At 42.5% G+C, this 576716-nt stretch overlaps 24 protein-coding genes and 2 long non-coding RNA genes across 34 annotated transcripts in view; 16 read left to right on the top strand and 10 right to left on the bottom strand.

Annotated features, from left to right (window-relative positions):
- Window positions 1-2183: 2183 nt before the first annotated feature.
- On the bottom strand, window positions 2184-4209 carry jun (Jun proto-oncogene, AP-1 transcription factor subunit). The gene has a single exon (XM_083940469.1). The coding sequence runs from the start codon at window positions 3903-3905 to the stop codon at window positions 2919-2921; it is 987 nt and encodes a 328-aa protein (XP_083796595.1). The 5' UTR covers window positions 3906-4209; the 3' UTR covers window positions 2184-2918.
- Window positions 4210-94575: 90366 nt separating this feature from the next.
- Window positions 94576-102421, bottom strand: prdx6 (peroxiredoxin 6). The gene is made up of 5 exons (XM_083911503.1): window positions 102246-102421; window positions 98929-99085; window positions 97245-97388; window positions 96583-96729; window positions 94576-94914 (listed from the first exon to the last, which is right to left on the bottom strand). Exons 1-5 carry the CDS (start codon window positions 102335-102337, stop codon window positions 94789-94791), a joined length of 666 nt encoding a protein of 221 aa, XP_083767629.1. The 5' UTR covers window positions 102338-102421; the 3' UTR covers window positions 94576-94788.
- Window positions 102422-103617: 1196 nt separating this feature from the next.
- Window positions 103618-112596, top strand: plpp6 (phospholipid phosphatase 6). Its single transcript, XM_083940178.1, has 2 exons — window positions 103618-104246; window positions 108294-112596. Exons 1-2 carry the CDS (start codon window positions 103754-103756, stop codon window positions 108659-108661), a joined length of 861 nt encoding a protein of 286 aa, XP_083796304.1. The 5' UTR covers window positions 103618-103753; the 3' UTR covers window positions 108662-112596.
- Window positions 112597-114543: 1947 nt separating this feature from the next.
- On the top strand, window positions 114544-134606 carry LOC310966873 (uncharacterized protein; the record flags this gene model as incomplete). Its single annotated transcript, XM_083940803.1, has 21 exons — window positions 114544-114736; window positions 115652-115794; window positions 115942-116126; window positions 116244-116409; window positions 116526-116668; window positions 116757-116956; window positions 117150-117285; window positions 117378-117597; window positions 118050-118122; window positions 118372-118624; window positions 118774-118921; window positions 119989-120058; window positions 128400-128532; window positions 129391-129579; window positions 130368-130533; window positions 131738-131880; window positions 131982-132178; window positions 132713-132848; window positions 133191-133410; window positions 133580-133652; window positions 134195-134606. Exons 2-21 carry the CDS (start codon window positions 115659-115661, stop codon window positions 134604-134606), a joined length of 3399 nt encoding a protein of 1132 aa, XP_083796929.1. The 5' UTR covers window positions 114544-114736; window positions 115652-115658.
- Window positions 120505-126233, top strand: LOC310966791 (dimethylaniline monooxygenase [N-oxide-forming] 2-like). The gene is made up of 11 exons (XM_083940700.1): window positions 120505-120541; window positions 121846-121986; window positions 122198-122386; window positions 122498-122663; window positions 122804-122946; window positions 123094-123293; window positions 123401-123631; window positions 123999-124120; window positions 124206-124278; window positions 124403-124472; window positions 124556-126233. The coding sequence occupies exons 2-11, from the start codon at window positions 121855-121857 to the stop codon at window positions 124901-124903; spliced, it is 1674 nt and encodes a 557-aa protein (XP_083796826.1). The 5' UTR covers window positions 120505-120541; window positions 121846-121854; the 3' UTR covers window positions 124904-126233.
- A 1513-nt stretch (window positions 134607-136119) lies between the features above and the next one.
- LOC310966792 (flavin-containing monooxygenase 5-like) lies at window positions 136120-141668 on the top strand. Its single transcript, XM_083940701.1, has 10 exons — window positions 136120-136205; window positions 137028-137166; window positions 137262-137450; window positions 137643-137808; window positions 137995-138137; window positions 139592-139788; window positions 140206-140353; window positions 140446-140653; window positions 140745-140817; window positions 140920-141668. Exons 2-10 carry the CDS (start codon window positions 137035-137037, stop codon window positions 141332-141334), a joined length of 1671 nt encoding a protein of 556 aa, XP_083796827.1. The 5' UTR covers window positions 136120-136205; window positions 137028-137034; the 3' UTR covers window positions 141335-141668.
- Window positions 141669-147361: 5693 nt separating this feature from the next.
- LOC310966872 (flavin-containing monooxygenase 5-like) lies at window positions 147362-150902 on the top strand (the record flags this gene model as incomplete). Its single annotated transcript, XM_083940802.1, has 9 exons — window positions 147362-147493; window positions 147587-147775; window positions 148892-149057; window positions 149244-149386; window positions 149490-149686; window positions 149774-149921; window positions 150014-150221; window positions 150313-150385; window positions 150488-150902. The coding sequence occupies 9 exons, from the start codon at window positions 147362-147364 to the stop codon at window positions 150900-150902; spliced, it is 1671 nt and encodes a 556-aa protein (XP_083796928.1).
- A 2431-nt stretch (window positions 150903-153333) lies between these two features.
- prrc2c (proline-rich coiled-coil 2C) lies at window positions 153334-177746 on the top strand. 2 transcript variants are annotated; one of them, XM_083940711.1, is made up of 34 exons: window positions 153334-153628; window positions 159217-159386; window positions 159495-159669; window positions 159812-159921; window positions 160242-160367; window positions 160482-160783; window positions 160901-160980; window positions 161434-161570; window positions 161675-161759; window positions 162358-162538; window positions 162643-163288; window positions 163405-163577; window positions 164043-164310; window positions 164416-164626; window positions 164711-167167; window positions 167789-167952; window positions 168072-168226; window positions 168324-168759; window positions 168874-168959; window positions 169046-169240; window positions 169341-169598; window positions 170747-170839; window positions 170988-171089; window positions 171189-171360; window positions 171535-171753; window positions 172010-172122; window positions 172222-172442; window positions 172551-172782; window positions 173876-173986; window positions 174152-174346; window positions 174453-174553; window positions 174887-175013; window positions 175674-175925; window positions 176046-177746. In XM_083940711.1, exons 2-34 carry the CDS (start codon window positions 159272-159274, stop codon window positions 176310-176312), a joined length of 8565 nt encoding a protein of 2854 aa, XP_083796837.1. In that variant the 5' UTR covers window positions 153334-153628; window positions 159217-159271; the 3' UTR covers window positions 176313-177746. The 2 variants fall into 2 exon arrangements, with proteins under 2 accessions (XP_083796837.1, XP_083796836.1); XM_083940710.1 differs by having other exon boundaries at window positions 172551-172827.
- Window positions 177747-179073: 1327 nt separating this feature from the next.
- On the bottom strand, window positions 179074-187350 carry myoc (myocilin). Its single transcript, XM_083940383.1, has 5 exons — window positions 186608-187350; window positions 183384-183449; window positions 183206-183298; window positions 180303-180514; window positions 179074-180208 (listed from the first exon to the last, which is right to left on the bottom strand). Exons 1-5 carry the CDS (start codon window positions 187092-187094, stop codon window positions 179627-179629), a joined length of 1440 nt encoding a protein of 479 aa, XP_083796509.1. The 5' UTR covers window positions 187095-187350; the 3' UTR covers window positions 179074-179626.
- Window positions 187351-190533: 3183 nt separating this feature from the next.
- LOC310945204 lies at window positions 190534-195460 on the top strand. The gene is made up of 3 exons (XR_014593148.1): window positions 190534-190667; window positions 190770-190873; window positions 195366-195460. It is a non-coding gene; the product is annotated as an uncharacterized lncRNA (long non-coding RNA).
- vamp4 (vesicle-associated membrane protein 4) lies at window positions 190880-201882 on the bottom strand. Its single transcript, XM_083911230.1, has 8 exons — window positions 201485-201882; window positions 198196-198297; window positions 196718-196764; window positions 196481-196531; window positions 195350-195450; window positions 193468-193547; window positions 192380-192431; window positions 190880-192290 (listed from the first exon to the last, which is right to left on the bottom strand). The coding sequence occupies exons 2-8, from the start codon at window positions 198259-198261 to the stop codon at window positions 192265-192267; spliced, it is 423 nt and encodes a 140-aa protein (XP_083767356.1). The 5' UTR covers window positions 198262-198297; window positions 201485-201882; the 3' UTR covers window positions 190880-192264.
- rangrf (RAN guanine nucleotide release factor) lies at window positions 196301-204794 on the top strand. Its single transcript, XM_083911229.1, has 4 exons — window positions 196301-196370; window positions 201607-201731; window positions 203861-203979; window positions 204133-204794. The coding sequence occupies exon 4, from the start codon at window positions 204135-204137 to the stop codon at window positions 204702-204704; it is 570 nt and encodes a 189-aa protein (XP_083767355.1). The 5' UTR covers window positions 196301-196370; window positions 201607-201731; window positions 203861-203979; window positions 204133-204134; the 3' UTR covers window positions 204705-204794.
- A 5668-nt stretch (window positions 204795-210462) lies between these two features.
- itpa (inosine triphosphatase (nucleoside triphosphate pyrophosphatase)) lies at window positions 210463-213385 on the bottom strand. The gene is made up of 8 exons (XM_083911000.1): window positions 213322-213385; window positions 211692-211749; window positions 211546-211610; window positions 211382-211455; window positions 211263-211294; window positions 211066-211178; window positions 210907-210983; window positions 210463-210710 (listed from the first exon to the last, which is right to left on the bottom strand). Exons 1-8 carry the CDS (start codon window positions 213382-213384, stop codon window positions 210587-210589), a joined length of 606 nt encoding a protein of 201 aa, XP_083767126.1. The 5' UTR covers window position 213385; the 3' UTR covers window positions 210463-210586.
- Window positions 213386-213652: 267 nt separating this feature from the next.
- mettl13 (methyltransferase 13, eEF1A lysine and N-terminal methyltransferase) lies at window positions 213653-218711 on the top strand (the record flags this gene model as incomplete). Its single annotated transcript, XM_083911551.1, has 9 exons — window positions 213653-213805; window positions 214917-215189; window positions 215301-215769; window positions 215859-216058; window positions 216161-216350; window positions 216890-217054; window positions 217201-217413; window positions 218016-218147; window positions 218419-218711. 9 exons carry the CDS (start codon window positions 213653-213655, stop codon window positions 218709-218711), a joined length of 2088 nt encoding a protein of 695 aa, XP_083767677.1.
- Window positions 218712-221483: 2772 nt separating this feature from the next.
- Window positions 221484-243653, top strand: dnm3a (dynamin 3a). Of its 2 annotated transcripts, XM_083940117.1 has the most exons (21): window positions 221484-222039; window positions 225329-225402; window positions 225855-226004; window positions 226133-226336; window positions 226454-226552; window positions 227587-227747; window positions 227834-227976; window positions 228084-228219; window positions 228590-228657; window positions 229003-229141; window positions 229240-229326; window positions 229428-229498; window positions 229599-229656; window positions 230729-230755; window positions 231462-231575; window positions 236001-236110; window positions 239377-239488; window positions 240115-240276; window positions 240954-241177; window positions 241266-241403; window positions 243262-243653. In XM_083940117.1, exons 1-21 carry the CDS (start codon window positions 221879-221881, stop codon window positions 243293-243295), a joined length of 2472 nt encoding a protein of 823 aa, XP_083796243.1. In that variant the 5' UTR covers window positions 221484-221878; the 3' UTR covers window positions 243296-243653. The 2 variants fall into 2 exon arrangements, with proteins under 2 accessions (XP_083796243.1, XP_083796244.1); XM_083940118.1 differs by lacking the exon at window positions 230729-230755.
- A 6374-nt stretch (window positions 243654-250027) lies between these two features.
- Window positions 250028-252873, bottom strand: pigc (phosphatidylinositol glycan anchor biosynthesis, class C). Its single transcript, XM_083940123.1, has 3 exons — window positions 252792-252873; window positions 251087-251318; window positions 250028-250972 (listed from the first exon to the last, which is right to left on the bottom strand). Exons 2-3 carry the CDS (start codon window positions 251312-251314, stop codon window positions 250316-250318), a joined length of 885 nt encoding a protein of 294 aa, XP_083796249.1. The 5' UTR covers window positions 251315-251318; window positions 252792-252873; the 3' UTR covers window positions 250028-250315.
- Window positions 252874-253627: 754 nt separating this feature from the next.
- Window positions 253628-254427, top strand: LOC310966427. The gene is made up of 4 exons (XR_014593839.1): window positions 253628-253758; window positions 253862-253937; window positions 254082-254155; window positions 254248-254427. It is a non-coding gene; the product is annotated as an uncharacterized lncRNA (long non-coding RNA).
- Window positions 254428-254562: 135 nt separating this feature from the next.
- On the bottom strand, window positions 254563-261278 carry tmed5 (transmembrane p24 trafficking protein 5). Its single transcript, XM_083940124.1, has 4 exons — window positions 260530-261278; window positions 259026-259123; window positions 258766-258946; window positions 254563-257410 (listed from the first exon to the last, which is right to left on the bottom strand). The coding sequence occupies exons 1-4, from the start codon at window positions 260716-260718 to the stop codon at window positions 257192-257194; spliced, it is 687 nt and encodes a 228-aa protein (XP_083796250.1). The 5' UTR covers window positions 260719-261278; the 3' UTR covers window positions 254563-257191.
- A 2598-nt stretch (window positions 261279-263876) lies between these two features.
- Window positions 263877-305039, top strand: suco (SUN domain containing ossification factor). Of its 3 annotated transcripts, XM_083940114.1 has the most exons (24): window positions 263877-264121; window positions 283661-283781; window positions 285186-285287; window positions 285629-285945; window positions 286769-286909; window positions 287214-287466; window positions 287931-288042; window positions 288582-288709; window positions 288984-289051; window positions 289158-289265; window positions 290512-290617; window positions 292552-292572; window positions 292847-292902; window positions 293956-294047; window positions 294585-294650; window positions 295879-295962; window positions 297578-297662; window positions 297858-299228; window positions 299304-299391; window positions 299482-299586; window positions 299760-299914; window positions 300231-300322; window positions 301159-301214; window positions 301742-305039. In XM_083940114.1, exons 1-24 carry the CDS (start codon window positions 264069-264071, stop codon window positions 302306-302308), a joined length of 4347 nt encoding a protein of 1448 aa, XP_083796240.1. In that variant the 5' UTR covers window positions 263877-264068; the 3' UTR covers window positions 302309-305039. The 3 variants fall into 3 exon arrangements, with proteins under 3 accessions (XP_083796240.1, XP_083796241.1, XP_083796242.1); XM_083940115.1 differs by lacking the exon at window positions 286769-286909; XM_083940116.1 differs by lacking the exon at window positions 301159-301214 and having other exon boundaries at window positions 301742-301915.
- Window positions 305040-306390: 1351 nt separating this feature from the next.
- On the top strand, window positions 306391-314576 carry mysm1 (Myb-like, SWIRM and MPN domains 1). Its single transcript, XM_083940129.1, has 20 exons — window positions 306391-306464; window positions 307927-307999; window positions 308075-308145; window positions 308359-308436; window positions 308733-308817; window positions 308931-309029; window positions 309307-309856; window positions 310095-310347; window positions 310431-310561; window positions 310665-310768; window positions 310866-310943; window positions 311059-311141; window positions 311231-311285; window positions 311449-311499; window positions 311649-311723; window positions 311834-312022; window positions 312104-312236; window positions 313608-313713; window positions 313924-313981; window positions 314075-314576. Exons 1-20 carry the CDS (start codon window positions 306409-306411, stop codon window positions 314420-314422), a joined length of 2676 nt encoding a protein of 891 aa, XP_083796255.1. The 5' UTR covers window positions 306391-306408; the 3' UTR covers window positions 314423-314576.
- Window positions 314577-319256: 4680 nt separating this feature from the next.
- gpc1a (glypican 1a) lies at window positions 319257-358856 on the bottom strand. Its single transcript, XM_083940120.1, has 10 exons — window positions 358170-358856; window positions 331080-331238; window positions 329524-329741; window positions 328264-328437; window positions 326667-326832; window positions 326352-326482; window positions 324883-325020; window positions 324290-324420; window positions 321694-321869; window positions 319257-320926 (listed from the first exon to the last, which is right to left on the bottom strand). Exons 1-10 carry the CDS (start codon window positions 358318-358320, stop codon window positions 320745-320747), a joined length of 1626 nt encoding a protein of 541 aa, XP_083796246.1. The 5' UTR covers window positions 358321-358856; the 3' UTR covers window positions 319257-320744.
- Window positions 358857-373238: 14382 nt separating this feature from the next.
- LOC310966420 (glypican-5-like) lies at window positions 373239-425703 on the bottom strand (the record flags this gene model as incomplete). The annotated part of the gene is given in 12 exon segments (XM_083940119.1): window positions 373239-373343; window positions 373446-373549; window positions 391333-391474; window positions 399031-399151; window positions 409191-409313; window positions 409935-409994; window positions 410196-410377; window positions 412160-412342; window positions 414996-415543; window positions 421337-421498; window positions 425528-425666; window positions 425668-425703. Coding segments are annotated over 12 exon segments (1896 nt in total). The 3' UTR covers window positions 373239-373247.
- A 2851-nt stretch (window positions 425704-428554) lies between these two features.
- On the top strand, window positions 428555-434563 carry nasp (nuclear autoantigenic sperm protein (histone-binding)). Of its 2 annotated transcripts, XM_083940121.1 has the most exons (14): window positions 428555-428714; window positions 429139-429186; window positions 429278-429391; window positions 429656-429736; window positions 429945-430051; window positions 431078-431133; window positions 431230-431300; window positions 431475-431548; window positions 431919-432107; window positions 432258-432412; window positions 432624-432710; window positions 433003-433074; window positions 433593-433721; window positions 434395-434563. In XM_083940121.1, exons 1-14 carry the CDS (start codon window positions 428677-428679, stop codon window positions 434431-434433), a joined length of 1260 nt encoding a protein of 419 aa, XP_083796247.1. In that variant the 5' UTR covers window positions 428555-428676; the 3' UTR covers window positions 434434-434563. The 2 variants fall into 2 exon arrangements, with proteins under 2 accessions (XP_083796247.1, XP_083796248.1); XM_083940122.1 differs by lacking the exon at window positions 433593-433721.
- Window positions 434564-435003: 440 nt separating this feature from the next.
- ccdc17 (coiled-coil domain containing 17) lies at window positions 435004-441724 on the bottom strand (the record flags this gene model as incomplete). Its single annotated transcript, XM_083940801.1, has 13 exons — window positions 435004-435144; window positions 435226-435336; window positions 435516-435602; window positions 435881-436016; window positions 436520-436738; window positions 436926-437008; window positions 437779-437918; window positions 438224-438360; window positions 438519-438635; window positions 439125-439263; window positions 439389-439512; window positions 440654-440785; window positions 441662-441724. The coding sequence occupies 13 exons, from the start codon at window positions 441722-441724 to the stop codon at window positions 435004-435006; spliced, it is 1629 nt and encodes a 542-aa protein (XP_083796927.1).
- A 78657-nt stretch (window positions 441725-520381) lies between these two features.
- Window positions 520382-562029, top strand: lrrc7 (leucine rich repeat containing 7; the record flags this gene model as incomplete). The annotated part of the gene is made up of 32 exons (XM_083940462.1): window positions 520382-520576; window positions 524881-524998; window positions 525220-525298; window positions 527354-527443; window positions 528142-528198; window positions 528930-528993; window positions 530283-530357; window positions 530497-530641; window positions 531306-531378; window positions 531603-531620; window positions 534223-534352; window positions 535048-535163; window positions 535499-535568; window positions 537343-537442; window positions 537725-537849; window positions 539629-539877; window positions 540033-540155; window positions 541356-541467; window positions 543027-543282; window positions 545277-545783; window positions 546400-546624; window positions 546714-546948; window positions 547471-547821; window positions 548009-548254; window positions 549279-549491; window positions 551171-551338; window positions 553043-553162; window positions 553371-553590; window positions 554090-554439; window positions 555254-555346; window positions 560111-560185; window positions 561919-562029. Exons 1-32 carry the CDS (start codon window positions 520388-520390, stop codon window positions 562027-562029), a joined length of 5103 nt encoding a protein of 1700 aa, XP_083796588.1. The 5' UTR covers window positions 520382-520387.
- A 9182-nt stretch (window positions 562030-571211) lies between these two features.
- The window catches only part of LOC310945059 (disks large homolog 4-like), a 124332-nt gene continuing 118827 nt past the window's right edge, over window positions 571212-576716 (top strand). For 2 of the 4 annotated variants that reach the window (XM_083911004.1, XM_083911001.1), the window contains exons 1-4: window positions 571459-571782; window positions 572933-573103; window positions 575542-576388; window positions 576708-576716. The exon at window positions 576708-576716 is cut by the window's right edge and continues 88 nt beyond it. In XM_083911004.1, coding sequence (XP_083767130.1) covers window positions 571764-571782; window positions 572933-573103; window positions 575542-576388; window positions 576708-576716 — 1046 coding nt within the window. In that variant the 5' untranslated portion in view covers window positions 571459-571763. Of the gene's footprint in view, window positions 571297-571458; window positions 571783-572932; window positions 573104-575541; window positions 576389-576707 lie in introns of those variants that run through there. The other 2 variants (XM_083911003.1, XM_083911002.1) reach the window with 2 other exon arrangements.

Below are 576716 nucleotides of genomic sequence, written 5' to 3'. Positions count from 1 at the left end.
GATTATAGATACATTTATATGGGATTTATAGAGAAATATATATTGGATTTTATATAGAAATAAGAACCCCTAATTATGATAGGAATAATGTAATATAGGACCTTTTATAGTAATATTAATAATAGACCTACTAGTCTTTTTGGATCTAACAAGTGAATTAGAATAAACCTTCCCTCTGACCATCAACTTTCTTACTTGGTTTATGATTTAATTTAAATTATGGATAGTGAATTAGCCTAATGTCATTTCATTTGTTTATGATTTTTTTTAAAGTGACAAACAATTGAATCAACTACATTTATGCATCAAACTATGTTGTGAAATTGTTCCTTGTTGATTTACAAGAAATATATATAAAGAGAAGACAAAACACACAAAAATAGGCCAACAACGCACACTTGTTTGACATTTAGGCTTTATTGTGTAGCCCAGAGCTTCCCAACCCTGCTCCTGCAGAGCCTCTGTCCTGCATGTTTTAGGTTTCTCTCTGCTCCAACACACCTGAGTCTTAATGATGTGCTCGTTATCAAGCAGCTGAAGCTCGTCACAGGTTTGAAAATCGTTAGACTCAAGAGTGTCAGAGCAGGGAGAAACCTAAAACACCCAGGACAGTGGCCCTCCAGGAGCAGGACTGGGCACTACTGGTGTAGCCCATCACCATAACACCTCAGGCCTCCATAGTGTATAACACATGTGTCAAACTGATCCAGTAAAGGGTCGCTGTGGCTGCAGGTTTTCATTCCAACCAAGCAAGAACACACCTGACTCGACTTACTCGATCACTTGAACTGCCTTCACACAGTTGATTTGTTGGATCAGGTGTGTTTTTGATTGGTTGGAATGAAAACCTGCAGCAACAGCGGACCTTTACTGGATCAGTTTGACACCCCTGGTTTAGAAGCTGTGCTGCTTCTTTGACACATGAACTCATGACAGGTGTGTGTTCATCTAGAGCTGCAGTAGTGGAGGTATGTACACCAGTCTGTGTCGCCCTCTAGTGTTTTACTATCAGACGCACATGCTGAAGAGTTCAATGCTGCATATCTGACCTGTCCCACCACCACATCCATGTGTAATTACTAGCATCTATGGAGGAATGAGATTCATCATGTTTGCTGTGGACATTAAGACAGTTTATTTTTCATACTTTCAGTTCTATACCTCCTAATAATAATAATTATAATCCTGTTATTTCCGCCAAACACTGCCACACTCTTCCATTATTCTATTGTTTATGTGCTGGGCACTTGTTATGCCTTCATCTAAAGCATCTGTGGGTTCCTTTTAAAGGTGCTATACAAATCCAAGCTAGTATCATTATAATACAGCCCTAATCTTCATAAATGTAGATTTATATTAAACTGAAGGGTTTGACAACACATGGTTTCTCAACTATGAACATATGGCTCTACCAGTATCACTGAAAGGGAACTTTTAACAGATTTGTCTTGTCAGTCCCTTATTTTGAAGTCCTGATAATGAGGATCCTGTTGTGTTTGGAGCCATGTTTGTGTTCATTTAAGCTGTTTTTTAGAGGGGAACTTACATTATTCTCATGGAAAGTATCTGATACTTTAATGTATCCAGAATATACTCTCCTGTAAACCAGTGGTACTTTGGAGTTTTATCAAGTTGCTGTTCAGTAATGTGTTAATAATTTGTAATCCAGGACCTAAGACTTTATCTAAGTTTGTTTTTCAGCACGTCTGATCAGGGCTCTTAGGACAGGAAGTAATGTTGAACAACCCATGGTGCAATAACCTGTGATTTTCCTGTCAAATCAGTGACACCTCAGATGTCCTCACTTTAGATTTATTGCGTACTACAACCTGCTGTATCTCTTTCACAGTGCAGTTGCAACATTTCATACTTGTAGTGTCAACACTTGAGAACGACGGGAGATTTCAGATCATATCTCAACTCTTCAGGTGGGTCGGTGTGCGGAGACATGAGCGGTTTGTAGGATTTGGCCTCCGTGGGTGGGGAGTGAGCCCGCTCTGCCAGCTGAAACACAATCACTTAGCCTGCGTGGATCAATACTTGCACTAATGGAATTTACCTTGAGGTACTGGAGCAGCTCTTGCAACATGTTGCAACATGTTTTATTGTTTGAGCTCCTGACATGGCACACCCACTTTTTTTCCCCCTGTCACACAAGAACACAGAGGCAATGTTGCTTCATTTGATCTGGTTTATTTTCTTAAATATTGATTCGTTTCTGAAGTGCTCAGAAAACAAAACATAAAAAAAATGATACAGTATTCTTATTACAAATGGTAAACATAAGTACTCCAAGTTGATCTTATATACATATAACAATGAGTGAAACCCCATTAAACAACTTTAGAAAAAACAAGTCAATCTTGAAGCTTTTCTAACTGAATTTCTTACAATTAAGAAAAAACAAAGTACATTGTACTGTAACTCAGAAGTCAGGCAGCTTTTGTTACAACTTTTCAGCCATTTAGAGTTGGCCAACGCTCCCAAGTGTGAGGCCATTATGGCTTACAGCAAGAAAAGTCTCTATTGCAGGTTCTTAAATCCTCTAATACTGAATTTCTCCTGTGATGGTCATGATAAGGTCCATGCAGAGCTGGGTGTAAATCAAGAAAACTTCTGTCCTGTCCAGTTCTGTATTAACAGCCCCAAACAGAAAGGTATCCTGCTTGCATGCGCCTTAAGTTCATGGCTACTGTCACTGTCCCGGATCCCTTCTATGGGACGCGCCACTGGGAAGCGCATGGCACTCATGGACTTGTGTGCAGCCCCCCGGTCCTGCCAGTGTCGCGCCACATCATCCCAAATCCAGTCACGATTTCAGGAGACACAGTCACCCACTATCACAGGACGTGTCCGTTTAGTTCAAAACTACAGTCTGTTCTCTCTCCGACGCCGCCGCTGCTGCTGCTGTCGCCACCTCAGAAGGTCTGGAGCTGCTGCGTTAACATGAGCTGGCACCCGCTGTTGACGTGGTTCATCACCTTCTGTTTCAGCTGGGCCACCTGCTCGCGCAACATGTTGGCGGTGGACGCGAGCTCCGAGTTCTGGGACTTGAGGTTCTTCACTTTATCCTCCAGCCTCGAGATGCGCTCCAGCTTCCTTTTTCGGCACTTGGAGGCAGCGATGCGGTTCCTCATCCGCTTCCTCTCGGCCTTGATGCGCTCCTGGTTCTCCATGTCGATCGGGGAGAGAGGGGGCGTCTCCCCCGGCATCTCAGGCACGGTTTGGGGCTCCTCTTTGAGCGCCGAGAGCCGAGGCAGCTGGGCGGAGGAGGTTGGCTGCCCGTAGATGGGAAGCTGAGGCGGGGCAGCAGGGAAAGACATAGTCGGGGCTGAGGTGGTGTAATTCGGCGCCGAGACGGTGCTGATGGCCGGGTTGAAAGTGTTCAAGTCCTCGTAAACCGGCGAGTCGGAGCGCATGGCCGCGTTGTTGTTGTAAACGGTGGCACCGGCGACAGACGACACAGGCGGCAGGGCTGTGTTGACACCGGTCTGAGGAGCCGAGGTGACACTCACATTAGGTGTGCCCGGCATGTGCTGGTGGTGGAGCTCAGCCAGGGCTCGGACAAACCCCTCAGCGAAGCCCTCCTGCTCGTCGGTGACATTCTTCGGACACATGAACGTGGTCGGGGTCGGCGTGGTGGTGATGAGCCCGTTGCTGGACTGGATGATGAGCCGCTCCAGCTCCGGGGAAGCAAGCTTCAGCAAGCCCACATCCGGGGAGGTGAGGATGTCGCCGACTTTGGCGCGGAGGTGAGGTTTCAGAGTGCCGCTCGGGTCGGTGAGGTTCAGTGTCATGTTGTGTTTCAGCACCTTGGGGTTGCTGTATCCGTAGCCGGCGTTGTCTTGCTGGGAGAAAGCGTTGAGCGAGTCGTCGTAGAAAGTAGTTTCCATCTTGGTATACATGGAAGAGAAACCAAGTAGCTACAAAGTCTTTTTACACAAAACAAACTTTTCAGTCCCCCCCTTCTCTTCTTCCTGGTTGCCCCGTTGAAAAACACCGGTTTCCAAACGTCCTCTCTGTGCGTAAAAGCGTCCAAACTTTACGCGCAGGACTCAGGACCGACTTCTCTCAGTCAGCGGTGGTTGAATGCTCAGTGTAACAGTTCACAGAGCTTTATCCAGACTTGTATTGCGTCCGTGAATGAAAAACGCTCTAACTTTTACTTGAGAGAGGCACCGGCAGTCTGCGGTGCTCGCTCCGCCTGGATGTGTGTATATACTCTGAGCCGTGCAGCGTGGAGGCAAACCTTATCTGCTGCCGCTGCCTCTCTAAAAATAGCCATGATGTCATGACGGGGCTCTCCCATTGGCTGAGGGGCGTGTCTCGGAGCGGGGGACCCAACCCCTCCGATAAGGCGCGTTGCCTTGACGACCACCCAGAAGATTCTCAATCTCGCGGTGGATTGTGGGATGCGGTAATGCTGTAAGGAGCGTGTGAGCGCGGTGCATTGTGGGATGACGTATTGTTTTTGAATCTCTGGTTACCCGCTTTGCTGTCAGTGGTGGGACAGACAGTGCTGCTCTGTGCCTCTGTTCTCAGATCAGTTTGTTGTGAAACAGCTCTATTATACATGTTTTTAAAATCATTTTTATTTATTACACTTTTTGCTTTTTATATTTAAACTTTTTGTTCACGTAGAAGTTTTTAATGTGACCCATTAGAAGCCCCTAAAAGTGCAGTTGAATGATGAGAATAAAATCATTTTAAATGATACACTATATTTTATTCTTTTCATGCTTGTTTGCAGAAAATTACCGACAGCTTCTCTAATCTCTTACACATTTAAAAAAAATAATCTGGCTTTACATAACAGGCTAATAAGCAGCCTAAATGGAAATTATATTTGTATTCTTCTCAAATTAATTGTTTATATGGCTTCAAAATTGCTATTTTGTGATAGATAGATAGATAGATAGATACTTTATTCCTCCCCTCAGGGTAATTCGATGTGTCCCATAGCTCACAGTACACATAATACGTACACCATGAAAAAGACAGTCATTAAACAATAAAATAAATATGAATAAATAACAATATAAATAAAGAATGATACAGTAATAAAAGAAGTGAGGAGGTGGAGGGTGGATTGGGTTGGGCCTGGCACCAGAGCCACAGTCAGCGGCCCCTGTTCACTACTGAGCTGTTGAACAGCCTGATGACCTGATGACCTGAGGACCGTGATGATGATACAGTTAAAATAACTTCTATTCTGCCTTCACCACTTATTTCTCATAATTCTAAGTCTCATTGTATAATTGACTGTATACTGTATTATCCTACAGTGATGGTGCAGTTCATCCCTCAGAGCAGTATTCCCTTGACACATGCTCTGTTTTATGCACTTTTTAAATATTTTTTTATATTTACTGTATGTTTTTCCGCTCATAGTGTTAGTTTTGTTGTAGACTACTCATGTGCAGTGAAATAAAGTATCTGTCCGTCTCTCTCTGCGAAAATGTCTCTTCTGTTTTTCCAAATTAAGTTTATCCACTTTCAACCAGCTTCAAAATAACCACATTATATGAGATGGTAGGCTTAATAAATTAAAATAAGCTCCTCACATTTCTTCTTCTACTATCTGCCAAATCTGTGCATTGCAGCTGAACGAGGTTTTCTCGTTTCTGTGGCTCAGAACTGGAGAAAGTTGTGAGCTCAGAATGAAAACTGTTATTTGAAAACAGATTAAATATCTTTTTCCGTGTGTGTGAGCACTCGTGGTGGAAAGTCTTCTTGCTCTGACTGTCATTTTGCCTCTCAGTCTGGGACGTCATGGTGGTCTTTGGTTGGTGGTCCCCTATAAATTGTCCTATTTAACCTGCGTACAGAAAACAGTCATTTTGATTAGTGGGAGTTCAAATTTGACACCTGGGCAGGTCCATATAAACACAGACATATTTACTTGCATAAGAGATGCATTAAAGCTCTTGTATTTACCTGAAGGGTAGAGCCACGTCCATCGTATTGAGTCATGTTCGTCCTGCAGTCATTAGCAGACACATTTACTGGGACCTTTGCTTTTACTTCTGCACAGACCACACGTCTGAAAAGCTGCATTTAAGACCTTTTATTCCTGCTACAACTACACATTTTTAAAGAGACATCTACAGACGTCTGCTCGTCCTCATAAAGACCAAGTACTTTTCCTATTATCCATGTCAGCGTGTGTAATTAGTGTAGTGCAGTCCATTGTCCCTTGGCCCTTGGTCGGAAATCACAGTTGGTTTAATGGCAGGAGGTTAAACGGTGTGTCTTACGTGTTCCCCTCTCGTCCTCTACACTCCCACTGTCTGGGTCATTTTCTGCCCTGCCAGCTTTACCGCCTACTATCTCCAGCACGCCACGTCTAAATATGTCCCCCTTGTGTGACAAGTAAATCAGTCCCCTGGCGCTGGCTGGCTCAGAGAGGCACCTAAGGACGATGAACTGGATCATAAAACACCACCACAGTCTGACTTTTTATTGCCGCTAATGTTGTCTTTATGTACTGTTGTATATGTCGCACCATGGCAATCAATGAAGTCAGATATAATCTCATCTAACTGGTTGACTTAACACAGCTTGTGCAGTTTATTTTTTGATCGAAATGCTGAAGGGAAGATTGCTTTGCTCTAGGGTCCCGCGAGGGAAATAAGAAGGGTGCCATACAAGTTATTAGGACTGACGAACGTCTTTCAAGGAATTTTGTCTTACTTTCTTTAATTTTTTCCTGGGTTTCTTAAGATTTATGTTCGCAGGTAACTAACATGTCTTTCTTACTCTTTAATTTCCTGTCAGTTTAACTCACTTTGTCGTACATTTGTATTTATCACTAAGATAAGAGGAAGCAGATTAAGGACACGTTCTTATGTTAGTTATTTACGCTGAATGTTCACAGGCACGTTCTAAAATATTAATCCACTTTGACTCATCATCTATTCATGAGTGCTTTTCTTTTGAATTAAAGCGCATGAAAGAATCATGAGTAGGTGGTCTGGTGCCCCCCTTCCCAAATCTGACAGCAGGGATCCTCATGTCTGACTTCACCCATTGTCCCAAATACACGCATTAAGTTAGGGTGAAACATATGATGTCATTTAAAGTTATGATCTTGCTTACATTAAAGCGCCTTTCAGAGTCAAATCCCATGGCAGAAGTCAGACCTTGGTAAATGCTGTTTTATATACTTTCAAATAGTGTTTTTAATACAGGACCCTTAAATGTTTCAGTATGGCTGCATGAATTGGGTCTGCTTTTCTTCCTTGGTCGCCATGCGTAAAGTTATAAAGGGGTAACCACAGCACAAGTAATTGCCAAAGTAATTTTCTGTGTAGGAATGTATGGCAGAACATGGAGGAACCCTAAAGTTTAAGTCACCATTCAATAAGAGGCCGGGATATCCCGCTGCTGCCTTGGTTTAAGACATTTGGTCACTTGTGGTCACACGCAGTACTTCTTCAGTGTTGTCGTGTAGTAGCCGAAGAGGCCAGAAACCAACAGTCTGGAGAAATGTAGCCAAAAAGCAGCCACATCCAACTTTTAGTAGGCCTAGTTCAAGTCAGGCAGCATTTTAGTGGATTCTCTGTCACCAGCCAGGGCTTTACTCTGGTTTCAGAAGTGAGGTCTGAGAAAATGTACAGTTTGAATCCTATTTCCTACATTTCTACATAGACTCTACGTCACTTCCTGTTTTAACCCATAGCTTTACTGAACAGAAAGTTGTTAAATTATGTATTATGGATAAATAAATACACACATCAGTAAATATTTTTAGATGTATTATAAGAGCACTGAAATCTGCATAGGGAGTTACATCGGCTTGGTACATACGGATTGTTGTGCATTACTTCTGGTAAGATATCATACAAACCTGTCAATGACAGCACGTTCTAGTTCATGGCAATCCATCCAGCAGCTGTTAAGATATCATGACTTTCTCTCCATGTGTTTTATTTACAAGATCGCTAATAAACAAAGACAAACTACTGTGTTAACGCTCAGCTGCACGGAGGTGGTACAACTCGGCCTCCTGAGTCGTCTAGTCTTCACCCCTGCCTCTTGTTGAACTTTAGTTTAAAACTTTCATCCCCTCTCACCTTGTTCACTCCCCCCATCCTGATGTTACCTCTGTTTTTCCATCTGTATTGGATCCCAAATGCCCCCCACTTATAGTCCCCACACACTTTGTCTTTCTCTTATCTGTGCTCTCTCTCTCTGTCTCTCTCTCTGTCTGTCTCTCTCTCTCTCTCTCTCCCTCTGTCTGTCTCTCTCTCTCTCTCTCTCTCTCCCTCTCCTATCAGTGGCCGTCCAGGCAGCAGGATTTCCCCTGTGATGGAAACAGGCCGAGGCCCAGTTGTATTGTTTCAGCAGTTCTTTTCAGTGAAATCTCAGAGTGCTCTCTGTGTTTGTGTTGGTATCATTAAGAGTTAAATCCCCGGCCAAAACACTGCACAGTACAAAGAACAAGCACAACAGTAAAGCCAATGACTTTTTTTGGGGGGGGGGTTACATCGAGCTGAACATCCCTTGAGGTGATCCCCTTGCAGGGTGAGTGAGAGACAAGGAGACAGACTGTTGAAGCTTTTGAGACCAGGCACACTCACAGTGGTCTTACCCTGTCAGAACAATTGTTGTTTCAGCTGTTATGTGAAGGAAAAAACGCCCCGACGATGTAGATTGTGTGTCTGGCCTGTCCGTATGCAAGCTGTGTGCACAAATTTGTAAATGAACTGCGTCGTTAGGTCACAAAGCAGGTGGAGCGTACTTGCACCAATATTTACATGTGAATTGTCGAAATCAGTGATTTTCAAACGTTGTAACTTGGGGAGTGTTGAACGACTATGGAGCCGCTCAACTCATTGGTTAAAACAGACATTATGATCAAATAAACAAGCACAAACATGCTGCACCACCATATTTTTTTAAGCAGATGCCTGGCATTGCCAGACTAATTCCTATAATGGGTATTATTCTGGATCCCCTCAGTTCATTTTTTTTTTCAACGGTGCAGACCAAAATGCCTCTATAGATAGACCCACTTTCAGTCTCAGCAACAAAACAACGTAGTGCTGAACGCCACCTAGAAATTGGGACGGTGCTTTGTCTGTTTGGTTTAGGCGAGGGGTGGCGCCTGGGTAGATCGTGCAGGAGGCAGGTCATGACGCAGATTTCACAACAGCTGTGTAGCCGTTTTCGTAATTTGGTCATAAACAACCGATTCTCTTGCCGTTCCTTGAACTCGTCTGGTGATCTCGTCATCTCTTCAGTTAGTTGGTGTAAACCATCCTTCTTCTTCACCTTTGGAGGCTCATTTTCTTCCAGTTACAGATGGATAGAAACACGACTTGTACGTCATGAATACACCGGGAAATGATCGGCTCTATTCACACATTGGTGGCTGACTTTGTAACGGGAGTAGAGACTGACACAGGAGTGGATTTTCACTCCGGTCCCACTCCAGAAAAAAAAATCCTGTTCCGTCACGGTCCCCCAAAAAAATCTCAACATTACTCCTACCCGAGCCCGTTTTCGAAAGCAACCTTTTCTTGATGTTCTGGTCAACTTTTTTGATGATTCAGTAAAACATTACAACACCGTTAACCTACAATATATATGATCGTACCATTATTCTTTCTAACACAATCCTGCATATCCGCTTTTCCTGGTGCAGTGTCCATTTTATTTTATCCTAGTTTTTATAAATAATAGGCTACTCTTCTCGGCTCTTGTTTTGAAAATCGAATGAGGTTGTGTGTCTTGCGTCGACCTATTGCAAAGTGCGTCACGGGAATCACAGGAGTCCCATAGGAGTCCCACGGGAGTCCTGCTGAGAGCTGGCAGAGTAAAGTCTGTTTGATATCTGGTCCAACTGAATCAGACATTTGTGTTTCACATGTGTCACATGTGTCACACATACAGCGCCGCAGTCTAGATAACTTCAAGTTTGCAGTACATGTGTGAAAAGGGCTTTAAGGGGCGGCAGTAGCTCAGTCCATAGGTGACTTGGCTGGGAACTGGAGAGTCGCTGGTTCCAGTCCCTGGGTGCACCATGAATGGAGCGTGGACTGGTGGCTGGAGAGGTGCAAGTTCATCTCCTGGGCACTGCCGAGGTGCTGTTGAGCAAGGCCCCAAACCCCCAACTGCTCGGGGCGCCGGTCACTGGCAGCCCCCTCACTCTGACATCTCTCCACTAGTTGCATGTATATAGGTCCTGTCTGTGCATGTGTGTGTATTTCGGGCCGAAGTGAAAATTGAATTTCTCCATTGCGGGATGAATAAAGGAATTCTTCTTCTTCTTCTTCTTGATCTGATAGAACAGCCGGGATAGACTGTCAAACAAAAGGTTGAGAGACTCTGATCCACATGACTGAGAGGGAATGTCTGAGGGGTGTAAGAAGAGAATATAAAGTTGAACTGGACTTGTATTTTTCCCTTCGTCCTTATCCAACACCACATCTTTCATTCTCCCGATTCCTTCTTTATCATCCTCACTTGAATTATGTGTAGTATACAGGCACACACACTCATCCTCAGACATTAACAATACTGCAGCCGCCATTTTTGTAATGAAAAAGGAAAGACTCAGCTAAATGACAAACGTCCCTCTTACCCTTCTGGATTTACGACCTGGTGTAAAAGCGGGAATCATTGTGTTTGATTAACACACACACACACACACACACACACACTGAAGTGAGTGATGTCTCATTGTTACGCCCTTCACCGAGTGTAGAATGAGTGTTTGATGCCCGTCTTCAAACAGGGTTTTTCCGCCGCTGTTTTAATTAATTTGCCCATAAAATGAACCATGTTTCCCAGCAGCCTCTCTGGCACCCTCAGCCACAGAAGACTTTATTAGCTTTGACAATTAATCGGCGCTAACTACCAAGACTAATCACAGCCTAGATTTATTGGTCAGAATCATATGGAATATCGATTGATTCTGCACCATTTTGACCCTTTCAGCGCACCGTAACTCACCCCTGCTAGTGTACAATGACATCATTGGGTAAGGGTGGGCACACTGCAGGTTCTTTGACTTTACTTTTGCTTTTTAGGTCACAGATGCTGTTTTATCGCAGAGAAGCAAGAGAACAACCTCAGTTAAAGGACTACATAGACGAGGGTTTGTATGTTTTTTTGGGGGGTGCTTGTCTGCATGCGTTTTTATTTGTTGTCTCAGAGTAATTTAATCTGTGAGAGTGAGCCTGGGCCTCATTATGTAAATTAAATAACCTCATCTAGAAAGAAAGGCAAAGTGAGCCACAGCAGGACACACACACACACTCACACAAAGGCACGCAGAAGCACTAACAGGCAGGCAATGTAAATGGACTTTTTGACACCACAGGGAAGAAGGTTGTAGACGAACGTGCACGAGCCGGCGTGTGTGTGTGCGTGTGTGTGTGCGTGTGTGTGTGTGTGTGTGTGTGTGCGTGCGTGCGTGTGACCTGTATGAGTCCTCAGCTGGCTCTGTTCAGCCTATAACAGGGAGGTGAGTGTGTCACCAGGGAGAATGATCGATAGCTATTAAAACCCACCAGTGCCTCGATCCAGATGGAGGACTGTGTGTGTGTGTGTGTGTGTGTGTGTGTGTGTGTGTGTGTGTGTGTGTGTGTGTGTGTGTGTGTGTGTGTGTGTGTGTGTGTGTGTGTGTGTGTGTGTGTGTGTGTGTGTGTGTGTGTGTGTGTGTGTGTGTGTGTGTGTGTGTGTGTGTGTGTGTGTGTGTGTGTGTGTGTGTGTGTGTGTGTGTGTGTGTGTGTGTGTGTGTGTATTTAGTCATGATCAAGCACTGTGTTTGTACAGGTGGGACACTGTATGGCAGCAGTGCTAACCTGTTCCACTCCATTTACCTCACCAACCTCACAAGGTGTGTGTGTGTTTTGTTTTAGGCTTGGGCTGCATATGTGTGTTTTTGTTGTTTGTGTGTGTGTGTGTGTGTGTGTGTGTGTGACTGGGAGGTTGTCAGTGTGTGTTTGGACTTGCTGGTTATTCTAGCCTGGCTTTTCAGAGGCAATAAAAAAGTAAAGGGAGAAGGAGGAGGGAGGAGGGGAGAGTGACAGGACTGAGCGATTGTTTCAAGTAGAGCAGCAGCAGTTTCACTCTGCGGTTGAGAGAGACCGAAAGAAGGAAGAATGGAAGTTTGTTCTTTTTTTAATTTACTGAAGAAGAGAGAACATAAATGTGAGTCAGAGAGAGGGAGAGAGAGAGGCTTTAGCAAATAAAACATGACCTGCAATGTGAATATTTCTGCTTAAATTATAGTCAGGCTTTATTGGATACATGATAAGTATAAGTGAACTTGATCTTGCAGACTGCAGTCCTATGAAACAAGAGACATCCAACTGTAAAAAAGCCCTCTCGTCTCTCTCTCTCTCTCTCTTCTGCACACGTTTGTGCACGGTGCACACTTACACACAGATCATCCTCACTACCCTCCTCTGAGACAGCTACTGTATGAAACCCGATCACCGATCAATACTGGGTGGTGTTATGGTTGTAGGGGGAGGGGGGATCAGACTTTGATGGGTGTCTGGCTGTTGAACAAGGGATTTTAAATGACTTTATACAGCACTAAGACCGTGGCAAATACCTCTGTCTGATTGGGCGGCAGGTGTCAATTTTGAATACATACACCGACAACTCAAACTTTGTTTAGATCAAGTGTTTTATTGCTAATTTGTGTATTATAAAGTGAGCCATAAGTGGCCACAAGGGACAATTATTGGATAAAGGTAGATGCTAAGACATAATGTAACAGTAGCACAGGTAGAGAATGGTAATAAAGTCAGCAACATGATGTCAGGTACACAGTAGCAGTATCTGGAGTATGTGTTCATTACCATGAAATGCTGGTCCTGAGTCTATTAGATTGTGTTTAATAACTCGTTAATTCATTCATTAACTGCCATAACATATAAGTCATATTCACATTACTATAGATATTATTATAGTTACTGTTACTTTTTGGTTGCTTGCATCTCTGGAAGTGTGTCTGTCTCTGTCTTTGTGTCTGTCTTTGCCTCTCTCTGTCCATCTGTCCATCTTTTCTCTCTCTCTCTCTCCTTCTCTTCCTCTCTCCGGTGCAGACAGATGTCCGTCCTCCACAGAGCTGGGTCTGTCTGACGTTCCTGTCTGTTATAGTGAAGGTTTTCGTTGCCACCGTACTCTACGGGGGAATTGTTGGGTCTATGTAAATCATAAATAAGTCATAGAGTGTGGTCTTTACCTACTCTGTAAAGTGTCCTGAGATAACTTTTGTTATGATATGGTACTATAAATTGAATTGAATTCATTTTGTAGGATAAAATTGCATCATTTCCTCTTTCAAAGTTACATAGACTCATTTTTAGTGTTTAGTTTCCATGGGAGCCTATTATAGAGGGTGTAAACAAACATTATACAGTACGAGTTCCAGTTTATTTCTTGTTGCAGCGTTTATGAATGAATGACGTCAGCTGACAGGAAGTCATCAAGGACCAAGGCTGTTGCCTAGCAATGGGATTCAGTTAAAAATGTCTATAGAATGCCAGTAACCATAGAAACTCAGATTAAAAGATTAGATTAGTTTAAAGGTAGCCTACTCGCTTGGTTTAATTCTCGCTTTAAGTTGCCATGGTGACCCAACATTGGACAGTACTGCTGTGCATATTATCAGATAGGTTAGAGTTTCTTTATTTGTCTGTTTGGGCGGTTTTCATCGGAGATGGTTGGAGGTGTGGTTACGCTGTGCACTCGTTTTCACCTTCTTCAACTCAATCCAGGTTAGGACTCGTGATAAGAGCCTTAATTTAAAACCCTTAAACATAACCAGCTCTTAACACTCGCCTACTGTACATCCTTGACGGCAGACTGTGTGTGTTTATGGTAGTTAGGAGAAACTAAAGCACCAAATTCTCTTGATAGTCTCTCTGTAAATGTGTGTGTGTGTTTGTTTGTTTGGTGTTAGTTCGGTGAGGCTGAAGGGAGGAAGCAGCACATAGTTGAGTGACAGTTGATTCTATGTGTGTGTGTGTGTGTGTGTGTGTGTGTGTGTGTTGGCACGTGTCTCCACTTCCCAACACAATGAAACAATGAATGTAATTCTTATTTTTCTAAATGATATCCTTTTTTTCTTCTCCTCATATCACGATCCTCAGCGTTTCCTCTCCCTGGCTCTCTGGTATCATTGTAGGGGATTAGCTAATAAACGTGGTGGTTGTCCTGTTGCCGTGCCAACCCAGCAACAAATATTTGGAGCTATGTGGCACCTTCCACCGACATTCCTGGATCTGCTGTTTTGGAAACTTCTTCTGTCAGTCGTCTTTTACTCCTCCGTCCTTCCTTCGCCGTCCAATCTCTCTCTCTCTCTCTCTCTCTCTCTCTCTCTCTCTCTCTCTCTCTCTCTCTCTCTCTCTCTCTCTCTCTCTCTCTCTCTCTCTCTCTCTCTCTCTCTCTCTCTCTCTCTCTCTCTCTCTCTCTCTCTCTCTCTCTCTCCTCTCTCTCTCTCTCTCTCTCTCTCTCCCTCTCTCCCTTCACTGTCTCTCCTCCCTCTAGATAAATGGACTCTTTGTCTCCTGGTAAAATGAACTTGAAAACAGTAGTTGGGACAAGTGGTACTGTCTAATAGCAGGAGCACACACTATAACTGGCACTAACACACATCAGGAATACATAGTACCTTCTTTGTCATGAGTTTTCCCATGCCCTCAGCTCCACTAAAATATTACTACCTACTTAACTAGTGTACTGTACATGCTCTGGTACTCAATAGATCATAATTTAATGTGGTCAAGGTCGTACAAACAATATTCCATAGCAATGTGTAGTATATAGCCTACAGCAGGGGTTGGAAAAAACAACCCCTCAACCAGCCTCAGGCCAAGTGTCCACCAAAGCAGTATTTCATCAATGCTTTTAGTGCGTTTACATGCACATCAGTAACCCAAAAATGGTCTTACCCTGGTTAAGGGAATAATCGGATTATTGAAGTTCCTCACGTATAAATGAGAGGGGGCTAAATGGGAGTAACTCTTCCTCCAGTACAGTAGGTGGCGCTCCGCCAACATTCAGCCGGTCTGAATACGCCTTTTTTTCCCGGTTCCCCTTTGTCAAAATCACAAGCGGGGGTGAAAACGACCGACTTTTGGACAGAATTACGACAGAAACGGGTCTTCTATTGTAGTGATGTTACTAACCATGGCGAAGTCCTTCCTCGGTTTAAAGGTAAAGCTTGCGTTGTTGTTTTTTTCACATTGTTTTCTGCGCAGTTGCCTCCTGATTTATTCTATTTCTGGTCAAAAGCCACTGCCGCGGTGGGGAGGGGGGAGTTATAACCCATGGCGCATGCGCAGACACGAAACCCGATAGTAACCTGGGAACGCTGTGTACATGCATCAATAATCGGTGTACTGAAGGAGTGATCTAGGTCTGTTAACCGGGGTAGGAGAACTCCGATTTTACCAAGGGTACGGTGTTTACATGGTGTTTGAGAAACCGGAGTATGCTCTTAACCCGAATATAATGTGTTTTTAAACTGCATGTAAACGCACTGAGTGGGGGCTCCGCATATTGATGCTCTGCCACAAACAGCAGCAGCGTGACGAGGCGTCAAGCGTCTATTCTGCGCTGAGCACTGCGCGGTTGTTTTGTGTTTGTTTTAAACATTTTCTCAACTTTAGGTAAAGCTCGTCACTTTTGACAAAGCTGTCCAGTCACAGTGGAGGAGGGTCACGTTCTACACGTTATTCAACTGAGCTTAAGAACAACAACAATGACTTTGGTGAATGCTAGCTGCCAGTGTAGGCTACACACACACACACGCACACACACACACACACACACACACACACACACACACTCATTATGTGTCCTGTATTTTATGTGGTTTTGGACTCATGTGTATAGTTTATAACTTTGCTTGTATAACTTTTAGTAAAGGCCTAACCAGGGACAGGGGTTGCAAATAAGTCTTAACTATAAACCTGTATGCATGTCATCTATTATAATTTATATTTTATATGAATCAATGTATTTGTCCCGTTTCAATAAACTTCTAAACTAACAAAACAAAACATAGCAATGGCCTCGGTATGTGCAGCCAGCCAGGCCAGGAGGGCCTAATTTTTTCGCCGTTCCTCCACTTTTATCCCGCTCCTTAGCGGTGCTATACCATGGCCTGATGTGAGCTATTGCTTAACCTCAGGGCTGCATGGACTTTTCTCCGACCAGTGGTGGAAACAATATGTACTTTACACAGCAGGAACAAATAATGCCGGCTCCTGCTGAGACACTTATGCTCTCGTGCTTCTTGGGAGGATGTGTAAACATTGTGCAATTTATTTGACAGCTATATAAATCATGATGCAAGTACACCCAACTGTGTATGAGTAGCTGAAATTATGTAATGGGATGATGTAGAGGGAACAGGTCATTACTGCAGATGGAACCCCGACAGGGTGATGCAGGGCTGCGTTTCATTCGCAATAATGACCCACTCTCTTTACATTATCCCGCTTATTACACAGCTACTTACCGACGATATCAATAATTTGACACAACGTATTGATTTCAATGCAAAGCAAGCATTTTTTTTTGTGCCACATTTCTCCAAAGTTCTTTCTACGGATTGATGGTCGTGGTCCTCCAGATCAAAACTGCGTCCATAGAAATGGTCGGTTACACGTAGCAGCAGTCTGCTACGCGTAAATGCTACTACTACTTCTTCAACTACAATAACACAACACTTGGATGGACCATTTTCAGAAACAGTCTGCATTTGTAACACAAGTACAGTTTGCTGATAGTATTTTACCTACTGTACCTAAGTTAAATTGTGATTGCAAGAGTATTTCACGTTGTTGTATTGAGATATGCTTTCAGGATGTGAAAGGATGTAAATACTTCTTCCACCACAGTCTGAACTGTTCAAACTGAACATGTGTGTCAAGAACCAGTTCCAGAGCAACAAGACTGAGGTGACAGATAAGAAGTTCCCCTAATCTATAAGTCACTTCGATTTCATTTATAGTTTTCCTTCCTGTTCGTGCTTCGTGAATCTCGATCAGTGAATCATTTGATTAAGTTATGACTTGGCTGAGTTATCGCCGGGCTTCTGAAAGGCGATCAATTCTTTCAGAGTGAAATCTGAAACTTCTGACAAGTGATGTATATGCAGTGCCTGGGAATGCGCCGGCCTAAGGGTTTGCAGGCAGCCTTGCAACACACATACTGTGCATACACACACAAAAAGTCAGTAGCTGTTGCTACGTGCAGTCCTGCAGCACGTCTGCATGCTGTTGGAAACCAGGGGCAGTGGAGCTCTGTGAGGCATCCAGCTCATCTGGTCTGTCTCATACGGTTCATCTTAAGACTTTACACAATGATGTGACGTGTGTGAGGGTAGACAATTTCTTTTCTTATGTAAACTAACTGTTACTTAATAAAGGATCTTGCTCCTGCTGAGCCATTGATCGCTGTACAGAACTACTAAGAGAGACAGCGGGGACTGTTGTTGTAAAGTGAGCTTTTTAGTGTCCTGTACCTGCTCAGGGTGCAGAATTTATGAGATCAATGCTGGAGTCTGATTTGCTATACTGTTTTTTCTGATGTTACAGATTTTGGTATTTAGTGTCTCTCCTTTGTGTTTTACTGTTGTGTGCAAGTAACCTTACACTTAAAGGTCCCATACTGTAAAAAATTAAATTTCCATGTATTTTTTTATTGGTTGCTGTATAAATACTGCGGAAGTATCAATATGCTCAATCCACAGAGAAATGCACACAGCCCGTATTCAGAAACTGTCTTTAAACGAGCTGTCAGCACTTCTGTACAGTTGTGACGTCACAGCTCTACTACATCTAAGTAGAAAGTACCACTACAGTGTAGTTACAGTCATTCCCCGGCTACAATGACTGTACAGAGATGCAGAGAGCACAGATACAGAGCAACTGGAAACGCTGACCAATCAGAGCAGACTGGACTTTTTCATGAGGACGTCTTAAAGAGACAGGCGCTAAAACAGAGCGTTTCAGACAGGTTGATTAAAGCATTTAAACATCTTTTAGTAGAAACCTTCAAAAAGTATGAACCTAAAAACGTGCATTATATGGGACCTTTAAATCAGTAGCAGTCAACAACCCGTGTCTCTGGGTTATCCCAGTGTACACCAGTAAGTGTGCAGAGGGAGTGGTTACTTTCTAGCTACTAATTTCTTGCAAAGTTCTAAGAAGAGATAGTGATCTTGCGTGTTGTATGCACGCATGTATCTCTTTGAGGTTGAGGTGGCTGCGATGAGTGGCTAGCTCTGAGGAATGCACTTCCGCCCTCTCAGCCAATCATTAATCTGTATTTACTCAGTGTAGCTCGGGGCACTCTGGCCGTGAGAAATCCCTTCCCAAATCACTCCTCTACTTAAGCGCACCCGTGTGTTTGTGTGGATATGTGTGCAGTCAGACTGGTTTGTCAGAGAGGAATAGAAAAAAGTCTCAGCCGAAACTAACGCTGGTGCATGCACATATGTGCACATGCTCTCCGTGTTTCACATGCAAACACACACAAGTGATTGAGTGAACGGTTGGAATCTGTCTGCACTCTTCAGTCCCGCCTTTATCTCAGAAGGTTAAGGGCTATGGCTCTTATCACACACTGAGGCCGTGTACGTGCACATGCATTAGTGTGCTTGTGTGTGTTTGTATAACTCTGTGTGTGTGTGCGTGCGTGCGTGTGCGTGTGTGCGTGCGTGTGTGCGTGTGTGCGTGTGTGTGTGTGTGTGCGTGGGTGTGTGTTTGAGAAAACACAGACTGGCCCACGGGACTGCTCAGGCTGTGTGTTTTGGCTCTGTCAGGCAGACCATTACTATGGCGTCGAAGGTCAGGTGGTCCGGCCAGAAGGCCCAGATATATTTGTATGTTTGAATTAGGTATGCAGGCCTGATGAATAACCTCTCGGGGAAGTTGATTTGCACTTCCTTAGTTCCCAGTGGGTTCTGTGGGATTCTCGTGGACACTTCCCCAAAACCGCTCTGGCGGCTGAAGGGTGAGACGGCGGTGAGACGGGCCACCCTGGAAGGTTTTACCTGGTACTCCCTGAAATAAGAGTGTCCTTGAGCAAAACACTTTGATCACTCACCTGTGTCAAAGAGATTACAAGCAGCTGTAGAACCTCTGGTGAGATGCGTTAAAATATGAACACATGTTCTTAAGCCAATCCTCCTTTTCTCCATGACCAGGCAGCCATTATTGACTTTCAAAGGAAACGTGTTAAAGTACAAACGCTATGGTTCAATGACAAAAAAAGGAATGACAAATGTTTTGTTGATACAGCACCAGGAAGCGTTCTTTTGATCCGCAGTGACGTGCATTGTCGTTGTCCTGATGAATAAGGAAACTTCAGTGATACTAAAACTAAGACCAACACTAATAATGATACTGAACTACAAACTCTTCAGTCGCATTAAGATAGCAGATAATGAAAGCTCTGTTTCCACTCAACGCTAACAGATATACGTGTCGGCAGACAGCAGAAAGTCGTCCAGGAAACCGTCACACAGCTCCCACATATTCAGGTTACCCGAGGTCAACATGCGGCCAGGCTGACCCACTATCTCGCTTCTTCTCCTCTCATTGACTCTTCCTCGTCCGTACCACCTCTCCTGCTTCCTCAGTCTATTATCGGGTGTCGTCATGCTTTTGAGCAGGCTGTTTTAATAATGAATGTCCAGAGGTCTCTGTTTCTTTGTTTTGTTTCTCTCTTTGAATCCAGGTCACCAACCATGTAAATCCCTGGTAACACAGTCCTCAACGGTTCTTCACAACCCTTCTCGCCTCCCTGGTTTCTGCACGCAAAGACTATTGCGCAGTCATATCACATGTCTTCAATCTTACTTGGGCATTTGGATGTGTTCTGTCTGTGAATCTTTTAAAATGAAACACTCACTTTTATGGGATCAGGCAGGGGTCATCACTTACATCTGTCTGAGGGCCAGAAGTTTTCCACAGCCTCAATAATTGTTGAATATTTCCCCTTTTTTTGTCAGAATTAGTTATTTTTATCAGCTTATATCAGTGTGAAAAGACACATAACCGTAAATGTTAAAATGTTTTTGAAAAAATTGATTTGCAAATCTTTTATTTAGAAGGAAATGGATACAATGCACCGGTCAGACCTCAAGGATCCAGACAAAAGAACATAAAAAGTGTACAACCAACAAGGAGGTTGGAGGTCTTTGACCCTTTGTGTACACTAAATATACTTGAAAACATTCTCACAGTCATCACTGTTTATAGGTCACATCCTTTCCCTTCCACTGTGTGCAGGTTAAAATGAGCTGTCAGGGCTGCAGGTGTATGAAATTATAGGGCATTTACGTTTGTCAGGACTTATCAGCTCTTATTTGTGAACAAATTAAAGCTAGTAGGGGTAAGTGAAACGCACCTGATTGATAAATGTACTTTAATTGCTTAATTGTGTCGAGTCTGTCAGGCCCACATATCTCGATGACATTTACAGACTGATGTGCATTCAAACGGGCAGTGGAGGAAGTCGTTTTGGCGTAATAGCGGTAAATGAGAGGCTAACTGGCACTAATTACCCATTGTGAATGTATGTGTGTCAGAGTGTGAGTCTTTGACGGGCGGGGCAGAGACACCTATGATAACACAGCTGTGTCTTATTCCCTTGGGTCTGGGAATGATTATATTGGAACCGAATGACGCGCTTTTTTATTATTGCTTTTCACATTATTATTTAATATTCAGTTCACATTTACATAGCACCTCAACCTGCTTTATAATAGACACATTTTTACCTATTACAAAAATGGGACCTTTAAATTCACTTCTGCCCATTGTGCTCTGTCAGCCTAGCGTGTGGGATGCAGAAGTGGAGAGACAGACGGAGGTGGAGACGACGGAGAGACGTCACTGTCGGTCCATGTAGGAGCTCTCAGACGCTCACACGCTTTCATTCAGCTCATCACAAACGCCCCGCTGTCTTTGTCTGTCTGGGTGCCATGTTGGGTAGCAGTGGGCGCGTGACGTTATAGGGGAGTAGGATTCCACTGTTTGCTTTTGACGAGCGTACGCCCTCGGCCGCGTGTGCGTGTGTGTGTTTGCATATGTGTGTCGGCATGGTTTTTGTGAGGGGACATATTTGTATGTGTGGTTTTTGCACAGCGGAGAAGTGAAACCAGTGTAGCCTCGAGAGACGGCGCCCTCCTCTCTCTTTCAACCATAACATCAGTTTCACAGATCGAAAGAGCTCCTTGTCACGTACTTACAGGCCTGCAATTTCTGTTGAGTGTGCTTTATTTTGTAGCAACAGCTACACTCCTGCAACCATCTTAGATTCAAATTTATAGATTATTTGTTGACAGTGACATTTAGACATTGCACATGAAGAATATAAAACATGTGAGGAATGCACCGCTGCCCAGGAGACTAACCTGTTAGGACAATAGACCATCACAGAGGCATTTCACAGCCATGTGGCAGTTTTGAGTGCCACTCTGCCAACGTACTCCTACTCCTCAGCTGTGGCTCTGCCGTGTTGCATATATGCCGTAGGTGATTGATGTAACACGAGGACAGGCCTCAGAGGGGTATGGGTTCTGCCTTTCAAGAGCAGCAGGAAGGACTTACAATGAAAATGCTCTCAGGCTGCTTCCTTTCTGTGCCGAGACTCTGAAAAGGAGGCACAGCGCCAAGCTCTCCTTCTCTAGCCCGAGGTGGCTTTTTAAATTTTTTTTATAGAGAACTGTCAAGAGTTTGGGAACATACAGAGCAAATAGTTTGATGGGCTGTTGACTGATTGATTGATGCCTTTGTTTGTCAAGGTGCTGCAAAAGCTGTTCAGGTGTTACATTAGCACACATTAAAACCACACTGCATTATTATGCGGTTGTTGTGTCATAGTCCAAATGCACAAACTTGTTGAGCGCACTTTCTTACGCGTGCACCGTGCCTCGTTGTAAGAAATGAGGAAAAGGCGCTGATGCATACACTCGAGTCATTGTGCCTGTGCACCTGAAAGCTGTGTTTATGTTCCCTGCTGCCGTACATGCGAGCTCTGCTTTGTACGTCGGTCCTGAAAGCAACTTCCTGAGGCTCTCTCCAAGCTTCCTGTCTGACAAGTCAGGGGTTATCTGTGAACCCCGGCCCTTACAACCCACACAGGTCCATGCAGCTGTTTCCTCTGATGATTATGGATCAGATTGAAACACACACACACACACACACATGTTCTGGGATTTCAGGAAGGCCACAAAAAGCGTGAAAAGCTTTAGTTTCTGCAAAGTGTCCCTTCTTGGAAAAGGAAGCTTTTGTGTCTGAAGTGTTCCCTAACTTTGGTATGTGTACATAGAAGGGTTTTTATTGTGGACTCAAGTCTTGGAAAGGAACCATACTCCAAATGCGTGCGTTTGCGTCAGTGGGTCCATTTATGTTCGCGTGTGTTTTTGAACATCTGCTCCTTGTTGCCTTTGTTTTCCCTCCTCTACATGGCCCACCCTTGCATCGGACGCTGGACACTCCAAGCTCTTCTCTGTCTACACAAAAGAGAAGAAGACAAAAGATGAAGTGAGGAAGAGACGAAGAGAGAGAGCATTTCTGCCGCCATTACAGTAGATTATTAAAAGACATCGTTGCCAAGGGAATAGCATCAGTAGATTGTGCAAGCTCCAGTTCTCTGTTCCCACTTTTCTTATCCTCGTCTCTTTTCACCTCCTCCCACTTTGTTTTCCTTCGCTCTCCTCTTCCTTCCCCACAGTGTTTCTCCCGTGGCCTTGCTCGCTCCATCCACCTCCCTCAAGGCAACAGATGTTGGGTCTGTGTCCAGATGTTCTCTGTTTATCACTCTCCAGTCACATCTTTAACAAACTCTCGTACAGTAAACATTTACAGAGGCGTCTCCTCTCCTCCGCTGCCACACGGCACAGGGACAGGCACGAGAATAGAGGCATGAGAGGAGAGGCGGACACGCAGAGAGCGAAAGAGAGCTAAAGAGATCGATCCAAGGCCACTTACACATCCACATGCTTGTTGCTGAGAGTGACAGCTGTCCACCCACCGATGCACAAACCTACACATGCACATAAGCTCAGGTATGCACTCACTTAGTTTCTGTACTGGTTTGAGTGCAACATTTCTCCCCTGACTGTGTTGACTTAACAACAATGAGTCTGACACATCACGTGCAGCCAATTCAAAAAGGAACTCTTCAGATCTGCTTTTACCCGCACCCCAGAAATCACTGTCTTAAAAACACATCGCTTACATTGTACTCGTATCCATCTGACCTCTCTGTTGTTTCATATCTGTCATGCACAGAACCGAAGCCTGAGAGTGATTTTTTTTTTTTATAGATTTGTTTTTTACATTTGACTGAGAGATAATAATTCTGTCCCAGCTGCTCTCTCACACGCAGCCACGAAGGGAAGCATCGGCTATTAATATTGAGCAACTCAGCAGTGAGATACAAATAACAAGACTATAAATAACTCTTTCTGCATCTCACCTGGCTTGTTCTGGCTTGGTGGTTTGATAGAACAGGCAGAGAGACAAGCGTACATACCAGCACCAAGACTTGGATAAACGCCCATGCTTGCTTACACACCTTCATACAAATATTCATGTCTTGTGTGTCTACATTTGTACTTTACACACTAACATCTGTAGTTATCTAGATTTAACCCCATCTGTAAACTACACATTCAACATTAGTTTGACTTCTTATTGGAAAGTTTTGTACTTTTAAAGTGTATTTTATGGTTTTCATGCTAAATCTCCAAAGTTATTGCCATGGCTTTATTTTAAGTTTAATAGACAAACAATAAGATATAGATAAACAAAGTTTTTGGTCATGCGAGCAGTATGGCCAGACCGTTCTCATTCTCAGGTCGTTAAATACCAACGTTTTGTCTCGGCCCTTGGCGCCTCATACCACACGCAAGGCTCCCTTAGCGTCCGTATGAGATCCACTCAGCTTTCAACTAACTCCAGTGTGATCTGCCACAATCTCAGACGCATAGAGCAGCTGCCGGATCAGGGCGCTGTGAGATGATGTAGTATAAAGAGCGACAAAGTCTGTGTAGGGAGGAGGTTGGGGAGGATGGATGGGTCAAACAAAAACAGAACTTTAGGAGGTGTTCATGTCCCGTGTACCATGATCTTTTCACCAAGCAAGAAGTTTTGTTTAAAGTGGCACCAAGTGGTTCTGACCACAACTTAAACGTCTTTTAATAAAAGTTTGCCTATCATCTGTGTGCTCCATCATACTTTGGATTTTTCTCCCAAGTCTCTCCTGTTACATGATTGCCCTGTTGTGAAAGCACTGGACAGGTGTATCATTTCTTGTGAAGGGTGTCTAACTCTCCTTTTCAGCATTGATGGTCTGTTGGTCAGTCTGTGTGTCCACAACTCTGTTCCAGACTGAAATATCTCAACAACTATTGGCCAGATTACCATGAAATATTGTGCAGATGTTAATGACACAGAGTTTTGTATAGACACTTCCTGTTGACTTTGGGGATCCCTTAACTTTTCATCCAACATCATTTTCAGATCAACTTTTTAATTTGATGATTAAACTGCAAAACTTCTAACTCCCATCAGCCTCTACTTTTGTGCTAAATACCATTAGAACATGCTATAGATATAATACCTGACGTTAGCACTTAGCTCAAAGCACTGCTGTATTTTATGCCTTTAACACGTAAAAGAAAGGGAGTCAGACAGGTTAGTGGAGTAAAAAGACAGACAGAGATACTCCAGTGAGTGACAATGCTGAACCTCAGGTTGCTAAACTTGACGGCAGGCCCAGACTCTGACAGGGAGGTGTGACACTCTGCTTGACGAAATGGCAGCCTGTTGCCAATGAGGGAGAGATTCCTCTTCTCTCCTCTCCTCTCCTCTCCTCTCCTCTCCTCTCCTCTCCTCCTTATACAAAATTTTCTACCTGCTCTGTGTTACATCTGTCTGATTGATGGACCACTGTGGATCAGAGTTTATTACTTCCACAGGCTTTTTGGACACGGACACAACTCATCCAACACTATCTTCCTCCCTCATGCCTCTCTCCTTAGACATCAGACATCAATCCCACTACTGTACCTCTTTCACTCCCTGTGGTTTCTCCTCCCCTTGTTGCTCTCCTCTCCCCTTCTCTCTATCACCCCCCGCCCATCACTTATCCAGGTGATGACATCCATCTCATGTCGCGGCGGACAGGCTGCTCTCTGCGATGTCCAGGTGCTTAATCCTCCTCTTATATCCAGTTAGCCACCGTTAGCCCTCTGAAATGCTGAGCTGGGGACATGGAGCCAGAGAGTGAGGCCATCAGACAGCTGCTGCTGCTCTGGGGTGACAACCCAAGCCCCCCTCGCACTCCCTCTACTCCCCTAAACACTCACATACACACTTCACTGTACCTTTCAAACAGACTCTCTCACCCAATCCTGACATCAACTTTACTTACTTTGTGTAAACAGATGCAGTGTATGAAGAAAATATGCACTTACTGTCTGCACACCAATGCTTTCTCATCAATATATAGATATTGTAGCTTGCTGTTGCTCATGGAGGAAGCGTTGGGTCGCTGTAAATCCTAAATAAGTCAGTGTGGTCTAGACCTACTCTGTAAAGTCTTGAGATAACTTTTGTTATGATTTGGCACTGTAAATAAATTGAATTGAACAGGTTCGTGTGATGTATTGTGAAATATGACTTTCTAGTTAACGCCATGAGACGGCGACCTGAGGTGGACCACGATGATTAAGTGTAGGCAGCAAAAGGTGATGGTTAAGGATCAGAAAAAACACTTCTAGGACATGAATGTCGGCCCTCCGGGTGAAAGTCCACCACCCCGACCCTCCTCCTCACGCAGAGTTATTCGACCTTATGCTACTTGCAGAATCAGGCCCTAAAGGCTCAATAGAAACTCCATTTTTTCTTTTTTCTTTAAATAAATCTATTCTATGTAGTTTCATATTAAGACCAATCTGGGACAGCAGCATTATCTTTAGTCTGTGTCTTATTAAGTCTTATTCTTACTGTTGGTTGGTCTGCAGAGACAATGTGAATGTTTCCTCTCCATACTAGCAGTCAAACTTGGCCCGTTCGTCTAAAACTTAAAGTAGGGTTCTGGTTGAGCCTTTTTCTGCTGAGTGACTGGAAATATTAAGTGAAAATTTTCCTGCTCACACTTTTACAATGGTGCTGACAACATCCTTGCATCGGCCTGTGTATGACAGGAAATAGCAAAGGATTTAGCCTAAACGCCTATTGGAGGAAATGTGCCCAACATAGTGAAACGTGTGTTTATGGTTGATAAAGCATTAAACACTGTGAATCCGCATGCATGTATCGAGAAGACGCACGCACACACACAAAGACGCACTTATTCACTCCACTTAGTGGTTCTGAGAAGGAGCAATGCTCCCCGTAAAACACTGAGTCATGAGTATGGCCCAGAATTCAATCATCGTTTTCCCTCGGGTCTCTGAGCTTAATTCCCAGCTCTCTCTCTCTCTCTCTCTCTCTCTCTCTCACTCTCACTCTCACTCTCACTCTCTCTCACACACACACACACACACACACACACACACACACACACACACACACACACACACACACACACACACACACACACACACACACACACACACACACTCACACACGGTACGTTTTCCCATCAACACATCCAGTGCTGTTCAGTAGCTAATGATTTTACATACCTGCCGACCAATGCGTTTCTTTACCACTCGGACAAAACACGAGGTCTGCGAGTGTGTTAGGCAAGTGTGTTTGTGCCATTGTATATCAGTAATGAAATAAAAAAAAGGCTGATTTCATGGTAACTGGTAACCCATCTTCCATAGCTTATTGTTTTAAATGGCTGGACTGGAGAGAGATAGAAGGATACAATCTGGAGAGTGGAGGGAAAGGACCTGTTAGAGGAGGAGTGGTTGATGGATAGATAAGATAAAGATGAACAAATCATGAAAGAGCAATTATGTGTTATACTAAATCACCAAGGAGTTGCAGGAAGTTTAGTCAACTGTATAACTGTCAATTTACCAGCTGAATTACCCTCGTTTGGTGGAGCCATAATTTGTCCATGAGTAGGATAAAATGCCAAGAATTACTTGCAGATATGATTTACTCCAAATCTGGCTGGAGCTGATGAAGCAAACATGGTTAAAAGTTAGAAGCGAGATAAGGCTGATGGGTAGAAGACGTGGGATGTGTTTTGAATCAGGGGGTAGAGGGGGGGATGGGGAGCGGTCCGAGATGCAGAGATGGTGAAGAGAAGGGAGGGGAAATCCCTCAGGGAGGTTCATCTGTCTACATAAGTAATGAAAAGATAGTCATCCATGTACCCGCCTAATGTAGTGTATCGATGAACAGCTAACAGCCCCACTCTCTCTCTCGCTCTGTAATCACTTGTGTGCAGCAGTGAGGTTACAGGCTTTGTTGAGGTCTCCCTGCCTGAAGGCAGACCAAAGCCTTTCAACTCTGTGGCTTGTGGACCACCCTACCCCACGCTGGTATGCACTCTATCCCACTCTATCCCCCTGAATCCCCGGCTCTGTAGCAGAAGTCAGAGGTCAGGAGCTGGCAGGTGATTGGATGTTGTTGTGGTAAGGGAATACCGGGCCGCTAAGCGCTGCAAAAACACCAACTGTCTCTGATATTACTGGCCACAGGCCTTTAGCCTTTGTGTGTGTGTGTGTGTGTGTGTGTGTGTGTGTGTGTGTGTGTGTGTGTGTGTGTGTGTGTGTGTGTGTGTGTGTGTGTGTGTGTGTGTGTGTGTGTGTGTGTGTGTGTGTGTGTGTGTGTGTGTGTGTGTGTGTGTGTGTGTGTGTGTGTGTGTGTGTGTGTGTGTGTGTGTGTGTGTGTGTGTGTGTGTGTGTGTGTGTGTGTGTGTGTGTGTGTGGTGGGGTCAAAAAGGGACAAGGAGCAGATTTTTGTCTTGAACTAGACCTTCTGAACACACACATACCTGGAAATTAACAGGATCCATGTGTGTGTGTTTCTGTGTGTGTGCGTGTGTGTGTGTGTGTGAGAGAGAGACTTTAAAAGAGCCACATTGCTGTTTCCAATATGTAAAAGATTCTTTCTGTCATTAAAGGTTACAGTTAAAGCCTTTAACAGACAGACAGTGACAGTTGGACATGTGCGCACATTTTAGTTTAGGTACTGGAGAAGTTAAGTCAGGGGAATGCAGACAGACTCTCCAGTAATGTTTCTGATGACCCGGCTGTGGTCAATACTTAAACTAGCATGGCTGGAAGAGAAGAGCAGCGTGTCCGAGGAGAGTGAGAAGAGACGGGCGGGGATGGGAGAGGAGAGGAGAAAATGTACACATGCTTTCTGCCCGAGTAAAATATAATAATATATGTATGAGTCTTGAAAGTGCTCACATTTTGCTACACTCGTTATGTTGTTGCTAATATTTGAAGCCTGTCAGATGGTTGTTGGATCGTCAATAGATGGATACATATAGGTGCTAAAAGGTTGCAAGTTGTTTGCTAGGATTTTTACCAGATAGTACTACAGTATGTGAGTTTGTAGTGAAGTTTCCAGGTGGTTGCTTACATTGTCTACGCTGCAGAGATGACATATTCTTAAAGGCAGTGGGATTATTTTTGGATTATTGGAGAAAATAAGCTCTGTGGCAAACAAAATGTATAATACTTACAAAGCCATCTAACCAAAAACCCATTGACTTCGAGATGAGGGCACCAGAAGTCCAAAAATGCTAATTTGTATCAGCATTATATTGTAAAATTGGTATTGGTAGAATAAAGTCTTTAAAATGCATGACACTCATGATGAAACTGGAATTTCTCATAGGCATTGCTATGGGGTTGCTAAGATGTTACTAGATGGTTTCTGGGTCTTCAGAAGATAGGTTTCGAAGTGCAGGTTGCAGGTTGGTTGCAGGTACAGGTTGCAAGTTGGTTGCTAAGGTCTGATTTGTTCGTTGCTAGGTAGGTACGTGGGTGTTTGAAGAAGAGTTTCCAGATGGTTGATAAATGGGTTTCTGGGCGGTGGCTAAGATTGCACACAGTTACTACAATATAACAAAACCTGAAAAATGCATAAAACTTTTGACAGAAACAGATTTCTCAAAGAGTAGAAAAGAAGTTAAAAAGAACTGATATAAACGAATTTACTGTATTTGAAGGTTTAAAGTTAGGCGAAATGATTGCTACAGCTCACTTTCACTCCATAGTTGCACTTTTTGATGTGTCATGTGTGGGAGAGGTCGGACACAGAACAATGAAAAGCTTTAAATCCAGTCCATGTGCATTGCAAGCACACATGAATAGGAGTCTGAAGAAAAGGTATGCCCTTGCTTTTTTTTTGTCTTTGAAACCAATTAGCTTTTGAGGCACGTGTGAGTGTGTGCGCGTATACGTGAAGGCGGCTGTTCAAGGATGACACGTGACATGGCATTTGTAGAGCATGTTTGTGGGTTTCCGAGTTCTGACTCAGAGCTTGGTAGACGGATGAACGAGAAAGAGACACACACACACACACACACACACACACACACACACACACACACACATACACACACAATCAGCGTTTTCATCTGAAGGTTGCGGACGGAGAGGATTCACTAGTAATTATGGGTCTATTCTCATCACTCTTCATCTGAAGGCTAAAGTGCTCTCTTGGCGCTCCCCTCTCCACTTTAGTTTGATTGAAAAGACTCTCAAGTAGACGCAGTTTCCAACATGGTTTAGCTGAAACGTATACACAAACACATGCATACATTTGAGCACCAAAAACACATGCAAACACACACCACAGCTGTTGTTTAATGTATTTTTACGAGCACAAAATACTCTCTTGGCAGTGCCTCGGCTCCCCTAAGTTCAAGCACCCTATAGTTGATATCCTGGGTTAATGCCAGACTGACTCACTGCTCTCTCCCACATACAAGCTTACACACCCGTACATAGCCCTGCAGCTTTGATTGTTCAGTGCCCTTGCCAAATGTTTCACTGCATCGGGGAACTTACTGCAGCCATTTCTCATGTAAGCTCACTTTTTCTCTCACCTCGACTCAACTTCTCAGCCTCGACTCTCCCTCTGCAGCGTGCAATAAATAATCACAAAGTGAGGCCCCAATAATGAGCTGGCATAGGTGTGAGAGGGCTATCGAGCCCACAGGAATGAAATGATATGCAGGGAAGGAGTGCGGAATGAAAGGGTAGACTGAGGGCAGTAAAAGATTAAAAGGTGATGGAGCATTGTAGACACGGGAGACGTCGCAGCAGCCAAACAAACCCAGTGACCCCTCTCTTCGGCCCAGTGCTTTCCCTCTCTGATGTTGTCCTCTTTTGGCAGCAACAAGACATCTCCATCCCAACCCGGCCCTGCCCATCCTCTCGGAGCCTCACCTAGCATACCAATTCATGGCCCAATCCAGCAGAGCAGCATGAGCCGGCCCCGCCCACCCGCTCACCCAACCCTGCAGGAGGCGAAGCATGGAACCTCTGCTGCTCATATGAAACACTGGAAAACTTTTATAGCTCCATAATATTTCAAAACTCCCCTCAGCTCCCATTTTTTCCTCTTATGAAGCAGTCACATTCTTTGTGCATGTGCTACAGATGTTCTGACTTTATTGTAGCACTGTCATTGCTATCCTGTTCGTATTTGCTCCCTCTACCCCACCTCGTACGCTTTCTTCGCGTTCTTTTTCTCCATCTTCACCCCTCACACCCACAACCTCCACTGCGCGCTGCCTCCTCGTCTCGCTGGCTTGCTGTAACAAAATGAGGGGCTTAGAGAGCAGTCAGCGCCGAGATCCTCCACAATGCAAAGCAGATGTGTGACTGACACACACTCATACACACACACACACACACACACACACACACACACACACACACACACACACACACACACACACACACACACACACACACACACACACACACACACACACACACACACACACACACACATACTCACGTGGAAGAGCAGCCTGGAGCATTTTGGGCCAGAGGGTGGAGAGAGAAGTAAGCAGAAACAGCTCTGTTGCTAGGATATGGCCAAAATAAAACAGACGGGGAGAGCTGCAGACTCCAGCTGAAACAGGCGGTTTGTTTCAAACACACACTACTAACTGTCAAGACTGGAAAACAATGTTTTGAGAGAGTCCTGGGAAAATGGACGGGTTGAACTGTTAGACTCTGTCGTGTCAGATTTGTTGTCTCGTCTCCAGCACCAGTTTGTTCACAAACGTGTAATAAGATGCAAATTGTTCATTCGGGGTGTGTGTGTGTGTGTGTGTGTGTGTGTGTGTGTGTGTGTGTGTGTGTGTGTGTGTGTGTGTGTGTGTGTGTGTGTGTGTGTGTGTGTGTGTGTGTGTGTGTGTGTGTGTGTGTGTGTGTGTGTGTGTGTGTGTGTGTGTGTGTGTGTGTGTGTGTGTGTGTGTGTGTGTGTAGAGTTGAGGAGTTCAGGCTTGCTGGTGTGTGTTGTGTTCAACAGAGGAAATCTCTTACTGATTGAACTGTTTTCCAGGGTGCTTATCATAGCCAAAGGTCTGCTGTCTTCCTGACGGAGAGAGTGTGTGTGAGAGAGAGAGAGAGAGAGAGAGAGAGATGGAGACGGAGGAAGGGGGAGGAAAGGTTGGCGGCCGTCTGTCAGTGTCTGACAGCTTGTCCATCAAATGTACTCTATCTTTTGTCTCTCCCTCTCTTCATACGTCTGTCTCTTTGGTATTTTGACCTCTTTTAAGCAGTTGTTACTTACATGGTTGTTAAATGCATGAACGGTTCCTCGGAGATGTGTAACCTTCCTCAGACAGAAAGTCTGCAGGAATGTTTATTTCCCCTGTTCTCCAGAACAGGTGCCTATCTTCTTGGAAATCTCCTGATGGCTACACACACACACACACACACACACACACACACACACACACACAGCCAAGGGGGATTCCTGGGACTAATGTTTAACAGGGAGAAATTGGCCTGCACCATCAATTTCAGCTCTCTGTGTGCAGACTCTGTGGTTTACTCTAGATAGCGGGGCCAAGCCTCAGAGATAAGACGACTCTCGGCCCGCCTGTGGGAAACATGAAAGCATTCCCTGTAAGACCCAATTCTCTCTGCGTCTCTTTCCCATCCCAGTGTACTACTTGTGAACGTGAGAGAGCAATATTTCACGGGCAGGGCTTTAAACTCTAAAAGCGTGTGTCACAGAGATTTGCACTAGTCCTTTACGAGTGCACCCTTAAAGTTGGGTGCGTGTGTTTACATGGCGACCAAAGCATTAGCCTCATCATATACGTCATGGATAGCGCACTCTCTACGGTCACTCCTTTAAATATTCTATCAAATATGTGCCATTTTGTAGATTAAACACATAAACCATCATACATGATGAAAACCTGTGTACTCTAACTGAAACGTTTCCAGCCTGGCTTGGTGACAGTTTTTAGGTTGTGCAGCTGGACATCATCATGTTTTCCATATTTGCTCGCATGCTGTGCATTTCCAGTGACGTATAGAGGTCATGGAGGAGAAGAATGCCTATTTCCTGAGTCCAACAGTTTTCATAACTCGTCACATCTTAGTTGAATAACCACTTTAAAGGCAAAGGGAGGGGAGTCAATCATCTCACAGTGGGATTCTGCGCATGTTGACAAACAGAGAGAAACTGCAGGTACGTTTCCATAGAAGTTAATTTGTAACTTACCATGCCGGCCAACACACACACACACACGCACACACACACACACACACACGCACACACACACACATACATATATATGCACGAGCGCACATGCATACGCACTCATCGACGCCCATACACAAACAGACCTACCATGGTGAGTGCTGTGAGTAACTGTAGATTACAGAGCTGTCAAACTGGCTGCTGGAAGGAGGCAATTAGATCAGTGGCTGTCTTGCTAATGGGCTGCCTGACCCCACACATGCACACACACATCCTTACACGTACACACCCTTACACATACACACACAGGCAGAAACAGAATTCTTTGTTACCCTCCTGAACCTTGCCCCACACAAAAGAAGAGTACTGTTAAATGTAAGGCTGCCTTTAGGCTCAGAGCTCTATGGCTGACACATGCACACTCAGACCGGGAGTGCAGGATATGCAGAGGCATGCACCTCACTAAGCCCTGACACACAGGTATGAAAAAGATTCCACTGGAAAACCACTGGTGTACTGTACCGTTCCCAGGATCTCCTAACTATTAGTAAACGGTGTGTGTGTGTGTGTTGTGTGTGCCCATGTGTGAAACTGTGGATCTATATATGTGTGCGTGTGTGAACAAGTGGGCGTGCGCCTGTGCACACGTTTCAGGCAGACAGAGGATTCATTGTGATCTGGTTGTGTCCCTCAAGGCGCTGGAATCTGGCACATTGTCTTCGTCGGAAACTCAAACCATTTACAACTCTCGACTTGTTTTGATCCTTTCAGAAAATTCCATTTCCTGCGGTCGTTTGGGGCGTGACTGTGGAGAAGCCTCTGGAAGGAAAAGCCTCATTATGGCTTCAGTGTGAGTTGGAAGGCTTGACTTGAAGGTCAGCTCCAGCCTCACCGCTGCACTTTCCCTGTGTGAAAGAGAATTACGGATAAAAAGGTGACCCTTAGATAAGAAGAAAAAAGCCTGAAGGTAAACGATATTGCCAAAAGTATGTGGACAGACACCCATGTACCGTATTATTGTGTGCTCCCAACTTTGTGGCAACACACTGAGAAAGGTCCTTTCCTGTTTGAATATGCAGTATCCATGTGAACAAAGTGAGATCCATGAAGAAGTTTTTCCTGGTCTGGTGTGGAAGAACTTGATCTTTGCCCCATCCAACACCTTTAGGATTAACTGAATCCTTATTTGACCTCATTAACTCTACATTTGTTTTATTTTCTCATTGTTGGGGGTCCCATAGGCCCAACTGATGTTTGTGTAATCTAAGACATTTGATGAAGGTATGTTAAAGGCCCCATCATTTTCTCATTTTCAGGCTCATATTTGTTTTTTCTAGCAGCACATGTTTGCATGCTTTATTTGTAAAAAGAAAAAACATATTTTTTCTCATATTTTCTTTCTGAATATACCCGTATTCACCCTCCGCTCTGTTTCAGCGCCTGCCTCTATTAAAATCCCTCCCAATGCTCTGATTGGTCAGCGTTTCTGGGTCTTTCTCTGCGTCTCTGCATCGTCATTGCAGCCGTGAAATGACTTTAGTGGCACTTTCTACCTTTATATAGTGTTGTGACATCACAATGTAACAGAAGTCCTCTGTGGATGGTGCATTTTGATACTTTCAGTCCAGATTATGGTTCAGATGATAAGGCTCATATTCGCTGTACACTCACTTTTATACAATATGGGACCTATACATATATTTTTGGAGCACATCACTGCTGCAAGTTTGTCTTCCGAGGCCTTCCCAGAAGAGTCTGAGCTGTTTTAGCAGTATAATACAGTAATGCCTAGTTCTGGAATGGTATAGCAAATAATCGCATAAGGCTGTAATGTAAACCCTTGTGCATGCACACAAAGACCCACATGAAGGGGATTCTCCGAGCAGGCCGCCTGTCGGAATGCGGGATTGGTCCGCTGCTTTGTTTAGCTATTTCTGTGCAATGTGTATGAATGGGTGTCGTGCAAACGTGCCTACATGCAGACGCGAACGTTGGGTTTGTGGCAGAAAGAAATGGAGAGAGACACAAGAGAGAGCCAGAGAGGTTATTTGTGTGTGACAGAGGGTAGCCTGTATCTGTAGCGTGTGACACACAGTGCTCTCTCTGCAGCAGCCGGGCCACAGTTTAGGGACCTGTGCCAAGGGACAGAATAGCCTGTCTGTTTCCTGACTCTCACTGAGCACTGATTGACAGCAGGGCTTCTTTGTGTGTGTGTGTGTGTGTGTGTGTGTGTGTGTGTGTGTGTGTGTGTGTGTGTGTGTGTGTGTGTGTGTGTGTGTGTGTGTGTGTGTGTGTGTGTGTGTGTGGTTGTGTGTGTGTGTGTGTGTGTGTGTGTGTGTGTGTGTGGTTTCTATCTTTGTGTGCATCAAACTGACAGATCGACAGAAACACACCACACATCGTATGAAGGGGGATGTAAAGAAGTTGCCATCTCCACAGGAAAGAAAAGACACCAGCCCCCTGTCAAAGTGTCATCAGTTTATTTAGCAGCATGTTTATCTGGTGTCTTTGTTCACAATATCACACTCATTTTGCAAAAAACCCACAGCACTGGGTAGCACATGCACGCAATTCACACACATTCTCACAGACCAGTCAGCCTCCATTTAAATAAACAATTTCTCCACAGAACATACTGCGGTTTATTTATTCAGGCTGTCAAATCGCACACATGAACACACACACACACACACACACACACACACACACACACACACACACACACACACACACACTTACACACACACACTTACACACATACGTGCACAAACACACATGCTGGTCTCAGCTGTCATGTTTCTGGAGTGTCGGGTTGTGAAGAGCAGAGGTAGCTGCCTCACCTTTGACCTCTCTAGGCTCCCTTGAGGTCATGAGGACTGTAGACGCAAAACATGTGTATCCAAGATTTCAGCGTTCAAACAGAGGAAGGCAGAGATCAATGTTGGAAGGGTTAGAGTATGTTTGCGAAGGTCAGAGCGTCTGCAGAGGAGATAAAGATTAAGAAAACAGATGTATACAGGAACAAAGTACAGAGTAAAGGATGTGGCTGGAGAATAGCAGAAGTTTAGATGGGTGTGCTAGGAGTGTCTTTACCACATCATTGAGACTGCAGAAGAGCCTGTGCACGTTTTAGAGTTGCCCAAAATAATGACTTCCTTTCTGAGAATGAGCACATCACAATCAGAGGGTTTATTACCACGTTTAGTAGTTAGCTTTTAGTAGCACATTATAAACATATTAAAAGAAAAATAAACAATAAAGCAAAGTACTGCAACAGTCAGGAACAAACATAGAATAAAAAACAATACTATTAAAGATACTATTGTATCAGTTTGTACAGGATGTGCAAAATTTGACTGTATAGATCAGGGATGTCAAAGTCAAATACATCAGTGGGCCAAAAAAACCTAATTTGCTACAAGCCGAGGGCCGGACTGGTACAATGTTTATTAAAACATATTTAAATGATTGCATATAACTTATTGAAACAGGCAAACAGACAATTGTGGCATTGTGGGTAATGTAGTTTTGGTGCGTGAAATACACCAGCAGGCAGCTGTGGCGTGCGGGCCGGTTCTAATACAAATGAAGATTTCATTTTATCCCGGGGGCCAAGATAATTAATTCGCGGGCCAGTTCCGGCCTGCAAGCTGTGACTTTGACACCCATGGTATAGATAGTTATTGTCCGCGTCAGTGGGCGTCGCAGGTCACTGAAAATAACCATCATTGATGCAAAGAGTCAAGATTCAGTTATATGGAACTGAAACAAGAGTCAGAGATTTCTCCATTTATATAGAACCAGAGATTTGACACATTTTATGCGTGAAATTTGGAAATTGCGATGTCGGACCGCCTTGTGCAATGCTGCCTGAAATCTCCAGTAACCAGTAATTCACAGGGATATCATAAATTATGCAGGTGGCAACATCAACGTTGTTACTAATTTAAGAGGGCAGCGTGCACTGATAATTAACTTAGAGAGAAGAGCAGACAACGCAAGGCAAGTATTAGCATCCGGTGCTATTCCAACATTTGAATTCAGTGTTTGCTATTTAAAAAATATTTATTCATCTTGTATCTTTTATTAATAAAAAAAGTAGGATTATTAAATCCTAACTGTAGCTGAATCTAGTCGCAGCGTATCGTATGGTTCGTTTTTTTCTGTCGTTTTTCTATTTGATCGTAGACTGTGTTGATCCACAACACCTCTCGGGTTCAGCTACAGTTCAGATTGAGAAACTATACTATACTATAGATATTGTTATAGTTACTGTTACTCGCTGGCTGCTCGCGTCTCTGGAAGTGTGTTAGTCTCTCTGTCTTTTGTCTGTCTTCGTCTTTCTCTCTTTCTCTCTCCTTTTCTTCCTCCCCAACCGGTGCAGACAGATGTGCGTCCTCCACAGAGCTGGGTCTGTCTGACGTTCCTGTCTGTTATAGTGAAGGTTTTCGTTGCCACCGTACTCTACGGGGGAATTGTTGGGTCTATGCCTAGTCTGTAAAGTGTCCTGAGATAACTTTTGTTATGATTTGGCACTATAAATAACATTGAATTGAATTGAATTGAAAAATAGAAAAAAAAATCATATTCAGACTTATTTTTGATTCGATTGAAACTGTATTCCTGTCATGCATACCTTAACCAAGAGCAAGTTGTCACTTAATATGCAGACACATACATCTACTTATGGGTACCTGCTAAATGATTATGTGGTTTTCTGTGGGGTGGTCGGCAAATGTGTGTGAACTTTACAACAATGCGCATCTCTTTATTTTGTTTCATGTTTTTTATGTATAGGTAGGTGCAGAAAAGGTTAAAGATGTAGAAAGATCATGTTGAAAAAATTGTTTCAAACTCATGGTAGGAGAAAGAAAAGACAGTCAGGGGATAGGATGCACTGTACTGTCTAAAGATACATCAGTTAAGACATTTGTAGGCAGCAGCATATTGATAGTTTTTGGTTTTGTTTTCCTTTTTCAAAACGAGATCTGACTCTCAGAAAGGGGAAGAGAGTAGAAAAGAAGTCGAGCGAGGAGACATGAACTATAAACAACAGAAATTGGACACATCATCGAGGGCAGCTGATAGTCCCCCCGCCCCCCTCTCATCAGCCCCGCCCGCTCCCGAGACATTCACTGAAGGACTAAACAGGAATCCCCCATGGCCCCACGACAGACTGACTGACTCTGCACAGTCTAGATCACACACACTCACTCACACACACTCACACACACACACACACACTGAAACACACAGTCAGGCTCAAATGCACGCATGCATTTACGCACAGGCTTACAGACGGCACAGAAATAACCCCCAGTCTGCGGTATTAACATACACACTATCTGCCCAAGAACATCACCTCATCTACTTATATCGCACCGCGCTGTATGGCTTTACCACATGCAGACGTCTAAAAAGAAAAAGCAGCACGCAGTGTAGCTTTCCCTCTGATATATTTACCACAACCTTCCTTCTTCATTGCAGCTTTTTAACCTCCAGAAAGTGTTCAGTGGTCTCATCTACCGTCAGTTTTACTTTTGCTCTCTCCGTTTTAATTTCTCTTTCTCTCTCAAACACATTCACATTCATACCTCAATCCATAACAGTAACACAGGCTTATGTTTCTGGGAAGCACTTTTCTCACTATTCATTTTCACGGTGACTCTGCGGTGGTGGTGGGCGATGCACAGGTGTCAGAGTGACAGAAAGTGCAGATGAAAGGAAAGGTCAGGAGTTCCTCAGCCTCTAGTTCCTGACACTGCATCGCCTCCCACTGCAGCGGCCATGTGCTTTGGTTCCCCTCAGTGTTCAGTGAAGCACCGCAGCAACGAGGAGGGGCTTTCTTCCACCCTTTCCCCCCCTCAACATTTGCATGGCACACACTATTTGGGTTTTCCCTCACACCCAGAACATAACGTGACAGACAGAGAAATGTATGGTCAGAGATTTGGAGTGCTACGGTCTAAATGTCAACGTTGTTAAAGTCCAGTGAGTCTTCATGGACAGTGATCAGGGAGAGAGAGAGAGAGAGAGAGAGAGCAGAGGTTATATGTGGGAAAACACCTGCAGGAAGTTTACGAGTGTGTTTTCTGGTTTAGGATTCAACATTTCAACAGAATAAAGATCATAATCCCCATCATAATTCATAACAAAGAGTCCTCTGCTGTGTCCAGATGGCCTCCGCTGTGTTTCCTGGAGAATGTAGATGTTCTCGATCCATCATAATCTGTGAAATCCCATCCAGTGCTCTTTTACACAGCACTTCAATGAGTCCTGTAGAGATTTGACTGAAGTAAAGGCCCCATATTGTAAAATGTGAGATTCCCATGCCTCTTGTTTTTAATAAAAAAGCAGGTGGAGGCGCTATATAAATACTGTGAAAGTATCAAAAGGCTCAAACCACAGAGAAATACACACAGCCCGTATTCAGAATCTGTCTTTAAACGAGCCGTCAGGGCTTCTGTACAGATGTGATAACTATGTCATAACTATACTATATAAAGGTAGAAATTGCCGCTTCAGTCCTGTTACAGTCAATCCACGGCGGCAATAACGAGAGTGCGGATATGGAAAGGCTGACCAATCAGAGCTGATGGGGCTTTTTTGGGAGATGGGTTTAAAGAGACAGGCACTAAAATGTAAAGCGTTTCAGAGAGACAGGATGAGAAAAACGTGTTTTTTGAACATTAAAGCATATAAACATGCTCTAGCAGCAATCCAAAATACAAGTAAGAACCTGAAAATGAGCCTACTGTAATATGGGGCCATTGCATCTAGACGTTAAAGTAATTTGATGATCTCTCCAGATCTTTTAGGATCCGTATATCTACTGAATCTTCTGAATATGTGCTCCGCTTGGGGCCTCGTGTCATTTCATGCCTCTGCAACAGACTGAAGTGTCATCATCTGAGGATGATTCAGTGGTTTCGATCAGGACACACTTACTCAAGCATAAGAGAGCTTTTCATAAGGCAGTTTTATGTCAGCAGCAATTCAAATATTATGTTGAGGAGTATATGAGAATATCAAAACGGTCTCATATGTGTAGCCAGCGAACCCTCTTCTGGCAGAAGCTTCATGTTTTCCATATAGACATGAGAGTGACATCCATCTCCTTGTCTTGGCCAAAGTGTTTCACTGTTCTTTCATCTGTCCCAGACTGACATTACAACTGAGGTGAAATGAGTGGCGGTGCCAGTTCAGGCTGACGTTCAGTTCTGGACGAGGCTGCGGGCAGATTTGCCATGTCATGATGGCCGCTCAGGACACTTGATCCTCCCCGCAGCGTGCTGGTTTCTGCATCAGGTCAAGCTCACTATCAAAAATGCCGTCTATTTCCAGTTGACCTGGCGTGACAGCTAGTTATATCCCCGGGTTATGCGATTAGCATGGAGGGTGATGAAGAGGAGGGTGAGGAAGAGGAGTGTGGGGTTTCCTGGGAAGCTCCCAGTAAGACATCTGCCGCCATCAATCTGTCACCTTCCCACTCCCTCCCTCCCTCTCTACCATTGGGCTGCTTTTTGCCCTCTTTCTGTCTCAGAGACGGCTCTCGGTGGCGAGCAGCAGCGCTCCACTGAATAATTCAGAAGAATTGAGAATGACTTCCAGAAGTTCATCTCTGTTTGAAACCATTCCTCCTGCCCTTGTCCCTAATACAGATTACAGTCTATAGCAGCTGACATTTATACGTCACATCATGGGATATGTGCATCTTTTATCTCTTTATATAAAGTATAGTGCTATTTAAAGCACATTCAGTCAAATATGACAGTAGAATCTAAGTGCAGGATGCCCTTCAGATGTCTTTCTGTGTTTAGTGTGTTGGTAGCTGGGATGAGAAGAGGATTTGGCTGAAACAAAGCTGTGTGTTTAAATGTCAGAGGTGCTGGGAGTGTTGAGTTAGTGTGACTGATCAGAATCTAAACTGGGGTAATTCTCTTTCTTCTTCTTCTGCTGCTGCTGCTGCTGGACTTTTGGGCCAGCTGTCTCACGCCCACTCAGTCACACACAAATGCACAATCTCACACACCAAAACAGCCAGAACGTCACTTACAGTTCACCGTGCTTTAGTTCAGAAAGTCAGGGGGATTTGATCGGTTGTCTTTCTTAGAAAAAGAGTTTCTAGTTCCTTATTGATTTAAAATCTAATTAAACTAGTGTGTGTGTGTGTGTGTGTGTGTGTGTGTGTGTCTGTGTGTGTGTGTGTGTGTGTGTATGTGTGTCTGTGTGTGTTTGTGTATGTGTGTGTGTGTGTGTGTGTGTGCGTGTGTGTTTCTTCCAGCCAGGGCCGTACAGTGAGGAGACCAAAGCCCCTTCCCTAATTCATAACTGAGCGGCAGTAGCTCAGTCCATAGGTGACTGGGCTGAGAACTGGAGGGTTGCTGGTTCGAGTCCCTGTGTGGACCATGAATGGAGTGTGGACTGGTGGCTGGAGAGGTGCCAGTTCATCTCCTGGGTACTGCCAAAGTGCTGTTGAGCAAGGCACCAAACCCCCAACTACTCGGGGCGCCAGTCACTGGCAGCCCCCTCGCTCTGACATCTCTCCATTAGTTGCATGTATATAGGTCCTGTCTGTGCGTGTGTGTATTTCGGGCCTGTGTGTGTGTAACATGAAAAATAATAATAGAGTGAAAATTGAATTTCCCCATTCGCGGGACAAATAAAGGAATTCTTCTTCTTCTTCTTCTTCTTCTTTAAACGGTTTTCAGAATTTATAGCCAACGTTTGCATTTCTGAACAGTAATTGTGCACTTTTCAAAATACCTTGACGACTATAATACAAAACATTTCCCTCATCATAGACCATGGCAACCTTTTCATGTGAAGTGGAACGTTGAGTAAGACGTTAGAAACAGGGGTTTGAAGGTAGAATGACCTTTACTCATGTTTCACGGAAAGTTTTGTGCCCTGCCCTGAGTCTTGCTCATACCCAGTCAACCCAGTTCATGCTAGGGCTGATCGAGCAGCATCCAAAGCCCTGTGCATTCTGGGAGTGTGACTGCACAAACAACCGCCACTGCACAGTTCGTTGATGGACTTTATGACCCTTCTCCGTGCGCATCGCCTCCAGGCTTTGTAGCAGTGGATGAAAAATGCACTTGGCATGAAAAGACGTTAAATACTTTCCGAGCGCACACGTTGTTTTGTGTTCCCCGGAGGACGTCCGCACGTTACTTTATACGTCCCCGGTGGGAATCTGGTGTTTGCTTTGGTTCCGGGTGGGTTGCGCTCTGGGTTTGTGGGTCGGTGTTTTCAGGCCAGTAGCTCCAGAAACAGGACCGGGCAGAACTTCTGTGTTTTTAAAAGGCTGCCATGTGGCTGTTGTTGAATGGTAATCATGAAAACCTGTATGCTGCTACATGTAGGTAAATGTAGGTGAGGTTAATATGTTGAATTCTTCGAAGCTTACTGGAATACACACAACCAGTGTTGGTTTCAGGGCGCCCACTCTTGTTTCAGAGCATCAATAATGAAGAGTCTAACCATTGATACAGACCTCTGAACTCTGTGGGCAAGCATCGCCGCAATGAGCAAAATAATCCAAAGTAACATTACAGCTCATGTCTGTGCACCATCAATCACACACCTGGCAGTGACTCGTTTTATTACGCTGAAGTGTATGTCAGTTTTACTCCTGCTCCTCCGTCTCTGCCTCCATCTTCCATCTTCTCTATCCCTCGTTCTTTCTCTCTAACATAATTGAAGTGAGCTTCTCCTCTCCTATGTAACCCAATGCTCGTCCCACAGCACTAAAGTGTCGTTCGGGTGCAGCTTAAGTACTCAGTGTGCTCTGCGCTGCGATCCAACTCGAACAGATCAGCAGAAGCCCAGATTAGACGGATGAATAATTCAGCGTATTGCCTTAAATGCAGTTTGTGGTAAAATATAGTTTTAAATCCTATTAGACTCCTGCTCATTTTGCTGTTCAGACCTGGAGGATCCGGCTGTGACCAACGTAGTATTTGTCTCTCAATCACTCGCTCTATCTTTACGGGCCGTGACAACTCTTCATTAATCCTTCCAGGACTCAAGGACAAGTGGGCACATCTGGAGCTGCACGGTGGTGTGTGCATGTCCATGGTATTGATTGCCTTGTATAAAAATGGTGGAAAACAGTAGACGTGTAAGTGTGCATATTCTCTCAAGGCCAAGACACATGTAACGATCGTCGGCTCCCTCTCTCACATCCATTTATTTAATAATGGAACATATTTAAATGAATTAAGGTGGGGTTGGAGATAGTCCTCGTCATCAATTATTGATCTTTAATAATTGATGCAGGTGATGTTTAGTGTGGTAGCTATGATAATGGATTGATGCTGCCCAAATGGATCAGCATGTTAAAACCATAATGTTGTTCCTGAGTGTGTGTGTGTGTGAGTGTGTGTCTGAGTCAGTAGTTTTCACTGTGTCTGTGTGCCAGTCGGCATGTGCTGCTGCCCGTTGTGGGGTGATATTCACCTGATGATCTCATACTGTGGGTGATGCAGTCTTACAGCAGGTGAGTCATCAGGCGATGCTGTGGGCCTCTTACTGGAACAAAGACACACTCAGATCATCTCCCCTGCAGCTTTTATCTATTGCTGTAGTAACTGCTGCATCATCTCCCTGTCCTCCCTCCCCCCACCTCATCACAGCGCCTCCTCTCACTCTCCTCCTTCACCCTCCACTCTCGCTGCATCTCTCTCATCTCTTTCAAGTCCCCTTCTTGCCCAAATTGTCTCTTTTCTCCTCCTCTTCTCCGTCCACATCACAGCCCCTGTCTTCTTCTTGAGCTTTAGTTTACACTGATGAAACTAATTCAAAATTTAAACACATTAAAGGAATAGTTTTGCTTTTTTTCAGAAGTTGTTTTTCGGGACGGTTAGAGAGTTGGTACCGCTCTCATGTCTGTGTGGAGATGAAGCTGGAGCACGCAGGTAGTTAGCATAAAGGCTAGAAGTGGAGGAGAAGAAACAACCATTTCTGGAGTGTGTGGGTGAGGTATATATGATGGTGTTTTAGGGTATAGGTATAGGTGAAAAATAATTATAACAGAGCCAGGGGAGAGGGATAATATAACACACCTGCCAACCTCAGGCCTCTCCCGTATTTCAAGCAATATCTCCCTGCGCCTCCTGTTCTTTATTATGAATAATCGTACAGGAAATACATTACATTACACTTCATTTAGTTGAGGCTTTGGTCCAAAGCGACTTCCAATTAGTGCATTCAACAATTAGGGTACAAACCAGAATATAAAGTTATCAAGTAAGCGCAAGAGCTTCAAATAAGCCGATCTACAGAGTGCTACATATAAGTGTTTTTTTGTTTTGTTTTGTTTTTTTAAATCATCTTCTGCAACGTAAGATGTGTAGATCTTCTCCCTTCCGTATGTCGATGGGGAGCTCGTTCCACCCTTTGGGAGCCAGGACGGCAAACAGTTGTGACTTAGTCGAGTGGCTCCGTGTTCCTCACAGTGAGGGAGCGGCAAGCAGTTATGTCAATGCAGAGCGGTGAGGGCGGGCTGGGGTGTACGGTTTGATCATGTCCTGGATGTAAGCTGGGCCTGATCCGCTAGTAGCACCATAAGCAACTGCTAGCGTCTTGGAACGGATGTGAGCAGCTACAGGACGCTAGTGAACGGAGCGGAGAAGCGGTGGATTGTGAGAGAACTTCTCTACTTACCTATGTTTTGTATGTTTGTCTGATGTCACCCAAGTTGCCAGATAGTCTATGAAACACAATCCACACACTTACAATTTCAAGCCATCTATCATCACAACCTGGCAACCCACAACCCGACTCAAGGTGCACAGGTGGTCTCACACAGACGGGCCAGCTACGTAAGCTTAGCTGTTGTCAAGATGCCTGAAATTTCTACATACACCTGCAAATTTAAGACTGAACCGTTTCCATTTATATCTGTCACCAGGATCACAGTCATACCTTTGGCAAAGCCTGTAGGGTATATTTAAATATAGGGCAAGAATGATATGAGTCAACATATTTATATTTACTTGTTTATTTACTACCCCCACCCCCGCCACCCCAGAATACCCCGGCTGAAATAAAACTCTTAATGTTGGCAGGTAATATATTACGGGGGAAAAAAACAAAAAAAACTGAAGTGAAACTGTGTAGTTTGTCGTAAATTTGTGACTTTAAAATTCAACCTACTGCGGTCCTAATTCACCACTGTCACACAGGACTGTCCTGTCTTTGGGTTTTCTGTCTGGCGAATTTCATGTTTTATTTTGAAAAGTAACTCTCCTCTCGTTCCACTTGCCCTTCCTCTTGTGTCACTGGTCTGACGTTCTCCCCTGATCCATGATTGTTCCACTTGTGCCCTCCCCCTCTCCTCATGTGTGTATAGTCTGTGTCTTCCCCTTCCTCATGTGTGTATAGTCTGTGTCTTCCCCTTCCTCATGTGTATATAGTCTGTGTCTTCCCCTTCCTCATGTGTATATAGTCTGTGTCTTCCCCTTCCTCATGTGTATAAAGTCTGTGTCTTCCCCTTCCTCATGTGTATATAGTCTGTGTCTTCCCCTTCCTCATGTGTATATAGTCTGTGTCTTCCTCTTCCTCATGTGTATATAGTCTGTGTCTTCCCCTTCCTCATGTGTATATAGTCTGTGTCTTCCCCTTCCTCATGTGTGTATAGTCTGTGTCTTCCTCTTCCTCATGTGTATATAGTCTGTGTCTTCCCCTTCCTCATGTGTATACAGTCTGTGTCTTCCCCTTCCTCATGTGTATATAGTCTGTGTCTTCCCCTTCCTCATGTGTATATAGTCTGTGTCTTCCCCTCCCTCATGTGTATATAGTCTGTGTATTCCCCTTCCTCATGTGTATATAGTCTGTGTCTTCCCCTTCCTCATGTGTATATAGTCTGTGTCTTCCCCTGTCTCGTTGCCAGAGTATTTCGTCCGTCATGTCGAAAACGTTCAGCCCGATCCACGGCCTTTTCCCAGCCTTCGAGTCTGAGTATCGTCACGCTCTTGTTTTCTGTCTTTCTGTTTTTCCTCTGAAGAAGAGTGATTTTGATGTCAAACGCGTTTTTGTCAGCTTTGTTTTTCAGTTAAGCTTATTTTACAGTCCCTTTGTTTTCCTCCTGTTCAGAGTGACTTTGTTTTGTGTTTTTACTAAAGCCAGCATAACCTATTAACCTTCACATCTGAGTCCTCATTCCTGCGCAGGCCTGACAACCACTGTGATCATGTACTGGACTATTATGGACTGTATTGGCTGGAACCAGTAAGAAATAGTCTGGCGCATAACCCCTCATAAAACCCAGATAGGTTCTTTCTAGTGCAATGTTTTTAATTGCACATGGTCCCTTTAAAAAACAAATCAAATACTTTGGCTTAAGATATAATGTGTTATTAATCAGCTTTAAGTACTGGTTACTGATGCTGTTTCGCCTGTTTCCATTCTTTAAACGCTAACTGGTTACTGGCTCCAGCTTCATATGTGCCGTAAAGACATGAGAGTGGCATGGATCTTCTCAGCGGACTCTCAGCAAGAAAGAGAATTTCCCAAGATATACAGTAGAACTATTCCTTTAACGCCGAATACAGTTAAGTAAGTAAATCAATGAAGCTCAATCGAATTACTTTTCAGGCCTTCATCAAGTCTCATCTGTCGTCAGTTCATTTCTTTCTTCGTCCTCTGCTTCTCTTCCTCCAGATCTCCGATGTCACCCTGTCGTCTTTTTGCATTTCCACTGCTGCTTGTGTTTTACGCCCTCCGTCACACAGCAGTAAACACGAGCGCCACAGAGAGCGCCGGTTTGTTTTTTTAATTAGGTAAATGGACTTCGTGTCTGCACGGACCAGACTGAGAAATCACTCTCTGGACTCGGGCTCTGTCATAAACGATTTCTTAAATTAACGAGTTCAACTAAATGTTATTAAAATCTTGCCGTGCAGCGGGCCGTGCGTACTTTCACCCACTGCTGTTTTCCTTTTGGCTTTCTTCGGTTTGCTCTTGGACTACGACAAGGTGAACACAGTTTCCAAAGAGCAGAGTCGACAGATGCTAGTGCCAAAAAAGGGACTTCACCCACGCAGCGGCGGACCTCAAACCTCAGTCTTACCTGGTCCTGACAGGCTGCAATCTGACTCTCCCACACCCACAGAAGGTGAGGCCTGGCTGGGTTCAGCTGAGTCTTTCCAGGGAGGATCCCTTCAGACACAACAGTAAACATGCGCTCAGACAAAGGGGTATTATCTGTTGTTATTACTGGAGATAATTATGTCAGATAATTATATCTATTAGCTATGTTGTCTCTTTTCAGCCACTCCAGTGTCAATATTATTTCAATCCCAGGCCTGAGAGCGCGGGACCCCCTGGGAAAATAGTGTGGGTCGGGTAAAGAGGGGGGATGGGAAGGGACTACCACGTAAATTAGGTGTATATTGATCATATGTAACAAAGCTTTTGCACGACTTCCTGACCAAAAAAATGGAAAAGAAACTATTCAATTTAGTAATAAAAGCATTGAGATTAAAAACAAGCTTGTTTAACCAAGTATACTCAAGTAAATCCATCACATACTTACATTAAATTTCACTCTAAAAGGCTTGAAGCCGTTTTACTGTAAAAGAAAATCACGTCTTTTTCATTTGAACGTTTTTTTGAATGTTTTATTACTAAAGACGCGCTGTTACTCAGCATTCCCCGTTTCCTTGTCCTACACGAGCGTTTCTGACTTTTGAGGGACTGTTCCACTCACAGAGGGCTTTTGTGTGCTGCAGGTGTTGAGGTATATGAGGCTGTGCTAAGGAGGGATTTATTCCTATGGGCCCCCTGAGGCCCCGAGGCCTGGTCCAAGAGAAAGACCAGAAGCTGTTTCAACTTCCTCCACTGTTGTTTTGTATGGAACACAACTTCAAACACTGTACGTCAGAGTGCAGCAACCACAGCCACACACACACACACACACACACACACACACACACACACACACACACACACACACATACTGTATGTTGTTTCTCTCACTTTATACACAAACTAACTCATAAAATTACTGCTGTACTTTCTAAGATAAAGACATGAACATGCGTTATTTTGCAGGTTGTGGAGAGGGATGACTTGTTTGCTATCATAACATTTTAATGGAGCAAAATTTGCCTAGTTTTTATACTGTAGGGCAGTTTAATCTATATTGATATTATATTTAAGGAGACATTCGTATGTTTTGTGATGTATGTTGCATCTGCATGTGTAAGTAACTTTGTGAGGCCCCTCTCACAGGAGAAGATACAAATTCATTTTTCAGTTTCACAGCACTGCTACCAGCTGCAACAGTCACGCTGGTGTTTTGTGTGTTTGTGTGTTTGTGTGTGTGTGTGTGTGTGTGTGTGTGTGTGTGTGTGTGTGTGTGTGTGTGTGTGTGTGTGTGTGTGTGTGTGTGTGTGTGTGTGTGTGTGTGTGTGTGTGTGTGTGTGTGTGTGTGTGTGTGTGTGTGTGTGTGTGTGTGTGTGTGTGTGTGTGTGTGTGTGTGTGTGTGTGTGTGTGTGTGTGTGTGTGTGTGCGTGTGAATGTGTGTCATCAGGGCCAAATGTGTTCCTGGAGACACCTACTCTGGCGGGAACTTGGTGGAGATGGTTTTGAGTATTTTTCCAGCTGTTTATGTGTCTGTCTGTCTGTCAGCCAGATTTTGTCACTGTCGTAACTTCGCAGCTGTGCAAGATACAGTCACAAAATTTTACAGGTGTGTAGTTGAATCAAAATTAAGGTTGAGCTTGTTAATGCGTGTGATCCGAGCAAGGAGGCCAGAAGTATGGGGGTAGAAAGTAGGGAATGATACCACTTTGTGCCCCTGGCTTGATTTGGCGTTGCGGATGGTGCGATCTGAATCGTTGGATGGAGTTTTCCTTCAAAAAACACCACTGACAATCACAAACGGTTGCTGCTTGCACTCGGAGGATGGATGCTTGGTATTAAAATGGGCTGCGGCGATATCTTACAAATCATTTCTTACTTTATTCGTATTCAAAAAACATTTTATCTTGCACTAAGAGTTCTCCTAAGGAGCACTAAAAGTTCTTAGTTAAGAGTAATTTCCTAAATCCTATTCCCAAAGCCTTTGAGACCAACTTTTACTCAGGAGTGAGAGGGACCCCTAAGCTAGGACTAGAGTGCGGGGTCGACCTTGTTGCTGTGGATGACATCATGTTCATCCCTTCTATGGCCACAGTGAGAGGGAATGAGTCCGTTAGAGTGAATTTATGATAGAAACACTTCAATGAGGAACTGACTAAACATCCGCACTGGAGTCTGGATAGGGCATCGTCTGGTGCAAAATCCTCCTGACCGACAGCTGAGAGACGCCAAGATCGTCTGCGTTGCACAGCTGCATTTTTCCTGTGGCCAAACAGCAAAGAGTTGTACCAACTTTAATCTGCGGTGATATTGGTGGTTTTTATTGGTTGGTGATGCGATGGCATCCCTGACCAACTCTACCACGCTCATAATGCCATCTCCATTAAGGCGATACCTTTTTAAAAGCTCACTATCATTTAATCTCTCCAAAATGTCGACTGCAGCAGCCATGTGACGTTGTTCCTGATTTACTCTTCGTGACTCAGGAGTCCTCAAAAGGACTCCTACATTTTTATAGATTTAGGAGTTACTTTTAGCGCTAAAATGCTTTGTGAGTTACACTTATCTTAAAAAGTTAGGAGTCCTAAAATTAGGAGTTAAGCGTTACTCCTGAATCAACAAGTTAGTACCTACTCTTAGACTTAAGAGGTTCTGTGAATACATCCCCTGAGGAATAATTTGTGCTATTAATAAAATACTGTAGCACAAATTAGTCACATTAACGAAGGGATGATATACATTACAGCGTGTATTATTAGACTTTATCACCAAATGGAGCGCCGCCAGCAGGTAGAGCATCAGAGCCGAGAGCTCCGGGTAGGGATTGTGTTAACGTCTCTTAAAGCCCCTGGAGCCACAACACTGACCTTTCCTGTTATGGAAATGTACTGCAGGCTGTTCTAGGCCCACAGCCACACGCTGCTTGTTTGAACGGTCAAACAAGCCCCCTTCTGCTGCCTGCCTCTTTCCTGAAGACTGCTTTTACTGTTTGAGCTGCTTTGTGAATGTGCGTTTGTGGAGCATTGTTCGACAGAATGGGCACAATGTGTTCCCTTTTTTTTTATGTTATTCCCTGTCTTTATGTTGGCAAGCTCTACTGTTTGGTACAATCACACGGAAATTTACTCTGAACTCCTCGTAATGGCCGATAAATATCTGCTGCTATCTGTGTGTGTGTGTGTGTGTTGGATGTAAACCAGTTGATTTGTGATTCCAAACCAAAAACACACAGGGGTGTAGAGAGTCCACTTGACGTCCCGCAGTTGACTACATGCTGCTCGCCGTCACAGAGCCTCCGTCTCGCTGCCTGTCACTGTGATCAGGGGCTCAACTGGGGCAAATGAAGTGACATGTTTTGCTTTGCAAAGAAAACAGTCCTGCGCTAATCCTCACGTGTGGAGTTGTGCGAGTGTCGGAGCAGGGCCTCATGCTGCACACGGGGTCAGCGGTGATGCAGCGGCGCGCTCTGTCCACCATCATCTGGACTTTCCATGTGTGATGTGATTAGAAAGCAATTTGCTCCTTGACAATCTGATCCAAGAAAAACACCTGCTTTATTAAAAAAAAACAAATTACCCCATTTAGTCCCAAAGACACTGAACTACAGGGTTTAGCGGCCTGAATACATCACATGGACGGATTATTATAAACAAGTAGAGGTTTTAGGAGTAAATCAGGGAACGGCGAACATGATCCTTATCGTGACGTATGACAGCACTCCACCAAAATCTTCAGTATTTTCAGTATATTTTTAGAGAGGCTTAAGTGAACACAGATGAACAGGGCTGTTTGGATTATTAGAGGTATTGTAATTGCAGAGTAAGTAATCCACTTTAGATATACTTTATCTCCGGACACGGTACATTATTACAGTTTACAGTGTTTACCGTGCTGTGTGGCCTTTTAATCTTAAAGGTCCAATATTGTAAAAAGGGAGATTTTGTATATAAAGCAGGCGGATGTTCTATATAAATACTGTCAAAGTATCAAAACACTTAATCCAAAGAGAAATGAAAAGACACAAACTGTGTATTTGTGTCTTTAAATGAGCCATCAGGACTTCTGTACATTTTCAAGTCACAACTTTACTATAGAGAAAATGCCACTATAATCATTCCCGGGGTAGAAATGACGCTGACCAATCAGAGCAGAGGGGCTTTTTCAGGAGGGGGTCTTAAAGAGACGGGCGCTAAAAGACAGAGAGTGAACACAGGTATATTCAGACAGACAGGATGAGAAAAATAATGTGTTTTTTGAACCTTTAAGCATGTAAACATGTTCTAGTAGAAACCCAAAATACAAGTGAAAAGCGTCTTTTTTTCTTATTTTTCGATTTCTAAGGGCGTTATCAACGTTGCAGACCAAAATGCAAGAGCTAAGAAAAAAGACCTATAACCAATCAGGGCAACAAAAGGACGTAGTGCTGAACCACACATGCAAGTTTATGCGGTGCTCAGTTCATTTTGCAGCAGGAAAACAATGGCAGCTGGGTCACAAACTCTGTCAAGTACACCTCAATTTTTTACTGAATACATATTAGGCGAGAAATAGGCAACATAGCGACAGAATCTAGGGTCACATTTGATCAGCGCTGTGTAGTTTTGACAGTTGGATCTGAGTTTCATGAGCCTGGTAAATCGTGCTTTACTGAGAAGGCCAATTACATTCATAACTAACGTTCAAAGGGTCGTGATTGGCCCATCTGTTCTCAAGCTGCCGGATATCTGTCTGAAGGGCAGGACGTACCTGCCAGAACAAATGAAACATTAGCTCTGCAGATTCCTCTGGTTCCCCAAAACAAAATACAAGTATGAACCTGAAAATTAGAATAATATATCCCCTGTATATCTCATTTAAGTTTCATCTTGCTTCTGTGCAGCACTGAACTTAAATACCGAGTTTCTCCAAAGCCTCTGCTCCAGTAGAAACTGTCTCAGCCTTCTGGATAGTATAATCGTAGCTGTATATTTCACATTGTTTAGAAATGAAACAGATTGTTGCCCGAGAGAATTACACTGTGCAGGGTTACATAAAAAACAAGCTACCTTGTAAAATAAATACTTCTGTATTGATGTGGCTCAAGTGTCAGAGAAATTGGAAGATCTACAGCAGTACTTCCAACACGTTCTGTAGAAATGGTAGATTTTAAAGACAACAATTTGGGCTTTGAGAGGTTTGGCCACAAGAAAGCCCCCTGAAGCATGCAGGATTATATAGTGTGACGTAAACAAAGATCAGTCCCTCAGTGCTGGTAAAAAATAGATTAACAAACACTTGCCAACAGGAATTTGCAGTAAATTTGACTTAAAATATCCCAGAAATGCTATGCGGCTTAGCTCTGCTTAAGCTCGTGAAGCGTCATTGTGAGGGGGTTTGTCCCCCTGCAAGCCCTTTAGAGAACGGTAATCGCCTTGCCGGCATTTGCGGGACGTTAGCGTAGCATAGCTTCTTAGCATTAGACTAGTCAGCTGTAAGCCAAGATTGTTTATGATTTGTCAAAGAACCTAAGCACAGCATGATAATCGCTAAGCTGTTGGGATGCCCTTTTCAATGTTGGCGTTTTGTACCGTTTTGGATGCTTCTGATGCACAAAGAGGCCTTTTCATGCGATTGTTGCACCAGTAAATCTCAGCTGAATGTGCGTTCTTCTCACAAATCTGTATGCAAATGCCCTCGTGGGCTTCGACAGGAATCTGTTAGAATCTGTAATTTTTCATGGTTGCGACGAGAGGTCTTTCAGGCATGACTGTGGTCTTCTGAGGAAACCAAAGAGCCAGCAGCGTTATCTCCCTTCTCAACGCAGTTTCTCTCCATCCGACAGGGTTACCCCCTCCCGTCTATCTTTATCTCTACGTCTGTATAAGGAAGGAACAGCATATACTTTCCTTTTCCTCAGACACGCACTTCACTTCCATATGCAAAATCAGAGACTATGCTTCACTGGACAATTGCTTTCTGTCTGGCTCCTCTCTGTGTGTAAGAAGTTTCTCCTTCATCTCTCACTCTCCCACAAAGCTGCCGTGACTTTATTCAGCTTCAGACGTCCCCTCTGCCCCCGAGCGTCTCCGTCTGAACGTGCTGTGCTCTCTGTATTTTCTTTTTCTGTGTGAGCAGACTGTGTAGCCTGCGTAGGATGCAGCAGGAGAGCGGCCAAAAGCAGCATCCCTGACACATGAAAAACAAAACACAAAACATTCAGCTCGCAGCCAAAGTTGTTCCATCGCTGACACACTTTCACATGAGTAATATTTAGTGTTTTCGCATCGTGTTGATTTTGTCTGGACGAGAATCAGAGTCACTATTACCTAACTGTTTCGAATATCATATTGTATTTTTATTATTTTAACAAAATGGCATTCATTGGCATTCTCTTGCCATGTTTTTGAGACAAATGTGCATTGTATGATTGATTGTTTATTTCCTTTTTCCATTATGAAAGCAGCTGATTTCTAAATTGCTGTTTGTTGTTACTAAAGTAGTCAGAATACTTCTCTCTCTCTCTTTGTAAGACATGCAGATTCATTTTTTGTAATTACACCTTTTGTTTAAATGTACATCCTCAAAGGAATTTCAGTCAAAAGCAACTGGACTTGGTTATTTGTCTAGGAAGACGTTTCACCTCTCATCCAAGGCTGGGACTGGTCCAGGACCAGGACCAGGCTGGGACTGGACCAGGACCAGGACCAGGCTGGGACTAGTCCAACTAGCTGGTGTGAGATCCAGGTATTTAACCTCTCAGGAGGCCGTTGATGTCACTGAGACCCTTTGTGCTCCTTGGACCAGCCTGGTCAGATGCGTACATGAACTGATGAAGCCTCTTGGATGAGAGGTGAAACGTCTTCCTAGACAAACAACCAAGTCCAGTTGCTTTTGACTGAAATTCCTTTGAGGATAACGACGACCTGGACAAATGAGAACATTCACAGGCTTATTGTTTAACTGTACAGTGTAAGTAGACCTATGAATTTTTACAAAACAGGATCAGAAAAGACAATGATCTGATCCAGTCTTTCAGGGAATGATGTTTTGTAACTTATACAAAAAAAGGGCTAAAAAGATTCACTACGCCAGGAAAAATGAAGGGCAGCCAGGCCAGCTGGCCCTGCCAATAAGGCGTCCCTTATTTTTTTATTATCAGGGAGTTGGTAACCCTAAGCGTTCCTATGTTCCTCAGGTCCTATGTTTCCCGCTTTGAATGTGACCGGAGAGCACCGGACCCTTTTTTAAGAACAGGGTTTAATGTTCCCTGCTTTTCACAGAAAGGGTCCTATGTTTCCGAGTCTGTTTTTTCAGTAACAAATCCCCAGGCCAATAGGCTTATGTAGACCCTAACACTGCCCCCTAACCCTGACCCTAACCGTAACCTCTAACCCTAACAAAATGCTGAATTAAATCAGCGGAGGCAGAGACTTATATGACATGGGAACATAGGACATTTTAGGGAAAAAGAACATAGGGATGACCCCTCACAAATTACAGCTGAGGTTAGTAGCTTAGCAGGTATTTCATCATAGAGCAAAGTATCTGACAAATTAAAAGTTTGACCCGATGGTGGCCAAGAGGAGACCGTGTTCATCATCTGGGGAACATGAATGTCTGTACAAAATTACATGACAATCCACCAAACAGTTGTTAACCAACAGAACAATGGACAGACCGGAGGGGGGAATTATTCAACCAATTCAACGAGCATCAGCAGTGTGTTTGTGAAAAGTAAGAGAGTAAGTCTCCCTGCTTTCAAATTACAGAGTCGACCAAATATAGTATCTGCTGCGGTCACAGTTTACCGTCTGTTAAGAACGTCAGCCATATATATCAGTGTTTGACACAATTTGTTTATGAGTTGTATTTAGCAAACGCTCGGGATTATTTGAAAAACGATCTGTGGTGTTCTATGGAAACCAACCCGACAAGTTAACGTGCTAAAAGCTACTCAAGAGTTTCACTCAGATGATAGTCGGGACCACTCCTTCTCCAACCTTTTTTTCCCCAGTATTTATTAGCTTCACAATGACAACTCCAGGCCAACGGTAAGCAGGGATTTGTCTTTCGGAGAGTTGGCCTACTTAAGCCAAGAACACAAAAGTCTAAATCTGTTCTTTCAGCGCTTCTCACCATCACACACAAACAGACAGACAGACAGACAGACAGACAAAGATTCCAGCACTGGTGCCAGCCACAATAACGTGCATGTGTGCGAGTGTCCGTGTCAGCATGTGTGCATTTTTGGACCAGAGGTGGAGGGTGTTATTGAGTTCAGAGGAGCAGAGCGGTTGGGTGAAAGAAAAGAGAGATGAAGCAGATGCTATTTCTCAGTTGGGACAACGTTAACCCTGGGCGGTGCCAAGAGGCAGCAGCCGTTGGCACGGGACTAACGAGTGCGTGCGAGTGTGTGTGTGTGTGTGTGTGTGTGTGTGTGAATGAGAGAGTGTGTAATTGAAAATAGGGGGTGTCTCAGTATTGCATTAGCTGTGCCCTTATAAAGACGGGAGCAGGATATACTGTTCTCATACTGAAATGCCATATTAAACAAACACCAAGCAGTGGGTGGTGAGACAGTGTGTGTGTGTGTTTGTGTGTGTGTGTGTGTGTGTGTGTGTGTGGAGGGAGATGGTGTCTTTCTCTGTGTGCGGCCTTTATAGGCTTTAGGAGCTGGGAGACCGCAGTCCTCTTGATGTAAAAATAGACTGTATGTACTTACCGACTCTATACGCTCGCTGTAGACAGAGAATAAGTTCAAGCCCAATAACCTTTTGTGTGTAACAAAGGAGGAGACGTTCATCTCGAGTGGACTGTTGGTACTCGCATGAAAGAATAATTTTGGTATTAGTTTTGCAGCATTATATGCATTTGATATATCGATTTTCAGTCTTGATTCTTCAGAAGTCTCAAAGCGGTGAAGTGCGGCTGAAAAGTGAGCCTTGCTTGAAACCTGTAGTGGCCTATGAGCTGAGCTGCAGCAAAGTGCGGTGAAACTAACTGTGCATTTCCATTAAAGGCGTGGATGGAGTAACCTGACTATCGGCAGATGAATTGCGTTTCGCCTTGCTTCCGCCTTCTTCCGCCTTGCTTCCACCTTGACTCTGCCTTGACTCTGCCTAGCTCCACTCAACCTTCTGGGATCACTCCGTAGGGAAGTGATTTCAGGTGGTCGAGCCAATCAGGACCGCTGGGTAGGGGTTTTATAGATGTGACGTAGCGGGAAAGCGACTGTTGTGATTCAGACAACAATGGCGACTCGCATCGAGGAAGTAGGCGTCAACTTCGATGCTGCTATTACATCCGTGTTGTCCAATCTAGCGAATATTTCTTCTTTAAAAGAACAGCAGAGAACAGCTGTGAAGGCTTTTGTTGGTAGAAACGACGTTTTCGCCCTTCTCCCGACTGTGTTCGGCTTTTCTCTGCGTCGCTCTCATCAGCGTCACGGGTTGGTTTCAATGTGAGCGGTTGAAGTAGCACGTCAGTTAAGATGACGGATAAGTGGTTTATCCAATCACATGCAAGGATTTGTGATAAGGCCCAGCCTCCTGAAATCACTTTCCTATGGAGCGATCCCAGATGTGTGAGTGAAGAAAGGCAGAACGAAATTCTTCTGGCACGAGTGAGGTTATTGATGGAGGGCTTCTCGACGCTTTCAATTCATTTCCTATGGAGAGCAGGAGAAGGAGTCCCACAGTGTGTGGTGGTATCATTACAGTGACTTTGGCGGGGAGTTGCGTGTGTTCGCCGATCTGTACTTTCATAAAGCCTGTCAATCACTATGCAAATAGTGTGTGTGTGTGTGTGTGTGTGTGTGTGTGTGTGTGTGTGTGTGTGTGTGTGTGTGTGTGTGTGTGTGTGTGTGTGTGTGTGTGTGTGTGTGTGTGTGTGTGTGTGTGTGTGTGTGTGTGTGTGTGTGTGTGTGTGTGTGTGTGTGTGTGTGTGTGTGTGTGTGTGTGTGTGTGTGTCGTTTCCAGTTTAAAGTGGTGGGCTAAGAGAGCACGTTTATCCAATCAGGTGCATTCTATGGTACGTCAACGACAGCCAGTTCAATCAAGGGGCCAGTTGAGTAGAGCAGACCGTCCACCAGTGTCGTCTGGTGGAAAGGCCCCGTAAAAGTTGGTTAGTTTAACTTTAAGTCGTTGGATAGTTTAACTTTAAGTCGTTGGATAGTTTAACTTTAAGTCGTGAAGTGTGGCCAGATATTACCTGCAGCCAATCAGTAACAAAGTCCTGTGACACGTTGACATATACCGTATTTACATGTTTAAATTCAGGCGAGAAGGCGATCTTCTACTTGTAAGGCAGATTATATTTAGGAGACAGTGGGCCTTAGATGTAATATAACGCTCAGTCTTAAGCATTCAGGGTAGTTTGATGTGTATCAGTGACTGCAGCAGCTTAAGATCAAACTGACCTTTACTAGAGGAAAGCCAGTGTGCTGCTCCCTTTCCTCCCCTTTCCTCTTCCTTTTTCCTTTCCTCACTCCCTCGTCTCCTCTTCTCCTCTCCTCCTTCTTAAGGTCACAGATCAGCATGTGTGCGGCTCACTCCATCAGCTCTAAGCAGCTGGCACAGGTTGACCCCAGTGGTATGGGCCGTTCACACCAGCATTAACACACTCACATACAGTTACACGCAGCTACGCACTCAGCAGCAACAGTTTTAGGCTAGACGAGGTAACACGCAAATACGTGTGCACGAGACACACACTTGATGTTTGTTATGTCTGTCTGTGTGGTATTGTGCGAATCAGGCCCCATGCAGAGCGTCTGATACACTTCCACTGCGTGTGTGAACCACGGAGCTGCGTGGTTCCCTGCAATTTTTTGTAGATGAAGAACACATGGACGCTAAATTATTGGGTGGAAAGATTTCTTGAAAGCGACGTATGATTGAAGATCAACAGGAGAAGATTAAAAACCGTGTCAGCATCAGACTTTTCTTTCTATTCCACAACTGTCTTGTGTATAACACGCTCTCCCGTTCTGCCTTTCTTCAACCTAACATTGGTTTTGCTGCATGATTACAGCATTACTGATCACTTTAAGAACTTTTGGCCTTTAAGATTGAGAGACTGAGAGACTGTTCACATTTAACCCCTTGGAGCAACTTGGCAGCAGAGAAGAGTGTTTGAAAGTCTTTGAGCACTTTGGTATCACTGTCAACTGTAACCTCCTGGTGGAAAAACACATAGATCTCTGGTTACAGACTCCCACCAACAAAAAAAAGACCTGTCATATATAGTCATGTGCACTCTGCATAAGAAGTGATCAACAAAGGGAAAACGGGGGAACTACTTCAGTGCAAAGATGAATTATTTAGTCCTACTGAACATTTTTTAAGGCTGTGTTAGATGCCTTTAAACACTGTAGGCTAAAAGGAAAAGTCGGAGAGTTAGATGAGAATACCGATACCACTCATGTCTTTATGGTAAATGTGAAGCTACAGCCTGTGGGTTAGCTTAGCTTAGCATGAAGATCGGAATCAGGGGAAAACAGCTAGCCTAAAATACACCTAACATTATCTTTAAAGATCACTTATTAATAATAATTGTTTTTTTAATCCAAGCAACAATCTGGTTCTGGAAAATGAAGCCAATGCAGAAGTGCCAACAGCTGCAGTTCCTCCAGTGGCCACTTGAGGCTGGCTCCAAAAGCGAGTCAGTCCCCATAGACTCCATTTTAAAATGTCCAACTTTACAGCGGTAATAAACATATGTATAGTCTGATCCAAAAAAACAGTTTTGGTCTCTATGTTTTGCATAATTAAGGCCAGAGACACTTGGAGCCGCCCACTTTGAGCGTCATTTTGGGTATTTACAAACCTCAGTAGGTGAAGTCACAGTGACTATGTCCATATTTTACACCGTCTATGGTTTAAAGTGTAATTCCGGCGCAAAATCATCCCATGGTCTTTTTCGACACATATATACACTAAATAAGCCATCAAGACAGTTTTTTTCATTTATCAACTTTTAACCGAGAAATAAGGTAGAGTCGCTAACAGCCACACGTGGCTAACCCGGATTAGCTTGGTGCAGCACGGTGAATGCATTAAAATGTCTTTTTTAACCACTAATACTGCTCAAAATAACACCAAACCTCAGCGGTAGCATGAGAAGTACCGACAATGTAGTTAGCAAACCCAGAGTTTATTAAAAGAGTGTTTTAAAGACTTACCTACTGGCCCCTGTACCAGCTCCTCTTGTAGTAAAGTCCATTCAAGTCGATTACCAAAGTCAATCCAAAAGAAAGTGCCGAAAAAGACCATGAGACAATTTTGCGCCAGAATTACACTTTAATCGTCTCTCTCTTTCCAGTCTCTAAACTATGCTAACATGCTTCATATGTGGCATCATACGATATTTACCACAGGCTACAGACATGACTGTGATCTTCTCATCTAACTCCTGACAAGAAGGTAAATAAACATCTCTCCTGAAGTATTACTTTTAATATGCAGTTCAATTTACACTCAACTTTGCATTCGTACGGTTTCACCCTTTTTAATTTTGTTGACTCATGTCACCTGCTGTGGACCACAGTCTACACTGCACTTGGAGACAAGTCAAGACAAAGTCGTGCTTGGAAGCAAATAAAAAAGAAAAATATTGCTCTTCAATTTTGGTTTGCACAGTTTAGTCAGCTTGCTGCTTTTAATGAGGCTATGGTCTCTCGGTCTATGTGAGGGTGTTGAGTAGGATAACAACTGAACGTGTTGGTAAAACAAAGAAAAAACATTCAACGGAGAGAGAGAGAGAGTAAACTTCACTGTAAGGGAGTTTTCACACCTGCCTTGTTTGGTCCGTTTGAACCGAACCCTGGAGCGTTTAAACGGGTGTGAACAGCAATTGCATTCAGGTGTGGGCCACCTTGATGTGGTCTTGGCTCCTGTAGTCATTTGCAATACAGCAGATTTCTTTATATAATACACATCCATCAGCAGAGCACGCAAACTGTAGCAGCGTGCGTATTTGTGCAAGTAGTAACAATAATGTAGTAATGAAATGAGCTGGTTTGATCATGGAGATGCATATATTTAATATAGTGAGAAATGTGCACCAGTCCAGAGAATACAGGACCGACTTCCTGTAATTTCTTTGTGCTCCTGCCTCAGACACATGTGACCAATGAGCAGAGTTATCATTCTTCTGCAACATGGCGGCCTATAGAGGAAACTGCAAAACCGGCAGTAAAACAAACAAGCATCTGCTTAAATTAGAGGCACTTGGACTCGACAGTCATCCTTACAACTAACCAAAGAACCAGTGGTCAGAGGACATTGATATAAGAAGAAGAAGAATTATTTTTTTAATCCCGCAAGGGGAAATTCAACTTTTTCACTCTGTTATTATACATGTTACACACACAGGCCAGAAATACACACACATGCACAAACAGGACCTATATACATGCAATTAATGGAGAGATGTCAGAGCGAGGGGGCTGCCATTGGATCGGCGCCCCCAAGCAGTTGGGGGTTCTGTGCCTTGCACCTCGGCAGTGCCGAGGAGATGAAATGGCACCTATCCAGCCACCAGTCCACACAGTCACCTATGGTCTGAGCTACTGCCATAGGTGCTGATTCCATATGTGGCTAGGAATCATGTTTCCTGACATTCATGTTGGGAAATATACAAAGCAAAGACCGGAGGGGAGCAAAAGTCTTGATGCTTGGGAAGACTTCAAGTCAAGTTTTGTTGTTGAAACACAAAACGCCAATGTAAATCCTGGTTGCATGTGGACAGGGCTATACACTACTTCATTGGAAAACTGTAACATCAGCTTAACACACAAGGCTCATCATCATGAATTATTTATAATGCTGCCAAATCTTTATGATTACACAGAATATTTTTTATTTATTTCTCTGTATATTTTTGCAGGGTCAGTGCGTTGCAGGGTACAGTCAGAGTTAGCTAGCAGCTAATTTACATCTGTTGTGGGAAGGTAGATAAAGAACAACCACAAACCAATTCTGGTGAGAGAATCAATATTATCAGCAAGATTAATTAAATAAATGCAAGAGAATAATTATTGGTGACACTTGGTGAGACTGGCTTTAAACACTGAAAAGTTAGAAATAAAAAATGATACATTTGTTAATGAGTAGTTAATAAAGTATATAATGTATGATTTTTGCAAAAAAACCCATCTAACATACCTGACGCATCATGGCAACTGCAAATCCATGTTTGGGTGCTGGACTCCAGTTGTTTCTCTTTCTACTTTCTATAACTTTCACCAGTCTTTAAAAAGGTAGCTCCGATCTCTTGTTGAATTTGTTTGTACAGTCATTCGTACAACAGCTCCATCCCATTTTACAGGTTGTATTTGTATTTTCAAAGCTTTCAAGCTGTGTTGTTTCTGACCGGTGGGTGAGCCTACAGTTGTTTTCTGTGACTGCAACCATCTTTACTTTATTTTCACTAAGAGAGACAATGCAAGAGAGAGTGAAAGATTGGCTGGGTCTTAACAGTGTGTGTGTTTGTGTGTGTGTGTGTGTATGTGTGTGTGTGTGTGTGTGTAGGGGGGGGGGGGGGGGGCTCTCTGCAGATGTAGGGCTGGCCATGTGCCAGCAGCAGGGATCTCTGGGAGCAGACCCAGGCATGATGTCATTACCAGCCAGACCAAGGAGCCGCAGTAATCTGTGACATTGTGTCTTCGAAGGAGAAAGCCAAGCACCCAGTGTGTGTGTGTGTGTGTGTGTGTGTGTGCGTTTGTGTGTGTTAACATTGTTTGTGTGTGCATGCGTGTGGTACAGGACATGGTTATTGTCAGATTTGGATGCCTGGTGTCCATCAGTCTCACTCCTCCTCCATACTCGCCTCCCCTTGGTCATCAGAAGATGACCCTCTGAGGTTCAAGTGTGTGTGAGCGTTTATGTGTCTCTCTCTGTCGTAGAGGTGAAATATCAGACGGCCTCGCTGTTTCCTCTCTTCTATGGCAGGTTTATGACTTTAGATGGACAGACAGGCGTCCGACGGGATTGACATTTCTCAGTGGCCACTTGAGTTTACAGCTGATGTGATTTGGATGTTGGAGGAGAGGCAGCGACAGTATGCCAGTCTAATCCAATTTGTCTTTTTATAGAATGTAAACGACAAAACTCACCATGATCATTTTTCCCTTTTCTCATTCACTTCAGACTGCTTCTCTGAGATGTATGGGGCCTGTCTGATGCTTTCCATGTTATATTTGTTTATTCTTGGCTTGTGAAGGGTGGGGGGGGCAGAGCGCCAGAGAGAGGAATCATTGAAGTGCGAGCCAGTGTTTATGTTTGTGTCTGGGTTTCCCTCTCTCTCTTTTCCTTCATACCCACAACAGTAAGCAGCTTCAGCTTTTTTAACCTCTCTCTCCATCGCCCCCCCCCCCCCTCCCCTTTCTCTCTACCTGTCTCACCCCCTCCCATACTCAACTACAATTCTAACTTTCCCTCCACCCTGCTGTCTTTCTACACACCTGCCAACCTTTACTCTCCTGCCTGTGTTTGTGCTCCAGTCTGGCTCTTGGCGTGGTCCGTCTGGACGCTGAGGAGAAGGAAAACCCGTCAGGTGGAGCGTAGCTAGGAGGAGCGCCGAGACCGGGAAGAAAGAGCGCCTGTGGTGCAGAACGGGCTTTTTGGGTTTTCCATCGGAACACCAAAACCCAGACGTCTGAGAAAGCTTTATCAGGAAGGAGTTTGCTCCAAACGTAGCGTTCAACAACACACCGAATATGAACTGAAGGAGGAGTGTGTAAATGTGTCCCCTCTGTAGTGGAAATTTGAACAGCCTGGTTGACTCATGCTGACTCTTGTTTCTTTCTTTTTCTCTGTCTGTCTGTCTGTCTGTCTGTCTGTGCATGTGTTCGTGTGATTGTGATTAAATTGAATGGGCACTTCGGGTTTCACATGTCAGCAGGGAGCTCTGTTTTCAGAAGGAAGGTTTCAGATAACGAGCCTGTCCCCCTTCTCCTTCTACCCAAACACATTAGCACTCCGCTGCCCCAATGAGCCCTCTCACCTTGGAATATGAGGTTCACCCAACGCTGCCTTTAACTCATTTCACCTCATTTTAGAGGTTCAGAGGCACCCCCAGGCCATAAGGCTGAGACATACAACACCACTTAGCTGCCTGTCACCACTCACATCTCCACCACCCAGCTCTGCAGGAGTGAACGGAAAAATGATGGAAAATATCATGCAATATGTTAAAACGTACATGTGCGTATATGGTGGGGCTAATATATACTCGCAAACATATATGAATATTCATGAATATGTATATGTTTTGCAATATTTGCTATATCAAGATCATTTTGCTATATTTCAGTATATCTTGCTCTACTTTTTACTGTACTATGGAGCTTTTATGGTGTCCTGAATAATATCACTTTTGTTATTATTGCAATATTCTCATTGCTGCGTTTTTCAAGATGCACGTGTTATCGTTCTGAGTTACCACAAAAACAATCGCAGAAAATGTCGTGAGTTAGTGCCCACGCATTGCGTAAAGGAAGAGCGTTGTTTTCCCGGAAGACAAACCAAACAAACCGTCAAAACGGCGGGTCATTTACCACAGGAGCCGCCGCCGAGCTCGTCAGTTGAGTTGATTGTTACTGGAAGGTAAATTAGTATTTTCAGTATGACTCCTCCCATTGAAACTGCCAATGCTTTTGTTTATGCAGTGTTTGTTTTTATCTTCTTCAACGTGAAATTGATCATCAAGAAATGTGTGTATGCAAGCCAAGTTCAGTCGGTCACATAATTTCCCCACTGCAATTTCGCATATTAGGAATGTGTCAACACACTCACACAAGCATTTTATATTTGAGCTTCTCAGGGGGGTTATGGTTACTGGTTTCCCTGAGATTACTGGAATTGTTTTCCTAATGAGAAAACATTTACACTATCTCTCTTTCTCTCTTTCTCACTGGGTTTTTCGCTGGAGTTTACCATTAAGAAAGTGTAAACATGTTGAGAAACCCTTGACCTTTGGGTTTGCACTTTCTGTCCACCTCTGCACCAGCAGCAGAGCTCTGGATCTGCCACACAGCTACATCTGCTGAAGCTCACCTTGTGCACTCATCTGTATCCCCTCTACCTCACCACACCTCGTCACATCAGGCAGAGAGGGATTCCCAGCACGTTCACGCTTAGTTAACCGCCTCTCCTGCTGCTTCGTTGTCACCTTCCTCCTCCCCTGTGGTTCCTCCTGCCTACACTGTGGTGAGCCTGTCGGTGCTCATGAGTCAGTTAAGCGCTACGGTAGAGACATGCTGTGGTTAGCTGATCTTTATGGCGTCCCTGATGAGAATCCATAAGAAAGAGACCCCCGTGATGCCTCACTCACAACCACACAGGGACGCATGCACGAACGAGTGCAAATGTGTGTGCGCGGTCTCTCGTTTATGCAGAAATGAAACGAAGCCAAATGACAGATTTGTTTGTTTTTGCAACTATAACATATTCATTGTAATTTGGCAAGTGTAACATTGTGATTCCATTATGAGCAATTCAGGTGTTATTACATTAAGACAAAGCAGACAGATGATTTAGGGCAGAATATCAAGCAGATAAACCCTGGACATGTCAGGAGAGTCAGGTCTAGACTGTCTCTGTCAGATATGTTCTCACCTACTAGAAATACTTTGATGTAGACGAGGAGGGACGCCTGGGTAAAGTGGCAGTAGGGAGTACATGACGCGGATTAAACCGCACTAACAGCCGGTTCTTATTTTGGTCACAACAACCGAGTGTTTTGCCGTTCGTTGAATTTGTCTGATGACTTTGTTGTCAGTCTTTACTGACAGAAGTTCCTGAATCTTGCCGTGTCTCCAGTTAGACATTATCATTGTTTAAGTGTCTTTGTGTAAATCTCCCTTGTTCTTTACCCTTCGGAGGTTTGTTTTCTTCCGTCGAGATAGAAAAGTAACCGACATGCCCATTTGCTCTTTGAGGAAACACCGGAGAATGAACGCTCAGCTGCAGTATATTAACACATGATTCCACTTAAACATTCTTTGTATGAAGGAGCGGAGAGGTTAAACTCTTTTTTGATGCCCTGTCCGATTGATTTGGACATTTTCATTCTCACGTACAGCCCAGCGGGCTAATGTGTAGATAATTTCAGGTTTGCAGTGCGTTTGTGAAAGGGGCTTTAGTTGTACAGGTTGTAAACAAACCCACGGTTTAGCAAAATTATCAAAACTAATTTGCAAGTAAAAATAAAAGTGAGAAATGTAACATTGAACCCAGTAGTTGTTCTGTAAACTGTAATGTGTGTTCATGACTGACAGTTTGGATCATAATTTAACAATAAGTGTGTCTACCCTGGGGTAGGTGACTACAGCCATGCTAGTAGATCTGTGTGGCTTCAGACCCAGCTGAGCTCAATGCTAATGTCAGCATGCTAACATACTTCCAGTGACAAGACTAACATGTTTAGCAGATATAATGACCAAGTTCACCATCTTAGTTTAGCATGTTAGCATGCTAATATTTGATCTTTACCACTCAACACAAAGTACAGCTGATACTGATGGGAATCTCTTTAGCTTTGCAGGAATACAATCATAAACCAAAGTATGGACACTTTTAAAACTTGATCTCATGATGGCTTTATATGGAGAGTTAAGGGAACACTAAGTAAGAAGTTCATATTTTGTCATTTACAGCAGATAGAAACATTGAATCAGAGGCCTAGAATTGCAGTGAGATCCACTATTGTTCGACAGCGGAGCGTTTACTGTGAGAAAGATTTATCAAACCCGCTCTGACCTTTCATGAGACCACAGGTTTTATTTGAATGTCATTCTGTGGAGCTGCCGGAGCATTAACTTCTATCTGAAAGGTGTGAGCAGCGTGGGAGAGGGGACCCCGACGCTGTGACACAACCCATCAGTGTGTCACAGATGCACAGTGGAGCGATAACATGAAGCCCACGCAGGACGTGGGCAGACCGCTGCTCGTCACACTCAGCTGTGGGGGGATTCTGAAACTGCAGGGGGGAAAAGGAAAGCCCTCATTTCAGAGAGTGTGTGTGTGTGTGTGTGTGAGCGAGCAACGGCAGTTGACAGCAGAGTTGAGGTCACAGGTACATGGTCTTTATTACACCCACACATGATCTTTTATTAATCTTCTAGCTACACTTACGGTACATCACTATTGTGTTTACATTCTAAAACAAAACAAATAGTGTGTTTACATGGACATGAATAACCTGTTTATGAGGCTTATCCTTTTGATCATCATTAGTACATATTTCACCACTTATTTTTTTTTTTTGGTGACATTTGAGGGGAAGCTGAGCTTTCCTTGCAGTCTTAGAGCAATCGCCACTGCAAAACTGCATGAACACTGGGCATATGCTTGGTGTGTAAACAGGAAGCAGATTGTCTAATGTTGAAAATCATGGATGTATAAGTTGAAAATATAGAAAATACTTTGGAGGAAGAACAGCTATGACAATAAGTAAGACCTGGTATTTTTTTGCTTGGACTAAGTGGAACTTGTTAGTGTAAGTAAAACGTGTATAAGGCGGTAACATCGGTGGAAAATACAGATTGAGAGTTGTTGCAGCGCAGGAGCCTTATCCATCACAGTGGAAGCAAAGGGAAAGTATCACACAACTGATCAGACTGACTGACCAGGGTGTCTGTGTTATTCAGTGCGTTTACATGCACAGCAGTAACCCGAAAATGGGATTTCCCCCGTTAACATGAGCTCGGGAGAATGGGAATGTGATGGGAATAATTCGACCTCCAGTACAGTAGGTGGCGCTCCAACATACAGCTGGTAGGAATACGGCTTTTGCTTCCTTCTCCACCTTTGTCAAAAATGTGGACGAGTTTTGGACAGAATTACGACGGAAGAGGTCTTCTTGGTAGTGATGTTACTTGTCATGGTGAAGTCTTTTGGTTTAAAGGCAACGCTTGTGTTGTCATTTTCACAGCACCGTTGCTTCCTGGTTTATTTTATTTCCAGGTCAAAAGTCACTGCTGCGGAGTCGGGAGGGCAGTTATAACCCTCGGAGCATGCGCAGACGTGAAACACGATATTACTCCGGATAAGCTGTTTACATGCACGAATACACCAGTTACCGAAGGCGTTATATATGTGTAAACCGGGGTATGAATTGCCTTAATCCGAATATAATCAAGTTTTTAAGCTGCATGTCAACACACTGATTGTTCCCAAGATCTTCATTTTTGCCCCTCCAGACTAAAACGCATTCAGAAGTTTTCCAACTAAAATTGACTCGACAGCGTCTCCAAACGTCTCTGTATTAGGGGCTCAGAAACGTCAGGGAGTAGTGTCAACATGTGGCGTAAACCTAGCAAAAGACGTTTGTTTTCTAAACTACAGCTTGTAGTCTTGCTACCAGATGCTTTTTGGAGATTCATCCATTCATCAAACATGATCTTTCAAGTGATCACGCGGAGCAAGATGAATGAGGATATTAAAATAGGGAGACAGGGATACAGAGCATGCTGAGACAATCCAGATGCACTGCTGAACCCGGTTCTCTTGGCTTGATATTCCTGCTAATTGAAACACGAAGGGCGATTACACTCTTATGTGAGGAGATAACCTTACTGGAAGTCACAGCTTCATATGAATGACCGAGTTCAGGCGTACATCCAGGCCAGCACAATAGGATACAGGACCACTTAGCGAGGAGGTGACATGGTGCCGTACTTTACTTAGTGAAGGCTATGGAGTCTTAGCATGGAGCTGCGAAGGTGTTGTTGTTCCCAGTGAGCGGGTGTCCTGGTTGATAATTAGGTCAGCACAGCCCTCCTGGGAGAAGAGGGCAGAGGGGACACTGTAGAAACCCCTGAGCCCCATCACAGCCAGATGAAAAGAAAACACTCCCAGTACAGGTTCCACATGTCAGGGCGAAGGGTGAAAATGTGTTTTAGATTTCCCTCCTTCCCACTCCTCTCTGGTCCTGTTTGATTCTGAGCTGGAAGGGAGTTACCTCCTTAGAGCTCTTATAACACCTCTCTGTCTCAGCCTTTAGGTTTCTTTCTATACGTGAGGCTGTGTGTGCGTACTGTGATGTGGTCCAGCGTATCTGTTTCTTCCTTCCTTTGGGTTTTAGTTAATCCACTTCTCTAGGCTTCCTTCCCAGAACAGCTAGACCTTTCTAAAGAAAACAGGGCCGAGCAGCACCTTGGAAACCCCTCCGCCTCTCTCATTAAAGATGAGGATGAAGATGAAGTTGATTTTCCTGATTCAATTTAAGCCCATGAAATTGGACCTGGGCCACATCGCTCCGAGAGACGAATGAAAGAGAGACAGCTGGAAAGAGAGGGGGGGGGGGGGGGGCACTTAAGTGAACAAAGATGAATCTGTTATATCGCTTTTCTTTAGTCCTGACTGCAGATCTCACACGGTTTAAAGTTCTGCATATATCATTCGCTAAGAAATGAAGAAAGAAATGTTTTCTGAACTTATTTGGTCACAATAATAAATTAAAAATAACAAAAAATTGCTGCCAAACAGATAGGACCTGAGCCACTTGACCTCTCCACTGTAGAGGTCTGGAAAGAGGACACACTACATAAACACACTACATCCAAATTGAAGCACCATTCACACAGCAGAGAGGGAAACATCCACCCACAGAGACACAAGGACAGCATGGACGTGACAAAGAGATTGTTGAATAAACTAGACACAGAATAACCCGACTCCACCAGATGGATTGATTCACATGATTCACATTTCCTCAGCATATCCATCTGAAAACTCTCGTATGGAGGTCTTTTGGGAAGGGGCAAAAATACTGGTTGCTGATTGGATAAACCATCTGTCTGTCGGGCAAATCAACCAATCAGATCAACAAAGCATATGACGTACTAACAGAGCGTCGAGGCAAAGCTCAGAAAGTAAACATGTCGGTAAAGGATATGTGCCGTTTGTTTAACGCGAATTTACGGATAAAAGGCACAATTTCAGATGCTGGGTCCAACAGAAGGATCCAAGAATAAAAAGTGTTAGTGAGCGGCTAACAGAATTGGGGCTACCGCTGTCTGAAACTGTGTCTAGATCAGGTCGGCTTTGCATGCGTTGCGTCACACTTAAACTTGAAAACTTGAGTGAAAAACACTACTGCACATAATCAGTCGACAGGATATCGTGAAAGTAAACCTTGGAAGCCCATGATTTTTCTTATGGACATATACGCCAGGCGAGCGATTTTCATTGAACTGAACTGGCGCCATTTCGGGATCTAGTATCCAGTTCTTATCCGTAATACATCCATGGTCACCATTTGCAATTAACTGATTATACTTCAATTTTGGTTTCTCATTATTATTTCACAATGTTGCTTTAACTTAATCAGTAACAAGTGTATTTAATAATGAGTACATTTCTGACCGACCTGTCCGACTTCAGGCACTCTTCTTCATAAACCCTCAGGCTGCAATCGACTACTCTCGTCTACTTTAAAGGCTCATCTTCCACAAGCCTAATGAAGCAGGTGTTGAAATGACAAAAATGAAATCTTGTATCAAAGTTCAGAGGCTACACACGGCTTTGACATATTCAAATACACAATGGAAATTGACAATATCTGTCCTAACACTCTCGTGTGTTATAAAGAAATAGGCCTGACAGCTGCAGTATTATAGTTTATAATACCTTACACCATCCAAAAGTCAGTTGGACATTAAGTTTATATTCAAGAAGACAGAGAACAAGGGACAGCTACACTGCTTGAATGTAGTGTGTAAGTAAAAAGAATGTGGTTGCATGCTGCACATGCGCGTATCCGCCTGTGCGCATGTGCAAACGTGTGCATGTGGTTGTGTACAACTTAATGACCCACCAGCGGAATTGCACGTCAGGCAAATGACAGACCTGCAGAGATAAAGACTGTTCTTATGTTCATGTAATTCAAACAATAATCTGCCGTGGACTCAATGATCCTGCCAAGCTGAGCATCTTCTCTGTAATCACACTCGCGTTTGAGAAGAGAAGAGCAGCAATTCCTGTCTTCTACCAGGCCCGCCTTCATTAATAATCCGTAAAACCCTTTATAGCAGGAATTGAATCAAATGTATAAATGCCTGACTTGTTGTGGCACCCATGCTTATTGAAATATCTTTGTACTCCTGTCACGTGGCGCCGAACAGGCCCTAACCGAGACCAGGCTGTATTTTCCATTCTCTCTCTGTAGGTCCTATAAACCAACAGAGTCGTCTCTACGAGTGTGCAGAGTGTGTACGATTTTAACGTCTTCCTCTGACACACGAGTGTGAATGTCAGCTCTGTGGACAGCCGTGTATTTGTCTCTGTCAGTGGCCCTTCAGCGCCAGCGAGGATCAAAACCGGTGGAATAATAATCCGGGGAAACCAAACATGCTAAAACTGACCGAAATGTCTACAGTTTCATCTGGCAGGAGAGGTGAATGAAGAAGGTTTTTATAGTGAGAAACTTTTGCCCCGCAGTGGAAAGGGACAGAGTCTAAAAAGGAGAAACAGAATAATGGGGATTGGACGACCGTAGAGGGAAAAAAGATCATTTCTCCTGAAAATATTAGTAAGATGGGTGACTGTACAAAATACCCATAATCAGTCAGTCATGTGCTCTGACCCAGGTGCAGTTGTGAACTTCTATCTATGAATCACTGTCAGTGGCAACTGCTTACCGGAAGATTGTGTGGGTCGTACGGCTTCACAAACCAAAATCACTGTTAAATCTCTCAGTATGTGAGCGTCCGCATGATGAGCAAAGTCAACAGAATGTAAAAGTACAAATGTGCATTCACTGTTATGTTACCTCACACTAGCGCTAGTGTAAAAGCACTGGACGGGGGATCGTAGTTCCCCTCACAAGAGAGAACTGGGGTATTGAAAGTAGAGTAAGAGGATGTGTTTTCACAACTCAAACTCGAGACTGTTTTCCCTCTCATCTCGCACTACCAGCTGTGTTTTTGTTGTCTTTCCTTCATTTTCTGTCTTTCTTTTCATTTCAGAATAAGTGCTGACAGCATCTTTCAAACACTGTAGAAACGTCTCTTTCTCTAGACTCTTTGACTATTGTTCACTTCCAGTTGAACTGTCAAAGCCTTTATGTCCAGACAATACGTGCACGAACCACATTTAAGACACTGTAAGTAGCAGAACTCCATTCTGAATTGTGTTGTGTATATTTACGTCATGTTAAGTAAATGTTGTGTGGCTAATTGAGTGAAATGTATTGTGCAGATGTGTCCACACCGGATCAAAACCTGCAGGCAACTGCTGCATATCTGCTTGACAAATCATCCCCCCTCAAAACTCCCCCACCCTTTAAACTCTATATCTCTCCTCCACCCCCACCCCCCACCCCCCTTCAGCCTCTCTGGGGAGCCACTACAGGCAGCCTGGCTCCAGTTTTCTGCACCAAGAGCCAGGGGGTCTCCATGGAGGGTATGCCCACACTGTGAGTCCCTCCTGGGGGCTCAGGGAGTCTCATTGCCCTGGAATCACAGTGGGGGGGTGGGGGTCACATGTGGTCATAACCCAAGCACAGTTGATGAGTCACAGTAAATCCCTGATCTTGGCTGAGATTCTGTGTTATTTGGTAGAATTTTAGGCAGGAAAGTTATTGTGAGGAGAAGGAGGAGGAGGAGGAGAAGGTCTCTCTCCTCACTTCTTGACTAACGCATTATCTATGTGCGTTGTGCACTCTCTCTGCCTCTTATAAATCTCTACATAAGCACCGCGCCTGATTTTAGAAGGAACTGAGAGTTATCGAAGGTTGAAGCAGTGTGACTTACAGCCGTTAACATCGCTAACACAACAAAAGGCTGCCAAAAACTAATTTTGTGCTGTATAGGCCTACATGTTATCCAAAATCTATTTCCATTAAACCCTTTACCACTTAAGCCCTAACATTCCCAATACACAGTCTTTTCCCTGAAGTAGCTTTGAAATGAGATCAAATATTTTCTTCCATGCTATCTCTTATATCTGTCTCCACATCTAATGCCATCATCAGGTCACATAATCTGTCCAACACTTTGGTTTATAATCAAATACCTGCAAGACTGACGTTCCCATCAGCCTCAGTGTACTTTGTTTTTAGTGCTAATAACCTAATGTTAGCATGCTAATATGCTAAACTTAGATAATGAGCATTGTACCACTCTTGAGCATCTGTATGAAACGCAATGGATGTTCAACTGTAAACCCATCTGTGGCATAGTAAGATGATCAGAGGTGCTCCAGAAGCATTAAAGCTGCAGTCGGCAAGTCCAGCAGATCCAGGTGAAATTTCGAAAAAAAAAACTCTCACGCCCCTCCCCAACTACAACCGAGCTCCTCCGCTCCCTCCCATCAAGTGCTCTTCAGTGCGTGTGCACCAGATTCCTGTAAATGCACCGTCTTTTCTCTCATCGTTAAACAGCACGGAGTACTCACTACACAGAGGTAGCGGCTGGCTAACTTACTCATGGATAGCAATTGCTAAAGTCATTTAGCACATGCCCAACTTGAGGCATGTGCATATGATATTGTAACATGCGTGAGGAAGGAGGGGGGTCTGTGGCGTGTGCACAAACTGTGACGGACTGCGTTGAGTGGACGGGCGCGGACGATTTTTGCAAAACAATCAACAGGCTCCAGGTGCACGCGTAGAGGCACATTTTAGTTTCTAAAACTGGACGATTTACGTTCTCTCGGAGCATAGTGTCGGTTTCAGTGAGTATGATCAAAAAAAATTGTTTTCGACTGCATTTTTGTAGTCAGCGTAGAGAGGAGGCCAGGGTGGTCGATGGGTCAGACAAACACATGACTTTAAGGCAGGATAACCGCACCGTGTCCCGTTTGTGTCCTGTGTGTCACTATAGTTAGAAACACGCTTATTTTAACCCCACCCACAGTGGTTTTTAAACCAAATCAAGTTGTTTTGTTAACCATGTTCCCCGTGTTTAAAGCAGCCACCGTAGTAAAGTATGGCTATTTGACACCAGAGCCACCCCTAGTGTTGTGAAGTTAAAATGAAAACAGGTTGCTGATTCGTCTGGCGTCATGACCTGAAGCAACGACTCCTTGATTGTAAAGTGATCGATCCAACCGGCACCGCAGACATGATCCACACTGTTGACTGTAGAGTCCGTAGACATCACCTCTTCTCGATATTTTAACTTCGCTCCACTTTCACTCTTATAACCCCAGAAAAACCAGGATGTTGGCATGGTCATGCACCGGAGAAGACTTCAGAAGCATCAGATTCAGGTGGATACACGGAAATAGGGATACATGAAGTGGAACAAGTTGATAACTCTGTCTGATATCAGGCAAGTTGAAATGGTTAACCTGTATAATTTATGTAAAGGCAGCGATGCATATCACAATTGCATTTCATGTCTGAAGCCGATTCAAACACGTAGGCTTATGGCAGATTCTCTCCGATGTTTAACTATCCTGGTCCGTGCTGGTCATGCTGGTGAGTAAGGTACTTTCACTCACTCACTATGAATGCTAACAACGTGAGCCAGTCTTGACCGATGTTCGCACTCCTCTGTAGGCTTCTGTTTTCTTCTCACTGTCACAGATTCATTTGCGAATTGCCCTGTTACAGACCCACAGGCTGCTTAGAGCCTGTTGCCCTCTGACCTCTGGGAGGGGTTAAGTATGTGAATGAGAGGGTCACAGAGAAGCGAAGGGTTAATTGTAGTCCCTCTTAGAAGTAATCGCCAACATCACCCACGTCTAGTACCCCCCCGGCTGCCTCCCAGCACATACACACACACACACACATACATTTAAAAGCTACAACAGCGGCGCAGCTCTCTATCCTCTGCAGTCTCTCTTCATATCCTGGCCTGAAGGCAAACAGTCCCTCTTTTTATGTAGACAGATAGATGTTCAGCTTGTTTCCTGCTACATATTTAGCATACCACGGAGCGCTAGAAGGTCAGGCCTTGCCAAAGCCTCTCCCCCGGGACTTGAGTCGGACTGTACCCCCGGGTCACCCAAACACACAACCAGACCATAGTCTCAGACATTCAGACATCCTTGTGGGACTGAATACAGCGGGGACCCAGCACTGTCTACTGATCTGCGGAGCACAGAGGGATGAAGCTGGGGAGGATCTCTGTAGGAAGTGGAATGTTAATTGGGGTGTAATTTTCTTTTCTTTCTTTTTTTTTTATCGAGCTTGACTTAATTTTTTGAACAAGTGTAGTTTGTCATCTTATTCAAGCTTTTCATTTGAAGGACTGTGTGTGTGTGTGTGTGTGTGTGTGTGTGTGTGTGTGTGTGTGTGTGTGTGTGTGTGTGTGTGTGTGTGTGTGTGTGTGTGTGTGTGTGTGTGTGTGTGTGTGTGTGTGTGTGTGTGTGTGTGTGTGTGTGTGTGTGTGTGTGTGTGTGTGTGTGTGTGTGTGTGTGTGTGTGTGTGTGTGTGTGTGTGTGTATCTGAGGCAGAATGGATGCGATTAGAGGACTGGGTTGAGCGCAGCAGGGTGAGAGGGCCAGATGGAGAGGCAGAGGAAAGGCGAGTTGGAATGGGAGGGTAATTGGCTGAGATGAAAAATGAGAGTCCTTGACCTTTTGTTACCTCCAGGGATGGCTGATAGCATGAGAGCCCATCCAATTGCCGCTTCCTTGTGCCACTCCCTCATCCATAAAAATCTTTAACTACAGGGATGGAGGACAGGAGGGATGAAGGTAAAGACAGGCGGTGGAGCTCAGGGGGGAGTCACTTGGTTGTTCTTGGCCGTGGTTGTCTCTTTATTTTGTGTGTGTGTGTGTGTGTGTGTGTATGTATGTGTGTGTGTGTGTGTGTGTGTGTGTGTGTGTGTGTGTGTGTGTGTGTGTGTGTGTGTGTGTGTGTGTGTGTCAGGGTCTCAGCTGTCTCAGCCTCCATTAAGCTCTAATAGGGCTGTCACTCTGGGCTTTTAACTCTGCTTGTTAGCATGGCAGACAACCAACAAACCCGCTGCCCCTCTCTTTCTGCACACCCAGTTCCAATCCCACAGATGTCCCCATTAGCATTGCTCCCCAGCCTCCCGCTCACTCACCTCTCTGCACTTCATGTACAAACACAAGCAATGCTAGGGGAGATAAATCCTGTACTTCAACCGCGACACCTGTGGGGTTAAAGATTCTCGACAACGCTGCTTTCTTTGGAGCAGATCAACAACTACATGCAGGCTCCGTAATCTGATGAGCAGTACAGTTTCAGCGGGAATTCCCCAGCGTCCCCAGTATGACCTACCGTGTCTGTGTGCAGCGTGGTGACAGGTGTGTCCGTTAATTAAAGCTCAGAGCTAATGACAGGGCAGCAGAGCTGAAGCCTGCCTGTAAAGAGAAGGGGCCCAGGGGATGGAGAACTGCCGGCACAAGTACGAGTACTTGTAGACGGAAAATAGGTGGAGCGTGGATGAAGCTGAGGGCTAATGAAGCCTACAGTGAATGCTATCAACCTGTGATGTCCACCCACCTGTCACTTAAGGCCCACCCTTAATTATGCATTTTAAACCCTAAAGTGTAAGCCTGGAGTAATTGTACCCCATGAATATACATCAAAAAAGCCATCGGGACAAGTTTTTTTAGGTAATCACCTATTAACCGTGAAATCCCAGAGAGGCGCTAACAGCTAGACATGAGGCGTGTTTCCATTAGGGTAATGTGTCCGCTTGGAAAAGTTTCAGAGTACAACCTCTCAAATGGCCGTTTTGTTCGCCGGTGATCAGCTGATCAGTGATACAGCAGCGTGCTGCTCTTTCTCAGTGAGAAATACAGATTAGTTGCAGTTTGATTAAAGGTGGCCCAAATGATTCACAAGGTCAACTTATGTACAAGTAACATGGAAGATAACACTTCACCTTAAAAATTCTGGGCGCTGTAAAAGTGTTTGTTGACAGACAGGCTGTCACCCCGCTGCAGTACGGTGTGAGTGTGTGTGTGTGTGTGTGTGTGTGTGTGTGTGTGTGTGTGTGTGTGTGTGTGTGTGTGTGTGTGTGTGTGTGTGTGTGTGTGTGTGTGTGTGTGTGTGTGTGTGTGTGTGTGTGTGTGTGTGTGTGTGTGTGTGTGTGTGTGTGTGTGTGTGTGTGTGTGTGTGTGTGTGTGTGTGTGTGTGTGTGTGTGTGTGTGTTTGTGTGTGGAGAGACAGAGAGAGAGAGAGAGAGATAATGCAACAAAAGACCACAGGTCAGAATCCAACACAGATCATTTCCTGCGCTGTGTTCTACTACACCACTGGATAAAAGTGTCTACTCTACTTCACCGTGTTGTTGCGCCATCTGTACTTCCACACATCACATCCCACTGAGAGATACATTCAATCAGCAACCGGGCTTCTCTCAGTGGTTTGAGAGGCCGGATTTTGGCCCTGCTCTCCCACAAGTCCAACTAACGGCTGCTCGAGCGACTCACATGCAAATTAGGGGCGTTTTGGAAAGATAGACCCGCCTCATTCCGGGTATTCGACCATAGTAGAAACGTACCTATTGCTAACACTGATTAGCTTGGGGCAGAGCACCTAACACATCCAAAATGGCTACTGAACTTCTATAGAACTGAACTCCAGTGAATTCGGTAATCCACTTGTTTGGGCTGCCTGTCGGTATGGACCAGCTGCAACTCTCCAGGATTTCTCCGTTAATAAGGGATCACCCAAAAAAAGTTGTCCCGTTGGCTTATTTGATGTATGCTCATGCCAAAAAACGACCATGAAGTCCAATTTTGCCGACTTACACTTTAAAGAGATACTGTACTTTGCTGATTTTAATCCAGGTCTGTGTCATGGTACTTTCATCATCGGGTTCAAATGAACAGTGTTTGGCCACAAAACACATCGACTGGCAAATATTCAACGGAATTCAATTTATATACAGAGAAGGTCAAAACCACACTCTATGACTTGCTTATCCGATGCTCCCTTTCGCGAGGACCACCTGAACGCAATGCCTACGTTACAATGACACAGACATGGGTGACATATCTCTTTAATATAATTAAAATGGATGAGTTATATAAAAATTCACCCTGCAGACAATCATGGTGAACGAGGAAATTCATTCAATAATCAATACTTTATTTGTTAGGGACAGTGCACATTAATGAACAACGATAAAACATATCACTGTAAAAGTGCCGGATTATAGCAAAGATGCTAATTTGCATCCGTAGTCCCTGCTTATTAGTTAGTTAAGTAATTAGTTATAGAGACCTAAAATATTTTTTATACCAGACTTTAGACATCTTTCTTTCTTTCTTTCTCTCTTTCTGTCTTTCTTTCGTTCTTTCTTTCTTTCATTTAAACATGGTAGCCATTTGAGGAACTGCAGTTTTTGGCACTTCCGCTTGTTTTCTCACCATCCATGAAATGCAATTATACGTTTACTAACTAAAAGAAACCAGAAAGAGTCGGTTAAATGCATGAATGCTGAAGGGTCTGTATGGAAAATGGCTTAAATTAGCATCATTAGCTCAATATGGCTGACTCGACTGACTGAAGAAGAACTCTTTATGCCACTGCAAAGATATCAGTTCTTCATTTGGAGAAAATGAGAACAAAATAAGTAAATTCACCGACCAATGGATATAAAAAACTACCTAAGTGGGTAAGCAGATACCATGGAGTAACCAGGAAAGGGGACAAAGAGCTCAGATACATGGGGAGGGAATTAAAGAAGAAAAAAAACAGAAACGGGGAAGGATTGAACCCGAGAGAGCAGGCAGCTGTGAGGAGGTGCAGTTTGTCCTTGTTAAACTCGCAGCCATATGGCCGGCATCTGAGCTGGTTCTGGAGGTGATTTTTATAGCTGCTTTTATAGCTTGGCAAGCTCGCACTGCTCCAATGAGAGAGTGCCTGCCTACCTGCCAGTGCGCGGCCATTCAGCTGATGGAGAGGAATAAATATGAATAATGTCCTGAACTTTATTCTACATTTGGAATATTAAAAAGCACCAAGATCCGAGGCCTTGAAAAGAGATTAGCTGGGATAGACGGTCAGGGCTGCTCGCCTGTCCTTCGCCTTTTGTCTTTTCTTTGCTACATTTCTTTGTCCTGCTCTATCCATCATCCATCCCTTCAGGCCTTTTCGGACTATTAGAAGTTCATGGTGAAATGTGAAAACAAACACGGCTGATTTCAGTCATGGCTTACCCCACCCCGCCCTGATGGATAATAGTATTTCACTACAATAGTTACGCACTAAAGACCTGCGCTCTGGTCACAAATCACAGCTCTCACCAACGAACAAGGTAAAGGTTTTGGTACACAGTGGTTCTCCATTACATGTGCCCCATTACTTGGCCATTATAATCAATGGCAAACACTTAAACCATTATGCTTGATACTAGCAGCTGATTACTGCATGTTTTAGATAAGCACGTGCGGTGTGCACACAGTACAGTACTTGGATATCGTCCTGCATACTTTTTTTCTTCCTTAAATAGCCAAAGAAGCTGTGTTCCTTCTAAGTAAAACCACACTATGGGAACCTGTCTTCATTCATACTCACACACATACATTATATCTGCCATGCAGCTAATTTCTTTTCATCTTTTCCCACAAAGTTCATTAGGGTTTAGCTGCCGTTGTTGTTTGAGTTGCCAAGCCTCTCCACCAAATTGCATTTCTCTCAGCGTTTGAACTGGAAATATAAAGGGGATCAGATTTCTACTGAGGGGTGGGTGTGTGTGTGTGTGTGTGTGTGTGTGTGTGTGTGTGTGTGTGTGTGTGTGTGTGTGTGTGTGTGTGTGTGTGTGTGTGTGTGTGTGTGTGTGTGTGTGTGTGTGTGTGTGTGTGTGTGTGTGTGTGTGTGTGTGTGTGTGTGTGTGTGTGTGTGTGTGTGTGTGTGTGTGTGTGTGTGTGTGTGCGCGTGCGTGTGTGTGTGTGGCCAAATGGAGGTTTTCTCATCCACTGTGAGACTCTTTTGTGGACAGACGGATGCTCCACACACACATGGCGAGGACTGGACAGGATGAGATTTTGCACTCAGAGTTACAAAACATATGACGGGAAAATTAGGACAATAAAAGTAAAACAGAAAAGCCAATATTGTCATGAAGAGGGGAGCAGGTGGACCCAAACACAGGAGATTACAGACAACAGGAACTCTTTATTCTTTTGTGCAGGCGAAGCAGAACTGATGATAATGGGAAAAAAACAAGTATATGAAAACTCCACCGTATGACTTTTCCTTGACTTCGATGGAAACGTCATGAGGTCAAGGAAAGGGGGAACTGTTGGGACTGGAAATCATAAATAAGTCATAGAGTGTGGTCTTTACCTACTTTATACGTAAAGTTTCTTCAGACAACTTCTGTTATGATTTGGCACTTTAAATAAAATGAATTGAATTGAAAGGTGTGATTCAGAAGGACTTAGGAAAGGACGACTGTGGTGCTAAGAGAATAATGCAACGGCGGATGTTTTGATTTTTTAAAGAGTTACTCCCAAAGTTAGGGGCTACTTTTAGCCTTAAGTTGTTTTGGGGCGGCAGTAGCTCAGTCCATAGGTGACTTGGCAGGGAACAGGAGAGTCGCTGGTTCAAGTCCCTGGGTGCACCATGTATGGAGTGTGGACTGGTGGCTGGAGAGGTTCCAGTTCATCTCCTGGGCACTGCCGAGGTGCTGTTGAGCAAGGCACCGAACCCCCAACTGCTCGGAGCGCCGGTCACTGGCAGCCCCCTCGCTCTAACATCTCTCTCCATTAACTGCATGTATATAGGTCCTGTCTGTGCATGTGTGTGTATTTCGGGCCTGTGTGTGTGTAACATGAAAAATAATAATAGAGTGAAAGTTGAATTTCCCCATTGCGGGACAAATAAAGGAATTCTTCTTCTTAAAACGGGTCCTCGATAATAAAAACAATGCATAGGAACCAATGATTTTACATGAGGGCAGAAGTTGAATTGGTTCAAACGTCACCCATAGCACGGTCTCGATCCTAATGTGCTTTCTATTTTTTTTTACTTTCACACCGAACTGAGTGAGAAACCTGAAACATTTGAAATGTGCCAACTTTAAAGGACAAAGGTGAATCAAGCGTGACGTTCCAAGTGCAGAAACTCTCCTGATGCATCAGAGAGAGTACAGTTCTTAGATAAACTCTCGAGACTTTGATCTGTTCTCGAGCTCTGTGTCAGTAATGATCGGCTGGTTTGACACGTGTGTGTGAGTTCAAAGAGAGAAAAACACACACGCACTGACGCACGTGTTGGCTGCGGAGGTGATTGAGAAAAGTGATCGTTTATCTTTGTGTCAGGTAACCGCATCTGTGTAGGCCTGTGTTCATGTTTACATCATGATAATAGGGTCTAAACTCACCACACTACCTCGCTCCCTCTCTCTCTCTCTCTCTCTCTCTCTCTCTCTCTCTCCCTCTCTCCCTCTCTCTCTCTCTCTCTCTCTCTCTCTCTCTCTCTCTCTCTCCTTTTCCTTCCTTGTGTTGTGGAGGACTTGTGGATCACGGCCAGCTTAAACAGGCCCCCTCCGCCACCTCTTCCCCCTCCCACTTGCTGTCACATCAAACCTGACCTTCAGAAACCGACTGCAGGCCCACTTTAAGTGTGTGTTGTGGTTTTGGAAAATGGCAAAAAGGGGATACGTAGGAGGGAGATGGAGAAAGACAGGCACAAAATCTGGGGGGTGGGGGGGGAAGATGGTTTAAAATACTTGATTCGACAGCATTTGTGCAGAAATCCAGGCAGGCAGAGAAAAGCAGAACGGGGAAGAGCTGAAAAGAAGGGTGGTACAGAGCTGAGATGTGATCTCCTGCCAAACTATTGTAAGAGTAGCTGCTCCGCCTGCAGCCGCCCTGCTAATCTTTTTCCCACCGCTCGTTCTTCCCCACATCTGTCCTCGTTCCCCCTCGCCTCTCCTCTGATGACAATCTAATCACCAAAACAGAGAGGCTTTCTTAGTCTGAAAAAAAAAAGAAATTCGGCCACACACTAACATGAGGGTACCTCTAGGCCCAAACACTCTCCTGTATGATGGATTGGCGTGGATCTAAAAGTGTGCATTCCAAAGACAGAGAGGAGCAAGGTGGAAATAACTCCAGGTTGATGCACGCAGGGTGAAATGGAGGAGGAAGGAGGGGACGTTAAATGGAAAATGGCTGCCTGCCAAGTGGCAAAGTGCCCTTTCAGCTGCCTGCTTGTTTTATACACACTCCTCCATCACAAACATCTCATCGCCGAGGACAAGCCTCAGTATGTGTGCACACATGTACCTGCAATTACTTGTTCCTTTGACCATAAAAATGTGAAAGGCTTTGTTTCGCAGAGGGACGGTTAAGAAGCGACTGTTTTGTTCAGCAGACAGGATTGCGGGAGGACGCGGAGACATGTAATTTAGAGTGCAGCCTTACTTCCTGTCTCATAAAGAGAGATGATAACACACTCATTGAGATGTGCCTGTCACAAACCTCTTGACAAGCCTGGTAATGTGTGTGTTTGTGTGTGTGTGTTTGTGTGTGTGCATGTGCGTGTGCTCAGCAGTAAAACGCCTCTTCTCCCCGTCTGCATTCAAAGAACTGTATTGTCTGCTCTTATCTGTGCATCTGTGCAGAAAGAGTGTGAGGAGTGGAGGAGGAGGAGCTGCAAGGTTGTTGTTGAACCGCCCTGCTTTTAAGCTGTGATTTATTTTCACCTCTTAACTCTGACAAAAACAGAAAGAGGCTGCATGTTACTGAATGATGAATGTCGCTATTGATGGGGTCATCTCCGACTCTTCTCCGGGAGCTAATGATAAGGACGACCTGAATGAATGAGCGGGGAGACATAACGAGTGAAGATGCTCCAATATAGGGCTAGAGAGGTCCCTGACTGGTTTGATGAGTGTATAATTTGGCTTACACAGTCACCAGCACCACCTACCAACTAATCCTTCAGTTCAGTAATGCTCTCCAAAGCTGTTTTAAAAGGTGTAATCGAGGTGGTTACAGTTGGCCTCATCATATTGCGGCAGCGGAAATAGGCTTGAGATATGACAAACTTTACAATATTGCTCGACACTCGGCCCAGATTTCACCTCGCTCCACTGAGATCACTCATCGCTCGTTCCAAAAAAAAAAAAAAAAAAAACTGGCTCTTAGGCTCTAATCAGACAAACAGCAACTGCCCTGCTTCGATGTAAGCACTGTACGGAGCTCAAATGTTAATTGTTTGAACATGAAACAGTCAGAAATACCTGCTTCACTATATCCACCAGCCAATCACTAACTTTGTCTGCCGTTTGGTGCTGGAAAATCGGTGTGGCGTGGGTTTGTTTTTCCATGGGTGAAAATTAGACTAATGACAGAAATGAGTCTTAACCAAAACTGCATAACGTTAACGGCTGGATGCCTGAAACAGTGAGCTGAATGACGCTAATCGGGGAAAATGCAAAATTCTCTGTAGGTTCGTTACCATGAGTGACCCCTTTCACACACAGGTAGTCATGTGAGCCATTGTTAATACTCATTAATTCATTCATCTTCAACCGCTTATCCCGGGGTCGGGGTTGCGGGGGTGCTGGAGCCAATCCCAGCTGACATCGGCTGTGAGGCGGGGTACACCCTGGACAGGACGCTAGTCTATCACAGGGCACATAGAGACAAACAGAGACAGACAACCATTCACACCTACGGAACACACCTTTAGAGTCACCAATGAACCTAACACGGGCATGTCTTTGTATTGTGGGAGGAAACCGGAGAACCCGGAGAAAACCCACGCAGACACGGGGAGAACATGCAAACTCCACACAGAAGGGCCCAGGCCGGGATTCGAACCTGGAACCTTCTCCAGGTTCCACCTTGAAAGTATTATGCCATCAACTGAAACATAGTTTGGTGCAACAGTTCATCAAAGGTCGTCTAAAAGTGCATGCAAGCTTTTCAATGAGGGTATTTGTGATGACTTTCCATCCTTGTTAAAACGTAAAGCACTTGGAGTAGCTGAGCCTTTCAGCCCACTGTGGTCATATTGGTGTACAACACTATTCAATGTGGTACAGTAAAAGTATTGTTCCTGCTGTATTTAGAGCTCCCAGCAGAGTAGTAACACAGTGAGTGCAATAAAACAAAGACCTCTATTTAAAAACAGGGCTCTGTTAGCTGTTAAAATGCTGGATCAGTTATCTGTAGCTTTTGCCCAGTGTGTTCAGTAAATGGTATCAAGCACACGTTAGTTGCTATTTTGGAAAGTTTCTTTTTTTTTTCTTTTAAACCCCCCGTATACACTATACCCCACCGTGCCTGATAGTCTGTGTCCCAACATGAGAAAACCTGGCTGGGTCCGGGCCAGCTGGAGCGGCCCTGAGCTCCTCTGAGAACCAGGGTTACAAAGGCTCACTGTGCTGGAGTGGCACTGAGAACTGCACCCTGGCAGCAGCTCTGAGACGTAACCAACGCTGGGCAACACTTGAAAAGACCTGGGATTTTTCTCTCTCTGCCTTTCACTTCCATCCACCTCGTTCTATTTCCTACCGGCGTCGCCCTGTCTCACCTTAGCTGTCTGTCTCCATCCGTCTGTACATACGCTTTCATCCGATGTCAACCTGTCTTTCTCTTTCCTTTTTATCTTTCTTTTCCCCCCTCTGCCTCTTTCTCTTTTCGTTTCACACTACCTTCCTCAGTGCGATCACTTTCACACAATAGCTTGCAATTTCACGCAGTAATCCATTGGCAGCATTGGTTAGACAGGGGGAAAGAGTTTTTCCTGCCCTGTTTGCACAAGTTTTTGGAGCTCAGGTGAATTGAGGTAGAAGCACAACACTAATCCTGCTATAAGAGGCCTAAAGGGCACCCACTAACTACTGTAGCAGCAGGAGGGATAAAGTATTGGGTGCTAGTGATAACAGGACGCAGGGAGAGCGTAGGGCAGCAGGGAAATCCCTGGTGAGGTCACACTTCTATTATGAGGCCCCCAACTCAACCTCCAACTGGGCCCAACTAAAGCTGGTCCAAAAAAACTCCCCACCAATAAAACTATCGGAGCAACCAACAACGTATCTTATGCAACCTCCGTCACTTACTCTACTCTATGTACAACTGCAGTCTGTCTCTTGTGGTAGCAGAAAACACAGGATTCAAAGCTGCATTCTTCTTTCATGGGTTTGTATTAAATCGCATTTCCTTTTTTGTGTGCAACCCTGTGGGATCTCTGTGACATTTAGCGGGATTTGCGATACTCATAAATCAGTAGTAACGCAGAGAGCCAAAGAATGTCTTGGACTGAGCTTCGGGTCTAATCACTTGATCCCTGCTTGTGACCGCATCAGTACTGTCCCAAACACCCTTGTACAAACACTGTACCGCAACAAGGATTAATACGACTGAGGCCTTTAAGGGAGCTATAAATATCCAGGGTTACTCCAACAAGTCACATTTTTGTACATTCTTGCGTCCACTGCCATTGAATCAGGTGGGTTTGTCCATAATCTGAGAACAAACAGCGAATATTTGACTCTGTTTGTTATCCCGTGTCGCAGATAAGCCCAGAGGCCACACGTGAAGCGACTCTGTTACGGCAAAGTAACAGGCCTGATGCAACAGTGTCTAAAATGTGTCTTCTGTGCCATCTATTTGGGAAGAAGATATCGTTAATAAGCTTTTCTCTTGTGAGATTACATAATAAAGCAATATTTCAGTGTTTTGGAAAATACACTAATCCACTCTCTTGCCAAGAGTTAAATGAAAATATCGATACCACTCTTCCAACTGCACGACAAGATGTGTAGATAAGGAAAACAAAATATCTCTTAGTGTGGAGGAGCATCCAGCGGAGACTCCAGCAAGTTCCTGTTCCCAGCCAAGACAGTCCAGCACACATCCCCTGTAAACCAATCAGTGATCTTTAAAGGTGACTGGAGGTGGATTATGTTACATTTGGACAGAGCTGCTTCCAGTCTTTGTGCTAAGCTAATTTTCTGCCGTCTGCTCCAAGTTTAACAAAAATTGGGCAACGGTGGAGTGTGGATGGAGAATGGCCAAATGAATCCCACAGTCTATGCTAGCAGACTCTGACGGCATCCGCCTGTCCCTCACAGCGGCCACGCCCTTAATTATGCATAACTTTAAGTCTTAATATATTTTAAACCGATTAAGTTATATTAAAAAAATCCAACCCCCGTACAGTTGTCATAAACGCCATAATCTATAAAGACCAAAACCGTTTTTTGTACCAGGCTGTAAACATGTCTATTGGAGCCAGCTTCAAGTGGTCATTCAAGGAATTGCAGTTTTTGGCATTTCTGCATGGCTTTAGTTTTCAGCCCTAGAGGTTGCCGCTTGCTACAGACGTAAGAGGGCTTTCAGTCTCCTCTTCTAACTCAGCAAGGACGTGAATAAGCGTGTTTTCAAAATGGTTAATTATTCAAACTATTGTGAAACGTGATTAGTGGCTTTAAATCTCTTTCAGCTATAAACAAATATAAACATATGTTCGTAGCCATACAGTCAAATCAGCTGTCAACTAAATGTGAAGGGAACTTATGAGCAACAATGAGAATGATGAGCTTCTTTTGAGTGTACACTCGTGTATGTTAGTTTGCAAAGTGTGTTTGCTGACAGAAGTTTAATCATATGACAAAGTTTGTGTTCAGCTAAACCCTTAGGTGGGAGTCACCTCCACCCACACAGACAACGGTATAAAGGGCAGCTCCTAACCTTTGATCCCCTGAAGTTTCAGAGCAGACTGGAGGTGAAGGGCAGCCGCCCTCAGCGGCTTCATGTGATGGAGTTGATCTCTGCATTATGGCCACTGGGTCAGTCCAAGGTGTGAAGCCACTGACCCGTCGTCTGAGCTGTTGTCTCGTTCTCTTATTGTTCCCAAAAAAACAACTGTGGCCGTTTGCTGGAAACTCAAACGCGCAAATAAAAGTCGCACCAACTTTCGCCCCCATTTCCTCCCGCTCGGCTCCTTAGCCTTACCTATGTGTAAATAAACATGTGTACAGGCGATCGACTCACCTTTCCTCCCCACCATCCCCTACTTAAATAAACATACAGGGGGAAGTGAGGGGTTAATAGGGCCAAGTTTAGGGAAAAGGAGGAGAAGGGAGGGAGGGAGGGAGGCATGGAGGGAGGGGTGGAAGGTGAGGGAGGCCCAGGGGAGCTCATTATACTCAGACAGAGGAGACATTAACTCACATACACACACTTTGACACAAACCTCCAAACTTCTTTAACACACACAAAGAGACTTATTACTCTGCATGTGTAGCATATTCTGGCTTAAAGCCCCATCAACACACAAAAGTTTTATACGCGTACTTATTGAAAGCAGTAACCCAGAAACCTCACTGGTGGGGTGAAGCCCTGAAGCTACATAATAACAAGGAAAGGAATATATATCTGCTTTCCAGATTATTACAATAGCATCCCACTGCAGAGCTCCGAGCTCGGGCCCATCTCCAGCGCCAGGACCCATAGTGGAAAATCACAGCTTGGGGCCTCTCAATCAAAACATGATGGGATCCTGGGAGTTGTAGTCTTTATTGCAATGGTGGTGGATGAGTTAAGAGATTACAGTTTTATTCACTTTATGTCATTTCATTCTAATGAAATAGCTGCAGTGTTTTCTCTTAGTGGCGGTAACTATCCGGCTGTTAAGTCTGATGTAACACCCTTTCAAAATACGATTTCCGGGTCCAAACGCTCCGTTAAAACAAAACAGACAACAACAGCCAAACGTGAACAATTACGATCACTTCTTGCTTCAGTGAGACATTTTTTTCATTGATAAGAAAAAGATAAAATGACAATTAAATTGTTTTTTTAAAAACTTAGATGTATTCAAACAACGGGGATTACGACACTGCGGCGTTGTAGAAATACGATGCTTGGACCGGCGTTGACCCGGGAATCCCATTATGAAAGGGCGTTACGTAGCCTCTTAACAGCCAGACCACGTGAAGCATGGGTGAATTTGCAAGCTAGCTAACATTGGTTGTTGTAAAATTAAAAAACACAGTGACAGGGGTGTGTGCTAGCTAGCTAACTTGCTTAACACTTAATATTAAAAGTAACGTTATAAAGTTAGGTCATGTAATGTTAAGCAGCACATCACCACGTAACCAAAGAGTGTAACCTAGCTAACATAACTGTATCTCGCTAACGTTATATTACTGCTAGCAAGCTCATCATAGGTTGTGGGAAAGAGGGTGCTGTTATAATGTTATCTATGATTGACGCTACTTAACTTTATAAGTTGCAGTTATATGGAAATATTAGGTTGTATTTTTACCTTGGTGTTATTGTTTGAGGTTGTGGTTTGAAACTAATGAACTACGAGGCATGCTATGATAGCCTGATGAACACAGTTTCCAATGTCACTGCTTTCTCCAAGTTGGGGACCCGAGGGGTTTGACGGAGGAGGCGGGTCCGGGCGTGGAGCTCTGCAGTCGGGTAGCAAAAAATGGGTGTCTCATATCTGTGGTGTTAAGGTGGGAAGCACTTGGACGTTGTTCTTTAATAAAAACATATTTTTCAGGAACAGGCAGGTGAATCTGTGATATTATACTAATATTACATTGTTCTTTTTCTCTTTACCTTCCTCTCTCTATGTTCGCCTGACACTGTTTATTTACAAGTATTTGTTTTACGATCATCGCTTTAATTGATAGTTAACCGTGGCTCTGCTCTCCCACTGTTGAATGAACATAAACAAGTACGAAAGCAAAACATATGTCGCTCGCTCAACTGTGTGTGTGTGTGTGCTCACATGACATGACCCGGGGTGTGAGAGCCAGGAAAGCCAGACTGGTTTCATTATGCTCCAAACTAGCCCATTATGGTTAAGGAAAATCATCCAAACCCTAAACAGTTGCTATGGTAACGGCATGTCACCTCTCTTTTTTTCAGCCTCCCTCCCTCTCTTGCACTCACTGTCTCTCTCTGTGTCTCTCTCTCTCACCTCCGCGCCCTCCACCCATTCTTTGCCCCCTCCTCCTCCTCCTCCACTCTCCCCACCACATCATACTCAACACGCATAAATGCACAAACTGCCACGCACACAAGCCTCGCACACAGATAGATGAACGTGGCACTCGCTCTTTGTCTTCCCCCAGCGGCGAGTTTCACAGCCGCTGCCCTCTCACACCGACTGCCCTCTGCTTAAAGAAAAATAAACCAGTGGAAAAGAACACAGAGGGAGAAAGAAACTGGGGTTTTGAATTGTAGGGTCTCGATCTGTTTTCCTTTCTGCTTTATTTTGTTCAAAGGTTTGTGCTCCACACAAGTTTTTGGCCCCTTTCCTGTAAAGCCACGTTCTCAGCGTCGGGGCTAACATCACGAGGAGTAACTGAATAAGATCCTGTTGATGCTCTGCTTTTACCAAGTCAACATGATTGTTATTACTGGGAGGATTCGGTTCCAGCTTGGATACTGAAAATGGAGCTTTGAGTCAAATTAATTTTCCATGATCATTAAATCATCATTCAAATTGTAGCGGAGATCGAAAGGTTTCCAGTGATACGAACTCAACAGACTTTGACTGCCAGTAGATTTCTCTTTAAATGAATAATGCAGGCTCTTCGCTCAGCGTAAACATCGTGTAGATTCAATGAAGAGCTGGAACAAGCTGGTACAGAATATATGTGACGCTGTCAGTCACTGTGAAACAAGATTATTTTACAACCAACTGAGAGTTAGATAAGACATTTGACACCACCATCTCTCTCTCTAAAGACTCATTTATGCTCTACGTTAGATACGCATACAGATACAGATGGAGCCTTCTCTCCGTACTTTGCATACATTTCATCCGTATTTCTGCACGTATCCTCAAGCTTGCAGATACATACTGATCATAGACTGTATAAAAAATGGATTAGCATACCTGTCGAGGCCCGTTCGCTCAACCTGATCCAATTGTCCTTGCCTATGGGAGTCGCCATCTTGTCAGACTTTGACTCCGCCTCATTTCCTCTTACCAAAAAAGGGCACGTATGTGACGTTGGGGGGAGGGAGATACTTCCATCTGGCTGACGTAAACATCCAAGGAAAAGTGAGGGGCAGCGGCTAGCTGTCACTCAAGAGGCCACGCCCCTAGTTATTCATAAACTTTAACCTCCAATGAAATAAAAATGAGCCTGGTACAAAAAAATTCACCGCCCTCAGTGTTGTCATGGAGAAATGACCTAAACAAACAGACTAGAATGTTTTTTTGTACCAGGCCTTAAATCGGTTTAATTATGCTCTAGTGGCCACTCGGAGAACTGCAATTTTTGGCACCTCCGTAATGGATCAACCAAGAAATCACTGTGGTGGGGGCTGGATACCAATACGGACCAAACATTGCAGTATCACCAGAAATTGCGGGGGTAAAATACCGTGAATAGCAGGAGCGAGCAAGTTATCAAAAGCCCTGACGGACATCCTAAAATACTGAAAGCTACGTTCATTGTCTTCTCTCATCTGTAAAACCAATGTCTTGAACCCTCTGTCCACAGTCCGCATGCCTCCTTCTAAACAGATACAGCATCGTTATCCCCTCCATCGCCGCCATTGTTGTTGTCATGAACGTTGTTTTTTTTCAGACTTTATTGGAGTAACATTTTAATCTGAACGACGCCCTCTAGAGGATGTTTTGCTCAACATTCATTCCAATGTAAAGGACGCATGAAAGCATGAGGGCAGTGGCGGTTAGCACGTTGATAACATACACCTCTATTTACGCACAACATGGAAGCATAAATGAGCCTTAATGCTACAGTCAGCAGCTGGTTAGCTTAGCTTAGCATAAAGACTGGAAACAGAGGGAAACAACCAGCCTGACTAGCACCTCCCAGGACTTTTAAAGCTCACTAATTGACATGTATAAAAACAAGTTGTTGTTTTATGGTGGTTTACATGCTGGACAATTTCTAGGCTGGGTGGAGTGACTTTCTCGAGTCAAAACAAACACATATAACACATTAATTAGTGAGCTTTAAGGGGGCTCATGTTTGTGGTGAAAGGTGAACTGCGCTGCGGGAAAACATCATTTTAACAGGAGGGAAACACACTTCAACTGCAACACCTGTTCTGAAGAAACAAGTCTGAACTGGACAGAAAGTCAGCTACACCGGCAACTAATGCGAAAGGACTCATCAAGTTGAAGCAGCCCACCAGTCTCAGAGCAGCTTAGCCTATGTATTTTAAAAACTGAAGAAATGAATGTGAACTACTGTATTTTATTTTTTGGGTTCAGACTTCAAAATGATGAACTATGAACTAGTTCACTTTAAGCTGTGTGAACTGAGCTCTGAGCTAGCTCTTAGCAAGTGTGAACTTTACCCATTTCGTTTCCCCATTTCCAGTCTTTTTTGCTAAGCTAAGCTAACGTCTGCAGCTAGCTGTGGCTAATTGTCTGCTAGCTGCATAACTGACAGTCAAAAGAGTGGCGTCTCATCTAACTCTCAGCGAGAAAGTAAGTAAGGTAAAGGGTTAAAGTGTAAAATATCCCATGAGAATATAGAGTGTGTAGCTGTAGGAACCTAAAATACACACACACACACACACACATGCTGAAAAGATTATTAATGACTTAAAGTGGTCTAGTAGGGCTGCGCTTTGTGGCAGGTCTGGTGGTCTGGGATCCTTATTGGGTTGTGTTTGATGTCTCCTCTTAATGGCAAAGTCCCCTGTGTTATGATTGCACACATACATACACACACACACATACACACACACACATACACACACATAGAGGAACACTTTATTATGTGAACAGCCATTTGCCTTGTCGCCATGATAAAGCTCTTGGCGCTCTATTGAGGTTGTTTTAAAGCCCAGACACCCTTAGCTATTACTCAGGTGATATGCCAGCGGCTGGTGATCAATGTGTCTCTAATAGAGAGAACGGGGGGAGAGGAAAAAGCGAGAGAAAGACAGCGATATTGATAGAGAGAGATAAAGATAAGCACAGAGAGTGATTGCACTTTTACCTTCTCATCCATCACCCTGTTCGTAGAGCACTAACTGGCCCTAACCTGCTCTGCAGTAATAGCCTGTCTAGATGCTGTATTTACGAGGTGCCATCGAAACAATGGCATTTATCTAAGCACTCGGATCATACACTTTCATCACTTTTATCATTATGTCTTCGCCTCCGTGTGCAGGTGTGTGTGTGCTCGTTGACCCGTGCTTTAGCAGGAGTGAGGAAAGCTCAAGGAGGGTGTCGAATGCGAGGCGGTTAATGCTCCTTAAAGTTCAGCCAAATCCTGAGGTCAGCACGCAAGTTTTCTGTTTGTCTGTCTGACCTTCAATCTGTCTTATCTCAGTCGTACACGGTAGGTTGGTGCACAGAAACCCCCACAGGTTTTTGCAGGAGTTTCAGATTGTAACCACCGTGAATCGTGAGGGGGATTCAAAAAGCACCACGACTGAGGAAGAAACAAAAGAGAAGAGCCTCGCAGTGTTTTGTCTGTGCCTGGGAAAGGGAAGCTGAAGAAGCAGAAACTTTGATAAGCGGGGTTGAGTGAAATGGGGGAGGTGCTCGTGTGTGTGTGTGTGTGTGTGTGTGTGTGTGTGTGTGTTTGTGTGTGTGTGGGAGATGTGGGGAGGGTGAGAGTGCCAGGCGATGTAGGAGGGAGAGAAAGAGAGGGCGCGTCTGGAAAGCATCAAGCCATAGCTCAACATGTGCCAGTACATGGTGCATGTGTGTGTGTTTTGTAGCTCCTCTGGTCTCTGGCTTGTTAACCCGCAGGTCACGGGCAGCTTCGATGCCTGGCACACAGCATGGGAATAATGACCTCTTCCATAGCAAGCACATGCTTATGAATAAACACTCACACACACACAGAAACATACATACTGAGTGTGTGTGTTCATGGCATTTTTATGCTGCTCCCTTTCTACGTGAAACGGTCTGCAACGCCTTTGAAGGATTAATTTGACATTTTGGGAAATATGCCTTTTCGCTTTCTGTTATCTTTGGACAGAGTCGGGCCAGCTGTTTCCCCCGCTTTCTAGTCCTTATGCTAAGCTAAGCTAACCGTCTGTTGGCTGTAGCTTCATAGTTAGTGTACAAACGTGAGAGTGGTGACGATCTTCTCATCTAACGCTTGAGAATTTCCCAAAATGTAAACTATTGCTCTAAAATGTCCCACATTGTAAAAAGTAAGATTTCCATGTTTTTATTAAATTATAAAACAGGTCGAGGTGCCATGTAAATACTGTGAAAGTATCAAAACGCACATATTTAGAAACTGTGCCTTTAAATGAACCGTCAGGACTTTTGTACAGTTGTGATGTCGCATCAGAAAGTGCCGCTACAGTGCCGTTACAGTCATTCCCCGGCTGCAGTGACGGTGCAAAGCTGCCAAGAGCGAGGATGCAGAAGATCAATCAGAGCGTGTTCGTGAGGGGGTCTGAAAGAGACGGGCGCTTTAGACAGAGAGTGAATGCAGGTTTATTCAGACAGGCAGGATGAGAAAAAGAATGTGTTTTTTTTTAACATTAAAACATGTAGAAACCCCAAACACAACCTGAAAAGGAGCATAATACGGGTCCTTTAAGTCTCTGAATCTCCATAGAGCTTGTTTTTTACTGGTACGGATCCTCTCCTGGTTATCACTTAAGCCTGGTGCATCTGGGAGGAAAACATCGAGATAAGTTCGGTGCAAGGCCATTGTGTTTTGTTTTTTTAGAGCTGTGTGTGTGTGCGTGTGCGTGTGCGTGTGCGTGTGCGTGTGCGTGTGCGTGTGTGTGTGTGTGTGTGTGTGTCGTGCTAGAGAACAGTAGAAAGAGAGAGCGAGAGATCAGCAGCTGGTGTGTTGTGTTTTGCCCTGAGAGACCTGGCCCGGGCTGGTGTTGTATTACATATACTCGTGTTGCTGAGGTGAGGTTGGGTGAGGTGGGGTGAGGTGGGGTGAGGTTGGGTGAGTTGGCTCGATAGCCATGAAGTGAAGGGTGGCAGATTGAACAGGAGGGGGGAGGAGAGGGGTTGGTACTGTGCAAGAAGGCCTGTATCTGACACCCAAAGCGCTCTTCATGCTCTGGCACTGGCTATTGTAGTCTGGAATTTGAGAAATGCATTTGATCAGTACGGTGTGTCTGTGTGGGTGTTATTTTGGACAACTCCTAGGGACAAAACAGCCACCAGAGAAGGGGAGAGAGGAGGAGGAGAGGAGACGGAGGGCAAGGGTTACCTGGTGAATACTTGTACTTTTGTTTGTGGAGAAAAGTGGGCCCTTTCTGTGTCGTCACAGCTCTGCAAAGATAAGAAACAATATGTAAAAACAAAATATAGCACTGTTTCTGTAACCTTTATGCGGTAATTCTGATAAGTGAACAACTGATTAAAAAGAGAAAAAAGAAGAACATTCCAGTTCACATTGTGTGGATGACAGGAGTGAAAAGGAGGAGGGCCCAAAGATATTTTATACGGCTCTGCACACTCTGCCCCCCCCCCCCCTCCCCCTCCTCACTCAAAGGGAATCCCATCTTTTCTCTTTGACCTCGACATTCCTCAGATGCAGAGTGAATGCAAGGTCAGTGTGTGTGTGTGTGTGTGTGTGTGTGTGTGTGTGTGTGTGTGTGTGTGTGTGTGTGTGTGTGTGTGTGTGTGTGTGTGTGTGTGTGTGTGTGTGTGTGTGTGTGTGTGTGTGTGTGTGTGTGTGTGTGTGTGTGAGAGAGAGAGAGAGAGAGAGATCAGTATTCACCTTCTACTACTTCAAGTAATTAATACGATCCTCAGCCATGCAGTTTGGAGGGTTGAATAACTCAAAGAAGAAACCTACACCTCAGCTCAGTCCTGGCTTCAGCATCTTACACACAGCTGAGGCCGACCTTCTGAGATGCGTTTACTGCCGCTGAAGGAGCGTCCATTCCCTCCTTCGTCTTCAGACATGTGAAGCGTTATAGTTTTCCTGTAGCTACACATGATTCTGCGGAGTTGCATTTGTTAATCTTAAAATTGCATGCTTGACCTTATGTCTCTGTTATACCCTGTTCCTGTTGGGTTGTTCAAGCGATCAAGGACATAAAAAATTGAGCATAACTTTTCATGTTATTATATGAACCATGAAGATATGTTGCACACAGTTAGGTAGTTTAGTCCACTGACTCTCAACCTCAGCATTTGGCTCATGATAAATCTGAGGGGATGAAAAACAAAGTTCTCACTCACAAGTTTGATTTCAAATATCAACATTTACTCTGATATTTTTGTGAAGTAATGATATTTGTATCTGTTTGGGCCCCAAATAGTTGATTAAATGAACCCATATGTTAAACTGTAGAGGGGAAATGTGAGTGCAGATGGAATCAGTTGCTACAGTTGAGTAGTGGAGTAAAAAAGTATCCTCTGAAATTGAAGTAGAAGTAAAGTGCCGCTTAAAGTACCTTAAAATGAAGAATGATACTTTACTACTGAGTGAATGTACTTACTCCATCACCATGTTCCCTGTGGCTGTGCAGCTGGAAAGTTTCATCTGGAGAATGGCATTTAAAAAGCCTCGACGTGAAGCACAGAAAAAAAAACACAACAATCAATTTTCAAAGACTAATCTACGGTACATTAAGACGGCAGGGGCATTAGCCTGAAATGCTGAGTTGGCAAAATGATATCAAATACAGGGTAAAAGGGGAGAACGCTTTGTAAACCTCACCGTGTACTTTGAGAAACATCGCTCCAAGCAGATAAACTTGATGTGGCCGGTCCTCTTTTTAATTAACGGAAATGGAAACAAACTAGTCATTTCACTACATGTGGTACCACTCCCCATCCCTGCAATTGTTTAGAACGGATCGGTGCTTTCACCCTAATTGCTGTCAGGGTATACCATCTGTGGGTCGATCATTGTGTGCACACACTGCCCCCTGTTGATGTAAGATTGTACTGCAGCATGAAGATGTTTCAAGTTCAGGTTTTAGGAGGACACCTAGTGGAACAGTAAGTCACAGCAGGGGATGGTAAACAGCATGAAAAGATTGAGACAGTCAGGACATGTGTGAAAAATGTGTTTATTGAAGGAAACAAGGCACTGGAAAATGACACCAAGCACCAACAATGAATCCCGTTTCATTCCCGTGCACGTTTGCACTAATCACCAAACCAGATATGTGCAGCTCTGTCAGTACTAAATGTAAATTATCACCCGAGGATTTCCATTTTTCTAAAGAGCGGTAAACAAGAGAAGGATGTAGTGCCAAGTGTCTCTTCAGGGCTGAGTGTAGCGCAGGTATTTCTTCCCAGAAGGCATCTCTTTCGTGGTCACGCCGTTGGGGAAGAGAGCGGCAGCCTCGGCCTCAGAGAGTGAAGGAATGACCATGACTTTGTCACCAAGCTGAAAGAGACAGGACAACAACAAAAGGTTTAGGAGCAGGGTCTAGTTTTGTTTACAGTCCCTGTGATGGTAATCATGCAGCAGCCTCATACGGCTCCTGTGTCATGTGGCTTTTGGTCAAGGAATGCACTTACAGCTTCTAATGATATCCGCTTTTCTTATTTATTAAGTTGGAAAGCTCTTGTAACTTTTCATAGAAGTGTCTGCTAAATGAACATAATGTAAAAACCTAGATTTTTTCCTGTATGTGGATCATCACTGATGTGGACTTAAGCGTCTGTAGGACTCTTTTCAATCTGTTTTTCATATCGTTCTGTGGAGAGAAGCGGGAGGATGAAACTGTACTGATACTGTAACCAAATTATTGGAGGCGGCCCATGTGTACTTGGCTTTGACTCCCTTTCACTTCATCCAACAGCGCAAAAGTGTTTGAAACAAAGAGAAGAGAGAGAGAGAGAGAGAGAGAGAGAGAGAGAGAGAGAGAGAGAGAGAGAGAGAGAGAGAGAGAGAGAGAGAGAGAGAGAGAGAGAGAGAGAGAGAGAGAGAGAGAGAGAGAGAGAGAGAGAGAGAGAGAGAGAGAGAGAGAGAGAGAGAGAGAGAGAGAGAGAGAGAGAGAGAGAGAGAGAGAGAGAGAGAGAGAGAGAGAGAGATGCAAACAGGAGAGGAAAGGCAGGAGTAACTACAGAAACTAAAGGAATAGAATACATTTTAGGAAATATCAAACAAATCTTCATCCCCTCGATGTAGTTTATATAAAGGTTTGCAGATTTCTTCGGAGGTGTCTTTATAGAACCTATCACTGTTTTCTGCATGAATCGCAGGCTGTCGTCATTCACTATTCTTACATACACCTGCAAAAGGTTCATGCACTTTAACCTGTATGTAATCCGCATATTTATTACTGAGATTACAAGCAAAGGAAATCAGGCGAGTAGTAAACCAAAAATGAACCTCTTGTTCCTCCATTCACACTATCACTCACAATGGCAGCGAGCTACCACACAAGGTGCCTTTTTCTAAGTCGTTTTGGTGCCTAAACTTGCGTTCGCGGTCACGTACCGGTTGCCGCTCCACAGCGTTAATAAAATATTTTGGAAGATATCATACGAATCATTGTGAATACGGTTTCCTAAAACCGCATACGAACCTGTGGATGCGACGTATTGAGAATCTCTTTTTTTCTCTGTTCCTTTAAATTTAAAGCCCCATCTGACTGGAAAAACCTGCCTAGCTCAATCACCTCCTTTCATTTCTTTAGGGCCTCTCTATTCACTTATCTTCAAACTGCTCTTGCTTCTAATAAAACTTGAAATAATGCATCTCCAATGTTGATGCATGTTGACATGCATAAAGCTTTATAAATGTATGGGTATGTGCACAATTATTTACTGTATGCATTTTGGTTTATGGATGTTTATGGATTTTCAGGGTTGTCAGTGGGTTTGGAGCTGCTATTGTCTGTGAATGTGTGTATTTGTATACATCATTTCTTGGTATATTTGTGTTAAGGACCGCCCATGAAAACAAAAATGGTAAATCTCAAGGGGTTAACCTTCGATTTAATGTCTCTGTATATGCTACCGCTCTTATATCTGAACACTAAACATGAAGCTGGAGAGGGAAAAACACAGATAGCTTAATTTAGCACTGTTAAGAAACACAGTTTACCTTCCAGTCGACAGGTGTGGCGACCTTCTTCTGCGCGGTGAGCTGCAGAGAGTCGATCACTCGGAGAATCTCGTCGAAGTTCCTCCCTGTGGTGGCGGGGTAGAGGATGGACAGCTTCAGCTTCTTGTCTGGGCCGATCACAAACACCTAAAGGGGGTCAAGACGTCACAGGGTCAACATAACACACACATACTATATTTCTCTTTTGTTTTGTAATATGGTGATAAATACATCTGCAAAACCATTTACCTATAAAGAGAAGCTCTCACTTGCCAAAAATGTCATTTAAACCATTTACATGTACAGACGCAGGTGACGTGAGAGTGATTTAAGGAGCTGTGTGCCACATGAGGATTGAACATTAGGCTCCAAGAGACATGTTTGGATGTATTTTCTTTTTTGTGACATTTCAAAGCTTTGCTTAATGTTCGCTTATTTGATTGGCACACGAATGAAATGATGTGGTAGTCCGCTGCAACTAAACCTGAGGATAAAACATCAAAAGCGTTCACAGGCAAAAAAAAACGTCAGGGCACGACAGGACAGGTTTTTCTGCAAAAGACAAATTGCACCGGCATTTGACATCTGTTCATTTTGGATCATGGTGCAGTCTTGGCCTTTGTTGATGTAAAACAAAATATGTCTCTTATATGGTTTCTTACACAGCGAGCGGTGAGGGGCATCCCATCCTTGTCTAACTCGTCCGGGTCCAGCATGCCCAGCTGGACGGACAGCTCCCTCTTGTCATCGGCGATGATGGGGAATGGCAGAGAGCTTTCAGCCGCGCTGTTGAACGCCATCACGTCCTGTGCAGAGGGAAGGGACACGCTCAGCCTTTACACCTTTGTTAATGTGCGTATAATCATCATCCTAAGATAATCATTCTCTCCGTCACTGCTGTACAGGTTGGGTGAGTGACCAGAGACCGTTCATCTTTAACTCTACGTCTAAGAAAATACTGTTGCCTTTCAGTGGTAATAAAAATCTGTGAGTGCAAACAGAGAAACTATAATGTGGTGTTTTACTTTTCTTTACAGGGGAGCAGGTGATGCTGACTTGACGCCTGACCAATCAACACTGGACCAATCACTTTCCTTCCTGAGGAGGCGTTGCCGTGTTTGGGGGTAGGGATTAACCTTAAATTATTTTATTTGGTGCTGCAAAGATTAATCGATTAGTCGTCAACTATTTCGATAATTGATCAGTTTGAGTATTTTTTTTTTTGAGAAAAATGTCAAAATCTTCTTAGATGTGAATATTTTCTGCTTTCTTTATTCCTCTATGACATTTAACTAATATCTGACTGACTAATATCTGAGTTGTGGCCAAATAAGACATTTCAGGACGTCATCTTGGGCTTTGGAAATGTTGACCGACATTAACATTTGATTGACAGAACAACCAACAGATGAGTCAATGATGAAATTGAATACAATAATTGTTAGTTGAAGCCCTAACTTTGCCCCTAATAAATGAATTAAATTCATTAAATAAATACATTGTTAGATTTATTATATATTCATTTATTAATTAAATATGATAAAACAAATAATACATTTCACTTAAATCATTAATTCAATGCTAAACATTAAATCAGATTAAATTGTATTTTTTAAATATTTAAAAAGATGGATGTGTTTTTAAAAATCTATAAAAATCGAATTAAATTAGAGTAATCAATTCCAATCTAACTAAAGTAAAACTGACAGATAGATGATTATTTAATGAACAAACATATGTGGACCTGAAGAAAGCACTTTTAGTTTGAGGAATAATTTATAAGAACACACAGCTGATCTATATTTTAAGTTCATCAACACTGCTAACTGCATTTTTCCTGTGTCCGTGTAGTGGAGACTTATAAAAAATCATGTTTCTAGATTTTTTCCATTTGAATTGATGATTTAATAAGTGAATTACCTGCGGTGCATGGCCTCCAGACTTACTTCCTCCAGACCTACTTTAGTGCTGAGACACTTTGTGAACAGAAACTCCCCAAGTCAGACCTGACACACCCTTTATTCTTAGGAGTTCCCTCTAACTCTGCCAGCTAGAAGCTACTTTTATCCCTATGATTGTGAATGAAAAGAGCCCCTGGACATTTAAAGGAAGAGACACTGAATGAGTTTGGTTTTGGTCAAAATGAGAGGACTTTGAATCCAGATTACAGGACAGTGAGCAGTGACTTATGACACAGCTGGCTTACGGTCTCCAGACAGTAAACCACATGCAAGCATTAAGATGTAATGCAATCGAGGTATGTGATCGTTGCCCTCCTTTCACCTCTAACACACCGCAATTTAAAAAAGGTAGAGGGAAGGTATACGGTGTATGTGCGTCCCCAACCTTGCTCCAGTTGCGGTGGTCTTCAACACCGTCAATGGACAAGGCGATCATCTTCACATCTCGTTTCTTGAACTCGTCGCTGAGCTTCGCAGCGCGGGCGAGCTCGGTGGTGCAGACGGGAGTGAAGTCCTTTGGGTGGGAGAACAGGATGCCCCATCTAAGGAGAACACAGACGTGAAGCAGTGAGGTCAAAACACGCGCACCCAGATTCAGAGACAGTTGTTTTCCACATACAAGAAATAACTCTAACCACTGTAATCCACCCATGCCGCTACGCACCTGCACTTTACCTGTTTAGGCACAATATAGTTAAAGTAGTCTACTTTAGTTTTTTCATCTTTACATTTTTGCTCAATGTGTGTTTTTACATCTGTGTGTGGTTGTAAGTCTGCACCGTAAGTGGCTTTTTTACATTCCGTTGTATGTACATACAATGACGACAAAGTAAATTCTGATTCGGATCATTTTCTGGCTCAGAAACCTCAGCGAGAAAAACTTCAAATTAGGTCACTGTCATCCAATAATCCTGCACCATCCAATGATACCTTGGTTTGAAACGAGCATATCGACAAGACGTGACATCACAACCGTACAGAGGTCCTGACGCCTCATTAAGAGACACATTTTCTGAATATGAAGAGCTCTTTTCCAAAACGAGATAAATGCCAAAGTTCGTCATGCCTCTTTGCTGTATACAGAAGCTTTTCACTGCTTCATCAGTGTTTCTGCCAAATCTCTATATCTCCTTGTTTAAAATGGTCTCAAGATGCAGTTCCTTTCCAAACCGCGACCAGCGCCAAACCTATTTTTAGCCTAACTGCGATACGTCCTCTCGACCAATCAGAATTCAGTGAGCGTTCTATGTGATCCAACATGGCGGCGCTCTGAAGCGGGAGGGTTTTTTGTGTCGTCCGTCCGTTCAACATGTTCAGACTGAGCCATAAAAACCATTTTGACAAGATAAATTGAATATTAACCAAATGTGTGGGTCTGGGTAAAAAATGTAATTTTCCTGAAAACTATTAAAATGGATTTATAGCGTTTTGGAAAAGAGCTCCTCACATGGTTGTGTGCATTTCCCTGTGGACTGATTGTTTGATACGTAAATAACCGTATATATAAAACATCTCAACCTGCTTTTAAAAAAACACATTGAAATCTCACTTTTTCCAAAATGGGACCTTTAAGACTGACCTTGGATAGAGCTCGGAGTTTAAGGGGCAGCCATGTTAAATATTTTCTAGGCACGAGTTCAAGTAACCGAAGGTCAAACTTGCACAGAGAGAAATATTTGCTTCCATGCCCCTGAGTATTTAATGCACATTACATAACACATACACACTTGTTCTAGGACATTAGGGACAGTCTAGAATTTAAGAGGAGGCAAAAAGACGGATAGGAGTGAGAGCACAAGGACAAACTGTGGGAACAGAAGAGGAAGAAATGGCTGTAAAAAAAAGAAAAGAAAGAAAGACAGAACACTGAGTCTCAGTAGAGGAAATTCCAGCCACAGATTGATGCAACAGGTGTCTGTGGATCTGGCAGACTGAAGCTCAAAACATTAAATCCAGCTGCGTACTGAAATGCACAAGTAGGAGTGTGAAGGGCGAAGCGGACGTGACTGAGCTTTCCGGCAAAAACATCGCCCGGGGATCGTTGAGCTCATTAAATAGGATAATTCACTCTTGAATCATAAGCCTGTGAATGTTCTCATGTGTCCAGGTCGTCGTTCCCCTCAAAGCACAGTCAGTCAAAAGCAACTGGACTTGGTTATTTGTCTAGGAAGACGTTTTACCTCTCATCCAAGAGGCTTCATCAGTTCATGTACGCATCTGACCAGGCTGGGACTCTTGAATCATGTGACTTTTCTGCCTTACATGAGTGTGTTGCATCACACGGCACAGGCTAGAGGCAACTGGAAAGCGCTGCTTCTCGAACGCATTGTGATCACCACCTGATTATGGGATGACCGGAAGCCCCGGTTAAATTGGGACAGTCCCAATCCTTTGAAGCGGAACAAACCATGCACTGACACAGTTTCACAGAGGAATGTGTTGATTTAGACACCAGCAACAAGTAGAAAACAACTAATAATCAGATGTTTTTGCAGCAAAACTTTGAGCTTTAAATGTGTATTAAAACAACACAAACCAAACATGGGGTATTCTTATCTTAGTGATATATTATAACAGTCACAGTCCATCAGTTAGTCCCACTAATTAAAAAAGTGAGTCATTGTGCAGTTACTGTATTTGGCGTGTTGCCTTATATTGCCCAGTGTTTAGTATCAGCAGGTTATTGTCTGTTGGGAAAGTAGGGCAGTGTTGCAACATCATATCTGCTCCTCCACGATGTGCACAACCTTCATGATAGGCAAGGCACGTTTATCTGTATAGCACAATTCAATTTAACAAGGTAATTCAAAGTGCTTTATATAAAACATAATACGGCTTACCTGCATCCACAACAGGCTGCAGGTGTGTTTGGTTGTAAGGCATGCAACATTGTTCTGTGCTGAACCTAATGGGGCTGGATATTAAAGGGTGTGAAAGCACTGTGGCACAGTTCCAAGTCCCCACAAACACACACACACACATACACAATGCAGGCCTTGTCCTGGCTGTGCTCACTCCCCCCCTGACTAATTGGTGAGAGAAAATGACTGAAACACACATTATTGCTCTCCTTTTTTCCTGCAGCTAGGACAGCTCTGCACTGAGCCATTTAAAAAACACACTCATCGTTAAATTCTTTCACATTTACGGAATATTACAGGGCTGCCCAACCCTGCTCCTGGAGGGCCACTGTCCTGCATGTTTTAGGTTTCTCTCTGCTCTAACACACTTAAATCTAACAATTATCAAACCTGTGACGAGCTTCAGCTGCTTGATAACGAGCACATCATTAGATTCAGGTGTGCTGGAGCAAAGAGGAACAGAAAACATGCAGGACAGAGGCCCTCCAGGAGCAGGGTTGGGCAGACCTGGTGTATTATCATACTCTCTCATCCGGCAGAGTCATGCTTGTGTAACCGTGCCTGTGTCAGCCAGCAGGTGCCGCAGGACGGTCACGGTGGGAGCACGGTCGGTCAAGTGATGCAGTGTGTCAGATCTCTATAGGATCACGAGCCTTTGAACTCAAAATGAATCCTTACCCTGATCAGTGTTTGAGCGTCTCAACCTGGCTCGACAGACCCGCACGCACCCCCCCGCATGCCTCAATAAAATGTCACACTGTTGCAGGGATAATTCAAAAACTGTGAATAAAACACGCATCGGTTACAATGTATGACTCTGCTGGGGAGCCTGCGCACTTACGAGCTGCCCAGGAACTCGTGGAACTTGATCCGGCCGATGGTGGTGTCGGCCTCGAAGTTTGGGAACTCGTCCCCCAGCAGAAGCGCAGGCATGTTGGGCTCTTCTCTGCAGCTCACACGCAACAGAAGGGACGAGGGACGACCTGTCTATGGTTCCTGTAGTGGTGGTGGTGGTTATCAGAGCACATGAATGGACCCGGATAGGGGCGGGATTAACTTCTGTGACGTGTTTGTTTTTAAAAAAAACTTTATTGAACAATTGTATATAATAAATGTGATCCACATAAAAAATGGAAAGAAAGAGGAAAATAAATTAATATGGGGGATAAATACATTTCAGTATAACGTTTAGAATAATATGAATCATCTACAAATAAAGACTTTGATAGTTTTAATACTTTTAGAATAATAATAAGAATAATTCATTTTATTTATCCCGCAAGGGAAATTCAATTGTTTCACTCTGTTATTATTAATCATGTTACACACACACAGGTCCAAAATACACACATGCACAGACAGGACCTATATACATGCAATTAATGGAGAGATGTCAGAGCGAGGGGGCTGCCAATGGATCAGTGCTTGCTCAACAGCACCTCGGCAGTGCCCAGGAGATGAACAGGCACCTCTCCAGCCACCAGTCCACGCTCCATTCATGGTCCACACAGAGACTCGAACCGGCGACCCTCCGGTTCCCAGCCGAGTCTCCTATGGACTGAGAGACTTTAGATAATTCTGGTATTGAATTGTGAAAGTAATGACATCCGGTATAGATTTTGTTACTTTACATCTGTGAAAATAAGATTTAGCATATAAAATCATTTTATAGTATATGCCTCGTGTTCAAAATACAAAAAAATACATTTCTACATTAAATTCTGATTTTACAATTAATTTTGCAAAATACACATTGTGACATTCGCGTACAAAAAATAGCAGACTGTGAACAATTACAGAATAAATGTGTCAAATATTCTGGTTTATTGTTGCAAAAATTACATTTTTTTTAACATCGTTGAATTTAGAAAAATATAGATTTGTAGGATATATGAAATTACATAATCTTTGATGTGTACTTCCTTTATCTGTCATCAATACCTTTTTAAAAGTATTTTTGCATTTATGTGACGTGGTTATTTTAACAGAAGAGTCTTTTTTTAAGCAACTGTATTTAAACATTGACATTAACACATTAAAAGCAGAAAAGCAAAACATGTTTTCAATATATATATATATAAGCAAACAGACATATTTACAGATATACAAAAAAATAACTGATCAATTAACAAAATCATTATTACATTAATTTCTAGAAAAAACACAATTTCCCAGGTGGCTTTGCGGTAGAGACAACAAAGATGGCGATTCGGTTCCGTGTGTTCAGGACGTGATGTGAATCGAAACAGAAGAACCTAAACAAGCGACAACGGGGACTTCACTGCGGACTATCTACCGGCACCGTTACACCACACCTCACCGTCTCCGTCGGCGCATTAACCGATAAAAATGCCGTCTCCTAAAGCTAAAAACCCCGTTCGCAGCGGTGGGAGCCCGGTGCTCGGCGGCTCCAACGGCCGCTACGAGTTCATGTCTCTGACGAAGCCGCTGAACCGGTCCCCGCCGCCGCACCTCCTCCAGCGGCAGGGCTCGGACACGACCACCGCCCGCCTCCGAGCCTCGGAGAGCCCGACTCGGCGCCGGGGCTCCAGCTCCTCCACGGGCTCGGCGAGCGGTCAGGGGCCGCCAGAAGAGGACGGTATTCGGCTCAACCCCTCCTTCGTCCGGGTAGCGCTGAGCTCCCTGCTCGCCATCGACCTGTGGATGTCCAAGTCTCTGGGGGTGTGCGCCTGCGAGGACTCCTCCTGGGGCAGCGTGCGCCCCTTAATGAAGCTGATAGAGATATCGGGACACGGCATCCCCTGGCTGGCTGGCACCGCCTACTGTCTGTACAAGAGCGACAGTGCTGCAGGACAAGAAGTCATGCTCAACCTGCTCATGGGTAAAACACTCTTCTATCAATAAACACAGGGAAATCTTTATTTATGCCTCTGCAGACCTGATGCACACGGGTTTCTAGTTGGGCCTGACTGATATGGGCTTTTTGAGACCGATACCAATACCGATTTTAGAGTCGGGGATTCACAGATTACCGGTATGGCTGCCAATATAGTACATTTTTAATCTGGAATGAAAATAGACCTTTGCTCCAGTACCTTTCAAAGTTATAATTCCTAAGATTTTCATCTATTTGATTGTCTTTAAGTTACTATGTTAAGGTCCTATGTAGGGGTGTAACGGTACACTAAAGTCACGGTTCATCACGTACCTCGGTTTTAAGTCACGGTACGGTACGGTTCATAGTTAAGGGGGGAAATGAAAAAACTGCTTGGTTGTCAGAACAAACATATGTAAGTTTTATTAGTAAACAATTAGACACAACAGTTACACACAAATAAAAATATATAACAAATCTAAAAGAGATACTGCTGCAACTCTCCGATAAATAAAATACGTTGTAAATAATTGAAACTGCAGCACTAACTTAGGTTATGGCCCGTTCTGATAGGGGTTGTGGAAATAGTGTTGGGAGCTTGGTTTTCACAGCATCGGGGAAAGTAACACAGACTCTCAGGGCGCACTCACACTGTCCGTCCGTACCGTGCCCCGTGCTTTAGGGTCCTTGTCCCCCCTCCAGGCCCGTTTGTACTCACACTACCTGGGCCTCGGCGAATGCTTCTTGCTGCCTATATGTCATCACGCCGTAACACGTCACACGCATTGATTGACATCATCGCAATATGCGCTTTGTTTACGAATCTTTCCATAGGCCTCAGAGTTTTTGTGCGTCTTGTCGACTGTTTTTGAATCTTTTCATCGACCAAATCTGCAGTAAACACTCCACCTCCGCATCACACCAATGAACCTTTCACCGCCATTGTTTTAAATGTCCGTGCATGGTCTGTCCTTCTTTTTATCTATGTCCAGACAGGCGCACATAAAATGACGTCAGAACCGCCGTAGGCCTGGTGCTCGTGCTCATAAGCCCACCTCTCCAAAACGTTCCGTGGACGGCAAGCGTGCCGCGCCTAGACGCGGTACGGTTGCACTCACACTGGTCAAATGAACTAGACTTTAGCCGTGAAACATGCTTGGGCACTTTACGGATGGACAGTGTGAGTGCGACCTCACTCTCCAGCTGCTACTGCACACCCATTCTGCGCACGTGCGAGCCGAGCCAAGCCGGAGGCTAAACGATCCGGACAGAACTGCAACTTCAAGTTTTAAGTTCAACACCGCAAAACAAGACTGTACATTCGCCATTTTAACGCTACTTAAGCCATTTCTGCAGACAACGGTCCACCTCTGTACCCGCCCAGAAGTGCTTGTACTTTGACGGTTCGGTACAAATACATGTATCGTTACACCCCTAGTCCTATCATGAGGTCCTAGGGGCTCGCCTGCAGTTACATCTTACCACCAAAGCGACCGCAAGAAACAGCGTCCCTCAATACTTACGGATTACAACTTTAGATGTTTTTATTCATTATTATTGTTAGATTATTATAGAGACTGAGAAATAAAGACTTTCTTTAATCCCGATAACATATTTCTCTTTAAATCTCTGGTTTGTCAGTGAAATGTGTGAACTACAGTGCAGACTCTCTACAATGACAGCTGATCAATATGAGCACGTCTGGTGCAGGTTGGATGGTGATCAGCGGGTTTGCTTTACATACGTCATCGTCACTGCGCTGCATTTTATTAACACTCCTGCTGCCTCACCGTCGCACAAGACTTCATTCATAGCACACAGACTGATTTTTTGCTAGCACGTGTTACTCACAGTGCCTCTACTTTTACTAAGTTTAAAAGCTTTAGGTCCATGCATCTCCAGATAGAACGCAGCGGTAGCGAGAGCAGACTGCCGAGTGTGCAAAGCCCCCAAAGAGAGACGAGGAGAGAAATGAGCCTGACCGTACAGCAAATCCTCTCGCACTGAGCTGATATGAAAGGAGCGCACATGAATTCGATTAATGAATCATTCAGCATCTTTCTGGGGCGGGCCATCCCTTCAAGGCAAAAGTAGGGGAAACACTGCATGCGATGTTTTCCATTGTCAGCCAGTTCTAGCAATGAACCCTGAGAAATTAAAAAAATAAAACAAATAGCTAAATATACTTCTAACCCTTCATCGCAGACCATTAAAATAACGAATAACTAAAATTAAAAAGCTGTACGACACCGTTTCTAAATCACCCCAAGCATCATTTTCCTCTATTATTCATTAATTCATTCATCTTCAACCACTTGTCCCTGTCGGGGTCGCAGGGGGGGCTGGAGCCAATCCCAGCGGACATCGGGCGTGAGGCGGGGTACACCCTGGACAGGACGCCAGTCTATCACAGGGCACATAGAGACAGACAGAGACAGACAACCATTCACACCTACGGGCAATTTAGAGTCATCAATCCTCTATTATATGTTTATTAAAAGAAAGCACTTTTACTGATAGCAGTGGTGTAGTGGTAGATGATGAGGTGGGTGTAAAAGGTAGTGATGTGGGAACATATTCCAATGGCTTTTTGGCTAAAGATGGGTATCCTGTAAACTGCCAGACCCTCAACTGCACCACAGCTGATATATTTGGGATAGGTCAATATTGGCTCCTATTATGGGCCAACAAATTTATTGAACCGGCTTTAGCTTCTACAAGATACTACTGAACCTGCCTGAGTGCCCTATTTGTGTCACTCACACCCCCCTGCTTCTCCCTATTATGCGCACCTCTTCAGGTAATACCACCTCCCACACCTGTCCTCCACCAGTGCTGGCAGGATCACACATGAACATGTAGTTAAATCTGTCCTGAATCCACCTCTGTCTGCATTTGCTGTAACCTGCTCCAAATAGCCTGGAGGCTGTCTGACTGACTCTTTATGAAACCGCGAGAATGAAATGTATACAACGATGAAGGGATGAGCTCGGGTTCAAGATTTTGAGGAAGGCAAGGCGTGGACCAGTGCGAGCTCCATCAGAATAAAAACAGGTCACACAGCTCTTCTCCTGCACGCCACGCTTTACTGAAACATACCCAAATTAAGTGTAACAAAGAGTTAAAAGGTCAACTTATAAAGGAAACAGCAGGCTGCAGTTAAAGGTCTGAGCCAGCTGCCCACTCAAATTTTAAAAACAGCAGTTATTTATTGTTGAGTAGTTAGAAATAATGAATAAAAAGTACCCTTGCATATTAATTTTTGCTGTAATCCTTTCATTGAAATCCCAGCAGCAGATGGCTCAATGCCACCCGACTGTTGCATTCATTTTACAGCACTGCAGCCCTGGAGAACATAAAGCAGCTGCTAGTAAAACATCTTTTTATATGCGCGTACAATGCCCAAGTGAAGGGCAGACCTTATAAATTTAAGATGCATATATAAGCTGATGTCTTTGGCTGCACAGAGTTGTCCGTACATACATGCTGTTCTTGTGAACACGATCTAAGGAACCCCTTGAAATTTGACCCAAACGTCCACTTGGACTCAAGGATGATGATTTTGGAGGTCGGGTCAAGATCACTGGGAACTCATTATGTTCTGCAAAATACGCTTTTCTATCCCCTTATTCAACGCCACACCCCAGCAACAGATGCAGAGACATTTGGTCAGATTGTGAACTTGTGACACTAATCTTCAAACTGTGATTGTATAGTCTATATCTAAGTGGACAGTTTGGCTGTAAACTGCAGCTTGACCAGTTGGTGGAGTCAAACAACCGCAAGACACCAATGTTTGCCCTTCACCACTGATCACGTTTTAAAGGCTAGTTCTGATTTGTTTACATCATCATGACAGAAACGTATCTATGTGCTGATATCATTTTGCATATCAACATTTCTGTTGTTGTATTCTTTAAATCACATATGCTATTGTGGTTTCAGTACTGTATATCCTCTGTTTGTGTCTCTTGATATTTAATTGAAGTCTCATATTTGTTAGATTGTGGTCACATTTCTGTATGAACATGTCTTCCCCTTCATCCCCTCCAGGCCTACTGTTGGACCTGGTCCTGGTTGCCATCGTTAAGGCGGTGGTGCGTCGGCGTCGACCAGCGCACAACCGCATGGACATGTTTGCGACCTTTTCCGTGGACCGCTACTCCTTCCCGTCGGGCCACGCCACCCGTGCCGCCATGTGTGGCCGTTTCCTGCTGGCTCACCTCGTGCTGGCTGCCCCGCTGCGGGTCCTGGTCCTGCTGTGGGCCAGCCTGGTGGGGCTGAGCCGAGTGATGCTGAGCAGGCACAACGTGACTGATGTGATGTTTGGGTTCTGGATGGGCTATTGGCAATATAACCTTGTGGAGATGTTGTGGCTCTCACCTCAAACCCTGCAAGGCCTGCTGGGACAGTTAGCCTAAAAAGGATTGAAGGAGAAGGAGACATGGTGGGGTCAGATGTGCCAGAGCACCTTCACACCTGTTGTCTTTTAGACTGATGTACAAGAGAAATGGTCTTGTGACTAGAGAAGAGAGCTCTATCAAACAGCTTTGCCCTGCTGTGTCTGAGGCTGTGTTTTCAGCCCTCACCTGTCTACCCTGCCTGTAATAAATAGAATAGACCAGGAGAAACACATTTGTTCAGATTACCTCCTCACTCCCCCTACTGGTCTGATTCACTGGAAATTATTTAAACTGTGAGTATGCTTTAAATCATTCACTATGCTTTTCTTGGTAAGAGAGTGTTTATTTCAAAGTCTGATCTTCACACTTGAGGAGCTGACTTTGATTTTACGCTGCAGAGAGGTTCAATTATTAATGTGAATCTGTGCCTTTGGCAAAATAATGCCAATAGCCCTTTGCATCGACCAAGCTTGAAGAAGCAAACAGTAATAAGTAGTGATCAATTATTAAATACTGTAATATAAAAGTACGTGGTAAATCAGCGGGAATGTATCCTACGCTGTTCTTCTAACAAACCCTGTTGAATCTCTTGTCTAGAAGGTCGAAGAGTCCAGTAGCAACTGCAGTTACCTATCCAGATATCTAACAGACAATGTCCTGTCCTCACCTCAACCAACCTCTTTCTACTTTTGAGGACAGCTTCTAAGAGCTGATATTGAAGCCAGCCATGTGATTTCCCCAGCAGTTTAGAGTTTATTCTCCTCTTCACAGACCTTATACCTGAATTTGTGGGTTTAAGGACAGAAATCATCATTTTTCAACACATGTTATTCAAATTTAAAAGAAGTGTGTGGGGACTCTCTTCTCTAGGCACTGCTAGTTTCTAATGGGGTGATTAGGCTGAAGAGTGACTACACTGAACACTACATTTGTCAGTAAGAGGAAGGAAAGCTACACTCTGAATGCACCTGAGTCGTAGGTTGTCGGGCGATGCATATTATATTTTTACATCTTCATTGTAATGAATGTTTAGTCCATTTACTAAACATATACTGCTCAACTGAAGAAAAAGGGAATCACAAATTTGCTGTTTTACTGAGAAATTAAATTAAATTTACCGTACATGGATACGTCTTCTCAGTCACGGCTCAAAACTAAGCCCTTTACGACATTACACGAGCAAATAGTTCCAGCTTTTTTGGCATCATGCCATGAATCTGAACCTTTTATGAAGTGTGGAACAAGGTGCGACTGAGCTCTACCTACGCCAAGGGGAGGGAGGTGTGTGTACATACCTGAAATGTATTGAATTCAAGTTTACACAGGATCACTGGCTCTGACCGAGGATGACATTAGTTAAGGTCAAGATGCCACCTGTTAAATAAAAGTCCAATCCGATTTAGAAGGACTGAAACTTTTTAAACGCATTATTTATTTAGGGAATAATTCTGAATCTCAGATCGCACCTGATTTGAAAACTTGACTTGTAGCGGTTAGATGAAGATATGTGGGTGACTAAGAAACATTTATTAGAGGCACTAAAATAATACTCAATGGATCCATTCAGCTATTTCTCATCTATGCTCCTGAAATGAGAGCTTCTGCACTGTGAAAATACGACAAAACACACCGTCTCTGCGAGCACTGTCATCACTCTAGTCTCACAGGCTAGTTTGAACTGTTCATTCAATAAGTTAGACATTTTGAAATGAATTGTAACAGAATGTGTAACTAAAATGCACGTCATTTCTCATCAGCGCCACGGCATCACGTAGTTTTACTTTGGCATCGAGTGACGATGTCTTAACTGTTTAATCTGTTGTGCAATTACCTGGGGTGCTGCCAGCGTCCATGGATCAATGACCACAGTTTGAAGGTGGTGTAACCTACTACGTGATTGGAATGAATGAAGTGAGTGGATGCATACAGGGGGCCTTGCTATATCACATTTAAGTGTAACTTCTACGCTTCATATCTCAGTTTTGTAAAAATGTATGTGAATGTAAAGGCCATTCTTGCCATAGTTTCATAGTTGCCATAGCTATTTTGAGCTTTTCCCATGTGTCTTCATTATGTTTTAATAATGTCAGTTAAATATTTGCAGAGGCAATAATCTGTAACGGGATTAACAGCCAGATGTTGCTGTTGCAGATCCTCCTATGGTTAAAGGGATAGTTCAGATTTTTTGAAGTGGGGTTGTATGAGGTGCTTATCCATAGTCACGACCCCAGTTTGGAAAAAAACGGCACAGAGGCTAAGCAATGTATTGCTGTGGACAGGGCCAGCACCTAAATGTGTTTCAGCCACCTAAAAGAAGCCCCTCAGAAAAAGTATTCAGTATCAGCGTAAAGTGTAATTGATATTTTGAATATTTTTACCACTTTATCTTGCGTCTGGAAGCCCCTTTCCGACAGCAAACAGAAACTGTCAGATTTAATCTATGCTCTCTTCAAAGCCACCAGACTCCTTCGGACAAAAGCGTTTTGACTTTTACACAGGAGTTTCTGCAAAGATATTAAAAAAATAGTGTACACTTTAAAAGAGTTGTAGGTTCCTAAAGGCTGTGCCCCGCATCCACAGCATTACTTCTATCTATTTCTTAGCTTTCGTGTAGGTTCTCCTTCCTGTTTCTCCAATTGACACTGACTACGGATAAGTACCTCACACAACCCCACTTCAGAAAACCAGATAATCCTGACACGCGTTTACCTACTGACTGTCTGACCGCGAGGGTGTATTTTGGGCACATTCAGTTTCTCAGCATGTTTGATGATTAATCCCACTCACTAGGGACTGAATTGCCTTAATATTAAACCTTGAATGACGCCAGTGGTCAAGATGTTGTAACACAGATGAGTGTTTGACGTTAGCGCTGCCACAGAGGCTGTTGACCCAGAACCTCCGTATGCCCTTTTTGGGGCACAGCATGTGGAAAGACATGGTTAACTGAGCGCAGCTGTGACTTGTATTGGCAGATGACCTGTCATTTCAGCTACCTTTTTTTGCTAATGCAGCAAAACATGAAATCGGGAGATTAGCCTACATAGACATAAAAGCTGTCTTTATTGTCTTATAAGTGTCATGTAGCCGTTGAGCAGAATTGATCATGCTTTTCCAAAACAGCCAAATAGGGAAAGTAAGTGTTCTGCATGTGTGAGTGCTCCTGATCCATTCATTCACCACGCGCGTACATCTCCCCGCTGACTTCAGCTGCTGTGTTGCGGTGGACACGACCGCTGTGTCAGGGGGAAGCAGATCATTAAATAAGTTGCATAACAGCTGGCTCCATCTCACCCAGTGTACACACACATCTTGGCACTGCCAGAAACCAGAAAAACCAAACTCTACTTTCTATGTTGAAATTTAACAGCCCGTCCCCTGGCTTGTAGGTGCCCCGCTACAGACCTTCATTGACCTCTTCCATGCATCAACTGACCAATGGTCTTCCCAGTGTGAGCGATAAGATGACCAGTTAGCACGTTGGTAGCTTCCATTCCTTTTTTTTTATTTTATTAGCCTCCTGTCGCAAATCAAAATATGCTGGATAGTGAACTTGGTGACCAAATGATTTATAGGATTGTTTTGTTTCTGTTTTTACATGTTGATATTGCAATGATGCAGACACCTATGATAAAATAAAAGTGAATCGTAGTGATTACAGAATAGATTTTTCACATTCCATAGGTCGCCTGTTTACTTCACCACCGTAAAGAAAGATGCATTTAGTTTGTTTATTCAGCTCTCACAGGTTGTCGGCAATGTCCCATCTGTTCTTGCACACAGTGGAACAGCTCCAGCATATTTCACTGCACTCAGTTTTGCCTGCTTTATACTCTAAATGATATTGTGTGTTTCCTGTATAGAGCTTATTGTTAATGTATATAAATATGCCTGTATGGTCACGTGATTACACTGTGTTTTGAATGTGCTGCTCAATATTCCCTGAGAGGTTATTCCTGAACGGTTTGATTGTAATGATTTTTCAATAAACGGGGAACGAATTTGAAACTTTTGTCTAGATGTGTGAAAACCTAACTGTCTGTATTTCTGCATTAAATGTGATCAGATCTTTTTTTAGTCCTAAAAATAGAGGAAAACAAGTAATAAAAACATACTTGTGAATTCATTTATTAATCAAAATTGAACATTAACAACAATAAATGTCTTCTTCCAGGATTATTAGTCCATTTAAAGGGGTAATTGGAGTCAGTTGTTTCAATCAATGAGAAGCCAACCAGGTGTGAGTTTAACTGTCCCTGCCCTGTGCCTGGATGTAATCTCCATGATGCCCCCCCACAGGTGTCTAAAGAGCCAGAACAAAGCTGAAAGTGTTGCCATCTTGGCAGCGTTTGACAGTCTCCTGTGACGGCATCCACCTGTCTCTTAAGGCAGCATGCACTTAATTGTGCATAACCTTAAGCCTTTATATAATTGGAATGGGTGAGTTATACACAAAGGTGTAAATCTGGCGCCAGGTCGTACCCATATCCACAGCAGGTCTCCAAGGTGAACAGCCTCTGGCATGTTAGATCAAGCACCTAAAGTACGGTTGTTATGACCAGGGAAACGATCTAAAGACACTGGGGCCCTGTTTACACATACAACGTTATTTTTAAAAACCGAAACATTTCTCTGCGTTTGTGCCCTTTTCTTACATGCAAACGGAGAATTCGCCTCTGGAAACGATTCTGTTTAAAGACTCCAGGCTCCAGAGTGGAAAAAGACTATTTGCATGTAAACAGAGAAAAACAGAGTTTCCGGCAGCCGACGTCACAGTACGCGTCAGAACTTGCACCTGCTGCGTACAGTAGGTGTGACCTACGTTTACATTTTCATTTGGCTGTGGTGATCACGGATCATTGGCTAACATGTGCTTGAGCTTCTCTACACACTGAAACCTACATGTTTGGCGCTTGACGGCATATATACAGGGGTTAGTGCAAACAAAATGTTTTATGAAAACGGACAGGTGTGCATGATGTTAATTTTGAAAATGGGGGTCTATGGGATTGAGACTGACTCCTTTTGGAGCCAGCCTCAAGTGGCCATTCAAGGAATTGCACTTTTTGGCACTTCTATGTTGGCTTCATTTTTAACCCCAAAGGTCGCTGCTTGATTATTACTATCAAAGTCTGGTCTTCACCACGCAGTTGTTGATGGTGACCAGAGTGGAAAAGGTTTTCCAACCAAAGAGCCAAAGAGTTTGGCCTTCAACAATCCACTTATCAGACAGATCTTGTACAAAATTCAAAACCGTTGTTACTCCCACCAAGAGTGATTACCAACAAAGATCACTTCCAATAGCTCTGCATTGGTACTATAATCTACTGCATTGGCAGATATCAATGTTTGTGACTCCACCATCTGGTAAACATTGAACAAGAATGTGTATGGCAGGATAGCAAGAAGAAAAACTCTACTCTCCACTATTAAGAAGAACATTGCTGCACGTCTAAAGTTCACTGATGCCACAAGGATGAAACCAGAAAGCTATTGGGAGGATGTTGTGTGAACAGATGCGTCACAAATAGAACTTTTTAGTGTAAATAAGAAGCAAAACACACCACAATGCATTGAAGAATAAGAACCTCATCCCGACTGAAGCATGGCGGTACTCAACAAAGGGTTGGACAGAGTTTGATGAGCCAAAATTCTCCCAGCCAGTTCCAGGAAAGTGGATGATTTTATTGCTGCTAGAGGGGGTCACACAAGGTACCGCAATCAAAGGTTCCCATGCTCTATTCCAAAAAAGATAAATCATGTTGGATGTTTGTTATAAATTAGTTTGATGTGTTTTTTGTTTAACTTGGTCCTCTATGTAATTTTAACACGTGAGAGATGAAGATCTCAGCACATAAGGGTTCCAGACAAGACAGAGTGACATGTACAATCAGTTACTCGGTATCCTCTTGAACTTTAGTCAAAAACCATCCCACTGGATGTGTGTAAACACAATTTAACTATCGTTGCCTTTTTTGGACAGGATAGAAAAATAACAGACTGTGCGACATAGGTAACCCAATATAAAAGGGTGTGCGCAGGTGGTGCTCGTCCCACTTGACGTTCACAAGAAACCAACACACCAGCATCAAGGTAAGACGGAGAGCTGCTGCACGTTCTGATTTTTAAAGTGCAAAGTAATTTTCCTTTTGCACATTTTCAGGGTTCTTAGAGTTGCCTGAAGTTCTTGAAAACACTTTTATTTGAATGTGGTGTTTTAAAGGTTTGAGAAGTGCTTGTATTTTGAATGACATGTTTGAAATTTAGGTTATATAGGATGCAAACAGATGACAGGTGAAACTGTGTTCTGTAGAAAGTCATGAAACATATTTTTTGTTTTGTATATAGCGCAGTAACCTCTAATCTATCCATGGCTGTAAGGTGCTGAAAACGTGTACCTTGAAATGCTTTAAAAAGTTGTACGAAACCTGCATTTTTGGGTCTTTACACAGATGATACCGTTTTGGCTCATTCTAAGCATTTCAGTGTTTTTGAAGAATTGTAAATTTGAGTTTATGCTGCATGCAAGCCAAAATATTTTTAGTGCAATTTTGCAATGCAAGTTTGAGTGGAAAGAAGTGCCAAGTTCTTACGATATCTGATCTTTCTTTCTTTGTTCCACTGTAGTTAATAAACTCACTGGAGAAACACAAAGGTCTATTTAGGACAGGCATTTTTAAAGTGTAACTTTACCCTCAGGTCTGAGCCACACACCCCAACAGTGTTTGCAAGGGGTTGTTGTTGTTGCCAGAATGACTGCACCCATCTGAGCCCCTTGCACAAACTGCTGCATGTTTTTAAAATGATGGGGTGTGTGGCTCAGACCTGAGGGCAAAGTTACTCTTTAAAAATACCTTTGCTAGACACTACATGCATGTTTGATTGACGCCACCATATTACTGAGTCTTCTCACAGACAATGGGTGTGACTGAAAGGTACAAATTATGAATCATGTAATTGATTCTGACGATAGTTAATAAAAATATTTCTTCCCTTTCCTTCATGCAGCTCCATCATGGTGCAGAGAGTAGCAGTGATCGGGGCAGGCCCTGCTGGTCTGACTAGCGTAAAGGCTTGTCTGGATGAGGGCCTGGTGCCAACCTGCTTTGAAAGCAGCGATGACATGGGCGGACTGTGGAAGTTCAAGGCAGGTCACTCGTATGCGTTGACAACAATGCGTTTTATGTTTATGCCCCAAGCTATTCAAGTTACACGGGTATTAAGTTGCTGCTAAATCTTACCACGGTTTTTCTTTCCCACCTTCTTTTTCTCATTTGAAACCTCTTCTCTGCAGGAAGTGTCCGAGCCAAACAGGGCCAGCATCTACCGCTCCCTCACCATCAACATCTCCAAGGAGATGATGTGCTACAGTGACTTCCCCATCCCTGCTGATTACCCCAACTACATGCATCACTCTAAAATCCTGAAATACTTCAGGATGTATGCAGAGCACTTCAAACTGCTGCAACACGTTCGCTTCCAGGTAACAAGATACAAAAGAGCAGGAAGGAGTGTGTGGTTTATGAAATATTTCCGCCAATGGCTTAAAATGTTATTGACCAACTAATCCACTGTGTGTATTTTTACAAATATGTTTCAGACCTCGGTGAAGAATGTCAGACAACGATCAGACTTTTCCCGCACTGGTCAGTGGGAAGTGGTGACAGAGAATAGAGATGGACAGGAGGAGAAGCATGTCTTTGATGCAGTTATCTGCTGCTCTGGTCACTACACCTACCCTAACCTGCCGCTCAAAGACTTCCCAGGTAAAGACTAAGGTTGCTTTTCACTTACTGCATAGCTTTCGGTACGAGATTCAAACATTTACACAAGAAAAAGAGAGAAACACAATGTACAAAGACATCATTCTGCTGTGTTGCAGGAATCGAAACATTTGAGGGAAAATACTTTCACAGCTGGGACTACAAGGGGCCTGAAGACATGTACGGGAAGAGAGTGGTGGTCATCGGCATCGGTAACTCAGGAGGGGACATCGCAACAGAGGGCAGCAGAGTGGCCGATCAGGTAGGGGAGTGTTTTCTGATTGCTCCTGCCTTCCTTCTTCAAGACCGTTCATGCATGTTGATGGCTGGACACTGCTCTCTTTCTGCAGATGTACCTGAGCACTCGTCGTGGTGCATGGGTCATCCGTCAGGTCTCTGACAACGGCCTTCCAGTGGACATGAAGTACAACACGCGCTTTGTCCACATCCTCTTCCAGCTGTTGCCTATGAAGATCCTAAACTGGATTGGCGAGAATAAACTCAACGCCATGTATGACCACACCATGTATGCCCTCAAACCCAAACACAGGTAGATTCTGCCAGGATCACACTCATTATAGCGCTGCAGACTACCTCACATTGTTGTTTGGGCGATACAATCAATCCCATTGAAGCATTAGAACATGTAAAAAAGAACAATGTGTTGAATCTGCGGATGTAAATTCATTAATTCACAGTATCTCCCTTGTTATCGACTCTTCCTTTCTCTGCTGCCTCCTCAGACTCTTCAGTCAGATCCCAGTGATCAACGACGACCTGCCTTTAAAGATTCTGTCCGGGTCGGTCATCGTCAAACCAAACGTGAAGGAGATCCGTGGCTCCACTGTGGTGTTTGATGATGGCAGCGCTGTGGAAAACGTTAGAGAACTTTGTTTTCAACGATACTTTCTTCTTTTTTCATTTCAAGCTCAATTTAAGTTTATCCTCGACATACCTCTTCCTCGTTACAGGTGGATACGATCGTCTTCGCCACAGGGTATAGCTACGATTTTCCTTACTTGCAGAGCAGTGCTATGTACAAGTCCGGGCATCGCGTGGGTCTGTACAAGCACGTTTTCCCTCCCAACATGGAGCATTCCACTCTGGCTGTCGTGGGTTTCATCCATGCCCTCGGAGCCATCATGCCCCAGGCTGAAATGCAGGCCCGCTGGGTCACGCGTGTCTTCAAAGGTGAGAGCAGTTTCTCCTCTGCTGCAACCCGTTCTCATGCCTAACTCATTAAGGTCAGAACCATGTCAGGACCTCTTGACACCACTTTTTATTGCTCTTGGTGGGCCTACTAGGATGCTCCAAGTATGGCAGTTTTAAACATGCGGTTAATGTGAATTCAAAACTACTATGATCATGGGCTGGGTCAATAAACATTTGTTTTTTAAGTGATTTACATTAGTTAGTTACATATGTTACCTATGTAAGTCAGGACATCTACCCTATTACTGCATATATATTGGAGTTAGTTGAAACCCCGCGGTATCACGGATGCTAAAAGGTGTCTGGTATCAGTTGCAGAGGGCTGTGACAATGCGTCAGTTTTTGACTACCTGGAAATTGTCTGCAACTGGTCTAGATGCTTTTCAAGCAGTCAATTTACGTCTGTGTGTCTTCTGTCTTTTGCTTTTCAGGACATAAAAAGCTGCCCTCAAACCAGGCCATGATCAAGGCTGTGGAGAATGACACCAAGGAGATCGCGAAGAAGTAAAACTCCTTCTATACATTCCTTTGCTTGATTATTTATTGCAAACAGCGTTATCCCTCTTATTTTATATCCCTATGGATGATAAAAAACCAAACTTCTTTTGGCAACCTTAAAAAAAAGTTTGGCAGCAATATAGATCTTCATATTAAATGACTAGTTGTATATTCATATTGCACTATATTCATATTGCACTATACTATATTGGGAGGTTATCGGAGAATTCCTACATTCATTTTTCCTCTCCACAGCTACATTGTGTCAAAGTTGACACCCCTGCAGGTGGACTTTGTTTCCTACATGGATGACATAGCAGGAGAGGTTGGGGCGAGGGCCAGTCTCCCTTGGCTCTTCTTCACAGACTACCCCTTGTTTAAGAGAGTTCTGTGGGGACCTGTCACATCCTACCAGTACCGTTTGATGGGACCAGGGAAATGGGAGGGAGCCCGCAGAGCGATCTTTACCCAGTTTGACCGCATGTTCCAGCCCCTGAAGACCAGACAGGTCTGAAATATACGTAGATTGTTTCTGTTGTATTTTATAAGCCTTGCATGAAATGCTTAATTTTGTCATGAACTTGAAATACTGTTTGTATTAAGTATGACTGTGTGAGTATTTTGCCAAACAGAAACATATCTCTTTTTCTCTTCCAGGTGGACGCACAAGAGGCCTCCATCACCGGCCGCCTGTTTAAGCTGAGCCTGACTGTCATGGCCGGAGGAGCTGCCGTCTACTACGTCCATGTGCGTAACCCGACTGCCATCCCCACCCTGCTGTCCAACCTCCGTCCGCAAACAGTCTGAACACGCTGCGTTGATCAAACGATGTGAAACACGCAAACCAAACACTATACCTACTGTTTTGAGATCTCTTTAGAAATGCAGTTCAGTAAACTCCTGTTGTGATTATGGGGGGAGGGGGGGGGTCTGAGCTGCAGATTAATGCTACTGATATACTGTATCTATATATTTAGTCTATTTAAATGCCTTGCCTTTAAAAAGTGATGACTATTTTACATCAAAATATGGAAATGTAACAAATCCTGATTTAGATTTGGTGTCAGCACGATTGTTCACATTGAACAAAAGTGTTCACTGCTAATGATCAGTCAGCATTTCCCTATAATATCCTTTTTGGATTATTCCCGTCATGGTTCAATACTGAAAAATCAACACTGACTCAAAGCAGAAGCCAGTACTTCTATTGAAATTCAAAGATGGAAATGAATGTGAGCAACTTTGTCAAACATGTGCATATGAACACAATTGTCAGGAGTCTTTTGTCTTTTGATTATTTTGTAATTTTTATGTTTTTTCATATTTATCTTTGAGTCACTCTGAATGTAAAAAGATGTTTTCCTGTGAATAAACCAGTATCGTCTATAAGACATCTCATCTGATTGTTATCTTGTGTCCACTGAAATATAATATGGTTGGCGTACATGAGGTAAAATGTAAGAATGAATCAAGATAAAGCAGACATTTCAGAGGCTATACTGTGCAGAGAAGTGAACGTGAACACAGATTATTACAGATTACGACCCTACTCTTGGCCCCATAGTTACTGAAGTCAATATCGGACCCTTTGTTCAGCCACATATCTCCAGAACATATCCTGTGATGTATCCTGTGATGCCACAAAGGGTTGAGATGTTTTGTGAAACCGTCCTTTTCTAATCTATGTCCTGTATGAAATTGGAGCAGTTGGCGCTTACGGCTAAGGAGCATGTGCCACTTACCTTTGACAGGGTCCAATAAAACAGACTTTATGTGTATAGCACAAGTTGGAGCGTGCAGGCAATGCAATTTGTTGCTCAGTGGAACAAGCTTAACTTGTCACCTGATGCTTTTGTATTTTTTTATTTTTAGATGATAAAAAAAAGGAAACAAAGGGAGAGAACCAGTCGGGGCAGTCTGTTAGGGATGCTGTTGGAGACAGGTATGCTGTTCAGTCTGACTTAAGTTTAATTGAAGTAGCTGCGCATGTAACTAGACATTACTGCAGTCTGAACACTCCTTATGTAGTTTACATTTAGGTTTCAAAGGGGAAGACATAATGCTTACCACTGTAGGAGTGATTTTCCACTGAGACCAGCAGTACAGCATCGACCAAGATTAAAAATGCAATAGCATTTCTATCTGTGAATTATTATTATTAGCTATTGGCTAAGCAATTAGTTTAGGCTACTTTATTCCACAGTGTGATTTAATATGTGCATGTCAAATGCTAACTTTCCCCTTCTGTCATTAACTTCCCTTCAGAGACATTTTCACTGCAGCAAACAGAGTGGAAGTCCCGCCCCTTCAATACCCCTTAACTCATTGGTTGATAAGCAACAGCTCAGATCATGTGAGCTCACTTACAGGCTGTGAAGCATTTGATCCCAGCTGCCCAGGACTTGCAATCAACATACCAGAGAAGGTAAGAGCCTTCGGACTTCAACAGTTAGTCTTGTGATTGTTGGGCTGATTGTGCCCTCTTGATGTGCACAATGCACATTTTGTACCTGTGAAGTGATCAACTTCCTCAAGCTTTCAGCAATATTCCTAGGAGTTTTGAACTACTTAATGATATGAGACACTTGACATTGTTGTTCTTAAATAATTGTTCGCTGTTCATAACAGAATAACCCTGTACTATAGTGTAGAAGTGAAGAGATGAAAGAAATCCTTTGTTTCATCTGCTCATTTAATTTGTCTGTCTAGCCTATTAAAATAGTCTAACTCTGACATGCTCATCCATGCGTAGTGTTATTCTGAACACCCATTAGAGTTAAAATACTCCTAGAAAGAGGCTCTTTTTGTGAAGAGGGTGTATAGCTAAAAGTACAGCCTCAGAGCTTCTAGCAGGGCTGTAAACTCTTAAGCCGTTCTCTCATATGAACTTGGACAATCAGGTCCAGACGTGGCCCTTCACACAGACTGATTCTCTGAGGGTGCGATCCTTGCTCCATACATTTATTGTGTCATCAATCATTGACAGGATAACTATGGCACAGAGACAAAGATGAGCGTTCACTCATTCAATTGTGATGATAGCCCTGTTGTGTTTAGCAGTCATATGGTCGTTGCTGCTGTCACTGCTTGAATTGAGCGGGGGTATGCACCTGCTGAGATGCCTTTAGAGCGTTTAAGAGACAGGACATGACACAAATGACAACACAGTCCCATAGCCAGCTTGCAATGATATTGGCGGCCTGTGGCCTGTTGCTCAGAAACAACCGAGTCTCCTCAACAGCTGTTCCTTGAATTTGTCTGGCGGTTACGGCGTTGGGCCTTTCCGGCAAAAGTTCACAAATCTCGTCGTCTCCCCAGTTAGAAATTTTCATTGCCGTCTTCATATAAACCCCCCTTCTTCTTTACTCTCAGATGTTTGTTCTCTTAGAGGTTTGCACAGGGGACAATATAGTTCATCCATCATCTTCAACTGCTTGTCCCTATCGGGGTTGCAGGGGGGCTAGAGCCGATCCCAGCTGACATCGGGCGTGAGGCGGGGTACACCCCAGACAGGGTGGCAGTTTATCACAGGGCCGCAATATAGGTATTTTATCAATTCTCCAGACAATAACCTGTTCTATTCAGACATGGGCGCTAACTGACACTGTTGTCCGGTCCAAGAGTTTTGGACATTTGTGTTCTCACATACAGAAGTTCAGAGTTTCAGTGCATGTGTGAAAGGAGCTTTAGACCTCGTCTCTCTGATTTATTGTGTCCCTCCCTACACAGATCTCAACAATGGTTCGACGGGTGGCGGTGATTGGAGCAGGCAGCGCTGGTCTGGTTTGTATCAAGACCTGTGTTGATGAGGGCTTGGAGCCTGTCTGCTTTGAAAGCAGTGATGACATTGGCGGCCTGTGGTATTTTAAGGTGAGCGGGGGCCACACTTTAAAAGAGTATTCCACAAACAGATATGTCTTATGATGCTGTACAGTCAAATAGCTTTCCACCAAAACTAGAATAAGTCTTGCATTCAGGATTTCTGAACAAAGTTTGTGTAGCTCGTGTACAACAATGCATCACTGCTGATTAGACCGTAAAACATCTTATCAGCTCATTTTCTTGTTTTTTTTGTCCACAGGAATCACCTGAGCCAGGGCAAGCCAGCATCTATCGCTCCTTGGTGGTCAACACCTCCAAAGAGATGATGTGTTTCAGTGATTTTCCCATGCCGGCTGACTATCCAAACTACATGCACAACTCCAAGCTTCTGCAGTACTTTAGGCTCTATGCTGACAACTTTGACCTGCTCAGATACATTCATTTCCAGGTCATCAAGCGAGTCACTGTCTATTCACCAGTTTTTACAGCATACTATGTGAAGTCTAAATGTATTAATACATATACGTATTTTGTTTGATTGTGGACATTCACGCTGCAGACCAAAGTAAGAAGTGTTACGCAAAGGCCGGATTTCTCTCTGTCCGGTCAGTGGGACATAGTGACCGTTAACAGGAATGGAGAGGAGGAGTCACACGTCTTTGATGCAGTTATGGTGTGTTCAGGCCACTTCACCCATCCAGAGATACCCCTGACAGACTTTCCAGGTCGGTAAACGAATCATTTTTTAAACATTTTCCAGAATTTAATGGGGGACTAAAGTAGGGTAATTTACTTTACATCTTCACATTCTTGCAAGGAACTCTTGCTTTCCTTTGATCCGTTGCATCATCCGTATCTACTCCAGGACATGAGAGGTTTTCCGGCAGGTGTTTACACAGCTGGGAATATCGAGATGCAGATGCCTGGCGAGGAAAGAGGGTGGTGGTGGTTGGCATCGGCAACTCTGGAGGAGATATTGCAGTGGAGATCAGTAGATCTGCAGAGAAGGTGAGACCAGAAGAAAAGAGAAGCTTTATTGATGAGAAAGATGACAACAACATGTACTACTATACTGCTCTTGCATTGCACATTGTTACACCAACAGAATATGTCCCATCGTGTCTTCACATCCAGACTTCTTCTTCTCTGTGACAGACCTTTCTCAGCACACGCAAGGGGGCCTGGGTGTTAGGCAGGATGTCCGATAATGGTCTTCCCGTGGACATGACATTCATCACCAGGCTCAACAACTTCTTTACACTGCATCTTCCCAAGACTCTGAGTAACTGGGCAGCAGAGAGAGCCCTGAACTACAAATATGACCACAGACTTTATGGCCTAAAGCCCACGCACAGGTGACAGGTGACACATTTTTATTCTGGATGTCACTGTTCGTCTCTGTCTAATGAATGTTTGCAGCCATATAGCTTCGCTTGACTCCTATCATTCCCTCCTTTCCCAGACTGTTGGACAGAAGGCCTTTGCTCAACGATGACCTTCCTATCCGAATTCTTATGGGAGCAGTAGTCATGAAGCCCAGCCTGAAAGGGTTCAAGGAAACTGGAGTTGTTTTCGAAGACGGCACCGTGGAGAACATTGACGCCGTGGTCTTCTGTACAGGTTATAGTGGAAAGTTCCCATTCCTGTGTCCAGCTCTTCCTGAGGGGCCTCATGGAGAGTTCCTATTGTACAAGTAAGTGGCTGGACTGAATTTAACAGTTAATATGTAGCTGGCATCCAGACTATATGTCCAGAGCCGTCACTTCTCGTAGTCCTGTCTTCACCGTGATGTTGTCAGAAGTCAACTAGGTAGATGCCGTTGCAGATCGTAGGAACCAAAACCTTCGTGGTTACCAAACTTCAGTCATCATCATCATCATCATCTTCAAACGCTTATCACGGGTCAGGTCGCGGGGGCAGCAGCTCCAGCAGGGGACCCCACACTTCCCTTTCACGGGCCACATTAACCAGCTCTAACTGGGGGATCCTGAGGCGTTCCCAGGCCAGTGTTCCGGTTCCCGTTCCCAGCTCACCTCACAGTATTTTTTTTTTCATTTCAGGAAACTGTTTCCTCCTTCTCTATTAAAACCCACACTGGCCGTTATGGGTCTTATCCACGCAAAAGGACCAATCATGCCTGTTGTGGAAATGCAGGCGCGGTGGGCTGTTAAGGTCTTTGCCGGTAAACATTTGTGAGCTTTAAACGTACACACGTACACACAGGACTGAGAAGTACAAAGTGTCAGTTGGTGTGTTTTATCTTTAAGGTTTGAGCCATCTTCCACCTAAGGCGAAAATGTTGGAAGTCACCGAGTCTGATAAGAAGAGGAACATGAAAAGGTAGACATCTCCACACTGATGTCCTTTAGATGGTACTCACTGATCAGTCATGTTCTTCTGGTAGGTAGCCAAGTTTTTGTTAAAAATATATTGTGTTAAAAATGAGATTTGAACATTTTCCCAGCATTTCCTGCCCACGAGAGTCGGCTGTCTATATAGACTACATCCCTTACTTGGATTTCATGGCTGAGGAGGTCAGTTCAGTTGAGCTCTATATAAAATTGTTTTACCATTTGCGCTTTAAGACACCACCATCATGATGCACTTTCAATCACAGGTCGGGGTTCGACCAAACCTCCTGAAACTACTACTGAGAGATCCTGTGCTCTGGGGGAAGGTCTTCTTTGGTCCCTGCACTCCTTATCAGTATCGTCTCATGGGTCGTGGACAGTGGGCCGGAGCCCGTCAGGCTATCCTCACACAATGGGAGCGAGTGGCTCAGCCTTTCAGAACCAGAGTGGTACTAGAACCAGAGAGCGGGCCATCGATCCTATTCTCTCCCTGGCTACTCGCATTTGGTGGCACAGTGACAGTAGCTGTCCTGTCTGTATATGAGATTATTCCAGTGCAGCAGTGTGCAGTTAAGGTTCTGGACAGGTGCAAGATTTTCTGGTTCACTGGCTAACAACAATAATGTGATCTGGGTGCAGTTTATGACATTAAAGTGTAATTCCGGTGCAAAATCCTCTTTTTCGGTACTTACATCACATCAAATAGTTCATCAAAACAGTTTTTATTTCCGTGTATAAACTATTAACAGAGAAATACGGGAGAGTCCCTAACAGCCAGACGTGGCTTACACTGATAAGCTCGGGACAGTGACTCTCCCGGATTTCTCTGTTAATGGTTTATACACTCTTGATGGCTTATTTGATGTATATAAGTGCGGAAAAAGACCTTGGGATGATTTTTTTGCGCTGTAATGACACTTAAAGTTCAAAATCCTGTGTTACTCATTATACTGTAGATAGATAGATCCACCTTTAATATCCAATATTATCTAAGATGCGGTGAAGGGGAGAGTTTATCGTGATGTGCAATTGCTGTAAATGTAATGGTATGGGGTTATATAATTGTATAATTGTGAAAGTAGTTTACACCCTTTTGACAGGTGTGCCTGTTTCAAAGGTCAGAGAAACCTAAATCATAAATCTGGGCTTATTGATGCTGGAAAGACATTTAATAAAAGTCCAAATAACACATGATGATGGTGAAAGAAAACATGGTTTAACATGAAGCACAGTGTGTTGAAGAAAAAAGTCCTTGCTGCTGAGATGCTTCACTGCAGGGACGGTCGTAGCGAGGGGAAGACCAGACATGGTTCTTGGAGTTCTGCCCAAAATGTTACAGTTTTGTCTCATCAGACCAGAGAATCTGTTGCCTCATGCTATCAGAGTCCTTTAAATGCCGTTCGGAAAACCCAGTGGGCTGTCATGTGCTTTTTACTGAAGCGGGGCTTCTCTCCAGCCACTCTACCATAAAGGTCTGATTGATCAGTGAAACTAATATCCAGCCCAGGGGACACTTCCCCAAGCTCAGATTGGAGGAGGTGATAGAGGGAGTGTTTTAGCCAGTTCAGGCCGTGCAGCCACCGCATGGCACTGGACACCGCTGCAGCCCATCAGGTAATCAGACGAGGTATTTACTCACCTAGCTTCCAAGCAGCCTAGTTAGCCAGTTTGAACAGAGGGCCAAGCAGACAACACCACTCTGACTTTCACCAAGAGTGGAAAGAAGACCATCAGGAACCAAACTGATCTCCCTTATCACTGGGAACAAGAGGGGTCCTCAAAAAAGGGTCAAATACAGACTGGCCTCTCTCAGCTTTAATCCACAGGATAGTGGAGAACAGCCCCGTCTCGAGGGAAAGCTGAAGGCCAAAGACCGGATGGGAGGAATTTTCAGTTCAAGTTTGACCCCCTGCCCCTAAATTCTTTATTAAAAAACACTTTATGTTTAACGTCAACTGTCTCTGAGTCTCCTATTTTATTGTGAATACTGCCTCTGACGCTCCCTTGGTTGTCACAATACAATATGTACAAACGGTGATAAAGCATGATAAAGTCACAAGCCCCATTCACACTGCCTGTTTGTTGCTGCAGTCAGTTTATGTCCTTCTCTCTTTTGCTGGTTGTGCTACTATAATGTTTAAAGCTTGCGGGTCGGATCTGCTTTGAATGATTTATTAATCGGCCTCTTTTGCCAGAACGCTGAAGCTCTGTGTGAAGTCCCAACTGGGCTTGATCTGTGTGAATTAACTAAAAGCTGCTGTTCCTTCATTGCTGCGCTGTTGTGAGGTCTATATGGAAACTGCTTCAGAGCTGCAAAACACAACAACACTTGCTTTAAAAATAAATTAAAGCCAACATACCTTTGGATGAGTAAGGAAAAGAAAACATCCTGAAACTGCTGGGAGATCCTGTGCATGGGTTGAAGGTCTTCAGAGTGTCTCTTCTTTATTGTATTTATTTAACGTGACAGGAGAACGGCCTTTAAGTGGTGTGTAATAGATCAATCATGTGAATTCAAAGACGGTTTTCCAGCCTGGCTTAAGCTTCTATAAAGCTGTTTATTGCCAAATATTTGCAGATCGTGTAGTTTTGCATCATCTTGGTACTCATTAAACAGTAACTACAAACTGCTATAGACCCCTAGAGAAGCTGCAACCCCCTCTGTGAGACAGTTTCATGTTACTTCTGTATCCGTATGAACAAGACATTACATTTTACTGCATTTTCTAATAATATAGGTGTTGTTTGAAGACTTTAAAAACCCATGGTTACACTGATAATTCACTTCCCAGTTAAGGAAAGTTTGGGTAATGTTTATTTCTTCATAACTTCTTTTGTTTTGAGGACCCACGGTTGTTTAATCATCAACCTGCCCTGTGTGTTTGTATGTTAGACATTAAAACCCATTTGAAGACTGAACCTTTAGTCCATCATTCCTCTTTCCCTGTGAAGAAGAGGTAAGGCTGAAGATGTTCATGTTGGCGTTGGTATAGTTTGCATTTGTGGGACAAGTAGTTTTGATCGTTGTATTCTGAGAAATCACTGCTCGGTCGCAATTATTGTAGCTAATGTGTGGGAGAGTGAAGAGGTTTAAATCCTAATCCTGGGATGTCATTTAACTCTGTCTGGGTCTGTTATCTGTTCGTCCTCTGGGCACTGAGAAAATCCTCCTGTTGAGCGTCCAGTTGTTTTACACAAGGACCTTTCGTACATGTTTGTAAATCAACATAGGGTTGACATCTTTAACTTTTTTTTAAAGTCCTTTTTAGTATGCTAATACATGCTAACACAACACATTTCCTCTGTAGCAAACAAAAGTACACTTTCATTTGTCGAACAATCCAAACAAACTATGTTACTGGATATAATTCATTCATTCATTCATTCATTCATCTTCAACCGCTTGTCCCTGTCTGGGTCGCGTGGGGCTGGACCCGATCCCAGCTGACATCGGGCGTGAGGCGGGGTACACCCTGGACAGGACGCTAGTCTATCACAGGGCACATAGAGACGAACAGAGACAGACAACCATTCACACCTACGGGTGATTTTAGAGTCATCAATGAATCTAACTCTTGCACGTGTTTGAACTGTGGGAGGAAACCTGGAGAAAACCCACACAGACACGGGGAGAACATGCAATCTCCACACAGAAAGACCCCAGCCAGGACTCTAACCAGCAACCCTCTCGCTGTGAGGGGACAGTGCTATCTATCACTCCACAATGTCAACCCTACAGGATATAATGAAATATTAAATTACACAACAATTAAAAAACACTTTCCTTCTAACCTGACATGTCATTTCACTTCTTGAATAACATGAACATTTAAAGCACCACCAGCAGTTTTGTTTTTTTTATGAGGAAAAAGGCATGAAGCATCTTTTAAGATAAGATTGAACTTTAATCTTTAGCACTTATCAGTCTCATGCCCCAGATAATGTAATCATCCTTGATTGACTCAAACATCTAAAGCTTTTTAAAAACTCATATGTAAATGAACCGCTCAAACACAATGGGGGTGTGAAAGACAGGTGCTATATAGCTGCTTCACATCACGGCAAAACACACACCTTTCTTCTCTCTCCAGAGTTCCCATTGCTCTCCAGAATGGTTAAGAAGGTGGCCGTGATCGGCGCCGGGGTCTCTGGTCTCACCAGCGTCAAAGCCTGTTTGGATGAAGGTCTGGAGCCCAGCTGCTTTGAGAGCAGCCATGATATTGGAGGTCTATGGAGGTTTAAGGTGAGGGGCGACGCTTGAACATCATAAGCTCATACTTTAACTTCTTCTATACCTTGAACTGAACTGAAGTCATACTCCCTTGACAGTAAAGTCAAACAGATAAACATCTATGGTCAAAGATCTTATGTTGGAAGAGCTGGGTCTGTCTGACGTTCCTGCCTGTAATAGGGAAGGTTTTCGTTGCCACCGTACTCTATGGGGGAATTGTCGGGTCTATGTTTCTCATGTTTATCTAGTTTGTAAAGTGTCCTGAGATAACTTTTGTTATGATTTGGCATTATAAATAAAATTGAATTGAAATTGAAATTGAATTGAATTGAAAGATTATTTATGCCAGAAAAAAAAATGTCATTCACAGCTCAATAGAGAGGGAATTTGACCCTTTAATCACATTTCCAATGCTATCTTGGTGGATGGGTTTGCTCATATAGTGTGGTAAATGTTTATTTCACTATACTTTTGTTTCATTTCATTTACATGAGAATGTAAGAACTTGTATCAGCACTGAGTAAGTTCCTTACACAGGAAACTAAGCAGAGAGTTGGTCCTAACATTTTTTGGTACTGTTTTTTATTCTATGGATCGAGATCCTACAATAAAAAACAATATCCTTACTTTGGATTTTGCTCATTAATGTTTTCTATCTGTCCACCAGAACCGTTGAAATCCTTAGACCTTGAACTTTAAAAGTCCTCTAAAATTTGGGACATGTGGCAGGGAATAATGTTTAATACTATTCGTACTGTAATGACACTCTTATAATAGATTTGTTGCGACAGGTTACCTCCAGACAAAGTAGCCAAGTGAAATTAATCACTGTGTCACTGACACTGTCTTTAAATATATGTCCTTCTGTAGGAGAAGCCCGAGCCTGGACGTGCCAACATCTATCAGTCGGTGGTCATCAACAGCTCCAAAGAGATGATGTCCCTCAGTGACTTCCCTCCTCCAGCTGAGCTCCCCAACAACATGCACCACTCTGAGGTGCTGCTGTACTTGCGTCTCTACGCTCAGGCCTTCAAACTGCTGCAGCACATACACTTTAAGGTCAGTGACCTTTAGGATACTAATCTATCTATCTATCTATCTATGTATCTATGTATCTATCTATCTATCTATCTATCTATATATCTATCTATCTATCTATCTATCTATCTATCTATCTATCTATCTATGTATGCATCTATCTATCTATCTATCTATCTATCTATCTATCTATCTATCTATGTATCTATGTATCTATCTATCTATCTATGTATCTATGTATCTATCTATCTATCTATCTATCTATCTATCTATGTATCTATGTATCTATCTATCTATCTATCTATCTATGTATCTATGTATCTATCTATCTATCTATCTATCTATCTATCTATGTATCTATGTATCTATCTATCTATCTATCTATCTATCTATGTATCTATCTATCTGTCTATCTATCTATCTATCTATCTATCTATCTATCTATGTATCTATGTATCTATCTATCTATCTATCTATCTATCTATCTATGTATCTATGTATCTATCTATCTATCTATCTATCTATCTATCTATGTATCTATGTATCTATCTATCTATCTATCTATCTATCTATGTATCTATCTATCTGTCTATCTATCTATCTATCTATCTATCTATCCGTCATTTATAGGCAGTATATAAACATAGAGTAAATAGTTATAACACACTTTAATTCAGTTACAGTATGTACATATATGTGTATTTGTCCCTGCTGTGGGCATCCATAAGTGGAGGCTGATGTATAAAAATATAATGAAACAATGTAAATTAATTTATTTATATATGTGCGTGCGTGTGTGTGTGTGTCAGATGTCCGTGGTCGGTGTGAGGCCGACCCCAGATTTTGCAGTGACAGGCCGGTGGGAGGTGGAGACTGAGAGCAGAGAGGGTCAGAGGGAGACCCGTGTTTTTGATGCGGTGATGGTTTGTACCGGACACTTCACCCAGCCTCACCTGCCGCTCAGCGACTTCCCAGGTAACAGGAATCATCACATACAGTACGGTATACAGTATTTTCACATTTGAAGGAGAGACAGTGCAGCTGCTGCCACTCCAACTCCACACAACTCTCCATTAATGCGTGTGTAGAGTGCCTGTTTGTGCTTCTTGAAAAGTGTTTCTTTTCAACATTGTGGGGGACACATATTAAGCGGGGGGACTGGTGAAGTTTTAAGTGTCAAATACTTAATTTTCTGCAATAGGGTGGATTTTTATGGTAGAAATGTCTTTATTTATGTAAAGAAAAACACTAATTCCGTCTACGTGACTTTCTTATTGACGGCATAATAAAAGGAGCTGAAAGTGTAATTCCGGCACAAAATTATCCCATGGTATTTTCCTGGCACTTGCTTACATCAAATAATTCATCGAGACAGTTTTTTTCGTGTATGAACTATCAACGGAGAAATCCGGGAGAGTCGCTAACAGCTGGACGTGGCTAACAATGTTTAGCTCGGGGCAGTGCAGTGAAGGCATTAAAAAGTATTTTTTAACCACTAACACTGCTCAAAATAACACCAAACCCCTGCAGTAGCATGAGAAGAGTCCTTACACATAAAACAAAGCACCAACAATGTACTTAGTGAACCCAGAGTTTATTAAAAAGGTGTTTTAAAGACTTACCTACTGGCCCCTGTACCAGCTCCTCTCATAGTAAAGTCCATTCAAGTCAACTATCAGAGTCAATCCCAAAGGAAGGAGCCCATTTGTGCTTTGTTTTATGTGTAAGGACTCTTCTCATGCTACTGCAGAGGTTTGCTGTTATTTTGAGCGTTATTATTATTATTAAAAAAGCTGTTTTGATGCCTTCACCGTGCTCCCCCGAGCTAATCAGTGTTAGCCACATCTGGCTGCTAGCGACTCTCCGTTGATAGTTTATACACAAGAATGGGATGATTTTACGCCGGAATTCCACTTTAAGTGTACTGCAACCGTTGATTTTAAAGGTCACATACTCCCCCTTACCTTACTAGAGTCGTGTTTGTGTCTGTTTCCAATTCCAGCAATTCTTCACAATAAAACATTCATGTTTTTATTGGGGGGGACAAATGCATGCAAATACTACAGAGTGAAAAAATATATTTCCCCTCTGGGATCAATAAAGTATGTGTTTACATGTTCTTTTGTTTTGAACCCAGCTACAGTACAGTACACGCTCTTTTTTTCTTCATTCATTTCAGGCATCGAGAGCTTTGAAGGCAGATATTTCCACAGCTGGCATTACTGCAACACTGACGGTCTGCAGGGGAAGAGAGTGGTGGTGATTGGGATTGGGAACTGTGGCGGGGATATTGCTGTGGATATCAGTAGAGTCGCTGAGAAGGTACAATGCTGTACTTTTGTGTCCTTTTCCAAATATTACATAGCTTAATATTTAAATAACCATATAAATCTTAACCCTCTATGTGCTGACCTGACCTCCAGGTGTACCTCAGTACCAGGAGCGGAGCATGGGTGGTCAGCCGTGTAGGGCAAGGGGGGCTCCCCGCTGACCTTGTTGGGACTTCTCGAATGGACATGATGATACGGAAGCTCTTCCCCTCGTGGATCAACAGGATGGTGGAGAAGAAGCTGGAGGAAGCTGTTGACCACAGACTATATGGTCTGAAACCAAAGCATGGGTAACAAGATCCTTTACAGACATCTTTCAAACGCTCAACTCAAAATCCCATGATATGAAAGTACTGTCTACATACTTATGGTTTTGCAATTAGTTCCACCTTACTATTGGGGTCAGAATTTATATTTTGTCCTGCAGGGGGAATCAGAGTAAAACAAGAGGAAAGTAATAAAAAAAAGTCAACATGACCTTTGCCAGAAGAATTCACTCTAACCTTTTTATAGTTTGAGCACTCTAACCACACTAAAACGTTAATTCCCATCTATTTTGTGTAAAACATTTGTCCTGACGATGGTGGATGGTGAAGACAGATCATCTGGATGTTTATGGTGCAGGTTTAAATGCCCCAAACAAAAACATGTAATACGGGAACATTATTAGGCATGAACATTAAATCGGCAAGATAATAGTGCAACAAAGGGAACAAACTCACTATTTACTTCAAGGTGACATTGGATTATAATGTGCACAGAGTGTTTTTGTGCCTCTCAGACTCTGATGTACTGTAGTTCTCTAGCACATCTCTTCTGTCCAGTTTTTTTGCACAGATCCCTGTTGTCAACGACGACCTGCCAGGTCGAATCATCTCAGGTCGTGTTCAGTTGAAACCAAACGTGAAGGAGTTCTGTGGTTGCAGTGTGGTCTTTGTCGACGGCAGCATCATAGACAAGGTGTGTATTAGTGCAATTCTTAGACATTGTATCTGATCTTTGCCGTAGAATGTAAAACATATATATTGTGATATGGCACATCCATGACCGAAGGAACAAGGTCGCGGGTACAAGCGGCCGAAATGGGTTTTCTCAGGAGGGTTGCTGATAGGGTCACCCTATCTCTAAGGGAGTCTCCCTTAGAGATAGGATGAGAAGTTCAGCCATCCATGAGGAACTCGGGGTAGAGCCGCTCCTTCCTTTTTAGTGTCAGCACGCAGGCTTTGATTTCCTTGTGAATTATGGTTCAAAGTCTGGCTATAAGTTATTAAATGCTCATCTTAAAGTGTGTGTGTCATACAGGTGGATGTAGTGGTGTTTGCCACAGGGTACAACTACAGCTTCCCCTTCCTGCCCGCAGCTCTGCAGGCTAAATGCGGGTACAGGCTGTCTCTCTATAAGCATGTGTTCCCTCCTGCGCTGACTCAGCCCACTCTGGCAGTGGTGGGCTTCATCCACGGCCTCGGGGCGATCAACCCCCTGGCTGAGATGCAGGCCCGCTGGGCTACCAGAGTGTTTAAAGGTAAAGTGCAGCACTTGAACTGTCTGAGTTGTATGCTTCTGTGTATTAAATCAGTAAGAATCACTAAGTATGAGGCTGAATCTGAGGTCAAAACTGCAAACAGAGCATTAGATCACTGTCTCTTTTTGACTTTTTTGGTATATTTTAAGTTGACCATTTTTTAATGCAGGCTTAAGAACCCTCCCCTCAGAAGAGACCATGCTGAAGGAAATTGAAAAGGACACCGTAACCATGCATCAGAGGTAGGAAACTGAATTTGAGATGATCAGATAAAGTCCAGTGGGGCTCCAGTAATGATTATTTTCATTAATTAATTTTTTAAACACTTTTAGAAACAATTACATTTGATTTTATTACACAAGACCAGGAAAAGCAGCAATCCCTCACATTTGTGAAACCTGGAACCATCAAATAATCAGCATGTTTGTCTTGAAAGTGACTTTTTATGTGCTTTTTTATTAACTTGTTTAATGAAGTGTGTTTCTGCATGTAGCCTAATTGTTATGATATTTTTACTTCCTCAATGAGCCCCACACACATCAAGACGTGCACGTGTTCGGTTCATTGATGACTCTAAAATTGCCCGTAGGTGTGAATGGTTGTCTGTCTCTGTTTGTCTCTATGTGTCCTGTGATAGACTAGCGTCCTGTCCAGGGTGTACCCCGCCTCACGCCCGATATCAGCTGGGATCGGCTCCAGCCCCCCAGGACCCCGATGAATCATTCATGTTTGATTTGAATCGCTTTATTTTGATACGTTTTTATAATGTTTTTGCCTCTGTTAGATATGCCTGCTCAGAGCGCAACCCCCTCCAGGTGGACTGCATCTCTTACCTGGACTCTCTGGCAGAGCAGGTGGGGGTTCGACCAAACATACTGTGGCTCTTGCTGAACGACCCCAGACTGGCTCTGCGGGTTTTACTTGGTCCCTGCACTCCTTATCAGTACCGTCTGACTGGACCGGGCCAGTGGGCCGGAGCCCGTCAGGCTATTCTCACACAGTGGGAGCGAGTGTTTCAGCCTTTCAGGACCAGAGTGGTACCAGAACCGGAGAGCAGACCCTCTTCCAGACGGAGCATCTTAGTGATTTTCTCAGGTGCTGCGCTGCTGTGCTGCTTTTGCCTCTCTCCTCTTCCTTCTCTCTGTTGTCCTTCAGATGTCCTCAGTAAGCTGCATGATTATGTAGGACTACATTAATGATAACATGATGGAGGCAGCAGCGAAGCAGCACAACACATTCTCTATCTCAAAGAGCTGTAGCTTGTTTTAGACTGTACCAATCTTACAATTTGATGAAGGAATAAAGTCTTTTAAATAAACACTTGTTCTGTTTAGTGTTCTAAGGACACTTGGATACATTGTAGATCAGAGACCCAACGATTCCCCCATGAGCATGCATATTTGTGCGACTATAATGCATTTGCTTCTTGCCAAGTCGTTTTCTTTTTACCCTTTTTGGGGCATTTTACTGCTTTATGTTTATTTGATTTTGCAAAGGCAGTGGAGAGAGAGAATGACATGCAGGCCAGGCTGGGCCTCCATGGTTTAAGCTCTAACAGTGAGCTACCTAAGTAAAGTTTCCTTGTCACCCACTACTGGAAGGTCTGCACAGACCACCTTTTAATGTTGACAGCTGTACATTTAAAAACAATCTCCATAACGAATCTGTCTTCCAGTGGCACGTGACAGTGGCCTATATGTGAGGACATCAACTACAGAAACTCCTCCAGAGTCCAGAAGTTATTTTGCTCCATGTGATTACAGAAGAATTCAGATGTGGTTTGGACAAAATGACTGGAATCCACAACTAATAAACCTCGTTGTGGCCTCCATTTGATAGTAATGGAGTTTGCCAGGCTTAAAGAAGAGGTATTCCATAAACTTCACAAACAAAATGAACAATGTCACCATATACTGCTGTATTAAAACTGTAAACACCCTGATACAAACAGGGAAAAAGACCTCTGAACCATTATTCCTCCATCACTCCGTCCATCTGTCTGCAGCAAGTGTCTCCACTCTTGGTAGGGTGCCTTCTCTTGGGCGTCTCCAGGTCTACACCAAATTCTGGGCCCTATACTTAGACCCCCCTTAAACCATTTTGGACCTTTTGTAAGTCAAGTCAAGTTAAACTTTATTGTCCTCGTGGGGAAGTTAGTCTCGGGCACAGTGCATGATGATGCTTCCTAAAAAAACATACTTTACAAAAAGCGTCAAACAAGCAACAAAACGAAACAAACAAACAGACAAACTTTCAAACACCATCCACAACATGGTGCGTTGTAAGTTAAAATGCACGTGGCTCTATAGCATGAACGTGTGTGCTTTAGGGATAAAGTGCAGGTTTTAATATATGTATTGCACACTGCCCTATTGCACTATAATGTATGGATAAAGTCCAAGTGTTAATCACACTAATTACAACCAAAACAGCCTTCCAGCCCCCCACCCACCCAGTGCTACGCCCCTGTTTACTGCACACTGTCTCTATGGACTATGGTCCAACCATGATAAAGACTGATTGATGGGGGGTTTGGCTGACAGCTGGTTGTTGGTTTAGCTGTTTTTATCATTAGAGCTCAGATTCATCGTGATAGAAACGCGATGTTAAATGTAGCGGGTTGTTTCCGAGCAGAGGCGCAGCGTGTTTACTTTTACTAAGGTTACATAACCCAGAGAGCACTGACTCAAGGGTCTTTGGTGGTGCGCGCAACCCTCCTGCAAACCCTCTCACTCTCCCCGCCCTCCGCTGTTCTGCTGCACGGAAAAGTCGTCTCCCTCTTCGAGTCGCCAAAGGTAAGAATACAACACACATGCAAATACTCGATCGTGACTTTTGAGTGCACCCAGCCCAAGTTTAGAGCCGTGTTAAGAAAATGAAGTAAGAAAACTTTGTTGGTTATAGCGCAGTGAACTGATCATGGTGAATCAGTTTGGCACAGATTAGAGAAGGGTGGAGTATGTCCATAATAGACAAAAACAACATTATTTCCTTATAGTTTATGCATTTTTTTGCATTTTTTTTAAAGAAAGCTTTACAATCCTGCAAAGCACACGTGCAGTTATTGCGATATCACTGGAAAAACGAGTTCTGCACAGTTTAAGGCAGGAAATTATGTTTGTTAAGCCTCATTTGGATAAAAAAAAAAAGAACAGTAACCATGTTTACCATACTATACAACACCCCCTGTATAATCTATCATAGATATGTTATGGTCTATAGGGGGGAGGGTTATAGTGCCAACTATTAATATGTTGGATAATACATTTTAAAGCCATTTTATTGTTTAATTCTTTGGTAGTTACTGCACTTTGCAGGGCGATGTAGGCTATTAACAGTATTTCAGTTTTCTCAAACTGTGTGTGACTCACTGGTGTGCCTTGAAATTATTTTTCTTTATAATGATTTACATGGAATCATACATAACCTGATTGAAATGCTTGTTTTCATGGACAAATTGGTGTTTCTTGTGATAAAAACCTACTGTAGTATCCTAGGCAACAGGCCAAAGTCACCCTTGATCACGGCCAACTCCCTGTCATGTGCAGCCCTGTGAATGCATCTTCTTCTTTATAGATAAAACATTTTTCAGACTAACTGGTTCATCCTTCACACAGCTGAAGGATGTCTCGTCGCGTGGCAGTGATCGGAGGAGGTAGCTCAGGTCTGACCTGTATCAAGTGCTGTCTGGACGAGGGGCTGGAGCCCGTCTGCTTTGAAAGCAGCGATGACATCGGTGGTCTGTGGAGGTTTAAGGTGAGTCACACTATTAGGTTGGACTTTCTTTTACTCATAAAGTACATTTAGAAAGTGAGGGTGATTATATTCTCTCTCTCTTCCTGTTACTGCAGGAGAATCCAGAGCCAGACAGGGCCAGCATCTACCACTCTGTCATCATCAACACCTCCAAGGAGATGATGTGTTTCAGTGACTTCCCCATCCCTGCACACTTCCCCAACTTCATGCACAACTCCCTCATCATGGACTACTTTCGGATGTATGCTGACCGCTTCCAGCTCACCAAGCACATACGCTTCAATGTAAGGATGTTCCTCTGACTTCCTGCTGAGAGTTGGATTTTTCTGTTCCTGAAAGGATGTAACTTTCTCACCTTACTCTCAAGTGTAAAATATTGTTTAGTGCAACACAACGAGTGAATAGGTAATAGAAGAAACATGTTGGCTTTTGTACTGTTGTCAGCAAAGTGTTATCTGTGCCTCTGTGTTGTTCAGACCAGAGTCTTGCAGGTGAAGCAGAGGTCAGATTTCTCTCACTCAGGCCAGTGGGATGTTGAGACAGAGAACAAGGATGGCAAAAAGGAGAGGCACATTTTTGACGCTGTGATGATCTGTATTGGACATCACTGCAACCCCAACCTGCCGCTGCATGACTTCCCAGGTAACATTCACGGGCTATAAATATCCTTCAGTCCAGCAAGCAGTGCTGATAGTACTCTAGCAACCTGAGGAGGAAATTATGTAATGTCTGCCATCAATACAGATCAAAGTCTCCTGATAGCAAATGTAAAGTGGCACTTTGTCCAGGAGTTACATGACCTTACCTGCCTTTTTTTGTTTATTTTAGGAATTGACACTTTCCCAGGAAAGTACTTCCACAGCAGAGACTACAAGACTCCTGAGGAGTGGAGGGATAAAAAGGCCGTTGTGATTGGAATAGGAAACTCTGGAGGAGACATCGCCGTTGAACTGAGCAGAGTCACCAAGCAGGTGTGAATGAGATGGTTACATATGCTAAAAGATGAAGATGAAATAATATTATTACTATTATTCCTGTCAGTCTCAAGATAACGGGGGATGGACAGCAGCATCGTTAACACGGCTTTACAGCAGCATCCAGAATATTAAATAACACTAGCAGCGAATCAATGTGGAAAAACAAACCCCTAGTAAAAAACATAAACGCATCCAATGTAATCCTGAATTAATTGTTCTGCATGTGCATCAAACATTCTGCAAGATGTACAAGACATTTTGGGTTATATTACAGGTAACACAGCCACAGTGTAGAGAAAATCATATCAAAATAAATGTACTTGTGTAACTGCAGATACACAGACTTGGATCATAAATTGGACTGAAGTCACTGTTTTGATGACTTGCAACTTTTTTTGTCATAAAATAAAATTATCTACATGCATATACTGTACATACATAGAGCCATGCACGTACATAAGTGGATTGCTTACTCCAGGTAGGCAATGAGTCCTTACCCCAAGTGAAGGAGTTCAAGTACCTCGGGATCATGTTCACGAGTGAGGGGATGATGGAGCGTGAGTTTGGCCGGAGAATCGGAGCAGCGGGGGCGGTGTTGCAGTCGCTCTACCGCCCCGTTGTGACGAAAAGAGAGCTGAGGAAGGCAAAGCTCTGGACCTACCGGTCAATCTTCATTCCCACCCTCACCTATGGTCATGAAAGCTGGGTCATGACCGAAAGAACGAGGTCGCCGGTACCAGCGGCCGAAATGGGTTTTCTCAGGAGGGTGGCTAAAGTCTCCCTTAGAGATAGGGTGAGAAGTTCAGCCATCCGTGAGGAACTCGGAGAAGAGCCGCTGCTCCTTTGCGTTGAAAGGAGCCAGTTGAGGTGGTTTGGGGATCTAGTAAGGATGAACCCTGGGCGCCTCCCTAGGGAGGTGTTCAAGGCAGCTGGGAGGAGGCCTTGGGGAAGACCCAGGACCAGGTGGAGAGATTATATCTCCACACTGGCCTGGGAACGCCTCGGGATCCCCCAGTTAGAGCTGGTTAATGTGGCCCAGGAAAGGGAAGTTTGGGGTCCCCTGCTAAAGCTGCTGCCCCCGAGACCCGACCCCGGATAAGAGGCTGAAGATGAGATGAGATGAGACATGCATGCATACCATGAGAATACAGTATGAGGGTATATGACTGAGCATGCCTGTATGTATGTCCGTATGTATGTATATGAGTGTGAGAACGTATGTGTATGCATGAGAGTTTGCATAATTATGTATATAAGTTGTTAGTATTGGTGTAGATGCACTATGTGCAAGTAAAGTATTCAATTTTGTTGTAGACGGGTTCTCTTCTGGGACTTCTCTTGATTTTATTGCCCAAGAAAAGAATGACTTGAGTCTGTTGCAAACTATTGATATTAAGTAAATATAACGTGCCAGCATAATGACTAATCCCCTTATCTTCTCTTCCCAGCTTTACCTGAGCACTCGTAGAGGAGCCTGGATTGTGTGCCGACTCTGGGACAATGGGCTGCCCTTGGACCTGACTGTGAACAGGGTGGTGAATTATGTGAAAGGCTTCCTTCCCTTTGGCTTTTTCTGTGGTCTGGGAGAGAAACAGATCAATCGAAGATTTGATCACAGTCTCTACAATCTTAAGCCAAAGCACAGGTACTGTAATATGTGTATTATATATTACAATATTACTAAACACCTGAATACCTGAGCCAGTTGAGGTGGTTCAGGATTATCTGGTAAGGATGCCTGCGGGGCGCCTCCCTAGGGAGGTGTTCCAGGCACGTCCAGCTGGGAGGAGGCCTCGGGGAAGACCCAGGACCAGGTGGAGAGATTATATCTCCACACTGGCCTGGGAACGCCTCAGGATCCCCCAGTTAGAGCTGGTTAATGTGGCCCCGGAAAGGGAAGTTTGGGGTCCCCTGCTAAAGCTGCTGCCCCTGAATAAGCGGTTGAAGATGAGATGAGATGAGATGAGATGAGATGAATACCTGATTGCACAAATGCAAACAAAAATCATGACTAGAGTATTTATCAATTAAAATAACTAACCAGTGTGAATATAAACCTCAGGTTGTTCAGCCAACATCCCACAATAAATGATGAGCTTCCCAACCGCATCCTCTCTGGAACAGTTCAGGTGAAACCCAACATCTGCAGGTTTCAGGGGTCCAGTGTGGAGTTTGATGATGGAAGTGTTGTGGAAGATGTGGATCTGGTGGTAGGTTTGATTATTAAAAGTGTGTATTCACCCACACACACACACGGTACAGCAGCTGAGTGTGTGACTGAGATGAGTCCCTTGTCTCCCAGGTGTTTGCCACAGGTTACACCTTTTCCTATCCATTCCTGGCCTCAAATGTGATCTCAGTGTCTGAGAACAAAGCATCTCTGTACAAGTACGTGTTTCCTCCTGAGTTGGACCATCCCACTCTGGCTGTCATCGGTCTCGTGCAGCCGCTGGGAGCCATCATGCCCATCTCTGAGATGCAGGCCAGATGGGCCACACGTGTCTTTAAAGGTAATGCACGTGTCTTCCAAACTCCTTCCTTTACAGAAATACATTTAGTATAAGAAGTGAATTCACTCACCAAGACTCTCGTTATGAACAGGGTGTATCAAGCTTCCCTCAGCGGCTTCCATGGTAAAAGATGTAAAGTGCAAGCAGGAGGCAATAGCTAAAAGGTAGAGTTGTGGGTTTTCTTTACTTCACAATCGTCCATTTTGGATCTAAAAGGCACCACATCTTGTCGTACACCACATGTTCAGCTCAGGTCTCTTTTTCAGGTATGTCACTAGTCAGAGACACACCATCCAAGTCGACTACATCGAATACATGGATGAGATAGCAGAGCTGGTGGGAGTCCGACCCAACATCCCGAGGCTGCTGCTGACTGATCCTAGGCTGGGACTGAATGTGATGCTCGGCCCCAGTACTCCGTACCAGTATCGTCTCAGAGGGCCAGGGAAATGGGCCGGAGCCCGTAAGGCCATCTTTACTCAGTGGGAGAGAGTGTTTAAACCCATGCAGACCAGGCCCTGTGGGGATCCCGAACCCAAGAGATCCTTTACGGGGCTTCTGGTTCTGTCAGCCGCTGCCGTGGGCTTGGCTGCCTACGTCAACAGAAACCACCTTCCAGCTTTCCTCCAGGATCCAACTGCACTGTTGGAGAGGATGAAAGTTTACCTGCCCTCACAGTGAAGTGGAATTCATACTTGTTCCACTCATAAATGTGTTTCTCATAAATTTATCATACACATGTACGCTGTTTAACACTATCATACCACTATCCTGAAAAGGACAATAAGATACGTTTGTCAATGATGCCACCTCATAGTGACTTCAGAGACCAGCTGATGTTATAATATGCTGAACAACTTATCCTACTCTGTGATTGCTAGGACCCCCGTATTTATCTACAGCTTTAATTATTTTATTCATACTTATACACTGATTTTTGATATCCTATTTTATACCATTTATTTTATCACTTACAGGAGTATCTAAATGCACAGTCCATGATTATATAAATAAAAAGCCCTATACAGCCATAAATCCCAGGACTGGAACCTTTTATCATTTTGAAATGAATGGATGTCTTTTATTACAGCTGGTTTTTTTAAAATATATATATTTTTTATTTGTTTTGATTTGTTTAATTTGTTTAAACGAGGTCGCGAGTACAAGCGGCCAAAATGTGTTTTCTCAGGAGGGGGGCTGGAGTCTCCCTTAGAGAGAGGGGGAGAAGTTCAGCATCCGTGAGGAAATCGGAGTAGAGCCGCTGCTCCTTTGCATTGAAAGGAGCCAGTTGAGGTGGTTCAGGATCATCTAGTAAGGATGCCCCCTGGGCGCCTTCCTAGGGGGGTGTTCCAGGCACGTCCAGCTGGGAGGAGGCCTCGGGGAAGACCCAGGACCAGGTGGAGAGATTATATCTCCACACTGGCCTGGGAACGCCTCGGGATCCCCCAGTTAGAGCTGGTTAATGTGGCCCCGGAAAGGGAAGTTTGGGGTCCCCTGCTAAAGCTGCTGGCCCCGCGACCCGACCCCGGATAAGAGGCTGAAGATGAGATAATTTGTTAAGGATCTGTTCAAAATGTTTGTAAACACAGGAGATCAGGGTTTCTTTCAACTACACTTAAAAACATTTGCTGAATTCGGTTCTAAATACTTTAAAAAATGTAAAGTGAATGCAAATAAATAAAAATAGAGAATGTGTTTTAGTCATGCAGGAGGTAAAGAAAAACTATTTCACCCCAACTGATGTAAAACACGAAGCACTGCATAAAAAAGCTTTTACATCTTTGTTTCAATATCACAGAACCGACTGGGTTGCCAGGTTGTTTCATATAATCAAAGTCTGTTTTTTTATTCATCACCAGAGTCGACTGTTTAATATCCGTAAACACACCAGAAAACGACTCTCCTTTAGATGAAATTCGCCGTTTTTACTCGAAATATGTCATTCAAGTGCCGCCTGTAGAGCCGAAGAGTTTGGCTTTTTTCAGGTGCGTGAAATTAGGACTAAACATGACTTAATAAATAAACAAATGTATGCATAAATAAATGTATAAATATATACAATAATAAATATGCAATACAGAAACACAAATAAATGTATACATAAATAAATACAGAAACAGAAATAAATTAATAAATGCATGAATAAATGTATAAATAAATAACAGAAAACAATAATAAATAGAGAACCACGTAAATAGATAAATACAGTAACATTAATCAATACATAAAAACATACATTAATAAATAAATGCAAGAATGAATGTATAAATAAAATACTGAATAAATAAATGTTTTACATATATTTCTACATTTTAGTTCACCTACATTTATGTGTTTATGTATTTATGTGTCTATATGTTAATGAGGTAGGAGCTCTCATTTATTCATGCATATATTTATTTATTCATTTATTCCAGCATTTATTTATTTATTCTGCATTTATTTATTTATGTATTAATGCGTTAATGTATGTAAACATTTATTAGTGCATTTATGTATTTATTAATTCATTTATTAAGGTTTTTATTATTTATTGAGACTGAAAGGTTGAATATGGAGATTGAGAAGAACACCCCCATCTAGTGTCTCAACAACAAAATATAAAAAAGCACTCAGGTTGCCAGGTTGGTCAGACCCGGTCCAGCAGCCTACAGGAGACCGGAGTCTGTTTGAGACTGTTTGAACCCGTCCCCTCCGGCAAATCGCACCATAAACACAAGTATTGCAGAGGAGTTTGACTGACAGTTACCGTTAGCCGTTACAGCTAAGTAAACAGGAAAGTTAGTTCACCGATCAAGGAGAAACGTAGCCATTTGGGCGTGCGTTTTAATGTTGTTAAACTCCTTTATCTCAGTCCATCCAGTGAATGCTTGGCCTTATATTGACTCTAGTTTTTACCCGTCTCCGGTCACTCAGCTGCTGGGACAAATAGGCAGCTGCAGGATCTGCAAACTCCATTTCACCAAGTGCCAGCCTACAGTAGCTGCACCAAACAACAAACAACCCTGGCAACCTGTAATGTCGGCCGCTATTGGCTGGTAAAATGTAAACAGAACGTGACAGAAAGTCATTGTCAAACAAAAAAAAAAGTAAATCTTAATTCAAACTAAATATATTTTTATGGAAAAGCAATACTTTGATTCTGCACCCCTCAAAATGTGGGTGTGTTATTGTTTTTCTTTAATATAGCTTTTAATAGATATTCTACATATTCAACCTTTAAGTCATGTTTAATCCTCCACATAACATGGCGAGCAATTGAGACGGAAATTACAATTGACTTGTCTAATGGGAATTTTGGATACCTGTAATTTACAAATCATAATCTTTAGTGGGCCAACCATGAATCCTGCGTTTCCTGTGTAATACTACACAGGCCTGCTGTCTGTTATCTCATCCTATGGCTGAAATGATTGTCCAGTTTGCACATCGCTGAGTAGTGTGACTGCATCATGACATGAGATAAGAGAACAGAGGCATTGTGACTTATACATCATGCCTCTGTAAGATAGGGCCTAACCAGTCATTATTACTTGCATGTTTGCTATTGGGAAATAGTGATGATACGTTTGAAGGAAGTGCTCTGTTCTGGTCTGGACCTATGGTCTGGACACGTCACTTGTGTTTTCATCTCATCTCATCTCATCTTCAACCGCTTATCCGGGGTCGGGTCGTGGGGGCAGCAGCTTTAGCAGGGGACCCCAAACTTCCCTTTCCCGGGCCACATTAACCAGCTCTAACTGGGGGATCCCGAGGCGTTCCCAGGCCAGTGTGGAGATATAATCTCTCCACCTGGTCCTGGGTCTTCCCCGAGGCCTCCTCCCAGCTGGACGTGCCTGGAACACCTCCCTAGGGAGGCGCCCCGCTGCTCCGATTCTCCGGCCAAACTCACGCTCCATCGTCCCCTAACTCGTGAACAAGATCCTGAGGTACTTGAACTCCTTCACTTGGGGTAAGGACTCATTCCCTATGAGTGTTTTCATGTTCTGTATAAAAAGTGAACTGCCCTCAGCTCTGGGCCTTTGCTCAGAGAGAGAACAGCCCTTTCCTGCAGGAAATACTTTAAATAAAACCACAAAGAAAAGTCAGCTTTGTCTGCTCTAATCTTTGTTGACCAACCTTTCCTGTACCCAATGCACCTTTTTTCCTCAAGAATCGGACAGAGGCTAATTTCCCATTTACTGAAGTGAGTAAACTGTCTCTAGCTGTCACCAACCTTTTTTTTAAATCTTTTTTTATTTAGCTCTCTGCACTTTATTGTATGTTTTTGCACTTTACTGTTGTCATGTCCTGTCTGCCCTGGTGGTGTCATGTTCTGTCTTGTCTGGATGTATGTCTACGCATGGGATAGCGGGGAACGTAATTTCGATTCCTTTGTATGTATAACACATGTGAAGTATTGACAATAAAACTGACTTGACTTGACTTGACTTGACTATTTCAAATGTAATTTATTTATTTAGTCTCTTTTTTCCTCTTCAGTTATTCAATAATTTAATTCATTTTTTATATTTCAATTTTTAAATTTCATTTATTTTTTCATCATTGTTATTGCTATTATTTATTATTGTTACTTTCCTGTATGTGCCTTATTGTTCTATGTTATTCGCTGTTTGTAAATTAACAAAATGTGCAATAAACACTAGTTTAAAAAAATATATGTAGATATATATATATATCTACATATATGTCTATGGCTGCGGGGGTATATTTCACGGGCGTAGCTCCCACTGAGTTTCTATTATTAACTGATGTTAACGTCCGTAACTGTCAGGAAAAATACGAGGGTTATCTGCTTTACAGGGACTTGGAAACATGTTACCATTTCACCTCTTGTGAGTTTGCAGGTCTGCGTAAAGGAGGAAAACTCCAGGAATATTCAGATTTATAGGCTACAGTAGGTCAAGTATTGTAAAGATAATGACAAGAGCATTGAATGAACCTGGTTATTTTGTCTGATTCACTTTTCCAATATTTTTTCAGACGAGTGTGAATGAATAACACATGTACCGAAGACAAGTCATTAACCTTAAGGGACCTGTGGGTGTGCAGCAGGTTTACCGTGCATGTGTTGACTGTGCCAAAGGTCAGATTGCAGGTAAATTTGAACAGTGTCTATTATTCCCTTGGAGGCTCGCAACCTGTGTACCAGTGAGATTTCCTGCTTTTGCTTCACAGCAGGTAAGAGATACGTACGATTGTGTGGAAAGACTGAAAAGGTGGATTTGGTTGATTTGGTTTTCAGGGCCCGCTGACTGTCAGTTTAGTTTTGCATTAGTGTTTGGGTGAAACAGCTGTTTGCACGCTCAAAGTGGCACAAAGTTTAAATACTGAAGGCTGTTGGATGTAATGCATTTTGTCGCCTGGTTGGGTTTAACTTTGCTTTATACTTCATTATGCATATTAATTTAAAATAGCCTTAAAGAGTATAAGTTGTTTGTTACCCCAGATATCTATTACCTGTGCAAAAACTGTGTCAAAACTTTGAGCCTAATTACTTTTTACATTGAGAGATGTTTTTTCCATGAACACACTTCATGTGCCTCCAAAAACGCTTTCACTGTTACTGGTTTAGTTTACATCTATTTGTCAGGCAGCGTCTACAAAACAACAGTCTTACAAGGAGCAGAGTTGCACTGCGCCAGATTTAGCCAACAGCTGATTTTCCACACATTTTGTTACTGGCTCATAATATTTAATGTGAAATTTACAAACAAATTATAGTCTCTATGTTCTGCATGTTGTTGGCCTAAATAGAATAGATATAAATACTTGAATAGTTTATGTGTAAAAAGTTATTGAGCTAAATCTGGGTCACATGCTGAACTTTGTTTAGATTAGGTGAAAATGTTGCACCCTGTTTGGTCTGTAAACCAAAGTAAACGTGTCCTCTCTGTTATTGTCACTGTTATTTGGGTGCCTGAGATTGGCCATAATGTTTTCCTGACAGTTTAACATGTTGTATGTTTAATGCAAAAAATGGAAAATCAATGTTTCCCCTCAAAAGTAAAAATGCTGCTGCATAACAGAATTGACCCTTCTACGTTAATGTTTATGACCAAGGTTATATCGTTTGCGGTGTGTGATTCAAACGATCCGCTCATCTACTCTAGATACATATTAACTCAGTTATATATCTGAGGGAGATCAACACAGCTGCAGCCCATAACAGGAAAAACTCCTATCTTGTTGCTAATGTTGCGTAGAGCCCTGTGAATGCACCTTCTTCTTTAAAGATAAAACATTTTTCAGACTAACTGGTTCATCCTTCACAGAGCTGAAGGATGTCTCGTCGCGTGGCAGTGATTGGAGGAGGTAGCTCAGGTCTGATGTGGGATAATAAACAAACGTTAAAGCAATATAATTGTTTAATTCTTTGGTAGTTACTGCACTTTGCAGGGCGATGTGGGCTATCAACAGTATTTCAGTGTTCTCAAACTGTGTGTGACTCACTGGTGTGCCTTGAAATTATTTTTCTTTATAATAACATTTACATGAAATGCATATGTAACCTCATTAAAAAACTTGTTTTCATGGACAAATTGGTGTTTCTTGTGACAAAAACCTACTGTAGTATCCTAGGCAACAGGCCAAAGTCACCCTGATCATGGCCAACTCCCTGACATGTGCAGCCCTGTGAATGCATCTTCCTCTTTATAGATAAAACATTTTTCAGACTAACTGGTTCATCCTTCACAGAGCTGAAGGATGTCTCGTCGCGTGGCAGTGATCGGAGGAGGTAGTTCAGGTCTCACCTGTATCAAGTGCTGTCTGGACGAGGGGCTGGAGCCCGTCTGCTTTGAAAGCAGCGATGACATCGGTGGTCTGTGGAGGTTTAAGGTGAGTCATACTCTTAGGTTGGACTTTCTTTTACTCATAAAGTACATTTAGAAAGTGAGGAGGATTATATTCTCTCTCTTCCTGTCACTGCAGGAGAATCCAGAGCCAGACAGGGCCAGCATCTACCACTCTGTCATCATCAACACCTCCAAGGAGATGATGTGTTTCAGTGACTTCCCCATCCCTGCACACTTCCCCAACTACATGCACAACTCCCTCATCATGGACTACTTTTGGATGTATGCTGACCGCTTCCAGCTCACCAAGCACATACGCTTCAATGTAAGGATGCACTGACTTGTCTGGAAACATTTAACTCTGTCCTTGAAATGATGCATAAACTTCACCTTGATAGCAAATGTAAAATGTCTCATTATTCAAGATGACAGTCCTAGACTAGATGCAATTGTGTTTACAGTTAACACCTAGTTTAGGTAGGTAGGTAGAAAACTTTAATGTCCTCCAGAGGCAATTTGATTTACAGCCTGTTATGTTCCAATAACATGGTCACACTGCGATACATGGGGTTTGCTGTATGTTGCTAAATAGGGGTTAAGGGACCTTTAAGAGACGGAGTATTATGGGATGTTACGTGACGCATGAAGCACGTGAAAACGGTAAACAAGGAAGTCATGTATGTAGACATGAGGCTGAAGCAAACCGTCTGTGCGTGTCAGTCTTTCACACACAAAATACAGCCCAGAGGCAATTACACACAATTCACAGATACAGACATTGATTTAGACACTTCTACAACACTGATTCTCTGACACTTACATTTACGTACACACATTAATAAATATGCTTCAGTAAAACAAACCAGTGTGGGTTATTGCAGTTTTCCCTAAAGGCCTTGTGTAATAAATACATAGACTACAGAAATGTCCCTGTGTCTGTTGTGATTCTGGACAGTCTCTCGCTCTCCTCTTTTTAATCGTTGTTTTTTCTCCCTCTGTCAGTGTTTTTCTGTATGTGCTTTCTTTCTGTTTTTCTGGCAGGTGATCCTTGTTAGCATTGATCACCAGCCAGTCTGTATATAATCCGGTACTGAGCCTCACTCAGGGCCCGATCATACCCTCTACTTACCCTGATGTCTCCCTGTGTACCTGCTCCTTTTGTGTCCACTCATCTCGTCAGTTTGTTTCTAGTTCTTCGTGTTTTTCCTTTGTGTTAGTGCACCTTTTTGTAAATTAGTTTTATTAAATTTGTTAACACCGTCTCCTGAGTTCCTTGTCTGCATTTGGGTCCCCTCCTCAGTGTATTCTCCGTCGTCAATCATGACAGTGTCGTGCCCTTCCCCAGATCTGATTTAATTGTGTTATTGCCCTGGGAATAAAAAAGCTCTTCGCTCTGTGGGTAATTAGATGGTTTAATTGTGTCTGCCTCTGTGTTGTTCAGACCAGAGTCTTGCAGGTGAAGCAGAGGTCAGATTTCTCTCACTCAGGCCAGTGGGATGTTGAGACAGAAAACAAGGATGGCAAAAAGGAGAGACACATTTTTGACGCTGTGATGATCTGTATTGGACATCACTGCAACCCCAACCTGCCGCTGCATGACTTCCCAGGTAACATTCACGGGCTATAAGTATCCTTCAGTTCAATCGGGGACATTTTGTGCTACGGAGCATGAGAAGAAAAGAATGATAATGCGGTTTACTTCAAGTTTAATCAAGAAAGTCTGCCAAATGAATATAATTGAATATTCAAACTGTAATGCCTTTTGTCTTATGGTCACAAATCTTTCCTCTCAGGCATTGACACTTTCCCAGGAAAGTACTTCCACAGCAGAGACTACAAGACTCCTGAGGAGTGGAGGGATAAAAAGGCCGTTGTGATTGGAATAGGAAACTCTGGAGGAGACATCGCCGTTGAACTGAGCAGAGTCACCAAGCAGGTTGGGCAGTTAACTGTCAGAGACGCGCACAATAAGACTTTGATGTCTTAACCTTAACACAATGCTGACATGACGGTTTACTGCTCGTATCTCATATTTACAGTTGTATCTAAGCACTCGGAGGGGAGCCTGGATCTTAAATCGAGTTTCAGACAAAGGTCTTCCTGGTGATATGGTCACGGGCAGGAAGGCTAAGTTAATGAAGCAGATCCTCCCCTTTGGGTTAGTCTGCAGCCTGATCGAGAGAAAACTCAACCAAAGATTTGATCACAGCCTGTACAACTTGAAGCCAAAGCACAGGTATGGCCACAACAGATGGCTTTTGTACCATAGATGTTTCTGACTGACATGCTTGCAGTATTATTTATCAGTGAATATAAACCTCAGGTTGTTCAGCCAACATCCCACACTGAATGATGAGCTTCCCAACCGCATCCTCTCTGGAACAGTTCAGGTGAAACCCAACATCTGCAGGTTTCAGGGGTCCAGTGTGGAGTTTGATGATGGAAGTGTTGTGGAAGATGTGGATCTGGTGGTAGGTTTGATTATTAAAAGTGTGTATTCACCCACACACACACACGGTACAGCAGCTGAGTGTGTGACTGAGATGAGTCCCTTGTCTCCCAGGTGTTTGCCACAGGTTACACCTTTTCCTATCCATTCCTGGCCTCAAATGTGATCTCAGTGTCTGAGAACAAAGCATCTCTGTACAAGTACGTGTTTCCTCCTGAGTTGGACCATCCCACTCTGGCTGTCATCGGCCTCGTGCAGCCGCTGGGAGCCATCATGCCCATCTCTGAGATGCAGGCCAGATGGGCCACACGTGTCTTTAAAGGTAATGCACGTGTCTTCCAAACTCCTTCCTTTACAGAAATACATTGAGTATAAGAAGTGAATTCACTCACCAAGACTCTCGTTATGAACAGGGTGTATCAAGCTTCCCTCAGCAGCTTCCATGGTAAAAGATGTAAAGTGCAAGCAGGAGGCAATAGCTAAAAGGTAGAGTTGTGGGTTTTCTTTACTTCACAATCGTCCATTTTGGATCTAACAGGCACAGCGTCTTGTCGTACACCACATGTTCAGCTCAGGTCTCTTTTTCAGGTATGTCACCAGTCAGAGACACACCATCCAAGTCGACTATATCGAATACATGGATGAGATAGCAGAGCTGGTGGGAGTTCGACCCAGCATCCCGAGGCTGCTGCTGACTGATCCCAGGCTGGGACTAAATGTGATACTTGGTCCCGGTACCCCGTACCAGTATCGTCTCAGAGGGCCAGGGAAATGGGCCGGAGCCCGTCAGGCCATCTTAACTCAGTGGGAGAGAGTGTTTCAACCCATGCAGACCAGGCCCTGTGGGGATCCCGAACCCAAGAGATCCTTTACGGGGCTTCTGGTTCTGTCAGCCGCTGCCGTGGGCTTGGCTGCCTACGTCAACAGGAACCACCTTCCAGCTTTCCTCCAGGATCCAACTGCACTGTTGGAGAGGATGAAAGTTTACCTGCCCTCACAGTGAAGTATGATTAATATTCAATTCAGATCTGATGTGATCATGACTGTATAATAAATGCTGTCTTGCTGGTGGGGACTGCTTATAATAAGCATAGATTGCAAAAATTAAATGCACATAGATGTTAAGTAAAAGTACACTGCTCACGGATTAAGTGTTAAATCTTAAAAATGCTATTTTGTAAACTGTTTGGTCATTTAAACTAAAGTGTTGCATTATATCTGATAAGCTCATACCTTTATCTAGAAAAAAGTATCTAGTTGTGCAACAGTGATGTAAATGATGCAATATTTCCAGTGTATCGTCAGACAAAAGAGAAAAGCTCAAGCAAAACTGCCTGATAATTATATGCGAGCAAAGTATCCTACAAATGTACTTTGCACAGTTTCTATTACATGCCTCCATCTCCCGGCTGGACTCAGACGATGTACATTGGTCAATGATGCCCCCTAATGGCAGCTTCAGAACCAGATGTTTTGCATTGAAAATAATCCATTTAACATTGTATGGTACAAACCATTGTGACTCACTGCATCATACTGGGATCATATGATTAAGGATCATCTGGGGACTCCTTGACTCTCCTGTAGGCAGTGGCTATGACTGTTTACTTTTTAAAGATGACGACATGCTACAATCATGTGATGGCCAATCAGAAATCAAGACGTGACATTAAAAATCAACCATGAATATGAAGCAGGAAAAAAACGTGTCTTTTTTATTCTTCTAAAAAAATGTAATGACTCAATTTAGGAGAGGTCAAGAGAAAAGCTCAGGATTTAAATTCACAATATCATCAATAACATTAGATGGATAGATTATTTATTTATTTTTAATAAAAAAGGATTGTGGATGAATTTTGAGCTGGCCTTAATCAGCCTTCAAACCGGTAGACCCCGGAAGAGGAACAGTCCACTAGTTAACATTTGGGTTGCCAGGTTTATGGATACCTGTGATATGAATGTTAGGCTGTAAGACTGATGTCAAAGAGGAAAGGATATAAAGGAAAGGATATATAGTGTTCATTCAGCTATAATACCAAACTGTAACCTGTCAAACAACAGGTAACAGTCTGCTTTATCGGCCTGTTCAGTTACTACAGGTATCTAACCACTCAAAATTAGTCAAGATGACTCCTAGAAACAGTATACACCTGCCTTACACAACAGCTGGCTTCATCTCCTTTAAATTAATTCAGGCACACTCAAAGAAAGATAACTACCATAATAGATTTACTTGTAATTATAAGGTATGCTACTCCAGCACACATTGTTTTTTTTTAATGTTATATAATATTATTTAATATGATATTCATATTCAATGCATAATATGAAGGGCGACACAGTGGTGTTGTGGAGCACTGTCGCCGCACAACAAGAGGGTTCCTGGTTCAAATCGCATGTTCTCCCCGTGTCTGTGTGGGTTTTCCCCGGTTTCCTCCCACACGTGCACGTGTTAGATTCACTGATGACTCTAAATCACCCGTAGGTGTGAATGGTTGTCTGTCTCTGTTTGTCTCTATGTGCCCTGTGATAGACTGGCGTCCTGTCCAGGGTGTACCCCGCCTCACACCTGATGTCAGCTGGGATCAGCTCCAGCCCCCCGCGACCCCGATAGTGACAAGCGGTTGAGAATGAATGAATGATATGTGCAGAAGTGTATTCACTTATTATAGGATCACACTGTGATTGTGATTTTAATGCAGCTTAATTGGCTACTGTGTGTTTTAATAGCCTGTTATTTTTTAACAGTAAATCGTAAGCCTACTACTGAAAATGTTTTACCCTTATCCTTTGTTCAAGTTTAGCCATTAACCACACATATAAGAAAATGCAGCCTATACATTCTGAGTTTTTAAAAAGCAACTTAATTGTCGTTTTACCTCTTTCTTATCGATGAAAAAAGTGTCTAACTGATTAAAGAGGTGATCGTAATTGTTCACATGTTTGGCCGTTGTGTCTGTTTTGTTTCAATGGAGCGTTTGGACCCGGAAATCTTATTTTGAAAGGGTGTTACATCAGACTGAACAGCTGGACAGCAAAATAACAGAAAGGAAATATGATAGCACGAAAAATAAAAGCACAACGACTGATAGAACAGCAGGACAAAGATCTGCTAAAGTAAATCCTAAATTGACAGGAATTTGCGGACTCTTCTTCTGTTCTAGCTATTTTTTTCTGATAAATCCTGATTATAAATTGTGGGGGCCCAAACAAACAGTAGCCCAGGGGCCCATGACCACCTTAATCCGCCACTGATGACAGATGTGCGACTGAACACCTGCACAGGCGGCTCGGAGTTTGAGAGAGGGGGATGTGAGACGATAAATCTGGCAACCCACAGACTGCCATCTTTGATTGTGCGACGGGCCGCGGCGCGAGCCTCACACAACTGATAAAAACGGTTCTGACACGAGACACCGGGTGGAGGACAGACACGAGACCACCGGGACGACCGCGCACCGGTTCCCACAGCAACGACCGAACACACGAGGACAGACTAACGGCTTCAAACGGGCCGCAGAAGACACGAGACAGACAACCGCGCATGTGCAGAGCGGTTTGTTGGCAGCACAACGAGCAGAGCAGCTAACCGTCGTTAGCAGGCTAGCCAGCTTTTGTAATCCGCCGGCCAGACACACACAGCCGTCCGCCACAAACCAGGTTGGAAGTCGCGTTTCAACTCGGGCCACGCAACAGCCGAAAGGACAAAGAAGGCACCGGCGGTGGCAGGTGAGTCTCGCATGTCCCACAAGGTGAAATTGTGAAGTTTGGCCCGTTAAGCTGATGTGTTGGTGCTCACACAACGCTACCTTGTTAGCATGCTGTGGGGCTGGAAGTGGATGTGATGGCGACTGGTGAGAACCGAAACTATGCTAAGCGATGCAAGCTAGCGGCCTGCTCTCTCTTTTAACAGCTCAATGTTTCACAGTCTACATCAAAATATTATATATAACGGTCACATTTTTGTGTATAACTTTGGCACAAGTAAAGTGTTATTTGAGCCCGGTGTGGTTGATGAGTTCCGGGCGAAGAGGGCCTCTCCTGCCGGTGTGAGCCACCCAGCCCACCCAGTAGTTTGATTCATGAAAGAAGGATGGCCCGCAGACTCATCAATGCCACTGATTTTCCAGAAACTACACCATATTATAAATCGGTTGGGCTGTGATCTCATTTTCTTTAAATGTGCTGGCGATATCTCAGGATTAGCACCGTGCTTTCCTTTTCAGTCATGATACCGAGCAGATCCCACAGACGTGGTCTTAAAGGAGCACATTTTTATTGTGTGAGTCTGTACATTTAGGAGCTTTGCAGGGTTTGTGTGAAAGGCTCCAGATGATTCATGCATTTTATTTGCAGATGTGGAAACCTCCTGGGGTGGTACTAATAGGCAACATGGTATTGTTTTATATATTCCCTTTGCAATAAACTGACCAACAAGGATGGATATCAAACTGCCATCAGTTATTACCCTTAAGTGCTCCCATTTGTACATATCACACTGGCACTTTCAGTTACACATGCTTAATTTGTAGCCACCATTCAGTTTTTTGTGTCCTTGATGAAATTAACAACAAACTCCCAAGGGTGACCATCTCAAGCTTGGCGTTGGAGCACCCCAATAAACTTAAGTGCCTCTCAATCCTCATATTTTTCCATGTTTTTTGTTAGAAGATGCAATTACTCTGATCAAAGTGAAGATTAGGTGGTTGATGCTGAATGGTTGCTAATCAATTCAAGGAGAGGATACAACTTGAGCCAGGATCTGTAGTCCAGTATCTTGATAATATGCATGTCCCCAGCCCAAGACACAGTATGCATATTTAAAATGTGGCTAGTATTCCTAAAGATGACACACTCACTGTAGAGATCTTGGACCAGTGCTTCACCCGAGGCAGCATCACAATACAAACCAATAGGGACAATGAAATACAAGCCTGTTCTTTTAGCACCCATCATTTAGGTCATCTACAGGACTTTTCATTCTGTGAATTCAGTTTTGTTAGACAGGTCAGTCCCATGGCCCACTGTAAACAAAAGATTGTGGTGCATGAGCACTGAACAGGTAAGCCATCTGAGGGCTATTGGGACAAACTTTTGTGCATAAGAAACAGTCATTCAGTCATTGTTATTAATCATGGATGAACTGTAAAGTGGGACACTTGATTTTGTACTATTATCATCACCAAGACGGAAAAGTAACTTTACTGGCCACATGGTTTAAAGGATGGAAAATTCCAGCCTTATTAGTTTCATTGAACAGCCAAAATCTGTGACGAGCATCTTTCCAAGAACAGACATTAGCAAACCCTGCTATGCAGTGTCTATGGAAAGCTGCAGTGGCCACTCTAAACTCAGCAAGCTAAGGTTTTTTTGATTCTTCAGCAAATTGAAGCCAAACTAAAAGTTGGGGATAGTTTAACTTCTGGCCGGAAATTGCAGACAGAGAATACCTGCAGTCAATCAGTAAACAGAGTCCTGTGACTTGTTGATCTGTTACAACGGATTTTATTAAGACAGAAATTAAAGGATACACCCCCACTACAGAGAAATGATGGTGGTCTTGGTGAATATTGTTAAAATGCTTTCCTTGCAGGGCTCCAGACTACGAACAAAAATTAATTTGAGTGTGCAACTGAATTTTACATCTAGTGGCACATGTGCAACCAGATGTCTTGCCATATCCATATGTAAGAAGCTAAACGGCAACAGATTGACAGATAAGACAGGAACAATATGTAAGCACTGCTGAAGAAATCAACAGTGTTTAACTAATTCATTGACTTTATTTTTCCAACCAGCGCAGCGAGTGATGCAGCAGGTGACACACAGACTGATCTGATCAGTCAGTAGATACGGTTCATGTTTAAGAGACAACTCTGGTGTGAGTCGAGCCACTTAATAAAATGGAAATGTATCTGTTCTATGAGGTTAGCGAGTGACGGTCGCCATACCGGGCGGGGCTCCTTTAGAGGAGGCGAGGCCCCTCTAAAGTGGACCAGGTTAGAGGCGGTTATACTTTACCGCCGTGAGTGCCGTAGGCTACACCGCGGCTAACCCAAGTACTATGCAAAGACACCTGCAGCACCACCACAGCTCTCTGCTAAAATCAACCCCTCTTTAAAGTTAATCCTGACATTTTAAAATAGTGTTAAAATCTCATTGCGTCTCATTCTTGTGGACTCAATATCGTGTATCGTCTCGTCACACCACTTATTCTGAATGTATGGTATATATTTTGCTGTTAACCTTCTATGTTGCATCTTCAAAAGAGCACAATAAAGATGTGACACTGAATGTGAACCACACATTGTAATTTACGCATCTATTATTGATTTACTGCGTGTGCCCCTAAAATTTTCTGTTGCAGGGCCACAGTGCTCTTAGTGAAAAAATGTTAGTCTGGAGCTTTGCTTGATGGATGGACTGTGGTGTAGAAGAAGTTGCAGTGGGGGCAGGGTCATGCTGAAGATTGGGTGGATCGAGGCTCGGAGCAGGGATGCTAGTGTATGCTAGGGAACCAATCTTGGGTCTTTTTCTTGTAATGTCTTGATTCAACCATCTAAACATTTACTTCAAATGAGGGAGGCAAAAATCCCTCGTCTTTGCCCTCAGTGAACATATATTGATAGTTTAAGAGATGGAGTCAAGGATTGTACTCTGACTTAACCCAGTCCAGTCTTTGTTGAGGGCTCATTTGCACTGAACAGGTAAATTCATTGGTGGGTCAGACTGTTGTCATTTGGGTTGGTTGATAAGAAGACAAGCATGGTCACCTCTCAGAGAGGGTTTCCCTGGTAATCAATCAGTTTTCTCTTTGTGTGTGTGTGTGTGTGTGTGTGTGGCCGTTTTATTAAGGCACTTGACACCTCTACCAAGTAAAAGACTCTTAAAACCCTTTGTATCAGTCAGGTTTAATATAATCAGTGTGTGTTCTGGGGTGTGTGGGAGTCCCAGACACCCTCAGTTGCCAATGTACTACTACTCATACTTTGCTAGACCTGCTGCAGTGATGCAGTTTACAGAGTCCTTAAAAATGATGAAGGGCTCCTGCCACATTAAGGTCGTTTTGCCTCCACACCCCCTGTCAAGTATCACTGCTGCACACAACAAACTTACATCAGACACATTCATTAACGATGATAAATGTGACCGTTTCACTTGTCAATTTCTTATAAACCGTGTCCACTGATCTGTGATCAGTCTGTTCTGCCTGGTTTTTCAACTACAGCTTCATCTACAAAATTTGTGTTTTGTTCTCAGCTCTTCAAATTTCAAAATCTCTTGGTCTGTGCCCATCTTTAGCGTCTGGTGTTGTTTCTGGAAGAAGCATTTTCAGACAGCTGGAGAGTGTATCTGCAAATATTTATGTCTCAAGCCTCAAATGTGGTAATGCATCATAGTCTCACCGCCCCCTTGATCAACAACCACAACGAGACAAATGTCGGAGAAAGTACCAAGCGAGACTATAGTCTGGACCATTACTTCATTACTCAATTGAAGAAGCACCCATAACCTTCAGAGACCTGCTGTAGAGGCACAACAGTTTAACACACCAGTGTAAAGACGATACTGATGCCTTTTACATAAATGCCCTATGTACATTTTATTTTCCTTTAACCTTTAGAAGGGAAATTACATAATTTTAATTATTTTACATCCATGATTATGACAATTTTGACATTTCTTTATGCCAGCGAACGTTCATAATCCCACACAACATAATTAATATCAGTTGAACTTGTCGAGTACAACTACTAAGGAGCTGTATTGGTAAGCATCACTACTCCCATTTTAAAAAAGAAAGGGCCACATGGGTTTTATATCGCCATAGCTGGGTGGGCTGTCACAGTATTTTACAGAACCAAGAACTAGGTTGTTTAAAACGAAAGAGCGTTTTCCTCTGAGTGGATGTCACTTTGCAAGGTGTTTTCTGAGGCCAAGTTTCAGATAGCCTGAGCTCATCGGAGCTCCCCCCGACATACTCGCTCATCGCCCCTTTCCAGCGCTCCTCCGTTAATAATAAATGACCTCCGTGTGACTTAGGAAAGACACTGCAGCCCCAAACATGCTGTCTCTCTGTCCATGGTACTGCTCACGCTAATCCGATCTCTGCTTCGGGTTTCTTGGTACCTATCCGGGTAGCTTGAGGCGCAGCCCCACCGGTCAGTGTGTCTTGCTGTTGCCTTTTTATCCTACAAAACTAATATTGATGTTTTGTCTCTGGTGGACAGTGTTTAGTGCCACATCTCTCACTGTCCTCAAGTTACCTTAAATAAAAATAACTCCGGAGCACAGTTATGTAATCTGATGTATGCAGAAGCAGATGTATTGTCAGGTGCCCCCTTAGTATTTGGAGAGGAAAGGTCAGATTAGAGCGTGGCCTGGTAATCTAGTTTTTAAGGAGCCGTCCTAGTTCATGTCTCCATTCAGAACGTAAGAATATTTTAGTTGCATTCAATAACTCTGGGATTAGAAACTGAATATTTTACTTTTCAAGATCTCTGTGGGCTGGGATTTTAAGAGTTTTTTAGTTCTGCAATCGCTGTTATTTAAGAGATAATAAAGGAAAGCTGTTGTAGTGAATTCTGTGTAGGACATAATCATTATTCAAAATCAATATGTATTGTGGGGAACCCTACTCTCCAGTGTCTCGATACATCTTTGCCTCTATTGGTTGTCATGTGAATCATTTAGGGCCCGACTGATCAGGGATTTTTGAGATGAAAACATGTTTTAAAGTGAGAAAATTCACAGATTACCAATTTGAGCTGGGACGTTAATGGACCTTTTCTATGATGTGGCTCTGCAAAAGTACTCAGAAGGCTGCTTTCCTGAACAAATAACTTTAACAGAATTATAAACATTATATACAGTGTTTTACATTGTCAACCAAATCTAGAAATGAACACTGAGAAAGAAAAGAAATGGCTACATAAACATTGGTACTGTATGTTTAATATCAGTCAATTGCTGACCATTTAAGTTTTTTCACCCTAAGCATCCGTTTCTCCATCATATGTTCTGTAAAAAAGGTTTTCATATCAGACAACATACCGATACTGATATGTCTGTGATAGGCCAACATCAGCATAATGATACATCGGTCTAGATCAAGATTTGTTGAACGTTTACGTCATGTGATCTGATTTGGGCTTACTTCAGTAAATTGTTTGCGCCTGAATCACTTTGAGGTGACGTTTTTGTCACCTTATGTTCCACTATCACCCTTTGCTTGCTTCTTGCCTAATGGTTTCGTGTCCAGACCAAAAAACCTCATCTGTAATGTTCTTGTTTTTCCTTTCGCCCTCTGTCTATAGGAGGCTGGTTCTGGTGGCGAGGCCAAAGGACCAGACTCAATGAGTTTCCAGCGAAATGTCCGAGAAGTCAGGGCAGAGCACCAAGGCAAAGGATGGCAAAACAAAGTATGCAACCCTTAGCCTCTTCAACACCTACAAGGGGAAATCTCTGGAAACCCAGAAAACAGCAGGTAAGCATACTATTTCATGCGATCACTAAGTGGACTTTATTTGCAGTAAACATGAATAAAAAACTCTAATATTCCTGTTTGCCTGTGTTAAATGTTTCTCCCTCCCAGTGGCTGCCAGACATGGGCTCCAAAGTTTGGGCAAAGTTGCTGCGAGCCGGCGCATGCCCCCTCCGGCCAACCTGCCCAGTCTGAAGGCAGAGAACAAGGGAAACGACCCCAACGTCAACATTGTCCCCAAAGACGGGAGTGGATGGGCATCTCGAAATGAGGGAGGGGAGGAGAGGTAAATTTAATAACTTGTGCACGTGTATATGAACGTTTGGTTCATTAACACAATGAAACTTGTCGTTATAGTTCTTCAGCCCCTTATCCACGTTTCAAATCATGAGTGTTTTTAGTAACCATCCCGTTTTTATGTGCCACAGGCAACAGGAGACGCCCCCACCCCAGATCAAACCACCAGTGCTCCAGCCACAAGAGCCTTCTATTGTGGGCAGCCGCTCCTGGGCCAACAGCAAGCCGACACAACCAGACGGTGAATTTACAGTACAGGGTTACACCTAGTCATAAAACGCAGATTACCTATGGTCCTTGACATTTATGTAGGAGGTTGTGAACACTATCCTGCATGTTTCCTCATTGTGTCCAAGTAAACCAAGGCCCCGTCGTCAGTTTACAGCACTCGCATTACATTCTGCACAGACCACTTGATCTCTACTAAATGTGATGTTGGGTTAGAGTGGTTGCTCTACACCACCTGATTGTTAGACCTTTCAATGCTTCTCTGTAAGTCACTGTACATTATACAGCCTTGGCATTTCTGTGCATGTATAATAATGTGCTTGTATCGTACAGGAGCGCCTCGTGTGAGCAGCCATTTTCACCAGGAGTTTCCCAGCTTGCAGGCAGCTGGCGAGGTGGAGAAAGGGGATGGTCAAGAAGAGGAGCCTTATGGACCAGGCCCAAGCCTCAGACCTCAAAGTATGGCCACGTTCAGTGTTTACGGATTGCCCTCAATTTGCCTGGTGTTCAGGAACCGTAGGCACTGGAAGTCAAGTCAAACAATAAATGTCTCTCCTCCTTCTGTTGTGTTAGATGTAGGCAGTTGGCGTGAGGGTGGAGGCAGGAATTTGAACACTGCACCCAGCCCCCCTGAGATGGACAACAGTGCTCCGGTGGAGGGAAGTACGGGCCCTGGTACCTCTACACCACCAGGGGAAGCTGATGACCCTGGGCGAAACGCAACCACTGATGTTCAGAGAGAGAAGAGGGATGGCAGGGAGAGGTTGCCCCCCGCTGTCCCTGCTCCTCAGCCTAAAGTTAATGGGGGGCAGCAGCCTCCTGCTGGGGTGCCAACTCATTTTGACCCTGCTTTCAGGAGCATGATGCCACCCTATGTAAGTCATAGTTTGATATTGTGGACAGACCACGTTGGCAAATTAAAGTTACAGTACCTAGTTGTAGTGTTGATCTCTTCCTGAGCCGGCGTGATGATTGCTTTCTTTGTCTCTTAGATGTTCCACGCCTATCCTCAAATGACTTTTGGCCCAGGGCAAGGAAACCTCAGATACCCCGTACCACAAGATGGAGCAAAGTGAGTTCACATATTCATGGTTAATTCCTAGATACTTGGGTTGAAGCAAAATAAAATGTTTTTTTCTGTTTTGATTGTATCACTGTACAAACACAATATATACTATTGTATAGCGAATCTTCTTTGATAATCTACAAAACAAGTACTCGCTTAAAGGCAATTCAAGTTGTTATTCTTGCTGCATGTATACCAGCTATTATTGATCCGAAACTAATCTAAGTTTCCTAAACAACAAATATAAGACGTGATAAGATTACACAGAAGACACTTTCACGTCAGTATAAACTAAATCTTAGACATTCTCGGCCCTGTGCACAAACTTGTCAGATGCAGGATACGTCCCTCATCTCTCAGTACCTTGTATAAAGCTGAGACGAGGTAGTTTTTAATGTACTAGACCAGGTCCCATAATTAACTTCCCTTTCTTTTTTCTTCCATCTGTTGGATGGTCAGGGGTCCTCGTCCAGTACGGCCCCAGCAGCATCCCCCTCAGGCCTGGCTCCAGGATCCAGACAGACCCTCTATCATCAGTGCAACAGAACTTAAAGAGCTTGACAACTTAGACACTGATGCTGATGAGGGCTGGGCAGGTTAGTAGCCTTACCTTTGGACTCCAGCGTTTAACTTATCAGTCAAAAAAGGTCATTTCACAGTAGTTCTAGTATTTATCAATCCTGTCCCTTCTCCACTCCAGGAGCTCAGATGGAGGTGGACTACACTGAGAAACTGAACTTCAGCGACGATGAGGAGAACCAAAACAAAGACAAAAGAGAAAACTGGTGAGTATTTTAATCTTAACTTTTCACTCCTATGGTTCTTAATGTAGCCAATTCAGTCTAAAATATGTATAATTTACATTACTGACATTCATTTTTACAAAGGATGCCATGAGTCACTAGAGTCTGAAAATAAACTTTGGGTGAAGTTGAGAGTTTGTTTGTTTCATCTAATTCTGTCACTGTGACCTGGGAATCCAGCACAGTTTAAAAAAAAAAAAAAAAAAATGTAGTCTTTGCAAGTTGATTTTCATACTGTACAAACATGAATAGAGTGGTTTGGCTGCCTGCTTGGCAGGAAATGCACAAAAAATCCAAATCCATATGACATGTTTCTGTAATATGAAATGTGATTTCTAGTTAATAGACTAAAATGTGTAAAAACATTGTATAGTTCATTTATTCAATACAGCTAACACGTTAAGTGAATGTATTGTGAAACTGAGAACAGGACAAAATATAATAAATGTCAATATATTGCACGTACGACACAATGTATAATAGTTGTTTTACCTTACTGCAATTCTACATTTAGGACATCATGTTAACTGGGGAGATTGTCAGTTGGAATAAACTGATGTTTTGATGACATTATTTTTAGGGAGTGGATGAATAAAGTGGAGCGTATGAGATCTCGCCAACCAGACGGTCAGGAGGGCTGGAAGGAGGGTACTGAGGACCGTGGGGGAAGTAAAACCTCATGGGTCGATGGTGATCCCAGAGCGCCATCACCTGGCAGTATGGGGCAGTATAATAAATCGGCAGCTCCACAGGACTTCCAGGTAAAGCTGGATATTCATTACACAAGCATCCTATCATGTTTGCACTGTTTATTTTAATAACAATCTTACAAGTCTTTATCTGCACTAATTTCTCTCCTCTCCAGGGCGGCGCCCGTTCTGTTGGGGCGGGAGCTCCACGCGTGACCAAACCACAGGCTGCTGCGGCACCTGGTGCTGATGAAGACCCTGAGGCCTGGCGACAGAAGCGCAAGAAGGCTCCAGAAGTTTCTGAAGCTGTAGAACGAGCAAGACGGCGGAGAGAAGAAGAGGAACGGCGGATGGAAGAACAGCGGCTTGCTGCTTGTGCTGAAAAACTTAAACGTCTCAATGAAAAACACCGCCAGGCAACTGAGGGCAAAACTGCCCTTGTTCAGACCACCAATGATGAAACGGGAGCTGCCCAAGAGGAAGAGCCCTTGTCAGACCCTGCTCCTGAATCCACTCCTGGACCTTCAATCACAGTTTCACAATCACAGGCTCCAGTCATGCAAGCTCCTCTACCTGAGAGAGTGGATCAAGACAGGGAGAGGGTGGAGCTAGAACGAGAGAGCGTAGAACCAATTGTAGAGGAGGAGGTTCAGTTGCCTCGTCAACCCAGCCCCCCCGTCCAGAGACCTGTGACCGTAGCTCCAGAGCCTCAGAACGAGGGAGAGAGCTCCTTGGCAGAGGTCAGCCCCCTGATAGAGGAGGACCAGTCAGACAGGACAACAGTGCCTATCCGAGACTATTTCAACGTAGAGGACAACAGAGGTCAGCTAGCTCAGAGAACCTTTTTTCAAAGTTGCATGTAAATGATCATTGTATAGATGTGATTGACTGCCATTCTTTCGCTCGGATGCCAATTTATTAGTTTTGTTTTCCCGCAGTGGATGAGCCCCACCTGTCTCTGACCCACATGGACACCCCCAGTGGTGAGGAAGTCCCTGTGGTACCACCACAGCTGGAAGGAGAAGCAGCAGCTGCTATGCGTCCTTCTCTCACTTCGGGCTATTCCAAACAGTTTCAAAAGTCTTTGCCACCTCGTTTCCTCAGACAGCAGGTAAGGATGTCCACATCTGACTTCTGTAGTTAATAGCGGCTGGGATGGTGTACCCTAACTTAAACCACACCCACCTGTGAACTCTTTCTTCGATCTTAACTAGATGCCTGTTAAACAGTTGTGACTCAAAACCACCTCTGTGGTAATTCCAACTACAGTAGGTTTCTCCATGGCCAAATTGTGCCATTCTGTTGCTGCAGGTTAACATTTAAGCTTAATTAGACCTGTTCAAAGTGGACGTTACTAGTCATAGTAGAGGTACAAGTGTAGCTAATGGCATAGTGTATTACAAATAATGCTTGTAGGTGGCAATATTTAAACGTTGTGTTGTCAGAACAAGCAGATATGACATTGGGGAACAGTACTACTAAGACAGCCAATTAATGACGTAGTTTATACCATTAAAACATGTTAGCTTTATTGGTCTTAATTTTTCTTTGTTACTATTCTCTGTTGGTCTTGTAGGAGCAGATGAAGCAGCAACAATGGCAACAACAGCAACACCAGAGTGGAGGCTCGGTGTCCCCATCAGGTGGCAGTGGCGTTCCAGCTCCCCAGCAGCAGCAGCAGCAGCAGCAACAACACCGCTCCATGTATCAACCCATGGGCCCCCACCACCAGCACCTGGCCTCCATGGGGTTTGACCCCCGCTGGCTTATGATGCAGTCCTACATGGACCCCCGCATGATGTCAGGGCGTCCTCCCATGGACATGCCAACTAACATTCACCCTGGTAGGGAATTATGTGGAATAGAGAATTTCTTTTTGTTTGTGATTAATGTGCTGACAAACCTGACAGACAACCTGTTTTAAACTGTTTTTGTTTTGTTCTCTCCAGGGAGGATGCCCCCTAAACAGATTGTGCGCAGAGAGCCCGGTGACAACTCCAGCTCTAGCTCTGACTCCTTTGACCATCTGACCCGACCAATTCGTGACCATGGCCTGCCATCAGACTCACGGATGGTATGGGGATCTGATCCATATCCACAGTCAGAGCCGTTACCGTCTGTAACTCCTCCAAAAGGGCGGGATGATGGCAAGGAGCCAAGGTAAAAAATGAATAAAATATATGACAAGATGAGAAAAAGCTTTTATTTTCTGCACATGACACAATAACTATTGTTTCTCTGTAGGGTGGACTCCGGTTTGGATCTGGACAGAGGTATTCCGGCTATATATCCCCAGGACCACAGTGCATTGGACTCTCATAAAAGTAACTTCTTCCAGGACCCTACAGAGTCGCTGTCAGCATTTACCCAGGGCCCAGAGGATGTGTCAGGGCCTCTAGATAGGGTCCCTGTAGTCCCAGCCTTTGATCCTGAGGAGCCTGGCCTACCCAGTGGGGAAGAGGTAGAAGCTCTTGGTCAAGCTATGCTCCAGAGGAGTGTCTCCCAGGGCTCCAGCCACTCCCTCAAACTGGATGAGCCACGGTTTGATGGGCTACCCCTGGGAACAAAATCACTAGAGCTACAGGACTCAGGAGAACGAGTTGATGATAAGCCCCAGAACGAACTCTACCCCCAGGCTGTGGTGACCAGCAACAGGGCTACACCTCCTGCTGATGGATTACACAAACAAGAGAAGCTGCCTCTGCCAGCCCCTAGCAAGCAGAAAGCTGAGCTACGCTGGGGTGGAAGATCAGGTGCTGGAAGAAGAGAAGGACCAGGGGGAGAGAGACCTGTCCGCAGGTCTGGGCCGATAAAGAAGCCTGTCCTAAGGGACATGAAAGAAGAGAGAGAGCAAAGGGAAGAGAGAGAGAAGCGTCATGAGAGAGGGGAGAGAGGGGAAAGAGGAGACCGGTCCAAAAAGGATCAGTCATTGAAAGCCCCTTCTGCAGCTGCTGCTGTGTCTGAGGGCTCCAGACCTCAGGGTGAGGCAAAGAGAGAAGCAGCTGAAGCTGAGGAAACACTGACTGGCCATCAGAGAGTCAGAGACTCCCAGCCTTCATCTGGGGTTCCCACCTCTTCCTCTCAGGAGGAAAAAGCAGACAAACCGCCCAGCAATGACAAGCATCCAGAACCCAAACTCCCCTCCAGAAAAGAGTCCAATTTTCCTCCACGTGCCTACAGACGAGAGGAGAGAGAGAGGGAACGCGAGAGGGAGAAGGAAATGGATAAGGACAGAGATAGAGAGTGGCCTATTGACTCAAATTTCAAAGGACGTGGTCGGGGGGAGTATTACTCCAGAGGACGGAGCTATCGGGGGACTTACGGTGGCCGAAACAGAGGTAGTCGTGGTCGTAGCAGAGCAGAGTACAATTACAGAGAGCCCCGATCTCGCTCTGATTTACCTTCTGCTGGAGGTGCTGCTGGCTTTCGCAACAGGGAAGAAAGCGAAACGCGCAGCGAGAGCTCAGACTTTGAGGTTATACCAAAACGTAGACGCCGCCGTGGTTCAGACACAGATTCTGAAAGTGAAGGTGGGAGAGAGTCTGCCAGTGATACTGGACCATCTGACCGTGAGCCTAGTACCAAACCTAGCCGTCCATTGAGACGAGAGCTCCCTGGGGAGGCCCGGTCTGGGCCCCACAAGCCAGGCTTTGGACCTCTTCATATGGGGGAAAGGGGTGGACCCAGAGGGGACGATGAAAGCAGACCCAAACCAGGATTCCTTCCTAAAGGAGAGCCTTCTCGACGAGGAAGAGGAGGACTATACAGTAGACGAGGTGGAGCAAGGGAGCGCGGTGGTCCTCGCTCTGGTCCTCTTAGACGGCCAGGAGCTAGAGAGTCCTCATCTCAGTGGCCCTCTAAACCCATGGAGACATTCAGGCCTGAAGACACCGAGTCCACACAAAGATATGACAATCCTGCCGCTGACCGACGACCCCCAAGGTCTGATTGCAAGAAATTTGGGGACGGAGCGCCACAGAGTAGTAGAGAAAGGCCTCGTCGCTCCAGACCAGCACGGCCCCCCAGGCAAGATAAACCACCCCGCTTTAGGCGCTTGAAGGAGCGAGAGGCAGCAGTGTTAGCTAGTGGAGAAACAGCCCCAAGTCCCCCAGTCCCTCTACTCCCAGGGCCTGCTGCTGCTGGCCCTGGCCCTAGCTCTGCACCTGCCCCAATCTCCCTCTCTCCAACCCTGTCTAGAGCTCCAGGAACCCCTGTAACTGTGCCTGCGGAAGTAGCAGCCACTATGCCTGCACCCGACTTGTCCTCTCCCTTAGAAACACCCTTGCCTGGGACCAGCAGCCCCACCATCACTGCAGTCGGTACCAAGTCCCCTGACTTGTCCAACCAGAACTCTTCAGATCAAGCCAATGAGGAATGGGAAACTGCCTCTGAGAGCAGCGACTTCAATGAAAGGCGAGAGCGGGAAGAAAGGAAAGGAGCACTGGAGGCCGCTAATGAAGCAGCCGCTGTCTCTGCCCCGGCACCTGCACCCCCTCAGGGCTCTTTGACCCCCAATAGAAGCCCTCCTGACGGAGGGGTGACTCCTAAACGTGAAGGGCCTCCTGCAGCCAAGAGGAGTTTCTCAAGTCAGAGGCCTACAGAGAGGCAGAATCGTAGAGGCAACAGTGGAGCCAAACCAGGCCGGGGCTACGCAGGGGGCAAGGGAGAGAGGAGGGGAGGGGCCAAAGCCGGCCGCAAAGGGTGAGTTTGAACAATCAGGCTTTTGTCTATTGTTAAGCATTTACTTTTACTGCTTACATTAGTACTTATCACAATGGAGTTGACTCAATGAACAGTGTGCAGTAGAATAATTCTGCAGGTCTATTTAGACACAATACACCTTTTGTGTAGCGTTATTCCTGATTAAGTCGACTGCATATCACTAGTGCAGAATCTACATATTTCAGTAAACTGTTGGTATTGCCAGTCCAAAATGGCTTTGGCTGTTAAACTATTTTATTTTTACGGTACTCAAGTGTGCTGTAATTGGCGGTTGAAGTGTTTTGGTTAAAAATTGCTGAATATGCAGGAAAGTGGTGGTATTTTTAGACTTGGATTGAACCATGGCAGTGGCACTTCTGATGGAGAACAGAGTAAAAACATGTTTTCCCTTAATCTGACGCATCATCAAATAAGATAACCAATAGAGGCATTGTTTCTCCTGCCCCCCAACATGCAATTACAGCATTCATTTACATTAACTACCTTAGTGTCTTAGGCTTTCATCACGACTACATGGTTATCAGCCACATTAAAATGTGTGTCCCTTGTTTGGCCTTAAGTTTACATTCTGTCTCCAACATGTGTCTCTGATGCAAACAGTCCTGGAGCCCAGCAGAACTCAGATGGGACAGCACAGACAGCTGGAGGAACATCCCAGAGGCCTACAAAAGACCAGTCTGGCCGTCGCAAAGATGAGGTTAAACAAGCTGCCAAAAAGCCAAAAGAGAATGCTCTTTCTCAGTTTGATCTTAACAATTATGCCAGTGAGTAAACACATTTATACTCTGGAGCGTGGCTCTTACCGATGAGCCAGGAACTCAGACTGCTTTTCACCTGAAAACTGAATGTAAATGTCTGGATCTCCTTTTTTCCGTCACTGTAGGTGTTGTGATCATTGATGACCACCCGGAGGTCACCACCACAGAGGACCCACAGTCCAGCACCAATGATGACGGCTTCACTGAGGTGGTCTCCCGCAAACAACAAAAACGCTTGCAGGATGAAGAGAAACGGAAAAAGGAAGAGCAGACTACTCAGGTAGGAGGAGGAATAGGTTGTCATATAGTAAAAAAAAAAAGAAATGCAACACTTTGATTCAGTATGACCTCTTGATACTTATACTGTGCTCCTACAGAACTGGAGTAAAAAAGGCTCTGGTGAGAAGGGCAGAGGAGGCGGGGGAAAGTTGCCACCAAGATTCGCTAAAAAGCAGTCATCGCAACAACAACAACAACAACAGCAACAGCAGCAACAACAACAACAGCAGCAGCAGCAGCAGCAGCAACAACAGGCCTCACAGTCTCAACCTCCTGTAGCCACCGCACCTCAGGCCCAACAGCAACCCCCCATTACTGCTCCCCAGCATCCTCACCTTGCCTCCTCCCAGCCTGCTGCATCCCCGCAGACTCTGGAGGGAACAGTGGCTCCGCTGCCCTCCATACCCCCTACCACTGTTGACTTTACCTCCAAGAGCCTTCCCCCCGCACCTACGCAGAACCACAGCACTCTGGGTACAGAACTGTGGGAGAACAAGGTAGCGGGCTCCACTGTCCTTCCTGATGTCAAGAAGCGTGAGTGACTTTATCAGTTCTTGTTTAAAATTATTTGACTCCATTTAACTTTGTGATGCAGGAGTGAATTTATCAGCAAGCTCTTGTCTAAAATATGTCATTTGTATATTCCAGTTGGTCCAATCAGCCCTCCCCAGCCACCCTCTGTGAGTGCCTGGAACAAACCTCTTACCTCCTTTACTGGCACTGTCTCTTCTGAGGTATGTTGAATATGTGTGTCTCATCTTTTGTTGAGTGTATGAATCTTTTACTAAATGATAAACGATTAAAAACACTGTTCTTTCAGGGTGTGAAGCCTGGATCAGAGGGCAGTGTGGAATTGGCAATAGACAGTATTCAGTTTGGAGCACCGTCATCTGCAGGCAGCACTGACAGTGATGGAGTCCCAGCATTGCTAGAAGCTGTCTCTGACAACAAACTACCCGCTCCCAAAGAACAGAGACAGAAACAACCTCGAGCTGGCCCAATCAAAACACAGAAGGTAACTCTGTCGCTGTGGAGGGAACTCACTGTTTTAAGCTGTAGAACAACAACACTGATTCTTGTTATCATGTTAATCATTAACCTCTCCTTCTCCCCAGCTTCCTGAAATGGAACCAGTGGAAACCAAGGAGTACAAACCAGGTCCCATCGGCAAAGAGCGTTCTTTAAAGAACCGCAAGGCCAAAGACGCACGTGGAGGTGAAGGCGAGGTGATGGAGGGAGGAGTCCCTGGAGGAGTCGTCAGTAGAGCCACAGACTCCAGTCCCCCCACCAGCGACCCCACAGTACCGGAGTTGGGAGGAGACATTGAGGGCATGATCACAGTCCCCTCAGCAGAGTACAACAGTAACTCTAAGGTACATTAACAAAATTATGACAAAAATAATAATGTTGGAGTAGAACTGGTATCTCTACCTTGTACCTTTATATGGTACTTTTCTCCCTGTAATACGAATTATTTTATTTTATTTGTAAGAATGAGTCCAAACTTGGGCGACCGCTGGCTGAGTGGTTAGAGCAATCACCCCCATGTAAAGGGACTGAAGGTCCTCGAGGCAGCGGGTCAGAGTCTGACCTGTGGCCCTTTGCTGCATGTCCCCTTCTCTCTTTCTCACCTAATTTCCTGTCTGTCCTGTATCATATAAGGCTCGGAAAACTGCCAAAAATGATCTTTAAAGAAGAAAAAAAAACTATTCATTCTATCTACCAAGAACATTTTATTTGTTTTGAACATTTTGCACAAAATAAAACCCCTCCCTGCCTCCCTCTGCCCTCCCAAACCTGTCCCTGCAACCTTCAGCCTATAAATCTGTGACCAGGGCATAGATAACCACTTTCTGCCTCATATTATATCGAATATACCAAATCATGGCTTTACTAACTCACTAAAATAAAATATAAGCGTAAGTCTGTCAATTTAATAATACCATCATCGTTTGTCATTTTTTATTTTTGTGAGTTTATAGTGAGCACTGATAACAATAATAAAAATGTAGCATTGGTGCAGTATAACCATAGATTGTATATAATTTGGATCTTACACAGAGGTTACTGAAGAGCATCTTGGCACTTGCTCCTGGCTAATCCAAAAATGTGCAAAAAGGGGGAGTGTGGATGGAGGTGATGAAGCCGAGTGTCTCCTCCACATCACCCACAGGTCCCTCAAAGCAGCCACGCCCTTCATTGTGCAGAACTTTAAGCCTTAATATAATTTAAACGGACAAGTTATATAAAAATTCACCTTCCATACAGTTGTCATGAACAGGGAAATTAGCCCTAGAGACCAAAACAGTTTTTTTGTGCCAGGATATAAACATGTTTGTTTCTGTTTTGTAAAGTTGAGCAGTTTAACATGGCGCTCTGTGGGGATTGACTTGCTTTTGGAGCAAGCCTCAAGTGGTCATTCAAAGAACAGCATTTTTCTCACTTCTACGTCAACCCTGGAGGTTTCCGCTCAAGTACAAAATGTTTGCGTGTATACTGAATTTATGCGTTTCCATCTCAGGAGGGCGTCACTGACTACACCACCCCATCCTCCTCAATGGCTGACAGTGTTCCTACAGGAGTGAACAAAATGGAAGAGAGTTTGGTGGCAAATGTGAGTACACATCCTTATTTTGTACAGCCTTCTTTTTAATTTGAAGATATCACACATGGGTGCCATACAGTTGTTAGAAAAGTGCTCTAATCCTAAACACTTGGTATTAATTAAAGCCTGCTGTGGTGTGTGTTTGATGTGTTTTCAGGTGGCACTACCCCACTCATTGCCCCTTCCTCGACGAGAAACCCTGCAGCAGAGCTCCAGCCTCAGCACTGTGTCTCCTGCTACTGTTGACCTAACACTAAAGGTACACAGAGAAAGTAACATTGCCTGTTGTGGGCTGTGCTAAGAAAATCTTCAGTGATTCATTACCTAAACACTTTCTTTCTTTCTGTCTCCTCCTCAGATGGAATCGGCGCGTAAGGCATGGGAGAACTCCCCGAGTCTGGAGAAGAATTCTCCAGTCACTTCCTCTTCCTCCCCCATAACCTCCTGTGCGTCCTCCTACTCCACCTTCTCGTCAGCCTCAATGCCACAGATCCCTGTGGCCTCTGTTACGCCCAGCACCTCACTGTCAGGTAACATAACTCCAGTTAACATCTTCTGTATATCTACATTGGTATTGTGTGTTGATATCTTGTTTACCTCAAAACTGCTTGGATATTCTACAACACAGTGACTTGTGAATGAGTAGTATTCAGGCATCCATTATGATCTCTGGTATTCACCATGTGTTTGTCTCCACTCTGCAGGTTCTGCTACTTATACAACGTCGTCCCTCAGCACCAAGACCACCACGGCCTCTGACCCCCCTAACATCTGTAAGGTGAAGCCCCAGCAACTGCAGGGTGGAAGTCTGTCGTCTTCCAGCAGCAGTAGTAGCAGCAGCTTCTCTCAGTTGGGCTGTGTGCCCACCCTCCTGCCCCAGCAACAGCAGACCCCGCAGGTGTACGTCTCTCAGTCTGCAGCAGGTGAGAGAAACATTGCACTGAACTGTGACGTCAGTCATGCTACTCATGTTGGCGGCATTGAGATGAAGTGGAAAAATGTGTGCTCTTAAACATTCTTTCATGTTTTTGATATCAATAAAATGTTGTTCACAAAATGTATAATGTGAACGACCTCTGTTTTTTATAGCCCTTTATTTCAGTTTCATGTTTAAAGAACTGTTGTCTACATTAGTAATAATAACTAATATGTAAACCCCTGTATGTTGAGGTTCTGCAGCTCAGATTCCAGCCTTCTACATGGACACTAGCCACCTTTTCAGTACCCCACACCCTCGTTTGGCACCTCCCTCCCTGGCACAGCAGCAGGGCTTCCAACCTGGCCTCTCGCAGGTAGGATTTCTTTAAAATTTTTGTCAGTAATGTGCTCCAGGAATGTTTTTTTTAATGTACGGAGAGAAAACTACCCGTCTGTGTTTCTCCACCTTATAGCCAACAGGAGTGCAGCAGATTCCCATCCCTATCTACGCTCCACTGCAAGGTCAGCCGCAACACCAACATCAACATCAGCATCAACACCAACATCAACACCAGCATCAACATCAACACCAACACCAACATCAACACCAACACCAGGCTCAGCTAGGACTCAACACTGGTCCTCCAGTCTCCCAGCCACAGGACCTTTTCAGCTCCTCGCTGCAGCCTTACAGGTAATGCACAACACATCTGACATGTACTATATACTGCTAAAGCGGCATGTATCTATATTTAGGTACCATTGTTCTCTCACTGGATCCTATGTCCTGATCTGTCCTCAGGTCCCAGCAGGCGTTCATGCAGAGCAGCCTGTCACAGCCCTCCATGATGCTGTCAGGACCATCCCTGCACAGTTATCCTGGCGTGCAGGCACCTGAGCTGGGGAAGCCTCAGTCTAGTCTGGCCTACCAGCAGGCCTCCTCCACCCAGCACATTCCCATTCTGTTTGAGCCGCAGCTCAACCAGCCCTCTGGCATGGGAGGGTCCCAGCTCATCGACACACACCTGCTGCAGGTAACCAGTCTGCTCACAGGGACTGGGATCTCACGCCACCTTATGGTATTGACTAACATTTTTTCATATTTAATTTACAGAGATGTGATTTTTGATCAGATTTATTCCTATGTGAAAATATGACCCACTGAATGAATCATGCAGAACTGCAGAAAGATATGTATTTTGAGGCATGTTTGTGAGAACAGAAGGTGGCAGTAATGCACCAATAAGCCAGATGCCAACCACCATAGAGTGAACGAAGTGCGCATCCACAGTAGTGCTGTCGTTCCGTCACAGTACAAAAAGTTAGTCTGCAAATGACACAGTTGTGCTGCAAGAAAATGGTATATTTACATTTACTTTGTTTGACTATTTATGTAACTATCAGCTTAATGTTAGACAGACCACTCCCTGTGTTATTTGGTGTAACGTTTTACAAACTGGAGAGAACATGCACGTTTGTTTATTTGCTGAGTTGTACTTATTCAGCAACGAGCAGTTAGCCACATCTGCTAAAGACACAGTTGTGCTGCCAAGTATGAGCAGGTTTTGACAGGTGCTGTGTTTTGGCGAAGTGTATTTCTGTCCGACGTGGTCACACCATCTACACTTTGGAGCTGCAGTCGCAGAATCTCCATTAGAAATTGATTGTGTGCGAGTAGACGTGGACTTTAAGATGCATTCATGTGCACCTCGTAAAATATAATATCTATACTGTAATGTCCACAAAAGTTGTTTTAAATGGGGGATTTTCATTTATTTTCCTCAGTTGAAATGCATCTCTGTTGTTACTTACTGTTTTCTTTTTTTGACACAGCATTTTTAAAGATAATATTGTATCAGTAGAAAAATGCTGTCAAATTGTTTTCAGCATTCACGTACCATGGGTTACCAAGAACCTCTGATGATTTTAAAGAAATATTTTACTGCAGCATTTTCTTTAATAATATGTGCTCATTAAATCAGATTCCATACACATGCATTGTTATACAGGTATTTAATTAAATACCTAAGTGCTTTAGCATTCTATGCTCTGTGTATTTTCCTGTTTTTTGTCCTTTGCCTACATGTCTGAATTTGTTTTTGTGCATGTCATCTGTCTTTGGCTCAGGCTCGACAGGGGATGAGTCAGCATTCAAACATGTACTCGGGACAGGTGCAACAACATGGCCAGAGTAGCTACTATAGCAACACTCAGTCACCCAGTTCTGCAATGCAACAGGTAACCTACATCTCAACATAAGTATAGACCCTTAATGTGACACAATGTTTATAAACCTCATCGTATTCCTTATCCTGTTTTACCACCCCTCAGACTATGTGAAACAGAAAGACAGCACAATTTTCTGTTGATTGATGAATTTGTAATACGTGTGTCTCTCTCCAGGTGACAGTCCCTCTGCCCAGTTCCCAGTTGTCTCTGCCAAACTTCGGCTCGGGTGGAGGCCAGCCCCTCCTGGCGCTACCTCCCACTCCCCCCCAGGCCCAGCCCCCCAACATCAACCGACAGCCCCCAGTCTCTCAGCCATACCGAGGCATCATGGGCCCCAACCACAGCATGATGCAGCCTCCCACCAGCAAGGTACTATAGTGTTTGTGAATGTGTGACTCCCAGACACTCTCAAAGACTGATTTTATATATATATTTTTTAATGTTTCAACAGTTGTTTTGTGTTGACACTTTGCAGATGGACATGGATCTGAAACTCTTTGGTAGTGGGATGGATGTGAAGCCTGGAACCCCTCCCATCGGTGCCAGGAGCACTACACCCACCTCCAGCCATTACAGGTAACACACATTTACATACTGTCTGCCACACCAAGCTTTTCTTTTGTTTCTTTCTTTCTATTTCAAACATGTAAAAATAAAATGAGTGTTAAACCTGCATGCAAACGCAGTAATTAGATTTCTCAAGCACAAATTCAATTTTACATGTTCAAAAAGGAGTAGGAGGAAGTATATACTTAAATTAACCCTTAACACAGCCCTTACTCTTTCTTATACCTCTGGAAAATATATTATTTTTGTGTAACAATATATCAAGTAGGGTTAACCCATAATGAGTGGTTTTTGATGCGCTTGTACGTCAGATTTAATGTTTTCTCCCTCCTCTTCCTGCAGGGCCAGCTCCACATCTCCTAGCAGCCAGTCCAGTAAACTCAACAGCATGCTGTACCAGAAGCAGTTTCAGGCTAGCTCTGCCGGCATGAGAATGACTCAGCACTTCCCCGGCCAGTTCAACCCACAGGTAGGGCCAAAATCCTAAAACATGTATTTTGATTGTGTTCTATAATGCAGTGGTTTTTGGCCAGGGGTGGGAATCACAGAGTAACTCATGATACGATACGATACGATACTATCACGATATGTTGTCTACGATAATGATGGTATCACAACACAGCAATTCTGCGATACTCGACACATTGCAAGACGATCATCGCGATATCTGTGTAACTGAAGAAAGAAAAATTACCCTAAAAAGGCAAATAGCAGCATTGTGGTGTCAGTTTCACAGAATTTGAGACTGAGATGAAACAAAGAACAAAAATTAGCCATAAACTCTTAAGATGTTTAAAGGAAGGATACAGCTGTGCCTCACTAAGCTTAGTAAGAAATATAGAAATATACAAATTAGAAGAAGCGTAACCAACTTGTTTTACGTGAACCTGTATGTCAACTACAACATGAACAAGGTGACTAAGCGTGTTCGTTTCATTGTCCGTGTACAGAACTTTCACAAGCAAGAAGCGGAAATCCATTTAGACCACATGGGTGTTAAAAACGTGATCTTTAGCACTAGTGTTTCAATAATGTATCACACGACGAAGCGGTACAATATATTAGCGTATCAATATTTCGTCCCACATGAGGCAACTGCTGACCGTCCATTTGTCCCTCTTCATTTCAGATTCTGTCTCAGCCCAACATCGTCTCCCCTCTGGTTCGACCTCCTCACGTTAACTCGTTTGCTGGAGGTGTCCAGCGCTCTCCCATGGGCCCTCCAATGTCTCCCAACATGGGCGGCGGCCTCATGCCCCATCCCCGACCTCAGCACCCTCAGCACCCACAGCACAGCCAGCACCCTCCCAGAGGACCTCCTGGTCCCTCGCTTGCTCCCAGAGGCACGCAGGCGGCTCTGAAGGCTGAACAGGACCTAAAGGTCTGGTATATTTTTATCTGCTGATTCTGAGCTTCTGTTTTTATTAACTGGCCAGTCAGATGATGAGATGCTCGTTCACTGATGAATGAGTTGGCTGATTTTGACTCTGTCACTCTATAGGCAAAGCAGCGGGCTGAGGTTCTCCAGTCCACTCATAAGTTCTTCGAGCAGCAGCAGCAGCAGCAACAGCAGCAACTCAAGGTCCCGCAAGTCAGCAAAGTGTCACGGCTTGATCAGGGGGGAAAACCCCCACTCGACACCTCTGCCCCAAACCACCAGGCAATGGGCGACCGCCCCGATTCTGACAAACCTCCCATCTCCACAGCCAAGCCCATACGGACTGGCCCCATAAAACCACAGGCCATCAAACCAGAAGAGGGCAAGTAAAGAGCCGCGGAACCTCTTCAGATGACTATGAATCGATGGCAGAGACGAAGATCATATCAGCCCTGGGGGGGACAGTGTGGGGGAGGAGGACGAGTCGGTCCCGGTGGTTACTGAGAGTAGGCACTGTCCTGCGTATACATAATCCTCTTCTTTCTTCCCCGATCTTGTCCCGCTGCAGGTGGAGGCGTTTGAGTTGGATTCTTCCATCGTATTTAGATGCCGATTAAAATGGCTGCACAAGTTGTTCCATAGAAATCTACTGAGACGGTAGATAAGAGAGTTGGAAAGAGAAAATTGAAATGAGATTTGCTGCTGAGTTTGCCATCTTTTTTTATAGCTCCTGAGTTGTTCCTCTCCCCCCCCCCCCCCCCAAAATAGGATCACGCATATTATAGGAGAAACCCGTTCTGTTAACGAAAGAATGAATCCGCTTTGTTTTTGTAGTCGAAACAATCTTGTTAAGGAGATGTCATTTAGTGAAGCACACTTTTTTTTGTTGCCCAGTCTCCCATCATCATCATAACTAATCCAGCGAATTGTGCACGTATCACACTCACTCAACGGTTACCGCACAGAGACATGAAATCAGAAAATTCTCGTCATTTTTTGTTTTTTTGTTTTCCCAGAATGGAAATGTGAAAATTACAGCCGTTGACTGAAATTGAATGATTGATTTATTGATTAGTCTGCCTGTGAGCCTTTGCTCCTGCCTTCTGCTCTCATCTCCTTGCCTGAGAATTCCTGATGCGTTGGGACGTGTGTGTCGGGTGTGTGTTTGTGGTAAAAAAAAACGTGGAAAGCTAGCCGCTGGACTCTTTGTGTATATTTAGCAGGAGGTTAAAGCAGCGCAGAGATGATGCCACCGCCTTTTTAAGATTGCCGTTGCCGTGGCAGCAGAGTTTTGTTCAGACATACAGGATTACCTGGATACTGATATACGGTCACTACATACAGCTGCTCCAGTTGAAGAGCTAACTGTTACGCCCTTTTACTGCTTCCTCTCCCATCCTTGCTGTCACACGAACACACACCTAAACACACGTCACTGTAAAGCACCCAGACCTGCTGCTATTGACTGATTCCAGTGCCCTTAGCTAGACTATAGCAGGAAAGGGCTATGTAGAGGACTAGAAACGGTGAGGAGTTGATCGGTGAAACAGTAGAAAGCTGCGTGTGTACGTCCACCCTCACGAAGAGGGAGAACCAGATGAGAAGCCTCAAGTTCAGAAGCGTTTGGGCAGAAGGACACTTGTTTTTGTTATCTTTGCTGATGAGAGCAATCAGTGCTGTTTTCTGTCTCTGCCTCACCTCCGCTGGCTGTCCCACCCACAATGCTTTCATCTCGGGGTTGTGGCGACAAGGGTCCTTCAGAAATGTACAGTAGTATGCACCCTGAGGTGGGGAGGGTGTCCTCCTCACCTCTACCCTAGCAGGGGGGGGAACAGACCTTGTTTTGGAGGATGGATGAGGGAGGGAGGGAGGGTAATAATTTTTTTTTTTCTTTGTTGAACTTGTACAGGGGTTTCATCGCTGTATTAAAATATGTACGGTCTTATTTACATTCTCTTGGTTTGGTTACAGAAACTAATAAAATAATATACTGTTGACATGTTTTTCAGTGACGCCTGGTTTGTACTTACACAATATTTCCTTTTTCATATCTTCTAAATCATCATGGATTTCCACTTTGATCAAGCTTCTAGTTCTACTGGCTCAGGTTTGCCTTGGTCTCTCTATCTCTATTGATCATTTATGTCCCATTAATGCATGTTACTAACTTCAGTTCTTCCCTGGAGTCCTTTTTTGTCTCACAGATCTCTGCTGATCGTGGTGGTGCCTGCTGCAGTGGTCCTTGACACTTCCTCTTGCTGCTATTATTATTATTATAATAACTTAGTATTATTAATCCAGTGAATATTAGCATTACTATTAGTCATATTTCTAGTAGAATTACAGCTATTATTGCTACTATCCATATCATTCTATCATATTCACCACCATAATTGTTATTCATATTAAACTGCCATTTTTTTCTACTATTCATATCATTCTATTATATTCGCTGCCATAACTATTGTTATTAATAGTATTACTATAGATATTATAGTTAATGTTAATTCTGTGGTTGCTTTCATCCCTGAGTCACTGTCTCTTGGTTTCTCGTTCTACCACAAGGTGTCACTATAACACTCCAATTAGTGTTTCAGTGTTAACTCTCACTGTAAAGTAACAAAAGGCTTCATCAATGGTTGATACATGATTTAATGATGCTTTATAGGTCCGTTATTAGCTATTTATAGGAAGTTAAGAGTAAGTGTTTTTAGAAACAATTTAATCCATGGCTTGACTTTATTAATGACTCAACAGCCGGAGAGGTTTTTCACAACCTGGCTACCCGAAAGGTTTGTTGTGAGTCACCTGCTACTGATTTATAAAGCACTACTTTAAAGCACTGTCCAATGAGAACCACTTATCTCCAAAAAACTGTTTTCAGTTTAGTGATGTTGCACTGAGATTGGAGATGTTTTCAATCCCAGATCTGGAGAAACCTAATTTTAATTTGTCAGGGATTATTTGACTTCACATCTGGCATTATCCCTTAATTTATGAAAACCCTGCAGCCAACTATAGTCGAGAATTCCCCCGACCCATTATGAGATTTAAAATGATTAGTTACAGCTTACAAAACCTTTTATGAAGAGGCACAAATACTTATCCGAGGTGTATTATAACATAATAACCACATAAACCAGTATTTTAAGAAGTAGTTTATTTCATGATGAATTTGAACATTACGTTGACTACAGTGTACAAGTACATGCACTATTTAATACACGCTGAGAGAGAGAGAGAGAGAGAGAGAGCAGTTTATGTAATAAAAGATGTTGAGTGGTGAAACACTGCAGGGCGCGGAGTACTACCACAGGAGCTTGTGTTTGTAAATCGTGTGCATTAATTATCTCCCTTAGTAAAATTCAACTCAGAACCTCAAAAAATATTTAGCTTATCGAGAAAAGAACAAAATTATACATCTGACTTAAAGGCGGTACAAAAATAATTCTTCTAAAAACATGTTTGTGGGGCGTTGCCACAGCAAAGCCCACCCACTGAAGAGGAAAAAGCACACCTGCAGGGGGCACTGTTCCGCAAACGTCTTCATTTCACTCTGGAGTTTGGTTCTTCTACACGTTGATACTGATGGCGTTGGCTTTATAACTGCTACCACGCGCATTATGCTCTAAAGCGGTGAGTCTTTGAAGCAGGAACAGGTGAGCAAATGTCACTTTTCAACAGTCACACACGGCGGCCTTAGTTTAGTTGGCCTGCTGGCGACCCAGCCTGATGTCGTAGGACACCATGTGGAAGTTGTCCCATCCAAACAGCTTCCTCTGAGCCAGATTATAGTCGATCATGCTGTTGTAGCGGTACTTGTTCCTGAAGGGGATGGCCACGGCCTTCTCCTGGCTGGTTTCAGTGTCGTACATGTAGTTGATGATGGTGTCCGGTGCCGTGTAGCTGGCCACGGTGTACAGCTTGCCGCAGATGATGAAGGTGTTGGCCACGGAGTTCTTCCGGATCTTGGTCTCCCAGCTCCTCTTCACCTCCAGATTGTGCGGGTCCAGCTGCGAGATCACAATGGCTCCTTTGGCCTTGCTGGTGGAGTAGACGGCCCACAGCCCCTGCTCGTCCACAGACAGGTCGATGTCCGTGTAGCCGCCCCAGGAGTAGGGGAACTGGCCGTGGAAGCCGGCGTGGGGGAGGTCGCGACGGGATGCGATGCTCTCGGAGGCCAGGTCGAAGCGGATGATGGAGCGGCTGCGACGCCTCTGATAATACAGAGAACCTCTGTACAGAGTGGCACCAGTGCTCTCTACCAGCTCTGGCAACAGCAGGACCTGTCGTGGAAAAAACATGAAAACAATAACGAGGTATAACCCAAGACTTTCAGCTTATTCCTACAAAAACGAATAACATTCAAGTGGCACCGACCTTTGATGGGAAGCCTTTAGAGAGTTGTTCCATGTCTTCGTACCCAAACAGCTGCCTGACGTCAGAGCCTATGGTGTCGATGCGCCACACCATGTTGGGTCCATAAGGGGAGACGGCCTCAGGGTCCTGCATCCAAACACCGTATTTACCTGCTATGCTATCAGCCTTTCTGTGAGTGACCGGCTCAGCAACTGAAACCAACTCTCCACAACCTGCGAGCACGAAGAAAAGGAAAAACGAGAGAGGGACGGATAAGAAGATTTGATTCACGGCCGTTCAAACTGGTGAAAAGCTGGGCAAGAGCTCTGAGTCCCTACAAGATGGCGTATGCTGACTGTTGCTGGTGGTTTTCCTTATTTTCCACTAACTGGTCTTGGGTACGAACGGTCATGTCTAGATAATAAGGCAAGATTTGTGAAACTCTCGCAATATGGTGTAGGTTAGGTGTTGACCTTGAATGGTTAAGGTTAGGATAGGTCACCTCGATGGTTACGGTGAGGTTGATTGAATGTTGAAGTCAAACATTGACCTAGTGGGGGCAGCTGTGGCTCAGGAGGCACAGCGGGTCGTCCACTAATCAGAAGATCGGCACTTGATCCCCAACATCTCTAGGCTGCATGTCAAAGTGTTGTTTGACCCCCTTATTGTGCATCTAAATGATTGTAGTAGTGTAAAAGCACCTTGAGTGGTTGGAAGGCTAACAAGGTGCTATATAAGTACAGGTCCATTCACCGCTGACCTCATATGGTTAGCAAAGTCACTCGGGCAGGGAGTCTCACGACAGTTTACACAAATCTAGGGTTACCATCGAGACACCACCATGTTTCCCCTTCAAGTAATGTTGCACCTGTAGCACTGCCCTCTGTGGTTGAAGTTAGGACTTCAGGTTATATTTAGGCGTCACAGAGATGAGTTGCGGTTAAGTTTAGGGGAACACAAACCGATCGGATACACAAGGGGGGTTTTACGATCTTGAAAAACAATCCGCCTCAAATAAATCAACCTTTTCTGACATAAGGTGACTTCAAGACACGAGTCACACTGTCAGAGGTACACATCAAAGGGGGTCTACATGTGCGTGGCTGAGGGACGATGGAGGTAATCCGAGAGCTTGTCAGGGGTACCGTGACGTCATCATTTCTCATCATGGAGGCAGACAGCAGGTCTAGAGATGCTGCCTGACGTCTCTGTTCGCCTCAACTTTGTCTGAGTCACCACCATCCGAGCAGCAACTGGGCCACAACTCATTCTGGACAAGATCTCTCTCTGCTGCTTACTGGGAAAATGATAAGGCAGGCTGTATATTTACCACTTCCTAAAATACACCCTTGCTTACGTCGCACTGGATTAAGGGTTAGATAGGAATATGTATTATAAATACACCCGTAACCACGTAGCTTCCCTGTGGTGAGGCCTCAGAGATGATATGACTTCACGTGGTAACTGCATGTGTATTTTCATCATCTACCAAACAATCAAACCAGCAGCGAGCTTATTGGAACACATGCTGTGGCGTGGTATTGGGAAGGAGGAAGGGTTAACAGTGTGTATGTGGGACACCCTCGTTAGGGGTGCTTTTACATTTACGAGACAAACGTGAAACTCGGGCAGGCCCTCGTAAATACGGATTGGCATGACTCTGGTATTCTCGCCCCAAATGCTGCAGTATTAATAGCAGTATTTGCTTTGAGGCTGTCAGCGGGTCAGAGAGGAGTGTCATGTTTGCCAGGTCAGATGGACAGAGAGGGGGGTGGGGGGGAGAATGGGTGAGTGAGAGGGGGGTGGGGGGGGGGAGAATGGGTGAGTGAGAGGGGGGTGGGGGGGGGGAGAATGGGTGAGTGAGAGGGGGGTGAGCTGCCAGGACTGGATTTTAAAGGACTGGTGTGTTTGCAAGTTTTCACTGTTAAACTACAGAGCATGTGTTCTTTACATTGCCGCTGACTGGGTTTGATGCAGTTGGATTGAACAGGCAGCCTTTGAGAGCAGTTCTTACAGTATTTGGCTCATACGCACAAATTAAAGGGACGGGTTTTCTTGAAAACATTCATACATAGTGGGTATTTTTAAGGGTTGAATGTATTTCCGTGCTCCTAATACATTTGCGAAGATGTAAGCTGGTTGTCAGTGGTCGTCTTCTCTGCTGTTTGTGCATTTTCACTACAAACTGTCAGTGGAATAGTATGAAACTGACCATATTAATGTGTATCTCACATATACAGTGACGTCACCCAGAGGTTTCAGAAGAACCAAAATGTGGGTGCCTCTGGTCGTCGCCAGCCTGGCAGTGCCTGATGTCGCCTAACTCCCGTCAAATCGTGGAGCGTGGATGGGGCAGAGGCGGACTAAATGAAGCCAAGTGTCTCCTCCACAGTAGCCTCGGGTCCCTCATAACAGCCACGCCCTTAGATGTGTGGAACTTTAAGCCTTAACATAATTTAAACAGGTGAGTTATATAAAAATTCACCTGTACCTGTACAGCTGTACAAAATTAGCTATAAAGACCAACGCTGTATTTGTACCAGGCTATAAACATGTTTGTTTCTGTAAAGTTGGCCATTTTAACATGGGGCTCAATGGGGATTGACTCATTTTTGGAGCCAGCCTCAAGTGGCCATTTGAGGAACTGCAGTTTTTGTCACTTATGGGCTGGCTTCATTTTTCATCCCTGGAGGTTGAAACCACATTGATGGCGTGCACGTGCATGCACCTTGCTGTGAGTATGCACGATACACATAAAAACAGGGACCCATTTGTAACGACATTGGTGCATAGCGCTATAGAGGTCAAACAAAATGTACAAACTTTAACCAGATTCTTCCACATTTTCTTCTTTTTTAAATGTTTGTCAGTAAGAAACAACTGAACCTAACAGCAAAAGTTTTCAAAACAGCTATCTGACCGACCTGTGTTGTCCTCAGAGCCATCAGGAGCAGGCACCTCTGTCACCTCGGCCTTCAGCTCCTGGAAGCCTGGATGTCCATACTGCCACGCTGAGTCTGACAGGGAGAGATGGAGACGTCATGGATTTAGTTGGATAAGAAACAACAAGTTGAAGGTGATTCTGCTGAAAACGTGTCCCACCTCTCACACTGCTGCTGTCTCCCTGACTGTTGGGCCTAGTCATCAGGTGAGACATCGGATTGGAACCTAAACACACACACACACACACGTGCAGAGTTTAATGATTTCACATGCAGCGTACAATAGTTGAGTGAGTGTTTGTGTACCCAAACGTGGCTATGGCATTAATGACAGCGGGGAATGTGACAGCAGGAAACAAACACCCCTGAATGGATTCCCAGCTGCTCAGGAGTCAGGCAGGCGGTAGATTGGCCGGCCATAACACACACATTCGACACCCATGCCACCCCAGCGCTGTCGACTTCACGTCCTCAAAACTTCAAAGCAGTCACTTGGCCCTTCCTCCCCGTATCACTGTCACTGTATCAACCTTCTCGTCTCTTCTCTTCTCTTTTATTCATTCGACCTCTTGTGTCTCCCCATTTACCCCCTGACCCTGTCCTCATGTTCCCATCTGGCCCCGTCATGAAACCATTACTGTGAAAAGTAAACAATGTCTGTAAACCGTTTATTCCTCATAGGCTTGGAGACACAAACAGGCTGATGTTTCATGAAAGTGTGTATTTCTGTTTCTGTATCCATGGGCGACTATTTCTACGTTTGAGAGCACGTGCCCGCTGTGCTGCTGCACGTGCAGTGACCAGTGATTTCAGGCGCACGATGGGCCTTAATGATGCAGAAAACATTAAACGCTAGCATCTGGAAGCTGATGTTGATGCACGGCATTGATGAAGAGGAGAGGGAGGTTGGTAATGGGGCAATGTAACTCCCACTTCAAACGGTTGAGCACGTTTAAAAGTTTGTAAAGAAAAAGGTCAGCTCAGTTTTGAGGGTTACGGAGTGTTCGCGGTGAGGCCGTTCCCACGGGACACAGCCATTCATCATCATCACAGGTAAACAGTCACATTCTCTTACTGTCTTTACCCCCGTGTGTGTGCGTGAGGATGTGTTTGTGTGCGTGCCATATGTGCCCTCATATCCTGCCTCTTTGTTTGGGATGTCACTGAGCAGAATACCATAAACCTCACAGACCAGACCGGTCTTAATTCCTCAGAGGAGGCTCAGCCAGAGGAGACAGCGGCCTAATCAACCCCTGCTCACAGAGTTCAGCAGAGATGTTGGAGCATACTTGAGTCCGCCCCTCCACAAAGTTCAACTCGGCGTTCCTATAGTATCGTTGTCATGAAACGTTTTGCATCCTGGCATTTGTATTTCATTTGTATCCCTTAGTCCCCCTGCCAACTGATGATCTGCACATTGATTTAATTTATGGCCATATTTAGTCATAAATGCTGGCTGCACAAATTAAACTGAAAGAAAACATCTGAAACAAATGGTAAAGTCAACTGTGTTTTGGTAAAGGGCTAAAGCTGAGTAAACTGCACTGCACGCTCTTCTCCGTGACTGACTGTACACTGAAATAGTCTTTATGATGATACACTTTATTCTTGGCATATTTCTTTTATTAGTTCTGCTTTGAACAAGTTCTGGAGATTTCCAAGTGGAGGTGCCATATAAATACCTCGCAGAAGGTGAGCCAAACAGCTGCACAGGAGGATGTGGTGGAGAGACATGAAGGTGGGCTGTCTGTCTGGTTTATGTCTGTGTGTTCAAGCGTGTGACACCTTCATTGTGCCTCTTAATCAGCTTGCTTTTAAGGTCCCATATTGTAAAAAAAAAGTTAGATGTCCTTGTCTTCTTTTATTTTAAAGCTGAGAATGTGCATAATATGGGACCTTTAATAAGAATGCTGCCACTTTAAACATGCAGGCTTGCTGGCTATTAATGGTGATAAAATGCCATTAAAATATATCAGCTCATATATTTTGAGGGGCAATTGAAAACATCACCACAGCGTGAGTTTTACACTACAAATAAATTCCTGTCAAAGTTACAAACTCGCCAAAATGCTTTGACTTTTATCTCCTCTCTCTGGTTCTGCGTGTCATCCCCTCACTATGATCTATTCTACATCTGCCTTTCAAGCTCAGGGGCTCGCTCTGTGTATTTCAGTCCGCAGGTGCAAACATGAGGAGCTAAACAGATAACCTGGAGTATGCAGGAGATAGATAATATAAACTCTCCTGATGCAGAGGGAGAGGGGATGCCTGGTAAACAGGGAGATGGCAGGGAAGGATTTACGGCCACTGGCACTCTCTGCTTTACGAGGCATACACTCTGAGAGCCAAGAGAGTAAAAAGAGCGATGGTTTAACTGAGGAAAGAAAGGGGGCTGGGGACCAACACGAGATAATGGGTGAAAAGACGAGCACAGAGGCTAATTAGACAGATGTTTGGCCACTGCAAACACGCAGAATACCGGAGCTTAACCTAACAGGCTCCAAGATAACTCCCTGGCTCTGTGCAGCTCTCTTAACCCCTGTAAGTATAGTGTTCCTGGCCCTAAAGCCCTCTGCGCCCCCTCCATCCCCACCAGGCGTCATCAAAAGCCCTCAGATGAGACCCTGGCACGGAACCACCACTTCCAGAGTGAGCATCACATTTCAGCCCTCTCCCCCCAATCAGGCTATTCGCACCCTGCTCGTCATGCAGGGAAACACCAGCCATAAAGAAAGCAGGATCTGCTCATAAATACTGAGCTGACCCTCTCTGGCCTTCCCCCACCACCCCTAAATGCAGGCGGGGTCTCTGCAGACTAATGGGTCACCCAAAGCATTATCCATACAAAAGGCACATGCAACATTAGAGGACACACACACTTTATTCCACTGTTGTCTTCAAGGGAGATTTATGCAGGAAGATGTGGTGTCAGGATATATATATATACGGTATATACAGTATATATATATATATTTATTTATTTATTTATCTGTACATAGTATTTAAATGTTTATGTGTAACCTTTGTCCAGCTTTATCCTCCTTGTTTTTTAGCTATATGTATTGAGAGCAATGGAAACTGGAGTCACACTCCCTGTATGTGTACAAACATCTCTGTTGTTGCAAGTAGTGTACAGAAACACACACAGGACCCCTGCGCCTACACACTGCGATGTCATTTTGTAAAGCTCTATATGTGAATGGTATTCCAGAGATGACATGTCATTTCCTCTCTCTCTCTCTCTCTGCATACATATATATATATATATATAGATCGATAATCTTCATAAGTAAAAATAATCGTTGTATTTATAAATGTCATTAAGCTTTGCACATTTTTCGAATAGCTCGTAAAGTGTGTGGTGGTTACGAGTGTATCTCTTACCCCCTGCAGGTCTCACCAGGCCACCGTGCTGCAGAGCGGGGCTCGGTGGCACATTGGGGGTCTGTGGAGGACAGGGTCGGTTCCTCAGCTTCTCCATCTCCCTCATCGTCTCCTCCATCCTGTGCTGAAGCCCCTCCAACTCCTGCTGCAGTCGCTCTTTCTCCCCCTGCAGCAGGTTCCTCTCTCCCGTCACCCGGTTCAGCGCCTCTTGAAGCCCAGACTGAGCTCTGGCTGCGGCCCCTTGGGGACCCGCAGTGTCCCCTCCAGTCAGCCGGGACACCAGCACCTCCAGCAGGTTGAGTCTAGCCTTCAGGCCTTCCACCTCTGGGCCCCCGGTTTGCGAGCAGCTGGCCTCGACGGGGCTGGGTACAGTGAAGGTGTACTGGCACCTTCCACTTCGGTCGTTCCCCCTCCACAGAGCAGCTCGCTCCTGTGCGTCACCTCGCAGCAGAAGACCACACATACACAACGAGAGAAGGAGGAACATGCTGGAGACGGTCCTTCCACTCACACAGATGAAAAGGTTACTTTAAATTCTCTCTCTGAAGAATCTCTTGCTTTCTTCTGATCAGTCTTCTTTTATTTGTCAGCTCTCTCAACTGGACTTCTCCTTCAATCATCTACTAATTCCCCAATTTCCTGGTGGTTCTTTCTTTGTTTCTTATGTTGTCTGACTCTTCCCTCAGGTATCTCCTCTTCTTCTGGCTTCCCCTCTCTTGTTCTCTGTCTCTTCTCTGCGGACAGGTCTGAACCACTGAGCTCTCCCCAACAGCTCACAGATATTTATACAATCTGGAGAGGAAGGAAGGAAGGAAGGAAGGAAGGAGGGAAAGAGGGTTAGAGAGGAGAGGTGAAAGGGAGGGAGGGGAGAGAGGCAGAAAACTGGAGGGAAGCGGGGGGTCAGATGCAGAGAGGGAGGGAGGGAGGGAAGAAGAAAAGAGAAAGAAATGGGATGCTGGTGGATTTGGGGACAAAAACAACTCATTTTCACACGAGTTGGAGTGTCTGGCTCTTTGCAAAATCTGCTTTTTTAATTTAAGGGTCCAATATTTCGCAGCTGTCTGTCTTTTAAATTTGCTTCATTAATAATCAGCCCTTCCAGTATCATTTATTCATGTCTTATCTGTTGAAACATTTATTGATATGTGTGATGCAGTGCCATGTGTCACAGGGGATTTTGGCCCCAGCATTGCAGGGAGAGCTGGGCCTCATTGGATTCAATTACCTCCTGAGGAGCCGGTGTCCCCTTACGTATTGGCAGGGGGCCAGGACGTGGCGCAGGCAGCCAATAAGGGTTGTCAATAAGAGGGGTCGAGGTTACGAGTCAATCAATGAGCAGACGCTGACCCCGACATCTACGGGGTCCCTTCGGCTGAGTTTATTGTGGACACTGTGTGCATTCATGCCACAGACTCCACTCGCTTTTTATATTTAATACAACATGAGTGAGCTGCCGGGGACCATCCCTCCCCAAGTCCACTTCCTGTCACTTGCTGTCGGAGTGGATGTGTCTGACTCTTGTTTCTCCTCTCTCGTCTCTTGGCTTTTAACACAATATCACAGCCCCTCTGAACCGCTGCCTGCGAGGCTCACGTCTGCAGCCATGTGATACGGAGGATGATCTCTTGTTTATTTTCAGAGAGGCAGGATGAAAGATTTGGAAGTGAGACGCTTGTTCAGAGGCGCACGCAACGAGGCAGGTGTGCAGACGATTTCAACAATCCTGTTCTTTTGTTTGGGTTCCAAAAATCTGTCCTGGCTCCCCTCCTACATTTCTTTCCCTGATGTCTTCTTTCTTCTGTGAATGTGCAGACTGCTTGTACATTCATCTCTGCTGACCTGTGGGGGCCGCCCTGAACCCTAAAACACCACCTGACCCAGAATCTTCCCTGCAGGGGGGAATGAGACCCAAGGGTTCAGAGGGCCAAGGGTGCATGCATGCTCTTAGAAACACACACTTCATCTTGTAGGTTGATGCCAGCCTCGCCTGCCTCTGTCAGTGCTTGTTTACAGACAGCTGGTTGTACCTGAGACAGTTGCCTTGATTGATGAGGCAGGTCTATGATTGGACGGACAGATAGATGATTAAGGTGTGTATTTGACTTTGAGACACATCCTCTTACAGGAAATATCTTACCAATGAGAAAGTGAAATGAGGGTGGGAGGTGAGACACATGAAACAATGGAGTATTTAAGTCATCAAAGGAGAAAAAGATGAGACTAAAACCATGTGTAAACAGAAATGGAGACAAAAGCGTAGAGACAGAATGAAGTTCCTGGGAAAGTAGGAGGAGTGAGTAAGAAGTAAACCAAAATAGAAGAGGATGAGTGTTTAAACACATGAACAATGTTGTATTCACTAGAATCCCACGTGAGATCAAGTGTTAAATGGAAATGTATTCTCCACTTCCTCTTCTGACACATTCACCTCTCCCCGATCTCAACACTGGACAGAGCGTGTGATGGATTAATGCTGGTTGGCGCACTGTCCACTCTTTTCTGCAGTGAGTCAGATTCACTGGTAAATGACTCAAATAACCGCTGCTATGTCCGGAATCTGAAGTCATCCAGTGTGAGCCCCTAACGGAGGACCAAAACATCCTCTGCTGCCAGTGTGGGTGTGTCTCTGCAGGCAGTGAGGATAAGAATGTCCTCTCATGCACAAATAAGCTATTGTACCGCAGAAATATGTTTTCCTTTGCATGCACCTGGACAAAGAGGTTGAATAACACCTCCATCCACCCACTTATCAGTTAAAGAGAATGACTTGTGTCCTGAGGCGAAGGTTAATTACTCTTTTCAAAATCCCATTTGTCTCCAAGGGGATTGCAAGACTCTAGTTTGAAGAAAGTTGCAGTTAATTCCATATAAAGGGTGTGTAGCACCTGAAAACAGTTATGCCAACGTTAGCGTGTAAATGAAGGATATCTAAGGTTATGTAATTACTGGATCATGTAAGTACTGTAGTGAGTGATAGTGTCAAAGGCAAACTGAGGACAACGCAGGGCCTGGGCTGGGGTGGAGCCTGAGGCATGACATCATCAGCATTGATTTGGGAGAATTATGTTGTTGATATATACAGTAAACAACAAAGGACCAAAGATAGACCCCTGTGGCACCCCAGACAGAGGGCTTGGTGGAGTATAACACCAGTCTGAGTTCTCTCTGTAAGAGTGGAACCTGTAGCTTGTAGAGTAGGATTATATGATGAGTGGTGTTAAATGCTTTAGAGAGAGGTCACTGAAGAGGGCAGTACTAAATAGTTTTGTGGTATGTCTGCTGGATATGCAACTGTTTGCTAAACGTTTGCCATCTGAGGCATAATTTACACTGGAGACATAATTGAATTGAATAACAGTGTGAAGTTATGGATTAAACAGTACAGAACGTAAGGCAACTTTTTCTTTCTTTTTTTATTATTTTTCTCAGATTTTGTATCAGAGTCCCCAAATGTTTGTAGAAATGCAGGGAATGGGATTCAAATTGCACATTTTCTTTCTGGTGGAGGATCCGTTTTATGAGGTCCCCCACTTCTCAAACCATAGGTACCCTCAGCTGTGTCTGTGAGACCTGATAAGAGCTGCAGCATTTTCAGCCACCTGTCCAACCACGAGCAAGACTCAGGGATGATTGTATGCACCGCAGCCCGCTCTCCTCTTCATCTTTATTGCTGAAACAAGGCCATCGCCTCCTGCTGTGCGCACCAGCAACTAGTGTCAGCTGGAAAACTATCGTCCATTGATCTCATGAAGTATAGAAGACCCTTGTGGGCCAATTAAATTCCTACGCTCTCAGAAGGGTTGACCAGTGCTGGCTGAGCAAAGGGCAGAGCTGTCAAGTGTGTTTGTGTCTGCTGTGCAGAGAGGAAGAGAGCGGGAGGGTCTGTCAGAACAATAACGCTGCAACTTTCCAACTTTAGTGCCATCTTGAGAATCCACACTGCCACTAACAAAAAGTTGGGTAATGAGAGGAAATAAAGGAAAGCTTAGGACAAGGACATCCAAAGTGGTCAAGAGAAGAGGGATGGCATGAGGATTACTTTTTCCTTCTTCACCTCCAGGTATCATCATCTTTCTTTCCTTCCACCAACATATTCAAACTTTTCTCTGTCTACCCTTGCTCTCTGCACCCTCACTCTTCTTTTCTGATTGCCTCCTCTCAGGACGACGGCCAGCCACTTCAAACCAGATGAAACCAGACCGGTGCCCTTTAAAATCACTTTATTTCAGAGCAAAATGGATCAGTATATCACAGTCTTCCAATGCAGTGAGTATTATACATCCTTACATAATCAATATTTACAGCTAAAATAAATTACATTCAAAATAATAAAAATGACAATGTAGAGTTTCAATGTATTATACAGTTCATTAATCCAGACACAATGACACCTAAGTTTGTTTCACAGCTCAACGTTTTAACTTGCATCACTTTAAAAACTACCCCTGCTCAAAAGTAATAAGTAACAATAAACAGGGACAAACTGTCCCTAGAGTGGTGACGGGAAGCGTCACACTGAGCGCTTAGCAGACACTTAAAAATAGTGTGGGAGAAAAAAAAAAAGAAAGACAGAAGCAGTGTTAAAACCAAAAAGAACCATCTGCAGAGTGACAGACAGTTTAATGTCGCCTGCAGGAAAGTAGGACAGCCGTGACCAAACCGGCCCAGAGCTCGGCACAACCAGGGAGGAGGTTGAGAGGTTTAGAGCGTAGAGGAGACATTCATGACCTGGATGTTTTGGTTTGACGTGGTCCTGCTGTACAGTGGGGCGAGCAATCGAGAGGCAGACGGAAACCGAAAGAGGTGATTTATGGACTAGAATCACGTTAGAAAGAAGGATCTAAAGAGATTCCCTCACTTCTTTTCCAATCACGTGTACTGATGAGGGACCATACCTGATAAGTGTCAGAAAGCCTTATTTAATGAGTAAAAGAAGCCACCTTTGACTACACACATGAACCTCAGATGTTCCCTCGCCTTGCGTTCGACAGTGAAATGTGCTTGTGTTCACAAAATGTTCCCTATAAACGCCATCGTCCTCAGGAGCTGAGGAGACGGCACACAAGGAATCATGGGTAGACATCTGAGGTTCATTCGCTAAATGTTAAACCCCCTTTATATGAGGCTGCTGCAGCAGATTCAGACCAGCTAAAAACTAAGAGAGACAGTCGGCGTGGTTTCCCTGCCTGTGCAGTATCTACCTATATGATGTAATATGCAGGACCTGGAGTTTCCCTGTTGTCAAAGCAAAGACAGGGCCCTACACGTGATATGTATCATAGCATGGAGCACTCCTTCACAGTGACCAGAGGGCGGAGAGTCAGCGTTTTTCTCCCAAACTGCGTTAAAATCTCTCCGCAAGTCACCTGCGTCCCTTTTCTGAAGCGGAGTTTCAACCCAGGGATCAAACCGAGCCTTAGTACTGATCTCACAGCAGATTTATGTGGAAATAAGATGATGATAAGATCTGTACTAAGGGAACGTTGAGGCCAGATCCTCAAGGGTACACAGGCTGACACTGAGGAGGGGTGTGGGAGGCTGGCTGGCGCCCCCTAGCTGAAGTGGAGGACTGTGTGCAAAGGAGAGAGAGAGAGATAGAGAGAGAGATAGAGAGAGAGAGAGAGGAAGAGGAGGGTTCTCTCCCATCCTCTTCCTTACTAGCGATATCGCAGGATCACTGGAACTGATAGAGAGAGAGACGAGAGAAAGAATATTTAAAAGCAAGTTCTTCACATTATGTACATTTTTAATTGTGTTCGGTCCAATACTCACTGATGATAATGAGCAGGAGAGCAACAACTACCAAGGCAATAATGATCTTCATCTGTGGAAGAAACAACAGACATTAAACAGGTTCCTCATAATACTGGATACCTCCCACTTCAGCTTCAAGGGAACACGTAATGTTCATTGTCAGGTTCATACTTTAATGTTCAAAAAACACATTATTTTTCTCATCCTGTCCGTCTGAAACGCTCCATTTTAGTGCCTGTCTCTTTAAGACCACTTCTCAAAAAAGCCCAGTCTGCTCTGATTGGTCAGCATATCCGGGTCTTTGATCTGTGCTTTCAGCGTCTCTGGACAGTCATTGCAGCCGGGTTATGACTGTAGCGGCACTGTAGCTGCACTTTCTACCTTTATATAGTAAAGTTGTGACATCACAATGGTACAGAGGTCCTGACGGTTCGTTTAAAGACTCTCTAAAACATTTTAAAAACCTGATTATAATTGGGTTAAGGGAATACTACGGTTTCTCAAACACCATGTAAACACCGTACCCCAGGTAAAATCAGAGTTCTCATGCCCTGGTTAACAGACCTAGATAACTCCTTTAGTGGAGTTCTCTTGCATGTAAGGCTTTACCCGGATTATTATCTACGCATGTGCCTTGGTTAGACCCCCCACTCCACAGCGGCTTTTTACCTGGAAATTGAATAAACCAGGAAGCAACGGTGCCGAAAATTTAAAAAAAACAACAAGAATAGAGGGTTCATTTTAAACGGGAGGACTTCACCAAGTATACCCGTTTCTATTGTAATTCTGTCCAAAAGTCGGCCGTTTTCCCCAACTTTTGATTTTGACAAAGGTGAACGAGAAAATAAAGCCGTAATCCGACCAGCTGTATGTTGGCGGAGCGCCACCTACTGTACCGGAGAAAACGTTACTCCGTCATTTTCCCATTCAAATCTGGTTACTGATGTGCATGTAAACACTCTGACAGTTTCTGAATACGGGCTGGGTATGTCTTTATGGATTCAGCATTTTTACAATATGGGACCTTTCAATGCAAACAAATTAAGATACATAGTGAAGGTGTCACACGCTTGAACAGACAGACATAAAACAGACAGACAGCCCACCTTCATATCTCTCCACCACATCCTCCTGTGCAGCTGTTTGGCTCGGCTACTGAAGGCAGACGCGTTGTCAGATAGGCTCTCTGGGACATGACGTGACCGCAGCACAGACGAGGACACGTGCAGGGGAAAATAAAACATCTGTTAATCACCATGTAAACAATAACCTGGCTATTGTTTTGACTTCTATGTTGGAGAAGGTGACTCAAACGTGCCTGGTTGTTGTTGTGTATTTGGAGTGACAATGTATTAGCGTTATGTAAGCCGTAGCTCAGCATCTTGTCTAATTCATACACAGCAGAGCAAAAACAACGCCCACACTGCTCTCTGTTTCTTGGATACTGTCGTTAACTTGACACATGTTAACAGGATAGTTACAGCTCCCTAGCGTGCAGAGCTGTGTTTGTCCGAGCCCCTGTCCCTCTTTAGATTCTTTGTGTCCGTCATGTGTCTGCTGTTTTCACGTCCATGTGCCTGTTAACGACCCGTCGCTTCTACAAAGAGAAGCGCTCAGCACAGTCTTCTGAGAAGATGCTTGTATATGTTTAGGAATTTAACATGTTACCTGCACATGGATCGGAGAGAACACTGCACGTGTCAATCACAGGATATTAAATTACTCACATAAAGACTTTTATTAAGAACAGCGCATACTTGACACGCAATCGGCCACACACAGACCCACAAATACAGCAAAACTCACATAGGACACATGCGAACACGCACAAATGTGTTGCAGATGTGCGTCACTGTCTCGGTTGGTCGGTCGCCACGACAGAGGAGCAGTTATGTAATGTGTGGATGTCATGATGAGGCTTTTAGACTGGGAGGAGACACTTCAGCCTCATCTTATTATCTATGGAGGAGGAGAAGAAGGAGACCTGTGCGTGTCTTGTTGAAAGCTGAGCGAGCTAAACACATTCACACACCTGCTTGATATAGACTGAGTGAAAGAAGAGCGGGGCTGTGTGCATGAGAGTGAGAGACCTGTGAAGAGCTTTTGGACACACACCTGGTAAAATACTAAATCTGGACAGATCATCAACGTGTTTAAAACGACTGAGCGTATTAACATGCGAGCACCCACGACTACTGACAAAGCTCATGTTTTGTTGACATATATTACATTTTTCTGCAATGTTTAATGTAGAGCTGCAACAATAAGTCGATTAATTGTTTTTTTGCAGAACATCTAAATGGTGATTGTTCATTGCATTTTTAATAAAACTGAAGTTGAGAGCATAAACCCAAACCTCCAATGCTTGATTCAACAAATATTTTTCATTTAAAAAGGGATGTGCATTGCAGAGATTTTCCCAATAATATGTCCAAAACAAGCTTACATATGCGAGGACAACAACCCTTGTGCCATTGTTGTCCTCTCGCCGAAGCCATGTGCAGACCATCTGTGGGCTACTTGTGGAAACTAACCATTAAAACGAATGAGACTGATGAAACATGCCCCCTTGTTTGTGTCAACCTCTTTTTACTTTGTCAATGGAAACAAACACATATTTTGCACATGTGGACACACAAAAACACAAACAAACAACAAAACGTCCTCACGGACGGATTATGAGACAAAGGGCCCCTGGTCACATGTAAGAGGCCCGATTTTAGTGGTTTTGTATGTCTTTGTAATTGTTTTCCACATTTTGCATCTATTTTAAGACATCTTACATTTCTGTCATTGTTTTGTTTCTATTTATCCATCTATGTGGTCGTTTTGTGTCTATTTTCAGTCATTTAGCGTCTCTTTGTGATCATTTTTTGTTTTTTTTTAGCAACATTTTTGAGCCAGGGCCCCCAGTCCTTATGGGCCCCTGGTCCTGTGCCCTGTAGGCCCGTTCAGTGATCCATCCATGACTGTGCTATAGTGACTCACCCGATTTGTCCTGCAGGTCGTCGAGCCGCTCGCCCCTCTCTATCACCTTGGAGATGTTCTCCTGCATCACATCGATCACCTCGTCAACTTGCGACTGCACCCTGAGGACACACGTTGGTGAGAGACAAGGAATCATAAATAACAGACATGTATCACAACGGATAAAAGGTACAAGCATTGATCTTTTCTTTTGTGGTACCACCCCAGCACAGAGCACCTGTTTTTCCAACAATATCCTCTTCTTTATGTCTAGCTTTGTCCAGTTGGCAGGCAATAAAAAGCCTGTCAGATGGTTTTTACCCTCACGGTGACCTGACTGCACCTGTTCAGTATTCTTGCTTTATTTGCAGTGCTCATACTTGAGCATGGCATGACTAGTCCAGATTACCCTTCAGTCTTGTTTCTAAGTAATTCTTAGCAACAGCTCTTGGAGAGATGCAGGGTCAGTGAGAGGGAGGACATTATGAGAGGCTCATAACGTTGATACAAGAAAAAAAATGTGTTTTCTCTGACTGATCACATTTTCCAGACCCATTACACTGATTGTCTCAGACAAGGAGCTGCAGGAAATTATCAGTCTTGGACCTCAGCTTGATTGCACAGTGAAGTAATATTAAACATGCAAAATCACAGCCAGGGCTAATTACACCATCAGGAACTGGAGGACATAAACAAACACGGTCTGCCACAAACACACATAAACACACTGTGAGGACCTGACCTCAGGGGTTCAGACGGATACAAAGGTGAAGAGAGTGGGCGATGTTCAAACACTCCTGGAGTCTGTAATGATGACATCTACTTTCAGGTGACAAACCGCCAAGTACGAACAGAGCGTGGAGAAACATCTCTGGGTGCCGGGCTGTCTCAGCAGTGACCTCGCCTGTTCTCTGGCCGTCTCTGACTGGAGGTTAATGTGGAAAAAGACTGCAGAGGGACTGGGGCGTCTTGGGGAAGGTTACACAATAACCTGCACATGGCAGCCTCTCTTACACAATCCGCTACAAACCGGCAGTTTCTGGTAAACAAGCCGAGCCCCAGTTGCATAACACCAACACCAAAACTCAAGTGCTGGCCGTGCTACTCTTGACTTTTGGCTTTAGGCTAGCTGCGAAATGTGTTCATACTTACTGCTTGAATTTATCATTCTGGGGTCCAAATCTGGGTCCCGTGGGTCCCCTCCTGAAAACACAGGTATTAATGAAGCCAACGTTACCAACATAATGACTGTAACAACTTAAGTAGAGTACTCTGCTTTAACAATCGAGGTTAGTATCATTGCTCTCCTCCTGTAGGTGTTTTGCACTTTAAATATATTAGTATCTTCATAATAAGCTCAGTGCCTGAAGAGAATCTTTACAAACTTACAGAAAGAAGTCTTCCTCCTCATCAGAGTCCTCCTCCAGTAGGTTTCTCTGTTGAACAGGAAAAGGTCAGAGGTCACATAGTAAATGATCATGATTTGAATGATTTCAGATCTGGTTCAGGAACACGCCCCAAACAGAGTACATTCCCAGCACTCGCGCCCGGTGTTGCTGATACAGAGATATGAAGATAACTGCTGCACTGATCAATAGATGCTTTTTCTACAGAAGGCAGATACACCCGGGCCCAAATACACTGCATTTATAGTGCACTTTCATTATGCTGACCTCCTAAAAAATGAAAGACTGTTGTTGCTCTGCTGCTCTGCTGCTCTCTTTGCCAAACCTCAATAAAAAAATTCTTCCGCTTCACCACTCAACATCTAATCCTGACCAGGACAATTGCTCAGTTTGCCGGGAAGTCAAAAAAGGACCTGAACAGATTCCGATGAAAGAATAATGAGAGGATTTCTGGGATCTCAAGGTAGATCATGTAAAAACAACAACACCGCCACGATCACAACCACTGATGGCTCTAATACGGGAAGAAAGTGCCCCAAGTAAAATGCTATTCATAGAGAATTAGTGAGTGGAGCTGCATTAAATTCTCAAAGGGGCTTGGACCAGAGAGTAAAAGCCTGTTTCTCATTTGAAGGATTATATTCCCTGCCACTACTTTACTACAGGTTTTCTAAGGAAAGCCCTTGCATCTATACAATACGTTGTTCCACGGGTTAGTCCAAGAACTGAGAGAAGGAACGTCCACTGATGTCCTGTAATGATGACAGCTGCGAGCGAATGCCGTGCCAATATAGACATTTGATTTTCTTGTAAATACACTGGCATCTGCAAAAGCAGCTGAGGGAATGGTAGCCATATGATGGTAAAGAAGGACTAACACTCTCCTTCTGTACTGTCTTTCTTTCTTCTCACTGTTTGGAAGAGCTGGTAGTTATTATCGGAGGGCAGGAGGTAGAACACTAAAGGGGGAAAGCATTGAAAGTGGAAAGGGAGCGTTTTCTTATGCAAGTCTCCCCCTTAAGCTCTGCTTTGATCCCAGCTCAACACAATAGCAAACAGGATTACACAGAGAAACAGAGGACTGAGTAAAGGAAGGTGGAAGGTGGAGGTGGGTGGGTGGATGGGTGGGGGGATGATCATTTTGATGAGAACCAGACATTCGCCTTCAGGAGTTTCTTCACGTCACCTCCTTCAAAGGGCTGCTCTCTTTTGTGCATACACTCACTTTCCCTTCAGTTTCTTTCTTACTAATATTAAATGAATTAACATGTGTGAGCAAAAATATGCATCTTCTTCCAATATGTGTGTTTGCTTATAATGTACATTTCAAATCAAACCTAATCTAACCATATGTCAATCTAAATCTTCTGTGCTCAGTTGACTTCCTCCACCCCGGGCTTCTTGATGATAGTGATAAGCCAAAAACCCCAAACTCCACCACTCCCTCCGTCTGTGTCTCACCCTCTCGCTGCGAATGGATCCCGTGACCTCGTCGTCATTCAGGTGTCGTTTAAACTTGGGGGGCATGTTGTCTTCAGGCTGCTCCTCCCGATCTGGCTCCCTCTGTAGGACAGAAGGAGAAGAAGATCATGACTTAGACAGTCTTCGACACACCTGCACCCAGACACAACCGTCCTGCTGCTACCTGCTAAATGAGAGGATTCTAATATTCAGTAGTCAGGAGAGGGTGATTTGACTTGCGGGGCGTAACCACAGGAAGGTTCTGTCTGGGAGCAGATCATGATCACAAAGTGTATGAACAGAACCTGAAGACGCTTTCACACCAGCCCTATTTAGTTCGGTTGAATTGACGTTGAGTGCGCTCTCTCATTTGCTACCGTTCGTTTGTGCAGGTGAGACTAACTGCAGAAAGCACTGAGCATTTTTGGACCAGCGCAGTTCCTGTAGGCAGCTGCGTTATTTACTTAATGATTAAGTACCTCCTCTGTCACCATAACAACAACACCAACAACAACAACAACACGCCAGCATGAGTCACCGCAGACAAACCTGGAATAGTAATGTAATAACAGAGGACCGACGCCAAAATCAACCCCGCGGTTGTCTCTCCATTGTGACATCACTTGCGGTGGGTGCATTGTTTGCTGTCACTCTGTTTACATTCTCAGCGTTCTGACCAATCAGAGAGCAGTTCAGGATCTACGTTACTGCGCCCGCCCCAGACACACCTGACCACTAAGTGAAGTGCCTTTTCTTTCTTTTTTGTCCAAAACCTTTATCGGGCCGAAGTGCTGCTACATTTTGGTTCACATCGACTGATTCGGACCAGATCAAATAAGCGAAACAGCGAAACATATCTATATAATGAATATATATATTCATTTTCGCGCCTGGTGCACACCACACTATCAGGTGTGAAAGCGCCCTTAATATAAACTCCCTTTGTAAGGATTGCATTGATGACACTGGGCATGGTCGACCAATCTGAGGAGGTCCCAACACACAGCTTGACTCCTGCCAGCTAATATTGACCTCTGGAACATGTTAAGGAAGTGGTTCTTCTCCTCTAATATTCCTTGTCAGTAAAAAAATAAATAATACATTAATATGTCCTTTCTCTTAAGTCCTAATACTAATCTGGTGTGAGCAGGCATGGACTCTCCGTAGCTATGAAAGGAAATGTCATCATCACTGTGTGCGCCTTTGGGTATTTCATCTCAACCATGTCAGATGTGGAAAACCTGCTGTTCTTCCAATTATACCCCCTGTTCCAGGCACCATATGTAACAGTGGCTCAATAAAATGCCTCTGTGACACTGAACTAAACAACATGTGATCCTCAAGCCCTTCTTTAACCATCAGGGGGGTGAAGCACAGCAATCGCACACATACACACAGCACCTCTCTCCAACCAACAGCACAACTTATACCATTGAATCCAGTTCAGTCCCGACACTGTTGCTTTCTCAGCAGCGTCCTTTTTCTGGCACTGTGACTGGAAAAAGGCCTTTCAGTAGCCAGGAGAGGAGAAGAACTTTCCAGTAAACAGAGGTGAAGAGAAGCAGGGGACAGGGCTCGCTCTGAAGCAGCAACAGCGAGAAGAGACACACAAAGAGAAAGAGAAAGAGGTGAAGCCGACTCGAACATGGTAGGGTTGCAGAAGAAAGACTTTTTTTCCCAAGAGAGGACTTTAAAAAGGTACAATCTATATATATAAAGAATTGGATTCATATCAAAGTTGTGATTTAGTAGACTGTGATTTCAGATCAATGGATTTGGATGTTACAACACATCTTTAAGTCACATGACAAATGTTATACTTGCATTTGGTAGATTTCATATTCACAAAGCAAAATTCTCCAAATCCTTCCCTAACATTGGCGTTCTCATAATTCAACGTGTACATAGATTCATCGTTCATTGTAATGAACAGAAAAGATGAGCGCACATTGACATATTTTGATGAATTATTTTCTGTGGCCCGTTTGACCTATTGTTGTCATTGCTTATTTATGTTGAAATGTGTTATTACATATATTTATAAATACTTAAAGGTTGAATATGGAGAATGAGCAGAACACCGCCATCTTGTGTCTCAAGATCGTAGTCGGAACAACAAAAAAAAGTTCTACAAATATAGCTGTTACCGTTAGTCGTTACAGCTAAGTAAACAGGAAAGTTAGCTTACCGATCACAGAGAAGCGTAGCCATTTGGTCGTGCATTTTAAAGCCGTTGGACTATTTTATCTCAGTCCATGGAGTGAATGCTTGGCCTATATTGACTCTGGTTTTTGCCCGTCTCTGTCACTCAGCTAGTGGGACAAATAACGCCGCCTTCTCTGAGGCTTTCACCCAGTGCCACCTTACAGTAGCTGCGCCGTACAACAGACAACTCTAGCAACCCACTATGCCAGCTGCTATTGGCTGTTAAAATGTAAACAGAACGTGACAGAAAGTCATTGCCAAAATATCAATTCAGACTATATATATTTTTTTATTAAAAAAGCAATACTTTCATTCTGAACCCCTCAAAACAGCGCGTGGGTGTATTATTTAAAAATATATGTAGCTTTTAATGAGGTTTCTACATATACAACCTTTAATATATATTTAATGTATATCGTTTAGTCATTTTTATATGTTGTATTAGCACTCTGGTCTTATTTGTATGAATATCTGTTTTTGCAGATTATCTACTTGTTCTTAATCTAAAAATAAAGATTTCTAAATTTTAATTATTAATCACAGTCTCATCTTATCTTATGTTCAAGTGCAACTATTTTTAGCAGTTTTATAACAAATGTGATGACTTTAAGGTCTGAAAGAGCCAGAACTGATCTCAGGAGCACAACTGGTATCAGCTACTTTATTTCTTATATTTTTATTTGTTTATGTATTTACCATTATGTATTGTCACTAGAGCTTATGTTTATAATGTTTAGTGTAAATTCAATATTCCTACGAGAAGTTGTAAAAGTTGTAAGCTACTAAATTGTCCTAAACAAAGAAAAAAAGAGAAATAAACAATAAAAAATGATTATATTCAGTTGCTATCAGCGAGCTAATCCCAACTTTAGCTGATTCAGAGGTTATTTTTTTAGCATTCTTTAAATACGACAGAATATATTTGTCTATTACACTTTAACTATTACATTACAACACAATAATTAAAGAGAAAGGGGACCAATGTGCTAACACAGCTAGCTCACAGCTAACTCAGCCTGACACACTAAGCTAACCGGCTAAGCTAAGCTAAGCTAAGCTAAAGATGCTAACGTGGTTTAACTACCTGCTGTTTCCCACAAGATCCGCAGATCGATGCTGACCAACACCAGCAGAGACTCGGGTGTTAATCCAGGGTTTTTCCAGAGGGTTCAGGGTGGTTTTATAGTTTTGTCTCTGTCATTTCAGATGCGATGACACGGGAGGATTATCATGACAGACGCTGGAAGATCCGCTCTTCTCCTCTGCGTCTGAGTCAGCTGACCAGGAAGTGAACACAAACATCTGGAGCAGAGCAGCTGCACATGAAGCAGGTTTCTTACAAAGTCATGCACAAATCTTATCCTGATAATCATTATATGCAATAATAATAATATAAAGACATTAATATTAACTGCTGTTTCAGAAACAGTTGTTCATTTGTTCTGGATTTGCTCTAAAAAGAGACTATGGGCACATGTATTATTGACTCTTTCACTATAGATTTGATTTTACTTTTGTTTTTAATTTTTGTTTTTTGTTTTTTTTATAGTCACCCTAAGGAATAAGGAACATCTTACCTTAAAAAAAAATCTGCTTTGATATATTGTAAAATTTAATATTCATAGAAGTACATTTTTAACCCCATGTTTTTATGTTTTTCAAAAATAAACAGAACTTTACTTTAAACTAATCACCAAAGCAGCAAATGGAAATGCTGTTGAAACCATAGTTTATGTAATATGTAAAACCTTGTATAATGAACATCACCCCTGGCACGTGTTCTCTGTATTCTCCTTTTATACTCTTCCCCGTAAACTATTTGTTATCTATGTAAACTTCTTTTAAATAAAGCTGTTCTGCAGATGTTGGACAGCGTGAGGACATTTAATAACTAACGAAGATGGACTTTTTAACTACCTCAAACTTCTCTGAAAATCTCATGTGAAATATTTTGCTTTTATATTTTGCTCAAAGTCCTTATTAAAATAAGAAAATACTGTTAATAATGTATTTAATTCACACAGGAGGATACAAAAATAGGCTTTACTATGTGATTATTTCATATAGAATGTTTATTGAATTACCAGAAAACCTTTTGTATCATAAAATATATATTGTTATCAAGATATGAAATGACTATTATTGGGATAGAAGATTTTGACCATATTGTCCAGCCCTAATATATTAAAACACCACTGACAGGAGCCATTCTTCTGTTTAAGTACTTTTACTTTTGATACTTTAAGCACATGTAGCCTTATACTTTTGTAATTATACTTGAGTAAAATTTGAACTACATGGTCTTGACAAGCTGTCACTCAAGGAGCCGCGCCCTTAATTATTCATAAACTTTTACCAATTAAATAAAAACTAACCTGGTACAAAATAATTCACCCCTGGCACATGTTCTCTGTATTCTCCTTTTATACTGTTCCCTGTAAACTATCTCTATCTATGTCAAATAAAGCTGTTCTGCAGATGTTGGACAGCGTGAGGACATTTAAGAACTAACGAAGATGGACTTTTTAATGATTAACAATCCCAAATATTCAGCAGATGAAACCTACATGATTAATTTGATCATTATCTTAACAAAAACAAATCCATTAAATGATTTGCCTTAACAAACTACCCTCCTGATATTTTTAAAGATTCAGATTCAGTTTCTAAACCCTAGTATCTATACTTCTACTTGAGTAATGCATTTGAATATGTTTGACACCTCTGGCAATAAATAGTACAATTAGTTTTACTGTTTCACTTTAATCTGTACTAAAATATTTTAATAGGGGTGGCAGTAGCTCAGTCCATAGGTGACTTGGTTGGGAACCGTAGGGTCGCTGGTTCAAGGAGCGTGGACTGGTGGCTGGAGAGGTGCCAGTTCATCTCCTGGGCACTGCCGAGGTGCTGTTGAGCAAGGAACCGAACCCCCAACTGCTCGGGGCGCTGGTCACTGGCAGCCCCCTCGCTCTTACATCTCTCCTTTGATTGCATGTATATAGGTCCTGTGTGTGTGTGTGTGTGTGTGTGTGTGTGCTATATATTAACAGAGTGAAAAAAAAACAGTCGCTGTGGTGGAGATTTGGTTGATACTTCTACTTTTACAGAAGTGTTTTTTAACCCTACCTACTTGAATAATGCATTTGAATGTGTTTGACACCTCTGGCAATAAATAGTACAATTAGTTTTACTTTCACTTTAATCCATGGGTGTCAAACTGATCCAGTAAAGGGCCGCTGTGGCTGCAGGTTTTCATTCCAACCAATCAAAAACACACCTGGTCCAACAAGTCAACTGTGTGAAGGCAGTTCAGGTGATTGAGTAAGTGGAGTCAGGTGTGTTCTTGCTTGGTTGGGCTGAAAACCTGCAGCCATAGCGACCCTTTACTGGATCAGTTTGACACCCATGCTTTAATCTTTACTAAAATATTTGAATAATAATTTCCCCACTGCCTGTTTAGGGTGTATTTCCGCCTCACCTGTAGGGGGCAGCAGTGCGCATGTCAGGCGTCTAACGGGACTACAATTTAACGAGCAGAAGAAGAAGAACTTTAACCGGAAGAGAGTTCTGTCTTAGTTGGTAAGATATCTGTTTATCCCGCTTAATTTACAGATATGTTATTTTGTTCTCCTGTATGAAGGTTATTTTTAAGCAGACTGTGTTTCTATGGTTACGTGTAGTTGATTCAGTTTGATATATTTGTGTTTGTGTTGTTCTCGGTCTCGTCCACAGAGATGCAGACCGCGGCAGAGCCTCATCCTCTGTTCGGAGGAGCTCTGTCCGCCGTCTTTCCTCTCAGCGCCAAAGACACCAGCGAACTGAGGGAGATCCCGGACAACCAGGAGGTGTTTGCCCACGAACACACCGACCAGAGCCTGATCGTGGAGCTGGTGGAGTACCAGGGTCAGGTGGCAGACCCAGACGCCGCCAGGTATCACTTTGAAGACATCGCAGGCAGCAACAAAGCTTTAGAGCCCTGTGCTTTTGAAGTGTCCACCGTTGTGTCTCTGTCCAAATCCGAGCTGTCCCTGCGTGACTGCAGCTCGGCCTGGATGCTGACAGGGACACAGTGTGTGTCCAAATTCAACGAAGAAGCGAGGAACACAGTGAGCCTTCACCTGGGTCTGTTCCGTCTGCCACAGTTCTCCACAGATGTGCTGATAACCTTCAATGACCCGCAGAGGATCAGCCCCGAGAGCAGCAGTGCAGCTTCAGCAGAGACACACACACAGCCGTGGACAATGCACGACTTCCAGCGCTTGTTGCAGACTCTGACTCTGCATGACCCAGGGCTGTTTGGGTAAAAAAACTGCACTTTCATGCTTTGGGTCCCAACCTGGAGGTTCCTGTTCTGCCTTAGATATCTGCTTCCTTTTGACATTTAGAAATGAACTGAAAACCAAACATCTCATGATCTTAAGATAGCTTTGTCATAATAAATGTGTTGGGTAAAGAAATCCGGGACCATTTTATTATTTTTGCATCACTAGTAAAAGATGTTGCTGTGGGGCTCTACGGAAACTCTCAGGTCGGATCATTTTGATCACATTAAAGGTTGAACGTAGAGAATCTTTATTAAAGCCCCTGAACACCCACACAGGTGTTTTCAGTTAACCCCGTTGATTACTCCTCTTCTCAGGACTTTGTGGGTGTGTCTAATGTGATTGATTGACATCTTCCTGGGTCTCCTGTTAGCTTTGTTTCACCTGTTAAGACAGGACAAAGGACACATGTATTATTCTTTGTGGCAGACGGATATTTATGACCTCATAAATCCTCATCAAAGCCCCCCCCCCCCACCTCCAACCCAAGCAGAGGTCCAATCAGCCAGAAGAACTGAAAACACCTGTGTGGGGGATCAGGAGCTAGCTGGTTAAAAGCTATATTTAAAAACAATAATAATAATAATAATACACCTACATGGTGATCGAGGGGTATAGAATGAAAGTATTGCTTTACCATAAAATAGAAATGTTGTACCAGCCAATAGCGGCCGGCATTGCTGGTTGCCAGAGTTGTCTGTTGTTCAGCGCAGCTACTGTAGGCTGGCACTGGGTGAAATTGTTATTTGTCTCCGCAGCTGAGTGACTGGAGACATGCAAAAACTAGAGTCAATGTAGACCAAGTATTCACTTGATGGACTGAGATAAAGGAGTTAAACAGCATTAAAACGAATGCCTAAATGGCTACGTTTCTCCTGATCGGTAAGCTAACTTTCATGTTTACTTAGCTGTAACTGGTAATGGTAACTGTCAGTCAGTACTTGTTTTTATGGTGCGGTTTGCCAGAGCGGACGGGTTCAAACAGACTCCGGTCTTCTGTAGGCTACGGGCCAGGTCTGAGTGGTGGAGTTATTTTTTGTTGTTGCGACTACGATCTTTAGACACTAGATGGTGCTGTTCTGCTCATTCTCCATATTCAACCTTTAATGTTATTTTGGTAAGGCACTTGTGTTTATGTGAAGGTATGCACAGGTATGTGAGATGTGAGACGTAACCTCTTCACGTTCCCCTTCTCCTACTCACTCAAGCATTTCCTCCTTTCTCACTCATTCCTCCCTTCCGTTATTTTACTCCAAAATACTGCGACTTTTCTTATGCATGTTTTTATGCTTACACACACGTGGATACAAACATCAACTAAGTAGAGCCTTGCCAATATATTTCATGCACCAGCCTCCCCTTACGGATAGGGCTGGACGATAATTCAATATGCTCATTTATCGTCTTTCAGTCGAGTCGTATCGTGAGGAAATTGTATAAAAATATCGTGATACACAATTCCAGAGTATAGTTTTAATTGATAAGGGATCATGTTCACGAGTGAGGGGAGGATGGAGCATGAGTTTGGCCGGAGAATCGGAGCAGCGGGGGCGGTGTTGCAGTCGCTCTACCGCACCGTTGTGACGAAAAGAGAGCTGAGCCGGAAGGCAAAGCTCTCGATCTACCGGTCAGTCTTCGTTCCTACCCTCACCTATGGTCATGAAAGCTGGGTCATGACCGAAAGAACAAGGTCGCGGGTACGTAATGTGTTTTCTCAGGAGGGGGGCTGGAGTCTCCCTTAGAGAGAGGGGGTGAAGTTCAGCATCCGTGAGGAACTCGGAGTAGAGCCGCTGCTCCTTTGCGTTGAAAGGAGCCAGTTGAGGTGGTTCAGGATCATCTGGTAAGGATGAACCCTGGGCGCCTCCCTAGGGAGGTGTTCCAGGCACGTCCAGCTGGGAGGAGGCCTCGGGAAAGACCCAGGACCAGGTGGAGAGATTATAACGATATATCACTATATCAGCATATAAGATTCCAACTGTATCACCCGGCCCTGCTTACAGACCCCTAAATATTCACTCGCTAACACTTAACTTGTGCTGCTCCGCTCTAACCTCCATATTTTTGTACAGTAATGAAAACACACAATGATGGCAGAGGTTAAAGGTGAATTTCTATTCCACATATAAACTCCCTCTGGAGAATTTAAAATGCTGTTAATATACTTCATAGAGCCCTCGGTGTCTTCAGTGGACCTGAGTTTGGTCCTGAACAGTGAAGATTGAGAGAGAGAGGGTCCCAGCAGGAACATGAATTATGCCAACTGTTTCCATTAGTCACTGCAGTGGCCTCATGGTAGATGAATGCATTAGCCTCGGAAAGTCTTCATTTAAGGGTTAGGGTTTGGTGAAGCACAAAATTTATGGGATGGAAGTCGACCCTCATTATTTGTTGCTTTGAAGTTCAAACTTTTTCTTAGTTGCGTCTGCTGTTATTCAAGGAAAAATAGTTTTGACATGAGTCGTTGTTGAACAAAACTCATCACAGTGAGCTAAATTCATTTAATTCTTGCAAATAACAAATAGGAGGAAGTACAGCCCGCCTCCCCAAAGCCACATCAAGCTCTGCTGGTGCATTCATGGGGGATTAAGCTCTCATAAAGTCAGGCATCCTTTCCTCTCTGTGATCCCAGTAGCACATTCCTTCATTAATCTACAGTAAAGCCTCCTTCTAACTACCTTGGAAAAAACCCGCTGTTATTGGTTCTCTTTCTAAAACATTCTGAAAACATCCTGTCTTTGGGACTTAAAGGTCACGTCAGGAGACCGTTTTTTTAAGTCTTGAAAGTTTCTCCAGGCCGTGGAAACAGCCGAGCGACTGTTGGGTTACTATAGTGCACTGGGTTTGGCCCCATGATGCAGAGTGGTGAACAGTTGAACAAACGAGCGATTGTCTCTACGTTTTAATTATCAGAGGAGGAATCAGTAGAGGCAGAGGTATAATTTATAATTTCAAAAACATATTTTCCCCCCCTATTCCAATATTCATTCCATGTCCCTCCAACATTTTACATAACCACTTTGGATGTCCAAATATACAGGCCGAGAGGACTAAAAACTAACTTGTGCACTCGAGTATCTCTGAGGATTGTTGTGTCTGAAATTTAAAACTCTAATAGTTGGACACATTAAATATGTAATTGCATGGTACCAGTGTCAGGCTCTCAAGCTTGAAAAAGTTTATATATATATATATAAAGTATATATATATATATATATAAATAAAGTGTCCAAGGTTCAAGGTAGAATGTATTGTCATTCTCTCCATATTCAATACTCAGTGTACAGGGGAACAGAATTGTGTTCCTTCAGTGCTAAAGTAAACACAATAAGAACAGCAATCATTTAGCACTGTCGCCTCACAGCGAGAAGGTTCCAGGTTCGCATCCCGGCCTGGGCCTTTCTGTGTGGAGTTTACAAGTTCTCCCCGTGTCTGCGTGGGTTTCCTCCGGGTTCTCCGGGTTCTCCGGTTTCCTCCCACAGTCCAAAGACGTGCACGTGTTAGGTTAATCAATGACTCTAAATTGCCCGTAGGTGTGAATGGTTGTCTGTCCCTGTTTGTCTCTATGTGCCCTGGGATAGACTGACGTCCTGTCCAGGGTGGACCCCGCCTCACAGCCGATGTCAGCTGGGATCGGCTCCAGCCCCACGTGACCCCAACAGGGACAAGCGGTTGAAGATGAATGAATGAACGGACAAAAACAAGTACAAAAACATCAAAGTGCAAGTAGTATTAAAGTTTGGGGGGAGGATGAATGTACGTATTCTCAGACAGCCAGTATTAGAAAGAAATAACATGTTTTTGACGGTTAAAGCATGTAAACATGCTGGAGCAGTAACCTGAACATGAAAATCAGCATAATATGGGACCCTTGAAATTCAAAAAGTCAATATTTTTGGGCCCCACTGAATGTTACAGCACTGACTGTGTTGACTCTGAGTCACAGAGGACAAAAGAAAAATGGGGGATGCCTTCAACCTCTAGTGACCTGAAGTCTGGCACACGTCTTCCATGTCCGTTTAAAAAACTCAGCTGACAGGTGAAGCCTCCCTGATGAAGACAGATACAGCGTTCCTTCTCACAACAACGTGCTACTTCCTGGCAGGTCCCCGATCAAAACTGACTGTTTAAGCAAAGAGAGTGGTCCGCTCGTGTCAGATCCTATCGCACCTTTTCTCTTAAGAAGTGTCCCCTTTACTTGAGTATCATTATCCGTAACAAGGTGCAGATGTTTTCTTAACATGGTTAGAAAAGCTCTGATATAGAGAAATGAGGAATGAATGCAAAAGTGCCATTAAAGGTCCCATATATTGCACTTTTTCAGGTTCGTACTTGTATTTTGTTTCTACTAGAACATGTTCACATACTATGTCTAAAAAAATCTAAACATTTTTTCATCCTATCTGTCTGAATATACCTGTATTCACCCTCTGTCTGAAATGCTTTGTTTTAGCGCCCGTCGTTAAGACCCCCTCCTGAAAAAGCCCAGTCGGCTCTAATTGGTCAGCATTTCCGGGTCCTCTGTGTCTCTGCACCGTCATTGTGTCCGGGGAATAACTGTTAAGGCAATGAAGCTACATTTTCCCTGTATATAGTACAGTTTAGGGTGAGAAGTTCAGCCATCCGTGAGGGACTCGGAGTAGAGCCGCTGCTCCTTTGCGTTGAAAGGAGCCAGTTGAGGTGGTTCAGGATCATCTAGTAAGGATGCTGCGACCTGGGCGCCTCCCTAGGGAGGTGTTCCAGGCACGTCCAGCTAGGTAGAGGCCTCAGGGAAGACCCAGGACCAGGTGGAGAGATTATATCTCCACACTGGCCTGGGAACGCCTCGGGATCCCCCAGTTAGAGCTGGTTAATGTGGCCCGGGAAAGGGAAGTTTGGGGTCCCCTGCTAAAGCTGCTGACCCTGCGACCCGACCCCGGATAAGAGACTGAAGATGAGATGGGATGAGATATAGTACAGTTGTGACATCACAAGCATACAGAAATCCTGATGACTCGTTTCTGAATACAGGCTGTGTACATGACTCCGTGGATTAAGCATTTAGAGACTTTCTCCCTGTTTGTAGCACCTTAACGCTACTGGCACTTTTCATAATATGGGACTTTTAAATCTGTGTTGAATAAAGTAGATAAAGAATCAAATATCCAGTCAGCAGTCATTAAACTGTTGACATTTCTACTGTTTTCTGGTCTCATTCAGGATGTGTGTTCTTGCTCATGTGTGATATTCTTGGTACATCTGGGAGGCATCAGTCACAGGTGTATGCATAGTTCCTGCTCAGAGACTTCCAGCTCCAGGGTAATTTATTACCCAAACCCCCCTGTAACCACTGTTGTGTTTGTACTGAACACCCCCCCCCCCCCCCCCCCCCTCTGGACTCCAGACTGAACATCCTTCCCTCGCCAGTCGCGGCCACAGAGCGGTCTGCTGCTCTCATCAGGATCCTGTTTTTAGAATTTATGCCGGTCCAAGTTCTACCTTTGTCAGTCTTTGAAAGCAAAGTCTCTAAAGGTGGTCTTTGAGTATCCACTGTGGAACAATGACATAAGTCATGCAACAATTTCCGCTATCTTCTCATATTATCTGGCAGCTGTCATTCCTGAACACTCACACGGGGAAACAGAATCACAGAGAAGGAATTTGTTGAAAAATAAGTTTATTAAAAATAAGAGAAACTGATATTGTAGATTCTACATGTAGACATTGTGATCAAAAACCTGCTATCCTCCATACGTTTCTGACCCAACAACAAAACACGTCTTACAACACGTAATAAGGAGCGTCCTCTGCACCGTCAAAACTAATGACTTGATACATTTTGCTCCAGATTGAGAAGCTGAAGCTGGTTTAAAGTGACTCTAATCCTCCTACTTTTTCTTCTTGCTCTGTGGTGAGGTACTGTTGGTTTGAGAGAAGTGCTCAGACATGGCAGCGAGCGCCCGGTAGCGGTGAGAGATGGTATTCTTCACCTCTTTGGGCAGTTCGGCATAGCTGCAGATGAGAGAGAGAAATAGTCAGTATGGATATGTTCTTATTCTTGGCTCTGTAGTGCTACACAATCTCTACAAAAGGTGAAGGGGATCATCACAGTGATGCATTTGCATTTCTAAACTGCAAGTGTCGTCTGTGTTGACCTCTGGCACCCTCTTGTGGTATGAACAGGGCCTCTCACGCGGTCCTTGCTTACGTTTTGTCATAGCCATCAGGCTGGAAACAGGGATCCCATCCAAAGTCCCGAGGTCCCCTGGGTTCAACAATGTGTCCCTTTAAAAATACCAAGAGAAAAGAGGTTATATAGAATAAAAACACGTTCACGCACTACTGGGCTAGTATGAGAGAGTCTGACCTCTGTTTTCCCTCTGAAGAGCTGCACTGGTTCATCCTTCCCGGCGGAGAAAGCAAAGGTGCAGAGAGCCCAAGCTGATTTATCTTCAAAGCCAGCGAGGAGTTTGTACAAGCCTACGGCAAAACATTTTACAAGATCAAGAGATTTTACTTTTTCTACCCAGCTCTAAATAACTCTGCATCTATTATTCTACTTACCTTCTGGCTGGAGTTTATCCAGGAACCATTTTCTACAAAAACAAAATTTAGCTGTAATTTTTACTGTTCATTACAGCTATTAAAGGAGAAAACGTCTCAGCAGATGTGGCGGTACTCACATGTAAGGACCAGGAAGGCCTCCCAAAGCCTTGAAACACAGACAGGTGTCCTCCACTATGACTGGCCCATCAATCTGAGGGTGAAACACAAACATCAGTTTCCATCATTCAACACATACTGTACATGCAGAATATTCACTTGCATGGCAGTAAAGTTATCGTACCTGTCGTGCCGCCTCCTTACACTTATGTATGGAAATCTCATCTGGCTCTCCTTGGTATTCAGGCACTGGGTAAAGACAGGATTAGGTGAGCATTGGTTACTGGAAACTATTCATTCTACTGGTTGTCCATCTTTTTGGATACTTACAATCAATCTTTTTTGACACGAGTTTGTAGGGAAACTTGTCTCCCAGGATCTGAATAACCTGATGGATGTGACCAACAAGAGTAGGGTCAAGCACAAATCTAGCAGGACTATGGCACGCAGTGTTAACTTTTAATCAAATCACATTTCTACCTGTAATTACACTTTAGATAACCATGATACCATTTCTCCAAGTCAAAATGTAATTCTTTCAAATGAGAATGATTATTTCAGGTATCCACAGTCACATTATTACTCGTACAAATGACCTCACTTTTGCCATTCATGTTTATGTTTGGGCTTTCAAGTCTTGATATCTATAATTAGTTAGTGTAGTTTTCAATTTCGCACATGTGAAAGAAATAACAACATAAATAGAAATAATTATGTAAAGAATAGGAAAAAACAAACAAAAAAGTAAGAAAATCAGAAATATTTATATTAGTTTTGTTGTTTTTGCCAGAAATAAAATACAAAATAAACAAGTAAATATTTAAGAAGAGTTTAACATGTCCGAAAAGGAGTAGTGAGAAGAATGACTTATTTCATACGACCCCTTCTCCATTTTCAAACTTTATCACATATTAAGATCCTTTTTAAATCTATTTCATAATACTGAGTTTAGACATTTTGCCCAGACACTTTTTTCCCTTTTAGTACATGTTTATAATCTGAGATTATGGTTTCCTTCTTCCTCTCTGTACTTTATGAAAATTCCTTCTTTATTCATCTTTTTAAACTGAATCAGACTTGAACATTTCCTAAACTCCACACTCATGATGTTCCACAGTCTTATCCTCGGATTGAAACACAGAAACTATTCATTGTGTTAGGCACAGTAACAGTTTTAAAATCTATTTCCCCCTCAGATTATAACCCCCTCCTCTACTGAAGAATAGTCTCTGTAAATTACCAGGTAATACATTATTTTTTGCTTTGAACATTGTTTGTGCTGTTTTGAATTCTACAATAGCAATGCATGTTATTGTTTTTGACATTAAGAAAAATTAATTTGTGATGTCCCGATTTTCAGCTTTGTGAATTATTCTTAATTACAGTTAATCAACGATCATTCTCGATATCTGTAATGTAATTCCTACTAGTAAAATTGCAGTTGAACATATCTGTAATGACATTTTTACAAGTCAGAATGTATTTTGGTTAGTAAAATTTACATTATAGATATCTGGAAGGATTTTTTCATTTGGGATATCAACATTTTGAATGTACATATCTGAAATTGGAGGGTTTTTTTCTTGTAAGAATGACATTACAGACATCCAGAAGGTTCATTTATGTCTCAAATGTAGTTGTGAATATCTGAAATGTTGATTTTGACGAGGAAGGCTTAAATTACACAAATCTGCACATACATATCCAGTCTAGCTATTAAATGTTAACACCACCTGCAGTAGCAAGACTGACTTTTGTCAAATGAAACAAGATATTTCTATAGTATAAAGTATTATAGCATTCAATTACAGCTCAATGCTCACTGTCTATGTTCAGCTGGCTCAGTCTGGGACAGCATGAAGGTGAATAAGTGAACACGTTTAATATAAGTTTCCTGTCTGAGGCGGTAAAAACAGGACTGCTGTCTGTCTCAGGTGTAAAATAGTTTATGTTTCTTTACCTCTTCGAGTTTCTTTGCGTTTCCAGTCACGAAGACCACAGCCCTCCCTGCAGGAACAGCCATGTTGAATGACACCCGGAGGACTAACAATAGCGCACTGTACACTTCCGGTCCAGCAGCGGCCAATAAAAATCCTCTCCGACAGCTCCAGCGAATCAGCGGGCAGTATTTAACCCCGCCTACAGATGAATCCTCCAATCAGCGAGCGGTACTGACAGCAATGAGTTCCGGCCTGAAAAGTAGATGCCATGTGGAAAAGTGGCTGTCAGCAGTAGACTCTAGCACGTTAAACAGAAACGTTTTGTACTTATTGTAGCTTCTGAAGCCGATAATGAGTCTTTTACCTCGCACCGCGGAGGAGTTCAGCTCCGCCGAGTACTGGGAGAAGTTCTTTAAGAAGCGCGGAGAGAGGGCGTTTGAATGGTACGGAGACTACAACAAACTCTGCGGTGTTCTGCATAAATACATCAAAGTCCAGGATAAGGTAAGAAACCTGGTAGAGCAGGATCATCGGGATGCAGAGGATACACAGTTCGTTGCAGGCTGTCACTGTGATGAACAGTTAATATCCACAGTGTCAGGAAAATCCCAATAAAGCAACAAGTTACATTATTAATAATCCCATATTTATTACAGCACCAATGCACTATTGTCATGTGTACAGTTCCACTGTCCTCTGTCTTTATACATACACTTACATTTATATCTGTGCATATTAGTCAAATGTTTATGTTCATTTTTGTTCTCCTTGTTTTAGCTGTATGTTTATTTCTGTGTCTGTGTATTTAGAGTGAAAGCCACAGTCAAATTCCTTGTTTGTGTCCATGGTTACTTGGCCTTTAAAGCTGATTCTGACAGCTGTATTTAAATGTTACAATACATGTTAATACAGCATAAACAATCTGTGTTGACATTTTGCCTAATATTAATTCACTTCATGCTAATATGTATGTGTTGTATTGTGGCAAATAAGGGACTTCAGATGTTTCTTAACCTGTCTATTTAGGGTCATTTCCATAGTCACACATATTTAATTCCTGTCTGATATGGCCAGACTTCACAAGAGAAAGACTTGCAATCAAGATCTTACTAAAGTAAAAGTACTGTGTATCAGCATGAGTGTACTGTAAGTAACAAAAGTTAAAGCACTCATGATGCAAAAAACAATAACAGCCCCTGTAAGTGTTTTTTAATATTTGTTTTATTATTATTATTTCTTATATTATTGGATAGTTAACACTGCTTCATTGATGTGTAGCATGAGTAGCTTTTTACTCTTCCAGTCGTTCGAGGTGAAGCCGATCTACTTCATGAACTGTTGGATAGTTGAATCTACAAAATGTCATCATATTTTAGTGCATCATTTTTTTTTTGTATATTAAATTTGAGTCTGCAGAGTAGCAAACAACTTAAGCTGCCAAATTGGAGTGAAAAGTTAAATATTTTGCAATTAAATTTAGTAGACTAGAAGTAAAATGTAGCATGCAATGGAAATATTTACGTCTCAAAACTGTACTTAAGGAAATGTGGTGACTTATTTTCCACCATTGCAAATTACAATAAGTGATTAATCAACAGTATTTTGTATCTTGTAGGTTTTAGTGGTCGGCTGTGGTAACTCTGAGCTGAGTGAACAGATGTATGATGTGGGCTACAAACATCTGACTAATATTGACATCAGTGAGACAGTAGTGACACATATGAACCAGAGAAACGGCGAACGCCGGCCAGGCCTGACCTTCCATCAGGTGGATGCTACACAAACTCCATATGAGGAGGCCAGCTACCAGGCTGCTCTGGACAAGGGCACGCTGGATGCCATGGCATCAGAAGAAGAAGGAGCGCTGGCGAGGAACATGCTCACTGAGGTGAGAAACCAATGGGTCACGGCTTGCACGGACCATGTGTTTTCCTCACTTGGTAGATCCCTCAACATACATCTGTGCGTACCCGTCACAACAGTGTTCTTGTGTCTGCAGATGGGCCGTGTGCTAAGTGTCGGCGGCCGGTATGTCTGTGTGACGCTGGCTCAGGAGAGCGTCATCAAGTTGGCTGTGGAGCACTTTGTTCAGCTGGGGTGGGCTGTGAGGCTCCACTGCCTGCAGGAGGAAAGTGGGAAAGAAGAGGACTCATTTGCTCTTCCTGTCTTTGTTTTGGTTTGCACCAAGTTTCGTCAGCCCATGCCCATGCCTATTCTGGAGATGTGTCTCGGGGAGGATGGAGCCCCTACTCGTCTCACACAGGTAGCAGAGTTGTTGGCAGCTGTGAGGGAGCATCAGGCTTACTCTGTCTTAAAAAAGAGGCTCCGCACAAGCACAGACGCCTGCTCGACCCCCTCACTCACTCTCTGCCACGCCAAAACTGGCCTCCCCAGATACACTCTCACGGTACAAGACTGTCCTCCAGGTGCCAAAGTGCCAAGATCAAATCAGTTTGCTATTTTTATTGGTGAGCTTATGTTTCTGCCTTCCTATGTAATCCCAGTGGTGGTGTTTTTTCTTGTTTGATGATTTTTACCCCTCTGCTTATCCTGTCAGTGCCTCAAGGCAGTGACACAGCTTGGCTCTACAGCTCCAATGAGGGGCGAAGGCAGCTTGCAGCCAGTGCTAACTTTCGGCGCCTGGTAATTGTGGCAATGCACAGGAATCAAGAGTACACAGATATGCAGGCCGTCCAGTCAGAGCTCTCGCCAATGGTGATGGACCTGGCTCCCCCGGGTATGCCAGCCAACCAGCAGGTAATACACACACTTTAAGAGATGCTCAATCGTAGAATGAAACATTTCATGTTGCACAAATGTGCACTGGTGTATTCATTTGAGCTCTCTGGCCCCATTCAGGTGCCGTTTCTGTCGGTTGGAGGGGACCTGGGTTGGCGAGAGGAGGTCAGCAGGGGTGTGAGTGAGCTGAGCGGGGAGTACTGTGTGGAGAATGTCAAAGGGGAAGACGGAGAACTGTATCGGAGACTGGTTTTCCTGTCAAATGCTGCTCTCGTCCAATCAGAGAGCCGTCTTGTTCCTTCAAATTCTGGTCAGTTCTTTTCGTTGTTACCTGGAAGCATTCACAATCTATCTTTACTGTTCCTCTGTGCCCTTTTTAATAATTTAAACACCAAAACATTCAGCTCAATAAGGATGTTTTTGCTATAACTTTATACCTTTCATACTTTCAGAATTAGACTTCAGTATGTTAGAAAGCATACGAACAAATGACAGTACTTCATGTTAAAGAAAATACTAAAAACAACTGGGAACATCGTCTCCAGATCTACACAGGCTTTGTCTTTTACATCCCAGACCTTGAGATTGAAACTCAATCGACTGTCTGATGGGTGTTCTGTATAGACCAAATCACTCTGACGTTGCACTTGCAACAAATCATTTCCAGGTTGACAACTGGCAGACTATTTACATTGCTGAGATATGTAAACTCAGCAAGCTTGTTTATGTCTGATGTAATTTTCAGTCGTCCACTGTAATGTTTAAAGATTTATATAATTGATCTGATTGTCTTTACAAGATGCATTATTATATTGTTGGTGAAATTAATGAATATATATGTCTCTGCAGCATCAAGTCACAAGAAGAAAAACAAAAAGAAGGTCAAGCCAACAGCCGCTCCATCAACATCCTCCACCTCTCTGTCAGTGGACAGTGGCTTCCTCTGCTGCGCTCACCATGAAGTGATGGTGGCTGGCCTTACCATGCTTGGGGTGGGCACCCCACAGAACAAAGGTCAGTTCATACCTGTTAAGTACAGTCTTGTTGAAGTGAAGAGGAGGAAATGCTGACTACACAGCCACAGCGTTCCAGCATCTTGCGTAAAATATTTGATTAAGCTTTACCTGTGGCCTTTTCATCTCCTCTATCTCCCTTCTTAGACGTCCCAGTATCGGTGCTCCTGGTGGGACTCGGTGGTGGAGGCCTCCCTCAGTTTCTACGGGACTTTGTTCCCAATGTTACTGTTGAGGTTGTAGAACTAGACCCCGTCGTGATGCAGGTGGCGAAGGAATGGTTTGGATTCCGACCAGATGATCATTTGACTGTCACTCTTGGGGACGGCCTTGAACGCATCTGTGCCCTGGAAAAAGAAGGTTAGTGAAGAAGTCGTCAAGAGAGGACAGTTGAAGAAGAAAGGCTACACCAGTGAATATATTCAAGGTCCCATATTGTAAAAACAGAGATTTTAAAGTTTGTTTTTAAAGTATTATAAAGCACGTTGAGGTGCAGTCTAAATACGGTGAAAGTATATAAACAATCCAGAGAGAAATGCACAGCGCATATAGAGAAACGGTGCCTTTAAACAAGTCGTCATGGCATCTGTACGGTTGTGATGTCACTAACATACTATATAAATGTAGAAAGTGCTGCTACAGTGCCACTACAGTCGGCTGAAATGAAGCTGCAGAGAGCACAGATGTGGAAGATCCAGAAATGCGAACCAAAAAGAGCAGACTGGGCTTTTTCAGGAGGGGGTCTTAAAGAGACAGACGCTAAAACGAAGCATGTGTTTTAGATACAGGGTGAATACTGGTTTATTCAGACACATTATGAAAAAAATAATGTTTTTTTTAATTAACCCATGTAAACATGTTCTAGTAGAAACCCCAAATAAAAGCATGAACCTGAAAATGAGCACAGTATGTTTCCTTTAACAATACCAAGAGGTCCCTGTGGCTCCTTTTTTCCTCTGTAGGTGGTCGTTTGTTTGATGCCATCATGTTCGATGTAGACAACAAAGACAGTTCAGTGGGTATGAGCTGCCCTCCTGCTGCCTTTGTAGAAACCTCGATTCTGCAGAAAGTCTGCAGCCTACTAGCTCCCAGAGGTACAGTATTTTTACATAAAAAATATCTCCATCTGCTGGAATTTGTCATGTTTTCTTTTGAATAATGACAATACATGCATTTACATAGCCCTTTTAAGACCCCTCTTGTAAATGAAGTAGACAACTAAAAGGCACATTAACAAATTGCTGTTTAGTGGTCTCATTTCACATGTAAGACGTTCTCATTTCACAGAATATGTCAGCATAGTTGTTTGTTTCATCTACATGTAATCGTCTCTCCTCCGTCTGTCTCTCCCTGCCATTGAACCAGGTGTATTCATACTGAACCTTGTGTGTCGTGACTCAGTCTTGAGGAAGAGCGTGTTGGAGCGTGTGAGCGCCGTGTTTCCCACCATCCTCTCTAGAAAGATTGAAGGGGAAGTCAACGAGGTCCTTCTGTGCTCTCGCGGAGAAAAGGAGACATCTGACACTGCTCACATCCTTCCAAGCCTGAAAGGAGCGGCCACAAGTCTGCAGAGCGCACTGTACTCTCACAGGACTGGCACCAACAGCAGCCCACATATAGACATCGCAGAGTTGTTAAAAGACCTGAAAGTCGAGTAAAGTTTGTTTGTGATCAGAGGGGACGGCATTAAATCATGTGTCAAGACTGTTTGAGACAATATGTTAAAGATAAATATGAGAATAAGCGTCGACTTCATTCAGTACAATGTAATGAAAAGTATACGATGATGTATAACATAGTATACAATCACAAGCAAAGAAGCTTTTATCTAAATGTGCTTCTACAAAACATGATTAATTCCAAGTGCCTGGTGCAGATCCTTGAGGGCCCCCTCTCAATATTAAGAGAATGTGCATTTGCCCCCCTCATTAAAAACATAAAAGTAGCAGAGGACTTTTATTTTGAAGAACTGCTAGAACTCGTTTGTAATCGGCCATATGCAATCTTAAAAATAGCCAAAAACGGAAAGGAGAAGCGCTGTTGATGCTACACTCAGATGAAATAAACAGGGCAAAACCTACTCTTACACTGCTGCAAATCAGAGGGAGACTAATATCTAAAAGGCGGAGTTGTAGTCTGTCATCTATGACGGAGTATAAGGACTTCAAGATTAGAAGAAGATCATAATGGATGGAATAGGTGACTTTAAGGCACTTTATTTTTATATTTAAAATGATTACAGGTGTTTTCCTTTGCATATAGTTCCACTCAGGTTCAGAAAATTAAGTGTTTGATCAAAACTTTATTTAGAAGAAGAAAAAGAAATACTTTTTATTTATCCCGCAAGGGAAATTAGATTTTTAAATGTTTTCATTCTTTCACTGTTTTTATTTATGTTACAAACACACAGTCCTGAAATACACACATGCACAAACTGGACCTATATACATGCAATTAATGGAGAGATGTCAGAGCGAGGGGGTTGCTAATGGATCAGCGCCCCGAGCACTTGGGGGTTCGGTGCCTTGCTCAACAGCACCTCGGCAGTGCCCAGGAGATAAACTGGCACCTCTCCAACCACCAGTCCACACTCCATTCATGGTCCACTATTCGACTTAAGCCGCAGACCCTCCGGTTCCCAGCCGAGTCACCTATGGACTGAGCTACTGCCGCCCCCCAATTTACTCTTAACCCCCCACAGGGTTAAAAGTAAATGTGCGTCCTTGCCCAGTGCTGTTAGGCGTTTGAAATTGCATTATTATTGCATCATTTCACCATTCAAACGTAGCCTTCAGTTTCTCTTTCACTTGCTTCAGGTTTCCAGTGTACTACACGGGTGCCGCTCACTCCCTCACTGCCAAAGAATGCAGCAGTGTTATTTACAGTAGATGAATCTTACGCTCTGGTTCTAGTTGCGGTGTTTATAGGACTGCAGGAGCCCTACCCACACTGGATGTGTGAGCATTTGAAATAGCTGTCGGCTAGAGTGAGCGCTTGCTTTGGTGTCTGATCAGAGGTGGAAAGTAACTCAGTACATTTACACAAGTACTGTACTTAAGTACAACTTTGAGGTACTTGTACTTTACTTGAGTAATTCCATTTTAATCTACTTTATACTTCTACTCCTGTACATGTCAGAGGGACTCTTGTACTCCTTACTCCACTACATTTATTTGGTTACTTGTTACTTAACAGATTCTGATTATTAATACAAAATATTGCCAATATATAAAATAACATATTGTTGTAGATTAAGCTGCACAGCCGTATATACAGTCTTTCGAATTAACCCAACCTTCATCACCTACAACATTAAAGTGATATTTGACATGTGTGACATGAATCTAGTAATAATTATAATATAGTAATATAATATTCTGCAATTAACCATTCAGCATACTGAGTACTTTTACTTTTCGTACTTTAAGTACATTCTGATGCTTGTACTTTTGTACTTTTACCTAAAGGTTGAACATGGAAAATGAGCAGAACACTGCTGTGTCTCAAGATCGTAGTTGCAACAAAAAATAGTTCCAGCAATCGGGTTGCCATGTTCGGCAGACCTGGCCCGGTAGCCTACAGGAGACCGGAGTCTGTCCCTTCCGTATTGCAGAGGAGTTTGATTACAGTTAGCGTTAGTCGTTACAGCTAAGTAAACATGAAAGTTATCCTACTGATCAAGGAGAAACGTAGCCATTGTGCATTTTAATGCTGTTGAACTCCTTTATCTCAGTCCATCCAGTGAATGCTTGGCCTATATTGACTGATTTTTACCCGTCTCCGGTCACGCAGCTGAAGGATTGGCAAACTCCATTTCACCCAGTGCCAGTCTACAGTAGCTGCACCAAACAACAGACAACCCTGGCAACCAGCAATGCCGGACGCTATTGGCTGGTACAATGTAAACAGAACGTGACAGTAAGTCATTGTCAAACCCTGTAAAAAAAATGTTTTAATATTAATTCAGACTAAATATATTTTTTTGGGGGAAAAGCAATACTTTCATTCAAAACGCAGTTATTTTAAAATATATATAGCTTTTAATGAAGATTCTACATATTCAACTTTTAAGTAACATTTTGAATTGAATTGAATTTTATTTATAGCGCCAAATCATAACAAAAGTTATCTCGGGACCCTTTAAATAGTTGGCATAGACCACACACTGTGACTTATTTATGATTTACATAGACCCAACAATCCCCCCGTGAATGCAGGACTTGTAACAGTACTTGTACAGTGTGGTATCACTACTGTGACTTGAGTAAAGGCCCTGAGTACCTCTTCCACCCCTGTGTGATAAGTCATGCTGCTCTCAGTGAAGGAGCAGCCCTCCTGCAGAAGGGGATTGCCGAACGACAACCGCGCATGCGCAAAAAATGTATTCCGTTAGCTGTCAGAACGTTTTCCTTCTGTTCATGGACCAAACTCGGCGGAGCGACCCGCGGATAGCCCCTTAAATGTGCCCAGGGTGTACGGTGAACGACACTCTGCCAACATTTGGACTTTTAAAACAACAAAAATGTCTATAGCGGATGGTTTTCGGAGACTGGAAGAAGTCTGTGAGTACAAACTTGTCCACTACTCTCGTTACCAGACACACCAACGGTAACTCCAGCTTTGCTAACGTTAAGGTCCCCGAGGTTTTTTTTTTTAAAAGTTCAAGAAGTTTATTATTTTTAAGCTTTTGAATAGTAAACATATACGTAACCATTAAGTATGGTGGCTGCTCGGACGAAGGGTGTAGTCTAGAAGCGGAGTAAAAACAGGATTTAACGCTGTACCGGAGCTGGGCAGGTAGAGCCCCGGCTGCTGCCCCGTTGCGATGGGCAACCGCGGGATGGAGGATCTGATCCCGCTGGTCAACCGGCTTCAAGATGCCCTCAGTGACGTGGGGCAGAGCTGCAGCCTCCACCTGCCGCAGATCGCTGTGGTGGGCGGCCAGAGCGCAGGCAAGAGCTCCGTCCTGGAGAACTTTGTGGGCAGGTAAAACACACACAGACACACACACACTCACACATACACAGACACACACACACACACACACACACACAGACACACACACACATACATACACACACACAGACACTGAGCTCTGAATGGGGTTCTTGGGGGTAAATGGGTAAAGGTTTATTTTCTCTAATTATTTCTTTGTTTGTGTATATGCTTTATTCAGGGAAACATACATTTTAACATACAGAAATTAAAGAAACGCACCTTAATACACCATACCAACGGCACTTTGGTACTATTAATTAATAAGTACAATTAGTACTATTGTATTTCCTATTTAAGAAGTGAGTAATAGTCATATGAGTCGCTGTTCTGATTTTGGGTTTCACTTCTTCCATGGTTGTGTTTGATAAACAGAGGCAAATTCATGCACAGGCAGGCTGACCTAGGCTGCATCCCAGGGGCCCCAGGTGTGCAGGGGCCCTGCATTGGCCAGACTATTTTAATTTTCTTTTAATTTACTACACTGGAAAAAAAAACTTGCCTCCTATCAGGGCCCTTAGAAACATTTAAAAAAATAAGTCACTGATTAGATAGATATGGGACACATTTACCCAATCAGCTGCCACCATGTGGTCGGGGTCATAAGGTCAGTTTTGTTGTCAAACAAACAACATCGAGTTGTTGCAACTCATTCTTGCTAGACAGGATAGCCGCAAAATGCTAGAGAAGCACACCTGAAAGAACAGCAGGACCAAGATCTACTAAAGAAAACCCTAAATTGACAGGATTTTTCAAGGTTGCGGACTCTTCTTCTGTTCTAGCATGTTTTTTATGACAAAGCATGAGTATGTATTATGTATGTAATAATGTGGGGGGCCCAAACAAACAGTAACCTAGGGGCCCATGACCACCTAATCCACCACTGCTGACATCTTAAGATTTTTTTAATTATATCTAACAACCAACATTTAATCAGATGGAGGTTACTGACGCCAAATCGTATCAAATGGGGGTCCGAAACCTAATGTGTAATTTAGGGGTACTTGTTCAACTGGGCGATAATACAATATGATCGTTTATCGAATTAAGTTGTATTGTGATGAGATCATATATTGTGATATACAATAACATTATCTAAATTGAAAGTAACAAGTACCGTATTTTTCAGATTAAAAGTCGCTCCGGAGTATAAGTCTCACCAGCCGAAAATGCATAATAAAAACATATATAAGTCCCACTAGAGTATAAGTCGCACCCCCGGCCAAACTATGAACAAAACTGCCACTCATAATCCGAAAAATACGGTATATCCTAACTAACTAAATGTCAGAAAATATTATGAGTTTATATTTTGCACTTAACTTCTTAATAAAATGAAAAATGCTTTTTTTCAAGTTTTGAATTCACACAGAAGAATGCAAAGATATGCTTTACCATCTGGTTATTTCATATAGACTATTTATTTTTTTAGTTTAATTATATCGGGATAGAAGACTCATCCAGCCCTCGGTCCTCTGCATGAAAAAGGTTAAGACCCGCTGTTCTAATAGGTCTTAATTGAGCTTTAGCCAAGGTTTATTCAGTGTTTAGTAATTGTTTTTTTAACATAGATGAATAAATAGTTGAGTGATGATTTATAGGTCATTTAAAATCCATTTGTAAGAACATATTTTGGTGTTTGTGGCTGTGTAAACCAGATATGTTTGTGACAATACAGGAATCCCATTCATTGTTACCTGGCCTTGAGAAGCAATATCCAACTAGAACAAACATAACTTCAGATCTTACAGATGTTAGAAAGCAAGAAATCAGTTCATATTTATGCTTTATTACGTAATCCAAATAATAAACACCTGCCAAAAGTATGTTTCACAACCCAGTGATCCAATTCAAATGATTAGTTACCACTTATAAACACCTTCTTTCCAACAACACCAATACATTACAAAAACCGAGTGTAAATATTATATAAAAACTGTTTATGTCCCTACAGTTCAAACATATTAGCTACTGTAAGTCACCCTTAATGACTAAATGACTTAAAAAACAAAGTTTTTCCAAAAAATCCTACCTAATCCTGGCTTATTCTGATAAAACACTTTAAAACACAGTATGTGACACATGATTCTTGATGTCTACAGATGTGAATTTGTAATATTCTGCTATTTGTTTATAATGCTAAAAGTGTTTCCATGTCAGCTGTGATCAATAAGGGACTGGAACATCTGAGTTCAACTGTATTGAAACCAGGATTTCAGGCAATAGCTGTAACCATCATCATGCGTTGTGTCATATGCAGTCTCCACCCAACACTAGCAGCTTGAGTTGCTAGGTTGAAGTGGTGGATGCCAGCGATGGCTGTGTGTGTGTGTGTGTGTGATAGTAGCCAGTGCAGCACCTTATCTCACTGACTGAGGCTGTGTAGGTGTCAATGAAGGGTAGGTGACTTAAATAAAAAAGTAATGGAGTCAGCATTCTTTTAATTAACCTTCAGTCAACCGCACAACAACTCAACAGATCTCTGTAGAATTGACATTTTATTTTGACTGTAAACTGACTTTTAAACTATGCAGACTATTCATGATTGCCATTGTTGTTTTGGTAAAGTTTAAATTCAAGTGAGACAGTTTGTGAGGAGGAGTTTTAAGTACTTCCATCCTGTCAGGAAAGAATGCTGCTCACTAAGGGAGTTGTTTCCGAGTTTCAACACAGTGGAGCTCTGTTGATTATAGGAGGCGTATGGATTGTCCACAGCGGTAGAATGTGTTGCATTGCCAGAAACTATAGAAGGCTATTAATGCTTGCTTCCCTGAGAGTGCAATGATATTTTAACACACACCTCAGTTCTTTGTCCCAGCTCTGATTATGTTATGACACCCCTTTTGTGGGGGACTGTGCCAGCTGTTTCATCTGGGACAGGATGCAGTAAAACTAACTTCCTGAATCTGATTGTAATAGGAAAGAGGAGGATATTTCCCTGTGCGTTCTGTTTCTTTATAGTTAATTTAGCTTTTAGTCTTTATCTGGTAGGGCTGATCATATGGTCAATATGACTTTTAGCTTTCCTGATCAAGTGTCAGATGTTTTGCATAGTATGTCAACTAAAATACAGCTGCTTCACCAGGCTTTATTAGCAAGGTATACGTGGTTTTAGTGTAATGGTGTTATCTGTGCATCTATAATATGTAAAGTCATTTAAATGATGTGTGTGTGTCAGATATGCAGGTTTGTATTGACATAAAATATAGTGACTGTGTGTGTGGTTGTGGGTGTGTGTGTGTGTATCTTTTTCTAATTCCGTCTTTCTTATCAACTTCAGAGACTTCCTTCCGCGGGGTTCAGGAATCGTCACTCGCAGACCTTTAATCCTCCAGCTGCTCAGCTCTAACACAGGTTGGTAGAAATCATATACTCGTGCAGGCTGTGCAGTGTAGTTCTGAAGCTGCCACCAGATGGCAATATGTTATTTCACAATGGCTGAGCCAGGCTGGTAGGGACAGTAGTCATCTTATCTTCAGCACGGTTCATTGTATTTGTTTGTTTTTGTGACCTCTTGCTTTTCTGCAGCAGAGAAGCAAGTTGGCAGGATGTGTAGTGTTTTTATTATACAAAAACATTCTCAAATGGCTTCTCAGAAACTAGCAGGGAGAGTATAATTAAAACAAGTCAACTTAATTAAATAAATAGCATTTTATGTGTCTGGTTTTATTATACTGTTCCCATGTGGCCTCACTCACTAAAACTTGCACTCTGGATGGGCTTGATATTCCAAAGATCCTTCTAAAATTATGATCACATTATGAATCTATCATTTTGTTGAACTTGCTCATTGTGTGTTTTTCCAGAATACGGTGAATTTTTCCATTGTAAGGGAAAGAAGTTCACCGACTTTAATAAGATCTGCAAAGAGATTGAGGCGGAGACATGCAGAGTTACAGGTTCCAATAAAGGCATCTCTCCTGTCCCCATCAACCTACGGATTTATTCACCAAACGGTAAGGCCATGTGTACTTGTGTGTGTTCAACATGACATATCCATTCAAATGTATTTCCTGACATATGTATGACCTATACATGACATGTTTATTTATACTCGTCTGCATGTGCATGTGTGTGTTTGCAGTGCTGAACCTGACTCTTGTGGACCTGCCTGGCATCACCAAGGTGCCTGTAGGCGACCAGCCAGCAGACATAGAGTACCAGATACGAGACATGATCATGCAGTTCATCTGTAAGGAAAACTGTCTCATCCTGGCTGTCACACCAGCCAACTCTGATCTAGCCAACTCTGATGCTCTTAAACTGGCCAAAGATGTTGACCCACAGGGTAAGCCAAGTGTGTGGTGGGCTTGAGAATAACGGGTATAACATTTCTTTATGGGGATTAAATACCACTTTATTATAGAAAATGTATAAATGTCCTCTTTTTTCAAATTCTTTTCAGGCCAGCGCACAATTGGTGTAATCACTAAACTGGACCTGATGGATGAAGGAACAGATGCCCGGCACATACTGGAGAACAGGTTGCTTCCCCTGCGCAGAGGTGTGCCGCTTGTGTCTGTGGTCATGTGTGTGTTTGTGCCACCTAGCTGTAATCAGTCACACTGCACCCAGTAAAGGCTCTTTCGAGAGGACTGACATTATGATTGTGTCTCAGCCATGAGCGAGGATGCACAGGTGTATTTTTTGCAGAAGTTCTAGACGTGTAAAAGAGCCGTGACACACAGCTGGAATATACAAACCATGGCAGCTGTGCCGCATGTCGTTTTTAATTGACATCACTTTAAAATCACAGGTCCAAATCAGGGATGTCTTATTTTGAATGCCTGTTGCCTCCCCTCCTCTCTCCTCGTGTCTCTTCCTTGCTTCCTTGGCTTCCATCTCAGGTGGGAGGGACTAAGACACGAGGAGAGGAATTGAGGATGTACAAACGGAGAAATGAGAAGTGGGGTCAGGCTTGGTCAAGCTCTCATTCCCTCTACTTTCTCTTTCTCTCATTGACTATCTTTGTGTTTATCCATGTGCAGTATGTCTTTAGCTTGTGCCATGGGAAAGTAGGCCATGCACTTTGTATGACATCACAGTTGTACCATTGTGTGTGTGTGTGTGTGTGTGTTTGTGTGTGTCTGTGTATGTGCGTGCGTGTGTGTGCGCGCATGTGTGTATGTGTGTTTGTAAAAAGCACCACCAGGTGCTGGTTCCTTCATGCTTCTCCTACAGTGCTAATGCATTAGCCATGGAAGCCCAGTGAAATAGCTGCCCCACTAGCAACATAGCGCTGAAGCATTCGATATGGAGCCTGGTGCTGATACATCTACTACTGCACTAAAAAGGGGATTTGGCCCGCTTTATTCCAAATGCTCTGCTCTTGAACAAACATATTAATTTCCTGCTTGTATGCTACAGTCTTAATGGAACAAATGATGGCCTGGGGAGAATTCCCAAGGACACGTCAGAAAATGCAAGTTGAATCTGTCTCATATCAGAGTCCTTGATCGTTCCTTCCTCTTGTTGCACATTGTTGTCCTTACAATGATCACATGCTCTTCATTTCCCTTCTCATGTCTTCCTCCCTAGGTTACATAGGCGTGGTGAACCGTAGTCAGAAGGACATTGATGGGAAAAAGGATATTAAAGCAGCCTTGCTTGCAGAGAAGAAGTTCTTCCTGTCTCATCCGTCCTACAAACACATGGCTGAAAGCATGGGCACCCCATATTTACAAAGAGTACTTAACCAGGTTAAAAAAAATGCACACATACCAAAACACACACATTGAAAAGTAAGTTGTGTGTATGCATTGTTTATCAAAATGTTTGTTTGCAGCAACTGACAAACCACATCCGGGACACTCTGCCAGCCTTCCGTAATCATCTGCAGAGTGAGCTTCTGGGCTTAAGGAAGGAGGCTGAAGAGTACAGACAGTATAGTCCTGATGACGCTGCACGCAGGACCAAGACACTGCTACAGTCAGTCAGTCAATCATTCTGCAAGTGTGTGTGTGTGTACCCATTTCTTGTCTTTATAAAATCATTTATATATCAGTGTTTCTGGTCTGTGTTTTTCTGTCTTCCAGGTCAGTCCAGCGCTTGGCTGTCGACTTTGAGAAGCTGATCGAGGGCTCGGGCGACAAAGTAGACACTGTTAATCTGTCAGGAGGTGCTAGGATCAACCGAATCTTCCATGAACGCTTTCCTTATGAACTGGTCAAGGTGTGTTTGTCCTAGTGCATATAGAGCATTCGTTGCATTGTTTATGGTCACGCGAGACACCTCAGCTGATGGCGCACAAGCTACAAACATGCACAAAGACGTTTATGCTCATCACTTTGTTGTTTGCCGTATTCTCCGGAACGCCAGGGAGTGTACAAGTGAAATAATAATCTGTGAATAAGCAAGAAGAAGTAGAGAAGAAGTAGAGAGAGGAGGTGACAGTAGACTGCCTGATAACAGTAGTGTTACCACCAAACATTGCGTTAGTACAATTGTGTAGGCTACTGTAAATAGCGACCATAAACCTAGTTTAATGCTCCTCAGCCTTGTGCTCAACTCTGTACTGACAGTGGACTGTGTTTGTCTTCAGATTGAATCAGATGAGAGGAAGCTGCGGCAGGAGATCAACTATGCCATCAGAAACATCCATGGTGTCAGGTGGAGTATACAGTTCTGAGCAAATGCAAAGTGTCTTTCACAATATTTACAATTTTTCAAAAGGTGCTTGACTCCAAATACTGAAAGAAAAGTGGTTTTATTTTTCATGGCCACGTGCATTAATGGCCAGACGGTCTCTATCACAACAAACAACAGAGAAACTCGGATTAAAACACACACACGCCATAACTCCACTATATCTTTACATAGAATGGTAGTTTGCTGCTGTTTTAATGTCCTGAATATCCAGTACAGTGCCTTTTTTAAAGACTTTTGTGTTTGCAGCAGCCAATCTACCTTTTTTTGCTTTTCTCATTTTCCTCTGTCTGCCTCTCTCTCCTATAGGACAGGTCTGTTCACTCCTGACATGGCCTTTGAAGCCATCGTGAAGAAACAGATATCAAGCCTAAAGGGGCCATGTATTCAATTTATTGACATGGTCAGTCAAGAACTAATCAACACTGTGTACCAGTGTATCAAGAAGGTATAACCGTGTGTGTCTTGTAACTGTGCGATGTACTTTACATTTCAAGGTGTCGAAACGGTCGAATATTTAACTTCTGCTCTGTTTTCCCTCTATAGCTCAGTTCCTTCCCCAAACTGAAAGATGAGACAGAGAGAATTATAACCACTGAAATACGAGAACAAGAGAGTAAATGCAGAGATCAGGTCATTCACACACAGCTGGACCACACATTCATAAAATAGTTTCAGATAGGATTATTCAGTTTCCTGTGTTTCTCTCGTTAATGTGTGTCTTCTTTGTTCAGGTCGTGTTGCTCATTGACATGCAGCTAGCCTACATCAATACCAAACATGAAGATTTCATTGGCTTCACTAAGTGAGTACCCTCATTGGGTTTAAACTATAAAATGAACTACAATTTCTGACACGTTAACATTAACGTTATTAATAAATAACAAGCTCTTCTTATCTCTCAGCGCCCAGCAGAAGTACAACCAAAGCAATAAGAAGACTGTTGCTGCAGCAGGAAACCATGTAAGACTTTCAATCACACATTCATATCTCTCTTTTGATCTCTCTATGTATATCTGTATATATGTGTGTCTATGTAAATACGTATGCATGCTTAAAGACAGGACTCAGTTGGCAGCCCATTGGTCCAATCAAAGATCTTAACCAATATTTAATAAATTGCTGTTAAATTGAGTAAAAACACTCCTGTTCCCCAGAGGGTACATAAGCATTACTGATCTACAGTAGTGTCACCAGAAGATTTAACTGCCAACTAAATCTCAAACCATAAATATTCTTATGCCATCACCATTGGGCCAAAAAACAAAAAATGGGGCTGGCTTTGTAGTTTTAGTCTCCCTCCCTCTTTCTTATTCAGAATCATCTCTGTCAGGTTTAAGCTCAGCAAACACAAGTGCATATTTGTGCATGTCATGATGATCCTGCAGGTCTAACCTCTAAAAAAAATGATATTTTACTGCCATTTTACATTTTTTTCCACCAATCTTAAATTTTGTTTTACTATCAGTAACGTCACTCTACCATGTGTTACGCATTAATCAGCATAATCAGAATTTATGATAATAATATCAATCTTATTTTATTCCCTCTTCATTGTAACACCTTCTTATCTCATGTTTCTGTCATTTATGAGTTTTTGCTTTTTATCTCCGAGCACGCCGCGGCTGTCGTATGAAACATGCTACATACATAAACATGACTTGACAGCTGCGGATAAATGAGCTATTTTGTGATTTTACTGAAGGGGATTTAGGGTCCAATCACGCAACCAGAGTTGATCTTGGCTTCTCATAGAAATGTAGTCAAGCGTGTGGTTGTTGTTTTTTTTGTCTCAATCTGTTATGATTCATATGTAACATATTATTTCCGTGACACATTTGAAAGCAGCAATAATTAAAACACCATCTCAGTATGATCGTGTTTAGTCAGGAGCCTTGATGTGTGATGATGAGATTTGTCGAACAGCACTACAGTTTAACCACAGCTGAAGAAATGAAGCCCTCCCTTCACAGAAATCGTAATCACACATTAACTCCATCTTAATTTTGCTCCCTCATCTCCTGTTTTTCTCCAGGGTGTGGCCCCTCCTTCAAGACTAATAGTAGGAGACCAGTCTCTTTAAGCCTACTTACTCACTGCTGCCTCTACTGGAAATATTTGTGTGCAGGATACAAGCTTAAGTGTTGTGCGTTGGCATGTGACTGATGGCAAACACGCACACTGTCAAATGGCTTGTTGTACCTTTGTTTATAGTGTATTTCATCATCCTCAACGGATCCACTGCTAATGTTTCAAACTCTCTTCCTCTTACAGTTACAGTTTGCAGCATTCTTTCTCTGTCCCAACCTAATGATCTTTACCTCTGCAGTCTCACCGCTTCATGTGTATGTGCAGAGTATCTGCAGGATGTCTATGTCATCTCTTGGATTCTTTATGTCATCTCATGCTTCCTGTTACCTTATTTATCACACATCTCTCTGTCAGGCTCTCTATCATCTTGTGTCTGTCTCCAAATGTGTTTGGTTACTTTTCTTTCTATGCTTACTTTGTATGTTTACCTGTCTTCTCCTCGACCACTTATGTCCACTGGCGGTCAGTGGAACGTTTTGGTGATTGGTCCATGATTGCATACTCTGTCATATATCTCACAAATGCTTAACCTGCAAAACTTTTTGTTTTTCCTCTAGTGTCAACTGTCCTGAGATGTACTTTGCTATCTAATTTTCCATAAAACTATTCTCTGCATGCCCTTGTGATGGTCCTGTCAGTACTGCCATCTGAGCTCCTTACCCTTGGCTGTTGTGCAGGTCATACGCAAGGGCTGGCTGACCATCAGCAACATCGGCATCATGAAAGGTGGAGCCAAGGAATACTGGTTTATCCTCAGTGCAGAGAGCCTGTCCTGGTTCAAAGATGATGAGGTGAGGCGTTCGCACTCACACTCGAAAAAAAGTAGATCGCACAGACATTTTGACACAAACTGTTTATTAACATATCGCAGGTTGAAACATCATATTCCTTTGGAGGTTGAGAGATAATTGAGTAGAAGAGGAAATCACTCATCTGTTGATATTGTTGTCACAGTTTGAGTATAGCCCCTGCAGTTTTATTGAAGTAAATCGGACGAGAAAGTGTCCCTCTGTTCTGTTGTCAGTGGGGCTGCCATCTGTCTGCCTGTCTGTGCCTGCTGTACAGGAGCAGAAGGTCTGCACAGCAAGTGTAGACAGGCAGACACACCACAACAGTCTTATCCTGTCACAGTTGATGTCATGGGAAGAAGGAAGGGCAGAGTGCAGGAAGTGAGTTCAGACGAGGAGAGCAGCATTTGTATATGGATACAAACAAGTATCTGTAAATACTCACATCTGGATGAAAATGCTGTAGACGGTGCTGTGGTGAATGAAACCGAGTTGTGTCTTGGTTGACGGACACAATTGATTGGTTGTAGAAGTAAGTTATTGTTCTTGGTAACCACACTACAGTAATGTAATGTAATGAATACAACTAAACAGATTCACCCTGTCTTTAAGGAAGCTTTGTGACATATGACACCAATAAAAGCAGAGCTAAAGAGCATCTTTAGCCCTGTTCTTCTGTCCACCTAGCCGTTTTCTTTGCTTTTCTCTCCTGCCACTTGGACTTGCTAGTGAGCCCCTCCATTTCCCCCATTCATTCCCCCTCCCCATTCGTCCCGCTCTCCGCTCCCTCTTCCCCTTAACTCCCCCTTTTCTTCCTCTTCTGGGAGTTCAGGCATTTGGAGCGGCTCACTCTGACACAGCTGGAGCTGCCCCAAGCCAAAGACACACACATACACACACATTCACGCACAAACACACACAGTGGACAGACTTGTTTATACAGTATACAGTACACATGCAGAGTCTGATGTAAACAAACTGGCATGCAAATAGTGGAGAAAAAATATACACTCACTCAGACGGACACACGGCCACTTTTCAGATAAACACTGGATCTCTTGAACACAGTGTTCCCAGACACAGCCCCAGGCATGCATAGTGTACACACAAAGTGTTATAGGTTCCCTCTCGGTCAGATCAACTCGCACATTCAAACAGACTTAGCACATCTGCGAAAAATAATAAAAAAACTGTTGAACAACAGAGCAACAAACTTTTATCTGAGACATGCATGTTCCACAGGAATGAAACTAATTTGATTTAACGTATTTTTGTTCAGTTGGACTAATCAGTGTTTAATCCTTGCACCTCCTCATTATGTTGGAAAGTTTACCGACTTTGTTTGGAAAGCCTGAGTGCAAAATCAGTCACCCATATTATCACAGAAGATCAGATCTGCTGCCTTTCCACATGCACACGCACACACAGTCAGACAAGCCATGCTTCTGCTTCTTCTCTGTAGCAGTTCCCGCTCTCACTCTCCCTGCCCACACTACCTTCCACAGACATTTATTTTTTCTTCGACTTCTGACTCCCCCCCCCTCTCTCTTTTTACCTCTGTTGCCTTTTCCTCCTCCTTTCCTCTCTGTCTGTGTCTCTTTCTCTCTCTGTCTCCCCCTCTTTCTCTCTCTCACTCTCAGCCTCTCTGTGGTTGGCAGTCTCCCTGGGACTGTGCACATTCCTGGCTGGAAAATCTGAAGCTTTGTCCAAACACCAGCTTCCAAGATCTGCCCAGAGAAATCCCACATGGCTGTTTCTACACTGCAGACCTCCCCTTTTGACTCCCCCACCACCCTGCACCCCCCCCCCCAACTCCTCCACAGTCTCTCTCAGAAATACTCCCCCTCACCCCTTTCAACCTCCCCTCTCCATCCCCGTCGATTGCGTCTATACTCACTCCAATTTTTCAAACATCTTTAAGGCCGTAGGGTACATCTCCTCTCCGTGTACCTAAACAGTTGTACCCTCACACTGACCTCATACTGAGAGTGCAGCATAATAGTTCAGAGTTTAAGCTCCACAGCACACTAAACAGACATACATTCCTCCACCCCTCGACTGCAAGGGCTCCACCAGGCAGTCTGAAGAAAAACAGACGGCTCATGCATGTACACTTAATCTACACGCTCCCCCCCGTGTGTAGGTGTGTGTATGTGAGGCCTGTTCCATATCTCAAATCCATTAGTCTAGAGGGAGGGGAGACACAGCAGCTCTGATGTATGATACTTCACGACCACCCTGACACCACTGGGAATAGGACACACGCACACACACACACACACACACACACACACACACACACACGCACACAGTTACCATATTGCCACACAGATGCACATGCAGGAACTCAAAATACCCAATGAGAGGCACTCTGAAAAAAAAAATCAGTTAGTTTAAAACGTTTATAATGTGAGTTAAAGAAGCTGACTTAATTAGCTAGTTTAGCTTCCCTGCCTTAAATATTGGTAAAACAACAGTCACAAGTTATAGCTTAGCTCTTGCTTAAATGTGATATCACTCGCCATCGAAAAAGACACTTAATTCAAGGTGACAAATGCTACAACACAGATGGCATTATGCTTGACCTAATATAGCATTAGTGACTGCATTTTGAAGAGTTGAGAGACAGTGAATGCACATTTAAAGACATTTGCATCCGTTCAAGCAAGAAACATCAGAGATTATTAGACCAGAGTACATGCAGGTTTTCACGTTGTCCTGAGTCTTGCTGCCGAAGCCCTTCCTTGCACAGTCTAACCAATGTGCAGACTACTGTACACCAGTAAGATCCTGAACAGGTAGTCTGAACACTGGGATGACGGAGCAGGACCCTTTCTCACTTTCTTCTTTGGCCTCCTTCTCTTTTCCCGCTCTGGCTGTTTGCTAGCAGCCCTGCAAGCAGCGGATGGTATTTGGAAAAAGATTTCCTCTGGTATTCTCTTCTTTCTTATCCTGTGTCGGCGCCGGGTCACAAGGCGAGGGTCTTCACGCACATCAGACGTGCAGTCCCGTTGGTGTCCCTCCTCCAGAGATGCGAGTCTATCTTGAGTCGGATGTCCGCAGGGCTGTGTCCCGGCGTAGTATCCAGTCTTGACGTGGCACATTCACTCATTCAGCTGGGGGATCTGGCCGTTCACTCAGGGAAGGCATAAGGAAATACGGGGAGTGAGAGAACGCGAGGGAGAGTTAGGGAGGAACTTAGCAGCCATATATGGGTTGATGGGACCCATGGGGAATCAACTTTGGAGCGGTCTGCAGTTTCTCCCCACTTCTCCTGCACACTGTCTGCTGTTCCTCAAACCTCTTCTACTCTAACTGAAATTCACCTCCCTCTATTCACCTCTATCCCTCCTCTTCCTCTCTTCATCATCTCTACTTTCTATTTCTACCCCATCAGAGCACCCTATACTCTCTCCAGTCTCCTCCCCCTCAGTCCAAAGCGATCCCAGATGTTGCTGTATGAGCGCCAATCCCGTCCTGTCATTTTTTTCAGCCTCTGTTACAGGAAGTGGGCCCCTTTGGAAAAAAGGAAAGAGGAACGAAGGACGAGAGTCGTAGGGTTCAGGGGAGTACGGAGAGAGGGAAGACCAAAATGTACTACAAGCGCACTCGCATCTCGTACCACATGTGTGCGCGTGCTCAAATGCAGCCGCGCACACATGCATCCACACATGCATCCATACGCACAGCGTGTAGAGCTTTTAGGACACCCTCTTTTGCATTCATGTTTTGGTTCTCACCTTTTTATTTCATACTTTTCCCTCTCTTTACCTCATCCATGGCTGTTCCTCTGACCAACCTTTCTGGAAGCCCCCTTCTCAAAGGTTACAAAGAGGGAGCAGGCAGAGGAAGAGGGATGAGGGGGAAGGGCTTCACTTTAGGAGAAATGTTGTGTTAGAGCTTGAGTCTGAGTAATGACTTTCACATGTGGGCCCGGCCTCGCTCACTTTTTTTTTTGTCCTCCTTCTCTCATTCCCTCCCTCCCTGCTTCACTCTCTGTACCCTGCCTCCATACTGTTCTCCTTGCGCTGGCCGCTCCGCTCCTCCAACTGTTCTCTGTCATTCATAAGTCCCTGTGGTGATGACAGACTATAGACTTATGGTATCCCCTTCTCTCCCCCTTTCCCACTGTCTCTCTTTCACTAGTTAGTGTCCTATTAATGTGAGTCAGTCTGACAGCCAGACACATCATCTGAAATCAACTCGGGTGCTCTGCTAGTGTTTCACATCTCTTGTTCACCTCACCGTCTAACGTTTTTCCTCCTACAGATCAAGTCCCTCATTCTTCTCTTGGAGCAGGCTGGAAAATATTTAGTACCAGACATACAATTATTTTAGCTAAATCCCCCAACTGAACTCCCTGTGATGTCATATGTAACTCTGCATACCTGTGTCAAACATTATCTCTCCATATTCCGTCTTTTCCAGGAGAAGGAGAAGAAGTACATGCTTCCTCTGGACAACCTAAAGCTCAGAGACGTGGAGAAGGGCTTCATGTCCAGCAAATATGTATTTGCTATCTTCAACACAGAGTCAAGGTTTGTGTCTTGTGTTTGTGTGCGGCTTGAGGCCTGTGTTTGTGTGTGTGCATGACTCATGAAAAAGGGAGTTCTGTTCTTGTCACCTGCTTGCTGAAGATGTCGGAGAAGGAAAGACATCAGAGTGGTGTTTTGTCCTTCCTTTGACCTCTTCCATTCAACTTTGCCACCGGAACTGAAAGGATATCCAGTGGGTATTGCAGCGGGTGTGGGTTTTTGGTTGGGTTTTTTTTGCCTCCGCGTAAATGCCAGGCTGTTGAGGGCAGTGCTGGGTTTGCACGGTTTATGTGTGTGAAACAGATTGAGAAAGACAGAGAGACAAAGAGAAAGAGAGAGAGAGAGAGTTTAGGAGCTGGAGCTGATCCAAAGCCTGGCTGATTGTACCAGAGCATGTGGGCTTTGTTTATAATTCTGTGCTATGCTGCATTCGGACACACAAACTGGAATTGTGTGTGTGTGTGTGTGTGTGTGTGTGTGTGTGTGTGTGTGTGTGTGTGTGTGTGTGTGTGTGTGTGTGTGTGTGTGTGTGTGTGTGTGTGTGTGTGTGTGTGTGTGTGTGTGTGTGTGTGTGTGTGTGTGTGTGTGTGTGTGTGTGTGTGTGTGTGTGTGTGTGTGCGGACCACAGCATACCGACGGCAGGCTCATTAAGCAGCTAATCAAAGCCAGAGAGCTTGGATCAGAGATGAAGCTGCTCTTGTTTGGAAAGAATTGCTCGACTCACCACAAAAAGGAGGGAGAAAGAAGAATTGGAAGGACTGAGGGGAGAAAGAAAGCGGGAGAGAGAGTATCAGAGCCATCCGCCAGGAATGTGTCAAAGTCTGTCCTATGACGCCCCCCCCCCCTCCTTTCCTGCGCCCTCACTCTCTCTGTTTCTCTTTCTGTATTTGCATGTGTGTGTGTGTGTGGCAGACATTGCAGTGGTTTTGTTCCTGTCTGACAGTAATCAGAAACCTCAGGAAACTCTTCAAATCTAAAGCAGTCTAGGATCTGAGCAGAAATTCCTCCAGATGAGTGAAAAAACTCACACTGGAGCTGAGGAGGGGATAGCAAAGGGGACGGAAAAAAAAAAAAGTTGAAGTGATAAATCAGCGTGGAGAACAATTTTAATGTGTGCTCACTGTATATGAATGTTAGTGTCCTGGTCTTAGTGTAATAGCTCTGCAGTACGGTCATTGTTGGCCTGGCTCCCCGTCTGTTAGCCACCACACCCTGACTTATTAGCCTCACCCGTCCTAGCCCAGCCATAAGCTCACAAACTGAGCCTCTTTTTTTTTTTAATCTTTCTGTAACGCTCTGTGTTTCTGCAGTCTTCCCTCTTTCCATTTCTGTTGTCTCTCTCATTCTCACACACACACAAAAGGTTTCACATATTTGAGGTTAATTGCGATGTGTTCTGAATATGCGAGGGAAACAACAAAAGGAGGAAAGAAACAACTGAGTGATTAAAGAAAAATGTTTAACAGATGGGCCACAGCCTGCTCCAGATCCTTCGCTGCCGCCACAGCCAAAGCACGGAGATGGTGTGATGGTGTGAAGAGGAGAGTGAGAGTGAGAGGAAAGATGGATGGGAAAGCTGGGGAATGAATAACCTAGAGAAAATAGATGATGTAGATAAGGGGATAAGTCTGCGGTTAGGGAGGGTATGTCAAGCACAGCAGTTGAAACTTTTATTTCGTCTGTAGGAATGTGTATGTGTGTATCTGCCTAGGGCTTGAGTGTGTCTCGATGTCCATTTGTCAGTGGATCGTTCTGTCTTTACACTCTTTCGTATTGTATATGCAATATTACATTTAAAGGAGTATACCAAATTATGGGGAAGACTAGCCCGACCTGTGATAGCCTTTTTTTTTTATTACATCAACACAGTGGTGACTCTGATGGAGCCCTCTCACACAAAAACCCAATGGCCTATGTAACCTCTGTATTAGTTTTTGCATTGCCAGACCAGCGCTGGTCTGGCTGCACGGTTAACATTCTGCTATAGTAAAAAAAAAAAAGTGCTGGTTTATTTTTCTTTAAACCCATAACAACTGTCTTGGGCGTTGCTACGCTCCAATCGCAGAGACGGTGCCTTTGTGAAACACGCAGAGATAACAGAAGAAGATCATTCTCACACACCGGATGTCAGGCTTAACTGAACTGTATATCCAGTGAACCAGACTACCCCTGTATTGAGTCCATTACACAAGATGCAGGGATAGTACACAGTCAGTGCATTAGTTAAATAGGTGGCCCAATGTCTCCATAGCACACATCAGACCAGGCTGTGTGTCATTTATCAACTGTTGCTCAATTCTACAAAATGTAGCATGGAAGCTCTGACAAATCATTTATAAAAGCCAATTTTATTTCACATCTCATTTATAGCTGTATGCAGCATTTGCAATGTAAAGAAACAAGCACACTGAATTATTATTTTTATTCAAACACAAGAAATTTACAGATACAATCTTGTAAATGAGCCAGTTTTAAGTTGTAGCACAGACATCATTTTTTAAGGATGATATTTTCTCTCATCAGTACACTGAATAATCCTGAATCTAGGACGACAGTTTATTGTATTGTGTTTATTGTGTCAGTTCAATCAGACACAAATCAATCAATCAGAGGGAATGTTTTTAGGGAATTTACGCTATACGCACAAAGTCAACCTTGTTACAATAACATTTGACTTGTGTACAAAGTGGGTCAAGAGCGGAGTGAAGCAGTATTAAGAAACACAAACACTGAAATCAGCCACGTTGTCTTGGTACATTGTCTGCTGACATCTTCTTTTAACTACACCGCACACACACTGATGATAAGTAATTTGCGTCGTCAGAAGCAGCTCACGGAGTAGTGGATGAATAAAAACGGAATGATACAGCATGTGGCGTGGAGTCTGACGTTTGCAGAAGAGACTTTTTTTTATTTTTATTTTTTTTTTTTACTAGAAACTACTTTCCTCTCTTCCCACAAGACATGATGGAGCAACACGTGTTTTGTTTCCACTGGAAGTGAACGTTGTAAGAAAGAGGAGACGGCGGATGGCTATAAATGACTGAACACGCTGCTCAGCTGCAATTACCCCACGCGTTATCACTAAAACATCACTCTGGCTACATCACTTACACTGACTTCATAAGAGAAACCAGTAATAACACATCATGATAATAACATCATATTCAGCACTGTGTTATAACCTGTGGAGGATTTTCATATGTACTGTATTTTCTCAATGGGTCAGTCTTTCCCGAGACGTCTGACAATGTTGCACTGGATTGCAGGAACGTGTATAAGGACTACAAGTGCTTGGAGTTGGCCTGTTACTCTCAGGAGGAGTTGGACAGCTGGAAGGCGTCTCTGCTACAGGCCGGAGTCTACCCTGAGAAAATCACTGTTAGTACTCTGACCCCTAATTCAACCTAATTAAACACAAACATGACCTAAGCTGTGGGGAGCTGCACCTGTCTGCACCTTACCTTTATGTTGTATGTACTTTTAGAATTTTCTAACCTTAAACTCCGGCCATAACCCCTTACCCTTCTCTCCATGTTCCCCCTTCTCCTCCCCTGCCAAAGCGAAAAAAGCGAGTCCCCCACCCCTTCCATCTCGCTCTGTCGTTGGCTCCTCAGCTCAGCATTCTTGGCCCATGATGTCACTACAACATGTGTGTGTGTGTTCTAGTCTGTTTCTAATCAGCAGTTCCTCGTCCCTCACCCACTCCCCCCTTTTCTTTCTTCTGCCCATTCCTCTTTACCTCCCTCTCTTGTGTTCCCTCCATTCTGCTCTCGCTGTTCCTATCACAGTGGCTACAGTATGCTTCTTCTTCTCGTTGCAATCGTAGAATAGACGAGATATGGAGACTCACGTAGGACATGTCTTAATTGCTTCACACAACTGTATTAACAATTACCAGCGGTGTTACCTCCCTGCAGGGAATAACACTATACATATTCTCAGTTAAAGTCTGAACGGTGTAATGTTGCTATCGCTCCAAACTCCATCTCGTCTGTGTCACCCAGGTGGATCGGCAGGGAAATGGAGCTCCTGAAAACTTCACAGACCCTCAGCTGGAGCGTCAGGTGGAAACTATTCGTAGCCTGGTCGACTCCTACATGAGCATCATCTATAAGACCATGAAGGACTTAATGCCAAAGACCGTTATGCATCTCATGATCAACAGCGTAAGATATCCAGACCAGACCCTTAATAAAACCAAATAATAAAATAATATTTTTTTATAATATGAGACCTTTAAAAAAAAAAACCCTCGTTTTATTTAAAGGTCTCATAAAAGTGATATTTTCTTGTGGTTTCTTATTATAAAGTAGGTGGAGGTTACTTAGATACAGTGAAAGTATCAAAACGCTCAATCTGGAGGAATGCCTGTATTCAGAAACTGTCTTTAAAGGAGCTGTCAGGATAGCTTTATGGTTGTGATGTCACAACTATACTTTACAAAGGTAGAAAGTGTCACTACAGTACCGCTACAGTCATCCCCCGTCTGCAGTGATGCACGGTGCGGACACAGAGAGCGCAAATGCAAAAGACCTGGACACGCTGAGCTTTTTCAGGAGGGGAGCTTAAAGAGACAGGCAGTGGCACTAATCTACCACATGTCTAATCCATATGTCTTTGTCTACTATACAAGTATTCACCTTTTGAAACAGTCTTCTGGTATATTCCAATAACTTGTGTATGAGGGAAGGAGACCATAGAAGAAGAAGAAAAAAAGATCTTCCCCACCCCTTTAAGAATTACGAGCCATAATACTCATAATAATCCCAAATCAGAGTCAAATATCACTTTACAAAGTCTCACATTTTGACTTGTCACAGCTGTTTATAATCCCTCTCCGTAGGTGAAGGAGTTCATTAGCTCTGAGCTCCTGGCCCAGCTCTACGCTCTGGGAGAATGCTCAGCGCTGATGGATGAGTCACCGGAGCAGCAGCAGCACCGAGAGGAAGTGCTCCGCAAGCACGCTGCCCTGACGGAGGCGCTCGCTGTCATTGGAAAGTTCTGCACCTCCACCTGCACTACCCCTCTGCCTCCACCTGTAGACTCCTCCTGGATACAGACCTCCAGGTACAGACACACGTAAGCTACAGTGATACGTTGACGCATGCGGTGAACAAAACTGTGGTCGTCACTTAAGGTTCTTTTCCCCACCCAGCCTAACACGCACTAAGGAGTCAGTGGTCAAGCCAGTGGTGCGTGGCTATGCCCCATCTGTCCCCCGTGTGCCCGCTCACGCTGCTCCCAGGAGTCCTGACGGCCTTCAGCCCCACCGTGCTCCACCTAGCGTGCCAAGGTGACTGAAACCGCACAATTACAGCCTGAAATCTGACCTGTTGCAGTTTGATGACCTCCAGTCTGCCACTCACATGCACTGGCATATATGCATATACACACACTCACCCCCTCACATACACACACACACACACACACATATACAGAGGCACAGGGGCCGAGGGAGTTGTTATTTGAGCTGGGTGGGGGTCTGCTGGAAAATGTGTTTCTCATATTCTCTTTCCCATCAGCCTCAGTAGACAGGACTTCTCTCTGTGCAGCTTTCTACTGGAGCCAGAGACAACAGGCTGAGCACTCTGTCAAGTTTTCATCTTTCTCTCTGTCCTTCATCCCCCCCCCTTCTCTCTCTTTCTCCTAGCATGCATTTGTTTTATTGCCCTCCCCAGTTTCCCCTCATGCAATAACCGTTATTTTCCCTTTTTTCCTCTCACTTCTTTTTCTTGCACATTTCTTCACTCCTTCACTGGTTCCTCCCCTGCTTTTGGCCTGTCTCTCCTTTTTCTCTCTGCCTCATTTCCTTTGTGCTCTCCACTGGTTCTTTAGGTTCTTTCCCGCATGGTCTCCTTCTTTCCTCTCCTGACTCTTTCCATCCAACTTTATGCCTCTTTTCCTTAATCGACCTCCCTCTCCTCTCCCCCCTATAGATATACAGTATGTGGGGCAGGAGCTTTCATTCTATACGTTCACGTCGTTGTTAAGTCTATTGACACTACAGGTCAGGAATTGTTTAACAAGCAAAATGTGCGGCATTGTGGCAAATTTAAAAAATATTGGCAAAGAAAGATAAAGAAAAATATGTACATAAAAATGTGTGAGAGGGGAACTGTGGACCCTGGGTGGCAATGCAACATTTGAATTAGCTTGTCGCTTAATTGCACACATCCCTCCAATCTTTCATGTTCTATAAAAACATTATAGCAATCTCTAATAAGAGGGATTTTTCTTATTGTTGCAACTTTTCGTATATTCCATGACAAACCTCTAATCCGGGGTTCAGCAAATATACGTTACGCCACGGGGCAATTAAAAACCGACACACACGGGACTTTCAAACAGGGGACTGGAGTTTGAGTCCTGTTTGAAACAGTGACTTAAACTTTCTGACATTATGTTCTTTAGTATTTAAACCCAGACCATAAATTTTCCCAAACCTAACCACATACTTTTATTGCCTAAACCTAACCGAGTAACATCCGTTTTGTTTGAATTCACAACCATTAAAGAGTGATGCAGATGGGTCAAAACGGCGACCGTTACTGTGTGACTAGATGATGAACAGTCTTCTGAACCTACTGGTGGGTGTAGCACAGCCTATTTAACCCGTATCTGTGAGGCTGATCGTCACTGATTAGGGCCATTTAATGGTTTCTGCTGCATAACTACACGTATAGATCACGATGAGGAGCGATTAGACATGATAATGACTCTATAATCAGTTTGTTAGGTCTGCCATTAAGAAAGCTACTGTATAAACCAGGGCTGCCCAACCCTGCTCCTGGAGGGCCACTGTCCTGCATGTTTTAGGTTTCTCTCTGCTCCAACACACCTGAGTCTTAATGATGTGCTCGTTATCAAGCAGCTGAAGCTCGTCACAGGTTTGGAAATCGTTAGACTCAGGTGTGTCAGAGCAGGGAGAAACCTTAAACATGCAGGGCAGTGGCCCTCCAGGAGCAGGAGCGGGCCGCCCTGGTATAAACCATGCAAATGAACTTCATTTCAGAGTTTCTCCTTCTTAAATAAATCATTATTGGACAGAATACAGTCATTTCTATCAGGGATTAAAGTAAAGTGGGTGTTCAGTTCATATTTTTATATCATAAAGAACCAAGGTAATATCTTTGATCTGATCTTCTCTCCAGGAGGAATCCTCCAACTATCCCAAACGTGAAATAACGGCCCTTTCTGCTCAGAACTCCATTACCCATCTACCCCAGGGATCCTTTTAGCTGCCGCTCACTGCTGCCCAGAGACATCCATGACCTGTGTGATGTGTAATCCAGCTGAAGCACTGTGCCGGGCTCCTCTCTGTGTCCTCCGGGAGCTGCTGTCTGCAAAATTCACTGAGTCTGGAGCCTGTTTTGTACATAATATCACCGATCATAAATGCCGGAATGTGCTCCAGCGTCTGCACACTTTCCTCAAGTGCCTGAACTTTGTGTAAATAGAAATACCAGTTTTGAGTTATTCCACCAAAAGGGAATACATATGCACTATTTTGACTGTTTCTGAATAAACAGGTTTTATTTTTGAACTTGTATCCGGATCTTTAGTTATTTCAAGTTTTCTGTGGCAGTCATCAATTGAATCACTTTTTCACAGATTATTTCTTGTTCCCTAGCATTTTTACTTATAAAATAAACATAATACATAAACTTTTAGTCACGTTTAAAGCCAGTAGAAGAGGTGTGTATCCACATTTTGCTTGTAGGGGTCAAAATCCTGATAGCAGAATTCTGGTTTTGTCATTTTTAAATACTCTTTACCTTGACTTGAATTTAGCAGAACATGTTTAGGATGGATTATTATCAGACAGTGTCTCTGCTTCAGTTGCAGGTACCAAAGATATTTTTCCTGTTGAGACACTTCAACAGGCGTCTCTTGGCTTATGGGGAGATACTGCGGGTGAATGAGGTAAAATGTTAAATTAATAGATGTCACCTTGAAACTTTCTCCAGTCGATTACTGACATTAAGACAATTCTTTTTTGTATTACAAGTTTTCCCGAATTGTATGTTTAAATATGCAAATGAGGCATTCTCTAATTAAATGTGCATATTTTCATACATTTGCAAAAAAAAGCAAATTGAACATTGGACATGTTCAAAATCCTTGTTTCATTTTGTTGACATATTAGAGTCAAAGGTTTTTACAGAAGGGATTTTGGATATCTATTTTTATCACTCCATAAATCATAAGATACGTGCAACCCCCCTTTTTTCATTGTGTTTTTAGGAATAAAATGTTGTATAAATTATATTATATGAACAAATCCCTCTATAAAAAAAACCCTACAGAATATAGAAAGGAATAAACCTGGAAAGTCTGGTGTACGTAAGTGCCACTAAAGTGGAAAAAGAAAATAAATATTTTAAGAAAACGACCTTTAAGATATGTAGAGTAAAATAATTTTGCAATAGGGTTAAAATATAAACTAATTTATATCACCATGAAACTTCCCCAGTTGATTTCTTACATTATGACAAATATTTTTATTACACGTTTTCTGAAATGTTGAAATGCCTAAAATGCTGGTATCAGTTTATCAGAGTGCGCAGGTCTGCATCGATCTGATACCACTTAATTTATCCCTGAAAGAAATCTTATTCAAAGTAGTTTATTAATATTCTTTTTCATTTATGACCGAATGTCAAACTAGATGATAAAGAAAGTTCTGTGGCATTTATTCTCTGTATGTATCTCTTCATGTTTACAGGTTTAACAGGTCGTACACAATGAAGGCAGTCATATCACATCAGTAACGATAAAATACATGTTCATATATATTTATATATACATTTAACGCGCTGGTATCAGATCAAGATTCAAGAAGCTTTATTTATCCAGAGGGAAATTATTGTGCAACAGTTTCAATACAAAGGTGGAAAGGATCAGAGTGACAATAAGCATAAAAACATAATCAAATCAAAACAAAGCTAACATCAAATAAATCAAACAATAACTAATGGGACAGAGTGCAACAGACATTGTGGTTAAGCGTAGGTTTATACAATATACAACAATACGCAGCGTGCAGTTTAGCAGCAGATTGAAATATAATAAGTACAAACTAAATAAGTGATAACAGTGTTAAAAATGTAGCAGCATTTCTTACTGAACTAAGTTACAGTAAAACTAAATAAAGTGATGCAGTGATGATATAAAGTGATATAAAGTGACATTTGCTCAGGACTCAGTGTCTCCACTGTTGCTTACCTGACCGGGGGAGATGAATTATAAAGTTTGATGGCCACCCGGAAGAAAAGACTTCCTCCAGCGTTCAGTGTTACAGCGAGGAAAATCACATCAGTACTCTGTATAGGACGATACAGAAGTTGGAATATTTGTGAGGAAGGGAAAAAATGTAGCCTGTCCGTTTCTAGCAAATAGACAAAAAGTAGTATTATAGTTATAGTCAGAGGTGGCACTCGACTGCTTGGGGCCCCGGGCCGGTTCAGGGCCCCAAGGACAAACTTTAAACTACAGCAGGGACGACGTGTTTGCAAGTTTGCAATGACAGTAGGAGAGCTGACCTTCCTAAGGGAGCTCCACTGACTCCACCCAAATTTTTACTGTTCCATCTCGTGTCTCAAGATCGAAGTCGCAACAACAAAAAATAACTCTAGCAGTCAGGTTGCCAGGTTCGTTGCTGAGTGTGTTAAGGAGAAGCGTAGCCATTTGGGCGTGCGTTTTAATGCCGTTTAACTCCTTTATCTCAGTCCATGGAGTGAATGTTTGTGACTCTGGTTTTTACCCGTGTCCGGTCACTCAGCTGCAGGATTGGCAAACTCCATTTCACCCAGTGCCAGCCTACAGTAGCTGCACCAAACAACAGACAACCCTAGCAACCAGCAACGCCCAACGCTATTGTAAGTTGGAGTTTCTTCATTTTTTCGTGAACAAAAGGGTACAAAAATAACTCTTTGCGCCGACTTTATCAGTAGTGTTAAGGTAGAAATAGGTACTCGTGTTCTGAATGCAGACTTAGCCGGACGGAGGAACGTAAACAGAACATGACAGAAAGTCAACGTCAAACCTGTCAAAAGAAAATTAAAATATGAATTCAGACTAAATGTATTTTTTTATGGGAAAACAATACTTTCATTCTGTACTCCTCAGAATGTGTGGGTGTATTTTTTTATTTTATTTTAAATATAGCTCTCAATGAATATATACATAATTAACCTTTAATATGCTTGAATTGTTGTTGTTGTAGAGTGTTTATAACATAATGGTGATGATTTGGCGGTGATGGTTCAAGGGGGTCCCTGTGAGTTTTTGTCTGGGGCCCCAACAGACCCTGGACTCGCCTTTGATCATAATATTGTGTATTGTATATTTTATTCCCACTTGTCTGACACGTTAATGAAGTAAAACAGCCCCAAACCTGAAAATTGAGCAGTGCATTGCTGACATAGAGATGTTTGGGGCCCCTCGGTGTGGCTCTCATACTCAGTTATTTGTTGCATTTTCTAAATCGACGGAGGAACAGTCGGTTGCAGCCGCGCGGTCTATGACGCGCTGTTACCGCGACGGTTGGATCAGTGCGGATCTCTGAGGAGGGGGGAGGCCGCGCACTCACAGCCGGGCAGCTCCACTGAACCGCGGGTTAAAGTCGGGCTTCATCCGCGGCGAAATGGCGCCGCCTCAGCAGGGAAAAGCAACTGCAAAGCCCGCAGTTACATTTCGTACCAAGCCGGGGAGAGGAGAGGTGAAGGTATGACCCCTAGCGTCCACTGTCTACACACTGCTGTTACTGTACGTGTCTATTTAAACACACACACACACACACACACACACACACACATACACACACCATCCCATAATTCTGCGTTCAGGTGGTGCATTTCTTATAAACTGTTGTAGTTTAATTTATAAAAATATGTTTATTGAAGTGCAAAGTCAAAACATTTGCATTTGTGTTCAAATAAAAACAAAAATAAACAAAAACGAAACAATTCCAGAACCGTTTAAACACGTGACTCGGGTTAAATGACGGTGAACTCGTGACGGGGCAGATTAATGCGGCTCTCTGCGCTGCTCAGGGGTTTTAAGCGGGACAATGGACCTGAGATCACAACGTTACACAACCTGAGATCACAACGTTACACAACCTGAGATCACAACAGGTGGTTTCAATCAGCTGTGGAGTGACGTCACCGGCCAGGGTGCGCCCGTGGGTGCGTGCGTGCTCTGCGAAAAGGTTTTATTGGCACTCTGACTGGGAAAAGCATGAATACTGTGTTTATTACAAAGCAAAATAAGCTAATTTCAAACTTCTTCACAAAATCTGTCCCTCATTTCAAATTTGTTTTATATTTTTTTAGTTTACTTTGTTATTGTACTTTTATTGTTCTCTCTGTTTGTCCCCCTTTTCTTTATGACTGCCCATTAATGTTTGATCATTTAGTTTTTTTCACATATTGGAATCTAAACTGAAAAAAAACTAAACTAAAAACCTAAAAAATGCACGGACGTGGACAGCTCCTGTGTTTCTTGCTGATGAAATTTTAAACCATCTGTTTTTTTTTAATGTAATGTCACAATTCAGTTTTGGTTTTATATCTTTCCCCCTGTCAACATATCATACTCTATCAATTCAATTTTCAATTCAATTTTATTTATAGTGCCAAATCATAACCAAAGTTATCTCAGGACACTTTACAGAGTAGGTAAAGACCACACTCTGTGACTTATATATGATTTACAGAGACCCAACAATTCCCCCGTAGAGTACGGTGGCAACAAAAACCTTCACTATAACAGACAGGAACGTCAGACAGACCCAGCTCTGTGGAGGACGCACATCTGTCTGCACCGGTTGAATCCTATAGTTCATTTTTTCATTTTATTTGGTAAATATTTTATTCACGAACAAAACTTTTCAGCCTCCAAACCAACATTTTCTCATTTATTTAATTTAATTTAATTCCCTTAATAAATCCCTGGCCTTAGAATACATTTGTTTTTTTACTATGAACTATAAATAATGAAAATATATTTGATATACCCCCTGGCATTTAATATAATTTATTATAACAGATTATTACATACATCTATGTATTAACATGACTGTGTATTTATTTTAAATGAGATCCTTGCTGTATTTATTTTTTCTATTCATTGTGTTTTCAATGTGAAAAAATCTCATGTGTTGTGTTATATGTTAGTGTTTGACTCTTTCTATATAAATTGAATATTTAAATACATTTTTTTTTTTAAAAAGCGTCCATGGTTGACAGTCCTGACTCTCGCAGGAGCAGCACTGCAGCAGTGCCCTTTATGAGGATCAACAGGAGTGGGTTACACTGGACTTGGTGAAAATAAATGGTTTGAGGTGCTTTTTGAACACAGGCAGGGACGGGGCAGGGCGGACATGGAGTGGTAGGCTCTTCCAGAGTGTGGGAGCGTTGACAGAGAAAGCCCTGTCCCCAAAAGTCTGCAACCTGGTGTGGGGGGTGGCCAGCAGGTCCTTTCACAGAGGACCACAGGGAGCGTGACTGATTGTAGGGGTGGAGGAGATCTGAGATCTGATGTGTTACGGTGAGAGTCCATGGACAGATCTGTAGGTGAGCAGGAGGATCTTGTAGGCGATGTGTGACTTGACTGGCAACCAGTGGAGCTGGTGGAGAATGGGAGTGATATGCTGCCAGGGCTTCGTGTGGGTTCAAACCCCGGCAGCTGAGTTCTGAACATACTGCAGTCTGCTAAGGGCCTTGGTGGGCGGTCCAGACAGGACGCCATTGCAGTAGTCCAAACGGGAGGTGATGAAGGCACGGGTGAGTGTCCTGGTTGCTGAAGGTGTGAGTGAAGGCCGGAGTCGTGAGATGCTTCTGAGGTGGTAGAAGGCCAACTTGGTGACATTTAATTTATTAACAGAAATTAAAACTCATTATTGTCATTGAATCAGACAAGCAACTTCTGTTGATAGTTTAAAGAAACATCTAAAAAAATAACTATTTTATATGACTTTTAATAATTCCACCAATTTCCAACTCCACTGTTATAATTTGATATTTATTGTTTATTTCTGATAGTTATTTATGGCTTTTTCAAAATGTTTCTATCAAACAATAATTATTACTAGCAGTATCATACGTTTATTTTTTTACTATCGTGTAGTTTTCACTGTCCTGTTTTTAATCCCTGTGTTATTGATTTGTTTCTTTTGTCAAGCACTTTGAGCTGAATTTTATACTATGAAAGCTTTTATTTAAATAAGTTAAAGTTGATTTCATTGTTATTAATATTAGAGGTACTGCACACTTGAACATGTTCACTTGTACCCATTTTTTGAGCTGTAAACTAAATTATACAACTGCACTGTGATGTTAACGCTGACATTTATCACCAGATTCATACAAATCAGCATTTCATGGGTTGAAAATGGCTCGACGCACCATCTTTTGTTCTAAATAAGCCCTAACCTTGCAAGTCCAACGAGTTAGAGTCGATCGAGTGGAACTTCTCTGTCATCACATTTAATAATGTTAACAAACTCTGATCATTTTTCTAAATTATGCAGTGGACTTGGGCTCAGACCTGTGGCCAAAGTTACACTTTAACTTTTGACTCTAAAGTGACCCTTATACAAAACACAACTTAAAAATGTCATACATATTTTCTCAGTCACACATTTACCGTTATAGGATTGAGATGAAATGAGCCTCATGTACCACTGACAAAGCATCTGAAGCTACTATTTAACTATTGTTGCAATACACATCTACTGTAGTAGGAGTATTTTATTAAATCATTTACACAGAGATTTCATTTTTTATTTTTTTAATTGAAAAACCCTTTAAAAAAAATCCTAATTCTTACAACAACGGTTTATTGTGCCCTGTCCCTTCATACACGGCACCAACAACCATAAAAACCTCACACGGATTATTAAAACATCACTGATATCAAATTGCGTGTCCAGTATTGTAAGTCAACATCACATAATAGTTCATACCTTAAATAAAAGTCTGAGGTTATAAGACAATAGCAGCTTGAACGTTAAAAACATCTTCATGTTCTCTGTCAGACTATAACAAGCTGAGATTAGCCGAGTTAACATTTTTCAGTTTGGATGTGCAGCATTAGCAAAATACTGCAGACAGACATTCAATTAATTCATGTAAAATTCTCATTTGGCTTAAACACCTTAAATGTCAGGTCCGTACCACGTGCTCCTCTTGGTTCGGTCCATCAGTGAAGGAAGATGCTGAGGTCCTCGTTGATCTCAGCCTCATCCCAGGGTCCCTGAATGTTGTCCTTGTGCCTCTGCAGTCTGACCAGCAGCAGGGGACAGAGTAACGTAACGCTCCCTAAGGCCAGGGCTAAGAGCACGGCTCCCCCTGGCCACTGGGAACCCAAACCCCCCACCCCTCCGATGCACATTCCCACACACACCCCAGAGAATTGGCTAGGGGCGTTTTCCCTCAACCTGTGCAGCAGACAGGGCCACAGGGCAAATACCAGCAGGGCACAGCTGAGCATGGCGAAGGTGTGCAGAGCCCCCGGCAACCTGGAGGCTAAACACACTGAGGCGAACAGGGCTGCGTTTAAGGAGAAGCTGCCAGGAGGTGAGGGCTGGGCGTAGGGGAACGACACCAGGTGGGCCAGCAGCATCAAAGCAGACATGGCATATACTGTGTCAGTACTCACGGACTCGGTTAGTGTCTTTAGAATTGGAGAGAAGCCAAAGGTGAAGGAAAGAAAAATAGTGGCACTCTGTAAGTCAGCCAGACGGGTCCGGGGCTCACAGATCGAGTCGACTTGAGACGCCAAGGCTTGGTGCAGTCCATAACCCAGCAGGGCGCAGACAAGGCTGGTCCCCAACAGCGTCTCAGGGGACAGCAGACCCTGTGAGGGAAGTGGAAGTGGATTAATTATGCGTTTAATATTACACACCGTTCTATACATGAAAGACACAGCGTGCTCTACCAGGACCATATACTGTACTTTGGAGCGCTTTACCTGCTCCATGTAGAGCCAGAGCGTGATAAAAATGGCCACACAGGATAGCTGCTCTCCGACGAAGCCTGCCTCCTTCACCACAGCCCAGTAGCGGTACTGCCGGATGCCCTCATTCCTCCGTAATTCCTCCAAGAAGCGCTGGTCCACATAGTTGTCAGGGAACGGTTGGCGCTCCCACAGCACTTTCCGCCAGGGTACAGCTGGACCCGGGGCACAGTCTGGCCCCATCACCCTGAAAAAAGACACACACGTACACAAAGTCAACATTGATCAATTCAAAAAAGCCTTACTGGCATGAGTGTTGAAGAAAAATGTTAACAAAGCTAAAGTACGTATTAAATAATTATATTTTACACAAGATAACAAATACATTTTAATTTAAACATTGTATAGAGATGTCCTTGATTTAAGACGTTCAATCATCTAAAAGCACCAGTTTAGATCTTTACCACAGACATGCACATGAGATTCTTATTAATAAACGATTCAGCATGAAAAATGCATTAATAAACGACTGATTAACCAAAACATCTTAGGACAAAACAGCCGATTAAACATCTAAGAGGAGGAGGCCCACACTTTTAATACCATGGGCTATACTATGTTTATTAGCATGTGCAATATAATTCTATTACATCATGTTATGTCATTAGCACTTTACTCCTCAAACACTTTTTATGTTTCACCTTTTTTATGCGCTTTTGTTGTCTTGTTTTTGTAATTGTTACTGCAGTCTGGAACAATTTCAATTTCCTCAGGGATTATTACAATTCTATCTCATCTTCTAATTATGTTATGTTATTATTGACCTAACAACATGATAACATAAATATCATGTTATTAAGTTAATATGAAATATTTGTTAGAGATGAGATTGTTATGTGTGTATCGCGACAGTCAAGAAGAAGAAGAAGAATTACTTTATTTATCCCGCAACGGGGAAATTGAATTATTTCACCCTTATTATTAATCATGTTACACACACAGGCCCGAAATACACACACATGTACAAACAGGACCTATACATGCATTAAGAAGAGATGTTAGAGCGAGGGGGCTGCCAGTGACCGGCGCCCCGAGCAGTTGGGGGTTCGGTGCCTTGCTAAATAGCACCTCGGCAGTGCCCAGGTTAATGGTGCAAATTGATTTTTCTGCCCACATATTTCCATAAATATGATCCGTATAAACTCAGAGTATTATATATTTTCATAAAAACCTCTAAAATCCATATATTTAAGTTGATACCCTTTCACGTTTGATTCCTGTTGCAGTGAATATGAACAGTGAATCCATTATAAAGGTCTATAGACCTTTTCAACAGAATCCCATTGCTAGGCAACAGCCTCGGTGCTTGGTAACTTCCTGTCAGTTGATGTCATTCACAGCAACAGGAAATAAACTAGGACACATTAAGAATGTTTGAAAAAGGTAGTAAGACCTTTGTGTTGCGACATTTTTCATCATTTCTGTGTAGACTTTTTTTTAAACGTAAGCTTGGAAGTTAATTATTGCATTAATTATTTGTGTTTTTGACAGTTTTCCCGGTTGACCGGTGCTGCTAGCATGAAACTATCGGTACTTCCTGCTTTGACGCGACAATAAAACCTATCGTGCCGCAGGTCCGCGTGTGTTTGTCAACACTGACACGTCATCTGTCGTACAATCTCCACAAATATATATATATAAAAAAGTGTTTCCCACCTACCTGAGAAGAGATTTTAATCACAGTCGATGCTTCATTCACAGCATCTGAATCTCATCCTGTCATTCTTCTTCGTCGTTCTCATTCTTCTTCTTCTTCGGTTGTTTTTTTCTTCTTCTGGCGGATCAACATCGGGCGCATAGCACCTCCTACCGCACCGAGCAGGTAGTGCAGGATCTAACTTATATTCATTTGTAGGTAATAAAATATCAGGTGTTTATTATTATTATTATTAATATGGAGATGTAGTTGATACAAGATACATTAATATGTAGAATAAATATGCTGAAATTGATTTATAACTTTATGAAGTAATAAGTGGTGATTAATATATCATAAATTATAATTATTAAAAATACTATAAATGACTACTTATTATGGAGAAGTGGTGGGATTTAATACATTATTCTGCTTCCCACTCCCAACATGTGATTCAAGTTATTTTTGTATGTCTTTCAATTTTTTTCTACAAGCATTTTGCTTTATAATTATTGTTATTGGCTTTTGTTTTGGGGTTTTAAGGTTTTTTTTTTTTTGGCAGACAGGAAATGGGGTGAGAGAGGAGGGGGGGGGGGCAGCAAAAGGTCGCAGGTCAGAGTCAAACCCGCGGGCGCTGCCTCGAGGTCCTTCAGCCTCTTTACATGGGGCGTCTGCTCTAACCACCAGCCGCCCCGGTTTTCAGTTTTTAATTTTATTTACATATTTGAAATAAACATTTCAATGAATCTATTAAGAACCCTTATTACTTAAAATAGATGACATATAAACAATTATAAAAATATTGAGTGAAGAGAATGAAGATGCTTGTATATATGTACACCTGTTTCAACTTCCATGTTAACACCCGTAAACTTCATACTGATAGCTTTGTCTTTTTCTTTGACGAGGTGTCTGTGTTGAACATACGCTGCCCTTTCTCTGCTGACATTTTAAGACCGGCCAACCCACAGACCAACAGTCCAGCAAAAAGGTAAATTACAGAATAATCTCACAGTGCCGAAGGTTTGTGTCGCTTTTAAATCCATTTACCCTCCGATACTCATCGATAACCTCACCTGTATTCTGTCAAATAGCATAGCGACTTGGGCAGCCAGTAAACCCATCAGATTCGGCATGGTGTCAAAGGAACCGCAAACAACAACCAACAAGGTAAAATCTACCATCACAAAGAAAGCTCGATTGGGAACGGATCTGATATCATTACGACACTTATTTCTAACAAGGGCTCTTTACCGATCAACACAGTTGTTGCCTTTCTGCTATGTGATGCGTCTATCCTACTTTTGATTGTAGCTGAGAGGATCATGCTACAACAAAGACAGTGTTTCCAGAAGGACCGGATCATCCACACAGCGTCTGATGGGCCGGTAAGTGTCACACGCCAAAGTGTAATAGTGTGAGGATGAGTCATAGTGGTGGAGTCCAAAACAAGCCCAATAACCACTTCCTCTCCTTTCAGTTCTCCTGGGCTGCATCCGCTGTGCATGTCAGGGGTCTCAGGTGCTGCACTAAAGGAGTGTCTGCTCATCAGATCTCTGCACCTGCAGAAGAAGACACCAGCTCGTCGTGCAGCAAAAATGATTTAGTCACCGCTGTTTCATCTGAGCGGCTGCATGCTTGAAGAAGCCCTGGCATTTCCTACAGGTATAACAGATCGATATGTCGTCTCCGTACGCGGCACCATTCTTTGTTTTGGCTCAGCAGTGACACAACAGAACACAGAAGTCAAAAATGTATTATCGTTTAATTTATACACATATACAACTACAGGACATTAGTTGAATAAATATCTTGTAACGTCACATTTCCTCTTCCCCCACTGCTCCACCGTCGGGGTGGTAAAAAATACTTTTCAAAAGGAGGTTTGGCTCTTGACATAGAAACTTTAATAACCTCCTACTCAGCAACTTAGAAATATTTGTAGTCTTTTATTTCCATAGAACTTTGAAGCACTTTAAAATGAATCATAAACAGCAACTTCATATTACTAATCCTGTGAATGTTCTCAAGCAATTTCAGTCAAAAGCAGAGGTGAAACGTCTTCCTAGACAAAAACCAAAGTCCAGTAGCTTCTGAGTGAAATTGCTTTGGGGATACATATTACTAATCCATCACTTATAAGATTTATAGAATCTCATTGTAAACGAAACCACAGTGAGATCAGGTGGGCAGAGAAATAATGGATGGTGAGGCAGAGGATTTCTTACAACCGTACACATCCTATATGTTATTGCAGGGACTCACGATACGTACATACTGTTTGGCAAAACGGGATAATTTTAAAACAGTCAGATTGCTCAACGTTTGGTTTTACAGAACTTCCAAAATAAGGCAGTTGAATCACAAAGGCATGAACTCACCGTATGATCTTTGTCTTACAGCACAGGGCAAACTCTGAAGATGGCAACATGAGGTTTCCAGCAGGGTAGTGAGTAACCAAGTTTCGCCTGCTGCGCTCAGAGATAACAATAAAACAAATCCTCTCAGCAACCGTAATCTCAAGCCACAGAAGTGTCTTAATACTGCATAAGCGACCAATGAGATAAAAACGTCTTAACCAGCTCCTTCACTCACTTTATGGAGGGCCACGATTATCTTTAAAAAAAAACACTTTGGGGCCCATAATGTAAAATTATGCTCTAAGAATATTAAGATGAAAAATATGTTGTTCTGTGGCGTTAGAAGCAGTGCAATGATCATATTTTAGTTTGTGATGATGGCTGATAAAATATGAATATCAAACGAAATACACAGATTCAAGCATTTAAAATGAATGCTGACGTAGCCGAGGCAGTGAGTGGCTCGTGCATATTAAACTGAGAAGTGCACGCATGTCGTAGTGGTAATGACCTTCCAGGTGTATATAAATAGATGTCACCACTAGAGAGAGACAGACAGGCCGAACATCTTCACACAGTAAGTGGCTGTAAGCAGACACCTGCCAGCAGCAGCGGGGCTTCACAGAGGAGGTTAGTGGAGCTGGCTGCCATTTAGACCAGGAGTCCACGAGTTATGGCGATGAGAGTAGGGCAGTAGTCATTAAAGGATTTGGAGAGGGCCCTTTTCCTTTTCTCCTACACCATCAACCCAGAGAACAGCATTAGCAGCGTGGCCCTTCCTAAAAACCTGACTTTTCTGTATTGGCGTGAAAGTGTGACTTTCTAGAAACAACATAAATCTCCATGGCCACGGGAGAAATACTCAAAGGCCTCACAAACTGCCAAAAGGCTGACAGCTAGATACAAACCACTAAGTAGCCTTACAACAAACAAAAGGTACGTTTTTGAGAGCTAAAGAGAGATTTTACTGATTTAAATCTAGTTCAGTGCCATGGCAGTGTGGGCAGAAGAAAGGCCTTTGGCTTCTCTCTGTGGTCGCAGTGCACGGAGCACGAGAGGTCCGCTGAGATCGGCCAGAGCATCGCAATCTGTTGGCATTTTGGTAGTTTCATTACGCGTGGATCGGCTCTGTCGCCATGCTAATCCAGTGAAAAACTAAAAATAGTAGTTAGACATATGACAGAGGAAGGAGAACTAAACATTTAGCTTCTGAAATAATCAATGAAGATGCTTTTACTGGTGTGTAAATGCGCAGAGCGGGGACACAGACACACATGCCTGATGAAAAATGAAGCTGTCAGCTGCAGCAGCGGACAGCAGCTCTGCTAAATGTGTAGGACATAATTAATATTCTCCTTAATGATGTATTATATCATCCATCCGCAACCCATCTGCTGTTAATCAGATATTATTTTTTATGGACCCATCACTGCCATGACACAGAGCTGCTTTGAAATTGGTAAAGTATCCCTTTAACTACTATAAGGGGAAGACTTGCCGACTGACTGATTGCACTTCCCACTCTTATTTGGCAGAAATAAATCTAATTCTTCAGACACCATATCATTTCTTCATCATTCTTATCTCAAATAAAAAGAGGTCCAAAGAAAAGAGGACATTTTTGCAACCGGCCACTGGCCTGGTAACTTTAGGCTCCGTTAGAAAAATAGTCGCATCGTAAACATGCTTGTTAGGCCACTTTCTGTGCAGAATTACAGCCACTAAGGAGGACTATAAACTAATATATGAGTCTTAAAGGGAGACTAAGAGACTGTTTCTGTAGTAAAGAGACTGATTTTGCAGTAGAGGGGCGTATGGTTAGTTCCAGGGGACTCCCTTTGTCCCCCACACTCCAGTGAACTGAGGACCAGAGCAAGAACAGAGGTGACTTTGTTATTAAGAATGTCAAAATGTCTGTTTGTTTGTGTATGAATGCGTGCTTGTGTGTGTAGATGACATGTTAAAAGTCACAAGCCAGGAGATCTGATGAAAAAAAGTCCCAAAGGTATCCGTGGGCAAGTGCGTTAGTTTCTCTCTCTCTCTGTCCTCCTGTTCGAGGCGGCGTTATGTACGAGTTTTCCTTTTATCTTCAAACAGTGAGCGGACAAGGTAGACCTGAACGGCCGATATCAGCATCATAACAATGAGATTGACGACCGACCAAAAGTTGACCCTGTCATAGTTACTCTCCTGGAGGTTTCTGTCGCGGGCCTCGAACGCCCGCAGCACCGTTTGGATCTGCCCACTTTTGCCCAGCCGAGCCTTCACGTTGTTGATGGTGTCCTGGAGGAGAGGAGACACACAAGTCAGAAGACTTTCAACTACATTTCACTCTTACGTATGTGACGCCAAACTAAAAGGACGCACGTACAATATGAAGCAGAGTGATCAAAATGAGAGTTTGGATCTCTGGAGGCAGTTTTGAGTTTGTACACAAGTCAGGTGTGTTCCTTCTTCCACGAGGAAAACATCTTCCTGCACTGCTGGAAAACTCATTTCCTGTTTTTTTAAGTGAGGCCTATGTGACTTCTGACACAAATTAAAGGCAGTTCCTGCAGTGGTGCAAGCTATTGTGGTGCAAGCCGAGACAATGGCCCTCAGCCAATAGGTGAGAGTTCATGACTGTCTATTCTTGTGACATTCTCCTTGTGACTTTGCAAGTATACGGGTTTTTCCATGTGCCCACACCAGTCTGCTTTTAGCCGCGCCAACATACGTTTCCCCCAGTGACTCACACCAGTGGGTAGCCGCGCTGCACTGCAAAGGTCCTGCTTGATAGCAGCCACCTGTGATGGTCTGCTCACCTGAGATGTGTCTTTGGCTGTTAAACTCATGCATGTCTGTGCTGGAGACTAGAGAGAACGCTAAGGAAAGTTAAGTTTCACTCCAGTTCCCTATCAGACTGATTTCTCTTTAAGCCACATTAAAGCTTTAAGTTACTGCCAAAGGAACCTTTAACTGTTGTTGTTGATTCACATCAAAAGCTTTTCACTTGTGAACCAATGGGATACTTTTATTGTGAAGAAATGATAGGAAATAGCAGAGCTTCATAAACAGTTAACTATTCTTCACTAAAACTAAGTCTTATCAACCAGATAGGGACACATTCTGAACTCTTCAGTCCTTTGATCGGTTAGAAATACTGAAAGGAAGAATGGTACAAACAGAAACAGCCACATTGACTGAAAACAGCCAGTTCTGCCTGATTTGAGAACAGCACACCTGCGACACATCATCAAGGTAAACAACTTTACCCTGCTAAAACACACCATGTCAGCGCGGCTCAGCAGGATCACCCCCCTCCCCTGCCGTGGAAAAACTCCTTTATGTAGTAGACTGTGTGCTATTTTGTTGGCAGCCTGTTGGGTCACTTTGCACCCCCCATGTCATCCTGTGAGCTTAGGTGGCAGTGACAATTATCTCAATGGCAGACAACAGAGGGACAAAGTCTGAAACATCGATGAGGGAATTAAAAATGAATAAAATACAATTTGAATCGGTTTTAACTTCTCACTGGTTCCATTCCCACACAAACAAAGCTATTATACAACGGCTCTGCAATGTGTTGCATGTCAAATTGAATCATTTCGGAATCATATGACCGTATGTGGTCTTTCTCAGACCGGCTGCACCCTCACCATGATGTCTTCCAGCTTCATGTCCAGCATGTCTGTTCCATGGACATACTCCTTCCAGTCTTCTGCGTCCTCCTCTGCATCCATGTTGTCCAGGATCAACTCGAAGAAGATTAGCTTCTCGGAGACGGAGCTGAACGTGTTGTCGAAGCAGAACATGTAGTCCCCATCCTCAGTCTCAACGCTGGAGGAAGGCACAGGCAGTGAGAGCTTGCTCATGTGTCTGTCAGTAATGAATATCCCGTAGATAAACTCTAACTTACGTGTGCACTCCATCTGACTTGTGGTAGTCACTGAACAGCACTTGGCCAGAAGGAGAGGAGATGAAGAAATCTACATCGAGACCTGCACCATCTAATACCTGTGGACAGTAGAGGACATTCACACGTGTGAAGTAAAAGCGGACAGAGAAAGTTTGAGAAAACTGCAAGTTCGTGTGGGTTGATATTTTCTCCAGTTGCAGCACTTAATTCATTTCTATATTCATATATTAAAGGGGACATATTATGCTAAATTCCATGTTCATACTTGTATTTGAGGCGTCTATTAGAACATGTAAATGTGAAGGACGGGAGTAACTCGAGCTCTGGTACTGTAGGTGGCGCTCCATCAACATACAGCTGGTCGGACTACAACGTTTTCTTTACAGTTCACCTTTGTCAAAACCACAAGTGGCCGACTTTTGGACAGAATAACGACAGAAACAGGTCTTTTTTGGTAGTGATGTTACTTGACATGGCGAAGTCCACCTTTGGTTTGACACTCATGCTGTTGTTTTCAGCGCCGTTGCCTCCTGGTTTCTTCTATTTTCAGGTCAAAAGCCACTGCCGCGGAGTGGGGAGGGGAGTTTTATAATACTCCTGTTATGCTGTTAACATACATTAATACCTTTGGTACTAAAGGACTTCTGTAAACAGGGGTATGAAAAGTCAGATGTTACCCAGGGTACGGTTTTTACATGCTGTTTGAGAAACCGGAGTATTTCCTTAATCTGACGGTCTTCCACCTCTAAATCTGCACCATTATTGTAGCCGGGGAACGGCTGTAACGGCACTGTAGTGGCTCTTTCCAGCTGTATACATAGTGTGTGTATGTGTGTGTGTGTGTGTGTGTGTGTGTGTGTGTAGTTGTGACGTCACAACTGTGCAGAAGTACTGACGGCTCGTTCAAAGCCAGTTTCTGAATACGGCTGTGTTCATTTCTCTGTGGATTGAGTGTTTGATACTTTTAAATAACACCTAGGGCTGCTTTTAAATACATAAAGACATGGAAATCTAACTTCTTATTTCTTTTAGGACCTAATATAGGACCTTTAAATGTGAGGAATGCTTGTTATTGTCCTCTCAAGGTTTTCTTTACTCGCAGCTGGAAGCGATGGTGTCCTCATTGGTAGACACTACAACAGATAAATCTCATGCTTGGGATAATGGCAACTCCCTGCTAGAGCTGCTAGAAAGTCAAACTGTGAGATGAATTCAGTGTTTTACCGGCATAACAGGTTCTCAACAATATGAAAAAGAGGCGTGAGCTGCTGCCTCTTTAGCTCAATAGAAAAATACAAATACAGATGTGTGTGTGTGTGATTTGAATTACTGTTAAGTGAGGGCAACAGCAGAGCAGCAAACGTGGAAAGTAACCATTATGAAAGGGGCGTCATCAACAAGTGTAATGGTATGTCAATGTTGACTGTCGCTTTGGGGTTATCGTGTGTGTGTGTGTGTGTGTGTGTGTGTGGTTATATATAAATATATATATATACATAATAACCTGATATTCAATCTCCAGAGAGGCTTCTTTCTTCATGGTCTGGTAGAAACACTCCTTGCGACCAGCGGGCAGAGTGAACGTGAAGTCGCTGTCCAGAGACTGGGAGAAGGACGCCAGCGCCACAAACCTCCCCGAGACCAGAGCGACAAACACGGACAGGACACACAGCGTCCCCCGGCTCACCTCCATGGTTCAAGCCTGCGTGTCTTAAAAGTCTAAAAAGAGCCAAAACACACGGTGTTACGGCGGCAAACCACTGTTGGTGAGTGAGCAGCAGCTCCGTCGGTATGTTCGCCCCAAACTTCACTTCTGTTGAACTGTTCTCGGGCTGCCGAGAGCTCAGGACCCCGCCGGTCCAAAATACAAACAACAAAACACTGTTTTGGTCATTATTATAAACAATGTCGGGTCAGTTCATTTATACAGTCTATGGGTCAGTTCAGTAGTCTTTTTTTACGCTATAATATTTTTTTTAATCGTATCGATAATTCGATAAACATTAGATTCACATTTAAAAAAAGTACAGGCATATTTTCAGGGCGCTTCTCGAATTGCACTCTGGGATATGTAGTTATTTAGTCCATGTGCGGTAAACAGAAAAATAACAATCTTTGTTTTAATAACAAAAGTGTGAGTTTCCAATATATAATACACGTATATAACAGTATATAATTGATATATAAACGTATAAATATGTGTTTTTTTGTGGTTCAAGATGATATTTTATAGATTCAACCTTGACAACAAGGCTGTGGTCAAAACAAGTCAAGTCAAGTCACTTTATTTATATAGCACATTTAAATACAACAGGAGTTGACCCAAAGCGCTTTACATTAGAAGAAATCAGGTTTGGGCAGGACAGTAGATAAAAGGAGCCTGGGAATACACAGGTCTTGACAAAACAATGCATAAAATAAGTAAAAAGAAAACAAAACTGCATTCTGCACCGCTACACCTTGTTGTAAATAGTTAACTGTTATATGTGCATATTGGTGCTATTCGTTATTTGTTATAACAATTAAAAGTTATTGTTATTCTTCTCACTCCTTTCTGAGCTGTAATGAAAAAAATGCTGGCTATATGATTTTCATTAATTTTCAATATTGTTTAGAATGACTTATTGTTTGAGTGTTTAGATTTTTTATTTCTAATTTATGTCTTTACTTGTTCGGAACATATAAACAAATACAAGCACTAAAATATCTATTATTATATGTTTCCTGTATATATTGGTGCTATTTGTTGCATGTGTATTTTATCCTATTTGTGTTATTTATATGTTGTTTTTTTCTATCCCCTTGCTGCAACAATGTAAATGTCTCCCCTTTGAGACATTTAAAGACTATATTATCTTTTAAACAAGCACAATGATGCTTTAATTTCAATGACTTTGAGATTCCTAATTAAAGTTTCTGTCCCATTAATTAAAACCTGACAGCTGCTACAAGTACAGATCATTTGACATACTATATTAGATAAAAAAAATTTTTTTTATCTATGCAGCATCCAGCATGTTTAATAATGAATGTTTGATTTGAAATACCTTTTTAGGACTTTTAAAAATATATATATATATATGACATGACATCTATGACATTTTGCATTGAGGTTTGGGGAAACACATACAGAACAAATAATAATTATATGTTTTATTGCAAAAATGCCTTTAAGAATCATCAGTGATAAAACTTTCTGTGAGCAAACCAACCCACTATTTAGTCGCTTGAACATTTTGAAATTCAATTCAATTTTATTTATAGTGCCGAATCATAACAAAAGTTATCTCAGGACACTTTACAGAGTAGGTAAAGACCACACTCTATGACTTATTTATGATTCACATAGACCCATCTGGAATAACTGTCCTGAAAACATTAAACTATGCTGTATAGTCGACTTTAAAATACTTTATAAGACTGACATAATTTCTTGTTACAGTATGGAAAATTAAGTTTAATGTTGTACTATTCTTTATATTGTTGTGATCAGATATGTAAGTGTACTGATAACTTTTAAATGTGTGTGATCTGACCCTTTTTGTATTTTTTTTATTAATCTTTAAGGTAAAAGGTGTAGGGCTATATAAGCTTTGGCTTCAACCTACACCCTCTCGGTTATATAAGCATGATATATACCGAAATAAATAAATTAATCCATTATATATTTTCATTAGACGAAGGTGTTGAGGAAAAAAGAACTGTTAGAGGGATTAACATCTGGAATAACTGTCCTGAAAATATTAAACTATGCTGAACTCTAGTCGGCTTTAAAAGACTTTATAAGACTGATATAATTTCTCGTTACAGTGTGGAAAATTAAGTTTGATGTTGTACTATTCTTTATTTTGTTGTGATCAGAAATTTAAGTGTACTGATAACTTTCAAATGTCTGTGATCTGATCCTTTTGCATTTTTCTATTAATCTTTAAGGTAAAGGGTGTAGGGGTATATAAGCTTTGGCTTCAACCTACACCCTCTCGGTTATACAAGCTTGATATATATACCGAAATAAATCAATTCATCCATTATATAATTTCATTAGACGAAGGTGTTGAGGAAAAAAGAACTGTTTGAGGGATTAACATCTGGAATAACTGTCCTGAAAATATTAAACTATGCTGAACTCTAGTCGGCTTTAAAATACTTTATAAGACTGACAGAATTTCTCGTTTCAGTATGGAAAATTAAGTTTGATGTTGTACCAATTTGTACTATTCTTTATTTTGTTGTGATCAGAAATTCAAGTGTACTGATTACTTTCAAATGTGTGTGATTTGATCCTTTTTTATTAATCTTTAAGGTAAATTGGGTAGGGCTAGATAAGCTTTGGCTTCAACCTACACCCTCTCGGATATATAAGCTTGATATATTACGAAATAAATAGATTAATCCATTATATATTTTCATTAGAAGAAGGTGTTGAGGCAAAAAGAACACCGTGTTCACATTCCTCACCCCCCATAAACACACACTCACACACACACACTCACACACATGCCTCATTAAGGGATGTGGTCCTTTACATATATTACCTCCACGAAAACAAAGATATCCGCATGAGTCATGTCTGTTGAGAGGTTTTGCATCAGACGGTTGAGCAACACCTTTAAATATTGCGTGCTTTTTAGTGATTTGCTTATCAAGAGAGAGGTGACGCGTCCAGCTCCACAGCCACCAACTCATCCTCCACTGAGAGGGGGCGGGGCGTTGTCATACACACGGTGTTGCCACGTCTCCTCTGATTGGTCAATAAATCCACATCTCTGATCTGATTGGTCGGCCGTGAAGCGGGGGTTGAACTTACCAACCGCTAGCTCCCCGACAACATCAGTAGCTGTGAAAGCTCGATTAAGGAGCGGACGCCGGAGTCCTCACAATGAAAATTTAGCAGGAGACAGTGGTTTGTTTGTTTGTTAATAACGCGGTTCTTCTGCCAACGACAACAACAACAACCAAATCTTGTCTTCGGTGTATTTTTGTAGCCGTGAGAGATTAGAAAAACCCCACAAGAGCGAGGATGTTGGTCCCCGCTGGAAGATAATGAAGAGGCTGCGCGTTTTGTTGGTGTGCCTCATTGTAGCTCTCCTGTGCTGGTAAGCCTCAATTTCACTGTTTTAACCGACGCGTCAGACAAATGACAATCGTATCAATGTGTCAGCTATGGTTCACGGTAGTTATACTGCCCGTCACATTTGCTTTGCGTGGTTTTCTTTTGCCGCATTTGATCCGTCGGTCATCAGTGCTGAGTGACATGAACCCTCCCCGCCGCTGCACAGCTAACACGGTCAGCTAGTTACTGTGTGATGCGATGTGATGGTCGGGTCACCTGCGAGTTCACCAAGAAGGAGATCATTTGCATGGTTTTGTAGATACGTGTGACATAAATTGGGGATAAAGTTTGCTGTTTTTAAAGCGATTTTCAGTGGGTTAGTTAGTAGATAGTAGCCAGCTGTTGAATAGCAGCATGGCTAAGCTAAGCTAATCTAAACCAGTGAACCAGCGGCTGGTGAAATAACATCAGATAATCATCTTTTAGTCCCACAATGGGGACATTTACAGTGTTACAGCAGCAGAAGGCGATAGGGAAATAACACAAGCATCAGTAACAGATAGAGAATACAAAATGTACACATTAAAAACAAAGTAACAGCTAAAAGAAGTCAAGAAAAAAGGCAAGTGACAGAAAAACACAACTAGAAAATTCTGCTAGCTGTCCTGATACTTTGTTCACATCCCCATGCTAAGGTCAAAAGTAGTGATATAGCAGTTGGCTAGCAAGGCAAAGCAAGGGTATTTGAATAGCACAATTCAACAATAATGTCATTCAAAGTGCTTTACATAAAGCAATAAAAGCACTCGGGGGAAAGCATAAAACATAATCTATTTAAAACGCATAAAAGGCCATTTAAAACATATATTAAAGATTGTTACAGAAGTTACATGGCAGTCGACTCAAAAGCAGCTGCAAACAGAAAAGTCTTGATATAGTAGATATATTCACAATAGTGGTTAAAAGGCTGTAGTAGTACATGATAGACCAGCAGAAGTGTCCAGTCCTGCTACTGGAGGGCTACTGTCCTGCATATTTGAGGTTTGTCTCTGCTCCAACACACCTGAGTCCAATGTTATCACTTTAAACTGTTCTTTGTGCAGCTGAAGTTTGGTAACGAGCAGCATTAGACTCAGGTGTGTTACAGCAGGGAGAAACCTAAAACATGCAGGGGCAGGACTGGACTCCCCCTGTAATAAAGTCACAGTCAAGAAATCTGTCCAGGTGCAGGATGTGATGGTAATAACACTATATATCACAGTATCGGTATCATAACAGTATGTTTTCTGGTAATTTCATGAATGAATAGCATTGTCTTAAGCCTAGTTTAGTATACTTGACAAATGTAAAGTAGCCTTCTTACTCATTTTATGAAGAACTTTAGTGCAAAATGAACAGTCTAAAGTGAAATTAGAGACTACAAATATAATGTTTACAGTCATACACTGACTATGTTGACATGAAGGCACACAAATTTTGTAATGTGATGTAGAAACAAAACAAAACTTTTAAATTGATATCCCCTCAAAAGGTTTTCTGAGAAATTTGTATGTGTTATTATCAATTTAGACGACGTAATTGTGTGTCACGATATCTCGATAAATTATTTTATCACGATACGAATCCATTGAAAAAAGATAAACTATCATAAATAATTATCGACTAGCTCTAGTCCAAACTGATGTTATACTTTTACTTGTTCTGGGACAAAGTTTTCAATAAAGAATGACTCAATTTAATCATATGAAACCAAACAAGCGTTTATCTGTATTTATGGGGAAAAATGCATTATATATTGTTAGCCTAATAAATAAATGACTAAAACTGTAATCAGTGGTAGTCAAACCGACAATGGATTACGTTTATGTGAGTGGATCAATAAGTGTAGATGCACACAGGATAAATAAGATCTACTGCAAACCCTGAGGAAGGAGAGTTTATAGTCTGTATAAAGGGGGAAACGCAGTGTAAAATGAATATGCAAATGTCTTTATAGTTGTGCAGATGTAACAGATCCATTATTATTCAACAATGTAAATAAATTGCCCTTTAAAACATGGCGTGTGCAGATACTCTCCAGAGTATGTGCGCCTGAAGGAGACATCTGGTAGATTAACACGTCTCACAAATTTGTTTAATCTCAGAGGCACGGAGCAGGTAACAATACGCAGGGGTTGTGAAATGGGATTAGCGGGCTAGCACCTTTATCCAGACTGGTGACTCTGGACCAGCATACATGTCAGTGTGTGTGTGTGACCTGCAGACTGTTTCTCTGCGGTTCTGGTCATTTCTATGTGATGATAACTAAGTCACCATCATATTTCTGATGTAGATGTTAATAAATGGCTGAAAAGTAAACATGAGACACATTTGGTGGATTCAGAAAGTAAAACTTAACAGATCAAATTCAGATGATGTAATACTCTTCCTCCAGCGTGAAGTCACTTTGAAGAAATGATACCTAACAGTGTAACCAGAGCAGAGCCAATAATGGTTCTGTTGCTGGTTCTGGTAACACACAGCATAATGATAATATCAATTTCTTTCTTATTATTTTTTGGCAGTTTTCAAGCCTATATTAGACAGGACAGACAGGAAATGGGTTGAGAGAGAGAGAGAGGAGAAGACATGCAGCAAAGGGCCACTGCCCCGAGGACATTTAGCCTCTTTACATGGGGCAACTGATCTAACCACTGAGCCACAGGTCGCCCCAATTATATCCATTTCATTCATACTTCCTGATCATTATAGTTTAAAACCACCAGTGCTTTTTTCTCTTTCTTATTTCCTCATAGCATTGGAAACATATTTTAACGCTCATATTTTCTTAAGCATAACAAGGACAAGCCTTATATGATGCCGTCCTCAATCGGAAAATACTTCCCCCAGTACACACACAGGTATATTACATTCATAGTATTCACGTTTTTCAAAAGAGATGCAAGCTGTTTTAAAGTAACTCTAAATATTTGATCAGACACCAGCTCAATGAATTAGCATCCTCTCCTCTGTTCATAGCTGTTGCCATAGATTTGATTATTTCAAAAGGGTTCAGGTTCTGTTCAGATAAGATTTAACAAACTATTTTTTTAACACTACAGATAGCAAACAAAGTAGAAAGACACATAAGAACAATGAAAATACAGCAGCAAGGCTCTCCGTGAGACAGGGATACTGACTGAGAGATCAGCACGTTTGTCGTCAGTCGTTTAGATTCGACAAATGTCCAAGGGAACATTCAATTATTAGACACAGCCTTCCCCGGTAACAGCTAAACTTGATCACATCCTTGCATGTCAGGCGTGTGCTTGCTTACTGCAACGTTTCACTTTCCCACAAACTAACTAATGACCCTGCACACGGAAACACTTCATTACTGATGCAAACGCTTTTTAGCATGCTGCTGTCAGCGTCTCACCCCTCTGTGCCAGCTCTCACACATCCCAGTGGGAACGGAGGAACGGGGAATGCAGTCCTTGCAATAATCCACAGGTTTCCAAGGCAGCAGTAATTGTATGGCAGAAAGGGGCTCTGTGTTGGGAGGCTGTCGTCTAAAGGGTTGCGGAGGGGGGCATCATTCTGTGTGCGTCACGCTGCCGGAGTCAGCAACTGCGGGGTCTCACTGTGTGTACGTGGTGCTGTTTACATCAGCATCCCTGGAGAAAGTGTGCATGGGAACTTTAGTATTTTTGCGAAGCTGCACATTTCCTGCCAGGTAGATTGTCAGTAATGATAGCGTACCGCATGCATATTTTCTCCCCATTAGGCTTTAAACACTAGTGTCTTGTGGTTGCCTGAGCATGCCATGTTAGCACTCCTCTCTGTGGTCTCAGACTGTCTCTCAGACAATTGGCCTTTCTGCTAATCATATATTCTGTACAACTACAGGAGGCAAAATAAACAATTTGATTGCGATCATTGCATTTTTACTGGAGCATGCTATAGAGACATAGTTGCATATCTTGTCGTCTGTGTTCTGTATCATAGGCTCATTAGTTTCACAGCCATTTGAAGATTAACGTTATTATGTAACGTGATTAACACTGAGATAACTCTGCAGCCAACCGAGGACTTTATATTATATTCCATTGAGCAAAACAAAACTAGCAAAGCATTACCTTTCTTTTGAGCCTGAGCCGGTAAATAAACTAGTACACCAGGTGCTGTTGAATTTTACATGTGCTGACTCACCTCAATATTGTATAATTTAGCGTTTGTGCGGTTGATAAGCCCTTTATGTAATTAAATGACTTATGTGCAATTTTAAATGGCTCTAGGGTAGTGCTGTGTGTTTTTGCTTGAGCTCATTATACCCAAAGATGTGTTGTGATCTTTGTGTATATTTCAACAGTAGTCCAGTAACAGAACACCACAGGGTTTAGCTTGTCCAACCGGTTTCCTTCCCTAGGTCATCTATAGGATGAGACCATCTATAGGGGCTTTAACGCACCCTCTGATGCCAGTTAAGGCTTCCTCAATCAGCAGCTCTTGAGCAAGCTTGTGTAAGGACCACTGTTTTGCAGAGCAAACATTTTTGACTATAAAAAGTTGCCCACAGTGAGTTAGCTGGTTAGTGGAGCTTATCAAATATAGCATCAGATAAATTCCCCTTCACTACACACACACACACACACACACACACACACACACACACACACACACACACACACACACACACACACACACACACACACACACACACACACACACACACACACACACACACACACACACACACACACACACACACACACACACACACACACACACACACACACACACACACACACACACACACACACACAAACGCACAAACACACACACACGTCTGTGAATAAGCAAAGGTTTAAAAATATTCCCTCACTGTGTGCTCCTCTGTCTCCAAGGTTTCCTCTAAAACTTGCTCAGGCAATGTGAGCACAATGCAAAGAATGAAACCTGGGTAAAGCAACAGGGCCCCCTCGTAAAAAGAACTGTGCGTTCTGACCACACTGTAAAAGTTCCCTTTTTAGGGGCAGTTGTTGCATAAGCAGATCTGCCTTGCGATGCCCGCATGTGTAAGGGACCCGGGAGACTCGGTGTGTTTACATGACACATGACAGTCTGTGGTTTACACGTAGTTTGAAAACCTGATTATAGTCAGATTAAGGCAATACTCCAGTTTGCATATTAAACCTAGATTACTCCTTCAGTACCTTTGGACATGCATACTTAAAACCTTATCACCTCCTAGCTGTACATTTCAACCAGCTGCCTTGTTGTAACTTTTCTGGTCCTGTGTTGTCGTGTAAGTCTATGTGTGTATGTGTGTCATCGTGTGTGCTTGTCTTTCCTCTTAACTTTGCCTTCATTTGACTGCTCCTTTTGTTGTTCTAGTATCCTGCTGGATTCCTTGTGAGTGCACTGTGATCTAATGGTGAGGGAGTTTCTCAAATATGAAGGTGTATTTTCCGAGTGTTTACCCCATGTTAGCTATTTTTACAGCATGTTGCACATTCTGACTTGATGTTGAGTAATGGGGCAGTCAGGGGGTCATGATCAGTAGATGATCTAACCTAATTGGTAATCAGATGCATTGCCAAGTCATGTTGAGTATGGTTCTATATATTCATTTGTGTATTTTGAAGGGCATTGTTCGTATTCATTCATAACGACTTGCTGATGTCTTTACTGTCTTGATACTTAGTTATGCATAAGCGCCCACAAACTCTACTGTCACACAATGCAGGTCATATGCATGTGTGGACACAGATGCACAGATGAGACTTAACATGATTTCATGTGTCGGACCAAATGTGTGTCTGCTACAAACTCATTGTTTTATCTTGCAGTGTATAATAATCTCAAGGAAAAACCTTTATTAACCCACACTTATACAGTGAGGAGCTTGGAGTCTATGCATGTTACAGTTTGTTACTACAGGATTATCTGGTGTTCTTATCCTTTTGTTGACTTTCTGTGCAAAGATGCAACACACCTGACCTGTCAACTGAATGGTATGTAAGGTAATCTCGTCTATTATCATAGGAATTTAAAACATCGATTCACTAATACGAATGGAATTTGATATGTTTTTAAAGCAAGACAAAAAGCCACGAGGGTTTCTGTCCGAGCAAACATGACATTTCACCTACAACAGCAGAGTTTTCCTCTTCAGCAAGAAAACTAGTGTCCACTCCTCCCGGGTGCCCCTGTTCAACTAATTTAATCAAAGCCGAGCAGATAATGTGTCTCTGTGTGCTGAAACAACCAGTCAATCAATGACTTGATCAGTAGAAAGTTACTTTTTCTCAAACTCTGTCTGAGGGGAGGATCTAGGCATACCTGGGCCTTTATTATGGGTTATAGCGGCTTACTCTACTGTCAGGAGTACACAGTAGGGGTGGGAATCACAGGGTACTCACAAAATGATGCTGTAAAGTGAATATAGTTGTAGCTCTGTGCCTTTTCAAAACACACTGACTGTAACTTGTGTGCTGTCATTTCAAAGTAAAATTACGCATATATATTTACAGGAAACTAACAAAACTAATAAATGAATGCAAAAAAATACACATTTCTGTCTTTTATTAAGAGTAAAATGTAAGCGCCAGTGTATTGATGATGTATTGCAAGAGGAAGTAATAGCTGTGTAGATATTTTGTCTCTCCCATAGTACGTAGAATATAAAAACATGTCGTTCCATGGCGTTATTTTATAGATTTACAATTATTACTGTTCCATAATCTTTATCTGCAACTGTGTTTTGCCCAGTTAAAGAGTTTGCTTTGGATTATTTATCATTGTGTAAAAGTTATAACCATTAGTAAGAAGGGTGTACAGTTAATAGGGGTCCACTCTCAGTGCACTCACAGCTTGCCCCGACTGGAACATTATTATATATTTTGCTACCTATTGAATAATTACAGCGAACTATGTAGCAGTGTTGTGTTGTATGAAAAAGTCACATCATACAGGAAATGAAAACCGGTATACCACCCAGCACTAGCCTGATCTATTATGTGTTTATTGATTAGTAAATGGGTTGCAATCAAATCCTCTAAATGAGACAACTTCCACGTGTCAGCTGGACGCTTTACACCTTGTAAATCTGGACTATCGGCTTAGAGAGTGGAGGCTCAGTAACTGAGTCCATCTTTCTGTTGTTGTAGCGGTGTTTAGCACTGCGGGCTGGCAGCTCTAGTTTTATGTGAGGAGACAGAGCTGGACTGGCACTCCAGAGCACACTATTGTTCCTGCCCACTGGCCATGGAGACTGCTGAGCTGCACACTGAGCCCTCTTGCCTGCCGGCCTTCCTGTCTCCCATCTGCGTGTCTCTCTGTATGTTAATGCGTTACGCTGGCAGGTTTTAATAACATGAGAAATATGAAGTAGTCAGAGTGAGCCAAGTTATGAGGTAGATCCAGTGTTAGGCGAAATGAGTGCACCAAGGTATCTGAGGTGAGCGCTTAGCAGTGGGGCTGGGGGATCGGAAAAACATCAGAACCGTATTGCAATAATTTACCTAGATAACGATAATGAACATATGAAGCTTCTAGTTTGTGTGGTTTTTGCGGTGTGCGCTAATCTTGGTTTTACAATATAGTTTAGTCAGGCTGCAATTTGTTTTGACTTCTCATAACTGTGGTAAACAGAAGGAGAGAGGGTACGATAAGTCGAAGCCAGACTGTATCGGCCTGTTTTGTCTATGTTTACAGGGTTCACACGGGGGCTGTAAATCCTTGAAAACACCACATTCCAATTCAAGTGTTTTCAAGGATTTACAGCTTGAAAACACAACATAAGTGCTTGGATTTTAAATAAAGTGCTTGAAACCGCTTGAGATTGAGATTATATATGATGGTGACAATTTGAAACGTACAACTTTTTTGGCTTTTCCTTTAATTTATCACCGCTCTGTTGAATGATGTAGAGAAACGTCCTTTTAAATATATTTTTGGGCACAAGAATATCTGATTTAATGTGATGGAGAAGTGCACTAATGATTATACTGAATGTACTCTATATACCACGACTGTCAGGGGCTAGAAATGCACCTTGAAATGCTTGAAAAGTACAGACGGGATAACTGACAGACAGATATCGGCTTTGATATCACAGCATTTTGACTAAAGTGTCTTGTTTTTACCGTCCATAAAAATGAAAAGCACATGTAAAAATGAGCGAGTACCCTCTGTTTCTGTTTCATGTTAGTCCATCTTATCTCTTACTTCCTTCACTCAGAAAATAATTCAGTGGGTTCATTTGAAGCGGGATGTCTCAAAGTAAATCTTGTTAACCTTGAAGCTGTATTTGAAAAATCATATAACTGCATACCCTCATATTTTTGTTTGTGGATTTTACGGCATAGCCTTTGTAGCATTACATTCGTTTAGGTTTGTTAATAAAAAGAGGAGGATGTGAATTTATCAAAAACAACATTAAGGTGTTTGGGATGAGCCCTTTTAACAGTACCATTTAGCAAAAAAGACTAAATCAAGATGGAGTTTTCTGCAGCAGGAACTTCTTTGCAGGATCCGGTTGCTCACATAATGTTTTTCTGGGAATAGGTAGGTCGACAGTGAGAGTTGAATGCAGGCCAGTCGCCTGAGGCTCTGTCAGTGGTAAAAGAAAATACCACTGTTTACTGTGTTAGTGAATAGTACTCTGAGGGTGGAGACTGCTGGGTCTTAAAAGTGGAGGCTTGCGTCAAAGCACACAATAGTGTTACTGCGTGTGTTTGCCTGTGTGAGAAGAAGGCATGGCAAAGGAAAGGAGAGCTATTCGACAACTGAACATTCAATTTGAACTCTTATGATTGAAACTTTTGTGGTCACATGAATGATATTTTCTGCACAAATAACAGTAAAAGTTGTTTACCAGGTTTTGGATTGATTGCACGTTATGAGTGAACATTTTCAATCTCAGTTTTTAATGCATCTCAAGATGTTTCTTGCAGCTGGATGCTGTGTCTACTCTCAGTTTCTGATAGGGAAATACAAAGCAACCTCTGATTTTAGTGTAATGAGCTGCCTTACTAGAGAAAGGAGCTATTTTTTTGCTCTGGAAAATGCTTTGGCTCCTCTCATCCCCTCCCCCTCTCTGCCTCACTGCTCTTAACTGTTTACCTACCCACCAACCATGCTGTCATGCTTTTACTATATGTGGTCCTCTATTTCTCTTTTACTCTTTGTTGCTTAAGTCTTGTATGTAGCAAGTATGTGTGTGACTGTGTGCGTGTGTGCCCTTTAACTGTCTGGATGACGGCGATGTACAGTGAGGTACCCTGTCCATTGTGTGCTCACAGTAGGGTGAAAGAACATTGTGTACTAAAGCTTATAATGGCATATTTTGCTTAGGCATTAATATAAAGACATACCAACACCATCAAGTCCACATTTCTCCTGTCGCCTGCTGACTGTTATATCATATCTCATTTCACAATCCAAAATAATTAGATAAGTCATGGACATCAGAATTAAACGGGCAATATACAGGCTCATTGTTCCAGATTTGCGTAGTATGTGCCTCCTTATGAGTGTAATGTATTGTTCAAAACCCAAAAATCACAGTATTCCACTCAGTTTCCAGTGTTTTAACTTTGAAAAACATGTTGTTTCCTTTGCTCTTTATGAGGCCACTGTTTGCATTGAGCATGCGTATGGCAAATGCACATGTTTCACCACACGGCAGCACATAGGCACACTCTGTACCGAGGTTAATGTTTGATGAGTTTAGGTTCTCCTGCTGTGCCTGGTGATACGTACTGACGAAGCATGCACGCATATTGCTGTATCCACACCCACCCATGCTAACCCTCACTGGGAAAGTGGCTTTGTACTATCAAATTACATTATATCACATGACTGCGTCCCTCAGTCCCATTGTCCTGGGACGATGTTCCTGATGTCAGATTCCCAACCCTCTTTGATCCCCGTCTGACTACTGCGGCGCTTCACTGTTGCCACCATACTGTGACTGTTTATGGGCTTTTTGTCTCGCTCCGTATCAGAGAAGAGATGTGTGTTTATTTTCACTGTTGATCAGGGATTCACTGGTTTATCGGCCGGACATCGATATCATCGGCCTATATGCAAATAAGATGATGTTCAATGATTGCAGTGGCTGATGTTTATCAGCCGTGGTGCATCAATTGCGTTGGCTAAATGTTTTCAAAGTTTTCAAAAAAATAACATTTTTCATGTGAAAGAAGGTTATATATAAGTTTATATAAGTTATTTTGAATCTATATTAAAGGTTGTTTGAAAGATTGGATTTGTGCTCATTCAAATATAGTAGAATGAAGAACTGAATGACGTAAATAGGTTAAGTTAGTTTTTATTATTAAGATTTATTTGTTTCCCTGGGAACAAAAGGGGCAATAAGTAACAACAAAAACAAAATAAACAACAATGAAAAAGCATCGGCTATTGGCCAAATTATTCTTTCAATCATCGTACCGGCCCAATGTTACCCTATTTGTGTTTTCCTATTGCCGATAATAAATATGCAGGTATTTAACAGACAGGCATACATATAATTAAAACGTATTAAACCCCATCTTTTATGATTTTCCTAGTCAAGCCAGGTGGTGGAATTGTTTAACCTCGCCACCAGTGACACCATAAGCTTCACACATTTATATGTTAAACACAACATCAGGGTTTGTTTTATTCACAGGCCCGTATTTCCTTGTGTCTCTGTTTCTGCACTGCAGTTTCCGAAAAACCAGTAAGCGAACTGCATTACGGAGGTATTTACGTCATTTGGATGACGCTTTACATTCTGATCCTTTCACTTTATATTCATTTGGTTCTAAGTTCTTAATAAAACGACTAAATACACATTGTTTTTCATCTGTCAAGTATTTAATTTACACAGGCGTATACAAAATAGGCCTTACCATGTGGTTATATCACAGAGATTATTCATTTATTGAGTTACCATAAAACATGTAATATTGTGATACATTCATCCTGTATCGGCATGGGAGATTTTGGCCATATCGCCCAGCCCTACTGCCAAACATGTCTCAAGGTTTACACTTGTACTTTAACAGTGTAGATATAGAGTATGTACCCGACTTGGTGCTGTTTCAGCGGTTGAGTGGTAAATGATATTATCTGAATTGCTTCATAAATGATTCAGTGGATAACACAAGGATGTCTAACTGCTTGGTTTTGGTTTGGGAAGAAAATGTGCTTAATGTCAGAAGGCTGCAGGTATGTAACTCTACAAGAGCGGCAGTCTTTCTTGCTCCAGGTGACTTGGCCTACTTGGTGCCACAGGCTACTTTCCAAATAGAGGTGTGTCTGTTCATTCACATTACATCCTAGTAAAAGGCTCCTGTGTAAATGTGGAGAGTTTCACCTGCGTCACACAGCCGGTGTAGCCCAAGAAAGATCCTTATGGATCAGAGGCAAACAAGCTTTACAAATAGCTCAAACTAGTGTGTGTATATAACGTATATAGCCTTTCATTAAGAGATGAACTCTCTAAGTGTTTAATCAAACTGTGATTATCTGGCTTTGAGAAGAAACAGGATGAAGTGGTGTAGTGTTGCCGGGAACTACAGGGCCTGTGCCAGCGTGTTTATTAGCCTGGATAATGAGAAAGCGACCAATCAAGTTGCCTTTGAACTGAAAGCGTGAGAGCTGTTCGTAGGCACGTTGCTCTTCCATTGTTTCATAAACGGCTAATATATTCCCACCCAATTTTCCTTATGTATTCCTAAAATGCAGGTGGTGGAGTGATAGTTTAAGCTTGTACATACTGTTACCTGCAGTTATTTCAGGCAGGCCTCCTATTTGAAATAAATACTTTGTTAAATTAGACCAACTCATAATTTGACTGAGTATATTTTCTTTTGTTATCTATAAGTGTCTATGTTAATTTTTAAGCATGTGTTAGTGTTTTACTTACAAAAATACAGATTTCATTTAACAACTTACAAAATAAAACACCAAAATATCTTTGTCCTCTTTTAAAAACCTGCCGGATCACAACAGATCCAGATCCACAGGTTTCATATCTGGGAGTGAGTTTAAGTGCACATAAAAAGCATGGTCATAACTAGCTATTATTATTATTATTATTATTATTATGACTAAACTTGCTTTGATCATAGATTTGATTTTCTCTTGTTTTTGAAAATGCCAGTCTTTTGGTAAATTGTCATATTGTTTGATCCTGTGTGGACAGTTTTTCTGCAGTTTCTGGGTTATTCGCATTTGTGTATTGTCCTACTGGATCACTTTCCACCTGCTGGGGCGACTCCCAACAGGTCTGGATAGATCTGCAGCTCTCCTAAATTCAGTTGGGTGAGTTTTGGACCAGTGAGGACTGATTGCCTGGCCTGCTCTGAGATGCTTGATTATTGCTTAGTACCCAGATACTGATGCCAGGAACTGGCTTGGGTCATAAGTCTTTGATGGAGATAAAGTATGTGGGGCATTCCTCTATTTCTCCAATACAGCAAAGTCGGCTCACAACATTAGAGCACTTATGAAAATGAGCTTGCCACTCCAACCCCATTCACCACTTTAGGTCACTTTTCCATGCAACGGTGCAACCCTCTCGTTTATTGATTGGTTTTCCATTAGCAAAAGTCGTGGATAGTACCTGTTACTGTTTTTCGGATCAGATGACCACTTCTCGAGAACGCTGCAGGCTGACAATAAAAGTAGCCTGATGTAACCAGGCACTCGCCGTGTCAAGTCTTTAAACACGCTCTGTGTGTCTATGGTTCAGAGTTGTTTGTGTGGGTGAGTTAGAGAGCTATTCACCACTCCAGCCACTGTGTCCTGGCTGCAGTGAGGATGCACCAGTGGAGAGGATTATGGAGGATCAGTAGGCTTTAGAACAAACTGCTGCTCTACATTATTCCACGCTTCGATCTGGAGGAAAATTAGAACGCACATGCAAAGTTACACACACCAACGCGCTCCGTCCTATAGGCCGAGCTTTCAGGCCCTGCCCCCACTTTTCCTCTTAAACTGTGACGACATGTTTTTGTCTGCCCGGCAGATGCGCTGGCCTACTTTTTACTTGGTCAGCCCTGGCACACCTCCCGGGCGCCACAATTCACCTCTGCCCACGTGGATCCTGGATTCTCCCTCGGCTCTTTTTTTCGCCCCATCTTTCTTTCTTTGTCCTGTCAGGGCTGCGGAGGTAAACCATGTTTTGGTCGAATATGGTCCCTCTGTGTGCTTGAAGGATTTATCTTTCAGAGATGTTGCTCCCTGAGAAACCAGCTGCATTTATTTTGCCTTTTAATTGTGTGTGTGGTTAGGCTTTGGTGAGTGTTTTTATAAGGAAACCTGAACTAACTCACTACATCATCCCTCTGTTCTCCGTCAGCTTCTCTCACATTATTACCTCACCGCCTAGCATCACACATCACATCAAGAATAATCTGAACTGAAAAACATCACAAGACTCTCCGCCTTTGGAAAGATAGACATCCTATTCACACACGCACGCACGCACACGCACGTACGCGCACAATTCATATTCATAATGAAGACCAAAATAACAATGAACCCAGTGACTTCAGTATTTTATCATTGAAATTGTCTTCTCCCTCTTCTTACACTTTTATTCATCTATCTCCTCTCTATGTTTTCTCGGTTGACACAGTGACACAGTTTAAGTTTTTTTAATTTAAGACAATTAAGGAGGGTATGGACTTAGTGTCCATCCCAGGCTGTCGGTTAGTTAAAGTGTGTGTGGCTGCACGAGATTTAGGCCACGCGAAGGAAAGGCAGCACTTAATCTGCTCTGGCCCAGGTTATCTATAATAGACTTTGTGTGTTGCTGTGTCATGCAATGAGAAAGACGAGTTTCTGTGAGAGTGACAAAGCTCTCTTGATCCAAACCAACCAAACGGATGTGAAGAATAAATGCCGATAGAGAGATAAGTAGTGACACACACACACAAGTTCACACATGCTGTCATGCTTGACACCTCTGAAAACCTTCAGTCACCAGGCCCCACATCCTGCCTGAGAAGAGATCAGAGCACAGATGGCATGCCATCCAGCTGGTGATAATATTTGACCCGTTGACGACAGATGAATCTATCCTCAGTGTGTTGTCTCTGCAAGTTTTGTCTGCTCTGTGTCAACCCAGTCAGTTGGTGCAGCACAGTTGATTATACACAAGTCTCCTGGTTCTGAAAGGCCCCAAAGCCAACAGGAAATATCATGGGATTTGGCTGTTCGGAACCAGCAGAGACGGCGTCTCAGGACATGTAGCCGGTCTGTCTGTGTGCATCTGTGCAAAGCTGTTCTGGCTGACTCCCATCAGGGCTCTAGAGGTGCTGTTCTGTGCACTCATGTTTCTGTAACGGGCTGCAGACAAGCTGATAACGTCCTCTTCAGCACTTATATTAATATTACAAAATGATTGAGCTGTAGCCAGAGAACAGTGTTCCCACACGTCCTGGAATATACAGTAGTTAACAGACGAGAGTATTTTAATATATAGGCTGTTCTGTTGTGGGAACTGTTTTATAATTGATTTATAGAAAAATGTCTTGTCTTTTAAAGCCTTTTTTTCAGGGCTAAATTACATGATATCAGATTGTTGCATAGACTTGAGTTCGCCCCAACATCCAATCCAGCATTTTAGGCAACATTTCTAGCCAATATACACTGCCGCTAAAAAAATACGTATCAAAACATTGATGTTGTTGTTGTTTTTTGAAGGCAGATGCCAGATATAGTAACTACAACTTTTTTTTTTTAACCCAGCCTGATTTTTATTTCTTAAAGAAAGAAACAGGAGAAAAAGTAACAGACAGAAGAAAACTGAGGTGCACAAACCATCACTGCAACTTTATAATAACTAATACATTGAAATGTGTCATAATTTCTAAGCATGTAAGACATGATTTCATAGATAAGTTCTAGCCATTATGGCATGCCGTGATCCCTGTCCATCATACCGCTTGATCACCACTGGAAAAGTCTTGGAAAATGATCTTTAGAAAAGAGTGTGAACCCTGGAGAAGAGCATAAAAGTCTGAAAGATGTCTTTAAACACCCCAGGTGCTTCTGAAGTGGGACAGGAAACAGGATAGAGAGAGAAAGAATGAGGAAGAGTGCATTAACAGGCTGCTGACTCATTAGTCTTGCCTCAGACTCTTCCTTCATTAGCTCCCCATTGACCCCCTACTGGTACAGCATGTAACAATATGAACATGTATGATTATTTTTCAAGTGGTCTCCGTATTTTTCTCCATTTGTGGGTCATACGTTCCTCCTCCCACTCTTACATAACCATTGGAAATAAAAAAGTAGGTCACGGTACGCCCCCCAAAGCGGATTGGCCCTTTCTTCACCTTTTTTTTATTCATCCGTAGGAGGAACGTCAACACTTAGGTCTTTCTGTTCACTCATGGAGATGATGCGGAGTGGGGGGTGGGAAGGCGTCCTTCACAGTTTGGGCTTGGATGTACATGTAGCTCAGCAGTCGATTCGGGGCATTTGTTTTCTTTAACTGCTCCACACGTTTTAATCTCTGTATTTTATTATTTAAATAACCCTCAGTGACTCGGCAGGTTCCAGTTAAACACTGGTTCATTCAGTAACGTGCCGGAACTCTGATATTTGCGTATATCAGCATCACACAAGTTTATTCAGGATTGTTTACTCTGTGACGTGTCAAACCTGCTCTGTGGTATTTGATCTGTTAGTCAGTCTTATCTGGGTCATTGAAAGCCTTTAAAAAAAAAAGATAAGCAAAGTTTGGGAACATAAACAGATCAATAGTTAAATACTTCTGGATGGATTTGCAGGAAGTTAGGTCCCATTTCCGAACAACTTTCAAACATCTTACAGAAAGGCACTGTATTGAAGCTGAGAGGTGTATGTGGGAGGACTTTTCACTTGTTTGTAGCTGCTGCTATTATCCAAGTGGTGCCATAGCGTACGTGTAAATGGCTTTTCCTATATAGTAGTGTCGTTCTGGCCCCGTGTCGTAGACCTTTATGACCCGTGGGTGTGTTGTTGACATGATTTTGCCTGTTGGGGGCAAAGTGTAGCTCTGGCTTGAATGTGTAATTGGAGGACTTTATCTGTTGTTTTAATCTACTTTGGCCTTTTTGTGCATTGATTAGATGATGGACAGACAGGAATGCGTGGGGGGGGGGGGGGGGGGTAACACACCAGTTTGCCGTGTTTAAAAAAAAATTCAATTTGGGGTAACAAGTAATTCCAAGATATAGACATTACTTATACTTTATGTTGTACATCTTTTCCTTTTTATAATTTGTCTGCATTTAATTTTTACAGTAGTCAGTTACATAATTTTGTCTGGCATGTCTTCCTTGTACATCCGTTGGTTTTTAGTGGTTGAGGGTGGAGGGGGACACAGGAGACATTTGAAACACACCACAACATAGTTTAAAGCTATGGATCTAAGTTTAGCCAGTAGCCTATGGTACATATTTACTCCATCTGTACACTGCTCAGCTCTTAGGTTTCCCTCACAAGCTTTATGGCCCTTCCCAGCCCTTTTTTGGAAAGCGTATATTATGAGGTACCAACACATATAGGAACATGCACACAGTGACTTAACAGCGGTAAATGTCATGTCCTGGTGTCCAAGTCAGCTGTCAAGGGCCTCTTCCCGGAAACAACATATTGCATGTATGTTCAGACGGAGATTAATCAATCATGGAGAAGGCAGAGATATTAACTGATCTGCCGAGTATCTATGTTTTCAATACCACGTCTTTAAAAACAAAAAGCTCTCCTTGACATTATTTATAATGGAAAAACAGATCTGCAGTCAGATATCGAACCCAAGGCTGCAAAAGTGAGACAACAGGTAAAAAAAATCAGCTGGCCCTTAAACCGGCAACAAACCCACCGCAACTCTTTCTCTGTTCTGTATTCAGTTCAATTCAACTAAGTTTATTTAAGAACAGGACAGTGCAAACCAATGAAGCACACGATCATACACGGGTTAAAAATGCCAGAATTAGCTATAAGGCTAATTTCCATCTGTATACCCCTGGCATCAATGTAAAAAACATACAATTAAGATAAAGAAGAACAACATAAAGTCTGTGCCTAGGACCTTTTTTTGCCATTGTGTTGTACGACGTATCGAGTATTGTATCAAAGTTTAAAATCCTCGTATCTTGACAACCTTTATGCAAAATAGCTAGAGGACATGTGTTTTCAGTGATGGGTTCATAACTCTTCTTGAATAATTTGGTAAATGTCCCCCTGAGTAGAAGTAGCTTCAGTGTTTACCGTCTTATCTTACCGAGTTGTCATTTGCTCATAAACCTGAGAGCGCAGATTGCATCAGATGCTCATACAAAGTCTCAGCGGGATATCGTTCTTGTCATCTTTTATCTTGTCATTCAATCACCTCAGAACAGAATACAAATGGAGAGGCTATCTTAGTTACTTGGGTAGATAGATATTATGTTTTTGATAATGTATTGATTCCCAGAAACTCTGTACATTTCTGATTAACCCTTTGAGACCTGCTGAAGCGTTGGCGATCTCAGCCTTCATTACTGTCTTTTAAGAGGCTGTTGTGGACTATTTCTTAAAAACGTAGAGCGAATGTATTGGTATCATATAAAACTGCATAACTTAAGGCAGCTAGTGGTACCAACCATGTCATAGCTTGTTGGAAAGGCAGCTAAATAACGCTCTAAAGTTAGGCTGCATTTTGGCGGTGGGGAAACAGGCCTGGCCATTTTCAAAGGGGTCCCTTGACCTCTGACCTCAAGATATTATTGGCATGAAATGGGTTCTGTGGGTGGTCTCGCCTTTCCAAACATGCCCACGTCATGCTAATACATTCAGTAAATGTATATATTCTCCTTTTCTAAAATGACGCATTTGAATATTCCTGCATACTTGGGTCTCTAAACAGTCTTTGAGTTGCATAAATTGGTTATAAATGGACTCAAAGACTCTTGTACGTGTGATCTGTGTACTTTGACAGTTTTCCTAAAATTAGATGCTGAAACTGTGAAATATATCACCTTGCTTATAGTGTCGCATAAATCACAATATGTTGAATTGTAACTGTATCTTGATACGTATTGTATCACCAGATTCCTGCCAATATGCAGCCCTGTGTGAGTGACAGGACAGTGGCTCGCACAGATGGTTGTATCTGTGTGATTGTGAGTATGTGTGCTCACTGCTCATCTCCCTTCTCCTGACAGCCACGCTGACAGGGTGCTAACATGACTGTCCATGTGTCCAGCTCTCTCCTGACATTGATATTTGACCGCTCAAGGGGAACTGCTCCAGTTTCAGAATCACGCGGTGCTTGTGTCCGTGCATCTTTGTGCCTCTTGTCACTGATGCAAAGTGTTGTCATGATCGGTGTCAAACTTTTGCATTAGTATTTCCATACTGTATGTATTCCTTTAGGTTCAAACAAATGTATAATGCACACACCGATGCCTCTGACTCCTCGTATTAGGTGTTACAGAGGTCTTTGATCTACATTGATAGTGCTGAAGTAATGTGTTTGCTCTAAAGCAGTCTGCTGATAACCAGCTGTCTCCCCTCTGCTTGTTTCTTCACTTCTTATCTTTCCTTTCCTATTTATTTTGCATCATGCCCATACTCTTAGTATTAACATGAATGAAAAATCAGCAGTCCTGTCCTGACAACATGCTCATGCCTACAGTAGCCCCACTGTGTGTGGCAGAGATGATTCATGCTGGCCTTGAGCACACTGCAGGTAAAGAGCGGCTGTGTTTTGCTGCCATCATGTACTGCACATTATTGGCAGCCTTGAAAGTAGTTGAACATAATTTATTAGAGACGCTCGGTGTGCAAAAATATGGAGGCTGAAATAAAACTTGTAAAACTTGCGCACATGCACTGCACACACGGGTGAGTTGTTTTGAAGTAAGATTGACGTTGAGACACCTGAAAGAGTTAAAGCAATATTGTGAGCCATGCTAAGCCTAAGGGGCAGAAATTAACAAGAAGGCAAAAGTAGAGAAGATAGGTCCAAAGCATGCAGTTTGCCTTAAGCAGCTTGCAAGAATGCAGAAATCACAAGAGTGGAATTTTGTTTGCACTTGCTATTTATACATAATTATTCACTTTCTCTCTTTTTTCTAGCTCTCTGCCTGTTTTCTTTGTAGACCAGCTTTTACCCTCTGTCCTTTTGGGTTTATCTCTCTCCCGGTGTGTGTTTCCCCTCATGCACACTCACGGTATTTTCATTGCCTGTGCCCAAAGAGCTCATGTCAGTTGTTCTGCCCCGAGGGAAGGAAGTGCTCTCACGGTGAAGGATGTGATGAAGTACAGACTCAGCATGCTTTTACTTCAAAGTAGAGCCATATATTGGTTGGCCACTATTATCGGCAGACCAGTATATAAACTTCTAGGCTCACATACCGTTTCTTGCTTTAACGCCTGTGTCAAAGGCATTTATTTTTTACATCATACTGTGCTGTTGGACTTATCTTATGTTTGTTTTTTTCAACAACGTGTACAGTCACTGCCTGGCATTGATTACCCTCTAATGTTAGTAAGATGTTCTTCCTGTATGATGATCACAATAATGTTGCATTGTGCCCACCATCTTTTTCAATCTGTGTTTCAGGTACCCCAGTCAATATGTATATTGTTCAGAGCAGAGCTTGTCTGGCCCTGGTCAGTCCGTGGGGGACAAAAACCCTGAGGGCCAGAAGCCGGAGCAGGAGCAGGACTCCACGCAACACAAGGTGCGTTTGACTTTTTACATGTTTCAAAATCAGTGAATCCGTCACATTCACCATTGCTTTCAAGTAACAGCTTTAAAACCATGTGTCCATATTCCAACCCTCTCCAACTATGATCATGAGCAGATTAACTTTTTTGTCCACAAAGAGACGGTTGAGGGGGTTCAGGCAGGAGGTTCAGTGCTTCCTTTGGAGGTTCTCCAGGCATATCTAACTAGTAGAAGACCCTAAGGTAGACCCCGGACACTGTGGAGAGATTATATATTCGCTTGAAAACGTTTCTCGAGAGAGGGACCTTTGGACAATCTTATTGAGACAGCAACTTGGCTGTTGACCAGCCACGCAGTGTAGTTACTACTGCTAGATCATCTTGTTGGCTGGCTGTGGAGTGGTGAGCAGTATTATTAGACTCACTGCTCATGGTGAAATGTATGAGTTAGCAAAACACCAAGAGGACAGTGGTGGGAGCTGGGTCATGCAACCGGTGAAAAGTGGGAGGCATGGAGAGTGTAGGAGCAGCTCTAAAGACTGTCAGGGAGATCCAGGGTTATGTAGGCAAGCCTGTGGATGGTGGGAGGCTGAGAGTGTTGCATAAATCTTTGTGTCTCCCACTGCAATAGGTGTTATTGAAGAAGAAAAGAACACATCAGTCATTTCATGATTGTATGAGTGAAACCGTCTCAAGTGAACATCATGTTTTCGAACATGAAGATTAGAGCATTTACTTAGAAAGTAGCCCAGTTGCATCTAGGCTTCAGACACAAATAGGTGGTTATGATATAAGTCAGGCCGTCTAGGGTTTGAGTTCAGAATATACAAAAGCTTTCCGAATTATTTTCTTATCTTTGCTTTAGTGACTAATCCTTCTTAAGTCAGTCTGTGGACTTCATTCCAGCAAAGTAAAGCGGTCTTGGAATGAGAGTTTGCCTGAGGTGGACTGATACTGGCTCAGAGCTGGGTCTGGGTTAAATAGTTTTTCCTTCGCTCTTATGGATGGGCCCTCAAAGTCGTGTGTGTGGAAATTCACGCACGAGTATTAGAATAAATGACATTCTGGGGAAGCGAGTGTGTTGTGCTATGTATGTATGTGTGAGGCAGGAGAAGAAGGGGAATCATTGTTAGCCGTCCAGCAACAAACAGGCATGCCAGGGCAGTTCAACAGCCCTGGCAGTCTGTCATCGGCCTTTATAACTCAGTCTTTGTTTGTCAACAAAAGGCTTCTTCATGACCTGAGATGCAAGACATTTTATATTTGACATTTTCAGATAAAATGCCTTTTTTTAAACAAACATTATCCAGTGATAATGTATTTCAAAGTATTTCAGAGAAGAAATGTCTTCCTGTGGCAAATGCTTCATTTTTCCCCAGTGATATTTCATATAATGTAACTGTTTCTTTTCTCTCTAGGTGTTGGAAGAAAGGACAACACACACATCATACGATACGGGTCTAGAGACGGAGAGGGCAACACTAGAGAACCTAGCAACACACGATGTGCACCAAGAACAGGTAACGTCATGTTCATCGTGTATACTATAGGAGAACCAAGATGGTACAAATCCTTAAATGATAACAAAACAAGGTAACATGACTGGATATCTGGGTATTTCAACTTGCAAATATGCATTGTTTTCGTTATAACACGCCTAATAACACATTATTTTAGGTTTTTGTGTTTAAATGAGGAGGTGCTTTATAAATAGTTCTGCTGAAAACCTGCACTAAACTGCATTGTAAAAAAGTAATTCCTAATTCAAAAAGAGGATTTAGAGAGAGATTGTGCTGGTTTTCTTTTAGCTGTTGACGGATTATCATTTATTTGTGAATGTTTCTGTGTTTTCTCTCACCAGACTGTGAATCTTCGGGAAACTGAGGTAGAGGAGACCAAGCCTGACCCAGAGTCTGATACAATACCTGTGGCCCCTGAGCCAGAACTCCACCCCGACACCCAGGCTGATGCGGACCTGCAGACTGACACCCAGGACCATGACCAGGGAGCCCCTGTGTCCTCTACTCCAGAACCAGTTCCAGCACAGGGCCAGGTGTCTACAGAAGCCCCAGCAGAGATCCTCAGTGACGCCCCTGCTGCACACCCCAGCCCGGACTCAAACCCAGCCACATCCCCAGATGAAGCTGAAAACACACCTACCTCACAGAGTGCCAGCAAGTAAGTTCAGATTCCCTTCTTCATTCCAGAGAACTTTTCTCTGGCATTAGAAGTTGGCTTTAACCACAGAGAAGTCCCATTGGCCAACTAAGAAATAAACTTACCAAGAAAAGATTGTTCCTCTGATGATGGTTAAAGCCAGTTTCAACTCATACAGATATAACGGTAACACAGTTTTCTATTGCACATTTTCTTTGATGTTTTTGTTTGTTTACTTTTGTTCCCTTCAGTTTTTATTTTTATTATTTAGTTGTTTTTTTTATTTAACCACTGTTAACAAGTGATCACAAACTGACATAGAGGCTCAAAGGAGAGCTGGTCTGACTGCCTGGATATTTCAAACTCACTTTTCATGGAAAAGAAGTGGTGTAGAGAAGTGGATTTGATCATATACAAGGAAATCAGGTCGAATGGACTTTGCAATTGAAGTTGGAGGACATTGAGGGAAATCACCTGTGTGGACATGGAAATGGAACTTTGATCATAAGTAGCCTGGACCTCCCCTGGACTGAACCTTTTAAGAAGAATACGTCCATCACGTGGCAACTTTTGTATTCGACTCCTTTCTCAAAGAGCATCGTCAACATCAGAACATTTTACGACGTTCCCGTCAACTGCCTCACCAGCGAGCGACCTCTCCACCCCCCCCCACCCCCCCACCCCCTTGTCCATCCATTTATTTCTCTACTCTCTCCCTGCACTCTGTCTAGTTTACCTCCTCTTCCATGTTCCCCTCTCTTCCTCTCTCCCACCCTGTCCTCCTCTCTCTTCCCTCCCCAGTGTAAGGAGGTGTGATAAACGCCATGTCCTTTCTTTCCCTCAGTGCGGTGCGGGTTGCCAGTGCAGGAGATGAACTCCCAGTAAAGAACTTTGTCTTTGCTGAGCACTCTGATTCACAGTGCAGGGTCATACCCCCCGAACTGGCAACCTGTGAAATCTCCCCTTTTGGCAGGCCTCTCTTCAGGTGAGTTTCTAGCCCCCAGAAGCCAATCAAAGCACAGAGACAGGTAATCCAGGTACAAGCTACACCTCTCTGCTGTGCGCAACCGTCGACCGCTGACCTTGCTCTCCACTTACTTCTGCTTTTGTTTTAATCTCCTTTTTTCCATCGTTTTGCCTGCTCACAACCAAGGACTGTCAGTTCTGTCAAATTGATTTTTTTAAGCAGATTACTAATTTGTCTTCTCAACCCTTCTTTATCCTCATTCCTCCTTTCTCCTACTACTCCTCTCTCTGTCCACCTCATTGGCCCCATGTCTGTGCTATAGTGTCGATGACGCTGGCACAGAGGACCAGCGGTCGGACCAGAGCCACAGCTCTGGTCCTGAAGCAGAGGTCCAGTCTACTCCAGGCCATGTAGACCAGGAACAACAACAGCAACAACAACAGCAACAACAACAACAGCAGCAGCAACAACAACAGCAACAACAGCAACAACAACAACAGCAACAACAGCTGGAGGATGGGCTGTCTGATTCAGACCAGGAGGGCAACACTTCTCAACACCACAAAGAAAAGCAGGTCAGCAGCTTGTGGCTCTCACATTTCTCACATGTATGAGTGCTTGACATTTTAATGTAGAACCATCCAACATCCAAAGGTTTTTAATAAACACCAAATTAAAGAATTATTAGAGCAGCGCCATAGGATTTCTAGGATCAGACTGGCTTGTTGGGTCTAAACGTGCGCTTATATAATCCATCAAATTATTATTCACAGCACAGTGCATCTCAATGCTTTAGTGGCCGCCAGGGGCTAGCTGACTACCATGGCGTGACTGGACATGGCATGCAATTCATGTAGTGGCTCACTGATGCCAGAATACAAATGATCCTTATTGTATTATTGTTAAATATGACTGTGCTGTGCTCTTGTATATCAACATATCACGATATTAGGGTTGTGATCGAGTTTCTGTAATTACAGTTGAACTGTCACTATGGGCCTGAATCGTCTGCCTGTGTTTGTGTGTTTGTGTGTTTCAGGCAGGGCAAGGCAGTGTTGCCAGGGAGACTGATCCCTCTGTGCCCAGCAAAGAAGACATCCCCACCTTTGACGAGTGGAAGAAACAAGTCATGGAGGTGGAGAAGGAGAAAAGTGAGTGCATACATTATTAAAGCACCCATTTAGGTGCATGTGCTCGAATGGAAAGAGAGGACGCCACATCAACAACTAAGTGCAGTGTCTTAGTGTTTAAGTTCAGGTACAGAGGTTTGCTTCAGGGCTTTTGTTCTCTCAAGGCTGGATAAGTCAAAGATAGCCTGATGATGTTAGTGTCTCTCTGTGACACTGGCCCAGGAGCAGTTTGCAGCATTGCCTCTGTAGACAAAGGAGGTCTTCACATGTCGGGTTTAATCTACATCTCACTGTGTTGCTTCTTTGTCCTTCTTACTTCGAGTGTTATGGGCATTGTTTAACTCTGTCATTTCTCTTTTGCTTCCTTCCTTGTAATCTATTCCTGTCTATCCCTTTCACCATCTCCCCCTCTCTTCTCTCTTTCGGCCTGTACACGCCATGTGCAGTGGTCAGTGGAGCGTGTGTTTATGTGTGTTGCGTAACCTCTCTACTTGTTCCTCTCAGGCTCTTTTTCCAGTGTCTGTAATGGGCCTAATGTAACACTCTCTCTCTCTGTCCAGGTCAGTCTCTCCATACCTCAAGCAGCGGCACCCCCAAACCAGTGAAGAAGGTCCAGAAAAACTTCAAAAATAACTACGCCTCTGTGGAGTGTGGCGCAAAGATACTCTCTGCCAACAACGAGGCCAAGGTTAAAAACACATCGTCTTTGTTCCCTATTGCCTACACACAAATACAAATAGACACACTCACACAGCTAAGGATACAGGTCGTTGTACTGTCAGGTTGCAGGTGGATAAAACCTGCTTCAAAAGCTGTTTAACATTTCAGATGAGAATTAAAGCTTCACGTGGCACATATGTTTAGTCTCATATGAAACCGTTTCACTGTGTTTGAAATCAAAATACTTGTGATGATGACGGTGGATGCTAATTGTCTCACTCATTCTTTTGTCTCATATTCAGAGCACTTCGGCTATTCTCATGGAGAATATGGACCTTTACATGCTTAATCCTTGCAGCAACAAAATCTGGTGAGTACACTGACACACACACAGTACGGGGACACGGTTTGTCTGCAATAGAGCCTCAAATAAATGTATCTTTTAATAAACATTCTCTATTTCCCTCTGTCTCCAGGTTTGTCATAGAGCTCTGTGAGCCTATTCAAGTCAAGCAGCTGGACATTGCGAATTTTGAGCTCTTCTCATCAACACCTAGAGACTTTTTAGTGTCCATCAGTGACAGGTATGCTCACACAGTTTAATTTCCGCCAATGTTAGAATTGATTTGGTTCGTTGGAACAGTGGTTAGAGCAGTCGCCCCATGTAAAGTGGCTGAAGCAGCGGCCCCAGGTTTGACTCCGAGCTGCGGCCCTTTGCTGCATGTCTCCCCCTCTCTCACCTCATTTCCCGTCTTTCATATATAATAAAGGCTTGAAAAACGTCAAAAAAGAACCATTAAAAATTGAAAGTGACATGTTCTCGCAGGCATGTGGTTGTTGTGTGACTAACAGAAAGCCCTGCCTTGGGCTGTGCCACAGGATGCACCGACCTCCAGTCCAATTTATTTGCTGTGTCGGTCACAGTGCATCATCTTCTGCATTTGATTAACAATTGAAATAAATGCCTCTATTCACTTAATTGAGGATTATTGCATGTATTGGCCTAGTTTATTGAAGTAATTCGTTATTTATTTTTATTTAATCAGTTAGTCTCATTGAGATTAGGATCTCTTTTTCAAGAGAGACTTGAGAACAAGAAACATTCATAATATATATATAATTAAATTTTTAAGCTGTTTCCAAAAATTTCCAAGGCGATTGCAAGACTCCAGCTTTAAGGAAGTTTGTAGTTCATTCAATTTCAACGCTGCCCCAAGGGGCTTTACAATCTGCACAGCATATGACTCACTCTGACTAGAGACAACAAGAGCAGCTCAGGAGGGCTCCCTCTCTCATGGTGGACAGAGATGTCGTGTGTACAGAACAGACCAACATAATACAAGTGCAGTGTAGAGGAAATTAGAGATAAACATATATGAAGGCTAGATCTGTGAGGAGGTCAAGCAGCTTCCACGTTTGGACTCTTTCAGGAAACCGAATCCATGGTTATCAAGTTTAGCATGTACAGAAACGTGCAGTTATGATATGCATCAGCCTGAATCAGGGCTGCATGTGTACTAGCACTTCTAACACAATCAGTTTAATGTAGAAATCAATCATTTTAATCTTCTCCCTGCTGTATTATCAGCTCTAACTTCAGTGCTGCCAGAGCTGCTGTTGTCTGTTTCAGATTCCGACCGTCAGGATTTATTTCCAGCATCATATCGCACCGCAACTCATAAATGCCACCCTCCTCCTAACCTCGAGTCACACGGACCACAGTGGCATTTGCACCCAGCCTGAGAGAACATGCCAAATAGTGTTTGAAGTACGCTGTGGCCCTCGTGCTCACACATGCATCTTATGTTCTTTCTCTGTTTCTGTCCACAGATATCCTACTAACAAGTGGGTGAAGCTGGGCACTTTTCACGCCCGCGATGAGCGCATAGTCCAGAGTTTCCCACTGGATGAACAGCTTTACGCTAAATATGTGAAGGTACTGCTTTTTCTTCCTCCTGCTATAACTGTACACTTATGTCTCAAGGAGAGGAGCGATTAACAATGAATGTATTCATTCTCTAGTAACTAACAGTCTCCTAATCAATGAGTGCACACACATAGACATGTTTATATATGGGTTAAAGCTCAGGGGACCCTCTTATGACTTCATGGTAAGTTAGCCATGCCGTCTGCGCTGCCTGTAACCACTCCTTTGACTGGATGAAGAAATGTGACTGTGAGGGCGTGTGTCCATGACAGAGTTTCACTTGTGAGAACTAAAGGGCAGATACACATCACTATATACTGATTTAGATTCAAGCTGGTCCAACTCTCTTGTAAGGCTGTCGTAAGTGTCCATACTTTTCATTACCACATGTTTCAAAACGATAAGATATCCCCGTTCGATAGTAAAGTATCAAAGCTTCAAATATTCAACCTAAGGCTGCACAAATGCAACAACAGGGAAGAAAATGAGCTGTGTTCAGTGACCTTTTCTGTACCAGCCCTGTGTTTTTTCTATATTAAATTAATATCCCGCACACAGGAAATTAGTTAAAAATAGGAAAACAATCATCCTGTGCTGTGTGCCACAGACCTTTTTTTCTTTTTGCTGTGCTATCAAAATAGATATAACGAATGTTTTTTTTTTATACTAGTGTTGTATCAAAGTTTAAAATTCTGCAGTCGTGACAACCTTAGTCTGTCAGGAAATGACATCATCAGCGTGCCAGATGCTGGGGATAGTCAGGAAATTGAATCATCAGTGTGTGACGTCAAAGAATTACAATTGTTTGCCTTCTGCTCAAATCACTTAAAGTTAAATTAATCTTTAATCTTTGGATTCATAAACATTTCATTTTACTAGGCCCCGACCAATATTGGATATTAAAGGCTGATACTGATTTTAAAGGGTTGAGTTCAGAGGTTACGTCGGCCAATGTAGTAAAAACAAATGGCTGGAATGAAAAATTGACCTTTTAGAAGAAGACTGCTTTCTAAATTAAAGAATAGTTAACATTATAACACATTATTACACATATACATTGTATTACATGGTCAACCAATTCTACATGAACTCTGAGAAAAATAAGAATAGATCAAATAAAGAGCTAAATAAACATCATGTTCATTCATTCATTTATTAATTCATCTTCAACCGCTTGTCCCTGTCGGGGTCGCGGGGGGCTGGAGCCGATCTCAATTACTGAACATTTAAATAAAAATAACAAACAAGCTACATGACACCATTTCAAAATGACCCCGAGCATCGTTTGCAACATTATATATTCTGTTTTCATATCGGTGCATATTTCAATATGTCTCATTTTAACATCACTGCTTCTCTGCATTTCTCTGCAAGTGTTGATGTGATAAATGATAATGAATAAAGTATCTGTGCTTCCCCTCACACTTCTGCCCTCCATGTTGCTCACTAAACATCTGCTGTGCCGACTAGTTAAACAGTTAATTAATGCTCAGACGATCACTCTCTTTATATGCAGTGTGGGTGTTATGCGTGGTTGCTTACTGTGACTCACTTGCTCTATTATGAAATAATAGTTTTTATTCCACTTACTGATTTTTGCCTCGAAAGTTTCCGGATTATCTGCTTTGTTAACTCACTGATCTGAAACTGTTTATGTATCGCTCTGATGTTTTGCATCTGTCCCGATCGTGTCTGTCTGTCTGTCTGTCTGTCGGTCCCTCTGTCTTGCGTATGCTTCCTTCTAACTGCTTATTAGAAACCCCTTTAGTATCTTGCCTTTAGACCGTTGTAGAACAATGATCCAGCTGTGTGTGTTTGTCTTATGAAAGAGTCTCTGTATAATACTGGATTTGCTTGTAGCTTGAATCAGTCGTTACTGATTTCTTTCTCTCTGTTTTATTTATCTCTCCTCCTGTCCTTCTCCTGTCTTCCTCTCGCATCAGATGTTCATCAAGTACATAAAGGTTAGCACTCTTTTCTCTCTGTCGGAGGTTATGATGGGCTCTAATAACGGCCGTACACTGTAATGGGTGAGCTTTGGCAGACAGAGCATCATGTTTAATGCATGTGAGAGATATTAAACAAGTAGCACATACTGTCGACGCTTGGCAATTCTAGTTTTTATTTTCACGTAGTTGGTGGATTATGGATTCGTGGAGTGGGCACACATACATTATTGCCACTGGTACTGCTGTGGATGATATTTTCAACTTTGCATTTTATCCATTTCCCCTGTAGGTTGAACTCCTCTCCCACTTTGGATCAGAACACTTCTGTCCACTCAGTCTCATCAGGTACGGTCGTAAATAGCTCTTCACAGTTCCCTCTCTGTTCTAAACCCAGTTCAGACCAAAGATTCGCCACGAGACGAGTTGAAACTTGCAACTACTCGCAACGTGCAGGTCTGCAACATTCGGAAATCTGTCAGTTCACACCGGTGAGACAAGGCGAGACGGTGTATCATCTCCATAGCAACGCCTCCCTGTTCTTCCATTCGAACCTCCGACTTTTCAGACCTGTTTTCGTAGCTGGATATAATTTGTGGCATTATAAAATATAAATGAGGACAGAGGTAGTGAGATACTCGCTACATCTGCATTTCAGGTATATTCAGACAGACAGGATGAGAAAGAAAATAATGAGTTTTTGAACATTAAAGCATGTTAATATGAAACTTAGATAAAAAGAGTGAACATGATGAACAAATGAGAATAATATGGCACCTTTAAAGATCTAATTCACTTAAAGTATAGTTCCACTGCAGCTGACCCGGGGAGGAACCATGAAGGTCACTGCCCCATCTTCTTTAGTATACACAGGAAATTGTGTGCATCTGTACTTGTAACAATACACTGCTTTATTCAGCCTCAACTTTTCAACACATCATTTGACTTTGATTTTACACTGGTGAAAAATGTGCCATACACAGTGTCTTTGTTGTTTTTTCTTCTGAAGAATGACTCTTGTGTCGTCGTTCACATTTTACTGTCCCATGATCCGGGAACTAGGCTGTATTTTCCCTATTAGATTATATAAGAAATGTAGTTCATCACTCTTATTCTTTTTGTCTCTTGGTTTTTGTTTGCAGCATGCGCTCCAGAATATGGTTATTGATGTATAGTGTGCGTGTTTCACTTGCTCACGCCAAAGTTCAATCCCTCTCTTGTATCTCACAAACACACACGGACACATGTACCCGCCTACATGTGTGTCACAGTTCAGCAGGTTCGTCTGAAAGAACTAGTTAGGGTTTAAAGGGGCTGTAAAACCTTTAACCTTTTCTGTAGGTTTGTTTGTATAACACTGAGTACGTGTGTGTTTGTTTGTTTCTGTTTGTGTGTGTGCAGGGTGTTTGGTACCAGCATGGTGGAGGAGTATGAGGAGATAGCAGATTCCCAGTATCCGTCGGAGAGACTGGAGTATTTGGATGAAGACTATGGTAAGATGATGACCGTTTATGTCTTTGAATGTGAATTGTCGTAGGATATCTTGAACAAGATGCACTTCATGCACTTCAACGGATGCAAATTTACCATTTCACTCCATTAACAGAAGATGAATGCACCCACTAACATGAACATTTTTAAGCTGCCTCACTCAGCAGAACATCTGCAGCAAATTACTGGTCTACAAAGGACCCTGAGAAGAGAGTCAAATTACATTCTTCCCCCTCTAACTTAGTCACTGAGTAACTTTAACTGGAGTTAACCATTAATATCCGCAGCACAGTTTATTTTATCCACTCCATTTAGTATTATTGAATTGTTATTCTGAATTTTTATAGTGTGAATGTATGAAGCAATATTAAATCAGCTCAGTGTCATGGCAGTGTGGACAGTGTATGCAGACATTTTGAAGTATCCCTTCAAACATTCTCACCATAAAAATAATTCAACAGTAAATACATGTTTACACACTTTGACTTTGAGTTGTGTATTTTGCTTGATATAACCTGCTGTATGTCGTCTTTCTTCAGACTATCCACCTGGCTACCAACCATCAGAGGACAAGGCCTCCAAAAACCTGCTTGGCTCAGCAACCAGTATGTACACACAGACACACACACGTGCATCTACAGCTACTTCAGCAAAGACTCATTCACTGCAAATAAGCTACAACAACATGGTTGATGTTAACAGAAGATTATAGGAACTTGAACACAAATATTGAGATGCACTGTGTGTTTTGGGTTTGCATTATTATCCGTTTGGATCATTTAAACAAGACATTACTAAGGATTTTGAAGAGCTAGAAGCTAAAGGTGTAACGATGCCATATCGATTCAATGAGCCAATCATCGATGCAAAGGGAAAATATTGGTAGATGCACCTTTTATTTTGAAATTCCTACTTTATATTTGTTATTTTGACAAAAAACAATTATTGTTTTTTAATTTAAATGCCTGGAAGAGCTCCGTATTATAATTATCAAATCATATTTAAGTTTCTTTTTGTGAGTTCATATAAATGTCACTGATGTCTCTTAAAGGGGCAGATGATATCGTCTCCTAGAGATTTCACGCCCCTGAATTGTAGCAGACTTTGTGATATTAGCAAATATAGTTTCATTGTCCAAAGTATTGATGTAATATCGTATCCTGATAAAACTTTTACACCTCTACTAGAAGCAGGAACGTCTTTCTAGACTTTTATTTTGACGAGGCCAAGCAGCGAATGCTCCCTCATTCTGTTGCTGTGTATAGCTTAGAGATGTTAAAATGTTAGCTTAAGTGGTCCAGTGAATCTGACACAGTTTTTACACTTCATTGAGTATTCAGGGCGCTCGGTTTTCCAATTTGATGGTGCTCCATACAGATTTCTTTCTCACTATCTAAACCTACTAGATAGGCTGGGCTTTGGGTTGCAGACATTTTGCAGCTTCCACTAGATTAAAAAAAAAATGTAACCACACACATGCGCAAACAGACTGGTGCCCCTCTGTCTCCTGATTCAGCAAAGAGACTACTGGTGCACCCCCCACACAAATTGCCGTACACACAAACCTTCAGGGCTCTAAACCATAAAACCATAAAAAAAGCAGACCAACACAGTTCTTTCTCGAGATGGACAGCCTCGGAGGAGGAGTGAACAGTACGAATCGGGACTGAAGGAAAAAAGCTGGAGAGGAAAGCTTAAAATGGAAAAGAAGGAGAAATAATGTTGAAGAGGTTCAGAATAGCTGCGTCAGAGAGGAGAGTAAGGGGAAGGAGGAAACAAATGGCAAAGCCTGTGGTTTAATTGACACATTTGTGTGTGCTCTTTCTCTTTTAGATGCCATCCTGAACATGGTAAACAACATTGCTGCTAATGTGCTGGGAGGCAAGCCCGAGCTGGAGGGTGGAACAGAAACAGGAGGTACTCATTCTACGTATTCTTAATGCTTCCTGTTCCTTTTTTTACGTCCTGCTTCACCTTTCATGGTCACGACTTCCTGTTTCCCTCTTATACAAAGGCCGCTTCTATTGGTGCTTTCACAAAATATTACACAATACGATTTTTTTGATAAATAATCATCAGTAATGTGGTTATGATGACTGAGTAAAGGTGAATAATACAACAGCTAGAACTGTAACGTAGCCTCTAAAACGAGGTAAAGACGGCACTTTAATCACTTCAATATTATGATATTTAAATTATAGGACGATTTTTAGTCTCATATCACAATATCTATATATTGACCTACTTATTAGCATGGTACTGCTGAAAATATTATATCCTTTGAAAGCTGAATTATGTGCATTCCTGAGCTCAAGTTTGTACAATGCTGAGTTAACTACACAATGTATTTTAAAAGCCTCATATAGATGAAGTGAAACTGTAAAAAGACTTTTGAGATGTGAGAGATGCTTGATAAACAGTGACAGGCTTAATTATAGTTTAAGAGACAACCACATTTTTTTCTCAAAGGGCAATATGAAATAAAACCAGTTTATCCATAGCACGAGTCACTGATCCAGTTTTAGTGCCATCACAGGTAACTAAAGGATGTTTCCATTCATTTCTTTCATAAACATTTTGTTTTTTGCACATGGAAACCTGAATGAAAACAGCAGGAACCAACGTGTAAATATCCTGCTCTTACTCGCACTCATGAGCCGCCCCTTTCCCCCCTTTCTTTGTCTCTCACCACGGGCATGCCTGTCTTCCCGCATATTGTTTAAATTAACATGCTTCTTCTAAAACTGGGTCACTTTTTTTTTTTCCTCCTCTAAAGTGCAAGCATATGCATAGCCTTGAATGCTCGTCTGTATGTGAGCTGCGAGAGCCAGATATTTATTTAGCTGTTGGCAGGAGGTCTCCGGCAGCATTTCAGCAGAACTTCGGCGAACTCTGTTTTATTTCTTGGTAGAGCAGAATTGTTGAGTTAAGACTGAGGGGGTCCTATGACGCCAAGCCTGCTCCTTGCCCTTTCTACCCCACAGAGAATTGCATCAAAATGACTCTCTTACTCAGCTTCTCCCCCTGGCACACAGATTTTTACATATGTTTTATATTTTGTTTTTGCTGTTATAAGCTTTTTAAATATATATATATATATTTATGTTTCTCTCTAAAACTAAAACAAGATGCTTGCTTTGTAAAAGCTGTGAACACTTTTGTCGAAAGGTTGGTTATATAATTTGTTTATTACGAACTGCCACAAAAATTAAGTGTCAGTCCACAAAGCCGGCCTTTCATTTATTGTCATTGGAGAAACTCTTTGCACTTCCAGGTCTGATTTCCATTTACACCCGCAGAGTAAGCAGAGCAGAGAGGGAGTGGGAGAGAAATCAGTTCTAACTGGACTGAACTGGTTCAGAGTATTTCTGATTTACCCAAACATTGGCTTGCCAGATGAGTTTCTCTTCTCCATTTTGACTCCTACAGCCACAGAGGCGAGAAACCTGCCAGTTCTGTGCACCCTTTAAAAAGCGACAGTGTTATCGAAGTCCTGTTGTGAGTTTGTGAATTGTGTTTTTCTAAATTCTAGGTAATATAACAGCAGAGGAGGATGAAAAGAAGGAGGGCACAGAGGTTGCATCTAAACCAGTTGAAACACCTTTGGACTCTGCAGTGTAAGACCAATTCAAGAGCAATTAACCGTTATGAATGTGATGTGATTTACAAGACACAGAAGGATGAGTTAAGCTAAAATACAACTAAGTTTTTTGTATTGTTTTACATAACTTTTCTTCTATATTCCTCCAAAAAAACACACACAAATGGTCTGTTAATATGCTTCTAAATTTGTATCTGTGTCTTTCCTCCAGACTGGAGCCGGCAGAGCCAGAACTCCCTTCAACCCAGAAGGACTCTAATGTCTCCAGCGACTCTACCACACCTTCCCCCTCATCATCCGACTCCCATGAGAACAGACAGATTGTCACTCTGGTAGAAGAGGAGGAGGAGGATGACGAAGAGCCCAGGCAGTCTACTGTCACCCTGATGGAGGAGGAGGGAGAGGAGGAGGAAGAGAAGAGAGAGGAGGAGGCGACGACGAGGGGGGAGGCAGACAGGAACCAATGGGAGAGCCAGACCTACTGTCTTTTCTCCTCCTTCTCTTCCCTGTCTCTGTCCTGCATGGCCACGCTGCCGGAGCTGCTCCATCGGTGGTGCTCCGCCAGGCTAGCCAAGGAGAGACTCCGCAGCCTTAGGCGGAGGCAGCCGAGCACTCAAACACAGACACAACCTGATGCAAACACCCTCTCCCTCACATACACGCCTCTACTGATCCCTGCCCCTGCTCCTACACCTGTCAAAGACGCTCTTCCCTTCACAGAAAAAGCTTCAGAGCCTGAGGCGCCTGTCAAGGCACAAAATGAGGGGAAAATCTTGGGTGAGGTACACACCACGCATCCAAACACCCACACCCCTGACGCACACACTCCAGAGCTCAACATCCTCCTTGAGCCTAGCAGAACAGCCACCATCCCCCCTCACAGTTTCTCAGACATCCATAGTTCCCTGTCATCGCCTACACCCAGCCATGAGGAGAAGCTGCTCCCTCCCATTAAAGACGCAGCCCTTGACCCTGTCCCCACTCCCCCCCTTCAGACTGCCTCTATCCCAGAGACGCAACAGGCCAGCAGTGCCACCCCCGCCCTTACTGTCAGCTCTCCCCCGCAGCCTGTAGCCTCTGAGACAGCCTCTCCTGGTGTTGTGGTCCCCCCTGTCAAGGAGCAGCCTGTTCAGTCTCTTCCCACTGCATCAAGGCCTGAAGACCTTATCGCTCCTCCCACTGAACTGCCAACAGCTGTCCCACTGACTGACGCTCACACAGACACAGTAAAACCAGGCACAGACAGTGGGGACTCAACAAGACACAATGTCCAGACTTCTCAGACTCATGGGGAGCAGACGGACTCTCTCCCTCATACTGGGGTGGAAGACACGGTGGAGGAGGACCTGTTGAGTACTGGTAATGGCAATGTCCGGACAGCGACAGACTTTTATGCAGAGCTGCAGAACGGAGGGGATTATAATGGTGGAGCAATGATCGGGAATGGGATATTATTGAATGGGGGAGCGGTGCACGGCTCCAGCCAGAAGGAGAGTGTGTTCATGAGGCTGAACAACAGGATCAAAGCCCTGGAGATGAACATGAGTCTGTCCAGCAGATACCTGGAGGAGCTCAGCCAGAGGTATACTATTAGACACAATGAGTATGACAAGGTTTCTTTCAAGTTTGTCTCACAGGTTGCATTTGTGTTGCTCAGATACCGTAAACAGATGGAAGAGATGCAGAGAGCGTTCAATAAGACCATCATCAAACTGCAGAACACCTCCCGCATTGCTGAGGAGCAGGTCAGTGTACATGAAGGCAATACCAGCAAGAGAAGTTGACAAAAGGGGTTTGTGTGTCTCTGTCTGATATAAGTAACTCTGGCTTTTCAGGACCAGAAGCAGACAGATTCCATCCAGATCCTGCAGAGCCAACTGGAGAACGTCACTAAACTGATGCTCAATCTCACTGCTACAGTCAGCCAGCTGCAGAGAGAGGTAACGTACCCGAATCCATTGTATTACCTGCTGCTTACATAGTGCGTGCAGGCGCACACTTCCATTTTTTTAACCAGCCCTGTTTATCATATTCGCGCTACCCATACCAAACACAAACCAGAATCAGAAACGTGTTGGAATCAGCAACAATGTGTATGACTGTTCCTCTGCAGGTGTCTGACCGTCAGAGCTACTTGGTGGTCTCCCTGGTTCTGTGTCTTTCTCTGGGCCTCCTGCTGTGTCTGCAGTGCTGCCGCAGCTCCCCTCCGCCCCCAAACACCAACACTGTTGCCCTTCCCAAGAGCAACCACTACCCCAGCCCCAAGAGGTTTGTCTCTCACACACACACACACGGACACGCACACGCACACACATACATTCCACATTTGACATTTTGCTTCTGTAGAATTGGCTTCTAATTCACTGAGTTATTTTTAATCGTATTGTTCTCCCATTCTCAGATCTGTCATTGCCAATCCCCTACACCCACTTTCATGGCACCGCTTTTGAATAGAACATATTGCCTCACTTCCTTATTTCCCTTCCTTGCTTGCCTAATGCTGTCACTCCTGTCCTGCCACTAACTGTAGGACGTTGGAGTAGTGTCAATTTAAACAAATGTCAATCATTTTCCTCCTCTTTAGATGCTTCTCCTCCTATGACGACATGAGCCTAAAGCGCAGAGTGACTTGTCCGCTTGTTCGCTCCAAGTCGTTCCACTTGTCCTCTACAGAAGGTAAGAACACACACACGTACACACGCACTAAACTCAAGTCTCTCCTCAAACCTGCCCTCCCTGTGTTTCTATGTATTGTGTTTCTCCCTCTTATTTTGTCATTGAAAGATAAACACCATTGAGGCTTGATACTGCAGTCATAGCTCATCGCAAAGATCATACTCTCGCTACTTCAGGCTAATGCGTTAGACTGCTGCACAGCTGTCCTCATCCAAGTACTGTCCTAATCTTTCTTCATTCTTTCCCTTCCCAACTCTCATTCGGTCTCTTTTCTCTGCTGTTTCCCTCTCACACACGTTCCCATGCTTAGCGACTGATAGCCAGTCCCTAGAGCAACACCAGCCACAGGGAGAGGCTGGTGCAAGCAATAAAAGAGAAAATGTCTTTGACTCATGAAACCTAAAACTCCCCCTGCTGTTCATTATCCCTCAAGAGAGTGTGCATGTGGGCGTGTGTGTGTGTGTGTGCGTGTGTGTGTGTGTGTGTGTGTGTGTGTGTGTGTGTGTGTTAGTGCCCTTGAGGCTGTCATTGCCAGCTTGTGCACACATGCAGGCTTCAGGAGTGTAATAATAGAGCATGGTGCTTCGCTGGCTCATGGTAGACATTTGCAAGTAGTAATCGCTAATAGAATGTTGCTTTTTCTGTGATTTGAGCTCAGCTCTAGTTTCAAGTTTTAGTCAAATGACTTGTGTTATCATTAGGCCATGATTTAGAATATGGATTTTTGCCGTTGCATCTTTGATAAAACTACTTGCAAGGTCACTTCATGCTTGTTACATGTATGTATTCCTCTTTGCCATTCCATCATTAACCTGGCCCCTCTCTCCCCTCCCCAGTAGGTCCAGATGACTTGTACATTGTAGAACCTCTAAGGTTTTCTCCAGAGAAAAAGGTACAGTGTCTGTTCCAAATGCTGATGTTGGCTGTGACGGCCACCTTACTTTAAGTGCTGTGTGTTTTCTAGTCAGTCTGTCAGTCTGACAATAAGTGTGCTAGAGTCAGTGAATGGCTCCTTTGTCAGCCACTGATTATTTTTCTCAGTGGAGTAGTCGAGATAAAGGAGCAGCTGAAGAGTGTTAAGATTCAGCCCGTTACAAATACCTGTTAACCACTTCTTTGCGGACACTGCGGGCATATGTTCTGACTTTTAAGACGGGCTTCGAGTCCCTCAAAATTAAAACAATTCACCCCCAGTGAAAACCTTTGGTCAGGGGAATAAAGCATGGTGCACTGTGGACTTTGTGGACTTTGATCAAAGCACAGCGGATCAGTTACTATTTGTTTCCTTGATCCGTTTGTTCGACCTCAGTGTCTCGCACAAAAGTGGTTAATATGGCTTTACGTTATAAGATGCATCTTGGCTTTCTCTAAATGTTTTTTTTCATCATTCGCTCCTCCTGTGTTTTGTTTTTCCTGTAGAAAAAGCGCTGCAAGACAAAGTCATTGGACAAGGTTGAGTTTCTGAAGCCAGCCGATCCCTCTGCTCCGCTCACAAACGGGGGTCTAAACTGCAACGGCTTCCTCCCATGCCTCCCTGTGCCGCCCCCAGCACCACCGCCGCCCCCTCTTCCTCCTCCTCTTCCTCCTGCTTCTCTCCCGCTGCCTCCCCCTCCCTGTGCAGAGGTGGTGTCACCACTGCCCACTTGCACCTCCAAGGAGTTCCCCTCAGAGACCAGCAGCTGCAGCTCGTCCACTCACTCCGAGGAGTCCTACACGAGCCGCCTACCCCCTCCCTCGCCCATCTTCGCCTCCGCCGGCCTGTGCAACGGACACAGTCTGTCTTTCTCCCTCCAGCAGCCTCCCACCAAGTCCCGTCAGGAGAAGCGCTCGATGAAGCGGCGGAAGTCGCGGCACACGGAGCTGCAGTTCCCTGCCATACGGGGAAGCGGCGTCGGTTCTCTGCCCAGCCTGCAGCAGCTTATGAAGGGAAACAAAGAGATCAGCATGGGGACCATCGGGGTGACCGCAGTCACCGGACACGTCTGAATACTCACAATTTTACACAACTTTCTATTCATACACACACACACACTATATGGTAGCAGACTTGTGAGGAGATGAGGTCTTACTGCATCCCAAAGAACCACATTTCCCATGAGCACCCTGGCGCACCGTGGAACTGAAGTGGCTGTAGAAGCAGTAGATCGACATCATCCAGTCCTTATCCACTCCTGTCAAAGAGCTGTTTACGGTTACGTGCCTTTATATCTGTTCTCAACCTTTTAATGCTAACAAACATGAAATTTAGAATTGATGAAGTGGACAGAGAGACAATGTGGTGGGAAGGGAAACATTCATACAAGTCAAATCCATTGAAGTGGTCTCAAGATGTTTTTTTTTCTACTGGATAAGCACATTGTCCCGTGACAGTTGAGCACCAGTACGTTGTTTTTGTTCCCACTCCTAGCACAGTGAGGAGAGGTGCTGTCCACCTCGACTCTACGTTCCTTCACCTACGGGGGCATCAAGAAGTATTAGGCTGCTCTTTTGAATGAAATGTGTCATTATGAGAGAACTGTGGAGCACGACAAACTGCTTCTCTTATCCTTATTTCCTCCAGACTTTCATGCCCATCATTTTATCCATTCTGTCTTTGTATTTCACCCTAACATGACTGCAGGTGTTCGTATGGGACCAGAGTGTTCAACTTCCATTGCGCACCAAACTCTCTGCTTCTCTTCCTCTGTCTCTGTCAGTCTGTTCCAAACCAACCATCAGAGCTGAATGAAGAACATCGTTTTACTTGTCTGCATGTTTTTCAGTTTAGTGTCCTATTTAACATGATGTTACAAATACAATCACAGCAGTTCGTAGGTCCTTCTAGTTCACGATGAAACCGCCCCTACTCGGTTAGTTTGGGCTGTGCCCGAAGAGCTTTCTCACACATCAAATACAGGGACATTGTTACAGGGCATGTTGTGACTGCGAGGAAGGGTTCAGAGAGGTTAGAGGTGAACCAGGGGGTTTTAATTGTCTTTCTCTGTTTAGATTTTACTATTTCTTTCCTCGATATCTGAGCCGTGCTCCTCACTTATTGTTGCTGGTGTGGTTTGTTTGTTCGAATTGTTCTCGCAATAGGGAGGCATACGTTTGCTGTTCAGGGTACAGGAGCTGAATGTTTACACTTAAGTCTCACACACAGACACACACACACACACACACACACACATACACACACACCCCCACCCCCACCCCATCCCGGGGCCCTGCAGCTGAGTCTGACAGACCAGGCAGAATTTTATTTATCTATTTATTTATTTAAATGACTACAGATTTTCTAACCTACTTCGCTTGCCAGTCGCCCAACGTGAAAGTACTTTATACATGTGAGTGTGTTATATAGAAATATTTTCAACCGCACTGACTCATGGCCATGGTGGATGGCTCGACCGTAGAGATTTTTCCTATCTTTTTTTATTTTTAGCTTGACATTATGGCGTCCCCTTGTTCTGTTTGCCTCAGCCTGAAATGTCTCTAAGTATGATGGCAGTCACATGTCCTGCAGCAGCGACAAGAGAATTATTGATTTTGAAAAACTACAGGATTCGTAGAATCACCACACTGCTGCTTTTTTATATGTTCAGAGCTGCTGCGTGGTTGGAGGTAGTGGAAAGGGCTGAACTGAGTGTTTATTATTATTATTACCGTCCTGTCTTCTGTGTGCTTGTTTCAGCATCTTCATGATTACACGACTGACCCGCGTTAACCAATTTAATGTTTCAATAGCGTAGGGAGGTGCAGATGTGAGACGGGCTATTCATTTTTGTTTGTCTTTTGATAATAAAATTAATGTTTTTCTCCGTGTATGCCGTTTCTGACTGGCTCTGTGTGGTTGGACTTGTGTACATTTTGACAGAGACAGAGAATTTTCTTCCGCTCTCCTTAAAGAGTGTCATTGCCTCTCCTGACCATCTCCTCTTTCTCTTTTACATATCTTTATCCACCAAGGTCACCTCTGACCCCCCCATTGCACGACTTTCTGTGACCGTAAAGAAAAGTTTTAGTATGCCTGCTTTTATGAACCACTCTATCACACTCCCACTAGGAGCATGAAATCAAATCTTTATCACTCTAAACGCCTGCTTTTCCCGGGCTTTCCGCGCACACCTCCACTCATCGTACACTCTTTTCTTCACTTGTCATTGCGCTCTTTGACTTTGTGTGTTTGCCCCCACCTTGAATAGTACTTGTGGTTTGTAAGAAGGAGGATATGAATTGTTGAATAAAGGGAAAGCAGTAAAGATGGGTCAATTTGGAACACTATTAATGTGATTCTGTATGTTCCACAAGTCCAGCAAATCATGAGGTTTTTTTACCCTTTTTTTGAATGTGTCTGATCTTATGTTTGTGCGCGTGTAAACCTGTATGCATGTGAGAATTTATTTGTCGTTGATCTCATGTATGTGTGTGTGCGTCTGTGTTACGAGAAAGACTACTTTGAATCTACTCATCCTGTGACGCAGCGAATAGGGAGGAAGACCTCGGAGAGAAATTGTAGGAGTTGGGTGTGCACTTTTTTATGACTCCTCATGCCTTTTTTGTTTTTCTACCTTGTGTCAAGTGCTCCCTTTTTTCTTTTTCTCTCTATCCCTCTCTTTCTCTCTGATTACTCTGAAGAGCTGCACAGTATTTTTGAGCAGGAGTGAGTTACTACAACACTTGTAGTGCCATTAGAAACTGTGAATTTCTAAATAAAACCTTTTTTTGTTGTCTTTCACATTGTTTTTGGATTTTATTGTGGGTGTTCTTTAATGTTCATGTAGTCACAGTCACAACCTCAATGAAAGGACTGAGTTTCTGATACCGATTAACAAACAATATAAATGCACATGTGATGCTAACTTCACCTGACTGGCTGATAAATACAACATTTAAACTGGCTTATTTCTTAAGTGTTAAAGTGCAGCATCACAAGCTTTGGGAATCAAACACCGGCCACCAAAATCTGCGTCTGTGGTGAATTTGTTTTTTTAGAGCTGTCGACATATTCACAAAATCAAAGTGATAAAAAGGAGCACATTCGTCCTGCAGGAAGTGTGGAAGTGTGAAGATGAATGGATGACCAGGTCCTGGGGTATGAAAGCACAGTCATATATGCATATTTACCATTGAACTATATGTTATACAGACTTTATTACATACGCAAACAGATTCCTTCCTTTTTAGTAAAATGATGCTGCAACATATTGGCCGAATGTCACCTTCTTCTCTTCTCGTATTCTTCCTTTATTGAAAATATTTACATACATTTCCAAACTTAAATGTAATTTTTAAATGTAGAAATGAGATTAACATAAAACGTACAAAAACAGTAGAACAGAAAGGAATGAAGACCAAAAAAAAACAAAGAATTTTTAAACACAGCACCCCAAACACCTTCTTATACATCCAGAATACCTGTAACGTGATTTCAGAGATATACAGAAAAAAAAAATAAAAATAAAAATAAATTATCTTACCAAAAAATTGGATCAAGGGATATTTGTGTGTTTTAAAGCAATTATATTATTTGCAAGTACTATCTTGTGTTATTTATAATATTTGGAATGAAAGTAATGTCCATTACATAGACTGTATCATTTATATATTATATATAAATATATATATTTATATTTAATGCATTTATAGTCTATGGTCCATTATCAAGAACAGTAGCAAGTGTTACGTACAGGGTCAATTTGGCCTCAGAAAAAAAAAAAACAATTTGAAACATTTTAAAATATTTTTATTGTAAAAGAGACAAAAATAATAATAATATTAATACTATTAATAATAATAGGGATTAAATAATTAAAATGATCAAAGTATGTGTACAGGACAATGAAAAAATATAATCAGGTCAATTTGAGGTTTTCCCAACTGTCCCATAAAAGTAGGAAACACCATTAAATATATATAAAAATGATGCCAACCATGTATTTATAGATGTTAAACATTGACTCTGAAGATCACAGGAGCGGGCAGCGGAGAGCAGCACATGCTTCCTCCCACCAGCAGGTGTCGCTGTGAGCAGAGCGGGGCGCTGTTTCACTGTTGCACCGCTTCACCGCTTCACTCTCTTCCGTTGTTTACGTTCGTCCAACAACATGGAGGACGAGGTGGATGTTGATATCGAAGGAGACGAGTTTGACAGCAGTATTAGGTGAGAATAGTCACTCTTTCTGGTTATTTGACGTTCACACAGTCTGTTGGTCGTGTGTGCTGTAGTGTACACTAGTTTACGGTGACTTGTTATTCGTTTTTAGTCCCACAGTTCTCTGTACTCGTGTGTGTCAGAGGGGAGGTAGATATGGAAACCAAGAAGGGGCGCGATTCGTCTCATTTCTCCGGCGTTTCAAGCATGAAAACCCCGTTTGAATCGCCACCAGACACTAAAAATTACCCGGTGGTGGGAGGAAGCATGTACTGCTCTCACCTGCTCGCTCCTGTTATCTTTAGGGTCGATTAGAACTGCGGTCACGTCAAAAAGCCATGTCAAGCCAGCCGCCACTTAATATCTGTTGCGTGTCTATTACTGCACTTTGACACTGGGAGGGATTTTGAATCTAATTTGTTATGAAACCGACTAGAATAATAGTCAGGATCAATGTGAACAGGAATGAATTCATTCTTGAATACCAGGAAATTATCCATTCGCCAGTATGTACTTACTTACTTATAGACCGTAAGTGCACTAATAGACGCGCAACAGACACTAAGCGGCGGTTGGCTGACGTGACCGCAGTCAATTAGACCCCATTCAATGTTTAACGTCTCTAAATACATGGGTGACGTCATTTTGCTTTATATTTAATGGCTTTTCCTTTTTTTATGGGACAGTTGGGAAAAACCTCATATTGACATGATTTTTTCATCATTCATCTTCATTTTTTAATATTTTCATTGTCCTGTAAACATACTTGTCGCATCGGTGTTCCTTTTTCTCAATTTTTATTATTATTATTATTATTATTATTATTATTATTATTACTATTGTTATTATTGTTATTATTATTATTATTATTATTGTTGTCTCTTTTACAATAAAAATCTTTTAAATGTTTCAAATAGTTTGTTTTTCCTGAGGTCAAATTGACCCTGTACGTGCTACTGTTAGACTGTATAAATGCATTAAATATATATATATATATATATATATATATATACACATTTATAATATGTAAATGAAACAGTCTATGTAATGGACACTACTTTCATTCCAAATATTATAAATAACACAAGATAGTACTTACAAATGATATAATCGCTTTAAAACACACACAAAAACCCCTCGATCCAATTTTATCGGTAAGATAATTTATTTATTTTTATTTTTTCTGTATATTTCCGAAGTCACGTTAAAGGTATTCCTGATGTATAAGAAGGTGTTTGGGGTGCTGTGTTTAATTTAAAATGTTATTTAGGTAATCAAGAAATACACAAAGAGTACCTGGCATAAAAACTTGAGTAACAACTTTGATTATGATCATTTTCTGGATGTTTAAATTGCTGGGCTCAGATTGACCCTAAGAATAAATGGTGTTCCCTTCCCACGTTTTATAGACTTGCTTTTTTTGGATGCTGTTTATATTTTAATTTGTTTATATATTTCCTGTCTGTTGCAGTGAGCTGGACGGAGCAGGTTTAGTCCAGGAGCGGTTCATACAGTCTGCGTGGAAGAGCAGCGCAGGGATACTGGTATGAGTTCATTATCGTCCTTCAACTGACTCCTGTCTGTGTGACTCTTAACGCTTGTGTTGACTCTTTGTGCAGCCATGGGAGCTGGACAGCACCATCAGCCCGGAGAACAGAGAGGTGATCGAGAGGATGCTGCTGGAGGAACAGTATCCTTTTAACTAACCTCAAATGCATCACCAACTTTGGAGATTTAGATTCTGTCATGGCTGCACTGTGTTCAGCAGCTTAAGTGCAAACTGCAGAGGTACTAAGTGTTTTCTGTTTGAAGTCCGTTGAGATAATACACATTAGATTTGTTCAGCTACATAGTGTGGAGCACACTTAGTAATAACTGTATTGGTCCTGAACCATACTTGTAGATACTACCTGACAGGTGGAGAGGGGATTCCTGAACATATTTGGGAAAGTGATGTCAACAACGAGCCCAAAGTGAAGAAGTAAGTCAATCCTTCCTCCAGCATTCAAGGTGGAGTCAGTGATTCTGGAGAATAATCTGTGATTGGCGGATCAGTGCAGGGTAAACTGGTGTACAGCAGCCCTGAAGCAGTTTGGGGGTGCATTGCTCAAGGGCACCTCTCCAGCTGCCAGTTCACACTCGATATTATATAAGTCTCCACAGTCAGATCTGCTGCCGCCTGCAATGGATCAGAATCGCTGCCTGCACCTCTCACATAAGCAGAATACACCTCATGTTATTGCCATTCATGTCACACTTTGTCATCTGTGTGTTCAGGTCTCCAGCCAAGACCTCGGCCTCTTCCTCAGGCTCCTCTTCCCGTTGGTCCAAACAGGAGAAAGACTTGTTTGAGGAAGGACTGGTGAGCTTCCCTTGTCTCTGGGCAGCATGTCTGTTAAACATTTAATACTTGTTGTATCACTTTGTGAGCATATTGTTTAAAATGCACGTTTGCTATGGTGTGTTTTGGTGCAGGCTCAGTTTGGTCGAAGGTGGACTAACATTTCCAAGTTGGTGGGTAGCCGTTCCGTTCTTCAGGTCAAGAGCTATGCCAGACAATACTTTAAACACAAGGTGAGACTTTCCTTTACTTTGTACTCGTGTTATGTTGTCACCTTAGCAGGTTTCTAAACAGTGTCCAGAACAGAAGTGCTGGAAATACTTTAAGTATTTCTGATTCTGATTCTGATTCTTACTTTCCAATCACAGAAAAATGCAATTCTTGAAAAAAAATCTCCAAACGTCGAAAGTTTTTGATACCAAATTACAGCATGGACTTTTCCTCAGCTTGTGAGATAGCACAAAGAATGAATAAATCTCTTATGTCGTCTGTGACGTGTATTTGTTTCAGGCTAAATCAGAACCCACAGCTGCAGCTCCCTCTGCAGGTCCTGTTCTGCACCTACAGCCTCCTCAGCCCACCTCCGGTCATATGTCCACTCTGACAAACACGGTCCGCATAGAGAAGCTTTCTGATGAAGAGAATGAGGAGGTAGACATCACTGATGACCTGAGAGATGATGGAAACGATGATGATGATGGTGATGATCATAAACCGCAGGCTGTTCTCAAAACTGACTTCTGTGAGCTCACTGAGGTCCAGTCAGACACAGAGGAGCAGAAAGAGGCAGGTCTGACAGAGACAAGGGACCAACCCAGCCACTCCTCGCTGTCTCCACAAAACCCTCAACCCTCGTCTTCCCTCCCTCCCTCAGAGAAGACTGGTGTGTCTGGGCTGGACGAGAAAGGCAATGAGAGAGTATCATTCCCTCCAATAACCCTTCAAACACAGGCACAGAGCGACTCGATGCAAATGACTGATGAGAACGAAGGCCAGAGCTCCGAGTATGACAGCTCAGCACAGACTGGTCAACTGGAAGAGGCCTGTAGTGTCGGCACAGGTAAGACTAGCACCCATTTGTTTCTATTAGACTTTCTAATATAACCTGTCATTTAATTTTTCATTCATTAATTTTCTAATATTTATTACAGAGCAGGCTAATAGATATGCATATCCATATGAATGTCTTAGTGTGTAGCAAAAAAAGATGAATGAGACACCGACTGTGCGGCCACTTTTCAGGATGATGTCCCTTCTTCCTCGAGGGAAGTTACACTGTGGTCGTTTTTGCTTCCCAGATTCTGCTGATCAAACTGAACAGAGTCCAGCTGATAGACCAGAAGAAGACCAGGAGGAGGAGGAGGAGGAGGAGGAGGGGGAGGATGAGGATGAGGAAGAGGAGGAGCTCAAAGCGCCTGAGCAGGAAATAGAGATGGACATGGAGAGCATCACTGAGGAGGAGAAACAAGCTATCCCAGAGTTCTTTGAGGGACGACCATCCAAGACCCCTGAAAGATACCTGAAGATCCGAAACTACATCCTGGATCAATGGTAAAACTCAATATACGTTTGGTAACATCTTTCATGACAACACCAGATGAGAAGACGCGCTTATTACTTCTGTCGTTCACCAGGCTGAGGAGCAAGCCCAAGTACCTGAACAAGACGTCGGTCCGCCCTGGACTGAAGAACTGCGGAGATGTAAACTGCATTGGGAGAGTACACACCTACCTAGAGCTCATTGGAGCCATCAACTATAACTGCGGTAACTTTGCTGAGCCTTTGGCGGCATTCTTCTGTTCTTTTTTAAAAATGTAAAAAATAACTGGCTTCCCATCTCATTTGGATCTGTGCCTCTTCTCTCACAGAGCAAGCGGTCTATAATCGCCCAAAGGTGGTGGACCGCTCCAAGCATAAGGAAGGCAAAGATGTGCTTGAGGCTTACCAGCTCGCCCAGAGACTGCAGAGTATGGTAGGTACCTATAAACTCCTAACTCCTCACCTCATGCATCTGAACTATGAGTTTACTGAACCTTCAGCTAATTGTGCTGATTGGCTGCACGTTTTAGCGGACCAGGAAGCGGCGTGTGCGGGACATATGGGGAAACTGGTGTGACTCTAAAGATTTGGAGGGACAGACGTATGAGGTTTGAACACTCTGAGACACACACACACACTGCAATTGTTCATCAAAGCGTTGATCACTGGGTGAATTCACATCTCGTAGATTTACTGAAACTGTGTTGGTGGTGTGTTTATCAGCATCTCAGTGCTGAGGAACTCGCGCTGCGGAGAAAAGAGATGAAGATGCAGCCTAAACCCGGCAAGATCTCCAGATTCAGGGGGTGAGCGAGATGGATTTACACAGTGCTCAATTTCTGACAGCCTTGTAATTACAGATTTACATGTGTGTATCTACTTCCACTGCTTGTAGGTCTTTTGATCCCTTCCAGTTGATTCCCTGCAGGTCTTTTGGAGAGGATGTACAGGTCAGTGGCCGTTTATCCCATCATTCAATCGTCAGTATCGAGGTGTCTATTGCAAAATGTGAATTTCACTATTTATTTAATCTGAGGTCATGTATACATAACTTTCATAATCATGCTTTTTAAAGTTGTATAAGTAAAAGTACTTCTTTGCTGTTCTCCCCAGGAACCATTCCAGGTTATTGTGTGCGCAGAGACTCTTCTCATAATGGACATGGTATGCTATACACACTGACACGTTAAGAGTTAATCAGCTTGAAAAAAGTTTCTTCAGTGTGTTGCACTATGAATTTATTACAATCTGAAACATTCCCATCTATTGTCCCATTAATGTATTGTATATTAACGCAAAATTGTGATTGTCAGCATGCCCATGTGTCAAGAGGGGAAGTCATCGGCCTGCTAGGTGGAACTTTCAGCGAAGAAGAGAGAGTATTAAAGGTAGGAGAAGGAGTGAAAACAATGTGGACGATAAAGATAGAAGATTATTTAACATATAAAGTTTTTTGACATTTGTATTTAGTGACAAAAGAATATGTGCGTCTTTGTAGATCTGTGCAGCAGAGCCATGCAACAGCGTGAGTACAGGTTTGCAGTGTGAGATGGACCCGGTGTCTCAGACGCAGGCCTGTGACGTGCTATCGTCTCTGGGCTTCAGTGTGGTGGGCTGGTACCACTCACATCCCACCTTCCACCCCAACCCTTCGATACGAGACATAAACACACAGGACCAGTTCCAGGTGAGATGACTGGATGAGAGAAGCCAAGCCGGAGTTTATGTGAACATGCCAACTGATTCCCTTTTGTCCTGATCGTTCCAGAGTTATTTCTCACGCGGCGGAGCCCCCTTCATCGGGATGATAGTGAGCCCATATGACCCAGCCAATCCCTCCCCCCACTCCCAAACTACCTGTCTGTTGGTGAGAAAGAGCCAGGAACCTTCAGGCCCACAGAGTAAGTCAAGAGCGGGTCGTCCTCCATTAGAGAGATCTGCGGTTCGATCCCCGGTCCACATGTCGAAGTGTCCTTGGGCAAGACACTGAATGGCCCCAAATTGCACCCCTTCTGCGCATGGGTGTGTACATGTGGTTATATTAGATGGTATGTAGATGTCCACTGCCATCAGTGTGAATGTCTGTGTGAATGAGTGAATGTGACAGTAGTGTGAAAGAGCCTTGAGTAGTCAGAAGACTAGAAAGGAGCTATACAAGTTCAAGTCCATTTACCAGTCCATTACACACACACGCAGAAAGACTTGATACGAACAGTTGCAGGTCAGTACACGCAGTAGCACAGTTAATCCTCTGAGTGTCTGGCCCAATCTCAATCTCCTCTCTGAACCTTGAATCGTCACAGACTTAATCTTAGAGATAGGCAGTTTATTTTTTTATGATGTTGGGCAAAAATAAATAATAATCTTTCATCATATTGTACATATTTGAGACACAGACTTCTGCACCTCCCCTTGGCTCTGTTTTCAGGCTTTATGAAATTGGGTCCCAGACAGGAGACTTCGGTCAATCACAGGTCATTTCAGAGAGAGAGAGAGAGCTGCAGGAAGAGGCGTCACTCTGCTGCAAAATCTGGCGTTTTTTCCTTTTTCTTTTTACCTACTGCGGCTTTAACTGATGTCCCCTGGAAAGTGTTTGAGTGTGAGCGGATGAAAGGGCTCAGAATGGGAAATAAACAAGGACGGGACAGAACTTTGTGGTGTCATATAACGTTACCCTGAAGACACCAAAATTGAGGGTATGGGGCTTTTTATTTGACCTTCTTTACAGCCAAGGAACATTTGGACATCTAGGCTTTTAAATGAAAAAAGCTTCCCCTGGTAACCCTCTGTTTAATGTCACAACACTGAATTGTGGGTAATTCCCTCGAGCAAAGTCTGCAGAAATGTGGTCTTAAGTCTAGTGTTCAGAAAAGGCCTCAAAATGTCTGCCAGAGAGTGGCGTGGCAACAATTAATCAACTAATCGATAAGTCAACTGAAAAATAATCCCCAACCAGTTTGTTAATTGATTAATTGACAATTTTTCATGCGAAATGGCGGAAATTGTTCTATTCAGCCTCTCAAATATATTCCTCTGTTCTTATAATATTTGTGGGTTTTTGGAGTGACAAAAACAAAACAAGACATTTAAAGACATCAGCTTGGACTTTGAGAAACTGCGATGCACATTTTCTGACGTTACTTGAGAAAATAATCATTAGTTGCATCTTCAGTGGGACAGCCCTAAGCCTTCACAGACTCACTGTAAACGTGCCTCAAAGTCTGTGAATGTCAAGACTGAGTCATGACCTCCTTCTCTGTTCCTCCCCTCAGAGCTGCCCTACAGATTCGACTTCCTGTCATCACAAGACATCCCAGACTGGGAGCAGACGCTGAGAAGAGCTCAGTGGATCATCCACAAGTACTGTCAGACACCTGGGTGAGTGAGAAACAAGACTGTAGTGGTTGTCCACTCACACACACACACACACACACACACTCCCTGCACACACACACACACACACACACACACACACACACACACACACACTCACATTCACACTGATGCTGCATATTTGTGATTTGAACAATTTGTTTGTAAAACTTGATGCTTGAGTATCTAAATTGTGCTTTTTCCCACTCTTGATAGGAGTGTGCCGATGGAGAGATTTTTCCGGAAAGACTCCCATCTCACCTGTCTGGAGAAGGTCAGTCCAGAAGATCAGTCTACCTCTCTGTTCGCACATCGCTTCTACTCTTTTGTTGTCTCGTGACCTCTTCCATCCATCACCTCCCTGCAGATGCTGTCGTCTCTGGCCAGGTACCTGGATCCCCTGCCCGAAGAGGAGGGAGACCCCTTCCTCATCCAGATCCAGGCTCTTTTCCAGTCAGACTTTATCGCCAAGCAGCAACCGTGTGACGAGGAAGAGGGGGAATCTTCACCCAGACCAGTGGACTCAGATGACTTTGGTTTTGATCAGCTGATGGGCGAGGAGAGGCCCCAGGAGGGAGGGGGAGACTCTGACCCGGATTGCGGCAGAGCTTCAGACAGCAGTGACCAGCCCACAGACACAAGCTCAGAGACAAACAGCAGCACGGTTCTACATCTGGGCTCTGTGTTGTCCACTGAACATGACTATTTACTCTGATGGACCGTATATCTCATCTAACTCTCATGAAAAGTACAACCTTTTTATGCAAATACAGTGAGGTTTTTTGTCAGTATTATCAACGTAGACATTTTAGTTTTGTGCTTTTAACCAAAAACTAGGAGGAGAAAAAGAGAGAGTTTGTTATAAGGGGGGAAAGCGTTTCACTTTCTCAGTTCTGTAAGTTTCTTTTAAACATCAAATAAATCTATTTTCATATTTTGTTTGTCTTGTTTGATATCATTTTTGGGGAATCGCTTGATGTATAGAATATTTGTTATAGTGCTGTTATTGCATAACATCACAGTTTAAACTTTGTTTCACGTCCATGTAAGAGAACGTCAAGAAGTCCTTTCAGTTTAATGAAATGCTTGCTTCCATGGCAACAAGATTACAATAGTTAAACTGTGACTGTTGACTTTAACCTATAGGAGCCGCCTACTTAAGGTGACCAGATTTGTGATATAAAAACCAGGGATATTTTCTCATATTTGCTCAGTGATAGAGTGGGTTGTCCTTCATTCGAGAGATCGGCAGTTCAATCTCACCTGGTTCACATGTCAAAGTGTCCCTGGGCAAGGAACTGAACCCTGACTTGCTCCCCGTGCTGCGCATGTGTGTGTAAATGTGGTGTGAATGGTTACATTAGATTAGATGGTATGTAGATGTCCACTGCCATCAGTGTGAATGTCTGTGTGAATGAGTGAATGTGACAAACACTGTGAAAGTGCCTTGAGTAGTCAAAAGACTAGAAAGGCGTTACAAATTCGTGAAGCGTTCCTTATTTTTGGGGCGGCAGTAGCTCAGTCCATAAGTGACTTGGCTGGGAACCGAAGGGTGGCTGGTTCAAGTCCCTCTGTGGACCATGAATAGAGCATGGACTGGTGGCTGGAGAGGTGCCAGTTCATCTCCTGGGCACTGCCGAGGTGCTGTTGAGCAAGGCACCGAGCCCCCAACTGCTCGGGGCGCTGGTCACTGGCAGCCTCGCTCTAACATCTCTCCTTAATTGCATGTATAGGTCCTGGTTGTGCATGTGTGTATTTCGGGCCTGTGTGTAACATGTATAATAATAAGAGTGAAAAAACTGAATTTCCCTGTGTGGGATAAAAATAAAGTAATTCTTCTTCTTCTTCTATAAGTACAAGTCCATTTAACATTTATAAAGTTCCAAATGACCAAGATCTTCAACAGGGGGAGTGCGACCCCTAGTGGTTCTGAGCGACCCTCAGAGCTACTGCAGGAGGGCCATCAAAGTATTGTTTGATATGTTTGATATGAAGTGTTTTTCAATAATTAAAACGTCTGAAAATAGACATGGACATGAATTCAGCATGTTATGTAAAGCCCCTGAACACCTACACGGGTGTTTTCAGTTATTCCTGCTGATTAGACCTCTGCTCTGGGAATTTATGACGTCATAATGTCCGTCTACCACTAAGGATGATAAAGTTTTACTTTGTCCCGCCCTAACAGGTGAAACAAAGCTAACAGGAGACTCGGGAACATGTCAATCACAGTAGACACACCCAACCAGTCCTGAGAAGAGGTCTAATCAACCAGGTTAACTGAAAACACCTGTGTTTCACCTATGGGTGTTCAGGGGCTTTAGGATACATCAGCCTATTCAGAACAAAACATTTAATTTACACAACATAAGGCAGCCAGTAACATAAAAAAACATAATCTTAAAAATATATTAATATGTCTAATTATTTTTAATAGCTTTGTATTGTATCCATCATAAAAAGATATAGGCTGTGACTTTTTCAACATATTTTACTATGAATTATATTTTTACATAATATACTACGACCTTTTTTGACATATTATACTAAGACTTTTCTCTGTAATTTTTAAACATACTATACTATGACTTTTTTAATGAAAATGTTTAACATATTAAACTGTGACTTTTTAAACTTTTTTCTCATCCAGTCATCTTTTTTTTTCGACATATAATATAACGACCTTTTCCTGCATATTATACTAAGAATTATTTTTATACGTAATATACTACGACCTATTTTGACATATTATACCATGACTTTTTTCTGAAATGTTTCAACACATAATTCTATGATTTTTTTTAAACTTTTTTCGACATATTATACACCTTTTTTTAATGAAAATGTTCAAGATACTATGCTATTTCTTTTAAAAAACTTTTTTCAACATACTTTTTTACATGACTTACTGACTTTTTTTTTTTTTTTTTTTTACATTTTTCAACATAATATACTATGACTTTTTATGACATTTTTTGACATACTGTGCTATGACTTTTTTTAAATGACTTTTTTCGAATTATTTTACTATGACTTTTTTTTTACATGCAGGTGTTAGGTGAATTGATTACTCTAAATTGGCTCTAGGTGTGTGAATGTTTGCTTTTCTGACTTTTGTTTTTTACATTTATTATAATTAAAACATTTTTTAGAAAACTGTGACTTTAAAAAAGTGAATACTCAGATACATTTCAGCCCCTAAAGGCAATTTCCTCTTAAAGTTTCTGCCCTGCCCCGTCTGCTACGACACTTACCTATCTCTTTCACTGTTTGCATAAAGGGAAACGCTGCTCAACAGCAGGACGGTACACATCAATGCAGTTTTCCGACCCAGACAGTCCCATTTTCTCTCTCAACATATTTCACTTAGAAATAGCTTTCATGAGACTGCACCATTTACCACTACGCCAACAACAACCGCCTTTATTCAGTAACTACTGCATCCTTGTACACAAAGACCTCTCTCAAAGAGTTGTATACTTTAAATGTCTGTGTGAGAGGCAGACAAAGGGAGGGAGGTGCTTCCTATCTGAAAGTCAGCCGTTAAAGGCATTTGAAATCTTTCAGGGCAACACATTAGCACTGGGTCTGTTTCTTTAAAACCACAGGAAATCGATTCTAGACCTTATGTTTGAGCTGTCTCCAGAGGTTAAGTTACGTTTCTTAAATTTGTGCAGCAAGAGCGGTGGCACATTTTGTTTCGACCAACTCTCACCCGGGGGATTTAAAATAGGTAGTCACGGAGAGACAGCTGAGCTCAGAGTGTCGATAAATCTTCTTTTATGTCTAGACGAGTAAAATCAACAATGTGGTAGACTGCGGCTGCAACACGTGTCCCCTTCTGCCCCAACATCTCAGTGAAACTCGGTTCAGATCGTACCTTTACTTCCACATCATTCACAATTACACAACAAGACACATTTCAGGAAAGACACGTGATGTAGAAAAGGTCAGATGGATGTTCGGATCGGGTCCTCTGATGTTGAGAAATGAAACATGAGGCCGGTAACACTGAAACGTTGAAGACCCCCCCCCCCCCCCCCATTATTTAAATACAGGAACTTGTAGTGAACTCTTTGTGTGTGTGCCTGCTGCTCTGCTTCATTCTGTTGTATGCATCAGACAGACGTATATGTTTATTTATAGCTGTAGTGCAGCTGGAGAGTTGAGGTTTTCTAGAAAACAAGCAAAATCAGGGACTGAGTCATGACTTAGTCCGGTGGCCACAGAGCATCAGGCACAGTGTGAGGATGGGAACAACGGGTGCTTGGTCGTACCGTATCTCTGTGGCTAATGGATGGATTCCTTGATACACGTTTGAAAAGAAATGAACAGAGAGGCCTTGACGTTAAAGGAGTACTCCATTGATTTAGTATTGCACTTCCATAAAGTTTGGTGGACTTTTAGACAGTCGTTGCTAGTCTGTGATGCTGTAGTTGGACAAAGTGGTGCTTTGAGCTTTCAGCATATTAACATGCTCGTCATGACGATACTAACATACTGCATGATGCACTTTCATCGTTTTAGTTTCACTTAAGTTTAAGTACAGATGAGGTTGATGGGAATAGCATTATTTGTGCTGGTATTTATTTGGTCAAGTGGAAAGTTAAGGGATCACCAAAGTGATAAGAATAAATCCTGTGTGCACCACATTTCATCGCAATGCATCCAATCCTTCCCTCACCCTTCCCCAAGCATGTAGGAGAACCTACAGGGGCTTTCAGGTTACATAAACAGGTGAGAGCCCTCTCGAGAGCAAGTGTTTGGTTGATCCATTCTGGGCTACTGCAGAAACATGGCAGTGCAACATGGAAGATGACCCGCTCACGAAGGGCTCGTTCTATGGTAACGGTTACACAACGATTCTTCGTTTCAGGTGATTATACACTAATGAAAACATAACTATACATGTTATATATTTCATTTCTGCCAATAGATCCTCCTAAATCCTACACAATAAACTATGGTTCAGAAATAAGGGAATGACGGGAGGCCATAAAATCATTGTCTCTGCCCCTGGGTTCCCAGACGTTCAGCCACACCATAACTTCATTCGACCCCATTAACACTTGCTAACTGAGTTTTGCATGTAAAGTTATGAATATTTTTTTCCCCTTCTGTATTATTTGAGTTTGAGTAATTGGAGTCCTTGGGTCCGGGAAAGGTAGCCAAAGTTCACTAAAAATGATTTATAATTGTGTTTACATTTCTATTTTACATTCGCTACCTGTCATTGTACTAAGCTGGAAATCTACCAAGCTATTTTTTTTTTTGCTGCAGTATCAGAGATTTCCTTTTAGTCTTTTAGTCCCTTGTGTGAGTCAAGCTCCGTACACATCCTACATTTGCTGTGATGCAACTCAAAAGCATCCTTTTGTCAGACTCCCTGCCTGGTGAACACCCACGTCTCTCAAACTCGATGCCCCCAATTTTAAACACAGGCTTTCTGTTAAAGAAAGTTTCAGCCTCCAATCCTGAGCTGATGGTTTCCACTAAACTCTAGGAAGCTCCACCCAGAGCCACAGAAGACATTACACAATTTTGGCCTTCATGTGTAGAATCGGTGCGGCGCCCCTTTTAAATGCAGCTTCTTATTCATGGATACTAATCAGTAATAATAAAAAAACAAAAAACAAAATGTACATGTCAAAATCCACTGCAACAATCAACAGTTTAATGAATGAGATGTGTGATTAAATACACAAAATCAGCTGAATACACAACCCCGGTGTGTGTAAATGTGTGTATGTGCAAGAGACTGTACCAGTACAATAGTGTAGACTGAAAGAAAGGCATGCCGAGTAAATGATAATCACCAGGCATCACACATATTATCCTGTACTGTGTACCTTAGTTTTTTTGTGATACAGTTTGTTTACTTGAACATTATGCAGTTACCAAACCCTGCGAAAGGGTTGCCAGTCGCATCGTACTCGGGGCGATGACTGCTGTCTAAAAAAGTGTTCAGTGTGAAGTGCTTTGGTTTGACCTACTGTGTATCAGCCACCGTGTTGCTTCTAAGACTTTCTAAGTTCCTTGACGCAGGTGTGCGTTCAACAAGGAGTCCTCTCTGGCCTTGCTGCGTCGTGAAATGTTCTCTGTGGGGATTTTTGTGGTTATTGAAACCCAGAAGAGTCAGAATTACGTGCAGACGTCTGTATTTACTGCAGGAAGAAATGACAGGACTTAAGGAAACTGCGCGTCTGTGCTCGTTTACAAGTGCTTTGATGAGACTGTTTCATTACAGAGCTGTTAAAAAGCTGGTTATTTCCCTTTTTTCTTTGAAATGGTTGGGTACACGGTCAATCACAACTTCACATACATCTTAGGAATGTGATGATTTATCTGTAATATTTTAAACAAATCCTACCGAGTGTATCCGTTTATGCCAACACACACCAAAACATCTGGACGACTACATCACAGATTATGGGGAGGGGGGGTTATACTGTACATTCAAGGCTCAATATGGTGCCAGTCTTTGAGATAATGTACACAAACATTTACAACTTACACAATGTTTGTTAAGGTAGACGACCTCGACTCGACTTGAAAGACTAAATCAAATCAAATATCCTTGTTGAACGCAGCACAAATCGGCGCACAGAAAGAAAATGTTTCACTGAACTGTGCCGCCTGGACACCGGAGCTACATGGACCTGATGGAGTGTCGGTAAATCCTCGATATCCTCATCATTTTCTTCATCATCGACAGCCATCATTCTCTCTTCTGCGCCCTCCTCATCTCCATCTTCTTCCAACAATCCATTGAAACCAGCTCAACAAACTGAATCACATCCAAAATAAGACATTAAAACTGAGCAAAACTAAAGAAAAGAACATTGTCACTGTCAAGTTTTTGCTCATCTTGGTAAAAAAAAAAAAGAAGGCGTCCATTCATTCCCCAAGATGTCTTTTTTCATTTTTTTGGCAAATTGACATTCTGATCTCCCCCACCCACCAAACCCCTTTTTGTCCGTCCCGTGGTTCAGCCCTCTTCTAGACTTCAGAGTCTGACCGGAGGCAGCGGCGGTGCATCATCGCTGAAGCAGCAGGGCGGCCATTGGGAGAAGGAGTGGGAGGCCACAGAGACAGGTTTGAGACGTGGCTGCGCCTCTGACTCGGTTGTTGTCTGGTGAGTAGGCGTACAATCCCGGTCTGCTCCGAGAACACTGACCACCTACGCACATCCCGCTTCCTGAGCCACTGATGTCGTCACCTGGGGAGATTGTTAGAGAGCGGTGGAAAACACATTTTTAATGGGTAATTTTGCATCACTCTATTTAAAAAAACACACACTTGAGAATGAGATGAGTTTATCTTTATTTGTCAAGAAAGACGTAATCCTTAATCAACGTTATCTCATCAACAGGTTTGTAGCATATCGTACCAAAAGAGCGACGGAAGTGGATTGGGATTGTTATGTTTAGGAAACAAAAGGTGACGATTAGGTTTAGGCATCAAAATGACTTGGTTAGGATTAGAAGAAAGACTGTGATTTGGTTTAGTACTACCGAGACACGAACACCGGTTCCCCAGGGTGAACGTCCTGTGTTTTAGGACCTTTAAGGCCTACACACACACATGCAACCTCATTTTAATAGGTGGAATATACACAAAATAAATGTGGAATACGCACAGATTTTTGTGCATTATTACTTCCCTTTATTACTTGGTTACATCATTACTTTTCATCTGATATTATAGCAACTGGAAATGACAACAGCCAGCTTTAATTGCTCCTGATAAACTCCCACTTCTCAGCCTGTAAGTGTCAAATACTGAGTTGGGACCATTTGACCTTCACTAATGGAATAAATGTCTCAATTGCATTTATTAGTCATTATTCGGGAGCATTTAGTCTGGTTTAACAAAGGAAATCAGACCATTAAATGACACCATGCAGTGACACGAGGGAATGGACCAGGTGTGCCATGTATCAAATATTAACACTAGAAAATACTTTCAGATTAGAAAGGGACCCACTTGCATCCTGGAAGTCCACATCGTTGCCCTCCAGTGCGTTTTTCAGCCTGCTGCTCATGATTTTGAGTTGCATGATCTGCTGCCGGATGGTCATGTCTGGCTTTGTGATGTCAAGCTCCACTTCTGGGTTGTTGATCTGATTGGCCAAGCCGTCACCCATCACCTCTGGGAGGTACCTGGTCGGGGGACAGGAGGGACAGGGGAAGAATGTGGGGCAGCATCATTAGGGGCTGTTCTGGTGTAAAATGAAAATCAGTGTGGGTAGAAATGAGAAGCGCTGGTTCATGAAAAAGTCATTTTTTATAGGAATATTTTTATCACGGTACTTGGAAACACGTGCACTCACTCACTCCATCAATCTGCACAGCTGTGCTCAATTTTGTAAATTAGATTTTTACCTTTTGTGCTGACAGCGTCAGGTCAGCAGTTAGACTGAAGTAAACTAATGCAACTCGCAAAAGGAAACACACACACACATACATGCTTATATGCACTTCTGAGGACCCTCACTGACAAAAGCAATACCACCATTTTTCAGAGGAATGATTACAGCAAGCAAAACCTTTCACAAGAGTGAGAAAACAGTGAGAAAATGTGGACCTGTCCTTTAAAGTGTAGTTCCGGCGCAAAATCCTCCCATGGTCATTTTTGCCACTTACATCAAATAATCTATCGAGACAGCTTTTTTTTCCATGTATGAACTCTTAACGGAGTCGCTAACAGCCGGACGTGGCTAACACTGATTAGCTCGGGGCAGTACAGTGAAGGCTTTAAAACGTCTTTTTTAACCACTAATACTGCTCAAAAAGTGTTTTGAAAGACTTACCAACTGGCCCCTGTACCAGCTCCTCTCATAGTAAAGTCCATTCAAGTGGATTATCAAAGTCAATCCCAAAGGAAGGAGCCCATTGGTGCTTTGATTTATGTGTAGGGACTCTTATCGTGCTACTGCAGAGGTTTGGTGTTATTTTGAGCAGTAATAGTGGTTAAAAAAGACGCTTTAATGCATTCACCATACCGTCCCAAGTTAGCCACGCCAACGTGCGACTATTAGCGACTACCGCATTTCTCTGTTAATAGTTCATACACGAAAAAAACTGTCTAGATGGCTGTTTGATGTATGTAAGTGCTGAAACAGACCATGGGATGATTTTGTGCCGGAATTACACTTTAACTCTAGAAGTGAGAGAGTACAAACACACACACACACACACACACACACACACACACACACACACACACACACACACCATGTGTTCAGCGGTGGGATTTAATTTATGTTTTTAGTTATTAGAGCTGCTTAAATATTCATACGACCCTATTCAAAGCATAGCCTAACAGTATATTCCACCTTCCGCTCTGGGACCTTATTAATGTTATAAATTCGTGTGAGACATTTATTGAGCTCAAGTAATCCATGAGATGTTGCTACAGAGTTTTAAAGTGTTATAAGTCACTCTGTGCCACACAGACACACACGCAAATTTAATAATGACTTAATTTGTCACACATGTCAGCGATTCATCTTCATTTTATGGCCTCTCTAACCTTTCTTTACATCACACACACACACACACACACACACACACACACACACACACACACACACACACACACACACACACACACACACACACACACACACACACACACACAGACACACACACACACACACACACACAAACTATACGTATATATTTCTTGCTTTTTTATTGTCATATTTCTGAGCGTCCTGCACAGCACAAATGTCATCAGTCGGCTGTGATCCAACCACTTTAAAGGATGTGAGGTGTGTGTATGTGTGTGTTTGTATGTGTGGGGGTGCATGACTCCTATGCTGCAGGAGGTGAATCTCCACAGGTTTTTGAATCGCTGTATGTGGAAGAAATGTCAGTTCATAACACCTTTGAATAGATTTCCATTCACCGCTGGTTTCAGTTTGTCTGAAAAGAAATACGTTGTTGCACCTTCTGTTACGACACGAAAGAAACAAACGGCCTTTGACGAGAGGAGAGCTGGTCCGTATCATAGCAACTTTATAAGTCGCCTCCTCTCCTTGCTTTATACTCCTGACCTCAGAAGTCTCTTTTAGATTTTAAGTGCCACAGAACGGTTTTCTTTGTTTCTTTGTTAAAGTTGTGCTGAACAGATTTCAGACCTTGAAATGTGTTTGACTCAACACTCTACCATCCAGTTTTCTATGTGAGGATGGGGGAGTGTTTGGTTTTAAAGCCTGGCTGCAGGAACAGCGTTAAGATCAACATGGATTCAAGGGCTGAAATCAGAAATGCAGAGATCCAGCTCCACGAAGCTCTTCTGAAGTGAAAAGAATGTAACTGAAAAATTCAATGGATTGCCAAAATACATTTTTGATGCAAACCAAAGATGTATCTTAATGTCGTCTGGATTTGAGAGGACTTTTGAGGCCAGGGGCACAACAGTGTGCTCCATTTTGCTACAGTTTCTGGGTTAAATGACACATGCTTCAAAACGGTGTGCAACAGGGTTTGAGAAACATTTTCTCTTGTTTGGTTTGAAGTCACATTTAAACTAAACAAGCTTGTGATTGGTCAGTGACAGCACGTTTCTTCCTCACCTGGCTTTAGTTATGCCATTCCAGCATTTTTCCTGACCAGCGCCTCCTGATGCCAGTTTTCTGCAAAGCGCTACAGGGAGCTGGGTCCAGTACTGCCGCATCTCCCTCAGCTTACTGGACAGATCTGACACCTGAGCACAAAGCCAATATTTATGTTTCACAAGTTAAAGGTGAGTCTCAAATCTATAGAATACAAAACAAGTGATAATGGGTTTTTAAATCACATATAACACCATTTCAAAATGGTTACAGCAACATAAAAGAGCAAAATCCATTGTAATAGATGGATAGCTTTGACAAAGGCAATCAAATCTACAAACCTGGGTCATAGTCTCCTTTTATACACACGCAAAAAAAATCCAGTTCCTAATAACCCTTTTCTCTATCTTCAGTCTCTACATCTTTACCTTGGACACAAAAGAGAAATCTTGCTACGCACTAAAACCATTCACAAGATCACATCAAAACAAGTGGTCATATGTAGACTTCCACACAGCCACATGGGCCCTCGTCTCTATTTCCTGTTTAAATGAATACCTCTCCATCCACAGTTGGACATACGTAAACATATGTACATGTACATGCACACACACCTGCATCTCCAGTCTGAGCCCAGCGGTCGGAGAGGGTTTGTACTCGGATGCTGTCAGGGAGCCGCTCTTCTTCCTCTGCTCATGAAGGGCGGGACTTCCTGTTCCTGGTTCTCCAGGGGTTCCACATGTTTGGTACACCTACACACAGACACACATTAGCACTGACGCACTAGAGGCTGTGAACTGTGAAGGTAAACATCTAAATGAAATGGTTAGTCTGTATTGCAACATGTGAGAAATAAAACAAGCCACTAGATGTCACTCCCCCCTTCTCTCTCTCTCTCTCTCTCTCTCTCTCTCTCTCTCTCTCTCTCTCTCTCTCTCTCTCTCTCTCTCTCTCTCTCTCTCTCTCTCTCTCTCTTAATCTCTTCTTTTCTCCTTATTGATTTGCAGCTTCTGATGCTTATGGTTGTTCTTCACATTTTATCTTTCTTTGTTACTGGAAATATAATTTGAAAATGAAGCGGCCGAAATGGGTTTTTTCAGGAGGGTGGCTGGAGTCTCCCTTAGAGAGAGGGTGAGAAGTTCAGCCATCTGTGAGGAACTCGGAGTAGAAGAGTCCTTTGGGTTGAAAGGAGCCAGTTGAGGTGGTTCAGGCATCTAGTAAGGATGAACCCTGGGCGCCTCCCTAGGGAGGTGTTCCAGGCACGTCCAGCTGGGAGGAGGCCTCGGGGAAGACCCAGGGCCAGGTGGAGAGATTATATCTCTGCACTGGCCTGGGAACGCCTCGGGATCCCCCAGTTAGAGAGTTAATGTGGCCCGGGAAAGGGAAGTTTGGGGGTCCCCTGCTAGAGCTGCTGCCCCCACGACTTGCCCCGGATAAGCGGTTGAAGATGAGATGAGATGAGATAACATGAGATGAAAATGTTCAAACTGTGAGGATGTTCAGGTTGCCTAACTAGATTAACTCCTCGACCTATGAGCTCATTGCTATTGCCTTCTATATGCATGGAAATATTACATATATACTTGATTTTATGTCAAAGTCAATGTAAACAGACATTAGTTCACTGCTATATTCATGTTGTGAATGTCGAGTACAGCTTCTTTAACACAGCTTGAAAATAAATTGCACTTAACAAAATGTTAGAAAATAACAGCTTGGCTTTGAAACCAAGGCCAAGACTGTTTATAGCTGCACTCACAGCGTGTCCAATAAAAGAACATTGATATATACATCAGTAAAATTATGATAGGGTGGTAATTTAATATTGCCGCCTAGCCTTATTATAGTTGAGCCCGTTGCTGCTGGAGCACATTGTTGAGCTTGAAGTTGAGCAATCCTTGAGGATAGTATTTTCAATTTTGCAGCCTCTTAATGATATTTTACCTTGGAACAATCTGATGAAAAGGTGAACAGACAAATAATTCTAAGGATGCATGATTGCAGATGTAAGCTGGCATCTGACGGGACATAAAATGCACCCAGGGAAATTTAGTAAGTGACGAGACAAAGAGAGACGTCTTACTTTCGCTGTGAATGCGTCCATGTTTTCCTGCAGGAAGTGGACGGCCTCATAGATTCGAGCCGGGATGGAGGAGAGAACCACATCGAGACTGGGCTCCGTGCTGAAACTGGAGACAACCTGGATCATGGTGTCTGAGTGGAGGAAGAGAAGAATTGTTTTGGGTAAACTCAGAAACAGTTTTTTAGGGGCACATCACTTGATTTTACACCCAAGCCACTAAATCCCAGTTTACCAGGAGTTATCAGCCTCATAAGAAACATCTGGATTATCTCTAGCTTTACTCTACAACGTCTTACTTTGGGCTCTGAATCTCACCTATGAGGTTCTGCCACTCAGGGTCCAGGTCAGCTTGGTTGGCCAGGCAGCCCTTCATGACGTTGGAACAGTAGCTGGAGCAGGGTTTGACAGAGGCCATGCCGCGACAGTGGGGGCAATAAACCAGCTTCATCAGGGCCTTCTTACACTCTGGACTCAGATGAACCTAGGGAGGTTTGACAGCACAGTTAGCATCCCAAACCTCAGGGCCAGTAGTGACATTTCAGCGGGATATTTCATATTGTAAGTTTATAAGTTTATTTTACTAGATCCTGCTTCTTCCTTTCACCCTTGAGTGCACTGTTGTGGGAAATGTATTTGTGTCTTAATGGAGTATTTTGCTTGTTTAGCTCATCTTCTCTCCTCTTCAACAGGGAATTCACTCCATGAGGGCCATGCTTGACAGAGTACAACCACTCAAGCAGAGGGCGGTATTGCAACATTATAAGTGACACAACCTCGACAAGAAAGCAGTGATGGCCCTTCTTGTCTTTATACAGTACAGTACATGGTTTCCGTTACACTGTCAGCTTCTCATTATGTAGCAAGACATGAAAGGAGTCCAGTTCCACAGGGGTGGGGGTAGGTAGTAAAGGGACCACACTCTAGTATGTTTGCACGATATAAATTACATTTTTTCTGACTGTTTTGCAACGCATGCTGTACAGTTTTAGGTATTATAGTGCATTTATTTCTGTGCAGTATGAAAACCACTCCACAGACTTGTGTATAATCCATCACTGTCGACATCAAGCCTGAATTAATTTGTGTCAATATTACATTATCGGCATGTGGTAATGTGGTTTAAGTGCTGAGTGCAAAGTCTGCACTCATAACGATAATGTAGCTCTGACAAAATGAATTCAGACACGACGTTCACTGTGACTCAAGGTAGTTTCCAGAGTGCGGTCCGATTATTACATCAATTGGAAATGCATTCAAATTTCTAAAGTACACTGGAACATTTTGCAAAATGATTAACTGTGATGTAAAGCGCTGAATATGGGAGCTTTGGAAAATAAGTTAAACGTGAAAAATCCCCGGTATAGAAATCCGCACAGTAAGTCTACCTTATAGGACATGAATAGCAAAAGAAGGGTGTAAAAAAGTCTTGTTGTTGCGACTATATGAGCTACGTCAAACATTCACAATAGCCTTTTCACAACCATTCATAAACAATCACATCAGACACTGCATGTGTGATTGTTGTGGAAAACTGCACGAGAGCTGAAAAAACACTTTCACACTCGTAATTTCACAACACTGTTGTCATGCGTCGTAATGAGAGCTTTGTTCTCATGGCAGACTCTGACGCTTGATTTTTGATGATCTTTGTGTTTTTCATTTTAAGGGTGGAGATGTTTTCTCTGACAGTCAGGGTGTGACTGACAACCACGCATCCTTCATATCAGCTTTCCTGGGACTCAGCCCAGCAGACCTTAGTCATTCTCCCTCTCTCTCTTACAGACACACGATTTTCTCTCACTGGCACTTAATCTTGAACTCTCAGTTTCTCTCACACCAACAACTCATTCTGTCTCTCTGTGTCAGACTCACACACTCACACACTCACACACTCACACACTCACACACTCACCTGTGAGACCTTCCTGACCACCTCTCCGCTGACTATCAGCCCCTGGACAAACGACCTGGCTGTGACAAAAGCGCGGATCAGTTTCGCCTTCATGTCCCGTGGGACGTCTCCAAATGGCCTCAGCGTCTCCTGTTGCTTAGCAACACATTCAAGGTAGTCCTCTGACAGACTGACCTGCCAGACAGGAGAGAAGGTACAGGGAATAAAAAAAGTAGATTTATATTAGTGGGGGTTATAAGAGATTTAAAAATGCTTCCACTCCAGCATTTTACAGGTAGAACATAAATCAGCTCTGGTTATGCATGTTAGAGTGATAATAGATGTAAAATATTGGAGGTGATACATCTCAAAATGGAAATGTTTCTTCTGTATTTGAGCCAGGACAGAAGCAGGGGCTGAAGAGAGGCTGTTCAGTCAGCAGCTGAATGGATCAGCAGAACTAGTTCACAAAATCCTTCAGTCGTGTCGATTCAAGTTTCCCATATTTCCATTTGGAAATCTTTTGGTAGTTATTGATATGATTGTTATCAGGGTATTATCAGTCAGAAATACAAATGAGACATAACAAATGCCATAACGTGACCTAGCCTAAGTTGATATGATGTCATAGAAATGGATAAAAATGATCATATACTAACTCAAATTTTGAAAAAAAAAAAGTGACATATTATATAATATTAATATAATAATAATATAAAAAGGTGACACTTGAATGGTGAATGTCACTTGAAGATTGCGGATTCGTTTTTTAACATCACACTTTTTATTTCCGCTCAGTTCAATGAGATTGACAGACTGAACTCCACCGGGCAACTTTACAGTCACAACCTTTAAGCTCCATTACCCAGAATACAACAGTGCATACAGCTCAGGACTGGGTTCTCTGCATAATAATGTTAGAAAATGTCGACCTGGAACCCAGATTTTGGTTTAAAAAAAATTGTGAGTCATGTTTCCCAACAGCAGTGTATGCAGGATTTCATTTGTTCAGCGTTATTGTTCAACTCCTGCTTTCCTACACCCGGTAATTCTGCTTATAGGCATCCTCCAGTGTGGTGGAATCAACCTTTTGTTTCATATAGACTATTTATTCATCAAATAACCAGAAAACATGTTATATCATCATACTTTATATATTGATATCGAGATATAAAATGTATAATGTAAAACTATTTCTGTTATTATCTTTTTATCATTCTGTGCACAAGTCTCTCATTTCAAATGTTTCAAACAGTCTTCTAGTTTAACTTCTTCACTCACGTCTGTGGGAGCGGAGACTTTAAAGGTGCGCTCCAGGAGGCGGGACCAGAACTCAGACAGGGTTTCGTCCAGGTTGAGAGCGGATCCCCGGTAGTACTGTCGCAGGTCGGTGTAGAGATCTCCATAGAGACGAGTGTTCTGGGAGTACAGAGGGCCAAGCGGAGACAGCACCTCCTGGAGGGAGCGCTCAGAGCGACCGTGCAGCTCAGTGAAGTATGCTGGAGGAAGGACAATAGACAAAGAAAAGATAGAAGGAGAAAGGGAGGAGAGGACGGAGGGATGAGCCGAGTACACAGAGAAACATTTGCAATTTCTGTCCACCTGACTGATGCAAGTCCAGTATTCACCAACTCCTGAGAAAAATATTTGTCTGTTTAGCTGCTCCACGATGTTCACTGCTACCTTTGTTTATGTGTTCTTTGGTGCAGGGCAGGTAGGGGGTTTATCAGAGCTGCCTTTTTTATCAGAGGGTATTTTTATCGTACAGAAAATGATCCAATAACTAGCGATTGAAATACGTCTGAAGACAAAGAATGAATAAGGAATCATCAGGCCAATAATATCAATTTCATTTCTGCCCATTCATTTAACGTTTCCTTGAAAGTTTCTTTGCAGCCAGATGGACACAAAGTGATAGAGAGGTCAAACAGAGCGAACACGGGAGGCAGCTCGCTGTCTCTACAGTATATTGGTGTGTGCCTATCCCTCCTGCTTCAAAGACTGTGGAACAGTGCCAGTCTGCTCTAACCACAACCAGATGGGCAGCCACATTACTGCTACTGAGGTGGCCTGCTGTCTTGAGACTAATAATACTGTCCTCCTCCTCCTCCTCCTCCTCCTCCCCCGAGCCCTCCTCCTGCTCTTTTTGCTTCTGATTTCTTTCTTTTTATTTTGACTCACTGTTTCGACTCTTCTAATGACACATTCGTCACTTGCTGCATTTGTCTGTCTCCCTGTCGTTAGTGCGGCATTTCTCACTCTCTCCTTCTTTTCCTCCTCCATCCCTCTCTTTCTCTGATGTGCAGTGATCTGCAGCCTCGGCTCCTCAGTGGGTCAACTGCTCATTAGCTGAACCAGCCACTGCCCTGGGGGACACCCCTCTGTTTGTGTGTGTGTGTGTGTGTGTGTGTGTGTGTGTGTGTGTGTGTGTGTGTGTGTGTGTGTGTGTGTGTGTGTGTGTGTGTGTGTGTGTGTGTGTGTGTGTGTGTGTGTGTGTGTGTGTGTGTGTGTGTGTGTGCCCCTTCGAGATCAGGGGATCGGCTTATCACGTTTCATTGTGTCTGGCTGACTCTGCTCTCATTATAACACCCAGTCAGGGGTCCCCTTGACGCACAGGACACAAACACATCCTCCCTCGCACACGCACACACCATCGCTACTGAAGCAGCGGTATTGAGCGCTGAGCACAGTCAGAGCTACTACTAAACACAAATTCACAAATACACAACATACTAATGTCAAACTCCTCTGGGCCCACTGCTGGAGCTTTGGTGTTGAGCTCAGCCACTAATGAGCATCAGCAAACACACACATACACAAACACACACCCTACTTACTGTCGAAGCTCCTGTGGAGAGCATTGAAGGCAGACTGCAGCGACCTGCCAGCCTCTCTGATCAGCCCCTCCGTCTCTCGGGTGCTCAGACCGGCCAGGTTCTCCTCCATGGTGCTGGTACAACAAGTTGGACCCTGAGGACACATCCTCAGATGCTCACCTGGCGGGTGGGGAAGATACAGAGTCAGCGTTAATTAATGTCATTGTTTAATAAATGAATTGACATAATATCATAATTGAATATACCAGCTCTTTTACATGTCCATTCACCACCAAATCAACAGCGGACAATAAATTGAGGTTAGAGTATTTGAAAATGCAGGTCTATAGTTTTTATTAAGTAAGAATTTGAGTGCCTGTCACACTGCATGAATTATTTATTTGAATCCTTTTATATAAAGTCACTGACCAGAAAAGAACTCTGTACAGGAAATACACTACACTCGATTTATAAATAGCAACCATGTTTGTTTTCCAGCTGTGTCTGTTTTCTACACTCACTTACAGTGTACTGTTGAAGCTGTAGCTGAATGTCTGTACACCGGTTTTAGGACAGTGCTGTTATGAGTCCACCGAGGGTCACTGACAAACACTCTGCAGGGACGTTTCTAAGGGGTGACCTAGTAACAGACCCTCGGGAGGATCTTTAAGAAGCTGTAGCAGGCTAGAGTGGTATCATAACAAACTAGATGATCTAAGGGATCCAGTAGTACCAACCATGTCATGTTAGCTTGTTGAGAACAAGGCTTAATACTGCTCCAGACATGCCCACTTTATGATAACCCCATGCAGCGTGGTGGGAAAATACAAATTTTTCTTCATGCATTATAAATATGTGAATTTGGCCTATTAAAAAATGGTGTATTTGAATATTTCTGCATACTGAGTCCCTGGTCCCTAAACAATCTTAAATTGCATAATCCTTCAGAACGTTTAGGTAAGAGGTAGGTCTGGTAATATAAGAGGTTATTCTGACGTGTATGTGTGTACGCACATAATTGAAATAACATAAGATAAACTTTATTGTCCCAGATTACAGCTGCACATAAACAACGTACACAGTGACAGGACCAACAACACAACTATGAACACAATAGAGCTGACATAATTCTACAGAATGTCATGAGATAGGTTAGTTGGATATTGCACATTGTACTCATTAAACATAGACTTGTAAGGCACATGATCAAACAAGAAAACAAAGGTAGAATAAATAATGCTGCCTAAAAGATTTTAGTTAAACCTATAGGAAAAAAATCTTCATGCCACCCCAGAATAAGTCAGTGCCCCACTTTGATACTTCCAGTTTATAAACAAGTCTGGATATGCCACTGTCACTTTGAAATTCATTGTATAAATATTAATTTCATTAATAAACTTTATTCTGCCTTTAAAGCATGTCGGTTTTACTTGCAGGTCTGAGTTCTTCCAGAGACGTTTGTTGCATGTTTACCCTCATTTCCTGTTCCCTCTCCAGTGGTGAAACAACTACTGAGATGTTTTCCTTCAGTAAAGGTAACAATACTCGAATAAAATACTTCGACAGGAGGCAGGGGTCGAACCACCAACCCTGCAATTACTGTGTCTGTCTTAATCTTGAAAATATAAAAATGTAGGAGGCCAGAAAATTGCTTGCCTTCGACATCTTTTGCTATTCTTCAGGGTATACTCCCCCGGGGAAGAGTAAAAATAAAGATCTTTTTCACCCACCCACCCACCCACACACACACACACACACACACACTCACCCACACCCACACACACACGCACACACTGCCAGACAGCCTTGAAAGCAGTCTGCAACATCAGTCTCTTGATAGACTGGTTGTGTGTGTGCCCACGTCTGAAAAGGTTAAGGGTGAGTAAGTACCCCACAGCTGTGTGCATCACTGCTCCCCTTCTTCTACATCGGTCCTTGGTTTTTTGTGTGTGTGTGTGTGTGTGTGTGTGTGTGGGTGTGTGTGGGTGTGTGTGTGGGTTGGGGGGAAGAATTTGTTCACCAGGCTAAGTGGAGCAGAAGAGGAGACGCGTTAATCATCCCTCCTGCATGAATCTTTCATTGGCACTGGCTGGTGGCAGTGTGTGTGTGTGTGTGTGTGTGTGTGTGTGTGTGTGTGTGTGTGTGTGTGTGTGTGTGTGTGTGTGGTTTCTACAGAGACTAGCAACCCTAGTACAGGAAATAGTTTATGTACCACCTTACTTCTTTTTTCATATAATTTTTTGGAGTTTTAAGACGATTTTTTTGTTTAATCAAAAAAGAGGACAAGTGGATCTGAAGACTACTGCCACACACTACTGCCACACACACACGCGCACACACACACACACACACACACACACACACACACACACACACACACACACACACACACACTCATTTAATATTCTCGTTCCTTCAGTACATCCTTAAGTGCCAAGTGCAGGTCAATCAGTTGGTGATGAGACACTTCACTACTCTGAACCCAAACACCATCAAACAAAATCACTTCCTACTAAATTAACCTGTTTTCTACTGAGCTGTGTGTGTGTGTGTGTGTGTGTGTGTGTGTGTGTGTGTGTGTGTGTGTGTGTGTGTGTGTGTGGTTTCTACAGAGACTAGCAACCCTAGTACAGGAAATAGTTTATGTACCACCTTACTTCTTTTTTCATATAATTTTTTGGAGTTTTAAGACGATTTTTTTGTTTAATCAAAAAAGAGGACAAGTGGATCTGAAGACTACTGCCACACACTACTGCCACACACACACGCGCACACACACACACACACACACACACACACACACACACACACACTCATTTAATATTCTCGTTCCTTCAGTACATCCTTAAGTGCCAAGTGCAGGTCAATCAGTTGGTGATGAGACACTTTACTACTCTGAACCCAAACACCATCAAACAAAATCACTTCCTACTAAATTAACCTGTTTTCTACTGAGCTGTGTGTGTGTGTGTGTGTGTGTGTGTGTGTGTGTGTGTGTGTGTGTGTGTGTGTGCGTGCGTGTCTGATTATTGAAGGTCGGAAAAAGCTTTTAAAATTGTAACGCCATCCTCACACTTCAGCTGTGAATTTTCACACGACTCCCACAATCCTGTCAGTTTCGTTTCCAGAGAGAACTACTGCGTCACCTCCACCTCTTTGTTCATCAGCCGTTGCTCATGTCAACATCTTAGAGAAAATATTTTCCTCATAAAATTGGAGGTACACGGATGTCTTCACAGAGCCTACACCGTCTGATGAGGACCATCGCAAAAGCAGAAAGTATAATCCCCGCTTCAGGGTCTGAGGCCTGGTTGGTAATTCAGCCTTGCACTTTGCCTTTCAATGCCAGCCTTAAAATGTCAGTCAACCGCTTCAGTCAATAGCTGCAGTATCATTATAGATTACATTTCAAATTTCAGCTTGACTTAAATCAATACCTCTGACACTTTCTCCCCAAAATGGAGCATTATAAGCTCAGGAAGAGGGGAAAGGAGAGGTGTGACACAGCAGGGATCTGAGGTATCAATCAACGTCATTTTCTTTTATCAGGTCACCTCTATGAAAACCTCTTAAGGGGCTTCACAGTTGAGCAGAATAAAGACTGATCCATCTGCTGGGGTTTAACACCACACCATCAGTGTTACACATGTGGGTCGGAGACAGCAGACACCACCCTTGTGCACTCATGTGCTGCTGCTAATGTTAACATTTAGTTGTTGGTTTGCTTACCCAACTAGACGACGCAGGGCGTTTACCACAGACACATGCGCTTTACTGCATTCCTGTGTTGCTGGGTAATGGAAGCAGCTGGCATCCTGCTATAAAAACTTAATTTACTTGGAAAAGACAGAACTGAGCACAGTGGTGGTGAGGCACCAACACATGTTCAAAAGGCAAGCTTGCAAACCCGCTAATACATGCAGACACATACACTGCAGAAGTTGAAAAGACGTGGACGTCCAACACTGTCCCGCTTAGTGTTGAGGGAAACTGACTTTTGCAAAACTTAGATGTTTTTGTTTGAAGTACAGTACATAAATTACTCTCATAACCTCATAACATGTGTGTTATTTTCGATGAGCAGAAAGTAAACATACAGAGAAAGGTGGAAAAATCCTCCTGAAGGAACTCTTGAGAGTCTGTGTACAAGAGGCTGTTTAAAGGCAATTCTTGCTATCATATTTTTTGCTAACATCAATATAAATGTGTTTCAACTCATCAAATACAGCAGCTCGGTCAGTGGCTCACTCACCCCACTCAGTGTCTGATACCAAAGCCTACGGCACCTTTTGGCGTCTGTATGAAACACACCGGGCTTTCAGTGAGATGGCATTAGATAAAGATCTTCACATAGAGAAGAGGCTGTTGCGGATGGATATGTCAATCAAACACAGGACTTACACCCAGGAGGCTGCTGTCAAGTTACGTACAGTATGCAACATCTGTAAGTTATGTTATGTTCGTACATACTTAACTAACCTAGTGCATGTAAGTTACGTAACAAATTTTATTTAAACCCACACCACAATCTTTTTAATAAACCTAACCAAGTACTCTCGTTGCTTAAACCCTAATTATATCCTGCACATAAAAAAATGAAACCAAAGGGGATCAACAGAACGTTAAAAATGTGACGACAAGCGGCAACATGTGACGATTTTGGGGTGAGAATGTGTTTCATATCTACCATGAGATTCAGAACAATGTCTGGGTTGTTTTGAAAATGAAAGAGGCTGGAGCATCCCTGTTCCTGTGTGATAATAATGTATCTTCTAAAGCAAAGAGATGTGTGTGTGTGTTTGTGTGTGTGTGTGTGTGTGTGTGAAGTCTAATTGTTGGACGCAGCTGGTGGGAAAGGATGAGAGTTAGAGATGACCTTGGATGAAATCATGAGAAACCTGTTGTTGGCTACAGTTAGTGTGAGTTTTTCCGTAACAGCGTCTCCATGTGAGTGAAACTAAAATGGCACATGGTCCAGGTGTGTAATTCATAACCACTCAGAGACTCTCAGTGTCTTCGGTGTAAGGTTGTCACGTTAGTCAGAATTTTATAGCACAATACAATACTAGTATGAACAGATCGATACCACGCCAAAAAGAAGAAAAAGTCCTTGGCAAACAAAATAGGATCACTTCTTCGTCTTTGTAGCTTCTGCGCTTTGTTACTTTCGACAACCTTACTTCCTTGTTTTGACTGCTGACCAATCAGGAGCATCCTAACAGACTAGGAGAAGTGTATGAAAGGTATCCAAAAGGATAATGAATGACGATGTTCTCTTTGCATTCTGAATCCATACACTTCGTATTTTCAGACCTGTATTTGGCAAATCTGAATATTAAAACACTGCGTTTGATTGGCTGAGTCTCAGTGTCGGGTTCCTACGAATCAGCTTAGTGGTAATTTATTTATTTAGGCAAGAAAAAAAAAAGAAAACCACTAAGACATTATCTCATAACATCTGGATATAAGTGCCTTGCTCAAGGTCTTTGTGGTGGAAAGTAGAAAGCCTTAGGGCAACCATCTGCTCATAGTGAGAGAGTGAGAATGCAACTCCTTTAACCTAAGCAAAGACAAAAACAAGGGGGAGAGGAGAAGAGAAAGTGGAGAGGAAAGGAGGGAACAAGAGAGGAGAAGAGAAAGTGGAGAGGAAAGGAGGAAACAAGAGAGGGGAGGAGAGGAGAAAGTGGAGAGGAAAGGAGGGAAGAAGAGAGGAGAGGAGAGGAGAAAGTGGAGAGGAAAGGAGGGAAGAAGAGAGGGGAAGAGAAGTGGAGAGGAAAGGAGGGAAGAAGAGAGGGGAAGAGAAGTGGAGAGGAAAGGAGGGAACAAGAGAGGAGAGGAGAGGAGGAAGTGGAGAGGAAAGGAGGAAAGAAGAGAGGAGAGGAGAGGAGAAAGTGGAGAGGAAAGGATGGAACAAAAGAGGGGAGGAGAGGAGAAAGTGGAGAGGAAAGGAGGAAACAAGGCAAGGGGGAGAAAGATAGGAGAGGAGAGGAGAGAAGATGGGGTGGAGATGAGAAGAGGAGGAAAAGATCTCCCTCACAACTACTCCTAACTCTAACCCTAAAACCTGGAGCTTCTCTCATCCCCTCACCAAACGGTTTGCCCTGACGCCTAACCCCAACCATCTTTGTGGAGCATCTCTGGATCTCATCCCACTCTCCGACCTCACCAGTCTCTTTACGAATGGCCGACCCCAGCTCGAGGTACTAGGTTAGGTAGAACTGCTTTCCATTGGGCTCCACTTGGATGGGAGAGTCCTGGGCGACAGCACAAAAGATTGAACATTGGTGTTTTAATCCAAACTGATGTGCAACACGGGAGAACGCCATGTCAACAATCCCCAACCCCAACATATTACCTAACCTTCAAAGAGGCCTTTAAAGTGGGGACCGGAAAAACAACCGTTCTCTCTCTAAAACAGGAATTGATCATCACAAAAAGGCAGGAGCACGGACAAAAACCCACTTATAAAACACTGCGTTATAAATATCCAGAGCATTAGTTTCTCCCCAGCAGTGATAAGATAACCTCCCTCTGGGCTTTCATGAAGAGGTGTTTGAGCGTGAGTATATATATATTTTTTTAAAGTAGGTCTTATTTTTATCTATACGGTTTCAAATGACGAGGTGTGGAGAAAAAAGAAAAAAGGAACGGAGACAAGAGAGAAAAAGGGCACATTGGCAGCACAACCTATTTCTTTTAATCATTACTAACTTGTTTTTTAATCTTTTCATTATTGTTTTCTTGTTGTTTTTTTGTGTTTTCTGTTTTAAAAGCCCTGTACTACTGATTTGTTTTTTTGCCTTTTGTAAAGCACTTGGAGCTGCAAAATGGGCCTCATAAATAACATGTATTATTATTATTATTATTATGAAAACCTGCCACCAGGACTCTTTACTCTGGTGGTAATGAGCAGTACAGATGAGCCCCTTCTTTGGTGCATATATGCTCAACCCAGGTTGTTGGCAACAAGAAGAAACATATGGAGTAAATGGGATATCTTTTCAGCTGTTGTTGGCAACAAGAAGAAACATACGGAGTAAATGGGATATCTTCTCAGGTCAGCCTTGCTTCCTAAAGGGGACCTGATCAAGCGATTTCCTGCAGCTCTGTAAACAACAATGAAAGGTGAGTGTGCAGCTACAGAGGAGACACGCTCTCACATCTGACTGATGTGAATTGGATGCTCTTGGCAGTAAAATAAAGAAGTAATCTCACTTAAAAACCTCTTGTCAAATCATTGCCCACTCACATCGTAAACATTTATGGATGCGGGAAAGGTCAGCTGGGCTCCTGTCCATTAAAATTCTGCTTCATATTCATATAATCATCTTCACAATCAACGCTGAGTGCTCCTTAGTTCGGTCACAGCCTTCTATTTTTGGCCTTTTTCTCCTCTTACATTTTACTAGCATCTCAGGAAATCAAACCAGCAACCCTGTGGCCTCAATCTGCTTTCTATAAACTCTGAGTCAAGGCAAAATCTATTTAAACTCAGGTTACCCTGATTTTTAATTTAGGGTTAGTTTACTCATTAGACTGGCATGGATCCTGATGAGGTAAATTCTTTAGTATTGATTATGTGGAAATGCCTGATGTAATATTTATGGGTATTAAAATAATTTAATGATGGACGTTGTGCCAAGCAGAGATCACAGTTCCCCTCAGGCCTCCTGGAGCTTAATGCTGCATTAAAGAAACTGCAGAACCCTGTTCTGCCGCAGGGTATTTTTGCACTTAATCATTAGTGAATGCATTTAGTTCTAAACTTGTTTTTTAAGTTTTGCCTGCAGACGTTTAACAGCTTACACTGGTCGCCATGGAAACCACATCGAGGCGACGTTGCTCAGCCATTCATTTCCTTTTCCCATCAAAGGCATCTGGCTCTCACTTTCTTCTCTATGTCACACCCTCCCGCTCAGGCTCCCTTTTATTCCCCGCATTCCTTGTGGCAGCCCCAACATACCTGAGCCCGTCTCAACAAGTGAGCCAACACTCAGCACACGTGCCAAGCAGGTGAACAGGTATGCTGCACCGCACTGCAGGCGGGCAGGAAGCCATTCAGCCGGGCAGCAAAGAGCCGCTGAATCTAAACCACAGAGTGACAGGAAGTGAGGCGTTTAAGGACACTTCAGAGGAGATGTACTGTCCAGAGCCATGTAAAATCTAAAACTATGCTCAGACATCTTTAATTAAAGCAGAACTATATTGAAACTCCAATCAAACTCCTACCAAAACAAACTTTCATGAAGCCAAATCAAATATTCTAGTTTTGGCAACACCCAGAATGAATCAATGACAGGACCTTGTTGATATAGCAATTGATTTAAACACTTGACAGCAGCTGTCGTCTGTTTACCTCAGTTTATAATTAATTGATTTATTTTCTTTTTTTTATGTGTCATGGTGCCGTGATGCTGGCTTGTATGCGAGACACCGGAATAGTTATTGGTTTGGCGTACAGACTAGTAATTGGTATTTCCCCTCTGGTAAAATGCATGTTTAATGTTCATGGGAAGATCTTTTTGCCCTACAGTTGTTTATCTCTGCTACACCCCATGATAAGATGAATATACCGATTTCGAAGCAGCATTCATCATTTGCTGCAATTAGTTTACAGAAATGGACATGCTTTCCCAAGATGCTGTGAGATGATTTAAGCTGGTACAACAAACTGATTTCAGTTTAACTGTGATTAATTTCCCTGTAATTAAAGTCCTAATCAAACGACATCATTTATACTAAGATCATGTAACTGTAATCAGGACCATAAGGGCCATCTGTATTTCAAAATCCACCATAAATCTGTCATCTGCTAACGGAACATTTCTGGGAAATACGCTTATCAGCCAAATTTATGAGAAGATCAAAACCTCTCGTCTTTGCCTTTAGTAGAGTCGGAGCCAGGAGGCCATTAGCTTGTTTAGCATGAAGCTATGTAGCATGGCAGAAGCTGTTACATTTACAAACACTACTGTTTATGCATAATGAGATATATTGTGTTAATTAATTAGTGTGCATCGGGAGCGCTGGATGGCAGATTTTGAAAACGGATGGAGCCAGGCTAACTGTCTGCTTCCCTGTCTCTAGTCTTTATGCTGAGCTAAGCTTATCACCTCCACAGGATCTAACTTTTAGCGAAACTCCGGCGTAAAATCATTTATTTGATGAGTGCATTTGCCGAAAAAGACCCTGGGATTATTGACACCACTTACATTATTGACTAACTACCACTGTGCCACCCTGTAAAAGATATTATCATATTTATATTACTATATAAATTCAGAGGTACGGGCACTGATAAAAAATAACTAAATGCGTGCAGACAGCAGGTGAGAACAAAAATATCTTGTTTTTTTCTGTAATAATCCGACATTATAATGATTCTGTGTGCATTATTATTCTTCAACGTCGTGTGGATGCTCAGCAGCTTCTGTCTGATCGGACAATTGACAACACAAACAAACAGACTGACAAAGTATGCAGAGGACATTCAACAAAACATCATTCCAGAGTTGAGGACGCAGCAATGGCGCAGTTGCTTTGGATACATGTGGACGGATAATTACTGCAATTTGCATTACACCAACAGCATCATGGGTCACAGGAGTGGTTCCAGTACTGAGGTTTGCAGGTTCGCAAAACTGGACCTGTGCATAGCATGTTACTCTTCAGAACACCTTCTTATTTCTTTTTTGAATTACTACTTACAGGGTTGACTCCTCAAGTCTAACAGTGGTTGAGTTCAGTCAGTTAATCTCTTAGTTGAATCATAAACTGCTTTATATAAAATATAACACTCTATGCAGGGTTAGATTAATACTACTTAATGCAAATGGACCCATTTTCATCCCTGTATGGGAGAGATTACACATACACACGCACACACACACACACACACACGCACACACACACACACACACACACACACACACACACATCTCCCGTGTGGCCTCGATTAGGTGGATCAGGGTCACGAGACATACAATTAAGAGGATCAGGTCACTGTATTTCACAACACACACAGTTATTCAATTTATATGTATAAGCTTTTTTTTATCCATCCACACACACACACACACACACAGACACACACACAAACACACACACACACACACACACACACACACACACACACACACACACACACACACACACACACACACACACACACACACAGCTGCTGTAAAGCTATTAACGCATCCGTTTTTGGTGTTTCACTGCCACTTATACAAATACTTCCTGACCAAACCTCCAAAACCGCCAAACTCTGCAGTTATGACTTTAATCGTAATTAAGTTTCCAAACGGCTGAACTTTGCGGGCTGTTGTGGTTTTGCTTTTTTTAAGGAATTAAAGATTGTTTTTTCTGTACCATGAAAAATACAAGATCAATTTAGTTTTACTTGAGAAACTCAAGCGATGTTTCCAATATCTGGGATTGTTGAGGCGTCTCGCAGGTTAAATGAGACGTGTAAATCCAATTACACTCTCAGCCACAAAAGTGCTCCATCACACATCTAACCTGCTCCAACACTGCAGACTAATCTGCCTCAGAGGCGAAGCTGAATCAGCACACTGTAAAGCATAACTCACGCCTCTCTAAAGACTAGTTTCCAGATGTGAGACCGTTGCTCAACCTGTTTCTGCTGCTGACAAGGGAATAAAATTGGAGTTTGACAAACAGCTCTCCTGCAGGTTGGAGCATCACTGTTAAAAGTAAAAGGAAAAAAATATTACTCTAGGTTCAAGATTCAAGATTCAAGATTCAAGATTCAAGAAGCTTTATTTATCCCGAGGGAAATTATTGTGCAACAGTTTCAGTATAAAGATGGAAAAGGATCAGAGTGACAATAAGCATAAAAACATAAATAAAATCAAAATAAAGCTAACATCAAAAGTGTGACAGAGTGCAACAGACGTTGTGGTTAAGCGTAGGTTTATGCAATATACAACAATACGCAGCGTGCAGTTTAGCAGCATATTGAAATAAAATAAGTACAAACTAAATATGTGATGAGGAGCGTAACTAATAAATCGAGTTTATGACAACTTAAGCTATGGTTTTAATTAGTTTTGGACACTATTTCCATCATAAATACAATTAATTAATTAAATGAAGTGCAGTTTTAATTAATTAAATGCACTGATTTGAACATGTGTTGCTCAAAATAAGTCAGTTAACCAATAAATCTACAGGAAATACAAGCAGTTGGATGTTCAGACAACTTTTAAACGAACCTCCATGTAAGCCAAATAGATTTAAAAGACAAAATGAAGGTGATCAGTAAAATGAGTAACCAAACTATCTGTTGCAACTTGACCTTCAATACTTGTCGTAGTTGTGCGCCCACAGTTTTTCTGTATAATGAAGGATTATTGCAGACACTCACTCAGTTTCACCTTTAAATAAAGCGGTTTTAATAGTCTGGCTCAAAGGGTGGGCATATTTAAAACCAGCGTCTGCCCTTGTGGACTGAGGTGTAGCAATGTTGCCGTATCCTCAGATCCCAGAAGTTGTAATGCGTCAGCCTGACGAAGAGCTGTTGTGCTCAAACGTCAACTAGGTTTAAAAATAAGTGAGTGGATATTTGAGCCTTTTAGTGTACAAGCTAGGTGTTTGTATATTTCATGATCTGCTCACTTTTGGCTCACCGCCTGCTCTCTTTGGTTTGGATGTGCGTGCATATTCCTACTTTGACAATATGTTGGCTCCCTGGTTTGTTTGTCTAAAAATAGATTTTCAACACTGATAAATAAAAGAAACGACCACCACCACGGTCATACTGTTGTTTGGCTGGTATGATGTTTACCATTATGTGCACCATGTTAGTTTAGCCGTAAATAATGATGAAAAGTGCATGGAATCGCGAATGTCTGCACTAAACTCAGTTGATTCTTTTGGCATACTTCATTTTCAGATTTTTTAACATTTAACAAATTACAGTACAATAAACCACAAAGAAAGAAAGAAAAAATATAGAGTCTGTGCATAGAGTGAAACAAAAAAAGGGACATCACTAAAACAATGTAATAGCCTTTTAAAGGGGCCTTCTGATCTAAATGATTACATGATGCACCTGTATGACCTACACTATATTGGGGCGGTCCATAGGTGACTATGGGCTGGGGAACTGGAGGGTGGCCGGTTCCAGTCCCTGTGTGGATCATGAATGGAGCATGGACTGGTGGGTGGAGAGTTCCAGTTCATCTCCTGGGCACTGCCGAGGTGCTATTGAGCAAGGCACGGAAACCCCCAACTGCTCGGGGGCGCCGGTCACTGGCAGCCCCCTCGCTCTGACATCTCTCCATTAATTGCATGTATATAGGTCCTGTCTGAGCATGTGCGTGTATTTTGGGCCTGTGTATGTGTAACATGATTAATAATAGAGTAAAGTGATCGAATTTCCTGTTGCGGAATTAATAAAGTAGTTCTTCTTCTTCTTCTTCTTCTTCTTCTCCTTTTCTATACAGCTGTTCATTTCCAAAGACCGTCCATCAATGAGGACAGGGGATTCAGATTCAAATGTCACTGCGATGTGTCCAAACGTTGTTAAGACATTTCTCTCAAAACCAAATGTGTCCACCTGCTGACGGCACTAGAGGAAAGATCAGACGATCAGCAAAGTCGGTAGGATTCATCTTCTCGGGCTCACGAATGTCAGTAAAAAAAAGTTCCGCTCGATCGATTAAATAGTTGTTGAGATATTATGATCTGGACCAATGTGGTGGATCCATCAACAGACCTACATTGTCCTAAAGAACCACAACGACAGCTGGTTAACGCATAAACACTGACTTTTATGATAGAGAGAGTCTGAAATACATTGTTGGTCATAGTTTTAATTAAGGTTTAATGTCATTCAACATGATGGACTATAACTAGACTCACAGATCGCCAACACAACAAGGCACCTTTGCACTTTCCTTCAGGTTTCTTCACCTTTTTCTAACCAGTCTTGTCTCATTCGCTCCTCCCTCAAATATCTCCTCATCCTGTCTTTTTCTCCTCCTCAAATCAGTTTCTATTCTTCTTCCATCCCTCCATTTCCTCTCACCTTTCATTCAACCGTCCCTCCAACCATTTATTTTTTCCTCCCTCTCTCCTGCTGAGATGAAAGTTTGCCATAGGAAGTGACCTGGCGCTGTGTTACCCCGGTAACAGCCTGTCTCATAGTAACGGATCGGACCTCTGACCCTCTGAGCTGTAACGACAGGCACATGCACACAGTGCTCACACATGTGATCCATGCAAACATTACACTGTGATCACATTACAACTAAGATGTAAAATCACAGTTAAAAGACCTAAGTACCACTCTGACACACACACGCACGCACGCACGAATGCACACACGCACGCACACACGCACGCACACACGCCATGAGTCTGCCCTGGCTCTGCCATCACACACCACATCAAAGCGGCTTATTGCTGAGCAGTAAAAGTGGCGCACTGGTTTGAATTTATTCCCTTCAGTCAGACGTTTATTCGCTGCTTCCCTTTCTTAATGAGCGTCTTACAATAACCCTGTCACTTGCTGCGGCAAATTACTGCTACCTAAATGAGGGGCTGATGGTGTGTGTGTGTGTGTGTGCATGTGTGTTTCCATCTCGCACTCTCTTAAGAGCACCTGTATGTGATTTAACGTTCCACATGGCCTTCCTCCCAAAGTACACTTTTACCTTTTTACTATCCGCCGAAAAAGCGAGGGGGGGGAGAGGAGGAGGAGAGAGCCACCGAGCTGTAATGATGAAAGAGGAGAGAGATGGAGGGATGAGAAGGCAATAAAATGGGAATTAAAGGAGAGGGAGAGGTGGGAGAGAGGAGTGGAAGATCATCAGTGGAGACTGAAGAAGAAGCAGGGGGAGAAAAAAATGTGGAATGGAGTAAATGATAAAGCTGTAATCTACTTCTAAGTGTCTAATAAATCCCCGGCGTACACCTTTTCTCTGTGATTTTGTGATTTAAAGGCACATTGCTCTTCGTTTTGCTGATATATTTACAGCTCCTCTGCATAATTGACTGACACTTCATTGAACATGATTCTCCATCATCACAGAAAAATGACCCACGCTGCAGTTTTATGACAGTTTCCCACAGCGTGCGGTGCTTCGCAAAGCTCTGGTCAACATGTAAATCAATGAGGCCGCTTGTCTCGCAGCTTATATCAATATTTGTATGTTTACTGCAAAGAATGCAAGTCAAGGTGAAGTGATTAGTCGATATTTTGATGATTGATTAATCTTGGGTCTCTCTCTCTCTCTCTCTCAGTTCTTGTCTTATGTGTTCATGAATCATATTTTGAGGTTTTGAACTGTTGGTTCATCATAACAAACCATATGAAGACATAACCTTACAGTATATTTACACAGGAGGCATTTCAGTTTTCATCTTTATTCATTGAGAAAATAATCAGCACATTAACTGGTAATGAACATCACCGTTTAATTAATGAGGAGACAAAGAGCTCGCAGCTCTGTGAGGCTCTAGGCGATCTCAGGATATCGACTCTCAGTCTGACCACAATTTAGCCTCTGGGGACAGCAGCAAATATTTCAGTGTCCGGTGTAGCGAGCGGATATCTGAACCAAGACTTCCTCTTCTGTGTGCCGTATCCGATTAGCAACTTGAAATACTAAACTATATTTTGAGTTAAGAGACGGCATCTCTGTAGGCAGATATTTCTGTACTAATGCAAATATATATTTAAGAAGCTAATAAAAAGCTAAATTGTTGTCAAAAGCTAGCCATTGACTCGGAGATTGCATTTTGGCCGATGCTCTCCACACAGACGTTTGACCTGCATGCAACCAAATGAGCGTCTAGTTTGGCTGCAGTGAAACAACCCGCTTTACCATTGCAGTCAGTAGAAGCTGAGCGTCCGACTCTGTAAAGCGCTGTGGAGCTGTGGGGATGAATGTGAAGGAAGTTGGGCCGGTTACCTGTGATAAGGAGCTGATTCTGAACAAAAGATGAAGGCTTTCTAGCGCAAATTTAGTCAATGAAATGTACACACAGCAGTACATATTTCACCACAGCTTCCCTTGCAGTCTTAGATCAATCGCCACTGGTTCTGCGGATATTTGTCATAAACCAAATATTGGAAAAATTAAAAACGTGAGCCGATTATCGCGCTGGAGGAAAAATCAGGAGCAGGACATGAATGTGTGAACCAGATTTCTTGACATTCATGCAATAGTTGTCGAGCTATTTGAGTGTCTTAGCCACAGTAGTGGAAGCTAGTACTTTGTAAGTGCCACCTCTCACATTCCTGTTTTGCTCTTTCTTTATATAACACGTTAACAACGACCAACGCACATGAATTACCATTATATTGTTCCCAATAAAGCCGCGTTTAATGAGGAAAAACAAACATGCCACTGAGGAACCAAAGATGTTATTGCTGATCCTTTGATGGTTTTAAGACCAGACTTGTAAAAATGAAATAAAAAAGGAAATGAAAGGGTGAAAAAACACATGAGCTCAAAAAAGACGGAGGGAGAGGGAGGTGTAGGTTAACAGTGTTTTGAGGTGAACCTTTCCTTATTTTCTACGATTACTGAACTAAAAATACCACTCCACAGTCCAACCCTGTCTGCTGCCCAGCAAGTGTGTGTGTGTGCATGTGTGTGTTCACATGGCACCAACTTCACCGTGTAATACCATAATTCTATGTCATTTCTGGGAGCAGTTAAAAGCTCTTGAACTAACTACTACTTTGACTCCCCTTCGCTCAGTCTATAAAACAGCCAACTATTGTGTGCCACGCTGCGGAGGGTTGGTGTCAGACGGTTCACGTTTGTGCAAGTGTGTGGAAAATTATGGCAAAGGCAAAGATCAAGTCAGCTATCCTTGACTGCTGGGATTAGCTCTCATTTACAGTCGACCATAAACAGGAGATTGTGTCACCCTGTGACAAATCAAAATGAGACTTAAGTAAGAAATAATGAGAGTTTCTGCAAATGCAAACATGCTGTAGAGTCAAACAGACAGAAACAAATATGGAAAAACCCGGAGAGACATTGTGTTATTCCCTCCGTGGCAAGGTCAGAGCATTAGCTGTCATGCTGTGAGCTAAGAACTGTTAACACATAGATTAACACGACAGGATTAGCAGGAGATTAGACATCAGTCTCTAATCCAAATGCTCAGTGTTGGTGGTGGTGATGGGAAGGTAGTGAACGGGAAGTGAGAGTATATGAATGTGACTGCGTGTGTCATGTGTGAGGGGGGTTAATAGGGCCACATCAGAGGCAGATCCTCCATCCCTGCTCTTTCTCAGCAGGGAGCATCAAATCTCTGTGGTTGGGGGAACATTAGGTCACAGCCCGGCTGTTTCCAGGTCAAGTCTTCAGTGTCATAACGGCGGAAAAGCGGTATGAATGTGGCACTGGTTGCCTGATTTGAGTTGAACAGACACATGGATTTGGACTAATAACTGAAGGAGCTGGACAGAAATGTTTGACTAAAGAATGTTTAGGATTGTTGTTTTACTGCTGTATAATATGACTGTAAAGTGACGATGTCTGACGCGATCCAAAAGAGAAGTTATGACAATGTAAAGCAGCTATTTGAATTTCATAGGGAGCACTTCTAGACTTCTCGTCCTTGGAAGTCTATCCACAGAAATTCATTATTACGTATCCCATGGTGCCTTTGGGTAGGGCTCTGTAAGTGCTGGCTGAAACTGCTGCACAAAATGTGGTACATTTCCAAAAACCTCATACGGACACCCTGGTGTATCGTCAGGATATGACGCACAATGTGTCTTCGAAATGTTATGAGCGGAGGAGCCGTTTTTATGCAGTTCACCACCTCAAACCAATAAGCTTCTCACTCCCGATGGCAAACTATCTAATAACGCAGAAATGCCATAAGAATAACAATAAAAACTAACAAGAAATAGCCCCTGAGCTGACACTCAGGAGGTTAAAATGATAAAAAGTACGAGGGAGACCGGCTGTGCGGAGAACAGTAAGGCTCACAGAAACACAAACACAGCAGACGTGCGCGGAGTTCGGCTTTTCACAGAAACGCGTCTAATTATAGGCCCCTATCTGAGCCTCGCATGCACACATGAAAACACACACTGTGATGGAGTCTTTCTTTAGTTGCAGCACTTGGTCTCACTTCTCCATAAACTAATCTCACCTCTCACGATATCCCAGGGGGAGTGACAAGCAGCAAAAGAGCTGACACTCGGATTCGGGGGAAGAGCTTCAGCATGATCCATTATTGATCTGGACTTTTAAATACACTCTCCAACATTAAAATCAATCACATTTTCACTCTACTAACATGTAATGTATCAACGATGATCACTGTGCTCTGTTGCTATTGGAAACAGGTGCCAAGTCTGTTTGTTTTACCTCGTAGAGTCGTGACACCTGCCTGCCACAGACGTCCAGTCACAGATCTGCCTCTGATAATACTCTTCACCGGTCAGTGATCCTATCAGTGCTCTGGGTTTGCATGCATGTGTTGTCCTCTCAGTCAGGACACTGCACTGACAAAAATACATCCTCTATTATACAAACACAGTCGCTTGATACAGTATTTTTCTACTACAGGGACCATTCATGCTATAAAACAGATAAAAACCCTGCTGGGGTTTGGGGAAAATACTTACAAATTACGTGATTAGCTGTAATAATGTAATGTCTCCCCTGGTGACTGTGCGGTACATTGAACAAATGCACTCCTTCAACAAGCGGCATCTAATTTGACAGTGAGATATTTCCGGCTGAAAACTGAATACAAACTCTCAGGTGAATATATTAGGTCTTAGCTTTTGGTGATCGCCATGTTTGTACTTGACAAATTAAATCATCCTTTTGATCTCACGCGGCCTGTCAGAAGTCTCAGTCCCGTACGGATTTCTTTCAACCAACTTCTGTTTCTAAAACTTCACAGTATTGATGCTTAACTCATCAGAAGGATGATGAGTGTTTTTAAGCTGTGAACATTATTAGTGTTCTTCATAAACGATCACTAAAGTAGTTGATTTATGTAACCTCCTCACTCAGTTGTACGATAAACAACATACACTCAGTTGCCAGTTCGTTATGCCAGGTATGCCAGGCTACAGCTAATGCAGTCTGATACAACAGGCCTGCCATAATAAATCCTAAGGTCATAATGTTCAGTTTTAGGGAGGTGTTGATTCAACTTTATGGCCATTTTGGAGGCTGTAGTTTATGGTGCTGGTGATTCATATTGTGTTAAACTGATTTGTCACCTCCATTTAGGCTTAATAACAGAAACACCTCTCTGTGTCCTGCAATCAATTATCCTTTATTAAAGTAGCCAAGTGTGTTTGAATTGAATAACATAATTGAGAATAATCAGTTCATTACACGATTATAAAGCCACGTCATGGAAAACTGCCTCAGACTGAGCTTGTTTATTTTGCAGAATTACAAAAAGCCAATGGATTCTTTTATTAACCAATTAATGGAAGTCAGAGGCCTGTGAAGCCTCTCTGTATATAGGAGCCCCACAGGGGAGACTGCACTTGTGTCCTTCCCTGAAATTACAAACAATGCATGACAGTTACCATGCAGAGCTGCGAGCCGTGAGCTGAGGCGCAGTGAACGCACTAAGCCGACACATCTCAGCCACTCCTGTCGTCTCTATTCACTGTTAAGAGAAGTTATTATAATTGCTTCATCTTTATAATTGCTTCATCATCTCTAGCACAGTAAGTTACTATCTTACTTGATGAAAGTCATCTTACTATTCTTCTTTATCAGAGGAGGATAATGCTTTAATGTATGCATAACATTTCGTACATCATACGAACATGCTTATGAAAATACGTTGAATAGATGAATTAGGCTGCACATAACTTTTATTTTTGTTATAAATCATTCTGCTAGTTTTTTTCAACTATTCAATTAATCTTTGGTCTATGAAATTCCGCTAAATAGTAAAAAAAACACACTTTTCTCAACAGAGTTGAAATACAGTATTCAAAATGCTTGTTTTGTCAAACCAGTACCACCCCAAAAATATCCCATTTACTATCATAAAAGATGTCGAAAACCAGCACATTTGTCAAATTGTCTGTCAAATGACTAATAAATGTATCATCAACTAATTGTGTCAGCTCCTATTTTATGAGCATGCTATTTGATTACATTGTTTAGCATAATGTAACTGAAGAATCAGCTCAGAAACCACCAGCGTGACCAGTTCTGCATCAGTTCATTTCACTATGTAAATGCCTGTTATACCAATAAATCTCCATCCCTTCTGTCCAGAAACAAACAAACAAACAAACAAACACACATACACACACACACACACACACACACACACACACACACACACACACACACACACACACACACACACACACACACGTTATTTCGGCCCCATGAAGTACGAAGAGCGTTGACTCACAAACCAACTGGGCAACCACTGAGTCGTGCTCATCAAACGAACGGCGCATCTTTTCATTTGGAAAACAGATGGACACTCCATTCTCAGAGAGGGGGAGAAAGATGAGAGGAGGAGAAGGAGGAGGAGGAGGAGAAAGTAAAAATAGTGCGTGATAAGGAGGAAGTAAACATTAAAGGGACGAGCGAGAACAAGGAGAGGAGGTGTGAACCGGAGCGGGGGGAGAGAGAAGCGGAGGAAAAGAAAGACAGAGGTTATCGAGAGACGATGCTGGTTTGTACCACATTGATTTTAGGTGCGAAGATTGATGTTTAGACATCGACCGGGTTGTGCTTTTGTTCCTCAGTTCTTTCCCTCCACCTCTTGTTAAACATGATCAACATGGGGGATGCACGGGGGCTGTATGACCCTTGCGCTCATCATGTTTACTTGATTAAATGTTGGCAATGAAGGAATGTAATCCACTAGGCCTTTACCCACAGTCATTCTGGATAATAGCTAGGTTCATATTTAGAATACAAATGTGCATTATTAATGTTGCTGCATAAATAAGTTGATACATTGTCAACAAGCTTCCACACTGAAGAGGATTCTTGTAATGACAATTAATTGTTTTGCAAGCTTACTGCCATTTTATGGAGGAAATGCTGACTGTCCTTACTGTTGTCAAGCTTTTTGTTCTTACCCAGCATTCAGTTTACATTAAGAGAGGAGGGGGGGGGGCAGCAATGGTAGAGAAGGCTGGAGAATGAGTGAAGAGAATGAGCACCGTTCAGAGAGGACAAGCACTATACCTGAGGGGAAGGGGCGTGACAAAGTGGCACTTGCTGCTCACCCTGCACGCTCTTGGGGGGTTAAACACCCACGTCGGGTGGTTGCGTCTTTGCCGACATCCACAAAATGTCCCGCACAGATGAAAATAATAGGAAAACAGAAATCCAGGCAGAGAGCAGCGAGTCAACAGGTCGATGTAAACAGTGTACAATGGCTAAGATGATATTGTTAAGTAACAGAACTCAAAGTCTGAATTAATGCAAAAGAATACATCAGAAGACAGTGCAAGAGTCAAAACAACCCATTTACATAATATAGAATATACTATAGTGAGGGAAATTAAACAATAGATGCAGTAGTGTGGCAATACAGTATATAATTACATAATATATAGTATAGTACAACAATATAACAGTGTATAGTAGAGTAAAATATTTCAGCAATATAACATAAGAAGTATAAGTGTAGCATTTTGTTATCATTAAAAAAAATCATTAAAAAAAATCAAATATGAATCACAGGAGCCAGAATCAGTATGAGTTGTAGCGTCATCCATCCCATGTCAATGAAGGGAGGATGAGGGAGAGATAACGGGACAAAGCCTTCCCCTTCTTCCTCCTGATCTCCTCTCCTCCTCACCTCTATCTCTGTCTGTCTGTCTCCCTCTCTTTCTCTCTCATGTCTCTGCATCAGACATCATGAAAGATTCACAGCGCTGCTTTTAACAGATCTTGAAAACCAAACCCCCCCCCCCACACACACACACACACACACACACACACACACACACATCTCTCTTTTATGTCTCACACACAAACAGAGGCAACCCTGCTCGCATAGATCTGAGCCTGTCTAGAAAAACAATGCATAGATTGAAGCAGGAATAAGACAGGCAACAAGGGAAGGGACAAGTGCAAAATATAAAGAGTATAAAGTGACTGTGTATATGTGTGGTGTGTGTGTGTGTGTGGTGTGTGTGTGTGTGTGTGTGTGTGTGTGTGTGTGTGTGTGTGTGTGTGTGTGTGTGTGTGTGTGTGTGTGTGTGTGTGTGTGTGTGTGTGTGGGTGGACTAGGTATTCGCCGTTCCACTTGGTGGCGTGTGCTGTGAGCGCCTGAGTGAGCATGTGATGTGTGACAGATGACGGACAGTATCAATTTCCTCTCTCATATGCACACACATACGTAAACGCTGTCACACACAAAGGCTTCACACAGGTATCAGCCAACATCACCAGATGTTTCAGCGGGTAAAATATTGATGCTGTCTTAAATCCACACATGCCTTTGTTGTATTGCAGTATTCTCATAGGTAATGTAAACTTGAAAATGCATAGAAAGGAAATACTCTGCAGGCACTCTTAGACAGGACAGCATTTGATTAAATCACAGACCAGTTTTGACCTCACAGGTTTTTCATCAGAGCGGAAATAGAAAAAAAACAATTGTAAGGCTGCATGATGATAATCTTCAACATCAATAATCTATAATTTACTTTTTTTAAATGAATCAATGGGTTGTTTAATCAATTCGAAGTTCAAAGAGTCTAAACTGACATGTTTGTAGCTATTGCTTTTGTCGTCTTAGGCAATTCTCCAAATATATATCACATCCTCAGATTTGAGAAGCTGGAACCTCATCTCATCTCATCTCATCTCATCTCATCTTCAACCTCTTATCCTGGGTCGAGTCGCGGGGGCAGCAGCTTTAGCAGGGGACCCCAAACTTCCCTTTCCCGGGCCACATTGACCAGCTCTAACTGGGGGATCCCGAGGCGTTCCCAGGCCAGTGTGGAGATCTAATCTCTCCACCTGGTCCTGGGTCTTCCCCGAGGCCTCCTCCCAGCTGGGCGTGCCTGGAACACCTCCCTAGGGAGGCGCCCAGGGGGCATCCTTACTAGATGATCCTGAACCACCTCAACTGGCTCCTTTCAATGCAAAGGAGTAGCGGCTCTTCTCCGAGTTGCTCACAGATGGCTGAACTTCTCAACCTCTCTCTAAGGGAGACTCCAGCCACCCTCCTGAGAAAACCCATTTCGGCCGCTTGTACCCGCGACCTCGTTCTTTCGGTCATGAAACCGGACCACAGCATTTAAATTACTTTAAAACCTAATCTATATTGGGAAAATGGTTGGTGATTAGCTTTATATGCATCAATTAATCGATTATTTTATGACTCAATTCAGCACTGTACACAGACCCATTGACAATAATATCCACAATTATTTAGAAGAATATGGTGACTGAAAAATCCACTGTTAAACTGTATGCACACAAACATTCATGCGCTTGACTAAGCAACAAAAAATAAAACCACATCGCTGACACCAGACCAACTGGACAGTCTTCTGAATTTAACTGGATTGTTCCAACTACAGGATCATGGCTGATTTGTTTTAATGTGAAATGTAAAAACAACCCCATGGTAGCTCTGTTTGCATCCCTCTCTGGTGCAATGAGGTATTTTGTTTTTATAATTTTTTAACAGATTGTACCAGTCATCGACTTGGATACATGAAAGAGTCAACATTAGTCACATAACAGTAGTGGGTTGAAACACAAGATTCAGTTGCATTTTCTGTTGCAGATTTTCTGGAAATTCTGCACTAAATTTGGATGGAAACTTGACTAATGAATGATAATACTGAATTATTACTCAACCCAAGGTACTAAGAAAGGGCATTGACTTTGTGTTAATGTAAATGAATGGATGCTCCCTGGTTGACTCAGCCTTGTTAAAGAGCTATTGACTGGTAACCAATCCTGTAATGTATGCATAATCTACAGGTAAGCCGACCTAAAACGCAGTGTATCATGTTAAACTCACTGTCATTCGAACAACCATCCTCTTTCTCTTCCCAACGAGCCACAATGTGACACATACTCAATATGTAGGCTACAACACACACAGCCGTCAAAACTCAATACTTCCCAGTCCAGAATATGAAGCGTGCAGGATATATAGTCCCCCTGTTTCTGTGTGTCATACGATCACATGGGTGTGTGCTGCTGTGCACAGACAATGCATGTGTGAATGAAACCAAGTGACATCCCTGGAGAAGGTGTTGGCTTTCACTGACTTTTAAACACACATATGTGCACACACACACACACACACACACACACACACACACACACACACACATGTTTACTATAGGACGAGCTAGTCTTTAAATACTGACCAGGTACAATGTGTGAGAGTTAAAAATGCTCGCAGGCACAAAGACAGGCTGGCAGACAGCAGGAAAAAGGACTTCCATTCACATGGTGTTAAACCTATAGGACAATAGGTGCGAGAAGAATAGGGGCTTTTTAAAAAAAAAAAAAAAAACTCTGTGCAGGAATTAAGAGCGTCTGCTTTTCAAATGCCACACTGTTTACTTTGGAGTTATGAATTTCATATTCACTTCCAAATACAGGTCTCACATCCTGTTTACACCTGGCAATGATAGATCTCACACACCTGGCGTGGTATCGGGTTTCATCAATTCTCTCTCTTGCAGATTTGCTGTTTACTTAGACATACGAGCTGAGCTTCTACGTTGTTTGTGGGAAAACAGCAAAGGCACAGATTGTTGGTCATACTAATACGTAATGTAAGAAAAAATGCACTCACAGTAACAACAGTCCTGCACAACATTTTACAATGTTTTACTAATTTTCCATGCATTTTTGTGTTGACATAGTATCACTTATTTGAGGGGCTCTTGTAGATGACACAGACTAGAGATTGAGGGATTTGTCAACTAACCTTGTTGTGTTCTGCAGATCATGCTAATCATGCTAACTGTTGGTGACTGGAAAAAGCTGGATCTTGTCCTACATCATTGAGAAACTGTTTGCTGCATGAACAGGATGTCCTAAAACATCTATGCATGTTACAAAACATGTGTGATCACATTTAGTAATCAAGCTATAGCCTGAGTGTTGTTCTTTCATTTGTATGCAACGTGCTTCTGATGTTTCACTGGTTCCCCTCATTAAATGGTACTTAAGTTTGATTCTATTCATACACAGCATTATTATAACCTTTATAATGAGGTAAGGGCTCTCCACTTAGGAGAGATGTTAAATGTATCAGTATTAGCACTGGATGATACGGCTGAAATCTTCTATCCAGACATGGGTCATTTCATTTCTACGATATATACCATATCACAAAATAGCTTGTTCTCTGGTTATTCAATAAATAGTCACATGGCAAAGCCTTATTTTGTATACTCAAATAATTTTGGATACTCAAATATAGACAAATGAAAAGTGCTGAGTATTTATTTTCTCATTTTATTAAGAACTTTAGCGCAAAATGAACATAACAAGGTCAGAAGGTAAAGCGTACGCAGTTCAGCCGCTGGTTTTTGGATACTGTGATAGAAACTATGTTGAAAATATGTACGACAGACATTTTATATAATTTTAACAATATATATCTGGGAGCCCAAACGGGCGATTGACAATTTGATTATAAAACCAAAAATTTCAAATGAGAGTCCCTTAGGTATTTCAGATAACATTTTCAAAGGAGTTTGAGTTCATGTGCTTGTTATAGTCAATTTAGACCAAGTACTTGTGTATCACGATATTTCGATATATGATTTAATCACGCATCCATTGAAAGACGATACATTAGGTTATTGACTTATTGCCTGGCCCAAATCAGTATCAACATGTGGTTACAGGCAGGACAGATTCACACATTCATGTCAAAATAAAGTCAAATTACAACTTGTCCTACAAAATGACCTAAAAATCTTCTTTAATTCATCCAACATTACTCTGTCCCTCAGTTTAAAGACCTTTTTCTGAGTTCTGACCATGGTTGTGACAGGAAGCAGGAAAATCAGACGTGGATGTTTTGCTGTATTATCAGGTCACTTTACAACTTTGGAAACCATAAAGAAAACTATCACTACTTCGGAGCGTGCATTTGTCCTATGCTTGCAAGAACACTAATGGCTGAAAATGCAAACACTGACTGTAACAATAGCTGAACACTGAATATTCTTCCAAATGGCCGTGAAGTTGCAGAAAATGCATCCAAATCAATGAATCAGCATCAATGAGGTCTTTTCAGGTGCAAACGTGACCACCTCAGCCAAAAAAATTGTTTATATAGGGAAGTCTCACCTCGCGTCGACATTAACGCCCTCCAGAGTCACACTGACACAGGAGTGCAGGGGAGTCTGTTTCGCCCGGAGCCAAAAAGCTAAATTTACCAACCTTGGGTCTCTGAGATGAGAAAGATTAAAGAGCCCCCTGTTCTGGGGAATTCTGCTGCCGGCCGCCATCTTTCTGTTCCTATCTGGTTGTCAGTTTTAATGGGCTCTGGGAAGGAAGAACTCTTGCTCAAATAACTAGAGCAGATCAAGGTCCAAGTGACTGAAGCATTGTGTTTTTCATCTGTCAATAAAAGATGAGTTTTTAATGGAAAGGGAAGGAGAGAGTCGGGTTTGACAGAGACCTTGAGTGACTCACTTGCTCTGTCTCTGTCAACCCACTTCCCAGTCTCTCTCTTTTTTTCTCTATCTGCTTCTGTGTCTATTTCTTTAGCTCCCCCTGTCTTGTCTGTTGCTTTGTACTTCACTCACACACCCACACATCCAATATTACTAACCTCACCCGCCCAAACAGGACTATTTTCATTGACACAACATGGGATGACCTTCAGATCATACACGCTGAACACATATACGGACACCGCAATCTCATCTCTCTTTCATCTCCTCCTCCTCCTCTGTACATCTTCAGGTGAAATATGGGAACAGACAGAGAGGCAGATGATTGCCTTAAAGGAGAAAACAACTGAATTTCCACAAGTCATATCTGCGCTTTCCTCAAGGCCAGGGACAGTTTAATCAGAGGGTGTGAAGAGTCTTTGATGTGGGATGTCTGGTTGAATGACTGACTGTCAAGCTGATTGATTGATTAATTGACTGTGTGTGTGTGTGTGTGTGTGTGTGGGGAGGGTGGGTAATTGACTGATTGATTAAATGCATGATTGCTTGAATGGTTGGGTGGCTGGCTGACTGACTGACTGACAAGAGAAGGCACTGAGGTGATAAGAGAATAGAATAATCACCCCAAATTTACTCTCCCCTCAACTTTCTACATGCTGTGAGTACTTGTTTTCAAAAATGTCTACAGGCTAGCCTAAATTACTTGTAAATGGGGAAAAGAGGTCACTGCAGCCCAGAGCAGACAATGAAAAATGCCCAGCACACATTGGTGTAAAATACTATTCAACAGGGAGTAACAGTAGCCACAAGCAGAAAGCAAATTCTCTATTCTACCAGGTAGTTTATATTAAAAGTTGTTATCACCTGCCGTGCAAACATCAGCAAACAATCATTAATGCCCTGAATAGCCCATAATAGCTCCAAGAGACACATTGCTCACATCCACCTGCAATCCTGCCTCCAGCAGACAATGAAAATGCCCCCTTCGTGGACAATAATAGAGATGTGCGGGAGAGTCTATGGACTGGGATTCACCTCAGTAAGAATGGGTGCAATGCTGAGTGAAGGAAATGGGAAATATACATTTGAAAAGAGGCTTGAGAATTGAATAAACTGACGTAAAGCCTGATTTAAAGCACACCTGCCTTTATAAACAAGTAAACGCACCTTAAAACTTGGCTAAACAAGCTTTGGGTGCAGGTTTACCCACAATGCATTAACCAAGCATTTTTTATCTTTATGAAAAGACATCTTAGAATATGTATTTTAAAGAAATTACTGAAATCAAAATATTAAAGACACTGTAAATCCCTGCACTGTTGCCATATATAACAAATCCCACAAAATAAGGTGTCAGAGAAATTAGTCTATGTTATAACATCCTATTATATCCGAGCAAGCTATTTCATGTTTTTTATCATAAAAGGTGAATTAATAAGTATTGTGAAGTGCATGGATTTGTGTTTTCCTTTCCAAAAACTCACCGGAGATCTCTGTCAGGGGGACCTCTACAAGAGTGAAGCCTTTCCCGGTGTAGAACTGCCGCAGGTCGGTGCATGTTCTGTCCGCCCCGGCCACCGGGCCCGGTGCTGCGGACAGACACAGCAACACACAGAGAAGCACCGGGACACGCATCTTCTGAAGTGTAGTCCTTTTTTTTTTAAATCTTAGTCTGAAAATCCTGAAATGTCTGGTCCGAGTGTATCAAGCAGGAGTTCTAAGAAGACCCCTGTCTCCAGTGATTTGTTGCTGTTTGTTGTTTTTTTTTTTTTAATAAGAGTTTTCAGTCAGCGCTCCCCGTTCAAACTGCACAGAGCTCCGGTTAACTGACGCACGGACGACCCGGCGAGAGAAGGAGGCACTTGTGACGCGCAGGTCCTGGGTGTTTCTGCACGAGAAGAGGGCTGCGACGCGCGACTGTAGGTGTCAGGTACACCCCGCTCCTCCTCCTCCTCCTCCTCCTCCTCCTCCCTTTCAGAGCTGCTGGCTGTGAGCTGCAGAGATATCAGACAAAAGAGAGAGATTGTGGGAGAGAGCAGGTGTCGCTCAGTCAAAGCCGGTGCAGGTCCACGCGGAGACTACCGCTGCATGATTATGTAAATGAGCCCCGGTTTGAAATGCAACAAAATAGCCAAATCCGTTATTTCAGAGAGGTTTGGGACAGGAGAAGTGTCCGGTAAATCCGCCCGTCCAGCCTCCGGGACAATGAGGGTTTGAGGGAGTGTGCGGTAGACTTGATATATTCATTCTCAGAGAGAGAGAGGGAGAGAGAGAGGGAGAGAGAGGGGGAGAGAGAGAGAGAGAGAGAGAGAGAGAGAGAGAGAGAGAGAGAGAGAGAGAGAGACTTCTGCTGCAAAGACCAGGGGCCCTACAGCGCCACCTGCAGGTCCCAACATCAGGGGGAGAGCGGAGATGAATGCTATTCCAGGGATTCCCCATCAAAAATGTGTAATATTTATTCCCATTAATTGAAAAGGACAAAGTACACATTGGTTTAACTATTCCAACATTCAATCCTCAAAATGAAAAATTTTAATAAATCACAAATAAGAAGAAAAAAAACATCCATTGTATAAGATCAAATGGGGGACGGGGAGCGTGATTTGAATCCTGAATATATTTTGGTGAAAAACATGACAAACAACTAGTTCTCAGCCGGTACTTTGTGTATGAATGGTATGAATTCCTAATGAATGGAAATGGTTTATCATGATTTGCGCATAGGCCTACATTAGATGATCAGGTTACACAGCATGTTGTGTTGACCTCAAAATCACAAAGGCTGAAAAACCAGGTGACACATTCAGTCACTTATGATAAAACAGTACAAGGTTACCTATTTCGGTATATGATTTAACCACGATGCGATTCCATTGAAAGATGGTCTAAACTTATTGCCTTGTGGCCCTTGTGGGAGAAAATATGATTGACATAGGCCTGAGCGAATAACAGGGCTAGGTCACCGTGTATTGGGGACATAGGCCTGATAAACACACTCTGTTTAGAAAACCATTGAACTGTATTTGGGCATGATGGCGTCTGGACACAAAGTAGACGCCACTGATTGTAAATGGACTGAGTGTGTATTGGAAAAGACCTGATGGGGCGTGTAAACGTTGTCAGCACGCAGACCTTGGTATAAGACAGGAAGTGGAATTTGGTATTGTGGATCTTGGAACTGTGTGATGAGTGTATCAAACGTTGATTCAATAAATTCCCCTTGATTGCTGTGAGACCTCTCTGCTGACTCCTTCTTGTAGACCTTTCTATTTTTATAACACATTGTTCTACCATACCCTAATCAGTATCAATATGTGGTTACAGGCAGGACAGATTCATGCAATCATATCAAAATAAAGTCAAATTACAACTTCAACAAATTACCTCAAAATCTTCTGTAATTCATCCAACATTACCTCAGTTTTAAGACCTTTTTCTGAGTTCTGACCATGGTTGTGACAGGAAACAGGAATATCAGACCTGAATCAGGTCACTTTACAACTTTGGAAACCAGAAAGAAAACTATCACTACTTCGGAGCGTGCATTTGTCCTATGCTTGCAAGAACACTAATGGCTGAAAATGCAAACACTGACTGTAACAATAGCTGAACACTGAATATTCTTCCAAATGGCTGTGAAGTTGCAGAAAATGCATCCAAATCAATGATCAGGTTAGACAGCATGTTGTGTTGACCTTAAAATCACAAAGGCTGAAAAACCAGGTGACACATTCAGTCACTTGTGATAAAACAGTATAAGGTTACTTTGCATGGAAACATCTCTTCAGTTCTACAACTAAATGAAAATCAGGCAAATAGTAAAAGTACAGGGAATGAAACCGAATATCACTGTAAAATCTGACAGATGAGTCTAGGAAACACCTTACCTCAAAGGTAAGTGAATGTAAGTTACGTCACCTTTAGAGTGGACATAATTTTAGACTAATAGTTCTCTTTACTTGCCTTATTCAAGGAAATCGGTTCCCTAGATTTCTTTTTAAAGCAAGATCAAGTATTTGCAGTAAACAAATATAATAGAGAACACATTCTGATGTGTTTTGAGCAGTGATTTGAAAAAGATGTTTGTCAGGCAGAGAGTTTTACTGAATTCTTCTTCTGCCACAGCGTTCAGTTGTTGCACGGCGCTGGAACATCAGTCATTTCTCTCACGGTGATATCAAGGTCAGGATTTGAGGTTCGAGGATACAGTTTCTTCTGGAAGAAAAAGAAAGAAAAGTTCCCGAAAACCAAACCTGACTCACATCAACACACACACACACGCACAGCCATTGAAGCGCTATGTATCCCTGCAGGGAAATCAGTAGCTGGTAGGGATTCAGCACCTTCCTCGGGCTCAATTTAGCAGGGTTGGTGGACGTGACCGATGAGCTGTCGGACGCTCTCCAATCTTCCCTCATCTTCCCCTACATGCACTGCTGTGTCAAAAGACTGGCTGGGGAAAGGTCACTGGCAACTTTGAAATCTGACTCACACCTCAGAAATGCAGCTGAAATCAAACTGTACGTGAAATTAAATCCACAAAGGCTTTGAATACACTGTTAATTGCTTTTAAATTGGATTTGGGAGAGGAGTGTGAAGGTAACAGTGTGAATAGTGTTAGTCAGAGTCAAGGTTAAGGCAAGTTAATTAATAAAAATGTACATTAGCAGAACTCTGGACCTCAGTCTCTATTCTTTGTCCCAATTTTCTCGTCGTTTCTTCCTCTGAGCACAGCCAGATTTTTTAAATAGGGCACGAGCAACCCTGTAACACTCAAAGACAGCATTAACGCCACTGTCCCATCACTACACATGCATGACCACTTTATCGACCACGACTCCAGACTGGAACATGTATGATTTGTGTACCTTAGTTCCTATTAATGCTCCAGCTAGGTGGAGGCCTCAGGGAAGACCCAGGACCCCCAGTAAGAGCTGGTTAATGTGGCCCGGGAAAGGGAAGTTTGGGGTCCCCTGCTAAAGCTGCTGCCCCCGTGACCCGACCCCGGATAAGCGGATGAAGATGAAGTGAGATGAGATGTTACAATATTTTAGACAACAGTGTGGCAACAGTTTGTGGGAGATCATTTTCTGTTTCAACATGACAGTTGTCCTCGGCACAAATCCAGATCCAGATAAAGAAATGTTTTTTTTTCCCAGTTTGGTGTGAAATAACTTGATTGGCCTGCACAGAACCCATTTAACACCTTTGAGATGAACTTGACTGCATGCCAGGCTTTATCAGCCGACATCAGTGTTGGCCCTAATGCTCTTTTGGCTGAATGCGAGCAAATCTCTGAAGCTTTTGCCAGAAGAGAGGAGGAGGTCACAGCAGAGTATTAACACTCATAAGATGCTCAACAAACCCATATGGGTGTGATTTTCCAGCTTTGACTCCTGCCCGCCCTTTGTGGCACGTCATTTCTCAGCTCTTTCTCAGCTCATTTCTCCTCATCTCACTACTGCTAGACGGAAAATAAAGCCTCCAATAAGTGTCGCAAGTGTGAATGTACTTTGATCAGATGTAGTTTTGGCCGTGTAGTTTACACTGAACTCAATAAATTAGCCAAACATTGCAAAAACATTGTTGTCGTGAGGACATAACCAATTTGCAGTCAATGAGGCTTTTCCCACAGTGGACATTATGAGTTGTCTGAGTAGGAAAAGCACAGGTGTTATTAATAACATTAGCAAAGGCTCTGTTGGATTTAAGTGTCCCTGTAAACCGTGACAGTGCAAAAGTGGCTGAAACAATTCAAACCGTTACACCTGTGCTTTCCCCACTCTGACATGTGTGGCCTGTATGGTGCTCTCAGCTGGTCCTCATCAACCTGTAAAGTCAGAAATTATTACATTACCCAGCATTTAGATAAAGGAAAAACTTAACTGCAAGTAGAGATTCACCAATCCGATACCCAGATTGGATATCGGCTCCGAAACTGATAATTAGCTGGATCGGACATCAGATGAATGAGGCCGATCCAGCATTTCTTTTTTTATTTATATCATACACAGCAAGTTCATTAAGCCATTGTTTGTTGGGCTCAGGCAGCTGCTATATTTTGTAATATTATCCATAGGTGACTCGGCTAGGAACCGATGGGTCTCTGGTTCGAGTCCCTGCGTGAACCATGAATGGAGTGTGGACTGGTGGCTGGAGATGTGCCAGTTCATCTCCTAGGCACTGCTGAGATGCTGTTGAGCAAGGCACTGAACCCCCAACTGCTTGGGGCGCTAATGTAAACTTTATTTGTTAATAAATAATATTAAGTACATTTATATCTGTGGTAATTTGTTATCTTGTTTTAACAAGGCTAAATGTTTATGTCAAGCCTGATGCCTTCACTCAAATGTCAAGGTGTACGCTGCATTCACTCAACAGTAGTAACGGATCGGTATCGGGTATCGGCCGATACGCTCAGCCCAGGTATCGGTATCGGATCGGTGCATCTCTAACTGCAAGGTGTAAAAATGAAGCCAGATATAAAATCCTCGGTCATCAGCAGCTCGAACATGTTGAAACACAGTATCTATCAATTACCTACAACATGTTTTACCAGCTACCCATCTTGAATTTAAGTTAAATGTCACAACTTTTCTATAGAGTTAAATATAACAGAATTTACCAGAGTTAACCACTTTGATTGTTTAAAGAACAATTTATAGTTCAAATTCACCATTTGTTTCTACCTGGAACCTCTAACAACAGGTTGAGCCACACCTTCATGGGCCAGCTCATTCAAAGGAGAGCAGCCCCGCTTTCACATGATCCCACACATGCTCAGCTCCAAACACACCTACAGTGTAACGTCAGGACAAGTAGTGTTAATCCAGCCAATGATTATTCCCCTCAGCAGGCTAAATGGCATTAGGATTAATGTGTTAAGAAAGATTGGCAGGTACCAGCCACTTTAGCCCTCAGGGAGGACGACGATTTATATCAGTTCACAGGGAGAACAAATGATGAGTAACATGTCAAACGCCAGCTTTTCTCTCAGACGGCACCTGTGTTCAGTTTCCGTAGAAGAACGGCATCTACCTGTCGTGGAAAAGTATTGATGCAGCCAGACAACATGAATTAAAGGAGAGGGTAACTGAGCTCCACGTTAACAAAAATTGAAGGTGTAATTAAATCGCCTGTGTAAACGGCCCTGAGCTGACAAATATTGAGGTCGACGATTCATGCAACAATGTGGAGCCTGTCTGTGGACGAGTACAAGTGTCATCTCAACTTTCCTTCTGGCACCGCGCCGTTTGTGCCAGATTTCAGCGTCGGCACATGCAGGCCACGGAGCCAACCTTGTCTAAATGTTGTAAACGGTTTGTTTGCACAAATAAACTTTAATCCTGTTGCAAAAACATCCCCTCCAAACCGAGTCTCGACCATATTTTGAAGCACTAAGATCTTTCCTGAAGACATTCTATGAGGCTAGTCAAGCCAGATCAGATACAGCACACACACACTTGAATTATCCACATGATTGAAGCAGCTTCATCAGCTTAGTCCAGTTCTTGAACTCCTTTAAACTCAGCCCCTGCCTTTTTTCCCTTCTATTTTCTGCCCTATTTTATCTGTGCCTAACTAAGCCCACACACTGCTGAGTAGAAAGTTTTAATACTTTAATACTTACTTTAATCTATTCCCTGTGCGCCAGCCTTTGCACCTTGCTCTCCCTCTCTCTCTCACACACACACACGCACACACACGCACACACACGCATCCACACGCACGCACACGCACCCACACATCCTTTACATATCATGCAGATATATCTTGAGCTCTGGATTTCCAAGTGCATGCTTCAGATGCATCAGAGCATGAAGATGTCAGGGAGGAAAATAATGAAAGACAAGGCAGCTTAGCCTGCTGCGACCTGTAATGTGTTAGAGTAGTGTTTTTCTGTTCTACTCGGTCTCCGCTCAAGTCTGTAAATCAGAATGACAGATATTTCCTTCTCAGCAGGTTTTAAACTATCGGCACACCAGTCATCCTCTGTAGCATCTGCAGTATCAGGACTGAAGGAATGACAAACATCAGCGAACTGCAGATGAAGACACAGGAAACACGTTCTGTGTCCATCACAAAGAGTACCTACACACTAACACCCATCACTGAACACACACCTACAAACAATAAATCATACCTGATTGAACTTTACCTGACACACTCGATCCAAACTATCTGTCATTTAAGATAGAATCTCTGAGCCGTGGCCAATAAACACTGACATAATGCCATGAGAGAGAATGACTGGCTGGCATCCAGGTCAATGTGAACCTGCTGCAACCTGATAACAGCGTGGAGTTAAATGCTAAAGGCCAAAGTCAGTTCATGTTAGTGTAAACGTGAGAAAACAGACAAAGGGGAGCAGATTGTGACATCTTAGCTATAGCAGTGTGGCTACTTGGGACCCAACTGAAATGTCTCAAGCAGCCTACATGTACGAACAAATCTTTAATCTTCCAGTTGAACTGAGTGGATCACAATCATCTCATCTTTTAGCAGTGCAGCTCCACTTCGCTCAGCTGTGGTCACTTCCTTAAAAGTGGACGAAATGACTGTGAAAGCCAGAGAGACAAGCTTTGTTTACACCAGGGATGTCAAAGTCAAATACATCAGAGGGCCAAAAAAAACAAATTTGCTACAAGCCGAGGGCCGGACTGGTTCAATGTTTATTAAAACATATTAAAATGATTGCATATAACCTATTGAACCAAGACCTAACACAATGTGCCGTATTTTATTTAATAATTAAATGAATAATCCCATATTTTTGTACGGCTCTGTCAGTAATTTCAGGTGAAAACATTTATCAACAGGCAAACAGCAAAATAAAAATGTCCTTCAAAAATAAAACATGTTCCTTAATATCAAGATAAAGACGCACAGCTTTGTGAACATGTGCTCTGCCTCCCACCGAGCTTCAAACACCCTGTGCTCATCGTCCACCTTCCATTTAGCCATTATTGGGGGCCAGCAGGCGGCTGTGGCGTGCGGGCCGGTTCTAATACTAATCAAATATCATCCCGGGGGCCAAGATAATTAATTCGAGGGCCAGATCCGGCCCCCGGGCCTTGACTTTGACACCAATGGTTTACACCATAGGTGCAGAATCCGTTTTTCTGAAAAAAACATGAACTGCCCCCCCCCCAAATAAAAATACCCTAGATTATTCATCTCATCTCATCTTCAACCACTTATCCAGGGGGTCGGGTCGTGGGGGAAGCAGCTCTAGCAGGGGACCCCAAACTTCCCTTTCCCGGGCCACATTAACCAGCTCTAACTGGGGGATCCTGAGGCGTTCCCAGGCCAGTGTGGAGATCTAATCTCTCCACCTGGTCCTGGGTCTTCCCTGAGGCCTCCTCCCAGCTGGACGTGCCTGGAACACCTCCCTAGGGAGGCGCCCAGGGGGCATCCTTACTAGATGCCCAAACCCCCTCAACTGGCTCCTTTCAATGCAAAGGAGCAGCGGCTCTACTCCGAGTTCCTCACGGCTGGCTGAACTTCTCACCCTTGAAAAAATGTATTTTCAGACTCCACATTACTCACATTTTAGATTCACATCTAAAGAGAAATGATTGAAATGGTGAATTTCCTGCACTACAACACAAATGAACGGGTAGTTTCTTACACAGATGCAGATGATCAGCAGGCTTTAAAAAAAGGGCTTCAGATTTTGATATTCATCCTAACCATTAATCAGGCATAAAGCAGTCCCACACAGTGGCCATGAAAGAAGATTTAGTTAGTTAGTTTTATATTAACAGTAGTTTAAACAACAATTTAGTTAATTGCAGGTCAAGTGTCCACAATGGTATTTTGCACAAGGCTTTAACCTGCTTTCTGAAATGTAGGCAAAAAGAAATTAGGCTTGTTGCTGAATCTGTTTTTATTTTAGATCAACAACAGTTAGTTTAAAAAAAAAGAAATTGGGTGCTTTGAGAGGCGGAAAGTGACGCTGGACTCCGCTGCCCTGCATAAAGTAGCCTGGACTTCAACTTTATGACACGCATGGACAATAAATGGGTCCTTGTGGACACATAGGTCTGCCTAAAGGAGCAAGGGGTTGTTTGTAGTTATGAACCTGCAGAAATTGTTTTGTTTTTCTGACTCACATCTTTACTGTTTAAGTTCACTCTTATAGCTTTCATTGGATCGTATTTGGTTGCATCAGGCAGCTATTTTTCTGTGGAACATCTTTAAAGACCCACTGTATGCTACCTGTCCAGCCCCAGCAGCAGACGGACAAAGTATGAGACTAGCTGGTGAACACAGTGGAGCCTTTAGCAGCTGAAGAGCCAGATAATCCCCCTGAGACTTGGTGAAGACCAAATGCAGAGTTAAAGACTGAATATTGGACTTATCCCCAAAGCAATTTCAGTCAAAAGCAACTGGACTTGGGTCCAGACGGACCAGTCCCAGCCTGGTCAGATGCGTACATGAACTGATGAAGCCTCTTGGATGAGAGGTGAAATGTCTTCCTAGACAAATAACCAAGTCCAGTTGCTTTTGACTGAAATTGCTTTGGGGATAACGACGACCTGGACGAATGAGAACATTCAGAGGAATATTGGACATACATTTGTCATGTGGTGATGGTAATGTTGCTCTGTATGTATGCTGGTTGTGTGCATTTTGCTTATCGAAAAGGTGATATTATGACAATGCTTGTAGCTTGTTTCACCTGCCCCAAAGTGGCAAAAAGAAAAGAAGAAATCGGTCACCCCAATCATATTATCTCCATCATCAGGAATGATAGGGGGTGTTTAAATGAGATGATTCAGTGCACGCAGAAACTAACTGATGTTTAAAAAGTGTCTGTCAGCAAAACACTTACAGTTATCCCTGAGACTAGTGCCACGTCATTGCTCTACATTATTGTGGAAACTGAAAAATCAGTAATTGCAGCTGAAAGTTGGAGATGAAATACCCCAAAACAAAACCTTCAAATGCTCAGTAGATCTTTATTTGCTTGCAAGCAAGAGCCCTCTAAGTGTGATGCAGATGTGGCTGACAAGAGGCGGCCTCTGCACAGCTCTTATGGTACTTTGAAATAACTTACTGCAGATAACAACGGGATTTCACCCAAGAGGTCATTTTGACCTTTCTGTGGTCATGACTTTTTCTTATCTTCGGCCCACCAGCCGCACCTACCAATTAAGCTCTTACACACTCATCGTAATGGGAGGATACATAATTAATTGCTCTCACTCCCAGGCTGAAGGCTTTTATAATGAGCGCCGTTGTAGTCAGTTTAAGAACCTCAACATTTTTATTAATGTCATAGTGGATACATGAGACACATAGCAAAATATATGACTGTAACGGAAACAATAGAAAACAATGGACGTTTCACATCACAATTAGAGTAACTGAAACACCTGAGGAGGGAGAGAGGCAAGAGATCTACCGCAGTGTTGGTAAGTACAGCTTATTCTGGATGGACTACTTACTTTTTAATCTTAGGTTGCAGTTCAACTTCAGACATCACCTAAACTAGAACATGATTTGGTCAGTCAGAAAAAAACAAACATGGGCCGACATCCAGATAAAAAGACCCATTTTAATAAATAAATGCAGGCCAGTACAGGTCATACACTTCCTATTTTTACCTCTATAGCTGTTATAAATCAATTCTTAATCCAGTTGTTTTGTGACAATAAGACAGGCAGGTGCGCTTCCTGGGTGATCACCACCTAGAAAGCCTCTAGTCATGTTTTTAAATCTGAGACAGCTATGAAATAATGTGGAGCTACAACAAGTACACAGTGAGTAATCCGATATAATGTGTGTCTCGGAGGCTGTAAACGCTGGCATGGATATAGGAACATAAATATGACTTAAATAGCACACACCTCGATTATAACCCTTGGACAGGGTTAAAATAATCAGAGCTCTGATTTCATTAGCACTGGCACAGAGGAAGGATATTATTATACAGCTTGTTGAAACAGCATCCTGTAAATCCCCTGTCTCGCAGCTTCTCGCTTTCGTGAACTCTTGATTCCTCCTGGTTTCACCTTCCTCGCCTCTCGTCCTGCCTTCCTTTCTGTCTCTCTGTTCTCACTGTGCGCTCATGTGCCGTATGTGCAGAGCATACTGGCCCTTTGCCTTCTTTGGCTGAAGGGCATCAGAGGTTCGCTTTCATAATTAATCAAAGCAGCATTGTTCGGGAACAACAGACACTTGTCTTGAATGAAAATAACGTTATAATGGATAAAAAGAAGATGTGCATTTAAAGACATCTTGAAACAACATTCCTAGTCTGAGACAAAATATATGGGTGGGACTAGATGGTACCGACATCAGGTTGAGTAATGGGAACACTCCACCTTTTCTCAGTCTTTCTCCTTCATTTTCTCTCTCTCTCTCTCTCTCTCTGTCTTCCCCTCTGTGACAATTTGCATTCAATGATGTCTTTATTTCCCACCATCCCCAGGCAGTTTCCTGTGCCAACCGAGTGAACTGTGCCAACTTCCTGACCATGCCAATCCAATCACAGTAATCTCTCAAGGGGCTGGAGGCCAAAGAGCTGCAGCTGCATTCCCATATATATATATATATATATTTATATATATATATAGATAAACCCATTTTAGCAACCAAGATATGGTGGGTGTTCTGACGGTGAAATACGCTGCTAAACAAAAATAACCTTAATATAACCTAAATATGTTTCTAAATGAAGTATTTATTTCATCATATACATTTTTTCAATTAAAGAAGTTTCAAATCATCGTTATTATTATTTACAAATCATGTTCGCTACTTTACACCTTGTTCCGTGCCTGCCTGTGGCTTGCATGTGCATCTTACACTGGAGACTTTACACAATATATAAAAGTACATTATGTATTTGAGAGCAGTCTAATGCTGAGGGTATTAGGCTGAATTAATGACACAACAGAATAACAGGACACAAAGTATTACAGTAGGTTTATTTACATTTCACATGAGAGTCACTGGTTTAGTTTATTAAATTAGCACAGTGGTTTTCAGAGTGTGCGGAGAGAAACCATACTACTGTAGCTGTTAAACCTTGATTACGAACATTTAATGGTTTTCTTTGACACTGACACAGCACAGTGAGCCCGTTCTCATTCCCAGGGTGTCAAATACTGTTGTTTTGTCACGGCCCTTGGCGTTACATGGCACCCAATCCCAACCAAATCTTTCAACTGTAAACCCATCAGCGACATAATTTAGGCTCAGAGCTCGAGAATTAAGAGCGCTAAAATCCATGTAGTGAGGAGGTCAGGGTCCTTGTCCCAAGTGTCACTGTGGTTATGTTCCAAATGCCCTTAATTTAAGTCCACACACAATCTTTTCCTAACCTTAACCAAGTGGTTTTGCTGCCTGAACTGGACCATGTTGTTTTGTTTGACTTCACAACGTTAAACTGGCATACGTCATGATTTGAGCCTGTTTCTGATTTCTGAGCTGCACAACTCATTTTGGAGTCGGACCGCATTTTAGCTTTGCCGGGCGTTGCTTGCCATGCAATGTACAGGGGGGCGCGAGGAGCGAACATGGCCTGACTGGCTCTTCAGATGAATCTCTTACATGTCAGAAATTTTGGTCTGCCCTTTTTTTAAATCCCCACACCAGTGGGAAGTAGCAAACAGAGCTTCTGTATGTGTCATGTCGACATGCATGCCAGGGAGGGACAGGAAGTAAAATAAAGTTGCTCAAAGCAAACACTGCTGTTACAGTACAGTAATAGATCATGTTACACGGTGTCTGAGGTTACGACTACTGTAAACCATTGCCTTTATTTCACAACTATTTACTTGTACAGTATAGGTTGGAATTAAACATTTCCCAAATCGTACAGCGTATGCCCAGCTAACCTTATGTTCCCTGTATTTAAAACAGCAACCCTAGTGAAGCATGACGGGGCTACCCAGTGCAGTGACAATTGAAGTCCAGCTGGGATGAGAACAGGTTTCCTCAACACACATGCTGAGAACCATCATGACAACACAGTGGGCTACTAGAGGAACATCATGAAAACACTTCTATCCTTGACATGAAAAACATCACTCACAAGATTCACACGTCATTCACTGCAAAGATTCTCAATTAAACCTGTGATCTTTAGATCGTAGTGTGATCTCACAGTTAAAGGTGATGATTTCTTTTTTCTGTCAATAGCCCACTCTGGTCCTACAGGTTAGGAGATCATTTTATACATCCAGTTATCTGTATGTGCACTGGTGATGAGGGGTTGGGGGTGCGTGGGGGTGCGTGGGGGTTGGCTTTAATGGCACAAAATCTCATCTCATTTGGGTGTAACCTTTATATAATAATCAAACAATCGCACACTTGTCTGACAGATTATGTTGTAAAAAGCAACCTGCTAGCTAACAGTACTTGGGCGTACTGCCCAGATAGCTCATCTCAAACTGTCACATTCCTTCATGAATAGAGAGGTGAATACAGTAGACACACTTAAGTGGGAGTTTTGCGATTTTCAAAAGACTATATGGGGAAAAAACTGATGAGGAGAAAGCATCAGTATTCCAGTTATCTGTCCTGCTATTGTGTGCAGTCTGGGGAGTTGGAGACTCGACAGAGAGCTGGGAGGACTTGACGGTCCTAATTAACATGAATTACATTTAATTCACATGTTTGGATCTGGGCTCAGCTGTACTCTGATCACTCTCTTGATACTCCAGCTCTTGTCTTCACCGGATACAGAGACAAGCTGATAACACGACTCAGAGTGACTCAGAAAAGCCTTAAAAATACAGTCTTTTGTTAAATGTCTTAAATAGCACCTCATTATTGCAGTTTTAATGAATACATTTGGAGACCAGCAAGCATTTCAAACCACTGTGACAGTTGAGCGTTTGCATATTACAACTAGATGTAAAATTATTCATTGTTCAGGTAGATGGTTGTGTCTTCTTGCCCTTACATGTGGGCCATATTTAGTCTTTTCTTGTATTAGGTGCTTTTTATTGTTTAGGATAGTCCTATTTTTAACAGAGGATGGCTGTGGGAGCTTACAGGTGAAAGTGAAGTTGAAATGGAAGCTCTTACATCCCTCCCTATAGTGCTTTTACAACTCTGCACACCGTACAGCTTGGGAAGAAAATAAACAGTAACTCAGTTTTTGCAGCAACTACCACGACTATAAAAAGGTATTATGTGCTTAGAAATGTCAAACTATCACAGGACACAGTTTCTTGGGAGATATATCTGCTATCAAAGAGTCATTTTTGGGTTAACAGCTAAAACTTGCAGCAGAAAAATAAAAAGCAATCAAGCAACATCCACGGACAAAAGAGCATGTTTGTGTGTGCTGGATGGGCTTCAGTCTGCACAGATTTACATGGCAAGCGTTCAAATTATTCATTATGCCACATGGCCATCTGTAAATGGTCTGACATATCACATAATTGGCTGTTTTGCCCATCAAGTGCTGAATTCTCTTCAGCATTAATACATCCGCACAAGCTTGCCTTCACTGTAAGCACATTGCTGATACAGTGAAGGCACTGTAAGCACATTGCTGATACAGTGAAGGCCTTCAGATTAAAGTACCGTTGAGCTGTCATGGATCTAAGCGGGCAGTCACACTAGATCAGGTCGTCCTCCCATTCACGTTGAATGGGGTAGCATGTAACAGAGGTGGAAGCGACAAGGGGTTTGCCGAAAGAAAACGCAATGGGCTGCTCAATTTTGGGGGAAATGCAATCTAACGTTTAGCTGCAGTGGCCAATGAAATCCGTCATGCCACAGTCTGTTTTGAGGCGGTGTGAGAGTCCCGTACAGTAAACGTCCCTGCCTCTACGAGGGAGTTTGTGTAACACCTGATTGTTTCCTTCAACAAGCTCCAGCAAAAAGCTCAGTCTCTCCGTTTTGTTTCTCTCTTTCTCCTTGAAATGAAGCTGCCTTCAAGTGCGGTCGGAAATGGTGAGATTATAACACCGATCTGATGGAAGACAATAATTGTGAAATATAAAATCTACCCGTGGTACATCAGGAGGGGTTAAAGAACACAACAGGGCTCCACACAAACAGGCCATGAGTGACACAGTCCCATCTCCAGGCAACCCAGCGGCAATTCACTGGGGCTGCCGGAGGCTATGTGAATTCTGCCTTAGTTTCCACGGAGGATACATAAAGGTTAAACCAAACAAAACACCCCTTTACTCCCAAGTCACTCTGCTCTGTTCTATATTAATCTCTATTTACACATCAAGCCATTGTTATCTATAGAAATTCTTTATATAAATATATAATATATATATATTTGTATTTACATCTCTCTTCAAAAAAGGTCAGTAGTGCTGTTCAATCTATCCTATCAGGGTTAAATGCACATAAACAAACACATGTAGAGGTCAGTACAGGTAACAGGTAAGGTAAAATGCATACTGTGCACCTGCAACTGTGATGAGCCGACAGCCCGTCCCACCCAAAACAAAAACAATCACAAGTGGGTTGACCTGCACTTACAGAAACTCCAAATTCTCAACTTCACCACAAAACACGTGTGGTTGTCTCTCAGTCTTTTTTTTTTTTTGTCTCCGCCAGACCGTCTCCCTCGGAGATCAGCGGTGTTCCCATGGTGACAGCAGTAGGAGCAGCAGGATCGCCAGGGTCAAAGGTTCAACAGACAACGTGTGGGCTGAGCCTCGAACTGCCACCTGACAGAGAATATGCAATGAGATTATATGACAGAGAAGAACAATAAAGAGGGATAAAGGAAGGAGAGATTGGACGTGAGAGGAGGAACAGATTTGACCTACTTGTGGAGGTGAGAGGTGATGAGGAGGGACGGGGCGACGGGGAGGCGGAGGAGGAGCCATTTCCTTTGGTCTATGACCGCTGGACGTATCACCTGTCTCATCACCTGAGAAAGACAGAAGCATGGTAAATGGACTTGGACTTGTACTTATAAAGCGCCTTTCTAGTCTTCTGGCTACTCAAGGCACTTTCACAGTGTTTGTCACATTCACCCATTCACACAGACATTCACACTGACGGCAGTGGACATCTACAGACCATCTGATCTAACCATTCACACCACATTTACACACCCCTGCGCAGCACAGGGAGCAAGTCAGGGTTCAGTGTCTTGCCCAAGGACACTTCGTCATGTGGGCCGGGGGAGGTGGGGATCGGACCGCCAATCTATCGAATGGAGGACGACCCACATGTTGATACAGTATATAACAGTATAATACATACAGTCCCCCTTTATCAACACTACGCGTCCTGTCCCAAATACCTTCATTTGAACACATTTGAACACATTTGAACCTGGGTGTTGTTAACTTTTTCTTGCAGGTTTGAGTGAAGTTTGCACAGCTGGACTTCCTTTTGTTCATTATTTCTAGCAAATCGATTTCAACTTCTCTGCTCTCTTGATTGCTATTTTCTTCACACAATCTTAATCACAGCAGGTGGTGTTTATGTGTAACAGCTGACTCAGATTGATGATAAGCGTGTTAGCCGACCGCACTGCAGCTGGTAGTACTTTACTAAAGATGAGAAGAAAGATCATATAGCGTGTAATGCTTTTAGTATCGTTGCTTTTTCATTTATTGCTCCGTGGGAAGCACTTAAAAAGCTTGGTTTCTGATTGGTCTACATAGAAATATCTTTTATCCAAAGTAAATAATGTATTGTATTTCTTTTCTGAAACATCTTTTTATTGAGCGGTTGTATTTCACATACATTACACTGTTACAGTCAATGCTTGTTTTCACTGTGTTAATAATTGCACCTGTAGCTTTGGATTCAGCAGGGAAATAGAGTAACCGGCTCAAAGATGGTTATTTAAATACAATAGAGAACTCATCTAAATACAAAAAAACCAAACAATTAAACAAACAAAATGACAGAAAAAGCAAACAAACTACAATTATTTAAAATAAACAAAATAAAAATAAGAACATATTATTTTGAATTATAATTATTTTGAACAGAGGGCTGGGCAATATGGCCAGAATCTAATCTATCTATTCTATCCCGATACAGGAAATTTTATATCTCAATAACAATATATATCACGATATAGCATGTTTTCTGCTAATTCAATGAATAAATAGTCTCCTGTGTGAAATTAAATACTTGACTAATGAAAAGCACTGAGTATTTCCCCATTTTATGAAGAACTTTAGTGCAAAATGAACATAACGTGCAAGGATCAGAACATAAAGACTCGTCCAAAAGACGTAAATATTGCAGTTAATGCAGTTTGCAGTTTGTAGTTTGTAATAGAAAAGATAAAGAAAAATACATACGACAGACACTTTTATATTGTTCGGCGTTATATATCTTCCTTCTTTATTGCATGCTTCAATATTACTTAATATAGGGGTGTCCAACCCTGCTCCTGGAGGGCCACTGTCCTGCATGTTTTAGGTTTCTCCCTGCTCTAACACACCTGAGTCTAATGATTATCAAACCTGTGACGAGCTTCAGCTGCTTGATAACGAGCACATCATTAGACTCAGGTTTGTTGGAGCAGAGAGAAACCTAAACATGCAGGACAGCAGACCTCCAGGAGCAGGGTTGGACACCCCTGACACATCACGATATCTGCTCACGTATGTGAAATCCTGAGTTGTGTAATCCAGTCGATGTTCATCACATTGAACTGTGATCATGTAAAGTTAAACCATCATAAAACCAAAACTGCATCTCCAAATGATATTCCCTCAGGTATTTCAGATTACATTTTCTGGGAAGTTTGAGTTAATGTGCTGTGAATTTAGAAAACGTTTTTGTGCGTCACAAAATCTTGATATGATTTTTCACGATACTGACTTCCCCGAAAGACGTTATATAATGATACTGAATCACCGTGCAGCCTTTAACATGGAAAACACAGTACTTCATTGATCTAGCTTTACAAGCAACATTTGATTGACTTGAGCATCTGAAACATTTAATTATAAATGAATCCAAACACGTTCAGGCCTTTGTCGCCATTTTTGAAAAATCTAGTTTTAAAAATAGCTCCATAAATAAACAAGTCCATAAATTAACATTCTGAGTCAAGATTTGTGGAAGTCTCATGATGAATCCTACATTATTTATGGCTGTTTTTGTTTTTTGTTTAGACCTGAAAGATTTATGGATTTGACCGCACCCACCCACAGCTTCATGCACTAATGTGAATACTGTTACTTTACACACACACACACACACACACACACACAAATACACACACACACACACACAAAATGTTGCCTTGTTTAATTGGCGTATGGCCGGACTTCACCAGCTGCTGTAAGGCTTTCATATGCATGTATGTGTATGTGTGTGTGTGTGTGTGTGTGTGTGTGTGTGTGTGTGCGCGTGTGTGTGTGTGTGTGTGTGTGTGTGTTTGTGAGGGTGTGCGTGGGTGTGTGTTGGCAGCACACCAACACCTCATGAGAGAAGCTCAGGTAAATGAGTGGATTAGGACAGGAGGGAGACAGACTGTGCCCCCGGCTGATCTCCCACACACACACACACACACACACACACACACACACACACACACACACACACACACACACACCTGCTTGGGCAGAAATCTGATTCTGTGTCTTACAATGCACATTGTCCTGAAGTACAATAGACAAAGAGCCTCTTTCAGTGGCTGAGGAATGAGGTGTGTTGTTAATGTTCACAAACTCACACAAATATTATATCTCATAATAATAGAGACGTGGAAAAAGCAGGAAAACAACACTCCCATATGAACACACACACACACACACACACACAAACACACACACAAACACACACACACACACACACACACACACACACACACACACACACACACACACACACAAATCAAATCACAGACTCTCTCTTACAAAACAAATGTAAGACGTGATGTGTTTTTGTTTTTCACTGTCTGTTGTTAATTCCGATGATTTAATCACAGCAGAATGTTTATCAATTAGGAATCTGCCCTTCATTGTGTGATGTTGTGACAAATAGCTGTACAGAGAGATGGCACCCTGGGCAAGTGTGTGTGTGTGTGTGTGTGTGTGTGTGTGGTCTGTCTTGTGCCCATCTGTTCCCATCAGAAGTGAAAACCTTTTGTCACATCTGGTTTGAACCTGTTTAGGCAACAGAACAGTATCATATTTGTATTGCTTTTCCTTCATAACAAGTGTTTTGTAATAAATGAATGTTTCAAATTTACCACAGTATCTGTTACTCTTAATAAACTGGGATTCAACCAAAGGCTGCTCTCCTTTTGCTCTTACAGGGAGCTGGTTTAGATGAAAACATGGCACGGTTGTCTCTGTAATTAGGCCCAAAGGAGCAGCTGATATTTAGTTTACACTGAAGAGATGAACAAAGTAATGCCTACTTAGGGAAAACAGGTAGCTATATGTGTGCTACTTCCCAATATGATGCTTTAAACCACTATACTTTAAAGAAATATTGTAGTTTTTACTCCACGACAGTTTTAAAGTCTTATCTGACAGCTGACAGCAAGATTTTACAAACAAACACCAACTTCATTTGAACTTAAACTATGGGTTTTACTAATTTAACTATTAGTATATAAAGTTAAATTAGCTAAACCGCAACCAACTACAGTAAAATGCTACACATTAAATCGTTAAATTGTGTCAAAACAAGAAAGCATTGGCGACAAAACCAGTTTGATTGCGTTGTTTTTTCTATGGGAATGTCCTAACTGGTCGTGAGCGATGCAGCGCTGAGCTGCACTTTTATCGGACGCGTTGTTTCGATTTATTCCTATGGATGGATGACGAACGCCGGAGATATCTATACCACACCTCCTCATTTCAATACAAAAACATTAAATAGATGGTGTGTTGATGAAGGTAAACAGGGGCCAGATGAGGTAAAACCAAAGGTGTCTCAAAGGTAATAAGTGTCTCCGATTATCGTACTGCACTTTTGTGTGTGCGTGTAATATTAATGTGGCAGAGTGGAGTTTTGGGGTATGTGGAGTGACGGCTCAGCTGGTGCATGGGGAATGTAGCTGTTTTTCAGGAGCATATTTTACAGCTTGTTCCACACATTCAGTGCATATTCAACAGATTCAGTGTGGACAGAGAGTGTCCCACGTACGTGATAGTCAGACACTCGCTTTCTGTGTGGACACGGTGTTAGTAATAATTTAACTCAATGTCAGTGTCACTCCAACTTTGAGAGGCTGCTTTGCATATGCATATGCATGTTCGTTGGCGTGTGTGTGTGTTTGTGTGTGTGTGTGTGTGTGTGTGTGTGTGTGTGTGTGCGTGTGTGTGTGTGTTTCTTAAAGCGGGTGGCAACATGCACCCTCCTCCTACATACCCTTCGGCATGTTTGTCTCTTAGCAACAATTCAGAACATGTCACATATGGCAGATTTGCTACAGATATGCGCACACACATACACACGCGCACAGACACACACACACTCACACACACACAGTCAGAGATGAGTGATGAAGAATGTTACTGGTCATACTCATGGGGTCGTTTAACCTTTACCAGAATGAATAATGAGCGAGTGTGTGTTTGTGTGCGTGATAATAAGAATGCAGGAGCAACATTTGGAAGATCCTGTCACTCTTTCTCTTGATGTCCAGCATATGAACAGCTTACACCGCCATTCATGCACAGTTTGCATCCTCAGAGGAGCTGAACTGACAGTTTGCAAGGAAAGGACGAATGAGGTTACCATGAATTCTAATGGCTGAAGAGGAGAGCGACAGTGATACATCATCCTCTCATATACAAGCAAATAAATAAGTCCTCTTCACTGTCGGCTTGTAATTTAGATACTTTTCTGAAACAATAGGATATAAACAGAATTGGATTCAAGCGAAGTCTTTGCCCAGGGGTGACAGTAAGAGTCGAAAACAGGTGGAGCAAGACAATAAATCAGAGCTGTGGTGACCCACAGGAAACAGACTGGCTACCAAGCACTCAGTGCACACACACACACACACACACACACACACACACACACACACACACACACACACACACACACACACGTACGCGTGCACACACACACACACACACACGCACACACACACAAACACACACCTCTCTAGGGATTTGGTGAGGATGATTTTAGCCTAAAAAAAGAGAAAAACATGTCTCATAATTGCAAAAAGAACATTTTTAATTATTGAAAACTGACTATTTATTTGACTATGATGTGGAAAACACCACAGATAAAAAATAAAGAATACATTCAAACTGATGATAAACACTGAATTCAGTCACATAAAAAGGCCCTTTATTAGTATAAGTTCGCAGGCATTTTCTGTATTTCTTTTTACATATTCGGAAACTTAACTTGTTTCTTAAGCAATTATTTTTTCACAGCTAACAACACAATCAAGTGCCATGCTAAAACTAGAATAAACAATAATCATAATCGCAATATATTGTTCAAAAGAAGCAAATGTGTTCCTGCTGACAACCTTGTGATCCTATACAAACGTCAACGACATTTGTAAAGGTAAATTAATTTAGTAAGACTTCCCAGTTTTATAGAATAAAACATTGGTTTGGATAAATTAATATATTTATTAATGAATTAATTAAATAATTAACGCCCATCAGTGTCCAATATAAATGACAATAAGCTATTCTTGATAAGAAGCAGCATGTCTTTGCAAAACATTATACTTCCAAATGATTAAAAGTCACCACCTGCACCTGTGCTGCTTTAATCCAGCGTGATGTTCAGACTTTAGCATCCCTGCCTCATCCGTGACAAACATCCCAAACCTCAGCAGTACTGTCTTTAGTTCTCTTTCATGCATTCCTGCAGTCTGTCGTCTGAAACAAAAGCCGGCTGACGACACAGCATCTTTCTATAAACAGCATGCAAAATATGTGTGTGTGCTGTACGTGTGTGTCCATAAACACCGCGTGTGTCAATGAAACATGTTAGATATGCTTTGATCAGGATGATCTGTGTGTAAAGCAGAAGTGAATGAATGCATTTTGTTTTACACATAAACAAGGAAGACTTGTCTCAGAATATAACCTCAGACATTGAGATGTGTGTGTGTGTGTGTGTGTGTGTGTGTGTGTGTGTGTGTGTGTGTGTGTGTGTGATAATATACAGTGTTTATTTGTATTGTGGATGGAGTGATGAAGGAATGCGACTAATTAGTGAACGTTGAAAAGTGAGCTGACAGCAAAGGCGAATATATGCGTGTGAGTGTGTGTGTCTGTGTGTGTGTGTGTGTGTGCGTGTGTCTATGTGTGTGTGTGTGTGTGTGTCTATGTGTGCTTAAATGATGCTGTTTGATATCAGATGTCTGTGGTGTATTGTACAGAACTGTCAAGTTAGGCCCCAATTATGCCCAATCTTGTTGCTGCTCAATTTGTATGTGTACAACAGACATTCATTGTCTCTCTCTTGCGTGCACATGCACGCAAACGAACACGCCCCTGCACACGCACACACACACACACACACACACACACACACACACACACACACACACACACACACACACACACACACACACACACACACACACACACACACACACACACACACACACACACACACACACACACACACACACACACAATGCTGCGAGGTGACCTTGAGCGTCTGGATAGCTGGTGTGTGTGTGTGTGTTTCCTCCCTAGGGAACTGAGGCTGAAGTAATGAAATGCTCATTACTGATTCAGCTGGAAATGCTAGGGATACATTTACACGCCACACACACACACACACACACACACACACACACACCACACACACATACACACACACACACACACACACACACACCACACACACATACACACACACACACAGCAAGGAGAGCATGGAAAGGTAGCTGCGGATTATAGCCTCAGCAAATACTTATCAGAATCAAATTATACAAATGAGAGCATAAGCAGGGAAAGCAAGACAAAGAAAGCATAGAAGTAACAGTAGGCGATGCACTGTGAACATCACAGTAAATAAATAGTGGCAATATAATAATACCAACACCAACCACAATAATTCTGCCACTGCTGTGATCTTGTTATTTGGATTTACTGAGACTAAACTCTGTGGTCGCGATGCTCCCTACCTCAGAGAGACGGAATGAGAACTTTAAGCAGCACAAAGCAGCTGCTGTACTATAACTTATTTTGAAGGGATTACTGCCAAAATACATGGAGCATGTACGCAGCACGACACCTCTGCAGCTGCATGCCCACAGCAGAGCATTACATCCAATTGATGCTGCTACATTGACCAAGGAAGCCACGTGTGGCTTGTCTCTATTTTCATGGAGCGTGTCTATTTTTTCTGCTCTACTTGTGGCTACGCGGCCTTCATGCAGGTAAAAACAACATATAACTGTGCAAAAAAAAACAAGTAAAAAATGATTAAAATGAAGCTCTGCGGATCCTTCTGCAACTGAGACAGACAGGACAAATACTGTTAATCTGAAAACAAAGCCCACCGTGGCGTGACACAGACCTGGATTAAAATGGGTAAAGCATCCCTTTAAGAGATCACCATAGTGATTAGATTCTGATGGAAACACGAATGTTTGTAACAATCCCTCAAACAGTTGTTGAGGTTTTTCACTCAAAACCACAAATGCAGACGAAGTTTCATGCCAACACACAGTGGTTGAGATATTTCAGTCTGGACCAAAGTGGTGAATGGTTAAAACAAAAAATAAATTACTATAATTTGAATAACAAACTCATTCCAAGCATCACCTCATGTCCATCATTTCTTACATTGGGTTGATAAGAAAAAAAGGCAAATAGGCAGGTGGTGATGCATTATGCATGAAGACACATCCATCAGTACATGTATTTATTTAAAAAGATCATCATTAGTTGATACCAGTGGCACCAGCTCGTCTTCGTTCATTGCTATGTTCATCACGTGCACGTCAAATGGTGTTACGTTAAGGATGTGATCATTCGTTCTGATGTAAATACATTGTCTTTAATTAATCAGTATCAAAATGAGTCCATGTGTTTGCTTCAAGGAGCATCACCAGGAAACCAGACTACATGTTTGTTCAACTGAAATATGAAAGTACCTTTTCAATAAACCTGACTGATGTAAGTGGAAGGTATGTTTACTTTACATACTGCATCTTAAAGTGTGGAGAATGGAGTGAAATATTCACTTCATAAACAAGTCAATCATCCGGCTAATCTCTTGTTTTTACGGACTGATGGTGGATAACAGCCTGGTCAGATTATTTAGTTTGCATCTCCCTCACCTGCTCCATTGGTCCCAAATTGTCTGTGTGTCAACACAGTCTTTAAGGTAATATCCAAGTTAATGTCTAGTGCTTTTTTTTTTTCAAATGACTATAATAACAGTTAACGGTTTGACTGGAAGTGAAGCATCTTCCCAAGGTCACACTCACCGAGGTTAAGCAGAGCCTCAAGTGGAATCATAAACACGTAGGGGAAGAAATGAGCTGGAGACTGCGGCGTGAATGTGGTGAGGGACTGTGATTGGAGGCGGATGAAAGGATGAACGCGGCAGAGTGATTGGTGGATGGTTGTACATCAACAGAGGCCAGCGGGGGTGTTGCCTGCCGGTGTGTGCGGTGTGTGAATACTCATTTGAATACAGAAGGAGTGAAGCTGGAGGTGCAGCTACAGAAGGCGAGACAAAGCAAGGGCTTCTCTCAAAAGGTCAAGTATTGGAATAACAGCATTACTGCAGAGAGGAGGAGTAGGAAACAGATGATGTCTAATCAGATGAACAAAGTCACTCAGGTGTAGAGACAAGCAGACAGAGAGACAGGCAGGAAGCAAGCAAACAGACAGGATGATGGACAGACACTCTGGGAGAGGAGAGGACATGAATATACAATAATATGGAAGATGCTTGGTAGAGGTTACGGTGCGTTGATAGCTTGAGTACAATCGTGCCCATAGTTATTCAGGAGATATTCTCTGATGTGCAGCATTTCATGTAAAGTTCAATTCTTTTATCTCTCTCAGGGTGAGGTGAACAAAAAGAAAGCCTCAAGTCTCTTTGAATGAGTGAGGCAGTTAGAGCAAAGTGAATGTGTAATTCTTTAATGAGCCGCATCTCCTGCCCCGAGGATCCATCAGTTTAACTCTACTGCTTATTAACCCTCCACACACACACACACACACACACACTGAGAGTGTGTGTGTGTGTGTATGTGCTGTGTATTCGCGTGTGCCAGCTCTAGTCAATATACCCCAAACACTAAAAACAGGAAGACAGACATAGAGCAGCAATAAAACAGAGGAGAAACCAGCCACATTATAAATAACACAGAAATCTTAAAGATCAAACACATTTCATTTATATGCAACTCTTCTTTTTTGCATTTTGGTTGAATCATAATTGCTGCCTAGATGACCTTCATTGCGATGCGATAATTGACATCGATACCAGACGGAAGTCTGAGGGAGCAGATTGGAAAATATATTTGTTATTTTGAATGAATCCCTTGAAAAACCAAAACCAACAACGTGTTAGTCCGTCTCTCAGTACTTTCTTTGTCCATTCATTACTGATGTACTATACATCCATCCATCCGATCCCAGCTGTCATTGGGGCGAGACGAGTGGTACACCCTGGACAGATCCCCAGGCACTCACAGGGCTGTCACATAAGCCCTTTTCATACATGAAATATCAGGAGAATCAGTTCCGGAGATAGTCGGCAGTTTCGCTTTCACACATGCAGCACGCAGCCCGAGATTCTTTGTGTCAAATGCGTTATCACTTGGCGCCGGGGGACATGACGCAGATGCACCGCGCTAACCGAGCCACTTTGTAGTTTGGTCATAAACGACTGAGTCTCTTGCCGTTCTCTGAATTTGTCTGATGAATTTGGAGTCAGTCCTTTCTGACAGAAGTTCAAGACTCACATCGTCGCTCGAGTTTTTGGTGCCGTCTTTGTCTAAATCTGCCTTTCTTCTCCATCGCCAGAGGCTTGTTTTCCTCAAGCATGATATGTACATCAAAAACACATTTATTCAATCTATAAGCCAAAGAACCAACAAATTACTAAAGCAGCTGGGTACTGTTGTTTTGAGCAAACCTTACTCAAACAAGAGTAAGTAGTGTATTTGTTGTTGCACATTTTTAGCCGTATTGTGTTCGTAAGGTTGTAGGATTTACGTAAAATAAACTACAGTGCTCATGGTCATCTTAGTGAAAATAACCTGTCATAACAGTGTGGCTCATTTATGTGTTTTTGGACAACAATGGAGGTTGAAGCGGATATAGAATATCTCTTTAGGGGAAAGATAATGGCTTTGGTTAGGTATTGAAAAGCGAACCTTGTGCTTCAAATCAGCCCTGACCTTTTCAGTGTTGAAGTACAACCTCGACCACCTTGCTTAGAGAGAAAATGACAATGTGTTGAAGGTGAACATGTTTCTGACATATTCAGTAAGGACATTTATCCATACGCTAGATACGAGATTTGTTCAATACACAATAAAGATTTCTGCATTTTGTGGGGAAGAAAAACAAAGCAGAATTACAATTTCTACCAAACATATTTACTCATGAATATCAACCATAAGTCTAACCTGTATTCTCTTATTGACTACATGTGAACATAAAGCAGGATAGGAAGACAATGCTCAGTGTAGATTTTCCAGAGTAAAGCTGCTGCATCAGTGGGGTTCAGATTGCATTCATAGCATGTTTACACCCTCATGTTCATGCATGTAAAAAGAAAGCAGTTTTATTTTATAGCACTGATCAAACCGACCCAAAGGCTCGCTCTGGGAACTTTTATAGTCACGGGTGCAGATTAGGAGCCTTGCCAGGCTTTTTATTGTTCTCTCTGGCTCCCTTTAGACGGATGCTAACGAATGCAGATCTAACTCTCTTCAGGCAGAGGGGTAACATGGAAAACATTGCCCTTTACCTTTAAGATGAAATGGCTTCTAAAGGCTTTGTGAATGTGGCCCCAGGGAAGTGGGGGAGAGGCCAGAGGAGTAAGGCAGAGATGATGGAGGGAAGATACGAGGAGGCAGGAACAATAAGTATGAAATGGTTCAGCAATCTACGGAATCCTCTTGTATGTCCTTTATTTAGTGCAGGATTACGATAAGAGTCAAAGTGAAACTGCATATCAACGTATGCTTTATACAGATTCCAAGGCATTGTAACACAAAGATTACAATACTTGGCCAAGAGAGATGGCAATGAAATCACCCACACCTCCTCTTTTTTTCTATCTCTCCATCTCTGTCCTCCCTCTCTCTCTTTCTGGTTCCTCATTGTCATCAAATAAGGACCCATGGGAGGACGGACCACCTGGTAACTATGGTTACCGGGATTGAGCGCCCCTCATGAGTACACATTCTCTTACATACACACAAATACAATCCATACTTGATAAAGAGCTCCTGGATATATAAAGTATGAAGTGAAACCTGCTTACAGTATATCCCTGTTTTCAGTCGCAGAATGGAGTTTGGCTGCATTTTGTATTTTTGTGTATTTTTTCTGTGTTCACTTGTGTTTGTTATATATTTTTTGTTTGTTATATATAAAAGTCCATTTCATATAACGGAAAATGGTCGGTGCTTTCCAGACATTACTGACATTAGTGGTTGTAATGTGACTCATGACACCTGCAAGTTTTCGTATCCACCACCACGTTCCAGTTTAAAGCGATTATTATAATGACAGAGCATGTCATTTGTTACAGAGAAGAGAAGAGAAGAGAAGAGAAGAAGGAGGTGATTACATTTACATTATTGACATTATAGGACCCGGATATGTCTGGAGAGACAAAGAGATCGGAGAAGGTGCAGTCGAAGAAGGGAGAGTTGCTGGTTTGAGAAGAGAAAATCAATCGGTTTAATCTCTGTGAATTCAAGGGGAGGGGAAGATGAGAAATGACTCAACGAAGAATAGTTAGAGAAAAAAGCTGTTACAGACTGTCTTTAATGGCATCTGTGACACACATTTGTGTGATTACTTCTTGTATCTTTCATTCATTCATCTTCAATCGCTGTCCCTATCGGGGTCGCAGGGGAGCTGGCCGATCCCAGCTGACATCGGGCGTGAGGCGGGGTACACCCTGAACAGGACGCCAGTCTATCGCAGGGCACATAGACAACCATTCACACTCAGATTCACACCTACAGGCAATTTTAGAGTCATCAATTAACCTAACAACTGCATGTCTTTGGACTGTCGAAGGAAGACGGGGAACCCGGAGAAAACCCACGCAGACACGGGGAGAACATGCAAACTCCACACAGAAGGGCCCCAGACGCGATTCGAACCAGGAACCCTCTCGCTGTGAGACGACAGGTCTAACCACCAAGAAGAAGATACACCACCTGGCTTGTATCTTCTTCTATTCAAATCGAGAATAAAATATACTCTTTTGCATGCACATAACCTTCAGTATAACTCTTAAAATTAAAAAAATGACTACAGTGTAACAGAAAAAACCCACAGTATCCATTTTTCTGGCTGGACTATGGCGCTAACTTAAGCTCTCCTCATATGTTGAGATGCTTGCCTTTTGTCTTTGCTTTTGATCTGCAGACAATGTTGTCCGAGTTACCTCCCTCTCTGGGCCGAGATCAACTTGTAAATCAAATAATAATGGTCTGTGTACCATCTCAGCGTGACTAAAAAAAAACTCCTCACTGGTAAATGGCCACATAAATAAAAAACAGGCTTGGCAACGAGGTTTGATTTGAGCTCATGGCTGATATAGCGTGGCACCCCACCTCCACCTCTCCATCTATGCACTTCTCCTGTCCCTATTCAGCATTCAACAAAGCCCAAATGTCAGGAGAATTAATTAGAAGCCAGGGAGAATATTTCCTTCATTTTATTCATTCTTGTTTATATCTGCAAGGGAGAGGAGAGAGCGAAAACAACGGGTCGATATTGAGGAAGACATGATAAGTCCAGGAGCAGCACGGTACTAGATCCGTTTCAGTCAGTCAGGCAAAGAACTGTCACTCATGAAACATAGTGGATTCAATGACATAACAGTAACAGATGCACCACCTGCATACACACAAACACACTTAAATCTTATATGTAAAGTACAAGGCAGGCCCGCATGTACAAACAAGAGGCTATAAACATTAATTTATGTATGCGCATCCACACACTGAAGCCAAATTTTTCTTCGACGCTCCTTCTCTGCTGTGAAATATTAAGCTCCACATTTCAGCGATTCAGGATTTGAGAGGTGTTTTGTAGGCGGATCTATCCAAAAGAGCATCTGGAGTGTCCTGCATTTATTTATTTGATGGGTTTTATACAAACATTAACTCAAAACGGCTGATGTAATGGCATGAGAAGCAAAAAAATCATTCAAAAAAAAATATGAATCCCTGTGATTTGTGTGGTCTGGTTGATACTGCATCACTCTTTCAGCCTCGGTGGGTGCGAGGCTTGTTTATATGCATAGAGATGCCGACGAGCGGGGAGACATGCAGAAAATCCCCTTTTGTCACTCTTTATTGAGATTCTTCTCTGGGAATTCATTGTGGCTTGAGACACACAATCCCCCCCATTCTGCCACCAGCTCGGTAAATCATAACTAGCAATTTTCTCTGTAAATAGCCAATGTACCAGATTCAGGCCCAGCGGGAGGCGTGAGTTTCAACCGATCTAACACATCAAAGTTAGTCTAAAGGGTGTGACAAATGTACTTATACCTGACTTTTAAACAAGGGGGTGATACGCTATAAAAAAACAAACATTTAAGGTGGCGTAAATGTTTTATCTTGTCGTAAAAATCGGAGCTGTACTCAACATTCAGAACATTTCTATGTAACAATATAGTGGAGTAATGGCGTCCTGAGCAGAGAAACAACTCACTCTCCCTCTGTGTGTGTTGTAATCTGAGTTTCTCTGTAGTTTATTGTGGTAGGCGGTCCGGTCGCATGTGCACGTCATGTGGTCGTGAAAAAAAGCTGATATTTCACGTTGAAAGTTAAAGTTTCTTCTAGTTAGACAAGTTAGGGCGCACTCACACTGTCCTTCCGCACCGGGCCAAAACAGGTTTTGCGGGTAAAGCCTAGTGCGTTTGACCAGTGCGAGTGCAACCGCTCCGCGCCTAGCTGCGGCAAGCTGGCAATCCACGGCCCGTTTGAGCGAGGTGGGCTTTTGTAAAGTGCGTTTGCACGTGTGCGAGCACGACGCCTACGCCGGCTCTGAAGTCATTTTATGTGCGTCTGTTCGGACATAGAAAAAAAAAAAAGACGGCCCATACGCGGACATTTAACAACAACAACAATGGCAGCGAAAGGTTCACGTTGGTGTGATGCGGAGGTGGAGTGTTTACTGCAGATTTGGTCGGATGAAAGATTCAAAAACAGTCGACAAGACGCACAAAAACTCAGAGGTCTACGGAAAGATTTGTAAACAAATCAATGTGTGTGACGTGTTACGGCGTTATGACGTATGGACAGGCAAGAAGCATTTGCGCGAAGCCCAGGCAGTGTGAGTACAAACGGGCTGGCCAGAGGGGGGGGGACAAGTACCCTAAAGCCCAGGGCACGATGCAGAAGGACAGTGTGAGTGCGCCCTTAGTCGTATGGTAAGGATGTCCTCTTACTTTTTCTGAGCTGACAGTTTTCGGCTCTACTCCAGCCTTCATCAGAGCTGCTGTCTTCTTCCGGGTGTGACGTGTTTCATGAACCATGCAACTAACTTGTCTGACTAGAAGAAACTTTAACTTTCAAAATGGATGAAGAAGACATTAGGAAAACAAGTGATCTATTACGTGATATTTCATGTATTTGAGAACAGTCTGTGAGAGCCGTGTGGAGGCAATCAGAGCCCGGTTTTTTATTTCAGTATTTCAAGTAGAAAGCCTTTAATGTTATTTTATCTTTGGTTTTACACAGGACATGACCAGAAATTAAATACAGAATAAAAGACAATATAATGGAGGGAAAACTATTACTGTCCCACATTCAGTTTAAAAATGATGCTCTCGTTTTGCGCTTTCATCCTGACTGAAATATGTTTAATATAGTTTAACAAAATGTTTGATATTTATTTGTGTGTTTAGAAGTTTTAAGTAGGTTGTGAGCAAATTATGTTGCAGCCAGAATACACAGGTGGAAACTGTAACGTAGAAGTTCTAAAATTATAATTTCACTTTTTCTTTTGTCTAATCATGTTGTTTTTTTCTTGGCCTGGTACCAATCCAAGAACCGCTGACCTACGGTTCAGTAACATAACAAGCTACACATGTGCTTTACGTCACTTCACAGATACACACTCATGACTCCAGTAATGAAGAGGACAGTGCAGGGATAATTAATGTGACAATGACTTTTGAACCTATCACAACCTGCCCTCAGGGAGAGCGGACCCACTATCCCGATGACATCACCAGGATATACGAGGGTTAACACGACCTCTGATCATTGGAAACAAGGTGATGATGCAGAAGTCATTATAGAGTAGAAACTACAGAAAACAACACCGACAAATCCGACCTGAAAATAACTGGCCTGGGTCATCACTGATGTGACCATAGGAAGTCCACTCACAAACCACTTGGGTGTCATGGAAAGTTCCGTTACCATAAAGGTGGCCGGGGTCTTCTCATATGTTGACCGGTTAATCAACGTATGTGTATGGACAGTAAAGCTTTCCATAGCGTAGAGAGGAGGGCGTTTAGCTGCAGTGTGTGAGAAGCCTTTGAGGACTGTTCGTCCTTTTGTCCTCTGGTTGGAGATGACAGATATTTGGCGTACTTATTATGCGGGAACACAAACTAGTTAGAAAAAAGGTTGCCAGAACATGGAAACCAGCTGTTCACTGATACAACCACTTTAAATCTATTTTAGACTTAGACTTCTCTTTATTGATCCCTTTGGGATGACTCCCGCAAGGAAATTGAATGTCCAGCAGCTTAGGAAAACACAGTAATCTTCTAACTATACAGGCTGTTCTCATTCACTGTTTGTACGTATAGCTACAAAAACAATGCACAGTCTATTCCACGTGTGTATTACTGTAGAAATTACGTCCTGAATTAAATATCATGGCATATTTCACCAGATATTGTACCAATTGTTGTGCATAACTTTCCGTTAGATATTATACGAACCGGTTGATGAGAATACATTAAACTATAAGAGACAGGTCATAAATGAGCATAATTTACCGCACATATTTGTGTTTTTGTCTGTGCTGTTCTTATTAACTTTGATATGGACAGGACAAATGTGTAATCTACATTTATGACCATACCCGACCCCACCTGTCAAATATGTATGTGGTCAGTAGCAACTGTTTGAAGTAAATACATGAATAAAAATATTAAAAAATATATATATTTCTAAATTAATGAAAAAACAAATCAAGACAAAAATAAAACAATCGTATTTATTAGAAATTTAAAAATGATCGGAGTGTTTTGGGACTCTACTTGCAAACGCATGACCTCAGTTCTTCTAAAATTCAGGTAAAATTCAGCCAAAAAAAACGCCTCTCAGATCTGATTGACACATTCATGTTCAAGCTAATTCCTTTTTGAGTGAGTTTGACTTCTTCACTTGATTATTGCTGTTTGAAGAGTCTTTAACCGAAGACTGAAGCACTAAAGCACTAAAGCAAAGTACTTAGGAGCTTATAGGTAACAGTTTCATTTCCTTTCATATTTCATGAGCCTCTACAATGCAGGGATTTTGTTTTACTACTACTGATGTGTACTACCACCATGGCCCCGAACATACTTCTGAAATCAAAAAGGGCGGAACAATGAAAGAACCCCTTATAAATCTAAATCTAATCTAAATCCTCCCCTTACCTCATGTTAGGTAGATGATCTACAGAGGAAACACTAAACACTAACACGTTTTTCAAGTCAAGGACAGAAAACATTTTTTGGATATACCTCAACACAGAGCACCATTGTCTCATCATCAATGACGTAAATTACAGAAAATGTGAACTTTATTCACTCTGTGGGATAGCCGCAAGGCTCCAGTGGCTCTACAGATCTCCCCGTGACACCCATATATTATGTATAAGCATGAGCCCGGTGACTAAGTCAAGAGATAGATGAATAATTACAGTTTATTTTTTCATTTCTGTTTTTGGGATGACCTGGTTGCTGTTGGTGCATCCTTTATCCAGGCCGAGGAGGAAATAAACTGCTGAGAGCAGCAGAAAGAGATGAGGAGATGGAAAAAGAGAGAGAGAGAGAGAGAGAGAGAGAGAGAGAGAGAGAGAGAGAGAGAGAGAGAGAGAGAGAGAGAGAGAGAGAGAGAGAGAGAGAGAGAGAGAGAGAGAGAGAGAGAGAGAGAGAGAGAGAGAGAGAGAGAGAGAGAGAGAGAGAGAGAGAGAGAGAGAGAGACAGTTGAATCCATCTCTCAGTACTATCCCTCCCTCTGGGCATTTCCCTGCTGGCACAAGATGTGTGGAGGCTGCAGCATTTTAAAACCTCGACCAAGCCAATGAACTGTGTGTGTGTGTGTGTGTGTGTGTGTGTGTGTGTGTGTGTGTGTGTGTGTGTTTGTTTTATACTGTATATATACAGTATATGCTGATGTGTTATGTTTAATTCAGAATCCCTATATTTGCAAAAGACGTGTTTGCAAGTGTTGGTGTATGTTTGCTAATGTTTGTTCCTCTGTTTTAGCTTGTGTTTTAATGTGTGTTTGCTTGTGTGTGTGTGTGTGTATGTGTGTGTGTGTGTGTGTGTGTGACTCACGGTTTCCCACACCAGATGCTTCACAGCCATCTTCATCGTCACAGTCGTCTCCGCTGCCTCTCTCTGTCTGTGCGCTCCCTCCCTCCTCTTCCTCCACCTTTCCTCTGGTTTTGCTCGCCCAGCCGAGCTCCACTAACAGCTCCTAAATAAGACACACACATGTAGGTTCAAATGTCCATACACACCGCGCATACACATGGCTCTATGGGTGGCAGTGTTGGCCTGACCTCTCATCTAGCACCATCATCGGGTCAGAACTGCAATTTGTCACTTTGATGTATGATTTAATACTTGCGAAACTACATGGGCTACTGACATTCCCATCGGCCTCAGCTGAAGCAATTAAAGCCTTCCAGAGGCTTTGACTCACAAATTACAAACATTACAAACAGCTAATAGTAATGAGGTCAAAGATCAGAAATGTAGCGTGCACTGATAACACTTGAATGATCAGGATACTTGAACGACCTAGGATGGGTCTGATTCTCACTACTTTGTGCTGTGCAGACATATGACAATACAAATTAAACTTAAACTAAACTTAACAATCATTAAAGAGAAATACTAAAGTTAACAAAAAAATCATAAGAAAAATGTTTGATGTGATATTCTTCCCTTAAACATGAACATTACGCCACAGAAACATGAACAAAAACACTCCAGAAATGAAAAATACACAAACACACACAGGTCAGATAGCAGACTGAAGGGTAATTGAGGTCAGGCTGTCTCTGCGTGGATCCATATTCTCTACTGCTCAGTTAAGTCACAGCGTGGATGCTGTGGCATGTTACATAATTGTGATGCCGGATGGAAACCTCACGTCTCCTACAGCTCAGCTAATGGGGATTGGACTTTGTTTCAGTGGGCGGCTGCAGAATCTGATTAACTCATAAAGGATGACACAAACTTTTTGTCCAAAGTAAGAAGCTATGAAACACTGTTACTGTGTTCTCACACATATACAGGAACATATAATTGGTTCGCAGCATGATGAATGTGTGTTGTACAGAGTCAAGGTGGGCAATATATAAACTCCAGCTGAGTACAGAGATAAGGCAAACAGCCACCAGTTTTATAACGGAAAAAGATATATGACACTGACATTTCATCCTATTTTATTTCAGATAACATTTCTATATACTGTATCCACAACAGAGCTGATGCCACCAGGATTGTAATATCTAATGATTTATGTTGCCTTACACTGAAATCCTTCTGGCGAATGAAATGCCACAGAGAGTCAACCGTTTTGTATTTTATTATCATAAAGAAACATTAGAGAGGCATTGTCATGTGGGATAATAACAAAGTTTCCTTGCCTAAGTTGCTTGTTGCTAGACAGCATAATCCAATTTACGTAACGATATTAAAACATGGCTCAAGTCTGCCTTGCAAACACAGAATAATCCCTTTACCATAAAGAGATATGGTATAAGCCGTTAGCTATATATTGTGGTGCATAATGTGTGCACACATAATGACCGAGTAGGCAAATAGTGTACATTTTCCTTCACAATGTGACCGTGGAAATAAGCGGCAGACCTACACATAATTAAAATTCACTGTGCATGATTGTGCTTGACTAGAACAATGAAAAGTAAAGTTATATGGAGTAGAATATGTCATGTAAACAGACAAGACTTCCACATATAAGTGCAAGGTTATTTTTTGTCAGATTAACACCTGATATAATGACAGGAGGAACACAATATGAAGCGAAGTCGAAGAAGATTCTTTGGAATTTTGTTTTGGTGGTTTGTCTTTATATCCGTCTTTCCCTCGGTCTCTTCTCACCTTTCACCGTCTCACACCTTCCCACAGAACATGATATTACGCAGCGTGGTTGATCTTTCTGAGCTTTCACACTGCAAATAAAGGCATCGACCATGAAGAAAATAAAATATCAACAACAGATGGACAACCTCCCTCCTCTCAACCTTGACGACTGCAGTGCATAGCAGATCCACTTCTTCCATTTTAACCTTTGTAAAGGTTTGTGTTTTGTGTTTTTTCATTCGTCACACTCACGGTGTATAAAGGCCATAATTGGTATATCTTACAGGTTAAAAATAGCAAGTGTTATATTGTGTACCTATGTTTTACAGAGGCTTTCCCTGCTGTAGAGATGCAGGCTGGATACATAGGGGGGGGGGGGGGGGGCATCTGGTCTCCACTGTGCATTAGGTGTAGGCCACCCCATGGAAGCAAGGGGGAGCAAGGTTATCATATGACAGCATGTCCGAGGGGACATGGTGACAGACCAGACTCTGTGCAGTGATTCACCATCATGCCATTGGACTGCAAATGAGGGCTGAGGGAGAACAGAAACACATTACAGCAATATTTCCAGCAGGGCTGTGTTTTGTTAGTAATGTGGAAAGGATTTGGGTCATGTGGCACTGAAAATCTCTGGTGAACGAGTGGGTCTACAAGTGGAAGTATCCAAGGGTGGCAGCTCCAGAGGAGTCTGTCAGTTAGTGGCTAAGATAAAGAATTTCCATCTTATTTTTTTGCTTTTATATTGATTAATCTAAATTGCCCGTAGGTGTGAATGGTTGTCAGTCCCTGTTTGTCTCTATCTGCCCTGTGATAGACTGGCGTCCTGTCCAGGGTGTACCCCGCCTCAGGCCTGAAGTCAGCTGGAATCGACTCCAGCCCCCTGCGACCCCGTTAGGGACAAGCGGTTAAAGATGGATGGATATTACAAAATAGACAAACACGATCGCATCAATTCAAAATGAGGGATGACATGGCAATTACATTATATTACCTCTCATTCCAGCTATTTAAAGAACAACACTTTAATTTTAGAGGAACCATTGTTTAAGATATTTTGAAACAGTAAACAAAGATAAAGAATGGTGGTGAGTGCTTTTACCAAATTTTGTATTCACTGCTCACTGCACATTATTCCATTGTTTACATTTTATATTGTATATATCACTAGCTACAGTGTTGAAGTGTGACCTGGCTGCGTCTCATCCCCTCTTAGTGCGCAGAGAGCTTTCAGGTCAGATAACTTAAGTCAACCATCGTCTTCCATTACTGTGAGCTTGTATCTCTTCTACTCTCTCATAAATTAGAAAACTGTGTCTCTGGAGGAAAGAGGAGAGATAAGGCAGCCAGGTGTACTTTTCTTATTGATGCTTGTGTTGTTTAAGCGAAAGGATCTCTCGTAATACCGGTTTCACTTTACTAATATCGCTGCTCTATCTATGGTTGACTGTAACTTCATTTCTTTGGTCCTTTGTCTTATGAAGGAAAAAGCTGCAATGAATCTAAAAGACAGCTGCAGCAGCTACAGTCCAGTCTTCTCCAGTGACTTCCTGGAGTCACGCTGTCGTTATGAGTTGGGCGGTATGAGAGTGGTATCTATTGTCTCATCTAACTCTAAAACTATTCCTTGAAACAAAGCGAAGATTAACTGCAGGTCTTTGATGAAACAGGAACAGGAACACTGGTCTGAATGAATGGAGTTAAGATACGCCTTCCTGAATTCTGCTTCCCTTAAGTAAGTAGTGGGACCACTGCCCTCTCCCTGTGCAGGGGCAGCCCTCACAGGATTGATTAGCCTCGCCCTGGTTGGCTAAGCATGTACATACACATTTTTAATTGCAAGGATAGGCGACTGGCTACACTAATAGAATCCCATTAGAGGACAAAGCCTGTGTAAAAGCCAACCCACTGCTGCAAAGGTCTAATTACCACATAATGCAAAATTGGGACAGTGTAAGATAAGAAGAGACTGAGGGACAGACACATATAAGGACAAACCACAAAAACACAGCTGATGAAATAATTTAAATTCCAAAGATGCTTCATTGTCTTGTTTCATATTTTGTTTCTCCTCTAATTATAGCTGTGCGGGTGTGTAAATGGCACACATGACAGGCATGAATAGTTATTATTAAATGCCGTGCATTAATGTGTGCGCCTCAGATAAAAGACTTCCCCCCGCATAGTAAGCACTGGGGCAGGCAGCATGAAAGAAGCACAGCCCGGGCCCTGGACTTCTAAAACTTGTTCAAAGGCAGTGAGAGCTCACAGTGTGTATTTACACACAGGGCTTGTTTGTGTGCAAAGACTTGCGATGTCTAACTTTATCAAAATGATGGAAAGACTGCACACCCTTTGGAACAGAAAATAGTTTGCAATGCAGATGAGCTGTGTTATATCTGGCTCTTTGGTTCATGCTGTGGTCTGTTAGCGTTGCCGTCATCAATTCACCGGACATGCATTACAAGTCTGAAAACATTGCTCTAACTTTTCCCTTCCTCCTAATGTTTGAGTGTGTGTATGTGTGTGTGTGTGTGCATGATAAAGGAAGTCTCAATGGTCTTTAAATCAAAGAGTTAAGGACATGTATGGGTTACGCAGAATTAATGGGCCAGAGAAAGCAAATCTCATACATAAGTGATTACATGGTGCATGTGTGGTGGTGTGTGTTGGTGTACATGGCAGTGGGGGTTGCTGACTTGGCATTTCCTCCACGTAAATGCAACATGATTAATGGGCTCACCACCAAAATTAGACAGAGCGCAGAAAGAGCCTCAACAGCAAAAAAGAGAAAAATAAACCCAAGCATGTCCCGTCCTATGATTCTTCTATTAATATTCCAAAACCACCGGCACTTAACAGAATTTATCAAGGTTTCTTGACAACAGTTTCCATTCATGCTACACCAAATGTCATGTCATCGGTATCTCTAATTACTTTCCAACTGATCTTACAAGCATGTGCCGAAACATGTCATTATCACTTTCATGTTTATGGCTAAAATAAAGAATGAGTCTGGTGATATTCTGTAGTTAAGTTACTTAAGTTACCAAAAACCGACAATAAACGTATCTTTCTGCCTGTGTATCCAAAGTTTGACACAGCTTAGTCGTCTGTGTTAAAGAGCTCCATAGTTGTCCATAAAACTAATCAAGACCTGCAGCTATAATATGTTTCTAGCACATCAATTATGACACTGACAACACTCCCAAGCAAAAGTAGTAATAATTCCTGTTTTACCTGTTTTACCCAGTGGCATTTTTAACAAAAAAGAGAGAAAGTAAGTATATATTAATGACTCATAAGTAACACACAGTGGCTGGGAATGTCAGAAAGTATCAACACTTTTGGTCCCATCCTGCAGAATAAAAAATGCAGAATATTGCCAGTCTTAAGCGCTGTGCTTAGCGTATTCTTTGCAATGGGAGCGTGGCATATTTACAATATGCTACAAATGCCAGCAGCGTGGGTGGGCGCTGAGCACTGCACGTATGGAGTCTTTCTTGGGTTGACCAGAGTTAAAAAAATATTCAGCTTTGGAAGAGGATCCCTTTTTACCCAGCTGTCCAATCACAGTGGAGGAGGGGCGGGACAAATACCACAAAGACCAGCTGTCACAGCCTATATGTACAAATGCTAAACAACAACAACAGTGGAAGATAAAAGAATACTGTTGGCTACATTGACCGTGGTCCGTCCTTTTCCTACGTGCTTCAACCTTCCCTTCATCCAGAGCAAATACTCTTGTGCCAACATTTTGCCGTCTCATAGCAACCAGATGCATCCAAAGCGTATCACCTCAAATCACACTCTCATGCATTCCCAGCTGTGCATTTGCAGAAGAGCGCCTGGCGTTTTCAGATGGAAAAGAAATGCTTTGGTGAACACAGGGCCTCATACTTTGATGGCTGACACACCAAACGCTTCACTGTTGACTTCTTCGCTCGTTTGTCTGGTTTGCCATCTCTCAGTATGTGTTTACTTGTCTGCCTTCCTGCTTGTCTGTCTGTCTGTCTGTCTGTCAGCTTGTGTGACTGTCTCAAAAGGGCCCCAAAAAACAGCCACATGGTGCTTAGTGCAATCATGAATCATCACTATGGATACCCTTGATGTTTCATTTCGCGGAATCATATTCGCATGATTTTATGAATCATTCATGCGAATCACATTACCATATTTCCATTCTGGTCAGAGCTTTAACAGTGCTGCATAAATCCAGTTTAATTGTTGAATTAATTCATTTATTATTGAATGTTATTATCTATATCTGTTCAGAGTGCTGACATTTAAGTTTATTGGATCAAGCAGCGGTTCACACATGAGGTGATAACAACTGATAGAGAGCCAGATGAGGACGAGGACACATCACACACACACACACACACACACACACACACACACACACACACACACACACACACACACAACACACACACACACACACACACACACACACACACACACACACACACACACACACACACACACACACACACACACACACACACACACACAGGCGCGCGCGCACACACACACACACACACACGCGCGCACACACACACACACACACAAACACACACAAACACAAACACACCACCCAGACCCCTGTAGCTAGCTTATCAAACCTACATCACACTTTAGAGAAAATTCATATTTCACTATAACAATAACAGCCAAAGATCACCCTAACGATAGCATAATTAGTTAAGTATGGATATGAATCATTTTGTCCATAAAGGGCACCTCTACATGTCATGGTGGCGACTACAGAAGATATTAATGGTCTATGGAAGAGTTATGAAATCACCCACACATCCCTTTGCTTACCTGACTTTATCTACATCTGCTTCAGCACATAAGTTCTCTAAAATGCAGTTTAACAAGAGAGACTACTGCATTTTCTGCACAGTGGGATAAATGAATGCCCCCGCCCATTGAAAAAAATGTCACAGCTTACATTACTGTGGAATGGTTAAAGACAAAGAGAAAAATATACTGACTTTATCATTTGAACCATGGCTATAATGTCAGGGCCCTGTCAGATATGTACATGCTGAAATGCCTATAAGATTATGATGCTGCAGCATTATATTCATGCTGATGCAAACTTGACATTTTGGCCTGATGATAACGCTGCGAGAAAGAAAAAAATGAAAAAGTCTGTGGGGACAGATTTCATGACCATCTGCCCATTAGATTTCCTGTGTATAAGAGGACACTTTTGTCTGATGGTGCTGCTAGGAGGAATGTCACAGGGTCATCCAAAACAATGGGAGACATCCTCTGGGAAACTATTGAGAGACAGGATATTATATACATACATACATACATACATACATGGGGACGTTTAAGACAGCTTGGGCCAAAGTGTTCAAGGTGACATTCTGGCCAGGAGATCCCCAAGCTAACCAAGAATCATCACCAGGGACCACAAATACCTACATGAGGGGTGTGGGGTGTAACGCTACATCAATCTGGATTCATAAACCAATATATGATGAAGTGAAAATATCAATAAAATGTGCCTTAATTATCTCAATTATCTTGAAATGTTTGTTTTCAGCTTAAATGTTTGGAAGAGCTCAGTAATAAAAAAGTGTAAAATCCTATTTAAGTTGCTTTTGTGTGTTGATCAATATAACTGATTAAATTGAATTGGCATATGATATCTCATATCTATGACAGACTCCTGAATTGAAACTAATCATAATCATATTGTTGCAGACTCAGTGATATCAGCAAATATCTTAGCATTGTCCAACGAATCGATTTACAATCGTAATGTGATAAAACTTGTGATTTACACTCCTAATATCAATCAAGAAAATAAGATGACTTGCTCTGGAGGGTATTTTATTACATTAAATGTTGTGTGCCAACATTTACCTCACCTCTATTTCTCATTTGAAGTGTTCGTACCTGTGTTAGCTGCTCCAGCTTCTGTTTCGCCCCCTTCAGGACAGGATCTGTATTACGGACGGTCATCTCTGGGTTCTCCTTCTGGGCCTTTAAACTGCTGCCAACCACGCGACCTGCATAACTACAGGAGAGCAGAACAAGAGAGACTTTAAAGTACTGACTGTCCTAGTTCTGAGTGTGTGTGTGTGTGTGTGTGTGTGTGTGTGTGTGTTGCTCTCCTGCCCCAGTTTCCCCACAGTCACGATATTAGTGTGCTCAGTCAGGGTGTAGAGATTCCTTTTCACACACACACACACACACACACACACACACACACACACACACACACACACACACACACACACACACACACACACACACACACACACACACACACACACACACACACACACACACACACACACACACACACACACACACGCACACACACACGCACACACGCACGCACACACGCACACACACACACACACACACAGTAAAATCAGTTACTGCTGGTAACTGAAACAAAGATATAGACTGTGATTCAAACAGAGGAGTCACTTGAGACCTTCAGCTACGGTGACATTCGTTCATATTCTGGCAGACTGATGTTAATCTTAATCACCTTGCTGAAGTCAAAGAGATTTTATGAAGAATGGGCTGGAACATGATTCATTCAACTCCATAAAATGTCTCTTTAATTAAAAAAAATGAACTGTATTTGACTGCTCATACTTCTCAACTTTTTACTAAGTACGTTTTTAGGGTGGTATTTTTTTATGGAGTTCTGTGGTATCTATATTTTAATTCTAGTGATGTATTTCTAATGGTTATTGGACTGGACTGGCCTTCCAGCACTCTCTACACAGTGAGTGAGGTATATGAGACAAATTTGGGCTTTTTAAACTAAATGTAATGTAACCTGTTACCAGCTGTGGATGTGTCGGATCTGTAACCTGTCCTACCTACCTTCTCTGATAGCTACTTTTTCTGCATATATATTTATAAAATAACAAATTTAGGGGGGCCAGATTGTGGCGATGAACATCATAACCGACTTTGGTCCTCAATCACTGATGTTTCTTTCTGTTGTGGGCTAAAAGTATCACATCATTTTGTCCATGTCACAGTGGGCAGAGCAAAAGGAAGATGAAGCGAGAGAAATGCAAAAGAGAAAAAACAACAGTTCATGAGTCATATTTTTCCAAGTCTCCAAGTTCCAAAACCTTTCCTAGCTAATGCAATCAGCCACCAACTCAGTAACCACTAAGCCCACACCCTCGAAAACACAAACACACTCTGGCTATGGCAACAAGGGAAATGGATTGTGGGAACCAGAGAGCAGCCGTATGGTGTGTGTCAACCAAATTAGAAAAGATACTTGACTCATGCCAAGATATGGTGTCGTGGTGAAGACTCCAGCCTCTGGAGCCGTGCTTACCCTGCTGGTCTGGAATCAGATCCCACCAAAAACCTTAGTCTGATGAAATATATGAAATATTGAATTAAGTTTCTCAAGTTGATGTTCTCTCACTGAGCTTGTGTTTTCATGCATGTTTTTTTTTTATCATCCTGATAAAAAGTTCATATCCTGATTAAAGTCTTATTAAAGTCAAAGTGTTCCAGTCCTTTAAGCCTGACTCACAAAGCAAGTTCAGCTTAGTCTTTTAGTGTTTCAGCTTCATTGAGCCTGACTTTGGCAACCCGTTATGACTGGTCTCACAGAAGTGCTTATATCTGCTTATGTCTCTGTGAGATACGTTTTCCAGTCCAGCTTTAAGCAAGTTCACATTAAATATGCAGCCGATCACACACACACACAACATCGACAGATCAAGAGCTGCATGTTTAATTCAAGAACGGGTGAGACTACGGATCCTCATGGGAAAATTAGGCCTTCAGAGAGGAAAACGAACCCAGCACACAGCTATAATATACTGTACATACAGAGACAGAACAAAATAACATAAATTAAACATTATACTGCTCATACTTTCAACATATTCAGTAGCCTAGAGTGGGTATTGTATAATTACTACTAGTTTTTCCTCTAATGTTTCATGATGAGATGCATCGGAAAGGGTTACTGAAGAAAAAAAAATGCACTGTAAATGATTAAACATAATAGCTACAGGGAAAGAGCAAGAACACTATGTACATTAATTAGTGGGAGCTTCTTTTCAGAGTGTAAATACTACTCACATTTTTTAAAGATGGATTTATGGTTGACACAAGGAGTTAACAGACGCGCCACTGTAGTTATTTGCTCCACAGGTTTTGATTTATAGTTTGACGTCAGATATGCCTTGTTTCTTTACTCAATGAGATTATAGATACATTTTTGAGGAGGCACGCATCAGCTACAGTAGCCTTAAGGTGAAGTTGCAGCAGCTATGTGTGTAGGAAAAACATTACACTTGAGATTTTCTATTGCCTCAAGTGCTCAACAAGCGTACAATGGGCAACACTGAACCAAGCGTTGATGGAAATACCGTGAAGGAATCTGATATCTGTCTATCATATGTGCTTCACTGGTCCTGCAACAAACATGGTGTATAAACTGGACCACTTGATTTATTAGTGTGTGTGTGTCATTTATCTTTCATTTTTATTTTTTCAAATCCTTAACATGCTCCAGAGGAAGATATTCACACGCCACAAAAAAGTGAGCAAGCCGCCTGAATCCAGAAGGCCTGGATTAAATTAGCTGGCTAAGCCGCTAATCCTATGAAGCAGAGCACATCTCATCGGATATCTTTTGTATTTGCAACATAGACAAAAGGTACATCTCAACCACTATCACCATGGAAACTGCTTACATTGATTACAAAGATGCACCAAACGATCATACTACGCATCCCTGCTATTCTTTTACTGTATGCATGGTATGAGACAGCATAGTTGATGAAAACAGGATATGAAGCCACATGTACTGACATGCTCAAAACAATGTTTGAATATCCCATGTAATAGCAACAGGATATTGGGCTACATGTAAATGCATTAACACATGTGATGAAAGGTCCAACAACCTCCCCTAACAGCTTCATAAAATCCACGGCAGTAGAAAGAGCAGAATATGAGAGGACAGAGGAGGGAAAAATGACAGGGGTGAGGAGGGAGGATGAAAAAAAGCTCAATTAAAAACCACACACTGTGCCCCAGGGGGAAATCCCAGGATTCCTCAGACTCCAGCAAAGATTTCTGGGATCAGTGTCAACTCCAATGAATCTGCTACACACCCAAGACTGGCAACACCTTGCAAATGTTCTGCCAAAGTCATGTTTTCTTTTCTATTTATGAATGTTATAAATGTGTCTTTTCATTAGTAACAATGAAGTCATGAGTGACAGGCAATTGGTTTTACCTTTGTGATTGTACTTGCCTTTTTACCACAACGCCGTTTGCAGTTACACTGACAAATAAGCTAACTGATACATATATAAACAGACACACACACACAGAACAAAGTCATTCGAGACCATTATCATTTTTATATAGCTTTGAAGTTATAGAGTTTGTTTTTTAAGCAGCGCTGCAGATCCTTTCATAAGACCAGTTCACCAACAATAAACCAGTCATTCCTGGTCCAATCCAGAGCATTAAAAGATACTGCACATACAATATGGCAATTCTCCCACATTTGTAGATAAGTTATCACTGAGGGTTATTGTGTGTCTCTCAGTAAAGGAAGAACAACCAACCTAATCATCAAAAAAGCAGTGGTGGCCATTGTAATTATCTCCAATAATTAATCCAAGAGTTTAAAAGCAAACAGAGTCTAAGTGCCTATGCTGGAGGCAGAAGGATGCTTATAGATTACATCCCTATAATCAGAAACTGAGAGGAAAACAACTTTAACACTTTTCATACAACTCAGGGGGAAACTGTTTCTGTGCATCTTGTTGCAGCTAGTGAAAGTATCATATATGATATTGAAATTTACATTTCTTATTGAGAGAGACACTGAGGTTTCTATATTTTGTGACCTCAAATACTGGTTGATATCAAAACCAGTATTTAGCATCTTGCGGGTAATTAAAGAGGATTTGTAATTTCTCTGTAGTTAATTGAACAGATTCAGTGACGAAGTATAATAGTGTATCGTCTGCATAAAGAGGTATTTGACAATCAAACATGAAAGAAAAGTCATTCGCATGAAAACACTGAACACCTGTTGTCTAAATCATCTACAAATAAAATAACCTGTAAAATGGGGCTAGTATTGACTCTAAAAGCAGATTGATGTGGCTTGCTCCAAGAGGAATGCCCTCCAGCTGTTATTGATTAGCAATTCCAGGATAAGTGACATGTCGGACAACAATATTTATTAGGGTCACTGCAATCTCCATGGCAAATGCAGAGGGGACCACATGAGCCGATTTTCATGACTATGACAATGCAAGATGTAATGGAAAGATCAATTATTACTGGGCTGTGGTCTGTTATGATTGGTGCAATAGAAGGAAGAAGAAGTGATTCATTCTGGTTCACCCATCAGCTGTCTTTCATCTACAGCCTGGCAATGAAAAGCAAAACAGGGGAGATGGACCCAGAGTTGGCTGTATGCAACTATTTGTTATTTGCAGGATGAGAAATTCTTCAAACACAGCAACAGCAGCAACTAAGCACTTGTTGAAAGCTGAACAGATATCCTCACTTAATAAATAACGGACATCACACATTACGACGGTAAAGAGGCGGTAGCTTTATTTGTTTTCAGTATTTCCTTTCAATAGTATTAAGTTCAATTAAAAGGAGTGTTAAAGCAGAATGAGCAATATATTATATATAATTCTATATAATAGAATATAATGTCTGTTCAGTTACCTGTGATTACCATTTGGCAATTGTACAAATATTCTTCGTCACTTTCAGTAATAGATCACAGCTTTTAGATTATGCTTTATATTGAGGAGGAGAAGAAGATATCATCAGCATCTGCACATCGAAGACATTTCTCACATCCAATACACGACATCCTGCTGAATGCATTGAAAACTGTCGGTGCTATGAAAGAGCTACTGGCCAGATTACAGGCTGTCTGGATTCTCTGTGTGTTTGATGAGATGATAATATTGCAGAAAGCGTGCTGCCGATGACACCGGAGAGTGACACTTAATAAGATCCAGAGAACGGCAGATAGAAATCACCAGCGCCACAATGACAAAGCTGCTCTGCTGTAGCCCTCGGTTACTGCAGGGTTGTTAACGGTAACGCTTAAAGTGACTGTGGCATGTGCGAAAACACACGCTCTCACACACTGACAGTGAAAATGAAATTACATGAGATAGAGATCTGATCCTAGGGAGGTGTGTAATTATAAGAGTCACAGCCTGAATTGTAAATCTAGCTGCATTCCTGGGGAGTCATTTACATAGCTCTATTACACACACACACACACACGCACACACACACACACACACACACACACACACACACACACGCACATGCACACGCACACGCACACGCACACGCACACACTATACTGACACCTGAGGCAGATACCTGCACTTTGTACAGGACATGGAAACGATATGCTGTGGTTTGGATAGGTTTGTAAAAAATGACTCAGCCTCACTTTCTCTATCCTTCATATTCCTCTTCACACCCTCCGGACAATTCTTTCTCTGCCTTTAAACAGAATTTCCCTGATTCTGTAAAGCATGAATGTCTGATTGACACATTTTAATGCACTATATATTCACACAAAAAACAAAGTGATAGGTGTGGCAGGTTTTTAGAAGTGGAAACAGAGGTAATGTCTTATTAGTCTGAATGGTAATAAGATGCTTCCCTCTTCTGGAAAAATTCAGCTATTACAGCTCAATCTGACCACATTAGTTCAGTTTAATCAGTTTAAATAAAAGCAAAACACACACATGCATACTGTTTAACTGTAACTGTTGTGAATATTCAAGCAAAGTTACACAAAATATTCAAAATGACACAATTCATCCTCAAAGTGTCATACTTGCACTATATTGTTCAGAGGCCAGTCAATCAAGAGTTCAGACATAATCAACATCCCGCTGATTATCATACCCTCTGGATTTCATTTGTACCATTTGCCCATTGCTCGATTTAAATCAGAAACATTCAAGGAAGAAGAAAGGGCCGTTGTTAATTAGCTACAGATGGAGGCTGTGACATTTACGGATGAATCCGAAGCCGCTGAGTACAGCTGTGACTTTAAATGTCATTTATCTAAATGTGTCATAGTTAGTTAAGTTATTGTCCACACTGCGGAAATTTGTCTTTGGTCTCATAAGAACAACAAGCAAGATGGCAACAACAACAACAACACTTACACACAAACATCACATTCAAACTCCCTATTGAGTGAATGAGAGAGATCGTTTGACAGCTTCTTTCCTAAGCACTTCCTCGTACATACAACTTAATTGTTTCCGTCTCATCCCAATGGTTTTTGTGGCCAGGTTTACTATTCTCTGCAGCTTGCTTCTTCCTTTCATGTTTAGATTGCCGTACCACATTGCCATGTTAGAAGTTAAGATGCCCTCTATCAGGTTCTTATAAACTGTTTCCATAATATGCTTGCTCACTCTAAAGGAGTTGAGCTTGCGTAGTAGGTGGAGACATTGATTACAGGTTTTAAAAATATAATTCAGGTTGCAATCAATATATGTACCTAAATATTTGAACTCGTTTACTACCTCTACAATTTGTTTTTATATGATATGGAACAGATATATTGAGTTTTTTGCAGTTATTTTGTGTCTATTGTGATGAAAAAGCATATACACACACGCACACGCACCCATGCGCACACACACACACACACACACACACACACACACACACACACACACACACACACACACACACACACACACACACACACACACACACACACACACACACACACACACACACACACACACACACACACACACACACACACACACACAGTATATTGTACATTGTATAAGGCCTGATGCTTTTCTGCTGATGCCCTCATCTGATCAGTATGGCATTATTTGTGTATAGGCTTTAGTAAACCAAATAAAAGCATTGTACCTGCCACATTGTGTCATTTTAACGGTTATTCTAAAAAGGGTTTTACCTGAATGCATATATTGTTATGGTCCACTGTTGTCGTACTCTGTGCTCAGTGGACCGTCCAGGAGCAATTGAATGCTAGTCCGCTGCCAATTGTGTCCTGCCGCCTCAGTTGATACACAACTTAAGGCCTTCAGTTTGGGTTGGCTGCTGATAGCATTGTTTACTCATGGGTCTCCAAATTGTTAAAGTCGTTCAAGGTCACTCACATGTGGTTGTATTCTGAGTATTTTACATTTTGTAAACAGATTGTAGATTTTGTACACTGTTGCTTTTCTAATCTAATATGAGAGTTAATTTAGGTATTTCATCTTAAAATGTTTGTTTAGGCATTTAGACTTTTTTCTGTCCGCCCACTTCCTGCCTCCTGTGCGCCAACAGGAAGCACCGTCATGTCTCTGCCCTTATACCCCCGCCCGCGGCGCTCATCCTCCCCTCTGATTGGTTAAACTGCAGCAGGGAGTTTTGCAGTTGATGGGAGGATTGATGATTTTAATGTTCTCACATGAAGGTATAAAACCTTTTGGGAGGTGCAATGATTTCAGGGAGACACTTGAACACACAAATTCTTTGCCCTAACCATCATGGTCTTGTTAACTGGGATCCGTATATAAAAGAGAGCTGATAATCTGCTCTCCTGTCCTTTATCCTGCGCTCTCAGACGTTCTCATCATTCTCTGTCCTTTGCCATCCATCTTTCCTCCTCACATACACACTCTCTCAGCATAGACATTTGTACGTTAAGTGGGTCAGAGGGCAGCGGAGATGAATGGAGGTCTGAATAAAAGGATGGAGGGATGAATGGATGGCTGAATTAATGAATGTACGGGCGGATGGGTAGATGCAAGAGAGAAGAAGATGTAAAGAGGGTCAGAGGGGCACAGACTGGCAGAACTCCAACACAGCGTAACATCTCTTCTCCTCCTTTTAATAAAACCCGATAAAGACAGTCTGAGGATTTTAGAATATTTTACTCACAAGACCTGTGTTTATCGTATGTAGTACAAAATGTCTACAGCCTGCGCATTTAAACTTTTCTATCTGTTTAAGATGTGACGTGCAGGATCCCACGTGTGCTTTCGAGTGTTCCTCCTTCATATGATTATTAAATAAATGGGTTTAATGTCAAACGAAAGATGAGAGGGTAAGAGCAGGTATTTGGTGTCGAATGTGCATTTGGCAATTCATTTCAATTTAGGACTCAGACTTAATGCCTGAAAACACTTAAAAAGTTCAGAAACCACAATGATCAGAGACCTTTTACCTTGAAACACAACATTCCTCCTATTCAAAAGACATTTTATCTATTGGGATTGATTTTCTTTAGAAGCTGCACAGGCCGCCACTTTACTGCAAAACAGACTTCTGCTTAAGAAGGCTCTAATTGTTTCCAGTTTCCTAAAGTACCTTTATTCATTGACTTAAGGCAAAGTTTACAACAAGATAGTCATGATACGGTAGTATACTGTAGTCTATAGAGTACAGTCAGTAATTATAACTATGGTAAATACAATTCAGAGCTATTCTGATGCCTGATGAAACATATTATACTGTGTACTTTTATCTGTTGCCGTCATGTAATTTTTATTTATTTATTTATCTATTAAACTAGACCAATTGTGACATTATCAAGGGTTTAATCATCTGCATTTTTTGAATGCAAAATGATCAGTGTACATTGCAGATGATTTAGTGTAATGAGTATTTTTATACGCAAAGACATAAAAATAGATCGAATAAAACAATATATTTAAAGGGGATTCGGCCTCAATTCTCCTAAAACATCATCAGAGGTAAAGAAGCTGTTACATACAAGGTTTATTGGCCTTTACTGAAGCACTGATGGTGACAAAACAAACAGTGTCTGTGTGTGTGTGTGTGTGCGTTTCTTTGTGTAGGATGTCCTTGCAAGACTGAATGAAAACCTCCTCCAACTGATGGTTTGTGTGTGCGTGTGCGTGTGTGTGTGTGTGTGTGTGTGTGTGCGCAGCGAGATGTCAGATGATCACAAATATCTCATATTCTGTGTGTGTGTTTGTAAGCTGGTACGTGTGTTGGAGCGTGTTTGTGTGCACGCCTGTGAATGTGTGTGTAGGTGCGTGCGTGTATTTGTGCTCATTTGATTTGTTACCAGTTTAAGCTGCCAATGTAATCACCATGAGAAAGACTCTGGAAACAAACTCTCTAACCTTCACAACCCTGTCAACCCCCAGCCCCCCATCCACCCTGGCAACTATTTGGAGCCACACGCACACGCACACACACACACACACACACACACACACACAGACACGCACACACCCACACACGCACACACACACACACACTGCACTGCAATCATTCTGACTTAAAACTAGACATGGTTCTGGATGACTATGCAAGTGGAGGACTCATTGCTCATAAAGTTCTGTTTCAGATAAATGTAGAAAATACAACGGCGAGCTTCTCAACAACACCTCAGGAGGTTTAACTTTGATATCAGGCTGACCTAAAGTAACAAAAAACCAATAAACACCAGTGAGGCACGGTTGGGTAGACGTGAAATCCAAGGTGGCACTTCACATCTGTTCTTCACACCTACTGGGTTGTCTTTTAACCTTGAATTGTGACTAGACGCTACAGCAGACTGGTACAAACATACCCCATACTGTACATCAATATTGCTGCAATATATTAAAGGAGCAGTTGCAGGTTTCGGTGCCTTGCTCAAGGGAACCTCAGCAGTGTGTGACTGGAGAGACGATGAGATCTGAGAGCATCTGTCGATAAGGGCTAAAGACAGATTTCATCAGAAGAATTAAAGGAACAGTAGTAGACTCTGTTGTTTATGACCAAATGATGAATTGGCTATGTGACCGGGGTGTGATCCTTGGTCCTGGCCTAAACCAAACAGAGTATTTCCAGTAAGTGAGAACACGTCTGACATGGACAATCTCCAGTTGTGTGCTACACGTGTGAAAGGGCAATTAGGTTAATGGCTGCACCTGATAAGTTGGAGGTTGAGAGTTCATATGAACGGCCTATGAACTGTGTTTCTTTGTACGTTCTTTCTGGGCAAAAGATAACTTTGCTACAAAGTAATGCATCAACACGCTCACCTCTCTACGACGTCTTGGCCACTCCAGCATGTGTGCTGCTCGACCTCCATCTCACTTTCACAAAGCATCTCTGGCAGCTCTGAGAAAAACCACTGGTACCGCTGGATAGAGCCCTCAAACTCCCTGAAAGAGAGAGTTGTGCACACTTGAACGCTTGTGTTGTTGGTGGTTATTAAGAGTAAGACCAATGTACTGTATTTGTTCCAATTTAGACTTGTCATGTCCAATTCCCTCTGAGATCCCTTCTGATAGACTCGGGTAGGTTACTGAAAGCAACACAGGGGAAGAGACAAGCTCACAGCACTGCTGATAATGACTGCGTAATGAGAATCTGATATGGAGGTTTTCATTTAATGAGTTTAGTTTATATTCAAAGTCCCACCTTTAGGGAATGGCTATATGCTTTAGGAGGAATTCCAGTAAGGATACAGAGAATTAAAAGTTCACTGACAAAAGCTGCGTTGCACTTTATTGGTCTCATGTTTGCACTGAATCATTCTAACAGATGTTTTAAATAACTGTGATATACATATCTGTAAGTCCCGGGGAACATGTAACAGTTAAATAATAATGTTTCTTTTGGCAATGACTCTTCTTTAAAGGGCTAATAAATGGAAGAATGGAGTAAATTACTATTGCAAAAAACAGACATTAACAGGTGATATAGTGTCTGTAATATTTTTAATTTAGTTATGGAAAATTGTCCTTGGATATTAATTCAAAGTGCACTAGAGATGAATTTACCGTGACATTTTTTTCAGGCTGCGACTCTTGTCTCCTCTGGAGCCTTTAAGAAGAAATGACCTGGTGGGATATACAAACACACACACAAGCACAGAAAAAAAAAATATGAATTGATTTTCTCTGCTAGGACTGAAGGTCAACTGTACAAATAACCTCTACTTTGTCTCTTTCAACATTTAATTTGCCATCTGAGACTCAATTCTAACTTGCCCCAGATATTCTGACCTCTGACAAGAATCTCATCCGATGTATGAAACTCACCTCCGGGACTGTGGCTGCAGACGCTGATGAGCAGCCCGACCCACTGAGGGAGGCGATGTCACATCTGACCTCTCTGAGGTTACTGATGTAGAAGGGCTGACAGACGCTGTATTGTGTGAGGTGATGGGACTGGCACTTGGCACCATGGGACCAGCTGCCTGGGGTCCACACACCTTCTCTACCTGAAGAAGAGACGGTTTGCAGGGTAGTTTAGTGGCGTGCAAGTGATGTGCATGGAGCATCTCATATCAGATGACTTCATCACGTCAGAAATGTCTTCTTTTGAAGAGAATTTAGAATGAATGTGTTTCTTTCAGTAGATTCAGTAAGGGTTGCAATAGAGAGGAATTACACGGAGGCAGAAACTGGATGTTTCAACCATCTACAGCTAGTTATGTGGATGTCTCTGCTTGCTTGCTATCTAGTTTTCATTGACTGTCAGTAGCAGAATATGACGTTAGGGTGTTTCAGCTGACTCAGGGAGCCGTGTCCTTTGCACTCTGCCTTTCATAGTTGGTAGCTTATTAGTTAACGTGACGGTAACTAGAAGAAGAAGAATTCCTTTATTAGTCCGGCATGGGGAAATTCGATTTTTTTTCGATCTTTTATTATTATTATTCATGTTACACACACATACAGGCCTGAAATACACACACATACAGGATCTACATACATGCAATTAATGGAGAGATGATGTTAGAGCGAGGAGGCTGCCAGTGACCAGCGCCCCGGGCAGTTGGGGATTCAGTGACTTGCTCAACAGCCTACGGTTCCCAGCCAAGTCAGCTATTGACTGAGCTACTACTAGCTACTCCGCCGCAATGCTTTAATAATACTAGAGCAGCCTCACACCAATTTTTAATTCTGTTAGTGTGTTTATTTTCCAATGAAACACAACATAAATATATATATATATATATATATATATATATATATATATATATATATATATATACCGGTATTTTTTCTTTTTATTACATCACAAATACATTTTTTACACGTTAGCTGATCCCCACAAACTGTAGAAATATTACTAATCTATTTGTACAAAATTTAGCAGCAGGAAGTTTACCCTTAAAACCCAACACTGTGGAGCACAATAGCATTACAGAGGCTGGTAAAATCAGTTTTCTTGACAGTGCTCTTACTTATTTAAAGAACTTTCTGCTGTCTTAAAGTCCATGTTGCAAACATCTCTTCACTATAAATGCTGCACTTACACACTGCTAAAGGGTTAGGGGTTAGCATGCTTATAATGAATAAGAAGCTTAATCAAATATACAATTAAGTGGTATTTTCGTATTAGCCCAAATTAGCAGTGTGATTATGCTTGTGCATGTTTGTTTACCTCTCAGGAATCTACTCTAAGTCCACAATGTTCTCTCAAAGTTGGATGGCTACTCTATTTCCCCCTCCAACAGTGTGTGCATGCATGCATGTGTTTGTGTGTCGTCTGTTTGTCCAGAGATTAGCCACAGAAACTTTCTCATCACTCAGAACCAAGCTGCATTCTGGGTATCGGTTGTCCCGCCAACCGCAGTCTTTGTCTGGCACTGGATCTGTATTCACACTGACATACGCACTCGCACACACACAGACCGAGGGGAACCCCAGATTCTCTGAAGAATGAGGCTGTTTTTAGCCCATCTAGGTACAAGGCCTTTGTGAGGAGATGCAGCCAGGCTGAAAGAAAACCCACGGCCTTCCTCACTCTGTGTCCAAAATTCAAATGACTTTATAATTAGGACATATGAATAAGGATGGTTTAGCAATCTGTTACTGATCCCTTTTTAGTGATTGTATTTTACAGGGGCTCATTTAAGGGGTACCTTAGTATTCAAACCTTGGGCATCGACATCCATATTCCAAAATGTCTTTTATGCAACAATTTAAAGTGCAGAGAATATAAAGCAAACCACACTTGGATTCATCTTCCCCTCCATCCCATCATCCCCTCTGCTTACTGTGGCTGTGACGCGTGGTCCGTGCAGCTGAGCGTGCAGAATAGCATCATTCACGTGATTCCGGATGGCTAACAGAGCGATCTCCATGCTGTTGTGGTTGCTGCTGGTTGCTAAAGCAGCAGCTAATCGTTGGAGCAACACCACCAAACTCCCCCAGTGGGCGCCAAGTTCCGATACACCCACCTAGAGTAGAGAGGATGGACAGAAAAAGAGAAGAAATGGGAATAGTGAGGAGAGGAGGAGGAGAAAGGGGGCACAGAGGTGACACATGTGGAAATAAGACAAGGAGAAAGGGAATTAGTTTTAATGTGACATTTTAAATGTTTCTTAAAAGATGGTAAACTGGCTTAGGTGTGCTGCATTTATTCATTCATTCATCTTCAACCGCTTGTCCCTGTCTGGGGCACGGGGGGCTGGAGCTGACATCGGGCGTGAGGCGGGGTACACCCTGGACAGGACGCCAGTCTATCGCAGGACACATAGAGACACACAGAGACAGACAACCATTCACACCTACGGGCAATTTAGAGTCATCAATGAACCTAACACCTGCACGTCTTTGGACTGTGGGAGGAAACCGGAGAACCCGGAGAAAACCCACGCAGACACGGGGAGAACATGCAAACTCCACACAGAAGGGCCCCAGCCTGGATGCGAACCTTGAACCTTCTCGCTGTGACCACTACACCACCGTGTCGCCCTGTTGTGCTGCATATACAGTATCATAATTCAAAGTAAATTTATTTAAACAAAATTGGATGGGAATGAGCTGATGATTGATACTAGCAGTTTCTCTCTCATGACAGGATAGTCAAGACCGAGAAGCATTTCCCTTTGTCACAGAGAGGCCCTCCCTACTTGTCCCTCGGACTTTCCTTTCCTTGACTTTGCTGCTTTTCTTCCCTTTTCTTTAAGGAGGATAAACATGATGGGAGTTGTTTTACCAACACGCTTTCTTTGCTTCCAAGAAACTCTCAAGCGCGATGCACAGCGCCATCTTCCAAGCCTCTCTATTATGGCCCGCTATTAAAGCTGTCCAGCGAATTTCGATGGAGCCCAGTAAGATGCATGGAAGACACTGCCAACTCTCTTGGCAATGCTCTTGTTATTCATCACTCTAAATCTTAATGTGGCAGTGACTTTTTGATGATGAAATGCTGTGATGAGTGATTCAGAAAAGTGATGGATAGGAGTATTACTAAGAACATTTCTACTTGCCTCTCCAGAGACAAATACTCTGAGATCTACAGTGCATCTTAAACAGTATCAGCTACAATAACAACACACACATGACCTGAAGAGAACAACATTAGATGGACTTTAAAACCTCTAAATTCTTATTTAAAGAAGCAAAACTTTACATATATATATCTAAAATAAGTTTTACTTTGCAGAAGGTTTATGGGTGAGTTAAAGGAATAACTCAACACTTTGAGAAATGTTGCATTTATGTGCTATACAACTCCCAGTTAAACCAAACATTGTCATTTTACATTTCCGTTTTCAGGATTTCAGGATTAAATCATTCATTCATTCATCCTCAACCGCTTGTCCCTGTCGGGGTCGCAGGGGGCTGGAGCAGATCTCAGCTGACATCGGGCATGAGGCTGGGTACACCCTGGACGGGACACCAGTCTATCACAGGGCACATAGAGACGAACGGAGACAGACAACCATTCACACCTACGGGCAATTTTAGAGTCATCAATGAACCTAACACCTGCATGTCTTTGGATTGTGGGAGGATTAAATTAGCACGATATAATGTGGTTATTAGTATAATTAAGAGGTGTTGGTATAGGTGTTGTCAGGATTCCGGTCCTGTCAGTCTCTTCCCTCTTCCTTTTGTGTGAGTTTGTCTCCCTCTGTCTGTTTCTCCATGCTTGTGTCTTTCCCTTTGTGTTTGTCTGTTGGTGCTGGAAGGCGTGGTTCCACCCAGCTGTGGCTCATCTCCTCATTAACGCAATGGATAGAGAGCATGATGTGACCCATGTCCGGTGCCAGACCGTATTGCTATTTCGTGGTTCGTGTCTCTTGTTTGGTTGGCTACCTACTTCATGATCGTGTTCCCTTTCCGTGTTGCGTTGGTTTATGTTAATCGTTTCTTTGTTTCTTTCGTGATAGTTTCCAGAGTTCCTGTTCCCCAACACCCGTTCTTGTTTCGTCTCCTGATCTCCACGTTTGGTTTTACCGTCGTCTTCATCCGGACCCTGTACCTGTTCTCCCGTTCCCTGGTTTTTGTTTGCTTCTTGTTTTTGTTTATTAAATATCTGTTTAAATCTTACTGGGTGTCCTAGCCTGCATTTGGGTCCTGCTCCTCAGAGTTATTCCCCACACCATTCATGACAGGTGTATTTAAAAAAAAAAACTTTTGACAGAACCGGGTTTCTTCCTGCCTCCAGTGGTTATGCTAAACTATGCTAATTGCCAACTGCCAGCTTAATGCACAGACAACCTTTCTATCAACCTTCTCATTAAGCACACACACATATTAAAACAAGGAACACACATACAAACAGTAAATACACAAACATTCAAAGTAGGCCGTATCAAATATCACTGTATTTTTTTCAACAAATACTGTGATATCGATATTGCAGTTGACTCTATTGGTGCTTTCACAAAATATTTATACATTGACATTTTTAAAACATAATCTTCAGCAATGTGGATAAAATGATGACTAAATGGGAAAAGGCAAATAGAACAGCTGTAATAGTCCGATAATTACATCGTTTTACTGCAATGCATCCTTTAAAAAGAGGAAAAGACGACACTTGTCATGACGATATCTAGTCTCATATCACGATATCGATATAATATCGTATACACTTACCAGACATCCTCTCATAATGTTGACACACAGTCCGGTACAGGGCCGAATCAGCGTCATCCCTCTGCAGTGGGAACAGTACTGCATCCTCACTAAGCCTCTCCCACACTCCCTGGATAATGTCGCCTTCTCGGTCGCATTCACAACCTCTCCGGCCAGCCTCAGCAGTCGGCTCAGTGCTCGCCCTACCCCGAGGGCGCGGGACAAGCTGCTAACCAGGAGGCGAGGATGGGGTCCGAACGGGCTCACGTCCTGCCGCGTCATCCGCAGGCAGTCGTCCTGATTGGCGGAAGGGGAGGAATAGGACTTGGGTGACACGTGGCCGATCCCAGGGTTGAGCAGGCGGCGGTAGACCAGGGGGAAAAGATCGTTGTAGAACCGACGCACGGCGTGGTCCAATGAGGAATGAGAGTCTCCAGACAGGTGGCATTTGATGTCGCTGAACAGCTGGAACACAAGGGGGCGGCAGTCAGACGCCAGAGCAGAGTAGGCGCTGTCGAATAGAGTGCTGGTCAGGTTAGATGTGAAGGACACGAGGGACTCGAAGGTCTCTGGAATGAGAGAGAGGACAGACAGAAAGGGAGACAGATTTACATGCTATTAAGTGAAAAACCATGATGATTAAAACAATAAAATACTTTTGATAAGATTATTTACTGCGAGCAAAGTTAGCTCATTTCTTGTCAATCTAATGACCCTTTTTTGGGACGATGTGCAATTTAAATCATCTGAAGATGAAGTTGACAAAGTGAAAGTGAATTTGATCTTATGATTGTCAGAGGATCACCTGTCATTGGTCATGACTTTGCGGTTCATCTTCTGGGAACCATGAATGTCTGTGTCAAATTCAATGGCGATGTAGCCACATGTTGGATTGCAAAATATCAGTCTGGACCGAAGTGGTGGATGGACCAACAGACTGGCCAACATGCCATCATTAGATTCTTAGATTCATGCCGCTTCTGTGTTTAAAGAAATGATATATTCTTACATATGGTTTTATATGAAGCAAACATATACAGTGTGTTATGTAACATATATACAGAGTTTAAATGTACCAATTTAGAATTAGTGGCATAACTGACATAGATAAATGTCATACCCCCACATGTGGCATTCCCATATCCGTGCATATATTGTTTTTCCTTGTTACACAAGTCTGTCTCACTAACCTTGGAAGGACTTTATCCTGATGCATGCGAGCCAAAATAGCACAAAACTTAATTCTTCCCTGAGCTCGTTTTCACTACGCTGTTATCTATAGACAGGTGATAATGAGAGGCCCAATCTCAGGATCTACTGTATTCCCTATGTTCAACATGGTCTTGTAAAGTGGACTGCACTCTTAACTGAGGCCTGTGTATGTGTGTGTGTGTGTGTGTGTGTGTGTGTGTGTGTGTGTGTGTGTGTGTGTGTGTGTGTGTGTGTGTGTGTGTGTGTGTGTGTGTGTGTGTGCCTGTGTGTGCGTGCATGCATGCGTGCATGCGTGCGTGCGTGCGTGTGTGTGTGTTTCACAGTGTGGTTGCGTGCGTGCGTGCGTATGTTTGAAATTTACCAAGTAAAAAGGATGATGTCAATCTGATGGCATCCTGACACACACACACACACACACACACACACACACACACACACACACACACACACACACACACACACAAACCGGGAGTAAAAGAGGGAGAGGGAAATCTATTTATCTGTGACTTTCACTAAGTCAGTCATACATGTGTGTGTGTGTGCGTGTGTGCGTGCGTGTGTGTGTGTGTGTGTGTGTGTTCTTAACAGCTTTGCATTTCACTATCACAGCTGCAGCCACCTCACTCTCCAAGTAAGAGCAAGTTTCCAGGAGAGTTTACACACCGGTGACATGGTATTTCTTTAAATCCTTCACATTCAATCTCTTTCTCACACAAACAGGTGAAATGAAATGAATGTGACATTGATGAGACGGTGGGGCAGCAGCAGTACTGAGTGATAATGTCTCACTTCAGTGTGTTTGCATACCCATGTCCTGGCAATAGCAACACAAATACAGAAGGCATCGAGTGACACAGCAAAGACTATTCTGGGGTCATGTGATTAGCTCTTTACCCTCTGTGATTGGATGACAGCTGCGACGAGGTAGAGAGGGCACGAGGGTCTTACAGTGCCAGGAGTAACACACGCAGGCATGCAGACACACACACACACACACACACACACACACACACACACACACACACACACACACACACACACACACACACACACACACACACACACACACACACACACACACACACACACACACACACACACACTAAAGTAACCCTAAGGGTGTAAATAGAGCCTGACTACAACCGCTCTGGGCATGTCTCAGTTTCTCTAGCGGGTTTTAATCGCTGTGCTTTGGTGAGGGATCCTTTGAGATTCAGCTCAGCTGTTGAAGAACACTGCTGTCGTGCAAAATGTATTTCATTCGTTAAGGGCTTGGTTCACCCAAAGACACACAAACAAAGCACTTTTTCTCACTTGCCGCTAAAATAGTTTAGCTGTGCTGGTAGATTTTGTTTGATTTGTGCAAGTTTTATGATATGTGGTGCTACTTTCTTGAAAAGAAACGGGTCCTATGAAAACTGTTTATGAAAAGTCATCAATTTTATCTTAAAGGGGAATGGTGGAAAACCCGTAGGCACCTATAAAAGTATGTCTGTGAGGTCAAAACCCCCATAGTCTAGGCAAGGCAAGTTTATTTATACAGTAAATTTCAGCAGCAAGGCAAAAGTGCTTTATATAAAACATTAAAGAGCAATTAAAAACATGAAACAAGAGACCATCTTGTGATTCTATCACCAGCCGGTGTAGAAGAAATGTCCCCCTCTACTTCCTAGCCTCGTACTTCTGGCGCCCTTGTTGATACCACACCAATCTTTGAACTGTGCCTTTATTTTGATCTCAACTATATCGGGCCAGGGCCGTAAAGTGGTTGTGGCCCTTCCCTACTACAGCCCCCCTTGCTCGAATCACAGCCATTTTCAAACTCTGCCTTCATCTCATCTACACAGCTGTAAGGTTTCATGACTGTATCTTACAAAATCTGTCCACAGACAGACAGACAGACAGACAGACAGACAGACAGACAGACAGACGGACAGACTGACAGACAGACAGACATATAAACAGCTGGCAAAATACTCAAGACCAACTCTATGCTAGTTCCCACTACAATATTGTTGGTGTCTCTAGACCACATTTTGCCCTGATAACACACACACAGACTCACAAGGTCAAAACAATAGAATAATAAGGTTATGGTGCAGTGTAAGAAATAAATAGTTATTTAAATTAATAGAGACTGCAGGTCTGAGAGTTTGTTCCAGATATATGGTGCAGACCTGTCCCAGATGACCTGAGAGGTCTGAAGGGGTAATAATGTAACAGAAGATCGCACAACATTACCGATAAAGTCCCAGTTTAGATCCATTGTACTGAGGTGACTGCAGTATTTTCAGAGAATGATATCTATCACAAATCTTAAGCACATAAATGTATCGGCATGGGAAGATGTCTCTTGGGATACATGAGAAAGTGTAGATATCTCTTGGGATACATGAGAAAGTGTAGATATCTCTTGGGATACATGAGAAAATGTGTTTTTGTGATATCAGTGAACTGACTCTTGTCAGGTTTTAATCATACTGTTTAAATGTCAAGTAAATGCAACACATTCTAAACCTGTCTCATCTCACTTTCTGCAGTTTGAGCCTTGTTCAGCCCTTCTTTGTGTATGGGTGTTTTGCATTAATTTTACCCATGGATGGTTAAGCCATCCGTTGGGCATAAATAGCAGAGCTGAAACGGAGCCTGAGTGCATTCAGACGAAGCAGGGGAGGAGAGAGAGTGAGAGATACAGAGACAGAAAACCCCCAGAAAAAACAGGGAGGTACATGTTTGCCATGTCTGTCTGCTGGGTTTCATCAACTCTATCTGTCTCATAATCTCAGCACACACACACACACACACACACACACACACACACACACACACACACACACACACACACACACACACACACACACACACACACACACACACACACACACACACACACACACACACACACACACACACACACACACACACACACACACACACACACACACACACACACACACACACACACACACACACACACACACAGACTGGTGAATAGCATTGAGAGACAAGTGGACAAGCAGAGTATTCTTCCTCCTATTCAGAGCAGCCCGTTAGGGACCGGCTGTTGCCCACAGCAACAACACTTTGCTGCGGATACGTACTGAATGTAAACATTCTCCGTCCCTCGCTCTCTCATTGGTCAGAAACAAAACCTGATTATCTCAGCGACGGAGAAAGACAGACAGAGAAAGAGAGCGAAGGGTTGTAACAAAGTTTTCCGCTGCTCCCTCTGAGAGTTTGCTCTCTCAAAGACTCAATCGAAACATCAGTTGTTTGTTTGGCTAGCCACTGTGGCGCCTCACAAAATAAACTGGCCTCACACCCACCACCCTGACACAAACCAGCTATTTCAAGATGAACGGACAAAGTGAGAATGGCAGGGGGGCTACAGGCACTTGACAGAACTGTTAAAACACCAAAATCAGCACTGCTATTAAAGTCACTTGGATTTACACCCTTGAACTATACACACACACTTTATCACTACTTATCATGTTAAATCCACAAGGGACATTATTAATGCAGCATAGCTGAAACATGAACACAACTTTATTGTTTAAATGCAACTAAAGATTATTTTCATTATCGATTAATTTTGGAATATTTGTCTCATTTCTTTTTCTCCAAAAAACATCAAACATTTTGACTTTTTGGAGAAAAGATTTTGAAATTTCCCAGAGCCACCTGTGGTGTTTTCATTTTTCTTATTTTGTTCAACCAACAGTCCAAAAAAGGTCTGCATGAAATGGCCAAAATTCACAATGTCATATCTCAATAACAATATACAGTATATCACATTATAGATATATTCATTCATTCATTCATCTTCAACCGCTTGTCCCTGTCAGGGTTGCAGGGGGGCTGGAGCCGATCCCAGTGGACATCAGGCGTGAGGCGGGGTCCACCCTGGACAGGACGCCAGTCTATCGCAGGGCACATAGAGACGAACAGAGACAGACAACCATTCACACCTACGGGCAATTTTAGAGTCATCAGTGAACCTAACACCTGCACGTCTTTGGATTGTGGGAGGAAACCGGAGAACCCGGAGAAAACCCACGCAGACACGGGGAGAACATGCAAACTCCACACAGAAAGGCCCATGCCGGGAACCTGGAACCTTCTCACTGTGAGGCGACAGTGCTAACCACTACACCACCGTGTAGCCAATATAGATATATGTTTCTGATAATTCAATGAATAAATAGGCTATATGAAATAACCATAGGGTAAATCCTATTTTTCTATACTTGCATTTAACAAGCAACAACTGAAAAATACTTAATTCAAAATATAAACCCAAAATGTTTCACATCTGAATTTCTAAAATGTTTTGAGTTAGTATGTGTTTGCTGTTATTCATTTAGATCGCAATATCTCATGAAAGACGATATACGATCAAAAGTCAAATCATATTCATTTGAATATGATATTAATAATATGAATATGATAATGTGAATTAAACTGTCAGGAAGCTACAGCTCGTTCAGAACGCTGCTGCAGCGACCAGAAATTGTGAGCACATTACACCAATTCTTAAATCATTACACTGGCTTCCTGTACGTCAGAGAATTGATTTCAAAATCCTCCTGCTCACATATAAATCACTTCATGGTCTAGGGCCGAGGTATATCACTGATATGCTCCCACTACATAAGCCTTCTAGATCACTAAGATCCTCTGAGGCCAATCTGTTAGTGGTTCGCAGAGTAAACTCAAATCAAGGGAAAGCATCTTTCAGTCATTATGCAACAAACAGCTGGAATAACCTTCCTGAAGATGTGAGACTTTCACCCACTCTGACCACTTTTAAAACTAGACTGAACACTTTTACGTTCACCTCAGCTTTCTGCTAAATCTTTGCACTTTTAACGTCCGCACTGTTTTTATTATCGTCTATGTTTTTATTCTCTTTGTCTTTCTGTAACGCATTTGAATTCATGACATGTTGTGCTATGAAGCACTTTGAGTCTGCCTTGTGTATGAAAAGTGCGATACAAATAAAGCTTCCTTGAATTTTTTTCCCTCCACACCTTTATCCCACAACAGACACTATTTTCAATCCGCCAGTAATCCTGCGTTTCTCTTCAGTAATGCACATGATTCATTCATATGTGTGTTCTGTAGACTACACATGCCTTCCCCCTCACCTTGGTAGGCCTTGGTGTGTCCAGCGATCAGGTACTTCAGTTCAAAGCTGTAGGATCGCATCTTCTGCTGGGTCTCGCTGCGAACGGCCGCCATGTAGGTGTCCTCCATCTTACTGGTACAGCAGCTGGGCCCGGGGTGCACACACACCCGCAGGGACTCGTCTGAAAAGACAGAGGCAGAAGAAAAAGCTTCACGCCCGTTCATATTCACTGCAGATCCATGGAGAGGTTCAATCTCATTCGATTGAAAGGAATTATTTCATGAAGTATGCATAGGTTCCTGTTAACCTTTACTCTGACCTTGCTTAAAAGGTTGTAGGTGTATTCACCAAGTTTTTCTTGATTAATAGAAACAGTGACATATCTGATAAATGATTAATACTCTTCCTCAAATAAAGACTCAGAATGAATTCCACCAATACACTTTGGGTGACTCAAAAGCTACCCAGATGCTAAAGATTGGTCTCTAATGGTGATTAGAAGATTAATTCAAATCCTGCGTGCTGCCACTGATAAACAGACCAATAAGAATCTATCTTGTTAATCAGTTAAAGGGGTAAAAAGTTGCCTGCACACCTCTCAAAGTGACCGTTTCCCAACTCCTCAAACACAGATGTACAGATAACTTGGATCATACCACACAGACTTCATTATCTGCTCAGGACGCTATTACTTTAAGATTTGCTTTCTGCTATATTAACATTGTGAATGTCGAGGACAGTCCCTTATAGTTAGTTCATCCAGTTTGGATCCACTTAGGGACCAGTTCTCTAAAAGCATTCAGAGCCCAACACTGTATGACGGCATAAAAATAATCCTTCAATGAGACCGATGGGACCTGACATGTTGACATGCACAGTGGGTGACACTTCACCACTTACACCAGAGTGTGTGGATGTGTGCGTGTGCGTGTGTGTGCGTGTGTGTGTGTGTGTGTGTGTGTGTGTGTGTCTGTCCTGAAGCAGTCTGAGTTTGGTAGACTGCTGTAAGCCAAGCTCTAAAGTAGCAGACAGAGATCAAGGGAAAGCGAGAGAGTGAGGCAGAGAAATAGGAATGGACCGTTACCTATGTCTGACCTACACACACACACACACACACACACACACACACACACACACACACACACGCACACACGCACACACGCACACACGCACACACGCACACACGCACACACGCACACACTCAAACGTTCGCTGTTCAGCGCTGGCTGACTGGAAACAGTCCAAAACTACTGTAACTCGTGCTGCATGATTCACAAACCGGCGTCGCCCTTTGTTCTTGTCTCAAAAGTATTAATTCAATTGGTTTGGTCCACTCACTGGAGATTTTCCAGAGCTTTCAGCTGCATCACATGGCGTTCATCTGCAGATGTTTGCAGGCGTTTGCTGAGTTGTCGTAGAGACAGTTCCTTTGTTATCACATGATATAAGTCTGGTATGTCAGTCACATGATAACAGGTGGTCATACAGTATACGGCGAGGGGAGACTGTAATCCCTTTCCGGTAAGTGAACCTTGTGTTAAGAATTCTTTTGGGAAAGGTCAGTAAGTTGACGTAACCTCAAGCTCAACTATTCATCAACTAAATGTAGTAGGCAGTGGTGGAAAGTACCTAAGTACATTTGCTTAAAAAAACTATTAGACTTTTTTTTTTTGCTTTGTTTTTGAATGTCGTGTGTTATTTTTGTATTTTTTGTATTCTGTTTATTATTCTTTCTTATACTTTACATTGTTTGGCATTCTGTGGGCAGCAAATTAAGAATTTCATTGTATAGGGATACTTATTTCTTTACTGTGCACATGACAATACACACTTAAAAATCCAACCCGATGCAAGCAATTAGGTGTTTGTCTGTAGACCCCCTGCTAAACATGTGTCCCCACAAGGAAATCTGCACCTTTGAATCAGGGGCATGTATTTTGTTCATTCTGCTAACAAGGGGGATGACACCCCCCTCATATCGCCTCTTGGGTATATTCTTTTTAGGTCGTGAAACTCTCCTTCTCAATCTTGCACTTTCTTTTACCAACGAACATTAACACACACAGACAGACACCCAAACCCTTGATCGGCGCACACACATTTGCAGACAGACATACACCTACACACTCACAGACCTCCTGCTGTGTAGGATTTGGTGATAACCAGTGTTTGGTAGGCAGGTGAGAGGGTCAGATTGCAGCAGTGGGAAAAGGCAAAGTGGCTGTTATCAACCTACCCTGTTCCCAAACACACACAACTTAAAGTATCCCTCCACCCAAAAGTCTTTTTCTTGTTCCTACAGTTGGATGTTTGAGCTTCACTGTGTCGAATGACTGTGCAGAAATCTGAGGCTGTTCACATGTTTCTACTGAAAGTGGAAAGTTTCTCTGTGCTCAACTTTGAGGGGTCGAACTACAAGCACGATTTGTGACATCACAACTAGATTGGAAGTCAACCCTGCGTGCAATATTCAACTTAAACCAACGTGAATTAAGATAATGAAGCTGCAGCAGCTTGAATACTAGGAGCAGAGACCAATGACAGGCCAGAGATGTGCGTCAAAGAGAGTGCTTCTATTCAACTTGTTAACCAGCTTTCATAAAACTCCATCTCTATAAAGTTAATCTATGCACAACTAAGCAGATCAAAAGACTGTGTTTGTGCGGGGATGTTGTGTTAAGATTCTAACCACATGTAATTATAAGACATCTCTGCCTGAAAATGCAAAATGGTCACCACTGTGTTTCGTTAACTAGCTGTTAACAATCCCAAGCTCGCAGCAGACTATTTGTTCCTGCGGCAACCACAGTAATATTGTGGGAATACAGACGGAGCCTACTTCAGACTAAGCGTTGTCGCCCACGGGCAAACTGCTCATCCCCCCCCAAAGGGACGTTTTACAGAGATTGTTCATTCTGTTGCAGCTGTGTTATCGACTGATGTCTGGCACAGATTCCCTCATGTCTGCTGATTATAGCGAGATGATTACCATCTGATTCACATGCATTATCATGAACTGTATAATTATGACAAGGACCCAATTTAAGTTGTGTCAAGATTACAAGAAAATAAAAGCTCGTTAACTGGAGATCCGTGTCGTAAACACTTGTCTCCGCAGCCTGGGGAAATCTGAAATCGCTGCCAACCAAATGACTCCAAGGGAGCAAGTTTTTGTTGTTTCTCTTTGTCGGTGCAGTTAAAAATGTCCTATTACACGATTTAGAAGTGGTCGCTCCCTCGGTGCAGGACTGTTATATTATCCAAAGAGACTCTGACGTGCTTTTACATTTAGAACAGAGCATCTTTAACACCACGACTTATAGTCCAGTATGCTTTCAACAGCTCTATATAAGTGCTGCAGATGGTAAGTTTTCAACAGAAATAGCTGCTCTCTTTAAGAAGTGTTGGCCCAGGCTGCATTTCTAAAGCTTTATGGGTTTAAACCCTGCGTGGGTTACAAGACACTGCAATGTTTTAAGAATCAAACATCTCACAGCAGGAGAGATATTACACTGATGTTTGATTTAACACTGAAATTTGCCTTTTTTTAACGCCACATGGAGTTTGTTTGCTCCTATTATAGTCAATTAAAAGGAAAACAGATGGAGATTAAAGCAATTATTTTAAGTTATTTTAAACACAGGGAGGTTCCCGAGCTCAGCCCAGCAACATTACATGAATGTGTAAATGTGTGATACTCAACAGCAAGTTTACACTCAATTATATGCTTTATATGAGATCTTTGTAATACTTTATTACACTGGAGTAAAAACTCAATTACAAGCCTTTCGAATAAAATCTTGCATCAGTAAAATATTCTTTAAATAAGCCTGTCACAGTAATTTGCAGCTGAATAGTGTTTAATAATTACAGTATTGGATTATTATTTGTACCGTCATTTATCATTAATTGGCTAATTTAATACATTAGATTAACAACACTGTTTTGTAATGTATACATGCATGTTTTGTATTTAAATCTGAAGAGTAATATAAATATGTCGGATACATGTAATGGGGTAAAATCTACATTATTGCCTTTGAAATTCAGCAGCAGAAGAATAAAGTAGCACCAGATGGAAATACTCAGAATTAGACTCAGTAAATATTCTGCAAATGTGCAGAGCTTTGGTAAATACACTGAGTTACGTGTGAGTCTTCTCCCCTCTGTAGTATTTCTAAAAATGCTATTTCCAAAGGCACTGACTGACCTGTTCCCGGCCTGTCTGGCACCAGCTCCACCGGGCCTATTTGGCGCATCATGTAGGCTGTCTTCACCTCATGACAGCTGTCTGCATCGGCTGATCTACAGCCAGTGTCCGGGAGAAAAACGAAATAAAACAAAATCAAAGTCCACGTTTTGTAAGCTGTAAGCTGCACGGAACATCGCAACATGTCAGCCGGGAGATAAGCGCGTCTGGGTGGTTAATATGAATTCCTAGAGGTCCCACGGTGCACAGGGAGTGAAAACTTCATCTGCAGCAGCCACTAAGTCTGTCTGGAGCCCACTGCTGTCAGCCTCAGCGCCCTCCTCTCTCTCTGACTCTCTCACTCACTTCAGCTCAATTACTTAATTGACATGTGCGCTCAAAATACTCATAAATACACTGTCGTCTAATAGCCTCCGTGTTTTTGCTATACAGCAGTGTTAACAGTAACTTATTACAGTTAAGGAAATGACAACACATGAGCAAGATTGCCCTCATATGAAATAAAAACCAATGTAATCCCAATTAAAGTTATGTGGTCATCTTTTGATGTATTTGCTGTTGTTTTTTACTGACGTTATAACTCTTATACGGTTATAACAGCTGCAACTACAGATAAGAGACCCATTAAACTTGACTGATAGCTGCGAGTGAAGTGGAATCAGAGGAAAAGACAGTTTGATGGTGGAACATGAGCGAAACCTGCTGGCCTTTCGGGGTCAATGCAGAGTCATTTTAACAGCTCCTGAGCAAGATAGCCCCAATATCAAGCTCTCTGAGTGCATGTGCGAGTCGCAGGTGTAATGTGTTGTTTCCCTGTTTTCAACCGCTATAAATGTAGCAACGTATGACGCATAAACATGGACGAACAAAACGGTACAATACAGTATCTTTCCAAAACTGTAAGGTTGAAAAAGACACGTGTGACTCGTGTGAGGCTCGATCTCCCAACCTTAAGGACTTTCTTCTTCTTCTGTGGCGGATTGCAATACCAACTTAATGTGCATAGCGCCGCCTAGCCTTTCCTCATGACACTCAACAACAAATTGATCAGGACAATAATTACCTATATTTTCAAAAACGTGCAAATGGTACAGAGGATTTTTTTTTAATACAGTCTGGGTGTAAAACATCTGCCCCGTGTGAGGCTCGAACTCACGACCTTCAGATTATGAGACTGACGCGCTGCCTACTGCGCCAACGAGGCCCTGAAAATGATCAAAAGACATTGATAGTTTATTAACAGTTATGGATAACTGGTATATTAAATGTCATAATTAGGTCAAATGTGGAAGGTATGGCCCAGGACGAACAGCAGGTGGCGACACATTGTTTCCTCCCAGTGGAGAAACCATGTTATGCTCTGGTCCGGATCCATCTTGTGAGAGCCAATCAAATCGCTTATCGCTACCAAAATTCTACCAAGATTCGACCAATCAGATTCGACCTCACTACCGAGAATCTCGTTGCGCATTAGCGGTATTTGGGATTATTTGACCTCATTAAGGGCAAAAATTACCAAGAATGATGAAGAAACTTTGTTGGACAATGATTTTTGGTAAGTTCTGATATAATATAAGTTAAGTTATATGAAAATACGTGCTTTACCTAACTTTACAACGTTAGCGAAGTAGTTATAAGAATGTCATATACAGGTAAAGCTAACCTCGATAACTGACAGTTAACGTTAGCTAACGGTAATTTTCAAACGAATGCTAGCGCACGTTGAGATGTTTTTAATGTCTTACCGTTTAGTCTTTTTCAAGCTGCAATATGTTGTTGTAGAGTAGAAAACGTGTTCAAATGTAGAAACTGTCTCACCAGTCGGACAGTTTTTGGCTAAATTCTATCAAACTTTCTGTTTAACCTACGACTATAAGTGACGGTGTAATGTTTTGAGTTAATTTAATTGTGTTAAACTAAAGTCTAACTTCTTATCTTTGTAACCAAATATCGTTTTAACGGCCTAACTGATATTTGTGTTTACAAGAGTGGGAAAAAGGAAGCTAACACCGGTGACTTAGCCGTGTGCTCCTCTCGGCCCGAGTCGGACACCCTGATCCCCTCACTGTAATAACATGGCCGTCGCTGGTCGTCCACATTAACACCAATGTTATTAAAACATCCGGGACTATACTTCAGTCCTTCACAATACAATTAAATGCTTTAACAACTCCAAAATACACCTTAAAGTCTTCTTAATTTAATTTTTTTAATGTAAACCACCACCTGAGCCGCTCAGGCCCAAACGTCCTTACTGCTTTCTCTCATCAACGTCACTTTTATTTACTAATTTGACATGTAAATGTTCATGTACAAATGTGAAATTTACCTTATAGATTCTTAGAAGTGTGTAAATTAATCCCGGATAGGGATAATACCAGCCAACGACGTCGACTGGTGAAACATAGTTAGGAGAAAGTCATGAAGGTAAAGTTAACCTCGCTAACTGCCTACGTTAGCTAACGTTCATTTTCAAACGGATGCTTACACGTTGAGATATTTTTAATGTCTTATCGTTTTCCCTGCAATACGTTATTGTAGAGTAGAAAACCTGTTTATATGTATTTTGTAACACTTGATAAATTAACAACTTTTGGGTGACAGGGATTCAAGGGGATGAATTAACGTGAAGTTACTATGTAAAGCAACGATACGGGTTCGACAGTGGAGATGTAGATGTAACCGACTTACCAATTTCTTGACATTTTCATCACCTAATGTATATTTTTCAGTAAGTTACAGATACATTTGGGCATATTTTATAAATGTAGCATGTTTTTATGAAAATGTAGGTGGAAAATGAAACAAAAAAATCTTCATCATCATTTTTTTTCCTTCGTAATATCAGTTTGTTATTGTTTAGGCCGTTTGTGTGCCACTCAGTACGCAGATAACTGTTTTTGTTCCTCTTTGATACCGTACTAGCCAACTGTTTTTCCCCACGGCCCTTGAACGCACCTCGCTCATTCGTGCTGCGGCCCCTTTAACTCCAATCTCCCGCGTTCCAAGTCAAACGGAAATAGAAGGCTTCCCTTTCTCTATTTAAGCGCGCCAACAAAGACTGTCACCTGAGGTCTATCTGCACTTTGTTCACTGGACACTACACTGCCCGTCTCTTCTCTCCGTCGTCTCGACTATCGTCCTGAAAAATGCCGGAGGAAACAGCCACAGCGTCCAGCTCTGGAAGGTAAGACTTCACGTCTCACTGTCTTAACACAGCTAGCTTCCCTTTAGCTAGATAACGCGGCTAACGCTGACGACCTTGCGTGGTTAATATTGGTTGCATGGCATCTAGGTTTTGCATTCTTACAGTGATGATAGTTACTTTGAAACTACAGATATTGTTAGCACGAGTTGACCGCAAGCGCTGCTAACAAACCTCACTATCCCCGATAAGCTAGTTAGCTAACAACCACGGTGCTAACAACAATAAAGCGCAGCGTTACACGTGACGTAATGGTATCTGAAACTATGTGAGTCATCAGTAAAAGTTGGATGCATCGACTGCAGTTATACTTCAGACTCGCGTCAGGTATTTTTTTTTATTGTAGTGGAGATAACTCTGGTAATGCGAGACTAGCATTGACTGAACTACGTTTGAACTCTTGCAGTATGGACGAGAAGCCGTGCTCCTCATCAGCTGCAGCTGCTGCAGACAGGTGAGTAACTTTTTTTATTTATAGATTCTGCATCTGTTCACAATCACATTATTTTTCAGAATTGACCGCTTGTACACTTCCTCCCCTGCAGCTCTGTTGACGTCGCAGAGGAGGCAAAGAAGCTGATTGGCACAGGGAACAGGCATCTAGTGATGGGAGATGTTGTTTCTGCTGTCAGTGCCTTCCAGGACGCATGCAGCATGCTGTAAGTATAGATATGGTGTCTGACTCAACCCAGAAAACAATACTCAGTATAATATTGATATTTTACATGTATTAAAAAAACGTTTGTCGCTGAATTGTGTTTTCAATCTTTAGTATTTTTCTGAGATTGAAATGGAAAGCTAATTTAACTTATTTATGCTTTTTAAAACTTTGAGTCTGAAATGCATAATGACCTTTGTTCAAACAGAACCTTAATAATCACAACCCTACAGTACTCCCCTAATCACTTTTGTTTATCTGCCAGGGCTGCAAAGTACGGGGACACTGCAGAAGAGTGTGGTGAGGCCTTCTTCCTATGTGGGAAGTCCCTGCTGGAGCTTGCCAGGTTGGTTAACTCATTGTTCACCTTCCAAGATGTATCTAGATTTGATGGGGTTACTGCACAATTGATATGAAGTTGATTCATTTTTTTCTTTGTGTATGATGCACTCCTAGAATTCAGTTTATTTCTAGCATTAAATGTACAAAGGAAAAATGCTGGCTAGACAACTTTTTTGGACTTTCCCCTTTTCTCCTATTTTGTCTTTGGTTAGGATGGAGAACAGTGTCCTCGGTAATGCCCTGGAGGGAGTCCCAGAAGAATCTGAGGAAGAGGAGCAGCCTAACAGCTCAAATATTGAGAGTGCCAACAATCTTGATGGTCTGTACCAAGTACATCTATAATCAAAGGGTTGCCTGATAAAAGTTATTTCAAAAGTCTAGTCTGCATGAAGAATAATATTTATGTTTCTGATTCCCTACAAGGCAGAGTTAAGTAGTGGGTCAAGGAAGTTTGTATATATTGCGTGTTTATCTGTTCTAGTAAAAAAAGACTTTGTTAACCATCTGACATGGATGGTAACATGCATTTTAAATATGTATTTGTTGCAGGTTAGAAGCCAAAAAACAATTTTCAAAGGCAGCTTTAGAATTGAAATTTGTGTATGTTCCCCTCAATAAGTTCTGAGCTTTCTGGCAAGTGTTTGGCATAGATAAACTGACCGTTGGTATTAAACGTTTCTAACGTGGACCTGTTTTTCACATGCCACTCTGGTACAGAAGAAACTAGAGATGAGCTACGGAAGCAAGTCTATGATGCAATGGCAGAGAAGGAAAAGACCGAGGCAGTTGAGACAAAGCTGGTGTCTGCGGATGGAGAGGGAAACACTGCGGTGAAAAAGGAAAATGACGTGGTCAAGTCCCCGGGCAAATGTGATGTAAATGGATCAGAGAAACCCCCCAGTTCCACTGCGAGTGAGACCGAAAAGAGTTCAGACCAGAAAGCTAAAGTGAATGGAGTTGAGAAGGGCCCAGGTTCTCTGGTGAACGGTGTGGCGGAAAGCCCTACTGCATCTCCTGGAACTGAAGCAGTCACAGAGAAGGTAAAGGATTCAAAAGGGCAGAATGGTGACAAGGCTGAAGGGAAAGATGTGGAATCCAAGCCAGAGGCTGAACAGGACGATGAGGAACCAGAGGGCAGTAGAACTTTGGATACAGCACTGTTTTCGGTGAAAAGTGCAGCACGATCTTGGTGTTTCTTGGTACAAAACGGGCCACATTAAGAGGTGTTTAGAAAAGGTCACTGGAGCAAGTGTTTTCTGCACTTTTGGGGAAATGTTTTGAGCACATTTGACTTCAGTTCCCATGTTTTTCTCTTTTTGTAATTATCCTACTGTTGCGTCAACAGATGACGACGATGACGATGATGATGACGACGATGAGGATGGCGAGAAAAATGGGCAGGTGAGGTTCCTATACATTGTCTCTTTGACATAATTGTGAAACTTTTTTTTATTTATGTATTTTTTTTTTTTGGATGGATGCTCTTTCTCTTTTCAGGAAGAGGATGAAGTTGGGAACTTGCAGTTGGCATGGGAGATGCTGGAAGTGGCAAAATTCATCTACAAAAGGTGAGGGCAACATTGCAAGATGAAGCTAATGGGCGAAAAAGAAGAATGGCACTTTAAGTCCGTCTGCATTTAAGATGCATACTGAACATTTCACTTCATACAAATTCAGACTTTATAATGTCATTCCGGTGATTTGCAGTAAATTTATTAGAGTTTTATTATTCCCCCTCACAGAAAGGAAGGCAAAGAAGACCAGCTGATGGCAGCCCAGGCATATCTGAAACTCGGAGAAGTCAGTGCTGAATCCGGTATGTTTCATGAAGCATCTTCAGGATGGCCTTGTGGCCCACAGACCATGCTCTGAATTAAACCAGTGCATTATTCTGCCATTGCTTCTTGTTGAATCTTGGATTTGCCCCTCAAAACATTTCTGTACATCACCCCTCTAATAGTTGGTACTCATGTCTGGGGCCTTTAGTGGGGTTTCGTTAAGGGGCTGAAAACTATTGCATGCAGATTTGAAAGTTAAATGGATCACATGAACATTAGCCCTGAAAATGTCAATCAGCCATTATTGAACATTTTAAATCTAGATTTCATTCACCACTAGAGTGGCAAGTACTACCACTACAGAGCCAGCTAAATCGCATGTTTAGTGACATGTTCTCCCTTCACCAGGTAACTATCCCCAGGCGCTCGACGACTTCCAGGAGTGTCTTGCCCTGCAGTTGAAGCACTTGCCCCCCCACAGTCGTCTGCTGGCTGAGACCCACTACCACGTTGCTACTACACTGTGCTACGTGGATCAGTACAGTCAGGCCATCCAGCACTACAACAGCTCCATAAAAGTAATCGAGGCCCGTCTTGGTAAGGGTGACTGGCAGATTGTAGAGTCTATTTATCCTTTAAAAAATACTTCCATCTTCTCAAAAGTTTAACCTGAATTATTTGAGTGAGCTTCTGCACCGATAGTGTTTTTTTTGTTTGTTGGACTAATCCGTTGTTGTCTGTGTATAGCCATGTTGCAGGAGGTGTTAGATGGGGCTGCAGAAGATAAGAATGAGATGGAGGAGCTGAAGCAGCTTCTGCCTGACATCAGGGAAAAGATTGAGGATGCTAAGGAGAGCCAGAAAACAGCCAGCACTGCCTCACAAGCCATTCAGCAGACACTAGTGAGTGCACACTAAATCAATAAGATACACTGAGGGTGACAACCTTTCAGGGTTGGAACTATTCTTCATAAACAGGAGTGCATTTTTATACATCTCTTCTGGCAAGACTTGTGGTTTTGGTGTGCAAATCCACATTGAGTGCAGTGTGTGTGTATATGTACAAAAGCTATCAAAGGCGTCAGCTCCTGGGTAACTTGTTGACCTCTTGTAGGGCGGAGCCTCAGCTTCAACCTCATCAGCATTCCTATGTGAAAATGGCGGCCCTTCATCCTCTTCAGCATTTGCAACCGCCAGCCAGGTAATGACATTCCCTGGGTTCCAATACCCACACTGTTATACTGTCACCATTTGTAGTATGTCAATGCAGGATCTCCTACTGCATCTGGTGTTGTAGTATACATGCAAGCATGCTTATTCTGACTCTACTTTGTGCTGCATATATGAACAAGACAGGTCAAAGTTCAAGGCTGTGTTATGAAGTTGTGTTACATCCTAAAAGAATGAAATCTGAAATGCATTGTATTGGTGCACAAACTATTGTGTCCCGACTGCCCTACAAACATCTCCCAACAAACTTTTCTATTTTTTAGATCCCAGTTAAGTCTGACAGTGCTTCGTCTTCCAAAGCAGTCTCAAACATCGCCCACCTCGTCAGGAAAAAGGTCAGTGGTGGTTTTTAAAAAAAACAATAATGTCCTTCTTGCTTGCTGCCAATTTCATACCTGTGACGATTCAAAGGTCAGTCAAAATATCATGATTTTTGCGGTCCATCCTGCCCACTGAAACGCAACCATTTAATCATTAAGGAATTAAACCTTGACGGTGGACTTCATACTGGCAGTGTAATCATCTGTATGTTGAAACTTGCCATGTACCGCTCAATTTGTTGCAGGGTTCATGTGCTTGCCTGCTTTTGGTTCTTTGGTTTCAGCTGCGATTTTAGGTTGTGTGTGAAGTTGGGACTTCTGTGGGTTTACCTTACTGTGGCATGTATGGAGGTGGCTTGTACTGCTTCATGCTGTAAATAAAGCTTTTGATATTGGTTTTGTGCATGACGCATAATTTGTGACCTTGACATACACTTGGCTTCAACTTGCATTGAATACAGTTGTGCACAGGCGCAATCAGTCTTCTCCCCCCCATCCCCCTCCCTTTTGACCAGTTTTATGTTTCTACACAGAGGAAACCAGAGGAGGAGAGCCCAGTAAAGGACACTGATGCTAAACAAGCGAAACAGGAAGCCTCAGTTAATGGCGCTGACTCTAGTGCCAGCAACGGCAATGGAGTCCAGGAGGGAAAATCACAGGAGGCGAGTGATAGGCTCATGTCTTATGTACTGATGCACTTGGAAGACGGCACTCCAAAGAGACGATTGTGCTGTGGCGATGCTACCCTGCATAGATGGAGGGGATAGCCCAACATAACAGTAGTTGCTTGCATATCGTTTGAGTTCCATTCCTCTCTTAATTTGGGGGTCTGGTTGTTTTTCAGTAAATGCAGGTCATCTGAAAAAGCTGACCTTTTGCAGTCTATTAACTACAAAAAGGTTGGCATTCTGTAATTTCATGCTTAACTCGTACAAGCTGTTCGACCTGATTCATGAGATGGAACTTGTTTGGGATCTCTTTGCTGGTTGCAGTCCCTGGCGCAAGACAAAGATTACCAGACTTTAGCTGTTTCTTCCAGAATCGCAAGAATATTCTTTACGTGGCTTTTATCTGTATGGAAGCAAACATGAAACTGTTCATTTAGAGCACTTGTCACCAGATATTAAGCATTGACTGTTGCTGTGTCATGCATTTTTCTGTATAAATGTTGTTTATTTTTAAATAGTTTGCAAAAGGCAACAAATGACCGCTGAAGTGTTTTGGTAGATAAAACTGCAGTGGTGGAAACTCTTAATCTAGAACATGTTATTGATATGATCAGCAGGCAGCCACTGAATCCTTTGTTTTATATATATTTTTCTTTGTTTCCTGTAGTCTGCCACCCAGTCGCCCTCTGTCGGCTCTTCAGCGTGACCGTCCTCGTCTATTTCCTGATCTTCAAAGCCAGCACAGCATGCCTGCCTCTGTCAACACTTTTTTGTTTCTGTAAATAAGATCCATTTTCATAGATTTGTCTGTCCAGTTTTGTATACTTGTAGTAAAAAATAACCGAAAAATAAAAAAAAATTGCAGATGTACGTTTGTATCACTTAATTCTTTACTTTCCAGGAATTGAAAAAAAGTCTTGAATACAAATTAACGAGATGCTGTTTTTAGAGGAACTTAAACCTGCTCTGATTGGCAGTCACACTGGTGGTACTTGCACCTTGAGTGTGTTTTGCTCAAAGTTAAGGTATGTATTCAAACATCGGACAAGATATCACAATTGTTCCTTTTTTATGAAGTTTAAGAAAAAACAGGGCATGTAGACCTGTAATTATTGGTGCAGGGATACTCAACTTGCTTTGCCCAAGGGCCACTTTGCAAAATGACGGGGGGGGGGTTAGCTTAGCAATGGTATCCTTTTCCCTGGCACTTTTTAAATGAACACGCTCTATTCTAATGCTTAAAAAAAAAAAAAAAAAAACTATCCACAAACTTGAATCAATTCTTGCTGGCCTCTTCTGTGGGTGGAGGGTCTTGGTGCTCAGTGAAGGACAAAAGGGAGGAGAGTGCATTCACTTCTGTGGGCTGAGGAGCTGAAACAAGCAGAGCCGCATCTCTGGTTGCAGGATGTGAGGACATCTGTTGAGGTATACAAACATTATTCAAGCATGTTTATAAAAACAAAGCATAAAGGACAGACCAGAGGATGTGAAACGTTACCGCAACTGGATATTTGTAGTGACTGGTGCTGGTTAGGTCGGGCTTTGCCAAAGTCTGAGCATCTGCATCTCGTCCGTTGACCAAGCGTACACACAGCTCCATGTTGCCAACCTTAAGTTCACAAACGCACACAGGTGTGTCATTCACTCCACTACCAAAACCTCAACGGCCTGCCTGCACTTAAACTTCTTCCTAAATAAACATCTGATAACAAATGATAGACAGTACTGTTTATTTAGCAACTACTGCGTTCAGGTGTTTGTCCAAACTAGCTTTTGGTGTCTTCGTACCTGGGGTACTGAGTTGAGCTGGGTGAGACTCAAGGAGGGTCTGATAGGCAGCCTGCGCACTGGCACCCTCCAGTGGCCACTACAGAGCTGTTGGTCGAGAGAAAAAAATGAAATGTTGTGCAATTTACCCAAAACCAGAGTATTCAGTAGTAGATCAAGGAGACATATGGTTAAACTGTGCAAAAATAGCAGATGGCAGTTTTAGTTTTGCACGATAGATTAATTATAAACTCTGCCAGATGACATGTTTGTTTTAATACAAATCAACTAAGCTGCATCATCAGGCCTGACTCAGTGGCATCTCCCTTTAATGTAGAACTGTACAGTCAAAAGAAAAACAGCAGTAAATGTATATTGTTTTTTACTTGGTTGTATTGGTCAAATAGTTCCATTCGTGTCCAGCCGAAGGACGCCAGTTTGAACACATCCCGGCCGTGAACGTCCACATCTCTTGCTGCCTGCACCTCCACCACAAGAGCGAGAGAGTGTGACGGCTGGATCCTACAGGGGTAAAGGTTCACATGTATTTTTAGATTTTTATTTTTGTGATAATGAGGTTGGCCTGACTCCCTCTTCTCAGGAAATTAAACCTCACTTGAATGTTCCCACCCCTTGAAATAATGGTGCATTGATTTTGTACTGTGAGCCACGCTCAGGTCACATAACGATCCGTTCATAGGAGGCATGCACAAGAGTTTGGGTAGAGTTCTCTCATTTTTGGTTACCTACATGTAGAGTGAAAAATTACCATTTTTGTCCACAAGCCAAGTGGCTAGTGAATTTTCAGATTTTACCAGCTACTCAATAGACCAGTGAAACAAATCTACCTACTTGCATATTTAATTCAATGTTTTTGCCCTGCCGATGTGGAAAAGCTATGATGAAAGGAACATATATTTTCCAACCTTTTCCCCATTATTTACCAAACCCATGTCTAAAGTCTTGTCCTCAGATATCCACTGCTGTAAATAATGATAAATGTCTTCTCTAGGTGTTGCTCCTACCTGGGTGCAGGCTGTTTGAATGACAGGAGGGTGTAGTTTCCAGAGGTGAGGCTGTTGTGGGTGTAAGGCAAGGATACTCCCAGCAAGCACTGGACAGGGGGCAGCGGAGTTGGTGGTCCCACTTCCTGACCGTCTGAGAAGAGAGCGACCACCAGGCGCAGCGCCCTCTGAGAGACGTCTACTCCCAGCACCAGGTCGTAGAAAACCACAAAACCAGCTCTGCAACACCAGTGGACTCAATTTCTTAATTTCAAGAAAGGTAAGTGGCTAAAACATTGACTAGATAAGATTTGATTTGATGTACAGACACTTTATTATTACTTAAATGTGTGACTATGCAGCTATTTGAGATTATTTGTAAGCTTAGTGTGTAAATTTGATATATACTGTGGAGAAGTAAACTGACGCAGGGTCGTAGGGGGCCGGACCTAGAGAGTCTGGGGAGTCCAACATGCATCTTCCCAGTGGAGAGAGGGATCTGGCCTGGAGCTGAGAGACACATAGAGGTACAACATCTGAAACAACATTATTTGGCGCTAAAGACCGAAATTCATTAGATTTTCCTTTTTCTGCTGTGTCTTTTCATGTAAATGCTTTTTCACTACAACTGTACGTGATGTACCAGTGAAAGAGGTGCATGAATGCGAGTCCTGGGTTGGAGTTGGAGTGGGAGTGGAAGTGGGGGAGGCAGAGGAGGCTGTCTCCTGGGCCAGGGAGCTGCTTGGTGTCTTTCCATCTCTAGCTGTGAACTGGCAATCTGCAGGAGGTTCTCTCTCCGAATCAGCTCAAGCTCTGTCCTCGCTGCTGCTGGAGAACACACAAGCACAAAAAGTCAACGACCCTAACCTGTGTGACTACAACTGATCTGTCTAGGTTCAAGCAGGTCAAGGAGCTTTCACACATTAAATCAATCTACAAATGACTTCACAGCCACAGTCGAGTCGGTACAACATGGAAAACTGTGCTCAGTAAATGGTGATAGCAACACAATAAATTATAATCACAATGTTCCTAAACAATGAATACAATTCCTAGAGCTGCATGTAATCACAATACAAGGTGCAAGATTTAGAAATAAAGAGTCCTGCAGTACCAAACGGTTATGGACGTAGTACACCTGTAGACCTAACGTGTCTGGGCTTTGTTTTAATTATTATATTTTATGTCAACTATCACACCGAATGAAATTTAGACTTTACCAGTTCATTTAAGGTAATAATATACAGCAAATAACTGTTATCTTTTGAACTGTTTCTAACAAGTGAAACTCTCCCACCGTCCCAGTCGTGGTGTCGCTCTCTGGTCAGCTGGATCCTGAAGATCTCCTCCTCCAGTCTCTGGTTCTCTTGCTCCACAGCCAGCAGCTGCCAGCTCAGACCCCGCTGAGGAGTCTTCACCTCTGGGCACAAGGACAACAGTGATGAGGCACAGGACAAAAGGTAATTTACCCTCTGTGCTATGCCATAAGTCTGGACTGTGTACCAAAAATTAGACTAATCTTTGTTGCCCCTAAACACAGCATGCTATAACTAACTGATCACATGAAAAGAAATGTTGGACCAGAATCTAATAACCACTGACACTCTGGAGGACATGAGTTCTCTGAGTGGAAAACTCTATCTGTGTAGACTTCAAACGGGCTCCACTGAGCACAGCTATGATGACGGAGTTATGCAGTGACAAGCAGCACATGTTGAGTCTTACTCGTCATCTTTTTGTCCACGCTGGCTGCTGCCGGTTGGTTCTCCTCCAGACTTTTGGCTTCTGCCTGCAGGTCAATCATTTGTGCCACAATGGCTGGATCTGACCCACCCGACTGCATGTATGCCTGGGACAGAGCTCTGCAACAAAGAGACCCGATTTACCCTCATATAACTTGGCAGCTTAGAAGTTATTCATTATCATTCAGTAAGGTACATAAACAGATTTTCATGGTGGCAACCAGACTATAAAGTGTTTTTAAAGAAATAAATTACTCTTGAAGGATTTAGGTACATACTTTATCTGGGTAGAGAGAGGGCCATCCACAGAAGAAATGAGCTCGTAGCTGTCATGATGCATCTTTTTATTCTTGCATGGATCTGGCTGATCAGTAGGTACAGAGACCTCTTGCACACTTAAGAAAGCATAAACACAGTAGATCACCTAAATTAAATCACATCGTGGCATCTATGGCAGGTTTCCCAGCAATAATCCACCCTACAAATAGGGAAATTTAATTTATTCTCCCACAAATGTTGCAATGAGGAACTACCCAGGCATAATGAAATACATAATTGATGCTTTGAGTCATCCAGCAGCTGGAAAAAAACCCCACCGTATTTCACTAAATATTCTCCTTTGAGGCAGAGCACCACAGAAGCAGTAATTTATTTCTGAATACTGCATCCAACATAGTTAACTCTGACAAATACACATTAAAAATACTCTTTGTTGTATCAATGCCTGCTCTGGCAGCAGAGTTAGTGGTGTCACAGTGAAATGTTGCAGGTTTGATCCCATTTCAACAGCCAGTGCTGAACTCTCAACATGTCATGTATTGATAAGAACCTCTAAAAGCCCGACATACAAAACATTAAGTACACGTATACATGTACACACTCACTGTAATGCGCTGAGATGTTCGGCGAGTTGTTGCAGCGTGTCCTCGTTCCTCTCCTCCTGCGCTCTGAGCTCCATCAGCAGACTCTCCAGGTGAGTTGTGTTGCTCTGCTCAGACAGGACGTTTACCTGATGGGCCAGCTCTGATACACACACATTCACACTTTCCCTGAGCAATCTTTGACATCAACATTGAAATTTTACTCAAAGGCTGAAGAGCATATTTGGCTTACAAGGTCTCAAGCTGTTTATTGTGTTTATCTCTCACCATGTCTCTGCTGCTCCAGCTGCTGGTTGTGAGCATATATCAGGGTCAGCTGGCGCTCGTGGAGTGTCGCCATTTCCCTCATCTCCTCCAGTCTCTCACTGTGACCCAGCTGACACCCACTCGCCTACAGACCACGTTTATAAATGAATAGATTCATGCATAGAATTGGTTCTTAAACATTTTATACTCTGAAGCAAAATGATTAGTTTCTCTTTGTACTCTTGTCTTCACTGAGTGACCTGTGACTCGGCTTCTGACACTAACTGCTGATGGTTTAATCCATTATTTAAGACACTTGAATACAATATAGAAGAAATGTGCACCTAAAGCACCTTCACATACTTTAAAGGGCTGAGAAAGCCTTTCATCTGATGGTACCTGGTGAGCAAAATGACTGACATGGGAAACACAGAGCCTACCTCAGTATCTGTGGACCTTTTTGACCATTTTGGCAGATTTTCTTCGATGGACATCCTCAACTTGTGAAACTGAAAGTCAGAGGAGAGAAATGCTTTTGTATTCCACGTCAATATTTAGGCTTAAAATGTATCATGATAATAGTTTATTTAAATATTTCATTCATTCATCTTCAACCGCTTGTCCCTATGGGGGTCGCGGGGGGGGGGCTGGAGCCGATCCCAGCTGACATCGGGCGTGAGGCGGGGTACACCCTGGACAGGACGCCAGTCTATCGCAGGGCACATAGAGACAAACAGAGACAGACAACCATTCACACTCACATTCACACCTACGGGCAATTAAGAATCATCAATTAACTGAACACCTGCATGTCTTTGGACTGTGGGAGGAAACCGGAGAACCCGGAGAAAACCCACGCAGACACAGGGAGAACATGCGAACTCACTAACCACCATACCAACGTGTCGCCCTCATTTTTAAATACTTTTATGTATATATTTTTACGTCTATATATTATAATACGCTGTTTACTCCCTTTTTGAAGTTGCTCTTCAAATGTGTCTTGACTGACATAATGATATTCAAGCATGAATTTTTAATCAAAGAGCGTCAAAGCACCTGCAGTGCTCGTTTAAGTGACAGTTAAAATGAATGCTTGTGCACGACATGTGGCCCTGATACCTTCATCCCTGTTTGGTTCCTATGAATCTGAGATAAAACAACAATGGCTTGCTGGGAATTAAGAGTGGATAAATTATTGTTTTTGTCATGGTGTTTCAGAGGGTGACGTGCTTTAGCGCAGGAGAGATGAAGGCTGGTTGGCTGATACAGTGGTTCAGTTTTACCTCACGCGTGAGATCTTGTAGAGCAGCTCTCTCTGTCTGACTGGTTGCTGGTTTGTCCTCTGCTCTCGCTGACTTTGGTTTGTCATCATCACTCCTCCTCCGCCTGGTGACGTTCCTCCGTTGACCTTTCAGCTGCACACACAAAGACACATGCGGCATTTTCGACTACAGCGTTTTTTTAATGGCAATGACAGAGATGCACCTTAAATCACTCTATTAGATACACCTGTACAATATATGCAATCAAATTCAGCAACAGCAAAAAAGTGTTCAAAAACATATCTGACATAACAACTTGGAATGCAAACATGCTCATTTATGTTAAGTCTAGAGCGTAACCATTGCTTTTTCCTGTCATTTTCCTTTACCCTAAATGTTCACAACTTCATCTTACGAAACATTTAGTAGTGGTTAGCACTGTCGCCTCACAGCGAGAAGGTTGCAGGTTCGCATCCCGGCCTGGGCCTTTCTGTGTGGAGTTTGCATGTTCTCCCCGTGTCTGCGTGGGTTTCCTCCGGGTTCTCTGGTTTCCTCCCACAATCCAAAGACATGCACGTGTTAGGTTAATTGATGACTCTTCAAAATTGCCCTTAGGTGTGAATGGTTGTCTGTCTCTGTTCGTCTCTATGTGTCCTGCGATAGACTGGCGTCCTGTCCAGGGTGTACCCCGCCTCACGCCCGATGTCAGCTGGGATCGGCTCCAGCTCCCCCGCGACCCCGACCCCGGGATAAGCGGTTGAAGATGAATGAATGAATGAATGAATAATGTTTCATGTTTAGTTTCATCTTTAAATATATGTAGGTATTTGTTTTAGGTACAGTTTTTGCAACCACAAATCGCCTCTTCCACCTCATCCACCTGCTATGACTTTGCTCTCCTTTACAAGATCAGTATGACTGACTTACCTGAATGAGATCAGGGATTCTGTTCTTTTTAGGGTCTGCACATCCAGGTTTGTATGTCACGAGAAGTTCCGAGCTGCGTCTTTGCACCCGAAGGTGTCCTACCTCGTTCCCTATGCAGAGCAGTGCTTTGTGTTTTTCAAGCAGCCCAGTGGAGCGAAACACCATGTTACAGTCTCCACAAATCAATTCCCTTTCCATCTGGTATCAGAGCTGGAGCTTATTAAGAATGGAAAAAAAAGCTTTGCAGACTGATGGCTTAACCATGAACTAGAGTACAGCATAGATAGTAAGCAAAAGAAATAGACCCCCCCAAAAAAAGTGTTGCAAAGAGAACCCAAACTCGCGTTATTCCAAATTAATTTGAAGGGTCGGTTCCCTCAAATGTTATAAAAACATGTTTGGTTTGCTCCTTAACTACGGAGTTACTGACTTTTATGTTTGTTGGTAACTGTCACCATGGCACTGTGTTATAAGGGTGTGGTGAGTAGCTCTAAACCATACAGTCTATTCTCTAAACATACCATCCTGCCTATTATCAAAGTAGCCTACTATAAATCAACATATGACTTTATCAAATGTGATATTATTTTAATCTCAAACTGTTTTTCCACCAAAATGAACCCTACGCTAGAAGTGAAACTGTCGGTCAAGAGCTGTGAGAAAAGAAGTTCAGCTCGGTGTCTGGTACTTTCTTACAACATTAAGCTAACACAGCCCTTATGTTTTCTTCTAACCCTTTGAATATTCATAACACACCTTTTTTTTAAATTCTCAGACTGCCTGATGTTTTCGTCTCACCCTCGAGTAAGCACGTCGAGACCGACTGCAGCTGTGCAGTGGATGTGTGGCTCCAGAGCACCAACGGTTAAAGGCCTAGACCTCAGTGAGTACATTCAATCTCACGACTCAGACAATAATCTGATATTGCATGATATAACTCACCAGAGTCGGCATGTGATCCACATCATGTAGTACACTGCGTTCAGGACTGTGTAATGGAAAGTGTGGCTGTACAGGTTTTTAGTACATGACTCTGCAAGGACACTTCTTAGCAGGTCAGCTCCTTTGAGAGGATTCTCTCACATCTAACGGCTTCATAGAGACTCTTTATGTGTGTGTGCTCAGATCTAGAAGGCAAACTTGTGTCTCTTCAAGCCACTCACACTGGTAAAAGTATTACGCAATCATTTCATCGACATTGCTGCCTATACATGTGACACTCATATCTGAATTTCAGGTAAACGAACTGAAGCGGTATGTAACAGTAATAAAGTGTCTGCCTGTTTCTATTTCAGGCAAATTTAACTACATTTTAAATGTACGTCTGCTCAGATTCGGTCCGCTATTGTTGAACACAATGAATGAATATCAATAATACATTTGGGGTTGAACTCAATATACACAATTCATACACGCTACTAGCCCCTTTCATACTACCTTTTTTGTTACAGGGCTATTGCGCCTTTATTCGGACCCGCTGTCCGTGTGAAAGGCACAGAGACGCCTTTGCTTGGTCTGTGTGAACGGCCGAAAAGCCGGCGTTCCAACGTTCCATCACTCTGCCGCTGTTGCAGAATATCTGTGTGAAAGTGAATACATTTTTTAAAAGTCTCTAAATTTAACTTTGAGTAAAGAATAAATAAAATAGTGCCCCCTGCCGACAGCTGTGTGAACAATCAGCTCTTCTGTTACACTGAAGGTAATGGCAACTTCCATGCCCGCATTAATAACAGAGTTCGTCTCCAGTTGTCTTTATTTAATACTCTGTATACTGCACCAACTATAGAGATGTACTTGATATGAAAGAATTTTAGTATTGAGTCAGAATAGAGCACGTCCAACCAGGCAGGATTGTGAGTAAGATCTGAAAGGGGAGTAATGTATTTATGCTTATTTGTTTTTGGATTGTTTCGCACATAGGGAGCTTATGTAGTGCAGCAGAGATGTCAGTGTTGTTGCATGAGTGGTCTGAGAAGTTCTTGTGGATATTTTATTGTTACTTCTCTGCAGCTGAAAACACTTGCAATCCAATTAATGTTGAAGAAAACTACTGTACACTCTTTAAAGATAGATTTTGTTTTTGACTATCGCTATAAACTGTAAATTCAATCTCTCTGACTTTATAAAATCTTCCATTCAAGATGGAATTGGTTCCACAATTAAAAGATTAAGTAGGGATTCTTTTCCCTTTTATTCCAAGGCTTTCCCCATTACCTAACTCTGTGCTACGTTTAAACGCGTACATCAGGCTGCTCTGGAGCAAGACTGAGGCAGACTGCTGCTGCTGAGAGCTGAAATATTCAACATCCATCCGCACCACTGACAGAGAGAGAGAGAGACAGAGAGAGAGAGACAGAGAGAGTTGAGGACTTGAACTCCTTTCTCTCTCCCACATCTCTCCCTCTGCTCTGCAGCACAAGCTCACACATGCCAGTCTGTTGCTAAGCAACTGTAAAATAAAGCGGTAGGCTCTGAAGTCAGTGAGAGAGAGAGAGAGAGGATAGAAAGAGTTCACATGTACCGCAATCCACTACTGTTTGTTTGGCTCTGTACATGATCCCACCACAGCTCACAGTATACCATCTGTGGATCTGCGAGGACTTCTGGTTCTCCGTCAGCCGACCAATCAGCATTGGCTGGAGGGGGGGTTGGGGGTGGGGGGAGGCGGGCCCAGTGGTTTCCTAGGTTACCTGTGTGATTGACATTCAGCCTCCTGCAGCGGAGCGCACGGCAGTGTATCACTGATGCTCCTGCTTCCCCCCGGAGACTGTGGAGGGATCTGGTAGAGACGGAGAGAAAACACAAGAGCAAGAGGAATGCTAATTATTTGAAGTCCTTCGCTGTCTTCCTCCGCTCTCTTTTCTGGAAGGATGAAAGCCGGAGTGCTGGTAGAAGCCGGCTGAAGAGAGAGGAAAGAATTCCTGAAGAAGGGGGATTTGTTGGTAAGAGCCCCTCGCCACTTTTCTCTGTCTGTCTTGGCTTCACCAATCACCTGTTCTTGCCATCATTGTGAATTATAGGATAGCAGGTAAAAAAAGGGGTTTTCTTTGGGCTGTATGTGTATATATGTGTGTGTGTGTGTGTGTTTGTGTGTGTGTGTGTGTGTGTGTGTGTGTGTGTAATGTGGGTGAGACAGAGAGAAAAGACAGATTTTCTGCATGCTGCGTGGCTGTAGAAAAGGTTTGATGCTACTGTACATTACATTGGATGCCTGCTTTACAGTATGCAAAGGCTTTAAGAGCTGCTGCTCTATATGAGAATATAGGAGCGAATAAAATGACACCCTACGTATGAGCTGTCAGTCATTCCGGGGGCTTCAGTTACAGCTGAGGCCAGGATTTCTAGGCTTGCCTACTGTATCTGCATAGGAGGAGGAGTATTAATTACATAACGCTCCATCCATACTCCTGTGCAGCATCGCGCTGTCCCACTAGTCCAGAAAGCTTCACTGCTTCATTAAATTGGAGGAGTGTGGCTGTCTTGTTTTCTACTGTAACCTAAAAAGACATAGAGGCTGTTTCTAGTGAGGTAGTTTGGTGGAATCCATCTATCTGTATGCATGTATATGTCCCTGACTCAGAGGTGTTTTATTGGTGCGGACAGATGTTAACAAGTGGGCAGGTGATAAACTCCCCATGAGTCCCCGTGTCTGCGTTCCAAGATCATAAAGAGAGACAATGAGACACAAGTCATGCATTGGGCTCAATTCGCTTAAAGTGAAATGGCATCCGTGCCAGCCCTCTTTGCCACCAGGATTCCCTAAAAACCTCCATTTGTCACCTCCAGTCAGGCGACAGCCGGCTACTCAAGTGCCCTCAGGACTCAGCTGTGCACAGTCAGGGGACTGTGTTTTCTGCTTGGCTGCTCTCCTACTGAGAGTCTTTTGCCCAACCACCCGAGCACGCCTCAAACACTTTTAGGCTTTAGGTTTTAAATCAGGTGTGAAAAGTTTCATCTCCAGGACTTTTTTGGGTGTTCTCCTGTTGGGTTTTGTTAGATTGGGGTTGGACGACAGAGAGAAAAACTGACCTGGTATAGACCATTTTCCCAAGACCCAATATCTAAATATTCGATTCAGTGACAAAGAGATTTCAACATCCTGTATGAAACAAGTTGTATTATATTGTCTGTTAAATGGAGACCTCATTTCTGCAAAATGTGTAATTGAAGTTTCCTTTAGGCACGTTTTTGTAATTCTGTGAATGTAGAAATGCAGCAAAATAATGATTTGTCTCCTAAATCATAACACAGGTTTTGGAACGCATAGACATTTAATCCAAAATATAATTACTTCTGGGTTGTTCTCGCACCTCCTGAATATCAGAATACACATTGTGGAAACATATGCTTAACATGTAGGGCTGAAAGGATTGGTTGATCATTCCGACAGAAAATGAATGGGCTACTTTGTTTAAAAAAATCTTTTCAGGCATATTTCAAGTGCTAAATATTCACTTGTTCTTGCTTTTTAAATGGGATTTGTCTTTGGTGACACACAGATTATTTGTTGTTGCTGTCTTTAACACAAAAACCAAATCCATACCGATATAAAGGGTTTAGTGTTCAGTATAACCACTGGAAATACAAGGCAGTGTCCAGAATGCTTTGAAACTAAATTATAATGTAGGAAGGACAATTTACAGCTAAACAGTTAAAAAATGTGATATTTTGTGATAGTCCTCAATCAATTTGGTTGGTAGCTGAACAATGTCGGAGGGGATCTTAAACCACAACTTCAGTATTTTTAAAACCCTGGATGTTCCTCTCAAGGCAATTAAAAGTTATACAGAAGTCTGTCTTAAACTGTAAATCCGGCATAAAATCATCCCAGGGTCTTTTTGGGCAAGTACACTTATCAAATAAGCCATCGAGACAGTTTTTTTTGTGTGTGTAACAACTATTAACAGAGATAACCCGGAGAGTCGCTAACAGCCGCTAACAGCCGGACATGGCTAACACTGATTAGCTCGGGGATGCACAGTGAAGGCATTAAAACGTCTTCTTTAGCCACTCATACTGCTCAAAATAACACCAAACCTCCGCAGTAGCATGAAAAGAGTCTCTACACATTAACCAAAGCCCCAACAACGTAGTAAATTAACCCAGAGTTTAACTGAGTTTTGAAAGACTTACCAACTGGCCCCTGTACCAGCTCCTCTCGTAGTAAAGTCCATTCAAGTGGATTATCAAAGTCAGTCCCAAAGGAAGGAGCCCATCGGTGCTTTGTTTTATGTGTAGAGCCTCTTCTCATGCTGCTGCAGAGGTTTGGTGTTATTTTAAACAGTATTAGTGGTTAAAAAAAGCCGTTTTAATGCCTTCACTGCACTGCCCCGAGCTAATCAGTGTTAGCTGCATTCGAGTGTTTGATGAGTGTATTTGCTGAAAAAGACCCTGAGGGTAATTTTACGCCGTAATTTCACTTTAAGAATCTCATATTTTATTAAATATACAGATCTTTTCAAAAGTCATAAAGATGGAACAGACTTGTCTCTAATATGTTTTTGAAGAGGAAATCGTGCTGCCTCTGTCTATGAACACGCACTCCTCCTGGATGGAGGCATTTTCCTTCCAACCATCTTGATGTAACTGACTCACTCTGCTCGTAAAACTCTGCTCCATCTTGTCAACTGGAAGAGAACTGACTAACATGGCAGCCTAACAGGTTTTTGAATTTGTCATAGGTAAACCAAAGAGATTCTGCATACAGTTCATACATTTTTTATGAAGCGGTACAATGACTACAGGTCTGATATCAGTCCTCACAATGGACTCAGATCCTCGCTGCAGATATAAATCTATCAGCTTAGCTAGCAGCTCAGATGGAGGCTGCAGTCGTCCGGTTTGCTATCAGTGAGCGTTGATCAGATTCTGATTCTGATATTGCATAGCATTACAGTAGCTACAGTCGGAGGTATTCTGGGTCTCTGGAGCTTCTGCCTGCCTGCGTAGGTGGAAACATCTCATCTTCACAGCTCTGTCTACTGCAGATATAAAGCTTTGGGATTCATTTCGGCTTCATTATACTGCATGCAGAGCAGTGGCAAGGAAGATGACAGAGGGGGGGATCAGACAGACCAGGAGCCAGATTTGAGCCCACAACATCACAAGTACATGGTATTCACCTTAGCCCACGGATTCACTGGGATGCCCCACAGCTGAGAGCTTCTAGCCAAGTGTACAGTAACATAGTGATTCAATCCTTGAGTCGTGGTATGCCTCAAATCTCTCCTTACTGGAGCTAACTGCTGAAGGTTTTCGTTGAAATCAATTGTGAATTAGCACGGCCTGTAAGATCACAGGATGAAAGTGTATCAGTGACAGTTTGTCAGTGTCAATAGGAGGTGCTAAACTGTAATTAATGCCACATTCAATTGCGAAATGATGATGAAATAACTTGTTGTAAAACTAGGGTTTAAAAAATCTTAAAATTGGACCAATATTGCATTAACAGTGCACTCATACTGGGACTAATTAATGTGTCTGAAGTGTCAAAGCAGTCTTATTTCTAATACAACCACACATACATTTGAATTTGTGAGGACGCGTACTAACAACACATTCCTGAACCCCCAGTTTAGCCCAATTATAGACATTACCACTTAATCATTTCTGGCCTGATAATTAGGTGAAAAGATGGATAACTTTCATCTGTGCATGCTAAATATGAATCTACAGTTGGGGGATGATTAGGTTAGCTTTAAAGACTGGAAGTAGGTTGAATCTGATAACCAAAATGTAAAAAATAGTCTTTATGCTATGCTAAACTAAGCTACTCACCTCCTGGCTATATCTTAATCTTGGAGACTTTGACTTTTGGTGTGAAAACTGTCAATTTTTGCCCTTATCTGGGGCATCAAATACCACTTGCATAATGCATTCGCAAATGAAAGAAAATGAACGACCACATAGACAAACATTTAAATACAAAATGCATGTCCGTGAATGAGTACAGTTTGTGATAATGAGGCTTTAGACAAATGAAATTGCAGAAGTGAGGGATGTTACTGGTGTAGGATGACGCTGACACAGTATTTGGTCCATGCTCAGGAGAGGTGCATCATAGGGAGTTGCTTATGCATCATTTTATACACCTACACATGCATAAAATGATTAGCACAACATCTAGAATATTTAGATGTAATGGTACAGCCATTGAAAAAACGTCAAAGTTGGAACAAGCGGATACAGAAAAACACTGTAACATAGTGTATGTAAAAACTGTGTCAGGCTGGTGTTACTGTGTCTGTGTATTTATATCCAGACGATTACCCTGTCTGGTTTCAAGGTTAAAGTCTTTCTGAAGGCGATTGGACCTTGATGACACCCGTGTGGCCTCAGCTGTATCACACTCACGCGGCACTGTGAGGTTCTGTTCTAACAACCTACAAACAAATTGCTAAGCGATACCATCCAGGAGTCACCATGGAGGCTGCAACTGTATTTGTTGCCTGGCAACATTTACTTATAGTGGTGACAGGCTGGTGTGTGTCAATAGAGGCTGAAGCAGTTGGTAATATTTGAACTACTTAAGTTAGGGGAACTTGATTTATCTGGCTGAGGTAGAAGTGTGTTGATGGTTTTGGTCTGTAATTGACAGCTGATATCATCCCACAGATCCACAAATGAGAATCATCACCCCAGTCACCAAGTAACACCATTAATCATATTGTGCAACATGTCCACAATCCCCAGTAATTACAGGGGGGTGAATCACACTGTCTTTCCCTTCTTTCTTTGGAAACAGACAGTTTCTGGTTAGGACCTCTGGGGAGGTTTTACTCTGATTGGAAGGTAAAGTCAGGGACCAGCTCTTCTTAAGGTGGAGAGATATGATATGAGGAAAACTTGATTAAAATCTTTACACACCCATGGTAAACAGTTTGTTTACATTTGGCTAAAAGCGAGAGGGTTCCTGGTTCGAATACTGGCTGGGGCCCTTCAGTGTGGAGTTTGCATGTTCTCCCCGTGTCTGCGTGGGTTTTCTCCGGGTTCTCCGGTTTCCTCCCACAGTCCAAAGACGTGCACTTGTTCGGTTAATTGATGACTCTGAATTGCCCTTAGTTGTGAATGGTTGTCTGTCTCTGTTCGTCTCTATGTGTCCTGTGATAGACTGGCGTCCTGTCCAGGGTGTGCCCCGCCTCACGCCCGATGTAAGCTGGGATCGGCTCCAGCCCCCCGCGACCCCAATAGGGACAAGTGGTTAAAGATGAATGAATGAATGGATGTTTGAGAGTATGTATTGCTGGTGAGCTAAAAACAAAACAAAAAAGTTGTTCATCAACTGACCCAGAAAACCTGAAAATTTGTATTATGACATATGTTTATATAAAATTAAGGACATTAATATAGATTAGTGTACCTGATAAATCTCAGCGTACAATAGGCCTGTTTCACAGAAGACATTTTGAAACGTCACAGTAGGGAAAACTATGTAGCTGCTTCAGTTTCAGGGTTGCTTTCACACTGTCATGGCTTAATGGGCAGCTTAAATAGCGCTGAGACATCATTAATGTCATCAGTAACACCAGTGCTTTTCCTATGACAAGTCAAAAATGTGACTTGTGAAAAGGGGGAAGGACATGTCACTTCCAGCTGCCGTTTTGGTTTGAATTAGGAAATATTCAAACTTATCTAGACGGACAAAAGACTACTAAATGATTCTCAATATACCTTCAAAACTGGGTGTTGATACCAACCGGCCCTCCAAATTAAATAACAACAGTAAACCTCGTGATCTGTGGCCCCCAGAGCAGATCCTCATGTTGCCCAGTCGGTCATATGATGACCTTGATTGGGGGTAAATAAATACTTGCAACTTGACAAAGAGATTTAATTGTTTTTTATCTGGAAATACTTTCAAAACAGCAATAAGTGTTAAAGTAAGTGATAAATTACCATCTCAACTTTAGAAAGAACTACAGTTGACACCTTGTGTGAAATGTTGTTATAATTAGCGTAGGAGTTCTTGAGTTCTGGTCAAAAATGCATTTTATGAAGTCACAGTGACCTTTGACTTCCAAGATCAAATCAGTTCATCCTTCAGTCCAAGTGGATATTTACGCCAAATTTTAAGAAAATCCCTCTAAGGATTCCTAAGTTAACAGAACGGGAGGGACGTACTTACTTATGGACAGACAATCTGAAACCTGCTGTCGCTGGTGTGGAGGCATAAAAACAGATGCTTTATGCTTTGCATGTACTCAGACATTAGAGCCATAAACTGCTGCTTCACTGCCTCTGCTGTTCACACCTGTTATGGCGGGACAGTAAACACATTTATGGTAGTTTTACGTTTATGGAGATTGGTTCAAATCGTCAAACTGCAGGCGTAGGTTTTCCCCTGAATAGAGGTCGAAACAGCCAGAATAACAGCAAACGTCTGCATACCAATCAAATTAAAGTAGGTGCAGTTACAACTGGAACATCCTGGCCTACATATAAAGACATACAGGTTAAAACAGACAGTCTGTATAGTTACTGTATGGTTGCATCATGCTCAGTAGGACTTTGAAACAGTTAGGAAGGAGAGAGAGAGAGTGAGAGAGACGGATGAGAGAAACTAAGCTGACCAGCTTTTCACTTATCTTTGTGACTTTGACGGCAACACTGAAATATTTTCACTTCATCTGTCGCAAATCAGGAAAATCAACATGAATACATGATGACAAAAGTACAGTGACTCAGAGAGAGTGACTCAGTCAGATGATGAGCTTTGACTTGTTTCCTTTATCAAACAGCGTGAAGGCATTTGAATCTGTAATCAACTGCTAATCAATGTCTCTGATTATGTGCTTCCGCTTCAGAAGTTGTTGCTCAGAGTAAAGAAACAGTACATTAATGGTACTGAGAGTCCATGTTAAGAGACAAGAGACCACCTCAAATTCAAAAGCAATGGATCTTACGTGAAATATACCATATATATATATATATATATTTTTTTTTTTTGGTGGATATCTTTTGAGCACGTTTGCATTTGGTTGTCCTCCACTACAATATTCCTTTAGGAACAGTTGGCACCATTATCCCCAGTGGCGGAAGAAGTATAAAAGTAATTTCCTTAAGTAAAAGTATGAATACATTAATGTTAAAATAATTTCGCCCTGGAAATATTAAAGTATCACTGATTCTGATTCTGAATATGAAAATATTTCATGCCCTGCATTTAAAATCCTACTCAAGTATCAAGAGTAAATGTACCTGTTACTTAGAAAAATATCCCATCTAACTAAAATATTATTTTACACTCACCGGCTGCTTCATTAGGGACAATTGTACAATGTAATTCTCTCCAATACAACGGCTATAAGTTCTTCTTTTATGAAGCTTAAAGTTTTTGACACCGTCATACAGGTAATAGTTCAACTCTTGTTTAGTATTGAGGTTATAGTGGATGTTATACTGGAGTGAATTACATTGACAGGTGTTTTATAAATATTCTCTACTCTAAAGTATGTGAATGGAGTGGACAAAATATTAGAAATACCTCTCAATTTAAAGCAGTCCAGTTAAACCCCACTGCAAACCACACACTCATCAATAAACATGTAGTTAAATAAATACCTCACTGATAGTGTCAGTCAAAACTGAACATTATCATTACAAAGGCACAATTTGTATGTAAGGGGTGACAAGTCAAAAACACTGGGAACCACTGATTCTGTAACAAGGTGTTTTATTTGATACGGTTGTTTTTTAGACATAAAAAGAATCCTTTAGTGTGCCCGCGGGGGAGATAAGGGTAAATGTAGCGGAGTAAAAGAATACACTAACATAAAATGGGAATAGTCAAGTAAAGTACCTCGGATTCTACCCCAATCTAGTATTTGAGTAAAGGTACTATTAGCCACTTCCTTCCACCACGAACTACCTGTGCGCCTGTTTCTGCCGTATGAAGGTGAGAACATGGTGCCTGTGCTTCGGGGACAAAGTGTTCCCCTTATTTCATGAAGCGGAATCATGTAGTGATTAATTTTGCACTAATTGTCCTCCGGGCGTACGTAATACAGCAGGCTCTGGAACAATGGCCTGTTGTGTTTACAGCCTTGGAGTTTCTTTGTTTATATGATCAACTGTCAAAACAACCAACAAAACAGAAGTCCGCCCACAAACAATGTACAGAAACATAAAAAATCAAATAAATCTGAGTGAATGGAGATCTAAGAGTAGGAGACTGTTCTTGGCCTAAACATCACTTATCATAAGGAGGAAGTAAACTCACTTTATAGGCCTACTGGTTATATTTAAAGTCCTTTATTGTGATTGATGATCAGTTAAATGCTTGTTCCTCCTGTTGACAGTGGAGACAATCGGACGCTGTCTGTTCAGAATCAATACATTTGAGATCGGGACAAGCCATCAAAACGCTCCACTGACGATCTAAAAATAAAACTGCAGGGGTGGAGCTCCACCTGACGTGTGCCTCTGCATCTGATATCTGCCAACAAAAACACAAAACCTGCTCATATTGACTACAGTTAGAGATACAGACATTCTGCATCCACATTGCATGAGAACTGACGGACTGACTTTAATGCTAGACCGTTGGCAGGACAACAATCATGCGTTTCTCCTTTAGTGATGTGCTCATTTGATGTTTCAGTTTTACAGAAGTAAAGACATTTTGGTTTGGAAATAAATCAATAGTGAATGATCTCTGGAGCTCTACACAGGTCACACAACCAACGTCTTTAATGTAAGGCCTCTGAAACCAAAAAGGTTCAGATAAAAGCAGTGTGAAAACTGCAGAAACCCCTCGCTCCTCCCCTCATTTCTCTCTTCCCTTTCTTCTTCTTTTCTTTGCTTCCTCCTACTTTCCTTTAATATCCTCTTTTCTCTCTTTTCCTCACCTCCTCTGTTCTTCCTCTTTCCTTTCTGTTCACCTAGTCTTTACTCTCCATTTTTGTTTCCTCCTCTGCACCTCCATATCTTGTTTTCTTCTTTCCTCTTTCTCCTCTCCCATCCTCGCCTTTTCCTCCTTTCCTCTCCACTTTCTCCTCTCCTCTGCACTCCTCCCCTTGTTTTCTCCTTTCTTATCCATTTTCTCCTCTCCTTATTTCCTCTACTCTCCTCTCTACTTTCTCCTCCTCTTTCCCTCGCCTTGTTTCCTCCTCTCCTCTCTACTCTCTCATCTCCTCTCCTTATCTCCTCTCCTCTCTACTTTCTCCTCTCTTTCATTGCCTTCTCTCCTCCTCTGCTCTCCTCTCTACTTTCTCATCTCCTCTCCTCTAGTCTCCTCTCCTCTCCTTATCTCCTCTCGTTTCTACTTTCTCCTCTCTTCCCCTCACCTTGTTTCCTCCTCTCCTCTCTACATTCTCATCTCCTCTCCTCCCCTCTCCTCTCCTCCCCTCTCCTTTCCTCCCCTCTCCTCTCTACTTTCTCCTCTCTTCCCCTCGCTTTGTTTCCTTCTCTCCTTGTTTCCTTCTCTCCTCCCCTCTCCTCTCCTCCCCTCTCCTTTCCTCTCCTCTCCTCCCCTCTCCTCTCCTCTGATTAGCTGCTGCTCTGTAGGTTACCATAGCACCCGAGAGAGAAAAAGAAAAAGTCAACCCACACAGAGTCTCCTGCCTACCACTCATTCTCTTCCTCTCTCTCGTTCTAGTCTGCCATTGTGTCTCTCCTCTTGCTGTCTCTGTCTACCTCACGCCTCTCTCTCTCTCCCTCTCTTTCCCTCTCTGTTTCTTCCCGTCTCCTGCTGTTCTCCTCAGCACGACACCATTAACGCTTTTTAATTTTGTTTACATCTGTGTTCACCTGTGTGTGTAGGCTTGTACACATAGATGCTTGGTTATGATTATGCAGATATGTTCTGTCCAACATGACAACTCGGCCTCACTGTCCGCCCACACACTCACAGGATGCCCATGGACACACACACACGCACACACACACACACACACACACACACACACGCACACGCACACACACACACACAGCCACTGGAGAGAGTGTGTTCTGACTAAGCCCTACAGACTCTCTAGGTTATTGACAGTATAGCAAGCTAGAACAAGCCACTAATGCTCTCTTTGTTTGTTTGTTTCCGTCTCTTTCTTTCTGACTAGTTAAGTGTTGGTAACTGAGTGTTGTGTAAATGCTAACAGAACATTCATTGCTTATCTGTGTACGTCATTGTTTGTAGGGTTTGTGTTTGTGTGTGTTTGAGAGAGTGAGTCATCTGAGAGCCAACCATTAGCCAATTAAATGAGGCGTTTTGGGGTTGCAAGAGAATAGCAGCCTGCGGTTATTACATGTTAAGTCGACGTTACGTGGACTACTTTCCAGTGTCACGCTTGTTTGTGCACGAGTCAATTTTCATAGCCCCAAAATCACAATTATGCCTCAGAAGGCTTTACAACTTGTGCAACATACAACAGCCTTTATCTTAAAGGGGAACTCCACCTATTTTACACTTCAAGGTCTGTTACATGTCTTGGGGAGTACTTCTGCATATAAAAAAACGTGTATAAAGCTATTTGTGGCCCCAGAGGGAGCTGTACAAAGTTAAATGTCCTCAAGTGACTCCATGGAGTTCTGTTAAACATTGCTTGAAGTGATAGAAAAGAAAGGAAACAAAGAGGATTAGAGGAAGGACATGAGGTAAAAGAGAGGGAACTCACCCGCTCTGGCAGTCCATCCACTTCCCAGTGACCTTTCAGAATACCATCTGCTGTCTGCTCCATTCAGTATTTACTGTATTAAATAATCTATGTGGCCTAACGATCAAGAGGATGCTTCACTGCGTATAAATAATGGTTGAATATTGAATTTGACAAATTAGATCAAATCTGCAAACCGTTAAAAAAGAAAAGAATATTATTTATTGCATACAACATTTGTACAAATTTTTTTTTTAATATATTTTAAACCATGTGTTGTGTAGTTACATCTAGATAGAGTACAGAGCCTCACCCAAAGACAAAGGTACTTGAATTCACAATACGCCACAAAAAAATAATAAGGAGACATTGAAGGCAGTTATCACGGTGAAGAAACAGGGAAAATAGAGGAGAATGGGTTGAGTTTTACTTTTATGGAGCAGCAACAGAAGAGCTTTACATCCATGTTTGCCTGCAGTCAGTCTTCCTCACTGCCTTTGTTGGCACATTACTGCCACCTGTGGAATAGCTGAGAGCAATGCAGGATATGAATCACATGCTCACGGCGGTGCCTCCCTGTACTCAGTCATGTTACAAACAAAAGCGGAACACACACATAAAAAAAAACCTCACATCGTGTTGTAAATGAAAAACTTCACAAAGTACATTTTATCCCAAGTCTATACGAGTAACAGCACTTTCGTCAGCCTTGTGTTTGACCACTGGTGACACTATGCAGCAATGCTTTATGTGGAGGTTCCCGTTTTCATCCATGCTAGCCCATGCAGAACGATGCACGTGTACAATGCAGGTTTGAAAATATCTAAAAAGAAATTTGGCTTTAAGTTGTTTTTATTAGACGGTTAGATCTGAATTACACTTGTTTGGTGAGAGACCGTTTTTTAACCGCCTTTACAAAAAGCCTTATGAGGCGACGGGCGCTGTCGTTGGTCAGAACAGAGTTTTGCTCAGTTCAGTGCAAACAACGCCACAGGTGTGTGGGTAGGGAGAGAAAACATATGTGTAATCCAATTCAGCAACTAAGTTGAGAACAGTTTTGTCAGGCCTGGGCAGGAATGAGGACTCAGTTGTGAAGGTTCACAGGTTATGCTGGCTTTTATTCTGAAACCAAACTTGAGCTGTACTGAGCTAGTAAAACACAAAACAAAGTCACTCCGAACAGGAGGAAAACAAAGGGACTATGAAATAAGCTTCTACGAAAAACAAGGCTGACAAAAATGCGTTCAACATTCAAAATCACTCTTCTTCAGAGGAGAAACAGAAAAAACTGAAAACAAGAGCGTGATGATACTCAGACTCAAAGGCTGGGACAAGGCTGTGGAATGGGCCGGACGTTTTCGACATGACGGACGAAATACTCTGGCAACGAGACAGGAGAAGACACAGACTATATACACATGAGGAAGGGGAAGACACAGACTATACACACATGAGGAAGGGGAAGACACAGACTATATACACATGGGGGGGGGGGGGGGGCACAAGTGTAAACAATCATGGATCAGGGGAGAGCGTCAGACCGCTGACACAAGAGGAAGTGCAAGTGACCTGAAATGAGAGGAGAGTTACTTTTCAAAATAAAACCTGAAATTCACAAGACAGAAAACCCAAAGACAGGACAGTCCTCACCACGGTGTGATATGTTTAAAGTGATGTGCATGTGTGTAGTGTGTGAGGTAGGAGTTAATGGTCACAGATGGTACAACAGGTTAACAAAACAGCTTCTGAACATGCTGCTGAAGGGAACAGTGAGCAGTTTGTTTGGACAGTTGTGAGTCATGTGGATGGCAGTTTGGAGAAGTTGTGAGTTTGTTTATTAATGAGTCATAAGGAACTGATCGTGGAGAAGCTTAAAAGGTCTGATGTGTGCGTATGTGTGTATATGTGTTTATTCCTGTGCATGCAGCAGGTGGAGCCCTGGTTCCAGTGTTGAATAAAACATTGATTATAGATCCATGTGTGTACCTTCTCTTCACGATGTGGGGACTCACCTCTCATATGGGGACAGAAAACATGTCCCCTCTAAGGTTACGGATTTATTTGAAGGTTAGGTTTTGGCTTTTGATTTAGAATTAAATGTGCATTATCGGTAGTGTAAACGTTGGGGCCCAGTATATAGTTCAGATTACGAGTTTAAGTTAGGGCGTTTGTGTAAATCAGTACAATATTATCACATGTTACTGAAACAATTGTGTGTGTCTGAAAAGACCTCCTCTCTGCACTTACTATCAAAACAATAGTAAGTGCAGAGAGAAGGAGGTCTTTTTCATCTTCAGAACAAAAGTTAGGGCAGGAGATGAACTGGCACCTCTCCAGCCACCAGTCCACACTCCATTCATGGTCCACACTGGGACTCAAACCGGCGACCCTCCCTCCGGTTCCCAGCCAAGTCACCTATGGACTGAGCTACTGCCGCCAAAGAGGCTCCAGCAATCCCTCATGATCTGTAAAATTAAACTAAACAAGTGTAGGATTTAAAAAGGTTGTTTTTCTCTCTTTTGTTATAGAATTCTTGTAAATCTCACCATGGAAATATAAGGATTGGTGTGGTCAGTTCAGTTCAGGCCAGAGTTTGCAGGATTGTTTTGTATTATTAGTGTGTATTCGTTGGTCCGGTCCCAGCCTGGTCAGATGAGTACATGAACTGATGAAGCCTCTTGGATGAGAGGTGAAACGTCTTCCTAGACAAACAACCAAGTCCAGTTGCTTTTGACTGAAATTGCTTTGAGGATAACGACGACCTGGACGAATGAGAACATTCACAGGGCCTATTATTAGTGTGTATTTTTATGCAGCAATTCCTTTAATCCAAGAAAATCTTCCCTTTCAGAAGACACTAGAAGCAACCTTGAATCAGAATTAACAAATTTGACTCAGTTTGTAAAAAAATCTAATCTACAATGGAAGTTAGTTAAAGTTTTTGTTTATGACTGATTTTAAGGGTTCTTCAGAGTGATATACACATTTCCTGATGTTATTGCTCGTATGATGTTATGAACAAGCTGCTAACTTGCTAACAGAGTGACCCCCGTCAGTGACATTTAAACATGGGGTGAAAATGACCTTTGATACATTGAGCACATCTGAATTGTGAAATGTAATTAAACGATTTATTAAAATAAATACAGAATGGATTTTATTATGGATTGGTGGATGTATGGATAAAACTTCCTCTGCTCATGCTCCTCTTTTCCACGCTCTGCTCATTAGTTTCTATGGTAACAGAGTGTTGCTGAGCTGGTCGTCAGGCTGCCCACTCAGCCCGCACAGCTCTCACACACACTTATACATACACTCATTCACCCATAGATACTCTCACACATAGAGACACACAAATATGAAACACTATCCACAATGACAGTTACATACGGACACACAAGCTACACTCATACAAGTGCTTTGTTGTTTCGAGGCTTTTATACCATGAGGATGCAATCCTCATCATCACTCCCATCTTCTTTTACTCTGAGCAGTGTGTGTGTGTGTGTGTGTGTGTATTCCAGAGACAGGAGGCCTCTCTTCACCTCTTTAGGAATAGTTAGGTCAGTGGTGAGCTGCTTGCAGACACGGGGTCCCAAACCCGGACATATGCGGGCACCAATCCATGCATATTCCTATCAAGGTAGTTCTCAGAAGGACATAAATCCAAGGAGCATGCACTGGCACAAAACTCTGTCAGATATGGTGTGTATGGGGTAGCTAGCCCACTCAGAGAGCTGCAGAGACAAAGACAGAAACAGAAATACCAAAGTAGGTTAGAGCAAAGCATTGTGGGATAGCAGGATACCCCCTGGGCTTCTGCAAGAGGCTCTCTTTCTTTCTTCCTCTTGCTGCTTCCAGCTCTGACTCTTTCTTTCTTTCTTTCACTTTTTCCCTGCATATTTTCCTCTTTTGCATTATTTCTTCTTACTGATTTCATGCCTTTATACTCTCTGTGTTTTGGCATGTTTTTCTTTTTTTCTGCATCAAGTTAAATGCTGCTTTAATTCATGTGTGTGCAGAAGAGAGAAAGTGAGAAAAAGAGGCAATCGCTCACAGATTCCCAATGAAGATGATGCAGACGCAAAGGTTTTATTTCTGAACTGTCCTAAATCTTTACCTCTGTTGGACCTTTGTTTGTTGTAGCTTAGTGAACTTTCATCCTTCTGCTGCTGTATCACAGTCATATGACTGTATTGTGAGTTTCTTGTTCCAGTTTCCGCCACTACGTGGAGTCAAGACAAACATTATGGGCTCAATGGCTCATTTCTAGTGTCAGATCGACACAGTTGTCATTTTCACACCCAGCACCCACATTTCGTAAGTAGCAAATGTACTTGCGCCCATGGATGTTGATTTTAAAATGAGGTGTGGTCAGGCCCATTGTTGGCGTATTGCTTTCTTGATCAGCTTGGTGTATTATTCAGATATTAAGATTAGTCTCATCTCATCTCATCTTCAGCCTCTTATCCGGGTCGGGTCGCGGGGGCAGCAGCTTTAGCAGGGGACCCCAAACTTCCCTTTCCCTGGCCACATTAACCAGCTCTAACTGGGGGATCCCGAGGCGTTCCCAGGCCAGTGTGGAGATCTAATCTCTCCACCTAGTCCTGTCCAACAGCCTACAGGGCGAGTGAAAATAATGAATTCAGGTAGATGGCAGGTGGATGATTTAAGTGTACAAGTGGATTTAGATGACATCAGAGCTGAGTAGCCAATCATGCTTGTTACACACACAGGGATGCACAGCAGCGCTCCTCCTCCTCCTCCTCATCATCCTGGTCCTCGTTCTGGTCCTGGTCCTCCTCCGTCTCATTTAAATAGGTTAATGGTTCATTTGCTCATATTCAGTCAGTTGGAGTTGTTGTTGGGACAGAGGACTGTGAGACATCCGAGGGTTGTCCCTTGCAAAACAGATAGCGGAAGGCGCAGTGCCAGATGTCAGGGTTATACTCGCTCTGTACATCCGGTAAGCCAGACTAATAGAAGTGCCTTAAATTGACCTTGAGGGAATGCTTACCGTTCTTACAAGCTAATGTTTGTTCTGACCATTTGACAATATTTAATGTGCTTAATCTCTAACAATAATGTAGATTTCATCTTTTTCTATACTAACAACCCCCCTTTGAATAAAGTGAATTTCACCCCTAGATTTATCCAGTTTAGTGTGGCTTAAGGGTGACATTTGGTGGAATCACTGGAACATCTATTTAAGTCAATAACTTCTGGATGGGATTAATTCTTTTTTTTTTCATGCAAAGTAAAAAGCTTCGCAGACTGGAACACATTAAAAACCAAGTATTAAAAGCAGGGCTGCTCTGTCTAATTACAGCTGTCTGCTTTTCTTTAATCTTTTTTTTCCCCCTCTGCCGCCATTAGCATGTGTCAACACGTATCAACACTTCACAGCCGTTTATTAAAGAAAGAACTCCACCTGTCAAATCCTGGTGACTGCAGAGCGGTTAATTAACTTATAGTAGCTTTTGTAACCCTGTCACAAACCTTTAATCATTCATACGTTCATTGAGCCAGTTTCACTTGCTGATTCACCCTTTCTTCCCCTTTCTCTGTCTGTGTTTCCGTCAGCATTTGAAAAGCGATGAAAACAAAGAGATGGTCAGAGAGAATGGAAAGATGGATGGAGTAAAGAGAGGAAAAGCTCATTGTTTGGCAGATCTGTTAGGAAATGTAATGAGTAGTTGAAGAGTTGCTGGCTTGATCCCCAGTGCCTGACTGTGCCCACTACAACGCTTTGGATGACAATGAAACTCCCGAGGGATGTTTCTTATTCATTGCTAAAGGAGGCTTAATTATTAACAGGTTTTATTAGTGTAAGCCATTAATAAACAGTGCTTCTCTTCCTGACTGTAAAGCAGCCTGTCAATACAAATCTGTGATGATGCATTTAAGGTGTAGTTAAACCGGGGAAGTGGACTCGATGCATCACATTTATATCCGTTGTTTTCCTTTATCTTTAAAACATTTGATGCTAATGGTTTCGTTAGACAGGACTGTCGTGTTTACATCCCACCACCATCACTGTATGACTTCCCTTTGATGTCTAAATGAGTGAGCACTCATCGTCTTATGCTCCGAGGTATCATTACCAGTTGCTTTTGTATTCTCCATGCAACACTTTGAATCTATATATTCACCCCATTGAGAGGATAGGAGAGATGAAAGGAGAAGGAAGGAGGGGAAAAGAAGGACAGAAATGAGAGAGGAGGTAGCAAGAGCGTATGGGACCATTGTAAAACTGAAAGGAAAGGGGAAGAGGAGATGGGACTATTGTAAGTTTCACCTGCCTGGGGCGGCACTCTCCATGCATTCCTCCTCACGTGGCTCTTGCCCTCCCATCTCCTCCTCCTTCTTCCTCCTCAGTCTCCTCCACTCTTCACTCCCTCCTCACGTCCCTCTCACTCTGAGGCGGAGGCATACAGATGATGGGATGTATAGATTGCTTTCTCTCTTTGTCTCCTCCTCTTCTCATCTCAACAGCCCAGTAATCCACTAAAAGTATGCATGTGGCTTTTTGCCTCACATTTGGGTCTCACAAGGGTCTTTATGTAGATTGTGTTGTCATTTTGTGAGTGTGTGTGTGTGTGTGTGTGTGTGTGTGTGCGTGTGTGTGTGTGTGTGTGTGTGTGTGTGTGTGTGTGTGTGTGTGTGTGTGTGTGTGTGTGTGTGTGTGTGTGTGTGTGTGTGTGTGTGTGTGTGTGTGTGTGTGTGTGTGTGTGTGTGTGTGTGTGTGTGTGTGTGTGTGTGTGTTTGACTGTGTCAGTGTCCCAGAAAAGACGGACCTGAGGGAGTTGTGCTCTACTTTCACTCCTTTATTAATTCACCCTTCGCTCCCACCCTCTTTGCCAGGATGGACGGGATGGAAGGAGAGAGCAGTAGGATGTGAGAGGGAAGGGAGGACAAGTGAACTGAAGTGAATTGAGTTCAAAGAAGAGTCGAGACAGAGATTAAACACTCGTTTTTGTTGTTATACAGCAGAAATTACCTTGTGTCTGACTTTCATCGGCACTGAACATTTTAGAAATTTTAAATAGCACCCTATTTTTACGCCCAATCACTCCTCACATCCCTGAGAAACTGCAGCTATTCCTCCAACAGGAGGCACTGGCTTTGTTTCCTTTTTCCCACAAACAAGAACAGGGTGACGCAGCCAACAGACTGTGGGTGGGCACCGGGCAGGGGAGTCGGCATTCAGAGTATTTCGAGAGAAAAAGATCTTGTCTGCGGGAGCTTTTTGAAACTGTGGGGAGGACCACGGAACAATTTCCTTCCGTTCGTTTGTCTGTTTCTCCTCCTTTAATTCGGCGTATAATCGCAGATGCACTGAGGAGATTTTGAGGACACTTTCATGACTGATGCTTATTTGACTGCTTTGTTCCAGCTCTGTCAAAATGAATGAACTTGTTAATTGATTGTTGGGAAAACTGCAAAGTAATTACTTTTACCTTGTGCATGGATTTGTACCCAAAATCTGTGTAATTTTGTCAGGACCAGTTTTCATTGTCACGCCATGCAGCAAATCAATGTGGAAACACATGCTTCTGTAGTGGCTATAAGGTTAATCAATAATTATGTTTTTATACATTTGAGGAGGTCTGCACAATCTGAAACCTCATTTTCCAGCGCTCTTTTCCTTTACATACTGTAATTACTGTGTAAAACTCTCACTATGAGGTTTTACGACATCACAGGTTTTTTTTAGCTCTTCATTAATTTGTTTGTAAAAAAAAAATGTGCCAGTCAAGTGCTAGTGCTAGTCAATCTGTTGTTACATAAAAGTAACATTATAAAATAAACTTTTATAAAGGCATAATCCAAATATTTACAAAAATGTTGAGCGTCATCTGGCTGCAGCCACCAGTCTCAGGCAGTTCCGGTTTTAGCCGTCACTCTGGTGCAGCGCCAATCTCAGCCTGGAAATGCACAAATAAAATACAAAATAAAATCGTACTGACACTTCCAAGTTTTTGGCAAACTGAACACATTATGTGGGATTCGCACATTGACCCAGCCCAATATTAAATATGCATAAACTTAGGCCTAAGTTGTATATGATCTGACGAATGGGCGTTATTATTATTGTAAACTGGCATGTTGGTTGAGCCAGACACACACACAACTTTCATAAGGGATGAGTTCGCATCTACGGTGAGATGACGGCTCATTCAGTTAAACCCTTTTTCACCCAGAACTTGAATAATCAATTTATTTTTTAAAGCTATTTTTTGGCATTTTTTCATGCCTTTGTTATAAAAGACAGACAGGAAATGGGGTGAGAGAGTGAGAGAGGGCGAGACATGCAGCAAAGGGGCCACAGGTCGGAATCGAACCCATGGCCGCAGCCTCGAGGACCTTCAGCCTCTTTACATGGGGCGACTGCCACCCCCAGATGAGTAGTCAGCTATATGTTGCTGCACTAAGAAGAATGGGAAATCAATGTATGTAGTGCATGACTTATTCATTTAATGTGTCTGCATACAGAAAAAGATCGCCGCTCCGGAAGTGTCAATACGATTTTATTTTGTATATTTTGAATGCAATTCCTGCGTGAAATTGGCTGCTGTAGCCAGACGCTTGCGGAAAAGTTACACCCAGTATGAACCTATTTCATTCAAACCAGCTCTGAAACTGACAGACAGCAGGTAGCAATGCTATATCATCATACAGTAACAACATTCCTAACAAGTGTGTCTGCTGCAGCTCAACCAGTGATTTATATCCTGATCGATCAGACTGGACATTCACCACTCACCAATTAAAAAGTTCAGCCTCCAGGTCAGGAGTTGCATTATGGTGAATAGCAACAGTAACAATACAATAGCAAATAGTGAAAACAAAGGGTTATGGCTGGTTACAGAGATACTGACATAGAAAGAGCGAGAGGAGACAAAATATATTTAGGCTGCAAATTGGCTTTTATTTTGAAAAGGGAAGAATGATTGACAAGTGTGGAATTGCACGGGGGAACGGAGAGGCTGAGAATAGACTCTATATAATGCAGTATATTTATATACAATAGTCTCCCGTATCATAATCATGCATTTGACACAGGCCTTTGTCTCCATAATGAACCTTACAATGACTCATGCTGTATCACCATGGTGATGAGCATCCGGATGTCATTTGGGTTTGCTTGGACAGACAAACTGACACACATGCAGACATCATTGTTGGTTTGACTTACCGCTCATCTCACCGCCAGTGAAAAACATTTCAAATTGCCGAGCAATACTTCCATTTCATTTGTGGTCTTTAGAGATTTTATTGGGTGTTAATGAACTGACTGTAAACAAGGACGAATTACATATTAGCTTTTCGCTGAGGGCACAAGCAGTCATGGAGCTCCTCTCATTAGTCACCATGTGTTAAGGGAAAGTAGTGGTGCGTAGTTTGTGAGTCCACATTAGAGTGAAGTAAAGAATCCAGTATTGAGAACATTCTCAATCTAAATCAATTTAAACTTGTCAAGAGTCACTTCGCATAACTGCGTTGGAGTGTTCTTCAAGTAACACACGTCATATAGTTTGTCCAGAGATGTTAGTTATGTGTGTGTGCGTGTGTGTATGTGTGCACATGTCTAAAGAGCAAAAATGAAATGGCATTCTCACAAACACAACTAAGTCTTTATTAAATTATTTATTTTAAATAGGGATGACTTGGACAATGATTAATGGAGGTGTAATTATTATTACGATTGAGTTAAATTGACTTTCAGTGCAAAACCCCCATATACAGCTTTTATTTGCATTGATCAGTGTTTGAACCACGATAAAAGTAAACTGTATCATCGTGTGCAGGCAGAAGACTGATAAAAGAAATGACATGACGCAGGGGCAGAAAATCCTTAGTGTAACCCTTTGTTTCACTCTTTACTGAAGACTGCTTTTGTCTTCAGTCAGTGCCAAAACAGTCACTTTGTTATCACACAGATGTGACAAAGAATCAACCCAACATTGTCACAAAGAGATTTCATGCATGTTTTAGCTTTACTGATTATGTTCATGGAGATGAGAGGCAAGTGTTGCTTTCTCAAAGGGGGTTGGGGCATAAATTATAATAAATCCGGTTTGTTACTGTATTTTGACAGTTTTTCCTAGTCTTTGTTTTTGTTTTGGCTGCAACCCATAAATAGTTTTGATGTTCTTGGCTAACGTTAGCAGCTTTTTCGGCTATTTCTTGGTTTGGGATAGTTAAACAACTGCCGCTAAGCTTGCTTACCTGCATAACGTTTCATTTCTCAAACTTGCTGGCTATTCCTCATCCTCAAACCTCTTCTTTAGTAAAAGTTACTGTTACTGAAGCTCAAATGTAACCTGTGTGTTGCTTGTCCAAACGTTTTCCATAGTTTATTGTATAGTGATAGTGGCATTTTACCAAAATGAAAAAAGTCAGCTGGAGATGACATGAGGTGTTTTCAACTATCCCATGGTGTTAGCGTTAATTAGCCAGCTAGCTACAGCTAATAAATATGCTAATGACACAGGTTGACAGCCAGAAGTGGGAAACCTGCTTTAGTCTATCTCAGCAGCAATAATTTCTTTGGTAAATCTGCTCCTGTTATCATTGTAAACTGCTCATGTGCACGCAAAGCTTGCAGCAGCTGTTTGCAGAAGGTTGACTGATTTACAGAAAGCTGATTTTCTCTTTCTTGTGTGTTTGCACAGGAAACCTACATGAAGACGACACAAGAAGATTTATCGATAAGACAGCTACTGAAGGCTTAACCGAACAACAAATAGAATACACAGACATGTTCAGCAGAGCTTGATACCCATAAGGCCTTGCAGGGGCCCAGTGGGTGGGGTTACAAGGAAGCAGAGATGAACTTGACCAACCACAGGCCGTCACCCGGGGATATAAACTCCACCCACCACTGATCTTCAGGGTGACTGACAGCAGGACCAACACCTCATACGTGGGCATCTGAACCTTCATTGGACCACAGTACAGGTAGGACAGGAGAGGGAGAGGAGAGGAGAGGAGGAGCGTTTATATTGCAAATTCACAGAGTTGCTTTTGCCAGTATCAGCAACTTTTCTAATTATCACCCTGACTATGAAGCTGGAGGAGGGGTGATGAAAAGAGGAGTTGAAGGGTAAGGAGGATGAGGTATGGGAGATAGGGAATGTGGTGACTGGGCTAAAGAAATTTAAGGTAAATGGGACATTAATATCGGAGTTATAGAGGAAAGAGGAGGAAATAAGGGTGAGAGGAGGCGTCGAGCACATCTAAAAAACAAATGTTTATCCCTGTTGCATCCCCCTGTCTCCCCTATCTGCATTTTAAAATTCTGTCGCCTCAGTGTTGTCATGAAAATCGGGATAATGGCACTCACACTCTCAGGGGCTGTCCACACGAACATGGGAATTTTTGAAACCGTGTGTTTCTCTGCACGGTTTGGCCTTTCATCCACACTTAAACGCCGGTGTGGGCTTCTGAAACCAGAGTTTTTTGTAACCAGAGTCTGACCAGAGGCTGATTTCGCGGTTTCGTGTGTGTGGAGATATTTTTTAGCACACCAATGGTGCGGATGGGAATTTTTTTTTAACCGGGGGCCATTAAAGTTTTGTTTCAAAAATACCCGTGTTCATGTGACCTAGGCCTCAAACAGTGTTTCCCTGAAAGTATTTGTCAGTGTTGCACAAAATGTGACTGTGTGAAGAGAAAATCAAGCTGAAGAGAGAAGTTCAAACTTTGCATACTCTCTCACCTCTGCACTTGCGCAATCGCTGTCTGGAGTGGGTGTAATTGTCGGATTGTTGGTTTTGGAAAGTTACAAAAAAACGTTGGAACAGTCTATCTAAGGCTATGTTCACATTAAAGCACTTGATGCTCCATAATGATTTTTTTCCCGCATTTTCGTTATGTTTAATTGTCTGGCCCCCCTTGTGTAAAAAGGCCTTTACAGTTTATTTAAGTTACTAAGAATGTTGTGTTAGCAACACATTAAGGCCCCTAAACATGATACGCGGAAAAAACGCTTTGCGCCGGCGTTCCATTAATTTCCTATGGAAGAGGCGGTAGCCCCCAATGTAGCGCCAGCTCAAGTTCATAATAGCTAGCATAATCGTTAGTTGGTCAGAACTCAACTTATCACAAATCATCACAAAATAGCAACAATAAAAAGAGCATCTACAGATAATGCACCGACAAAGAGGTTTGAGGAGAAGATTAAAAAGAGATGTCTGTCAGTATTTGTTCGGTCAAAGGACAAATACCCGGATGTAACGATGTCAGTTAGGCTGCTGTGCAACTGAGTTAGTAGTGGTTGCTACTAGCAACAGAATGATCAACTGAAACCAACTGCTGGAGGCAGAAACACGCACAAGTTGCACAACAGGGTTCCCAGCCACCCACAGAAACGCTGTTAAGTACTTAACGGCTGTACAATTACTGGAAATCATGTTACTATTGAATGAGTCGCCAAGCTGCACTTGTTCCCCGTGTTTCCCTTTACCAAAGACGCACCATATGATAATAAGCAGCACAAGCACGCAGGTACTCAGGTGACAGTGAAACTGCAGCTGTGGCAGCAGAAGCAGCTGGCGGTTTAGATTTGTTTTCTCACATGAGCCACTGAGGTAGAGGAGAAACTTTTAAACACAAACCAGGGTGCTGATGAGTGTTAAAATCAGACAAGGTGTGAAAACAGAGCTTATGCCGGGACAACGTGTATCATCTGGTCTAGGGAACCTTTTTAGATTCAAAGCTGATTACCGTATTTTCCGGACTATAAGTCACACTTTTTTCAGGGTTTGGCTGGTCCTGCGACTTATACTCAGGTGCGACTTATATATTAAAATATATAATTTCACATGTTATTTTCACACTGACAGCCGTGAGAGGGCGCTCTAGGCGTGTGTGCCAGTATCTGATATTCCTATTACTCCTGTACCGCTAAAGATGAAAGCGGTAATCGAGCAGCAGAAAGTCTGGAGAGAGCGAGAAACTTGTGAGGGGGTGGCAAAAAGCAGAGGATTCTCTAACTGCAATGAAGAAGAAGAAAGAAAAGCTAATTGTGGGCTAAATGCTAGATGGCCACAGCAGAGGAACAAGTTCACAAACGGGTGCTTGAACAACGTGCTGCTGGAAGAGGCTTGTCAACGGTGCAGTTACGCCTCTACGCCCAGGTAGTTGCCAAGGCGATGAATGAAAATGACTTTCTTCTTTGATGAAATGTCTGTTCTTGGTCTCTGATTTTATAAAAATAAATTTCCCCCCAAAGTGTGACTTATAGTCCAATGCATGGGTGTCAAACTGATCCAGTAAAGGGCCGTGTGGCTGCAGGTTTTCATTCCAACCAAGCAAAGACACACCTGACTCGACTTACTCAATCACCTGAACTGCCTTTACACAGTTGATTTGTTGGACCAGGTGTGTTTTTGATTGGTTGGAATGAAAACCTGCAGCCACAGCGACCCTTTACTGGATCAGTTTGACACCCATGGTCCAATGCGACTTATATATGTTTTTTTCTTCTTCATTATGCATTTTTTAGCTGGTGCTACTTTTACACTAGAGCGACTTATAATCCGGAAAATACGGTATATTAATCAGGGCTCTATCTTCCACACAGTTGTTATTTTCACGCTGAACACCCACATTGTGTAAGTTGCAAATGTACTTATGCCCATTGGTGGGTTGTTCTTAAAATCTGGTGTGGCCAGGCACATTGTTGGTTGCTATCTTGAGGCATCAGAAAGCAATTGACCAACAAAAACTTGGTCTAAGGTCAAAGGTGCAGGTTCCTGGCTCATTATTCAGATAGTAAGTTTAGTGATCCAGGGACTGCAGTTATATTTGCGCCCTGTGGTTAATCCACGGATCGGGCAGGACATTGAAAATAACACATTAAAATCATTAATGAGTTGCATAATGTTGCATATATGCAAGAGGAACAATAACTTCATTGATTATTTCAGAAGCTGAAAGTCCTGTTTCCTCTGTCAAGTTTATAACTAGAGTTTTTAATCTTGCTGCTTAAATGACCCATGATATTTGACGCAGTGACTTTACTGCAGGCATGGGAACATTTTAGTGTAAGCAGCCTTTCTTAGCATTAAATAAAGCACTAATTCGTCAATACAATACATAATTTAAAAGCAACAGCCTATGGAGTAGTGGAAGTAATTCATTCAGGTGGGTAGCAGGCTTAATACAACCCCTGTGCCCCAAGACACAGAAAAACGTGTATGTTTCCCAAGGGTTTAGAGGGAACATGGGTTGTTGTAGCGGCTGCAGTAATGAAACAATTTCAAAAACCGGTTATGGTCAGTTTAAACATCTACCACATTTGGTTGAGAGATCTCATTCAGAAAATTAAACAATTACTTAGAAAGACGGAAAAGAATTTCTAATAGACCTAACACTTGTTCATTTAATTACCCGGCGAGCTCTCACTAATCTAGCTGGGACTCATTTTCACTGGAGGATCTGTGAAATGACATCGAAATGATGAAGACAAGAATAATATATATTATTGATGAGCACATTTCTACTCAACCAGACACTGTAGCCAGACCATGTCACTCCTGTGGATAGTCTTTCTCATTAAGTTCCAAATGTCTGCTGTGGGAATAAAGTTTATTGCCCATGACGTTCAGGGATGAGTCTGTCACCAGTTAGATCTCTGACTAATGAAACATTCATTTCCACTGTGCTTCTTCCACATCCGTCAGATCAGTCTGCTGTAATAAGCCAAACAGACGGCAAGAATATATGTTTTCGTACTTGCGTTTAACTTAAACATTGCAATAAGTATGGTGTACCTCCATGAGGTTTTCGGCTCCCGAAGAGGAAATAAAAAACAGAGTGACTTGGAAATGGGATCTACGATATGTATCACTAAAACACCCTGTGTGTGTTGATGTGGGTTTGTATTTTTGAGTGGGTGTTTGCGTGGGCGTACCTGGGACAAGTTAAGTGTAGCAGCCTCATTGTGCTTTTCTTTCTCTCTCTCTCTCCCTCTCTCTCTCTCTCTCTCTCTCTCTCTCTCTCTTTCTCTCTTTCTCTCTCTCTCTCCCTCTCTCTCTCTCTCTCTCTCTCTCTCTCTCTTTCTCTCTTTCTCTCTCTCTCTCTCTCTCTTTCTCTCTCTCTCTCTCTCTCTCTCTCTCTTTCTCTCTCTCCCTTTTTATCTCTCTTTCCTCTCTCTACTGTTACCATGGAAACCAGTCCTACTCATCCCTGTTCGCTGAGTCAGGAAAAGGAAGGTGTAGTTTGACTCGGATGGTCCTATCAAAATCACTAGGTGGCATCTCAGATCCATCTACGAAACAGCATCTAGCTGCTTGTAGCAATTTGGGGATATCTGGTCACCTTCAGTGAAATCACCTTAAGAGATTCTACATTGGCTTAATTGTTTTAGGGGAAATACCTCCCCTTTAAGCAGCTTTTCACTGATGCCTCATTTGGCCTTGAAGCTCCTATGTGGTTGTATGGTTTATAATGTGGGCTACGCCAGGATTCAAAGATGAAAGATTAAGTGGGCCCTTGAACTTCCCGGATAACCGCTACTTTCTCTGAAAAACTGCATCTTCAGTGGTGACCTACCAGGGTCAAAACTGAGTGATCATAAATGTTTAAAAAACCACAGCCTTTCTTCCGCGCAATATATATAATTCTCCTTTTTTATCTTCATTATTTATATCCCACTGGTTTACACTTAGGATGAATCCATCAGTTTTTAATGCCCCGACCATGTGATGTGAAAAAACATCACATTAAAGGATTAGTTCAACATTTTGGAAAATGCATTTTCTTGCTTTTCCATTGCATGGTACGGCTCGGCTCGGCTCGACTCAACTCAACTCACCTCAACCGGCTATTCTTTGGTTTTCCTTTGACAAAAGTTGTGGATAGCATCTGGTACCTTTTTTGGCACTACCTCGGTCAAGGTTCCAAGCAACCTGAGCTGATTCAAGAAGGTGAAGTTATAGCACTGCAGACCACTGACCACAGAACAGCTAAGTTGCTGTCAATGGCGTCCGCTATTTTTTTTTATTCACTCGACCCAGATTTTATAGAAATGGCAGACCGCAAAACCTCCTCTGTTGAGGAATGAGAAGAAGAATCCTGCCCTCACTGAGGGGGGTACTATCTTCAGTGGAAAAGGAAAAGAGAAAAATACTGGTACCAAAAAGGTGAGTCAAATCAAGTAGAGCCGAACCATGCAGGGGGGTTTGCATATAGCCTCAGTTTATTTGCGACACCTAACTTAAACTAATGCAGTCCTATAATAAATCCTTGAAGGTTATACCGTTCAGTTTTTGTTTAATGTGACTCGACTGTATGATCCTTTTGGAGTCTGTGGTTTGTTGAATTGTATTGCGTTATAATGACACCCCATTTATATCAATAAGGGAAGGCTAAATAACAGAAACACCTATCTTGTGTTCCTCTCGCCAGACAAATAAACCAGCATCACCAAAATGACTGAGCTGTAATAAAGTGCAGCCAGGATAGCATGAATGACAAGCACACTTCTTTTTTTTCTAGATTTGAGAAACTGTACACAGTGTGTGCAAGATTACATTTGTATTTTTTGGGGGCAGAGTGCTTCTTTAAATAGCTCTTTTGTGAGTAGCATTTGCTTTAATGACTCCTTTGTGGTTGAAGTTTCTCATCCATCGAAGAGCAGTAGAAAGTAGAGCGACAGAGTAGAGTTGGGCAAGTCTATAGTAATTGCAGAAATTGCAAATGAATCACATGGGACTGTATCTTCATTCTGAGCTGAACTGAACAGAGTTAATGGCTTTTGTGAACAACTCCTGTTTGATTCACTCCTGGGGCCACATTACAGAAACATCCCAATGAGAAACTCCCATCTTAATCCCACTTAAGGAAGCAATTTAGAGTTTTTACCAAGACAGAGGGGAGTGTAGCTAAATACAGTGTCTGTTGTCAGTCAATCTGTAATATGAAAAACTGTAAATCACCCCCACTCGACTGCAGAGGCACCACCAACATCTGATAGCATGATTCAAGATTGACTGCTTGAGCTATTTGAGCACCTTTCAACTGTTTTTTCAGGAATTTCAAGACTTTCCAAAAGCTCGAATGTGTAAAAATTTACTGAGCTGTTTGTAAATTGTCTATAATGCCACAATTCAATGTTACTGTATTGAATACAAGTAAATTCCAAGTTAGAGTACATCTGCAACACAACAACCAACATTGTTGCAAACTCTGAAGAACAACACTGTGGGAGCTTCAACATGTAGTGTCGTCATGTTTGATGTGGCACACATATTATAGTTTTTGATGAAGGCAAGATTGTGGGTAAGGCGTAGCTATTGTTATCATACTGTGATGGAGAAAATGGGATTATGCGCTTAGTTAAAGCGTAAGCATAATCACAGTAACATATTGTTGTTGCTGAGTGACAGTGGCATTAGAAGACATTTGCAGAGACGGGGCAAAAGCCTGAAAGCCTATTTTGGACACACGGCAGAGCTCATGCAGGGAAATAAATAGAAAAGCGGTGCAGAGAAGTCCATTAACAGGGTAGAGAGGGTGTGAAACTGGGACACAGGGAATTCCCTATTTGGCCAGATTACAGGCAACTAGTGCCATTTGGAAAAGTAAAAAAGCCTATTTGGCTGCACTTGATCTCGCGCAGCAGTGATGTAAAAAGCCTTGGAAGCAAATGCAAATATGGAAATCTGCCAAATTGAGGAGATATATTTCAATCCAGTTAACTGTATTTTACCAGGATAATCCTCTCAGTTTCAATACTGCTTTCCTTGGAGTCCTGGGTGCATAAACAATTCAAAAATAAGAAAATTAAAACTATTTAAACACTGTTAAATGAGTGTACGAGTCTCCAGTTTTTGTTTATATTCGTTTTCATTTCATTGTTGTAGTCTGTTCTCTTGTAGCCCTATACAGTTCATTATAGTGCCGTGTTATTGCATGCTGCTCTTGAACAAAGTATTTATTGCTGCAGTTATTTCCAGGAGATGTTAGTCCCATGTTTACGAAACCTTTGCCGCTGACCTTGTACAACCATTAGGGTCCATTGGTGAAGCCTGCCTGAACAGTTCTGTCAAGCATGTGGGGGGAAATATTAGTTAAAGAGCACAGCATGTGCAGTTACTTCTGTCCACTATACCGGCCATTTTACGAGGTTTGTCAGTGTTATGTAATCCTTCAGAGGGCAGCCTGTAATGAGACGTGAAGCTCAGTTGATCACCCATTGAATCTGATCTTACCCTACGGATTTAGAGGCAAGTTTAGAGGCCATTCCACATTTGGTCATTCAGGAGACGGGTTTTGTATATAGTGTTGGGTTTCCTAGAGTACTCTGTTTACCTTGCGGAGGGTAAAATTCAGATATTCCATTGCCAACCAAAGTCGTTTCTACCTTAATGCAATTTAACAACAGCACATCTAACATCTTGTCTGCACAGCCCACGTAATAAGTGTAGGTCACCCATGTTTTAGAGCCCAACACACAATCACTGTAGTTACTTGCATTAAGAGAAATAAAATGGATTTGTAAAAATAAACCTCAGCTCGCGATAACATGTGCATATGGCAAGTACAATGGGAGCCAAAACGTAGCTGTGGGTACGAGCCCTAATCACTACATTTCTCAGTGCATAGTCAAAAACGAGTCCTAAAACCTGCAAGCGAGTTCACATTTTTGCGCTCCCAATTCCCTTGTCCCAAAGTCAATGTTTTTTTTTAATGGATTTTTAGTTAGATACTTTAAATAAGGTCTGTGGTAAACACAGCGAAAAGAGATTTTAACGTCTTATTCTACAAAGTAAAATACATCAGTCAGTACCCAACTCGTCAATTTTGAAACTTGTGTGTGACTTTCAAAAGGGGGGGGCCAACAAGTGGCTGAAAGAGACTGCACACTTCATCACGCCATACAAGCGAAATCCCCTGGAAGCTTGTGGGTGGCATTATTCGTTTATAGCCTGATGTTAGTTTCTTACTTCTGGTAATTCTATTTACACTTCAAAGATCATAAAAGTGGTGTTCATTCGTGAGGATTATCTCGCTGAACAAAACGTGTAAGTGACATTATTTTATGCAATAATTCAAAATCCAACGGAAAAATCCCATTGATTTTTGTTTATCGGGTGAACCAGGGTGATGCTGACTTCTAGGTCGGCCAACAAAAATTTGTAATCTCTGCAGCACTCTTTCAGGGTCTTTAGAGGTTGTCACTTCAGGAAAATACTACACATACCCGCCCATAAAACTACAACTTGTCATTTTTATACTTTGGTTCTTGTATGTATCGATCAAACAAAAGATAACATTGATAGGTGAGCTTTAGAACTCTTTCCAGGTTTTGTGCTAAGCTAAGCTAAGCTAGCCCTTTGCTAGTTGTAGCCTTAAATTCTAAATCTAAATCTAAAATCCCAAATGTCCAACTATTTAGTTAAAATTGCTCAACTTATCGGCCAATAGCTGTTTTTATTGTGGACACACGATCTAGAGATCTACACAGAAGGGCGTTCATCCATGTCTTCGCTATCCATCTTCATTTCTGTTTGCTCCTCTGCTGTCTCCTCTTTTCTCTCCTCAGGTATCCTTTCTTCCTCAGCGATGGCAGGAACAGTCACCATAGCAACAGAGACTCTACAGTGAAGTGAGAGTGAGAAAAGAAAGGAAAAGAGAGAGAGAGATAATGGGAGGGAAGGGGAAGTTAAAGCTTGAAAGCTGCACTTCATCCATCGTTGTCTCACAGCGTCTTTCTCTCTACATCTGTTTTCTTTTTTCTCTCCTCCCTTCACATAGATTGTTTTCCTTGAGCAGTTCCTTCTATCAGGCCCTCCAGCTTTATCTCTAATCCGTCATCTATCCCTCTGTGTCCTGGAGTTAAGGGCCAATTATACCTTCTGGGTAGGAGAAACATGGTTTATAATACACACAACTAGATTGTGTGTGTGTCCTCCATTGTAAACAGGGGAAGATGTGATTCTTGCTCGAGGTAAAAAGTGCTTGTTCGCTGCATTATTTACTTGTTGGAGATGTTGTGGGTTGATTTAGAGCTGAGAATTAAAGTCAGGCAGGGTGTTTCCTGCTGGAGGCCCATCTCATTATTGAGTGGCTTTGATTATACGTCTTATCCTGTAATTTGAAGTTTCTTAAATAAAAAATGGATGGCATCCATAGAAATCGGTTTTATACTTAAAGAACTAACACAGATTAAGATTTTACACAGTTGAAAAAGTCAGCGGACATTTACAACCACTGAAATGTTAAAGGGAAATGATGAAATGTTTATGTCCTCTTGTGGTGTGGGCTATGTGCTGGAGAAGGTGGGAGAGAGTGTGCATGCAGTGTGTGTGTGTGTGTGTGTCCCTCTGTTTTAATCTCATTCATATATTCATCATCAGGCAGAAGTGCTGACGCAAGTGAGAGGGAGAGGAGGCTGGGAGGCAGAAAAAGTGAGATAAAGTGCGAGGAGGGGAAAGAAATCCAGAATTGTATCCATTTATCCATCCATAGTGCTAAAGTGATGTTTGATGTAGACATTAAACATACAGCATGTAGATTAATAGTGAATGGAGAGACATTTAGAGCAGAGGACAGGGGAAATCTATGTCCTTGCTTCTCTTCTAACTGACTTTTATTTCAGATGAAAGGGCAATTAAATCCTCAAATGTGCACCAAAAATGACAATGTGAATACACTCTCTCACTGTCAACAATTTTATTTCAGCTTGCAAGATTACACCACAATGATCTCTGGTGTGTTTACTTTGGTGCTGGCAACGTAAAGAGAGAAATACAACAAAAGAAAGTGTACAGCAATCTGATAAGACAATCAAAGAAAATTAGGCAGAAAATGGAGAAATTATGAAAATGAGAGATGAGGAAGATATAAAATAGAAACTGAAGGATGGAAAGAAGGACGACAGAACAAGTTATTGACCTCTGACCACACCAGTCATTAGCAGGAGCCTGCCCACAGTGTGGACAGCCGGCTGAATCTCACAGCTAACCAGGTGTGACATGCTTTGGCTCTCCACGACTGTAAAGGGCTGCTGCTGCATTAATAACAAGATGATTATATGCTGGATAGTTAGTTAACATGACATGGAGATGCACACAGGAGATTGTGTGTGTCTGTTTATGGATGTGTATACAGACATTTCTTGTTTTATGTGGTTTTGTGTGCTTAATAACTAGTTTAATCATTCATTCGCCCTGTTTGTCACTGACTACTACTGAATGGATACAAGAGCATGTAGTAGGAAGGCCATGACACACATTACACTGCGCCAATGAAGCCGGTTGATATTTGATTCATAATTATGCAGTTTTATTAGCCTTTGTTCAGCAGTAATGCTTTTATATTGGAAAAATCCTCCCTTCTCGTAGAAATATGCAAAAATAATAAAAGTAACTGTCTATACAGCTCAAACCTAAAGAGACAATGAACTGCAGTATTTAATGGAAGGGTTCCTGTTTAAAAAGTCTGGAACGAGAATTACAACCACAAATTAGAGGTTCAGTGAAGAGGAGTTCAGATTTGGTCTGACTTAGCGTAAAACTAAAGGCACCATCCAGCCCCTTCTCTAGCTAGCATGATGCAAAAAAAATTCACCCCCTCAGCGTTGTCATGGAGATAGGACCTAAACATACAGACTAGAATGTTTTTTCGTACCAGGCCTTAAACAGGTTTAATGATGCTGTGAAAACGGCCTGTTTAACATGGAGGTCAATTAGAAATAGCTCTATTATGTAAACTACTCTTAGTGGACACTCTCAGAACTGCAATTTTTTGCACTTCCTTATTGGATCAGCCAGGAAGTCCCTGTGATGGAGGCCTGGTTGAGCCATAACAGGAGATGAGACCAACAATATCAAAATTAAAAACATCACAGAAAAAATCACCAAACTTTGTGATGATGGGCACGTCGAGATGCAAGTTGGCTTGAAGACTGAGCTATATAGCAGGGTTCCTAAAGGTTGAGTCATCGAAACCTAAAGAAGAAATTTCAATCAAACTTAAATACATCATGAATTTACACGATTGAATGCATCATTCATTTTCACTTCACAAGAGTGCAACCTTTGAAGGATCCAGGAATGAAGCTAATCTTTCCTCTATTTGTCGAGATATCTTGCTCTAGACTCAAGTGCTGGATGGAAAATGCTGTTGTTCAAAGTGTTGCTTTTTCACATGTTTCGATGTGTTCCCATCAAAAATCCACAGCTTCTCTTTGCATGCAATTCCTCTAGGTCGTTCAGCAACTCCAAAGAGCTTACCGTCGTACTGTTGTCCTAATCCTTAATCATCTTAAATACAAGAACCAAGACGCTACAGTTTACTGCACTCCAGTTACCTAGCAACACCCATTCACAAAATGTGGGGATAATGCAGTATGGAGACTGAATGTACAGAGGCAGAGTGGGAGGACATTAAAGAGACGTGGCTTTTTCAGAGTGAATAACAAACCAGCGAATATCTGCTCTGCTCCGTTCTATGTGGTAGAGGTCTTATAAAGAAACACAAGGGGCTTCTGTTTGTACCTCGACGTAGGACGTAGTTTATACCTCCGATAACTGTAAAAGAGTCACTTTGGCTCATGAACTAGTCACTATATCTGAAAACCAGGATTCTTGTTTTTCTTGAAGGTCCAGATGACCCTCCTCCGTACTTGCAGTCAATGACTTCAAGTCAGTTTAAGTCCTACATGAGCTGGAGCTGCTTTAGTATCCTCCCCTGTATATAGTATCTCCGTCGTGCACTGTTGCAGCTTACCGCATCATCCAAATACCAGCTCCTACCTGCCTTGTAGTCCCATGTATCTCCAGTCTTTCCTCAGCATGTCAGTCGTGCAGTCTACTGGTCAGCCGGCCAACTAACCAGCCAGCCAATTAGTCATCTCAGTGGGAGCAGACTAAAACTCTGTCTCTTCCCACACCTAATACCTAACAGATCTTAAGACTTACAGTGCAGACATTAATGGGCACCATGTACAAGAAAGCTTTATAAACTGCAGTGTTTGCCCCCCCAAAAAACAACATAAAACACAGTGATTCATGAAACGGTGTTTCCATGGCAACCATGGATATTTCATACGGGCAGGAAGAAGACTGTGGGACAAAGCTGCCTACTGTTCTGCCCTTGTCTTCTCTTCTCCTCTAACCAGTTATTGTCGTGTTCTTACAGTAGATCATTACAGATTATAAAGCGACTCAAAATATACTCTTGAAACCTGTGCGATAATTTCTAATGTGAATAGATCCTTAAATTAATTAAATAAACATATCCTGAGCCTGTGGTGTTGTTTCAAACTTGCTGCTGCGTTAAGGGACTTTTCAGAGAGTTGTGGCAACGTTATTCCTGCACATTTGCAAATGTTAAGTTGTCACATGTTTTGAGCATTCATATCCGCAATATTATTATTTTTGCGGAGTCAGCTGATGCAGTTTAAAGAGTCAAAACTTCTGTAAGGAGGCAGTCAGGGTCGATGGATGGGTCAAAAAACACTTTAACCCAGGAGACTGCTGTTCATGTCCCGTGGAAAGCAAAAGTCAACGTTGCCTTATTCGTACTTTTGCAAACGTTACAATGGTAGGGAAGTTATTTTTAATCCAAATTGGGATCTTTTTCTAAACCTATGTAAAGAAGTCGTGTTGCCTAAACTGATTCTGCACTGCAGGGCTTGCACTGATCACGAGTGTTGCTGGGCATAAAGCGCAGTTTTTTACGGTATTAACTGTAGTATGATGATCCAATGTGTGTTTGAGTGTGTGTGTGTGTGTGTGTGTGTGTGTGTGTGTGTGTGTGTGTGTGTGTTATTGTGTGTGTGTGTGTGTGTTATTGTGTGTATGTGTGTGTGTGTGTGTGTGTGTGTGTGTGTGTGTGTGTGTGTGTGGCAATGCCCCTCACTGCTTGGTGATTGGAGTTGAGTAAGAATCTCCATAAATCACACTTTCATCTCGTATTCATAGACCTATGCATTATAGAAACCCCAGTGAATCTTTCACCTATGTTCAACATCTCGTGGTTCATGTGTGTGTGTCATGTGTGTTGGCTGTAAATGTAGTTTTATAGCAGTAAAGAGGCAAAATGCTAGGAGATTAACTTAGGGGTTCTACTTCACAAATGCACGAATAACATGCTCTTTGGATCCAAGGGTGTGTCATGAGACCAGGAAGAGAGAGGGAGAGCTTAGACTTGTACTTAGCTCTGTGATCAATAAGTCATAACAAAAAAACACAAGACACACTGCTTTGCAATAATTAAAAGCTTTTGTATTTCTTGGTTATGACTTAATGATCACAAAGCTAAGTACAAGTTTAACCTCTCTATTTTAGTTGTATAGGGAGCTATAATTTATTGAACACTAGTTATTCTGTTTTGCTCTGCTCTCCTCTGGTGTACAGCGTCGAGGGGTTTGATGTGGACTGGATCCATCACATTAATTATACTTTCACAAGAGGGAGAACAGTTAGTTTTGCCGTGCTGTATCCCCTCTAGAAGTCAAATCTCTCAAAAACAAAAAAACATTGTGAGTGTGAAACCAGTGTGGACTGTTGATGAGTCATTGGAACCAAACAGAAACTTCAGAGAAACAACTTAGAGTTTCTGTTGTTAAATGTTGATTTTTGGGCAGATATAAACATTTATATGTCATTTCTTGATGAGCTTATACTGGTGACAAAATGAAATGTCTCCCTTGAAGAGTTTGAAGGCTTAACAGATACCACTGCAAAACATTCAAACAGCTCTGGAAAGCCATTATTGTGTCTTTAATCACAATGATTACAAAGGTTAAAAAACAACACAGAGTTCAAAATAGGAAATTTACAAAGACTGCTCACTTGTAGGGCCTTGCCGGGTGATGTTGTGTTGTGGTCCAGCAAATGGAGAGTCCGGTTGTTTCGCCTTTCGACCCTAAGTTTTCTCAACAGAGTCCTCTGCGTCAATTAATTGGTCTCATCCATTAAGTTCCCATAGCAACACAGTTCATCTAGTAAACATAAAGTCCACAATATTAAGCAACAACATATGTTGTATGTTCGTGTCCTCTAGAACGACACATAGAAGTGTTTTCTGATGTTTTTTATGTGATGTAAAGATGTTTAACAGCTTTGTTAAGTTTATGGAAAGATATTGGTTTGGGTTGAAATGACTACTTTGTTCAGGTTATGGGACATTTGCTGTCATGGTTACAGTGTTATGGTTCGGAGTAGACAAAAGATGACATTCATTTGGTCACACTTCTGATAAAATGGTGGCTGTAACCATGTATATAAATATAACAGTGTTGTTGTACTATGGCAGCTGCTGCTCAAACAACTGAAGCCAAGTGCTGGTGGCAGGATAATGTGCATTTAGTACTTTGGGGCCTTGTGATTTCATTTTCTCAGTGGACACACTTTCAGGGATTTATAATAGTCTGCCATAATTATATTAATGTTTAAAAAGACCTATGCACAGAGAGCGTTATTAAGACTTATATGAACTTGACCCAGGTGGCCTTGATTACATCTCTCTGAAATCCAAACCTCACAATGGGACAGTGTTAAGTTATTGAGTCTCCCTTTTTCTTTCTGTCCTTTTAGCAAGTCCCTGTAAATTTGTGTTTCCAAGTGATTTTGGCTAAATCTCTTCTTCCTGGTTAGAATTGTATTTGTTGCCTGGCAACATTAACTTAGCGGACATCTTAGCAGGAAGCAACTATTGAGGCTTCAGTGGTTTGATGACAAAACTCTTTATGTTGGTCTCGTGCCAGGTTGTCAGTTTGCTGCGTGACGTCCTGCTACCTGCACGCCACCGTCTCATACTCATATAGTCGGGAAGCAAGTGTCTTTGTGTGCGTTGGAGATAGTCCTCTGTCAAGCTGCATTTGAATGCACAATTCTCTCATCAACCATCCTCTCCTGAGACACACACACACACACACACACACACACACACACACACACACACACACACACACACAGAGTTATCTCAATGCTTCTGAACCATCATTTCTAAATTATTGATTAAATCTAGGAGGTTCTGTCATATCACTTCAATTTGAGCATGACTGCATTGGTTGCACATTAAGTTTAGAATACATTTATTTTTTGATTTATTAACTATAAGGCCATCCATGGTCTGGCTTCTGATTATATTAAAGACGGTTTAACCCCATACAGCTCAGCCAGACCCCTAAGATCAGCTGAGTCGCACCTTTTGGCTCTTCACTCATCCAGACCGAAAACCAAGGGTCACCAGCGTTTTCGGCTACAGCCCCTCGGCTTTTCGACCAGCCGTCCCCTCAGTTAGAGATCAGTGATGGGCAGACTCCACTGCAGTGCATTAAATTCAAGAGTTGTTTTATATGAGATCATCTCTTATATTTGCATCTTATTGTATATTTTTATATGTGGTTATTCCCTGACTAAGGTTGAAAAGTGCTGTATAAATGAAATTATTATCATTATTATTCTTACTATATTATATTATGTTGTGTGAGAGCTGACCAAAATGTACCCAGTTTGCAGATTTATCTTCCTGTCACTTCACTGGCAGCTGTGAATCCTGCCATTGTGTTATTAGGAGCATCATTGTGGTATTAACATCTAACACTCATAGAACAGGTATGAGGTGCTGAGAAGGAGCCATTTGGTACCAAAAATAGGCGAGCTCTTTAAACGTACAGCAATGCGACCTGTTTTTTAGCGTATCCATGCTCCGCTCTCTAAACCAGAGCTGCCCAAAATAGGACCTGTGGGCAAAATCAGCCAATCTGAACTGCCTGAAATAGGACCTGTAGGCTCCCGTAAAATGAATTAGGCCCACCAAAGTGTTACACAGAGCAAAATGTGCCGTTTCTCATGCATTGTATTTAAATTTGATAACTTCTCACGTGAGTCACTTGACAACAAGGCTCATGTGAGCAGTATTTACATTTAAAGCAAAATCTGAAAATGTCTGTTAATGTCACAGAGGAAATGTAATGTCTTGTGGCCTGCTTCTTTTTGTCCTTGTGTGCCAGAAATGTTCAGACTCCTCCTGTATTTGCACGAGTTTCTGCTCCTGAAAGAAGAATAAGAATAAGATGTCTGTACGTTTCTTCTACAGTATTTAATTTCCCCTTAACAGCCTCAATAAATCAAATGTGGCAAGAATAATTGTATTTCTAAAGTAATAAATAAGAGCAATTATTATTTCTAATACAGCATTTGGGATTTGACTATTGAGCAAAGCATTCAGTCATAAACCGACAGGACATGGAACTCCTCATATTGATTTTAAATCACCATAAAGCCTCGCCTCTTGTGGCTCACTGCTTTTCTAAAACCGTGGTAATGTAATACATCACTGTAATCAAACAGGACAAGTGCAAGAGTGCACAGCTGCATGTAGAGAAACCATTAGGAATTAAAAATAGCACATTTCCTAGATTCCTCAACATTGGGCACAAAATAACACAACAACTTTAACCAACCAGCCTAAACAAAAGAAGCAGTCAGTAACAGATGAGACACATCTTCCCAGGATAAACACCATTTTATCCATTTTCACAAGCCTTTTAAAGATGCTACTTAACATCCTTTCAACAACCACTTCGCTGTCATTTTTTGCTTTCATCCATTTTCTAAAAGTAGACCACTTTTTGATTGTTTTAAACCAAATTTCTTCTTTTCGCTTTGACTAAAAAAAGCCCTAAGGTCCCTCTAAATTGTTGCCAAGCAACAAAACACAGTCCCAGCTGTTAAACAGGAGTTTGACTTAAACTTTTTCAAATCCAGTCTAAGTAAATTTCATCCCTGGGAGTGAAAAACTTAAAGTGTCCCCTCACTAGAGAGGTGTTTGGCATGACGGCCATGCATCCAGCAGATTCAGCTGCCCCGCTACCTTCTATCTTAAGTCGACTCAAACATGTGGGCCTGTGACGGAATCTCTCTGATGTTTAGCCATCCTGATTTGTGCTGCTATTTCACTGGTCAACCTCAGGTAGAAGCTAGAATGTACTCACCGAAGAGTCTCCAGGTAGCGCCAGCACGAGCAGCAGGGGGTGGGACGAGGGAAGATCCAGAATTTCTCAATGAGACAGAAAGGGGTAGATGTGCTTCCAACACCTTCTCTGAGTTTTTTTTTTTTAACTTTCTCTGTGGGAAACCATGTTAAACACTAAATTAATAATAACAGTGAGTGTTTTTTACATACTATAAAACATGTCTGGAGTGGGACTTTAAAGATCTGATGTTGACATTTATGTTTTATGAACGTTTATAAATTTGGACAAATCCTCAAGGTGACCCAGGAGACGGAGACAGAAAGAGAAAGAGATGACTTGTTGACTGACACAGTAACCGGCTGGCCAGCTTCCTGTTTTCTCCCAGACTGTTACTAAATTCAGTCAATCTCAGAGAGTCCCAGTGCTGCCATCTGGGTTAAACTGGAGCTTCAACCTGGCACTGCCAACTGGCACAGATGGCATAAGGATACTATGTAATTTGTTTGAGTAGAGTTGAGTACAGTGGAGCGAAGCAGAGCTGAAGGTCCTCAGTCAGGAATGCTTCTTTAATCTCAGCCCAGTATCCCTGGGAATTATGTCCTGGATGATTCTGGATTTAGATTTAAGAATCGATCTTAACTAGGATCATTTTAAATCCAAGTTAAAAAACAGACATGTGGCTTGTTATATGATACGTTTATTGAACTATTGTTGTGTTTTGTATCGATTCATATGTTTGTTATTGTTGAGTTTTGTGTATTTTAAAGGCCCACTTTGGGATTGGCATTGCAAGTTAGCTAGGCTACAGTACGTGTCTGCAAACAAATAAAGATTAAGTAAATGACATGTTCATTCGGCACCAATTCTCAGTACCAATGCAGTAGTGAGTGAAAGTAAGGATGATGTACCAAGTTTTTTAGGAGGCTAACCCTAACAACCATACATTAACAATCGTTTATTTAACCACTGTATCTAACCTAAACCGTACTGTAGTTGCCATGTGCAGATATGCCAGAAATGTTTCTATCATTTGATGTAGTTTTGCAGAATTTGTACAATATTGAATTCAGGGTACAAAATTAGCATCTTCCACTAGCCAAATGCTATGTGCAAGTGGCTGACAGATTTGTTTCATTCTCATACACGTTTTGGAAGTGCACATACTTGGATCATTTTTTGGAGCAATATTTAAAAACATATGTCAGAGATTACACAGAAAGTTGTTACACCGGATCCAAGAATATCTATATCGGGAAACACAGAAGAGTTTAATAATGTAGAAAATAAATTGATACTATGAATGACTAATGACAACAGCAAATAAAAAAATGTATATTATTTAACTGGAATATATCCTTGGGCGACATGGTGGAGTGGTGGTTAGCACTGTCGCCTTACAGCGAGAGGGTTAGGGGTTCAAATCCTGGCTGGGATTCTGTGTGGAGTTTGCATGTTCTCCCCGTGTCTGCGTGGGTTTTCTCCGGGTTCTCTGGTTTCCTCCCAGAGTCCAAAGACATGCAGGTGTTCGGTTAATTAATGACTCTAAATTGCCCGTAGGTGTGAATGGTTGTCCATCTCTGTTTGTCTCTATGTGCCCTGCGATAAACTGGCTTCCTGTCCAGGGTGTACTCCGCCTCACACCCGATGTCAGCTGGGATCGGCTCAAGCCCCCCGCGACCCCGATAGGGAAAAGCAGTTGAAGATGAATGAATGAATGAATGGAATATACCCAGAAAAAAAAACATGTACAATGTCAAAGGGCAACCCATGAAATTTAATAGGATATATGGGGCAAACTATTTTCAGAGAATAGCAATTCAGCGACTATGCAATCATATCTGTGGCACACCTGCAGATAGTTAATGTCCTCCACATGAACAACTATTTATGTGAAACTCGTGTTTAGCCTCTAACCATCATACATATTAAGAAACGCCTACATTTCGTGCAGACGGGTGTCATTTAGTGTGCAGCGCTAAAGCAAGTGATGACATGTTTACCATGCTCAACAATCCCTGAGTCCTGTCCTGTGGAGTCAAATAAAACGCTAAAGCCTCAATGACACTGTGGTCATCATTTCTGATGGACGGCACCTTAATCTTTAAGATTCAGATTTAATTTTGGAAGCTACAGTGTCGGTCAAGAGGAGGATAAAGAGGAGGAGGGACACATTTATCCCGGGCATAAGGCCAATTACTTAGAGTCTTTGGCAGTGGGGACAGTTGCCGATAATGTCGGTGATGTGTTTGCAAACTGACTCTCAAACACACATCTGCCCATCTGAAGGTGTTAGTGCTGCTAACGCTGGTTCCGATTGGAAGACCTGCAGGGTTGAATGTGTCTTTGTGGAGTAAAATTAAATTTACAAAAAAGTTGACACTAAAAAGGGCACTCTGCATTAAGATTAATGTATTTGTCATTATGAGTACCATCCAGCCTGTGCAAACAGTTGTATAATGTCCTCCGTGCCTCTGGAGGAGCAAATAACCATGATGATGCCATTAGGTTTATCCCAGCACTGGGATGGAAATAGCGTATTTATAACAGAAAGCCTGCATGACAAACCAAAGGATTTTCATTTTAAATGATAGGAGCGTTTATGAGGCAGGGAGGGGCTGATTCTCCCAAGCATTCACATCAGAAGACGCCTGTGAGATTACAGACTTGGACATGGGAGAGTTAAAAAGTACTGTGCATTGGCAATTTAATACTATAGAAATGAAATGTGTTTTCTCAGGAGGGGGGCTGGAGTCTCCCTTAGAGAGAGGATGAGAAGTTCAGCCATCCGTGAGAAACTCGGAGTAGAGCCGCTGCTCCTTTGTGTTGAAAGGAGCCAGTTGAGGTGGTTCGGTCATCAAGTAAGGATGAACCCTGGGCGCCTCCCTAGGGAGGTGTTCCAGGCACGTCCGGCTGGGAGGAGGTTTCGGGGAAGACCCAGGACCAGGTGGAGAGATTAGATCTCCACACTGGACTGGGCACGCCCCAGGATCCCCCAGTTAGAGCTGGTTAATGTGGCCTGGGAAAGGGAAGTTTGCGGGTCCCCTGCTAAAGCTGCTGCCCCTGCGACCCGACCCCGGATAAGAGGTTGAAGATGAGTGAGTGAGTGAGTGAGTGATAAATTAAATATAGGTTTATTTATCTTGAATGACAGACTTTGGCTGACATGTGACACCCATGTTTGTAGAATTTCCAGGCACTTTTGTTTTGATAAGCACCAAGTCTGATATAGAAAACAAAAAAAACCTTTTCTCAGTCATAATCACACCTCGGGTGATGGTTTCAATTATGCTCCAATAACTGATATAACATGGACGTGCATTATGAACAAGTTGCATTATGAAAAATGTGGGATCTGGTATTTTTGGAGCTGGGAACTGTTAGTCAAGACATCTCTTGGCTTTGATTTTGACATCTCGTAAGACTCCTTATTGTGCGAATTTCAAAAATGCAGGTTCTTTTTCATTTCATCTTTTTGGTTGTGATGCTTGTCTTTTGTTTGATTTTGCAACTAAACAACCCCCAACCTCTTTAACAGGACATTTGCAAACTAGAAGTGACCTATTAATATTTGCAGTGGTTTTATTATATATGTTGCACTGAAACAACGAGTTCATCGAATGATTAGTCGATGGACAGAAACTATATTGATAATTGATTAGAACGTAAGCCTGTGAATATTATATCTTTGAGGTTAGATTGTTGAATCTCCTGGGAAGGGATCCAACGACTGCCACTCTAACGACGGTCGTTGGCACTTGGAGCACAAAGAGTCCCAGTGACATCATCGGCCTTGTGAGAGGTTAAATACCTGGATCTCCACAGCAGTTAGTTGGACCACTCCCAGCCTGGTCCTGGTCCAGTCCCAGCCTGGTCAGATGCGTACATGAACTGATGAAGCCTCTTGAATGAGAGGTGAAACGTCTTCCTAGACTAATAACCAAGTCCAGTTGCTTTTGACTTAAATTGCTTTGAGGGTTAGAACGTAAAGACTAAATATAACACTTTAGAGGATTAGGAAATTGTGACTGTTTTCTGACCAGACAATGAGTCAAATATAATAAACAGCAGATTAATAGCCCTACTTTAGCCAATATACTGTACATGTTTAGAAACCCATACAAACACGAACAAATCTTCTCATCTAAAATCATCTTTAAGCAACACGGAGCTATTTCTGTCCACAGAAGAAACATTTTTCTCACAGGAAAAGATTGAGGCAGCATGGCAACAGTCTCAGGGACAAGCTCCACGGCAAGTGTGTGTGTGTGTGTGTGTGTGTGTGTGTGCGCGCGCGTGTGTGTGTGTGTGAGAGAGAGAGAGAGTGAGATAAAAAGATGACTTCCATTCTTTGTATCTTTTTCACACGCATACACGCGCACCCGTGCACAATTACAACACGCGGAGGCATTCGTGCGCACGCGCAGACGCACCTACTCTGGTGTCCTCGTTCCATCCTCATCCATCTCTCTCTCTCTCTCTCTCTCTCTCTCTCTCTCTCTCTCTCTCTCTCTCTCTCTCTCTCTCCCTCTCCCTCTCTCCCTCTCTCCCTCTCTCTCTCTCTCTCTACGGGGGATAGATGGGAGGAGACGCTCCTGCTCAATGTGTTCTCCCTGCAGCGGAGTTTACGGTAACGGAGAGGGAAGAAGAAGAAGAAGGGCACCGCTCCTCTTGGTCACGGACCCGTTCCTCCGGTGTGATTTTCATATCCGCACACTGACCTTTTCTCTTTCTCTTTCTCCGGTGTTCCTGCACCTTTTTTTTCTATAAATGGAGGCGGACCGAGAAATATTGCAACGAAACCTTACCGAGGAGATCTGACTAGGAACGGTGTGTGTGCGCGCGTGCGTGCGTGTGTGTGTGTGTGTCACAGACTTGGATTTAAACCTCTCCGAATGATCCTGGAATGAGTCTCTGTGGCCGGGTGGATGAGCTCACCTCCTCCGTTTTCTGGCCCCGGGGGTACTACTAAAGATGCGGCTGGTAGCGCGGGTACCTGTCCTGGTTTCACACCGGCTCGGTTCGTCCCGGTAGACTGATCCTGCCCGGTGCTGCGGTGTCCACAGGGGCCACAAGAGTGATTTAAAAAAAGAAAGAAAGAAAGAAAAAGGAAATCCGGATCCGCCACCTGCAGTCTGACAGATGGATAACTACTCTACTTTACAACGTAAGGCGACACGGGTTGACACACGCAGCCTACCTGCTGCAGTATTTGTCATTGAGTGTGTTAATGATCCCTTAATGGATAATCTCATTCATATCGACATAATGAGGACCCTGGGGTTGGGATATTAATGCACACAATGTTGTTTTTACTGCACCCAAAACTGTCCTGTAGATTCACTGCCATGCATTTTAAGTTTTCATCTGAGGTTAAAACATGCATCTCATGATTGTCCCATGTGCTGTCGTGACCATGCATGTTTAATTAGGCCTGTGTCATGCCACAAATAATAGCATTATTTGCACTGTGTGCCCCCCCTGTCTATATTTCTATCAAAATGGTCCCTGCATTCTCTCATAGACCCTCATCCACGGGCCTCTCAAGCTCTGTGATGAGCTAATGAAACAGCCATGACTGCAGGGGGGTGGGGGTGGGAGTGGAGGGGGGTGATATATGATGCAGTGTCATCTACTCTCCTGTCTTGACATGTAGCCCCCAGCCGTTCTGCCATGATAGCTTCATGCTTTCATATAAAACATTACGGCACACACACACACACGCACAGTCACTCACTCACACCTGTTAAATCCAGCTGCCTGAGGTATTGTAGCTTATTAGCCTATCTCGCCCATTATTTAGCTGTATCAGTCACGCTTGTAATGACAAAGGCTTGTTAACCGTCTGGCTAAATGCTTTATTGCCGCAGTTGTACAAGGTTTAACGGTTTTATTGTCCGGATCATAATTTTTGTAGTTATGTAGCTGTAATTTTTTTTTCTTTTCTGTCCAGTCTTATCAGGATACAGCACACATACTGAGTGTCTCTCTGACTTGCAGCCAGGGCACTAAAGCAACATGCGAGAAAAAAAAGGGGCTTCTTCTAATCAAAGGGAATATTTAATTACAATCTTCAATGCAACATATTTCAAAGCTTCTCTTGTCTGTGTTGCCTCTAAGACGAGTTCTATTAATACGTTTTCTCTTCAGCTGGGCTTTGCAGTCACCGCTAATAGCCTCATTTTTTATCATTTTTAAGGATAGGCCATTATGTTTTTAGTTTTGGTTCGGGGTGTTTTGGCATCATGGAGCATCCAGGTTATAGGCTCATATTATCCAACCTGTAATTCTCCAGCCAGGAAGAGTAAACGTCCTCATTTCCAGGATGTATGCAGTGCCATCTCTGCCTTTCTGTGTGTGTTCTTATCTTTCTGTTGGCTTATAGACTCACTGGTTACTTTTTGGAAACTCTAAAGCAGGGATCTGCAACCTTTACTATCAAAAGAGCCATTTTGCCCCCTCTTCCACCAAATAAAATTTGTCTGGAGCCGCGAAACATATTTGATGTCACAGCTTATAAAGGTTTATATATAGTTGCTGTTGACAATTTATTCCTAGTATTACCTGTCCTAAAAAATGTTGTTTGTTAATTTCTCACCACATATGAAGCACACAGGTAAGCAAAGCAAATGAATATGTCCACGCAACACTATACGCATACCAGTGCAGGTCACTAGCTCAAGATTAGCCACCTGCAGGGAAAGGCGCTGGGCTGTCGACCTAGGATGTGACGCATATTCTAGTTACACGTAATATTTTTGAAAAAATCACCTTGAACTCTAAGATAACAGGTGTCCCCTTGTCCACTGTCCAAAAAAAGACCTTATTTACACGTTGTTTAAATCATTTTTTGGCAAAGCTACAGGGAGCCACTTAAAAGGGGCTAAAGAGCCGCGGGTTGCAGACCCCTGCTCTAAAGGGATGTGCTTCTCACCAACATATTGAAAATAATATTAAATTACCTGGAAAAAATATATAGGCACTAAACCCAAGAACATTTACTCAAGTACTTCAGTCTTTAGGTTTACTTTATTTAAATATTTCCAATGGTGCTACTCCCCTACATTCGGACTCACATTTATCTGACAACTGTGGTTAAAACATCCCTCTTATAAAGGCATTGCAGTCCAAAATTAAGCCCCTAAATGTGTTGTAGGAATATTTTAATGAAGTTGTTATATTTACGTAATTTTAAATGACCAAACTGGTTGAAATGTCCTAACCTGACTCCACCAGATGGATTGATTTGCATTGTCTCAGCATCTGGGAACTCTTGTTTGGAGATCTTTTGGGAAGGGGCGAAAATACTGCTTGCTGATTGGAGAAACAATCTGTCTATCACCAACATATGGACCAAATCAACCAATCAGATCTACAAAGCGTATGACGTGCTAACAGCATCGAGGCAAAGCTCAGAAAGTAAACAACTTGTCGGTAAAGGATATTTTATCCTTGGTGTAATGCAAATTCAGGGATAAAAGGCACAACTTCAGATGTCAGGTCCATTTTCCTACAAAAGGATCCAAGAGAAAAAAGCATCAGCGAGCAGCTTTCTCGATAGCTGCGCTCATCTCATCCACGGAAGCTGCCATGTTGTTGACACTGAACGGTCGCTTCCTGTTTCGTCACACTTAAATCCGCCTCCAAACCAACGTTGATTGGTTTGGTCGCTTTGCAAACTTCTTCAAATCTCTCCGCCCCAGGATGGTCTCACAAGGCAAGATATGTCCCTCCCGCACTGCAAAATAAGATTTGAGATTCTACGTTTTTGACAGAATTTTCTTAAAAACTAAACAGTTCTTTCAGGTTTAACTGCTCAACACTCGCTGAAGTAGTTGCTTTATGCTTCTTACACATTATTGCATCCGTGATACAAATCCTAAATATTTACCACATCAATTTCTTTGACTTTATACTTTTTTTTCCTGATATTACTTCTGTACTTTTACTTCATTGGAGTTTGAATGCAGGACTTGTACTTGTAAGGGACTGAAGTAAGTCTCTGAATACGTCTTCCTGCCCGGCAGTGGGCCCAGATCTTTGTGGTCGCTGTTCTCCCTGCTGTTAGTAGCAGTTGGGTTAGTCCGTTGATCGATCAGTCGATTGGCAGTAAGTGAATCGGCAACTGTTTTTATAATCGTTCATCGTTCTTCAGTTCCAGCTTCTCAAACAAGAGGATTTATGGGATATTAAAGTTACTATCTTTGGGTTTAAGGCTGTTTTTTGGAGATGTCACGTCAGACTGTGATTTTTCAGTACTTTATGACATTTTATAGACCAAATGCATTAATCATGAATTAATGGGAGGATTAATCGTTAATGAAAATAATGGAGAATTTCACTATAATTTATTGCTGTACCTTAGTGCGTAATCCTTACGTCTTTTAGCAGTTCCCTTTTATGAGAGATTTTCATTAAGAAAGATAAATGATGGTAAAAGTAGTAATAATGTTACTTTGTTATTTTACGTCATGTGTGATCCATTTAACCCACATACCGTACCCACAGTCACTACTGTAAGTCCTTTAACGTCAGTCAGCACCTCTAGTGTTGAGTGTAATGTAAGAGGCTTCAGATCCAAGACACGATAAACGCATTAACATTTCCTCTTCAAAGAGCAAACTTGCATGCAGCTAGAGGAGGGAGGTTGGCTCCGGCTCTCTCTGCTGCTCCGCTATAGCTCTGACAGGACACTGCTGTTCCTGCTGCTGCTGCTGCTGTGGCTGATGCTGATGCTGCTGGTTGCCTAGTGACTGTATCCAAGAAACCGGCTCCCATCGTCATGGTGATGGGCCAAGGGAAAGAGACCCAGTGAGGGAAGGGGGGACAGAGATACCAGTGCATCTGCAGTGTTTGTGCTATGATGATGAGGGTGAATTGTGATGTTATCGGGGGTGATGATGATTACGGTGGCTATGATTGTGATACAGTTTGTTAGAGTTGTGAGTTGTGGTGATGCCAGTGAAGATGCTGAAGAAGGTGATCAAGAGTAGTTGGACTTATATTAACTTATAAGGAAAACTGTTCTTGTTTTTCATATTTCTTGCAAAAATATGACCAACAAAGTTAGTTTGGAGCTTCAAGGAGGGTGACATGTCAATATGGAGGCAATGCATTTAGGATATTTACATAAAACGTTGACGTTAACGTGTGTATGTGTAGTATATGCTGCAGGACGGAGCTGCAACAATTAACTGATTAACAAGGAAAATTAATCTGCAACTAGTTTGATAATCATCTAATAATTTAAGTAATTTCTTAATCAAAAATCACGTCAAACCAGCTTTTCCAATAGTAAGATTTTCATTTTTTTCAAATTTTTTATATCATCATAAACCAAATATATTTTAGTTATTTACAAAACCAGATATTTGAAGATGTCTACTAAGTAATGCACAGGTTCATCGATAATGAAAACAGTTGTTAGTTGCAGGAGACTTTCAGGTTTCAACATTTTAATTTGGATCCATCATAAATTCTTTGTAACTTGTGTTCAAGCTGAACAAAGCTGAAAATGTTTTTCAGCCACCTTTCAAACCTGCAGGGAGTGAGTGTTTGTGAGAATATGACTTGAAGCGGTGCGCCATGTTTTAGCAGAAACTGCATGCAGTGTTGCTGCATTTTCTTAAAACCACCAAATCCATGTTAGGGAACCTTTGCAGGATTTGAGAGGAGAGGAGAGAGGGAAGGAGGGCGGGCGAACAGACAGGAACATTATCCTCTTGGTCACAGCACGTACTGTACTGTAGGTTCACACAGGCTGCATGAAACTGTTCCACACTGGTTTCTCACACAGGATAAATTTATCTCATCCGTTTTGTTCATTTAGCCGGTTTAATGTGATTTTTTTTTTCTTCTCTGCGAGTACAGATCCATGTGGGAGCATCCGCTCTGTCCCTGCTCCAGTCTTAGTGACAGTGTTGCCATGGTTGCATCATGCACATTGTTCTCTCCAGGGTGACATAATTCTTTGGCTCGAATTAGAGATTGTGGACGCTTTTTCTGTGTGTCAAGAAAAATAATCTGGGTGTGTGTATAAAAATGAAACTTCAAGCTATTTTTGCTCTGCCGGGTCGTCCTATAATACATCATGTCTTCCTTTAAGTTTAAATTGTCTGATGTTGCTGGAATGGATCAGTCTTAGTTGTGTGCGTAATGTGAAGAGAACAACTTGTCCAGGCACAAAAAAAACGAATGGGTGTCATTATAGATTCGACATGAATGAGCATCATAAGAGAACAAAATTACAGAAAGAAAAAATGTCAAATATTAGCTGGTTTCAGCTCCTCAAATTGTGATGATTTGCTGAATTTCTCTGTTTTATGTCATTGTGCATTTAAGGTCTTTGGGTTTTGGACTTGGTTTGACAATATGAAGACGTCTCCCTGGGCTTTGGGACATTTTTATTTTACTATTTTCTTATTGGTCAAATGATTCACTGATTAATCAAGGAAATAATGAGAATAGTTTCATCAATAATAATAATACATCATGTCTTCCTTTAAGTTAAATTTGTCTGATGTCGCTGGCATGGATCGCTCTTAGTTGTGTGCATAATGTGAAGAGAACAACTGAATGGGTGTCATTATAGATATGACATGAATGAGCATCATAACAGAAGGAATTACAGAATGAAAAAATGTCAAATATCAGCTCAATTGTGAGGATTTGCTGATTTTCTCTGTTTTTTGTCATTGTACATTTAATGTCTTTGGGTTTTGGACTGGTTTGACAATATGAAGACGTCACCCTGGGCTTTGGGAAATTTTTATTTTACTATTTTCTTATTGGTCAGATTATTCACTGATTAATCAAGGAAATAATGAGAATAGATTCAGCAATAATGAAAATCAGTCTTAGTTGCAGCTGTTAAAAATAACTTTCAGTGACTAATCGGCTCGCTGCTCCCCCACTGCGAGGGACTAAGCCATAACTGTTTGCTCTCCTGGCTCCCAAATGATGAAACGAGCCCGCTATCGACATCTGGACAGCAGAGAGTCGACACATCTTCTGCCGCATCTCCTTCAACTGCACCTTGGCTCAGAAGGAGAGCGGTTTATTTGAATCTAAACATAATAATAATTATTGCACTTATGTGTAGCACTCTGTAGTTTGGCTTATTTGAAGCTAACGCACTTACTTAATTCTAGCTGTTCTGGGTTTGTACCCTAATGGTTGAATGCACTTATTGGAAGTCCCTTTGGATAAAAGCGTCGGCTAAATAAATGTAAAGTAATGTAATGGATGTTTTAAAAGACATTTGAAGATTTCACCTTGGGCTCTAGAAACCTTTTTGACCAACATAACATTTTAAAGCCTAAATTATTAATCATTATTCAGATTAACAGATTAAACAATGAAAGCAATCATCAGTTGCTGACCTGTAACAGTTTGCATCACATATTTATGGGGATGCATCAAAGCAGAACTGAGAGTGAACTGATTTTAACCAGAAAACACTAAGATATGTTATATCTGCAGCATTGTTCAGGAGTCATTTCAGAAGCCTGTCACAACCCTTTGTCATTGTCATTATTGTTATTATAGCTTCCCATTGTTATGAGGTCTTCAGCCAAAGTTATCCCCGTTGCAGCGTTGCCGTGTGATTCCTCGGGCTTCAGTAAGATCCGGTGTCCGCAGCTGTGGCTCACCAGGCGTCTTATCATACAGTGACAGAGCAGGTCAGAGAGCTCCTGGTATTTCTCCGTCTCAACAAAAAGTCTCTCTTCATCCATTGTGACAGCTACAAGAGCACCACAGAACATGACCTGTCACTGACAAGGAGGAAGTCAAGGCGGGATATTGTGGCTATTGGATAATGCGTGCTAAGTTTAGAGTCTGTTTCTTTCTTTCTTTCTTAGGAACAAAAACAATAATAACATTAAATTACTGATAAACCTATGCACAAACTCAATAAAAAAGGAGTAGGAGGAGGTTAGTATATATTTGTCTAAGATAATGCAGCTTTTTAGGAGGACAGTGGTGGGGACGGCATGGTCACGTGTGTCTCACTGCTGGTTCACACACTAAATAAAAAGGAGCCGTTGTTGGGATGCACATATGGCATTGCCAGTACAGTGTATGTCTCATTCTACGTATATTGTTAATGGACACATCAACAGTTTGGCTGACACCATAGGTAACCTTGCAGTTGTTAAAAAATCCTTGCAGGACTGAAGCAAGGTGTTTCACACTGTACAACAGGCTTGCTGTGTGTTTGTGTTTGTGTGTGTGTGTGTGTGTGTGTGTGTGTGTGTGTGTGTGTGTGTGTGTGTGTGTGTGTGTGTGTGTGTGTGTGTGTGTGTGTGTGTGTGTGTGTGTGTGTGTGTGTGTGTGTGTGTGTGTGTGTTAGAGAATAGCTGAGTCTTTCACACTTGTCCAACGTGTCACACTGTGTGACCCAGTGTTTCTGCTGAATCTGCGAGGTGTGTGTGTGTGTGTGCATAAGTGTGCGGTTTCATGTTCCACCATGCTGTCTTAATGTTTCCTGCTTTAAATCTGACGGGATCTGGGATAGGACAAGGTTTTTATTTTGACCGGTGACCCTATTTTTAATTCCCAAAGTGTTCATGACCCTGACAAAAGTCATTATATGAATCTAAGTAGGGCATGTTATTCTGTTGTCAGTATATACTGTGCTTTATGTAGAAGTGGGCGAAGCTCCAATTAGAGTGTATAACTGATTATATATATTTAAATAGAAATGAATGCAGTCTTTTTAAAACATTTTAATATAAAACGTATGTCCGAGCAGCTCACATGGAGGCCCAGCTCACAGGTCTCATGTAGAAGAGGTCTTTACACATGTATCAGCACGTAGATCGGCTGTAAGGTTACTGGAAGACACAGGACTTTAAGGGTGAAGCCCGAACTTGTCATGACACCTTTCTGGGAAATGTGCGTCTCCTTTTCCACTAATGCAATATTACCAAGACACTTAGCTTACCTTTGATTCACAGTAGTTGCCTCGTTCCAGCTTTCTGTTCAATGAAAACCGAGCTCTGTGTCTTGTAGCACAATAGATGGTGAGTCACTGAAGTAACTCTTATCAGAGCTCCAACATGAGCTGAAAGACAGCATTTCTAGCAAAGTGAGTAATCCCTTTTCTCACACTCTGCCACAGACAGAAAACTACATTAAATCACAGGGTTTTTGTTGCAGTGCAACTGTGTTTGTATACTGCAGACAAATACTGCAGCTGACTGTGTTTGAAAAGTCCACTTTTGGGTTTAATGTCTGTTTAAGGACAATTTGTTCTCCAAAAAAGAAAACAACAACTTTGAAAGATGAATGAAATTTTGGGCCAAATCCATTTTTTTTACTTTTTTTTCTTTATTAAAGAAGTTAAAAGTGGAAAACCAGAACATAATGACAGAATGAATCATCTCTTTAGTGGCAGCTTGGTCACGGGTCAGGCTGTCCTCACGCACTGTTCGTTCAAGTACAAAAAGTAATGCACTGTAATTTGTGTCTAATCCACATGTTTATTACTGCAGAAATTATGTCCAGAGCAAAGAAATAAATCAGAAGATGTAGTATAAGACTGAACTCTGCGTAGAAAGGCATGTCAGCATGGCACATGGGTCCCAAAACATAGGATTTTCAGTGTTTGTGTCTCTGAAGTACACAGCCAAACCAGGATATTTTTTCTAATCATATCCGCCGTCCACTTCTAGTCGCGAGAAGTTTCACGGCGTTAAATATATCATATTTCGTAATATAACGTGCAAATCTGTTACTGTCATGTTTCATAAGATATCATATGAATCTATTGATGAGACTTTGTTCAAAACCTTGCCCATGGTAAGCAGCTTACTTGTCAGGATGCCCACAGATGTAAAAAGGCACTACTATGAAATTGTATTGAAATTGTTGGCTTTCCCGAAACATCTGCCAAGTCTGAACTGATCAGTAATTCCTGGAAAGGGGATGTTAAGTATGACAACCTCCCAGGAGACAGGAAGTGGAGGAGACGCGCCTGGTTGCATCCTGTGCTGGTTGGTCCATGTGTTGCTGTGGGTGACCCTGTCCCCTCTGAATGAGACAAAGACCCGTGCAGCCTCTGGTCTGAGGTCTCGGTTAGACGTCACGATGTTTGAATGTGACTGAGAAGGCACAGGGAGCTGAATGAGACTGAGAGAGCTACCCAAAGGCCTCTGTTAGAGTCTTTAAGATCCACTCATCCGTCTCAGGCTCACAGCTTTTATCACGGAGGTAATTTGGACCTATTGAGTCTATTAATAATGGCCATGTTATTGTGGAGAAAATAACCGCAGCCTCCATTAATGAAGGAGCGCAGATGAGATGGAATAAAAGCAGAAAGGCAGAGACGTATTGGACCGCAATGAACATGTGATCAGCATTAGTAGCATCCTCAGTTTTCTTTATCATTTCAGGACACCTGTAACTTGATAGAAACCTTTAAAAAGCAGAGTGAAGCAGAGTGAAGAGAGAGTAAAAGGCGGGGAAGAAGAACGAGTTGAGAGCAGCAGAATAATCTCTCTATATCGACAGCATCTGCCTCCTGTCCTGCTCTGTCTGTCTCGGCTCAGCTGTCATTGGCTATCAGACAGGAAGAGACTGAGAGATGGCTTGTCTCAGTGAATGCCGGGGTTCACTCGCTCTTTGGCATTTTATCATCTCAATAAGACAGCTTTTCCCTCTGTAATCATCATCTCTCCGTGTGTTTATGTCGTTCCTTAGAGGGGAAGTCTAGCATCTTTCTATATTGTGTTAGTTTCAACAAATCCCACAACAGTCTGTGTCTCAAAACTTTCCGACGGCAGCAGCCTGTCTGTGGCTCTCAATCCCAAACCAGTTCATAATTTAATTTTTTCGACAAGGCCGGATCATTTTCTACTGCAAACATTCATCTTTATACTTTTAAGAAATACTTTCTTACAAGCGTTCAAACTTTACTTGAATAAAAGTGTCAAAGTATTAAAGCATAAAAAGGGCTCATTATATATATATATATATATATATATATATATATATATATATATAACATATTATTTTTCTACATAAGAAGAGAATCTCTGCACACCTGAATGAGTGACAGGTGTGTCAGAGGGAAGTGTAGTCTAATAAGGAGTACTCCTGCACACTGTCTGCTTGGATTATGATTATTATTATCATTAATGTGTACATAACTTTTATGTTGCAGCTGGTAAAGGTGGAGGTCCTTTAAACTGCTTCATTTCGTGCTGCTTAATCAATAATAATATATCATTATTTAGTAGTTGATTTATATATTGTTTAAATAATCGTAATCTCTAAAGTAACTACAGCTGTCAAATACATGTAGTGGAGTGAAAAGTACAATATCTCCCACTGAACTGAAGTGGAACAGAAGTATAAAGTAACATATCATGGAAATACTCAAAGTATAAATACCTGAAAATTAACGTAAATGTACTTGATTCACAGCTGATTAATGGGTCACAAATATTTTGTGTTATTTTTTCAATGAGGCAAAAAAAAAACGCACTAGAGTTTGAAGTAAACATGACTCATACGGTGACTTTTATATGTGTGGAGAATATGCACATTTACAGAAATGTTTGTTTCATTGTGATTCTCTAAAGATTTCTCCAACTGCAGTCATAGGAGATTTTTGAAGTCCACCACTGCTCAGTAAATGGTTAAGAGCAGGAGTGTGGTCATCTACTTTGCCCGTATGGAGCTGCTCCCACCAGGATCAGAGGAGGAAACGATGACTTGGCACGATGCCGCTCCCTTTTAGGCTCAGGGAGAGGACATTATTTTCCACCATCTATTTGAATAGCAGTCAGTAATAAATGCTTTGACAGCAAGGGAAGTCCAAATTATAATAAAACTCCTAAAACCACCGAAAAGAACAAGAAATGCCTCACTGGAAAGCAAACGATAGTAATGGACCTTTTTTTCACAGTGTTTTGATTTGTCATAACAAGAAACGCACAGGTGTGACTAATAACATTCATAATGGAGCAGAGCCATCGTTAGTTTTAGTAACTGTGCTTTTCCTGCTTTCACAGTCAAAGAGTCTGCTGGAGGATCTTATGCTGTTTGGTTTTAATGTCGGAAAGGTTTTGAGGAGTTATTTTAGATAAAAGGAGATAATGCTTCATAATAAGACGTGGCATTATAATAACATATTTGGCACGGCTCTTTGTTTGTGAGCTTAAAATATCAGCAAACATCCCATTGAGCTCGGTGCAGATATTACAAACACTATTACAGAAAGCATACTATGTAACAGTGCTGTGAGACACCTTATTTTCTCTCAGGAGACAGTGTTTGGATGATTTTCTTCCCTTCATGACTTCATCTCTGAGATTAGATGGTGCAGTAATTTAGTTCGACAGTGTTTTTTCTTTACATTTGAGAGCAAATTCCCCCGGCTCACTGTAGTCACCGATGTGTTGAGAATGTTAATAAACCACTCCACAACACGTGAGGCCTCAGACCTCTGTCAGTGTGTTTGTGTGCGTTTGTGCGTGTGTGTGGGTGTGTGTGTTTGAGTGTTTAGAGCTGCATGTGACTTTTTTAATTTTGTGTATGTGCATGCGTGCGTGACAGAGGGGGGATTGCTGACTATGAATTTTCCAGTCACAACACTGTTGTATCCTTCGATCACTTTATTTGTGTGTGTGTGTGTGTGTGTGTGTGTGTGTGTGTGTGTGTGTGTGTGTGTGTGTGTGTGTGTGTGTGTGTCTGTGTGTGTGTGTGTGCGTGTGTGTGTGTGTGTGTGTGTGTGTGTGTGTGAAACTCAGTTGCTTAATGCATCATTGACCTCCTCTTTCTTGCCCTCTCTGTTTCTCATGTTGACTGTTCCTCTCTCTGTAGCATGCAGTATATATCAGTATATGTAGGCCAGTTCCCACAGGTCTTATGGGCTCTGTAGGTGTCCATAGAACTGCCTGTAAGGCAGCTGTAGCGGGGCAGCCTGTTCTGCTGCCTTAAACATGCGTTCTTAAGGGCTCTTTAGCAATTCAAATGTGCCCGTTGACATGTGCACCCATCTTACAGTAGATGCTGATAGTTTCACTCAGTGATGTGATGCATTTAAACATTATACTTATTTCACAATAATGCCTTACCTTGGATTTGGGAAGCAAACATTTTACTGTATGGCAGAGCAGTTACCAACCTTCTTGTGTGTGGCCCCTAAAAATGTAGCACCGGTTTCATATGTTGTAAGCCGTTCTTCCAAAGAACTAAACTTTCTTTATTAATTAATTTGAAGACTTAATATCAGACAGAATTGTCAACCAGTTATACTCCGTTTCTATTTTCATTGTGATATTTCCTGCACTCATTTTCCCCAACCACTCACAAGGCAAGTCCAAGTCCGAGCTTGCTTACTTCCGGCTTGGCTCCATGCTAACTTGAATAGGGGTAAACTAATTAAATCAGGCCGCTCTTCTAATCTTTCCAAAATGTTATCGGACAAAATGGATCAGATTCTGTGTGAGTTGAGACAGTCAAAACAGGTTATCCACCGTTTTTTACAGCCGCAACAGCAACCATAGACTGTAGCTGTGACTGCTGGTTATGTAAACACGTGCCTTGAAAACAGTATTAGTCCCGCCCATGGCGCTAATCGTCAGTCCGCCCGTGGTGCTCATTGGCTCTTTGTTTTTAACTGACAAACCATAGTTTCTCAGTGTCACTTTGCAGAAGAATCAGTCAACTCAACTTTTTATTGACCAGAACATGTAAAACTATCCTGCACCTAACATGGGAAAAACAATAAGAGAAGCAGGATAATGTTTCCTCCTTGTTTCCTATCCCATTAATCACCTCACTACGCCTCAAGTTCATCTTGTGACCTTTCGAGGGGCCCCGACCCCCAGCTTGGGAACCACTTGTATAGAATATATTGATATAAGCACAGACATGCCAAATTCTATTGCATTTTATGTTGTTGTCTTGCTGTTGTAAGATGAGATACCACTGTAGTGCCACTGAATGGCTCATAAATGGATTATAGATCAGTGGACAGACGGATGGATGTGTGAGGTTACATATTGTCTTAAAGAGATCGGGAGCTTTTTCTCTTTTATCATGGTATCTAACTGAACTCAAACCCCAGGCTGCTTATATCCACACAACAAAGAAAACATTTGATTTAGATGATACAGCTATACATGTTATGCCTTTAATATTATAATTACCCAGTGAGGTAGTTGGTTGAGATGTCTGAACAATAGATAAGAAAGTTTAAACCATCAAAGTGAGGAACACAGAGAAACGGAGAGAGGTAGAGGGGTCGGGGAGTGACACATAGCAAGTAGAGACTGTGTTTCCAGTCCTACAATGCGTTTGTGGCAATGACATATTGTTCTTTTTTGTACGCGTGAATATTTCCAACTAAAGTGTGAAGAGTTAGAGTTCAAGTTTAATGTTCCTGCAGTAACAAAAACTTTGAAACTGGGCTCTACAAGGACATGATTTGTATACCTTCGAAAGTGCTTTGGAACATGATAATGAAGTTTCGACGGTGCCCAGGTATGTGGGAGTGAAGTGTCTCACCCTTAACTGACTGGCCTGAGTTTGCCTTGTTATGCCCACGTCGCCGTGGCGATGGCATCGTGTTGAAGCATTTTCCAGAGCGCCTTTGTGTCGTGACTTGTGGGCTCAGCACCAGCGCGTTGTCACGGAGCTGCCTCCTCCATCGGACTGTTCTCCTACTGTCTCTCTCTCCGTCCAGTGTGCTGATGATAACTGGCGGTGACTGGTGATGATATGGTGGTGAGAAGATTATTCTGATGGTTCCAGTGGAAGATGATGATGATGATGCATCACCTCTCAGACTTCCCAGCATTCATCAGAATCAGACAGGTGGTGGAGCTGATTCACCCTTCAGAATCAGTTGTTTTTACATACTAGTGTTTGATATGAAGATTCATTTGTATTTGCGGTTAAGTATGCCATATGAAGCAAATAGTTGCTGTCCATGTCTTGGCATGTGCAGAAAAAACATGTTCATTGATTACTGTTAGTTGTGCCACTCAGGTTACCAGCCCATATGTCTTATCAGCGTCAGTATGGTGGACATGCATAGGAAGCCAGAGCTCAACCATCCCATATCATTAAGATAATTATGCGGTTTGTTTTGCCATTACAGCGACACCGGATTGTAGATCGGGTGAAAACTGCAGTTGCTATTGTTAGTATCATGTTTCAGGAAACAGCTACATCAAGACTTTAATCTCAAGGACACTTTTATCCAGTGAAAAGAGAGAGAGGGTCAAAAGTGCAACCTGCACAGATGCATCATCTCGACATGTGTCTGTGCGGGTTGACACACGTCAACTTGTCAGGATTGTCTTTCTTTGGCATTTGTTAGCCTTTATTTGATAGTGATGGTTGAGAGATGACAGAAAATGTGCAGAGAGAGCAACGATGACATGCAACAAAGGTTCCTGGCTGGAGTCCAGATGTTGCGATTAAATGGTCAGCGTCTTAAACCTCTAAGCCAACGGGACATCCCCCTGATTCTCCTATTTCCCATCAGTGCTCCAGAAAAGCAGCAATTTGGATCAGCACATTCCAGCTACTGTACTTTGACTACTACTTTAGTCTGTATGAAACATTAAGTGTGTGCTATGGCCATTAAATGATGCAGCTTGTAAGTGTTTCACTTAGGTCCGTGTTCAGATTTGAATAGTTAATGCAATCCAAGAATAGTCAATGCAATCTGGTAATAACAAACATCTGGGCATTCATTTGTGATTACATTTCTGAATACTATACTATTGCTATACTAATTAAAGAAAATGCAGTGCTTTACATTGTTCACTATGGCGAAGGAGCAGTGAAAATGTTTGGTGTTTACATTTTTCAAAATAAGTGAAAAGTAATTTAATCTTTCTTGTTTTTGGATTTTGTCCCCTGCACCAAAAATGTTAAAACCCCGCCCCCAAAAACTAATCTGTGTATGAAACAGTGAAAATTGTATAAAAAAACACATTCCACAAAGACGCATCGGTGGAAAACCTTTGTTATAATCATTCATTCATTCATTCATCTTCAACCGCTTGTCTCTGTCGGGGTCGCGGGGGGCTGGAGCCGATCCCAGCTGACATCGGGCATGAGGCGGGGTACACCCTGCCCAGGTCGCCGGTCTATCGCAGGGCTGTTATAATCAACCTGGCACCCCCAAACTCCTCAGCTCTAGACTTACATGTTACACACATCTTACACCTCCTCTCAGATACACCAAGTTTACATTCAGTCCTCAGAGAAACACAATTTACTCAGTGGGTGTTGAAATGATTCCATCCCCAGTTCATTTTCCTCACCTGAGGGACTGGTTCAGCAATGCTGCATAAAGCTTGTCAAAATGGTGCTCTTAGCCAGGGCTTTTTAATTAGTGTTTTATGGTAATTTTAGGCAATTGAGTCCCTGGTTACCATGGCAACTGCTCACAGTGCAATTTCCACGGACTGTTAAGGAAAGCTTTAGGGATAAAACTTACTAAAGGGTGTTTATGCAAATGGAGGCTGCCGTGCAGTGTGAGAGAAACACATTTTAAAACCCTCCAAACTAGCAGCAGGTAGAGTTAGTTTTAGGAGTGGCTGTGTTGTGACTGTCACAGGTTCAATTCCTGCAGCAGTGAGCTTCAGTGATGAAGTGACCTTGAGCAAGACAGTAATCTAGACCTGCCTGTCTGAGGACACAACGGAAAGACATCAGTGCAGAGATGAAAAGCCACAGCGTATTATCTGGTTTCATTTATAAAATGAGCAGAGACGGGAGGAAGGAGAAGAGAGGAGAGGATGGAGGGGTGACAGAGGCAGCAGCAGGTGATGGATGGAGCGAACGCATGAATAGAGATCCAGACAGTCATGCACAGCTATCAGCTGGCAGTAAAAAAGAGAGATTGACTCCTGGCCAGAGCAAGAGAGAGAGCGAGAGAGAGAGGGATGACAGAAAGATAGAGAGGTTGTTCCAGATAGCAGCAGGTCTCACAGTGTGTACAGAGAGAGCTTTTCAGGTGAAGGTGAACCCCTCATCTCTTGCAATCAGGACGCTGTGTGCTATGTATTCATCACGTTGTAAGGGAAGACGACTGGACTTAAAGGTCCATGTGCAAAGGTTATGTGTGTACATCTTTTTTGATTTTAAAGCAGTGGTTGAGGTGCTATATAAATACTGTGAAAGTATGACAATGTTCCATTTACAGAGAAATGCACACGGCTCGTATTCAGAAACTGTCTTTAAACGAGCCGTCGGGACTTCAATGACTGCAATGACGACGCAGAGACACAGAGAGCGCAGGTGGGGAGACCCTGAAATGCTGACCAATCAGAGCAGACTCCTTTTCAGGAGGGGTTTTTAAAGAGAACATTAAAGCCTGTAAACATGTTCCAGTAGAAACAAAGTATGAACCTGACATTGAGCATAATTTTAGGCTTTTAATGTCACCCATTTGTTTTAGGGTTAAGTCTCGGTTTTAAGATTAAAGTTAAGATCACGGCTGGATTAAGTTTATGGAAAGTGTACATGGACACTGATAAATCACCCGAGCGTCATAAAGTCTTTGTTAGGGTTTTTACGGATCGCAACTACTATTTTCGTCCGCTTTCACCTCTTTTATCAACATAATTTCTAGATGCAGCTGGCAACTGTTTTCAGCGGGGAAAGAAAAAGTAGTGGAGCATTTTGCTGCTAAAGAGCCCAAAACCTCCCTCAGGAAACCAAAACAGAGCTAATAGAGGGTGAATATTAGGCTTAATTGACACAATTTTTAAATTAATGCTCTCGCTGTGAAGTAGAGGATGAGTCAGAAGTCAGAAAACCCTCTGGTTTAAACCACGTGTGCAATTAACTTTGGAGAGTTCCACGTTGGTATTTATATGCTGGCAACACTGTAAAACTGTACATGCACTGATCCATATGTTGTATCTGGAGGACGGAGGAGGGTTCATATTATGTCGTCAAAATGTTAAATTAAACTTAATAACAAGTGTCGCCCTGTTTTTAGTGTGATCTATGAATAGTTCAAAGCTTTTAGGTCAAAAGCTGTAAGATATGACACTGTAATAGTAGACTGTGTGTGTGTGTGTGTGTGTGTGTGTGTGTGTGTGTGTGTGTGTGTGTGTGTGTGTGTGTGTGTGTGTGTGTGTGTGTGTGTGTCTTTCCGCAATTCTCTCCTTCGGGCTCTGAGCCTTGGACGAGCTGCTGGGACGCCAGCATGGCAAGGTGACCTTAAATAACTAAATAACTCACAAATAACCACACATGCCCACACTTACACACTAATACACAGACTGACATTGACATCCAGAGTCGATTTAAAAGCCTCTTTGTCCGTCCTCTCTGCTTCAAATTAGTCATCATAGTAATTCCCTTTCCTATAATGATAATGTAATCTTACCCATGTTTGGGTGATTAGCTAATTTAAAGCAACAGTTAATTATTGTCATTTTGTCTTCCTCAAAGAGCGCTTGTTTTTGTGCGATCGACAAATATAGTTAAGAGTGTGTGATATCGTGTGATTTGACCCGAACATGAAACTTTTTGCTGCATCACTCTGATTCTGGTGCACCAGGAAAACATCCGTAATATCCTGTTTTTACAGCCTTTTCAGAGTTAGTTAGTGGTGTATGGAGTAAATTATATTTTTTTTGGATTAGCCAAGAAATCTGTCCACATTTAGATGTCTTTTTCAAAAAGAGATATTTATGTGACTATATTACTTTCTCTGTTGGACAGGAGATTAAGGTGACAAGTGTTATTATACATTGGTTTGCTCTAGTTGGGACACTGCAGGAACAGATTAATTAAACCATACAGTCGGATTAGTCAAAGCACTGAAGCCAGTTCTGCCACGTTTGTTTCTTTATATATTCATACATTTGTAATATACCTCCTTGGGGATTCATGGTGGAATAAAGACACTTAAAAGCTCTCTCTATTATGTTTTAATGTTTATGTTCTTCATGATTAACCATCCAAATCACCACTAAACTAGCTGGTGACTTGGCAAGACACGTGTTGCACATGTATGCATTGTAATCAACAATCTAACTATTAGTGACATAGTTATATGTATAATAACAATACAAGAAATCAATGATGTTTAAAGTAATATATAAGTTTTAGTTTTTACTTGAAGGCTGCAATCAACTTATTCATGATGTTGAACAGCACTAACAAGGGAACTGTGAAGATATGAATCTGTTCGGTGCTTGATTTAGAAGTTTGGGCTTCGTCAAAAGACAAAGTTTAGTTTTGCAAATAGCAAGTAAAATTATCATCAACTTTTCCTGCCAGCGCGCTGATGACTGAGACCAGAGACGACAATCTGTAGAGATTTCCTCGTTCCCAAACACACAAGACGAAGCGTTTATCTTTCCACTGAATCATCTCCCGAAACGATGGAAAAAAGATGGCTTCCCCTTTTGTGTCTTGGTAGGGGGTGGGATGGAGGGAAAGAAAAAGTTAAACACAAAGACAGACGGAGGGAGAGAGAGACACAAAGAGAGAAGCCTGAAAGGGAAAAGCGAGAAGGCAGGAAGAGGAGATGTGCTGGGGCGTCTCAGGCAGAACTGGGCCACTGAGCACAAGCCTAGAAGAACAGAGAGGAGAAAAAATAAGACTGGCCTGGAAACAGGGGAGCGAGTGAGAGAGAGAGAGAGAGAAAGTGAGACATGACAGAAGGAAAGGAGAGGCTCAAATAAAGTCTGTCCTCTGTGAGCTGCACAGATACTGAGGAACAGTTGGACGAGTGAAGCCTGGAGATGGAAACAACAAATAAGCCGCTCTGGAACTGTTTGTGAGCAGCCGTTGACCTTCTGTTGATAGTGACATCATTTTCTAACACTGTACACTATAACGTTATTGAGAGAGCAGCGACACCACTGAAAAGAAGTCACACGGGGCAAGAAATAGATATTCAGATATGGTTGGGCTTGTTATGCCTTTATTTGACAGGATGGCTGAAGGTGCATAGGGGGGAAAGAGAGTGGGGCATGCGGCAAAGCATGTATATCTTCTTTATATGGAAAAACAAAGCAACAATAAGCACACGGTGAAACTCTGTCTAGCAGAAATATTTGTTCTTTTGCTTTTTTTAGTGAAAGCACCATCTTATATTGTCAGCTGCTTTTTGGGGAATTCGTTGGTGGATAAAAATGCCCATCACATGCGTCCTTTGACCATTCCTGGTTCGATTCAGGGTTAAACTTCTCTCTTATTAGGGTTTCCTGTCTGTATTTATACTTCACCATGAAGGGAGTGTGGACTGGTGGCTGGAGAGGTGCCAGTATATCTCCTGGGTACAGCCGAGGTGCTGCTGAACAAGGCACCGAACCCCCAGCTGCTCGGGGCGCCGGTCCATTGGCAGCCCCCTCGCTCTGACATCTCTCCATTAATTGCATGTATATAGGTAACAGAGTGAAAAAATTGAATTTCCCCTTGCAGGATTAATAAAGTAATTCCTCTTCTTCTTAAGAGGCTGTACAGCCTTATTTATGAATCAAGTTATCCGTTCAGGAATGCTCTTCATTAGCTGACGCATGTCATCGCTAAACTATATGTACTCTATGTAAAAAATCACTGCAGTAACCCAGATATGTTTGTCTCTGCCAGCACAACTCTCTGTCACGCTGCCTCTTTCTGTCTAGCTGCCTGTTTATTTGTCTGTATTGCATGCTATTTATATATCCCACTGTTTGTCTGTCTAACTTTCTCTCTGTCATGTGTTGGTATTTGTCACTGAACTGCAGTCCCTTAACTTCTCCAGTGCAGAGTTAAAGAAAAAAAACAACATCTTTTCCAGGTCATTCAGTGGCTGGACTCTCAGTTGAGAGTCCATCTCTTGGTGCATCTGTGCATTTGTTCATCCGTGCATCTGAGCAGAACTGATTCCCACATTTTGGTTGCAGGTGAATTCTCAGCTGTTCTGTATTTTGTTGTGTCGCTCGATTCTTATTTTTAGTGTCAGTGCGAGGGTTCATTGAGTTTTATAGACGTGCCACCTGGAGCCACTGGGGCAGATAGATCAGACTGGCTGCGAGTGTGTAAACGCCCCCAAGCTACGATTCAACAAGACTGAGCTGATTCCTTGAGACTTGGGCATTGGTCATTTGTTCAAATACGTAAAATGACTGTGTAGCAAAGGTTGATGTGGCGTCGCATTGTTATACAGCTGTGGAAACCCTTAAGGAAGAGGTCCAGGACCAGTGCCAGCCTGATCAGATGTGTACATGAACTGATGAAGCCTCTTGGATGAGAGGTGAAACGTCTTCCTAGACAAATAACCAAGTCTAGTTGCTTTTGACTTGGATTTCTTTGGGGATAACGGAGACCTGGACAAATTAGAATATTCAGAGGTTACTTTAACCATGAAGGAGCAATTTTTCTCTAACTCTAACCAAACAGTTAACTACATTTAATCAGACCTTAACAACGGTTGCAACAGATCAGAAAAATTTCTTTCGGGTCGTTTGGAAGGCACTGACAAACAACCTATTTTTTGTTTAGTGCTTTATTAGACTTAGACTTGGAGACTTCTCTTTATTGATCCATTTGGGGTGGCTCCCGCAAGGAAATCGAATTTCCAGCAGCTTCCAAAAAACACGAGGGAGGTATAAAAAACACCTCCCTCCCCTTTATGTATATATTTCTAGATTGATACTGATGTCCTCGTTAACGTCGTCCACTCTGTTGACTAATTTACTTATAAATTGCAAGGACACACAGAAAAAATATTGCTTCTCCCTTAAGTCACTTGCTTGCTGTTAATACATCAACTCCACCACTTATGGCTCATCAATTGGCAAACGTTGTATCAGTAAGCTACCAACCACTTTCTCCAACAATTTATGTCACATAATGCCATGTTCATTTCTGTTTGTATCTGTTTAAGGTAAGAGACACACAAAAAGAGATTTGAAAATGTGATATTAACCTTTATTAATCACATTTATTCATGTCTGGTAAAGACTAACTCTGTGTCTAGACCACAGGCAACTCACAAGCGTTTTCACTCGCCTCTTAAATAAATGACTCTATCTGTACCAGCCTCGCCGTGCTCGCATCTCAGCTGCGTCTCACGGCCATAAAAGCATCCTGAAGCGTTTACGATTCAAGTGCATTTTTTCATCAGTATGCACATAAACGCGAGGTGGATGCCCAATAAAAAGACTAAATAAATATGTTTATTTACATTTTGCAACGTGGGTGGAGCAGAGCGTGCTGTGGCTGGAGCCAGAGCCAAAGAGCGGCTCCAGTTTAACCCCAAATACTCTGTCTTCCCTTTTCCAGCAGCTGGGAGGCGAGACCCAGGAACACTTAGGAGCCGCAGGGCTAACTGTGACTTACACTATGGGCCAGCGAGCATGACACTGATGTGAACTCCGCAGTCAAGACACAGGGTCAACTTCCTGTACCACGGCTGCATCAAATGTTCCTTTTCAGTTTTTCAGCAAATCACTACAGAGCCTCCAGGCAAATGTCCTCATTCGGATAAAGTTTAAATTTATGACCCATCGACTTTTATTTTACATAACTGATCAGCTTTGCCTGCTATGCCACAGTGCTTTGAGAGGAAATTCACTCATGCCACATTTCCACTGCATGGTACAGCACGGCTCGACTCCACTCGCTCTCTTTTGGTTTTACATTAGCAAAAGTTGTGGATAATATCTATAACTTTTTATGGTACCAGCTCGGTCGAGGTTGGATTTTAAACTCTCCAGACCACTGATTGGTCTGAGAGAATCATATCTAACGTAACGTGGGAAGTCCTGCACAATCTCACTTTGTTTTAAATAGTCAAACCCCCGTCAATAGCGTAAAAAAGTAGTCTATTGAACCAGATTTTAAAATATGGCAGGCCGCAATCTCTACACTGCGCCGTATAATTGATGAAGTTCAGACGTTCCTCGGTTTAGTTACTTTTGAAAGGATTCAACGAGTGTAGCACGCAGCATCGCTATCGCATTCAGCTAAAAATCCAGTTCACTGAGGGGATATTATCATCAGTAAAAAACAAAATAGAGAAAAGGTCCCGGTAACAAAAGAGAGTTGAGTGGAGTTGAGTCGAACTGATGAAATTAGTCATTATATCCCCATAGGAAATGAACAGGGACTATCTGTTCTTGCATCAAAGTAAGAGGGTGGAGGGTTCAAATCCACCTGCTGGCTGAGGCCTTTCTGTGTAGAGTTTGTGTGTTGTGGGTGGTATTGTTTACCTTTTTTTATTTGTTTGTAGGGAGGCTAATTTGGATTTTTTTTTTCTGACCGACAGCCGACCGATACCCTCGTTAAACACATCACGAACCATTAAAAAGCAACAGAGTCCCAGTTCACCGGTCTGAAAGACTCGGAAATACTCTCCGCGGACAACCACGGACCTGCACCGGCCACATGGCCACAATGTTGCGGGAAATTGCTGCGGACACATGCAGCTAATTTCCTGGAACCACTTGTATTCTCGAGTCTGTCTCCACCACATACATCTATGTGGTTGTCAGCTGTGTTTCTGTCCAACACATAGCATGTTTAAGACGGCCGACCATCAGCCCTCAGCAATATAGTGGCAATGGCATGAGTCACGTACCGACTGTTATATTAGGTTAAACGGTTTAACGGTTAATTATTAACATCTCTAATCTTTCATTATATAATGAAAATGGTGACAAATTACAATTTCCTAGAATCCAAGTATGTTATTTTGTCCATTTAAGAGCACAAAGACCAACAATATTCAGTTTACCAGCAAATATTCACATTTTACAAACTAGAACCTGAGAATTTAAATTTTTTTTTAAGATAGTTACCTTAAAGGATGATGACAATCAGCTAATCAATTAACGGACCAATTACTGCAGCTCTATTCCAAATAATAGACCTGCAGAGTAGGTGAACTGGTGAGCTGGTGACTGTAGGTGTGACTGTGGGTTGGACATGTGTCAGTCCTGTGATAGACTGGCAGCCTGTACAGGGTGTGTCAGGCTACATCACCCTGTGACCATGGACAGGAGAGGTGAGTACAGTGATGGATAGATTATTGGCCAGATGTTGCTACATATTAATATAAAAGTACATTAGTTTTATAGTTTTAGCAGCAGACTCATTAAGAATGCAGGAAGATGCACTCAAAACCTGCATGTTCAATATTTATTTATTCATTGTCGTTGTGTGCTTATTACTTGTTAATGTGCTGTGGGCTGGAAGATATCCCAGACTGCATCGGCTGTGAGGCTACAAAATACCAAGAATGTCAAACTTAAAGTCCAACATCCAAATCCATCAATCCCCTCGAGATCTAACCGAACTTCAAACCACAATATATTTATTTTCCAATCATTCCAGTGCATGCAAAATGACTCTTCACACTCCAGACACTAATGTAGCTCATTGAGCTGGTTAGTAAAAGCCTGACTTTTCAAACAGGAAGTTCAGAAATGATTAAGGTTCTGGCTCAGAACAAAAGACAAATATTTGTTTGTATGCACACACTGGTGCAGGTAACTGCTCTAAGTGGTTATTTAATGAATGTAGAAAAGATAGAACAAGCTGTTCCTGGCTGCTGGTTAGCTAACTGCCTCCCACATACAGTCTCACACACACACACACACACACACACACACACACACACACACACACACACACACACACACACAAACACACACACACACACACTGACACACTGTTCAGGGATTTGCTTGACAATGTGTACTGTGATGTGAAACTGGATCTTCCATCCTCTCTCACTGTAACACCATAATCATGAACTAAATGAGTTTGCGTGTATGCGTGTGACTGCTATTTCATCGGTTTATGTGCGTCTGACGGCATTTATGTGTGTTTGTGTTTCTCATGTGCGTCTAATTGTGAGAGAGTGCAGAAGCCTGGGGTGAGTTCTGCAGAGTGCAGCATTCACACCTCTACAAAACAACAGTCGCAACAGAAAGAAGCTGCTCTGAAGCTCTTACTCAGGTGCTTAAAGGTGTCTGATATATTTGAGTCAGTGTAAAGCGTAGCCAAATGTGGAGCGATCGCCCACCGAGTGCAGCATGTTCTGTTTTATGACAGAGTGAGAGAGAGAGAGAGAATAAAAATACACCCAGCTCCTGGGAGACGGTCTCTATGGCAGCGGTTACTATGGTGACAGCAAGACTGCACGTGAAGTGATGGCTGTCATGGGGCCCAAGGGAATTCACCCTTTTCGAGCTGCTGGAGGAGGCACACAGACGCACACACACACACACACACACACACACGCACACACACACACACACACACACACACACACACACACACACACACACAAACTTCAATGAAGAGCAGATGGAAGATAACAGACCACTTGAGGAGAGAGTAATGACACCAGTGGATTTACTCAATTACTGTACTTACATATGATACTTCCTCTACTACATTAAAGAGAGAAACGTTTTTACTCCACTATATTTATATAGTTACTAGTTACTTGGTGTATTTTGAAGAATAAAGTGCCATGGCGGTGTGACCAAAAATTAGTATTTTTTCAGAGGTACATAGAATATGAAAGACATGCCTTTTGGAGGTGTAATTTTTTTAATTTAATTTATTATTTAATTATTAGTGTTACATATTGTTTATGTGTCACGAACTGTCGTGTGCCACAGTGTTTTTCTCTGTTAAAGAAAGTTAGTTGTGGGTTATTAATTGTGGGTTGTGTCATAGGTTTGAATCCCTTCCTCAACCCTTTGCTGCCTGTCGTCCCTTCTGTCTCTGCCCCATTTCCCGTCATTCTCGTTAGGATAGAGTTTATAGGGGTCCCTTCTCAGTCCACTCACAGCTAGCCCTGACCGTAGCACTCTTCAAGACGAGCTTTTTTTTTATATTTTGCTGCAATTATTTGAGCTATACACCTTTATACCCGTTATAGCAATATATGAAAAAATCACATAATATGAAAATAAATTACTGGTATGCCGCCCAGAACTAAAAGCATAAAATCATCTTCTAAAAGCAGAGTTTATGTACCATTATTTAGTGAAATAAAATGCGTTCTACTGCAGGTCATTTTCGTCTTGAATTGAATCATTAAAATATAAGTTTCTTTAAAAAAAAAAAAAAGTAATGTGTTCTGATGCTTCAACCTGTTTTCAATGCAAATCAAGTTGTTCAAGGAATTTTCTAAAGTTCACTTTCATAATTTTATTGTCTCAACCCAGTCTGTTATTTATTATTTCAGGATACACACACTCTTATGTCAAACTTTTTTTAAAAACACGTTCATTTACATGAAAAGCAGGTTGGAATATTCTACTTGCACAGTGAACCACCAGAATAAGGTCTTAAATGAATCACACATTTCTTTATGATAATCAAGTTGCAGATGAAACTGCAAACACACCCACTCAAATCAACTACAGCAAAAATGCTGCTCACACATGAATGCAGCGGTTACAGTGATCCTGTGATATGCGTGACACGGACCATATAGCATAATGAGAATTTTTTTCCATTGTTACTTTTAGTGTATTTTGCTGATAATACTTCTGAACTTTTGCATCAATAGGATTTTGAATGCAGGACTTTGCACGCTGTTGAGTATTTTAACATTATGGAGTCTGAGTACTACTTCCACCTCTATTAGTGTGTGTGTGTGTGTGTGTGTGTGTGTGTGTGTGTGTGTGTGTGTGTGTGTTCAGGTAATTGTCATTGTACTGATATGAACAAAGGTAAATCATTGAAGCGTGTTTGTATAATGTTCTGCTGGAAGCTTGCACATGTAGCGTTGCCTCTGCAGAGTCAGTCTGCTCTGTCGTGCTGTTTCCATAGCAGCAGCGAGGGCCAACACAGCCAACCACGCTCACTTCCTAGTTTCACCCAATTGGTGCCGGCTCACTCTGATTCTCTTCCTATGTACCTTTTTTTTTGGGTTCTCTGGGAGTCTGAGGAGGAGTGGACACACCTCAGTGTCTCCCTTGCACTCATCCATTCAGAAAGGGTCAACCAGAGCACCAGAATTACAAAATAAAGAGAAGATTTTCAAAATAAGGTCCATTTTCTTCTACCAAACATATACCTATGAATAGAATAGAATAGAATAGCATTACTTTAATGATCCCAGACTGGGAAATTATATTATTATTATTATTGTTATTTTGTAACCGCAGTCGTGGGTCAGCAAATGACATGAGCTGAATAACATGAATAACAGAATGAACATGAGCTGAATATGGATTTTTAAAAAACTCATCTCTAGAAATCCATAGATTTGAGGAAACACTCTTGTGTGAACAGCTCTTCATCCTCCATGTTCTGTGCATCTTCTCCGTCCATATCCTGGGTTCTTCCTGGTGTAGAAGGCGCCTCTGGAGAGGTGTCTGTGTCATGAAGGTGCCCGCACACAGCCGGCTGCCCACATAAACAACCTCCCATTTGCTCCAAATATTTGTCACTGTCCATGCTGTTGTTGCCAAATTCAAATGGGAAACATCAGCTCTCGACAAGTTATTTTTAGTCTAGTCTGTCTTTTTGCATGCTTAAGCTGTTACATCAATAGACTGTGAGTGCAAAATCAAGCAGCTGCAGTAAGAAAAGCAGGTTGTTTAGCAGACTGGGTGCTGATAGTTATACTATCGATTTTGCCAAATCATTAACCACAGTAGCACTACTTTTTTACTGGGTCACTTTGGAGTTCTTAAACAGGCTGTAATTGTTTAAAGTTACAGGATGTAATGAAAGCCTGGGATTACCCAACGAAAAATAAGAAAAGACAATTGCGACAAAAAAGAAGTTAAAACGTGTCAAATGCACTTTAATCCCCTGTAATCTGAGATCTGTCAAAAGGTCATATCAGCTCTGGTCAGTGTTGCTGGTTTTGGAGCATTGCACTGGGCCATCAGGATATCATGCGGTCGATTAAAGGATGCAGCAAGTTAGCACTCAGACTGCCTGCTTACTCAGCCAATGGAAAGACCCCTGATGCTGCTTCTGCTGTGTAACTATGACGGAGCATGTCATCTGATGTGTGCTGATTGGACGGTCGCACCGAAAACAAACATTTGAGAGGACATTATAACCGCTCTGAAGTCTTAAACATGTACACCTACCATATATAGACAAAGGGGATATATTTATATACAGTAATGTCTTGTGTCACCTTTCTGTTTTTCCGTCACCATCTCTGGTGCAGAGGATCTCGCACAGAGCAGCGGGATGTCTTGACCTCTAAATGTGTAATTCTGTTGCTAACACACCATTAACTGTTGATGGGGAGTCTGTAGCTGCTTGTAGTCCAAGTTGCATAGATATTATATATTTTACTAAATTGCATTCTTGCATGCATGCAACAACATATGATTTGCAGGGATGAATGTATCAAATGATTCATTCTGCAGTATTTCAACAGGTGGGGAACCTGGACCGATAAATCATCAGCAGATAAATTCTAGAAACTTCAACAGTTACCAAGGTGATTCTGTAATTATAATGTGAATAATAAAACAGTGAAAAAGTTCACAAAAGCACGCACATCCAGACGATAAATACTAAGTGCCTGACAGAATAACTTGTTAGAGATGCAGAAATAGAGTCTAATAATTTTCCCATGAACATAAACTTATTTAATTGCCACCAAGGTGACATTTCCAGCATCATGCATGTTGGAAAAAGACGCTTGGAACAAAAAAAACATTCTAGTCTGTATGTTTAGGTCATATCTCCATGACAACACTGAGGGGGTGACTTTTTTTTGTACCAGGCTAATTTTTTTATTTTATTGGAGGTTAAAGTTTATGAATAATTAAGGGCGCGGCATCTTAAGTGACAGCTAGCCTCTGGCCCTCACTTCTCCTCGGAGTTATACGTCAGCCAGATGGACGTATCTCCCTCCTCCCAAAGTCACATCAATGCCCTTTTTTGGTAACAGGAAGAGGAAATGAGGCGGAGTCAAAGTCTGACAAGATGGTGACTCCAGTAGGCGAGGACAATTTGATCAAGTTGAGAGAACAGACCTTGATGTAGAGGCTATATCCATTCTTTATACATATGCTTTTAACAGTAAATAACCCGTAACTAGTCTGGCTTGTCGGATGTACAGTGCAGGTTTAAATCCTGACATCCACTGGACGCGGCTCACTGCGCGGATGTCAGGCCCGTCCTGTTATCTCTACTATCTGTTCTGCAAGGACGCTGTCGCTGCATCTGGGACACCCAAGACGTTTAAACAATTTACCCCTGGGATTATTAAAGTATTTCTGATTCTGATTCTGATTGGTTTAAAGAAATACAAACAGCCCAGAACATTTTTACTTTAACTTTTTCCCCAACTCTTGGAGCCAGAACATCATTGCTGTGCGGACTGGCTCATGTAGTTAAACCCTTTGTAAAACATGAACAAAAACATACGTATAGAATGATTGTTATAGAATGTTCTTTTATTATTCAGTTTGACAGAATATGAATAAACAATTTTTTGGGCAGTTTTTCAAGCCATTATTATATGGGACAGACAGGAAATAGGGTGAGAGAGAGAGAGGCATGCAGCAAAGGGCTGCGGGTTCGCTGCCTCGAGGACCTTCAGCCTCTTTACATGGGGCTGCTGCTCTAGCTACTGTACCACCGGCCTCCCCATGAATAAACTATTTTAAAGTACATCATTTACAGGGGCTAAATCCCTGTACATGGTATGAGATCGGGGCACAGACTCATGCTCACCAATACCAGCATTATAGGCAATATCAGAGACATTTCTGATACTAGTAATTGGACATTTACAAAATAACACTGCCGAACAGCATGTTTTTATTTTCTGTTACCTAACAGTAGAATAGGCCACTATAACACTATAATAAGGCCCAGTCATTAAAAAGAAAATACTGGGATAAACAGTCAAACCGCCAGAATCACCGGTCCTACCACCCAGCATTTACATGAAATAATATACTGCCACATGGAATTCAATTTGACCATATTTGGCATCTGTACTGGCATGCAGACGGTAAGAGGAAAGAAAAGCACACTTCTCTGAGCTGTTTAATCCTCATTGTTGAAATAAAACCCATTCCCCCAGTAGCTAAACAAACCCTGGGTTACCCTTAAGCTGTAAACATGAGGGGTTAGACAAGAACCAGTGGTCCAAGGTGTGAGCTCCGTGAAAAGCACTGACTGCTGGGTTTACACATACTGTAGGCAAACAGTCAATCTCCGCTCGGCTCATTACGCCCGCTTTGAGCGCGGCTGCGGATAAGGATGTATTGATTTTAATGGTCCAACCCTTTTTAGATAAACACTTCTGGAGGATCTGCGGTCTTTTTCTTATCAGATTCAACTGGCCCTACAGCTGATAGAGCAGTGTGTGCTCACAGGGCTCAGGATCGCTCTATCTTCTGAATTCATCTGGTCACACTGTGCTGGACGTGTGTGTGTGTGTGTGTGTGTGTGTGTGTGTGTGTGTGTGTGCGTGTGTGTGTTCAAAGACAGATAAAGCTGCAGGTCTTATCTTTGAGCCTCCTGGGTTCCCTCTCTCTGTTCGCGACACATCTCCTCATTGTCATGTTGTGTCCCTCCTTCTCCCTTCCTCGCCCCCTCTTTTGGCTCCCCTCTGTCTCTTCAGCCTCACTCCTCATCACCACAGCTGGTTTTCAGCTCATCCAGATCAAACAGGAAATTGAGGCGGCAGTCAAGATAACTGAAAATTCACTCTTTGTTCTATTTGAAAGGGCTGGCATTAAAACGTTTTTATTTGTCAGTAGATTGAGTGTAGTAAGCGTTGGGGCTTTAAATGATAAAGCTGAATGATAAATCCTCACTCAAGGATTTTAATACCCGTGGTTAGCCCACTCGTGTCATTCAGCTGCTGGCTTTTTAAATGGAGCTGTGTAATGGAGTGACAGAGTGATGTTGTCGCAGAATTACAAAGGATTCAGTCTAATTATAAGGCTCTGGCTTGTTGTTTGAAGAGAGTGTGTGTGTGTGTGTGTGTGTGTGTGTGTGTGTGTGTGTGTGTGTGTGTGTGTGTGTGTGTGTGTGTGTGTGTGTGTGTGTGTGTGTGTGTGTGTGTCTGTGTGTGTGTGTCCGGGGAGAATGGGTTGAGCCTCAGCCTGCTGTGTAACTGCTGGTTTGCGAGTGACGGCTGTATTACCGATCTGCTTTGGGTTTTACTGCCTGGCAGTCATTTGAAAGCGTTACAAAGTTCAATTTCTGAATTTTATATGAAACTTCAGCAGTTAAACAAATTAAGCGGGTTTCTTCCAGTTGCAGCCTTTTTTCCGCTGGATCGCCAGAAAAAGAAATTCTGATTAACACAGACACTTGGATTTGAGACATATTCGGCACCCTTTAGCGTCTAAATTCAGGTGATGTAGTGTAATGAACCCAAACTCCACTTAGGGAGGAGGTCAGGGTGGTCATACATACCAGACTTTGCACCAGGAGGCTGTCGTTTGTGTCCCGTCTGAAACTTGAGATACGTAACACACAATCTTTTCCTAAACCAGGTAGTTTTATTTGAATACAGATTATATAAGTTTAACCACTTGTTTACTGTGGAGCGTCACTACCCAGTGCTTCAAAAAGTGACGCCGAAGGCTCCTGAAACAGTGGCCGTATGTGACGAGTAGAGAATGAAAACGTGTTCCAGAAAAGTTGAGATTCAATGTTCGTCTGTGGTTTGAATGTACAAACCCAACGTTGTATTGTGACTGGACAGTTGCATTTTTGTGCGAAATTCCCAGTTTTTGTTTCCCTCTGGTTCTTATTTTAGCTGCAGAGGGAATTATGTACTAAAAAGTCTGTAACTCTGGGAAAATATGACTTGATTTTGCTAACTCAAACTTCTGAAGCCTCATAATAATTTTGCTGGCCATCTCTTCATTAATAATACATCATCATCAAATACATCTCTTTACGACCATTCTGGACAAATTACAGCAAATGAACACTGTGTTATTGTAAATGTGGACATGTGAATGTTGTATTACATTAAGACATACTTTACGTATACCTAAAAGTCGATATATGCTATGGAATTAACATTTGTATGTTATTGTATGAAATACATACCATAGAAGATAGAAATGTGTCGCCATTTTGGATTTTACAACATTTCAAATCAACAAGAAAGAAACCTGTTTGGCTTCAATGTGCTGAAGTACATTGAAATGTCAATAATTTAATTAACTATTAGACCAATTCCTCAATTGATTTTCAAGAAAATGCCTTATATTACAATACATATCGATATCATGTGAAACGACACAGAGCATGCCTTCTTCCTTACCCTTACCCACCATAAACAAGCCTTACATCAAAGGTAAGTAGAGTAATTAGAAGCTAAAAGTTGATTAAAGAGATGTTTGCTCGCTCTGTTCATTCATTGTCTTTATTACCATCTTAACAGATGCTCCCAGAACTCCTAACTAGGTACAAAAACTTAACAGAGAAACAGTGGCGGCTGAACTTTGACGATAGCTGTCCCTTTAGTATCTGGAACAGCTCAAACCAGAGGCACCTTTAAGTCGCTGCTGATTACCCGCCTTTTCATGTTGGAGTTCGATTGAGTTGAGCTTGGCACCTGTTTTCTTTTACTTTTAATATATTTATTGTTTTCTTCTGCTCTTACTCTTTCCTTTTTTATTAATTTGGGTTGGTATGGGTTGGTATGTTGTGCCTCTTAAGCAGTTTGGGCAAGTGCAGTTGTTTTAAATGTGCTATACAAGTAAAGTTTGACTTGACTTATCCTCTGCGGGGTTGTGCAGTCCAACTCAAAATGGGCAACAGGTAGATTACACCTTGTAGAGGTGCTAGTCACATGACTGTTTGTAAACTCATAGTAGAGATGACGAGGCTCCACTGATAACCTGAAAGTGCTGATCTGACTGTCAGTGTCAACACTGTCATGTGACACTCGTCATTTTCACACCATCAGACCTTATTTAACAGTTTCCCTTTGTACATATATGTTCTTTTGAAAAATGTGTTCCTTTGTGCATTTGTTTAATGCATTACTCGTCAAAGGCAGTGAACTCTGTCCTCATGAATAAATGCAGCTTAGACAGTTGTGATCGAAATAATATTTTAGAACATTTAAGAGAAAACCCCACGCATTCATTTTAATAATGGTTTCACAGTTAATCCCCCAATACACATATTTGATGCTAGTTTGATATTTTTGACCTTTTTTGTTATCTTTTGTTGATTTAGCGTGACCGTTACAATGGTCTACACTGGAACACAATGAAGAGAATAAAGAGGACACATATGCAATGAACCTGTTGATGCCCATGACCAAGAAATAAGTCCTAACATCATCTCTCTCCTCTCCTCTTCTCGCCTCTTATAGTGCAGTGTCTGGAAATGACCACTAAGCGGAAGCTGATTGGCCGGCTGGTGCCGTGCCGTTGTTTCCGGGGGGAAGAGGAAGTGATCTCCGTGTTGGATTACTCCCACTGCAGCCTGCAGCAGGTCCCCAAGGAAATCTTCAGCTTCGAGAGAACTCTGGAGGAGCTCTACCTCGACGCCAACCAGATTGAGGAACTACCCAAGGTAACCGCACGTTAACCACATTCTGCTGCAGCTTCGCTCTGACATCCGACCCCAAAGCCCAACTTGCTTAACATAACATATCACCACTTTGTGACTTCCTGAACCAAAAATCCTGACTTCATGAAGACCTATCCAAGAATCAATATGTGCTGCACTTCTAAATTCCCTTGATCACTTAAAACAAGCTTATCCTAGGGCAGCCGTGACGTACGTTTTATGTTATGACAAGATGTTTAATTATTGGTGGAAAGCAGAGCAATTATGCTTCAGAAAGTGACTCTTAATGTTTGAATGCTTTGTAGTATTTAACCAAAGTGGATCTTTTTTCTTGTCAATTTCACTCCTTGGCTGTAACAGGTACTTACGCCCTCAGAAGTTGACACATTTGGATATGTTATATTGTGTGAGCCCATTCATTTACTCGTAGAGAGAGGCACCAGTGGTGTTCATTTAAGGTAGTGATGGAGACCCGGTTTGTAACCCCTGCCGTTGCAACTCTTTTAGTCCGGCTGAGAGAAGTGTTAGGGTGGAGTTCACTGCACTACACAGCTTTTCATAGTCTAACAACTCTGTAACACGCACCAATCAACACAATCAAAATAGCCGTCAACCCAGTGCAGAAGTTTGGCTCAGTATGTTCACAGCTCAAAGTTTTTACTTGTGAGTGACTCGTTCTTAGGCCCGGGATGTGCACGCTGATTTAGAGCAATGGATGTGAATGTGGAGCAGCAGCTCTCGACAGTTCACCTGGCTCTTACGAACGACTGTGCATGCACCATACAGAAGCCAGATTTTGGATTCAGTCCCACTTGCCAATGAAGTAAACTCATTCCTCTTTGAGTCGTTCAAAAGAATGATTCCTTTGCAAATTTAACATCAGTAGTTTCAAGGAATTACAGTGAAGCAAGGCCACTAAGCCTCGCTATTCTCAGAGTCTCAGATCAAAAATGCTCTGTGCCAATTCACAGCGTTTCAGACTCAGGTTGTCAGAGTAAGTTGCAGCTTTCCTCATTGTACTCTGTCAGCCTCGGGCGTATTCAACGCTTTCAACTGAATGCTAATGTTAGTGTTAAGATTCTCTTGTCAGCAATCTTATTATTAAGCTTACTCTAATGTGGACCATGACTGTACAACATTTTAAGTCAATCCATTCAGTAAGTGTTGTAATATTTTACTCTTGACTGCTGTGAAGTTTTACTTGTATTATGCTTTGCACCGTTCGCACATTTGTTGCAAAATTGTTGCACTATTTATACAAAGTTTTCTTGACTTGACTGACCAACTTATCCGCATTAACATTTCTATAGAACGGCAGAATCTGAAACCAGCAGTATTGTTTTTCTGGCATCTTTACATACTACAAACCAGGCTGCAGAAAAACCCTCCCATGAGCAACAATGAGGCAAAATGCCCTTCCACTATTTCAAGGAGGATATCAGGTGCTGTTTAGAAGAGATCTGTTTCATTTTATTGATATCCTGTCCTGGTTTAAATGACAGAGCTGTTGACAAGGATTTCTAAATATAACCTGTGTGAATGGAGACACCCTATAATAGGGCTGAGTGAGTGGCGAGCCAAACTTGCATTCAACTGACAAAAAGCCTTGAAAATGTGTATGTGTTTGTGTGCGCCAGGATTGTATAAGAGCTGTCGAGGCTGCCAGAGTGATTGGCCTTTATGTAAGTGAGTTGGAGAGCTCCTTAAGTGTGTGTGAGTAAGTGATTGTGTCTTGCGGCCTGGCTGGCCTGACCCACGTGCACAGAGCAGCCCTTTCCATATTTAGCTCTTATCTAGATCTTTGGCTTCGGTGTTCCTCGACAACAGCACTTCTAGGTATTGTTTTCACCTTGTTAGTCTGAGTGCGAGTCATCATGGCAGAATGTGGAAGTCTTGAGTATTTTACCAGGTGTTATAGTATATGTCTGTGTGTCTGCAGCCAGATTCTGTCACAGAGGTAGCATCCCAACCGTGCAAGATACAATCACAAGACTTTACAGGTGTGTACTTGAGATCAAAATTAAGATAGATGTCGAAGACAGTTGTGGTCTGAGCAAGTGGCCTTGCCCCCCCCCCCCCCCCCCCCCCCACACACACACATTTCGCCCCTGGCACGATAACAGCGCAAGATGCAGTCATGAAACTTTACTTTAAAATCGAAATAGAGGCCGGGATCGAAGAAGGGCGTAGTCCGAGCAAGAGCACTGGAACTAAGTTGGTATGAAGCCGATTTGGTATTGTGGCCCATTGTGATCCTGTAAGACGGTCTCTAGTTTAGTTGTTGATTTTGAAAACAATGAGAGTAAGGTGTGACCATCACAAAATAACATTTTATGTTGGGTAGACAATGATTAATCATTTCTATGTCTGCATACTGTAGGGTCCCTTTCTTTGTGCAAGCTAGGTGACTTTGAAAGTGACTACAGCATGGGTGTCAAAGCCAAGGCCCGAAAGAATTATCTTGGCCCCCTGCCTCAGCCACAGCCGCCTGCTGGTGTTTTTCACGCACCAAATCTACATTACCCACAATGCAACGGTAGCCCGCTAACTCACTGCAGCGCCGCCTCAGCATTCAGGGCAGATGTCAACTTTCAACACAAAATATTGGATTATTTATTTAATTATTATATATAATACGGTACACTGTGTTAGGCCTTGGTTCAATAGGTTATATGCCATCATTTTAATATGTTGTAATAAACATTGAACCAGCCGGACCCTCGGCTTGTAGCAAATTTGTTTTTTTGGCCCTCTGATGTATTTGACTTTGACATCCCTGGTCTACAGGAATACATTTGAGTTGGCATATGTTTGTTTAAATTATGAGACAATTACACATAAGAAATTGCACATCCTACAATGTACAAATATGATAGTTGAATGTTTTGTGTGAAGTAGCGTTCACATCAAATCACACTGGCAGATTAAGGTGCTGCATGTCAACTCTGGCTAACTGACTTACAATAGCTCACAGACAGCACACAGGTGGTGAGGAAGTCAAAGCACACTCTCAAAGTGTTTTTGGCACATTTGATTTGATCCCCAAAGACAAGTTGTAGCCTCAAGTCATGAGCTTTTATTGAAAATGACTTTTAGCCTGTTGCTTTGTCACCAGTAGTCTGATAACCTCAGCATTTGTCCTGCAGGGATGTCATACCACCTATTATGGTGTGGATGTAAGGTCATTCTATCCCTTTCTGGTTGATGCTCCATTGTAACGACTGAGCGTGGTTATCTATTGAACATACTAAGACCATACCTGAAGATCATTAAACACGTTTTATTTTTTATTTCTTTTGGGGTAATTATATATACACTATACACCATCAACTGGTTATTGAAGTACGTCTCTATATCAGCATCTCACATATTTATGTCCATGTCTATCAGCAAGTTTTGAAGATGCTCCGTGACGTCAGTAAGAAGAAAGACAGCATTGCTAATTTTGAACATAGTATTATTACACAGGAATAGAGATTATTATCATCCAGCTGTCTTCACAGTTGCTAAGTAATGTTGCTAATAGCTCGCTAACTTTAGAAAGTGCAGGTTGTTAATTTACACTTCATTTGTTGATGAGCAAGCTACTTGCTAGCATGTGAGCGTTAACACGGCTCCTTCTCTATAAGGGTAGTTCGCTGGCTTATTGTTGCTGTAAGAGCCAATGGGAATTATTACTTAAAAAAATTATTAATTCTCAATTTGTCTAAAGCTTAACTTTATTTGTCAGTTGGAATATCCATGCACGGTTCACTGCTAGTTCCTGATGTCTATTCCTGAGCATGAAAGTTCACTCTTGAGTATCTGTTAATGATAGCAACTTGTCGTTGACCTTGATTTAAGATTATTTAAACACATTCTTCTTCATTTTTGTGCATTGGCCTTTTTTATGTGTTTTAGCATCTGTAGAATTTCTGGATCTGTTGAATACTGGTGTTATTTTGTATGTTGTGTGTATTTGTTGTACTTCAGCCCTTCCGAACTCTAAGCACTTTCCTTTTTATGCGTGTGCTCTCACTGTGGTGTGTGTGTGTTTTGACATTTGCAGTATTTTCCTATTAAGGGCACACTTGTCTGAATGTTTTTGCTTGTGAGTGTGTTTTGTCCCTAGGGGCCACCGTATGTAGGAGATTAATTCTGCATTATTCATAGAAGCTCAAATGGCACTGCTTTTCCACAACATTAAGTGGTGCATGACTCCAGCTGACTTTCTCGCTCTCTGTCCTTTTGTACCTTTCGACTAAAGGTCTGTGTGATTTTGCCAACAGGCTATGATATTCAATTGTTTCCCCTTTGTGTTTCCATAGCAACTCTTCAACTGCCAGGCTTTGAAGAAGCTGAGCATGCCCGATAATGACCTGTCCAACCTGCCCACCACCATCGCCAGCCTGGTTAACCTCAAAGAGCTAGATATCAGTAAAAACGGTAAAAATCCTCCCTGCACAGTGACACAGACTGAGCAAAGTACAAGTCTACGATAACTTACCGGCCTTCTCGGCTTTCATTACTATAATCAAAGATAAAGAACAGTATATGGAGTTGAGTGGGTAAGGAAACAATGGGAGCACAGATCTCAAATAGCATGTATTGACAAAAAGTGGCACTCTCTGAACACAGTTCCTTTTCCCTCCCAATCTCTCCTCCAGGTATCCAGGAGTTTCCCGACAATATAAAATGCTGTAAAGGCCTTTCTGTGGTGGAAGCGAGTGTCAACCCTATCACCAAGTAAGTGGCCAGCGTGCACCGTGTAGTAACACATCTTAGTCACATCAGTTGAAGCCTCTAATTTGATGGCAGCAAATATTAATGTTTGTTGACAGCACAAATGTTTGTTGTTTTCAAGTTGGACACACAGCTGCACTAGTAAAAAAAAAGAATCAAATGTAGGAGCTGAATGATGTGCTTTTGGATGACAACATCAGATAAAACACTGACTCTGTCGTCCTAAAAATACATCCCAGTCGCCAGTGTCATGGAAATTTTCTGCTCTTGGTGGAGAATGAAATAACGAATTCTTGCCGGCCGACAAAGTTTTATTTTCTTTGCAAAGAAAAGGTCAATCAACATGCAAGCGGTTCGAAATGAAGAAAGACCGTGAGCATCAGGAAACTTGAACATTTATACCTGAGGGAAAGCCCACCCCTTGAATGTGTATTACATAATTTGTCCACTGTAGGGTTGATCAGCCCAGACATCCTGTAGTATGATCAAGAGGTCTAGTCAACACAGTTCACACTCATGTCTTTTCACAGGTATCAGCACAGACATCCTGCAGTATAATTAAGAGGTCTGATCAACACAGTTCAGAATGCAAAAGGGTTTGAATACATCATGAGACAGTGAGCGGTTGGCTGTCTCCGAAACTTGAAATGCCATTACAAGGTTTAGACATTAAAATACACAAATGGGTAGCAAAGAAAAAGAGATCTGATATCTTGGGGGGAAAGCCTTCTGTTCTGCCTGTCTGAAAGGCTTCTCAAGGAAAAAGGAATATTCAAATTTACCATTACACCAGAATAAAATGTTTGCAAACTGCAGATATGTTGGATGTGTCTGAACCACTGCAACCCATGCTCATTCCCCAACTGTCACATACAGAGCCTATGGTGTCACTTTATGAGCTGCACAGTCGCAGTTTTAAACACGCGGAAACGCTGTGAAAGCTACATGCTTGCTTAGGTTAAAAATAACTGTAACAGCTATGTAACTAAATTTCACTTTCACAGGGGACGGGACATGAATGGGACACAAACAGCGGTCTCCTGGGTGAAAGTCTGGTGTGTGCTTGACCCAAAATATCCACCGAGACCTCCTCCCTAAGTAGAGTTTGGAGCCAATTATACTATGTCGCCTGACTTCCACAGCAGTTCAGTGTGCAGTCAGCTGACTGGAGTCAGCTGAAAGCCCTCTGTGTCTCATACAAACTGTGCCAAAAAGTTTCATATCAACGTTTCTGTGGTTTGCCAACATTGTTTTCTGGTGACTGGGCTGAAAAATAAACACCACCTATCAAATACTCTAAACAATTTGGCTTATTTATTTATCTTTTTTCACTGAGAACCAGTTTATAGTGAAGGTGGAAAGAAAACTGTGTCCCATGTTTTGTTGATAGCACCAATTTAATCGACCAGTTCAAGACGTAATGGATTGTGTGATGCATTTGCCATGTATTTACCTGTTTGATGAGTTTTCTCTGTCACAGGCCAGTGCCACAGGGCCGACGCTGTTCACGTTTGTTTGATTTTTTTTGCTTTTCATTCCAATTTCTATCTAATTCCAATCCATGCATCTATAGCACCACAGAGGCGCTAAATATTTTATATTAGTTGGCTGCATCCACACACCCTAAACTACCAAGCAACCATATTTGGCCTTTTGGCTCAGCTGTGGCTCGACAATAGAATATATAATTGCAACAATAAAGTGCTGATGATGTTTATCATTGGAGCATCAGGTTAGTTATGATAGTTATTGCTGTTTTCCCTTTGGTGGTGTAATGTCCATGACACAGAACTGGACAGTAAACGGCAGTCAGAAATGCCTTTTTTCTGTGTGTGTGAGTGTGTGTGTGTGTGTGTGTGTGTGTGTGTGTGCATGAGATGAGTCATCTGCGACAGCACTTTGCGGTTTCTACAGGGTTGTTATGGGAACATGTTTTAATCCATTCAGGCTCTTCAAGGACACACACTTTCTTTTTTCTCTCTCTTATTCTTCTTTTGCATATCTTCTTATGTTCTTTCTTTGTTTATTTTCTGCCTCCTGCTTGTCTCTCTCTTCAAGACTCCCAGAGGGTTTTACGCAGCTCCTGAATCTGACCCAGCTCTTCTTAAACGATGCCTTCTTGGAGTATCTGCCAGCTAACTTTGGCAGGTAAAGTGATGCATGTAATTGTTAGCGCTATTGCTTTGTTGTGAGCATTGATGTGTGACTGTGTTGGATGAGGTGTTTGACATATTTTAGACACCACAGACTCTTAATTCAGTGTCACTAGTATCAATAGTAAAGAGTGTTTATGAAAAGAATGGGTAGATTTAGATTGATCAGCCTTTAAACTGTCTTTACTGCACGTGATTAAAATATTTTTACTATTATTTAATTAACCTGAGCATGCCCGATAGACCTTTTATAGAATTTTGTCTTTGGGGCAACATTTATATTTGTTTCCATCTAAAAAATATATATATATGTATATCAGTCTAACTCATGAATATGATTTTTAGCATTCGTATCCATATTAAGGTCATGATTTTGGTTTATTGCTTTCATATTACTTCATTTCCAACAAGTTGTTCTGCTGGTTTAATTACGTTGTTGTGAGTGATGGCAGCTGACACCGGGCAGTTCATGATGAATTTCAAATGAAATCCTGTGACAAACAGTATGTGAAAGTTATTACGTGACATAAATCCTGTAAATTGTCTCATTTTTGTCACTGATTGGGAAATACGTTTGACACTGTCTCTGGAGTTGGAATGAGGATAAATGGGGCCTGTTTCTTTGCTCATTTCATGTTACAAACATTTGTATTATTACAGTAAACTATGGTTTATGTGCATTCTGTGTTTCAGACTCTCCAAACTACGGATCCTGGAGCTCAGAGAGAACCACCTGAAAACCATGCCAAAGTAAGAAAAAGCACCATATGCGTGTGCGAGAAAGAAGGAAGGGAATACACAAAATTGGAATTTGAGTCGTTACGCATCACTAAATGCAACTGTGCACACCCGCACGCACACACACACACACACACACACACACACACACACACACACACACACACACACACACACACACACACACACACACACACACACACACACACACACACACACACACACAAACACAAACAGATGCTGCATGATATTACAGAGTGTATGCTTGCTTTCCCAGGTGTCCAGATTAAAACTATATTTATCCCTGGCAGCTGGTCTTGAATACTGATAAAGCCTGTTATAACAGTAATGTGGTTGGATCTAACAGCTTTAAATGTTTCCTGTTTAACAAATGTAACAGAGATAACCTTCAAAGTTGTAGAGTAACAGTGTTTTCAATCACAGAAGATTGTGAGAAGCATTAATACTAATTGACAATAATACTATTCATGCAATTACTACTTTACAAGAACAACTAGTGCTAACAGTGCCTTGCACTTTACTGTGAATCATGGTTCACAGTACGTGGTGGTTGGAGGCAATTTGACTTAAAGTAAAGATTTTAAAGATGTTCGAGAATCATACCATTGCTCTGGAACTAGCACACCTGCTCATGTTTTGATGCCCAGCCCAGTGTATGAAAAATATAAAATGTACACATGTCACAATGTAGGAGAAGTAATCAGTGTATTCTCTCCTCTCAGATCCATCCACAGACTGACACAGTTGGAGAGGTTGGATCTGGGTAGCAATGAATTCTCTGAAATGGTGAGACAAGTTGTGTTTTTGAAAAGCAGCAGTAACAGACATTTGTGACACGACCTGCACCTTTCCTGATTGTTCAGCACAGACCATAAACTGTCATGCACCACATTAAAGAGAGATTGTTTAACATTTCTCCACATTAATGAGAGGCATGAGTCTCGGGACTGTTTTTGGCAACTGTTTTCGAACAGCAGCGAAAAATCAATGAAACAAAAGTTGAATGTTGATATTCAAATGATGCATAACAGTAGGTAATTGATTAGCGCAGGAAGCATTCTTGCTCAAAAACACTAGGAAATTTGCACAAACTTGATCTGATTCAAGGCGACATGGTATTGTGGTGGTTAGCACTGTCATCTCACAGTGAGAGGGTTACTGGTTTGAATCCCGGCTGTGGAGTTTGCATGTTCTCCCTGTGTCTGCGTGGGTTTTCTCCGGGTTCTCCGGTTTCCTCCCACAGTCCAAAGACGTGTTAGGTTAATTGATGACTCTAAAATTGCCCGTAGGTGTGAAGGGTTGTCTGTCTCTGTTCGTCTCTATGTGCCCTGTGATAAACTGGCGTGTACCCCGCCTCACGCCGATGTCAGCTGGGATCGGCTCCAGCCCTCCCGCCGAGCGGTTGAGGATGAATGAATGAATGAATGATCTGATTCAAGCCCAGATGAATTGAATACGGACCCAGCAGGGTGGGTGATGCTCAGTCATCTCAGTAAAAGCTCTAACTCAAATATTGATGTCTTAGCAGTTGTTTACCAGTTAAACTGTGTGTAAAGAGAAGGAGAAACCAAACAGAAACACAGATGCTCTGCCCTTTTTTTGGGGGGGCCGCTGCCTTCAAAGTTCACATTTCAAGACCCAAAACAGCATTTGGTCAATCCTCTGTCTCAGTGAGGCAGAAACGAGTTCAGACTATACTGTCCTTCAGTTGGACCCAGAAATGGGACACATAATGGAGGCGAACAGGACGTGGCATCAGGGTCAGGCAGGAAGTCGGCCATGACAGTAGTGGGTTGGTTGTGTGCTCTGCTTTCTGCCAAGGGAGAGAAAGCACGGAGGGAGAGATTGCCAGTCTCACCCACTCTGTCAACATTTTTTTATTTATCTATTTATGCCAAAGACTTGGTCTAAAGATGCACCAGAGATATTATTTGGATGTTCCTAACATTAGTGCTGATAAAGGGACTTCTTTTATGTTAATGAATAATGTAGGTGTTTTCATATACATAGCTCTATATCTGTATATTTGTTGTAGTCAGTATATGCTGATATGGATTCCTCTGTTTGCATGCTAGCCGGAGGTGTTGGAACAGATCCACAACCTAAAAGAGCTGTGGCTGGATAACAACTCTCTACAGTGTATACCGGGGGTAAGAGCACTGACACTTTCAGCTCATACAGTGAAAAAAAAGGAAGAACTGGAGATGAACGATAATTTCCGTCAGATTTTTGCTATTATCTGTCTTTTCTCATTTCTCATTCGACTGTTCCTTCCCCTCTCCGCTGCAGGCGATAGGAAAACTCCGTCAGTTGCGGTACTTTGACTTAGCTAAGAATCGCATTGAGACGTTGGACACGGACATCTCAGGCTGCGAGGCCTTAGAAGACCTGCTGCTTTCCTCCAACATGCTGCAGCATCTCCCTGACTCTATAGGTACACACACAAACACATACATGCATGCACACACAAACACGCTTTTAAATAGACCGGTGAAGCCGTCGCTGTGTAGTAGACGCCAGCAGATGACTGTGGTTGTACTGGGCGTTTCACAGGTGAGAGTGAAAGAACTGAAATGTGAAATAGAGGATAAGGCTGTTTTTCTTAGTGGCAACAAATCCAATGAAAAAATGAAAGAAAAGCCTTTAAATTCCTGTGTAAATCTTCAAAAACAGGTCACATATAAATAGTTTAATTTCCACTAATTCACTCAAAAAGCTGGACACGGTAGTTTTTGGCAAATTATTCTCCAACACGAATACTTTTGCATTTGTTTGGGACTATGTTTAGACTGTGATGATGAATATGCATACTGGTGCGATGGGGTGTATTTATGGCAGCAGGATGGTGTATGTGGGACTGACTCAAAATAAACTATAGTGTTCATGGTAGTGAAAGAACATGGCACCCACTGCAACTGTTATAGCTTCATTATGAAGAGGAATAAGCTATGTTACACTTTGGCTAACCAGAAAACTCTTGTTATCTAGTCTTTATATAGAATATCGGCAACAATATACTTGAATTCTACTTTTGAAAAGGGGCATTTCGGAGATCTGGGTGTATTGTGTGAATGTGTCTGTGTTTGCGTATTGTGTAGGAATGTTGAAGAAGCTGACAACACTGAAGGTAGATGACAACCAGCTGACCTCACTGCCTAACACCATCGGGAGGTAAGAAACACGCACGCTCTTGCACAAAAAGAAAAACGAATAATAAAAATGCACGCAGACTTCTGCTTAATTTTGAAAACAGTATTGTGTTAGATTCTTCTCAGCAGGTTTATCTTTGGCGGGTTGTTGTTCTCCCTGTTTATTACTGTTAGTTGCTGTGTTGTTATGCTTATCATGATTGGGGGGTTCTGTGTGTTGTGTTTGCTGCGTTGCCGTGGCGTTAGTGCGAAGCCCAAGCAAGGGTGAGTAACAATAGCCTACTGGATCCAGGGGTGTGTTCGGGGCAGAGAGATGTTCAGCTGTGTTACAGATACAAACTCACAAGCTCACTACTACAGGAGCTTATGGGGGACATTTTTGAAGTTATGCAAATTACATGCAAACATTCAGTTTTTGCTTTTTTTCAACATTTAAAAACCAAATAAAGCAACAGTTTAATATCAGTATTTTAACTTCATATTGGAATAAAATCTAATTGACAATGTACAATAACATTGCCTGCTAAAATCTTTAGCAGGGTTAAGACAGAAACGATTGCATGTAAAAATGATTACAGTAATTTGATCACAATAACTCTTATAATAATCCATCACAGTCCAGATTCAATCACATAAATGACATTATGTGCTTTTAATGCATTGGGAAAAAAATCTCTGTGTACGTTAGAAATAGCTTACAAGCGTCGCATCCTGCTCACGTTGCAGACTGCAAATATGAACAAACAACTCCAGGATTAATAGATTTCGGAAGCAAGTCAAATCTAACAAGCAATACAGTGACAGAAATAAGAAATCAAATCCGTTTGAGTAAGAATAAATGGATTCTGATCCTTTTTTAGCTGCGTGAGACCATTGATTTGTGACTGGGATCATGTTACTAATTATTGTGTGAATCAGAATACCTGTGATGGATTACATTTATGAACATTCAGTGACATACACGAGACTTAAATGTCACTCTCTGCAACATATTTGTATCTGAACGCTCTGAAAACATTTTGTCTTTCTGAACAAATCCCAGGTTTTAGCCTCAATAAGTGGTACTGTAGATCCACTGCTTCCCTTCTGACTAAATCAATACCTTTCTTACCCCTCTAGTTTTCAACTGTGTATGCCTGTACCTTAACCAATACTGCTGTATACTGTGTTCCCCTCTAAGTGCATCAGTGCAACAGTTAAAATACTGCATACACAAAGAGCTGAATCAGTAGATATACTTGTTTTTATTGTTGTGCAGCCCATAGTGGATTACACAGAAATCAATAAGCAATGCACTTACTTTCATGGAAAGAACAAGTAATGTCTTAACATTTTAAGGCCGTTATTGTAATATAGCTATGAAAGTTTACTCGACTCTCCACCAGAGGGGCCTTAAAACGAGTGTGCGAGCAGAGTTAAGTTTCTCACTGAGCCACCTTAGCACCTGGTGCAAACCCGCACCAAAGCGTTTATGCTCCACACACAAAGGAGGAGATTTCAATCTAGAAACTTGTGTCTTAAAGTGACGTGCCGACTTCCCACTGAGCGAGTGTGTTTTCTTGCAACACCTGCTATTGGGAGTAGGATTTTGGAGCGGGTTGGCAGATGGCAGCTAAATAGTCTTAGGAGGGCTGTAAGAAAGTCATATTTGACACATTCAAATCTAGTTGTATTTTCCATATTTGAAGTAAGATTACAAACAATGCCCAGAAGAAAAACATAAACTAGGCACCCTTTAGTGTTAATAGGATATGTAACTCCTCTCCTCCCCTGTCTCCTGTCAGACCGTATGGTGGCCCAGATGGTCCGGTCCATTGGGGATAATAACAGCAGACTAATGCAATGTTAACAGTGAAGGTACATTAATGTAAAAGTGTTGTCTCATTAGCATTAGCCTGCTGTTAGTGTGCTGCTAGGCCAATGATGGCAGTCAAGGAGGGGGGTCAGGGTGTCCCGTAGTGGGCCTGCTGTGGATGTTACTGTGAATCTTGGTTGAGTGAAGTAGTTGAGATCCAGGTTGAAGAATTTCACACATCAAAGGGGTTACAGTGGGGAAAAGGACCGTGGGTGGTCAGCAAATGAGACCAAATGAATGTCGGAAACACCAGATTCAAATTGATTTGGTGGCTCGAGTCTTAATTTATTGACTGATTCTTCAGTGTGATGATCTTTTCCTTCTCTCAACACTTCTAAGTTTCCGCTATAAAGACGAATTTACCTTCTTTCTCGTATCATTTTACAAAATAAGGCTGGTGCCGTTCTGTATTTTTCTTGATGTCGAAAAAATCCCACGAAAAGACCAAAACAACAGTAAGTCCTTCTCTCAACGTCTGTGGCACTCAGATCCAAGCCCATTTGTTCCTACTGAAGGCGTAAATGTTGAAAAATAAATAAACAACAGCTTACAGGAGGAAGTAATGCATTTGTTTGGGACTATTTTCAGTATTCAGTATTCTACACCACAAGCTGGTGTATGTGGGAATGACTCAAAGTAAACTATAGTGTGTTTGTTCATGATAATGAAGGAACATGTCGCCCAGTGCAACGGCCCATTGATGGGTTTTTAATTCATGTTGGTCAACTATGGGGCTCTGATAAACACAAGGGACAAGATGTATCAGGCTTTGGACACACAGACAATACTTGATCGTGGGTTGAGTCCATCGTTGTTTCAGTCTTTTCACAGGATTTCTTGGCAATAGGAAAAACAAAGAGCAGCGCCTTCCTTATCCTTTAAAACCCAAGTAGTCTAAGTAATCTAAGTTTGCAGCAGCGATTTTGCCGCCTGCAGAGTAATTTCCTTTCTTTCTCTGTCGTTTTCTTTCTTTGTATCTTTTTCTTTTCTGCCTCTGTTCCTGTCACACAGTCTGTCTCTATTGGAGGAGTTGGACTGTAGTTGTAATGAGTTGGAGTCGTTGCCTCCCACCATCGGTTACCTGCACAACCTGAGGACCTTCGCTGCTGACGAGAACTTCCTCTCAGAGCTGCCGCGGGAGGTAGGAAGATCGTTTGGCGCCTGAGTAGAATGTGCAGTAGGCAGGACATGGCACAGATTACACTGAGGACACGCAGCCGGCTCCTTATTTGGTCATAAACAACTGAGTCTCTTGCCGTTCCTTGAACTTGTCTGTCCGATGGTCCTGAATCTTGTCATCTCTCCAGTTAAACATTTTCATCGTTGTGAAAATCCCCTTTCTTTTACACTCTCAGATATTTCTATTCTTCCAGTTTCATGCCAGCCGCATGATAGAAACGTCATTCACACGCCTGCTCGCTCGCTGTGAATTCTCAGGACAGTGAGCTGCTATTCACACATGGGCTCAATTGGACATTTGGACTTTGTTTTAGGGAGCTGGGAGGGTAAAGTCTGTTTGATGTCCGGTCGTACTGATTTAGACATTTGCGATCTCACATGCAGCTCCTCTCTGTTATAAAATAATAAAATGTGCAGTGAATGTGTGAAAGGGGCTTATGACAGTGAATAGAATTTCTTTGGGTTTTCCGCTGTTGGTCAGTTAAAATAAGCAATAAATCGAGAAAATTATCAGTTGCAGCCCTGATATTCTTCATGCATAGCATTCTAATGTAGCTCATTTAAAAGGTGTCCCTGATGTAGCAGATCGTGTTCAGATCCAGACTTAATTGTTATGCAATCTGATGGTTTATGTGTGTGTGTGTGTGTGTGTTTCAGATCGGTAACTGTAAGAACGTGACGGTGATGTCGCTGCGGTCCAACAAACTGGAGTTTCTTCCTGATGAGATCGGACAGATGACCAAACTACGAGTCCTTAACCTGAGTGACAACAGGTACGCTCGCACTCACACACACACACACACACACACACACACACAAACAAACAAACACACAAACACACAAACACGCACAGGCTGATGACCAAACTATTACTCAGTACTGACAATAGATGCACCCACACAGACACACACACACACACACACATTTTCTCAATGGCCGTTTTGGTTCTGTAGCTGCTCTCAAGGCCTGTAGTTGCCATGGGAATGGATGGGTGTGTTGCCATGGTTATGTGCTCTGCAGGCTGTACAGTGCGTGGGCATAAGGAAGATCTCTCTTTTCTTTCTCACCCCTCCCTCCCTCCCTCCCTCCCTCTGTGTGTCTCTCTCAGGTTAAAGAATCTACCGTTTACCTTTACGAAGCTGAAGGACCTGGCAGCTCTCTGGCTTTCTGACAATCAGGTATCTCCTCCCACACTCTCGTGTCACTGTACGTGCTAACAAGCCTGCAGCACAAACACAACAACACAACTACTGTATATATGCATATTAATTAGACAAAATTCTCCTGTTTTATTGTATTTATTATAAAAAAGCCTGTTGGCTCTTAATGCAAACTCACTGTCATTAAAGTCCATTTCAGTGGAGCCAGTGGTGCTATTCCTTTATCTCTTTTGTTGTGAAACATATGCAGGAAGTGTTGAGTTGCCTTTACAGCAGCTTATAACCCAAAAGACAAGGTGAAGAAGAGTGGATCACACTAAAGTATGACTTGACCCTGTTGCTGTACTGATGGAAATAACTCTTCCCTCTGTTTTTATTTGGGGCGGGGCCCATTTAGTTTGTAATAAGTACTTGATTAAGTGCTTCCGCTGGATAATTTACTGCATGTAAATCTTCGCAATGACAATGTTAAGAGCTCCATAACAAAATCATCATATGTAATGGGAATGCAAAGACAGCCCTACCGGCCAGGGAAGGGGGTTAATGTTCAGGAAAAAACATTTATGAAAACATCCTCTGAGATTAATAAGCCATAAATTACGTTTCTGATGAACAAAAGCTATCACCTCATCCAAGTCGGTGTATTGTTTTCTTCTGAATAGACCCAATGTCTCTTCAAACGTCCGGATGATCATGATAAATATGGTGATTCTGGGATAAAATCACAAGTAGTTCCTCATTGCTAAATCCAGTTGCAGAGTATAATTTGATTAGATCATCCACTGCAGGCATAGTACGCGGCAAGCAGCATCTGTGGTGTAATGAGGTTGATCCAACCTTGCAAAGTGAAGTGATGACATTTTTTTGACAAAAAAACAAAATTTTTTTCATTTATTTTTCTTATAAATTTGTGACTTTAATCTCAGATATATTCTTTTCCTCCTCTCTTCAGAGTTTTTCTCAGAATATCACCCCACTCCTCTGTAACTATTATTATTTTTTACCTACATTGTTCCTAATCTACCGTCGTATATGTTTGCATATTCTGCAACTGAGTTTAAACAAAAATTCAACGTCATTTGCACATTTCATACATTACATCTTGCAGCTCTGACAGCTTGAAAAACCAAATACCATCAAAAGTGATTTCACATGTTCATACAGTGAAGAAGAGTTTATGTGGTTTTCATTCATTTACATTGTTGTTATTGTATTGTATTACAATCATTGTGCATCTCATTACATCTCATTACCATTTATTTGGATATCATCAATGATTTGCTTATGAGGTGAACATGCAAATCAAAGAGGCATTTGACAATTTGACTCACTGTTCAGATTGTATTACACATGTTAAGAGGGAATCAGGATCACCATTTTGGAAATTCTTGTTAGCTAAATTGATTTGCAAATTCTTTCCAAGCAATTAGCATAAATACTTTGGCTGTCAGTCAGATGGGTATCGTTGCAAGTCGAACTTTGAATAAACTGAAGTCTCCTGCAGCCAGGCACATGTTCTAACAACCACCTTTTCCTGTTTCAATATTAGAGGTAGGATTAGGTTTAGATTAGGAATTAGAGAATAAATATGATCAGTGAACGTCCTCACAAGAATACTAATAAAATGTATGTGTGTGTGTGTGTGTGTGTGTGTGTGTGTGTGTGTGTGTGTGTGTGTGTGTGTGTGTGTGTGTGTGTGTGTGTGTGTGTGTGTGTGTGTGTGTGTGTGTGTGTGTGTGTGTGTGTGTTTGTGTGTGTGTGTGTGTGTGTGTGTGTGTGTGTGTGTTTGCAGTCCAAGGCTCTGATCCCACTGCAGACAGAAGCCCACCCTGAAACCAAACAGAAGGTTTTGACCAACTACATGTTTCCTCAGCAACCGCGACATGATGAGGGTATAAACTGTGTTTGTGTGTGTGTGTGTGTGTGTGTGTGCATGTTAACGTGTGTGGGTAGACAAAAGGTCACAGAATGTTTTGTATTGGTTTTATAACACTTAGTAATATCACAATATGGGACGTTATGCGCTCTTGTGCCAATGTTTTTGCATGCTAAATCTGTGTGTTTGTAAATGTACGTGTGAATTGAATGCGGCAGTATTCAAACCTTATCTTAACACTGTATTTGATGTGTGTTTTCATTTGTGTGTGTGTGTGTGTGTGTGTGTGTGTGGACAGATTACCAGTCGGACAGTGACAGCTTTAATCCTACTCTGTGGGAGGAGCAGAGACAGCAGAGGATGACTGTGGCCTTTGACTTTGAGGACAAGAAAGAAGAGGAAGACAACTCTGGGAAGGTCAAGGTCAGCTCTCTTCTCTCTGTTTCTGTCCGTCCGCCCGTCCGTCCGTCTTTCTCTCTTTGGGGGAGCTGAGCAGGAGAGGGTTCATATGAGGCAAACCAGGGTTTCTATTCACGTTCTGCAAAGACAGCGTTACCGACTGCTCGCTGGAGCGCCTCCAACTTTTCAATTAGCATGAAATTCTCCAGGTTGAATCATTGGAATAAACAATGAGAAAATGTTCTGTAAAAATCTTTTTTTAGTGTTTAATTTGACCACTGAGGCGCATGGCTCCTGTACTATTTAGAGCCATTTCATAAGAAAAGTGATTAAGATTCAAATTAAAATATATCAGAAGATTTATAATAACTTTAATATCAGAATCAGCTTTATTGGCCAAGTACTGTATGTGTGCCCATACAAGAAATTTGACTCTGGTTTTTGCATTTTTGTCATTGTACCTACAGAGAAATAGACATAACACGTTATCTGACCGTAACCCTATAGGATCTTTATAATTGTTGTGTATATTTTCTTTGTTTTATGTTTTATATTTGTTATATTAAGTATGTCAAGCAAAGTACTGGAGATTTTAACTTGTGCGTTGAGTAACCCCAAGGTTATATTTAACTGGCAGTTGTTCCCAAATCTCTTTTATGTTTCTCTTCTGAATTAACTGGTTTATTGGAGAATAAACCAGTTAATTCAATAGAGGTCGATCAAGAGGACGTTTTACAAACTGTCTTTATTGGTGGAACTTGGCTCTGATGGTGGCTGATGGCTGGAGCACTTCACAGTCAGTGTACATGAAGTCACTTTCATTTAAATGCAAGTTAACTGTGTATATAAGATGATGATAAGATTGTTAGTTATAGTCTGTGGTACATAAATGAGCGATACACTTTAAGTCCGTTTTAAATGTAGACCACATCAGAGATTCAGAAAGCAATTCTCCACTCCATGAAAAAATCAATAACGCAACACTATCAGCTCTTTGTCCACTATACCACTATACAAGACCTGCAGACAGGATGAAAAGTAAATCACTCACCTGTTAACTTACTTACCAATTCGGCGTTCTCTCTGTATTTCGGTCGACCTCTGATCTGAAACATTATTGAAGTCAGTTACCTAATGTCAGTTAGCAGTCATTAAAGCTGCACTTGGTGAGTCTGACAGATCGAATTGAATTTCAAATCTTTACGACTCTCACGCCCCTCCCCTACTACCACCAAGCTCCTCTGCTCCCTACCATCGAGTGCTCGTCAGTGCGCGTGCACCAGATTTCGGTTAACACGCCTGTTTCTTCTCTCATCGATAAACAGCATGGTAGACTGGCTAACTTACTCATAGATAACAACTGCTAACATCATTTAGCCTGTGATATTGTAACATGCCCGAGTGGGGGAGGTGGGATCTGTGGCGTGTGCACAAACTGTGAACTGCGCTGAGCGGACAGGATGAAACGGGCGCGGTGGAATTTTTGTGAAACAAACGACAAACTCCAGGTGTGTTTTTTTCTATAACCGGATAATTTATGTTGTTCTATCGGAGCATAGTGTCGGCTTCAGTGAATATGATCAAACTAAAGTTGCCGACCATGACTTTAAGATGGAAACTAGTAAGAGACAGCAAATATACAATCAAGCAGAAATGTATGAAAGGAACATTTCAACAGATTGCATCATGTCTGGTTTCAGATGTTCACATAGGCAAACATAATTTTATAGCATTCCTACTAAATGCTTTATCAGTGTGTATTCTGTATGTGATCGCTCAACCCGTTTTCATTTTTGCATGTAGGTGGAGATCAACCTTAAGCGCTACCCAACACCCTACCCTGAGGACCTAAAGAATATGGTCAAGTCAGTGCAAAGCCTTGTGGGAAAGAGCGTACACGCCGGACACGGGCACCAGCACCAACACCAGCATCAACACCAGCACCAGCACCAGCTGAGCACCGGCACCGCCACCTCGGCAGGAACCAACATGGAACACACACACCTCAGCAAAGAACAGTACGAACCACCGTGGCCGCTGCCTCCCAAAGAGGTAGGACAGACACGCTGCAAGCCTCACACACTTACGCACTCACACACACGCATGTATTGTCTTTCACCATACAGTACATGTCAGTGTATCTGTAGGATTGCGATCTTTGATCATAGAAGTATAAGTCACACACAAATTATCTGTGTGTTTTCTAGGTGACAGACAGAGAGATGCAGGACTTCTCTCAGTCACAGTTAATGGATCAGGGATCAATGCATAACTCTGGAATTGATATTCCCAAGAGGAAGGACAAAGAGGATCTGACAGAGAGCTCTGAGGTTTGTTACATAGAATGCTACACACACACACACACACCCACACACACACACACACACACACACACACACACACACACACACTAGACTGTCTGTAAGTTGGACATCTAAAAAAGTTAAAGGAACTTTTAAAAAGGCTACACTCGAAATTCAGAACATTAACATAGTAGTCCTCAAAGCAATTTCAGTCAAAAGCAACTGGACTGGTTGTTTGTCTAGGAAGACTTTTCACCTCTCATCCAAGAGGCTTCATCAGTTCATGTACACATCTGACTAGGACCATGACCAGGCTGGGACTGGTCCAACTAACTGGTGTGAGATCCAGGTATTTAACCTCTCACAAGGCCGATGATGTCACTGAAACCTTTTGTGCTCCAAGTGCCAACGCCCGTCGTTAGAGTGGCAGTCGTTGGTGGGAAGTTGGTTTGGACTTCGTTAGTGCTACAAACAACAAGTCCAGTTGCTTTTGACTGAAATTGCTTTGAGGATAACAATGACCTGGACGAATGAGAACATTCACAGGCTTATTAACATAGTAGAAAACAACTATTTTCATTGTAAAGATATAGTGGAGTAATGGCATCCTGAACAGAGAATGAAGTCAGTGTGTGTGTGTGTGTGTGTGTGTGTGTGTGTGTGTGTGTGTGTGTGTGTGTGTGTGTGTGTGTGTGTGTGTGTGTGTGTGTGTGTGTGTGTGTGTGTGTGTGTGTGTGTGTGTGTGTGTGTGTGTGTGTGCGTGCGTGCGTGCGTGCGTGCGTGCGTGCGTGCGTGCGTTGTAATTTGAGTTTCTCTGCTGTCTGTTGTGATAGATGGTCCAGCTGTGCGAGCATGTGACCATGAAAAGATGTTGTTATTTCATGTATTGGTTCAGAGCCATGTGGAGATGATCCCAGCTCACTTTTTTCACTATATCGAGTAGAGCACTTTTAAATATTACAACAACTGCTAAAATGCTAGTTATTTATCTATTTAACTTAGTTGTGTCTTCAATTGAAAGAACTTTTCAAATCCAAAGCATATCTGATGACATTATTTTCACAGACTGACAGGAAAAGCAGCCTCCTGATTCAGAGCTATTATATTTATCAGGTTAAAAACTAGATGGTCATTAGCCTGTTCCCTCACAAGCCTCTAACTTGGCTACCCACTGCTGTCCTGCTGTACTTCTTCTGATGTGACCCTGTGGCTTTTGTCTCTCCACAGGACTCGATGGGCGGCTCTCCCAACGACATCCGTATCTCTGATATGAGGCCCACCCTGGTGGAGCCACCTATGTACAAACCAAAGGTGGTGCTGCTGGGGAAGGACAAGAAAGGTACTTGCACGATACTGTGTGGAAACATAGAGACACCCAGAGGCTCATACACATGTAGCCACAGTAATTTAATGTGGGCTATTGTAAAGCACTTAGGGGCATGTTGTAATAGTGTCCACTAATTAGTCACGGTGGTAAGCGGATTAATTTCAGCACATAACAGAGAGCGGAAGGGAATACCCTAAACCTCTACAAGGAAGCTACATTCAAGTTGAAAGTGTTCAGCATGACCCTTTTTACTTGTTTTGCCCCAAAGGCCTCAGTTTCATTCACTAACTTTACTGCCCTATCAAAAGTTCTAAATAATTGACTGCCTTAATCCCGTCCACAGTTTATTATCTCTTCTCTGTGACGAACTGTGGCTCTGTCTAATTCAGAGTCCAGTCATGTAATCTACTCCTTTTGTCACTGTGAAATGATTAAAACTCAAATGTCTTGTCCGTCTTAGTGAGTGTACATTTTTAATGAAGGGGGCCGAGGTATATCACTGATATGCTCCCACTCCATAAGCCTTCTAGATCACTAAGATCCTCTGAGGCCAATCTGTTCGTGGTTTGCAGAGTAAACTCAAATCAAGGGAAAGCATCTTTCAGTCATTATGCAACAAACAGCTGGAATACACTTCCTGAAGATGTGAGACTTTCATCCACTCTGACCACTTTTAAAACTAGACTGAACACTTTTACGTTCACCTCAGCTTTCGGCTAAATCTTTGCACTTTTAACGTCCGCACTGTTTTTATTATTGTCTGTGTTTTTATTCTCTTTGTCTTTCTGTAATGCATTTTAACTCATGACATGTTGTTCTGTGAAGCACTTTGAGTCTGCCTTGTGTATGAAAAGTGCGATACAAATAAAGTTGCCTTGCCTTATGGTGAAGTTAGTAAGAAGCTTTCTTTGGTTTGTCGAGATCTGAATAGGTCTGACGTCGGAGCACACCACTGGCTCCTCCTTTATGCATTTCTGCTGCTGTTTGTTTTGATGCTGCTTTCTTTCCAGGTCTCTCTTCCAAAAAGGCCTCTTAATTTTAAGTGGTACTAGTGTGGTTAAATAAAGACTAGGCCATGTCTTACGTCAGTGCAGTTGGACTCAATATTGTCCAAACATATAATGAGAGCACGACAGGAATCTGGGTTAAGAGACGAATGACAAGATTAAGAAAGAGATTTGATTCTTCTCGTCATCGTCGTACAGTGTACAGGCTTCAATGCAATTCAGCCTAAACGTCACACTTCCTGAGTGTGTTGGAGCTCTCGTTAGCTTTTTAAGCTTTGGACACATAGTTCACAGTTTAGTTCCAACATCCAAACGGTGAGCTGGGATTTAGGAGGATTACTTTGTCCTAACAAGGGTCTATAGTTTTAACACAAGGTTAAAAACAAGCAACATGACTGTGTATTAAGGTAAAGATCTAAGGAGAGAAATCAATTCCAGGGAGATAAGATACAGACATGTTTTTTTTTCATACATGACAGCACTCATAAAAGAGGGCACTCAGAAAGAAGAGGATGTGACATTTTCCCTGAACAGAGCTGTGTGTCTCTCCCTGTCTCTGTCCAGAGTCTACAGATGAGGAGGTGGATAAGCTCCACTGTCTGAACCACAGCGGCTCCTCAGCCACCTACTCGGACTACTCTCCCTCACAGGGCTCCTCCGGCTCCTCCAACCCACCCGGCAATGCACACTCACACTCACACTCACACGCGCACACCCACTCTCACGCACACCCACACCAACACCCACACCCACATCCACACGCTCCCGCCCTGCCAGCCCCAAGCAAGGACCAGGCCCCTCAAACACACTGGACCAACAGGTACACACAGACACCCACACACACACACACTCCTGCTTCATGTTCAATTTCATCACATCCCCGCGACTATCCATCATCTCTTCTTCTCTTTCGATCGCATGCCCCCTTCAATCTCCTCCATCTATCATCCATCTCATCCATCCATCCATCCATCCATCCATCCTCTCCTCCCCTCCGTCTTTCTGTGTCTTTCTCATCTCTCTGTTCGCTCAGTCAAGGTCAGAGAGAGACTCATTAGGATGCTGCAGACTTCTGCTCCGGATTCTCTCTCGTCCCCTGTCTCAGCTCTCTTGTGCTCTGCTTCAAAGCTGTCCAGTCCAGCCTTCAGTACTATCTAGGGGATTTGTTTTATCACACCGACACATAAAAGAGACACAACCAAAGGCTCGGTCCTTCTACTGATATTGTTACCCTTGTGATGATGTTTGAGAGATTTGGAATTAAATATAGCATTGAAAACTTACTCAAAACTGAGTTGTAATGTAGAAGAAGAAGAAGAATTCCTTTTATTTATCCCGCAAGAAAAATTCAAATTTTTTTTAATGTAGCTATAAACAAATAACAATCTCATATGTCTTAAAATGCCAGACGTATTTATGGCATTTTCAGTAAAGCCTATGCTGAAGATTGGAGCCTAATGCCGGTAACAACATTTGCATATCACAGCATATCATTTTTTTTTAACATCAACACATGACAGAAACATACATGTTTGGTAAAAATCATAATTTTGGTTAATGAACAGAACATTCTCAGATGTTTCAAGAAAAAAACAATTGTTTCTAAACTTTACCCTAAACATGCCTTTTGGCGCTACACGGTTCTGTGTGGAGTTTGCATGTTCTCCCCGTGTCTGCGTGGGTTTTCTCCGGGTTCTCCGGTTTCCTCCCACAGTCCAAAGACGTGCACGTGTTCGGTTCATTGATGACTCTAAAAATTGCCCGTAGGTGTGAATGGTTGTCTGTCTCTGTGCGTCTCTATGTGCCCTGTGATAGACTGGCGTCCTGTCCAGGGTGTACCCCGCCTCACGCCCGATGTCAGCTGAGATCGGCTCCAGCCCCCCTGCGACCCCGATAGGGACAAGCGGTTGAAGATGAATGAATGAATGATATCTTTTGGCATTTTCTTGCGATTGTCTGCTGTATCCGTATAATAGCTCTACTTTTCAGTGTTGGTGCAGGCTGTTGTATCAACATCTATTCAAAGTATAAAGGCTTGCTGGTAATTGACACATTTTAATATCACGGCATTGCTAAAATGCTTTATTCGTGTGCCTTATTTGTACTTTTTTACATCCTTTAAAATGGGGTCTGGTTAAAATGCAAAAGTTGACGTAACAGTCATCAAATGTACGATAGACATTCACATTATCCCCAGGAGCGATCTAAGGGTTGAGGAATCTCGTAGCATTGGTTAGATTTATGCCATACTAGTTTGTTTGTCTCCTCTCTGACGCCGCAGGGTCTGAACAGATATTTTGTATGTTTTTTTTTAAACTGTAACCTTTTCCATTGCTCTCCTGGAATGGAGTAGTTTGTCTATAATAATCGTAAAAACTCATTTCTTCGTCCTCATTCACTCTTTCCATGCCTCTCCTCGTTCTAAGGAGCCCCTGCAGGTTGAACGCTGGCTTTGGTATTTTTATGACATTAAAGTTGTCATTTCACACACGCCCTGGAGTGATGTACAGATCACAGTCTGTACACTCGTCTCTTTGTCTGTGTACTTGTGAAAAATGTGGTATTTGCAAACTGCGTGTGGCACTGAGGGAGGTTGAAGGCATTAATATTTTCTGTTCAAGGCTGTTCTCGGAAACATTAATTACAGCAAACATGGTTGTTGGCCAAATTGATCTTCCAGAGAGACATCAGAGAGAAAGTTATGTTGTTCTAGTGCCCATTGGCTCAGATTAAATGTACAATTCATAATAATGTAGTATGACACGTCACTGTATATCTAACATGATTAATGTTTAATATTTTGCATCTTTGCAGAATCGCTCAGTCGTTCCCCAAACCCATTGACTCCAAGCCTCTGCTGTCTCAGAGAGAAACCCCTCCATCTGGAACCCTGCAGCAGCGTGGGGATCGACGCCCACTGAGCGAGCCTTTCGATTGGTCTGAGGCCCCTCACTATGACAACACAGGTTTTGATGCTGAGGAGTCTCCTATGGACCCTCCATCCTCCACTGGGAGTCAGGGAAACCCACCACTGGGCTCCAAACCCCGCAGCCAGTCAACACACGGGCGCCGCCCCCTCCTCAGGCAGGAGCGAATCGTAGGAGTACCTCTGGAGCTGGACACTCAGACGCTCCCCTTCCATGGCAACCAACGCTCCACTCCGGACAATGACCCACAATCCTCGGGACATCCTTCCCAGAATCCTTGGCAAAACTGGACTAGAACCCCCAGCCCGCTGGAGGACCGAACAGCTTTTCCCTCCAAACTGGACCTGACGCCCACCTCCAGCCCCAACCCGGACCGCAAGGACATAGACCCAAGGTAACTGAAAGGAGTGCCAACAATATCCCAGTTAGCCCTGAGATATGCACGGCATTACAGCAGCATTTGTGCCCATTTCCCTGGTTAAAGATGCCGTATCTTGTTTTGATTCATTTCCCTCTCAAATGGTGCTGAAGCAATCAGTTGATTCATCAAAAGGTTGCTCAGCAGATAATGAATTAAACATTTGCGATTGTTGTGAAGCAAAAATGCCAAACACTTGCTCGATCCAGCTTCACAAAGTATGACAAATGTCTGATTATTTATTTATTTATTTTTATTTCTGCAATGTTAATAATGTGCATTTTTAAGATTAATCAAAATAATAATTATAAGTTTCATCTGAATTATTAAGTAACAGTTGTAAAATTAGCTCATGCCGTAATCTCAAATGTCCCTCTGTGAGTTGTGTAAGGGCTTTATTATAAACCAAACTGATGTTGGGAGTAAAATGTTTGCATTATATTTGTGCAAAAATCTGTTGTTATTAAGCCGCTGGACCCCTTCCTTTTTTACGATCACATTAACTGGTTCCAGACATAACGGCACTGCTACACCTGTATTTTTCTTTTTTCTGCTCTAGTCCGGCTCATTCTTTTTGTTTTTGTCTCCCAAGGCTGGAACAAGGTGGAGGACCTTTGCCCGGTAGCTGGACATACCACAACAATCAGGGGGAGCAGAACAGAAAGGATCAGCTAAGTGTCACCGGGGGCAACAAGGTGACCGTGGTGATGAGTAAAAGCTCGGACCGCCTGTCCCCCATGATGAGGGAGACGAGGTCCAAGTTTAAGAAGTCGCAGAGCATCGATGAGATTGACATTGGCTCTTACAAGGTCTACAGGTAGGTCAAGTTTTGTTTCTTGACAAGTTTTGTGAGAAGTCAAATGATGAGAAGGTTGTGGTTGATTTTTCTAGCCGTTTTCTCTTCAGTATTCCCATGGAAAGCTACAGTTCATCCATTGAGCAGCAGACTAGTTTGGACCGTCAAGATTTGCCCGGTTCGATGGAGCAGACCAACATGTCACGGTCACAGTCAGCCCCCATGTTAGACGACGATCTGATTTTCCCAGGACACGGAGGCAACAGCCAGAACCAGTCGGGACAGAACCAGAAACCTGCCATCCCGCACAAAGCCTACCACTTTGACCACAACTACAACCCCCAGGTTAGCAGCTTGTCTCGTTCTTAAACCTGCTGTAACCCAGGGCAGCAGAAATAAGTTGTGAATGCAGATTTGACACATCATCACATTTTAAACTAAAAGATGTTAGTAAGCAGTTTTGTATTAAACATCCAGCATGGATGTCCGATAATTACTCTCTTTTAGCTCTGTTTTTGGTCTCCACCATCTCCAGAGGGAAATATCTGGCTCTTTAGCTGCTGAATGCTCCACTATATTTACCCGCTTATCTCTAACTGTGTCTGGCTGCTGTTTTGGAGCTTATGCTTTTACATGTTTTTGTTTTTATATAGCTTTCAAGTAGTTCATCACAAATTACTACAGCAAGATAAAAAAAAAAGATAAACCTCTGGCGGTCAACAAAGTCAGGGGATGTTTAATTACTCTATAAATTCTTCATTTTCTTGACAGTATAACTACATTAAAAGATAGAAAGTTACTGTTTTGTATGATTTGCAATGCCTGAGAACTTTCCATGGATTTACCGGTACCACTCTAATCAATCAGGTGACCATGGACCGTCGGGTCCCTCCCCCCTTCCCCAACACACCAGATTATGTCAACCACTCATCGAAAGCCTTGGAGTACATCAATCAACCAGGGAAGACATTACCCAAGGAGTTAGTGAGCCCTCGGTATCGTGCATATCCACCACTGGAGATGTTTTCTTTCCCCCAATCACCAATCAATCAGGATGGTCCGCCCAGCCAGCATCAGCAGCCAATCCCAACGCAGCGCTCCCGGCCGGGGTTTTTGAGGAGAGCCGATTCATTAGTGAGCTCAACAGAGCTCGCTTTGTTCCGCAGAGTCCATGAAGCCCAGCAGGAGGCGCTGCAGGAAGCTCAGTACAGACAGCAGGTGAGAGATCTGGTCTGCAAAATAATGCTTCTTTTTGTGTGTGTTCGTTTTAGTCTTTGAAATGTTGAAAATGGCAAATGTTCCTTATTGAAGTGGTCTGTTAAATGTCCATCCACCACACTCTTCCCAAATCCACTTTTGGTTTGACGTAGATGTCTTTTATAGTTGTAACCTCTCCTCTCCTCAGCCGGACCCCCCTCATTATGGTCGGGCTTTGGCCTACTCCACCCCCATGGAGCACTCTGCTCTCACCAACATGGCCGACAGCCAGAGCCAGATGATGCACAACAAGAGAAACGGTCGCTACGATGACGACTATCCCACCTACCAGGAACAGAAGAAGCCTATGATCGGTTATCCGACCAAGAGCCTGACTCAGCGTCGCCCCCTGTCTGCCAGGAGCTACAGTACTGAGACTTACGGAGCATCTCAGGTAGACTGTCATCTGAGCCGGTGATGCAAACTGTTTAAGCTGCATGTCTTTGCATGTATGTCCCCCTTTAACGCACTAATTTGTTTTAACTTGCAGTCACACAAAACCCACCATTAAAGTGAGTCCTGCTAAAAAGTTAGGGCTGCAGCCAACAGTTATTTTCAGTATTGAATCTACTGATTTATAACTGTACTCATACAGTAAAACTGGGGAAACGAACAATATCAGTCACCGACAAACACAAAACAACATAAAGACAGAAAAAGTAGCAATGCTGTTCTCCTGGATTACACGACTGGAGGACAACTCATTTGACTTTGACACTGGAGATGAGGGGTTTTCATTGTCCCAACAACAGGATACTTCAGTTTCCTTTGACCATGACCACCAGCTTTCCTTAAACATTCCCTAGTATATTAGTTTGCAAAAAAAGATTCTTTGTAAATCATTTGAAAGGGACAGCCTGCTTTGTCATAGAGGTACGAGGACTTGGCCTGACAACTGAGTCATTTTATTCATCCATTCTACACCATTTACCTAGGTCCAGGTCATTGTAGCTGCAGACTAAGCAGAATATCACAGGTGTGTTTTGCCTCAGCCATAGCTCCACAGATCCCAAGGCATTCCCCTAAAACCATAAATAATCCCTCCATCATATTCTGGGTTTGCCCCAAGTCAGACAAAAATAGTCCCAGAGAGTGGTCTCGGAGCTGAAAGCACCTTTCAGCATGAAGGAACAGGACACAGGAAGGGAACTAGGACACTGGGAGCCCTTGTGACCGCAGTCTAATTATTGCAGTCTTTAGCCAAAGCACCAAAGATCAAAAGTGAAGGTTGAAATGAACATCACCTGTTATGTAAAGAGCTTCACCTTTAGGCTAAGCTTCATCTTCCCCATGATGGTCTGATACTTAAACTTGCTGAAGTGACATGCTACTGAACATAACAATTCTCACTAGTATGGTCATTACAGCCCATGCCTGTCACACAGTCATTTTTATGAAATATGAATCCTTGCCCTCAGGCCCGTCCAGTGTCAGCTCGTCCTACCATGGCCGCCCTGCTGGAGAAAATGCCCCCTGACTACACTCTGGCAACCTGCCCCGAGAAACCATCTGATGACACCATCAAAGTAAGACCTGGCGTACCACAGAAGCCTGAAGACATCACCTCCAGGATGCCCGCCGATTGGAGGCAACAGCTACTTAGGCACATAGAGGCCAAACGGTTGGACAGGGTACGTCACTGAGATGCAGGGACACTGAAGAGGGAGACAAACTCTCACACACACACACACACACACACACACACACACACACACAGACACACTTACGCACACACACACGCGGAAGCCCTCCCTGTCTGTATCTGTGTAAGTCTGTGTTGTAAGATTGACCAGATATGTCTCCAGCTGCATGTGTGTCCCATCCACACTGTCGCTCTGTCGGGCCGACCTACTGCACACTCACTACTGGATATGTGCCGAAGAAATCACATGTCCTGAAATTCAACACAATCTGCATTGTGACAAGAAATTTGATCTTGTGACGCATCTTATACACGTTTTTGAAATGATTGAAAAGTCCCCAAGATAATGCTAATTGATGGAGTTTAATGTGGCCTGTCCCAAGTTTTTATTTTTTATTTTATGGTTTTTATTTAAATCAAAAAATAGATAATTTAAAATACAGCTGATGTTCAGAAACAGCTCTTAAAACAAGCTGACTTTTTGGTGTTCAATACCATCACTTGTTGTTATGGATAAATAGATTTTGCAGCGCACAGCATATCGACACTGATCAGGGAACAGTAGTATGCTTAAAGGACTAGTTGAACATTTTAGAGAAATACTCTTGTTCACTTTCTTGCCGAAAGGTAGATGAGAAGAAGAAGTCTGTATGCTAAATATGAAGGTTCAGGCAGCAGGCCATATGCTTAAATTATCATGAAGACCGGAAACACGAAAAATACACCTGACAGCACCTTAAAGGCGCGCTAAGGGCGCACTCACACTGTCCGTCCGTCCCGTGCCCCGGGCTTTAGGGTACTTGTCCCCCCCTCTCCCCCCGCGGCCAGGCCCGTTGGTACTCACACCACCTGGGCCTCGGCGGATGCTTCTTGCTGCCTATACGTCATCGTGCCGTAACACGTCACACGCATTGATGACGTCATCGCGATGCGTCGCTTTGTTTACAAATCTTTCCATAAACCTCAGAGTTTTTGTGCGTCTTGTCGACTGTTTTTGAATATTTTCATCGACCAAATCTGCAGTAAACACTCCAACAACATGTCATTTTATGTGAATAAACATACAATATATAATATATTACGGAGCTTTAGCGTTGTGGCAGGTTAATTATTTTACCTTTGGACAGAGTGAGACTAGCTGTTTACAGTCGTTAAATCTCCTTATATTGACGGTAACTCTCTAACATGAGAGTGCTATCAATCTCCTCATCTAACTTTCAGCAAGAAAGTGAAAGAGTTGGCGTTGACTTCGAACAGAGCTGTGCGATGGTGCGACAATGAAGCGTTGAAACACATTGTCTCTAAATACGTACAAGTTTATCAGTTTTCAGTTAGGGACTGGGCTTATTGTTTAAATATCCACACATACATAACTAATTTAAAACGTTACACACATTAGTGTTGGAATGAATTGATCCACCAGTTGTTGCTTGTATGACACAATGCTCTCTGTCTGTATTGATCGATCACTAGCTAACATTTCTCTGTGCTTTCAGTAACTTTGCACTGTTGTTGTTGTTTTATCAGTGTTATTGTTGTTTGTTTTTATTTGTGTGTGGAGCTCCCAGTGTGTTATCACCACGCTGCGGCCCACTGCGTGGGCTTCCCCCCCTCCTCCCCCCTCCCCTGCATTCACCCATGTCATGTGATGTTGTCTTCTCCAATCAGAGTGGTGTCCTAAAGCACAACACGCTCACGCTGGGCATGCTCTGTCAGGGCGGGGGTCACGGCCAGGGGCGCAGCAGCACTTTGAACTTTAACCTTTACAATAACACTAAGCATGAGCCCCCTGCTGGCCGCTGGCTGCCACTACCTCCTCCTCCGGCTGCTAACGCTGTGAGTATCCCTCTGAGAACAATGAACCCCTGGTACTGCTGTTATAATTGCACACATAGGTAACTACAGAGAATAGCTGCCACTGCCTCTTCACCCAAGTGCAGCAACAATGAGCTATGATTCAAATGTGCGCTATTATTGCTATTATAATTAAGATTATTATAACTGCCTTATCCAGCACCTCAAGCTGTGAATGCTGATGAACTGGGTATGTGATACCTTAGTTATGGTGTTCAAATCCCACAAATCTTTCTCAGACACGACTGAGAGCCACTTCAAGCGTCAAGTGTAGCAGCCAATGAACAAGTTCTGGTGATGGATTGGTATTTCACGAGTGTCGACTCAATTATAAGACTTATATGACTCTTTCCATATTTCAAGGTAACCAAAACATAATACATAATAATACACATACTGTATTCTGTCAATTTACAGGTAGGTCTTTGTTGGGCGTTTCATGTCTGCACCACATTCAACCATTTGCTGCTCGATACAAATAAACAATAGTCACTGTTTTAAACTGGGAACACTTTAAACGCTCTAAAAAATTGTTTTCCCAAACTCCTTACTGTTGGTAATGGAAACAACATTTTTTTGTGTACAAATTTTATTGTAATTCATATAAAAGATTTCAATATTTTGTTTTCTGTGCTCTCCTTACCGGTTCGAAGTAGACAGGGCGAAGTTAGGAAATAGGCCACCTACTTCCATTGAGTTTTTAACTGAAGACATTTTCTTTTATTTCCAATTGTTGCTAATCATGAATATTTAATGTTGCAGAGAAATGAAGCCAGGTTCTCAGGGGCTTTAAATGAGAGTGAGAACGAGAGCAGTGGTGTTTCCGGACTTTTTTGACTGGGGTGGCTCAACTGGGGTGCTGGCTTATGCAGGGGTGGCATGAAGCTTGTGCATGCACACAAACACACTGCGGGATAACATTAGTTTACCATTTCTGTCTCCCTCACTCTGATACGTTACAAGAGAGTCCTTTTAGGGGGTGCAGAATTAAAACAATATTTTAACCCCCGGGAATTGATAAAAATGTCAAAAATCCCTTTAAAATACCACCAAGACCTTGAGGAACACCACAGAAAAATCTGTGCTGTAAACTTTTGACATTTGGAGATTTCTGTAAGAATTGCATTTTTCAAAACTGCATGTAAAGGAGAGACTCGCGGTTACCCGTAGAACCCGTTTTTATTCAGATATCTTAAAGTCAGAGGTCAAGGGAACCCTGGGAAAATAGCCCTGCCAGTTTTTCCCTCGCCAAAATATTTCTTTACTTTGAAGCATTATTTAGCTCTTCCCTGCATGACCTGGTTGACACCAATGGATTCCTTAGATAGTCTAGTTTCATATCATACCAACATCTTCATTTCGCTTTAATCTGGAACCTGCGACAGCCTCTTAAAGACAGTAATCTGGGCAGATTGATCCGGATGGTCCCATGAGTCTCTTTCTGAGCTGGCCAATCAGATTTCAGGGGTGGCCTGTCGAATGGTATTTACATTGCACAATATAAAATATTACTCTACTTAACCTAGAAGGGAAAATGTCTTTACTAAGCTGTTACAGCTTTATAGTACACATGTACTCACATGATATTTATATTAACCTTGGTTTATACAATCTTGGTTATCCAAAGGTTGATACATGAATTAAGTTAAATAACATTTCCAGTAATGGTCGCTGTCTCTCTCTCAGACCCCCTCTCAGCAGGCTGCCATGCTGGATAATGACCAGGAGGGGCTGTCAGGGAGCAACCAGTGGGCTCCATACTCACTTGGCAGGAGGGACGTCCCACCTGACAACCTCATGAAAAAGGTAAGAGCTGTTTTTTGTTTTTCAACCTTTTTGTCTTAGTTTTACTGTTTTTATCCAGCCTAGGGATCTTGGAGGGAAGAAAGGAACTTGTGTTTATGTCTTTCAAATGCAATGCAATGTCTCCATTAAGCACTTCTCCGGTGTGCATGTGAGCGTGTCTATGTGCATGGGAATTTTAGTCTCTTAATGCCCCCTCCTCTGTCCACAGAGTACCCACTCCCACAACCCTTCCCACCAATCACACCAATCACACAACACCATGATCGTCACTTCCTCTTCCTCCTCCTCGTCCACTACACCTCATCGTGTGGTCGTGCAGCAAGGCTACGACGGGATGATGAGCAAAGGGGGCCAATACCAACCGGGCATGCCCTTGTCAGTGGTTCCCTCTGGGGGACAGGGGCAGTATCAAGGCAACATGACTCAAGGTAAATGATAACAAATGGAATAAAAATGGTTTGTAACCCTTAAAGTTGTATTTTGGGGGTTGAAACTGATGACACCACTTATCATGACTTATAATGTAGAACATCCAATCATGCTGTCACATCCAAAATGTTTGTGTTTCTTTAATCCAATCACAGTTGTCTTGGGTGGCGTTTAGCCTCAGAAGGGGAGCAGGATGCTGTCTGCAATAGGCAGCCAATGGCAGGCTTCAGAACTGATAACTTTTCGAGGGTCACGAATCATCATTAGCAGAGGCACTTCCATTAGCAATTTTAAGCCAGTTAGCGTACCCTGGTGTTGGTTATATTTGTCTTATATTCAGTTCAAACTACTGTAGTTCAAAATGTTGAGTTAAATTTACCCCCAATTGAAACCTGCAATCTAGTAAAATCAAGCACGGTTCTTAAACAGCCGACAGATTAACAAATCATAGATCGTTTTATTTCAGAGTGATACCAGTTTCCTTTTTGTCCCATCCAGGCCATCCTGCTCCTGGTTACCCCGGCGCCGGTATGGCCATGTCCCCGTCTGGGAACCAGCCCCAGTACAACCCCCATTCCTCACACACGTCCCATCAGCCCGCCACCAACCCTCAGTACCATGGCAACCAGGGCATGGCCCACAGCAACCAGGGCATGGTCCACAGCAACCAGGGCATGGTCCACAGCAACCAGGGCATGGTCCACAGCAACCAGGGCATGGTCCACAGCAACCAGGGCATGGTCCACAGCAATCAGGTTGTCATGACCCACACGAACCCACGGCCTCAGAGCGCTCGCTGCCTGTTGCAGACCAAAGGCCAGAAGAGCACAGATGGTTTTCCGGAACAGGTATCCGTCTGTCTGTCCGTCCTTCTGTCGTTCTGTCTGTCTGTCTGTGCGTCCTTCTGTTGGTCTGTCTGTCCTTCTGTCGTTCTGTCCTTCTGTCTGTCTGTCTGTTTTGTCCTCAGCAATCACATCCCACGCTATGTTGGAGGTCTGTTTGAAAATGGCTGTGCTGCAAATGATGGCTTAAAATATAGGGATTAGTTTAAAAAGGGCAGTTTTTTGGATGTAGGTGAAAATAGTACAGTACAAATATAAACAGTGAGAGACTAATGCACACAAGAAATAGAAATGGTGAAAGTCAATTGATGCAGAGAGGCAAGGCCAAGATGTCAACTACAGGACATAAACTAACTGGGACACGTAAGTGTAATTTTAGCCCTCTAACAGCAACGGGTTGTGAGAAGAAACAGCTCTGTAAAAAGCCACGGAGGCGTAGTTCTAAATCTGAGATATTTCACAGATGGAAATCGTTCGTACCAGTTTAGCTGGGAACATGAAGTCATTTACACCATCCACATCAGGTGATCTTCCTGCTGGGTTTTGTTTTTCCCTTCCTAGTATGAGACGGCTTTCATTTTGCCAAATAGAAAACCTCTGACGTGGATATTTGTGGCTCAGTCGTAGTTGCCAGAGAAGTGAGGACCTCCAATATAGCTGCCAAAGCGTGTCACCTATCACATGAAAGCACTCTTCCACCACTGTGCATGTTGTCTATCTACTCTGTGCTTGTGCAAAGATTGTTATATTTCACTGTCACTTGTCTTTCTTTCTTTTCTGTCTTTCGTTTTTTTCTCTCTCCCTCCTCCTCTCTCTGTAGTTGTGTGTGAGAATAGAGAAGAACCCTGGTCTTGGTTTCAGTATCTCTGGTGGCATCAGCGGCCAGGGGAACCCCTTCAAACCCTCCGACATGGTACGACCCGACCCGGCCTGCCAGCCAATCACAGCCTCCCCGGCTTTACCTCAGAGTTGCCATGGAAACTGCTGCTGCTCGTTGCCGCAGTGTTTCGTCTGTCTCTCTGTCCATCTGTCTGTGGGGCAGCAGTTGACTTGGTTAACTTTGAGTCTCTTTGAGTCTGTGATCTTAAACTACAGACCCTTTGGAAAATATCAGTTTGAAGTTTATGCATGTGAAAGAAGTCTGCGGTGTGATGAAATACATGAGAACTGCACCTCTTCACATATTAGAAGTGATTGTTAGCGTTACCAAACAGGATGGAAGACTTCAGGGAAATGAGACCTGAGTTTGGCAAACTATATTATTAGGAAGGATAGTAAAAGAAACACTTTTGATGACACACACTATGCGTGTACATATCATTAATAGTGTGTTTGGGTTAATTTCCAGTTGCCAATATTCAAGTGCTCTTTTGGAAAAATGAAGTCACAGCAACAAACTTGAATATATCAGTATTTAGAAACAGGGGTGGGACAAAATATACAGACGGCGATAAATCATATTACTACCTCTTGCGTTGCATTATTGATGCACTGGTGGCAAATATCGATATTTCTATTTCATTCTGAGTGTATTTTTTGCATTACTTTATTATTATTATTATTATTATTATTTTGTTTTCTGTCAACTTAATTCATGCAGATTGAATAGATTTTAGTGAGGCATAGTTGTATCCTTCCTTTAAACATTTTAGCCCCAGAACTCTTCTGCTTTCTGGCAGTATGTAACTGAATACATAATAATACATAATCCCTGCTTTTCCCCTTTTTTGGGGGGGTATTTTTTCTTCTTCAGTTACACAGATATCACAATGTACCGTAGATTGTTGTCTCACAGTGTATAGAGTATCGCAGAATCGTTACCGTTGGCAAAATACAGCGATAGTATTGTATTAGTATAGTATTGAGTTCCTCCCACCCCTTCGAAATAGATTTGAGCCCACATGCACACATGATGTCTAATTACAAGACATGCCAAACTCTTTTACCTTTTCTGCTCCTGAGTTTGACTGATTCTCTCAGTGTGCGCCTGTGTTGTGAGCCTGTTGGGGTTGCAGATCCCCCAGGCTCCCTGCACATGGAAGTCTGTCCTAGAAACATGCTGCTATAGTCAGTCTACAGGAGCGAGGCTGCTCACGGAGCTCTGACAGCTATTTTAGGAAGGCTGCCTTAGTTCTGGGACACGGTGGGTGATTTTAGATGTTCAACACTTTGATCTCGGGACGGAAGTACGACTGATTTTACCGACTGCTGTTCAGATGCTGAGTAAGAGACGAGACATCTGCTCTATAAATAGAAAGGCTACAATAAGAGTTCTTTAAAACAGCCCATGTGGTACTGTAAACGGGGGATTAATTTAAGACGGGGGTGTGAAGTGATAACATCGAAACTGTCGGTTCATCAGTTGCTGACACATAGAGTTATTTAATCATCCCCACCTCTACTTGTCTCCATAAAGCTGCAGCCTTTCTATTATTAATGCTTGTGAGTGATTCTCCTAAATATTGTGTCATCTATGACATTTTACATATTTATTTATCCATACAGGAGACCGGTATACTGTTGGTCTAGATACAGGCACACTTCATTTCTTCAGAAGTTTATTAAAGAATATTTAACATTATTAAACCTATGATGTATTAGATTGTCAGCCATTATTAGTCAATTGTTGACCATTTAAATAAAGACTAAATACAAAATAAAATAAATAGATAATTCTACTGTATTCACTATCACTCAGTTGCTGATTTAAATAAAGACTAAATCTGAAATAAATAGATAGATACTTTTACTGTATATTCAGTATCAGTCAATTGCTGACCATTTCATATCAGGAAACATATATGCTGATAGATACAGATCTGTCTGTGATTCGCCAATGCCAATAAACGGGTCTGGCTCTACTTCTGGGTTTCTGCAGTGATGTTAGTCACAAATGGGGATTTTTCAGTGAGTCATGGGAGTGTTCAGTTCAAACGTAAACGCTGCAAAGTGAATGTACACTTAGATGTCCTAAAAGTGGTGCGGATATGAACTATGTGTCTGCTCCGCTCACCTCAGACCCCACGCGTGCCCCCCGCAGAGACACACAGGGTCTCATGGAGGATATTTTGCCTTCCGTCAGAGTCTAAACAGCCACTCTGTCTCTTTTAATCACCCTATTCTTAGTCTGGTCCCCTTGTTGCTTCTGTCCACACATGTGAGGCTTCCTGTTCAATCGTTGTCAACTCTGGACTGATTCCTCAGCAGTTTCTGCTCAGACAAATGGAGACGCCTCTGATTTTGTTTTGATCCTCTTTTCTGACCCACTTAGGAGAATAACTCCTTTTGGTTTTATCGATACATTTGTGAGTATTGTAGTCAAAAGAGACATTACTAGGTTTAAGACTATATATGTTGTATTTGTTTTATCTTTTTATGTAATTAAAGGCAGACTCGAGACTTAATTGAGCAAGAGTTTAAATAGTTGAAAGGACTGTGAATCCACACAGCTTGATTGATAAATTATACATCTGTGGTTTCAATCCCCAGAGCGTACTACAGCCACGGCTGTGCCACAGGACTGTGACTCCCCCTGGTGGTCAGCTTGTTGTTTACACTCATCCTCTGATGTATCTGTGCTACAGTAGAAGAACACTCTCTAACTCATATTAATCAGTGTTCTTTAAGTTTGTAAAACACTAAAATACTGTTGGTAAAGTATCATTTTCAAATTGGATTGGAGCTGGAAAACCTGTCATTTCCATTCAAATTCAAACCAAAGATGCTTCCTCTTAGACAACTTCACTTTTTCTTTGTTTTTGCCTTAACATCTTTTAATAGTTTTTACCTCTAAATACTCTGACCTCTCTCTTCATAATGGCTGAACACACCATCAATATTTCACGATGTAATATTTGTGTGTTGTTCAAATGACACAAGCTATAATCCTAAACTAAAACCTTTAATATTTTATATTATTCGATAATCTGTAAATGAACCTAACAACATATTTTCATTACATGTATTGTTGTACTTTAAACAGAATATTTAATTTGGACCTGGTCCTACTTTTTTTTGAAGATCTAATGTATTTGCATGTGTTTCTTGGGTAGGAACAAAGTAATCTTCCAAAAAAAATTACCAAAGTCAGATTAAGTGAAGTTTTTTACAAAGCAAAACAGGTTCCTCATCTATCTGACGTGGTGTTTCACAACGTTTAGATCTCCCAATGATCCCAAAACATTTTAACATCCCTTGCAAACCTGCCACAAGTCATGATCAGGTTTCTATAGAAATGACAATGACTTAAGTTAGAAGACGAGCTGAGGTACTCTAAGCCACTGGGTCAGTTTCCCATCTGGCTAATTAGGGTTCAGCGAGTGGGGAGTGGGGACGGTGACTCGGTCCTCGTATTGACGGGAGTGCGATCCCGGGCTTTGATGTATTAGCTTCTCAGGCTCTGTTTAAGAACAGAAGACAAGGTTTTAAGGAGCAGAACATAGATTTTTTTTCGTCATGAACGTTTGAAGATCCAATTTTCTGTTCCTGCTGTCGCTTAATATGCCCTTTGCACACAGAGCTGCTGTCCATAACATACTTATCAACAGTCATCTTTGGGAGGAAACTGTATGTTATCACAACCTTCCCTATCTCCAATATCGTCCTGAAAAATAGACCAATTTTTCAAAACTTTTGAAAAAGTCTGTGTATTTTCAAGATGGAAAGGTTTTCGCGGGGCACTGCAGCTTTGTGTGCAACTGCTTTGTGTGTAAATGTATAATTGTTGTGACTAACGCTGCACAATTTTCAGCTGTTAAACACATTTTTGTTGTACAGTGAGCTCCATATTCCACCTTTGCACAGTCAACTGACCAGATCTAAATTCCAATTACTGTTTTTAGTATGTTGTGCATAAAACACACCACATTGCATATAAAATTAAACAATTTCATCATCAAGTGTCTTTGATTGTATACATATATGGGGCTCACTGTATAAACATAAATGCCAGTGTTACCACAAAGGGTAACCAAACTAATACTTCTAACATACACACCTCTTTAACATGCAATATATGTGTTTGTTCTTGCGTTTCCTCATAGACTGTGGAATGAGTCACGACTACATGTTAACCTTTACCTGTTAAGCTCACTATTGTGTGTTCAACGCGTGCACGACCTGTTGAAACACATTGAGTCGACACAGCTGCATTGTCCCACACTTTCTGTGTTCAAAAACATCTTTCAGCTCTCGGTGAAAAGATGTTGGTGTTTTTACAATCTCTGCCTTGGGTTATTGAGGGAGCACATGGGTGATGAAATACCTTCTGCCCTCCCCGCTACCTACTTCTTTCCCCTAGTTATCACCTGTCCCACACCTATTCTTCTTGCCCTAGTTTTTATATCCTTACTATATACCTATTTTTTTCTCTCTTTCTAACCATATGTCTATGCCAGGTCTAATTTATGTCTTTTTGGGAGGAATCTATCAGTTTCTTTAAATTATAACATAGATGCCAATAACGTAAGTAACTCCACATACTTTAAATAACTCAAATTCATCATGAATTGCATGCCTCTCTAAATCTGGAACAAAGAGAATGCATTGGTGAACTGGCCGTATATTTTTGGCAGAAATGTGATTGGTGGGGGTGTATTGAGATGAGAATGAGAAAGGCAAAGATTCTAAACCATCGTGTCCCTGTGTCGTCCTAACGGTGTATCATTTTGACTTATAGGGTATCTTTGTTACTAGGGTACAGCATGACGGGCCCGCCGCCTCCGCCCTGCAGCCTGGAGACAAGATTCTGCAGGTAACCTCCTCTCACTCGTCATTAAATGGGCCAGAAACAGCCGCACCCTGCCCCTCCCTTCCTGACCTTCCTTACCCTTCCCTTATGTAAGAAACGGCAAGACAGAGCATTTGGTAGGGGAAAAAACAGGACGTTTGCTCAACATTTGATTACGCAGGCTATTCCACGGACAGCCACAGCGACTGAGCCAGTGATCACAATTCAACCCACTGGTGTAATCTTACTGTGTTTATATCAGTATTTCCTCACCTGTATATTCTGCCTCTGTGTGTTTACCTGTTGGTCCATAATTTAGGCATGACTCTCCCAACCTCTCTCGCATTCATCATAAGCCAGTGGAGCTTTTTGTAGCCTAAAAAAACATGTTTATATCGTTATTATCGCTACCTAAAAGTTGTCTAAAGTTTAAAAAACCATTTGAAAGGCTTTTTTTAAGACTTCAACTGAACTTACTTCAAGCCACGTAATCATACAGCATTGGTTGTAACTATAACTGCAGTGGTGATCATGGCTACCACTTAGATATCTTTTTCTAATTTCTGCTTGTACCCGTCATCAGGGTCACTTCAAAAAACATCACAATGAACATGAAAGACAAGAGATTACTTATAGCCACACAAAAAATGTCCACAGAGAGGAATTGAGCTAGATCAGCGGTGCCAAACTGATCCAGTAAAGGGCCGTGTGGCTGCAGGTTTTCATTCCTACCAAGCAAGAACACACCTGACTCGAGTCATTCAATCACCTGGATTGTCTTCACATAGTTGATTTGTTGAATCAGGTGTGTTCTCGCTTGGTTGGAATGTAAACCTGCAGCCACAGCGACCCTTTACTGGATCACATTGACATCCCTGAGCTAGATCATCACTGAAAATGTCCCAGAAAAACTATCTCTAGGAAGCAGTGGGAACCCCGGACGATTGAAAAACTGATTTTTGAGCCAGACGGCCGATGTTTCTGTGCTCTTCCCAATCTGCTTCTACATGATCTCCCTTATTAATGATTCTTTATATACAGTAACTTTTGATAAGATTAATAAACATGCGGTATGAATTACAGTATCTTCAGATGACTCGATTGTTTCTCTTAAATATCAATTATGAAAAAGCCAACATGCGTACATCACAAGTAAACATGAGTGCATTCTGAGTCTGTGTAGTTATTGAAATTAAGCCTAGCAGGGAGACTTTCCCAGGGGCTATTAAAACAACTTCAACCCCCCCGTATAGATCCGTTAAATCGATTCAATAAACACAGATTTTTCATAAATATTGGCTTTATTTATATATTTACTGCAGCTGTTATTTCAAAGTCTTGCTATAATTAATTAATGCCGGTGGAAATGAGATGCCAGCACTTTACCATGACAGATTCACCCCCCTCCTCCCCCATTTCTTTCATCTTTCCCTCCCCTCTCTCCTCCCCCCTCGTCTTCTCTCCACAGATGTACAGTTTAGCTGGATGAACTCATCTAAAAGCCCTTTTTTGTCTTTACCCCTTCTCTCTCTCTACAGCATGACTGTGTAGCTCCTCCTCTTCTCTCTCTTTTCCCCAACAGTGATGTGTTACTGAGATAATGATGGCAGTGACCCTCCATCCTTCCACAAACACACACACAAACACACACACACACACACACATAGAGATATGTATGGAAATACTGCAGCACACATACCTCTATACATACATGCACACACACATGCTGTTGACTGTGCTGCGTGTTTGCCTTGCAGGCTAACGGACATAGTTTTTTACACATGGAGCACGAGACAGCCGTCTCTCTGCTGAAGAGTTTCCAGCGGATGGTGGACTTGGTGGTTCTGAGAGACAGCAGCACGTGCTAAAAAAAAAATAGTTTTATAACAAACAAACAAACAAACACAACGCTTCTCTACTCTGCTCATCGCCATCCCATGCCACCCCACCTGTCCTCCGCTGGAGGCTTGTGGAACTGAAAAATGAGCCGCCTTTTTTTTTTTTTACCTTTTTAGGGGAACAGACATTGATTTGCCTATTGCTGGACCAAAGGCAAATACTAGTGCCAAATGTACCATAGGAAACATATCGGCTCTTCTGTCTACCGGCGGTCAGGGACCTGATCGACGGCTGGACGGACCCCCCAAGGACACTTTGAGTTCCAACAGGGCTGCTGCAGTTTGGATTTTGTGGATGTTAATTACAAAGTCATCTGAATAGTTTGTTTTCGATTGGTTAGTTAGCATTCTGGAGTCTTTTTTTGCTTTTCTCCGCTGCCTCTTTTTTTGCCGTCCATGGTAGATTTGTAATTATTTCGTCTGTGTCGCACACGATCCACCTTCTCTTCATTGTTCTTCTTTGCTTTGTTCTCTTTTCAGTTCTCTTCGATTCTGTTCTGTTCTTTTTTTTCTTTTCTTTTCCGTTCTTCGGTTTCTTTCGCTGTCTTTGTGTGTTATTCTTTTCTGCTGTCTTCTGTTCTGCAGGTATTATTGCCTCCAGTGTATAGACATTGAAGACTCTCTGCCTTGTGTACATATATACAGTTGCGGCTTTCTAGAGCTGCACTCTCCTTGGGGCCTGGACAGACAGCTCGCAAAAGTTTAAGATCAATATAAATAGTGTTGATAAATCACATTCTTAACCCTCTCTTGTGAACTTACAGGGATTATTTCTCCAAATGGACAATTTTCTAAAGTATACCACTGATTTTTGATTTTTTTTTTTTTTCTGTAAAGACAATACCGTTGCTAGTTCATTACTGCTACTTTTTCTTTTCTTTTTTAACTGTTGCTTGCACAGCCGTGCTAAAAAGAGCTAAAGCAATATTCCTGAGGCTCAGCCCATTGAGGTTTTCAGCAGAGCCTAACTTGTCCTACAGTGCCATCTATCAAGCAAGTCATGCTAATGTTTACACACACTGCCATGCAAATGAGCTAACAGGCAAACACACGTAGAGTAGACTTACAGGTATGTGCCCTCATACACAACACATATGCAGTAGTGTGCTCTGTGCGCTATTCATAATGAAGACAATATTTTAATCTGATTTTACATTCAACTGCTTTAAAACCAGTCACAAACACACACACACACACACACACACACACACACACACACACACACACACACACACACACACACACTGTTACATTATTCATAATATCTGTGCCAAAATACGTTTTCTAGTATTGTTGCAGCAATGTTGCATCCTTTTTCTTTTCTTTTTTTAGATGTTTGAGTTGTATGATAAAGTCGCAGCATGCTTTCATATCATTGGTCACTGTCAGCCAGCCATTTTCTGTTGGCTTCCAGAGTTCTCTACTCCGTAGAAGACTCTGGATGTATTATATACAACCGAGTTTCAGTGAGACTGATGTTCTGTTTGGTGCCATATGGACCCTCTGCCCCCTCCCTGGTTGTATTCACACAGGCCCAAAACATCAGAGCTTTACCACTTTGTGGCCCAGATCTGATCTGCACACAGTGAGAGCAGCAGCGTGGCTTTAGTAAGCAGGCAAACCAGTATTTGACATTTGGTCTGGCCTTCAAATCCAAGTGTCAGCAAGCATCTGCTCTGCTGAAGTGTCCTGACCTCTGGCCTCCCCCCAGAGATAAGAGAATCCCTAAAAGAATCGATGATATAATAATATTGCTGTCTTAAAGGGACAATCAGGGAAAGATCTGATCTGTACCACAAAGGCGATTGGCTACACTTGAAATTTCAGTGCGACTCTTGTAACCTGAGGAGATGCTAATTGATACTAGGTGCACGTGGAAATCTAGATTTGCCAGCTTTGATGGTGAATGTTCAAAATGTTATGTGGATACGGAAAGAAAAAATGTAAAATTGTATCAAAGGTGTCTCGAACCATGTCAGCGTGGTCTCATAAAACATGACAGACGCAACTACAGAAAAAGAATGAAGAGGTTCATTTTCCGTCTTCGTGTAAATGCAACACGTGTCGTGGAGACGTTTCATGACAGAGCGTTTTGTTTTGTTCTGTATAACATCTGATGTTCCATCCAGAGCAAAACAACACCCCCCCGCTGTCCTTTGCTTTTACTTGACATGACAGTGTCATCCTGTGCCCATTTTGTGTCGGCCCTCTTAATAAGTGTTAGAACATTTAATTTATTCAATGAAAGGGACACAAAATGGCACAGTTTAGTCGTGCGGTTGAGAGACTGAGTCTTAACCACTGGTGCCCACCCACCCAACACTATTTAGAGTTTGAAATATCAGAGGTATTGTGATGAGAACAGAGAAAAAAGGTTTGATAATATAATTATTTTTTACTACATGTTTCAGGTAATTCTTTCTAAATATATTGATATACCTTAGCTTTGCTCAAAAATTGTGATATTTTATAATAATGACACTTATAACAAAGTTATGGATGGAAGTACGCACAGTATGACTTGGAGACCTACACATGTACTATCCAGAACTGTATAAAATGTATTTCTACTGTAATTGTGAATTTGTGTTATACAAATATATATTATATATATATGTATATGACTATAAAAACAGTCATTTTCTATGTGTTTAAACTGCATAAGAGCTGAACAAATGCGGAGGACGGTGTGTCACTGTACATAGCTGTGAATGAACTCCAATTTAAAATGACTCATATTGATTGTGAATGTACTCATGCTTTCTGCAGTACCCACACCTACCCAACTTGAATGCTGCTTCTTCTGTTGTGTGACAAAAAGTACTTTGACCTCCGAAGAGAGAACCGCCGTCGAGTTATAAGTTGGACAAACTTTTAGTGACGATTTAACAGAACTATTTATTTATTTATTTATTTATTTATTTGCACATGCAAGTTGAAATCCTTCCAGTTTTAAGTTTGAGTATTAACGCGGAGAAATGTAATTGCAGAAGTATATATAATATATATCATGTGTTTAGAATGCATTTTGCAGACGCTATCTGTATATACTATTTAAGATACAGTTTTTACAAAAAATAATATATGTATAAAATTGAAAAAATGCTGTGCAGCGATTATACTGGAGCCATTTTGGGCTTTGGGAAGTACCATTTTTTCAGTATATAAGAAGTGTTTTGAATAATGTACTAAAGTCTCTATTGTACAAACAATAAAAATGTCACTATTGGTAATCTGGGTTCCTCTCGGTGCACTGAGCTCTGTCTTGAGGGATGTGTCCAGAAAGAGAGAAGGATGAAGGGGTGAAAAGAGTGAAGGAGACAAAAGAAGGTGATGGGGGGGGATTGGCTGATGAAAAAAGGAAGAAAGATTAATAAGGGGACTAGAGGGGAGGGATAAGAGGATGACCTAGCGTGGATAAAAAAGGGAGGTAGAGAAAATTGGATGAGGTAAAGAAAGGAAGAGAGGGAAGCAGAGAGAGGCAGTTTCCTCTGCTTCTCTGTGGATTAAAGTCGGTAGACCCTCTCATCAACTCAGCAGATGCTCCTTTGTCCCCGCCGCCCATTAGTCTAACAGCCCGACTCTCATACATCCCTCTATCCGTCCATCTCATCTATTTCTTGACACTTATCTGAGCTGTGGATTACAGAGGGACAGCTGAGTTTGTCATCGGAGTTTCTCATTAGAAAACCATGTCAAGTTTGGTCCACGGTGGTAAGTATAATGTATTAAAATACTACTAGGTTTTGCACACAGCACATGCAACTGAAAAAAATATCAGTTAGGCCTTCTGTTGATAAATTGGCATAACATTGGGGCGGCAGCAGCGCAGTCCATAGGTGAGTTGGCTGGGAACCGTAGGGTCGCTGGTTCAAGTCCCTGTGTGGACCATGTATGGAGTGTGGACTGGTGGCTGGAGATGTGCCAGTTAATTTCCTGGGCACTGCCGAGGTGCTGTTGAGCAAGGCACCGAACCCCCAACTGCTCTGGGCGGTGGTCACTGGCAGTTCCCTCGCTCTGACATCTCTCCATAATTGCATGTATATAGGTCCTGTCTGTGCATGTGTGTATTTCAGGCCTCTTTGTGTAACATGAATAATAATAAGAGTGAAAAAAAATTCAATTTCCCCGTTGCAGGATAATCAAAGTAATTCTTCTTATAAGGACATTTCTGTAAATCGGACTTGAAGCTGGAGTTCAAGTCTGAAACCAGTAATAATTTCCATACGGAGAGCTCAGAAGACACGATGAGATATCCTTACTGCTCTCTACCGGCTCGACTTATTAGCCTTTTAATTTTTATCCAAGACATGATTAATGGATATCAATGACAAGGAAATTAAATGATCAGTCAATTTTATGGCCAATTAAGAAAATCCATTACAACTTTCGCCTAATGTGCTCATTCATCCATCATTCAGTGTGACTCAAATATAGAGGAGTCTGTTATTTGTCATTTGCAAGTTAGAAGTGTTTAACTTAATACTATGCAACATTTTGCATAGTGTGTGTGTGTGCCACTGTTGGCCATCCATCATGGGACTTTATTTTTAAGCTACTTCTTCAGTATGTAAGCAATAATGCAGGTGGTTGTGTCCTTTAAAAATAACAATGAACAAGGCAGAGGCGAAGGAAGCCACGACACAAAGATAAGTCTGTGTATTGTTGTTGAATAATTATAATAATAATAATGATCTATTAGTACATTTTTAATGGTTTTTCTTAGTTAGGCTTAGTTTCTTTCATGAGTGACAGATAGTAAAAAAGTTGATGTGTGATGTTGCCATGGATACGTATGCACAGACACCTGTCAGGCAGTAATTCCCATGCTTATAAACCCCAAAGATATTAAACAAAATAAAAAGACATACATATCCATGATAGACCCTTTCACTGGAATTCCATTGCTCGGCAACAGCCTGGGTCCTTGTCAACTTCCTGTCAGTTGATGTCATTCAAACATGCGTGTCCGAGTTTATTTCCTGTTGCAGTGTTTCAGTGTATGTGAATGACATCAACTGAAAGGGAGGGGCCGAGGCTGTTGCCTGGCGATGGAGTTCCATTGAAAAGGTTAAAAGTTTGATTGCTGATGTAAATCAATTCAATTTTATTTATAGTGCCAAATCATAACAAACGTTATCTCAGGACACTTTACAGAGTAGGTAAAGACCAAACTCTATGATTTATTTATGATAAACATAGACCCAACAATTCCCCCGTAGAGTACGGTGGCGTTGAAAACCTTCACTATAACAGACAGGAACGTCAGACAGACCCAGCTCTGTGGAGGACGCACATCTGTCTGCACCGGTTGGGGAGGAAGAAAAGAAGAGAGAAAAGACAGACAGATGGACAGAGAGAGACTAAGACAGACACACTTCCAGAGATGCAAGCAACCAAAAAAAAACAGTATAATAATATCTATAGTAATGTGAATATGACTTATATGTTATGGCAGTTAATACAGCAGAATAGTAGAAACAAGCACAGCTAAGGTGATAGATTATAATGGTGTATATATATATATATATATATATATATATATATATATATATATATATATATATATATATATATATATATATAGTATAATAATGTATAGTATAATAATGTCACTACTACTGAAATGTAACTTCCAGTGAGTACATTGTATTTTCCTTGAGGTTTTTTTTTCATTGTATGCTACTTTATACTACTTTTTACTCAACTGCATTTGTACGACACATTTATATATGACAGATAGCTGCTTTTAAAATATGATGTATTGTTAAAGATTAGAATAACCAGTAAAGTAATCAAAGTTAGCTCCACATGAACCAGATAGATAGGGTGGACCATGTGTGTCCCTGTGTGGACCATGAATGGACTGGTGGCTGTAGAGGTACCAGTTCATCTCCTGGGCACTGAACCAGTGCTGTTGAGCAAGGCAAGGCTCCTGAGCCATTGGCAGCCCTCTCGCTCTGACATCTCTCCATTAATTGCATGTATATAGGTCCTGTTTGTGTATGTGTGTATTTCGAGCCTGTGTGTGTGTGTAACCTGAATAATATTCTATTCTATTTTAATGCGGTTACTAATTAACGTTTCAGAAATAATAATCCAATAATAAAAATAAACCTTTAAAACTCACTAAAATTCTTTTCTGCAAAATGTGTACTTTTACATCAAATACATTTTACGTGCATGCAGGACTTTTACTTATAATGCAACATTATATGACACTGTATTGTAACATATTGTATGATAAGATGCACAACTGGATTATAATATAGGTATCAGTGGCTTAACTTTCTTCCCTGTATCTGTCGTGACCATTCTCTACTGTTCTCCTGGCGTCAGTGCGCTCTGTCGAACAACTCTGCTTATGTGTTACAGGCCGACAATTAACAATAGAGGGTATAGTACACACACACACACACACACACACGCACAATGACGAAAGCAGAATGATGACCTATTGTTCCCTTTCCTCTTTCCTCTGTCCTCTATACTGTCATTTACAAACTGATTTGTACAAAATGATACTTCTGTCTGTCGACTGACCAACCCACTCACACAATCATGCATAAATTTCTCCCCCGTTGGCGCATAATTTATGCTGCCATCAGTTTGTGAGTTTGTGTGTGCAAGGGTTTATTTGTGCACCCACCAAAGCTGTCAATAAGCTCTTGACCTGATCAATAACAATACCAGAGACAGAGTCCATGACCTGCATTCAGCTCCTGCCTGAATATGTGTGTGTGCTGAATGTGAATGCAGTGTGTATGCAGATAAAATATCCCTGCATTCTCTCCCTTACAGACATACATTAGGCCTATAGTGTGTCCAACATGCATAATGTGTGTCCTGCAGCTGCTTTGCAATGCCTTTCTGCCTTTTCACTCTGACAACCATTAGCATCTCCACTGTGGAGTTAAACCAATGTATCATAAATCAGATAGACTACAATTATGTCACTAAGACAAAGAATATAAGGTGCACTACCGCAATTAGGGAAATCAACTAGTTTACTGTCTTTTCCACAGTTTAAAGAGAAGCTTAATAGCCTACCAATGAAGTCTCTGTTCCTCCAGTGCGTAGGGCTGTACTTAGCCTAGCTTAGCATACGGAAAGAAGCTAGGGGAACCAGTAAGCCTAGCTAAAACTTTCAGTTACCTGCCAGTGATTAATCTGGCACTTGGTGACAGCTTACTTAATTATTGGACACACCCTATTTATATGATCTGGAAGCAACTGTGGAAGGGGGTCATCTCCATGTTCCCCAAAAGGGTCTTATGTTCCCGGTAGCATAAGCCTCTACCTTTGCGGATTTAATTCAACATTTTGGCACGGCTAGAGGTAATGGTTAGGGTGAGGGTCAGTTTTAGGGGGTACTGTAGGGGTCTACATTAGGAACTGAACCCTTTCTGTGAACAGCGGAGAACATCACACCTTGCTGTTCCCTGGTCACAAACAAAACAGGGAACATAAAACCCAAGGAACAAAGGTTTGCTCCCCTGTGGAAGAGACTGCAAGAAGAATGTTGCTTCCTAAATGTTTGACATTCTGCATCTGTCACTTTGGGGGGTTAAAGTTAGCTTACTGTTGGTTAGAAGCTCTTGATCTTGGAGCAGCTGGGCCTCCTATGGTGACAAAATGTGAATGTTGACTTACTGTACAGTGGCATTGGCAATTGATATCATAATAATATAAAAACCGTTAGCCTACCTAGGTGCTAAAGTGAGTGGCATCTGCTGTTCCACTTATTTAACCCAAAAAGATTTGATATCCATGATGGGTCTTTTAATTTCACTTAACTTTAAAGTTGTACAGTACGTACAATTTCATCCATTTAATTGTCTTCTAAGTTACTAAAATCTACCAAAGAGTGAGTTAAAACAATGGGGATGGATCATGTGACCCACTAATGAAAGCACTTCTACTCGCCTTTTTGCTTAGTATTCAATATCCATGTCTGTTGCGACATTCCCGGGCTAAATGTAAATGGGCCGCCATGTTAGACGCTGCTGACAGCAGTTGGTCTGCTCATCACTAACGGTTATGCTGCATTCATTTGTAATTGGAAATCGGGAACTTCCAACTCCTGAGTTAGTAAAGTTACTGTCAAGTACACTATTTAATAAACCCTATTTAGGGAATAGTGAGTGAGTGAATGAGGGAATGATTTCGAACACAGCTATGGGGACCATGAACGTGACAAGATGGAGGCTCTGAAAGAACAGGTTTCTGCAGTTACACCTTCCTTCCAAAGAGGCCGCTAAAAACAAGGTATGTAAATTTGTATGGCGTACAAGTAGAAGAAGAAGAAGAGGAAGAAGAACTACCTTTATTCATCCCGCAAGGGAAATTGATTTTTTTCACTCTGTTATTATTATTATACAGGTTACACACACACAGGCCCGAAATACACACACATGCACAAACAGAACCTATATACATGCAATTAATGGAGAGATGTTAGAGCGAGGGGGCTGCCAATGGATCGGCGCCACAAGCAGTTGGGGGTTTGGTGCCTTGCTCAACAGCCCCTCGGCAGTGCCCAGGAGATGAACTGGCACCTCTCCAGCCACCAATCCACGCTCCATTCATGGTCCACACAGGGACTCGAACCGGCGACCCTCCTGTTCCCAGCCGAGTCACCTATGGACTGAGAGGCGTTGTTTTAGGTAAACCAGGCCCTGGTAGTTGACAGGGATCTAGCATTAGAAATAGAAACAAGCCTGGGATAGAGCTAGATTTAATCTGCTCAACACAATAAAACCGTTTACCGTGACAATACCAGCAGTCTCACACGGGGATGGACTTGCCCGGGCGACTGTGGGATTACACCTGTGACATTTCCCAATAACACACCTAGCTATTTAGTTGTGGGAGTGTTTTTGGATATGTGCTCATGCATGTGGGCACCATAAATACACCCACACAATACATTTTTGCTGTCATATCTGACCAGACTTTTCCCACGTGTTAGTTCACCATCACCCAACAGCTGCAGGGGTGAGGAGGTTAGGCCTACATAGATTTACCTCTGGGGAGACTAATCAGTATTTGTAAACCTAAATCTATACTCAGGGCTGAGTGGATTAGATGTACAGATGCATTTGGCCTGGAATAAACAGGGCTTTTATGCACTGTACACAATATAGCCTATAGCTGTTTAACATGACAAACCCATCACCAGGCTCAGAGGCAGGAAGAGCTTCTCCAACCTGCTTTAATAGTGTTTCTGAGGCCGATGTGAGTGTGTGTCCTTTAGGTGTGTGTTTGTGTGTTATCCCGCCTAAGAACCGGTCGGACAGCGTTTGGAGTCAAGTCACCTGAAAGAAGAAATGCTGGACTAGTTTTACCAAAGCAGAGAGAGAGAGAGAGAGAGAGAGAAAGTTAAAGTGAAAGAGAGAGAGAGAGAGAAAACAAGCTCCGGGTACTAAGTCCACACGGTGACCGGCAACCTTTCGTTTCTTTTATCCACGTTTTATCCGCTGCTGTGACCATTTTCTGGGACTTACAAACACTTTTAAAGTTTTTTTTTTTTGGGTGAAAATAGGCCTACAGGTTGGTGTTGTACACAGTCGTGGTGTCAGTGAAGTGTCCCAGTTTGGAGGCAGGCGGGCGGGCTGTCCCGGGACAGACGCACACATCTGTGATAACAGAGCGCGACGCACACACGAGCCCCGGGGAGGAGGAGGAGGACCGAGCTTGTCACCATGCCTGTTCGACAGAAAGGTAAATAAAAATGCGTTTTGTCTTTATTTCCACCTCCGTAGAGAGTATTCACTCACATGTGTCATTTTGTTTCAGAAACGACACCGAATACATCCGTTTTAACCCCTCTATGATGCGTTCACGTGCTGTCAATGACAGCGCGAAACTTCTTTAAAACACCCGCAATTCAACGGGGAATTGTTAATTAGCGCACGCACACGACGCGTAAATCATAATTTAAGAGCTTTTTATTAATTATTTAGACACTGTAGCAAATTCGGCACACAAGTTATTCCCCGAGAGGCATTGTAGTTGTATTTACATCTGCTTTTGCTAGTTTGCAAGATGCATGTGTGCAATACAACGCGCAGAAAGAGGTCATTCAGATCCAGGTTTGTTTTACTCTGTGTTATGTTCACGCATGCGTGCCGTGATATTAAAGTGTGTGCATGGTTATCTGAAAACTGTTCCGCGTGATATATTTGGTTATAGCAATCAATAACTAGGAATGAAAAGAAAGCAGCATTAGTTTAATGTTAATGCTATCGATACTGTGGTGGTGGTGGTGGTGTTGTGCAGTGCTTCCGGTTTAATCAGCTGTTCAGAGTGCCTTTGAGCCTGGAATGTCGTCTGCAGCCTTCTTTCACACCATCAACTCTATTGCCCTCTGCATCGGACCATCATTACGCCATTTCAAACTTAATAGTCGTTACTGTTTCACAGAATGCACACAGGCGACTGTAAAGTTTCCCTTTATGTTTAAAAAAATCACTCAAAACTTCCATTTTATTGTAATATTGTAGTGATGTTATCTCAGGAGTTGACCTCAATCCACCTTTTTAAAACAAACAATAGCTGCATCCTCATAAATTACCCTATCTATATTTATATTTTAAGAAAACATTCTTCCGGCACACCTGTGTCCACACTCACTCTACGGAGACAGGTGTTATCAATCTATCTCCTATCAACTTCACCCCGATGAAGACCCTGTGAGGTCCGAACCACCGTTTTTAAACATAGTAATCCTCAATTAAGCAGAGGCTTTTACTGTCAATTAATCTCCTCCACTTAAGAGTGCCCTGATGATTGAGTCTCCCTTTTTCTGTCATTCGTTATGGGGGAAAGGGGTTTTTTGTTATTTACATGTACGCCTATATTTTGTCTTAAGATGCTCAGCGAGCCCTGGAGCTTCTTCAGCAGTACCGGGTCAAACTTGACCAGAGACAGCAGAACCAGGGCCAGACCAAACAGGGCCACGTGGAGGAGGATTCCCAGCTGCATCAGTCTCTGGACAGAGTCATCAATGTCTTCCAAAGTCAGCTCTTCAGCGCTCTGCTTGGTAAGGATATCTGTTTGTTTGTGTCCTCCATAGATCCATGTATACCTAATATTACATCACAAGCTGTGGATTTTGAAGACTTGGTTAGTTTTTGTTGACCCTTCCTTCATTCTTTGGAGTCTTGCATAATCTTAGTTGTGATCATAGTATATATACTCTATCCAACGTTAGTGTCAGCCCAGCCATTTTTCCTGCCCTTCTGTTCAATTTATCAATCTTCTTCTCGGTGACCCCCGCATTCCCTCCCCATCCCACAACACAGTAGCTCCACACACTACATATCATAGACATAGTCAACATTTTCCTTACCTCAGAATCCACATTAAAAGACTGCAACTTCCTCACACAGTACAGGCATGGACGTTTGACCAACAGTGATGGTGCTCAGATTTGACACCAATATTTACCCGCCCCAGGCCACATTTTACAGTATATTACCAGAGATTAAGGAATGTTAGATTAAAGGGTTACGTCGCCCAAATCAGGGTACACTTGCTGTGGACAACTTTCACTATTTTCTACCTTTTCTTGATTTCTCTAACTGGAACATTGTTCATGAAAAGCTGTTTCAGTTACCTGTTTTTGCTCAAAACATGTGCGAATAAAACAGAAACTGTCTTTGGGTGAACTAAATCTTAAGCTTGGTTCTTATGGTTCTTATTCTGTCTGGACAACAAGTTTGTGAACTCAGTGTTGCTGCAGCCAGGTTCAGTTTCAGGTCTTAAACATTGACGGAGCAGTGCAGTGTCAGTCTCGAAGGGTACTATGTGTTTCAGACTGTGTATAAAGGATTGAAGACAGGTGCATTGTGCGTGCTTTTGTCTAATTGAAGATAAAAACAAGTTTTGGCTTTAACAGTAGTCTCGTAGGCCAGCAGACAGGAAGCCGGGCTCATCATGAGAGAAGGAGATGAGCACTGTGGTAGCACTAGTTTTCGCGGTGTCTTCGAGAGCTTATGCCAGCCTGTCACGTGACTGTTAAACAGAAAAAAGAGCTGTGAACACAAACATGTGGGCGTGACGTGGCCTGTCACAGAAAACACAGGGGCCTTTGTAGAGAGTCTGCATAAATTAAGAGAATGTGTAGAAAATATAAATTCCTCCAGAGAGTTAACAGCCTGTGTCTAACTGGTTAGTTCTGCTTGTGGTAAACTGTTGCCGATTGGAAGGAAAACACTCTGCACATGCGGTGCAACAAACCTGGTCCCACCTGTTTTGGCCACGCCCACACCTTCTTAGGTGTAGCACTCCTTTCTCTGTTCTGTTTGTATTCCTGTGTGCTGTTCTTTAAACACCAGACTGAGTTCCTGTTTGTGACTTTGACCTTTCATCAAGTTGTCTTTCTTTCTTTCTGTCCTCTGTATTACTGATCCTCAACTTCCTTTTGTGTTAAAGACATTTGACTTCATGTGTGAATACTCTACAGCCATGGCTATGACTCTGTGTTACTGTACTTTGTAACTTCCATCCTAGCTGCATGTTTGATGGTCAGTTTTCTGCATTGTACTGTTAAATCCCCTGTGCACTTTTCACTCTTCTCCCCTTTCCCTTCACTCATCCTCCCCCAACTGTCTGTGTATTCCCTGTCCTCTTCCCACACATTTTACCTTTGTTTTTCTTCGTCCTCATCGTGTCATTTATGACCGCCAAACTTATCAGAGTTAGCAGCAATCAAACAACCATGTGTGTGATTTAGTGTAGAACTGCCAGTCTTGTTTGTGGAGAGGGGGAAGTGAGTCCTCTTATCATAACAGTCATTCTGATATACTTTGTCAGTGTGCTTTCTTCTAAAAAGGGAAATGACTGGAGAATGAACTATTCCTCTTTTAAGTTTTGAACCCCACTGGGAGCTACTGATCTATATAACTATGGTGGTAATATCACTGTGCTGCCACTAGAGGTCAACAACGTATTAGCTGTGTTTCCTTTGGTTTGGAGCAGCGTTACAGGGCTGCAACCAATGATTATTTGCATCATAGATAAATCTGCCAGTTCATTTTCCATTCACTGTTTCATTGACCAGTTGTTCAGTCTATAGTTGCTTAGTCTCAAGAAAAAGTAAGACCAACACAACATCTTATTCAACAAACTGTCCACAACCCAAAGACATTCAGTTAACAATGATATCAAACAAAAAAAAGTAGCAAATCGTCAGTTTGGAGAAGCTTAAACCAGAAACTGTCAGTTTTGTATTGATTCATGTCTGGAAATACTCATTTATATCAATAATTGGTGCTTAATTTTGTGTTGATCAACTACTTGATTCAGCTCTACTGTTTTGTGTCCTTTGGATAGAACATGACCACATGGTTTTTGTAATTAGTTAGTCTTTCATTTATACAGTCATTCAGTCATGCATTCATTCATCCATAGATTCATCCCTTTAACTAATTTACTAATCCCTGAACTAATTACGAATTTCTGCTCTTCTCCTTCCAGACATTCAGGAGTACTACGAGTTGACCATCCTTGCAGACAGCAAGTGTTCAGTTGACCAGACGGATGGTGCATGGAACCTCCCTGCCTCCTGTGATCTGCCGGCAGAGCACTCAGCCCAGCCAAAGGCTACCTCTGGTCCCCTGAGCCCCCGGGCTTTTGAAGGATCACCCCAGCCAAAACCCCTGACCCCTAAACCTAGGTCTATCAAGTCCCATCCTGCTCCACTTCCATCTGGGACACCCACAGCAAAGCCGTCCTCCCCTACAGCACAGTCTATTTCACCTCAGTCACAGCCAGGCAAGGTCAAGTATCGTGCTCCTCTACCTCCTGACCATCCTGAAGCCTCAAAGACTCCTGTGCCATCCTCTCCCTCTGCTGCCACATCCTCCGGAGTCAGAGTAAATGCTGTAGAAACCCCTACTGGCTCCATAAAAACACCTCCCGGAGCATCACTGAATGGAACGAAGCTACATCTCACTGCCACTGACTCTAATGTTTCTTCAGGAAGCTCCACTACCTCCGCCAATCTACAAAGTGATTTTCTTCCTCCAGAACTCAACATGGTGACAGTCTCAGCCCTCGTCTCCAGCACCATCCAAGGCTTTGTCTCTCCAACCACTCCAGACAAACTTAGCCCCGCAAGCACCACTCCCAGCACCAGCCCAGGTCTCAGCGGAGTCACAGACGCTGCTATTGTCTCCACAGCTTATGCGCCCAGCGAGGACCCAGGCATCGGCAAATGCACTCCCAGCATAAGTCCAATTAGCCCCAACCAGGGAAAATTTACCTTCAGCAGCCGCAGCCCCACAAGTCCTCCAGGGTCTTTGACTAAAGGGCCACATCTAAGGTATGTCCAACATCGTTAAATTTGTTCTTAGGGTGCATTAGCAAGACTTTACAACCGCTAACTGACATTCAAATTGATTAATGAAGTATCTCTAACTAAGTAACACTTCAGTCACAATTTGTCACAATCCTGTGTATTAATGCTTTAAATACAGTGTTGGGGGGAAAACAGTGTGTTACAAACTACAATAGCTAATTCATTAATTTCCCATTGATGAAGTCCTTTTGATTTGATCAGCTGTTGTACTGTAGCTATTCTATTCATGCTAACTAAACTTGAAAAAATGAAGCCACCCTTTCTCCTTGATTTTTGTTTCTAGTCCAACCAG

This window comes from Echiichthys vipera (genome assembly GCF_963691815.1).
Source record: "Echiichthys vipera genome assembly, chromosome: 3".
Lineage (NCBI taxonomy): Eukaryota > Metazoa > Chordata > Actinopteri > Perciformes > Trachinidae > Echiichthys > Echiichthys vipera.
This window is presented reverse-complemented; position numbering and strand designations above follow the sequence as displayed.

Bases quoted from the DNA above. Each gene is read 5' to 3' on its own strand.
- gpc1a (XM_083940120.1), bottom strand. From the start codon at position 358,320: ATGCGTGTCCCGGTGCTTCTCTGTGTGTTGCTGTGTCTGTCCGCAGCA. The intron at 329,742-331,079 runs GTAAGTAGGGTG...TCCTTCCTCCAG, and splicing joins TCTCCACAGGAGCTTCGACA to CATACTTCACTGAGCTGCAC. The intron at 326,833-328,263 runs GTGAGTGTGTGA...AAACCTCCCTAG, and splicing joins TGGTCAGGAAGGTCTCACAG to GTTCATCTGAGTCCAGAGTG.
- itpa (XM_083911000.1), bottom strand. From the start codon at position 213,384: ATGGCTGTTCCTGCAGGGAGGGCTGTGGTCTTCGTGACTGGAAACGCA. The intron at 211,750-213,321 runs GTAAAGAAACAT...CACATCCATCAG, and splicing joins ACGCAAAGAAACTCGAAGAG to GTTATTCAGATCCTGGGAGA. The intron at 210,711-210,906 runs GTAAGCAAGGAC...TCTCATCTGCAG, and splicing joins CCTGATGGCTATGACAAAAC to CTATGCCGAACTGCCCAAAG.
- mysm1 (XM_083940129.1), top strand. From the start codon at position 306,409: ATGGAGGACGAGGTGGATGTTGATATCGAAGGAGACGAGTTTGACAGC. The intron at 309,857-310,094 runs GTAAGACTAGCA...TTTGCTTCCCAG, and splicing joins GGCCTGTAGTGTCGGCACAG to ATTCTGCTGATCAAACTGAA. The intron at 310,944-311,058 runs GTTTGAACACTC...TGTGTTTATCAG, and splicing joins TGGAGGGACAGACGTATGAG to CATCTCAGTGCTGAGGAACT.
- pigc (XM_083940123.1), bottom strand. From the start codon at position 251,314: ATGGGGCCAGACTGTGCCCCGGGTCCAGCTGTACCCTGGCGGAAAGTG. The intron at 250,973-251,086 runs GTAAAGCGCTCC...CTTCCCTCACAG, and splicing joins TCTGGCTCTACATGGAGCAG to GGTCTGCTGTCCCCTGAGAC.
- prrc2c (XM_083940710.1), top strand. From the start codon at position 159,272: ATGTCCGAGAAGTCAGGGCAGAGCACCAAGGCAAAGGATGGCAAAACA. The intron at 171,361-171,534 runs GTAACATAACTC...TCCACTCTGCAG, and splicing joins GCCCAGCACCTCACTGTCAG to GTTCTGCTACTTATACAACG. The intron at 175,014-175,673 runs GTAGGGCCAAAA...TCTTCATTTCAG, and splicing joins CCGGCCAGTTCAACCCACAG to ATTCTGTCTCAGCCCAACAT.
- LOC310966791 (XM_083940700.1), top strand. From the start codon at position 121,855: ATGGTTCGACGGGTGGCGGTGATTGGAGCAGGCAGCGCTGGTCTGGTT. The intron at 121,987-122,197 runs GTGAGCGGGGGC...TTTTGTCCACAG, and splicing joins GCGGCCTGTGGTATTTTAAG to GAATCACCTGAGCCAGGGCA. The intron at 124,473-124,555 runs GTCAGTTCAGTT...TTTCAATCACAG, and splicing joins TGGATTTCATGGCTGAGGAG to GTCGGGGTTCGACCAAACCT.
- dnm3a (XM_083940117.1), top strand. From the start codon at position 221,879: ATGGGCAACCGCGGGATGGAGGATCTGATCCCGCTGGTCAACCGGCTT. The intron at 231,576-236,000 runs GTGAGGCGTTCG...CGTCTTTTCCAG, and splicing joins CCTGGTTCAAAGATGATGAG to GAGAAGGAGAAGAAGTACAT. The intron at 241,178-241,265 runs GTACAGACACAC...TTCCCCACCCAG, and splicing joins TCCTGGATACAGACCTCCAG to CCTAACACGCACTAAGGAGT.
- nasp (XM_083940121.1), top strand. From the start codon at position 428,677: ATGCCGGAGGAAACAGCCACAGCGTCCAGCTCTGGAAG. The intron at 431,549-431,918 runs GTATGTTTCATG...TCCCTTCACCAG, and splicing joins AGAAGTCAGTGCTGAATCCG to GTAACTATCCCCAGGCGCTC. The intron at 432,711-433,002 runs GTAATGACATTC...TCTATTTTTTAG, and splicing joins CATTTGCAACCGCCAGCCAG to ATCCCAGTTAAGTCTGACAG.
- plpp6 (XM_083940178.1), top strand. From the start codon at position 103,754: ATGCCGTCTCCTAAAGCTAAAAACCCCGTTCGCAGCGGTGGGAGCCCG. The intron at 104,247-108,293 runs GTAAAACACTCT...CATCCCCTCCAG, and splicing joins CATGCTCAACCTGCTCATGG to GCCTACTGTTGGACCTGGTC.
- suco (XM_083940114.1), top strand. From the start codon at position 264,069: ATGAAGAGGCTGCGCGTTTTGTTGGTGTGCCTCATTGTAGCTCTCCTG. The intron at 289,052-289,157 runs GTGAGTACACTG...CTCTGTCTCCAG, and splicing joins CCTTGCAGCAACAAAATCTG to GTTTGTCATAGAGCTCTGTG. The intron at 294,651-295,878 runs GTATGTACACAC...TTTCTCTTTTAG, and splicing joins CCTGCTTGGCTCAGCAACCA to ATGCCATCCTGAACATGGTA.
- LOC310966792 (XM_083940701.1), top strand. From the start codon at position 137,035: ATGTCTCGTCGCGTGGCAGTGATCGGAGGAGGTAGCTCAGGTCTGACC. The intron at 137,809-137,994 runs GTAACATTCACG...TGTTTATTTTAG, and splicing joins GCCGCTGCATGACTTCCCAG to GAATTGACACTTTCCCAGGA. The intron at 140,654-140,744 runs GTAATGCACGTG...CGTTATGAACAG, and splicing joins GGCCACACGTGTCTTTAAAG to GGTGTATCAAGCTTCCCTCA.
- jun (XM_083940469.1), bottom strand. From the start codon at position 3,905: ATGTATACCAAGATGGAAACTACTTTCTACGACGACTCGCTCAACGCT.
- tmed5 (XM_083940124.1), bottom strand. From the start codon at position 260,718: ATGGAGGTGAGCCGGGGGACGCTGTGTGTCCTGTCCGTGTTTGTCGCT. The intron at 259,124-260,529 runs GTTATTATGTAT...TACTGTCCACAG, and splicing joins CTCTGGAGATTGAATATCAG to GTATTAGATGGTGCAGGTCT. The intron at 258,947-259,025 runs GTAAGTTAGAGT...GCCTTCCTCCAG, and splicing joins AAGTCAGATGGAGTGCACAC to CGTTGAGACTGAGGATGGGG.
- vamp4 (XM_083911230.1), bottom strand. From the start codon at position 198,261: ATGCCCCCCAAGTTTAAACGACACCTGAATGACGACGAGGTCACGGGA. The intron at 195,451-196,480 runs GTAAGTATGAAC...GTGTGTCCTCAG, and splicing joins CAGAATGATAAATTCAAGCA to GGTGCAGTCGCAAGTTGACG. The intron at 192,432-193,467 runs GTGGGCTGTCTG...TTTCTTCCACAG, and splicing joins TGTGGTGGAGAGATATGAAG to ATGAAGATCATTATTGCCTT.
- rangrf (XM_083911229.1), top strand. From the start codon at position 204,135: ATGCAGACCGCGGCAGAGCCTCATCCTCTGTTCGGAGGAGCTCTGTCC.
- prdx6 (XM_083911503.1), bottom strand. From the start codon at position 102,337: ATGCCTGCGCTTCTGCTGGGGGACGAGTTCCCAAACTTCGAGGCCGAC. The intron at 99,086-102,245 runs GTAAGTGCGCAG...TGTTCTCCTTAG, and splicing joins CACGAGTTCCTGGGCAGCTC to ATGGGGCATCCTGTTCTCCC. The intron at 96,730-97,244 runs GTAAGAAACCAT...GACCCCCTTTAG, and splicing joins TGCCCCTCACCGCTCGCTGT to GTGTTTGTGATCGGCCCAGA.
- myoc (XM_083940383.1), bottom strand. From the start codon at position 187,094: ATGTTCCTCCTTCTCTCGTTGTGTATGTGTGGTCTTCTGCTGCGAGGT. The intron at 183,299-183,383 runs GTGGGACACGTT...TCTCCCTGTCAG, and splicing joins AGACAGCAGCAGTGTGAGAG to ACTCAGCGTGGCAGTATGGA. The intron at 180,515-183,205 runs GTCGGTCAGATA...TCGTGCTCGCAG, and splicing joins TGGCTCTGAGGACAACACAG to GTTGTGGAGAGTTGGTTTCA.